At 43.5% G+C, this 576,716-nt stretch overlaps 1 protein-coding gene and 1 pseudogene across 1 annotated transcript; both read right to left on the minus strand.

Annotated features, from left to right (window-relative positions):
* Nucleotides 1-97,716: 97,716 nt before the first annotated feature.
* On the minus strand, nt 97,717-426,823 carry LOC124798751 (venom dipeptidyl peptidase 4-like). Its single transcript, XM_047262278.1, has 18 exons — nt 426,703-426,823; nt 417,482-417,605; nt 399,393-399,478; nt 383,083-383,163; nt 346,138-346,190; nt 316,892-316,936; nt 290,050-290,188; nt 288,638-288,851; nt 268,575-268,759; nt 258,870-258,979; nt 239,117-239,252; nt 235,237-235,457; nt 221,163-221,386; nt 208,504-208,684; nt 193,058-193,252; nt 136,990-137,150; nt 113,223-113,434; nt 97,717-99,895 (listed from the first exon to the last, which is right to left on the minus strand). The coding sequence occupies exons 1-18, from the start codon at nt 426,760-426,762 to the stop codon at nt 99,764-99,766; spliced, it is 2,559 nt and encodes an 852-aa protein (XP_047118234.1). The 5' UTR covers nt 426,763-426,823; the 3' UTR covers nt 97,717-99,763.
* LOC124799751 lies at nt 117,284-117,401 on the minus strand (annotated as a pseudogene).
* Nucleotides 426,824-576,716: the final 149,893 nt, after the last annotated feature.

Here is a 576,716-nt window from a genome sequence, read left to right on the forward strand (position 1 = left end):
CCATTTTCCTGTATTCATTAAGTTGTTTTATTTGTTGCAATTGTCTCTGTATTCCACATAGGCTGTAGTTTCAATAGTTAAGGGTTTACTTTTAACTTGTACTTGTATTATTGTCCATGTTTAACTCCCCTTGTAGTTGTCTCATCAAATACTGTTCATATTTTACTTTGCTCATTTATTTAATGAAAACTGGTATACAGCCACTACTTTGATTATAATGTTATGTTAAAATGCAGTGCCACCACACTCTCAAACTGTAGGTTCCCTCAAACACCTCCATTTTCCTGCATTTATTAATTTCTGTTTATCTTATTGATATTGCTTAAGTTCCTTATGTATTCTGTATTTACATTGACAACTGTCTCTTCTTTTTTAATTGGTTGTGTATCACTCTCCATGTTTCATACCTCTTGATGCAGCCTTGTCTAGTACTAATTTTATCTTATTTTATTAGTTTTGTTTATTAATAGAAACTGTTATGTAGGCATGCTATTCCTATTTTGTGCTAAAGGTTTTCCTGTCAACTCCATTGTTATTTATGTACTGTTCAGTTTTTACTATTTCATTGCAAAGATGTTACTTACTGTATGTTTCTACTTCAATCTAGATGTGTTACTTCTCTTCCAATGTTGTCTGCTAACATTTAACTTCTTTGGTGATAATACTCAGTAAATGTCTGAAGATGGCCTTGTGAGCCGAAAACCGGTTAGCAATAAAAGTAATATTGTAGAACAAAAGCAAACTGGTGCTTTTCATTTATTAAGCCATCAACGATTCAGATGGCAGAGGGTGAAACTTTGTATAGAGGTACTCGGCTCTGTGTGGTATTATTGTGCGTGTAAATACCTTCGCTGCAGATGGGTGACGGACACCATTAGTGACAGTGCGTCTTGTGTACATAAACCACGATGGTGACAGTGCCACGCGGAAAACAGTTAACATGAGATTAAAAAGTAAAAATAGGGGCGTACAAGGAAATAGGACTCTCTGTCAAACAACCAAAAAGTTGAACTGTTCAAGTACAGTGAATGATAATTTAGTGAGATTGGGGGTACTATATGGACAGAACGGAAAATTTGTGCAAAAGTAGAAAATTATTTGAGACATCGAAACAGTTCCGTCCGCGCAAAACAAGGGCCACAAACCATTCTTCTCAACGTGTTGCTGACCTAGAGACGCCAGAAACTGCCAGATATGTACGACAAATTTTGTCAAATGATAGTCATCGTGCTTCAAGAAGCGACTACAGAAGCCTGCTCTAATGGCCTAACAAAAAATTCGCTAGATGAAGTTTCCTGAAATACATGTGTCATGGACTTTAGAATGAGATAAAGTGATCTTCAGTGATGAGAGGAAGTTTAATTTAGATGGGCCAGATGGATTTCAGTATTATTGGCGCAATATGAGAATAGAGTAACAGGCAAGAATGAGCAGAAATTTTGGCGGTGGAAGTGTTGTGATTTGGGCAGTTTCCTGCAGTAAAGGTAAATCATGCATCGCTTGGCTGATCACTACAATGAACACTGGCATGTACACTGAGATGCTAGAGACAGAACTGATTAGAATATGTGAGGATTGTGAGTTAACGAGCATTGAGCTCATTTAAGAACAATGACCGAAAGAGTCAGCCTACAGGAATTTTGAAACGAACTCTGTCGTCCAGGACCGCTTGCCACCAAGACGCAGATTTGCCACGAGACGGGGAAATTCACAGGCGTCTATTTTCTATTGAGGCCTAAGCGCTGTAGTGTGCGAGTGAGACAGACGAGAATCTACGCCATAGGGAAACCCAGTAGAAGGCTTTAGTGGCCAAGGAGACATAGTAGTGTTAAATATGACGGACCTAAGATCGGCCATAAAGGCAAACATTTATGAAAACTATTTAATTCTGTAGTAATGCAGGGAATGAAACCACAGTAATTTTAATCTGCCATCCTCCATAAATTTTTGTGGTGATACCAATAAAACTTGAATATTGATCATATCTGTAATAGTTCAGGATTTACTGATAAAGTGAAATTAACAAGTTTTGTAACAAAGACCTGAATGCTAAAATCTGAACGCTTTGGTCGATCTTAACGATCAACATTTCATATAGAAGTGCATCATTGAAATGACAAACGTTGTAAATATCAACTCTGTAACTTCATTTGTTTAAGTGATATAGTAAATTTAAATTGTCAGTACTTTCAGTTAAGCATCAGATCATCATTTCCTCGACGCAAAACACAGTGAACTATGACAGCATGACACCTTATTAATCATTAGGTAATAGAATATTTGTTGTAAAGTTTAGTGTCTAATAGTTACTTTTGTTCTTTATTTACTTATCAGAAAGTACATAGGTGCAAGGCTACTGGCCGTGACATTCAAAGTTAAGAAGGAAATTGTATTGGTTTTATGTAAAAGAATTTAACGTTTATTATGTAATTGATGTTATTGTTACTTTATTTAGAATGTGAAAGTGGTCAAGCTTTGATTATTTAAATATGTTAAAATGTAAAGTAATGCAGAAGAAGCTGTGGCCAATCAGATGGACGGCTTCAGGAAAGGGAACTGCGCTAGTCAATTGAGCGAAGATGTTCAGGGAGCGGGAAACGCGGTCGGAGACGGGCAGAGGGGCAGTTCTGGTCTAGACACCAGAGAGTACAGTTCGGATGACGACACCAAAGGGTACAGTTCGGACTGAGAGACGAAAGCCCACAGTAGGTCTTTAGGCAGCTAGGAACTGAAACGACTTAGAAAATTTGGCGTTGTGTGGTATCGCGGGACTTAGTCTCTGACCGGTGAGCAGCCGCGCGCCTGGTGTGAACTCTTTAACTTTTCGCATAGTTAACGAGGTGGAGTATCTGCGATGAGATTGTGAATGATCTATCTAACTGTGTCAAATGGATATGCGTTGGAGTGTAACAGTAACTCTAAATACGGCCACTTTCGCTATTAGTTTGCTTACTGAATAAACATTATTCTAACAAAATCGCAACTGTGTGGCCTACATTATTTATGGGTCGTTAATTTAGTCCCCAATATTATTCATCATCATCATCATTTAAGACTGATTATGCCTTTCAGCGTTCAGTCTGGAGCATAGCCCCCTTTATAAAATTCCTCCGTGATCCCCTGTTCAGTGCTAACATTGGTGCCTCTTCTGATGTTAAACCTATTACTTCAAAATCATTCTTAACCGAATCCAGGTACCTTCTCCTTGGTCTGCCCCGACTCCTCCTACCCTCTACTGCTGAACCCATGAGTCTCTTGGGTAACCTTGCTTCTCCCATGCGTGTAACATGACCCCACCATCTAAGCCTGTTCGCCCTGACTGCTACATCTATAGAGTTCATTCCCAGTTTTTCTTTGATTTCCTCATTGTGGGCACCCTCCTGCCATTGTTCCCATCTACTAGTACCTGCAATCATCCTAGCTACTTTCATATCCGTAACCTCAACCTTGTTGATAAGGTAACCTGAATCCACCCAGCTTTCACTCCCATACAACAAAGTTGGTCGAAAGATTGAACGGTGCACAGATAACTTAGCATTGGTACTGACTTCCTTCTTGCAGAAGAGAGTAGATCGTAGCTGAGCGCTCACTGCATTAGCTTTGCTACACCTCGCTTCCAGTTCTTTTACTATGTTGCCATCCTGTGAGAATATGCATCCTAAGTACTTGAAACTGTCCACCTGTTCTAACTTTGTTCCTCCTATTTGGCACTCAATCCGTTTATATTTCTTTCCCACTGACATTACTTTCGTTTTGGAGATGCTAATCTTCATACCATAGTCCTTAAATTTCTGATCTAGCTCTGAAATATTACTTTGCAGACTTTTAATCGAGTATGCCATCACAACTAAGTCATGCGCATACGCAAGACTGCTTATTTTGTGTTCACGTATAATACCCAATATTATTATTACTATTATTATATGTGATATTCACTTTGTATTTCACAAACTTGCCACCAGTCAGACAATTTAACCAAAGGGTCACAAGTATCTAATTTAGGGTGTGTAATGAGACACGTGCGGTTCAACCCCTAGACGAGTTTGAGCCAAGACATTTCGACGAAGAGTAACCGCATTTCAGCCCGAACATCTTTGGGTATGTTAGCTCGCAGGATCTAGGGAACGAAAGTCTAATGTTTCAAAAGATAATCCAATTGTGCATGTTTCTGATACAAGCAAAAAGTAGCTTGAAGGTAAAAATATCGATATATTAAATGTATTCGCAGTTGTGAATACGAACAAGCATCTGCTATAGAATGGAATGACGTCAATGAAAATTTATGCTCGACCTGGATTTCCCACTTATTGCGAGCGATCGCTTAACTATTTGGCTATCAGAGCACAATTGACGACCATACCAAAACTTCCATATGGTGTCAACCTATACTCGCACATCAGTATGTATATTCCCATACGAAGGAACTTACTTCGTAATTCGGAATAACCCAGGCACTGAAATTCCGTATTTATCCGCCTACGCCGGGCAAGCTACTTTCAACTAAAATGTCTCATCTGTGCGGGGATATACATAATGAATGTATGAGTACAGCTTGTAGACGGATGATTGACGACATATGTAAGTTTGGGTCAGGACCTGGGGCAACACGGATAGCCAAAGCGTAGCCGGCACGGTAGCTCAGCGTTTCGGTCAGAGTGCTGGCTCTCTGTAACAAAAAAACTGAGTGAAGGGATCAGCAACGAACTTCAATGGCTATCACGTGACGTCCACTACGACCAAATACAGCGAACAATCACATGAAGAAAAAAAAAATAAAAAGTAAGGCGACTGCTCACGCTAAGCGGGAAATACAGGTTCGAGTCCCGGCCCAGCACAAATTTTCATTGTCGTCATTCCATTCTACAGCTGGTCGTTGTCCATATTCGCAGTTGCGAATACATCTAATGTATTTCATTCGCCGCAGTAGCTGTTCCTTTGAAACTTTGCATCGTACTTCAGAATAACACAGGCACTGCAATATCGTAAGAGACATGGGTGTTTGGCCCTGGCCTGCACGTAGGCCGGATATGAACCCCGTGGCAAACCGTTGGGGAAAACTTGCAAGGCGTGTTTATAGTAATGGGAAGCAATTTGAGGCTGTACGTGAGCTGAAAAGTGCGATACGAGAAGAGTGGGCGACAGTTTAACTGCAAGAACTACAAACAATAACAAAATCAACGCTGAAGATAATTGTTGAGGCGTTTGGGAAGAACAGTGATTGGACAAAGTACTAACAATGCAATACCACAACATGGTAATTGTATACCAAATTCCACCCAGAAAATGCAAATGTGGCATTTTTGTTACGTGTTATAAAAGGAACTGGCAACGGACTTGCCGCAGATGCTACACCGGTTCCTGTGATACCACCGAAGTTAAGCGCTGTCGGGCGTGGTCGGCACTTGGATGGGTGACCATCCAGGCCGCCGTCCGCTGTTGCCATTTTTCAGGGTGCTCTCAGCCTCGTGATGCCAATTGAGGAGCTACTCGACCGAATAGTAGCGGCTTCGGTCAAGAATGCCATCATAACGACCAGGAGAGCGGTGTTCTGACCCCATGCCGCTCCTATCCGCATCCTCCTCGGAGGATGACATGGCGGTCGCATGGTCCCGATGGGCCACTTGTGGCCTGTAGACGGAGTGGTTGTAAAAGAAACTATGTAATTCCGACATGATTGTTTATGTGTTATATGTATCTACTACCTTCATAATAAATTCGATAATGTGTGTGCTACGTACATTGTACTATTACTGTCGTAGGAACTCTTCCTTAACACTAATTTCCACTATCGTACTCGTATCCATTCCTGAAGATGGGTAGACGTGCCAACGTTCCGCAAGTGTCACAGATTAGTTTCCAGCACAGGCGTCCGTAGAGGTAGGTCGTTAGAATAAGCTGCTGCCAGCAGAGGTAAAACGAACAGAACAATTATGTGTTCGCCATGTGCGGTCAGTTCCAGCATTTACGTGATATTCGCTTTATACTCTGACATACTGGTAATAGAGACGAAAGTTTCTGAGACGCCGAGTGGGATTAGCCAAGCGGTCTGAGGCGCTGTAATGGTTCTAATGGCTCTGAGCACTATGGGACTCAACATCTGAGGTCATCAGTCCCCCTAGAACTTAGAACTACTTGAACCTAACTAACCTAAGGACATCACACACATCCATGCCCGAGGCAGGATTCGAACCTGCGACCGTAGCGGTCGCGCGGTTCCAGACTGAAGCGCCTAGAACCGCTCGGCCACACCGGCCGGCTGAGGCGCTGTAGTCATGGACTGTGCGGCTGGTCCCGGCGGAGATTCGAGTCCTCCCTCGGGCATGAGTGTGTGTTTGTCCGTAGGATAATTTAGGTTAAGTAGTGTGTAAGCTTAGGGACTGATGATCCTAGCAGTTAAGTCCCATAAGATTTCACACACATTTGTGATGTGGACTGCTAAGGCAGCCAGTCCACAGTGACGGGTAGCCGAAAGAAAGGCACGCGTACACACACGCCGACTGGCGTGAAGTCTGGAACAGGATAACTATTGAATGCTAATAAGAAAAGTATGCAGCTCCTCGAATACTTAACTTTATTCTTTGTTGGTTTACAACGTTCTTTTTGAGACATTTATACGATAACTATCAAACTATGTAAGGCTAATGGCGCCTTGCTAGGTCGTAGCAATGGACTTAGCTGAAGGCTATTCTAACTGTCTCTCGGCAAATGAGAGGAAGGCTTCGTCCGTATAGTCGCTAGCAAAGTCGTCGTACAACTGGGGCGAGTGCTATCCCGTATATCGAGACCTGCCTTGTGGTGGCGCTCGGCCTGCGATCACACAGTGGCGACACGCGGGTCCGACATGTACTAAATGGACCGCGGCCGATTTAAGCTACCACCTAGCAAGTGTGGTGTCTGGCGGTGACACCACAATTTGAACATTTGGTTTCTGAGACTTAGCAGCTTCAGCCATGTTTACGATCACCCACATATCTAATGAAAATATCATGAGAAGGAATTTAATTGTGTCTGATACTCGATTCACTTCGACAATGACCGCGTGTTGAGTAAAAAAGCGGGAAGTCAACCAAATGAATAAGGAAAATAAATTGATACATAATCTGGCAAAACACTTAGCTTAAACATTTACACATTTATAAAGAGTTATAACTTTTCAATAATTCACATGTCACTGGAAACCTTTGAGGACTAAATAAACACAATGCATCTTATGTCACGTGAAAACTGATGAGCTTGGATAAAATTCAAATATTAAATACGTAAGCTCCGTCTCAAATCGAAGTTTAGAAACATGGCTTCATTCGCACAGATACTGGTACTAACATCATGTTTCGATTTTTATAACACTAAAATAATATTTGCAAACGCACGCCGTCGTAGCTAATTTTTAACCCCGCCCCTTTTATTTCTTATCCTACCGCTGTGTCTTTGCTTCTACTCTATTTATCCTCTTCTATCGCAGAGGCGAGAATGGACAACGTCGCTCCAAAAGTCTCGGTTCTATCTCTCTATTCCAGCCAGTATCGACTATCACTCAGTAAGTGTATGGCAGCGTTGCATGACATTAGGGGCAAAACCGTAGCCGTCCCCTCCACGCTAGGGCTAACCATGAACTAACCTAAGCTTGGCCGTTCGTATCGGTCACTGTCACTGAATGCACGTCATGTGAAGTACGTGCGGATTATTCAGTTATGTTATCCCAAGAAAACTGATCACATGTTATTTTCACTTTCGCCGTAATCCTCCTCCTTGGGCGTGCACTAGCACGATGTGAATAGCGACGACAGATAGCCTTAGCTGTTCGTGGCATTACTTCGTTTTCGTCTTTGTGGCGCGATCTGTCACGCAACATTTCGTTTATATAAAGATACACACACGGCTCACGTGGATATTGAGTGCTCTCTTGCTCAATTGGATGCCGCGGCTCCATACACATACAACGCAAACATCTACGTTATCACCTCAGCGTGTTTACTCGCTTCAGTACCTTTCCCCTCCCCGCTAACAAGCGCGTGTAGAAAACCCCCTCCATACCGTTTATCGGTCACCCTCCCTCCACTAGCGTATTACATAACCTTATTCACTGCTTATTCGTCCTATTCTTTGTCGGGTAATTCGACTGTTTCGTGTTCTTCCGCGCAACAACACGAACATTGCTTCCACTTAATTCTGTGACATAAAAGTCACCGCACCTGGGAGAGTCAATGTCCGCTTCCACCGTTCTCCCCTGTAACCATCACCCTTCCAGATGTTTTCTTCCTGTAAGCTCTCTGTTTTGTTGCTGCCTATTTCTCGTATGGACACACGCAATAATGCTCCGCGTGCCTCCGCCCCGGGCAACATCCATGTATATCGTTGGCTATAGCGACTATTACCACCTCACAGACTGCTGATTATATACGGTACACAATATACGAGTTTTTACCCTCATCATATGATTCAACGTTGCGCTCGGTTCCGCCTCTCTGACGTCGTCGAGATGGGTCTTAATAGCAACTAGTGTAGCTGCCTCATTCTCGTCCTTCAGTTCTGTGTTTTTCTCTAATAATCTTTGCACTCTTTCCTGGGATGCCCCAAAGGGGTCCACATTACTATCCTCAGCGGTGCACTTCCTTGCTACATTCAATAAGCAAAACCTGAAAGTCAGAAAACAGGTACACTGAACTTTACCACGAAAATAGGGATACAAATTACCGGTACATATCGTAAACACAAACATTTTTACCCCAGTAACACACTACACCTTTTACAATTCTACGTCAAACATCGTCCTTTATTGTCAGTGTGCATTACATTCTGCACCTCGTGCAAGGGTCTATCGCCCTTCCTCCCATTCCCTTCGACACACGCCTTTAGCACTTCTTGTACTTGACTTCCACTCAGGCCGTCGGCAAGACGGAAGTGATCAGGTCACTTTATGTGAGTTACACGAGGCTACCAAACTACACATGAAATAACACATATCAGTACAATGTTTCTCGACCCAATTACGCGCGGTTTCGCTCCTGTTCACTGTTAATTTTCTGAAATACCACCTTCGTCTCCTTGGATTTATTTTGTAACGATAACACCACCGAGACTATACACGGGCTCCTTGGTATGCTCTGTGTTTTCCCTCATGCCTTGGCGGGAGCAGTTACAAGTGCAGAGAAGCAACTACAGAGCCTCCTGCAATGGCCCACGATCTACTTCATGGTCGAAACATACTGCTGTCACAGTTTCAAGTATCTTTCCAAGAATCCCTTGATCTTGGATAGTTTCATTGCTGCCATCTATCACTTATGTTACACTTCTCATGTCACCTCACAGCGCCAGACCAGAATCAAACTCAACAGGGTGTCTTTTCTCCATTAATACATCCAAGCACGTTTCCTACGGAGTGGTTTTGCTAGAACAGTGGATAGGGACCGCAGAATCTAAAAAGTGGTTCAAATAGCTCGAAGCACTATGGGATTTAACATCTGAGGTCATCAGTCCCCTAGACTGAGAACTACTTAAACCTAACTAACCTAAGGGCATCACACACATCCATACCCGATGCAAGATTCGAACCTGCTACCGTAGCAGCACCACGGTTCCGGACTGAAGCGCCTAGAACCGCTCGGTCACAAAGGCCGGCTGACGCAGAATCTCGTTCATGCGCGTCACTTATTACATGACGAGGCACTGCCGTTACAGGCTTCGGCCAGATTATTTGCCATATTGATTTCCGTGATAACAGGGTTTTACACCTACAACGCAATACACACTTCTTTCCAGTGAATTAAAAGCACGCTGGAAGCCAAACTTCCTCTGCTGTCCTGCCACACTGTTATCTCCATACAAAATGTCATTTCTTATATTCTTGTCCATCATTTTTCCAAACCTTCAGTGCTGTGTTCTGCCAGGGCTTGTCTTCATTTGATTTAGTCAGCGCTGAAATGATCAGCTTCCACACAACTTTCTGTTGTGATCATCCATCTCCGGTTTATCGCGTGACGGATAATCTGATGTGTTGTGCAACGAACGGACTGTCTAGGTCGAGACGAGCTCGAGAAGATGATAACGACTGTCACATTAGCGTATCTACAAACATTCATATTTCAGTTTTTGGTTTGTTATTCCCGTTCATAAACTCTTACGCTCAATTATGTTCCCCTACACAAGCAGTAACCATCAGATTTTCGTCAGTTTACGCGAACTTTGAACAAGCACCATGAACCAACATGAACCATCCGCTACTAGCAAAATTTCTCCACCGCTCCACAATACCACCAATTCAGCTGATCTGTCTTCAAAGTCAAGAAACGATCGGATCTTGGTATTCTGTAACACGCTACCACGTGAGTGCTGATCCACGCAAACACCTATTCACAGTGACAATGGCTTCTCCGCTGTGTTGACTTGCTTCTTTCCCCTCTGTGACGAAATGTGTCCGACCTCTGTTCATCCAGTCTAATCATTGCCTATGCGACCACACTTGCCTGTCGTAGCACAATTACAGGGAAATTCACGAGGATATGCAAATATTTTAATATGTTATTCTACAAGTAAAGCTAAAGAAAAAAGTTCATATAAACATAGGTCGGCAAATGTTTAGTTCCGGAGTAACAGCTAATAAAAGATTTTGCCTCAAAGTTAGCAACTTTGCTAATATGAAGCCACGATTTTTGTGTTTGGGGATGGATAAAAGACAGTCATTAAGAAAAAGTCAATATACGTGAGGCATTACTTACTCGCATTATGAATGCGATAGACGAAATCAAGAACATCCCTGTAAAACTGAAACGAGTAACAAAATCTGTTCATACACGTGCAGCTAAATGCATTAAACTCGGTGGAGACATTTTTGAACGTTTATTGTGAATGTATTGTGAAATTGTACCCTATGTGATCAAAAGTATTGGGACACTCCCAAAAACATACGTTTTTCATATTAGGTGCATTGTGCTGCCACCTACTGCCAGGTACTCCATTCAGCGACCTCAGGAGTTATTAAACATCGTCAGAGAGCAAAATAGGGCGCTCTGCGGAACTCACGGACTTCAAACGTGATCAGCCGATTGGGTGTCACTGCTAAACATTCCTACGTCCACTGTTTCCGATGTGATAGTGAAGTGCAAACGTGAAGGGACACGTGCAGCACAAAAGCGTACAGACTGACCTCGTCTGTTGAATGACAGAGACCGCCGACAGTTGAAGAGGGTCGCAATGTGTAATAGGCAGACATCTATCCACACCATCACACAGGAATTCCAAACAGCATCAGGATCCACTGCAAGTACTATGACAGTTACACGGGAGGTGAGAAAACTTGGATTTCATGGTCGAGCGGCTGTTCATAAGCCACACATCACGCCGATAAATGCAAAACGACGTCTTGCTTGGTGTAAGCAGCGTAAACATTGGACGATTGAACAGTGGAGAAATGTTGAGTGGAGTGTCGAATCACGGCACACAATGTGGCGATCCTATGGCAGGATGTGGGTATGGCGAATGCCCGGTGAACGTCCTCTGCCAGCGTGTGTACTGCCAACAGTAAAATCCGGAGGCGGTGGTATTACGGTGTGGTCGTGTTTCTCATGGAGGGGGCTTGCACCCCTTGTTTTGCGTGGTACTGTCACAGCACAGGCCTACATTGATGTTTTAAGCACCTTCTTGCTTCTCACTGTTGAAGAGCAATTCGGGGTGGCGATTGCATCTTCAACATGACGGAGCGTCCGCAGCTCGTGGTCGTGCGGTAGCGTTCTCGCTTCCCGCGCCCGGGTTCGATTCCCGGCGGGGTCAGGGATTTTCCTTCTGCCTCGTGATGGCTGGGTGTTGTGTGATGTCCTTAGGTTAGTTAGGTTTAAGTAGTTCTAAGTTCTAGGGGACTGATGACCATAAATGTTAAGTCCCATAGTGCTCAGAGCCATTTGAACCATTTTTGAACATGATGGAGCACCCGTTCATAACGCACGGCGTGTGGCGCAGTGGTTACACGACAATATCATCTCTGTAATGGACTGGCTTGTACAGAGTCCTGACCTGAATCCTATAGAACACCTTCGTGCCAGGTATCACCGACCGACGTCGATACCTCTCCTCACTGTAGCACTCCGTTAAGAATGGGCTGCCATTCCCCAAGAAACCTTCCTGCACCTGATTAAACGTATTCCCGAGTGGAGGCTGTCATCAAAGCTAAGGGTAGGCCAATACCATACTGAATTCCAGCATTACCGATGGAGGGCGCCACGAACTTGTAAGTCATTTTCAGCCAGGTGTCCGGATATTTTTGATCACATAATGTATGTACACTGTACAACTTCCTTAACACTGAGCTTTGTTTTTTCCTGCTGAACGTGAATTGACGTGTGCTATGGTATTAATAAAAGCAGATTATCCGACACATTCATACAGTTTGAGTTAACGTTATTACCATCATTTTTCCAAAATTAAATTCTCTACAACTTCTGTTGAAAACTTTGTGCAGTTGTCTGGAATTTAAAAAAACAAATTGGGCCAAGTAGTTACTAAATTAAAAATTTTTACAGAATTACGTCTTTGATTCTCTGGATGTTATGGAAAACTACTGCTGATACACGTCTGGGACATTTTTTATTAGATTCAGCAGATCAATAACAATAAAATAAATGGATATAGTGCTTTCCTTTAACCTCATACAGTTTTGCGATGGCTTCATAATAGCGAAGTTGCAAAATTTCAGACAAAATCATTTATTAGCCATAACTCCGTAACTAAACATTTGCGAACCTATGTTTATATGAACTTTTTTCTTTAGTTTTACTTGTAGAATATATTTGTATATCTTCGTGAAACACCTGGTATACTACTTGCCATCACACACTACAGATAATCATCTCTCATTTACTATTGTTCCCATTCACTGCCAGATGTCTTGTGAAGAACACACCATTCTACTGTTTAGCGTTAATAGCTGTGTGAATTTTCCTCGATATTTTTAGCGTACTGTGCTGGTTCACCTTTAGGTAGTCGAGCCTCAGGTAGTGACATTACCGACGTCCCACCAAATCGGTGACAACATAACAACCAATCTGATGACTGAACTCTTGTGTGTTCGCTATTAAAATGTGGTGCTGTAGCCTATCTGCCCTATTTAACTGCGTTGTGGGCACGCCGCGCGTTGTGGGCATGCCACCATTTGAGAACTATCCATCATCCTCCGGCACTCTGTTTGAATGGGTGGACAATCTGTTGTTCACCCCTCACCAAATTGTGGTAGTGGCTGAAGTGAATCTCACCTTACTTAAAGAAGAAGAAGTGACCTTGTGATAAATCACCCAATACCTGTTAGTTTCCGAACAACAATTAGAACAAACTGTACAAAAGGGAACCCTACATTTGCTATGAGATCTAGGTTCAAAAAATGTTCAAATGTGTGTGAAATCTTATGGGACTTAACTGCTAAGGTCATCAGTCCCTAAGCTTACACACTACTTAACTTAAATTATCCTAAGGACAAACACACACACCCATGCCTGAGGGAGGACTCGAACCTCCGCCGGGACCAGCCGCACAGCCCATGACTGCAGCGTCCCAGACCGCTCGGCTAATCCCGCGCGGCTATGAGATCTAGGGCAAGTGATCATTAACACACAAGAATAATCATGAAGCCTTTGTGATGTTGTCTCAATCCACCGTGTTAAGTGAGCTTGGTTTAACGCTGGAAGATCATTGTTAAAGAACTTGGTATCCTCGATCGGTGGAACAAGGGCATCCAATGGGCTATGAAAACCGTGTTATCCTCATTCGTCAACGTGTGAGACTAACACATGTAGAGTGCAACCTCCTCACTAGATCTACAGTGTAGCCTCAGAGCTAGCACAACAGTTGGGAAGGTTAGGAACCTGGTCTAGTGCCATTTAGTGGCCGTTTGTAAACAAATAACTAACTTGACTGCAGCAGTGTAACAAAGCTCATATGAGAACAAATAATTTATTCAAAATAGCAGCTGGCTTTGCCAGCTCCCTATGATGCCACACTCCCTCCACCACTGGAAATGGCTGAAAATTTTGGCGAGAAATACAGCAATTGGGGTACCTCCATAACCTAACTCCCCCACCTCTCCCCCCACTCCTATAACCACGCCTATGAGATCACCCCTGGAAATGGTGAGAAACGTTAATTCTATGCTGAAAAGGAAGGCAGGGTATTTTATTTATTTATAGCTCATTTGGGCTACATCCACTAACCAAACTCGGAGCTGTGTGTGTTCACCTTCACGTTTAGGGACTGACTGAGCTATTGGCCTCCCCTCCCTCCTCCTCCTCAACTCCCTCCACCCCTCCCCCTACTTTCCCCACTCTCTACTTGTGCGGAATCTTCAGTCAGCACTGAGCTCTTGGATAGGATGACATAAGCCTTTGTGATGTGTTCAATGGAAGAGATGTTGTTGGCGACACACAATCAGGAGTTTAATGGTTATATCATCTGTAATCCTGCAGCAGAGGACTGTGTCCATAGCTCCCTGCATGTGGGTTGGAAGGCGAAGATAATGGTGAAGTCTAAGAAGAAGAAGAATACATTCTCAGACTGGAAAATCAGAACAGTTATATATCTAAAAGTTCATGACGTATTTCAAAACGCACAACAGATCATGAAAAAACCACAGACACGCAAAAGGCCCCTGTCTAAAACATTCTCCTAGCGTTCGAAGCACTTCCTACACATGAGAGAAATGGCTGGAATTTTCGGCGAATTTTCGATGTCCTACAACTGCTGATCTGGAGATGCTCTAAAGCCACTATGGCAGGCAGGGGACAGCATCCTCCTAGTGCGAACTACAGGAGGCTGGTCAGCCTGGGCTTATCTCCGAACACTTGAAGAAGGGATACGTCACGGAACTTTCCATAGATGACTTTTTCTGCTTCTGTTTCTTTGAACTAGTCTGTGGGGACTCCTGTGCCTCCCCACAGAGGCTGTCTTGTGTCTCTCTGACGTCATGGAACTTATTGCGAATGGAGCATCTTGATTAGTTCTTACTTAATGTACTCGCCAAATTCTTGCTGCTGCTTTGGGAGCACTGTCCGCCACTTTCTACAGACGGCCAAATTATGGGAATTTTAGCGGAAAACATAGAGCAGTCATATTGCACTGACAGTTCAACCTTGAAAAAACGGTATGGAGATCACGGAATACGGAAACTATTGCTAAAGATACTTAATCAATTACTCTGATCTACTACTGTCGAAGAAAGCTTAAATTTTTTGGTGTGAGGTCGATCTCTATCGACCACCAGGCACTTCTACACATTCTACGAAGACATAAAGATCCCAGAAACAGAAGCACATGCGCCATATATCCCACGCGAGGTCGGTCGGTCAACCATCACGGCCAACGGTCACGAGACAACTGCCCCCGCCCCTTTAGCACTGATCTCAAAAAATGGCTCTGAGCACTATGGGACTTAACCTGTTAGGTCATCAGTCCCCTAGAACTTAGAACTACTTAAACCTAACTAACCTAAGGACAGCACACACATCCATGCCCGAGGCAGGATTCGAACCTGCGACCGTAGCGGTCGCGCTTTTCCAAACTGTAGCACCTAGAACCGCTTGGCCACCCCGGCCGACTTTAGCGCTGATCTGATACGAGATCGGGGCGTCCTCCGCGGACAGCGGTCGCTCTCTGAACTAGTGAACAATGTCTGTGCTGGTTCCTCCGGCACAAGGGAGTCCGCGAACAGCACTGTACCTACGGTGGCCTACTTGCTGTTGCGGTTTCTGCAATGAGTTGCGACCATCTCCAGACTCTGGGATTACAAGAATATTTACTTTCTGAGCTCTGGCTACGAGAAATGCTTCGCAAATCGCGAGTTAATTTACGATGTCGAAACCGAAATCGGATTCAATATCGGATTGTACAAGCCAAAAAACGACGAAATTTGCCCCATTTTTATGCTGACATAATTGAGAAGCGAATGAAAATTTCCAGAACTTCATGTATTTTCAGATTGCTTTCCGAAATATCATACCATTTAAGTGACTGTTCTTGATATCAACCACGTAGCAGTATGCCACCGATCACCTGCACAGTATGATTCTGAAGATAAAGACTGGAAATTATACAGGGTTATTACAAATGATTGAAGCGATTTCACAGCTCTACAATAACTTTATTATTTGAGATATTTTCACAATGCTTTGCACACACATACAAAAACTCAAAAAGTTTTTTTAGGCATTCACAAATATTCAATATGTGCCCCTTTAGTGATTCGGCAGACATCAAGCCGATAATCAAGCTCCTCCCACACTCGGCGCAGCATGTCCCCATCAATGAGTTCGAAAGCATCGTTGATGCGAGCTCGCAGTTCTGGCACGTTTCTTGGTAGAGGAGGTTTAAACACTGAATCTTTCACATAACCCCACAGAAAGAAATCGCACAGGGTTAAGTCGGGAGAGCGTGGAGGCCATGACATGAATTGCTGATCATGATCTCCACCACGACCAATCCATCGGTTTTCCAATCTCCTGTTTAAGAAATGCCGAACATCATGATGGAAGTGCAGTAGAGCACCACCCTGTTGAAAGATGAAGTCGGCGCTGTCGGTCTCCAGTTGTGGCATGAGCCAATTTTCCAGCATGTCCAGATACACGTGTCCTGTAACGTTTCTTTCGCAGAAGAAAAAGGGGCCGTAAACTTTAAACCGTGAGATTGCACAAAACACGTTAACTTTTGGTGAATTGCGAATTTGCTGCACGAATGCGTGAGGATTCTCTACCGCCCAGATTCACACATTGTGTCTGTTCACTTCACCATTAAGAAAAAATGTTGCTTCATAACTGAAAACAAGTTTCGCACTGAACGCATCCTCTTCCATGATCTGTTGCAACCGCGCCGAAAATTCCAAGCATTTGACTTTGTCATCGGGTGTCAGGACTTGTAGCAATTGTAAACGGTAAGGCTTCTGCTTTAGCCTTTTCCGTAAGATTTTCCTAACCGTCGGCTGTGGTACGTTTAGCTCCCTGCTTGCTTTATTCGTCGACTTCCGCGGGCCACGCGTGAAACTTTCCCGCACGCGTTCAACCGTTTCTTCGCTCACTGCAGGCCGACCCGTTGATTTCCCCTTACAGAGGCATCCAGAAGCTTTAAACTGCGCATACCATGGCCGAATGGAGTTAGCAGTTGGTGGATCTTTGTTGAACTTCGTCCTGAAGTGTCGTTGCACTGTTATGACTGACTGATGTGAGTGCATTTCAAGCACGACATACACTTTCTCAGTGCGGCTTCAGCCGAACAAAACTTTATGAGTTTTTCTACGTATCTGTAGTGTGTCGTGACCATATGTCAATGAATCGAGCTACAGTGAATTTATGAAATCGCTTCAATCATTTGTAATAGCCCTGTATCTTTAGAGTGTCCAAACTTCAGCGTGGGACGTGCTGCAAACCATTGAGTAAGTAGAAACTTACCTCGTCTGTGAAGATTTTTATGTGAGAACGCGAAAATAGAGGAAACCGGTAGTACCATTCGTATTTTTTTAACAAATACCGATATCAATGCCGTAACAGATTCCAGAGCATCATTATACTTCACAAAGTCAACTAAGGTTTTAATACTCATAACCATATTTGTTCTTTACGTTTAGAGAACCAGCATATGTTACTTCCACCATCTCGATCCAAACAATACGTCGCAGTTTATGTTCTCTCCATCAGATTAAGATGGGAAATCTGTAGAATGACAGTGTACCTCAGAAATGAAGAAATGGCTTCTGGAACGCTCAGATCTTTTGGATGGAGAGAGAGATATATAGAAAGAGAGAGATACTTGTAACGTTTTTTCTCACTACAGACCCGACAAAGAAGTGTTACGTCACTGGTGACACCACCTCATAGCCGAACAGAAGGCTTCTGTTTCTGGTTGCAGAAAGCAGTCACAGATGCAAAAAGGACTGAAGAACAAGTCGCTTCCTGCATGCTGTTAAACGTATTTCTCGAAAAGACTGGCCCCTTGGAACAATGGCGAAATATCCGATTATTTATCATGGATGAAGAACTGAATGGCCAACAGCAGTGTAGGAAAAACATTAGGCTGGTCAAAATTACTCTTTGATGCTTCTCACTGCTGATACCTATGTTTCTCCCTCATACCTATCTGCCAGAATCTTTTAGCATTGAAATATGGTCTCGTGTGGGTATTTCCGTTCGCCAGATTTAGTGTTACACGTTAAACGAATGTTATTTCATGTTAAGGTTTTCCAGAGCAATTTCTCTGCATCCATTCAGCTAGTATGTTAGACTGATCAAAGCTACTCTTTGAACCTTCTCACTGTTGACACTTGCGTACCTGTAACCTCTGGAAACTGTCATGGTCTGTCGTTCACTGTGGATTAAGTGTCACTTGAGAGGTGTTTACGATACTGCCTTCGAAAAAAAATTGTCAGAAACGCTGCAGTGCAGTATAACCAAGGCCACATGAATTGGACAACACAATTCACCCAGAAACGTCCTAAACACAAAGACTGCACAGTGAACATGTGTGGAGCTGCCGGTCCCAAGTCTGTCGTACCGCTGGCGAGTGTGGCCTCAACTGCCGGCTGAGACGGCATCCGAAGTCCTGTTATGATTTCACAAGACTAGCGTGGTCCGTTCTACAGGATCCAAACACAAATATGCACTCAGCTTCACGTGTATAGATGGACGAGGCAGACAGAAGCTGTCGCCAGTCTACATGAATAGCATACTTTCACAACACCCATGTGTGTGTGGTATGAGGCTGCAGTCATCTCTGTTCATAAATAATGGACTCTGTCGGTCAATTTCACAGAGAAAGTCCTTCCTGAGGTGAAATTACAATGAAATCCAGACCATTAGCTGCTTACGGGCGTTGATAAATGTCAACGGGGAGAGTTGAAAATGTGTACCCTGACCGGGACTCGAACCCGGGATCTCCTGCTTACATGGCAGACTTTTTTTTATAAGGTATATTAGATCAGGGGGTAGAGTGGGCAGGGGTCGTGCATGGAGGCCTGGCCACAGTGTCCCCGTCTCCTGACAGGATAAGGGACAGGCAGCGGGAAGGAAACATAGTACATGTATGTAATATTTTTTAAATTATTTTTTATTTATTTATTTAATTTTAATGTCCCAGAAGAAAAAACATATATGAAAAAGAAAGGAAAGAAAAATAGGGCCGAAGTCACATCGTCGTCACTTCACTGGGAGTAATATCCTATCCCGTGAAACTACGTAAACCTGGGACTCCCCACCGCTTCGGGGGTCATGAAACATGCTGCCTAGAAAGTTCGCAAAGTGCGTTTTGTATTTCCGATATCAAGGTCCGCGAGAGCACGAAGTGCGATGCGTGTCCTCCAATCCAGCGGATTGCCGACGTATTCTGTGAGCGGAAAAAGACAGCGTCAGGGAAAAATAAAGCGTCCGTCGTGATGGTGGATTCGTCGGTGCGTCGGAGGAGTGCCATGATGCATTGCGTCAGCCGCCAAACAACCTTTACCTCACCGCACTGCAGATGATGTTCGTCGGTTTCCTGCATGTCACATATGAGGTAGAACGGGGAATCGACCATGCGAATGTCGTACAATCGTTGACGGCTGACTGTCTTGCGGTTGATAATGTATACCAAGACGATCTCGCCAATACCGCATTGGGTATTTAAGTTCAGTAACATTGCTGCCATGATGACGCCTCAAGTATCGATATATCTCACGGGTAGTGAGGATCCTTGTAGAAGGTATCTCTAATTGAACATAAATCAATAAAGACCGAGCGAGGTGGCGCAGTGCTTAGCACACTGGACTCGCATTCGGGAGGACGACGGTTCAATCCCGTCTCCAGCCATCCTGATTTAGGTTTTCCGTGACTTCTCTAAATCGTTTCAGGCAAATGCCGGGATGGTTCCTTTGAAAGGGCACGGCCGATTTCCTTCCCCATCCTTCCCTAACACGAGCTTGCGCTCCGTCTCTAATGACCTCGTTGTCGACGGGACGTTAAACACTAACCCCCTCCTCCTCCTCAACAAAGAATCGCGCAACTTGAGAAAAAGAAGGCGATATTGCGCCTACCGCCACCGGCGGTTCAAAGGACGGGGCAAGAAGCACGTCCAGGATAGCCGACGTGATGGCGTGTTGCCGTTGGTTCCATGTTCGTAGCGTCGCTCGCAGGTATAGAACTAGAGCCCTGTTCCGGTCTCGTATTTGACCTTAAACAACATTCCTTGGCTGACATAGTATCCAAAGGCCGCCATTAACCTGTCAGCAATACCATTGGCAGTACCTATGCCAGGTGCGGTAGTTGCGAGGCCGGATGATCATTCGTGTATTCCACCCTTTGGAGCAGGTCGTGGGTTCGGAGTGAATTGGTGCGTATGTGCAGTCGGACGTGCTGGAGCAGACGTCGGTAGCTCGCCGCAGCTGATTGCCGTAGCGATCGGGTGAAAGATACCGTCGTAAACGGACTGTGCAGAGCGTCTAACTCTCGTTCGATGTGCATAATCTTGGTTTTATTCATGTTGACCCTGCTTCCCGCAGATACTCCGTACGTAGTAAGAAAGGCAACCACCTCACGTACTTCTTTCTCCGACCGGACAAGTATCGTCAAGTCGTCGGCATATGCACGACACGTGAAGGAGCTCGCACGGAGTCGGACGCCTGTAAGAGTCCGTCTAAGAGTCTGTCTAAGAGTCTGCATCAATGGTTCGAACACTATTGCAAACAGCATCATCGACAAGGGACATCACTGCCTAATTGAGCGGCAAACAGGAATCGTTCCTACCTCCCTACCATTGACTCTCACCATCGAAGGAGCGCCGTGAAGGAGGCGCATGAGGATGATAATAAAATCCTGAGGTATCGTCATGTATCGCATGGTCGAGTCAAGGAACTCTTGGCTGATCCGGTCAAAGGCACGATCAAAATCCACTGATACCAAAGCCGCTCGCATGCGACAAGCTTCCGCCAGGGAAATTATGTCACGGTATTCGCCTAGGATAGAATGGATGTTGCTCCGAATCCCTAGACAAGCCTAGTCTGGTGGGAATGTCTTGGATATTACAGCCTTGTGCCTTGCCGGCAACATTCGCGCAATAGTCAGTACTGAGCATTGTGAGTAGTCTAAATTGATGGGCGCTGACACTCGCTGCGGATTTCGGTTTTGGATAACCAGTCCCGCCATGAACTGCGATGGTACGTTCTTGTCAGAGCTCAATAACTCATTATACCTCAACAGTAATTGGGACATCATTAAATCCGCAAATGCGCTATAAAATTCGAGTGTCAACCCATCCAGCCCAGGAGATTTATGCACTGCACCCTTCGTGATTGCCCTCCGTATGTCATCTCCCGTTAGCGGTTCCAATAACGCCTCTGCATCCGGACCATCCACATCCGTTTACATCTGTCGCAAAATTTCTTCTCCTATCCGATTGTCCGTTGGCGTCCCAGCTACAAGGAGGCGATAATTCTCCAGAAAACCCAGCAGCAATATCCTGTTGCGACGTCAACGGCCGGTCATCATCATCATGGACCACTGTGATCAAGGATAGGCGATTACGCGCATGTCCCTTGGTCACATGATGCATGCTAATACTTTCTCCATCGACGTTCCCCAAGCACCGAGCACGGATCGAAGTCACTACAGTCGACGTCTCGTGATCGATAAAATGAACGCCTGAATGCGATGGACTTCCGCTTGATGTTCGGGAGATGGGGCCCTGGAGGACAGGTCACGGAGCACCAAGTAGTAACAAACAAGTGTGTCTCGGAGCCATTTCGTTTTTTTCCTTGCCATACGTTATGAGAGCTCTTCGTATCGCCGGTTTTGCACACTGCAGCCACCACGAAAGAACCGTACGGTGCATCGGCAGACGGCGAGCGCATGTCTGCCATGTTTCTTCCATCCGCTGGCGACATTAGAGATCCACCAATAAGGATGAATTAAGTTTCCATGAACTACGGCTCCGCCAGGCCCGCTGCCGTGGCAGGGTTAAATTGCATAAATATGCAACATGATCCGTAAAAGCTGTGGGCCAACGTTCAGCAGCCCACAACGTGGTCCCTTAATCTGTCAGAAACATAAATCCGATCCAGCCCGCTCGCCGAGTGGCTAATAAAAAACATGTAGCTCACTCGCTGCCCATGGATCTTTTCCCACGTGTCCATTAGTGCCATGTCCCTGCAGATCGTGTACAATGCATAGCAGGAGCTTAAATTAGGGGGGGCAACCTCCTCCGAGCAGAATTGTGCTCGTGCCCCTCGATTGTCAGATCCGGAGCGTGCATAGATGTTGACGATACGAATGCCCTACACGGTCATGCCCAACCCCGAGCCGAAGGGTTGTAATCGGGGTCACACATCGGAATCCCTTCCCAGGCTAATATCGCTGTGCCACGTCCTCCGTCTGGAGTCGGCGCTAGATAAGTGTTGTAACCACGCACGTGTCGGGAAAGGCAGCGTTATAGGTTTCCTGCACCAGCAGAATATCCACATCTGTGGTGTAAATCATGTTCCGGAAAACTTGCATCTTTGCAAGCGAACTTGTGATGTTAATGTTCACTGTTTCCATCTTATATGCTTGGTCCGTTGTCGTTGTCATGCTCGTGTCATTTCATTGTGAACTCCAAGGGTTTTTAGACCACTATTCGTGCTCAGGGGGTGCCCACCAACTGACTGCCCTCCATTGTTTTCGTTCCGTGGTGTGCATCCTGTAAGTGAGTCGTCATCAACTGCGGGTGCCAATTCGTGTATCTCTTCGACTGGTTCCGACCAGTCGCAGTGGTCATCAATCCCAGAAACTTCCTCTGATGTAGTTCGATGTGGCTGCCAGGACATTGTCTCTGATTCTTCGTTGCCAGTGCTGGGTCAGTCGGCGTCAATGAAGAGAAAAATGCTGCGATTGAATCGTGAATCTCCCCCTCCTCTTGCAGCAGCTCTAAATATGTATGAAAGTGTCAGGTTGTTGCTCTAATCTAAGTGGTTCAGTGGATAGTGTATTGAAGCTCTGTGATACTGTTAGATTCATATTAATGAGGTATGCTCCATTTGAACAAAAGAAAAGGTGATGTATTTCTCACAAAACATTAGGCCGTCAACGAGGACTCTGAGTGCATTACACTGTCGTATTTCTGGCGTAATAATCTTGCAAATAGTATACAATCTATGACATACTGTTGTACATGATTTTCACAATACTTAAGCGATCTGAAGACGCCTGTTTGCTCAGTCGCTACGAATTCGAGTTGGGGATATACATTTGGAAATGGGTGGTCAGCAGACAGGTACTTTGCTATTGTCCACAAGGCAGACACGTTTCGATTTGCAGAAAGCATTTCCCCTCAGCGCTCAGGAATGTCCGTGAAGCCAAAACACTTAACGGTTTGTGAAATAGTCCGTACAGGGATTTTGTTAGCGGAAGAACTATTTGGTTTTGAAAGGTATTACGTGTGTGTCCTGTTACACGTGCTGAGAAAGCTTTTAGCTTTAATGGCAGAGTGCTCTGGAAATAGCTGTATTATTGGAGACTGTTGTTGAAAGTTGTGACAATGGGGAGGTTAGAGAGCTGTACTTCAGTAAGGACTTTGTCTGTGAAACTGACCGACAGAGTCCCTTATTTATGAGCGGAGAGGACTGTTCTTCTCATACCACACATACACAGGTGTTGCGAAAGTCTGGTATTGATGTAGACTGGCGACAGCTTCTGTCTGTTCTCGTCTATCTATACACATGAAGCTTAGTGCATATTTGAGTTTGTATCCTGCAGAATGGACCACGTCACTCTTTGTGAAATCATAACAGGACTCCGCATGCCGTCTCACTCGGCAGTTGAGGCCACACAGATCAGCAGTGCCACAGACTTGGGACAGGCAGCTCAATACGGGTTCACTGTGCAGTCTATGCGCAGGATCTGTAAGCGGATTTAGGAAGGTTTTTGAGTGAATTATGTTGTCGAATTCATGTGGTCTAAGTTATACAACACTGCAGCGTTCCTGTCAATTTCTTTCCAAGGCAGTATTGTGAACATCTCTCAAGTGACACTTAATCCACAGTGAACGACAAACCATGAAAGTTTCCAGTGGTTACAGGTACGCAGGTGTTATCACTGAGAAGGTTCGAAGAGTAGCTTTGATCAGTCTAATATACTAGCTGAATGGATGCAGAGAAATTGTCCTGGAAAACCTTAACATGAAATAACATTCGTTCAACGTGTAATAGTACATCTGACGAACGGAAATAACCACAGGAGACCATATTTCAGTGCCAAAGCATTCCGGCAGATAGGTATGAGGGAGGAATAGCCGCATCAGCAGTGAAAAGCATAAAAAAGAAACTTCCTGGCAGACTAAAACTGTGTGTCGGACCGAGACTCGAACTCGGGACCTTTGCCTTTCGCGGGCAAGTGCTCTACCAACTGAGCTGTGAGGACGAGACGTGAGTCGTGCTTGGGTAGCTCAGTTGGTAGAGCACTTGCCCGCGAAGGGCAAAGGTCCCGAGTTCGAGTCTCGGTCCGGCACACAGTTTTAATCTGCTAGGAAGTTTCATATCAGCGCACACTCCGCTGCAGAGTGAAAAATCTCATTCATAAAAGAGTAGTTTTGGCCAGTTTAATGTTTTTCCTACACTGCTGTTGACCATTCAGTGCTTCATCCAAGACAAACAGTCGGATATGTCGTTATTGCCCCAGGTGGCCAATCTTTCCATGAAATAAATTTAACGGCATGCAGGAAGCATCATGGGCCGGTCGGAGTGGCCGTGCGGTTCTAGGTGCTACAGTCTGGAACTGCGCGACCCTACGGCCTTGGGCATGGATGGGTGTGATATCCTTAAGTTAGTTAGGTTTAAGTAGTTGTAAGTTCTAGGGGACTGATGACCTCAGCAGTTAAGTCCCATAGTGCTCAGAGGCATTTGAACCATTTTTGAAGCATCATGTTCTTGAGTCTTTTTCCATCTGTGAATGCTTTCTGCAGCCAGAAACAGAAGCCTCTTTTTCGACTATGAGGTGGTGTGATCAGGGATGTAACACTCCTTTGTTGGGGCTGTAGTGAGAGAAATCTTTACAAGTCTCTCTTTCTCTCTCCATCCAGCAGGTCCGAGAGTTCCAGATGTAACCCCTCATTACATGTTTCTGTATGAAATGTAGCCCAACTTTATCTCTCGCTCTATAAAAATCTATGTATTACCAAAACTATGTACCCACAGACTGTTAGCAAACTTAAACTTGTATGCTAACCTTTGACTGAACAGAACCTAATCTGAACTCAACTGTAACTGGTCTGCAGTGAACACATCGCAAAGTCTTATGTCAGCTTTTCCAAGAGCTCAACACAGACTTAAGGTTCCACACAAAAAGAGGAGTTGTGGAAGTAATGGGAGGGTGGGGTGAGTGGGGGAGGAGGGGAGAAACCAACAGCGTCATCTGGTGGATGTAGTGCGAAGTGGCTCAGTCAGTCCGTGCCTGTCGAGGAGAACACAAATGTTTCCAATTTAGGTAACTGGAGGTAGCCAAATTGAGCTGTAAATAAATAAAATCCTCCTTTCCAGCACAGAATTAACGTTTCCCACCATTTTCAGGAGTGACGTCATAGGTGTAATGACGTTGTAGGAGTGGGTGTAGGGTGGGGGAGTTAGGTTAGTGGAGATACGCGAATTGCTCTATTTGCAGCCAAAATTTCCCGCCATTTACAGGGGTGGAGGGGGTGTGACATTATAATGGGCAGGGAAAACCAGCCGCCATTTTGAATAAATTATGTGTCCTTGTATTGGCTGTGTGCCACTACTGACAGCTACATTAGAAATAACAAAGACATTGCAAATTTTGTGGTATAACACAAAATAGAGTAGGAGGACAATTCTGTGCTTGAAGTGATTGAAATTTTAGTTTCTGTAGATGAGGTGCTTGAGAACCGATTAAATGAAAAATTCATTTGCCTAAAGGTTAAACAGAAGATGTAAACTGCAATAGAAGAAGGCTTTGACAAAGACATTAATCTTTTTGTGAAGGATGCATATGTTGCTTTATCTATCATCCCACGAACATTTAAAACGATGACTCTGTTTGGAGATTTTTTGCGTTTCAAATGGATCTCTCTTAAGAAAGATGTTAGCTACAGTAATGTTGAAAAAAAACGTTTTGTATTTGCAAGCTAAATGTAAAGCTTTTGAAATTGAAGACGTAAAATGATTTGAGCAATTCTATAATTTTAGGCAATTTCTGAAAGAGATAAATAATGATCCTGAAATTTACTGGTGTATCTTGTAGTTAAAAAATAGGCCAAGTATTTTTGCGAAAGTAGGTCTCTTGACTGTCATTCAGAACTGTTAAAACTTGCCGAATACTTTTTCATTGTATCAGGGCATAATGCAAATGCAGAACGAGTATTTTCGCTAATTGCAACACAATGACAGGAAGATGTTTAACATTGAATCTGTTAAAGGTATTTTATTGTCCAGTATCATTTAAAAAATTTTCCTGTGTATCTTTTTTACAATTACCCTGTAAGTAAGCCCACACAACTACAAAAGATTCTATCTCCAGAGAAGTTCCAATAAAAGTTAAGGAATTCACGTAATTTCTATTGATTAATTCATTGAACTCATGTTTCCGTGAGTCCTCTTTTCTATAGCTTCGCCCTCCTTTTTTAAGCTGTTTGTCCTCTTTTTTATAGGTCTGTATCTGATCACCCTAGGCCTGAAGATGGCTTAATGTAGCGCTCAGACTGGTTGCTCAAATAAAATAACAACTGGAACATAACACAACTGAAGGTATTTCGATTAGACGTTTTACTCCATAAAGATACTGTCGACCTGATTCATTTCGCTCTCCACTGCTGAAATATAGCCCTGAGCCTCAACTGATGCGCACCTTCGATGGAGTGTTACAGTTCTAGCTCTCGTAAGACCGCGAAGCTTGGCCACCTCGCCCACCTCCTACGGCGCTATTACAGGCACTGCCGACGCTCCGCCACAGCAATCAGAGCCCTCGCCACGCCGCAAACACCGCAGCGTCACCACCGCCGCATTGGCTACAGGCCTGCCATTGTAAACCTAAACTAGAGCTGCACCTGCAACCATCTTCTGCACGGTTATTGTAAATTTTACTGTATTTTACATTCTGTTTGAATTACTTATCTTACGAACAACAAAATTTCTGCTTATTTGCAACTTCCTACACTGAAGTATCAAACAAACTGGTATCCGCATGGGTATTCAAATACAGAGATATGTAAAAAGGTAGAATACGGCGCTGCGGTCGGCAACGCCTATATAAGACAAGTGTCTGGCTCAGTGGTTACCCCCCAAATTCTGTAAGTCCCTCCAGATCCTTGAGCGTCATGCACTCCGCCTCGCCTTCCGTATACGCCTCCCGTCCCCCACGCGGATCCTCTATGACCTGATTCCTTTCTCCCATCTGCTCCTATTCCTCGAACATCTCCACAATAAAGAGAATATATTTTAGTGTATGGCATACTAGGGGCGCGCCTAGGGTCGGAAGTTACCAGGTTTAGGCCAGTCTAGGGGGTCAAACAATTAATTGAAATGAGCAACGGAAGGGGAAGCGGTTCATGTTAACTTATGTTAGTGGCCTGTCGTGGAAAGCAGAGCCAGAGGGTCTGCCTTCCAAAAAGACGTCTGTTCTGCTCGAGGTCTGGATTACAAGAAAGAGAGGCAACTGTGTTCCGCAGAACACCCCAGCGTCCACACACGTGACCTGTATCCCACGCACGCTATTGGCCAAAACCAATGGCATGAATCCGCTAGCAGTTTCAGCAGAAATCTCAGTACGTCCCTTGTCAGCAGCCTTAACTGGACAGAACTGCCTGGATTTTGAAAGACAGGCATCTTGTGTCACGTAGGCACAGCGCAAGTTGCTCTAGGAGTAAACTTGTAAAGATTTGACTGGGCCTTTGAAATAAATCTTTTAAACCAATTCCCTAAAATATTCCTTGACTGGCTGCCACCATGTACACGGAAACTGTAACCTATAATTGTAACTTCCTTATCAAGTAAGACCTCGTTACGTATTGCCTGTCCAAATGAGCACTTAAAATTTAAGAAAAATAATCACTTTGTAGTGTTTTCGAACAGACATTCTGCTCCTGCGGAAGGGGGAGGAGTGTATAAGGCTGGCAGGCGTAGTAGGCAATAAACTGATTTATTTCTGTGGTGTGCGTACTGTAAGACCTTCACTACACACACCATCAGATTATTTGACTTGTCGCTCTAACGAAGTAGGCGAGTGTCAGCAATATGTCTCGTGGTCTTATCGTGGCGTGTTTATCTTCTGCCGTTAGGTCAGACGATAGAAATGCCACTTGCATGCTTAGAGTAGCAAATTGACGGTGACCAACTTTAAACAGAACTTGATTAATTTTCACACACATTTATTAAAATAATAACAAGCATAAAAATTACTTGACTTGGTTCTGGATGCTATTAACAATTGACAATCAGAAGTTCCTTTGGTACTGGTACGTTAATCTTATTCTCACATATATCTCTGATACTTGACAAAAGTGTCTATACATTTATCTTCATGGCTATGTACAGGAATATGGAAATCTTATTAGACGCAGACTGAAACTTGACTATAGACTGGTACAGACAAACGTAGAACTCGTACAGACTGGTACAGACTAATGCAGACAGGTACAGACTGGTGCAGACAAATGCAGACTGACTAATCGGAGGTCTGTACACTCGTTATAATACCTCCCGCGTTCATGTATCACTGCGCGAGTGTGATCCGCGAGGAGAATAGGTTCTACATTAGCAGCAATCTTATTGGCTGCGTTACATATTAATACGCGGATCGGCGGAAGCAGAATTTGGTCGGTCTCTATGGCAGCGCCATCTCGTAGCGCGGAGACGGACGAGCGCTGCGCCTGCGCTGTTGTGCTTAGCGGGGCGCACTCTAGTGGGAAAGTTGTGTACGCGCTGACTACGCGGAACTATGTACACAACAATTTCTTCGAAATTTCGTTCGTGAGTAGCTCGTGAAGGTTTTCCTAAGCTGCAGCAGACCCTGGGCTGCCTAACACTGGATATTAGCTGGAGGGCAGTCGCTTCACGTTTTTCTCACGCGATGGAAGTGTCAGCTTGTGCTGACAGGGTAACGCCACGACCGAGCGTCGTTGAGGCTCTCCGACGATTAAACGTACCGGCCGAAGCCAATCACAGGAACGGAATTGGTCACGTGGTGCACAGGAGCGAGCTGAGAAGCGCGCAGAAGTGAAGTTCGGTCGCTCTCTTCTCAACCAGCTCTTGGACTGTTCAGGCCTTCCTTCCGCTCCTCTCCGACCATGAGGTCTCAACATTATACGAAGGACTGCAGATTTCATTTCTCTATCCCTTGATAATAAGCCATGCCTAGATTCAGTTTCGATGTTGAACTTCGCCATTTCTGATTCCATACCCCGCAACCATCTCCTAAACGCTGCATACCCACCCGCATCTGACGTACATCCTATCGGCCAAACCTTTATACACTTGCACTTTCGCACTTCGATTATTTACTGTTGATTTTTGTGAATTAATGTGCAGTTAAATGAACTGTGCTGGCATGAGTTTCCGTACTCAATGCTCTGTGCTCGCATTACATATATTAATTATTGTTTAATTTTTTTCATTTGAATTCGCAATTTATGTGAGGTCACCATACACATATGTGTGAATATGATCCAATAACCACTTATTTGATTTAAGCTACGGTATAATCCCTTCCTTTCGTCAACTTCCTACAGGATTTACCCAACAATGTCACTTATTTATATATAATTCGCCAACTTGCCTATGTAATTAAAAGAGTTAGGGATCAATTCTGTACTAAATGGTACCAATTATTGAACTATATGAAAAAAACGTAAATTAGTTACAAACTACGACGTGCACACACTTTATTCAACATGTAAACGTCACTACAAATATTCGGATTTAGGGTATGACATGTCGGATATGCCTGGCATCATTGGCGATAATGTGGCGCAGACGAATAGCGACATTGTGCGTGACCCGCTGGAGTGTCGGAACATCTATGCTGTCGATGGCTGTTTTCAGCTCAGCAGTTGTTTTGGGGTTATTGCTGTACACCTTGTCTTTAACGTAGTCACACAAAAAGGAGTCGCATGGGTCAGATCCGGAAAATATGGATGCCAATCGAGACCCATTCCAATGGCCTCTGGGTACCCCAGAGCCAGAATGCGGTCCCAAGAATACTCCTCCACGACATCAAACACTCTCCTGCTTCGATGGGATCGATCTGCATCTCCCATGAACCACATTTTGTCGAAATCAGGGTCGCCTTGGATAATAGGGATGAAATCATCTTCCAAAACCTTCACGTACTTTCCGGTAGTCACCATGCCTTCAAGGAAAATCGCACCGTTGTTCCGTGACTGGACATGGTACACTATACAATCACCTATTGAGGGCGAGGAGACTTCTAGATCGCGAAATGCGGATTCTCAGTACCGCAAATTCTAATTTTGCTCATTGACAAGACCATCAAAATGAAAGTGGGGTTCGTCGCTAAACAAAATAGATTGATGGGATATAATTCCCATCATGCCCCGCGACCAACAGTCCTAAAACGAACCGTTCTGAAGTTATGACGCCTTTATTTCATATAGTTCACTAATTGTCAACCTGTACAGGTGTGGGCCTTAAACTGGCGGTGCATGACTGATCCCTGTGATATCATAACGAGTCAAGCCAACAAACTGGGTCTTGCATTGCCTACACCGATAGCGACTAGTACGAACAGCCGCAACAGTGTTACTTTTAATATGAGGATGCTCTGGCCACAACGCACTGCTGTGGAAAGGTAGGCAGTCCTTTGAAAAAAATGTTTTCCTCCTCCTTACCGACATGGCTTTTAGTCCTTCGTTATATCTGGTCGATGATTATGAAATAATCTCACAACAAGAGGTAAATACACGCCTTGACGCTGATGTCGGAAATGGCGTTAATACACATCACTCTTCAGGTTCCTAATCTAGCCATTCGCGTCATGGTACACTGCTGGAAATGGAAAAAAGAACACATTGACACCGGTGTGTCAGACCCACCATACTTGCTCCGGACACTGCGAGAGGGCTGTACAAGCAATGATCACACGCACGGCACAGCGGACACACCAGGAACCGCGGTGTTGGCCGTCGAATGGCGCTAGCTGCGCAGCATTTGTGCACCGCCGCCGTCAGTGTCAGCCAGTTTGCCGTGGCATAGGAGCCCCATCGCAGTCTTTAACACTGGTAGCATGCCGCGACAGCGTGGACGTGAACCGTATGTGCAGTTGACGGACTTTGAGCGAGGGCGTATAGTGGGCATGCGGGAGGCCGGGTGGACGTACCACCGAATTGCTCAACACGTGGGGCGTGAGGTCTCCACAGTACATCGATGTTGTCGCCAGTGGTCGGCGGAAGGTGCACGTGCCCGTCGACCTGGGACCGGACCGCAGCGACGCACGGATGCACGCCAAGACCGTAGGATCCTACGCAGTGCCGTAGGGGACCGCACCGCCACTTCCCAGCAAATTAGGGACACTGTTGCTCCTGGGGTATCGGCGAAGACCATTTGCAACCGTCTCCATGAAGCTGGGCTACGGTCCCGCACACCGTTAGGCCGTCTTCCGCTCACGCCCCAACATCGTGCAGCCCGCCTCCAGTGGTGTCGCGACAGGCGTGAATGGAGGGACGTATGGAGACGTGTCGTCTTCAGCGATGAGAGTCGCTTCTGCCTTGGTGCCAATGATGGTCGTATGCGTGTTTGGCGCCGTGCAGGTGAGCGCCACAATCAGGACTGCATACGACCGAGGCACACAGGGCCAACACCCGGCATCATGGGGTGGGGAGCGATCTCCTACACTGGCCGTACACCACTGGTGATCGTCGAGGGGACACTGAATAGTGCACGGTACATCCAAACCGTCATCGAACCCATCGTTCTACCATTCCTAGACCGGCAAGGGAACTTGCTGTTCCAACAGGACAGTGCACGTCCGCATGTATCTCGTGCCACCCAACGTGCTCTAGAAGGTGTAAGTCAACTACTCTGGCCAGCAAGATCTCCGGATCTGTCCCCCATTGAGCATGTTTGGGACTGGATGAAGCGTCGTCTCACGCGGTCTGCACGTCCAGCACGAACGCTGGTCCAACTGAGGCGCCAGGTGGAAATGGCATGGCAAGCCGTTCCACAGGACTACATCCAGCATCTCTACGATCGTCTCCATGGGAGAATAGCAGCCTGCATTGCTGCGAAAGGTGGATATACACTGTACTAGTGCCGACATTGTGCATGCTCTGTTGCCTGTGTCTATGTGCCTGTGGTTCTGTCAGTGTGATCATGTGATGTATCTGACCCCAGGAATGTGTCAATAAAGTTTCCCCTTCCTGGGACAATGAATTCACGGTGTTCTTATTTCGATTTCCAGGAGTGTAATTGTGTCAACTATAAGCATAACAAGCTTTAAGCAGCAGTTGCTGGATACCGGGGATTTTAAAATAACTTTCTCTTAAACAGATGAAAATGTCTTTATGACGCTAAAATGACAAAAGGCAAATGTTAGTAGAAATTCGTGTGTCTGTAAAAAGATCGATGCGCGAAGCGTACAACTACCGCCGTCATACCTTAGCAACAGATCTTGCCGACAACTTGAGAAAATTCTGGACCTACGTAAATTCTCTAAGTGGGTTTAAGGCTTCTATTCAGTCACTTGTTGACCATTCTAGTGTGGCAGCAGAAGACAGCAAAAGTAAAGCCCAAGTTTTAAATGTCGCGTTTAAGAAACCGTTCACGCTGGAGAATCGTACAAACATACTGTCGTTTGACCATCTCACAGAATCTTTTATGGAGGACATAGTAATGAGCCTCAATTGAAAGAACTGAAAGCAAATAAATCGCCAGGTTCTGACAGAGTCCCATTTCGGTTTTACGAAGGGTACTCTACAACGTTGGTCCCGTACTTTGTTTCCATTTATCGCGAATCTCTCGCCCAGTGCAAAGTCCCAAGCGGCTGGAAAGAAGTGCCGGCGGCTCCTGAATATAAGAAGGGCAAAAGAACGGACCAATCTCTTTAACACCAGTTTGCTCCTTGAACATATTCTTATTTTGAATATAATAAATTTTCTTGAGAGGGAGAAGTTTCTGTCAGCATATCAACACGATTTTAGCAAGCATCGCCACTGTGAAGCTCAGCTTGCCATTTCTCACATGATATGCTGTGAACCATGGATGAACGGCAACAGGTGGATTCCACACTCCAAGATTTCCGTAAAGCATTTGACACGGCGCCACACAGCCGACTGTTAATGAAGGTACGGAACAGGTTCTCAAGTATGTGAGTGACTCAAAAAGTTCCTAACAGAGCTCGGTGTGCTGCCCTGGACGGCGAGTGTTCGTTAGAGAGAAGGGTATCGTCAGGAGTGCCTCAAGGAAGTGTGACAGGACCACTGTTATTTTTCGTATACATAAATGATCTGGCGAACAGGATAAGCAGCAGTATGCGGCTGTTTGCTGATTATGCTTTAGTGTATGGTAAGTTGTGGTCATTGGGTAATCGCAGGAGGATACCGGATGACTTAGACAACATTTCTAGTTGATGTGATGGCTGGTGGTGCTCTAAATTCAGAAAATTGTAAGTCAATGCAGGTGAGTCGGAAAAACAAACCCATAATGTTCGACTACAGCGTTAGTAGTGTGCTGTTTGATACAGTCACATCGATTAAATACCTGGGCGGAACACTGCAAAGAGATATGAAATGGAATGAGCATGTAAGGATTGTAATAGAGAAGGTGATGGTCGACTTCCGTTTATTGGAAGAATTTCAGGAAAGTGTGGTTCATCTGTAAAGGAGACGCATGAACGATACTTGTACGACCCATTGTTGAGTACCGTTCGAGTGAGTGGGATCCGCACCATGTATTACGGAGATGCTTCGGAAACTCAAACGGGAATCAGTGGAGGGCAGGTGACTATAGAGAAAATTTAGGACATCGGTGCTTGAGGCTGACTGCAGAACGATTCTCCTACCGCCACCGTATATTTCGTGTAAGGACCATGAAGATAAGATTGGAGACACTAGGACTCGTACGGAGACATCTAGATAGTCGTTTTCCCTCGCTCTGTTTGCGAGTGCAACAGGAAAGGAAATGAATAGTACTGGTGCAGGGTACCCTCCACCAAGCACCATACAGTGTCTTACGGAGTATGTATGTGGATATAGAATTAGATGTAGATGTCGATACATGTCAAGAATTGGAGATGAAAGAGTGATTATGACTGCGCATAGCACGTCAGATCGCTTGCTTGGGTGATTTACGAAGGTTTTGTATCAAGCAGATTTCATGGAGTACCAGAAATGAACTGCAGTAACAAAATAGGCCATTTATCGGATTCTACAATACTGTGTTGTACGCTCAAAGGCCACCAAATAAAACTTGTAGGCAAGAAATACACATCAGATTTTTGCTCATATACTGAAGCGCCAAAGAAACTGAAATAGGCGTATGTATTCAAATGGCTCTGAGCGCTATAGGACTCAACTGCTGTGGTCATAAGTCCCATAGAACTTAGAACTACTTAAACCTTACTAACTTAAGGACATCGTACACATCCATGCCTGAGGCAGGATTCGAACCTGCGACCGCAGCGGTCGCGCGGTTCCAGACTGAAGCGCCTAGAACCGCTCGGCCACTACGGCCGGCTGCATACGTAATCTAACACAAAGTTACGTAAAGAGGCAGAATACGGCGCTGCGGTTGGCAAACCGTATATAAAACAACACGTGCTGTGCACGAGCGGTGGAACACAGCATCTCCGAGGTAGCGATGAACTGGGGACTTTTCGGTACAACCATTTCACAAGTGTACTGTGAATACCGGAAATACGGTAAAACATCAAATCTCCGACATCGATGTGGCCGGAAAAAGATTCTGCGAGATCGGAACCAACGACGACCGAAGAGAATCGATCAACGTGACAGAAGCGCAACCCTTCTGCAAGTAGTTGCAGATTTCAGTGCTGGACCATCAACAAGTGTCAGAGTGCGAACCGTTTAATGTAACATGATCGATATGGGTTTCGAAGCCGAAAGCCTATTTGTGTACAAACCTTTACACCTCTCCGGGACTGTCGACTCTGACATTGGACTGTTGATGACTGGATACATGTTGCCTGAGCGGATGAGTCTCATTTCAAATTGTATAGAGCGGATGGACATGTAAGGGTATGGAGACAACCTCATGAATCCATGGACCCTGCGTGCCAGCAGGGGATTATTCAAGTTGGTGGACACTGTAATGGTGTGGGACGTGTGCAGCTGGAGTGATATGGGACCTCTGATACGTCTAGAAACGACTCTAGCAGGTCACACATACGAAAGCCTCTGGTGTGATCATGTGCCTCCATTCATGTTCATTGTGCATTCCGACGGACTTGGGCAATTCCAGCAGGACAGTGCGACACCCCACACGTCCAGAATTGCTACAGAGTAGCTCCAGGAACAGCCTTCTGAGTTTAAGCACTTTCGCTGGTGACCAAATTCCCCTGACATGAACATTATTGAGGATATTTGGGATGCCTTGCAATGTGCTGTTCGGAAGAAATATCCACCCCCTCGTACTCTTACGTATGCACAGCCCCGCAGGATTCATGGTGTCAATTCCCTCCAGCACTACCTCAGGCAGTAGTCGAGTTCATGCCACGATGTGTTGCGGCACTTCTGCGTGCTTTCAGGGTCCCTACACGATATTAGACAGTTGTACCAATTTATTAAAAAATTAGAAACCCGCCTCGATTGCGAAAAAAACCATAAAGAGCATATTCCTACTAGAAGCGGTGACGGTACTAAGGGCTCTACTTATGCGGAACACCTTGTGCAAACGACTCATGCGCCGAGCCCTCCAGTTTATATCGAGTTACTTCATGCCGAGGTTAAGGGCTTAAAACTGGATGTTTTGGAAGAAATGCAGATCTTTAAGCATCAGCAACATGATAAAGACAATATCCTTAACGACCAACTCCTACTAAGAAACAGAAAATTTTTTGAAGGTTTCGCACCTTTAATTTGTTCTTCATACTCGTAAATCTGATGATCTGGGGATTTTCACATGCGTGCGCTGATTGGCGAGCGCGGTTGGTCAAGCTGTTCATCTTTTTTCTTTTTCCTCATTTCCTTTACGATGAAGAATATTTTAGCCCGTTGAACACCTCACGTTTTATCCCTATAACTTTATTACCACGACGTGTTTAGTTTACGTCTCCTCAGCGCCCCCCCCCCCCCCCCCGGCTAACTATTGGCTTTAGGAATAGTTTTTAAGAGTTCCTCCTGTTGTCATAGGTAGCTTCATATATGTTTCTTTCCTAGCATAAGCAACCGTGTGCGGTTATTTTTAAGCTTCATCTCCTATTTAGCTCGTCACTTATTCTATCCATCCTATTTTTTGATATACATTGATCCACAGTTAGGAATATAAGGGCTATTTAGCCACGACCCATCTATAAACTTTCACGTATTCATATGCGCATGCGCTTTCAAGTAACTTCCCTTGTCTTCCGCATGTGCACAGGTAGCGGGTTGGGCGTGTAAGTGAGCGACCATTTGTAGCTGCAGTTTATGGCGGGTCATGGCCCCTCGAACATAGGCCGGTGTGAGGTGAAGGTTACACCATTAAGTTAAGTAACGGTTTGGACTTTGTACATATGTACTGTTTGTGCTTTCCTTTTTTTCGTTTATAAATGTATAGCTATGGTGTTCATTTAATCATTGACAAAGGTCTTCTTAGGCACTTGTGGGTTTTATTGTTCTGAAGAAGGTGTAGTTATCTACGCCGAAACCTAGGTTAACACCAGGTGCTTTTTTTTTGCAATCTAGGCGGGTTTCTAATTTTTTAATATATTAACCAATGAAACGTCCCCTTAGAAGAATTATACATGACTGTGCTTAAACTGGCACACAATATTTTTTTTTAGCGCAACGCAATCTGACTTTCAAAGATCTCTACAAAAGAATGGCCCTGACTAACATTAACCTATACCTTTCACAAATCAGTTACCTCACCAAAAATCTTCGTTACTCGAACTACTGCAATACAGCGAGCGCCACTACTGCCAACTAAATAAAAGATTCAAACTACTGAAGGCACTAACTACTGATAGGCATAGTTAGCAAATGAAAGATTTTAACAGAGAACAAACAATGTATTTACCTTAATAGTCATAATATATATAGCAGTTCATGACATCCAGTCTTACAAATTTCAAAACTCCGCCTTTTCTCTCCCCACATCCACCACTGCTGGCGGCTCGCCTCCAACTGCGCAACGCTACGCGCTGTTCACATCCAGCTGCCGCTGCCCAACACTACAATGGCAGACAACAATGCAAACTAGTCACAGACTGCACACAGCACAGCCAGTGATTTTCATACAGAGCGCTACGTAACGTTGCCAATAAGAAAACAAACAGACTACTTACATAGCCCCCATGCTCCCCACAAAAATTTTACAAATTGTTTTGGGCACTGGCCAATACAGATTTGAAAAAAATTTTTCATAATTACAGTAAGAAAGATATCAAATGCACACAGTTATTAATACAATGTTGGTCAAAAGCTAAAATTTTCTCACAGTCCATAAAGACAGTCCTGATCATTCATCACAGCAAAACTGCCATTTCTTTTCTCAAAATCTGAGAAGTAAAAGACAATGCACACGGAAGTAGTGGATTTCCATGCAGTCTTGAAGAAGTAGTGTTGTCCTTCCAACGGAAAGACAGTGCTGACTCTTGACATGCTGACAGGTAATGGGCCACAACAGAGCAAACCCACAGCAGAGTCATTCGACGTTTTGCAGAATATTGGTAGGTAGGTCATCACACAGCAGACCCACTGTAGTCCTGGTAGAGACTACGGTATTGGTGGGCCACCAGAGGTGCAGACCCACTGCAGTCCTTGTAGAAATAATGGTATTAGTGGGTCATCAAAGATGCAGGCCCACTGTAGCTCTTGTAGAGATGGCCAGCAGCCATCTGTTGTGACTGCGCAGGTGCACAATCACCATTGAAGAGTCTTGCGGATAATGTAACAAGTCCATAACCACCACTTGTGCACTCACAAAGTTTTTGGAATTGTCCTCAGAACCAGCAATGCTATTATCCAGTCCCTTGCTGAATTATTAACACACGTGCAAACACTAACAGTCCCTACTTCTCACATATTGTCCAAATACTATGACCAACAGAAACGTGTGCAGTGAAATGGAACTTACAAGTTACTTTATTTGATGAACTGGTGTCAATTACAATTTTATAACATAAGAATACAATTACAAAGGTACAAAATACATCATTAAAGAACATAACAATACAGATAACATTTGTAGTAACACAAACTTTACAAAAGAATAGAAATAAACATATACATCAGTGTTACAGGAATTATGAAAAAATATCAGAATAAGTTTTGAAATATCAACTTCACACATGAGCATTAAAACAAAACAGAATAAATAATGCCTAAACATCTTTACAAAGTAAATAACATATTATTAGAAAAATTCTACAACATAACTCTTATTAGCTAAACACATAAAGACAGGAAAAACGCAAATATACAAGAGTACACAAACACATAGGGGGATAACAAAATGGAAAGGACAGGGTTCGTTTTCAGTGTAACATTTGGTACTGCAGTCCAACCCAAAACTTCATTCCATAGATCTTTCGTCTTATTTCAACATTTGTTTTCACCAAAACATCCTATCCAAGCATGCTTTCTGTATTTATATGTTCACATATTTCTTACCTCATTATTTATTTTCCATTTTCTTACATCATTTATTTCCAAGAAAATCCTACCTAGACTTGTTGTCTCTAAACCCTACTTTTTTTTGTTCATATCCTCTTTCAAAATACTTTTTTTTTTGGCCAAACCATATTCTTATAGCTTCTCAATGCATTTCTTCCAATTCATCACAACTCATTCTCTTATATAGCCTACCCCATTTTAAGCTAAATTAAATCTACTGAGCTCAGATATATATACTAAGGAACGAGGCAATGCAGCAGCACAAAACAATTAACACAAACAGCAATGTTAAAAGATACAAAAGGCGAAGCAAGCAGCATAAATTAGCAAAGCAAATGCAATATTACAACTAATATAAGGCAATGCCCAGCAAACAAGAAAAATAAATTCGTAGTAAAATTGGCTTAACAGTGTAATACAAAGTGAAATTTAGTAGCACTATGCCTGGCAAACAGCAGCAGCAAATGCAATAACTTATATCTAAACATGACAAAGCTCAAGCAGAAAAAATAGTACACTAAAGACAACAATGCAGATAAGGGAAATGTATATTCATATCTTAATATCTATGTCATTAAAGTGGTGCACCACAACTTATTCTACAAAATAAATTACCAAGTACTTGTAAAGAAATTTATGAATGCAGTGCTCCCTCATTTTTTTGAAAAAAATTATTATTTACTCGATCTGTAGACAGAAAATATTTATATTAGTACATCTATAACATTTTATTTTAACCAACGCTGAAGTGCAGCTAGAAACTATATATTAAACAAAATGATAATAAATACATAAACCAAGCCATATGGCATTTCTCTCAACTAGCAAGACAATAGCCGTGAAATGTTTCTCATCATTTCATTAGTCATTTTAGTAAATATCATAAATTAAGAGCTCCACAGTATAATCATATGTTTTCAAGTTTGAGCATGTCGTATTTGCGATGTCAATAGCGAGAATAATGGCCTCCCTTTTTTTTTCTACACCTGTGCCTCTGAAAGGCACACACTAATGGCTTTTTTCCAGGTGACTGTCGCCCAGCTGGGTGCCCACGATGCATTACGTGCAGGTGGTCACTTAACTTTCTTACCGAAATATTTACAACACCAGTTTGCACTACAGTGGCAGTCTCATATACAAAATTTCATGGGTCGAGAATTTGCGTTGCAAATGTGTAGATACAAAATCTTATGAATATAACAGTGTCCAAAAAAATTTCGCCGGCATTGTGATACATTCACGCATTTACACACATTTCATAACTCTTAAAGTACAGTTCTTGGTTTCCAACATCCTTTTTCACAAGTCAGAGTCCCTAACCACTGTTCATTACTCCTTACCTTATTACACATATACATATTCGTCGACATGTCAATCTTGCGACGACACTTCAATATTTCATCATAATAAATACATATCATAATAAACACATATCATAATAAACACATATCATAATAAACATTCCTCAACAGCATAATACACATCGTCGTCGTAAAAATAACATCAAAACACCTCAGTCAACTCTCAAAAACGTCGTAGCTTTCTGCAATAACTTCAAAACCTAAAAAAATTCTCTGCTCGTTTAAATAGTGTCATCCACCTCAAACGTACTTTAAATATCATGACCCATACCAAATACATCATTCAAAGCTCTCATAGTATCACAATGATTCTGAAAAAATATGAAGAGTTCACAAAGTACATACAAAATACAATTTCATAAATGTGAAGTTACCCAACTGTGTAATTGCGTAAAATGTGTCACTGATGTAGTAAAAAAATGTTTATCTCTCAGTTAAATGATCAGATAGCTGTGTAATTTCTGTGTTAGAGAAATATGGTACCGATGAGTAAAGTTGTATAAGCAAATACCATATTAGCTAGGGCTCCTTGTGCTTGCCAGACACATGATACACAATGTAAGCGTGTACCCCCCTGAGGATTAATGTAATTATACCCTCAGGTGTTACAGATTACAGCAATGGAATGAAATGTATCACGGAAAACCTTTGTATCATTGTACTTCAAAAATCTTTAAAAATAAATGTTTTAAGTACAAAATTAATCACTCAAATACGTGTACTGTAGCGCTAAACTGTTCGTCTTGTTGTAAGATAATCTCTGTGGAAGTGTCGTAGTTATCGTCCTCCGAAAGCTAAGTTCTGCAGAAGCCAATGTACTTACCTCACGATAAACAAAAGTGAAATGCTTTGCGTATAGATATCTTAGTTATTACGCTTATTGCCGTGATGAAGAAAGTACTGGTGCTGTAACGTATTGTTGTGCTATGGAAAAGGCTGTCTCATTGTAGCTATACCACAAAGTTACTACTAAAACATGTTTTACTTTCCAGAATAATACAGAAAAACTGTGCAGATTTAAAACAGAAACACTGCAAAAGCAACATTGTAAATTGTCACTCATTAGTAGCGTCGTAATAAAATCGTGTAGCTGTCACATAAAATAACCACTGTCTCATCTGGTATCTCACAGAAAGTACTTTAAGTCCAGAATGTATTTTCAAGTAAACCAAAATGTTGCATTAAAATCTCATTAGCAGTACCAGTACATGTTCTAAGTATGTGAGCCTTATAGTCGTTACGTTTTTCACACGCCATTATTGTCACAATATTTCACACGATAACACAGAAAAGCACAATTTGAAGAGCAAAAATAAGAAAACACATTAACATAGCACTGAAAATAATATCTAGTTAATTGCAAGCGCAGCTGCGAAATAGTTGGTGCAAATTTACATGCGTGCCACACCTGTTTTACTGTACAACAATGAAAGACTGCAACTACAAATGAGATTCTCCCTACAATTACGCGCTAGCAATAAACAAAATCTACACTAATCACACAAACTACAAGAAAAAATCAGAAGATTCCAGTGAGGTATCCTCGGCTAAGGGTCGACATATGAAACGTCCCCTTAGAAGAATTGTACATGACTGTGCTTAAACTGACACACAATATTTTTTTTTTAGCGCAACGCAATCTGACTTTCAAAAATCTCTACAAAAGAATGGCCCTGACTAACATTAACCTATACCTTTCACAAATCAGTTACCTCACCAAAAATCTTCGTTACTCGAACTACTGCAATACAGCGAGCGCCACTACTGCCAGCTAAATAAAAGATTCAAACTACTGAAGGCACTAACTACTGATAGGCATAGTTAGCAAATGAAAGATTTTAACAGAGAACAAACAATGTATTTACCTTAATAGTCATAATATATATAGCAGGTCATGACATCCAGTCTTACAAATTTCAAAACTCCGCCTTTTCTCTCCCCACATCCACCACTGCTGGCGGCTCGCCTCCAACTGCGCAACGCTACGCGCTGTTCACATCCAGCTGCCGCTGCCCAACACTACAATGGCAGACAACAATGCAAATTAGCCACAGACTGCACACTTCACAGCCAGTGATTTTCATACAGAGCGCTACGTAACGTTGCCAATAAGAAAACAAACAGCCTACTTACACCAACGATTGCTGACGCGCTGCGATGTTGAAGGTTCTTGTACCAGTTTCTTTGGCTCTTCTGCGTAGATTAATATTCTCTTCACGTTCTCGCATACTAATAAAAGAGACAAAGATTTCTAAGACGTATTTGTTACAACTACGTCTGTGATCACCAACATATCTAGAGAAGTAATTTAATTGTGATTAATACTCGAATTACTTGCGCAAAAAGTGAAAAGTCAATCAAATTAATAGGGAACATAACTTGGTACATAATCTGATTAAACGCTTACGAGGAGAACACGGAAAGTGCCTTAACCCGATAAGCCGTGGCGGCTTATCGTGGTCTATCGATATCGATATGCTCTTATGTTTGGCTCTAAGATGTTGCCCAGCGAGTACCGGTACTTCTGGTGTGGCCAGCAGGGCCGGTTTGCTGGGTCCACAAGGGCAGTATGACAGCTAGTATGATGGTGGGAGTATCAGCAGAACACCCAGTGGAAACAGGGACTTTTGCCCCTCCACCAACCTGTCTCTGTGTTGGCGTACTGGAAAGAATATGCAGGGATTTTACACAGAGTACGCGAAGGAACTTGCCCCCCTTCTTGCAGCGGTGTACCGTACGTCTCTAGAAGAGCGTAGCGTTCCAAAGGATTGGAAAAGGGCACAGGTCATCCCCGTTTTCAAGAAGGGACGCCGAACAGATGTGCAGAACTATAGACCTATACATCTCTAACGTCGATCAGTTGTAGAATCTTGGAACACGTATTATGTTAGAGTATAATGACTTTTCTGGAAACTAGAAATCTGCTCTGTAGGAATCAGCGTGGGTTTCGAAAAAGACGATCGTGTGAAACCCAGCTCGCGCTATTCGTCCACGAGACTCAGAGGGCCATAGACACGGGTTCACAGGTAGATGCCGTGTTTCTTGACTTCCGCAAGGAATTCGATACAGTTCCCCACAGTCGTTTAATAGAAAAAGTAAGAGCATATGAACTATCAGACCAATTGTGTGATTGGATTGAAGAGGTCCTAGATAACAGAACGTAGCATGTCATTCTCAATGGAGAGAAGTCTTCCGAAGTAAGAGTGATTTCAGGTGTGCCGCAGGGGAGTGTCGTAGGACCGTTGCTATTCACAATATACATAAATGACCTTGTGGATGACATCGGAAGTTCACTGAGGCTTTTTGTGGATGATGCTGTGGTGTATCGAGAGGTTGTAACAATGGAAAAATGTACTGAAATGCAGGAGGATCTGCAGCGAATTGATGCATGGTGCAGGGAACAGCAATTTAATCTCAATGTAGACAAGTGCAATGTGCTGCGAATACATAGAAAGAAAGATCCCATATCATTTAGCTACAATATAGCAGGTCAGCAACTGGAAGCAGTTAATTCCATAAATTATGTGGGAGTACGCATTAGGAGTGATTTAAAATGGAATGAACATATAAAGTTGATCGTCGGTAAAGCAGATGCCAGATAGATTCATTGGAAGAATCCCAAGGAAATGCAATCCGAAAACAAAGGAAGTAGGTTACAGTTGTTCGCCCACTGCTTGAATACTGCTCAGCAGTGTTGGATCCGTACCAGATAGGGTTGATAGAAGAGATAGAGAAGATCCAACGGAGAGCAGCGCGCTTCGTTACAGGATCATTTAGTAATAGCGAAAGCGTTACGGAGATGATAGATAAACTCCAGTGGAAGACTCTGCAGGAGAGACGCTCAGTAGCTCGGTACGGGCTTTTGTTGAAGTTTCGAGAACATACCTTCACCGAGGAGTCAAGCAGTACATTGCTCCCTCCTACGTATATCTCGCGAAGAGACCATGAGGATAAAATCAGAGACATTAGAGCCCACACAGAGGCATACCGACAATCCTTCTTTCCACGAACAATACGAGACTAGAATAGAAGGGAGAACCGATAGAGGTACTCAAGGTACCCTCCGCCACACACCGTCAGGTGGTTTGCGGAGTATTGATGTAGATGTAGATGTAGAGGGTCATGTTGCCCTGTGCTTGCCGAATTTTCTGGTTGCTCCGGTTCTGTTTATTGGTAGTGAAGCCCACACCTTCCTGAAATTTGCGGGCTGAATTGCATGAGCAAGAATTTATGTGTTCAAAAGGTCTGTTAAACAATTGATTAGATCTTTGTATATTGCATCTTGTTGAAAGTTTTATCTGTGACTTTTAAGTGTCCGTGGCATGTCTGATTTGGATTAATGTTAGAGTGCAGCTCTACAAGGAAACTTGTAGTGAAGTTCATTGGCAGTGTAGTACTTATGTGTGTATAAGTGCTTTTACCTGTCTGTTACTAATTCTCGCCTTCTTCGAGGCAGATAATTATCAGCTGATATTAGTTCTGGTGCACGTTATCGGTCGACATTTAATGTTATCACAGATTGTCTATTCCTGGCGTGAATGCTGGCGAATATTGTCAGGGTTAGTGTGAAGAACCGCATGACTTACGATTAATTTGAACATTTTGGAAGAATGCTGTGCTCAATTTGTAATTGTCGTTTGCCGGAACATTTACCGTCTTTGTGGATTTGGCTCTTATGCACTGAGACTAATGTACTCATTATTCAGCTTCAGATCATGTGTATCTTGTGTGTATTTTATTTAAGTAGTTTATACGAAAATTTTAGTTTGTTTTAGGAAACATTCTCCGTCCTGAGCTTGGGCTGGACTGAGTACGTACCCAGGAGCCGTAAAATTTAAGACAGTTGGCTGGGGGTTCGCTTAATCATTTGTTCCATCAGGTTTTGGTATAACTGTACGTCTGAAATTTTCTTAAGCCAGCTGTGAGTCAGTCTTAAATTTTTTGCTAACTTCTTAGAAGACTATTAAATTTTGAGCATCATTCCATAACAAAATACATTAATCTTTGAGAGTGTCATCATTATTTATTATAATTTTGGCTGCAATTCGAGCTTGCACTTATTGGAATTTATTTGTGCTGCAGCCCACTCATTCTAGGCTCAGATGGCTATTCCATGCCCAAGTTTTGGGCAGCGAAAGCGCGCGCTGTCCGTATCCTAAGTGCAGCCATGGCCATTAATGCTGCTGTTCAAAGTTAAGTTGAAGCTCTAGAGCAATTCTGAGTCATTCTGTTTGTAAGGTTTTGGAGTCAGAACAACAACTGTGTAAGCTGTAAAGATTTTTTTGTTTAATGTTGCAATCTTATCACAGAAATACACACATTTACACAGTTTACAATGTGACAATGTTACGACAGTTAAACGAACGCTTCTCGTTCTCAGAAAGTGAAATAATCCTAAACACAACGATGGTAAATTTTAACTAGAAGTTTCTTTACAAAATTATTCTACATCATGATGTGGGCCTGTACTATGATAAATCATCCGATTCCGGTTCAAAGTTCAGTACTGTTTATTATGGCAATCAAATCTACAGAGGATGGTTAGTTTTGTGAGAAGTTCAGCAAAAGATTCCCCTAGGTCGCTCGAGGTTACAGTGGATGCAAGCTGGTGAACCAACAAGTTTACGCCTCTGCTCGTGGTATTTACCTTAGCTGCGATGATCTGTCGCCTGCATGGCTGCTCTCATACTCTGAAATTCCTTAAAAACTAATTAAGCCTTTGCTGATTTTTCCAGCAGGAACTCTCCCTATGTTTCACATTATGTGAGAAAACATGTACGAGGCGTGATTTTTAAGTAAGTACCGTTTTGAATTAAAAAAAAAAGACGTGCTAAGATACCTGAATAATTTTATTTGTACATGGAAGCCTGTACCTTAATCTACGAACTGACGCCATTAAAGTCTGATTCTTCCTTGTTTACGTTGTTTACTGAGTGTTTAAGATGCCCTATGTTTCTCATTATGTGAGAAAACATGTACGAGACGTGTTTTTTAAGGGGATACGGAATCGGATTTTGGGTTAAAAATCGAATTTTTTTTTATTGGCGTATTATATTCTGCCATGTTTCCTCTTTAAAATGACGTATCATACATAGCTCTACTACAATTATAACTATTTTATTTTTATATATTTGTGAGATCGGGTATTGCGCTTTAGTTATACACGTCTCTCGTGGCTGACCATGAACTTTTTGGCAGTACCTTTAAAGTGACATGAATTCAAATATCCCGGTTTCCAGCGACTATTTATACACTAGTTGCCCGAAAATGTTTCTCTCTGGTTTCCTCAAGTTACTCTTTGACTTTGTGGCGGGACTGTTTTGTAAACAGTGTGATATAAGAAAGTAGTTGTTGTTGAGTTATTTCGTATTTAGTGCTTCATTTTTCGCAGTGAAAATGCCTAGAGCTAAAGCAAAAGTATTTAAAAAGCGTGTGAACTGGCAAAAGAAAAGAAATAATGATTCATTAGCAAAGCAAAGCAGTTCATCATCATCACTGTTGGAAAATGTGAATCCACTTATTACTGATTTGCCGAACGAACTTACACCAAATGAAAACAGTGCTTCTCATAAAAAACTAAGAGATTTGGAAGAGAAATATAATTTACTTGATAGAGGGAATGAAGTTTTTGAACTCATTGATACGAATATATTGTGTGAAGCTCTTGAAAACAGTTTGTGCTGCAAAAAATGTCATGGAAACGTTTCTCTGAAAGTAGAATCCCATGTTGGCCTGGCTGCCCAGTTTAATTTAATATGCAGTGTTTGTAAATACAGCTGTAAGTTTCCAAGTTCGGTTTCAGTAACTGTAAATAATGGATACAAGAAAACTGAACTTTATAGTGTAAATATTAGGTTAGTTTATGGATTGCGAGCAATTGGTAAGGGCAAAGCAGCTGGTGATATGCTATGTGGTGTTCTAAATCTTCCAAGTGCACCTTCAAAGTTTGAAGCTTACAATTATGTACTAGGATCTGCAGTTGAAGATGTAGCACAGAAGTCAATGCAGGTTGCTATGGAAGAAGCAGTGGAAGAAAATGACGGCAGTCGTGACTTCACAGTGGCGTTTGATGGCACGTGGCAGAAAAGGGGCCACACCTCCAACAATGGTGTTGTAACAGCAACTAGTGTTGATACTGGCAAGGTTATTGATGTTGCAATAATGTCTAAATACTGTAGGTGCACAGGCAGGCTGAAAAATGAACACAGTGATGACTGTATTGCTAATTATTATGGTAGTAGTGGTGGCATGGAGGTTGCTGGGGTGAAGAAAACTTTTCATCGCTCTTCACAGTGGTATAATGTTCGCTATGTCAAATATCTGGGAGATGGTGACTCTAAAGCATTCAAAGAAGTTTTGGAAAGCAAACCATATGGGAACAGTGTAAATATAAGCAAACTTGAATGTATAGGACATGTGCAGAAGAGAATGGGTGCCAGGCTGAGAAGGTTAAAATCAGTTATGAAAGGGAAAAAACTAGATGATGGGAAAACCTTGGATGGCAGAGGAAGATTGACTGATTCCATAATAGACCACATTCAGAACTGCTATGGCCTTGCAATCAGGCAAAATACAGGCAATCTTGAAGAAATGAGGAGAGCTATATGGGCTTTATATTTCCACACCGCATCCACGGATGAGCATCCACAACATGGTTTGTGCCCCAAAGGTGAAAACAGCTGGTGTAAATACAATAGGGGACTAACAACAGGAGAGAAATACATTCACCACCACAGTCTACCATCAGCCATCATGGCAGAAATAAAGCCCATTTTCAGAGATCTGGCTGACAGAAGTCTTCTGATGAAATGTCTTCACGGAAAAACGCAGAACCCCAACGAGTGCTTGAATAGTGTGATATGGCATCGTCTCCCAAAAACAGTGTTTGTCGGAATTAATACACTACATTTTGGTGTGTATGATGCTGTGGCAACCTTCAATCTTGGAAATATAACTAAATGCCAGGTCCTTCAAAAGTTGGGTATGTGTGTTGGTTCCCGTACGGTACGTGCTATGTTCTTTTTAGATCAGCACAGACTAAGGCATGCTGATAATATAATCAAGACATTAGTGAAAAAAGCAAGACAGGTGCAGAGGGGTGCCAAAAGAAGACTTGAAGATGATTATGAAGACTGTGAAGGGGGTATTAGCTACGGATCAGGAATGTTTTAATCTTCTTTCTCCGTTTCCCGTAAGTTTACTTTTTACCTCATCTAGGAACATTATCTCAGGTACTGGTCAACCTAGAAGTCTGAAATTTTTATGACGTAGTGACATAGGTCCCTGTTACATACTGAAACAACGATTTTTTAATTACTTGATTTACAAAAGACTTAGGGGTGATAGTCTAGTAAAAAGCGATGGAAAAAATTTACTTAAAAATAAATGTACAATATCTCTGTAAGAAAATACTTTGACAATAAACTGTTGTTTCAGTATTGTTGTAACATATGAATGCACATACAGTAAAATTTTTACCTCTCTGTCTCCAGTAGTTTGTGAGAAAATGTTCCCTATAGTAGGCATATATTAACATTGCGGGGATAGGTGATTCCGTATCCCCTTAAGTAAGTACCGTTTTGAATTTAAAAAAAGACGTGCTAAGATATCTCAATAATTTTATTTGTACATGGAAACCTGTACCTTAATCTACGCACTGACGCCATTAAAGTCTGATTCTTCCTTGTTTACGTTGTGTACTGAGTGTTTAAGATGCCTCCGATAATCGTGAGTCCCGCCGACTGTGAAGTACGGCCTGTTATAAGATTTCTTAGTGTTAAAGGCCTAAAAGCGATCGATATTCATAGTGAGATCTGTCCAGTTTACGGATAAAACATTATGAGTGATGGAACAGTAGGAAAGAGCGTGATAGCATTTAAAGATGGCCGCACAAATGTGCATAATGAACAACGGAGTAGGCGTCCTTCGGTAGTTAACGAAAGTTTGGTGCAGGAAGTGGACAATAAGGTGAGAGAAAACAGAAACTTTACGATTTCCTCCTTGCGGGATGACTTTCCTAATGTTTCTCGTAGTGTTTTGTATGGCATTGTGACCGAGCACTTGAATTACCGAAAATTGTGCGTACGTTGGATACCGAAAATGATGACGGATGTGCACAAAACCAAACTTTTAGACAGTGCATTGACTTTCCTTGGGCGGTACCACAACGATGGTGAAGATTTCTTAAGAAAAATTGTTACAGGCGATGAAACATGGGTGGCATACGACACACCAGAATCAAAGCAACAGTCCATGGAAGTTGAGCAAGGCCATCGTTTTGCTGCAAGACAATGCCCGTCCGCATGTGGCCAATCAGACCAAAGATCTCATCACATCTTTTCGATGGGAAACTCTAGATCATCCTCCGTACAGCCCAGATCTTGCGCCCAGTGACTACCATCAGTTCAAAAAAATGGTTCAAATGGCTCTGAGCACTATGGGACTCAACTGCTGTGGTCATTAGTCCCCTAGAACTTAGAACTACTTAAACCTAGCTAACCTAAGGACATCACACACACCCATGCCCGAGGCAGGATTCGAACCTGCGACCGTAGCAGCAGCGCGGCTCCGGACTGGAGCGCCTAGAACCGCACGGCCACCGCGGCCGGCATCATCAGTTCCTGCACTTGAAGAAACACCTGGGCGGTCAGCGTCTTCAAGACGATAACGAAGTCAAAACAGTGGTGATGCAGTGGTTAACAAGTAAGGCAGCAGACTTCTGTGAGGAGGGTATTCAAAAACTGGTACAACATTATGACAAGTGCCTCAATATTGACGGAAATTAAGTAGAAAAGTGGATTAAGGTACAGGCTTTCATGTAAAAATAAAATTATTGAGATATCTTAGCACGTCTGTTTTTAATTTCAAAACGGCGCTTACTTAAAAAACACGCCTCGTACTATTCCCTAGTCTTGGAATATGGCGATATGGACGCACATGGCTGTAGCAGCGTGCTTATTAAAATGCCCTCCCAGTCCTCGCAAGGCCAATTAACTAAGTGGCTGGCCCAGCCCGTTTCTCCACAGTTGGAGCTCAACGACGCTACAGCTGATACCTATAGTCTGGGAGACGAGTCTTTGGTATTGACAGCTCGGTAGCGTCTTTCCGTTGCCTAGCGACCGCAGGCAGGCAGCCAATGACGGCCTGACTTTGAGCGGGTAGCAAGGGCCACGTTGCCGCTCTGAAACCCGGTCGCGCGCGCTTATGAAACTTACCAATGTCTCGCGCGCAGGCGGTGCGGTCGTTCGTCGTTTGTCTGAAGTTGAATTCGCAGTTTATTCCGTTTTTGTTGTTTTTAGTGTTTCTTTGTTTATGTTTCGTTGTAAACAATGTCTAGTGCGGCGGGTAGTACCAGCCCAACACAAGAAGTGAAACGGAGGAAGAAAAGTGTGCTACACACCCAGGCCCGTGAATTCGTGTGCTCTGTGAGGGATTACTTTGAGAAAGAAAAGGACAAAGGTGGGCCCTTAATTCCTGTTGTTCAGGTTGTGAAGAGAACTGCAGCAGCATTGAAAATAAGTAAGAACACTGTTGTAAAGATAGGGAAAGAAAGTATAGTGTAGACTGTGACGAGAGTGGCACAACAAAGCTGCACACACCAGGAAAGAATCGACCGAGAAATAAGCAGGTGATAGCTTTGGACGATTTTCAGAAAGACGCTATTCGTCGTCATATATACATCCCACTCTATCTAAATTACAGGTGTCGCTTCAGAAAGACGATCTTTTTAAAGGGAGCAAATTTTCATTGCGTACAGTGTTGAAAGACATAGGCTTCAGCTATTCACTGTTTAACGGACGCAAAATATTAATGGAAAGGACAGATGTAGTTGCATGGCGGTGCAGATTTCTGCGCAGGATCATGGGTGTGGAATTCGAAAGTATAGTGTGGTTAGATGAAACTTGGGTCAATGCCAGCCATTCTTTACGTAGAGGCTGGAATGATGGAACGCCCGAGGGGACAATGGCAGTGCCTGTTGGCAAAGGAGGGCGTATTATTGTCTTACATGCAGGAACATCGAAAGGTTTTGTGCCAAACTGCTTGAAAATGTTTCGGTCAAAAAAGACGGGAGATTACCATGAAGAAATGAACAGTGTAGTATTTCAAGAATGGTTCGAGACATAGCTTATGACGAATCTGACAAGTCCATCAGTGATTGTTATGGACAATACGCCTTATCATTCCGTTGTTCACGATAAGCCACCAACCGTGGCAACAAAAAAAGACGATATCATTCAGTGGTTGAAACGGCGAAAAGTAGATTTCAGAGAAGATTTAAGGAAGGCGGAACTGCTCGAAATTGTGGCACAAAAGAAACCCCAATTTCCAACATATGTAATTGACGAGATTGCTAAAAGGCACGGGCATGAAATCGTTCGGCTTCCTCCATACCACTGTCACTTCAATGCAATTGAAGGAGTGTGGGCGCAGATAAAAAATTACATTGCTGCAAACAATAAAAAATTCACGATCTCTGAAGTGGAAACTCTCCTTCCAGCAGCTATCAATAAAGTGACAAGCGAGACGTGGGCTAAAATTGTAAACAGCACTGCAGAGAGGCGGCCAAAACCGAAGGGGTTGTGGAAGAATGCATCGAAAATTTAATTATACATGTGGGAGAGAGCAGTGATAGTTCGAGTAGTGCTGAGGAAGACAATGTCAAATCAGATTCTGACAGTGATGTGAGTGGTGTTTTTCCATTACAGTAACTACAACGTATTCCGGAATGTAAGGAGGGAGTTTGCTATCGATCTACAACCAGATCATCATATTGTGAGTACTTTCTTCAGATTATAACTCTTAATACACTGACCAATTATTCTGTAGCTTGTAGTAGAACAAATTAATAATGCCAATACTTAACAACGGAAACCAAAACTGCTAATGTTCAACAACTTGCGAAAATAGTTTTCATTTCAGTTGTGAAGTTTAACAAATAACTTTATTATGTTTCAGCATCTTAGATACTTGTACTAAATAGCTCTGATCAGTTTTCGAGTTAATATATTTCAAGCATCAACTTTAAATAAATTCACGCGTACCAATACGACTTGTATTTTGTCTCGCTTTTATTTCTGCTGCTAGAGAATGCGTGTAGCAGACAGGGCGCCGCGTGCTGTGAGCCACGTTCGGCAACAGCGCCGTCTGCCCGCCGGAACTGTCAGTACCAATCACTCGTCCCACGGACTATAGCTGAATGTCAGCCGCAGTGAACGCTGTGTTCACACAAATTTCTCCTCTGCATCGTACAGAGCGTTATGCGCTCCGTTCTGCGCTTGGCGCCAGTTCAGAGAAGAGTCCTCTCAAATTTCGCTCTTGTCTTTCTCGTAGTTGAACTGTCTCCCCACCTGGGTTCTTTCTTTCTCCACGTCATGGCATTTTTCAACGAATGGGAGTGTTCCTCTTATTTTCTGAAAACTCTCTCTGCCAATCGCAAGGGCCCTACCATTGAACTGTGCGTCACCTGTCCGGTCGCTGACTCCCACCGTGGGACGCCCCATAAGAGCTTTTTGTGGTGCTCCCATGTTGCTGCCTCTGCTTCTGCCCACACCCATTTCCACACAAATGCTTCCTCTCACTGCTTGTTTCACCTTCTGCTCATTGACATGCATTATACAGGAGCGGCGAGCTAATACCGTTAATTGTCGTCCCTTTTGCATTACGTACTTACAGGCAAATCTGCTCATGACTGCCGAAGTAAGTTAGGTGTCATATTCACCTTCCCGTTACGACGTATAAGACTCTTATGTAAGGTGTGAACTTGACCTTCATTTATTCTGCCACCATACATAAGTAAAACAGGTTCCCTTTTTATAACCTTATTTCTTCTTCAAGTTATTTAAAAATTTTGTAACCTACCCACAATAAAATAATATGAATAATATTCACATTTAGTGTAATCTCCCAACAGAAAACTTCCGAAACCTCCCAACAGTAAAAATACAGGGTGATTCAAAAAGAATACCACAACTTTAGGAATTTAAAACTCTGCAACGACAAAAGGCAGAGCTAAGCACTATCTGTCGGCGAATTAAGGGAGCTATAAAGTTTCATTTAGTTGTACATTTGTTCGCTTGAGGCGCTGTTGACTAGGCGTCAGCGTCAGTTGATGCTAAGATGGCGACCGCTCAACAGAAAGCTTTTTGTGTTATTGAGTATGGCAGAAGTGAATCGACGACAGTTGTTCAGCGTGCATTTCGAACGAAGTATGGTGTTAAACCTCCTGATAGGTGGTGTATTAAACGTTGGTATAAACAGTTTACAGAGAATGGGTGTTTGTGCAAAGGGAAAAATTCTGGACGGCCGAGAACGAGTGATGAAAATGTAGCACGCATCCAGCAAGCATTTGTTCGCAGCCCAGGAAAATCGACTCGCAGAGCTAGCAGAGAGCTGCAAATTCCACAATCAACTGTATGGAGAGTCCTACGAAAAAGGTTCAAGCACTGTCTGCAGCCGATAAGATTAAAAGAATCGATTTCCGTGACAGACCACTTCATCACTGGCCTCCAAGAAGCTCTGATCTTACCCCCTGCGATTTTTTCTTATGGGGGTATGTTAAGGATATGGTGTTTCGGCCACCTCTCCCAGCCACCATTGATGATTTGAAACGAGAAATAACAGCAGCTATCCAAACTGTTACGCCTGATATGCTACAGAGAGTGTGGAACGAGTTGGAGTATCGGGTTGATATTGCTCGAGTGTCTGGAGGGGGCCATATTGAACATCTCTGAACTTGTTTTTGAGTGAAAAAAAACCTTTTTGAATACTCTTTGTAATGATGTATAACAGAAGGTTATATTATGTTTCTTTCATTAAATACACATTTTTAAAGATGTGGTATTCTTTTTGAATCACCCTGTATAACTATAGCATTGACATTTAGCGTAACCTCCCAATAAATAAATTACGTAACGTATCAATAATACAATGTGACTAATTTCTCAATAAAATTGTCGCTCACTTATAACCTTTCAATAATGACTGTGAATATAAACTGGTGAATTTTGGACGTCAGCAGCGCTGCGTCATGGTCCTGAAAGATCATTTTGAATAAATTGAAAATTCTTACCTCAGTAAGGTCGCCGGATAACGCGTATATATCTGCTCCTATAAGAAATTTTTCCGGCACAGCCCTGTGCAATGCTGAACGATATATTTGTCATGTATAAAAGGAAACAACTGATTTTTCTTTACAATAATCGGGATGACCATGGATTGGAGAAATTAGTAAGTTCTTTAAATTGAGATGAATGATTATCAAAAGTTAATTTTTTATAAGAAAGATTATTATTAAGAGATTTTTTAAAAACATTTACATGGGGCTTGACATAACAATAGTACATATGCACGAGGCTGCTTTTACCTTATATTATATCGCTCAGGCTCCGCCATCGCCCCTCACGACCGGCCCAGCCAACACGATACACCAGACTGCTCGCTAGCAACTACTTACTTCCAACTGCTACACAGTTCCTACTGATCGCAGGCAGCGCGTGAGCATTCCATCGAAATTACATCTGCTCGAGTGCGCTAGTAACAAATTCCTTAATCATGGACCTCTTACAATTTTACTGGTAGTTGTGGTCTCAACAGTCATTCTTATTTAATGTGGATTATAATTATTTGAATATTGTTCTGGAACTCTATAAGCTTTGCTACGATAACTGTTCTATGATTTTTTAAACCTTTTGTTGTCCTTCTGTGATAACTATGTATTTTAGTATAAGAATTTTTTGACATTGCCCTATTATTTGGCCGGTTTTGTTTCACTAAATTTTTTATTGGTTTCTTCCACTCATGAAGTTATGGTAATTTTCATGCCTGTTTAAATATGACTTGAAGTATGTATCATTAGTCTCTTATCTTATGGTCTGGCAGACAGTGACTGCGTGCGAGGTATAATCATCAGTTTCTGCCATCACTGATTATTGTTCAGTATTCAAATGAATCGTTTAATTAAATTCTTAATTGGGTTTAATGTAATTCAGGCTGTGCATAATAAATTTTTATATCTTGTCAGAGAATGAACTATAGCAAATCCCCATTGGTCTAGCACTTCCCCAATTACCTTCCTGCCCATATTAAGTGGCCATATTTTCACATTAAACCCAATTACCGAGTGAAAGTGGATCCAAAACTAGCAAACACGTGTCTGGGCTTATCTGTAGATACTTGACCGTTCCTGAGAAAACGATCGTCAAAATTTTTAATGCAATTTAGATGCCTTTTATCGTGCCATAAATTCAGACTGGCTGGTGACATAGTGTCTAGTGTTGCAGCCTATCCTTTTTGCGTTCTGTGTTCGAAATCTTATTATTATTTCAATTTATTTTATTTTTTCATTTATCTACCCATGCCTGTAGAAGGTTACTGCACAAACGTGTCACACCAAGTTAGGGGATACAAGGGCGCTATATTAATTGTAAAGTAACTAGCTTTGACAATAAGTGTCCTGGTATTTGCAAGGGTTACAGTCTCTTTAAATTCTGATATTTAATTCTTTATCAGTTCTTAATTCTTACATTTATTCTCCACTAACATTTGGTGCATTCGCTTGGATGATACTGGTTCTAGAAACATTCGAAACATGGAAATTCCGAACATCATGCGAAGGCAGGTAGCCAGATCGACCTTTTTCCGTATCAGTCTCACTCGGGAAAGAAACGTCGTTGACATTGCTGAAGATTTCAGAGGTCGGCAATAATTTTGCGGAAAAGTGTGCACAACGAATCACTTTTCCGGAAACTGACGCCTGCAGCTGATTATGAATCAAGATACACAACAGACTTTTCACCGAAAACAGTAAAAAAAAAAAAATTTCCGTTCAGTTATTGTTTTCTCTTTTTTTAAATTCATTCACCAGACTTAGCATTAGCAGACAAATAAGGACGATGTTATTTCAGTATACATTGAAAAATATTCGTGTAGTGATCTTCTACAGACATGGGTAGATAAATGAAAAACAAAGATTAAAAATAAAAGCAATGGTCTTGCTTCGAACATGGAGCGCAAAAGTGTGAAGTCTCGATGTTACAATGCACGCAGAATAGCGTGGCCAGTAGGTGCGCAGAACATACATGGGAAGGGCAGTGATGGTGGGGGTTGCAGGCAGGCGCTGTAAAGGAAATGCAAGGAGGGGAAGTGCAGTTCTAAACTGACGCCTACGTTTATATTTTTTGTAAATATAAAGTATGATCCCTCCACGGCCACACTTGCATGGTGATCATTCAGAAAGATCTGCTGTCACCTCTGCTTTTGTTAGTATCTAAAAGCAATTCCACAGCAGTAATTTATTTTCACCTAGCTTCTTAACCATTTTTAGCTTTCAGAGAAGCGTCATGAGTGGCGAATTTTGAGTGAAACTTACACACTTGTCTCGATGTCATGTTAAAACATGCCTCGTTTGCCAAAACTCAGCCGAGTTTACACAGTGTCACCTCTCTAACATGATGTGTAGAGGCAATTGCAACAGAATTCTGAAACACTGGTTTATTAAGTTCATTAAGTGAAGAACTGAAAAAAAAGGTCAGTAATTTATGTAAAATCACATTCTCTCTACAAAAATAAACGTTTATTGGATTCACTTATAGTGTTTCATAACCTGTAGCATTTCTCGTTTCATCAGCTATCGATAGCCCCCAAAAATTGCGTTCTTTCATCCAAATAGTCTGTTGTTAGTGAAATAACGCAGTAGACTGTTATGAGAACCATATGGAAAAATATTCTCTTCTTAGCCTGATATCATTTGCCAAGCTCTTATTTTGGTATCTCAAACCGTTTAAGAAATATGAGAAATGTTGTGGATGTTTCACTTTGGCTTTATCGCTGAGGTGAGCGAGCGCAAATGAGTGTGCTGAATCAGATCAATTTTCTCAAGACTGGTGACAGGCAGAGACCTCCGCCCAAGTATAAAGAAAAATTCAATATATTAGCTAAATTTCATATACAGCAACATATTATATAATTGCACCAAAGTCAAAACCATAGTGACCCCTGTTTTTCACTGCAATCTTTTTCGAATTTTGCGCAGCGTCTTACTTACTTGCAAATATCACCATAACTGTGACCATTGACGAAATGATGGGCACATCATCATCAAGCTGACATGTAGAGCTACAAGCAACGCACAAATTATTTTTTTAACTGAATAGTTTCTGTAAAATCGTTTGAGAAAGATTGCAGGGCGTCCGCCTCGGTACTGTCATAGCTGACTGGCCGAAAGGGAACAACAATGTCAGCCTCCCATTCCAAACAAACGAATGTACTCGCCCAGCACTCTGGACGAAAACTGGTCGCTTCGCATCGGTCACCCTATCCTGTGCGGACTCTAGCCACTGTGCTGCTACTTCGGTGCGACTCTTTATTCGCTAAAAGACACTTGGAGTACCTTGAAAACTTTTAACGTTGTTTTCCCAGTAATAGCCGAATATTTACAGATAAACCGAGACATGTGTTCACTTCTTTTGAACCCTCTTCCACTGAGCGAAGCATCTGGAAAGTCTGGTAATGGCACTTGCCACACTGTCCTCGTTAGCTTAAAAATTTACAGATTATAAAGACTTAAAACTTATCTGTTATTCATATGTCACTGTGAAGGGAACCTCCCCATCGCACCCCCCTCAGATTTAGTTATAAGTTGGACAGTGGATAGGCCTTGAAAAACTGAACACCGGTCAATCGAGAAAACAGGAAGAAGTTGTGTGGAACTATGGAAAAATAAGCAAAATATGCAAACTGAGTAGTCCATACACAGATAGGCAACATCAAGGATAGTGTGAGCTCAGGAGCGCCGTGGTCCCGTGGTTAGGGTGAGCAGCTGCGGAACGAGAGGCCCTTGCTTCAAGACTTTCCTCGAGCGGAAAGTTTACTTACTTTATTTTCACAAAGTTATGATCTGTCCGTTCGTTCATTGACGTCTGTTCACCATAATAGGTTTAGTGTCTTTGTTCTGCGACCGCACCGCAAAACCGTGCGCTAAGTAGACGGAAGGACGCGCCTCTCCAATGGGAACCGAAAACATTTGATCGCAAGGTCATAGGTCAACCGATTGCTCCAGAGGAAAACACGTCTGATATATTCTATACGACACTGGTGACGACATGTGCGTCACATGACAGGAATATTTTGTCGACCCACCTAACTTGTACACTTGGCGAATGGGTAAAAAGATTCTTGTACTCGCAACGGAAGGACATTGTCCTTTGACACGTGGTTTTCTGTTACGTCGTGAGGAGCCACCAATGTGTCAGACATGTGGGACACAGCTGTCGATACGGCATATTTTAACTGAGTGTGTTTTATATGCGGGTTTGAGGGAAGTTTTCAGTTTCCCACCAGACCTGCCCTCTCTTTTAACTAATAATGAGGCGAGTGTGGCTAGAGTTTTACGTTTTTGTGTGATGTCTGGCCTTCTTCCCAAAATATTGGGATTGAGATCTTAATGTGCTGTCCAGTGGTTTGGTCACCCATTATTTGTAAGTGGTCACTCAGCCACCGTTACTTATTTTTCCCTGTTTGTACTGCTATTTTATTTTTAGTTTTATCTCCCTGTTTTGGTGTGCTGTGTCCACTCTTGCAATTTGAACAATACCAATTCTCTCACAATTCGGCTCTGAGTTGAACTTTTGGGAACGGGCGCTGATAACCTCGCTGTTGTGCGCCCTAAAACACTAATCATCATCATCATCATCATCATCATCGCAGCGGACGGACGGACGGACAGATAAAAATTGGCTGAAAATAAAAAATTAAATTTTTCAGTCGAGGGAAGACTTGAACGAAGGACCTCTCGTTCCGCAGCTACTCACACAAACCACGGCACACGGCGCTCCTGAGCTCATAACACCTTGATGTTGCCTATTTTGCGCATGGACTACTCGGTTGTATATTTTGCCTATTTTTCTCACAGTTCCACACAACTTCTTCCTGTTTTCTCAGTTGATCTGTGTTCAGTTTTTCAAGGTCTATCCACAGTGCCAACTTATAACTACATCTCAGGGGGGTGCGATGGCGAGGTTCCGTTGTAAGTAAACAATGCATTTTACGTTATTTCAAAACTGATGAGCTGGGATAAAATTCTAGTATTAAATATGCAAACTGCATCTGAAATCGAAGTTTAGAAAAAAGCTTAATTCGCGTAGACACTGGTACTAATATCATTTTTGGATTTTTGTAACAGCAAAGCAGTACTTAAAATTTAAAAAACCATGTTCAGAAAAAAGTCAAGAATAAATGGTGATGTTGTTTTCAAAGGCATCAGCAACAACCACTCATATCAAACATTCATACCTTGGGGTATTCGGAATAGGAATGCTACACTGTATTTACTCAGAATGTGATCATTACACAGAAGTGGGGTTATTACTTTAAAGTTAGAAATACCTGTTTGATATTTAATTTACGTCTAGAAAGTTTAACATTATACTTCAGCTCGTGTTTGTGTCGTGTTGGTATCTCAGAAATATATAAAACTTACTTGGATGTTGAAATGTGTAAATTTTGGTGCAGAGCAACAAAGCTTTGTGAAAATTTAATTTTGAATGGAAATCCGTGGAGCTTAAGCTACACAATGCGAGATCTGGCGTAGCTGGTACTTCAAATAGTTTGCCTGCGAGTAAGCAATCTGTTTTCAACGAAATTTACATTTACTACCTGTCTGAAAAACAAAATGATTCAGGTTAAAATGTTGGCTCTGAATATTGCTAATTTTTATCTTTAGTCCTGCAAACAATCACTCTATGAGAACTGTTATTGTAATTACACAGCAAATATACATAAAAATTAACGCATCTGAATTTCTGGTAAAACTGCTTGAAAATTCATAAGAAAGCACTTTACTGTAATCTTCTACTGGTTTTAAGCCTCTGAACTGACATGATATTATTTTCACACATACCCTCTGATAATCCACGTGCCTTACAATGGATATGAATTTTGAGGGTGATGAAATTTATTGGCACACCTGTCCCCATGGAACGCTTGTGTGCTCTGCAACCTGTCGCTGTTAGGAATAATGACGTGGCTGTCAAAACACAAATTTTATTCGACGTTCTTGCGATGTGCGATGCAAGACGGTATCCAGTTTTCATAAAATCTTTCTCAGTACACAATGCGCGATGTGCAGTGCGAGTGTGCAAACAGATTCATGTAAGTAAAATGAAAATGGTGAAGTAAACATAACGACTGACAAATGAGAACAAAGACTCAAAATTTAATTATGCTTCATTAACCTGTGACAGCAATACGTCTTTTCATAAAGTTTTCACACCTAGACAAATCAGCAAAATATTTCTTAATAACTTTTCTGTGCACAGTTGCATTCCTCGACACGTGTTTCAACTATTCGACAAAACCATATGTTGCATCATAAAATTTCTTCGACAGACTTCAACCATACGCTATGTTCTAACAATAAGATGCTACACAGTTACAAATATAAAAAAAGAACTGGATTACTTTAAAAATTGGCTTTTATAATCCTTCCCTTAATGTTATATCATTTCCTAAATACCTTTCCACAAAACATATTATTACAAAATCCCTTTTAAATAATACTGTCTCCACTACACGGCAGGGCAGTTTCCATCCTAGCTAACACACACTGTTCCTGTTATTCTCTTCAAATGAAGTAACCACTCTGATCACTATCTTTGGTCTCAAACACAGTCTTGCAAAGAATATGTCTACATTACAGAAGTTAAGAAAATTTATCAAATTCCCAACTTCATCCACATTTATGGTCAAGACGTCGTGGCAAATGGGACAGCCCCTTCTTCAATTTGCACAGTTATCATTGACGTTTATAAGGAATTCCATATGCAAAAATTATGTTGGCTTTCGAAAGGTGCGTCATATTTCACACGGAAATACTTAGAAGATAGTTGCTTGACAGGTGTGTTGGGAGAAAGATGGAATTTCACTTTTGATGTGTGTCAATGTACTGCTTAACGGCAGTGCCCATGTTTAAACTTTCATGTGTATGATGCATAAACGGAGACAATAGTAACATAAAAGCACTGAAACTGAAGGCCTCTTCTCAATTTGGTTCCATTAGTTTCACAAAATCCGTTACGTAAAATTTCTGTTGAACTCCTGCTTTGAAGCTGGGGATACTAACTACACATTTTCGACTTGTATGAGGCCACTGAGAGCAAACCAAAGTATATTATGCCCCCTAGTCTTCTTGGGCGTAAAAGAATCTGTAGTGCTTAATTCAGGTTAGGAGTGACGCCACCTGCAAATGCCATAGAAATTATAAGGGAAATCACACTGTTTGAAATCATAGGTAGAAGTCTAAAAGCTTTGTAGCCAGAGAGTGAAATTAACAGTAACTAGTGACTTAAATAAGTAATAGAAATAACTTAATTTACAGCTACATCAGGTCCATCAAAGAGGCCCCATATTGACAGGCTATTTGCTCCCAACATGTCCCCTTCCACGAAAATAGACAGACCTTTAACCCATGAAATGCAACAGTAGCTGGAAACGTTAAGCTGAAACCGCGCGAGAAACACACTGTAACAGCTACGGAGGGACTTACAAGATAAAATGAAACTGTAGAAGGCTTAAGTTTTTCGTTAATTCAAACACGGATCAGTACGTAATTTATCCCCGTTTTATCCATACTTCCTTTCCCTGAGACCTGTGGTTGGAGTACAGTACATCGCAGCTTATCTTTATGTTCTCTGCGTGTAATGTTGGCTGTGCTTGTGCCAGGTGGTCGGCGAAGGGTATGAGTGAGCTCGTCTTGTTCCAAAATATGCCTTTTAGCACTATATATAGCGGTTGGGCATTTTTTGATTCAGGCACTCGCGCATTTCTGCCACTTTGTGAAAACTGGTTAACAAAGAAGGTTGATGACTTTTTGGTCACATGAACATTTTCATTAAGCATGAAACCGATTGTATCCTAATCTACGTACCTGAAATACACAGGGGATGGACAAAAGAACGAAAACACAAAATCACAACATGCCTGATACGGTATAGGAATATGGTTGGCATTTAAAACAGCTTCCAGTCCTCTCGGAATGAATAAATACAGGTTCCGTATGGTTTTCAAGGGACTTTTATACCACTCTTACTGAAAAATAGCGGCAAGTTCAGGTAACAATGATAGAGGTGGATACCGTTCAAGCGCGCTTCTCTCCAATGGATTAATAATATTGAGATTTCGTCACTGTAGTGGCCAGGGGAGATGTGACTATTGATCCTCGTGCTGACAAAACCAGTCCTAGACGATGCGAACTGAGTGAACATGGAACATGTCTTGGAACGTAGCATCACCATTGCCATAATGGATATAATCCTTGGCAGTAATGCAACCTTCCAGGGTAACAATGGGGCCAAATTGCAACCGAACCCCCGTCATGTTTCTCTCTTGATACGTAAACCCGGCCAGAAGTTGGAAACAGTGTGCAATAAGACTCATCCGACCAAATGACACTCTTCTGTTGCTCCATTGTTGTTTAAGTGGTCGTCAGTCCTGGGACTGGTTTGATGCAGCTCTCCATGCTACTCTATCCTGTGCAAGCTTCTTCATCTCCCAGTACCTACTGCAACCTACATACTTCTGAATCTGCTTGGTGTATTCATCTCTTGGTCTCCCTGTACGATTTTTACCCTCCGCGCTTCCCTCCAATATTAAATTGGTGATCCCTTGATGCCTCAAAACATGCCCTACCAACCGATCCCTTCTTCTAGTCAAGTTGTGCCACAAACTCCTCCCCAATTCTATTCAGTACCTCCTCATTAGTTATGTGATCTACCCATCTAATATTCAGCATTCTTCTGTAGCACCACATTTCGAAAGCTTCTATTCTCTTCTTGTCAAAACTATTTGTCGTCCATGTTTCACTTCCATACATGGCTACACTCCATACAAATACTTTCAGAAACGACTTCCTTACACATAAATCTATACTCGATGTTAAGAAATTTCTCTTCTTCAGAAACGCTTTCCTTGCCATTGCCAGGCTACATTTTATATCCTCTCTACTTCGACCATCATCAGTTATTTTGCTCCCCAAATAGCAACACTCCTTAACTACTTTAGGTGTCTCATTTCCTAATTAATTCCCTCACCATCACCCGACTTAATTCGACTACATTCTATTATCCTCGTTTTACTTTTGTTAATGTTGCTCCATAATCTAGGTTTTATGGCATCGGCATCACGTTTTTCTGTTACGGAGATATGCATCACTAACGTGTGTTTTTGAAATTCCAGCCCGCATTGCAATTCGCTGCTTCGTGCTGTTTTGGTGCTGATAGGGTTTGCGAGTGCGACATTCAGTTCCGCAGTGACTTTTGTGGCTCTCGTCCTCTTACTTTTCGTCACAATGCTCTTGAATGACAGTCTGTCACGATCAATCAACACACACCTTCGTCCCCGTTTATCCACTTTCGCTCGATGCATTGTAGATCTTCAATGTGGTGCCTCCTGAGACACCAGACGCTTCGCCCCTCTTGGCCACAGAAGCACCTGCCATACGATCACCAACAATTTGCCCATGTTCGAATTCTCTCAGCTGCGACATAATGCTCTCACAATTACGCAGAACACTGTTGTGACCAAGACTGGCGCTTGCAACGTATTGAGGACGCTGTACAGGTACCGTTGTGGACAATTACAACGTCCCAGCCTGCAGGCTTGGCTAGCATCTGCATTTATGATCAAGCATCCATTTCTTGCAGTGTTGCCATATTTTTGTCCTACTCTTGTAGGTGTGGTGTTTTTTTTAGTAACATTCATATACGAAGGTCAGTTCATAAGTCATGCCAGCTATGATATACACTCAACAGCTAAGGAAACTAGTACACCCGCCTAATATAGCGTAGGGCCCCCGCAGCACACAGAAGTCCTGCAACACGATGTGCCATGGACTTGACTAATGTCTGAAGTAGTGCTGCAAGAAACTGAGACCATGAAACCTGCAGGGCCGTCCATAAATTGGAGATCTCTTCTGAACAGTACGTTGCAAGGCATCGCAGATATCCTCAATAATGTTCATGTCTGGGAAGTTTGGTGGCCAGCGGAAGTGTTTAAACTCAGAAGAGTTTTCCTGGAGACACTGTAAAAATTCTGGGGTGTCACACTGACCTTCTGGAATTACTCAAGTCCGTCGGAATGGACAATGGACGTGAATGGATGCAGGTAATCAGACATGACGCTTACGTACGTGTCACCTACCAGAGTCGTATCTAGATGTATCAGAGGTCTCATATCACTCCAACTGCACACGCTCCACACCATTACAGAGCCTCCACCAGCTTGAACAGACCCCTGCTGAGATATAGGGCCCATGGATTCACGAGGTCGTCTCCATGCTCGTAGCGGTCATCCGTTCGATACGATGTGAAACGAGACTCGTCCGACCAGGTAACATGTTTCCAGCCATCAACAGTTCAATGTCGGTGTTGACGGACCCAGGCCAGGCGTAAAGCTCTGTGTAGTGCAGTCGTCAAGGGTACACGAGTGGGTCTTCTGCTCGGAAAGCCCATATCGATGATGTTTCGTTGAATGGTTCGCACGCTGACACTTGTTTATGGCCCAACATTGAAATTTGCAGCAACTTGCGGAAGGGTTACACTTCTGTCATGTTGAACGATTGTCTTTACTCGTCGTTGGTCCCGTTCTTGCAGAATCTCTTTTCGACCGCAGAGATGTCGGAGATTTGATGTTTTACCGGATTCCTGATATTCACGGTACACTCGTGAAATAGTCATACGGGAAAATCGCCACTTCATCGTTACCACGGAGATGCTGTGTCCCATCGCTCTTGCGCTGACTATAACACCACGTTCAAACTCACTTAAGTCTTGATAACTTGCCATTGTAGCAGCAGAAACCGATCAACAACTGCGCTGGACACGTGTTGTCTTATATAGGCGTTGCCGACCGCAGCACCTTCTTCTGCCTGTTTCGGTATCTGTGTATTTGAATGCGCCCGCCTAAATCGGTTTCTTTGGCGCTTCATTGTATCTTGAACACGGGAGTTCCACGACGCGCTTTGAACCGGTGAGGCAGTGTGTTTCGGAATGTCAACATTAAATAGGGTCCAGTGCATGTGGTCACTGGAAAAGTTGAAATGAAACGCATGCATTGGAACTCTGTGTGCATTTACTGCACACTGGAACAAGAATGAACCAAATTCTACTACTGTCCTTCGAAATAGCGCCCCACTGCAATCACACAGCGTTGCCAATGATGGGAAAGGAGTTGAATGCCATTGGCCTTAACGCAATGCGTGCCACTTATCGAAATGCCGTAAGCATTTCCGCCCTGTTTGCAAAGCTCCTTCCCGCGCCCGGGTTCCCGTGTTCGATTCCCGGCTGGGTCAAGGATTTTCTCTGCCTCGTGATGACTGGGTGTTGTGTGATGTCCTTAGGTTAGTTAGGTTTAAGTAGTTCTAAGTTCTAGGGGACTGATGACCACAGATGTTAAGTCCTATAGTGCTCAGAGCCATTTGAACCATTTTTGCAAAGCTCCTCCCACGGAATGGCTCCTTCAGGTTTGAAATGAGCTCGAAGTCACATAGACAGTGATTTGGGTGGATGAGGGAGGATTTCACACCCCTACCGCTGTACACAAACAGTTCTTTATGACGCCTGCACTTTGGGCTTTAGCGTTATCGTGGAGTATGAGTCCCTTCTCCACTAGTCCCGGACGTTTTCGCCGAAGTGTACATCGCAGATGGTACGGAAGAAAGTTGCGGCTGTATTGGGCAATGACGGTGTGGTCGTCCCTGACACGGTGACACTCCAGAGTAACGTGGCTGTCATACGCCACAATGAGCGTGACCTTCGTGTATGATGCCCCGTCACCCACAGCTGTTCGTAGTTTTGCAGGACACTGAGCAGCGTTTCTGCCAGCGAGAAGGGCTCGTTGTTCCACTCGACATCGATATATCGATATGGAGGTATATTTCCAAAAATATCGTATATATCGGAGATACATTTTTTGCACGATACATCGATATCAAAACGGCAATATAGAGTGCCATTATTTTTATTTTATATTATTTTTTTCACGATTTTCGGAAAATATTTGAAGTTGTTCTCTTGAAATTGCAGTAGGACATAATTTTATTTTCACTGCGTGAAGGAGTCTTGCTACTTTTCTGAGCTTTCATCACGTATAGTCTTTCTCTTTGACTGTGTGAAGCAAGTACATGTGGCACAAAAGTAGAACACCGATTGCGCGGCGTGGGTGGCTTGGGGGGGAGGGGTGGCGGTGCGAATGAATAGAATAACAAGAATTTCGATGTGAAGAATCAGCACACCTGTCGCGTTAAAAACTATTTTTAACGGAACTTGTGTGCTATTTCTTCACGTCGACATTCTTCAAAAACAGTTGCTGAAAATGACGACAAAAATCTGAACGACAAGATTGGTCGTTGCGCTGAACGGAGACGTGTGAGGGGAAAGGCTGACGTAATCGGCGCTTGGCACTACCAGCGGAAACTGCAACGTTTAGCTTCAACGCGCAGTTTTGACACTACAGCTGTTAGGTCGCTGGTGTTGTAGAAACGAAAAAACAGGGAAGTCGATGTGAAGTGTTCGTTACTGGAATCCGATATGTGACGAAACCAAACGATGGACCCATCAGAAACCTTTTATTGTGCCACTTATGCGCGGCTACTATTGATAGAGAACTGGTTATCGCCAAGCGTGAACGTGTATCGTTCTCCTTTCATTCCTGCGCTAAGGGGGATAGGTAGGCCGTTAACTAGTTATTTTACAGAATAGCTAATAATAAATCAGTACTTAGACACACAGCTTTAAAACTGACAGTATATTTACATTGTGCAGCCGATATTTTTATAGGCAGGTCTATCGATATATCGATACTGCATTAAATATTTGGAAAGCCGATAATGTTACATTTTTTAAAATATCGATACATCGGATTCCCGATATTTTTAAAAATATCAACAGTCCTACAGCTTACATTCATCTTGTGGCACGGCCAGACCCATTCTCACATGTGGTTGCAGTATTTTGGTTGATATCGGTACTGTTTGCCACGGGCCTTAGAATGTATTTACTGCGACTGTGGTGGTGTCACATGATGTATCATAGTTGTCATGACTTATAGAATCACCCACGTATTTCAAATAGTGGATGTAGAAGCTCCTGTTACTAGTATAAAGCGAAGTTATTTAGCATCAAAAATTAGGAAACCATACTAATCGAAATTAGCCTGCCCGAACAGCTGAGCGCGTTAGTGCATCGCTTCCAGGATTCAGGGAGGCGAGCCTGCTCCGGGTTGACTCCGCCTTGCGGATTAATGACGAGGACTGGTGAGACGGCTAGCATGGATGAAGATTTTAGGCCGTTTTCCGCATGTAAATATCGGGCTCGTTCCCCATGTCCTGCCTCAGATACCAGCGACGCAAACGTTTAGAAAACGTCCTCAGACTTTAACATGAAATTTACGTTAGATGCAGAAGGATGGGGCGCACAAATTCCGTACCAGCAGGAGTTGCGGAGTCAGCAACAGCACCCGGCTACCCATTGTCGCTGACATTGCTTCTACACGTACAACAAAGCAGAGAAACGGGAATAAAAGACAAAGAGGGAGGAGAAGAAGAAGAAAAAGAAGAAGAAGAAGAAGAAGAAGAAGAAGAAATTCAATATCTTTTTGGAAGAGAATTAAGTTTTTCAGCATTCACATGCTTCCATTTTTTTTAGGATCTCAGTCTGCAAAAACGGAACCCTTATAGAATGGCTTTGTTGTCCGTCTGCCTGTCTTTCTGTCCGATTGTTAAGAACAATTTCTCTTAGGAACGGGTAGACGTGTAGTTGTTGTGATCTTCAGTCCAGAGACTGGTTTGATGCAGCTCTCCATGCTACTCAGTCCTGTGCAAGCTTCTTCATCTTCCAGTCCCCTACTGCAACCTACATCCTTCTGAATCTGCTAAGCGCATTCATCTCTTGATCTCCCTCTACGATTTTTACCCTCCACGCTGTCCTCCAATACTAAACTGGTCATCCCTTGATGCCTCAGAACATGTCCTACCAACCGATCCCGTCTTCTAATCAAGTTCTGCGACAAATTTCTCTTCTCCCCAATTCTATTTAATACCTCCTCATTAGTTATGTGATCTACCCATCTAATCATCAGCATCTTCTATAGCACCACATTTCGAAAGTTTTTCTTCTCTTCTTGTCTAAACTATTTATCGTCCATGTTTCACTTCCATACACGGCTACGCTTCATACAAATACTTTCAGAAACGACTTCCCGACACTTAAATCTATACTCTTCTTCAGAAACGCTTTCCTTGCCATTGCCAGACATTTTATATCCTCTCTACTTCGACCATCATCACTTATTTCGCTCCCCAAATAGCAAAACTCATCTACTTCTTTAAATGTCTCATTTCATAATCTAATTCCCTCAGCACCATCCGATTTAATTCGACTACATTCCCTTATCCTCGTTTTGCTTTTGTGCATGTTTATCTTATATCCTCCTTTTAAGACACTGTCCATTCCGTTCAACTGCCCTTCCAGGTCCTTTGCTGTCTCTGACAGAATTACAATGTCATCGGCAAACCTCAAAGTTTTTATTTTTGTCTCCATGGATTTTAATTCCTACTCCGAATTTTTCTTTTGTTTTCTTCACTGCTTGTTCAATACAGATTGAATAACATTGAGGATAGGCTACAACCCTGTCTCACTCCCTTCCCAACCACTGCTTCCCTTTCATGCCCCTCGACTCTTATAACTGACATCTGGTTTCTGTCGGGTATCAAGCTCAAATTTGTCACTTATTAGGGTCTATGGTCCCTTGGCGATGGCAAAATTTTAAACTTCTACGTCAGTGCAATCAAAGGTTACGGCCATTTACGTTACGTCTTTTGATACTCGAAAATTCAGTCATCAAAATCTATAGTGTGCTTCTAGTTAACCTAGAATCATGAAATTTCGCGAGAAGCAAGGTTTCACAGAACAAGCAAAGTAAAAAATCTGAAACTTGTTAACTGGTAATTATATAACACCAAAACATATTTTTTGTAATTTTTTATCTGTCCGTGTGTTTGTCTCTCCGTCTGTGAAGATCATTGTTCTCTGGTACAGTCTGGCGTATCAAGGTCAAACTCATGTAATATACTAAGCTTTATGCTTCCTTGGCGCAGTAAATATTTAGTAGAAATGGAAATGAGCGTATGGCAGCGTTGACCGGGAGGGTCCTATCCGCGGAAGTTCGGCCGCCGAATTCATGGACTGTAAGTTCCCAAAGTTTCAATGATGAAATTGCATCCGAAGTGCCTGAAAAATAATTAAATGTGTGACACAACCTTCCTGCCACGCCAGCTTTCTAAGCAGCACTTCAACATCTACGGGCTCAGAGTAGTAAAAACCCTTGCATTCACACGGAAAGGCTTCCAAATGTTATCAAGGCCACTTACTGCTTTCTAGCAGACCTTGGAATTCTAAAATTCATGGTATAACTCGGAATCGAAATGAATGGAAACGATGCCCTATAACCATATTTTCACGTTCTACAGTTGTCAGAATGCAACTTACGATACCGTTCTTGTATTTAATTATGGGAACGTAGGGACGATGAAAGTATTATAAAGAGTGGGCTTTAAGAAAGGAAATTTCGGTTACGACATCTCGAGAGAAATAGATTTAAATCGCCTGTCTGCAGCGAAGACCTAGTATAGGACAGGAGGCAGAGAAACAAGCAACCAAAAGAGAAGTCTTAATGGGAAAGAGGACCCTGAATACAAATCTGTGGCCTTCTGAAGAGATAATGAAAAACGTTAGGTTGAACTTTAAATTACATTTCATGAAAATTATATTTTTTGAAGTTTTTGCACCTTTTTCTCAGAATATATGAAGGGTAGAATTATGAAATTTTGTAACGCCAATAATGGATAAATTTATGTACATATACACTATGCATATACACTAGTGTATATGCATAGTCAAGATCTTCGGTTACGTAAATACGTGATAATTATGTTAATTATTTTCGCGTTTTAAGAAACCATATTGTAGCTGTACCTCTGGTTTTATATGTAATACTCCGTGAATGTAATAATTTGCAAAAACTCTGTATACTTTACTGGTCCATAACTAGGGTAGCTAAATGTGAAACGGTAGTAAAGCCGCGCGGCTACGGAAGTAGTTTGGCGGGACAGGAAAAGGTGGACTTTGCACGCGAGGCGCTTGATTCCTTTGTGGCGAGTGGCAATTCGAGTTCTGACTGTGATACTGAGTTTACAGCGGCAATCTTGGTCAGCTATTGTGGTTAATTTGGATGTATAAATTGAGGGAAGAAGAGCTTGCGAGCATGTAAATTAGTCACGAATGGCATGCAAAGTGACCTATCGACCGTGGTATCGTTATCGGCTCTGTTTGGTTTAATTTACGACGCGAAGAAGAGTTATATCAGGGAGTGGCTAACGTTAAGAACCATGGTTGCTGGACCCCCAGTTTTGTAGCCACTGCAATTTGCCACAAGTACCACCATATTCAGCAGAAATGTTATCTAAATACGTACATCCAATGGTCCAGGTATTATGTATTGAATAATAACTTTGTATGGAACTTCTAACTTACGTGTGCACACCCATCATTATCCCCAGTCACGTTTCTAGATAGGGTTCTTTCCAAGTGAATTAATTCCCAGTATCCTGCTTTTATTAAACTGTCAATTTTGGCACTAAAACATTTTGCAATTTTAACAAACTTTGAAGAGTATGAAGTTTGGTTAGTTTTCTGTACAGTAGTAAATTATTTACTCCACATAATTTTTCATCTTAAAGTTTCCTGAAATGCGTTCATAAAGAAAGCTTTTCATTAAATAAGAAGCGGCCATTAAAATAATCAATGACAAAAATATGAAGTGTGTGTAGCTGTCTGTAAGTAAAAGTTATAAAAAGACAGCAGTAACATTTCACTTTGAACATGTTTGTAAATTTTTAATTGTTTGTTTCTTTGTATATGTTGCCTTGAAGTAGTGTTTCAAGTTGGGTAGTCATTTACAAAACCAATTTTACTTTGTCTCCAATGACAGAGTAGTTGCTATGTCCCTTGTTACTTGCTGAACTAATTTTGCATTATTCATTGTTACAAAAGGTATTTCCCATTTTCTGAATTTTGTGTTTTGCCATTTTCAATTGATTATGGTTCCTCAAACCATGCAAGTTTAAGGATCCCCATAAGCTGCTCAACTCGTGTGATAAATGAAAGTAATGATTGATTCTGAGCAAGTGTAGCAATCAGTACAATTATTTATTCTGCACCAAAACTTTTCTTATAAATAATAATTGTACTGCCCATTTGTATAGAGTAACTCCATGTGCAAATCTCTGAAGCCCATAATAATCAGTACTATTTCAAATCATGATCTCTTTTGTGATAGTTGATTAAAATAATAGTAGTTTATGCTATTGCACCTCAGACTTTGTTAGTAGGTTCATATGACCTTCTGCATTTGTTCATTATATTGCATAGTAGTTTTTTCCAATAGTAAGTGTTATTGTGAGGTAGTGTGTACTGCTGCGTTTATTGGCCGTTCTATGTTCTGCGTAAGGGTTCGCGGTTGTGTTGTTTACTAGGGCAAGTTACTGTATAATACTGAGAATAACTGTGTTAGAAGAGATTAGAGTATCAATTGAGGTTAATTTTCATAGGCGAAGTTTATTTCCGCTTTGCTATAAAACTTGATACCGAATTACCTAATTAAGCTGGTTACCTCATGTACATATAAGTACAGTTCGCTTTCAAATACTAGTAGAGCGTTAGTTCAAAACCTGTTTGCTTTGCTCTTGTTACTGTTTCATTTATTCGCGATTACAAAATTACAGTCCGATTGTTGTCATTAAGTACTGTCACAGTCAGGCTAAACCCTTCACAGAAGATTAACATTATCGGCGATTGCCAATTTGGTAAGGGCCGGTAGTGTTATAATTTCTATAAACCCAGTAAATGTTGTCTCAAGAGTAAATTTTGAAATTCAGTGTGTAACGTGAGATACAGGTCAAAGTGCTTGGAACTGTGTATGAATTTTATATCATGTTTACAGAATTATAATTGAAAATTATTAAAATTATCCTATATTCAAAAAACTTCATGAGAGGAGCTTACTATACGCAAAGAAATTAAGCAGAGAAAAAGACACATATATTATTTTTTGAAAGCAAATTTTTTAAATTCCATAAAAAGTTAAATAAACATAAACCAAGGAACTTAACAGTAATTTAATTGCTGTAGCTTCAGAGTTGTGGGCTTGGTACATCTTTTAAATGCCTGTAGTGTGTGTTTTTCATGAATGTTCCTCCCGTAAGAGCTAAATGGAAGATGTGTGGGTTCTACTACCTCTTGCGCTCTTATCGTCTGCCTGCGAGAAGAAGTCCCTCGTCCCGTTGCTGTGAATGCCCACTATTGCCACAGCGTCATTTCTGCAGTGTCGTTTCGCCGAAGTAGCATCGTAAAGGGAAGACCATTAACGATCTCACGTCTGTCGCTATCAAGGTTCATGGGTTAACAACGCCTGGTTCACACTGCTGCCGCCTACACGGCTCGTTCACGTTCAGCACGAGAGAATTCATGCTACCGCTTTGCTACATTATTGTAGATCTAAGAGGTCAGACAGCGGATGCCGACACAAATGTACTATTTGACGGAAGACTTCAGATTTTTGCCAATTTCTGCCAACTGAGAGCTGAAGGGAGACTGAGACAGTGTCCTTTCTATGTGATAGAATAATAACTGAAATGGAAAATACACTGCTCTGAAAAACTGAAAGATGAGGTAAAGTAACGTAACATATTAACAACTAGGTGGAAATGGATGAAAGTGCGCGGACATGTTGCCAGAAGTCTCCCACTCTGTTATCTGCATTGCTACTAGCAAAATATCATCAGGGATTTCAAGATTTTCGAGAACATTTCTATAATATAAATCCGACATTAAGTCATCAGCCGACCATTATCACAATAATCTGTAATTCTCCGCCTGCCGGAGTGGCCGAGCGGTTCTAGGCGCTTCAATCTGGAACCGCGCGACCGCTACGGTCGCAGGTTCGAATCCTGCCTCGGGCATGAATTTGTGATGTCCTTAGGTTAGTTAGGTTTAAGTAGTTCTAAGTTCTAGGGGACTGATGACATCAGATGTCCCATAGTGCTCAGAGCCATTTGAACCATCTCCCAGTCGGCTACAGAGAGCCGCAGTCACGTGGCATAGGGTCAGCGTGACCGTATCGCCAAATGGGGCTGGCCCCACAACACGGCGTACATCATCATAAGAATATACCTGATGTAAACAAACACAAACGCGATGATTTGTTAGTAGCCGTGGCACACGTACACCGATGTTGTTTCGTTCTTGGAAGTAGGTCCTACTTATGTATTAGATATCTCATTACTAAGTTACGTTAAATGAAACTTTAAGAAATTGTAATGTGTTAACAACTATCAACGTTTTTCTTAATCACGCTTTAGCTGAGCAGTTTTTAATTCAGATATGGTGTACATTCACAATTTCTGTACTGTTGTACTCTGTTTGTCGCGCTGTTAATACGCAGTATGAAGATGGCTGAGGCTGTTTCCTGCTCCGTAGTGAAACACGCGTGTGGAACGCGGTTAAATAGTGCCGCGAAATGGGTTGTTATTAATGTTTTTCATAAAGTTGGCGAAAAAAATCGGCTTTGAAGTTTCCCGAGGGACTGTATTTGATACAGTTGAGAGGCAAACACCCATTGGAAGTATAGCGGAATCGGTAGTGTAGTAGGTTGATAAACAGGCACAGTTAACGGTTCATTGGTTAAGTCTCGCCTTGGTCATTATTTTCACGTTCAGTTTGAAATACCTTCATCTAGTAACTGTAAAATTCATCATTTTTTATTAAGTGTCGTAGAAACAAGAAAAATAATCATTTTCACAGCATTGAGCACACCATACAAATGCTGCATTCTTTCATTTGCCACTGTACCATTACAGTATGAACCCAACATAACTGATCTGGAGCCAAGTTAATGCATGTCTCGCGATTAACAAGGCTATTAAGCTGCCAGACAAACTGGAACTAACGCGCGCAGCTTTTTCACATGTCACTGCCGAACGCTGGCGGGATGTACACTGAAGCGCCAAAGAAACTGGTACAGGCATGCATATTGAAATACAGAGATACGTAAACAGGCAGAAAACGGCGCTATAAGACAACAAACGTATGGCGCAGTTGTTAGATCGGGTACTGCTTCCTCGAGGTGCATTCAAGTTCTAAGGCCTCCGATTTTTTTTTCTAATTAACTACTCACCCGAAATCGATGAAACTGGCGTTACTTCTCGACGTAATCGCCCTGCAGACGTACACATTTTTCACAACTCTGACGCCATGATTCCATGGCAGCGGCGAAGGCTTCTTTAGGAGTCTGTTTTGACCACTGGAAAATCGCTGAGGCAATAGCAGCACGGCTGGTGAATGTGCGGCCACGGAGAGTGTCTTTCATTGTTGGAAAAAGCCAAAAGTCACTAGGAGCCAGGTCAGGTGAGTAGGGAGCATGAGGAATCACATCAAAGTTGTTATCACGAAGAAACTGTTGCGTAACGTTAGCTCGATGTGCGGGTGCGTTGTCTTGGTGAAACAGCACACGCGCAGCCCTTCCCGGACGTTTTTGTTGCAGTGCAGGAAGGAATTTGTTCTTCAAAACATTTTCGTAGGATGCACCTGTTACCGTAGTGCCCTTTGGAACGCAATGGGTAAGGATTAAGCCCTCGCTGACCCAGCATTGGCGGTTACCCGAAATTTTTTTGGTGGCGGTGAACCTGTGTGCTTCCATTGAGCTGACTGGCGCTTTGTTTCTGGATTGAAAAATGGCATCCACGTCTCATCCATTGTCACTACCGACGAAAAGATAGTCCCATTCATGCTGTCGTTGCGCGTCAACATTGCTTGGCAACATGCCACACGGGCAGCCATGTGGTCGTCCGTCAGCATTCGTGGCACCCACCTGGATGACACTTTTCGCATTTAAAGGTCGTCATGCAGGATTGTGTGCACAGAACCCACAGAAATGCCAACTCCAGAGGCGATCTGTTCAACAGTCATTCGGCGATCCCCCAAAACAATTCTCTCCACTTTCTCGATCATGTCGTCCGACCGGCTTGTGCGAGCCCGAGGTTGTTTCGGTTTGTTGTCACACGATGTTCTGCCTTCATTAAACTGTCGCACCCACGAACGCACTTTCGACACATCCATAACTCCATCACCACATGTCTCCTTCAACTGTCGATGAATTTCAATTGGTTTCACACCACGCAAATTCAGAAAACGAATGATTGTACGCTGTTCAAGTAAGGAAAACGTCGCCATTTTAAGTATTTAAAACAGTTCTCGTTCTCGCCGCTGGCGGTAAAATTCCATCTGCCGCACAGTGCTGCCATCTCTGGGACGTATTGACAATGAATGCGGCCTCATTTTAAAACAATGCGCATGTTTCTATCTCTTTCCAGTCCGGAGAAAAAAATCGGAGGCCTTAGAACTTGAATGCACCTCGTACAATGGCAGGTTATCAAGATTTAAGTGAGTTTGAACGTGGTGTTATAGACGGCACACGAGCGATGGGACACAGCATCAGTGAAGGTAGCGATGAAGCGAGGATTTTCCCGTACGACCATTTCGTACGACCATTTCGCGAATGTAACGTGAATATCGGGAATCCGGCAAAACATCAAATCTCCGACATTCCTGCGGCCGGAAAATGATTCTTCAAGAACGGGACCAATGACGACTGAAGAGAATCGTTCAACATGACACAAGTGCAACCCTTCCGCCGATTGCTGCAGATTTCAATGCTGGGCCATCAAGAAGTGTCAGCACGCGAACCATTCAACGAAACACCGTCGATATGGGCTAATGTACCCTTGGTGACTGCACCACACAAAGCTTTACGCTTCTCCTGGGCCCGCCAACACCAACATTGGACTGTTGATGACTGGAAACAAGTTGCCTGGTCGGACGAGTCTCATTTCAAACTGTACCGAGCGGATGGACGGGTACGGTTATGGAGGCAACGTCATGAAACCATAGACCCTGCATGTCAGCAGGGGACTGTTCAAGCTGGCTCTGTAACGGTGTGGAGCGTGTGTAGTTGGAGTGATATGGGACCCCTGATACGTCTAGATACGACTCTGACAGGTGAATCTACGAAAGCATCCTGTCTGATCACCTGCATCCTTTCATGACCATTGTGTATTCCGACGGACTTGGGCAATTCCAGCAGGACAATACGACACCCCACACGTCCAGAATTTCTACAGAGTGGCTCCAGTAACACTCTTCTGAGTGTAAACACATGCGCTGGCCGCCAGACACCCCCAGACATGAACATTGAGCATATCTGGTATGCCTTGCAACGTGCTGTTCAGAAGAGATCTCCACTCCCTTGTACTCTTACGGTTTTATGGACAGCCTTGCAGCATTCATGGTCTCAGTTCCCTCCAGCACTACTTCATATATTAGTCGAGTCCATGCCACGTCGTGTTGCGGCAATTCTGCATGCTCACACGGGCCCTACACGATATTAGGCAGATGTACCAGTTTCTTTGGCCCTTCAGTGTAGAATGGCACGTCATAAAAGAAGAGGAGTAAATTGAGGGGCCCAGGTGGTTTCTTGGATTCTGTTGTTGATCTAGTCGTTATTCCCGGATTCGGATAAGAAGGGATCCAAGAGATTACCAGACGACTGACTGTAATTAATACTTTCAATGGCTTCAGTATTCAAGAATACGGTGAAATCCCCGCAGTATCCTCTTGCATCACATATAGCTCGCTCAGAATAATTACTCTGCGTTTAAGATAGGAATTTTCATCACTTTTATTAGTTATTAGAATACTATGTTAGGTGAAAACGGGAGCACCTTCTGCTTTCCGTCTAGTCACCTAAGAAGCGTGCGGTGGTGCTGGAGTTTTGCGGAATTTTATTTCGTTATCTTTAGAAATTAAATGATATTCGAAGCTGTATTGTTTCTCTGCTCGTCTCTTTTTACGTCTACTGCTCACATTATTGCTGGTTAGTTGGACCATCTGACTGGCCGGTGCTGTCCAAGTTAAATGCACCGGTAACGCTGTTGTTCGGCATTATCGCGCAGTCTGCGTGTTATACAGCAGAAAACCTATCCTCATGATCGATCGTACTTGACTGTACTGGGCACAGCCTGGCTTCCGCTCCACGTGAAACAAAACCCAACGAGATTCAAGCGAAAGCGGGAGAAAACATGGTGTAATGTTTACCTCAGATATATTCTTACGATGCACACAATACAGTTGAAGGAACGGGAAAAGACGACGTGCGCCAACCGGCGAGCACTGCACGTGCACAGTATTTCTCATTGCCGGCCGAAGTGGCCGAGCGGTTCTAGGCGCTACAGTCCGGAAGCGCGACCGCTACGGTCGCAGGTTCGAATCCTGCCTCGGGCATGGATGTGTATGATGTCAGGTTAGTTAGATTTAAGTAGTTATAAGTTCTAGGGGACTGATGACCTCCGAAGTTAAGTCCCATAGTGCTCAGAACCATATGAACCATTTAGTGTTTTTCATTACAACATGGGCCGGAGACAAGATTTGGATAAGACAGGGAAGAATCATTGGCGAGTGTAGCCTAGGAGCTTGGTATCGCGCACAGCATTGTTTCACATGCATGGCAAGTGTTCCGAATCACAAACACTGCTGCACGAAGGATAGGAGGTGATCAGCTATGGTCGACTACAGCAGCAGATGGCTCCTACATTGTGCAACAGACAAGAAGAGATCCACGTCAAGGAGAGGATGCACTTGCAGCGACTTTTAACAGGATTGAAAAAAGCAGGCAGTGTCACCCTCCACAGAGGCGCGGCGACTGCGTGGGAGTGGTCTCTTCGCCCGGCAACAAGTAGGGCCTACTCTGTGTTCCGTTGACGCCCGTGCAACGACGGAACCTTTTACGATGGTGCCAAGAGCATAGGGGCTGGACATAACATAACCAATGATTTTTTTTCGCACAAAACAAGGAAATGTGAAGTAAAATTATAGTAGGAAAACAGTTACTTTTTGGTGAAAAGTGATAATTTCTCACCTCTTAATTGTGGCTCATTTTATTTTTTATAATTAATAATTATGCACTGTCAATAATTTATATGGAACAAATAAAATCATTTATATTATACCAAACCAAAACCTACAGACAAGAAGAAATATATTTTGTTACACATTAATTTTTTTTTGAAAGTTTATAAACATACACTTTATTTACTACAGTAATACAGGGTGTCCGAAAAGACTTTCCCTGATTACATAAATTGATAACTCAGGCTAGAAGTAAGATACAAGTATGAAACTTGTGTCGAATGGTTTAGAACTACCACAGTTTTTTTCTGTTTTCGGTTCGCAGTACGTAAGTAGTGGATGAGGTGCAGTGCCCAAGAAGCCATGTTAACCAATCAGGAGAAGGCACAGTATGTCCTGTGGTACCATGAGACACGATCACCCACCACAGTGCAGAGACACTTCCAGACAACATTTGGAAGAAATCCACCTGACGTCAAGAGCATTAAAGCCTGGTATGAGAAGTTCAAAAACACAGGATCAGTTGCTGACCTTCCGAGGTCTGTTCGACCAAGAACCTCAGCAGACAGGGTGGAAGCTGTAAGGCAGCCTTTTCTGCGAAGTCCAAAGGAATCTGTGCGCAGGGACTCACGTGAATTACAGATGCCAAAAAGCTCTCTCCATGACATTTTACACAAACGTTTATTGTTTCGTGCATACAAAGTGCAAATCGTTCAGGCCTTGTTGCCCAATGGTAGTACACGTCGATATGACTTTGCGGTCGAAATGCTATCACGTATTGAGGACGATGATGATTATCTCAGACGAATTGCCTTTTCCGACGAAGCGACCTTTTTTGTCAGTGGAGTAGTGAATCGCCATAATGTGCGCATTTGGGGTTCACAGCCCCCTGGCGAGGTCTTGGAGTGCACCAGAGGCAGTCCAAAGTTGCGCGCTATTGCACGATTGAATTATCGGGCCATTCTTCTTCGCTGAGGCTACCATCACATCTGCAGTGTATCTGGACATGTTGCAACTGTATGCTGTTCCTCAGCTGCTTCAGTATCACCCCGATGTCTTGTTTCAGCAAGACGGTGCACTGCCTCATTGGGGTTAGGTCGTCCGTGCCTATCTCGATATGACCTTTCCTGCGCGATGGATTGGTCGTGATGGGCCAACGGTTTGGCCTCCACGCTCTCCTGACATAACCCCATGAGACTTCTTTTTATGGGGTTATGTCAAGGACGAGGTCTACGGAACACGTGTACCAGATCTTGAAACCCCAAGGCAACGGATAACCACAGTCGTTGAATCGATCCCTCCAGTGATGTTGGCTAATGTGTGGAAGGAAATTGAATATCGCCTAGATGTGCTACGTGCTACCAAGGGTGCTCATGTGGAAATTTACTGATGTGTGAAAAAAAACTTTGATCGTTTGTAAACATTTAGACACCAATTTTATATTTGTGTCTGTGGTACAATATCTTCAGTCAACGTCTACCTTCCGGGGTTCTGGGATCAGGGGTGACGCAAAATTTTCGTTGATGTGTTTATTAACATATACGTCTTTCATGCACTCTTTTTTTGGTAGAAGTTGTTCTTTGAAATGGTGTAATATTACTACATTGAGGTTTAAGTCTTGGGATACCTCCTGACATCGTGTCATAGCTCCTTTTGCCCGCCATAGTGTGGCAACTCGACGTGGCATGGACTCAACAAGTCGTTAGAAATCCTCGGCAGAAATATTGAGCAGTGCTGCCTCTATAGCCGGCCTTAATTTCGAAAGTGACCTGTGCAGGATTTTGTACACCAACCGACCTCTCGATTATGTTCCATTAATGTTCAGTAGGATTCATGAAGGGCAGTCTGAATGGCCAAATCATTCCAGGATGTTCTTCAACCCAATCGCAAATAGATGTGGCTCGGTGACATGGTGCATTGTCATCCATAACAGTTCCATCGTTGTTTGTGAACATGACGTCGATAAATGAGTGTAAATGGTCGCACAGTAGCCGAATATTCAGAGGTGCCAGCCCATTCCATTTAAACACAACTCTTACCATTATGGTGCCACCACCAGCTTGCACTGGACTTCTGGGCTAAGAACGTAAATCTTGATGCATGTTTTCTGGAGTCCTCTGAAGTCTTCCTTGTTGTTTGTTTCCAGGCTAATATCTCGAAAAGAAGTACAGACTTCGTCGAATGTTTCTTTGAATTTAATCATTAAGTGCGAACGTTTTTCAAATAACATCCTCCATGCGTTCATACCACTGACAGGCTGTCCTAGAGTGCCCGCTTTCCTGTTTGATTTGGATTTTTCAAAATTTTGATGCTTAGAAATTTATTCTTGAAGATTAAAAAGACTATGAAGTTGGGCTAATTCATCTTCGCTGACTTTGTCATATCGATCTAATCCTCTGGCAAGCTTTTTCCGAGACTTCATACCTTCAGTTTCCATTTTCAAGTTAGGACCTCAAACTTGTTTTCATAGAATAATGGGCATTTAGGTGATTTAGGTGTTTCGAGGTTTTCAGGTGCATGAGTCTGAAAACAGAGATATATGTTTCGACTTTCGTCCATTCCCTCTTAAGAACGTGCTGATACAATATGATGTTGACTTGTTTTTGTTCTCCCATTATGTCAAACTATTAAAACTCAAGGCAAATTTGCCTATTTATTTACAAAACAAGTAAACCAAAAAGATGCACCATGAATATGTAAATGTCATAAAACGAGCCTGTTATGGGTTTAGTTCACTACAACTCTAAAAATAATTGACTGTACTTCTGAGGGAAAGAGGTCTAATATCGTCTGGTGAATAAAAATTTGGCTATGAAATTGATTCAATACTACACTGAAAACGAACGCTTTTTGCAGTTGACTGGTAGGTTCTACTGGGGAACAGCCAAAAATGGTGGTTTACTTTAACTCTGATCACTCCTTGTGCACATTGTTTGACTTTCCACACACATCATGTCACCCCATATAACTCGATTCTGATACTGATGAACTCTTTTCGCGAAATTAAACGAGTAGTATGTTCATTTGGGAAAGACGATTCCACATGTTTCTTACTTGTCAGCTTCGAGTGAAGTGTCTTTAGGCATGAAGATAACGAATAAGAAAATTGTAACGATGCTGCGAAGCGAATACATTACTCTGCTAGTTCCCTGAAAAGAGTTCATCGGTGGAAATTACAGCAGGTCTACAGCCGGTTGGTGCTGGCATGCTATACAGATATACAATGTATGTGGGAATTTTATAGGCAGAGTTTTCTATTACAAATAAATCTGTTAATTACTCATAAAATTCTGACGCACTCTAATGTGATAGGTAAAGAAACAGGTAACAAAACGCACGAAACGTGTAACGTGAGTGATGCAATAATGTCAGTCGGAAACCTTAAACGTATATTAAAGTGCTGTTCAGCACATATTCTGTTACTAATAGAAATGATTCTTTGAAGCACATGTTCAAAATGCATCCCTTCATGGTCATACCACGTTTGCTGAGTAATGCAAATAAACGTCATAACGTATAGAAGAACTTACTAGCGTACGTTTGAAAGTAGATGTGAAAACCAGTTACAATGATGGAAAAAATTATAATCAGCATATTGAAAAGAAAGTAATACAATTTAACACTGAAGTCGTAGCTTTTATGGATGACCTTTTTCTTATTTGACGCAGTTGATAACAATGACTGTATGGATAGAAAAAAATATAAAGAAAATTGTTATTAAATCCTTTTTTTGAAAAATTAGACCTTCCGCTGGTCAATTTGATACTCCGTTTGTCCATTTCCGACTCTTTGTACGGCTATGAACATTTGGACAGAAATTTATTCCGTAATTTTTCCTCTGATCACTAATGAAGTTTTCCTTATTTAGCCACATTATTTCCAAACTATTAAATATTTTTTCCGAAACTAGACCTCACGCTGGTGAATTTGGTACCCTATTTGCCAGTTGTACACTCTTCGTTTGACTGTGAAAATCCTGATAAAAATCCCTTGTGTAATTTATAAGGAGTCTTTGATTTCGTTCGGCTGAAACATTTGATCACAAATAGCTTTGAGTGCTTTTAGTAAATTAGAAGTTTTGAAACTAAGCCTATTGCGCACAGCTTGAGCGGTCCATTCGGCATGTTGTTGGGCCCATCTGTACCGCTCTGCATGGTGTCATGGTTGCAAAGATAGATCTCACCATGGACGTCGGGAGTGAAGTTAGCATCATGGAGCCTATTCCGCACAGCTTGAGCCGTAACACGACGTCCTGTGGCTGCACGAAAAGCATTGTTCAACATGGTGGCGTTGCTGTCAGGGTTCCTCCGAGCCATAATCCGTAGGTAGTGATCATCCAATGCAGTAGTAGTCCTTGGGCGGCCTGAGAGAGACATATCATCGACAGTTCCTGTCTCTCTCTATCTCCTCCATGTCCGAACAACATCGCTGTGGTTCACTCCGAGACGCCCGGTCACTTCCCTTGTTGAGAGCCCTTCGTGGCACAAAGTAACAATGCGGACGGGATCGAATCGCGGTACTGACAGTCTAGGCATGTCTAGTACCTTCCGCCGCGGAAGTCGAACACGCGGCAGAACAAATGGGCGTGGTCAGCCCACAGAGAGCTCCGCCTCCGCGGCGGCTATTCCGCGCAGGGAGGGCGCCACCGCTACGCCACGTGCAGACAGCGGCCAATAGCCGCTCCCTCCGGTTTCGTACATAGGGACCCGCTCTGCCCTAGTCCAGGGCCGGCCGGAGTGGCCGAGCGGTTAAAGGCGCTACAGTCTGGAACCGCACGACCGCTACGGTCGCAGGTTCGAATCCTGCCTCGGGCATGGATGTGTGTGATGTCCTTAGGTTAGTTAGGTTCAAGTAGTTCTAAGTTCTAGGGGACTGATGACCACAGCAGTTAAGTCCCATAGTGCTCATAGCCATTTGAACCATTTATTCGTGTGCGTCAAGAGGTGTGATTTTAATTGTGTACTGCCTTGAGGTTCGCCGTCAGCGTTACGTTATGTGCTATGCCATCCGTCGATACCTCTATGCTCCTGTCGTACTGTGCCTTGTGTTCTTTTAACCGTCGCAGTGTGTGGCTTTTTGTGTGTGCTACTTTTAAACAGTTTTTTATCTCCATTTTACAGTCACCCCGTTTTTTGTCTATTGCCTTCCATGATGTTCCCCCTTTTTTATATCTATGTTCACCTTATTCTCTCCTTTGCTGTTTTTAAATGTCTTCTATTGTTTTGTTCTATGTCTTTCGGCTGAAGAGCAGCGCCTATGCTGCTGCCAGCCCGCCCCGATGGGGAATTGAAATACAATAAAGAACAAAAAAAAAAAACCTAGTCCAGCCAGTCTGGTACTCGCCCTGGATTTCGTTTCTATCTCGGCGGTACTGCGTTCTGGTCGTTACTCGTTGTTGACATTTGCCTGGCTCTGGTTCCGAGTGGATTTACGTTTGGTGTTTGGTGTTGTGGTTCCCACAAGCCTCCGTTGTTTATCTCTTCCTTGTTGTGTCGCTCATAGTCGGTCGTGGTCGGTTGTTGTCAGTTGTCGCCCGACTCGTCCTGTGTTTACCCGGTGGTGCGTGCTCCACCGCCGGCGGCTTCCCCGCCTGGCGGCTCCGATCTGCAGCCCAAGGCGCTCCCGCTGTTGGTTGTGGTTACTACAGCATGGTTGAACTACAGACAACACGAACCGTGTACCACCTTCCTTGTGCAATGACTGGAACTGATCGGCTGTCAGACTCCTTCCGTCTAATAGGCGCTGCTCATGCATGGTTATTTACATCTTTGGGTGGGTTCAGTGACATCCCTGAACAGTCAAAGGGAGTGTGTCTGTGATAAAATATCCACAGTCAACGTCTGTCTTCCAGAGTTCTAGCAACTGGAGTGATGCAAAACTTTTTTAGATAACATATGTCATATCATCCTAACCCTTCTCCTTGTCAGAGTTTTCCATACATTCCTTTCTTTAGTGATCCTGCAGAGAACATCATCACTCCTCACCTTATCAGTCCACCTAATTTTCAACATTCTTCTGTAGCACCACATCTCAAATGGTACGATTCTTTTCTGTTCCGGTTTTTCCATCATGCAATGCTGTGCTCCAAACGCACATTCTCAAAAATTTCTTCCTCAAATTAAGGCCTAAGTTTGATGCTCTTAGTCTTCTCTTGGTCAGGAACGCTCTTTTTGCAAGCGCTAGTCTGCTTTTGATGTCCTCCTTGTTCCGTTCATTATCGGTTATTTTGCTGCCCAAGTGGCAAAATTCCTTAACTTCATGCACTTCGTGATCATCAAGTATGTATGATGTTAAGTTTCTCGCTCTTCTCATTACTTTCGTCTTTCTTCGACTTACTCTCAATCCGAGACTGTTCATTTCATTCAGCAGATTATGTAATTATTCTTCACTTCCACTCAGGACAGCAACGCCACAGCGATCCTTTCACCCTGAATCTCAATTTCGCTCTGGAGCCTTTCTTTTGTTTCCACCGTTGCTTCCTCGACGTACAAATTGAACAGTAGGGGTGAAAGACTACATGCCTGTTTTACACCCTTTTTAATACGAGCACTTCGTTCTTCGTCGTCAAATTCCTTATTCCCTCTCCCTATAGCTCACCCCTATTTTTCTCAGAATTGTGGATATCTTACACCATTTTACATTGTCGAACGCTTTTTCCAGGTCGACAAATCCTATGAACGCCTCTTGATTTTTTTTTTAATTTTTCTTCCAGCGTCAGAATTGCCTATTTTGTGGCTTTACCTTTTCTAAAGTCAAACTGATCGTCATCCAACACATACTCAGTTTTCTTTTCCATTCTTCTGTACATTATTCTTATTAGAAATTGGGATACATGAACTGTTAAGCTGACTGTATGACGATTCTCGTACTTGACAGCTCTCGCCATGTTCGAAATTGTGTGAATGATGTTAATTCCGAAAGTGAGATGGTATATCGCCAGACTCATGCATTCTACACACCAGCGTGAATAGTTGTTTTGTTGCCACTTCCTCCAATGATTTTAGAAATTCTGATTGAATGTTATCTGTTCCTTGTGCCTTGTTTGATTTTAACTCTTCCAAAGCTCTTTTAAAGCTTGAAAAATAGTTGAATGTGTGACGCGATCTTTCTGCCACGCCCACTTTCTGAAGCAACACTTAAATATTAATTCGCTGAACAAAGATTCTGTGGATTACTTTTAAGCAAATTTGTACATGATACAACTAGAAGGTGGTGATATATACTCTTTGGTCTTATGAATCATTTGCCATTTTGTTTCTTATCTTAGAAACGATAACAAACCAGCTGCTTTGTTCATGAAGAAGTAATTCTTGTTTTGGCTTGAGTTACTGACAAAGATGACAAGGCTATCAGACTGAACGTGTCTAGTGTAAGTGGGATGGAAAGTGCAGTATGGGCTACATATTTTCACAGGTGTCAACAGATGAACATCCCATTTATCATCTGTGCCACATTAGCTGGTGTAAATATCTACAGACTCAAAGAATGACAACCCCCTACAGTCCTAAGGAGAGGCTCTCAAATTGTATACTTGATGTTGTCAAGCCCATGTGCAGGTTTGCGTATTCGTTGCAAAATCCGAAATACAAATAAGTGACTAAATTCACTCATATGGTAGCTATGTCTTTAACCGCGTTTTTATCTGCTGCAAATGTTAGAATTGCAATTTATGATGCAGTTCATGTGTTTAATGACTGGAGCGTAGGGAGGATGAAGGTATTAGAGCGAATGGGCTCTAAGTTAGAAAATTTCACTTGAGACATCTTGAGATAAAATAAATTCAGAGCGCCTCTCTGCAGCTGAAAAGTCAGTTGAAGATGTGGTAAAGAAAAGAAGGAAAAAAAAAGGAACCAGAATAGAAGCCTTGAAGGCAATGAGGATCCTGAGTGCGAAACTGGACCTTCTGAAGAGATGAAATAAGAATAAAGTTAGATTTAACTTCAAACTGCATATCCTGAAAATTATATATTTTTCAAAGTTTATATACTTCTTTCTCAGAATCTATGAGGACTAGACTTATAAAGTTTTGTACACTTTTTTTCTATAATCCCAATAAATGTGATCTCAAGAGTAAATTTCGAAATTCTTTGTATAAGCTGAGATATGGGGCAGAGTGTTGGGAATTTTGCGTGAATTTTGTATTACATTTACAGAATTAGATTTAAAAAATTAATGAAATTCTCCATTTTGATATATTCAAAAAACCTCTTGAGAGAAGCTAACTGTCTGCAAAGAGATTAAACACAAAAAGTTATGTGGAGATCTCTTGAATAGTTTCTGAGGAAAAGGTACACGTAATAGTTTTTGGAAATAAAATTTTTAAATTGCATAAAAAAGTTAAATACCTAGTTAGTTGCTTACACGTTCTGTTGATCATTTCAACGATTCTTTTATCGAAATGGTGTGGTACGAGTCATATGTATGATCCAAGGAACATAACAGTAAATGTTTGAACTGCATGTAAAATATGGTACAACATATCATGTTTAAAACTGCGGATCTGGTGCATCTTTTAAACACTGTGTTTTTCATGAACAACCCCCCTTAAATTATAAATGCCCAACTTAGACGCAGGCATGCTATGGATGTTTCTGTCGACCTCCACGGATTGTTACGACTAGGTCACAGCTGCATACAAAGCGTGTATGGTGCATACGCATGAGTAGCATTGCCGATCAAGATCTGTATGGACGCTCAGTTTCATACATCCACGTTTTCCTTTATGGTATGAAAACATTATCCTTGTCTTCCGCAATGGATAGTCCTCGATCTTTTTTGTGGGGCGGAGGGAGACCTATTTAAAGGAACTCTGAAATGTCTTTAAAGGAACTCTGAAATGTCCTTCATAATTTCATGGCACAACGCAAAACAAATTACAGGCTGTATTGCACTGTTGATAAACTAGGAAATGTTTATTAGCAGGCCCGAATCAGTTATCAGAACTACAGTGCCTTTTTGTATACTTTTAATTCTTTGGGTAGAGCTGAGCCATTGGAGAGTCAGGGTCTTCTCAGCCAAATTCCAGTTGATCAGATTGTGGAGCAGACAAAATCCCAACTGGGAACATTTGCGAGGTGTGGAGGGGGACGGGGGCGTTAGTGGGGAAGGAAGGGATTCCAGTTCTGACATTAGACTTACAGCAAAGGGAAACTGCGAAAACTTTGGTCAGAACCGGGGGATTGGAACTATTTTTAATACAACTCTGGGACAATATCTCCCAAACAAAAAAATTTGAAGGTTTGTTGTACGTGAACGTGTCTTTTTTATGTATGTACAGAATAATGTCGATGTCTTCCTCGACAGGTGCAATATACCTTGTTGTAGCTCTTTTTAAAGCAGTCATAATAAGTGTCGCTAGCCCAACTACTCCAATTCCAATCACAAATTCCTTATAGCAATCCAATTGCACTGGAAAAAATCGTAAGTCAACACAGTCTGCAACTGGTTCATCGCAAGCTCCATAAAGCCAAAACAGGAGCAGCAATTACAAACTAAAGAAGAAAGAAAACACTTAAAGTTTCCAAAGAAACAGATACAGTTATTCGCTTTACGTAAGTCTCACCAAATCCGTTTCTCCCATGAAACACTAACTACCTCTAGCTACGTAAAAGCTCCACAAACTAATACGTCACTGCCATGTGGGAGCGAATTGTACCACAGCACGTGACTACATACGCCGAAAAGACTGATCAGAATTCCACATTTGCGCACTGGAATGTACATCTAAATTCTTGCATGTTTTCCACGTTGCAACAACTACTTATTCGATCACAATGGGTCACGGTAGTATTCTCCTACAGCGGTTGGTTCCTTATGAGCATAACACACTGCAAAAGAGATTCACTTATTCGAAATTCCGTAACTGCCTCACTTAAATTTGAAATCTGGCTCAAGGGTGCCTACTACCTTCGTCTGTAATGGCGCAAAAGCGGCGACGCTTCAAACAGCAAGGTGTTGACACAGGCAAAAAATAAAAAAAATAAAAATGCCACAGCTCTGCAGTTCATGTGAGCTGTAAGGGAGGGTTGATGATGCCACATTGGCTCCAAATTTCATCACAATTCTACCCAACGCTACTGTGGACGTGTCACACCATAAGGAGGTTCTCAAAGCCCCACTTACATTTCAACCCTTTTTCTGACGTCTCCCCCATGGAGGTAAGCCCAGCATTGAAATCACGCGCTTCTCGTATTGGTGACCGAGGAAAACATTTCAGACACACCGCCGCTCATAATGGACGCGAAAGGGGGTGTGATGATGGGCGTCGATGAAACAACCGTTTTCCTTGTGGCACTGATTTCCATGCATTTTGCGTTCGAATACGACAGTTCGCAGTACGATGAGCAGAAGGCAGATGTTCTTGACAATCTTTGACACTGCCAGCATCCTCGGATGTTTCAGCCCTTCTCTAAGGACACGGTGGGGCTGCATCCCCATTGAACGACATCGCACCCCTTTGGAGTGCAGCACTGTCGCAATTTTCCCTCCGTGTACAGGCTAGAACTATTAGGGATGGTTAAAAAACTATTCGACGAAATTTGAAAGTGATCCTAAGCAGAAAAGGGTAGTTAAACTTTTTCAAACCTCTTCTTTTCCACCCTCTGTAGCGTCATCACGAGGGAGTGCAACATAAACATGTGCGTGAATAAAACGGCAAATGGTCCCTCTATGGCACCCACCAGTTTGACAACAGCTCTGGCGTCAAACATGCAACTTTGTTGCACACTTTAGAAATGTATCTTCAGAAATTTTGACAGCAAATCAGCCTCGCGACTGTTCTAGCTCCTACGGGTTAGGCAGCCCCTTCGACAACCCTTTATGGGGGTTTGCCCATGCTCAGGCGCTACAGCACCTCCCAGGCTGATTTGGTGTACAAATTTCTGAAGACACATTTCTAATGTGCGCAACAAAGGTGTGTAGGTTGCAGTGAGGGTTTTGCCGAACTGGAGGGTCTCAGAGGGACCCTTTGCCATTTTATGTTAATGTTGCACTCCTACAGTTTAACATCACACCAGGGCGGAAAACAGGAGGGTTGAAGAAAGCAAAGTACCTTTTGCTGCTTCAGATCGAGTTCAGATTTCGTCGAATGGTTTTGAACCATCTCTAGTGGTTCATACCTGTACATGAGAGCAAAAACTGGTCCCATGCTACAATCCAAAGGATGCGATCGCATTCAGTGGGGATGTTAGTTAGTTAGTTACACGTTCCACAGCTCATTTGAACGATTCTTTTATAGAAATGACGTGGAAAAAGTAATTTTACAGGATATGTATATATGATTAGTGTTAATATTAATGAACATATTACCTTTTTAATTTTGTTCATACAACTACACTTACGCTTTCTTTTGTACTTGCTACCAGTTTTTAAGTAGAAATTCGTCAGTGTAACAGAAGAAGTTGCCCGCGAAAAATGGTTTTACATTAGACTAAAACTTAGCTTTGCTATGTGTTAGACATTTTGTGTTATTGTGCGAATGATCAAAAATTTTTGTTGCTGCATACTGAACTGCTTTCTGAGCCACTGAGAGATTTAGCAATGGGAAATAAAGGTAATTTTTCCTCTAGTGTTGTAGGTATAGAAATTAGTGTTCTTCTCAAATTGTGAGGGATTATTTATGACGAATTTCACTAGCGAGTATATACATTGCGGCAGTGTGATTAAAATGCCTAGATCCTTGAAGAGATACAATATGCTTCTTTTGATTCAAGTTTTTATCAATGTGTGCACCCAAAATTTGGAGCATTCTACCATATTTACTGACTGCTGCTCATGTGCTACATCAGTTGTTGGTGTGATTCTATTTGTTGTACAGAACTGAATGTAGTGCGTTTTCTCAATATTTAGGGAGAGTCCATTTTCAAAGAACCACTTAATAATTCTTTGGAAAATGTGATTAATCAATTTTCCTATGGCTTTCTCTCTAAAGGGATTTATCATTGTCTGCAAAAAGTAGCAATTTTAAATATTAAGCGGGCAGTCCTTCACATATATAAGGAAGTGGTCACAAAATTGAACCTTGTCGGATCACTTTGTAATTTTTTATTTCCCTAGCCACTAAAATTTTCTATTTTTACAGCTCTGAATTATTCAGCATAACGTTCTGCATTATGTTTGTTAAGTATGATTCAAACCAGCTGAGTGTAAAGCCATTAGTTCCATAAACCTTGAGCTCTTTTTTTTTTAAAGTGTAACATGATCTACACTATCAAATGCATTGGAAAGACTGCATGGTTATCCACTACCTACTTGTGCATTTTCATATACTGCCACCCTTTGTGCGTAAAACTGGCACAGACTTCTCTTTTGATTAATTATTAGGACTCTTTAGGGACTCTGAGGAGAATTTTTACTTTACTGACCAACAGCATATTACTTAACCTTTGTGTGCACCTGCTCTATTTGACACTGTTAATATAAAAATTTTAACAACTTAGTCTTGGCCACTGACCAAAACACTTGATAAAATTTTTTGATTGGAGAAGGGGGGGTTTTTGCTAACCATATGCCTTCCAGTAGTTAGTCTATAGTAGTTAGAACATTTTTATTTACCTGGCTGTAGTTGCTGCTTGTTGTAGTTCGTTTTCTGAAGATTTTCTGTGAGATAAGTGACTTATAAAAAAATGGGGTTCGTGATTGAAATGAGTTTAGTTTCACATTTCTTTAATTTCATATTTTTTGGATTTTTATGATTGTTAGGATTTCTTGCAATTCAAGGCCATTCTTTTGTATTAATTATTGGAAATCATGTTGTCACTTTAAAGCAGTCAGACTGTATTGGACTTGTATATTGTGGGTAATAAATGAATAGGTTAAGCTTTAGTTGTCTTTGTCAGAAAAGATTCTGTAGGTCAGTGTTTCAATGATAAAAGTAATTAAAGACATAGTTTCAGTATATATTGTCATCAAATTCTGACTCTTAATAATAAATATGTTCTGAGAAAGAAATATGGGGCATTACTTATTGAACGACCCTCGTACATGCCGGCACACGGACACCACGTAGTCTCTGCTCTGCCGCTATCATTCGTGCTTTAGTTCAAGGAGCCTCATCCTTGCTGCTGTTGTATTATCTGGACTCCACCTCTTGGTACATTATTTGTAATAAGTCTTTGTACGCTTGGAGAAATACAAGTTAAATAAACCTTCTGTTTCCTGTGTGACCTTGTTTACTAATCATTTGTGTTCCTGTCCACCTTCCCTACGACGACAGTTGCTACACCACTCTGTAGCCCACCTCCCCTTACCACTGTGTGCAAAGTCGCCCACAACAGCAACTATACATCTCGTCTGCAGGCCATTTAGACGCTGCTCTGAGCTGTGCATTCAGGATAATGCACACCTTTGAACATCTCACTTCAAACAACATTCCGCCAACAGAACATCCATCTGAACATAGACAATTACGTACAGCATGCTATTGCGATGCTGCGCCATTGGGCAAGGGCGAACGCGAGCATCCTCTCACCACGCTCATGGATGGACGCAAGTAATGTGGGCTACCAAATGACACAATTGGACACGTTTCACAGAGGAAGACCGCACTGCAGTTCCTTCTCTAAATCCTAGCACGAACGAAAAACTGGCTGACAACGAAATAAACGTCCAAGGAATAGAAAAGCAACTGAAATCACTCAACAGAGGAAAGTGCACTGGACCTGACGGGATACCAATTCGATTCTACACAGAGTACGCGAAAGAACTTGCCCCTCTTCTAACAGCCGTATACCGCAAGTCTCTAGAGGAACGGAAGGTTCCAAATGTTTGGAAAAGAGCACAGGTAGTCCCAGTCTTCAAGAAGGGCCGTCGAGCAGATGCGCAAAACTATAGGAGTATATCTCTGACATCGATCTGTTGCAGAATTCTAGAACATGTTTTCTGCTCGCGTATCATTTCTGGAAACCCAGAATCTACTCTGTAGGAATCATCATGGATTCCGGAAACAGCGATCGTGTGAGACCCAACTCGCTTTATTTGTTCATGAGACCCAGAAAATATTAGATACTGGCTCCCAGGTAGATGCCATTTTCCTTGACTTCCGGAAGGCATTCGATACAGTTCCGCACTGTCGCCTGATAAACAAAGTAAGAGCCTACGGAATATCAGACCAGCTGTGTGGCTAGATTGAAGAGCTTTTAGCAAACAGAACACAGCATGTTGTTCTCAATGAAGAGACGTCTACAGAAAGTAACCTCTGGCGTGCCACAGGGGAGTGTTATGGAACCATTGCTTTTCACAATATATAAAAATGACCTAGTAGATAGCGTCGGAAGTTCCATGCGGCTTTTCGCGGATGATGCTGTAGTATACAGAGAAGCTGCAGCATTAGAAAGTTGCAGCGAAATGCAGGAAGATCTGCAGCGGATAGGCACTTGGTGCAGGGAGTGGCAACTGACAAATGTAATGTATTGCGAATACATAGAAAGAAGGATCCTTTATTGTATGATTATACGATAGCGGAACAAACACTGGTAGCAGTTACTTCCGTAAAATATCCGGGAGTATGCATGCGGAACGATTTGAAGTGGAATGATCATATACAATTAATTGTTGGTAAGGCGGGTGCCGGGTTGAGATTCATTGGGGAGTCCTTAGAAAATGTAGTCCATCAACGAAGGAGGTGGCTTACAAAACACTCGCTCGGCCTATACTTCAGTATTGCTCATCAGCGTGCGATCCGTACCAGGTCGGGTTGACAGAGGAGATAGAGAAGATCGAAAGAAGAGCGGCGCGTTTCGTCACACGGTTATTTGGTAAGGGTGATAGCGTTACGGAGAGGTTCAGCAAACTCAAATGGCAGACTCTGCAAGAGAGGCGCTCTGCATCGCGGTGTAGCTTGCTGTCCATGTTTCGAGAGGGTGCGTTTCCGGATGAGGTATCGAATATATTGCTTCCCCCTACTTATACCTCCCGAGGAGAGCACGAATGTAAAATTAGAGAGATTTGAGCGCGGACGGAGGCTTTCTGGCAGTCGTTCTTCCCGTGAACCGTATGCGACTGGAGCAGGAAAGGGAGGTAAGGCCGGTATTACACTATCAAATTTCTTTGTCCAATATCTTTGTCCAATATCTTTGTCAAAGATATTTGATAGTGTAATAGGTACTTTGTCAAATGTCGTCCAATATTTGATCAAATCTAGGGCCTCGCTGTAGATTTGATCAAAGAAATCGCTTGTCTTCTGTTCACAGCAATGTGACGCGGAGCGCTAGCATCGCTACAGCATTCTGTCGTCTATAGTGTTTTTATAAACATTGCCGGGAAATGCAATTGGTGTGTGCCGACAACTACAAAATTAATAGAGATTTATGAAGCTGATGAGGCGCTTTACAACGTGAGGCACCCTGAATACAAAAATAGATTAAGAAGATTGGAGACCTGACGTGACCTGACCTAACCTAACCTAACCTAACATAACCCTCTCTTGTAGCAAGGAATCGGAGTGTTACAGTGAGCCTGTCTTCTGAAGATGTAGCAGTTCTTGAGTGAATATTGTGCTTTGTGATATGAGGATACACTTCACTGAGCACATACAGAAATGTATGCTCATCCATTCTTAAGTAATTAATGCACGACTTGACGTCTTCCACTGTAAGCTCACGTAACAAGTTTTGTTGAATGCTTTTATCGTGTCGTCGTAAAACTCACGGATTAGTTTTTCGTTCCATAGATCCGTGCTGAGGAGATCCTCGTGGATGTGGAACACATCAATTTTTTTAAGCTGAAATAACAATACTAATGGTATGAATAAATACATCATTTGTTTCTATTAAAAATTTCGTCAATGGAGTAGAAGGAGTTGGCCACTAGTAAGTCTTTCAGGCTTCTTTTAAACTGATCTTCATTTGTAACAAAAATTTTTATGTTTGCTGGCAAATTATTGAAGATGAGTGTTCCTGAGTAGTTGACCCCTTTTTGAACTAAAGTAAGTGCTTTTAAGTCCTTGTGCAGATAATTTTTGTTCCTGGTATTGTATGTATGAACTGAGTTGTTTGTTGGAAAAAGAGATATATTATTTAGGACAAACTTCATTAAGGAGTAAATATACTGAGAAGCAGTGGTTAGTATACCCAGTTGTTTGAAGGGGTTTCTGCAGGGCGTCCGTGAATTTACTCCACAAATAATACGTATTACACGCTTTTGGACTCTGAAAACTTTTGTTTGACTTTACGACTTACCCCAAAATATTATACCATACGACATTATGGAATAAAAGTAGGCAAAGTACGTAAGCTTTTTCATTTTTATGTTGCCTATGTCTGCTAACACTCGAATTGCAAATACAGATTTGTTAAGGCGCTTCTGCTGTTCTGTGGTGTGCTCCTCTCAACTGAATTTATTATCAAGTCGTAATCGCAGGAATTAAAGACTGACAACCTTGTATGTATGGTTCCTTTTTTTCCCCCACATCTTTTCCGCATGTGCACACAATGTAATTGCGGTAAGTGCAACTGCTGCGGTTAATAACAAGCTGTTGTCAGCCATCTTGAACTTTGACGAAAAATTTGATGACAGTGTAATACCCCTTCTAGCGCTACGTCAAAGATCTTTGTCAAATATATTTGACGGAATATTTGATCACATCTTTGATCAAATCTTTGACAAAGAAATTTATAGTGTAATACCGGCCTAATGACAGTGGCACGTAAAGTGCCCTCCGCCACAGACCGTTGGAAGGCTTGCAGAGTGCAATTGTAGATGTAGATGTTCTACGCATGCATGACCCAGTGTCCACCCTTGGCCACTTTTGCTGGACCGGCTGAAGGACTGCCTGTGTGTCATTTGTTTGTCCAGCCCTGCTCACCTTTGCCCGTGCCCGCCCCACTGCACCCAGGCGGAGACTCGAAATGGTACCGCATGTTGCATCCACACACAAAACTTTGAAAGTCTTCAGCACCATAATCAAAACTGATAGGAATTTGATTTAAATTTATTTTTAAATTGATTTTAGGCACATCAGCTACATGATAGAAAAACTAAAGTTCTACTTCAAAAAATATAATCTGTTGCTGTGGCACGCTGGCAAATAAGCTACGTTGATAACCCTACAGCAAGAGTAGGGTTTCTCATATTTACCTGACTAATTAAACCATGTCTTCAGTTGTTTTATAACTTGTAGAGGAGAACAACTGCAACAGCGTGTGTACAGTACCTGTCCCTCCTCAGAGAGTCTCTCTCCCAGAATGTGTATGGATCCTTTTGCATCCCTTGTCCTTACATTTCTTCTAAATGGCTCTGAGCACTATGGGACTAAACATCTGAGGTCATCAGTCCCCTAGAACTTAGAACTACTTAAACCTAACTAACCTAAGGACATCACACACATCCATGCCCGATGCAGGATTCGAACCTGCGGCCGTAGCAGTCGCGTGGTTCCGGACTGAGCGCCTTGAACCGCTCGGCAACCGCGGCCGGCTTCTTCTAAATTTCAATTGCCCCTCAGCGTAGTTATTCCCTGTTCTTCTTCCAGTCTTCTGTTCACGATCTTTAGCATTACCTTTGCAGCATAAGACGTGAGATAGATGATTCTGCATCACAAGTTTTTGGCCTGTATTGTACAGCTCTTGCACGAATTCTTTATGTTTTTGCACAAGTTCCTCGCTATTTTTGTACATTTCCAACTCATTTATATTATTAATCTTTGTAATTAATTTTCTACATCAATGTTTTTCACATTTTGCATTTCTCTTTCGTATAGGGTGCCATACATTCCCTGCTTTCCTACTTACATTCATTTTCAAGATACTTTCTGACTTGCTTAATTTCTCGCCTCAGTTCAATATATAGCATTCTACACTGAAGCACCAAAGAAACTGGCTTAGGGATGCGTATTCAAATATAGAGAAATGTAAACAGGCAGAATATGACGCTGCGGTCGGCAACGTCTATGTTAAACAACAAGCGCCTGGTGCAGTTGTTAGATAGGTTACTTGGCAGGTTATCAACATTTAAGTTGGTGTTGTGAATGTGTTGTTAGGTCAGTGCACGAGTCATGGGATACAGCATCTCCGAGGTAGTGATGAAGTGAGTCTTATACGACCATTTCACGAGTGTACCGTGAATATCAGGAATCTGGTAAAACATCAACTCTCTGACATCACTGCAGTTGGAAAAAGATCCTACATGAACGAGACCACCAACGACTGAAGAGAATCGTTCAACGTGACAGAAGTGCAACACTTCCGTAAATTGCTGCAGATTTCAGTGCTGGACCATCAACAACTATCAGTGGGCGAACCATTCAACGAAACCATCGATATGGACTTTCGGTGCCGAAGGCCCATTCGTGTACCCTCGATGGCTGCGCGACACAAATCTTTAGACCTCGCCTGGGCCCTTCAACACTGACATTGGCCTGTTGATGACTGACAACATGTTGCCTGGTCGGATGAGTCTCATTTCATATTGTATCAAGCAGACGGACGGGTACGGGTGCTGAGACAACTGCATGAAGCCATGGGCTGTACAGGTCAGCAGGGAACCGTTCAAGCTGGTGGAGACTCTGTAATGGTGTGGGACGTGTGGAGCTGGAGTGATATGGGACCCGTGATACGTCTAGATACGACTCTGGCAGGTGACACATACGTAAGCATTTTGTCCGATTGCCTGCATCCATTCATGTCCACTGTGCATTCCGATGGACTTGGGCAATTCCAGCAGGACAATGCGGCACCCCACACGTCCAGAACCGCTACAAAGTGGCTCCAGGAACACTCTTCTGAGTTTAAACACTTCCGCTGACCATCAGACTCTCCAGATACGAACATTATTGATCATATCTGGGATGCCTTGCAATGTGCTGTCCAGAGGAAATCTCCACCCTCTCGTACCCTGAAGGATATATGGAAAACTCTGCACAATTCATGATCTCAGTTCTCTCCAGCACTACTTCAGACATTAGTTGAGTCCATGCCACGTCGTGCTGCGGCACTTCTGCGAACTCGCGGGGCCCTACAGGATATTAGGCAGGTGTACCAGTTTCTTTGGCTCTTGAGTGTATATGTGTCCTCACTTCATTATTCTTGGTATTTAATATCCTTCTCTCATTCAGTTTCAACGTAATTTCTTATGCAGCTCGTAACTGTTTTTCCTATTTCCTCTTCACACATCCTACAAATTCCTAATTTACTCTGTGTTCTTAGTGCACTGATCTGATATCATGTGTTTTCTGAGAAGATGTGAAGCTTAACGAACACAGAGTTCAAACAAGCTTCTCGGAAACGGTATATTGTGTAACCATGGGAACTTTCATTGGCGCTAGTTTCGTCAAAGACGCATACAGCAAGTGCTTTGGGAGCACATAAAGTCAGAATGAAATTGGGTGACATCACTTTTACATAGAAAAGAATAATCACAAAATGGATTAACATAATATTCGTGATCTTATTTCTTCATAGTGATGCACAATTCGCAATGGTTAGGTGTTGTTGTGTACAGAAAGTTCATGGTAGAAAAACAATTACTAAGCAATAACAATATTTGTCGTGACGTCGACTGCACTCTAGGAGCCACTGCAGATAGAGAAAACAACTCAACAAAAATAGTAGAAAATACAGTTTATAAACACCAGTAAATATTTGATACTAAATACAAGTTGTAATATATTTTGGTATTGCTAGAGAAATTTCAGTTCACTGTTTATGGGCAGTGACATCCTGAAGATATCCAGATGTGTGTGTTTAGACGCAAGTGGCATGGTTTATACCGCACTTAATTCGCCTGATGTCAAGAATGAGCCAAGTATTGTGTTATTTGATAGTTAGTGGTCGCCTTTGAAGAAAATCAAGGCACGTAATGGTTAGTAAGGATACCCATAGCCATTCATCGTAAAACTTTAAAATTATATCGCTGCTCGTAACTCTTCTCCTTGCAACTAAACGTATCAGATGCCTTTGAGCTCTAAACAGATCCAGTAGCGTTGTACCTTCAATTTTAGACATTTTTCTTGTGTTTTCAGTTATTGTCAAAATGTACGAAAATGGGGATTAGAAACCCTTGTATGTATATGAACGTTATCTGCCTGACGGCCAAATTCATATAAACTAAACAGGGTGATTCAGCTGTCCCTACTGTTTCCGTTTTATGCAACCTGCAACGTTATAGCTGGCCTTCATAAACAACACACTGATTTTTATATTCTCTCGCTCGTTACGCACAAATTATTAGTGGGAAAAAGCAGGAAATTTTTGTAGTAAATTTAACGTATTTAAATTTTGTACAGGGATATGTTTTCGCTAGAGGCTGTAGTTTTCGAGTTATTCAATAAAAATATATACAAATGACCTTGAAACGCACCCACACACCCTCGCTCAGCCCCACCGATCACGATTTCTAGTATGACACTATGTCATATCACTGTATAAATATTCGGGACTGCACGAATTATTTACCTTTTTTGGTCTTCACTGACAGGCCTTATTACGCGACCAGCTTAGTCGAGCACTTATAAATTGTAAAACTGACGTATGTGTAAATTTTACATAACAATTTAGTAGATTATAGCAGCATAAAATAAACAAATACATCGGTATCAGGTCTTCTGACTACGAAACTACTGTGTTTGTAAGGGTTACGTTCGGAATTGTCAACGTTATTAATTTTTGCGTAACTCCTTTTCTCGTTCATTACAATGAAGGGGAGTTTTAAATTAACAATGATAACAAAGTAGCTGACTATGCAGGTGGCGTAATAGCCCAATCAATATTGACCATAAAAGTCGAATGTCGGGAATAGTTCGCATAGTTGGAAATTTCTGTACAGCGATAGGAAGGAGTGCCACGAACAACATACTAGAAATCCTGACTGGGGAGGGATGAGTCTGGGTGAAGGTGCGTTAAAGGATCCCTTTTGTACGTTTTTCTTGAATAACTCGGAAATCGTGCCTCAGCGAAAACGTATCCCAGTACAGAATTTAACTACGTTTAATTTCCTACAAAACGGTGGTGTTAATTTTTTTCTGTAGGACTAATAGTTTATGCGTAGCGAGCTAGGGAAAATAAAGGCCAAATACAACATTACCGATTGCATAAAACGACAACAGTGGGAACAGCTATATCACCCTTTATATACTGTTTCAGTTAAGCACATTGCAGGTAGCAGGTGCGCATTATAAACTGGCGGCACTTGCATGTCTGGCTTTAATAAAAGTTTTTGAACAAATTATGTTTATTTTGGAAAAAACTGTGTTTCCCCAACCATTTCCCCTTCCACGAAACTAATTTGTCTACCATCCACAGCTCCAAACCTAGATATCCTCTCGCCTGACAGGTAAAATTTATGTAACCGTAAATCACCTTTTGCTGTCGTTAGGCACTATGATTAACACTTTTCGTTTTGCTCAAATGGAAAATTGAATTGTCTGATATAAAATGCATGGTATAAGCAGGACCATTTAAAGTTCTGAACGTCATATAACACATCAAGATAGGAAGCAGCTGGTGTCGAAAGAGAAGGAGAAATTAACATCGACAGTGTGTAGAATCGTACTGATGTAACTTATCTACAACGATAGTTTCTGTAAAACCAACAGCTATTGGTAAACATTTGCGACAGTTTACAGCAGTGGTTAAGACTGGAGTATAAACATCTCTAGGAGATGAGTTCGCTGATAATGTCGACCAGAAGAGGAGTTCGGTCGAAGCACTTCAGGAAGAACTCGTCGATGGTACGGTACACGTGACCATTTACGCTACTGAGCCCGTGCTCCTCGTCCGGGTAGCTCTGTGAACAGAACGAAGACAGGCAGCAGATAGAATCCAAAGGCTTGCAAGAAGCAATAAGTATTTATTGAACCGTAATCGGTCTAGAAATCTGCATTAGAAACATAACACCTAGAAAACAGTTCAGCCGTTACAATTTTAACGAATTATTTATTTTACATACGTAGTTTCACATCAAACGTGAGATCATTTCATGATGGTGGCATGATTTCTTATGGAAATTTAGAAGTTTTTACTAAAATTTGAAAAATATAAGTGTTTTATACATAAACATAAGCTCACCATACAAAATGTTAGCCTCTCCTTTAAAAAAATCACACTGATCGCTTTGGTATACTGTATACGGTGTAGAACTGCTGGCAGACTGTCGCATGACCCTCCATCGCTGACATACAGCAGGTCATGGCAGAGAAGTGAAGCGATGCGCCGGACGGTTGGATGGAATCAACGCGTTAAGATGGGGTCGACGTAAAGACGTGACACAATGGCAGACAGGAGATGTCGTAGTTGGACGTGCACGTGACCACACTGAACCAAATCTTCAGATTTATTGGTGTATCAGTGCGGAGTGACCAGCATGTATACAAAGAATGGCGGACCACTCACAGCCATCCAACACGGAGTAAGAACAGTGATCGTGAAAAGATCCTAAAGGACAGCGACTGGAGACGTGTGACAAAAGCCTTGTCAAAGACAGTATGCAGTATGTTTCAAACCAGACAGGATTTGCAACTTTCAGTGAAAGCAGATTCGTCTCAATCAATTTCCGAATGAGGATTTGGAAGGAAACTGCGTGCAATGGAAATTTGGAGTCTGGTACCTCACAGGCCATTCTTCAAAGTAGCACATAAAGCTGCACGTTCTCAGTTGGCCGAAAAACACAGAAACTGGACAGTCCGCAGCTCGTGGTCGTGCGGTAGCGTTCTCGCTTCCCACGCCCGGGTTCCCGGGTTCGATTCCCGGCGGGGTCAGGGATTTTCTCTGCCTCGTGATGACTGGGTATTGTGTGATGTCCTTAGGTTAGTTAGGTTTAAGTAGTTCTAAGTTCTAGGGGACTAATGACCATAGATGTTAAGTCCCATAGTGCTCAGGGCCACTTGAACCATTTAGAAACTGGCCAGTAGCCGACTGTCTGAGACATGTAGTGTGATCCGGCTAATCGCGATTTTTCCACTTTTCGAGTGACGCAAGGAGTCGAATGCAGCAACGGCCCAATGTGGCGATATGTGGCGATGAACTCGCAGTGTTTGGAACGGGTAGTTTAGCTCAGACCAGGCGCGGCTCGTAATTATAGGCTCCGAGGTGGAACCGCCCCAAAATATTTATTAAAATAAATTTTTCAATAACGTATTACAGAATTTAAGTTATCAGAACGCATTTCCCGTATTCTGCACATGGATTTATAAGCAGGTCAACGTTTTTGGAACTGTTGATACGTGATGTCACGCGATGTTTTTCGAACAGGTAGTAGCTAGTCTTACGGTTTCGCCTTGAAATAGTACTCAGCTCTATGTAGCATAGGTTTGGGGCAGTGGTTTCCTCGAGTACAGCGCTTATGGTCTTCCCAAAAGCTCTGGTGTTGCAGCAGAAGAGTGTACTACCAATCCAGGCACAATTTTCACGTTCCACTGCTTACATCAAAAGGGGGTGAACAGAGTTTCTGAAACACCGCTATCGAATCCCTGTCTCTGTATATCTCGGTTACGTCCTTGATCGACGTTTAGAACATATAGTATTTTAGACAGTTCTTTTTGTTTCTGCCATTCACTATACCATCCGCGGCACGAATAAATTTTCAAATGTCTCACCACCTACCGAGAGTTTCACGAATGATTAAGAGGAAAATGAGCGCGAAATATACCCCCTGCGCAAAATACGAGGGTCGTTCAGTAAGTAATGCCCCAAATTCTTTTTCTCAGAACACATTTATTGTTGAAACTTCTTGGCAGGTTAAAACTGTGTGCCTGACCGAGACTCGAACTCGGGACCTTTGCCTTCTGTAAAGTTTGGTAGGGAGGATACGAGGTGCTGGCAGAAGTGGAGCTGTGAGGACGGGGCGTCAGTCGTGCTTGGGTAGCTCAGTTGGTAGAGCACTTGCCTGCGAAAGGCAAAGGTCCCTAGTTCGAGTCTCGGTCCAGCACACAGTTTTAATCTGCCAGGAAGTTTCATATCAGCGCACACTCCCCTACAGAGTGAAAATTTCGTTGTGCATATTTATTGTTAAGAGTCAGAATTTGGTGACAATACACATCAACATGTCTTGTCCATGTCCTGTTTTTCTACGTAGTCTCCATCACGTTCCGTGGCCATCTGGCTACGTTGTGGAAGAGCATGTATTCCCTGCTGGTAAAAGCTCTTGTCCTGTAGGCGTATCCATGTTCCCTGTAGAGACTCTTTAAGCTGCCCAAAGAGATGCAAGTCCGAGGATGCCAGATCTAGACTGTAGGGTGAATGAGACAATTATGTCCAACTGAATTTGGCGATGTGTTCTCGAGTTCTCAGACTTGTGTGTGGGCTTGCATTATCGTGTTGGAGCAATATTTCTGCTGGATTCTTGTCCGATCGAACACGTCGGAAACGGTTCTTGAGTTTATTCAGAGTCTTCACGTATTCCTCTGAATTCATGGCTGACCCACTTGGCATCATATCCATGAGAATAATGCCGTCACAATGCCAGAAGACTGTCACAATGACTTTTCCGGCAGACGGGGTTATCTTGAATTTCTTCTTTTGTCGTGAATGAGGATAATGCCACTCCATGGACTGCCTTTTTGTTTCCGGCGCAAAGTGGTGCACCCAGCTTTCGTCCCCCATAACGATCCGTGACAAAAGGCCTCTCTGTCGGTCTCAAAACGCTCCAACAATTCAGGTGAAATGACCTTTCTTTGAATCTTGTGGTCCGCTGTGCGCATTCGTGGAACTCATCGTGAGCACCTCTGAATATCCAAGAGTCTCGATCATTGCAGACGCACTTCAGACACAAGTAGAGTCCATGCCACGTTGTGTTGCGGCACTTCTCTGTGCTCGCGGGAGCTCTACACGAAATTAGGCAGGTGTACCAGTTTCTTTCGCTTTTCAGTGTATGATGTTTCAGCATCCTGCGGTATATATAGCCTGAACTGCATCACTCGAAACGCAGTTTAATTATAACCACGCGGTATATTACTGAAGTGACACCCAGAGGCGAGTATATAACGAGATTCTGTAGGAAAGGACTTTGATTGCTTGCATGTCAGCCATCGCTTGCGACACCATTGCAAATTCAAATTTAAATATTGTCAATCTTCTTATTTGTAATAAAAACTATTAATGTGATGTGCTTGAATTGTTGAATAGCTATCTGAGAACGCAACAACCTTTAGGCACCCTATAAGCGACGAGGATTTTCTTTTCTACAGACCAAGGCAACATATTGACACTCTATGGAGCATGTTGGGTTACAACAGCGGCATATGGGCGAGCGTTATCGTGATGGAAAACACCTCCTTGGATGCTGTTCATGAATGGCAGCACAACAGGCCAGATCTCAAGACTGACGTACAAATTTGCAGCCAGGATGCGCTGTCAAATAACATCGCACCCAAAACCATAACTCAGGTGTAGGCCCAGTGTGCCCAACATTCAGGCCCTCAGCTACCTTCCTTCTAACCGACACACGACCTCACTGAGGCACAAAACAGCTTTCATCAGTAAACACAATAGGCCTCTAACCTGTCCTCCAGTGGAGCTCTCGCTTCATACACTGAAGTTACAGACGGCGGTGGTTTGGCTTAAGTGCAATGCACGCCACAGGATGACTAGCTCGAAGCTGTCCTTGAAGTAGCCAATTTGTAACAGTTCTTTGTGTGACTATAGTACCAACTGCAGCTCAGATTGATACTGTAGATGCAGTATGATGTGACAGATCCGTATGCCGAACACGATGGTCTTCCCTCTCGGTAGTGCCACTTATAGACCATATACACCACTGGCCCTTAAAATTGCTACACCAAGAAGAAATGCAGATGATAAACGGGTATTCATTGGATAAATATACTAGAACTGACATGATTTCATTTTCACACAATTTGGGTGCATAGATCCTGAGAAATCAGTACCTAGAACAACCAGCTCTGGCCGTAATAACGGCCTTGATACGCCTGGGAATTGAGGCAAACAGAGCTTGGATGGCGTGTACAGGTACAGCTGCCCATGCAGCTTCAACACGATACCACAGTTCATCAAGAGCAGTGACTGGCATATTGTGACGAGCCAGTTGCTCGGCCACCATTGACCAGACGTTTTCAATTGGTGAGAGATCTGGAGAATGTGCTGGCCAGGACAGCAATCGAACATCTTCTGTACCCAGAAAGACCTCTACAGGACCTGCAACATGCGGTCGTGCATTAATATGCTGAAATGTAGAGTTTCGCAGGGATCGAATGAAGGGTAGAGCCACGGGTCGTAACACATCTGAAATGTAACGTCCACTGTTCAAAGTGCCGTCAATGCGAACAAGAGGTGACCGAGACGTGTAAGCAATGGCGCCCCATACCATCACGCCGGGTGATACGCCAGTATCGCGATGACGAATACACGCTTCCAATGTGCGTTCACCGCGATGTCGCCAAACACTGATGCGACCATCATGATGCTGTAAACAGAACCTCGATTCATCCGAAAAAATGACGTTTTGCCATTCGTGCACCCAGGTTCGTCGTTGAGTGCACTATAGCAGGCGCTCCTGTCTGTGATGCAGCGCAAGGGTAACCGCAGCCACGGTCTCCGAGCTGATAGTCCATGCTGCTGCAAACGTCGTCGAACTGTTCGTGCAGATGGTTGTTGTCTTGCAAACGTCCCCATCTGCTGTCTCAGGGATCGAGACGTGGCTGCACGATCCGTTACAGCCATTCGGATAAGAAGCCTGTCATGTCGACTGCTAGTGATACGAGGCCGTTGGGATCCAGCACAGCGTTCCGTATTACCCTCCTTAACCCACCGATTCCATATTCTGCTAACAGTCTTTGGATCTCGACCAACGCGAGCAGCAATGTCGTCATACGATATACCGCAATCGCGATAGGCTACAATCCGACCTTTATCAAAACGGAAACGTGATAGTAAGCATTTCTTCTCCTTACACGAGGCATCACAACAACGTTTCACCAGGCATCGCCGGTCAACTGCTGTTTGTGTATGAGAAATCGGTTGGAAACTTTCCTGATGGGAGCACGTTGTAAGTGTCGCCACCGGCGCCAACCTTGTGTGAATGTTCTGAAAAGCTAATCATTTGCATATCACAGTATCTTCTTCCTGTCGGTTAAATTTCGCGTTTGTAGCACGTCATCTTCGTGGTGTAGCAATTTTAATGACCAGTAGTGTATTCCCGTGACCACCGCTGGCAGCAATAATGTACGGTGGCTATATTTCTGCCGAGTCTGGGCTCTATCGTGAAAGCTTGAAAAATGAGGTGAAGACAATGGCGTGTTTGCCTCCTTAAAGGCATTCTTCACTAACATCAACTCACCATGTCGAGCCTCAAAGGTAACTAACGATCACGACCGTTACAGCATGTATTTAAAGCAAAACCAAAGTTGTATCCTCATAATGACGCTACTAGCGCCACTCTTACGCAACTGGCGCGAAATGTGAATGAACGTCATCTTTCAGATGCAGAAACGCACCTACCAACTTTCGTTTATGTCGCACAATTCCCTCTTGGTGTTGCAGGTACGTTCCATGGCGACGCAGTAGATGTCGAAACAAAAGCCCAAGCAAAATCAAACAATGCAAAATAAAGAATGGAATAATGACAATATTACGAAAAGCAGAGATCGCCATATAACGGAGATGCTGTGTCGCAGATAAATGATTGGCAATAGAAAGGGAAATGACTAGACAAAGCATGCAGAATAAGACGATAGCGGAAGTAGGACACAGAATGAACAGTGCAGTAGGTATGTTGTTGTTGTTGTGGTCTTCAGTCCTGAGACTGGTTTGACGGAGATCTCCATGCTACTCTATCCTGTGCAAGCCTCTTCATCTCCCAGTACCTACTGCAGCCTACATCCTTCTGAACCTGCTTAGTGTATTCATCTCTTGGTCTCCCTCTACGATTTTTACCCTCCACGCTGCCCTGCAGTACCAAATTGGTGATCCCTTGATGCCTCAGAACATGTCCTACCAAGCGATCTCTTCTTCTAGTCAAGTTGTGCCACAAACTTCTCTTCTCCCCAATTCTATTCAATACCTCCTCATTAGTTATGTGATCTACCCATCTAATCTTCAGCATTCTTCTGTAGCACCACATTTCGAAAGCTTCTATTCTCTTCTTGTCTGAACTATTTATCGTCCATGTTTCTCTTCCATACATGGCTACACTCCATACAAATACTTTCAGAAACGACTTCCTGACACTTAAATCTATACTCGATGTTAACAAATTTCTCTTCTTCAGAAACGCTTTCCTTGCCATAGCCAGTCTACATTTTATATCCTCTCTACTTCGACCATCATCAGTTAGTTTGCTCCCCAAATAGCAAAACTCCTTCACTACTTTAAGTGTCTCATTTCCTAATCTAATTCCCTCAGCATCACCCGATTTAATTCGACTACATTCCATTATCCTCGTTTTGCTTCTGTTGATATTCATCTTATACCCTCCTTTCAAGACACTGTCCATTCCGTTCAACTGCTCTTCCAAGTCCTTTGCTGCCTCTGACAGAATTACAATGTCATCGGCGAACCTCAAAGTTTTTATTTCCTCTCCATGGATTTTAATACCTACTCCGAACTTTTCTTTTGTTTCCTTTACTGCTTGCTCAATATACAGATTGAATAGCATCGGGGAGAGGTTACAACCCTGTCTCACTCCCTTCCCGACCACTGCTTCCCTTTCATGCACCTCGACTCTTATAACTGCCATCTGGTATCTGTACAAATTGTAAATAGCCTTTCGTTCAGTGTATTTTACCCCTGCCACCTTCAGAATTTGAAAGAGAGTATTACAGTCAATGCAGTAGATAATAGTACAAAAAATCTGAATTCGAGTACCCGCGAGGCCAGCTTCTATAGGATGACGAGTAGCGCACAGCGCTTTGTCCAATTAGAAGGAAGAGAGACGAATAGCAACAAGAAGCACCTCATGGCTGTAGAAAAACTGTTGCATCAACAGCTAGCCGAGTTACGCCGTCAGACTGTCAACATCAAACGGATAGGAAAGAGGGATAGCAGTACAGCGACAACGTATTGTCAAATGGGCTGCACCAGAGAAAACAAAGCCAACATTTAGTTCATAGACACAGTGTCATTCGCGGAATGGTCACTGATGTGTCGGTAGAGGAACTTTTAACAGAAGTAATACCTCCAATAAAAGTTATCGGAGGCGAAGATTTCTAAAAGCAGTATTCCGCGTCAATATTAGGTGTGAAATTAAATCAGATAAAAGTATCTTAACCTTTGATGGGCAACAAATTCCTCAGTACATCTATTTCCATGGGACACAGTGTGAAGTGGTCCTCTACGAGTTATCGGTTAGTATACGTTACAACTGTCTAGTGTTTGGACATACTAAGAAACCGTGCACGGGTGTAATGCGAAATTCCGTGAAGTTTAGAAGGTAGGAGATACGGCACTGACGGAAGTAAAGCTGTGAGGGCGCGGCCGTGACTCGTGCTGGCTAGCACACTCAATAGAGCCCTTGACGGCGAAAGGGAAGTTCCAGCTTCGAGTTTAGTTGTAATGTGAGAGGAAATTTCATATTCGCCATAAATGATAAAAACACAAATAGCAGGACGAAATGGAAAACGCATGTAGCGTAAATGATCAGTCGAAAATACTTCAAACAAATACAACCATAATCGTGAAACTGAAGAAATGAATTAAAAATTCTGTTACACGCGCGATTGGAACCCAGACCTTTTTGCTTACGAGGCAGAAATGGTAACTATTACACCAGCGCAGCACTATGATTAACGTTGCTGACCAAACTACCCAAGTCGAATGCCCTCCCCAACACAAAGGGCGTCAAGGAAACCATCCCTTTTCCTAGATCGTTAATTCCCATGCATTTTGCGGTCGAAAACATTTCACAGTGCGACGAGTAACACGAAGACGTTCTCGACAGCCTTTGACACTCCTACACCCCTCGGACGATTCAACTCTTCTCTTAAGCCAGCAACCCTATTGTACGTCATTGCACCCATTTCGCATGCGATGCGACTGAAATTTTTGCTCTGGTGTACAGAGAAGAACTACGAGGGACCGTTCAAAACCATTCGACGAAATCTGAACAACACAGGAAGCAGCAAAGTGTGTTTATATTTTTTTCAGCTCTGCTGTTTCGCGCCCTACTGTGGCGAGATCTGGGAGGGGTGCGACATTGACACACGCGTGAATAAAGCGGCAAACGGTCCTTCTAAGACCCCCTGTTTAGCAGCACCCTCAGTGCCACCCACCTGCGTTTGCTGAATACTTTAAAAGCGTACCTGAATAGAGACAACACTGAGCAGCAGAGTGCAAACTGTGGACGCCAGTTGTAGCCGCCCTCCGTCGATCTGCTTTCGTCGACTTCTCTGACGTAAGACATTGATGTTGTTAGCTACTGTATATGCCCGACTTTTCGTTATATCCACACATCAGATGGAGCAGCCACAAACATCTTCACTGTTGTTGTTGTTGTGGTCTTCAGTCCTGAGACTGGTTTGATGCAGCTCTCCATGCTACTCTGTCCTGTGCAAGCTTCTTCATCTCCCAGTACCTACTGCAACCTACATCCTTCCTAATCTGCTTAGTGTATTCATCTCTTGGTCTCCCTCTACGATTTTTACCCTCCACGCTGCCCTCCAATACTAAATTGGTGATCCCTTGATGCCTCAGAACACGTCCTACCAACCGATCCCTTCTTCTTGTCGAGTTGTGCCACAAACTTCTCTTCTCCCCAATCCTATTCAATACTTCCTCATTAGTTATGTGATCTACACATCTAACCTTCAGCATTCTTCTGTAGCACCACATTTCGAAAGTTTCTATTCTCTTCTTGTCCAAACTATCGTCCATGTTTCACATCCACACATGGCTACACTCCATACAAATACTTTCAGAAATGACTTCCTGACACTTAAATCTATACTCGATGTTAACAAATTTCTCTTCTTCAGAAACGCTTTCCTTGCCATTGCCAGTCTACATTTTATATCCTCTCTACTTCGACCATCATCAGTTATTTTGCTCCACAAATAGCAAAACTCCTTTACTACTTTAAGTGTCTCATTTACTAATCTACGAGGGCAGTTCAATAAGTAATGCAACACATTTTTTTTCTGAAAAGGGTTTTTTTTTATTCAGCATTGAAATACACCAGGTTATTCCCCAATCTTTTAGCTACACAACACTATTTTTCAACGTAATCTCCATTCAATGCTACGGCCTTACGCCACCTTGAAATGAGGGCCTGTATGCCTGCACGGTACCATTCCACTGGTCGATGTCGGAGCCAACGTCGTACTGCATCAATAACTTCTTCATCATCCGCGTAGTGCCTCCCACGGATTGCGTCCTTCATTGGGCCAAACATATGGAAATCCGACGGTGCGAGATCGGGGCTGTAGGGTGCATGAGGAAGAACAGTCCACTGAAGTTTTGTGAGCTCCTCTCGGGTGTGAAGACTTGTGTGAGGTCTTGCGTTGTCATGAAGAAGGAGAAGTTCGTTCAGATTTTTGTGCCTACGAACACGCTGAAGTCGTTTCTTCAATTTCTGAAGAGTAGCACAATACACTTCAGAGTTGATCGTTTGACCATGGGGAAGGACATCGAACAGAATAACCCCTTCAGCGTCCCAGAAGACTGTAACCATGACTTTACCGTCTGAGGGTATGGCTTTAAACTTTTTCTTGGTAGGGGAGTGGGTGTGGCGCCACTCCATTGATTGCCGTTTTGTTTCAGGTTCGAAGTGATGAACCCATGTTTCATCGCCTGTAACAATCTTTGACAAGAAATTGTCACCCTCAGCCACATGACGAGCAAGCAATTCCGCACAGATGGTTCTCCTTTGCTCTTTATGGTGTTCGGTTAGACAACGAGGGACCCAGCGGGAACAAACCTTTGAATATCCCAACTGGTGAACAATTGTGACAGCACTACCAACAGAGATGTCAAGTTGAGCACTGAGTTGTTTGATGGTGATCCGTCGATCATCTCGAACGAGTGTGTTCGCACGCTCCGCCATTGCAGGAGTCACAGCTGTGCACGGCCGGTCCGCACGCGGGAGATCAGACAGTCTTGCTTGACCTTGCGGCGATGATGACAGACGCTTTGCCCAACGACTCACCGTGCTTTTGTCCACTGCCACATCACCGTAGACATTCTGCAAGCGCCTATGAATATCTGAGATGCCCTGGTTTTCCGCCAAAAGAAACTCGATCACTGCCCGTTGTTTGCAACGCACATCCGTTACAGACGCCATTTTAACAGCTCCGTACAGCGCTGCCACCTGTCGGAAGTCAATGAAACTGTACGAGACGAAGCGGGAATGTTTGAAAATATTCCACAAGAAATTTCCGGTTTTTTCAACCAAAATTGGCGGAGAAAAAAAATTTGTTGCATTACTTATTGAACTGCCCTCGTAATTCCCTCAGCATCACCAGATTTAATTCGACTACATTCCATTATCCTCGTTTTACTTTTGTTGATGTTCATCTTATATCCTCCTTTCAAGACGCTATCCATTCCGTTCAACTGCTCTTCCAAGTCCTTCACTGTAACAGTGACTAAATTTCAGGTTTTCATAATGATAATTAATGTTGACTTTCGCTTAGTCGACCACTATTTGTTGCTGCGTTACCGAAGACAAGAAAGTTAATAACGTCTTTGGACTTTAGTTACTACTTCATCTTCCTATTTCCGATGTTACTACTTATCCGTACTGTTTCTGATTTTGTATTATTTCTGTCCGATGTTAAATAGCTTTTAAGTCACAATTTACGTTTCGTAATATTTCATAATCGTACCTGCCTTCATCGAGAGATACAGATTGCAGCTTGCCTATGATTATCGTTGACTAATACACAACCTATTCTGGAAATCACTTTAGTTTTTTTAACAACATTTAATAATAGTTGATTGATCATTAATTATTGTGTTTTGTATACAGAGAAAGAGAGGGTTGATCCTACAATTACTGTCAGCAATTATGGCAACTGAAATGTCCGTGATTTTTATAGTTCCTCACTCAAAGATATTACAGCAAGGACTATGGTCCATTACTACACTTCCATACAGTAATTCAAACTTCGTACACTTTTACTTTAACATAGCTAAGTGTCCGATTCGGTACTTATATTCAATTTAACGTCTCTTCGTGTAGCCCATAGGTGCTATTATTGGTTATTCGGCATGTAATAGAGTTTAATATTGAGCGCTACTTCCTCTCGCGCACACAATTCCTCAGATATTCTTAGTCCTTGACCTTACGGCAGAGATCTACTTAGATCTCAGTATAAGTTTCAACGTAAGTCTGTCCCGTACAAACTGTAGTCACTTTCCTCGCAGTTTAACAGAGGTGCCCTGATCGCTTCCGTAGCACATCACTCGGAAATGCCAGTTATATCGCAGGCCGCAGCTACGTACACTTATTCAGAGTGCAGAAAACGAGACAAGAGAACTAACAATACCTGTGCATGGTTTATATAGTAGAATTTAGAAACAAAAGCAGCAGCGTTGAACCCTCTTTGATTTCCCTGAGGCACTACTTTCCTGTGGGTGTTATTCTGATGAGAGATTATATATTGATAATTTTAATTAGAACTTTTTCAATGCTATTAATTATTTATGATATTATCGATCACCTCTCCCCTGTATAAGAATAAGCCTGAAAATATTGTTCTCAATTGAAACAGCGTTATACGTGGCAGAGGAGCAACCGCTTCGGCACCCCTCCACTTCTTGCTAGCAGGCGCAGGAGCAGCAGTGTAGCCTGCCTGCAGGCGCCTAGGACTTTTGTCACAGAATCTGTCTGCACAGGTATATTTTTAAGGTGCTCAGCAAGGTGAGCAGGAGGTATCGAGGGTGCTGCCGACCTGGGTGGTCTTATAGGCTCCCTTAGTAGTTTTATTCACACATGTGTCAATCTCACACCCCTCTGTGGTCTCAGCATAGAATGGTCTAAACAGAAGGGCTGAAAAAGCATGAGCATCCTTTGTTGCTTTGCATTGTGTTGAGATTTCGTTGAATTTCTTTGAACGGTCCCTAGTGGTTCCACACTGTACACAAGAGGAAAACTTGTGGTCGCACTGCACTCCACGTGGGTGTGATCACATTCAGTAGGGTTGCTGGCTCACGACGTCCTTAGAAAAGTGTTGAAGCGTCCGGAAGTTGTCAGCAGCGCCGAAAGCTGTCAAGAACGTCATCCTGTCGCTCTGGGAATCAACATAGATGCACTTTATGCTGCCCTCTAAGGCTTTTTCGTGTCGATTCTGAGTGGCTATATGTCTGAAATTGTTTCCTCGGCCACCCAATAAGAAATCGCGCGATTTCAACGCTAGGCGTCGTACTTCTGACCTCCACTGTAGAGGCGTCAAAAGAAACGGTAAAAGAGGTGTGATGACTTTCCCATCGTCTGAAAAAAAAATCGTGGTGGCGCTGGTCATAATTGTGGTGTGATTTGGTGCCAATGTGGCATCATTAACCCACTTTACAGTTCACATGTATTTTTGAGGTGTGGTATTTTTTTGGGGTTGTGTCGATACCTCACTGTCTGAAGCGACGCCGAGCTCTAGGCACTTCTGCACCACTACAGATGAAGTTCGCAGGCTCTTTGAGATACATTTTAAACTCATGTACCACAAAGGTGGACAGTTGCGGGCTTTCAAAAAAGTGATCCTTTCACTGAGTTGCACAGTGTATTTTTATTACAATTTTCAAACATCCATTTTACCTACGATTTTACTGTATCCATGACGTTTGTACAGCAGGTACTGGACTAGGCTCTTTGACCGAAATTGTACATACGTTTAAGAATAATTTAAACAGCAGCTTACGGTGTTACATGATGTCACTTCTACAGTTTATCGAATCTGTGGAAGCCAATCGAAAAGAAACATTAAAAGGTTTTAGAAACACCGCTACTAGTCACTTTCTGTTTTTTACTACCTCTACAGCTGATGATGAGGTTTAACATGTTCCTAATAAAATAATTTAAGTACTTAACAAATTTTATGACTGGTAGACGTATTTGTAAAACCTTTTCATGTTTTTGAAACAATCACAGTCGATTAATATTGAATATGGCTACAGATTGTTAAGAAGGAATATAGTGCATGTATGACTTGGTCTGACGAGGTTCTGGAACATACCTGCTGGTCGAAGAGCACGCCGGCCTCCTCGAGGGCGGTTGCCAGCGCCATGGAGTTCTGGTAGAGGACTGTGTCGTCCGCGGTGCCGTGCATCAACAGGAACTTCTTTCCCGCGAAGCGCTCTGCTAGGCGTGTGACGTCACTGGCGTTGTAGCCCTCCTCGTTGTCCTCGGGCGTGGGAAAGCCCATGTACCTCTCTGACTCTCGTATGTCTGCGAACCGTGTAGATTGTAACCACGTAAAAAAAGCAGGAATATGCACGTGTGTGGACTTTCAAACTTATCTCTGCACGCATACTCTCAACACCAATTCCAGGCTGAGTTAAAGTCCTGTTCAGTACAGATGCAAATGAAGTAAATAAAATGATCCACTGTCATCAATGAAGGTGAACCTTTGACATTGCCAGCCATTCGTGCTGGAGGAACTTCAGAAAAATCGTTAAACATGGGCCAAAGATACCGAGACAAAAGCCAACAGGTAAAGTGTAAACATGTGGCCACGAAAGTCTCATCAGTTTTGTAAATATTACTTCATAAATTACGTGGAAATGATACTGTCAGTACATCAGACCAATTCCAAGCAGATAAAACTACTTTTTTGCAAACAGATCACTCTAGCATTATCTATATGTTGTGTAGTGCGCACCAACTAAACGAGATATGTTCCATCGGTTTCTGTTAGCTCACCCTTATTGGATGGCTCTTATTTCTGCGTAGTAATGACAACAACAACAATAATAATATAGTAATGAAGTACATTGTAAAAGAGAAATATTGGGAAAGTACAAATGCGAACACAATGAGCACTAAACTAATTTTACCTGTCTAATTGTCTTTGAAAATGTATAACATCACAACTAATGATTAATTACTTTTTTCTGCAGACAATACATTCAGGCAACGACCTATAAAATTCTCTGTACCATTGCTTCATGTACCTCATCATAGAGAGTAAATAATTTGTTCTAGTGGAAGACGTATCAGTCCCTAAGCTTACACACTACTGAATCTAAATTATGCTAAGGACGAGCACACACACACACATGCCCAAGGGAGGACTCGAACCTCCGCCGGGACAGCCGCACAGTCCATGACTGCAGTGCCCTAGACCACTCGGCTAATCCCGCGCGGCTGTTACTAACTATATCTCACGTAACACACCACATTAATAATGACATACATTGTCTCACGTGGTATTGCTAAACCTCTTCGATAGGTGTACAGAGGAAATATGCTTCTTCGCACTCGACTAAGGCACTTCATGCGAAGTATCAAGCTAAGGTTTGAGTGAATTATTTCTCTTCTTCGACTGAGATATCTGTCTCTTTGTCTTTGCCCAGTGAGAATCACCAGCAAGACAAGTGAACTCATGAGTCCCTAAACTTACAGAAATTGGTAAAATGTAAACGTGCAAGAGAAATTGTGACCCTTTTCAAAACCTGAGATATCCCGGGTGATTCGTAATTGCTGTCTATGAATTGGTAAATGGAGAGACAAAGTAAGTTAGTCATTTAAAAGTATGTAATTTTCTCTGTAAATGAACCCATAATCGTCAATTATTGGTTGAATGAAGACAAGTTTCCACTTTTGCTGTAACTCCACGTAATTATTTTATTTACTATTGGCCAGTTTCACTCTCATCGTCATTACCAAGCATTTGTCTGTTAACACAAAACGGGCAAATCTGCATCAATCTCGTAACTTTAAATATAAAGAGAACTCCTAACTACAAAGGCCCCACCAACGCATTGATAACATTATAAAATGTGGCACCTACACTTCAGTGACCATATATGAAATATTCGAAAGGATGCCGCGGCATGCTGCAGCCAAGCATTGTTGAACCTATTTACAACGGAGACATGATCAATGCTGTGAGACGTATGACCTATCCGCACAGTAAACTGTAACACTGCATTCTCTCATGATAACGTAAATAACACAGCATGGCATACTAATATTACTGATCATTTGTGCATCTGGTGCAACTGACATAACGGAGTGTCATTGTTCCCACGCCAGAACTGCGTAAAGCATTGCCTATGCGTAAATGGCGTAGGAAAAATGTCTTTGGCTAACCGTTGTATCGAAATGCACAAGCAAAGCCTGGTTTTACATATCCAGCGAGTGTCACAGACAGAAGTCATTCATAAAAGGTAACAGAACAGGCGGGGATTCTTATGCTGAATATTTCGTGACACACCTGGTGTCATGCAATCAAACTTATGGAAACTGTCATATAGAAACACGAGAAAGCATTGTGCAAGCTCATGCACAGGAGCGTACACAAATAAGTCTGATCTCCCCAGCATACACAACTACAAATCACAGCAACACATCCACACCAACTTGCCGCGTCACAAGTTACCAGATTACAATTCTAACGTGTCTGTGAATGGCTATTATAAAAAGCACTGAAAGCTACAAACATTGTAGTGTGACTATCACTGGTCATGATATGACACTGTACATGATGTGTAGCAAAAGGAATGGTATTCCTTAAGAGTTTGGTAAATCACATTTAAATGAAACTACCAGTGATCTGTATACATTGTGAGAACGATTTCTAGCATCCACAGTAGCAGCGTAAAAGGCTTGATTAAGCGCTAGGCCATAACAGCGATAATGTTAGGATTGAGTGTATTGTATAAACATGAACAGACCTTAAGTGCATAAATCTCAGTTATTTAGCGGATGCAAACATAAGCGTCCTCTATTCAAAATTCTTGGTATATAGATGCCATATGACAGTGCAAAATCTTAATCCCATGTAAGGTTAGCATGAAGGCCTTAGACTGACTATACAGGATGATTTTTTTCCGCTGTGTACAAACTCCAGGGATTTACCAATGAAAGGATATGGAACAAAAACAGTCTAATGAACTTATGTCCAGAAATGCGTGGTTACCATGCTGGAGACCATTTATACAATCATTCTTTGTTACAGAGACTGTGGTCTAATACTTGTTGCACCATGCAGACACAGTTACAGTATGCATGGTTTCCTCCTAGAGGGTGGTAGTGTTCCTCATACGCCATGCCCTAGCGCCCTCTCCTGCCATAATAAATGGTAATGTTGTGTGCAGTTCACTTGTCTTCCTAACTCACCTTGTAGTGGATGTGATCAGCATTGTATACAATGGTTCTGTATTTGAATCGAGAGCTTGCCAACATGGTGTTTACTTACCGAATGACAAATGGCAGCGGGCGGCGGGTAGCAAGGTTGTGTCAGGTGACCTATTCCCGTCTACAACAACCACAGCATTCAGTGTTTGCAACAGTGCCTCGCTGTTTGTCTGAGGTAGGGTTTTTCAGGAAGCAGGAAATCATGAGGAACGTAGCCGAAATGTTTGGACATCAGACTTGCAGTACCAGGCAGTTGGGTCCCCAGTACAGGGTAAGCCAGACGACTGTGTGGGACATTCTCCATGACAACTGTTACTATCCTTATCACTTACAGGGAGTGCAGGGCTTACTAGCGACAGACTTTCCACATCGGGCGCAGTTTTGTCATTGGTCAAGGAAAGGGCAGGTACTTTATTTTAGTTTCTATAGTAATGTGTTACATAACCAATAACTTTAATCTTAGCACAATTCAGTGCACCTTTAACCCATACGGACACAGTCTCTGATTCATATACTTTACGACAATTCCTTGTCCTAAGAACCAATGGCATTGTAGACATATAGTAAGGTGAACCACGATCTCTGTTATAAACTTCACATATCTGAAATGTACGATAAGCAATAACTTCTCAGCTGTTAAAAGTGCCCAGCCCTGATACATTCTCCGCTTTACCACCACGAACTAGAGCCACAGTAACCCAGTCATTACCATGTGCACTAGCATCAGTATTAAAGCACTCCGTCTTCAGGTCACAAGTGGCCCATCAGGACCATCCGACCGCCGTGTCATCCTCAGTTGAGGATGCGGATAGGAGGGGCGTGTGGTCAGCACACCGCTCTCCCGGTCGTTACGATGGTTTTCTGTGACCGGAGCCGCTACTATTCGGTCGAGTAGCTCCTCAGTTGGCATCACGAGGCTGAGTGCACCCCGAAAAATGGCAACAGCACATGGCGGCCCGAATGGTCACCCATCCAAGTGCCGGCCACGCCCGACAGCGCTTAACTTCGGTGACTTCACGGGAACCGGTGTATCCACTGCGGCAAGGCCGTTGCCCAGCATCAGTATTAGTAAGTGTAAAATTCAGTACGCATCCACAAAACACTGAAGAACCATGAAGAATAACTTGCGCACCTACTTCACTTTTTGTAGTAATATATTATCAATAGCTTTATACACTGTAAGGCACGTACGCCTTCTCCTGCTAAAATAACGTGCCATAACTAGTCTGTGTCGATGCTGCTGCACTTGCGGCTGCTCGACGACTGACGCTTTCTTACCAGATACGTCACTTATATAGTTCTAATAATAATAAAGGACCTATTGGTCCATGTCAACTACGATTCCAGGATTTGTATCATCCACCCTATTCACAGATGAGGCTACTTTTACACAGAGTGGTACCTTCAACTTTCATAACAGTCAGCTGTGGGATAACATGCCGAACCTCCATGGTGTGGTGACAGGAAATCATCAGCATCGGGGCAGCTAGAATGTGTGGGCCAGGATAATTGGCAACTATATTTTGGGACCAGTCTTCCTTCCACGTCGCCTAAGAGACCGGAATTATCGGCGTTTCTAGCGGGTGCCTTTGATGATTCGAAGGGTTATGAGACTGCTACATGTTGGTGCTCCAGCCAACTTCACTGTCAATACCTGGGTGCATCTTAATTGTGCCTTCCCTGGTCGATGGATCAGACGAGGAGGCTCAGTTACATGGCCTGCTCATTTACTGGATCTCAACCTGTGCGATTTCTGGTTATGGGATCATCTCAGATATATCGTACATGCTGAGTCCATTCCAGATGTGGAGACACTGAGGCAGCATATTCGTGTTGCCTTTGACACTGTTCGGATGCAGCCTGGCCAGTGTGAACAGGTGAGACAGAACATGCTATGGCACGTACATGCACACGTTGAGGCACATGGAAACAATGTACAACATGCACTGTAACTGCGGCTGCATGATACAGCGCATTACTAGACTGCAGTCTCTGTAAGAAGGTATGACTGAATAAATGGTCTCTAGCAAGGAACCCATGCATTATTGTTCTATATCTTTTCATCAATCAATCCCCAGAGTTTGTACACGGTGGAAAAAATCAACTTACATACTACATATTTGGTGATCTTAGTGTCAGAGGGTGGCCAAATGCTCTCCCTGTAGCCACCCCATACGCCCGGGACGGAATTAGTGTACCCCGGCTGTCTGCGTCTAGTGGAAGCCATGAAAGAGTGCAAAAGTTTTCAACTGTCTGCGAGTCATGTAACTGAGGCGGGACATGGGGACCAGCCAGGTATTCATCTAGTGGGATGTAGAAAACCGCCTAGAAACCACATGCAGGCTGGTCAGTACACTGACCCCCATCGCTAATCCGCCAGGCGGATTCGATCTGGGGCTGGCGCGCCTTTCCGAGCCCAGGAAGCAGCGCATTAGCACTCTCGGCTAACCTGGTGGGTTGTTATAAACAGGGCATTGTTGTGGCACCCCCAGATCGTATTTCCTGCGGTGACTATAGTATCACAAAGTGATTGTCTCATATTAAGCCGCTGGGAGTCTACAACTCACTTCATGTGGCCCTACAACCATAGGTCTAAGGGTGTGAGATCGGGAAATAACGGTGACTTTACAGTAGGGTCGCTCCGTCCAATATCCTTCTAGGAGAATGTTTATTCAAACAATTCCACAATACACGCTCATAATGCGCTGTGATAGCCACATGTTACACTGCTATGTCACCAGAGCTTTCTCAAGTAATTCAAGCAGAACAACCTGACGCAGTGGCACACAATTTAGATAGTCTACGTAAGGAATCACCACTGATGCTTGCCGTTATTAATGTCGAGAGAGAACTGATGTTGGGTATGGACCATCAAGATGACGCACAGAATTGTCACGGTGATCATGTGTACTGAACGCGGTATTTGTGGCAAACGTAAGTTCGACCATTCTGGTAGTCTACTTTGGAATTCTACCTCAGCAACTAATCACAGAATGTTTCTACAACGTGGCCTCATGTAAGGGATTCGTAAATCGTGCTCCAATTCTTCTCCACACAGATGCTCAGACAATTGTTGCGTGCAGCTTATCTTCGAGTACTTATATCTTGTAAGCGTCTGACATAATGCTCAGTCTCCCTCCCTATTTTAATCAATGATCGCTAATAAAGGTCCAAACATAATCGAGTTCGGTCGGCATTGACCATCCTCTAATCTGTTGTGCAGTAAATAAGTGCGCTAGTAATTGGACGTATAGATTTGGAAAAACTGAAAATAAAACAACACGGATGTGAGAGTGCAAATTTATAACACTCGTTGAGAATGATTCATTAACGTTAGATTTCGCAGCGTTAAGTGACATCTTCAGGTTGTTCTACATAGAAATGAAAGCATTATTGTAAGCTATATACTTTTACTGGGTGTTATTAATCAATGTTTAGTGTTTAGATTACAAGATGCTTTCTTCCCTATGTAGAATAACCTGGAGATGCTGCTTTAACGCGGCGAAATTGATCGTTAATAAATCATCACTCAACGGCTGTTCGCGGTTTATTCGAGTTCAGTTTGCAATGAATTTCAACGGCTGTGGCTTTACGTATTATAAAATTGTGTGTGACTCTTAGAGGAACGTAAATTGAGCAGATCGTACCTAAATACAAGCACAAATTCAAGAAATAAAACAGGGATACGTCAAGAACGTGACGTAAAGAAAAAAAAAGGAAGTAAGTGTGGAATGCAACCAACACGTCATCACGATGTGTTTAAAATGAGTAGCCACACATTAATGTGCTATTTTATATAAAAATGAAAACTCTACGGCCTATTAATAGTGTATTTGTCATCTCTGGCTGTCCAACAGAAGCGAAGATGGTGACTGTTGATCTCAGTCGAAAATTCGTTGATGCTGTAAGATGACAGTACTTTGCTGTCTCTACCAGAATTACAGATCTCAAAGTTTTTATTTCTTCTCCCTGAACTTTAATTCCTACGTCAAATATTTCTTGAGTTTCCTTTACTGCTTGTTCAATGTACATATTGAATAATATTGGGGATAGTCTACAACCCTGTCTTACTACCTTTACAACCACTGCTTCCCTTTCATGCCTCTCGACTCTTATTACTGCCCTCTGGTTTCTGTAAGAGTTGCAAATAGCCTTTCGCGCCTTGTATTTTATCCCTAGTACCTTCAGAATTTGAAAGAGAGTTCGACGTGCAAGTCGCCGAAGTGGCGTCAAATCGAGAGACTTGCACCAGGCGAGCGGTCTACCCGACGGGAGGCCCTCGTCACACGCCATTTTTGAAAGAGAGTGTCCCAGTTAACATTGTCAAAAGCTTTCTCTAAGTCTACAAATGCTATAAATGTAGATTCGCCTCTCCTTAATCTATCTTCTAAGATAAGTCTTAGATACGGTATTGCCTCGCATGTTCCAGCATTTCTCCGGAATCCAAACCGATCGTTCCCGAGGTCGGCTTCTACCAGTATTTCAATTCTTTTGTAAAGAATTCGTGTTAGTAAATTGTGGTCAGAGCTCACATCTGTTCCTGGAAAAGTCTTAAAATTTAAAATCTGATTCCAAAATCTCTGTCTAACAATTGTATAATCAATCTGAAACCTTCCTGTGTCTCCACGCCTCCTCGAAGTATACAACCTTCTTTTATGATTCTTAAACCAAGTGTCAGCTATGATTGAATTGTGCTCTGTGTAAAATTCTACCAGGCGCTTTCTCTTTCATTCCTTCCTTCCAATCAGTATTCACCTAGTATTCTTCCTTCTCTTCCTGTTCCTACTATCGAATTCCAGTCCGCCATCACAATTAAATTTTCGTCTCCCTTAATTATGTGGGTAATTTCTTTTATCTCGTCATACATTTCTTCAATCTCTTCATCATCTACCAAGCTAGTTGGCATGTAAACTTGTACTACTGTGGTAGATATGGGCTTGGCTACGATAGTGTGTTCACTATGCTTACCCGCATTCCTAATTTCTTATTCAATATTAAACCCACTCCTGCATTACCCTTGTTTGATCTTGTATTTATAACCCTGAATTCACGTTACCAGAAGTCCTGTTGCTCCTGCGACCAATCTTCACTAATTCCCACTATATATAACTTCAACCTAGCCATTTCCCTTTCCAAATTTTCTAACCTACCTGCCTGATTAAGGAATCTAACATTCTGAGCTCTTATCTGTAGATTGCCAGTTTTGTTTTTCCTGATGAAGGCATCCAACTGAGTAGTCTCCGCCCAGAGATCCAAACGGGGGACTATTTTTCCTCTGAAAAATTTTACCCAATGCGACGCCGTCATCATTTAACCATTCAGTAGACCTGCATATCCTCCTGAAAAATTACGGCTGCTTTCAGCCGTTTGCAGTACCAGCACAGCAAGGTGTTTTGGTTGATGTTACAAGGCCAGGTCAGTCAATCATGCAGACTGTTGGTCCTGCAACTACTGAAAAGGCTGTTGCCCCTCTTCACAAACCACACATTTGTCTGGTCTCTCAATACATATCCTTCCGTCGTGGCTGATACTATGGTACGGCTTTCAGTATCACTGAGGCACGATTCAGGCCACCCCACCAACGGCAAGGTCCATGCTTCAAAGTGGGGATTACTCCAATGTTCGCTGAGGCATCCAACGCAGATCTCGAAAACTAACTGATAACGTGAGTTCTCGCTTTTGCTCGAGTAGTTGCGGCATGGTGAGGAATGGGTGTTGGGGTGGGGGAGGGAGGAGTGGGAGGGAATGCATGCGCACACTACTGAGGAGACAACACAGGAGAAGCGCCAGCTGTAAACTGGGGGGCGTATCTGTGGAGTGTGACGCTGTGTGGTGCTGTCAACATTTTCACGTTTCGACATACAGTAGCAGAAATCTTCAGTTTCGCTAGGCGCTCTTATCAAATGTGACAGTCATATGTCGCATACAAAATATGGCACACAGTGTTCAGTCAGCTCGTAAAACTTTGTAAAGAGTTTGTCCCTGCACAGCTAGCCATGTTTATCAGACACCTAAAGAGTTTACGTGTGGTTGAGAGGAGTTTCTAGATTTTTTAGTCGTGGTAAACAACATCCTTAGCTGCGCTGAAGAAAGTAGAAAATACATGTTTTTCACTGACTACACTATAGTCCGATTGAAATTGTTTGTCAATAGCTGCTACAGTGTTGCCACATCAGCTGCCGCTGACAGGTGACAAACACGACCCAAACACTGCGGGTCGCTTCACAAATGCTGTTATGCGGAGCAACTTTGGAAGTGGCCACCATGAAGCAGGCCATACTGGAAATGCGAAATGCACTGTTGACAGCTGATTTTGCACTTGAAATGGCTAAACTGCGGCAGACAACATGTTTTCAACTCATGTCCTAAACTTATCACAACCTTGTGATGTGCACTACTACGATCACTTTGTTCACAACTATTAAAGCTAACCTCAACGAGCAAACTCAAGACAGAAAAAATCAGTTTCTAAGCTAAAAGGTAAATGTAATCTCTCACTTTCACTGATTACCTGAAACTGTCTGCACACTGCCTACATGAGCTGCCGCATTGCCAACTGATGAACAGTCCTCATTGACACTTGGTTTCAGATTATACTCGTAGTCCATACAGGCAGATTCCAAACGAGAAAAGAATGAGAGGACGAAAAAAAAAAGAGCAAATAAAGTCAATATGTTGGTGAAAATAACACGGCAAAGGATTAAAAGATTGAAATATTACATTTCAAGCAATTGACAGAATAAAAATAATAGTCAAACCCTTTTGATTAGATTTGGAAATTAAAAAAAATGCTATTGAGCCTTGGGGGAGTGGCTGGCACCAGTGTTTGTCTTATCTACAGTGCGCGTCATTTACGACGGCGGCCGAGTTTATGTTCGTTCTGCACATCTGACGTCACAAAACACAGTCAGCCAATGAACAGAGAACGACGTTCCCAGAGCTCGATTGCAGTGATGAGCACGGACGAGTGTCTTCAGTTTTAGAAACGTTCAGTCATAAATGAAGTAATTGCACAAAAGCAATGTCTTGATAGCAGATTTTCTTTTATAGAAAGTTTGGAAAAAAGCATTCTTTGTACCAACTGCTTCATACTCCATTAAACCAAACAAGCAATAAGCCTCCTAATTCAGGCAATAGCAAGGAAAGGTGTTTGTATCATTCTCACGAACCACTTTTTCGCAGTAAAGAACAGCGGTAATGGTTTATTTCCTATTGTACTTAGATGATACGTGAGTGTTTGTCGGTATTTTACGTGACATCTTGTACTCTGCTAGGAGATCTGTCGAAAGACAAGCTGCGGTAGCATAATTTAAGGTGCTTGGCAGATGAGATAAAGGCTCAGAGTTCAAACCTCGGTCGGAGCTTAATATTTTCTTTATTTAAAAACAATATCGAAGTGTTTTATGTCATGAATTTTATTCGTTTGAATGTAATTTTTTGAAATTTCTGGTGCTTTGTCTCTTCATTATAATCATAATAAGTTTTCGGTTTTTCTAATTTTGTCCTCCAATATTTCTTTTCACAGCAATTAAAAACAATGAAAAGGCACACATAGAATATTCACGTTATCTGTTTTGTTTGTATATCTTCTCTTCCACAGTCGCTGTTTTACTATTCATATTGAGGTATATTCTTTTGCGACAGTATGAAAAGTATTATTTAGAGCAGGATTTCGGCTCATACGTTGCTGAGCTACTTGATTGTCTGACGCAGTTCTTTGCTTCGCTGCTTTAGCAACATCATATTCAATGTTTTCGTCGACTGATTTATGTTTTGGCAACTATTTGCTTTCCGTTGTGACAAACTCAAATTGTTTGCGCACTGCGCCTCACTGACAATATATTTTAGTTTCTAGATTTTATTACGTCCACAATTCAGTTTTGTGTACTTCACCAACTTTGTTTTAATCAGAACGTTTTAGAAAAAAAGCGAAATGACTCTGGTATAAATATAAGTTTTATTACAGTCGCGAAAGACGGAATATTTCTCAATATTACATACGACACCTATCTGGTACTTAAATTTAAAAAAAATGGTTCAAATGGCTCTGAGCACTATGGGACTTAACTTCTGAGGTCATCAGTCCCCTAGAACTTAGAACTACTTAAACTTAACTAACCTAAGGACATCACACACACCCAGGAAATCCTCAAAAATCACACGTTTTCTGTCCCAAAAGACAGTCGCCATCACCTTCCTTTCCGACATTGTCTGCATGCATTTCTTGGGTTTTGGGGGGGAATTTGTGTGCCCCCACTGCATTGACTGCAATTTTGTCCCCCAGTTCACATGCTTAACCCATGTTTCGTCACCAGTAACGACGCGATCGAGTAATGAGTCGCCATCTTTCTCGTAAGCGTCCAAAAACGTTAACGCTGCAGCCATTCGCTGATTTTTGTGAATCTCTGTCAAGATTTTTGGTATCCATCTTGCACAAAACTTGTGGTAACGAAGCTTTTCGGTAATGATTTCGTGCAACAAACTTCGTGAAATTTGCGGAAAACTCATAGAGAGTTCCGTTATTGTGAAATTACGGTTTTCACGGACCGCGGCATCGACTTTTTCGACAAGTTCGGCAGTCACTATGCTGGGTCTTCCACTTCGCTCTTCGTCATGAACGCTAGTTCGGCCATTTTTAAATTTTATGACCCATTGATGCACTCCACCTTCAGTGATTATGTTGTCCCCATACGCTTCACAAAGCTGCCGATAGATTTCTACCGGTGTACAGTTTTTTGCAGTCAGAAACTGTATTACAGCACGCACTTCACACTTCGCAGCATTTTCAATTAACGCTGACATTTCAAACTGTCACAGTAACTCAACGGAGTACAGCACGAACCTCTCACTAGCACGGCAGGATGCCGACTGAGCGGCGGAATGCCATGACACCAAGATGGCCGCGCTAGCCCCGCCCCTAACGGACACAAACGAAAACGTACTTTGTGGATAGCCCTCGTATATGTTGTGTTGGCGAGTCATGGAGTGACCATTACGGAGGAGCGTTGAGGAGTGTGTCGGCGGTGGGCTGGTGGTGATGGCTTCCAATGCACTACCAAGTGTGTATGTTGTACTACCTCATGCTGGGTGTCTATGTATGTGATGTGGATTCTCGTCGTTTGGTGCTACTAACAGCGGGCATCTACTATTTCTTTGAAGTTGTGTTTTGTGATCAATCTGATCGTAATTTTTGTTCACTGCCGGAAACAGTGATTTGTATGTGATTATCCCCGTCATGGCGTCAATAAGGAATTCGCTCTTGGTTCCTGCATATATTGAGTAGTGGCGTTTAAGAGTGTAAAACACTGGTCAGTGCCGGAAGTATTAAGCTTGAGTAGTGTGAAGGCCGCGTGGGTCATTCTAGGGTAGAGCACAGGCCATGTTTAGTCTTAAGACAGTGTGATTGCAGTGTTGTTTGAGTATCTTATGATTTATTCTGTAGTCTTCGTTTGGAGGGGCCGTGACTTTGGTGTCTTGTATTATGGGTTTTTATGCTCTTGGTTCGGCAGGCCGTTAACTTCTTCAGACTTTATGCTTGTTATTGCGGTCTGCCTGTAAGAGTAAAGAATTATGAGCTGTAAGAAGTAAATAGTTTCCATCCTATTTATATGAGGTCTTGCATGTGTTAAGGGTATTAGGTTTATAGGGTAGGGGGCATAAGTCTGAAATAAGAGGATTTGTGTTGTGTCCTTTGGTTTGGTTGTCTATCCTTTGTTTTCTTAAATTTTACAGTGTACTACGAGCGGCGGGCACAATCAGTCCCGGATTGACCAATACAGGGCGCGGCGCCTTGATCGAAATATTTTCGGACGCCGTTAATCCGGCCATCTACTGGCTGTATCCTGTAGAGTCGCTGCTCACCGCAGTAGTTGACAGAAGCTGAGTATTCTCTCTTGTAATTATTTGGAAATTCCTCTAGTTAATGTGTTCGGGCTGCGCCAAGGTGCGTCCCCTGTTCCTAGTAGTTTGGTCACTCTTGTATTAGGGTGGTTCATCCGTTGGAGTGTGCTTGCTGTTGCGTGGAACTTAAACTATTAAGATAAATGTCTTTTCTGCCTAATCATTTTTTTTATACTTTAAAGGGATTTCACGAGTGAGTTCAGTGGAATTAGTCACTACATAATTGGTGGCATTCCATTGTTCTCTGATCTGTTTATTGGTCTAAGGTTCCCGTTGGAGAATTTGCTCTTTTATTTAAAATTTGTTATTTACTATGGGGATGTAGTCCCTGTAAATTCCTGTTAAATTTGTGGCCAATTATGCTTCTCATCTGTATTTATGTGGGGCTATTTGTTATTTAGTGAAAAGGAAGGATCTTTACTTAACTTGTTTCATGCCATACACTCTTGTAAAGACTGTATAAAGTTTTCTGTTACATTTGTTATTGGCGGCTATTTGAAGGTCTATTTTGTAAAAGATTTTTAAAATGGTTTTAGGGGATATGAATAATAAATCTTTGTAAACTAAAAGCCTGTGTTTGTGTTTTCTTGTTATTGCCCTTTGTGACTGGTTTGACTACTCTCAGTTTTACGTCCCAGCTATATTAGACAAGGCTCGAACCTACGACCCTCAACATTGCGGTATACCACAACTCTATGTAAAGTAGTTACAACTGTGGTGACGGAGTCGCAAAGATGATATAGCAGCCTCCAAAGATTCGGTTTCACGCAATGTCGTGCGAAGCTTATCTAATGCAAGCCGAACTCTGATTATGATGGCTGTATATGTGACGCTGAATCGCGTCTTGCGCGGAACTATCCGGTAGTGTTTGGTTCGTGTTGCATATGAAAGGATTGTACTTCGTTACCATCATTTCATGTGTGCTGTGTTTGATGTGGTTATCATGTGTGATGAAATACGAAATAAAAGTACTAGGTATATGATTTGGGATCCAAAGAAATAAAGGAGGGAAGCCAGACAAGGCAATGGTAGTGAACTGACCAATTGTTGTGGCAGTTTGGCAACGGCGAACGGTTCGGGCGTGACGTAGAACGAGGTTGAAGAAAACCAGCAGCAGCGCGTGAGGTGTCAACTACCAAGTAATTTTAATCGGACTAATAGTTTTTGAGTCTACAGATGGAACGCCACCCATGTTGTAAATAATTTCAGCGCACTTTAATGAGATAATATCTTTCAGTAATCAGTGAAATCGAATACGTTCTCACCAAAGAATGTTAACGTTGAAAAATGAAATCACTGCAGTCGTACAATTAATAATATACGACAGCATGACTTCGACAGCGCTTGTAGATATTGACAGCTTGCAAAGAATTCCGCCTCACTACAATAAGATGCACTGGCTTAGTAGGGGCTCATTGTTAAGTCAGTTTTTATTTCATCTTTTGAATAAGACAGATGTATTTATGGAAATGAGTTATATTTGTGTTTCTGGATTACAACAGTCTTCGTTCCTTACATACATAACCAGCTATCCGAACGACTTACCGCTTCAGGGTAACGATCTGTTGATAAGGCATTTCGTCGGCCGTACACAAGCATTCAAAATCAAATTGTCGGTCTGGGAAGAATGAACTGCACGAAGGTTTTACACTTCTTTTTCCAAAATTACCTTCATCGAAAGTTTCCGTTATTGACAGATTTCGAACGCTACCAACCGATTCTACGTAATCTTAAGTAAGATTACCAGTTTTGATTCAACAATGTGACAGCACAGTAGAGTGATTTTGATCTGTGTTCCTCTCTATATTCAGTGAGCGTCGATGACATTCGCTTTGATCTGCACCTTGAAGTAACTGGCCTGTGGTACGACAGGGAGTATTATGACCTCGGTGGCAAGAGAAAGATTCTACATTTCTACAAGAATTTCATTCAGGGTCGATTCCCTCGTTTACGCAAAATGGCTGCAGGTGTAATATCAATGTTACATTACCTCTGCGAAAAACGTTTTCAACGATAAGGAACAACACACGTGTTTGTGAAACTCATTTTCAGTCTGTAACCTAAACTGCAGGCTAAATATACAGTGCACCGAACGCTCTTGCGAAATGGAAAACGGGTGGGGAGATGCAAAGTGCAAGAGCTGATTAAATATTGTTACGTGTGTAATGCCTGATTAAGAAATATGAGAAACACATACCCACTTAACCCACTTAACAATGAAATGCATTTTCCGTTTGTTTAATTTATAGCAGTGAAACCTCATTTACAGTGACGCACTTTTCTGGCTGCAAAATTAGTTAGCTTGAGAAACACGCAGTGTCTGTCTTGAGTCTCCAGACGGCTCCCCCCTACCTTCCCCAAGCTATGACGTGGAGCAGAGGGAGTACAGAACAGTCCGTGCGGAATACCGTGGCCAGTAGATGAGCAGACGGCAGGCAAGCATGGGGAAAGCAGTAGTGGTGGGGGTTGCGGGCAGAAGCTATAGGGGAAATGTCGAGCGCTGGAGGGAAAGTGCCGTTCTGAACTGAAACTTACACTCTCAATTTTTGGGGGGGCTTCACCAGTTATGTTGTTCCAAAACCCATAGCATTTCTCGTTTCACCTCTATCGATGGCCCTTACACATTGCATTCTGTCATTGAAAAAGTCTACAGTTACTGAAATAACACGGCAGATAATGAAGTATTGCATAACAACCATATGGAAAAATACTCTCGTTTTCATGTGCTGTCATTTGCCAAAATCCCATTTCGATATCTAAACCAGTTTAGGATTGTTGTGAATATTTCACTCTGCCTTTATCGTTGGCGCGGTGCGATCGCAAATGAGTGTGCTACGTCACACCAGTTTTCTCGAGATTGATGACTGATAGAGACCTCCACCCAAGTACGTTCACTAAATTTCATACAAATCAACATATTATGTAATATGCACCAACTGCAAAATCATAGCGATGTCTACTTTTCACTGCAAACTTTTTCGAATTTCGCGCAGCGTCTTACTTCCACGTAAATATCACAGTAACTACACCCATTAACGAAATGATGGACACATCATCATGAACGCAACATTTAAAGCTATAAGTGACACAAAACTGAAAACTTTTTTTACCGAGTAGTTTCGTCTAAATCGTTTGAGAAAGATCGCAGGGCGTGCGACTCGCTTCTGTCATCGCCGAGCGGCCAATAGGTGGCAACACTGTTGGCCTCGCCTTGCGAACAAACGAATGAACTCGGTCAGCGCATTGGACGAAAACTGGTCATTGCGCATTGGCCAACGTATGCTATGCGGACACCAGTCGCTGCTCGCAAACCTGGGCCGTAGAGTATACATATCTATAGAGTGAGCATTTGGATACACAGAACGAGAATTCTGTCCACAACATCTGCTGCAGATCAAGTAATGTGATTTTGGAATGGCAAATGTTAACTTTTATAAAACTTTGCGTATTTTTAGTGTCATTGCCTCGTGTCATTACTTCGCTGCTGCAGCTAGCTCACCTTCAGAATTACCGTGCAACTTTGAATATGTGTTTTATAGACATCTTAACAGTTTTATACCAGAAACTGAAGCTGACCTAAACGTGTGAAGAGCAATAGTATTCTGCTCTTTCGCCACAGTATCATAGCTCAGATTCCACTTTATTTACGTTTTTTTCTGCAATGGTATAAGAAGTGACAGCCAACAGTATTTTTTTAAGTTTTCTATCGCATTTATTAATATTGTCGAATCATTGCTCTAATTAATGGCGTTACAATGACACTGTAGACGACGCCGAAGTGTGACTAAAAAACAACACATTTGGAACTATGAAATTGGTACGGTAAATACGGCAAGCGATTTGCTCCACCTGCTTGTCCATTATTATTTCAATTTTTCTTTATTTAAGCTCCTACTTTATATAGACAAGTAAAACATCTACAACATTTTTTCCCCATCTCATCAGTAAAGTAAAACCATACACTACGCACAAAAAATAAAAAATACAAGATAAGTGCTCGAGTTTTGGAACAATAAAAGAAGTGATAACCAACAATATTTTCTTTTCCCAGTTTTTCTATTGCACTGATTTTACTATCGAATTTGTTCTAATTAAGTGCGTTACAATGACTATAGAAACTATCTCGTTTAAAAATACATAGATTACAGAACGGTTTGACAATCGGCACAAGTCGGAGGAAATTGATCAGAATGTCATGTATAAATTTCATCTGCTTGTGAACATAGCATCATTGTATATACACAGACTGGCAGTTTACCCAAACACATTTGCAGTTTCATCTAGCACTTGTCTTGTAAACACGTGACATAAAATCACAGAAATTATTTCTACTATACAAGACATCATTATACCGTGCCTCCATAGTTTTCAACATTTAAAGTGCTTCATATCAATATGACGTTTACAATTAAATGTTTATTGTACATACCTATGAAAAATAACTGCTCCTCCTTTCACATACTTCTCTTTACATCCGTAGTAACGACAATACCGCACCATAACTATTACTAAAACTCAAACGTGCAAAAACGTATATAAAACAAGGGGAATACACGTAATATTCAACTTACACTGTTACCCCAAATTGTAGAGAAGCAGTGTCATCCCAAAATCACGTGACTAGCCCGGTTAGATGTTGAGAACATGCGCAGAGACTATGCAGGGTTCGCCGCCTGATGCAGGCAAAACATACCACCTTATTGGCTTGCTCCATTAAAATCATCACTTCGGACATGGAGGAGAGATCAAAACCGACACAAATTCAACACGGGAACAATGTTCTTCATCGCAAAGATGCCTCAGCCCATAAAAACAAGATTTCAAAACTCGTTCACTACAGAGATAATGTGACGTTGCAGCCGACCATGGTTGCCCGTCACAGATTCAGATGTCGAACAGCAAGCATGTGTCTTGACGAGGGCTTCTGTCGGGCTGGAAATACGCAGCGTATGACAGGGGTCAGAAGAATTTTCTTCGCGAATCCATATTGGTCAGTCCATCATATGTACGCTCTGTGATTGCGACTTAACTTCTGACGTCATCAGTCCCCTAGAACTTAGAACTACTTAAACCTAACTAGAACCGCTCGGCCACCCCGGCCAGCGGTCTGTAATTCTCCTGCCCCCTTCCAATCACAGAAGCCAAGTTACTGAATGTTTACTCTCCACGTCTCCTGTGTGTCGAAAGTGGTGTGTGTATAGCTACCAACAATGCTGCCTTCAACCGGTGAAGGCAATGAATTATACTGAGACTGTTACTGCTTCGTGGTTTTTCCGGTCACATCCACTTTCCTGGCTTTTATACTGTATCTTCACGGGATCGGCGTGTTAATTTTCGGATTTTGCAGCGGTAGTGGTACCGAGTGGCCGAATGCCCTTCCCGTCACCCACCCCGTCCAGCCAGTTCCCCACCTGTGTGTTCCAAAGTCGACGTCTAGACTTAACGTCGAAGTGTACCAAAGTTTTCTAAGTATTTCCTAATCCCTTAACTGAGTTTGGACTTGGTATTCACCCATTCGAATGTCAGAAAACCGTCTAAAAACCGCACGAGGAAATCTAGAACACTGCGTGCTATATGTGGTCGCGCGTTATCCTCCTACAATGTGGCCGTCGACAAGCTCCGAAGGTATGAGAGAACAATAGGCTCCAACATTTCAGAGATGTAACGCTGGTTGGTTACTGTACCGGCAATGCCCACTGGTAGGAAGAAGGGGGGGGGGGAGGTTGCGCGGGAGTGGAATCTAATACCACCCCAAACCATAACAACGGGTGCAGGGCCAGTATGGAGATGCATAAAGCAACCGTTCAACAGTCTCTCACCGGTGTCTCCAGCCTCTAATCCGACCATCGTGTTGATGCAGCTAGATTCGGGATTCGTCGGTAAAAACAATGTCGTTCCATTCGGTTGTCCAAATGAACGCTGGTGTGCAAAACTTAAGGACGAAGGCAGCTTTTGCATCATGTCTTCCTGCCAAGTAACATGGCTCGATTAAACTTGGGCCATACAAAGAAAGTACTGCCACAGTGTAATACAGAAGGTAATTGAAACAATTAAGCAAAGGGATGAACAGAAATGACAATCTGAATGCTGAAGTCAGTGTGAATAATGATGATACCCAGGACATGGCAAATGTCAGCACATTGTTATTAATAGGAAGAATGATCAGATTTGTTACTGGTAGGTTTGATCATCACGCGAGTGTTACGGAAATGGTTCAGGAACTCGGGTGGGAGTCTCTAGAGGAAAGGACGCGTTCTTTTCGTGAATCGCTACTGAGGAAATTTAGAGAACCAGCATTTGAGGCTGACTGCAGTACAATTTTAGTGCCGCCAACTTATATTTCGCGGAAAGACCACAAAGATAATATAAGAGAGATTAGGGCTCGTACAGAGGCATATAGGCAGTCATTTTTCCCTCGTTCTGTTTGGGAGTGGAACAGGGAGAGAAGATGCTAGTTGTGGTACGAGGTACCCTCCGCCACGCACCGTTTGGTGGATTGCGGAGTATGTATGTAGATTTAGATGAACGGCAGTGCACGCTCTGCAGCGTGCTCCCATGCTGGCCACAATGTTGGCGAGGAGTTCTTTTGGTGGGGCGTTCCGTTATCCACCAGCGTGGCTGACAACTGCCTTCCCGCGTCGTAACATCAGAACCACCAAAGCGATCATGTCCTACAATCTCCCTGGGTACATCACAGATTGCCACCTGTCGTTTTATTCATTCGCTATTGTATTATCTCATGCTTCGTCTTATTAGGATAATGAGAGATTCTGCAAGAATTCGGATATGTGCACCAATGTATTCAACAATGAGTATCTACAGTCTTACAAGGGCACTTTGTAGACAGGGGCTTTTCAGTTTATTCGATTTTCTTCACGTTTATAGAATTTCCTTTGTAGACCAGAAGATTTCAGAACGCATTTAAAGACACTATATTCCCATTATTTTATTATAATTGCCAGTAGCTGTAGTGTGTAAGTTTTATGATTTCAAAGGTCACAGTTAGAGTTTAAGTAGAAACAACATTTTTACGTTGATCTATATTCTATATTTATTACCAAACCAAAATGTTAATTAAAAAAATTAGATAATAATTTTTATGTAAAAATAACATTGTTTATTTTTAATTAGTAACCACAAGAACGCACTCGGAAAGTTGCCGAAGTCCCGCCTTCTATCGAGCTCCACGAAGATTACGATCTACAGGACAATAGTTCAACCTGTCATCTTAACGGAGCAGAGACCTGGACTATGACGCAAAAGACAGACAGGAAATTCCTGCCATTTGAAAATAACGTTCTGAGACAGACTTTTGGATCAGTGAAGGATGGAGACAACTTGAGAAAAAAGGAGAAATCGCGAGTTATAAGAGTTGTACAAATCGCTGGACACTGTGGCTGTGATTTCAAACGGTTCAAATGGCTCTGAGCACTATGGGACTTAAAACCTGACGTCATCAGTCCCCTAGACTTAGAACTACTTAAACCTAACTAACCTAAGGACATTACACACATCCATGCCCGAGGCAGGATTCGAACTTGCGACCGTAGCGGCAGCGCGGTTTCGGACTGAAACGCCTAGAACCGCTCGGCCACAAAAGCCGGCGGCTGTGATTTGAGGGAGGGGACTGAAGCAGTGTGGGCACGTAATTCGTCGAGAAGGCCCAGATCACCAGGCAGCTGGCGGAAGAAGAAATCAGAGGCAACATGCCGAGGGGAACATCACGGGTGAGACGAACTGACTGGGCCAGAGAGGAGATGATTACGATAGTGAAAGTGGGAAAAAATACAAGGACCGAGGAAGATGCAGGAGGCTAACCGGCGACGCTAAAGACCGACTGCGGTTTGTGTGGTCAGCCTAGTAAGTAACTAATCACAAGAAAACAATTTAGAATTTGCTACAGGCATGCGGAATGTTTCATTGTTAAATGAAAAAAAAAAGAGATATAGCTCATTAATATTGTTCAGTCTCTATATGTAACAAAAGTATTTTAATTTCTGTTTGATGATTCACTGTCTTGTACCAAATTGTAGTTTATTTTGAGTACTTGTATTTCATGCAACTGGTAATTAAATGGTTCAAATGGCTCTGAACACTATGGGACTTAACATCTGAGGTCATCAGTCCCCTAGAACTCAGAACTACTTAAACCTAACTAACCTAAGGACATTACACACATCCATGCCCGAGGCAGGATTGTAACCTGCGACCGTAGTGGTCGCGCGGTTCCAGACTTAAGTGCCTAGAACCGCTCGGCTCTACCGGCCGGCTGGTAATTAGAAATGAAATCATGTCATATTTATTAAAGACTCCGATCCGATATTTGTTAATTACTTTTTCATTTCAAAATAAATACAGAATTTAAATGAGAGTAGGGAAAAACTATTGCTGCTAGCAAGATTCGAATCGGGGACCTCGTGTTTAAATTACTAATATTGCTACACGGCACTGAGTCAGTTACCAGATACTTTCTTTAAACTGTTGCACTGTTTTGTGCTTAAATGTTTTCAGGATCTTCAAATCTTCGATTTTTATCGACTTCCTTCGAGACTTGCGTCGTACTGCTGTAGGAATTTTATGTCCGGGCATGAGAGTTGCGTCCCATTGCTCTAGGCGCTAGAGACGGAGACTCATACTCAAAAACCTGATTGCAAAACTAAATGGTGATGTCATGGGCGGTCGGTGTTTTCCTTCCACCCCGTAATAATTCTTAATTCTGGGGAGCGAAGGAAGGAGAATGTAGCAAGGTGGAGGGCTGCATTCTCTTCACTGCTTCACTACCCATTTACCGCATTTTCTCACGAAAATCTTGCCCCAAGTGGCGTCGTTCCATCAATAGTAAGGCAGATTATTACTATAGAAGAGACGTTCACAGGCTCCGGCACTCTTCTACTTCCGAAAAAGAAGACAGAAATTATCTTCGAAACCTCAAGTTCGAATATCGAGAGAGGTTTATCCGAGAGACTTCTACGTTCTTTTTCATGGCGGATTCCACCGAACGACTATGTTATCGACACCTACGAACGAATCTGTACAAGAAGTTAAACAAACCAGATACGTCAACATTAAACTGTGCAACCTCCCATGTTTACCAGAGGTAACGAGAACAGCTGTTAGCATGAGTGAAATAAAAGTAGATATCTTAGGTGTTGCGAAACAACTCAAGTCACTTAAGAAAGGCAAGTCTTCCGGTCCAGATGGTATACCAATCAGGTTCCTTTCAGAGTAGGCAGACACAATAGCGCCTTTCTTTGCAATCATATACGACCGCTCACTTGACGAAAGTTCTGTTCCTAAAGACTGGAAAGTAGCACAGTTCATACCAATATTCAAGAAAGGAAATAAGAACCCATTGAATTACAGACCCATATCACTGACCTCAATTCGCAGTAGGATTTTGGAGCATATACTGTACTCGAACATTATGAATCACCTTGAAGAAAATGACTTATTGATACATAACCTACACGCATTCAGAAAATATCGTTGTTGTGCAACACAGCTAGCTCATTATTCCCATGAAGTAATGAGCGCTGACGACAAGCGATCTCAGATAGATTCCATATTCCTCGATTTCCAGAAGGCTTTTGATAATGTTCCTCACAAGCGACTATTAATCAAATTGCGTGCATATGGAGTATGGTCTCAGTTGTGTGACTGGATTCGTGATTTCCTGTCAGAGAGGTCACAATTCGTAGTGATAGACGGTAAATCATCGAATAGAACGGAAGTAATATCTGGCGTTCCGGAAGGTAGTGTCATAGGCCCTCTGCTGTTCCTGATTTACATAAATGATCTAGGTGATAATCTGAGCAGCCCCCTTAGATTGTTTGCAGGTGATGCTGTAATTTACCGTCTAGTAAAATCGTAAGACGATCAATTCCAATTACAAAATGATCTAGAGAGAATTACGGTATGGTGCGACAAGTGGCAATATGCGCTAAACAAAGAAAAGTGTGAGGTCATCCACATGGGTACTAAAAGAAATCCGATAAATATTGGGTATACAATAAATCGCACAAATCTAAGGGCTGTCAATTCGACTAAATACCTAGGAACTACAATTACGAGCAACTTAAACTGGAAAGACCACATAGATAATATTGTGGGGAAGGCGAAACAAAGACTGTGCTTTGTTGGCAGAACACTTAGAAGACGCGAAAAATCCACTAAAGAGATAGCCTACATTGCACTTGTCCGTCCTCTGCTGGAATATTGTTGCGCGGCGTGGGAGCCTTACCAGGTAGGATTGACGGAGGACATCGAAAAAGTCCAAAGAAGGGCAACCCGTTTCGTGTTATCGCGCAATAGGGGTGAGAGTGTCACTGATATGATATGCGAGTTGGGGTGGCAGTCACTGAAACAAAGGCGGTTTTCTTTGTGGCGAGATCTATTTACCAAATTTCAATCATCAACTTTCCCTTCTGAATGCGAAAATATTTTGTTGACACCCACCTACGCAGGGAGAAATGATCATCATAATAAATTAAGAGAAACAGAAAGATTCAGATGTTCCTTTTTCCCACGCACCAGTCGAGAGTGAGAGAAGTAGTATGAAAATGGTTCGATGAACCCTCTGTCAGGCACTTAAGTGTGAATTGCAGAGTAACCATGCAGATGTAGATGTAGATGTAGGTAACAAACAGGTGCGAAATACACAGTATAAGACAGCAGCATTAGGCATATCTTTTCATGAATTCCCACTTTGCTACTTGGTGATCCGGTGGCGTGGCTGTACTCACCGGCGTATATCCAGCTGGTTACGGGAGCCACGGAGACGCCGCACTTGAAGACGTCGTCCTCATCCCTGGCCAGCGCCATGGCCGCCGCGTAGCCACCGTAGCCCTTGCCCCAGATGGCCACACGTGAGCTGTCGATGAAGGGGTACTTCTCAGTCAGCCATCTGTGGGACAAAGCAGAACGCCAATTGGCGACGTCACCGTCCACTTTCTATCATGTTGACTGTATCTCCTCCCAGCTGCAAAGCCTATTGACGTGACGGTCCACTTTCTGCCATGTAGAACCTATCTCCCTCAGCTGCAAAGCTTACTCACTATGATGACGGAAGAAACTACTTGGTGTCTACTTCAGAGATCATTAAAGACGATGCATTATGAAATCAGATTGTTATGACCGCTTCCTGCTTGGTGTCTCTGAAAAGCAAACGCCATAAAAAAGTATATTCGATATAATTTACTGCTATTGGCTGCCCCAGATTCCTGAAAACATGCTTCACTGTTGTACATAATCGCCGTGCTTTTCTAAGCTTCGTCAACCCCTCTGCACAGAGGTTCGCCACCTAGGAACTGAACCAGTTGGCAACAGTAGTCTTCAGCTTCCCGTCATTTGCAAACCATTGTCTCCCAAGGCACCATCCCATTGTTGCAAGTTAAGGGAAAGGTTACAGTTGCGATATCGCGGCTGTACGGTTAGGGAATCTCTGCAGAAATGCGGACACGGACATACGTAGACAGCAAGTTTTGTCTGAGATTTGTGGAAACCACATTTTCAGGTACGATCGGTGTTCAGTTAGTAATACAACACATTTTTTTCTGTGAAAGTAGGTTGGTTTTTTTTTTTCAGAACTCCAATACGCCATATCATTCCCCACTCCTTTGGCTACAAATCCTATTTTTCTACATAACCTCCGTTCAAGGCGATGGCGTTATGTCACATTACTGGGAGGGCCCGTATTCCCACATGGCACCACTCCACTGGTGCATCAGTAACCTCACCATCATCCACCTACTGCTTCCCGCAGAGTGCATCCTTCATTCGTCAAACAGATGGAAATTCGAACTCTAGGACGGACGGGGAAGAACAGTCCAATGAAGTTTTTGTGAGCTCCTTTCGGATGCTAAGACTTGTGTGAGGCCCTGGGTCGTCTGGAGAAGAAGCAGTACGTTCGTGTTTTTCTGGCGACGAACACGCTGAAGTCGCTTCTTCAATTTCCTGAGCGTAGCACAATTGTATGCGGCCGGTCAGCATGCGGGAGATCGGACAGGTTGGCGGGACCTTGTTGCGATGATGACAGACACCTCGCCCAAGGACTTACTGCGCTTTTCTTCACTGCTGGAACCTCATAGACATGCTCCAAACGCCTGTGAGTATGCTTCGAACGCACCTCTGTTGCGGACGCCATTTTCAAGGCTATGTGTAGCGCCGCCATCTATCGGGACTTCATGAAACTACACGGGCTGAAGCGGGAATATTCCACGATGTGCCACAACAAATTCCTCATTTTTCCAACCCAAAATTGTCCGAGAAAGGAAAAGTATTCCATTACTTATTGAACGCCCTCGTAGTTTGGCGACTTGCAAGGCACTGTGTCCGCATCTTTCCAGACACAGCCAGTATATAAAGGGGCATCACCAGTATTTCAACATATCCTACTGAAGCCAGCATCACACACACCACCCCCGATGATGTCATTGCCTCCGCCAGCCTCTCCTTGGGCGTATCGCCATCGACATCCTTGACCCCAGAGGTACTGATCACATCCCCGTCCTTCCCACCATAACGTCTGCTCACCACCCCCCTCCGGCTCCCCGCCCTGCTCCCCCTCCAAAGGTCCTCCATGGTTACCGCCGTGCCAACTGGGATACCTAACGGGAATCCATCGTCACCCAGGTCGAAAGCCACCCTCTTACCTATCACTGTTCTGATGACATCATCCACGCATCGTCCTTCCTTCAGGAGATAATTACTGATGCCATGGAGGCCCATGTTCCTACTGAAACCGTCCACGCCCATCATCCCACTCTCCCTCCGTGGGCTGTCCTCCTCCTCCGCGAATCCCGCCGTCTCTATCGCTCTTCCTGTGCACTCGTGACAGGTATACACTCCAACGCCACCGGCAAATACAGCAACACGTACAGAACCTTATTACAGCAAAGAAACGCCGGGACTGGCGCCAGACCTGCAGACGACTCAACGCCACCCTCCCTGTCAACTCCTCCAAGAACAGGTCTGTCTTCCATCGCCTTACTGGTTCCCATTCTGCTCCCTACTACCCCCTTCCCTTGAACGACCGCCCCTTTCCTGACAATCTCAGTAAGGCCAACCACTTCATATCCCACCTTTCCGAGGTTTTCTCCATACCACATGATCCCCACTTTGATTATTCTCTTTCCCCACTGTCATGGAACATGCCGATACTTCGGTCGCTCCACTTGCTCCTAGTCTCAAGTACTTGGGGCAGTTGCCCGTTCTGACATCAACACTCCAATCACAGCACAAGACATTAAACTTATCCTCCGGTCCAAATGCAACATCGCCCCTGGTTGTCACTGTGTCACATACTGCCACCTTAGGGAAAGCCCCTTTTCCTTCCTGACTGTCCTTGCCCATCTCCATAATGTCATCCTCTCTACCGGTTTCTACCCTGACCTATGGAAGACTTCCCGCGTCCTCTTATTCCTCATACCCAACAAACCCCCTTCCATCGCCTCTTCCTATCGTCCCATCTGCCTCACCTCTCTCTTCAGTTAGGCCTTCAAATCCATCCTCTCCCGTCGTATTCATCAGTACCTTAATCAACACCAACTCCTCCCCCTTACCCAGTGTGGCTTCCGACCCTTCTTTTCCGCTGAAGACCAATTCCTTAACCTCGTTCACCTTCTCTCACTCCAGCTTAACTCCTGTCTCTCCACCATTTTTGTTTCCCTTGACCTTCAAAATGCCTATGACAGTGTATGGCATCCTGGTCTCATCTTTAAACTCCAAACCTATGCCCTGCCTATCAATTTTATCTGTCTGGTCACTTCCTTCCTCTCGCCCCATCCTTCCTATGTCACCCTCCACAACACCAACTCCTCTATCTTTTATCCCACTGCTGGTGTCCCCAGGGCTCTGTCGACTCCCCTCTCCTTTATTTCTTGTATGCGGCAGATATGCCCAAGCCACCCTCATGTGTCGGCCTTCTCCAATATTCTAATGGCACCGCCTTCCTGGCTCTCTATCCTATCCTTCAATGGTTCCAACACACTCGCCAAACCCACCTTGACCAGTTCACCACTTGGTGTAACCAGTGGTTCCTTCATCTCAACCCCTCCAAAACCCAGGCAATCATCATAGGCTCCACCTCCTGCTCCTTCCATCATTTCTATCTCATCCTTTATGGTTGTCCCATCCAGCTCACCACCACCCTGAGATACCTTGGCCTCACCCTTGACCATGAGACCTCGATCCCTCACCTCCTGACCATCCAGCAGAAAGCCCACTCCCGTCTCTGCCTCCTGAAACTCCTGACTGGCCAGACATGGGGATTTCATCCTTCCACTATCCTCCACACCTACAAATCCCTCATATGTCCTATCATCTGTTACGCCACCGTTGCCTGGGTCTCCGCACCCACCTGCTTTTACAAGGCCCTCCAAATCCTTGAACACCATGCGCTCCGCCTTGCCTTCCGTATCCGCCTTCCTTCCCCCACACGGCTCCTGTGTGACTTCATTCCCTCCCCCCTCCTCCTCCTTTTCCTCCTACATCTCCGTATCCTTTACAATGTCTGCAGGCTTGATCCCCCCGACCCCTGGTTTCCACCTTCCCTGCCTGCACCCACTCCTCGGCTGTTTTCCTCTCCCATCCTTTCCCTTCCGAGCCCTCGTTCAGTGCGCCCCCCACCTCATCCCCCTTTCTCTCCCCTCCTCCTCACCTCCTTTCCCCTTCTTCCCATTCCCCCCCTTGCAGACCCTTCCAGGTGTTTATTCGTTCTCAGTGTGCTACACTAGTGCTTCGGTGCTATTATACAGTGTCATGTAATGATGTGGATTTTAATTGTGTGCTCGACCTGTTTATCATCCATGACAGATCCTTGCTACACCGTCCGTCATGTGGCTGTTTTACTCGTTCTAGGAACTTTTATGCTCTGACCGTACTTTGCCTGGTGCCTTTTAATGTACTGTGTGCTGTTTCTGTGTAACCTACTTTTTTAGATTTTTGTATCTCCCATTTGTATGTCCTCTTTCCTTCTGTTCCGCCTATTTTGTTTCTATATTCCGTCATGTTATCTTCTTTATATTGTTTTTAAATGTTTTCCTGTCTATTTATGTCTCTTGGCTGAAGAGCAGCGCTTATGTTGCTGCCAGCACGCCCCTGATGGGGAATGGAAATGCCAATAAATTTTAAAAAAAAAGCATCACACATTAGTAGACCTATTTAAATTAGGATATGTGATTTCAAGAAGCCAAGATGTCTAAAAACGATTAAGCCTTTGTTGTTTTTTATTAATTAAAAAAAGTGGATGGTGTTGAAAAAAGAACGCCATTTTCCACGTTGCTTACTGAGATCCGATGTCTCTTACAGACGAAAAACTATTAATGATGTCACGAGACGAAACAGAGATAGAAAACATGGTACCCAGAGAGGAAATTGCAGCTGAAAAATGGTTGCCAGTAATTGAAACCTGCGGCGACAGGGAAGTCATTTGAGTGACATTTTTATGTTGCAGTATCAGCAAATACTGTGAAAGGTGCCTGCTGTTGGCTCTTTCGTTTCCTCAGCGTCATTTCTACCTTTTTCAATATCTATAACATTTATTTGACAACTAACTCTGAGATATTAAGCTAGTCAGCTTCATTACGTATCGTTTTCGGTACGTTTGTACGTTCTTTGCGTACCACTGCATTCGAAACTTTGTCTTTAGTGTTCCGCTGGCTCTCAGCCAATCGCCGGGCTTGGTGGTAGTGTGTTCCGTGTGGTTCTGCTTCAAAAACGGAAGTCTGCTATTCTTTTCTTCTTCTAGTAGAGTGGTGTCGCTTGGAGCAATGAGGACAGAGCGAAGTGGCGCAGCAGTTGGCACACTGGACGATACAATCACGTGTTCGGTCATCCTGACTTCGGTTTTCCGTGATTTCCCTGAATCACTTCAGACAAACGGCACGATGGTTCTTTGGAAAGGACACAGCCAATTTCCTTCTCCCCCTTCCCTAATTCGATGGGACTGATGACCTCGCTGTTTGGTCTCCCCATCAAACCAACGAATGAGGATGAATGTGTTGCTTTCAGAATTTCTGTACTGATGCACAAATACGTCCGACCTCCTGTGGGAATCTCAGGGTAGCGAACATGGAGGAAATGGACAGGGACTGTGGATAGGTGGTGCTCGATGGGAATGTTACCTTGTTAGTCCGTGCAGTTGTAATAACGCTGCGTTCTGGATGGCGCAGTGGTCTACGCACCTCCCTTGTAAGTGTGTTCCTCAGTTCGAATCCCGGGTCTGGTACACAGCCGGCCGGTGTGGCCGTGCGGTTCTAGGCGCTTCTGTCTGGAACCGCGTGACCGCTACCGTCGCAGGTTCGAATCCTACCTCGGGCATGGATGTGTGTGATGTCCTTAGGTTAGTTAGGTTTAAGTAGTTCTAAGTGTAGGGGACTGATGACCACAGATGTTAAGTCCCATAGTGCTCAGAGCTATTTGAACCATTTCTGGTACACATTTTCACTCGTTGCCGCTGATTACGCGTCGTGTCCCGACGCAGTTGACAGCAGTGATCCCCTCCCTTTTCTTTCTCCTCCATGTCACCTTCAATTTAAAAAAATGGTTCAAATGGCTCTGAGCACTATGCGACTTCACTTCTGAGGTCATCAGTGTTGTGACTTGGCAAGACAGCCAAGCCACTGTGAGGTAGCCGAAAGGCACGCGTTTAAGCTCACGCAGGCTGGCGTGAGGTCTGGAACAGTTAAAGGAGTTGAGTCTAGTAAAAAAAGTACGCTTCTGGAATACTTTAATCCATAATTGGTGAACATCGGTCTGACGGTACATGCATCACAAGTTAAATAGCAAATGATAATGGCGCCTTGCTAGGTCGTAGCAAATGACGTAGCTGAAGGCTATGCTAACTATCGTCTCGGCAAATGAGAGCGTAATTTGTCAGTGAACCATCGCTAGCAAAGTCGGCTGTACAACTGGGGCGAGTGCTAGGAAGTCTCTCTAGACCTGCCGTGTGGCGGCGCTCGGTCTGCAATCACTGATAGTGGCGACACGCGGGTCCTACGTATACTAACGGACCGCGGCAGATTTAAAGGCTACCTCCTAGCAAGTGTGGTGTCTGGCGGTGACACCACAATCAGTCGCCTAGAACTTAGAACTAATTAAACCTAACTAAACTAAGGACATCACACACATCCATGCCCGAGGCAGGATTCGAACCTGCGACCGTAGCGGTCGCTCGGCTCCAGACTGTAGCGCCTAGAACCGCACGGCCACTCCGGCCGGCCCCTTCAATTTACATATAATGTAATATAGCTGAGGATTCTGCATAGCGTCTGTTCTTTCGGACACATCAGAAAGAACAGACAGCACGTATTTGTATACTTGATGAATTTATTTGCCTGACGGCGAGCTAGAGTACTGAATAATTGTATAATGCGTCAAATTGTCGGTAAGATACTTCCGAGTAAATTTACTGCAACGAAGTCTGTGCTGTCGTGTGAGATAAATGGTACGCCACCATTTTGTATCCCCCCCCCCTCACCGTTTCTCGCAAGCGCATATTTATGTGCAGTGATATAAGCTACGATAGATTACTAATTATCAGCTGTTGAGCAACGGATAATTCCATCATTTTTCAAGTTTGTTTCATTCTATTTCGTGTTCCGTTTATCCGCATTAAATTATATATTGAAGGGATGGTATGCTATGTTCTCGAGATCACGTTGTGCTTTCAATTTGTAAGGTTGTTTGCACACTCAGACCTAATCACAATTTTCTCTGCGAAATGGTAATCTTGTGTTTTCAATTTGATTCACAAGTTTCGTGTTGTCCTTAAAGTCCTTAAAGATATTTCAATATACTCGTTAATATCTCCCACATCTAAAAACTTCTGAATGCAGGCGTCGAAATCAGTTCTTAAAAAATAAAAAAGAAGTTAAAACAAATATTTTTTAATATGTTATTACAAAAAAATCATGGAAAATTGTAATAAAATTACACCTGCAAAAATGTTTTTGAAGTACATCATTTTTGGTGCCAACTTTGCCCTCATCAGTTTTTTTTAAGTATTACTCCAATTATGTTTCGAAGGTCACCTCTGTCTTTATCTACATCTGGAATAAGTATGGTTACGTTGTCTCCAATGTCAGCTGGTGGATGGGATTTGTCAGCGGAAGCTTTCATTCTTTTAGCTTGTTTCTTAAAATTTTTTATCGCAATTTTTCTAGCATTTTGAATGTCGTTTGCGTCAATTTTCACAATGTTATCATCATCACTGTCTTCGTACTGTTCAGTATTCTTGTCATCTTCGATTGCCTTTGGTCATCTCAATTCTGAATATCATTTATGATTTCTTAGGACAACGAGGATCTGGAAAGTCATACTCTAGGTTCGATTCCGAATAATGCTTTGTAAGGTGACTGTTTTATGCCAGAGTGTAAGCTCGATTTTTCATGAATGAGACATACCTTAGTCCTTCCGACCACTTCGTCGAATTGTTGTCCTTTAACCACGAACTTATCATATTGTCAATGTCTTGGTTGGCACGATCAACAGAACCCTGACTTTGGCTGTGCCTTGGTTTTCCATGCACAATTTTCAGTTCTAACCAAAAATTTGCGAGTTCACTTAGAACACTATTGACAAATTCTTTGCCATTATCAGACTGAAGAATGTACGGTGCCCCTACAGTTAGAAATATGTCATTCTGCATCTACATCTACATTTATACTCCGCAAGCCACCGAACGGTGTGTGGCGGAGGGAACTTTACGTGCCACTGTCGTTACTTCCCTTTCCTGTTCCAGTCGCGTATGGTTCGCGGGAAGAACGACTGTCTGAAAGCCTCCGTGCGCGCTCTAATCTCTCTAATTTTACATTCGTGATCTCCTCGGGAGGTATAAGTAGGGGGAAGCAATATATTCGATACCTCATCCAGAAACGCACCCTCTCGAAACCTGGACAGCAAGCTACACCGCGATGCAGAGCGCCTCTCTTGCAGAGTCTGCCACTTGAGTTTGTTAAACATCTCCGTAACGCTATCACGGTTACCAAATAACCCTGTGACGAAACGCGCCGCTCTTCTTTGGCTCTCCTCTATCTCCTCCGTCAACCCGATTTGGTACGGATCCCACACTGATGAGCAATACTCAAGCATAGGTCGAACGAGCGTTCCGTAAGCCACCTCCTTTGTTGATGGACTACATTTTCTAAGGACTCTCCCAATGAATCTCAACCTGGTACCCACCTTACCAACAATTAATTTTATATGATCATTCCACTTCAAATCGTTCCGCATGCATACTCCCGGATATTTTACGGAAGTAACTGCTACCAATGTTTGTTCCGCTATCATATAATCATACAATAAAGGATCCTTCTTTCTATGTATTCGCAATACATTACATTTGTTAAGGGTCAGTTGCCACTCCCTGCACCAAGTGGCTATCCGCTACAGATCTTCCTGAATTTCGCTACAATTTTCTAATGCTGCAACTTCTCTGTGTACTACAGCATCATCCGCGAAAAGCCGCGTGGAACTTCCGACACTATCTACTGGGTCATTTATATATATTGTGAAAAGCAATGATTCCATAACACTCCCCTGTGGCACGCCAGAAGTTACTTTAACGTCTGTAGACGTCTCTCCATTGAGAACAACATGCTGTGTTCTATTTGCTAAAAACTCTTCAATCCAACCACACAGCTGGTCTCATATTCCGTAGGCTCTTACTTTGTTTATCAGGCGACAGTGCGGAACTGTATCGAACGCCTTCCGGAAGTCAAGAAAAATAGCATCTACCTGGGAGCCTGTATCTGATATTTTCTGGGTCTCATGAACAAATAAAGCGAGTTGGGTCTCACACGATCGCTGTTTCCGGAATCCATGTTGATTCCTACAGAGTAGATTCTGGGTTTCCAAAAACGACATGATACTCGAGCAAAAAACATGTTCTAAAATTCTACAAGAGATCGACGTAAGAGATATAGGTCTATAGTTTTGCGCATCTGCTCGACGACCCTTCTTGAAGACTGCGACTACCTGTGCTCTTTTCCAATCATTTGGAACCTTCCGTTCCTCTAGAGACTTGCAGTACACGGCTGTTAGAAGGGGGCCAAGTTCTTTCGCGTACTCTGTGTAGAATCGAATTGGTATCCCGTCAGGTCCAGTGGACTTTCCTCTGTTGAGTGATTCCAGTTGCTTTTCTATTCGTTGGACACTTATTTCGATGTCAGCCATTTTTTCGTTTGTGCGAGGATTTAGAGAAGGAACTGCAGTGCGGTCTTCCTCTGTGAAACAGCTTTGGAAAAAGGTGTTTAGCATTTCAGCTTTACGCGTGTCATCCTCTGTTTCAATGCCATCATCATCCCGTAGTGTCTGCATATGCTGTTTCGAGCCACTTACTGATTTAACGTAAGACCAGAACTTCCTAGGATTTTCTGTCAAGTCGGTACATAGAATTTTACTTTCGAATTCACTGAACGCTTCACGCATAGACCTCCTTACGCTAACTTTGACATCGTTTAGCTTCTGTTTGTCTGAGAGGTTTTGGCTGCGTTTAAACTTGGAGTGAAGCTCTCTTTGCTTTCGCAGTAGTTTCCTAACTTTGTTGTTGTACCACGATGGGTTTTTCCCGTCCCTCACACTTTTACTCGGCACGTACCTGTCTAAAACGCATTTTACGATTGCCTTGAACTTTTTCCATAAACATTCAACATTGTCAGTGTCGGAACAGAAATTTTCGTTTTGATCTGTTAGGTAGACTGAAATCTGCCTTCCATTACTCTTGCTAAACAGATAAACCTTCCTCCCTTTTTTTATATTCCTATTAACTTCCATATTCAGGGATGCTGCAACGGCCTTATGATCACTGATTCCCTGTTCTGCACATACAGAGTCGAAAAGTTCGGGTCTGTTTGTTATCAGTAGGTCCAAGATGTTATCTCCACGAGTCGGTTCTCTGTTTAATTGCTCGAGGTAATTTTCGGATAGTGCACTCAGTATAATGTCACTCGATGCTCTGACCCTACCACCCGTCCTAAACATCTGAGTGTCCCAGTCTATATCTGGTAAATTGAAATCTCCACCTAAGACTATAACATGCTGAGAAAATTTATGTGAAATGTATTCCAAATTTTCTCTCAGTTGTTCTGCCACTAATGCTGCTGAGTCGGGAGGTCGCTAAAAGGAGCCAATTATTAACCTAGCTTGGTTGTTGAGTGTAACCTCCACCCATAATAATTCACAGGAACTATCCACTTCTACTTCACTACAGGATAAACTACTACTAACAGCGACGAGCACTCCACCACCGGTTGCATGCAATCTATCCTTTCTAAACACCGTCTGTACCTTTGTAAAAATTTCGGCAGAATTTATCTCTGGCTTCAGCCAGCCTTCTGTACCTATAACGATTTCAGCTTCGGTGCTTTCTATCAGCGCTTGAAGTTCCGGTACTTTACCAACGCAGCTTCGACAGTTTACAATCACAATACCGATTGCTGCTTAGTCCCCGCATGTCCTGACTTTGCCCCGCACCCGTTGAGGCTGTTGCCCTTTCTGTACCTGCCCAAGGCCATCTAACCTAAAAAACCGCCCAGTCCACGCCACACAACCCCTGCTACCCGTGTAGCCGCTTGCTGCGTGTAGTGGACTCCTGACCTATCCAGCGGAACCCGAAACCCCACAACCCTATGGCGCAAGTCGAGGAATCTGCAGCCCACACGGTCGCAGAACCGTCTCAGCCTCTGATTCAGACCCTCCACTCGGCTCTGTACCAAAGGTCCGCAGTCAGACCTGTCGACTATGCTGCAGATGGTGAGCTCTGCTTTCATCCTGCTAGCGAGACTGGCAGTCCTCACCAAATCAGATAGCCGCCGGAAGCCAGAGAGGATTTCCTCCGATCCATAGCGACACACATCATTGGTGCCGACATGAGCGACCACCTGCAGATGGGTGCACCCCGTACCCTTCATGACATCCGGAAGGACCCTTTCCACATCTGGAATGACTCCCCTCGGTATGCACACGGAGTACACATTGGTTTTCTTCCCCTCTCTTGCTGCCATATCCCTAAGGGGCCCCATTACGCACCTGACGTTGGAGCTCCCAACTACCAGTAAGCCCACCCTCTGCGACCGCCCGGATCTTGCAGACTGAGAGGCAACCTCTGGAACAGGACAAGCAGCCATGTCAGGCCGAAGATCAGTATCAGCCTGAGACAGAGCCTTAAACCGGTTCGTCAGACAAACTGGAGAGGTCTTCCGTTCAGCCCTCTGGAATGTCTTTCGCCCCCTGCCACACCTTGAGACGACCTCCCACTCTACCACAGGTGAGGGATCAGCCTCAATGCGGGCAGTATCCCGGGCAGCCACAGTCGTAGTCCGATCGGGGGATGCGTGGGACGAGCTGGCCGTCCCCGACAAACCCCCATCCGGACCCCCACAGTGATGCCCATTGGCAACAGCCTCAAGCTGTGTGACCGAAGCCAACACTGCCTGAAGCTGGGAGCGAAGGGATGCCAACTCAGCCTGCATCCGAACACAGCAGTTGCAGTCCCTATCCATGCTAAAAACTGTTGTGCAAAGAACGTCTGAACTAATCTACAGAGAGCGCAAACAAATCGACACAAACTTTAAACGGTTATTAAAATACAAGATTGCCTAGTAAATGCAGTAATGCTGCTACTTGCGTACTGCTGACACACTGCTCGGCGGCGGAAGGAGACTACGCGATTTTACACTATTCAGGCACTAAAACGCGATGCTACAACTCTCAAATACTATAATACGCCCGAAATTTATGAATTAAACAATGCAAGTACCAAAAACACGCAAAGAAATTAAGAATTAAACTATGTAACAAATGAGTGAGCTAGAAGTATACGACTTGCTGCTGCAGCTGCTTATCCAACGGCGGCAGGGAGCACACTGACTGTGACCAACCGACACTGGCCGTTCAAAACAAAAACAGAAGACAGACGACTACGCGAATTTACACTATTCAGGTACTAAAACGCGACGCTATAACTCTCAAATACTATAATATGCCCGAAATTTATGAATTAAACAATGCAAGTACCAAAAACACGCAAAGAAATTAAGAATTAAACTACGTAACAAATGAGTGAGCTAGGAGTATAGGACTTGCTGCTGCAGCTGCTTATCCAACGGTGGCAGGGAGCACACTGAACAAGAACAATTCAAATGATGAGCCACTTCTTCAGCCCTCTTTGGTGTTAATGCACGAAGAAGAACACATTTTGTGAGATGATCTTGGTAAACTAGAATGAATTTTAAATTCCCGTGGGGTTGTGTTTGGAAATCAATCAAATCGAATTGGCATCTGCTATTCATTTCTGAATGGAGAACTGGCTTTGAAACTAGCCCTCTTTTCTTTTTTGTCTTCTTTTGTTGACAAACATCACACATTGATAAATAGAGGCATATCATTTCCTTTGTGATATTGACATATTTTTTTGATGTCTTGGCTAACATCCTATCGCGACCACCATGACCCACAGCTACATGAGCTGCGTCAATCACATGATAAAGTTCATCAGCTCGAACGTCCGCCCCCGCTAGCTGAGTGGTCAGAGCACAGAATGTCAATTCTAAGGGCCCGGGTTCGATTAACGGCTGGGTCAGAGATTTTCTCCGCTCAGGGAGTGGGTGTTGTGTTGTCCTAATCAGCATCATCATGTCATCCCCATCGACACACAAGTCGTCGAAGTGGCGTCTCCAAAGACTCACATCCGGCGAACGGTCTACCCGACTGGAGGCCCTAGTCACACGATATTTACATCAGCTGGAACAAAGTATTTTATATTCCCTTCACACCGTGCAATGAGTTTTTTTCACATCACCAATTTTCAAAACAGCAAATCGTTTCAATCTTCTTTTTTGTAATGATGTTCTTTTTTCCAACTTTCGGGGTCAGGGATTTTCTCTGCCTCGTAATGACTGGGTGTTGTGTGATGTCCTTAGGTTAGTTAGGTTTAAGTAGTTCTAAGTTCTAGGGGACTGATGACCATAGATGTTAAGTCCCATAGTGCTCAGAGCCATTTTGAACCATTTTTTCCAACTTTTCCGCATCTTCTACTACTTTAACCAAATCCACATATTCGTCTACTGATAACACCTTATAATGAGAAGACTTTTTGTTTTCACTTTGCAAAATTTCCTCTAGAAAATTTTCTTTCCGCAACTTTTGATTGGCTTGTCTAGCCAACTCAGATGTTTAGGACGGGTGGCAGGGACAGAGCATCGAGTGACATTATACTGAGTGCACTATCCGAAAATTACCTCGAGCAATTAAACAGAGAACCGACTCGTGGAGATAACATCTTGGACCTACTGATAACAAACAGACCCGAACTTTTCGACTCTGTATGTACAGAACAGGGAATCAGTGATCATAAGGCCGTTGCAGCATCCCTGAATATGGAAGTTAATAGGAATATAAAAAAAGGGAGGAAGGTTTATCTGTTTAGCAAGAGTAATAGAAGGCAGATTTCAGACTACCTAACAGATCAAAACGAAAATTTCTGTTCCGACACTGACAATGTTGAGTGTTTATGGAAAAAGTTCAAGGCAATCGTAAAATGCGTTTTAGACAGGTACGTGCCGAGTAAAACTGTGAGGGACGGGAAAAACCCACCGTGGTACAACAACAAAGTTAGGAAACTACTGCGAAAGCAAAGAGAGCTCCACTTCAAGTTTAAACGCAGCCAAAACCTCTCAGACAAACAGAAGCTAAACGATGTCAAAGTTAGCGTAAGGAGGGCTATGCGTGAAGCGTTCATTGAATTCGAAAGTAAAATTCTATGTACCGACTTGACAGAAAATCCTAGGAAGTTCTGGTCTTACGTTAAATCAGTAAGTGGCTCGAAACAGCATATGCAGACACTACGGGATGATGATGGCATTGAAATAGAGGATGACACGCGTAAAGCTGAAATACTAAACACCTTTTTCCAAAGCTGTTTCACAGAGGAAGACCGCCCTGCAGTTCCTTCTCTAAATCCTCGCACAAACGAAAAAATGGCTGACATCGAAATAAGTGTCCAAGGAATAGAAAAGCAACTGGAATCACTCAATAGAGGAAAGTCCACTGGACCTGACGGGATACCAATTCGATTCTACACAGAGTACGCGAAAGAACTTGCCCCCCTTCTAACAGCCGTGTACCGCAAGTCTCTAGAGGAACGGAAGGTTCCAAATGATTGGAAAAGAGCACAGATAGTCCCAGTCTTCAAGAAGGGTCGTCGAGCAGATGCGCAAAACTATAGACCTATATCTCTTACGTCGATCTCTTGTAGAATTTTAGAGCATGTTTTTTGCTCGCGTATCATGTCATTTCTGGAAACCCAGAATCTACTATGTAGGAATGAACATGGATTCCGGAAACAGCGATCGTGTGAGACCCAACTCGCCTTATTTGTTCATGAGACCCAGAAAATATCAGATACAGGCTCCCAGGTAGATGCTATTTTTCTTGACTTCCGGAAGGCGTTCGATACAGTTCCGCACTGTCGCCTGATAAACAAAGTAAGAGCCTACGGAATATGAGACCAGCTGTGTGGTTGGATTGAAGAGTTTTTAGCAAACAGAACACAGCATGTTGTTATCAATGGAGAGACGTCTACAGACGTTAAAGTAACCTCTGGCGTGCCACAGGGGAGTGTTATGGGACCATTACTTTTCACTATATATATAAATGACTTAGTAGATAGTGTCGGAAGTCCCATGCGGCTTTTCGCGGATGATGCTGTAGTATACAGAGAAGTTGCAGCATTAGAAAATTGTAGCGAAATGCAGGAAGATCTGCAGCGGATAGGCACTTGGTGCAGGGAGTGGCAACTGACCCTTAACATAGACAAATGTAATGTATTGCGAATACATAGAAAGAAGGATCCTTTATTGTATGATTATATGATAGCGGAACAAACACTGGTAGCAGTTACGTCTGTAAAATATCTGGGAGTATGCGTGCGGAACGATTTGAAGTGGAATGATCATATAAAATTAATTGTTGGTAAGGCGGGTACCAGGTTGAGATTCATTGGGAGAGTGCTTAGAAAATGTAGTCCATCAACAAAGGAGGTGGCTTACAAAACACTCGTTCGACCTATACTTGAGTATTGCTCATCAGTGTGGGATCCGTACCAGGTCGGGTTGACGGAAGAGATTGAGAAGATCCAAAGAAGAGCGGCGCGTTTCGTTACCGGGTTATTTGGTAACCGTGATAGCGTTACGGAGATGTTTAATAAACTCAAATGGCAGACTCTGCAAGAGAGGCGCTCTGCATCGTGGTGTAACTTGCTCGCCAGGTTTCGAGAGGGTGCGTTTCTGGATGAGGTATCGAATATATTGCTTCCCCCTACTTATACCTCCCGAGGAGATCACGAATGTAAAATTAGAGAGATTAGAGCGCGCACGGAGGCTTTCAGACAGTCGTTCTTCCCGCGAACCATACGCGACTGTAACAGGAAAGGGAGGTAATGACAGTGGCACGTAAAGTGCCCTCCGCCACACACCGTTGGGTGGCTTGCGGAGTTTAAATGTAGATGTAGATGTAGTACACGAAGGCTCATCCATGAAACGCCTCACAGTAATTATACTAGGATTATGATAAAATCTTTTAAACCCGAACAGCAACTTAATACGCACACTCGTCGATGCAAAATACCGTTCAAAACAAAGAACAATGAGAGCGAACAGCGGTTGAGAGGCGTGAGCTGGAGATGATTCGGGGATTCCCCGTTCGTACAGGCGACGACATGCGTTTCGACTACGCAAAATTAGTTCAGACTAGGACGTACCAGTTTATCCTAAAGCATGTAAATTATAACTGGGATAAACTGATTCGACATAGGCTAAACTGTTTTGTCCCATCGGTAACAGGATGAACGAATTTGACCTAGGCGAAACTAGTTCATGCTGAAATCGGGTTTGGCCGATAACATATACATAGAATATAGGTGGTGTCAGACTGAGGTCAGATAAATACTGGGGAAAATGAGGCTGATGATCTGAGGAATGGGTCATGAGACACGGATGGAATCTAAGAATATGATATAGCCCACTTGCCCCAGCCATCAGATAGGGTAACGCCATCAGCACGCGAGACGACTTGGCTAACATCGACGTGGCGCTCTTCGGGTTTTGTGACTTCACTTCCCGCCATTTCTCGCTGAGGAGTCATTTCACCACGTGAGGCACAAAATAAGTTCTGCGGTATTCCGGCAACGTGCCACGTAAAGTAAAACCAATTGGAAGCAAGAACGTTCCCTATGTCGCAAGAAAAACCACGAAGCTGTACTGTATTTGTCGTGTTCAGTAGACGGCCATGTTCAGTGAGCTTCGCGTTATACACTACATCCTATGAACATATGCTGTTCCTAAGCACCAGCGTATTGAATACCTCCAGAACGAATAGTTATTGGTACGAATTAAATGACGGAAAATGTCATATTGAAAGCTAACGAATTTTCGTATTTAGTTATTTTCTCCTTATAACTCGCATGTTATGAGAGTTAGCCGTTTTAAGAACAATTACGAACAAAATGAGATCGGCAAAAAGAAAAGTGGGGTTGGTTGAGGTGTCACAATCTGGACCTGCAAGTGGTTCAGAAGAGGATTCGAGTCCCGCTGTATCCTATCGTTGTAGGAGTTTTCTACATTTGATGTTACGTATACATAAGTGTTCTCTCTGTCAGGAGTGAGTTTTTTCGTTTCGGTGAACTTTTATAAGCTGCTGTCCTTCCTGAATGGACATGTATATTTCATTTTTGTCTTATTACACGTTCAGGGATACTGTAGGTTTTATTTATGTATACTGCGCACAGAACAACATGACTAGCTTATGGTCAAGAAAGGAAATATGCGTTTTAATAAAATTAATGTAGGAATTCTGTGTGCATCTGTTTTCGTGAACAGACTGTATGGTTTGTGAGTCAAATAAAGCCGACAACTGTCGCTGCAGAGCGCTGAGAGCGCAAAATCACGTTAATCAGCTCGCGGTGTGTGCCAACGATGCTGTGTCTCCTGGTGTGGCATACCCCATCTGCATGCATGTCAACGTTAGCTGCCTCGTCCCATCTGCCAACAGCTAACAGTTACATTGGTTGCTATTGTTGAACATTGAACTGCTACACGTGGCAGCACTGAAATGCTGAATACATCACTATTTTACTCATGAGAAATGTATAAGGGTCACTGACTTTATCCAAATGATTAGCCATTGCATTCACAACTCCTGATGGCACTAATGAAGCTCTCCTCTATCCTATCATCTTTTTATTTACATTCTTCTGATAACATCAAAATGTTATTTATGTTTCAACTTGAAATTATTTGTTATTTTTACAACCTGTTTTAAAACATCAGGTAACAGATCTTTAAATTTACAGTAAATAAATAAGAAATATTGCATTCTCCATGAGCAGGTGAGTACATATTTACTCATGGAAAATCCCCATTATAGAGCAGATCACCACTAGCTTGCAGCTGATACAAAACAGTCACACCTGTTGCTTTTATGAATCTGTTTAAATCTGTTTACTTATGTATTATATTCTGCACTAAGATAAGCTAGCCCTTTACTACCCGCTGCACTTAATTATATGTTAGTGTGTGCAGTGTGTTTACCCTTCAAGCATTGTTCTCAGTAAAATAGTGTAAATAATCCTTCATGGTCCTTAGTAATTAGTTACTTATATCACTACAATATCAGGACTACCACATTGCTACTGCAGAGGGTGACTGATGCTTTCTGAATAAACACAACCATTACTTTCATTGTGGCGACCATTGCTACGATTTTTCATTCCTGTAGTCTTACTTGTTTTGCAGATACAATTTCTGTCATTTAGTATTTTCAGACAGTGTAGTTCTGCACCAATTTTTTCATTTAATGCTTTCGCGCAATACTGATTTCCATGTCCTAGTTGAGGGTTATTTACATTTTTGAATTGGTCTGATTAATTAGTGGCCACACAATGATTTTTCAATATATCTATGTTAGTACAATCTATCATAACTTGAGCAAATTTTTACTTCTTCTTCTTCTTATGAATTCAGATTACTTTGTACACACAGATATCTTTTTGCCATTGGAACATATATACTCTTGTTTATGAGTTGTATCTGCACAACGCAATATTTAATAATTTTTCTGACTGTACATTCATAACAATTAATAATACTGTAATGAAAATTACTATGTGGATTTCTTGGTGAATGCAGTCTGTGTCTTGTGTGTGAGTGGGAGTAACAGTATTGATTATATAGGAAAGTAACTACCAGGAAATGCTGATAGAAAAAAATGTTCAAATGTGTGTGAAATCTTATGAGACGTAACCACTAAGGTCATCAGTCCCTAACCTTACACACTACTTAACCTAAATTATCCTAAGGACAAACCCACACACCCATGCCCGAGGGAGGACTCGAACCTCCATCGGGACCAGCCACACAGTCGGTGACTGCAGCACCTTAGACTGCTTGGCTAATCTCGTGCGGCTGCTGATAGCAGAAGAAGAATAAAATTTTCTTTTGAATTTAATGGTTCAGTGGAATGGTTATCTTTTATTTGTGAAATAAGTAGATTCGTATTTCTAAAGCACAAGAGGTCAGAGTTCTCTAGAATTGATTTAAGGGATTATTTTCTTGGTTTTCCTCTGTGGTATTCATTTTTTGTTGTGTGTTGAAGAAACACTGATTTGCATTGTTGAGGTTGGATTTCTTCTGAAGTATTAAAGTTATTTCTTTCATATGTTCTGTATAACCTGAGATTTATATCTACACAGTTTTGCTTTAGTGTATGAGAACTATATATTGCTGATTGGAGAAAAGTCAAGGATTGCAATTTAATTCAGTAGGTTTCAGCAGGAAGGTATTAGCAAAGAAGGTCATGATTGGCTATGAATAGGATCGATTCAGAAACAGAGTATCAGCAAGAAATTTGGATGGTAATTATTCTTGGGAAGTGGAAATTTAATGATAACATCTGGGTTCAAGAACTTTTAACCGCCCTTGAGTGACTTGTAGGGGAAGACTGATACCATAGAGTTAACTAAGGAGGCATTTGCACAGAATTTGTTCATGCTGATAATGGTGAGTTGCTTATCATTAACACGTATCTTACTGCATTATTTTATTTGTTGATTTTGGAACATCTATCTGAACTTTTGAATCCTATACATGAACTGGGTATGAGATGGTTTTAGGTGTACAGAGGGATTACTGAAGGTATTAAGGCCTTTGGGGAAATCAGATAGTGCCTTAGATAAAGATTTTCTAGGACAGTTTTACCATTTCTGTTTTATATTAACATTTTCGCCATTTCCAACATTTTCTTCTGTAACTTTGGTTTTCCTTTATATTGACGGTAATGAGAAGAGCCTGTGAGCTACATTTTGAGTATTTTTCGTAATAATGTGGTTTGTGAATGATTACTGAAGAATTTTCAGAGGCCTTCTTTATTCTAAAGTAGCTCTAAACTTACAGATTTTTGGCGTAAGTTTGTGACTTATGAGGTCATACGAATTATTCGGCTGGTACTTTACAGAGTTGCTAATCAAGACGTAATAGAGATCCCTTCACTTAGCCAGAAAGGAAAAAGGAGAACCAAATTTGAAAAAAAGTAGACAAAGAGATGAATATAAGGCTAGAGAACATTCACATCAAGAGGTCATATCAGTTGCTGCTATTCAGAGTAGTGATAATTTACTTAATAGTTATTCAGTTGCTGTGCCTGGTAGTCAAGGAGCGTGTGCTCTACCCAGTGATGTTAATATTGACAGCCAGTATAGAAGAAGTGCTATTATGAGCGAGAATGTAATCATAGCCACAGGAGTCCTTTAGTGATTATGGTGTCCTGGCTTCTACAGCGCACTTAGTTCAGATAGAAGAGCCTAGAGTATTTCAACTGCTGCACTCATTCTTCACTGAGATTTCTTTAATAGGTTATTAGCATCCATACATAGGTCAGAGGCTAGTAACACAATGCTGAATAAAGATTTGTTAGCAGAAATGGAAAATAGTGTGATGGAAATTTATTAAGAGAGAAAACAAAAACTAGTGCTAAAGAACAGAAAGGGAGAACAGATAGCTTAAGGGAACAGGTTGAAAGTATTTCGAGAGAACAGCAAGCCAATGTTAGCACTGCACGAGTGCAAATACAGGGTCTACAGCAAAATGTGAGACTATTAATGAAGAGATGACAGGGAATCTTAATGTATTGGGTGCATAATTATGAGGAGAATTAAATGGAGAGTCTGATGGTAGAATTTCCAATCTTGAAAGCACACTTGCTACTCTTGAAGGAAGTCAGGAACAGTTTCAGTTTGGTTGTTAATGAATAAATTGGCAACTGCAAAATAATTTTCCAAATTTGAAGGAAGAATGCGAGAAGAATAAAACAGAATGCCAGAATGTATCGGGAGGATGCATAATCAGAAAACTGTTACTCAGATTCAAGAACAGATTTCAAGTCATAGACATCGTTACAAGTTTTCAAAATTATTTTGAGAAGTTGAAGCTCAATAGTGAGAAAGTGATTGCAGAGGTCAAAGAAGAGATTAAACAGATACTAAAGAAAGTTAATAAGCCAAGTTCCTCAATTAATCAATCAGTAATTAATACTGAGCAGAATTCTAGTGGTATTGTTCTTGCTGGGGTTGGAGAGTTAGAGGAAGTAAGGTCATTTCTGAAACTTAAAGAGGCTCTGATGGAGATTGACAGGAACAGAAGGGAGTAAGCACAAGAGTTAAATGAGAAATTATCAAGGATTGAGGTGAAGACAGGTGAAGGTGTTGCTGTAGGTCATTGTTATACTAAGGGCTACGTGTCTGACGAGGAAATAAATTCAGGTCATGAAGATGAAGCAGATCCCGCATCTCATTATGAGAGAGAAGAACCCATTGAAGTTGTAGAGACTTTCCTAGAGAGCATGTGCACCATGAAGGCATGCCTGGTTTTCATTAAATCATTTTTTATCTGTCGAAAACTTTCAGTTCTTTCGAAATTTAACAAATGGCATTCATACTCATGCTTTGTAAGAACAATTTTATTTTCTGCACCTACACATTTACACCTTTGAAAAGCTACCTCACTCAACACAGACACCTATCTACCCATTTACAGAACACATTACGTAGTAACTCCATTAAAATCTATTTGAATCACCGTACTTAATAAAGAATTTACATCTTCCTGTCTTTCATCAATCAAAAGCTTGAAGCCTGAAGACCAAATAGAATTTTTTCACATTTATGTCAAGTTATTCTTCCTGATAGAGTGAAAGATGACTTGGCAGGTTTCCAGAAATTGGAATATGACAGTAATGAAGAGAATGGTCATGGTACACATAGCAATTGTTTATTACGACCCTAGGCCACAAAGAAATAGGAATTATGATTGTGGTGTCACCGCCAGACACCACACTTGCTAGGTGGTAGATTAAATCGGCCGCGGTCCATTTAGTACATGTCGGACCCGCGTGTCGCCACTGAGTGATCGCAGACCTAGCGCCACCACAAGGCAGGTCTCGATATACGATAGAGCTCTCGCCCCAGTTGTACGGACGACCTAGCTAGCGACTAGATGTACGAAGCCTTTCTCTCTCATTAGCCGAGAGACAGAATAGCCTTCAGCTAAGTTAATGGCTACGAACTAGCAAGGCGCCATTAGCCTTACAGTGATTGTAATTAAAGTCTCCTGTGTATCGTCAAGAGCGATGTACCACAATGATTGATTAAAGATAAGTATTAATCCAGCTACGTACTTTTCTTCATAGCATTAATTACGTAGCCTGTTCCAGTACTTCACACCCGTCTGCGTTAGTCTAGCATGCATTGTCAGCCATCTCGAACGACAAGGTGTTGGCCCAGCTGCCGACACATCACATGGCGACGAGTCTACAAAGGATCTTGTGTTTTACTTTGCCCTAATTTATTTGTGTCATGGCTTCGCCACAATCTCCAGATGTACTGTCCGAATTTTATCACTTGCAGAATCAGCAGACGCAGGCGTTATTGGATGCTCTTGGACAACTCGTCCAGGGTCAACGTGCCATTCAAACCGATGCGGCCGCCGCCGCTTCACCGCTACCGCAGCCACAACTCGCAGTTGCACCGCCTTTTAGGCACTACGACCCGAACCACGAGACTTGGCAGGAATGGTCCCGCCAGTTTGCCTTCCACCTCGCCGCCTACAGAATTCAAGGTAATGAGCGGCAGCCGTTTTTGCTTTCTTGTGTCGGTGTGTCCACCTACCGTGTGATAGTGAAATTGTTTCCCCGACGCGACGTAGCAACTCTGTCCTACGAGGAAATTTTGTCTGCTTTAGATGCCTATTTCAAAGAAACAGTTAATGTGGTTGCAAAACGGTATACGTTTTTTCGTACAAAACGTACGGCCGGTCAAACAAATAGGGAGTGGGTAGCAAAATTGCAAGGACTTACTAGGGAGTGTTCTTTTGACTGTGACTGTGGTCTTTCTTATGCAGATACTATGGTACGTGATGCAATTGCACAGAACGTTTCTGATGTTCGCATACGGGAGCAAATTTTGAAACTAGTTAATCCCTCCCTTCAACAAGTGATAGACATATAGGATAGACAAGACACACTTGACTGTGCTCAGGAATCTTTTGAAACTTCGCCAGCCGTGTGTAACATTAACCGGTCCGCCGGGCGAGCTGCGCGGCCCGGTCAACTGCCCTCGCGCAAACAAACGCAGCTGCCGCCACGCTCTAAACCAGGTGTGCCGCGCCAGCCCACAAATGCAGTGAAATCATGCCCGCGGTGTGCTACTAGACATTCGCGTGAACATTGCCCGTCACGCCAAGCTATTTGCTTTTTCTGCAATAGGAAAGAACATGTTCAAAGTGTTTGCCAGAAAAAGCTCAGATCAGACAATCACAATCATTCCAGGCCCTTTGCTTCGCGCCGGTCTCGAACCAAGGACACTCAGGCTCGTGGACCTTCGCCCATGGACATTCATGTCGTTAATTCCACTTCGTCCAGTGACACTTTCTCTAACTGTGACTGTGTTCGTCCCACAAAAACTGTGCGTCGACGTCGCCGGAAATCACGTCAATTAGCAAGTGATTCTGTACCAGTGTCTGTTCAAATTGCACAAAACAGTCGCTCTTGTCGTCAGCAGAACAATAAACTTTTTGTGGACTTAGACTTTGAAGGCAAAGTGAGACCATTCCAGCTCGATACCGGAGCTGCAGTTTCATTGCTCAATCACAACACGTACAAACAACTGGGCGCACCTCCGTTGCGTGCCGCAAATGTTCAGTTAAACAGTAATTCCGGACAGACAATTCCTGTGTTAGGACAGTGCACTCTTTTTGCAACGTATAAAGGACAAACAAAACTTGTGTCATTTTATGTTCTTCGTTCTTCTACTGCAGTGAACTTGTTTGGCTTAGATTTATTTCAGTTGTTTACCATGTCTATTGTAAATCAGGTCCTAGCAGTGAATCAAACTGTGCCTACAGACAGTGTTTCTAGTGTATGTGAAGAATTTGCAGACATTTTTGCACCGGGCTTAGGTTGCGCTAAAAACTGTGGAGCACAATTGGAACTGAAGGTCAACGCGCAACCGCAATTTTTCAGAGCGCGCAATGTTCCTCACGCATTGCGTCAGGAGGTCGCAAGAACATTGAACAATGTAGAATCACAAGGTGTGAGTGAATGTGCGCAATGCCTCTTCTCTTTCAGCTCCGCTTCATCGCGTACGCCGTGCAGGTGTTCCGTTCGTCTGGACGACGGAAAGCGAACGCGCCTTTCGCCAGTTGACATCGGCGTTGCTTTCTCATACTTGCCTCACGCCTTTCGATCCCCGGAAACCCCTTTTGTTGATGGTAGATGCATCGGATTTCGGGATCGGTGCTGTGCTTGCGCACAAAGTTGGCTCGCATGATCGCCCTATTGCCTTTGCGTCCAAATTGCTCTCGTCTGCGCAACGCAATTATTCCCAGATAGAGAAAGAAGCTTTGGCTCTCGTGTTTGGTGTTACTAAGTTCCATGATTTCTTGTATGGTCGTCACTTTACCATCGTCACAGACCACAAACCTTTGACATCGCTTTTTCATCCGACCAAGCCTGTACCTCCACGTACAGCGCAGAAATTCATTCGCTGGTCTATTTTCCTCTCGCAGTACCGCTACGATATCTTGTATCAGTCCACTGCTAAGCACGGAAACGCAGATGCGTTTCCCGTTTGCCTGTTGCTGAGGATAAAGCATTCGATTCTTCCGAACTTGCTTGCATGTTCATTGATTCGGAAACGGATGAAGTGGTCGAATCGTTTCCGATTGATTTTCGTCGTGTAGCTACAGCCACAGCTGCTGACCCTGTCCTTGCTAATGTTTTACGTTTTGTTGCTACGCAATGGCCTTTGTCAAAGTCTCGGATCGAGGATCCGTTGGTTCGCCGATTTTTTGCTCACAAGGAGAGACTTTTTGTTCGACGTGGTGTTTTGTTGTTGCGTTCTGATAATGATCAGTCCCGAGTCGTGGTCCCACGTTCGTTACAGTCCTCTGTTTTACGGCTTCTTCACCAAGGACATTGGGGTATAGTGCGAACGAAACAACTTGCTCGTCAGCACTGTACTTGGTTCGGAATCGATGCTGCGATTACGAATATGTGTTCTTCTTGCATGGCGTGTGCCGAACAACAATCCGCTCCGCCGCGGAAAGTCTTTGCATGGCCAAAAGCCACTTCCCCATGGCAACGCTTGCACATCGATTTTGCTGGTCCATTCTGGAATGCTCGATGGTTGGTTCTGGTCGACGCCTTCAGTAATTTTCCTTTTGTTGTCCGGATGTCTTCCACGACGTCCTCCGCCACCATCCAAGCGTTGTCTGCTATTTTTTGCATTGAAGGTCTTCCGCAGACTATTGTTTCCGACAATGGCCCACAATTCATGTCCGCAGAATTTCAGTCATTCTGCCAGGCCAATGGTATTCAACATCTGACATCCGCGCCGTTTTCGCCTCAGTCAAACGGTGCCGCTGAACGATTGGTCCGAACTTTCAAGTCACAGATGTTAAAGTTGAAAGAGTCGCAACAACTGCTCTTTTTGTCTTCGTATCGCTCTCAGCCCCGAGATGGTCGCTCGCCGGCTGAGTTGCTCCATGGTCGTCCTCATCGCACCTTGATGTCTTTGCTGCCTCCGCCGCATCAGGTTCCTGTGCAGCGGCAGACTCCTGCTTTTGCTCCTGGCGACGTTGTATTTTATCGCAACTATCGAGGTTCACGGCGTTGGCTTTCAGGGCGCATTCTTCGCTGCCTCGGCCGTGCGATGTATTTGGTTTTGGGGGCCTCTGGTGAGGTGCGTCGGCATCTCAATCAGCTGCGCCTCTGTCGTCGCACGGGTTCTGCCGCTCCCCGTCTGCTTTCAGCGACGGTGCCGTCCGGTCAGCGCCCTGGGGACCCATCTACTGGCTCGCCTCATCCCCAGGTGTTACCGACGATGCCTTCTATTTTGCCCCATGGCGACGCGCCGCCGCAGCAGCCGCCGCCGCCGCCGCCGCCGCAGCCGCCGCAGCCGCCGGTCCTCCGGCCGGCGCCGCCCGCATTCGACGCTTCGCTGCAGCCGCCAAACGCCTCCCAGGGTCACGCGCCGCCGATCGCTTCCCGTGACCAGCTGTCCTCCGCCATGGAACTCCCGCCCGCTCCGGACCACATGACGTCATCGCGCGTCGGCTACCCCGACGCAATGGAGGTCGACCCTTCGGCCCCTCCTGTTTCTTTACGGGCGCATACACCGCATGTTGACGTGCACCCTGGACTAGGTTTTCGGGCGTTTCCTAGCTCCCCTCGGAACGAATGGCCGGATGCGGGTGGCACAGCCTCGCCTGTTGTTAGGCTCCCCACCTCATCGCATACGTCAACATGGGGTCCTCCCCACGGCGGGCGGAAGCCTTATCTCACGTCCGTTCGCCGATTTGCGGGGGAGGAATGTGGTGTCACCGCCAGACACCACACTTGCTAGGTGGTAGATTAAATCGGCCGCGGTCCATTTAGTACATGTCGGACCCACGTGTCGCCACTGAGTGATCGCAGACCTAGCGCCACCACAAGGCAGGTCTCGATATACGATAGAGCTCTCGCCCCAGTTGTATGGACGACCTAGCTAGCGACTAGATGTACGAAGCCTTTCTCTCTCATTAGCCGAAAGACAGAATAGCCTTCAGCTAAGTTAATGGCTACGAACTAGCAAGGCGCCATTAGCCTTACAGTGATTGTAATTAAAGTCTCCTGTGTATCGTCAAGAGCGATGTACCACAATGATTGATTAAAGATAAGTATTAATCCAGCTACGTACTTTTCTTCATAGCATTAATTACGTAGCCTGTTCCAGTACTTCACGCCCGTCTGCGTTAGTCTAGCGTGCATCGTCAGCCATCTCGAACTACAAGGTGTTGGCCCAGCTGCCGACACATCAATGATCAGGGTCAGTATGATTCACAACGTGACAGGTATAATAACAGCAGACGAAGGCATAGCAACGGGAGAACCGACTGCAATAAAAATGGCGATTATAGGAGAGGTAGGGACAGATGGTGAAGGATTTGGTAATTATCGATGTAGCAGAGGGAACAGTAGAGGTGGTCACCAGAATGATAGGGATTCAGGTCCATCCATTGTGGAGGTTCAATCAGTTGATTCGTATAGTAAAATGTATGCAAAGAGCCCACCACCATTGACTAACAATTTCAATCTGCATCTGAATCGAGTTCCCCAAATACGATGAACGTTAGCTATGAACAGTTCAGTATCTTGAATTTGAAGATACGAGGGAGCTTTTGCTTGATGAAAGACAGGAAGATGTAAATTCTTTATTAAGTACAGTGATTCAAATAGATTTTAATGGAGTTACTACGTAATGTGTTCTGTAAATGAGTAGCTAGGTGTCTGTATTGAGTGAGGTAGCTTTTCAGAGGTGTAAATGTGTAGGTTCATGACCTACACTTTCTTTGCAGATGAAATGAGAAATTACTGGAAAAACTGTAGAGGTGAATAGAAAAATTTATACTGGTTTTATTTTTCAAGGTAGGAAGCTTTCTCCAAATTTTGTGATAATCCCGAGGTAGGCAACTGATGATATTCTAGGAGTTGATCTTCTGTTAAAGCAAAGCAGTGATAGACTTGCGTTGCAGCGAAATGTTTTTGAAATGTAATAAGCCAAAGATGTCGAGATTTGATGAGTGTGCGTTTAGTAAGAAGAGTTTGAATCAGTCCATTACATTTCTTACGAGATGATTGCAGTTCTTTGAACTGAAGCCTGAGGGAGAATAATGCTAATGCATTTTAATTACTTGATTGCCAACGATGTGGTCGTACCTTGCATGTCATAAGGAGTCTGATTGACTGTAGAGGCAGCAGATGAGGCAATGAAAGAGAATTTATTTGATGTACTGCAATGATATTCTTTGGTATCACCCAAAAATCATGGTATATACAATATTTTTCATATCTGTTCAAGGTGAAGGAAAATGAATGATTCTTTATCAGGCCATATCTTATTTCTACAAGTTATAACGAAAGGGCCGTATGACGTGTCGATACCACCCTACCAGCGTCTTTAGGTTGGGAATGGAACTGCAACTTTCCGCCAGATGTCTACAGAGTTGTATGGGAACTGGCAGACCCAATGGCGCAGCCCCACTGTGCCACACCTCCAGCAGCTCGGTAGCATGAGCGACCTCTGCTGCAGCCAGCAGCAGCCAGACACCACACTCACACTTGGGGCCCCTGCAGTATGTGATGCTACACAGACAATGCCCTGTCGTGGCTCAAACGCCATTGTTCATGTTGTAGTGCAGGGAACCTCTTCACTGTTGGCATTGTGTGCTGGGCTCAATTTCCTGTTACTTTATTTGTAATGAATCTTCGTATGCTTGGAGAAAGTTAAGTAAATTTCCGTTTGCTGTGTTAATTTGTTTGCTAATCATTCCTGCTCCTGTCCAGCTTTCCTATGATGACAGTTGTGGCACCAATCTGCAGCCCACCTGTCCTTACCATTGTGTAGAAACTCTTACTCAACAAAACCACAAAAACCAAAAAAAGAGTAAAAATGTAACATAGCAAACATCGTTGCTTATTACTATTCTGACAATGTAACATAGAGATCATGGCTCATGTGGAAATTATTGTATAAATCCCCTGAAAATCTGTTGGGCAATATTACCAAAATTTTCTTCTCCCTCTTCTGCTTCTTTGCGAAGCAGTTAAGCCTTTGGCGGTACTTGCATCTATGTTTTCCCCTCCTTCTTTATTATCTTTATTGTACAATTTTAATAGCTGATGGTTCCTTGCCTCTTGCATATGATCACATGTGTTTTATTACGAAGAAATTCAGCTGCATCATTGGTACATGAAGACTGTTATGCCATAATATGTCGTCAAGAGATGGCAATGAGTACGCTGGAAATATACAAATTGGTAGGTGACAGGCAGCTTTGGCAGCCGCCCCTTTGGAACAGAGGGGCTGGCTCGCCCAATGCACAGAACGAAAATCCGTTCCTGCACAGGTGCCACCTTATCTTGCATGGATTCTACACCACTTCCTGACTTTGAACGACTCCATAAACAAACAGAACACTATTACACTGTTAGAAAAAAATGACACCAAAAATTAGTTAAGAGAGCAAAAGAAATTGGGAATACATTTCAGTAAGTAACAAAATTAAGTAATTAACATTGCAAAAACACAGGTTAATGTAACTGTAGGATAAGCCATTGCAAATGTGAGACGCTGCTAGACTGACGACCAGTGTAACCCCCAGAAAGTGGAATTCAAGCATGCAAACGTGTATATCTCGTATTGTACAGGTTTGAGGGATGGAGTTCCACGCTTGTTGCACCTGGTCAGTCAATACGAGCACAGTGAATGCTGGTTGTGAATGAATCTGGAGTTGTCGTCTGATGGTGTTCCATATGTGCTCGATTGGAGACAGATCTGGTGAGTGAGCAGACCAAGGAAACATTTCTACACTCTGTCGAGCATGAAGGGTTACAACAGCGGCATGTGGGCGAGCCATATCCCGTTGGACAACACTCGCTGGAATGCTGTTCACGCATAGCAACACAACAGGTCAAGTCACCAGATTGACGTACAAATTTGCAGTCAGGGTGCGTGGAGCAACCACAAGGAGGCTCCTACTTACAAAATCGCACCCCAGATCATAACCTGAGGTATAGGTCCGGTGTGTCTAACACGCAAAGAGGCTGGTTGCACGTCCTTAACTGGCCTCCTAATCAACAGACGTCCATCACAGGCATCGAGGCAGAAACAGCTAACATCGGGAAACACAACAGACCTCCACTCTGCCCTCCAATGAGCTGTAGTCGCACACGTCGGTGGTTTGGGGTCAGTGGAATACTCGCTACAGGGCTTCTGGATCGGAGCTGGGTAATATCCAAGAATAATTGCCTATCGAATTCGAGGGTCCAAACGATACATATCGAACGTGCGATCTAAAATAGATCACGCGCTCTGGTGGCTGGCGTTGTGAGTATGTTTACGGTGGTCACTGCAGCAATGACGAAAGAAGGCCGTTACAAATATACTTGTAATTACAAAGGAGATGACTTACCTTATTCGTCGTCGGTGTTGTCGTCATGTGAAAGGTCATGTGATGTTTACGTGAAGCAAACCAAGCGCTGTATCATGTATGAGATACAGAGGCGAGCGAGTGCGCCGAAACTTACCCCAGTTCATTGTTAGTAGCGCCACGTCACCTTAACGCGTCTGCATGTAGCGCACAAGTATTGCACCACAATTTAGTATGAAATTAAAAATCAAAATTTATGTTTAAAACTTTGTTAAATTATAGTTTAGTGTAATAATGTACCAAATACCAAGTCTTGATGTTCTAAACTTAATAGTTTACTGAAAAATGCCGTTTTAAGAGAAAAATCAGAGGCGCTAAATAATAACGCTAGGAAGCCAGAATTTGGTCAGAAGGTGCAGTTAGAAGTTATAAATAAGTGATGCTGGTTTCCAAAACCATAAAACAAAAATTAACGCCAGAATCCACGTTTTTCGGAAAAATCAGAGGCGCTAAATAATGGACTTAGAAACTTGAAAATTTGTTTCATGCTTCCGTACACCCCAAAAATAATAACAGAGAGTCCACGTTACTCTACATCTTATAGTTTTTGAGTAATTAAATAAAAACAAATTTTGTAACTAAAATGTACCTAAGTGTAGTAGATTAAGTACTTGAAATTTTAATGATAGAGGAATTTGGTTAAATCAGATGATCAAATATATCAAATAATAGAGCTACACCAAGTTTAAGACTTGTAACATAAATAGCAACTGATGTAAGTCTTAGCAGACGTATGGTTCAGAGGTAACAATCTACCGTTAGTTCCACTAAATAAATTCTATTAAACAAAGTTTTCATTCTAGCGAGCTGAATCTTTCACCGTGCGTTGAAACTGCTTATCAGCATACCAGCAAAAATTAAGAAGGTTCTGAAGTAATTGGTAAATATCAGCAAAAATTAAGAAGGTTCTGAAGTAATTGGTAAATATATTATTAAAGATTATGTGCCCGAGATAGCGGTCGTTTGTAGACTGCCGCCGTATGCAAATAGACAGAGACAACAGATGTTTTCTCGGTAGTCCGCACCGGCACCTTATAAATACAGTTCCTGAAGCAGTAGGAAGGTTCTTCATTGCCATCTACAAACCACCGTCGCATCCATGGGTAGATGCGGACTTAGAATCTCTTCTCTCCATCGGAGGCAAGTTGTTCATCGCTGGAGACTATAACTCCAAGCACGTCGCTTGGCGTTCACGACTCACCAACAGAGACGGACGCCGCGTCCTCCGAATCGTGGATCGCAATGACGCCGTGGTAGTGGGTCCCTATGATCCCACCATCTTCCCCGCTAATGGACAACCGGACATCGTCGACTTCGCGGTCGTGAAAGGCATTCCGCACCGCATCCTCGCCTCGACACGGAATGTTCTCTCCTCTGACCATGTGCCAGTTGTTTTTGACGTCGACCTCGACCCACTGCAGTTACCCAGGCGTGGGGTGTCACTCTCTTTGAGTCAACTGGGATCTCTTTCGCCACACCCTGACCGAGTCCCTAGCTGGAATGCCACCTGTAGACGACGCGGAAGCTGAAGATTCCCTCCTCCACTTCACGGACGCCGCCCTCGCCGCAGTCAATGAAGCGGCTGCGCCCAGACGCGAGCGCCAGGACCACTCTCGACAGCTGCCCCCCGATCTCCTTGCACAAATTGCCGAGAAGAACAGAGTGTACCGCGAATGGCAGCGTACACGGAACCCCGCCACCAAACGGCAACTCAGTCGTATGCGGCGCAAAATCACGGTGGCTGTGGACAATCACCGCAACCGGAAGTGGGCTAGCCGTGTGGCAACTCTTCAGCTTGACGACGGGTCTGCCTGGAGGACCGCGAAACACTTCCTACGGCGACCGCAGCGTATGCCGCCTCTCCGAACTGCAACCGGAACTGTCTGTGAACCAAATGCGAAGGCTGATGCCCTCGCCGATGTTTTTGAAGAGAACTTCAAGCCTGTAGAGGATCCACTGGACGCAGAACATGAAGAGATGGTCGCTGACCGGCTCCCTCGCTATCTGGAAACGGAGGGCTATGATGACATCGAGACCACAACTCCTGAAGAAGTCTCGGCGGCTCTGAAGGCCCTAAATCCAAAGAGAGCTGCAGGCCCTGACGACGTCTCCACTGCCATGCTGAAACAACTGCTTGAGGACGCCTCTACTCACCTGGCTGCAATCTTCAACAAGATCTTTCGCACCGGTCACTTTCCCCTGCAGTGGAAGCATGCTGAGATTGTGGCTATTCCTAAGATGGAAAAAGATCTCCGGCAGCCGAAGAGCTATCGCCCGATTAGTCTGCTGCCTGCCATCTCGAAAGTTTTCGAGCGCATCTACCTGAAGAGGCTACAGCAACACGTCACCGCCGAAGCTCTACTCCCAGATGCCCAGTTCGGCTTCCGTAAGGGCCACTCTACGGAGCACCAACTTCTCCGACTCGTGGAAGAAGCCTTCGATTCCCTGGAGAGGCGCGAATACTTCGGAGCAGTTTTCCTTGATGTCTCGCGCGCTTTTGACAGCGTCTGGCACGATGGGCTGCTCTTCAAACTTCTCGAAATGGGGGTCCCTGGATCCCACATCCGTCTGCTACGGTCCTTCCTCGATGGACGGACTTTTCACGTCCGTGCAGAAACTGGCCTGTCGACAGTCCGTCCCATCAGAGCAGGCGTGCCACAAGGGTCGGTCTTGGGGCCGAACCTGTACACGCTCTACACGGCTGATACGCCGACGGTCCCTCGTGTGCATCTAGCACTGTACGCCGACGACACTGCGCTCTACTCACGAAGTATGCGCGCGGACACACTTCGCCAGAGGTTGCAGCACGCTGTCGACACCCTAGCCGATTGGGCCGTCAAGTGGAAACTTCAGTTCAATGGCGCCAAGACGCAATTTTTCATTGCAACCCGTCGTGTCATCCCAGCCGCTCTGCCCCCACTCGTCGTTGGAGGCAGTCCTGTCAACTGGCGACCGACAGCGCAGTATCTTGGGGTCACCATAGATCGCCGCCTCACCTGGGGCCCACACGTGAAGGGCGTCGTAAACAAAGCAAGGGGTCGACTTCTCCAGCTCTACCCCCTGCTCAACCCGACGTCGACTCTTCCTCCGCGACTGGGCGTCACGTTGTACAGGGCGCTAATCCGCCCTGTCTTCGATTACGCGGCTGTCGTCTGGGGGAATGCGGCAGACGACTACCTGAAGAAACTACAATCTCTGCAGAACAGGGCTTTCCGCCTCGCGCTGCACCTGCCGCGGGACTTCCCATCTGGACCACTGCACGACCTCGCTGAGGTCCGCAAAGTCAAGGACCACGTCCGTATGGTTGCCCGCCGCTTCTACGAACAGGCGCGGCAATCCGAGAACCGGTACATACGCTCTCTGGGGCAGAAGATACGGTGCAATGCCAACACATGCTGGCCCCAGCTCCTTACGGCATAGGCTGTAACTGAAGAAGAAGACAGAGTGGAAACAACCAGAAGCCAATCACCTCTAGAAGACGCACCACCAGAATAAATAGGAGGCAAAACATGTATATGTTGTGAACTCCGCTTTACTCGAAGACTGAAGTTTCTTCGCGAAGAAGCCACGCAGCAGTAGGAAGGTTCACTTCGCTCTCAGACACTGTGAGGTCTACGCCAGTTAAACGTCTGGTCGCGCTCTGCCTCGGATGACGTCAGAGTCGAGCTGTGACAAGCGCGTATTTGCGGATAGTGAACTCGCGAGGACTGTACACCGTCCTGGATCGTTTAGAATTCGGTAAAATAACTGTTTGTGTGCCGACCGTGTGAAATTCCATTCCGCTGGGCAAGTGGTGAATTTATTTCCACTTTTATGGCGAGCATTACCTTTTTGAACATTTATTGCGAACTTTCAGTTGAGTGATGTTAGTCAGGGCGAAAAACAATCTGGTAGGAAATTACCGTAGAGGTTGCCTCTGAACTGCTAAAGGTGCTGTTAGATTAGAAAGACTTGTTTTCAATTGAACATAACGCAATTTTAAGTATTGTTTGTGAGAAACTTTAATTAAATTAAATCTTGATTGGAACTTAAAACTTTTACTGAAGTCATAGTCCTGATCCCGGAAAAAAGATGGGAAATAGACACTTTTCTTTCAGTGGGCTGGACCGGAATGTGGCCGTGCAGACTGGTAACTAAGGTCAGTATGTTTCCCTTCGCTTTCTGGCTGACCACCAAATTAGTTGCCAGGCTCACGTGATTAAAGACGACATCAAAACTTTAAACCAGTGAAGTAACTTACTCACCGCTTCACATACGCTACGGGAACAATTCCCTTTTTGCCATTAATTCGCGGAGGCATGTAACTTAGAGCAACTAAGGGGACGACGGAAAACGGATAAAAATGACGATCACAAATAATTGATCATAACGCCCGCCACCAGAGTCGCATGATCGATTTACAATCGCACGCTCGATATGTATCGTTTGGACCCCGCGCCTTCGATAGGCAATCATTCTTGGAAATTACTCGGAGCTGTCCTTGAAGTAACCGGTTTGTAAATTTCGTCGTGTCGCTATGGTGCCAACTGCTGCTTAAACTGCTTCTGCAGATGCAGTACGATGCGCCAGAGCCATACGCTGAACACGATGGTCTTCTGTCTCGTTAAGGCCACGTGGCTGTCTGGAGCGCGGTCTGCTCGGGACCGTATATTCTCGTGACCACCGCTGCCAGCTATTATGTACAGACGCTACTTTCCTGCCAAGTCTTTCTGCAGCATCACAAAAGCAACATCCAGTTTCTTGTTGCCCTATTACAAGATCTCGTTGAAACTGAGTGAGGTGCTTTAATGGCATCTTTGTCGCCTTAAAGGCATTCTTCACCAACAGTAACCCACCAGGTCCAACTCAGACGTAAGTAACGTTCACGACCGCTACAGTGTCTATATAAAGCAAACTTGATCTGCATCCTCATAGCAATGCTGCTAGTGCCGCTCTTATGCAACTGGCGCGAAATGTGAATAGACGTTATAACATTATGTGATTGCCCTACCATTTTAAATCATTCACTAACCGAGCAGTCGCTCGGCAACAGCTATAGATAGCAATAACATTGCGAAAATGTAAAAAAAAAAAAAGTCCTGTGACGTGGCGTGTTTATTGTGGAAGCGCCGTCAGAGATGGTGTGAGTTGCGCGGACAAAAGAAGAACATTTTTTACACATTCCTTTGATATACGAGATATTCTCGATGAACAGTTACTCACTCTTCTGTCTCTTGTAATTTGTGCCGGGCACGCAGGTCTTGCCACCGTATTATTATTGTTTAAAAAATATTATTTTAGTGTAATGTGGAAGTGCCATACTGCATAGCAGTAGATTAATGAGAGAAGCTATATTGTGCGACGTGTATCTGGAAATGTCGAAGGAGGTAAGGTCGCTATCTATTGACTGCCATAAATTCAAAGTTAAATGGAACTTGTGTATGCACTAGCCGGCAGCGGTGGCCGAGCGGTTCTAGGCGCTTCAGTCCGGAACCGCGCGACTCCTACGGGTGGCCGTGCGGTTAAAGGCGCTTCAGTCTGGAACCGCGTGACCGCTCGGTCGCAGGTTCGAACCCTGCCTCGGGCATGGATGTGTGTGATGTCCTTAGGTTAGTTAGGTTTAAGTAGTTCTAAGTTCTAGGGGACTGATGACCACAGATGTTAAGTCCCATAGTGCTCAGAGCCATTTGAACCATTTTGACTCCTACGGTCGCACGTTCGAATCCTGCCACGGGCATGGATGTGTGTGATGTCCTTAGGTTAGTTAGGTTTAAATAGTTCTGAGTTCTAGGGGACTGATGACCTCAGAAGTTAAGTCCCATAGTGCTCAGAGCCATTTGAACCATTTTTGTATGGACTAATTATTTAGTGTAGAACCCATGTCTCACCAGTTCATGGCCATACGTATTTAATTTTCTTTTATGTTTCTGCAAAGTTTGATGGTTCACAGTCACTAATTGTTTCGTCGAAATCGGACGGAAGTTGCATACGGCGAAGTATTTTCTCTGCACCTTATTCTACTGGTAAATGCATGATAAACTTCGGTCCCTTAGGAAATTCATGTTGAGCTATCCAAAAACAATTATATTTTTAATAGTCATTTACCCTCTATGCAAAGCAACTTCCGACTGATCAGACGATTCAACAAGAAACAGCCGCATACAGTCGGCGTAAAAGTCCTGACCAGCAAAGGTATTCAAAACCACTACAATAACTAGTTATATCTATTGGCCTAAAATACAATTTCTATATAATTATGTGCTTTTCTCTGCAAATATATTTCCACCGCCGATTATAGCTGTATGTTAATGCACAAACGAAAACATATTGTTATAATTGGCGTCTCTGAACAGGGACACGAATTAAAAAACTCGTGTACTGCTCAAAGGAATAAAATTTTTTTAGAAAGCTACGCATTGTGGAAATCTTCAAAAAAATTGTAGCTAGTCTTGTGCTTTTGATTTGTTACAGGCATCAAATGCCATCCAATAAAATTTCCATCGAGCGAACAAACGCCATAGGGCAATCAGAGAAATTTGCGGAAAAGAGATTTTTTGGAACAGAATTTGTGGGAAAATCTTGTTGCATCGCCGAAGGCAGCCATCAGCAACGTAAGTTAAAATTTTGTCAGCTGTAACCAAGCTTCCTTAGTTTCAACCGTCATTAATCAATTTGTGACCATCTTTAGTAGTTGCAGTAGAAAATTTTCTTCAAATTCAGTAGTTTGCATTTAGTAGACTGGGCATTTCTTTAACGACTGCTTACATTCCATTGTTGTGTATTGTATATCAGTTGATTTTAAATGTCCGCTGCCTGTTCACGGAACTGACCAGTATTAGTTTTCATTTATTTTGATCCGTGTGCAGCCATACTTTCTTTACGGTCCAGAATAGTCACTTGCTCTCGTGACTTGCAACTCCCGACTTTCCGATCTTTTGACGTAACATTGACAACCGACTTGCTACCATTAAATTATTATCTCTGTCGACAGCTGACGGTGGAACCGCGCGACCGCTACGGTCGCAGGTTCGAATCCTGCCTCGGGCATGGATGTGTGTGATGATGTCCTTATGTTAGTTAGGTTTAAGTAGTTCTAAGTTCTAGAGGACTGATGACCTCAGCAGTTAAGTCCCATAGTGCTCAGAGCCATTTGAACCATTTTGAACAGCTGACGGCTGTAGCTCAAACGAACTTCATTGATTTACTGTTTGTAAATAAGTGAGCTATGGCAGACGATAAAATGTCATCTCTAGATTCAAATGAACAGAATGAAACGAGTGAAGTTGGTTGGTTGGTTGGTTTGGGGAAGGAGACCAGACAGCGTGGTCATCGGTCTCATCGGATTAGGGAAGGATGGGGAAGGAAGTCGGCCGTGCCCTTTCAGAGGAACCATCCCGGCATTTCTCTGGAGTGATTTAGGGAAATCACGGAAAACCTAAATCAGGATGGGCGGACGCGGGATAGAACCGTCGTCCTTCCGAATGCGAGTCCAGTGTCTACCCACGAAACGAGTGAAGTGTCGCGTCGCTTACCGCCCCGCAGGATAATTAGTAGGGCTGAGACACCAATCGAAACAACTGTAGAAAGTGAAGTAAGAAATATTATAGACTTTGGTGCCTCACACCATAATGTTACTGAACTAGACAATGTCAGTACAGTTTCTGCCACTAGTACTCGTAGCCATATACCTGTTACAAGGGAGGCAGGTGAAAGTAATTCAGGACAGACGATGTATTCAAACATCTACTGAATCAAAGAAGTCAAATGATGCAGGACGGAAGTCGCAAATGAAAGAGGAAAATCGCCAAATGGTGAATTCCATTAAAAATGATTTAAAAGAAGAAAATCGCCAATTGGTGAATTCCATTCGAAAGGATTTGAAAGACGAAAATCGTCAAATGAAAGAAGATATGATGGAGGAAAATGGACAGATGTTGGGCTCGCTTGAAGATAAACTTTCCACAGTAAGCGAAGAAATAAAAACTGTTAGAGATGACGTAGCCAACCAAGTGGGAAATCAAGTTAAGGTTGCAGGATACGAAGTGGAATAATTTCCGAACTGAATGACCCTTTAACTGCTGTGCACAGGGAGACAGCTGACATCCGAGACATAACCAAGAATCATGACTCCTCTGTAACCACTGTTAATCATAGATCAGACAGAGTAACTACGCAGGTAGAAAAACTAACCGAGGAAATGTCAAATTTTACTCTGGAAACTGAAACAAAAGTAAAAGAGAGACTAGACAGTCATGAGAGAGAATTTAGAGAAAAGTATGAGAATTGGATTGCTGGAAAGAACAAATTTGTCGAAAGTAAAATTAACAAAGACCTAGTACAGACGGTGAAAGCAACCACTCTTAGTATCTTGGCAGCTCCTGGAAGCTCCGGAGATTCTGTAATGTCTGAACTCGGTAGCATTAGGCGTACCCTTCAGCAAGATATACCAAATTGGAAGGAAGAGGTAACGGAACAATTAAACAACTTGAGAGCACAAATGAGTAGTCGTTGCGGAATACAGAGACCGAATTTCGTACCTATTTAGCCTCAGAGGAAGAAGAATTATTTCGGCAATTCGGAATACACATTTCACCATCACGCACTTCAGGTAGTCACCGAAATCAAGAATGTCTCAGTAGTACAAATGATGAAGGAAGAAAGCATGATAAAACATCGTGTTTTTGAAACCTTTAATCTGGAAAAACGAAGTATACGCCCAATTGTTTTTCTTCGTGGATTCTCTGGCATTTTTCCAAATTCGTGGACCGATAGACAGCGTATCCAATTTGTTACCGAATATATAGGTGGCAAATCGGCAATATGGGGAACCGAAATGGTTGATAAGTGTCGAACATATGAGGAGTTTGAGCACTGTTCCTCAGCAAATTTTGGAGCGAAGGTGTTCAGAAGCGCCTTCGTAAGTTTATAACGCGGAACAATTTGACCCCAGGAATAGTAGCCTGAGAAAGTACTTCGAAAAATATCTTGGCAAAATCCGGTATTGTGATACCCCTATTAATAGTAAAGATGTAATTATGATCCTCAAGTCTAAATTACCCATATCAATTCGTGAAAAGCTGATAGCCATACCACATGATGATCCAGATACATCTCTGTCGATATTAGACTCCCTAGACCTGATCTACGAGGACATGAGAGCTAACAAACCACGGAACACTACCACACAATTCTTGGCCACAACATTACGAGAGTAACGGCTGTGAAAAACTGGTTACAAAAGCTGGTTACAAAAATAGTAACAATTGGCAAAACGGAAATAAAGGCAATGGGTATCCGTAATAAAGGAGTAGACATAATCAACACAACCGATTCAGTTCCGTGTATAACACGACTGGTAACCAGTACGGCACTCAACCGTGCAAGCAGAAGTTTCGAAATGGTTTCAGTCGAAAGGGTTGCCAACAGCAGAGCGGATCGCAATGGAATGAACCGTATTCGTACGGCGAACACTCAGATTACGGGCAGCAACAGACAGCTCATAATGTCCACTCATACCAACACAAACCCGCGCCTAGTAAAAATCAAGCGCAGGGAATGTATAGAAACACACAGTTTAACGGCAAGCCACAGTGTGAAGGTGGATTTCACCATAACAATTCCGGAAATCATAACGGGAATAAAAATCATAGGACCCCGCGAAAGCAGTACAAAATTATATCTTGTACTGTATAACGTATTTTTTCGCGAACGCGGAAGTCAGTAACACATACTGGACACCAGAACAAACGCAACAACACTCTGACACGATGTTTGTACATAATAGTAATTTTGTTCCTCAGTGTTCTCATAACGTCAGATTGGTCTAACTTCCTAATGATGAAGGCCAATCAAAACCACGCAAACGCGAAAACTAATTTCAGCATATGAAAGCTCCCTAAGGGATGCTGTGAGACAGAATGGGGGCGACCACTTCGACAAAGAGCCTAACCATGACGTACTTGTACTGAGATACAATGACAGAATTGACATGACAGGAGAAATATTACAAGAGAAAGAGACGACTGACAGTGACGAACCGATACATGACAAAACTTACTATAGCAGGAATTTTGACGACTGTAATCTTGGATACAGGTGCAAATATTAATGCTATGCCCTTATGTTTCTATAAGCAAATTAGTACATTAATTAAAATTCCAACCTTACTCGTCCAAGAATGTTCAATAACAGGAGCCATCGGCTCCCAGACACGAAAGGTCAGTATACAAGCTTGGGTACCACCGGAGATTCAATCAATACCCATCAAATTTATTTTCCTCGTTTTCAAGAATTTGGCAGCGCCCTGTTTCTTGGGAATGGATTTTCTAAGACGATATAGAGCCCGAATAGACCTTTATACTGGCATTTGCGCGTCATTTATGACGGCGGCCGAGTTTAGGTTCGTTCTGCGCATCTGGCGTCAAAAACACAGTTAGCCAATGAACAGAGAACGACGTTGCCAGAGCTCGACTGCAGTGCAGAGCAGGGACGTGTGTCTTCAGTTTTAGAAACGTTCAATCATAAATAAAGTAAATGAACAAAAGCAATGTCTTGATAGCAGACTTTCTTTTATGCAAAGTTTGGAAAAAGCATTCTTTATACCAATTGCTTCATATTCTATCAATTAATTAAACCAAACAAGCAATAATCCTCTGAATTCAGGCGATGCAAGGAAAGGTGTTTGTATCATTCTCACAAACCGCTTTTTCGCAATAAAGAACAGCGCTAATTGTTTATTTCCTATTGTACTTCGACGAAACGTGAATAATTTATAGTCATACCAGTAGTGTTTGTCGGTATTTCGCGTGATATTTTAGAGTCCTCCAGGAAGCCTAATAAACGACGAGGTACGTTAGCATAATGGTTAAGGTGTTTGGCTACCAACCAAAAGAATCTGAGTTAAAAAAAAAAGCCTTGTTTAGTCCTAATTATTTTCTTTATTTATAAACAACATCGAAGTGTCTTACTTCATGAATTTTATTCGTTTGAATGTAATTTTTTGAAATTTCTAGTGCTTTCTCTCTTCATTATAATCGTAATAAGTTTTCGGTTTTTCTACTTGTGTCCTCCAATATTTCCTTTCACAGCAATTAAAAACAGTGAAAAGGCACACATACAATATTCATGTTATCTGTTTTGTTTGCATATCTTCTCTTCCGCAGTTGCTGTTTTACTATTCATATTGAGATATGTTCTTTTCGACAGTATTAAAAGTATTATTTAGAGCAGAATTTCGGCTCGTACGTTGCCGAGCTACTTGATTGTCTGACGCAATTCTTTGCTTCGCTGCTTTGGCACCATCATATTCAATGTTTTCGTCGACCTATGTTTTGGCAAGTATTTGCTGTCCGTTGTGACAAACACAAATTGTTTGCGCGCTGCGCCTCACTGGCAATATATTTTATTTTCTATGTTTTATTACATCCGCAATTCAGTTTTGTGTACTTCACCAACGTTGTTTTAATCAGAACATTTTAGAAAAAAGAGAAATGACCCTGGTATAAATAAAAGTTTTATTACAGTCGCTAAAGATGGAATATTTCCCAACATTACATACGACACCTATCTGGTACTTAAATTAAATGAGATATTGTTCTACAGTAAATTTTATATGAAATTTAGGTATCTTGTCCACATTTCATTCTCAACATTGTGGCAGCTAAAATCGACCATACGGAAAGTATACGCTATGGACTTTTTTTACCTCTGCAAACTCTTCAAAATTTCGTGCAATGGTTTACTACATTTAATGCTGCACAATAACTGCGTTGAACATCGAAACAAAATTAAGTCATTAATGGGGGGAAGGTATCAGTCAAGAATATGTGTAAAAATCAAATTTTTGGGCCAAATAGTTTTTGTGAAATCGAATGGCAAGTGTGTCAAAGCAGTCGGAACACCATGTGTCTGCACAGGCGAGCAGTGCAGTGATGACAAAATCGCGCACAGTACGGAATGCAGGGAGCACGTCTCCATAACAGCGAAGGGGTAATGCGGACGTGGTGGCTTTACTTCATAAACTGCACGCTCCCTCCTAAACGTAAGTTTAGAGCAGAATTTCGGCTCGTACGTTGCCGAGCTACTTGATTGTCTGACGCAATTCTTTGCTTCGCTGCTTTGGCAACATCATATTCAATGTTTTCGTCTCTCTGCTCTACTATGGTGCTGCTTCTATTGGCGCGTGCGTCGTGTGCAACTGGCAACGCAGCAATCTCTCGCGTCTGGACAGGCATGCGCGAGCCGCCAAGATAAAAAAATTGAACTATAGTACAGCAGACAGAAGTAGCACTGGAGTTCGTGAAAGAAAGAGTAAAACACTTTGGCACTTGTAATAGCAATAGATTACAAAGGACAGGCAAAAGCCCTCCTTGTCGTAATCATTTCAATTTGTTCTATGGTAACTGTGACACATTTAATGATACAATAACAGTCAGTGACTTATCCTCTCCGCAGGAAATAACTAATATGACCTAAGAATCAACAGAGTTATCCGAACCTCAGCGACAGAAATTATTCAATTTGTTGTCACAATAGATCCAAGTGTTTTTCAACACTGCCTGCCTAATGCAGGATTGGCTCAGGTGACTTTTAACGTAGGGGGGTTATGTAGGGATTTTACTAAAGAGGATCAGGTAGTGATTGTGGGTGGGGCTGGTAATAGTATTGATAGGGATGGGGAGTATGACATAGATGGTGACCTGGAAAAGATAGCCACTCAGACTGGCAACATGAATGTGCGTTTCGTGGAACTGTTTCAGCGTCAGGATCGGCCTCATCTTAATACAGCCGTCAGGCGTAATAACATGAGACTTGGGGGTGCGCTGATGACAGAAGGCATGAGTCACATTTAAGTGGTGTCGGTGGAGTCTATCAGTAGGACGGGTTTCACTAGACATGGCCTGCACCTCAACAGGTATGGGAAGGGGAGGTTGGCAAAACTTATAGGTGACAGCATAGGTGGGGGTGGTGGGATCACTCATGGAAAAATTCCGGTAGTTGTGGGTGTTAGAGCTGTACCTTTTTTAGATTGAAGTCAGCTGATAGGTATTCCTGCTTAAGGGAAGTCTCTCTAACAAAGAAACCACTTTCTACAAAGCTTGGGTACCCGATTAATGAGGGAATTAGTATATTTCATCAAAATATACAAGGTATTAGAGATAAAGTTAGTGAACTGCTTATAGATGTTGACTCTGAAATTATTGGTATATCTGAACACTTCTTAAATAAGGAGATAATTCAGAGGCTTCCTTTACTAGGATACAGGTTGGCTGGCAGCTTTTCTAGGAGCTCTTTGCGGTGTGGGGGAGTAGCCATGTATGTGAAAAACGGTATCCCATTTGAGTCAATTGATGTTTCAAAGTACTGCACTGAAAAGGTGTTTGAATGTTGTGCAGGTGTGGTTAAATTTAGTGGAGCTAAACTTCTTACTGTTGTTATTTATAGATCCCCAGACTCCGATTTCACAACATTTTTGCTAAAGCTAGAGGAGGTTCTTGGTTCACTTTATAGGAAATACAAAAAGTTAGTTATATGTGGTGACTTCAATATTAATTGTATAAGTGATTGTGCAAGGAAAAGGATGCTGGTGGACCTCCTTAATTCATATAATCTTATGCAAACCGTATTGTTTCCAACGAGAGTGCAAGGGAACAGTAGAACAACCATAGACAATATTTTTGTTCATTCGTCATTATTAGAAGGGCATTCTGTTAGCAAAAAGGTGAATGGCCTTTCAGATCATGATGCACAAATTTTAAGTCTAAAAGATTTTTGTGCTGCAACACATGTTAAATATAGTTACCAACTTTTTAGGAAAGCTGATCCAGTTGCTGTACAGACTTTTGTAAACCTTATCAAGGAACAAGAGTGGCAAGATGTTTATAGTGCTGATACAGTAGACGGTAAATATAATGCTTTCCTCAAGACTTTTCTCGTGCTCTTTGAAAGTTGCTTTCCGTTAGAACGTTCAAAACAGGGTACTAGCACAAACAGGCAGCCTGGGTGGCTGACTAAAGGGATAAGAATATCTTGTAGAACAAAGTGGCAATTATATCAAAACGTTAGAAACAGTCAAAATCTAAATGCAGCAGCCCATTACAAACAGTATTGTAAGGTGCTTAAAAAAGTTATTAGGAAGGCAAAAAGTATGTGGTATGCAGATAGAATAGCTAAGTCTCAGGATAAAATTAAAACCATATGGTCAGTCGTAAAGGAAGTGGCTGGTCTGCAGAGACAGGTCGAGAATATAGAATCAGTGCGTAGTGGGGATGTCCGTGTTACTGATAAGTCGCATATATGTACAGTACTTAATAATCACTTTCTGAATATAGCAGGTGAACTAAATAGAAACCTAGTCCCAACAGGGAATCATATAGCGCTCTTAGAGAAAAGTGTTCCGAGACTGTTACCTGAAATGCTCCTCCATGATACTGACAAGAGGGAGATTGAGTTAATAATTAAATCACTAAAGACCAAGAACTCTCATGGATATGACGGGGTATCTAGCAGAATACTGAAGTATTGTTCCACGTATGATAGCTCAGTACTTAGCCATATCTGTAACTTTTCCTTTAGGAGTGGTCGGTTTCCTGACCGATTAAAGTACTCGGTAGTGAAGCCACTTTATAAAAAGGGAGACAGGGATAATGTTGACAATTATAGACCTATTTCTATGCCATCGGTGTTTGCTAAAGTTATCGAGAGGGTTGTATATACAAAGTTACTGCAGCATTTAAATTCACATAATTTGCTGTCAAATGTACAGTTTGGTTTTAGAAATGGCTTAACAACTGAAAATGCTATAGTCTCTTTTCTCTGTGAGGTTTTGGATGGATTAAATAAAAGGTTGCGAACGTTAGGTGTTTTCTTTGATTTAACGAAGGCTTTTGACTGTGTTGACCACAAAATACGCTCCTGGAAATTGAAATAAGAACACCGTGAATTCATTGTCCCAGGAAGGGGAAACTTTATTGACACATTCCTGGGGTCAGATACATCACATGATCACACTGACAGAACCACAGGCACATAGACACAGGCAACAGAGCATGCACAATGTCGGCACTAGTACAGTGTATATCCACCTTTCGCAGCAATGCAGGCTGCTATTCTCCCATGGAGACGATCGTAGAGATGCTGGATGTAGTCCTGTGGAACGGCTTGCCATGCCATTTCCACCTGGCGCCTCAGTTGGACCAGCGTTCGTGCTGGACGTGCAGACCGCGTGAGACGACGCTTCATCCAGTCCCAAACATGCTCAATGGGGGACAGATCCGGAGATCTTGCTGGCCAGGGTAGTTGACTTACGCCTTCTAGAGCACGTTGGGTGGCACGCGATACATGCGGACGTGCATTGTCCTGTTGGAACAGGAAGTTCCCTTGCCGGTCTAGGAATGGTAGAACGATGGGTTCGATGACGGTTTGGATGTACCGTGCACTATTCAGTGTCCCCTCGACGACCACCAGTGGTGTACGGCCAGTGTAGGAGATCGCTCCCCACACCATGATGCCGGGTGTTGGCCCTGTGTGCCTCGGTCGTATGCAGTCCTGATTGTGGCGCTCACCTGCACGGCGCCAAACACGCATACGACCATCATTGGCACCAAGGCAGAAGCGACTCTCATCGCTGAAGACGACACATCTCCATTCGTCCCTCCATTCACGCCTGTCGCGACATCACTGGAGGCGGGCTGCACGATGTTGGGGCGTGAGCGGAAGACGGCCTAACGATGTGCGGGACCGTAGCCCAGCTTCATGGAGACGGTTGCGAATGGTCTTGCCGATACCCCAGGAGCAACAGTGTCCCTAATTTGCTGGGAAGTGGCGGTGCGGTCCCCTACGGCACTGCGTAGGATCCTACGGTCTTGGCGTGCATCCGTGCGTCGCTGCGGTCCGGTCCCAGGTCGACGGGCACGCGCACCTTCCGCCGACCACTGGCGACAACATCGATGTACTGTGGAGACCTCACGCCCCACGTGTTGAGCAATTCGGCAGTACGTCCACCCGGCCTCTCGCATGCCCACTATACGCCCTCGCTCAAAGTCCGTCAACTGCACATACGGTTCACGTCCACGCTGTCGCGGCATGCTACCAGTGTTAAAGACTGCGATGGAGCTCCGTATGCCACGGCAAACTGGCTGACACTGACGGCGGCGGTGCACAAATGCTGCGCAGCTAGCGCCATTCGACGGTCAACACCGCGGTTCCTGGTGTGTCCGCTGTGCCGTGCGTGTGATCATTGCTTGTACAGCCCTCTCGCAGTGTCCGGAGCAAGTATGGTGGGTCTGACACACCGGTGTCAATGTGTTCTTTTTTCCATTTCCAGGAGTGTATTACTGCAGAAGTTGGAACATTATGGAGTAAGGGGAGTAGCTTACAATTGGTTCGCCTCCTACTTTAAGAACAGAAAGCAAAAGGTAATTCTCCGCAATATTGAGAGTGGTAATGATGTTCAGTCCCAATGGGGCACTTTTAAATGGGGCGTTCCCCAAGGGTCGGTGCTGGGGCCACTGCTGTTTCTTGTTTATGTAAATGATATGCCTTCTAGTATTACAGGTGATTGAAAAATATTTCTGTTTGCTGATGACACCACCTTGGTAGTGAAGGATCTTGTGTGTAATATTGAAACATTATCAAATAATGTAGTTCATGATATAAGTTCGTGGCTTGTGGAAAATAATTTGATGCTAAATCACAGTAAGACTCAGTTTTTACAGTTTCTAACCCACAATTTAACAAGAACTGACATTTTAATCAGACAGAATGGGCATGTTATAAGCGAGACGGAACAGTTCAAGTTCCTAGGTTCAAAATGGTTCAAATGGCTCTGAGCACTATGGGACTCAACTGCTGTGGTCATAAGTCCCCTAGAACTTAGAACTACTTAAACCTAACTAAGCTAAGGACATCACACACATTCATGCCCGAGGCAGGATTCGAACCTGCGACCGTAGCGGTCGTGCGGTTCCAGACTGTAGCGCCTTTAACCGCTCGGCCACTCCGGCCGGCCCAAGTTCCTAGGTGTACGAATAGATAGTAAGCTGTTGTGGAAAGCCCATGTTCAGGATCTTGTTCAGAAACTAAATGCCGCTTTATTTACCATTAGAACAGTATCTGAAATAAGTGACATTTCAACACGAAAAGTAGTATACTTCGCATATTTTCATACGCTTATGTCATATGGTATTATTTTTTGGGGCAATTCTTCTGATTCAAAAAGGGTATTTTTGGCTCAAAAACGGGCTGTTCGAGCTATGTATGGTGTAAGTTCGAAAACCCCTATTCAATAGTCTGGGAATTTTGACATTGCCCTCACAGTATGTATTTTCTTTAATGTCGTTTGTTGTTAGCAATATTAGCTTATTCCCAAGAGTTAGCAGCTTTCACTCAGTTAATACTAGGCAGAAATCAAATCTGCATGTGGAATGCACTTCCTTGACTCTTGTTCAGAAAGGAGTGCAGTATTCTGCTGCATCCATTTTCAATAAGCTACCATAAGAACTCAAAAATCTTAGCAGTAGCCCAAACACTTTTAAGTCTAAACTCAAGAGTTTCCTCATGGCTCACTCCTTCTATTCTGTCGAGGAGCTCCTGGAAGAGCTAAAAAATTAAGCAAATTCCAGTGTTACATTCTTGATTTTCTTTATTTAAACTAACGACTTGTCGCCTGAATATGTTTCTTATATTTCATTTTATCTGTTTCTACAATCGTGTTATAATTTCATGTATTGACTCGTTCCATGACCATGGAGACTTCTCCTAAATGTGGTCCCACGGAACAATAAATAAATAAATAAAAATAAATAAAACGACCTGGCATTATAAATGACTATGAATATACTATGGAAGTGGTGCCCCACCGGCCGGCCGCGGTGGGCGAGCGGTTCTAGGTCGCTTTCGTCCGGAACAGCGCTGCTGCTACGGTCGCAGGTTCGAATCCTGCCTCGGGCATGGATGTATGTAATGTCCTTAGGTTAGTTAGGTTTAAGTAGTTCTAAGGCTAGGGGGCTGATGACCTCAGATGTTAAATCCCATAGTGCTTAGAGCCATTTGAATAATTTTTTTTTTTTTTTTTTTTTTTTTGTGCCGCACCAAACTTTCTTTCGGACGACATACCTCATACCGTATGCATGAAGGGAAGCAGTTCGCAAAGAAAATAAGATGCTGAGTTGGAAAGTCATAGAGTAATCTAATTCGCCTTATAGTAGCCCCTTGTTGACGATTTTGAAACACGATAACACAGTACGACTCGTACTTGACGCACGAAACATAAATAAAATTATTGTACCAGTACGAACGGGACCTCAAGCGACTGAAGAACAACGCAGAGATTTTATGGAATTAAATATCTGAGTAGCATTGATTTGAAGATATCATATTGGCAAGTGACACTAAATCCTAAGTATACGACATTTATCTTCGCCTGTAGATGTTATCAATTTCGGGTCATGCCTTTTGGACTGAAAGTTAGTTCTGGAGTATTCATCTCTGCCCTAGATCATGTTCTTGGTCCAGATATTCTTGATAAAGTCATTCTCTACGTTGATGATTTTTAATTGCTACTAAAACCTGGGAAGGCCACGTGGAACTAGTACAGAAAGTGTTTCAGCGATTCGTGGAATACGGAGTCACTGCCAACTTGTAAAAGTCACACTTTAGCCGAGCCGAAATCAAATTCTTAGGATACGTCATTTCATCTGACGGAATCCCTCCTGATCGCTAAGTGCAATTAAAAATATTTCTATCTCATCTTAAAAACGACAACTTAAAGGTTATCTCGGACTCACTTCGTTCGTCAAAAGATTCTTACCAAAGCAAGCGATAAACAACCCTCATTTATTGAAATTCTTAAAGAAAAATACTCAGTGGAATTGGACCGACGACTGTCAAAAGGCATTCCTCGATATCAATGAAGCTTTGTTAAATAGCAACATTCTTCATCATCCTGATATGCAAACGGAATTTTGTGTGTCATCTGAGGCAAGTTTGCAGGAAATAGGCGCATGTCTCTTCCAGATCCATGAAGCCAATGGAAAACAAGAAATCAGAGTAATTAGTTTTGCCTGTAGGGTTCTTACAGAAACAGAACGATCCTACTCTATTTGGGCTTTCAAGAGATTCAACTACTACATCAATGGCAAGAAAATCAAAGTTTATATTTACTAAGATGGTATGTCCGAAAGAGCAGATATCTGTCCGCAGCTCGTGGTCGTGCGGTAGCGTACTCGCTTCCCACGCCCGGGTTCCCGGTTCGATTCCCGGCGGAGTCAGGGATTTTCTCTGCCTCGTAATGACTGGGTGTTGTGTGATGTCCTTAGGTTAGTTAGGTTTAAGTAGTTCTCAGTTCCAGGGGACTGATGACCATAGCTGTTAAGTCCCAGAGTGCTCAGAGCCATTTGAACCATTTGTGAAAGAGCAGATACCATCTTAGCAAATATATAGTTAAGGCTCACCGGCCACTTGACCATCTTCTTTTTCTGTGCGAATGCACAAACAGTGCCCGAACTCTTACGGGAATCGGCAACGCGCCACGAGTAATGAGTGTAATGGGCGGGGCACTACGAATGTAGTGCGGGACAATACGTTGAGAATGGGGGTTTCGCGGGTGGCGTGCCAGAGATAAATCCCTGCAGTCGCGCTACCCACTGTGTCCTCCGTGGCTCAGATGGATAGAGCGTCTGCCATGTAAGCAGGAGATGCCGGGTTCGAGTCCCGGTCGGGGCACACATTTTCATCTCTCCCTGTTGACGCATGTCAACGCCTGTAAGCAGCTAAGGGTGTTCATTACATTGTAAAATCAAAGTTTATTCTGAACATCAGGCTCTTAGTTTTCTTCTGACGTGTAAACTCCTACATCCTCACTTTACGAGGTGGTGTCTTTTCTTGCAGTAATATGATTTCGAAATAATCTATATAAAAGGTAAAGATAACATTATTGCAGATGCTCTATCTCGCATGCCTGAAGGCTCTTCTGACAGTACTGAACTTTTGGAACAAATGTAAAATTAAAGAATTCTCTTGATGAAGGATCCAATACATCGCAAATATTTTCTTGATCGTTGTAACTAGATTGTTCAGCTGCAGCAAACTGATCCAAAATGGAAAGGTGTGAAACAGATCCTCGAAACTAATCCTAGCCATCGCATGTGCAAATATTACAAAGTGCATCATCAAGTTCTTTTCTACCGAGCATCATTGTCATCAGAAAACTGGCTAGTGTGCATTCCGCAGGAATATGTAGAACACTTACTCTGGTATACACATATTTCATGGGGACACATTGGTCCAGAAAAGTGTAAGCGTCAAACTGCAAAGTACTGCTACATCCCTTACCTTCATAGCAGAATTCACAAGCTCTTGAAACACTGTGTCATATGTCAAAAGGCAAAACCTTTTAATCTTTCGAATATACTGCCTTTGAATCCTATCATCACAGAGAAACCTAGACAAATCCTAGGCATAGATTTGGCAAGACCAATCCCACGAGGTCGTGGAGGACTAAGGTACCTTGTAGCTGTCATCGTACTATTTACCAAACATTTGAGATTGTACTCTATGACATCTGCAAACACTCAACCAATCATCAATCGTTTAGAACGTGACTACTTTCCTATATTCGGAGGACCTGAATCAATTCTCTCAGACAATGAGTCTAACTTTGTTTGCAAAAGATGGAAACTTTTCCTTGCTAGTCATCAAATTAGGCAAATCCTTATCTCAAAATTTAGGCCCCAGTCGAACCCGATTAAACGAGTCTTCAAAAAGTTTAATCGTTTCATTCGTACGTATGTACCAAATCAGCAGACTTGCTGGGTTGACTTTGTGTCACCTTTCGAGGAAATAGTGAATAATCTACCGCACCTGTCTACTGGTTTCACTCTGAGTGAGTTGATGTCTCCTGACCAAGAGAAAAATGAATGGATCAATTCAATTCCTAAGTGTAACAACAAAAGCGCTTGTTTAGACGCCGGAATAAGACAAGCTCTAACAACATTGACCATCAAAACCAATTTACGCAAGAAGGCATATGACAAACATATTAATAAGATGTTAACTTATAAAGTAGGCGAAAAGGTCTTGCTAAAATCGCACCTTAAACCATCGTTGCTCTCACTCAAAAATCGATAGTGGGTAAGTATTTTTGAGGGACCTTACGAGATCCTTCGTATACTGCACACAGGTTGTTATTTGATTTCTCATCCCACAAATGGAAAAATAAAAGGATTACACCATCACTCTGATCTTAAAAAGTATCATGCTAAAAAATAAGTCAAGAGAAAGCTTTATATTGGCAAGAGAAGGTTAGCCGCTAGTAACTAAGTGAAAACTGATCTGACTTCGTTAAAATGTTTAGAATAAACTACACGACAGTGAGCCTGTCTTGCTATACAGCAGAGAATTTAAAATATGTTATCTTGAGCCATAATTTATGTACAGACAAGCCAGTGAAATATTCTTGTTTAACAAAGAAAGTGATCAAATCCAAGAACTCTAGTTTTAAGATTTAGTTTTAAACATATAATATTTATGAGAGAAAAATGAAATATAAAGCGAAGGGTGTGTCTAACAAGCCGGCTTCTGCGATATGAAATGGTAAATAAATGAAAATAAAACGTAGTATGTAAGAAATTTTTTTAAGTTTAAGGAGCAATGATCGAAAAAGGAAATTTATTTTCGTCAAGGACAAGGGTCGCTTGACAATTAATGGTTCGTGATGCCACTAAAAAGGAAAATAAGTAACTAGTTTCTAAGCCAGCGATGTCTAAATTAAGTTCTAATGTACTTAGAAATCTGGAACAAGTTCATCTCTGCATGAAAATAACGTAATGCTTACGAAGCATGTGAGTTACTTGTAAGTAGCAACATGACAACGAAAGCGCTATCCTTCAGCTGGATAAACAGAGTAGCATTAATTGTAATTGCAAAACGCAGGTCAGATACATTTAAAGCCATAAGTAAAATAAAATACCAAGCATAAGAGCGTAAGTGACAAGGAGAAAGGAATGATGACTTAAGGTCATATATAGAGGTCAATGCAGCGCAACGCAAGCAGGCGTCAAAGCGAGAATAAGATGAAAATGAAATCGTAAGTAAAACAAAGCAGGTAGTTCTTAATTACAGCGCTTATGCAGACGTACGACGGAAAGAAAAATTAATTGCTAAGTCATAAGGAACAAGGAATTGTTTTCTGTATTTCTTCTTCTACATACAGGGTGATCCAAAAAGAATACCACAACTTTAGGAATTTAAAACTCTGCAACGACAAAAGACAGAGCTAAGCACTATCTGTCGGCGAATTAAGGGAGCTATAAAGTTTCATTTAGTTGTACATTTGTTCGCTTGAGGCGCTGTTGACTAGGCGTCAGCGTCAGTTGATGCTAAGATGGCGACCGCTCAACAGAAAGCTTTTTATGTTATTGAGTACGGCAGAAGTGAATCGACAACAGTTGTTGAGCGTGCATTTCGAACGAAGTATGGTGTTAAACCTCCTGATAGGTGGTGTATTAAACGTTGGTATAAACAGTTTACAGAGAATGGGTGTTTGTGCAAAGGGAAAAGTTCTGGACGGCCGAGAACGAGTGATGAAAATGTAGCATGCATCCAGCAAGCATTTGTTCGCAGCCCAGGAAAATCGACTCGCAGAGCTAACAGAGAGCTGCAAATTCCACAATTTCAGCAGGATGGAGCGCCACCACATTGGCACTTATCTGTCCGTAACTACCTGAACGTCAACTACCCGAGGCGATGGATCGGCCGCCAGGCAGCCCGTGACAGAGCACTTCATCACTGGCCTCCAAGAAGCCCTGATCTTACCCCCTGCGATTTTTTCTTATGGGGGTATGTTAAGGATATGGTGTTTCGGCCACCTCTCCCAGCCACCATTGATGATTTGAAACGAGAAATAACAGCAGCTATCCAAACTGTTACGCCTGATATGCTACAGAGAGTGTGGAACGAGTTGGAGTATCGGGTTGATATTGCTCGTGTGTCTGGAGGGGGCCATATTGAACATCTCTGAACTTGTTTTTGAGTGAAAAAAAACCTTTTTAAATACTCTTTGTAATGATGTATAACAGAAGGTTATATTATGTTTCTTTCATTAAATACACATTTTTAAAGTTGTGGTATTCTTTTTGAATCACCCTGTACTATTATATCTATGTCTTTCTTCTGAATTTGTGTAAATATCCTAACCCGCCTAAACCCTTCCCGTAGACTTGACGACACAGATTGAGAAATGTGGTTGACGTGGGAGGCTGGTTTGGCAAACGATTTTCAAAAGGGAACGCTTGTACGAAACCGGAAAAAGCTAGTTTTGAAATGTCTTTACTTTTTCTTTTAAAGTCAATCCGAGACCCGAGCTGCGATCGCGATAAGGAATTTAAATATTTTCTTGAATGGTGTTTTGTTCTCATGTAAGAGGGCGATCAAATGTGAGTGATTGATCCTCGCATCTAGTAAAAAGGAAATTTTTGTGGAAATGACAGTGATAACTTAAATGAATCTAATGGACAGAAAGAACGATTCAAATGAATCCAAAAAATATATAATTGCTAGCAAATTGGAGAAACTAATGTATTGTGACTGTGAATCGAAAGCGTAATTAGCCTTAGAGAAAGATAATGAATAATGTAAAGCGAAATGCTAAGGTGGTTACCAACAAAGCAACAGAAATCGAAATGGACATGATAATAGAAGCTCTCAATTAGCAAGCTTCAAAGTGAGACAAACTATTTGATCATAAACTGTAAAAAATTTTTGTGCACATAGCAGTGTATAAGTGGAGGCTTAAAATGCTGTGGAAGTCTGCCACAGACATGATGCAATACGTCGATGTTATAAATGAGTGATAATTTCATTCACGATGAAAGTGTTACACGTGCAGATATGCCGACGGACAGTGATGCTCCGGTTGTGTAACCGAAGGGCGGTGATGTGATTAAGTGCAGTGCATCGAAAACCAAGTGTAAGTCTTATCCCTCCGCACCAGCTCAGCAAACCACAAAATATCACAGCACCATCGACGCAACTTCACTGAACCGTGCGCAGGAAGGCTGAAATACCGCGTGGTGGCTAGTGAGCGCCTGGAGTTGCGGTTTAGCACTAACAATCAGCCCGTGCCAACGTCCATCGATGCAACAAACGCGTTAAATTTAAAGTGGTGTACCAGCACAGCACTCCCGCTCTAGTTGAACGAAACGGACTTTTCCTTGAAAGCCGCTCCCAAAATAAGACTCTTATATGGGTTCACAACATAAAAAAATGTAATCCCCTGAATGAAATGCGAACAGTCAAACCTCACGCGAATAGTGACAAAGTCAGATTCCTATGAATCCCAAGTCCTAAAATTAGATTTAAGCTTAGTTCTTAGACTATTAGGTATTTATATTTTTTGTTACGTGTAACGTTTGTACCTAATGTGCGAACGAGACTCACTCACCAGAGCTGATGAAAAGTTTTCTTCTTTGAGAATGCTAAGTAGCAATCCAGTTTCTCAAGGGATAAGCTTCATCTGGAGAATAATGAATTTTTACTTACCCTATAAATACACAAATAATGAAAGCATAAAAATCATGACAACTAGTGATCAATGGAAGATGGACACGTGTAAGAAATTCCATGTGTGAGAAGAATATGTGTATAAAAGGATGAATGTTTATGTGTTTTCTTTCAGAAGCAAAGAGCCTATAAGCTCTGGACAATAACTTGAGGCCACAAAGATGGTCCTTATGAACTCTGTAAAATGGAATATAATGAGCATAATGTATAATCTCCATTGTAAACTTTGTAGATTTACTGTCTTAGTGTTTTTTAAATTTTTTCTGTGTATCGTTACCTTAAGAATTGTCTTTTGTCTCAGAATAAGAGATCACCATATTTGTGTAGTCCTAATAGTCAAATGACAGAAACACTATATTCAATCCATGTAAATCCGTAAAGTACTCAATCCCATAATGTCAACGGCGACATGTGAATCTTGGTAATCTGATTGATTTCCAAGATTCCCATGGAAAGCAATGTTATCATTATGTGATTGCCCTACCATTTTAAATCATTCACTAAGCGAGCAGTCGCTCGGCAACAGCTATAGTTAGCAAATAACGTTGCGAGAACGTAAAAAACTAACGTCGTGTGACGTGACGTGTTTATTGTGGAAGCGCCGTCAGAGATGCTGTGAGCTATTGACTTTGAAAGCCGCTGCACGAAAGGCGGACAAAAGAACATTTTTTACACATTCTTTTGATGTACGAAATATTCTCGATGAACAGCTACTCACTCTTCTGTCTCTTATAATTTGTGTCGGGCACGCATATCTTCCCTCCGTATTATTATTGTTTAAAAAATATTATTTTAGTGTAACGTGAAAGTTCCATACTGCATAGCAGTAGATTTACGTGAGAAGCTGTATTGTGCGACTTGTATCTGGAAATGTCGAAGGATGAAGTTCGTTATCTATTGGCTGCCATAAATTCAGATTTAAATGGAACTTGTGTATGGACAAATTATTTAGTATAGAACTTATGTCTCACTTCTTCATGACCATACGTTTTTAATTTTCTTTTATGTTTCTGCAAAGTTTGATGGTTCACAGTCACGAATTGTTTCGTCGAAATCGGACGGAAGTTGCAAACGACGAAGTATTTTCTCTGCACCTTATACTACTGGTAAATGCATGATAAACTTCGGTGCCTTAGAAAATTCATGTTGAGCTATCCAGAAAACAATTATATTTTCAGTAGTCATTTACCCTCTCTGCAAAGCAACTTCCGACTGATCAGACGATTCAACAAGAAACAGCCACACACAGTCGGCGTAAAAGTCCTGACCAGTAATTCAATATATATATATATATGGAAATGAGCGCTTGGCGTCATTGGCCGGGAGACCCCTTACGAGGCAGGTCCGGCCGCCATGGTGAAGGTCTTATTACATTCGACGCCACATTGGGCGACCTGCGCTCCGGATGGGGATAAAATTATGATGAAGACAGCACAATACCCAATCCCTGAGCGGATAAAATCCGACCCAGCCTGGAATCGAACCCGGGCCCGCTGATTATAGCTATACGTTAATACACAAAAGTAAACATATAGTTATAACGTCATCTTTCAGATGTTGAAACACGCCTACCAACTTTCGTTTACGTCGCCCAACTCCCTCTTGCTGTTAATTTTTTTCCGTCATTGTAATTGTGAGAAGAAATAAACACTAAAAAGCTGTACAATACGAGTAGGTAAACAGTAGACGACAGCGGCCTTACTTGGTGACGCTGATCTGGTCCTCCACTTCGACAGTGCCCAGCCTCCGGTAGACGGAGAAGAGCGTCCTGTCGCCCTTGCAGCCAGACCCGCGCCCGTCGATGTAGATGACGACGTATCGCCGGTTGGTGGTGAAGTAACTGGAGATGTCCGTGGTGAAGTAGTCGCCTATACGTTGGGCACCCGGGTAGGCGTTCCTGCACGAGACAGAGGACGTGGCATTGTAATGATCAAAACATTTCGTTTGGCGTGTCAGTTACAGTGGAAAAACTTTTCCAGTTGTGAGTTATTGAGCAAGTTAAATTTTGTGCTGAATTCTGCTGTTAGCTGGGAAAACGTACGAGTACACCGAGCGAGGTGGCGCAGTGGTTAGCACACTGGACTCGCACTCGGGGGGACGACGGTTCAATCACGCGTCCGGCCATCCTGATTTATGTTTTCCGTGATTTCCCTAAATCTCTCCAGGCAAATGCCGGGATGGTTCCTTTGAAAGGGCACGGCCGACTTTCTTTTCCATCCTTCCCTAATCCGATGAGACCGATGACCTCGCTGTTTGGTCCTTCCCCCAAACAACCCCCCCCCCCCCCCCCCCCCTGTACGAGTGCAATACAAAAATCATCTGCTAATTATTGGTGTACTTTAAATTTTAGAACTGAGTTGTTAATTCCGTTTCATGCTGACCTCATCCCCGAAACGATCGGGGACTTATTCAGAAATCTGGCGTCCCCTTTATTTCACTCCCATCAATAAAGATAAAAATTCTTTTCTTTGTTAAAAACAGTCTTAGTTACTGTATACATGGTTCTCGGGCGAGACGTCGGATGTCATAGTGAAAACTCCACAATATTTCATCAGCGCAACTGGCCGACATCTTCAGGTGCGACGAACACACTGCTAAGGCATGACTAGAGCCCCCTATTTATGCCAGTCTTAGGCAGGAAGTGCGCATGCGTGGAGGCGCCAAATTCGATGGCCAATAGCGACGATATCGTCGCATATGCACCGATCTTATTATTAATAGGTGACCTTCATAAATTAGTATGTTATCAAACCCCAATAGACGAACTATAGTAACAGGACGGTAAGTTTGCCGCGGACGCCCAGGTACTGATTATTAGGGGCCCCCACCATACAGAACGCTTCTTGCTGACTGTTCTCTGCTTCAGAATCCTACCATATTTAGAGAACCCAAATTTGTGACATAGTAACAGCATGACGAAGTGTTGTTGTGTTGCCTGTGTGACCAGTTGATTAACTGATTAATAACAGAAATTGTACTGATATTTTAGTGCATTATACACTGTAACATTTAATCACAAATGTTCACGAAATGTTCTGAAATTCATTTTTCTTGTATTCATTGCGTTGTATTACAATACCCTTAATTTAATTTCGCCAACGGCCTTGCCGCAGTGGTAGCACCTGTTCCCATAAAATTACCGAAGTTAAGCGCTATTGTACTTGGCTAGCACTTGGATGGGTGACCATCCTATCTGCTGAGAGTTGTTGGCAAGGGGATGCACTCGGCTCTTGTGAGGCAAACTGACGAGCTACTTGACTGAGAAGTAGTGGCTCTGGGCTCGTAAACTGACGTATGATCGGGAGAACGCTGTGCTCACCGCATGCCCATAGGAGCGTTGCTCTTCTTTTTCTTTTTTTTCTATTAAGGAGAGGTCGGTGTCGGACACTACGTGAGTATGTCCTGCCAAACTGAATTTGTGATCAATCTTTCCAAGCATTTTTCAGCACATAGCAGCCGTACGGCTGTTCTTATTCTGTCCACCAATGGTATTCGAATACAAAATGACATGTTTCGCATGAGAACGATGGCGAAGTAGATGTTCAGCAACACAGAATGCAGCTTGATTTGTTCTTCTGCCTCGGACGTCGTTTCTCGACATGTAACAGTATGCCTGAGAATCACTGCAGTCATGTACAGTAAGCTTATATGTCCACAGAAGCCATTTGTAAAATGTGATGGAAGAGTCAATTTCTGAAGTGGGCAAACATTCTGCATGTCGAAAGTTAGTGTCACTTTGGTGTTTATATTGTACATTACGGATATATTCTTGTCGTTAGATTTTGGACATTATGCAACATTAAAAAGATCGTGATGATGCTTTAACTCTTCCTCAGTTTCTCTTTATCTTCCCCCTTTGCATTAGAGATGTTCATTTTCAAACCTGCTCCAAGTGTGACAAGTGTCCTTTTTTGGTGCTTTTATAGCAAGATTCAGTTTGTGGAAGTAAGACTCATAAACTGTCTTACTAACCAGTTTGTTACTCACATCCTTGCAAAAATGTTTGTAAGCGTCATGCAGCTATGAAAGAATGTAGTATGATGGAAGATACTTTCCCGAAGACTCGCGGCTTGAATAGTGGTAACAACGATATTAATGTAATAATGTGAACACAATGTCGATCACATTGTTATGTATAAGAACGGAATATTTAAGCTTGCGCTAAACCTGAAAAAATAATATAACTGGATATTAAAACCTCGTAAAACAACGCCCTTCAGAATGTTATTCAAATACAACTTGTCTTAAACAATTTTAAGTCTTGGAAGACATTTATGTAAAAGGGTATAAGTTAACGTATGTTCTTCTCCACAACACAAGATAGTGTGCAAAGGTGTATACTCCCGTAAGACCTGGGTTTCACGAAACCACACGCAAAAATATATTCTGCTAGCCTATAACGAAACAACGGCCAGAAAATACCTACAGTTATTTTTGTAGTTAGAATCTTTCATTTAGCTGGCAGTATTGGCGCTCGCTGTATTGCAGTAGTTCGAGTAACAAAGATTTTTGTGAGGTAAGTGATTCATGAAAGGTATAGGTTATTGTTAGTCAGGGCCATTCTTTTGTAGGGATTATTGAAAGTCAGATTGCGTTTCGCTAAAAATATTGTGTGTCAGTTTAGTGATGATCAGAATAAGTAAAGAGAGAAATGCCTGAGTACGTTCAGTTTTGCTCAGCTGTTTGAAAATCAAATAACGTAAGAGTTTTTCCGGCACTGTCATTCTTAATTTTCAAAGGGGAAGTTTCAATAGACCGTGCAGTTGCGACAACGCTGTGTCCCGGATAGCGCAGTGGTTGCCGCACTTGCCTAGTAAGCACGAGATCCCGGCTTCGAATCCTGATCCGGTACACACTTTCGTTAGTCGTCACTGATTCCGTTTAATGTCCCGCTGCAGCTGATAGCACTCATCCCCGTTCAAATTACGTTTAGTGTTTCACAGCTGCGAGATCTGCGTGCTATCTGTTCTTTCTAAGAAACAGACACCATGCATTAAAAAAAAAAAAAAACTCCTGGACAAATTGAAGATATTTCTTCGGTATCATTGAACATTCTGTAACAATGCGATGATTTAAATCCCTTCGGGTCGTCGGAAGTTCATCTTCGAGCTTATCTCAAAAAAATGGCTCTGAGCACTATGGGACTTAACATCTATGGTCATCAGTCCCCTAGAACTCTAAGGACATCAACAACACCCAGTCATCACGAGGCAGAGAAAATCCCTGACCCCGCCGGGAATCGAACCCGGGAACCCGGGCGTGGGAAGCGAGAACGCTACCGCACGACCACGAGCTGCGGACGAGCTTATCTCAGAGAAAAGAAAACAGCGGCGCCAAATCAGGCGAATGTGCAGCCTAACTGATTACGCCTTGACGTCCTTTGCAGCCACCACGAATGAGCTGGATGGGCGCTTTCGTAGCCACTCGCGAATAGATTCCTCACGAAGGAGCTACGCAAACTGGTCACAAATTGATACTCACACAGGTATCGATGAAAACTGCAAAACTGCGCACTCTATGTGACCGATGGATGAACGTGTTGCACTGCAGGTCAGCTGGCACGGATAATAAACAGGGGACATGTCGATACCTGGGTATAAAGTCTTTGCAAATTCCATTCAGTGCAGTCAGTTTGACAGACATTATGCCTCGTAGACAGGTGCCTGGAAGATATACACAGGTTTCAGTATTTGACGGAGGACGTGCAGCTGGGCTCCAAGAAGCTGGTCAGAGTAGTCGGCGAATCGCTCGACACTTGAACGGGAGCGATGTCAGTATTCGACGATGTTGGTAGGAATGGGTGAACCACGGCTACATACAGCGTCAAGATAGAAGCGATCAGAGGCGACAGGGAGAGCCACAGATACTTCATTATCATCGATCCGACGAGCAACTGGTCCTTCAGTGACCAAAAGGACCATTTATAGGCGGCTCACAGAAAGGGGCTGAGCTCACGGCGCCCCTGGCGTCGACTCCCGTTCACCTCTGTACACCGACAAGCCCGTCTGCAGTGGTGTTGGGCACATTCTGCCTGGAATCTCATTGACTGGAGTTGATCTGTCTCCAGTGATGAGTCTGGAGGCGCTCTGGGCAGCCTTGGGATACCAACCTGACTGTCGCTCACCATGCAGCCCGCCAACAACGGTAGTCTCGGGTGCCATTATTTTTTCATAGCAGGACCCCTTTGGTTTTCATCCGCGACAGCCTTACTGCACAGCAGTACGTGCAAAAATAAAAACTACTTATGTGTTTGGGGTAAACCATTTTTATTTTTCGACATAGTCTGCTCTTACAAGGGGAGGCCGCCAATTGCGAAATTCAGATTCGGTTCATATTGCGCATAATAAAAGCTCATGGCCAGAGGTGTAATGTGGCAAAGCACCAAGATGCACTTCTCAGCCGTTGTCGAGAAAATCGACAGTTAAAAGAAACCGTTGCGGTGAAATACTCTCTACGATTAATAATTTTCTACAGCGTCGTGGCGCAGCGGTAAGCGCTCGGGTTCGTAATCCGAAGGTCGCCACATCGAATCTCGCGCCATGCAATTTTTTTTTTAGTATTTGTTTTTTGTAATTCAAATGTATATATATATATATATATATATATATAATTCCCGGCATTGCAATAATTATGCATATAATAAGTTGTTGAAAGTCGTTTGTCGTGGAAAAACTGGCGATTTCGAACATCATTATGTTTTCCGCAAACAAAGTTGTATTTCACAAATGTTATTAATTGTCTTCATAATGTTAACCACGTATAGTTAACGGAAGACGTAGAAACGATATTCCGAAACGAATACGTATAGCGTAAGTCAAACGTTCGAATTAGAATAGAGACCCCACGAACACAAATTTGCTGTGGCAGGTATGAAATATAAACTCCGTTACTCGCTCGTTACACTTGAAGGACAGATGTTGAATGGGCCGAAACGAGCCGCCGCATAACAGCGTAGTTGCCTGCTAACTCCGAAAGAAGGTAGATGCGGTCCCTAGCGCAACTAACATCGTCGAAAATCAGTGCGGACGGGAGAGCTTTGGTACACCCTTTAAACAAACGTAAAAATGGAGGCGGTACAATTGGATAGCGATCCGCCTTCACCAACATGCATAAGCAATTCATTATCTCGCGCCATGCAATTTTTTTTTATTATTAGTTTTTGTAATTCAAATATATTTGAATTACTAATAATAAAATACTAATAATAAAAAAAAATTGCATGGCGCAAGATTCGATCCGGCGACCTTCGGATTACGAACCCGAGTGCTTACCGCTGCGCCACGACGCTGTAGAAGATTATTAATCGTAGAGAGTATTTCACCGCAACGGTTTCTTTTAACTGTCGATTTTCTCGACAACGGCTGAGAAGTGCATCTTGGTGCTTTGCCACATTACACCTCTGGCCATGAGCTTTTATTATGCGCAGTATGAATCGAATTTGAATTTCACAATTGGCGGTCTCCCCTTGTTAGACTTATACACTTCGTCCAACTCTGTTCTAATTAGAAACTAAAGCTGTGGGGACTGGGCGTGAGTCGTGCTTGGGTAGCTCAGTTGGTAGAGCACTTGCCCGCGAAAGGCAAAGGTCCCGAGTTTGAGTCTCGGTCCGGCACACAGTTTTAATCTGCCAGGAAGTTTCATATCAGCGCACACTCCGCTGCAGAGTGAAAATCTCATTCTGTTCTAATTTGTTGATCCCTTCTGAATAAGAGGAATTGTCCAAGTGTGCAAAACAGCTATTAGGTGCTGCAATCACCTCCTCGTTTGAATAAAATCTTTGTCCCGCCAGCCATTTCTTCAAATTGAGGATCAAATAGTAGGCCGAGGGACCCAAGTCTGGAGAATAGGGAGGATGTGAAACGAGTTGGAATCCTATTTCCATTAATTTTGCGACCACAACTGCTGAGGTGTGTGCTGGTGCATTGTCGTGATGGAAAAGGACTTTTTGCGGTCCAATCGCCGGCGTTTTTCTTGCAGCTCGGTTTTGAAACGGTCCAATAACGATGAATAATATGCACCTATGTAATAGTTTTACCCTTTCCCAGATAGTCGAGGAGGATTATCCCTAATGAATCCCAAAAGACAGTCGCCATAACCTTTCTGGCTGAAAGAATGGTCTTCGCCTTTTTGGTGCAGATTCTCCCTTGGTAACCCATTGCTTAGACTGTTCTTTTGTCTCAGCAGTATAGTAATGTATCCCTGTTTTATCAACAGTGACGAAACGACGTCCGCGCGTGATTAGCCGAGCGGTCTAAGGCGCTGCAGTAATGGACTGTGCGGCTGGTCCCAACGGAGGTTCGAGTCCCCCCTCGGGCATGGGTGTGTGTGTGTTTGTCCTTAGGATAAATTAGGTTAAGTAGCGTATAAGCTTAGGGACTGATGAACTTAGCAGTTAAGTCCCATAAGATTTCACACACATTTGAACGAAACGATAGTTAGTCTTGCGGATGCTTCCTGAACAGCTGCAAACCATCCTTGCAACACTTCACACGATTCCGTCTTTGGTCAAGCGTGAGCAATCGCGGAACCCATCTTGCGGATAGCTTGTTCATGTCCAAATGTTTATGCAAAATATTATGTACCAGTTCATTCGAAATGCCTACAGCACTAGCAATCTCACGCACCTTAACTCTTCTGCCATCCATCACCATATCATGGATTTTATCAATGATTTCTGGAGTCGTAACCTCCACAGGGCGTCCAGAACGTTCAGCATCACTTGTGCCCATATGACCACTCCGAAAATTTTGAAACCACTTATAAACTGTTCTAGTCAAAGGTGCAAAGTCACCGTAATTTTTTATCAAGTTTCTCTTTAGTCTCCTGTGGCATTTTGCCTTTCATAAAGTAATGTTAAATCACCACAACAAATTCTTTTTCGTCCATTTTTTGACAGTCACTCGACTTCCTTGAATCACACGAATGCCGGACACATAGAAATAGACCAATATGGCTCCTAATTGATGTGCGTTCTTTACAAAGATGCTACTAACTAAAAATGACCTCGGTATGCGCCGGTGGTGCCATCTCTCGGAATTTGCACGGACTTTTCAAACGGCCCTCGTATGTCGACGATATTCCATCTCCCGTTTTGTTGCCATTCATGCCAAGTTATCCTGGGCTTGCATTTCAGCAAGATAACACCAGCTTGCACACAGCAAGAGTTTCTATTGATTGTCTTCGTACTTGCCAAACCCTACCTTGTCCAGCAAGTTCACCCGATCTCTCCACAATTGGGAACGTTTGGAGCATTACGGGCAGGGTCCTTGAACGGGCTCGGGATTTTAACGATCCAGACAGAGTTGGACAGAATTTCGCACTATACCGAAATACAAATCCAACAACCATATCAACCAGCGCCAAGCCGACTAATTACTGGCATAAGGGTCAGAGGTAGGCCAACGTGTTATTGCCTTGCACAGTTTATGCCTACAACCTTCCTCTGTAATGATGCAAAAGCGTGGTTCTCAGCTGCTTCGCCCTCCAGCTCGGTGATGTTTCAAACAACAAGGGGTGAAAACATGAAAAAAAAAAAGACAGAAAGAAAGAAACAAAGCTCAGATCGCGTGAGCTGTGAGCTGTAAGATGGGCTATTGACGTTGCATTGGCACCAAATTTCGTCACAATTCTGCCCAGCGCATACCGTGGATGAGTCACAAGATGGGATCGTCGTTGCACTACCTCTTCCGACATTTCATCCATTTTTCTGAAGCCTCTGTCACGGAGTTAGAACCGTGACACCAGGCGTTTAAAACCCGCAGTTTTCGTATGAGTGACGGAGGGAAACATTTCAGACACACTGTCGCTCTGAATCGACACAAAGAAGTCTCCTGGTGCCGCATAAAGCACACCAGTGAAACCATCCGTTCCACCGGCACTTTGTTTCGCTGTCGAAAATGACAGTTGGCAGTGCGATGAGGAACAGTGCGACGTTCTTGACAAATGTGGCCATTGCTGCCTCCCCCGGGCATTTCAACCCTACTCTATCAACACTGCCTAGTTGCAACTCGTCTGAACGTGATTGCACCCCTTTAAGAGTACTGTGTGACAGTAGTTCTTGCTGTGCTATGGAGGTCTCCCCCCCCCCCCCCCCCCCCTAATGAAACATGGACCTTGCCGTTGGTGGGGAGACTTGCGTGCCTCAGCGATACAGATGGCCGTACCGTAGGTGCAACCACAACGGAGGGGTATCTGTTCAGAGGCCAGACAAACGTGTGGTTCCTGAAGAGGGGCAGCAGCCTTTTCAGTAGTTGCAGGGGCAACAGTCTGGATGATTGACTGATCAGCCCCTGTAACAATAACCAAAACGGCCTTGCTGTGCTGGTACTGCGAACGGCTGAAAGCAAGGGGAAACTACAGCCGTAATTTTTCCCGAGGGCATGCAGCTTTACTGTATGGTTAAATGATGATGGCGTCCTCTTGGGTAAAATATTCCGCAGGTGAAATAGTCCCCCATTCGGATCTCCGGGCGGGGACTACTCAAGAGGACGTCGTTATCAGGAAAAAGAAAACTGGCATTCTACGGATCGGAGCGTGGAATGTCAGATCGCTTAATCGAGCAGGTAGGTTAGAAAATTTAAAATGGGAAATGGATAGGTTAAAGTTAGATATAGTGGGAATTAGTGAAGTTCGGTGGCAGGAGAAACAATACTTTTGGGCACCCGAATACAGGATTATAAATACAGAATCGAATAGGGGTAATGCAGGAGTAGATTTAATAATGAATAAAAAATAGGAGTGAGGGTAAGCTACTACAAACAGCACAGTGAACGCATTATTGTGGCCAAGATAGACACGAAGCCCACGCCTACTACAGTAGTACAAGTTTATATGCCAACTAGCTCTGCAGATGATGAAGAAATTGATGAAATGTATGATGAGATAAAAGAAATTATTCAGGTAGTGAAGGGGGACGAAAATTTAATAGTCATGGGTGACTGGAATTCAGTAGTAGGAAAAGGGAGAGAAGGAAATGTAGCAGGAGAATATGGATTAGGGGTAAGAAATGAAATAGGAAGCCGTATAGTAGAATTTTGCACAGAGCATAACTTAATCATAGCTAACAATTGGTTCAAGAATCATAAAAGAAGATTGTATACATAGAAGAATCCCGGAGATACTAAAAGGTATCAGATAGATTATATAATGGTAAGACAGAGATTTAGGAACCAGGTTCTAAATTGTAAGACATTTGCAGGGGCAGATGTGGACTCTGACCACAATCTATTGGTTATGAACTGTAGATTAAAACCGAAGAAACTGCAAAAAGGTGGGAATTTAAGGAGATGTTACCTGGATAAACTGACTAAACCACAGGTTGTACAGAGTTTCAGGGAGAGCATAAGGAAACAATTGACAGCAATGGGGGAAAGAAGTACAGTAGAAGAAGAATGGGTCGCTCTGAGGGATGAAGTAGTGAAGGCAGCAGAGGATCAAGTAGGTAAAAAGACGAGGGCTAGTAGAACTCCTTGGGTAACAAAAGAAATATTGAATTTAACTTATGAAAGGAGAAAATATAAAAATGCAGCAAATGAAGCAGGCAAAACGGAATACAAATGTCTCAAAAATGAGATCGACAGGAAGTGCAAAATGGCTAAGCAGGGATGGCTAGAGGACAAATGTAAGGATGTAGAGGCTTATCTCGCTAGGGGTAAGATAGATACTGCCAAAGGAAAATTAAAGAGACGTTTGGAGAAAAGAGAACCACTTGTATGAATATCAAGAGCTCAAATGGAACCCCAGTTCTAACCGAAGAAGTGAAAGCAGAAAGGTGGAAGGAGTATATAGAGGGTCTACACAAGGGCGATGTACGTGAGGACAATATTATGGAAATGGAAGAGGATGTAGATGAAGATGAAATGGGAGATACGATACTGCGTGAAGAGTTTGACAGAGCACTGAAAGACCTAAGTCGAAAGCCGACCGCGGTGGCCACGCGGATTAGGCGCTGCAGTTCGGAACCGCGCGACTGCTACGGTCGTAGGTTCGAATACTGCCTCGGGCATGGATGTGTGTGATGTCCTTAGGTTAGTTAGGTTTAAGTAGTTCTAAGTTCTAGGGGACTGATCACCTCAGATGTTAAGTCCCATAGTGCTCAGAGCCATTTGAACCATTTTGAACCTAAGTCGAAACAAGGCCCCGGGAGTAGACAACATTCCATTAGAACTACTTATGGCCTTGGGAGAGCCAGTCCTGACAAAACTCTACCATCTGGCGAGCAAGATGTATGAGACAGGCGAAGTACCCTCAGACTAAAAGAAGAATATAATAATTCCAATCCCAACGAAAGCAGTTGTTGACGGATGTGAAAATTACCGAACTATCTGTTTAATAAGTCACAGCTCCAAAATACTAACGCGAATCCTTTTCAGACGAATGGAAAAACTGGTAGAAGCCGATCTCGGGGAAGATCAGTTTGGATTCCGTAGAAATATTGGAACACGTGAGGCAATACTGACCTTACGACTTATCTTATAAGAAAGATTAAGGAAAGGCAAACGTACGTTTCTAGCATTTCCAGACTTAGAGAAAGCTTTTGACAATGTTGACTGGAATACTCTCTTTCAAATTCTGAAGGTGGCAGGGGTAAAATGCAGGGAGCGAAAGGCTATTTACAATTTTTACAGGAACCAGATGGCAGTTATAAGAGTCGAGGGACATGAAAGTGAAACAGTGGTTGGGAAGGGACTGAGACAGGGTTGTAGCCTCTCCCCGATGCTATTCAATCTGTATATTGAGCAAGCAGTAAAGGAAACAAAAGAAAAATTCGGAGTAGGTATTAAAATCCATGGAGAAGAAATAAAAACTTTGCGGTTCGCCGATGACATTGTAATTCTGTCAGAGACAGCAAAGGACTTGGAAGAGCAGTTGAACGGAATGGACAGTGTCTTGAAAGGAGGATATAAGATGAACATCAACAAAAACAAAACGAGGATAATGGAATGTAGTCGAATTAAGTTGGGTGATGCTGAGGGAATTAGATTAGGAAATGAGACACTTAAAGTAGTAAAGGAGTTTTGCTATTTGGGGAGCAAAATAACTAATGATGGCCGAAGTACAGAGGATATAAAATGTAGACTGGCAATAGCAAGGAAAGCGTTTCTGAAGAAGAGAAATTTGTTAACATCGAGTATAGATTTAAGTGTCAGGAAGTCGTTTCTGAAAGTATTCGTATGGAGTGTAGCCATGTATGGAAGTGAAACATGGACGATAAATAGTTTGGACAGGAAGAGAATAGAAGCTTTCGAAATGTGGTGCTACAGAAGAATGCTGAAGATTAGATGGGTAGGTCACATAACTAATGAGGAGATATTGAACAGAATTGAGGAGAAGAGGAGTTTGTGGCACAGCTTGACGAGAAGAAGGGACCGGTTGGTAAGACATGTTCTGAGACATCAAGGGAATTTAGCATTGGAGGGCAGCGTGGAGGGTAGAAATCGTAGAGGGAGACCAAGAGATGAATACACTAAGCAGATTCAGAAGGATGTAGGTTGCAGTAGGTACAGGGAGATGAAGAAACTTGCACAGGGTCGGGTAGCATGGAGAGCTGCTTCAAAACCAGTATCAGGACTGAAGACCACAGCAACAACAACAACATGGCGGATGGAACCACTATGGGCCGTACAGAGCAATTCGACGAAATTTGAACGTTTTTCGAAGTGGAAAAGTGTTTTTATGCTTTTTCGCCACTTCTTTTTCACGCCCTCCTGTGGCGTGATTACGGGCGTAGTGTCCTAAGACCATTCAGTCCGGCAACACTTTTGATGTCACTAATACACCTTTCTTGAGCATGTTAAAAATGTACTTCTCAGTAACTTTGACACAAATTAAGTCATGAGGTTGCTCTAGCGCCTGACCGTTAGGCAACTCCTTCGACATCTTAAGCTGGAGTTTGCCTACCTTCAGGTGTTTGAGCAGCCACAAGGCTCAATCGGTGACGAGTGAAATGATAGTATGGCATTCTTGGCCGAGAGTTCCCACCTGGAGAAGTTGGGCCGCCGAGTTGCAAGTCTCTTCATTTGACGCCACATTGGGCGACTTGCGTGACGATGGTGATGAAATGATGGTGAGGAGAACGGAGAAAACCTCGAACCCAGCTGGGAATCGAGCCCAGGTCCATTGCATGACAGTCAGACGTCCTGTCCACTCAGCTAAGGGAGTTGTTCTACTTGTGTAAACTGGTGTGTTCATCCCTTCCAGAGGGATGCCGCCAACTTATATTTCGCGGAAAGACCACAAAGATAAGGTAAGAGAGATTAGGGCTCGTACAGAGGCATATAGGTAGTCATTTTGCCCTCGTTCTGTTTGGGAGTGGAACAGGGAGAGAAGATGCTAGTTGTGGTATGAGGTACCCTCCGCCACGCACCGTATGGTGGATTGCGGAGTATGTATGTAGATGTAGGCTCAATCCGAGTTTCAGCTCCATATAGCCATCACGCTTTTTTTTTTTTTTTTTTTTTTTTTTTGAGAACGCCATCGGTAAAGTTGTGTTTTTGTTGTGTGATACGAAAATTAGAACAGCGGAATTTAGGGCGACGTTATGATCTCAAATTTTGTGTAAAACTTGGGGAACCCACGAGTGTGACTTGAAAAGTTGAAATAGGCCTATGGGGAAAATTTGTTATCAACAGCACAAATTTTCGCTGGCAAAAGTCTGTTTTGGAAGGCCAAGAACACGTTGAAGATGAACCTCTTTCAGAGAGGCTTTCAGATTAAAAAACCGAGGAAAATGTCGAACATGTGCGTGCTCTTGTGAGATCAGTCTGACGTTTAACAACAAGGATGAGGGGTGACCTGCTAAACTTACACACTTTTTCACCTTACATCAAGTTTTGACTGAAGTTTTGCACATGTGAAAGTTGTGTGCCAAGTGGTGCCGAAAAAACTCACAAACTGAGCACAAGGACAATCGATGAAACGTTTCCGTTAATCTTCTTGAGAGAATCGGCAATGATCACGAGTGGTTCAGTTGGGTAATCATAGCTGGGGATGAATCCTGGATTTTTCAGCACGATCCTGAGGCAACAAAGCAAAGTGAAGTCCGGGACACTGGAACATCTCCTCGACTGTAAAGAGTTCGAATGAGCAAATTAAAGATCAAAACAATGCTGATTTACTTTTTTGACAGTACTGATAACGTGCATAAAGAATTTGTTCCTCCAGGAGAGACTGTCAACCAAATGTTTTACGAAGCTGTTCTTGAAAGGCTCAGGAAGAGGGTGAATCGAGTGAAGCTGGACGTAGCAGACAAGTGGATGCCGTATCATGAGAACGCATGTCACACGGCTACTTCCATCAAGGAATTTTTGACCTCAATAGGCGTTCTTGTTGTTCAGAGCCCCCCTGTTCACCTGATCAGAGCTCTTGTGACTTTTTTTCCCGAAATTGAAAAATGTCTTAAGGGACATCATATTGGGACTCTGGAGAACATTAGAAAGAATGACATTAAAGGCCGTACCATTTGAAGCCTTTCAGCGCTGCTACAAGACTGGGAACAACGACATTCGATGAATAGCTGCCGAAGGGAACTTCTTCGAAAAGGAAAGCATTGTTGTTTGAAAATATAAAAATTTTGGCAGATAAAAAAATCAGTCTCATTACTTTCCTCGCACATCTCTTCCTTCTGTATTATGTGCAGATTATTAGCGTCATAAAACAGTAGCATAGGTTATGCTCATTGTCTCGTGTTTTCTCACAGGTCCCTATAGGGTAAACGCTTGTTCACAGATACAAGCAAATAGGAACAAATTATTTATGCACGGTATCAGTACTGTCAAATAAACGAATCAGCATGAACAAAATAAGACCATATGGACTATCAGACCTATTGTGTGATTGTATTGAAAAGTTCCTAGATAACAGAAAGCAGCATGTCATTCTCAATGGAGAGAAGTCTTCCGAAGTAAGAGTGATTTCAGGTGTGCCGCAGGAGAGTGTCGTAGGACCGTTGCTATTCACAATATACATAAATGACCTTGTGGATGACATCGGAAGTTTACTGAGGCTTTTTGCGGATGATGCTGTGGTATATCGAGAGGTTGTAACAATGGAAAATTGTACTGAAATGCCGGAGGATCTGCAGCGAATTGACGTATGGTGCAGGGAATGGCAATTGAATCTCAATGTAGACAAGTGTAATGTGCTGCGAATACATAGGAAGAAAAATTCCTTATCATTTAGCTACAATATAGCAGGTCAGAAACTGGAAGCAGTTAATTCCACAAATTATCTGGGAGTACGCATTAGGACTGATTTAAAACGGAATGATCATATAAAGTTGATCATCGGTAAATCAGATCCCAGACTGAGATTCATTGGAAGAATCCTAAGGAAATTCAATCCGAAAACAAAGGAAGTAGGTTACAGTTGTTCGCCCACTGCTTGAATACTGCTCGGCAGTGTGGGATCCGTACCAGATAGGGTTCATAGAAGAGATAGAGAAGATCCAACGGAGAGCAGCGCGCTTCGTTACAGGATCATTTAGTAATCGCGAAAGCGTTACGGAGATGACAGATAAACTCCAGTGGAAGACTCACCAGGAGAGACGCTCGGTAGCTGGGTACGGGCTTTTGTTGAAGTTTCGAGAACATAACTCCACCGAGGAGTCAAGCGGTATGTTGCTCCTTCCTACGTATATCTCGCGAAGAGACCATGAGGATAAAATCAGAGACATTAGAGCCCACACAGAGGCATACCGCCAATCCTTGTTTCCACGAACAATACGAGACTGGAATAGAAGGAAGAATCGATAGAGGTACTCAAGGTACCCTCCGCCACACACCGTCAGGTGGCTTGCGGAGTATGGATATAGATGTAGAGTAGTGAACACCGGCGAATTGTCAACGAATGGTCGTTTTCATGTGTTCATTTCTTTTCAATGCAGTGGTAAACTAGGCTCGAAGAAGCCACACCATGCGACTGCACTCTGTGACTTTGCAATCTACGAGCAAGTGACTGTGGCCACTTGAAATCCCACGCTCACAGACGCCGCTCGCGCTGATGTGTCATCAGACGAGGTAGTATCGGTCATCTTTGGCAGCTTGTGCTACGCTGTGCGTTGTTGATACACCCCGTCTCTCTCACGCTACAGCCGCGTCAACACCTTGTGGGTAGCCCGTGCACCTGAAAGGCTCAATTGTCTGCACTCACACACTGACAACGGCGGGCCTCTTCTCGGAGCCATTGGGGTCGAGGTCTGGGGGCAGCAGGAGGCGCACCTGGGCTGCCACCCCTCCCTCCACCTCCACCCAGTCATCCAGACGCCCTGGCTGCAGTCTAGATTTCAACAACTTCCGCAGTTCTTTACTGTTTGACGTCAGTTTCCTGTCGCCTGTAACACACAAGGGGCAAAAATATACATATGTTTCGTGATTTAAAGAGGAAACCGTACCGAAACAAACTTAGCACACAGATAAAAGACTGTAAAAAGCAATTTAGAATGAATATCGCGATTACAAACGACTATAACTATCTAATGCATAACAAATAAACGATAAGAACTACGGATAATGTAAAGGAAATTTCGAAAAAACTTCACATACTGTGCTGTGCATACTGTAAGACTTTCAGTACACACACCATCAGATTATTTGACTTGTCGCTCTAACGAAGTAGGCGAGTGTCAGCAATATGTCTCGTGGTCTTATCGTGGCGTGTTTATCTTCTGCCGTTAGGTCAGACGATAGAAATACCACTTGCACGCTTAGAGTAGCAGATTGACGGTGACCAACTTTAAACAGAACTTGATTAATTTTCACACACATTTATTAAAATAATAACAAGCATAAAAATTACTTAACTTGGTTCTGGATGCTATTTACAATTGACAATCTGAAGTTCCTTTGGTATTGGTACGTTAATCTTATTCTCACATATATCTCTGATACTTGACAAAAGTGTCTATACATTTATATTCATGGCTAGGTACAGGAATTTGGTAATCTTATTAGGCGCAGACTGAAACTTGACTATAGACTGGTACAGACAAATGTAGAACTCGTACAGACTGGTACAGACTAATGCAGACTGGTACAGACTGGTGCAGACAAATGCAGACTGACTAATCAGAGGTCTGTACACTCGTAATAATACCTTGTGCATTCATGTAGCAATGCGCGAGTGTGATCCGCGAGGAGAATAGGTTCTACATTAGCAGCAATCTCATTGGCTGCGTTACATATTAATACGCGGATCGGCGGAAGCAGAATTTGGTCCATCTCTATGGCAGCGCCATCTCGTAGTGCGGAGATGGACGAGTGCTGTGCCTGCGCTGTTGTGCTTAGTGGGGCGTGATCTAGTGGGAAAGTAGTGTACGCGCTGACTACGCGGAACTATGTACACAACACATATTTCATAAGTTTTCTGTGTACCTTCCCCTGCTCACTCACACAATATCTAAGGGATAATCGTTTTCACAACATACAGGGATAAAGAGGTGCAGGTATTTTTATGTGTGGTAACTTGATATGTACAAACATCATTGAGAAGGTTGTTTTTCTCTGTATAATACAGTCTTTCCACAATCATAACACAAACTTTATGACCTGATGCCTTCTGCACAGTCATAGCTGCACCACTAAGTGGACTATGGCTGTCAGTATAGACTAACTGTTTTGCATCCACACTTCACACTTCAACATCCGACCTCCCCAGGGGAAATTAATCATTAATGGCTTGCTCTTTCACATGTTCTTGGAGGTATTAAGCAATATGACTTGCAATAGCTATAATTAACAGTTTTCAGATGACGTAAATACTCATGTAATGTTGATCCAAAAACACAAGTGTTGTCCAGAAAGTAAGTTCCGATCGGTCGCGAAATCGACACAACTGTGAAAACCTGATGAAGCTTTGCACGAATTTGTTGGGTAGTGTCTCTAGTATGACTGTCGATCGCATCACGACGCTCTTTTCAGTTGTGAGCGCACTGTGAGCGAGTAAAGGTGCCTAGAACAACGATGTCTCCCGCCAAGTAGGAGGGCCCACTGAGAGGCTTCGCCTTAATGAATGCAGCCCATGTAACACAACTGCTACGCTCTCCCTTCAAAAATGGTTCAAATGGCTCTGAGCACTATGGGACTCAACTTCTGAGGTCATCAGTCCCTTAGAACTTAGACTTACTTAAACCTAACTAACCTAAGGACGTCACATACATCCACGCCCGAGGCGGTCGCGCTGTTCCAGACTGTAGCATCTAGAACCGCTCGGCCACTCCGGCCGGCCCCCGGTACTTCCTTCTTCATGGCAGTTCTCAGCCGCACTCTGCAGGGACAGTGAAGACGCTCCTGTAGCCTTTTCGATGGGTTCCATCACCCACAATACATCCCTAATTGGCTCATCTGAGTATCATCTCTGTTCACATGAAACGCTGGAGACAAGACGACACTTGGGCGCAGGCTACCCGCTATAGACCAGCGTAGAGAATTATCGGAAAGCACAGGCGGCTGCCTTCGATGACTATGGCGTTGGAAATTTGGTATAACTCTCCGACAAATGTCTAAGTCGGAGCGGTGACTATGTAGAGAAGTATCTGGAAAGTGCAGCTAACTCTTGCAAATAAAATGTTTCTGATTTTCACTGTGGATTTTATTTCGCGACCGATCGGAACTTACTTTCTGGACAACCCTCGTATATGAACATCCATTTCCCATATTTATCCTAAATTGACTTCCAAGGACTAGTTTGAATGAAATGGGATTTCTATCAAAATTAAACCGCCCTTTCCGCCGACACTGGGCATCGCATGAAAGACATGATGATTTTGTTACGCTGACCCCAGCTACACAACGCCAAAACTACTGAAACACTAGAGAAACTGCGCCTGACAACTCTTAGGAGAGAGACCCTATATAGTTTATCTCTGTGAACACAAAGTGACATTTTTCAATACATAATGTTAACCACACCAAATGCAAGCTCTTAAACGCTTCCTCCAGCCGTTGAGCGTGCTGCTCTAGGTCTTTAGAAAACACAAAAATATCGTCATGTCACTTTTAATACCGTTATCACTCTCTCTAATAATCTCTGGAATATGGCTGGCACATTCTCAAGCATCCGTAAGCATTTGTTGATATTGGTTGTGTCATGGAATATAAAAGGAGTCTTGAGGTGGTTTTCTGAAACCATTTCCAACTGTTGATACTCACACTTTAAATCCATCATGGAGAAGTATTTACTCATATACAGATCCAGGCTGCCCAGCATTTTTTTTATATGTGGTACATGATACGTTTCCATTATCGTTCTTGCATTCAGATATTGCGTGCTCCCCTTTGAATATCACTGCCCTCAGTAATACCAACCTTCGGCTGTCGATTGATGTATGCCTCCATTATTGGTTACAGGTGCTGATATATTCTTTATAACGTAACTTCTTTTACACCGCAGGGTCCTGCCCCCTCCGCTCAGGATTTTATGCTGTGGCACAGATGTTACTGGTAATGGTCCACTAGGACTGAACTAATCTAAAATGGCAGAAACAATAGCATGACCCATCTACACATATAAACCGCACTGAGACTGAGCAGAAAATAGCTGATTGGCAGTGAGTGAAACAATAGTGGCTGAAGTGGGCATCATCGTAAAAAATGTGTGCGCGTGCATCTTGGCCGCCCATCACATCCACGCCACGCCCTGCGTATTTTCATCAGTGATATTCTTTTCATATTTTTAACGTGGTAGTCATCTGTCATGCACCTTAGATTAAACGGAAGATCGGATTGCTGGGGCTCGAATTACAGAAATTTTACTGCATTATAAACAGAGTTTGTGGAAGATAACAACACCGTCGTACTCCTCTTCCAATTTCAAACGAGTCTTTGACACCATTCCTCAGATCCATGGTTGCGTTCCACCATTGTCTGTAATTTCATCGCCGGCCGCGGTGGTCTAGCGGTTCTAGGCGCTCAGTCCGGAGCCGCGCGACTGCTACGGTCGCAGGTTCGAATCCTGCCTCGGGCATGGATGTGTGTGATGTCCTTAGGTTAGTTAGGTTTAAGTAGTTCTAAGTTCTAGGGGACTGATGACCATAGATGTTAAGTCCCATAGTGCTCAGAGCCATTTGAACCATTTTTTTGTAATTTCATCAGCTCATCTGATACCGCTCAGTAAAATCTTTTTCTACATTGACAGATAAAAATCGCAACACCAAAAATTAATTAATGTAGAGTAATGAACTTTCGAGAATATATCTGTCTAGGTAACATATTTAACTGATTAACATAGCAAGATCACAGGTAAATGCGAACGAGAGATAAGCCATTGCAGATGTGACATGCTGGTACATTAATAACCGGTGTAACCACCTGGATGTTGAATACAACAATGCAAAGGTGCATTCATTGTGTTTTACAGGTGCCAGATGTCAATTTATTGGGCTACAATAGTGGTAACTGGGCATGAAATTTGAACAGAGATCATCTTTCAGATATAGAAACACGGCTACCAACTTTCGTCTACAACGCACATCTCCTTGGTGTTACGATATTCCTTCCTGTCAATGTAGATCTGTGAAGCACAGACTCTTTCAATTCCGTATTTCTGTATATCTTTAACCAATTATTTTAATGAAGCACAGGTATCTCGTGCACTCCTCCCTTTTCTGAAACCAAATTCTCTTCCCACACATTCTATATCTATATTTATACTTTGCAAACTGTGTGTGAGGGAGGGTACCCCTGGAACCGCTACTATTTTGCCCTTTCCTGTTTTATTCGCGAATTGTGGATGGGAACAACGGCTGTCTATAAACTTTGGTATGAGCTCTAATTTCTCTGGTTTTCCTGTCCTGATTATTTCGTCAGACATGGTGTGGGAGGAAGTAATATGTTACCTACGTCTACCTCGGACATACGCTCTCCGAATTTCAGCAGAAATCCTGTCTGTGACACACTACACTCTTTCGTAGTGACTATCACTGGAATTTGTTGACATCTCTCTTTTCAGTTAATCCTACTTGGTAAGGATCCCAGACTCATAAACAATAGTCGAAAACCGCATCAGACAACTGTTTTAAGGCACTTATTTTGTGGGTGAGTTATGTCTCGTTAAGTTCAAGTAACGAATTCCATCCTGATATGTGCTTTTCCTTCAATTAACTTTATGTGGCCATTGCTCCACACGGTTACTCCACGTATTTTACAGTTGTTACTGTCAATAGCGAGTTTTCACCAATGGTGTGATCGAACAGAAATGTATCTCTCTGACTGTTTTCGAACAATGTGTTACATTCGTTTACGTTCAGGGTGAACTGTAAGTACTTGTCCCAGTCATCAATCTCCACATGTCTTCCTACATTTTGCTACCGTCTTCGGGCATTACCACCTTCCTGTACACAAAATTTCGTCCTGGATCTTTCGACGTTATCCATCGGTGTTGGCCACAAAGTGCAAAACTTAACGCATGCACGGCGAGCTGCATGCGTGCTGTCCAATGCTCGTCCTGTGTCGGCACGTCTCGGCTTTGTTAGGTAGTTCTCGGAACTACTCGGTACAGCGCGGCATTCCATTGAGAAGTGCGATGCAACACGGTTTCATTCGGCTTTTGGTGCGACATTTTGCGAACGGCACGACTTTCTTCACTTTTGCACAATCGTGGTGTCACCTCCGTTTATCCTTCGCTATTTATTCGTGGTATAAACCAACCAGAAAACAACATTGAAAACAGGTTTTCATGTTTTCAGTATAGCTTTCTGCATGGTTAAGCTTGTATTGTGGCGTGAAGTATCCTTTTCATACGTTTTCATGTCACCAATGGCGTATACTTTTCTGATTAAATAGCGTGTATGCCATGTGAAGCTGTCACAATAGATATTTTTCCACTGTGAAGATAGTATATGATCGAAAACGGTAGTGAATAAGTGCACTGTAAGACAGCACAGTATGGATCATGCATTTGCCCAAAAACTTTAAAATATGAAAGGGAATGGCAGAGTGGAAGGATGAGAATTCTCACCAAAAGACCGCCCCACAGCAAGACGCTGCAAGAAGAGAAACAACTTATTTCTGATTTGGTAACGATGCATTTATAGAGAATTGTTATAGGGGCAACTACTGACAAAAAAATCCATCCAGTTTCTAAAGCTGTGGTCGAGCGCATAATCGACAGATACTGCAGATTTTCTGTAGAACACCATTAAAACACAAGGCAGAAAGAATTTAAAGATTTAGTTACCTAAGAAGAAGAAAAATTTACGTCGCTCGATAGACAATTTGAACAGGATCCATTGTTCTATACACCAAGTAACACTTTGTGTTGAATTAGCAGGCACGGAGCACGTGATGAAATCGGTCGTACAAATAGTAAATTTTCTGACGTTGCACGCATTATTACATCGTCAGTTGCAACATATTTTGATGGAACTGAACGAAGAGTATGGAGACGTTATATAGTACAGCAATGAACGGTGGTTTCTTCTTTTGGTGATAATATACCTTCTATATTCATCGATATGGTCAACTGTGGTCCTGAAAAGGACCAAGATGATGTTTCTGGTATGAAAGGATCAGCCGCCAGAGAAATCTGGCTGGTGTGGAAATCTTTAAATAGATTACGATCAGGAGTTGGACGATCCAGAGACAACCTGAAGAGATGGGGCTTCATAAAAGAACATACGTCCTGTGATTGTGGACAAGAACAAACCACAGCCACATGCTCCAGTGACTTTTGTGCCCTACGTCCTGCACGAAGATTGATCTCCTGCAAGCCACTCCAAGCGCCTTGGAGGTTGCAAAGTGCTGGGCACATGTAATATGAATATAGTTTGTATATATATATATATATGCTACTGTAAATTTGTATGTTTCTGATTCGAGAATAAATAAAAGCGGTGGTTAAGTCAAGAGGCATGCCTGGAACGATTTTTTGATTTAAAACCCGTAATTGTGGAGTTTTCGCAAAAAGGAAAGTAGGAACGAAAGTTAAAGCACCCAGAATGGATTGCAGACGTCTCACTTCAGGTGTTCTTGACCGCCCCACAGCAAGACGCTGCAAGAAGAGAAACAACTTATTTCTGATTTGGTAACGATGCATTTATAGAGAATTGTGGTAGGGGCAACTACTGACAAAAAATCCATCCAGTTTGTAAAGCTGTGGTCGAGCGGTTCTAGGCGCTTCAGTCCGGAACCACGCGGCTGCTACGCTCGCAGGTTCGAATCCTGCCTCGGGCATGGATGTGTGTGATGTTCTTAGGTTAGTTAGGTTTAAGTAGTTCTAAGTTCTAGGGGACTGATGACCTGAGATGTTAAGTCTCATAGTGCTTAGAGCCATTTGAAGCATTTCTAAAGCTCACTGTTGTTCAAGAAAACGCGAGTTTTGAAGAATTCATTGTGGCATTGAAAGAATTACAGGAATAGTTTTCTAAATGTCTTGAGAACACTGCCAGTCTAAAACCTGTGTTTGAGCTGTTTTCAAGACCATTTGCCATTTCTGTTGAAATTTCCCACGTAGGCCTACGCATACAAATAGAACCGATCGATGATCGGTGCAGTTCCCGTTAGGACGACTAATTCTTTTCCGATAAAACTTTCCAGTAGTCCCACGTTGTTTTCCTCGGGAAAAGTTTCTACGTCTCCATAATGAGGCTCCAAACGTGGTCCAATGCTTCGATCAACATATGCGTTAGAAACGTTTCTTTCGATTATGAAACTACAGAAACTAAGTCACGATTACGTAGCAACTGAAGTAACAATTATCTGAGATTCTGTCTGCGTCTGTCCGTAAGCAGACCGTTTGTACCAGATATACATTTTATTCCGTCCTCAGCGCACCAAAAATAATTAAATAACACCGAACATTTTGTTCGTTTGTGAGCTATGTTGTTAGGAAATGTGAGACTAAGCCGCAAGTGAGATGATCAGCGTTCCATCTAAATGCAATACGTTTGTATTTCTCCTCTCTTCCCCTTCCTCCTGCTCAGACAACGTGATGTGATGATGGCGAAAGTGTGCAGTCAGGTGACGAGTGCACTAGACCCATGCAGAACTCTTGGCCATTCCTGAATTACATTATTCTTATAACGAGTGCTTGTTTTCACTTGAGTCAACTAAGTATCTAAGTGAAAAGTTAATATTACTAATGGGGATATCTGTTTGTGCTACAGCTGAGTGTCTTCCTAAGCACCCATCCTGCATGGGCGGGATCAACTTTGCATTTTCAAATGGGAACCTTCCGTTTTTATTGCATACTCGGATTCTACGCCAGAAAGTAAGTACAGTTAATTCAACCACTGTTTCGTTGTACATGGCGCTTTAATCGACAAATATTAAGTGTGCCTGCTTTTGCAGTTAAGAACCGACACATTTGATTCTACCTTTCATTTACGATGTAAATGTTGACCATTGTGTTCTACCGGTTCATATTTATGTTCGAAATTTACTTTAGTGTTGCAAATTTCATTGTACAGTATAATATGGATAACCGTTTCAATGGCTGGTTGGAAACTACGTTTAGAGTGATGTAATGTTCTACTGTTCCCGTGGAATGTTTGATATTGGTGACCCCTTGCCTCTCACCATTCGGGTGCTTGATTTCGTTGAGTATTCATGGCAGCTGCGCCTGTCAGTATCATTTCATGAACATTTTACCTTCTTACAACGGTTGTGGTTTGTATTCCGCCGATAGCTGCGTAGTGGCCAGCGCGTGAGTTCCGGCGGTTGGATGGAAGCACACATTGAAATTATTCACCATTTTAGTGGGCTTCAAGGGCGGCCACCGAAATCATGCATTCCGATGGTTTGGCGACTCACAACATTCAACGCCGCAGGGAACAGAAAACTACGTTACCATACAGGTAAGTTATTTGTCAGAAATGTTAATGACGAGCCATTTTATCAGTAATATATTATCACATTTGCAACATTCAACCAATGTTTGAACATCAGTATCAACCGTTAGAACACAAAGGTTTACATTTACATAGTAAATGAAATGTAGAATCAAATGCATCGCTTTTTAACTGCAAAAATAGACACACCTGATATTTGTCGTTTACAGCGCCTTCTACCACTACAGGAAACAATGATTTGAGTGAACTGTAAGTATTTGTTGGTGTAGAATCCACATACTCAATACAAATGGGGAAGGGGGGTGTTCCCATTTGAAAATACAAAATTGACCCCACCCACGCAGTACGGGTGGTTAGGAGGTGTCCAGTTGTAGCACAGACGGATGTTCCCTTGATTAATATTAACTTTCTACCTAGGACATTGTTTTCGTACGATGTGTCATTTTCGATTTATTTAGTTGTTTCAAGCTAAAACAAACACATTTTATACTGTAAACGGCAGCGGTTCTTAAACACTTACTTGGAGTACCAAAGAAATTACCTTTACTTACGTCGATTCCGTTCCATTAATAATAACCGAGTTGTCTGTCTTAGAAATTTCCGAAGCCAGCCACAAATCTGGTCCAATACACGGTACGCTCGTATTTTTGTCACTCTACGACAGCAAGGAATTTCATCTAATGCCTTTCGAAAAGTCGAAGAACACTAAACTAACCTGGGCGCCTTTGTCTACGGCGCTCTGCATTTGACAGATTAACAGAACGTTATCTTCCATTATATTAGATTGGTGCAGAAGTTCATAGCGTATTTGTTTTGCTAGGTTCAAATGGTTCAAATGGCTCTGAGCACTATGGGACTCAACATCTGAGGTCATCAGTCCCCTAGAACTCAGAACTACTTCAACCTAACTGACCTAATGACATTAAAAGGAAGGTCAGCGTTGGACGTAATATTGATGTGTTATTGATGGCAAAATCGATTTTCAATCACATAGTGATCGCCTTCAGTGCTGTGGTGTACAAATTAAACTCTTAGACACTGGTATCTAGTTATCATTAACCAAAGCTGAGAAGCGATCACAATTTAATTTGTACACCGCAGCACTGAAGGCGATCACTATGTGATTGAAAATCGATTTTGCCATAAATAAAACAGCAATATTATGGCCAACGCTGACCTTCCTTTTAATTTAACATACATGGTCGTTGTGCACACAGCACTCCATGGAGTCACCAATCAATAACCTAAGGACATCACACACATCCATGCCCGAGGCAGGATTCAAACCTGCCACCGTAGCGGTCGTGCGGTTACAGGCTGAAGCGCCTAGAACCGCTCGGCCACACGTTTTGCTAGGGGTATTCCGGTTGCTATGGGTTTATTTCTCGATTGGCGTTTTTTATTTGTAGTTCAATGTTGCTATTTGTGTTTACATATTGTCATTTTGTGATTTGGAGATACTGAGGTGGAGCTGTGGTCGGTAGCAAGTGGAGTTCCAAATGGAAAAATCGGAACGTATTTTTCTGTTTGACTTCAGTGGAGGGGTGACAGCAGCAGAGGCAGATAGAAAAATTTGCGCCTCATATGGGGAGAGTGCCATTGAACAGAGCACGGCAAGGTGATGTTTTTCTCGTTTTAAGGAGGATCGTTTTGACGTTAACGATTCTCCAGGTTCGGGAAGATCTTCGGGGTCAGATGAAGATTGTTTAAACGTTTTGCTCTACATTGACCGCATCACGGTACTCGAGAACTGGCAGATGTAATGAGCTGTGATCTTCCACCATAGTGCGAGATTTGCAGGCAGTGCGGAAGGTTCAGAAATCGCGTACGCGGGTTCTGCATAATCTAAGTCAAAATCTCAAAAGTCAGCGGGTGGTCAGCTGTGCATGTCTGCTTGCCGTTATCAACTGGCTCATCAACAACACCGACCATTCCTATCCTGTATCGTTACTGGTGGTGAGAAATGGTGTCTTTATGCTAACATAAGGAAAAGAGAGGAATGGTCGAGCCCAAACAAAGCAGGAACTTCGCGTACAAAAGACCAGCGCGCATCCACAGAAGATATCGTTATGCATCTGATGGAACAGCGACGGTGTGGAGTACTATGAATTGCTTCCCCGAGCTTATCACAGCTGACATTTACTGTCAACATCTGAGACGCCTTGCAGATGGAATCTGACCGGGCAGACTGCATGAAGTGATGCAACTCCACGATAACGACCGTTCGCATTCTGCTAGACTGACCAAAAAAACTGTACAGGAGTTGGACTGGGAAGTCATCCTGCACCCACGTTATTCACCTGATCTCGCGCCCTCAGATTTTCACCCCCACCGTTCTCTCTCGATCAATCTTCAAGGAACTTCATTTCCGGTTAAAAATACGCTCCGAATATAGCTCGACGAGTTCTCTACCTCAAAACGACCTGATTTCACTGTCGCTGAATCGAAAAGTTCAGTGTTGGCAGACTGTTGTAAATAGTGAAGGAGAAAATACACTACTGGACATTAAAATTGCTACAGCAACAAGAAATGCAGATGATAAACGGGTATTCATTGGAAAAATATATTATACTAGAACTGACATGTGATTACATTACAACAGAGCTTGGATGGGGCGTACAGGTACAGTTGTCCATGCAGCTTCAACACGGTACCACAGTTCATCAAGAGTAGTGACTGGCGCGTTGTGACGAGCCAGTTACTCGGCCACCATTGACCAGATGATTTCAGTTGGTGAGAGATCTGGAGAATGTGCTGGCGAGGGCAGCAGTCGAACATTTTCTGTATCCAGAAAGGCCCATACAAGACCTGCAAGATGCGGTCGTGCATTATCGTGCTGAAATGTAGGGTTTCGCAGGGATCGAATGAAGGGTAGAGCCACCGCTCGTAACACATCTGAAATGTAACTTCCACTGTTCAAAGTGCCGTCAATGCGAACAAGAGGTGACCGAGACGTGTAACTGATGGCACCCCATACCATCACGCCGGGTGATACGCCAGTATGGCGATGACGAATACACGCTTCCAATGTGCGCCAAACACGGATGAGACCCTGGATTCATCCGAGAAAATGACGTTTTGCCATTCGTGCACCCAGGTTCGTCGTTGAGTTCACCATCGCAGGCGCTCCTGTCTGTGATGCTGCGTCAAGGGTAACCGCAGCCATGGTCTCCGAGCTGATAGTCCATGCTGCTGCAAACGTCGTCGAACTGTTCATGGAGATGGTTGTTGTCTTGCAAACGTTCCCACCTGTTGACTCAGGGATAGAGACGTGGCTGCACGATCCGTTACAGCCGTGCGGATAAGATGCCTGTCATCTCGACTGCTAGTGATACGAGGCCGTTGGGATCCAGCAGGGCGTTCCGTATTGCCCTCCTGAACCCACCGATTCCATATTCTGCTAACAGTCATTGGATCTCGACCAACTCGACCAGCAATGTCGCGATACGATAAACCGCAATCGCGACAGGCTACAATCTGACCTTTATCAAAGTCGGAAACGTGATGGTACGCATTTCTCCTTCTTACACGAGGCATCACAACAATGTTTCACTAGGCAACTCCGGTCAATTCCTCCTTGTGTATGAGAAATAGGTTGGAAACTTTCCTCATGCCAGCACATTGTAGGTGTCGCCACCGGCGCCAACCTTGTGTGAATGCTCTGAAAACTAATCATTTGCATATCACAGCATCTTCTTCCTGTCGGTTAAATTTCGCGTCTGTAGCACGTCATCTTTGTGGTGCAGCAATTTTAATGGCCAGTAGTGTGTTATTGATGATTCAAATCTGTGTTATGTATATCTGTTGAGTTTAATAAACTTCCGGAAGAACGCCACGAAATTTTTTGACCGACCAAATATATATTAACCTAAGAGTCAATAACCTCAACACCGTTTGCCAGCTTGCGAGATTATAATTGTTGATATATATTCTGTTCATTTCCTGGTAGCTGATATTAATTGGAACCATCGCCGTCTTGCCTGAAGGTGGTGTTAATACAAAACGTAAATTAAGCCGGTGTTCTCACCATTGGGGGCAGCAGTGTTCAGTAGCATGGAGAAACGCGGGTCTGGCCCGAAGCACGAGATGCCGAACCACTCGAAGTCGTCGGTGAAGGAGGCGTCGGCCCGTTGGCAGGCGTTGCCCTCTGGGCTGGTCAGGGCGCAGCTGAGGCAGCGGGGGTCGCCACCCTCCTCCACGGCCAACACCTGCCGCGTGGATGGCCGTCCCTCCTCGGTGGCCTGGTAGTACCTGCAGGGCGCACGCGAAAATCTTCACACAACCGCACACCGACTGATCTGTGAACTCACCAGACCAAATATTTGACAGTCCATTAAAAGCGCACACTGGTCGTTTTGAAGTTCAAAAATGGCTCGGAGCACTATGGCATTTAACTTCTGAGGTCATCAGTCCCCTAGAACTTAGAACTATTTAAACATAACTAACCTAAGGACATCACAGACATCGATGCCCGAGGCAGGATTCGAACCTGCGACCGTAGCGGTCACGCGATTCCAGACTGCAGCGCCTAGAGCCACTCGGCCAACACGGCCGGTCGTTTTGAAGTGCTGTAGGTAGTACAGATCTGGTACCAATGGTCATATGACTGCTACACTGACGTAAGTGATATCAGTGGAATCGTGTGTATGGGCCAGTATGTTAAGTAATGTAACTTCTTAAATATTTTAAACATTTCGCGGCCCTGTCAGCAACTGATTAAATATAAATTTTAATTTTAAACCAACAGCTCAGCTGCAAGGTTTACCTAGATTCACCTAGGCTTCAGTCGGGATAACCCAACCTTCTTCAGAATAAAAGTAACTACCGTTTGTCCATAGTGGACATCGTCAAGCGAAAACTACAAATCCATATGAAACTTCCTGGCGGATTAAAACTGTGTGCCGGACCGTGACTCGAACTCGGGACCTTTGCCTTTCGCGGGCAAGTGCTCTGCCAACTGAGCTACCCAAGCACGACTCACGCCCCGTCCTGACAGCTTTACTTCTGCCAGTACCTCGTCTCCTACTTTCCAAACTTTACAGAAGCTCTCCTGCGAACCTTTCAGAACTGGCTGTCGCTAAGCCATGTCTCAGCAGTATCCTTTCTTTCAGGATTGCTAGTTCTGCAAGGTTCGCAGGAGAGCTTCTGTAAAGTTTGGAAAGTAGGACACGAGGTACTGGCAGAAGTAAAGCTGTGAGGCCGGGGCGTGAGTCATGCTCGGGTAGTTCAGTTGCTAGAACACTTGCCCGCGAAAGGCAAAGGTCTCGAGTTCGAGTCTCCGTCCGGCACACAGTTTTAATCTGTCAAGAAGTTTCATATCAGCGCGCATTCCGCTGCAGAGTGAAAATCTCATTCTACAAATCCATAAATTATCGTCAGATTGCAAAAACTTATCTGAAACTGCCTTGGCCCCGCCACGAGTGCTGTACTAGAATTAACCGTAGCGTCATGATACCCACCTAGGCGGACACACTACCTTGCGCCTGCGCATAAACTGTGTGATTGGTACATGTTGGGACAAGACGCGAACCTAACTCCTGACCTTGAATTTACTAGTACAGTGAAATAAAAGAAAGGTACAGCCCAGGTTCAAAAATGGCTCTGAGCACGATGGGACTTGACATCTATGGTCATCAGTCCCCTAGAACTTAGAACTAGTTTAACCTAACTAACCTAAGGACATCACGCAACACCCAGTCATCACGAGGCAGAGAAAATCCCTGACCACGCCGGGAATCGAACCCGGGAACCCGGGCGCGGGAAGCGAGAACGCTACCGCACGACCACGAGTACAGCCGAGGAAAAGGGCGTATATGTTATCCTGTGTAGAACGTACTTAGTTCGACTGTCTTAACATTTATGAAGTATTCGTTGGTCATGATTTGAGGAAGACATCATGTGCTTACAACGTGTGGCCTGTCTAGGAAATTTTTGTGCTTAAGCACGGAGTTAATCACCTTAAAGAACTTAGGAGTGGAAGGATAATATAAAGGCAACATCGTCATTATTATGTCTAGGTCTAAAAAAAATTTTGAGACGTAAATGTTAAGCATTCGCTTAGCTATGGTTACAACGCATGAACATCCTATTTATTGACGTGGCACACAAATGGTCATGAATGAACTTATGAACAAGTCTGTAAGATCCGGCAATACGACCCATATAATATAGATGGTCATTATTCAAGATTAGTATATTTGACCTGAAATGGTCTAGAATCAAGTCAAAATAAACTAATGCACGTGCCTGATTGAGCTTCATGACGAAGTTATGGTTATGAGTTACAGAAAACACTCAAGTAGGGGATAATGTGCCGACAATGGGGTACTCAATTTGTCTTCATGGAGGTGATCCACACACATACTGTAAAACTGTGTGTGGAACACTGCCATCATAATTTGGGCCTGGTGATCACTGCCATTGAACTTAGGGAATGACAGTGGAATTATATTTAAAGCTTAAGTGTGGCTTGGCGAACATCGCTCCAGTCAACACACTTAAAACTAGTGACCGACAAAGGTCGATATATACTTAAAGAACTAGTCTAAACTATGGGAAGATGGTTAAATTATGATGTGATTTGGCGAACAACGCTCCAAAGGACACCTTTAAACGTCATTGAGTAAGATCAATTCAAACTGATCCGGCTAGTGTGAACCAACACTTCGTATCCAGTAGATTGTGGCAAGGTGACGTTACCCCTCCCGTGATACTTATATGGATTGACTGCCATTAATTATGTTAAAAAATAGTTGTGTATGACTAGGCGATGGCATCACTGCTATCATACACACATAATATTGACCACAATCGGTCATATTGAAGGATTATGAGGTAGCACCTATATTCTACAGGGTGTTACAAAAAGGTGCGGCCAAACTTTCAGGAAACATTCCTCACACACAATTAAAGAAAATATGTTATGTGGACATGTGTCCAGAAACGCTTACTTTCCATGTTAGAGCTCATTTTATTACTTCTCTTCAAATCACATTGATCATGGAATGGAAACACACAGCAACAGAACGTACCAGTGTGACTTCAAACACTTTGTTACAGGAAATGTTCAAAATGTCCTCCGTTAGCGGGGATACATGCATCCACCGCCCGTCGCATGGAATCCCTGATGCGCTGATGCAGCCCTGGAGAATGGCGCATTGTATCACAGCCGTCCACAATACGAGCACGAAGAGTCTCTACATTTGGTACCGGGGTTGCGTAGATAAGAGCTTTAAAATGCCGCCATAAATGAAAGTCAAGAGGGTTGAGGTCAGGAGAGCGTGGAGGCCATGGAATTGGTCCGCCTCTACCAGTCCATCGGTCACCGAATCTGTTGTTGAGAAGCGTACGAACACTTCGACTGAAATGTGCAGGAGCTCCATCGTGCATGAACCATATGTTGTGTCGTACTTGTAAAGGCACATGTTCTAGCAGCACAGGTAGAGTATCCCGTATGAAATCATGATAACGTGCTCCATTGAGCGTAGGTGGAAGAACATGAGGCCCAATCAAGAAATCACCAACAATGTCTGCCCAAACGTTCACAGAAAATCTGTGTTGATGTGATTGCACAATTGCGTGCGGATTCTCGTCAGCCCACACATGTTGATTGTGAAAATTTACAATTTGATCACGTTGGAATGAAGCCTCATCCGTAAAGAGAACATTTGCACTGAAATGAGGATTGACACATTGTTGGATGAACCATTCGCAGAAGTGTACCCGTGGAGGCCAATCAGCTGCTGACAGTGCCTGCACACGCTGTACATGGTACGGAAACAACTGGTTCTCCCGTAGCACTCTCCATACAGTGACGTGGTAGTTACCTTGTACAGCAGAAACTTCTCTGACGCTGACATTAGGGTTATCGTCAACTGCATGAAGAATTGCCTCGTCCATTGCAGGTGTCCACGTCGTTCTAGGTCTTCCCCAGTCGCGAGTCATAGGCTGGAATGTTCCGTGCTCCCTAAGACGCCGATCAATTGCTTCGAACGTCTTCTTGTCGGGACACCTTCGTTCTGGAAATCTGTCTCGATACAAACGTACCGCGCCACGGCTATTGCCCCGTGCTAATCCATACATCAAATGGGCATCTGCCAACTCCGCATTTGTAAACATTGCACTGACTGCAAAACCACGTTCGTGATGTACACTAACCTGTTGATACTACGTACTGATGTGCTTGATGCTAGTACTGTAGAGCGGTCTCAGACGCTGCAGTCATGGACTGCTCGGCTGGTCCCGGCGGAGGTTTGAGTCCTCCCTCGGGCATGGGTGTGTCTGTTTGTTCTTAGGATAACTTAGGTTAAGTAGTGTGTAAGCTTAGGGACTGGTGACCTTAGTAGTTAAGTCCCATAAGATTTCACATACAGTTGAACATTTCTTTGAACTTTGTTTCGTTGGACATCGCACTGGAAGCTGTCGTTTTCGACCGCGAAATGTGTTTAAATGAATGTCACAAGCGAAGGGGTGGTTTCGTTGAAACTCTTCTTGCAATCTCATAAGGCCTTTTTACGTCGATTGACAGTGACGATGCGCTTGAAATATTTTGCTCTGCCGCCAATATTAAAACCGCGTGATTTCTATGTTGGACGTTGTGGTATTAATCAACATCACAGAGACGTCAAGAATAGACAATAGATGTAGTTAAGGGAGCGGGTGATGATCTTCCTGTCATATGACACGTCCACAGTAGCGTTGGGAAGAATTTTGTTGAAATTTCGTGTCAGTGTGACATCGTTAAGCTCCTTTACAACTCACATGGCCTTCCAATCTCTGGCCTTTTTTTTGTGCATCCTCCGACACCTTGCTGTCTGAGGGCCCAAGGGTAGCGTCTCAAGGCCCTATTGCAGAGAAAGGTTGTCGGGAACTGCGAGCCAAATTTCACAGTTCTGCGTCGCAATGGGGAGGAGACAGCGTTTAAAAAAGGTGGCCCTTTAATTCTTTTGTGCAGCGTCTAAAAGAAAGAAAGCTCGCTGAAAAGTAAAACTGAGAAATATAAACGCAAAACCAACAGACAAAGCACAGTGCGGAACCAATTGGGACCGCTCAGAACAATTCGACCAAATCTGAATGTGATCCACAGGAGCAAATAGTGTTTATGCTGTTCAGGCTTTCTATTTCGTGCCCTCTTGTTTAAATATAACTCGATTTTGCAATGAAGAAATAACATTACATACCTTCCCGATGAGTGAAGTTTCATTAGCCAAGATGATGTTTAAATTCTGTATGCTAGGCCGTTTGATGAGCTGCAACATTACTTTTCGAGAGAATTTGGATAACGTCGTCAGCTGGGTGCACTCAGCCTCGTGATGCCAATTGAGGAGCTACTCGACCGAATATTAGCGGCTCCGATCAAAGAAAACCATCATAACGACCGGGAGAGCAGTGTGCTGACCACACGCCCCTCCTATCCACATCCTCCTCTGAGGATGACACGGCGGTCGGATGGTCCCGATGGGCCACTTGTGGCCTGAAGATGGAGTGCTGTCAGCTGGAATACCAGTATGGTGGGAGACTACAGCTGGTCACTTCACTGAGACGCTGAACAGGCGATTCTTTGAAGCGTAGCTGTATTAGATGCTTTAAGGAGAAGAGGAATGTCAGCGAATGGACGCATACGTCCAAGGTAATAAAGAGGTGTTTTCATGCTCACAGTTTAATGAAACATTTCTCCTTACTGAAAGGTTTCATTACATTTACACATTTTGCTACTTTTCTAGTTAGTAACGAACCACATTGTGAGAAATGTTTATGTCACTGAGAAAAAACTAAGGGCAGATACGGCTTCAGTGCACAAAAAATCGTAAGGTTAAGCTTCCACCTGACAAAAAAGAAGCAAGGCGTATTTTGTCATAGGCCTGTGTTGTTATTGTCATCTACAATACGTAGCTTGTTCCTGCTGGTTTCTGAAGCATTGAAATGAAAGACATAATTGAGTTTTGTCTGTCAACATCTTCGCCACCATCAGATTAGAAGGACCGCACCTACTTGTCCACTGCTCTTCGGGCCGTGATGGCATCGGATTCATCCCCACGTAGTGCAGGGATTTCGACTGATGATTCAAAGCAATTGGTTAATGAAAAGAATGGGGAGAGATTGCAGACCTGTAACAGTCAGCTAAAGCAAAAGCAGATGCATTCTCGTTAACAGCTTGAAATGAGAGGTAGTCCCAATATAAACAGATCGTGACTAGACATTCACAATTTCGGACTATCGAGACGATCAAATGGCTCTGAGCGCTATGGGACTTAACATCTATGGTCATCACTCCCCTAGAACTTAGAACTACTTAAACGTAACTAACCTAAGGACATCACACTACACCCAGTCATGAGGCAGAGCTATCGAGACGATCCGCAAGTTTGCTGTGGACCAAGCTGCAGATACAGGAACAGACATAAAATATGAACACATATAACGATAACTATTCCAGTCTCTAGAGAAAGTTTTAATGCAGCTTTCCTTTTTTCTTAATTGTTATTTCATACCCCTGCCTTATGAGGGTAGGGGTGGACTGTCAGCGGCACAATACGCCGTTCTTCAGCCAAGAGACTGTAGAAACTAGCACAGGAGAAGTATAAAATACAAACAATACAGGGTAGAAGATAACGTTGTCACATGAGAAAGGGAAAAATTAGAGTTAAATTACACTAAAAAGGAGCAGTTTAACGAACCACGTCTGCAAAATCCACATATAATTAAAATGACACTAGACGAGGACGTAGCACATAAACATTGGCAGCACGAAGAGCACAGCAAACGACATTCACCGTAATGAAAGCCACACGGAATGACGTCACTTAACACACACTGACCTTGTGTAAAACATACGACGACCACAAAAACACGACAGAGAGCAACTGGATTAAAACTAGAAGGACCTGCCAAGGAAGGGGAGGGCAGAGAGGAGGGAAAGAGCAGCTAGAGAAGGGGATCGGCGGAGGAGGGGAGGGATGAAGGGGCGGAAGGGTGGGGAGCCGGTATCACACCAAGGGGCAGGAGATGGGGAGGGTGGGGAAGGGAGCAATCTAGGAAGGAGTGCAGGAGAAGTAAGGACAGGGGGTGGAGGCAAAGGAGAGGGAGTCCTAGGAAGGAGGGGAGAGGATGAGCAGGATCAGGCTTGGAAGGAAAGATAAATGTGTCAAAGCACATCATCCGGGATGGGGAGACGCTGAAAGTTTCTTTGGGAGAGGATGTGGAGGGTGTGGAGATGCAGGGAGGGTGGGACACATCAGTAGAGGGGCAGCAGCAGGCGGGGAGTGGAGAGGAAAGGAGACACCATGGGGTGAGGGGGATCGAGACTGCAGTTGGTGATACGAATGTGCTCAAGGAAAAGGAGGAGATGTGGGAAAGCGATCAGGTCATAGAGGATCGTCGTGGGTAATGGGAGACGGATTCGGGATTCTAATCACAATTTAAGGTAAAGAGCTGTGAGTAGAAACATGTTGCGAGCACACGGACAGGGGCAGGACGTCATAGACTACTAAAACTGTGAGGCTGGTATCTCGCAGTGCTAACAATATACACACATCAAGAAGAGTTTTGCATCACTCCAGTTCCCAGAACTCCTGAAGATAGACGTTCACTGTGGATATTTTATCACAGATACAGTCCCTTTCACTGTTCCGAGATGTCACTAAACATGCCAAAAAATGTAAAAAAAAAAACATGCAAGAGCAGCGCCTATTAGACGGAAGGGGTCCGACAGCTTATCAGTTTCAACTCATTCCACCAGGAAGGAGGTACACGGCTCGTGTTGTCTGTAGTTCAACCATGCCTAGACGGTCAATACCGCGGTTCAATCGCGTCCGCACTGTTACTTTGTGCCAGGAAGGGTTCTCAACAAGGGAAGCGTCCAGGTGTCTCGGAGAGAACCAAAGCGATGTTGTTCGGACATGCAGGACATACAGATAGCCAGCAACTGTCGATGGCATGCATCGCTCAGGCCGCCCAACGGCTAATAATGCAGTGGATGGCCGCTACCCACGGATTATGGCTCGGAGGAACCCTGACAGCAACACCACCAAGTTGAATAATGCTTTTAGTGCAGCCACAGGACATAGTGTTACCACTCAAACTGAGCGCAGTATGCTGCATGATGCGCAGCTTCACTCCCGACGTCCATCTTTGCAACCACGGCACCATTCAGTGCAGTACAGATGGTCCCAACAACATGCCGAATGGACCGCTCAGGATTGGCATCACCTTCTCCTCACCGATGAGTGTCGCATATGGCTTCGACGAGGCAATCGTCGGAGACGTGTTTGGAGGCAACGCGGTGCAGCACGGTGGAGGTTCCCTACTGTTTTCGGATGGCATTATGTGGGGCCGACGTACGCCGCTGGTGATCATCGAAGGCACCATAATGGCTGTATAATACGTGAATGTCACCCTTCGACAGATAGTGCAGCCATATCCGCAGCTTATTGGCGAGGCATTCGTCTTTATGGACAAATCGCGCCCCCATCGTGCACATCTGTAAATTACTTCCTTCAGGATAACGGCATCGCTCAACTGGAGTGGCCAGCATGTTCTCCAGACATGAACCGTATCGAGCATGCCTGGGATAGATTGAAAAGGGCTGTTTATGGACGACGTGACACACCAACCACTATGAGGTATGTACGCCGAATCGCTGGTGAGGAGTGGGACAATCTAGACTAACAGTTCGTTGATGAACTTGTGGATAGTATGCCGCGACGAATACAGGCATGTATCAATGTAAGAGGACGTGCTACTGGGTATTAGAGGTACCGGTGTGTTCAGAAATCTGAACCACCACCTCTGAAGGTCTCGCTGTACGGTTGTACAACATGCAATGTGTGGGTTTCACGGGCAAGGGCGGAAATGATGTTTATGTTGATCTCTATTCCAGTTTTCTGCTCCGGTTCCGGGTCTCTCGAAACCGGGGTGATCAAAAGTTTTTTTGATGTGTGTTTTTACGTGTTAATCACGGTCTGTTTTGCTATGAGCGCTCTACGGCGAATGACCAGTTAAAAACTCAGCGTGACTATGCTTGGTGCCTTCCAAGGCTGTGGAAACGAACACACAACTCGCAGAATGGCGGATGCTATCGTTGCGACTGCTGGTCGCGAAGTCAAATACTGGCACGAACTGATTCTACTAAACACTGCTAACAACTGAGCAACTTAGCCTCCCACGCACTGCAACAACTGATAGTGAAAGGGCGTCTCTCAGCAGTTTTGTAAACTCGTGAAGTCACACACTGCATGCTTCCTCCGAGAGCAAAAGGTCCGTGTCTGCCAGGGGCGGTAATGCCGGTGGTCGCTTAGGCATTCAGCCGAGGAGCAGTTCCGCCCAGCCATGCACAGGTTGGCATTACTGGGGAGACGCTGAAGCCATCTGTACAAGGGGCGAGACAGCTACCGTTGACATGCAGGCAGATGGAGTATACCACATCATGAGGCACAGCATCGTTGGCACACACCACGAGCTGCTTAGCGTGATTGCGCGCTCTCAGCGCTATCCAGCTGCAGATGTAGGCTTTATTTGGCTCGCAAACCATACAGTTTGTTCACCAAAATGGACGCACGTAGAATTTCTATGTTAGCTCTATTAAAACGCACATTTCGTTTCTTAACCATATGCTAGTCGTGTTGTTCTGTCTGTGGTATATATAAGTAAAAACTCCAGTATCCGTGAACGTGTAATAAGATTCAGGACCACTCAAAAAGGACATCAGCTTAAAAAGTTAGTTCTCCAGAAGGAAGAAACTTACCCCTCACAGAAAGCGCACTTACATTTACATAACATTAAATATTAGAGAAATTAATTCTTTTAATTTCACAGGAATTTCCCGCAACACTTCAGCAAACGCGAAGATGGAAAAAAATTCTGGATTCAGTGGAATGCGAACTCTTTACCAATCCTCATTTCAGCCCCAGATCGTGGTGCCTCATCCTATTACGGTACGCTTACAGTCCAGCTGTACTCCTCTCGTATTTTCTATGATTTTGTACTAAAAGATTGATATACACTATTGGCCATTAAAATTGCTACACCACGAAGATGACGTGCTACAGACGTGAAATTTAACCGTCAGGAAGAAGATGATGTGATAAGCAAATGATTTGCTTTTCAGAAGGCTGGCGCCGGTGGTGACACCTACAATGTGATGACATGTGGAAAGTTTCCAACAGATTTTTCATACACAAACAGCAGTTGACCGGCGTTGCCCGGTGAAACGTTGTTGTGATGCCTCGTATAAGGAGAAATGCCTACCATCACGTTTCCGACTTTGATAAAGGTCGGATTGTAGCCTATCGCGATTGCGGTTTATCGTATCGCGACATTGATGCTCGCGTTGGTCGAGATTCAATGACTGTTAGCGGAATGTGGAATCGGTTTGTTCAGGAGGGTAATACGGAACGCCGTGCTGGATCCCAACGGCCTCGTATCACTACCAGTCGAGATGACAGGCATCTTATCCGCATTTCTGTAACGGATCGTGCAGCCACGTCTCGATCCCTGGGTTAACAGACGTTTGCAAGACAACAACCATCTGCACGAACAGTTCGACGGTTTTGCAGCAGCATGGCCTATCAGCTCGGAGACCGTGACTGCGGTTACCCTTGACGCAGCATCACAGACAGGAGCGCCTGCGATGGCGTACTCAACGACGAACCTGGGTGCACGAATGGCAAAACGTGATTTTCTCGGATGGTCGCATCCGTGTTTGGCGACATCTCGGTGAGCGCACATTGGAAGTATGTATTCGTCATCGCCATACTGGCGTATGACCCGGCGTGATGGTATGCGGTGCCATTGGTTACACGTCTCGGTCACCTCTTGTTCGCATTGACGGCACTTTGAACACTGGACGTTACATTTCAGATGTGGTACCACCCGTGGCTCTACCCTTCATTCGATCCCTGCGAAACCCTACATTGCAACAGGATAATGCACGACCGCATGTTGCAGGTCCTGTACGGGCCTTTCTGGATACAGAAAATGTTCGACTGGTACCCTGGCCAGCACATTGTCCAGATATCTCACCAACTGAAAACGTCTGGTCAATGGTGGCCGAGCAACTGGCTCGTCACAATACGCCAGTCACTACTCTTGATGAACTGTGGTATCGTATTGAAGTTGCATGGGCATCTGTACCTGTACATGCCATTCAAGCTCTGTTTGACTCAATGCTCAGGCGTATCAAGGCCGTTATTATCGGCAGAGGTGATTGTTCTAGGTACTGATTTCTTAGGATCTATGCACCCAAATTACGTGAAAATGCAATCACATGTCAGTTCTAGTATAAAATATTTGTCCAATGAATACCTGTTTATCATCCGCATTTTATCTTGGTGTAGCAATTTTAATGGCCAGTAGCGTATGTAGTGAAGGTATGTCGAGTTTTATGAAGCCTGGTTTCCGTTATTAAGCGCAACTTCAGAACTACCTCTCTGTTAACTTCACCTCTCTTGAAGGCAAAGTGATCGTAATCTAACATACTCTTAGTTTTCCTCTCCATTCTTCTGCATCTTATTCTTGTTAGGAATTTGGCTGCACCGAGTGTTAAGCTGATTGTACAATATTTCCCGCGTATCTGCGCTTGCTATCTCCGGAGCTGTGTAGATCACACACTATTTTATCAAAAGTATCCAGACTCCCATATCTAACGCGGAGTGGACTACTAGATGTAGCGAGAGGCGGGTCCGCCAGTATAAAAGGAGGCAGGGAGTACTGAGTTGTCAGTAGTGAAGCAGTAACACCTGAACAGGGCGGTCAGGGGAGCTGAGGAACTTCGAACGCAGACCAGTTATTTGTTGTCACTTGTGTAACAAATCCAGCAGGGACATTTCAATCCTTCCAAAGCTATCCAAATCGACTGCTGGTGATTTCACTGTGAAGGGGAAACGCATAGGGACAACCAGAGCTAAACCACCAACAAGCAGACCTCATGTAGTGACGGACAGCGACCGTCTAACATTGCGGTGGCTGGTTGTAAAGAATCGAGTGAAATCCCCGGAAGGGATCACCTGTCAGTTCCAACGCGCTACCAAACAAGGCACAATACCTGTGCACACGTAGTTGGGGTAAAATGGTCGAGCAGCTGCTCGTAAGCCACACATTTCTATAGTCAATACTAAACGATGCTTGGGAACCACGTCACTTGGTAGTAGATGACTGCAAATGAGTGATTTGGAGTGATGACTCACGCTATACCGTGTGACAATCCGGTGGAAGGGTTTGGGTTTGGCGAATGCCTGTGGAACGTTGCCTGATATCATTTGCAGTGCAACAGTAAAGCACCGAGGAGGTGGTGTTATGGTATGAGTGTGTTTTCGTGGTTAGGGTATGGTCCCATTGATGCGCAATGGAAACCCTATATGCGGAAAGATGCGAATACATTTTACAGCATTGCAATAGTAGAGGAATAGTTTTGACATGATGTATCAGCGTGAATTAGGTTAGGAAATGAGACACTTAAAGTAGTAAAGGAGTTTTGCTATTTGGGGAGCAAAATAACTGATGATGGTCGAAGTAGAGAGGATATAAAATGTAGACTGGCAATGGCAAGGAAAGCGTTTCTGAGGAAGAGAAATTTGCTAACATCGAGTATTGATTCAAGTGTCAAGAAGTCGTTTCTGAAAGTATTTGCATGGAGTGTAACCATGTATGGAAGTGAAACATGGACGATAAATTGTTTAGAGAAGAAGAGAGTAGATGCTTTCGAAATGCGGTGCTACAGAAGAATGCTGAAGATTAGATGGGTAGATCACATAACTAATGAGGAGGTATTGAATAGAATTGGGGAGAAGAGGAGTTTGTGGCACAACTTGACTAGAAGAAGGGATCGGTTGGTAGGACATGTTCTGAGGCATCTAGCGATCACCAATTTAGTACTGGATGGCAGCGTGGAGGGTAAAAATCGGCAGCGTGGAGGGTAAAAATCGTAGAGGGAGACCACGAAATGAATACACTAAGCAGATTCAGAAGGATGTGGGCTGCAGTAGGGAGATGAAGAAGCTCGCACAGGATAGAGTAGCATGAAGAGCTCCATCAAACCAGTCTCAGGACTGAAGACCACAAAACAACAACAATCAGCATGATAATGCATTTTGTTATGAAGTAACACCTGTGAGACAGTGGTTTGTGGACACTAACATTCCTGAAATGACTGGCCTTTACAGGGCCGCAATAAGAATCCAACAGGACACCTTTGGGATCAGTTATAATGTCTATTTCTCTCCAGGCCCCAGGCCCTAACATCACTACCTACCCGGGTCTCAGCTCTTGAGGAATAATGTGCTGCCATTCCTCCACAGACATTCAATCACCTGATTGAAAGTGCGCTCAGCAGAGTCCTAGCCATCATAAAGACCCATATTAATGTCCGCTAATAGATGTGGGGATACTTTTTACAAGACAGTGTATTTTTCCAAATGGCTGATGGTATGCCTCCAGTCGGATAGTTTTTACGCACCAACGTGAATAGTCATTTGGTTTCCATTCAAACTCAAAGTCCGTCCAAACAGGCCTTGGAAGGTCCAACAGTAAGGACTAAACTACGTGTCATTTTCAGTTGATAGGTGTCACCTGATGTGGATGCGCATATGTTCAGCACACTGCTCTTCCAGCTATTGTCCGCTTTCGTGATCAGAGCCACTACTTCTCCTCAATTTCTCTCACAAGCACAGAGTGCACACCGCCTACCAACAGCACTCGGCAGGCCCTGACTGTGACCCATCCCAGTGCTAGCCAAGTGCGACATGCGCCTAACTGTGGTGATCTGACGGAAACCGGTGATACTACTGTGGCAACGCCGTTGGCTTGGTGTCCAGTACTGCCAATAATTTTAATTCCAAATGAATGTTATCTCTCCCTTGTCCCTTACAAGAGTCAGTGAATGAAAAATTGCTACAGGTGGGTATACAATCAGCTAAACGCATGTATGGTCATCATGGGATCTTTTTCTTTCTTTTCTATAAGTACCACTCAATCAGCACTGAAGGCGCTGCAATTCAACAGAAAGTACAAACGCTACACGGTGGAGACGTACAAGCTTTTTTTATTTGGTCATACAAGCCAGTTTGGAGATCAGTTAAAGATATTATTAGTATTCACTAGGTACTTACACTGTGCCATTGGGGGCCCATCCGTATATCTTAGTGACTGTCAGCTCTCCTGATGTGATGGCTTTCGTGGAATTCCCCGACACTTTGACCAAGTGAGGGAAACTAACATTGCCGTCATGAGGCTGCCACAGGATCGTCACGTAAGTTGAAGTCTCCTTTCCTTTTTGGAAATACTGTGGATGTATGTCAACCCAGCCGTTCTTCTGCTCTATTTTTAGGCCCTAGAACGCAATAATGTGGCATCAGCATCATACATCACGAAACAAGTGCATCGATAATGGATGCACAGTAAGCTATGACGAAGAATGTTATTACAAGAGATATTCATACAGCATATCCAAAGTATTAGATAATATTACCCGTATAGAAACATATACTTAGTTCCTGTGCAAACGTTCTTAATATTTCAAAATGTGTCACACGTCTTACATGTTATTAACTGAATTACACGCCGAGTATCAGGATTTCCCGATGGCGTTCGTTACGCTCCCACACTGTCACCTAATGAATAAAATACAAACAGTGAAAATATCAGGCCAGCTTTGAGACTGGATTTATGAGTTCCTAGCCAGAAGAACACGGATGTCATACTTATTGGAGACAAAGCTTCAAACGAATAAGCAACTCTGGGCTTACCCCAATAGTGTTCACAATTTATTCGAATAGTGTTAATATGGTAGAAACAAATGAATCAACCCGTTAATCAGTCGATCTTGGTGGCGAACCAAGCAACCTACGTAAACGAAACCTTAGCTATAGATATGGCGTTTCTATGGATTGTAGAAGGCAAGTAATACCAAATGACAAGTAAATGAGAAATGTAGTAACTTTGACACAGTGCGACCAAATGTCACAACAAGTGTTCCATGTTTATTCCCCGTCCTTCTGCAGAAAATCTACACTTATTTGTTTGCCACTCGTTTGTGATATTCTGCTGTAAATTGTTTTTGTCTTACAGTTGAGGATAAAGTTTAAAGAATACACGAAACAATGCGTCACAAATCGTTTTTACAGTAATTTGTTGAACCCTTTGTTATTGTATTGGTGGTTGTGGAGGAATAGCAATGGAAAATTCTTATTAGTATTTATGCATTCACTGCTGTGTTTATTAAACCCAGCAACATCTGTGGTCTTAAACGGGTTGTATTGTACACATGTATTTGAAATGCGTACGTCATGAAAGTTGTTTCATTATCTCAAATAAAGTACCTTAAAAATTTATATAAATAAAAATCAATTACCGCCTGTATGAGAGGTCATCAAGTGAGAATGGCTTGAACGATTTGGTTGATTTTCGTTGTTACGTTCCTTATTGTTAGGGCAAGGATTGCATGAAAGAAAATTTTCGGAAAAACCATCGGAAAAGTCGGAAATTAAAATCAGTTATGAGAGGTCATCACTTGAGGACGGCTCGAGCGATTTGGTTTAACGGAATTTTGATATGAAGAAAGAAAATTTTAAAAAAATGCGTACAGTTTCTCAGTTCTGCTGTCACATGTTTTATTAACAACAACACCAAAAAAATCAATTTGACAGTTTATATATATAATATACAAATAGATATGTAATACATAGGGTGATTTTTTCCACCAAGTACGATGTGTAGGGATTGATCGATGAGAAGATGCGGAACAAGAAAGGTCTAATGAACTTAGGTCCGGAAATGCATGGTCTCCATGCTGGAGACCATTTATTCAGTCATACTTTGTTACAGAGACGGCGGCCTAATGCGCTCTCTATCATGCAGCTACAGTACCGTGTGCATGGTTTCCTCCTAGAGGGTGGTAGTGTTCCTCATACGTCATGACCTACCGCCCTCTCCTGCCATAGTAATTGGTAATGTTGTGTCCGATTCACTTTTATTGCTGACTCACCTTGAAGTGGATGGCTGGTTCCTCTTATTCCGCCTCAGTTACACTATGTCGGCGATTGCTGCGCAAACACCTTTTCCACATAAGCGTACACCATAGTTACTCTACCACGCAAACATTGGGGTTACACTCGTCTGAAATGAGACGATCCCAGGGGGGGTGTCCAATGGGAGCCGAACCGCACAATAACCCCGGGTTCGGTGTGGGGCGGCGGTGGAGTGAGTGGACTGCTGTAGCCTGTTTGGGGGTTGTGTACCACTGAGGGCCACGGCGGGGACGAACCTCTCCGTCGTTTCTAGGTCCCCAGTTAAATACATACATACATACGGAAAGGCAAATTGCAACGGGCGGCGGTCAGCGAGGTAGTATCAGGAGACCTATCCCCGCCGACAACAACCACACTTTTCAATGTTTGCAACAATGTTTCGCCGTTTGTCTCAGACAGGGTGGTCTCAGAAAGCAGGAATTCATGAATCATTAGACCTTTTTTGTTCCGTATCCTCTCATCGATCAATCCTTAGAGTTTTACACGGTGGAAAAAATCATCCTTTATAGAGGGGAAATGTTGGTACCGAAAGTCTCGAAAAGTTATTGACCGATTTACTACAAATTTTCACTTAATACTCTAACGAACGTTCGGACGGACATACCCTATAAATTTTTGTAAGATATATAATCTATACATATATATAAAATATACAAAGGGAGAAGGGTTGTTACCGCAAATCTCTAAAAGTTCTTTACCGAATAACTTGAAATTTTTACACGATACTCTAATGAACATTCTGACGGACTTACGCTATATTTTTTACATATTTTGTATATGTTTTTTTACGTTTATCAATATATATTTAACATTGTTACCAAAAATCTGGAAAATCTTGGACGGATTTACTTCAAATTTTTACACGATGATGTACTGAAAATTCAGACGGAAATAGACATAGAAAGAAGGGGAGGAGAAGGTGAACAGAGAGAGAGAGAGAGAGAGAGAGAGAGAGAGAGAGAGAGAGAGAGAGAGAGGGGGGGGGAGGGGGAGGGAGGAGGTTATGCACAGAGAAGTGGGGGGAGAAGTTACACAGAGCAAGTGAATGTTCAGACACGGACGGATATAGAGAGATGAGAATGGGATGGACAGAGAGGGAGGGAGGAGATTAGGCACAGAGAGGTGGATAAGGAGGAGTTGTTCTGAGAGAGAGGGGTTGAGAGGATGGGCAGATAGAGCGGGGGGAGGGGGGGAATGTGATTTAGGATGTATATGCAATTCCCATCTACATTCAGCAAATGCAAAGCATTGACGGGTTTGCTAGTTGAAAATAATAAGGCCTGACAAGAACACAAGCAAACTGATACAGTTTGAATGACAGTGATGCAATTAGCAGTGAAACAACGCAACCCTGTAAACAGCACGCCTGCTGCTGGCAGAGTCAGGTTCTAATGCCACTCGCCAATTCTGATTCCTGTGCATACAGACGAACGAATCAATCTGGAATCATTTTGTAGCACTGTCTGAGAGATTGCAGCTACGTGTTTAGTGTTTTAGGACTGGTATGTTGTTTATTAACCGAAATGTGCACATAGGTCGATGTTATCAAATGTTATTGAATGATTAATGGAAAGATGGATAGTAGCAGTACATTTGTTGGTTAATTGTGGACACTTTGTAGACAAATCACATTCCACATTCTGTATAGGTATTCTCCCTCAGCTGTTTGTTCACGCTACAGTATTCCAGCCCAAATGCTACGGAACAGCCCGCCGGGGTGGCCGAGCGGTTCTAGGCGCTACAGTATGGAACCGCGCGACCGCTACGGTCGCAGGTTCGAATCCTGCCTCGGGTATGGATGTGTGTGATATCTTTAGGTTAGTCAGGTTTAAGTAGTTCTGAGTTCTAGGATACCGATGCCCTCAGAAGTTAAGTCCCATAGTGCTCAGACCCATTTGAACCATTCTTTTTGCTAAGGAACAAACGGTTAGTATAAAACAATATGCAGGAGGAAGTAGTTTACCTTTTCCCCAGCAATTTGCTTCACGTCATTGGAAAGGAAGTAGATCACATCTTGCCTGACGTTTGCAGTGCGATTCATCCACCAAGCCATGACGGTGTTGTCGTCAACCCACGCCACTGATTCAAGGTAGTGGTCTCTGTAATAAAAAATTGTTTCGCTCTGTTATACAACCGGTTAAACAGAAAATTTATACGCATGTAACTTGAGAGATAGAAAATTATATAGTTTTGTTTGGAGTATGTAATCTTCTGTCTGCCACTTTGAGAAAGGGATTAATTCCTCTGGCATCTTTTAAGGTATAACTTTATCTCAACATACACTAAGATGTGCTTTTTAAATCTAATATGTGTGATGTCCTTCCCCCATGAACCATGGACCTAGCCGTTGGTGGAGAGGCTTGCGTGCCTCAGCGATACAGATGGCCGTACCGTAGGTGCAACCACAACGAAGGGGTATCTGTTGAGAGGCCAGACAAATGTGTGGTTCCTGAAGAGGGGCAGCAGCCTTCTGAAGAGGGGCAGCAGCCTTTTCAGTAGTTGCAGGGGCAACAGTCTGGATGATTGACTGATCTGGCCCTGTAACAATAACCAAAACGGCCTTGCTGTGCTGGTACTGCGAACGGCCGAAAGCAAGGGGAAACTACAGCCGTAAATTTTCCCGAGGGCATGCAGCTTTACTGTATGGTTACATGATGATGGCATCCTCTTGGGTAAAATATTCCGGAGGTAAAATAGTCCCCCATTCGGATCTCCGGGCGCGGACTACTCAAGAGGACGTCGTTATCAGGGGAAAGAAAACTGGCGTTCTACGGATCGGATCATGGAATGTCAGATCCCTTAATCGGGCTGGTAGGTTAGAAAATTCAAAAAGGGAAATGGATAGGTTAAAGTTAGATATAGTGGGAATTAGTGAAGTTCGGTAGCAGGAGGAACAAGACTTTTGGTCAGGTGAATACAGGGTTATAAATACAAAATCAAATAGGGGTAATGCATGAGTAGGTTTAATAATGAATAAAAAAACAGGAGTGCGGGTAAGCTACTACAAACAGCATAGTGAACGCGTTATTGTGGCCAAGATAGACACGAAGCCCACGCCTACTACAGTAGTACAAGTTTATTTGCCAACTAGCTCTGCAGATGATGAAGAAATTGATGAAATGTATGATGAGATAAAAGAAATTATTCAGGTAGTGAAGGGGGACGAAAATTTAATAGTCACGGGTGACTGGAATTCGAGAGTAGGAAAAGGGAGAGAAGGAAACATAGTGGACGAATATCGATTGGGGGAGAGAAATGAAAGAGGAAGCCGTCTGGTAGAATTTTGCACAGAGGATAACTTAATCATAGCTAACACTTGGTTCAAGAAACATAAAAGAAAGTTGTATACATGTAAGAATCCCGGAGATACTAAAAGGTATCAGATAGATTATATAATGGTAAGACAGAGATTTAGGAACCAGGTTCTAAATTGTAAGACATTTCCAGGGGCAGATGTGGATTCTGACCACAATCTATTGGTTATGAACTGTAGATTAAAACTGAAGAAACTGCAAAAAGGTGGGAATTTAAGGAGATGGGACCTGGATAAACTGACTAAACCAGAGGTTGTACAGAGTTTCAGGGAGAGCATAAGGGAACCATTGACAGGAATGGGGGAAAGAAGTACAGTAGGAGAAGAATGGGTAGCTCTGAGGGATGAAATAGTGAAGGCAGCAGAGGATCAAGTAGGTAAAAAGACGAGGGATAGTAGAACTCCTTGGGTAACAGAAGAAATATTGAATTTAATTGATGAAAGGAGAAAATATAAAAATGCAGTAAATGAAGCAGGCAAAAAGGAATACAAACGTCTCAAAAATGAGATTGACAGGAAGTGCAAAATGGCTAAGCAATGATGGCTAGAGGACAAATGTAAGGATGTAGACGCTTATCTCACTAGAGGGAAGATAGATACTGCCTACAGGAAAATTAAAGAGACCTTTGGAGGAAAGAAAACCACTTGTATGAATATCAAGAGCTCAGATGGAAACCTAGTTCTAACCAAAGAAGGGAAAGCAGAAAGGTGGAAGGAGTATATAGAGGGTCTATAGAAGAGCGACGTACTTGAGGACAATATTATGGAAATGGAAGAGAATCTGGATGAAGATGAAATGCGAGATACGATATTGCGTGAAGAGTTTGACAGAGCACTGAAAGACCTAAGTCGAAACAAGGCCTCGGGAGTAGACAACATTCCATTAGAACTACGGATGGCCTTGGGAGAGCCAGTCCTGACAAAACTCTACCATCTGGTGAGCAAGATGTATGAGACAGGTGAAATACCCTCAGACTTCAAGAAGAATATAATAATTCCAATCCCAAAGAAAGCAGGTGTTGACAGATGTGAAAATTGCCGAACTATCAGTTTAATAAGCATTGGCTGCAAAATACTAACACGAATTCTTTACAGACGAATGGAAAAACTGGTAGAAGCTGACCTCGGGGAAGATCAGTTTGGATTCCGTAGAAATATTGGAACACGTGAGGCAATACTGACCTTACGACTTATCCTAGAAGGAAGATTAAGGAAAGGCAAACCAACGTTTCTAGCATTTGTAGACTTAGGGAAAGCTTTTGACAATGTTGACTGGAATACTCTCTTTCAAATTCTAAAGGTGGCAAGGGTAAAATACAGGGAGCGAAAGGCTATTTACAATTTGTACAGAAACCAGATGGCAGTTATAAGAGTCGAGGGGCATGAAAGGGAAGCAGCGGTTGGGAAGGGAGTGAGACAGGGTTGTAGCCTGTCTCCGATGTCATTCAGTCTGTATATTGAGCAAGGGGGAAGGGAGTGAGACAGGGTTGTAGCCTGTCTCCGATGTCATTCAGTCTGTATATTGAGCAAGCAGTACAGGAAACAAAAGAAAAATTCGGAGTAGGTATTAAAATCCATGGAGAAGAAATAAGAACTTTGAGGCTCGCCGATGACATTGTAATTATGTCAGAGTCAGCAAAGGACTTGAAAGAGCAGCTGAACGGAATGGACAGTGTCTTGAAAGGACGATGTAAGATGAACATCAACAAAAGCAAAACGATGATAATGGAATGTAGTCGAATTAAGTCGGGCGGTGCTGAGGGAATTAGATTAGGAAATGAGAAGCTTAAAGTAGTAAAGAAGTTTTGCTATTTGGGGAGCAAAATAACTGATGATGGTCGAAGCAGAGAAGATATAAAATGTAGACTGGCAATGGGAAGGAAAGCGTTTCTGAAGAAGAGAAATTTGTTAACATCGAGTATAGATTTAAGTGTCAGGAAGTCGTTTCTGAAAGTATTCGTATGGAGTGTAGCCATGTACGGAAGTGGAACATGGACGATAAATAGTTTGGACAGGAAGAGAATAGAAGCTTTCGAAATGTGATGCTACAGAGGAATGCTGAAGATTAGATGGGTAGATCACGTAACTAATGAGGAGGTATTGAATAGAATTGGGGAGAAGAGGAGTTTGTGGCACAACTTGACGAGATGAAGGGACCGGTTGGTAGGACATGTTCTGAGGCATCAAGGGATCACAAATTTAGTATTGGAGGGTAGCGTGGAGGGTAAAAATCGTAGAGGGAGACCAGGAGATGAGTACACTAAGCAGATTCAGAAGAATGTAAGTTGCAGTAGGTACTGGGAGATGGAGAAACTTGCACAGGATAGGGTAGCATGGAGAGCTGCATCAAACCAGTCTCAGGACTGAAGACCACAACAACAACAACAACAACATGTGTGATGTTTCCCTGATTCCGTAATCGTCAATATTTCTAGTCCTTGTTGTAGTCTAGCGACCGACTAGCTCCAGCATAAATAATTGGGGTGAAAGACATGGAAAGATAATGGAATGGGAAAGAAACAGGAAGGAGATGACTTCCCAGTGGCTTTGTCCAACAGACACCACTGGTATCTATAATTCTATGGGTGCAACAGCTGTTTGATGGAAAAAGTTTCACCGCAGATGCACAACCAGCGTCCAACCTACGAGAGTCGGAAACTACGAATAGAGCGTCAATGGGCTGGGGCGTTGCGATGCGGCGAGAGGGAAGTTGGGAATTTGAATTTGACGGAAAGCGTGTCCGGATGTCCGAGGTGGTTAAGGCAACTATTCTACAGAAGTGAAGCAATTGGGTTTGAACTCTGGTCCCGTACGAATTTTGAACTGTCATCGTTGCATTGCCACAATGCCCTATGCGGCTGGAAGTGATTATTTCCTTCCCATTTACCATCACGTTTCCTTTCCATTCCTTTCATCCCAATTATTCTTGTATGTGTCCTGGCTGCTTCATCTGGAGTAGCGTCTGTTCCGTCCGACATGTCTGGCGAAACAGACACCACTCATATCTATAGCTGCAGCAGCCTCTACTCTGGAACACACTCTACAGTGCCAAAATCTACAGACATTCAACCTACTGCAAGTAGCATACTCTTGTAATTACCTGCATTTGTTCTTCTTTAAGAAAATCATTTCTCGCTTGTTGCATTATAATTAATATGTATTACTTATAACATTCTAAGTGTATAAGAGAGAGCGCATAGATGCAAAGAGTAAATTGAAGGCCTGTATGAGGGGAAAGGATTTGACTAATGTGATAGGAGAAGAAACAGGAGTAGATATAGAAGAAAGACGGGATCCACTATTAAAATCAGAATTTAAAAGAGCTTTGGAAGACTTAAGATCAAATAAGGCAGAAAGGGTAGATAACTTTCTATCACAATTTCTAAGATCATTGGAGGAAGTAGCAACAAAACGACTATTCACGTTGGAGTGTATGAGTCTGGCGATATACGATCTGACTTTCGGGGGAAAATCATCCACACAATTCCGAAGACTGCAATAGTAGACAAGTGCGAGGATTATCGCACCATCAGCTTAACAGCTCATGCATCCAAGTTGCTGGCAAGAATAATATACAGAAGTAGAGAAAAGAAAACTGAGTATGTGTTAGATGACGGTCTGTTTGACTTTAGGAACGGGAATGGCATTTCTCACCTTGCGGTTGACAGTGGAAGCAAGACTAAGTAGAAATCAAGAACCATTCATAGCATTTGTAGACATGGAAAAAGTATTTGGTAATTTCAAATGGGGCAAGATGTTCGGAATTCTAAGGAAAATAGGGGTAAGCTGTAGGGAGAGACAGATAATATACAAATTGTACAATATCCTAGAGGGGATGATAAGAATGGAATACCAAGGACGAAGTATTCGCATTAAAAAGGACCTAAGACAGGATGTAGTCTTCCGCCCTACTGTCAATTTGTATATTAAAGAAGCAATGATGGCAATAAAAGAAATTTCAGGAGTGGAATTAAAATTGTAGGTAAAAGGGTATCAATGTTACGATTCACTGCTGACATTGCTACCCTGGGTGAAAGTGAAGAAGAATTATATGATCTGCTGAATGGAATGAACAGCCTAATGAGTACAGAATATTGACTGAGAGTAAATCGAAGAAAGACGAAAGTAATGAGAAGTAGCAGAAATGAGAATAGTGAGAAACTTAACATCAGAATTTACGTTCAGTAGATGAAGTTAAGGGGTCACTTAGTTGAGGATTTCTGCTACCTAGGCAGCAAAATAACCTATAATGCATATATGCATTCCCTTCACGTGTTTAAGACAAGTATTACGCACATTTATGACATCGGGAATGCTCAGTAACAGCCAAGCTACATGTACATTTAACAATTTAGCATCAGCAAGAGCATTAGCGATGAAATCATAGGAGGCAATGTTGTGCAACCTTAGTAGGGACAAGATCCGACTATTCGGGAGTAGGATATTACAATCTGAGACAGTGTTCCGAGACAAACTTACGTCACAATGTCCGCAAACACACACACACACACACACACACACACACACACACATATATATATATATATATATATATATATATATATATATATACGAGAGAAGTAGGAGAAAGGGGTGGTCTCTCTTGTCCCTGGGGAAGACAGGCCGAGCCAGTCGCGAGGAGCCACTCAAAACGCACGGTCGAGTAACCGGGGCGGCTCTGAAAGAACGGTCGCGAGTGCATGTTTCAGATGTTAAACAAGATATAAAGTGAAGTTATTAGTTATAAGAACGCCACGTGTCGTGTGCAGGGTCTATCATTATGTTAAGTCAGAAAACGGGATTAATGTGTGTAAAGGGTCGAATATAATGGCGTAGTCACGAGTAGGACTAGCACTGTGCTTTGCGAATAATGTCCAAACTCGGTTACTATTTGTATGTGTTATCACCATGGTCCCACTAATTATGCCTTTCAACACTGAGCCTTGTAAGCGCATGCTGTTTAGTACTATCTCAATACATTATTATTATTATTATTCTACCGCTAGGATGTGGATGGTGGTGGTGGTTAGTGTTTAACGTCCCGTCGACAACGAGGTCATTAGAGACGGAGCGCAAGCTCGGGTTAGGGAAGGATTGGGAAGGATATCGGCCGTGCCCTTTCAAAGGAACCATCCCGGAATTTGCCTGAAACGATTTAGGGAAATCACAGAAAACCAAAATTAGGATGGACGGAGAGGGGATTGAACCGTCGTCCTCCCGAATGCGAGTCCAGTGTGCTAACCACTGCGCCACCTCGCTCGGTTAGGACGTGGAAACATCACGTATATTACCATTAGGGAAACAGTGTAATTCGAAACCGAACATTTCACAATTAGCGGTGTCGGGATGAATCATGCACAACGATATCTGTCAGAGGGGTAATGTAGCCGGCCGCGGTGGTCTAGTGGTTCTAGGCGCGCAGTCCGGAACCGCGGGACTGCTACGGTCGCAGGTTCGGATCCTGCCTCGGGCATGGATGTGTGTGATGTCCTCAGGTTAGTTAGGTTTAAGTAGTTCTAAGTTCTAGGGGACTGATGACCACAGAAGTTGAGTCCCATAGTGCTCAGAGCCATTTGAACCATTTAGAGGGGTAATGTGAATCAGGTGGAACAGCGCACAGGACTGACGGCGTGTTTATACTGTACGCACTGTCCACCAGACAGGGACTAGTTGCGAACGGAGTAACGCGCCCGTGATAGACTCCAATGTTCATGCGTACACGTGTCGAATTTTCTCATTGTAAATCTCTAAATCAGTGTGGCAGATACATGGCATATAAAAACGATGTATATGTGGATGTGCTTCTTGTCCCTGGAGCATTTGATAACCGGAATGGCGTTGCCGCTCGTGAATATGCTGCTAGATATCTTCGTCGACGCCATCCAGAAAAAAATGTGTGTTGTCATCTGGAGCTGCGCCTTCAGGAGTCAGGTTGTCTCCTTCCACTATCGCGTGACAGAGTTCGTCCACGGACTCGCTGTACCCCAGCTAGTCAGGAAGCTATTCTGGAGGTCATACACCGAGAACCTCATCGAAGTACACGTAGCTATGAAGGCAGCTGCGTGTCTTGCAAAGCACGGTCGTTAACATGCTGCACGAGCATGGGTTGCACCCCTATCATTATGCTTTCACGAAACATCTGCATCCTGCACATCGGCATCAGAGAATGCAATTCTGTGTGATTCCAACAACAGGAAGCCAGCGATGACTTTGTGAACACCGTAATTTGGTCAGATGAACCAACATTCACTCGTAAGGGTGTCTTCAATATGCACAATACCCACCACTGGTGTGAGGTTAACCCGCACATCACCCACGACCGTGGATACCGAGTTCGCTTTGGTATCAAAGTCCGGGCCGGAATATTGGGCGACAGGTGCCTGGGCCCTACATATTGCCTGACCAATTGACTGCACGAAGGTATCATGCATTCCTCTCGAACTGTCTGCCTGATGCGCTGGAAGATTTTTCACTACATGTTCGGCAGAGGATTTGGTGCACCTCCACACCCTGGAATTAATGTGCGACAGTATTTGGACAGAACATTTCCAGGGAAATGGCTCGGACGTGGAGGTCCAGTTGAATGGCCACCGCTTTCACCTGACCTAAATCCCTTGGATTTCTTCCTGTGTGGACACCTCAAGGAGCACATGTAGTCTACTCCGCCGAAGAATGTGGAAGAATTGGTAGGGCATGTTCGTTCTGCTCTTGTTACTGTGCATGAACCTTTGGTCGAAGGGATCAGAGCTGTATGATCCGGCGAGCTGCACAATGTCTGGCCTCGGGGGAGGTCGCTTTGAGTTTCCGTTGATCTGAGGACAACATATTCTGTAGTGAAGATCATGCGGTCGTTAATATGTACATTATTATTATCACTAGTTGCTAATGTGCGACGTCTGAGCCCTCATATTACGTGCAGTATAAATGACAAATAGATGTTGTGTTATTGTACTGTGCTGTCACCTTTAGCATTTCGAAACTAATATTGTTTTTGTAGTTATTCTGTTCTATGACAGGTCATTTGTTTCAACTGTCTATTTCTTATTTGCCTAACCACGTATTTCTTATGTTCAGCGGTACAAAATGTTGTTAATTTAGGATACGTGTGACTTAAGAAATGGTGTATATTACAAAATAAAATGTCAGAATGAATTTAGCAAATAACAAAATGCGCCCCAACCCAGTATCGAACTCTCGACCTCCTGCACGCTAACCAAAACCTCACAGTACAACCATTACGTGCTGACAGAGATAGTTGCAATACATGTGGTTACAGTGTTGCCAGAATGTCACTCCTTAACGTCCTTTTTCTGCTGGATGTACTCACCGGACGAAATTTTGTGAGAGACATTTTTTATCGCTGGCATGTGAGGAGTCGCGCTGCGAAGCCCGAGTGCGCGAATTTCGCTTCACCATATGTAGTAACTTAAGCAAAACGCAATGTTTTTATGAATGGAGATAAATAAGTAACACTCATTTTTGTAAGTAACATAGTTTGACTGGTTATTAATGGAGCAACAAATGGTTCAAATGGCTCTGAGCACTATGGGACTCAACTGCTGTGGTCATTAGTCCCCTAGAACTTAGAACTACTTAAACCTAACTAACCTAAGGACATCACACACATCCATGCCCGAGGCAGGATTCGAACCTGCGACCGTAGCAGTCCCACGGTTCCGGACTGCGCGCCTAGAACCGCGAGACCACCGCGGCCGGCAATGGAGCAACACAAATAACAACTATCATCTTAGTGATAGATGACTTCAACGTGAATCTCTTCATTCTAACTTTTTTGCTGCAAATCTTGAAACTGTGTAACCAAAATTGATACCTGTAGCTACACTATTTTCGACTGACTAAGGTACCCAACTAGAGGCTCGTAGTGGACCTAAGATATTTCTTAAACAGTTTGAGTTTTGAAAAACACCTCTCTCACACACAGATCTAAGAAAAATCTTAACGCCAAAATGAGATTGGGAGCAGATTCAGAAAATTCGTATTCAGCTACGAAATGTAAGAATCTTAATGGTGAGCAATTTAAGAGATTCTCTTTTTGGAACTTCGACTGCTTGCCATTACATCATTTGATCAAAAGTATGCGGACACCCACAAAAACATACGTTTTTCATATTAGGTGCATTGTGCTGCCACCTACTGCCAGGTACTCCATATCAGCGACCTCAGTAGTCATCAGACATCGTGAGAGAGCAGAATGGGGCGTTCCGCGGAACTCACGGAGTTCGAACGTGGTCAGGTGATTGGGTGTCACTTGTGTCATACATATGTACGTGAGATTTCCCCTCTTCTAAACATCCCTAGCACCACTATTTCCGATGTGATTGTGAAGTGGAAACGAGAAGGAACACGTACCACAAAAGCGTATAGGCCGACCTCGACTGACAGAGACCATCGACAGTTGAAGAGGGTCGTAATGTGTAATAGGCAGACATCTATCCAGACCATCACACAGGAATTCCAAACTGCATCAGGATCCACTGCAAGTACTATGACAGTTAGGCGGGAGGTGAGAAGGATTTCATGATCGAGCGGCTGCTCAAAAGCCACACATCAGATCGGTAAACGCCAAAAGACGCCTCGCTTGGTGAAAGGAACGTAAACGTTGGACTACTGAACAGTGTAAAAACGTTGTGTGGAATGACGAATCACGGTACACAGTGTGGCGATCCGATGGCTGTGTGTGGGTATGGAGAATGCCCGGTGAATGTCATCTGCCAGTGTGTCTAGTGGCAACAGTAAAATTCGGAGGCGGTGGTCGTCTCTTTCATGGAGGGGGCTAGCACCCCTTGTTGTTTTGCGTCGCACTATCACAGCACAGGCGTAAATTGATGCTTTAAGCATCTTCTTGCTTCCCACCGTTGAAGAGTAATTCGGGGATAGTGATTTCATCTTTCAACACGAACGAGCACATGTTCATAATGCACGGCCTGTGGCGGAGTGGTTACACGACAATAACATCCCCGTAATGGACTGGCCTGCACAGAGTCCTGCAAGGATGCCATCTGGAAATCTCATCTTAATTGTCAACTAAACTTTTTACAATCGTGGGAAGTTGCTTTTCTGAGGTTTTAAGTAGATTTCTGGGCTGTATAACAGCAAAAACTTCTGCTATACGCTCCATGGTTTTATAGCGTGTATCGGTTTCTTGTGAAAACCTGTCGATGCGCTCTTAACGTTGACCTTCTCAGTTCCTGGCACAAAATCAACGCCTCATCTGTAGCCTTCTCTCCAGGCATTGTTTTCTTCTTCTTCATATTTCTATGTTTCCATAGGAATGCCCCATCTTGTCACAAGTATCCTCTCTACATCGAAGTCCTTCATCAGGAAGATAATTTCTCTTGTCTTAACACTTCTCGTCTTAGTAATGCAAATTCCTAACTTGTAAATACTTTCGAACATGGCTGACTTCTTCTAAGACAGTTTTCCCTACACACGAAAAAACACACAAAAGCGAGAAATCAAATAATGCAGACAACAGAGTTGAGCAGTTCTTCTGGTTTCTATGCTTTCCGAAGAATCAGACAGTTCTTCAGTGGCATAGATAACCTTCTTAAACCACTGAAACACATGTTTAACACCTTGGCAGCGAGCTCTCCATCGTGTACATGAATGTCTGTGGGTAGAAATTGAGTAAAACACGTGCATACTTTATAAGATTCCAAAAAAAGTTACACATAATGCAACTGTTATGTAATCCGCACAGACTGAATGGTTTGCACTGGGTACAAACATGCCTTAGGATTACGTTCACGTATCTTGGTTGAACTACACCCATCGTAGAAGCACTGTCGTATCCTTGTCCTCGCCACATTGTTATACCCAGACCATACTGTTGAATAACTTCCTTTATGCTAACGACTTTCTTCCCAGTTTGCTGTAAATAACACAGGAATAACTTCTTTTATTTTTTTGTTTTTTTTGTTTTGTGTGTGCATGTGACGAATGATTCACTGATTTGATCTGTGAGCGAGATGTCCGGCATGCTGTCAAAGATGATACAAAACTACATAGAATTTTTTATATCATTTAAAAACACTTCTTTAAAATTTTTTCGCATAAGTGAGATACATTAATTTTGCGTAATGAGGGATAAATAACTTGTATATATTTTGCCCGACTATTCCTGAGTGGACTGTTTTAGTCTGATCAGATGTGGTCCGCAGCTCGTGGTCGTGCGGTAGCGTTCTCGTTTCCCACGCCCGGGTTCCCGGGTTCGATTCCCGGCGGGGTAAGGAATTTTCTCTGCCTCGTGATGACCGGGTGCTGTGTGATGTCCTTAGGTTAGTTAGGTTTAAGTAGTTCTAAGTTCTAGGGGACTAATGACCATAGATGTTAAGTCCCATAGTGCTCTGAGCCATTTGAACCATTTGATCAGATGTGCCATTGGTACAGCCTCATATTTAGATAACACTTTGACCAGCTGCAGAAAAATTCCATTTTTTCTGCCAAAATATGCTCTCAAAGTGCCCACGGAATGGAAGATTTAGTGTAGCTAAAGACGTAATGGCGTCTAGCGATCTTTTTAAAATATCCCTCCGTTTCTTTTCTGTTTTAAATGCTGTAGTATGATTAGATTTTCTATTGGAAATCGGACTTCTTCGAAAAGTTTCGTATTTTTCAAAACAAGCTTGATGTTTCACTGAGGTGTCATGGTTGTAAACTTTCGGACTAAGTGTCCATCAAGCTCGAAAAAGTAGTAACAAATTGAGATGTATTGTTGAAACTTTCTTCTGTGCTTAAAAGCCTACAGAAGAAATAGTACAAACTGTAGTATGGCATCCACGTGTTCAGGACTTTCTCACCGTTTAGGTGACTGATACAGAAGCAATCAGACGTCGCTATCGGTTAGCTCATTTTGTCTTATCCTTATCGCCTTATCTGATAGCAGACAAATGGTCCATCTTTGTTTTGAAATGCTTGATGGTTCAAATGGCTCTGAGCACTATGGGACTCAACATCTGAGGCCATCAGTTCCCTAGACTTGGAACTACTTAAACCTAACTAACCTAAGGACATCACACACATCCATGCCCGAGGCAGGATTCGAACCTGCGACCGCAGCAGCAGCGCGGTTCCGAACTGAAGCGCCTAGAACCGCTCGGTCACAGAGGCCGGGTTGAAATGCTTGACTCCCTATTTTAATTAAGCCAAATATTAGATGTTCTGGAACAGGGAAAGGCCATTAGGAGCCTAAAACAAAATATTACTGCTACTTTCAGTGGTTTCTTCTTCATTCCCTCCCTCTTCATCTGGTGTACTGTTCTCCGAACTATCTTCGTTTACATTATAATTATTTACAAGACCTTATACCTCTTCTTTGAGCTCTTCAGCTTCTTCATGAATGCCCTCTCTAATTTATTCTTGCCTTTTCGTATTTCTGTGAGCTTTCTCGTCATCTACAAATTTATTCTGGGACTGAGATAATTTTAAGATGTCTTCTATCATATCATTTTGACCTGGCGCTTTTTCAATACTTGATGCTAATGTAGACAGTTTAACAAAGATCAGCATGAGCTGACCAGCGACTGGACTTCCAAAACTTTGGACTCCCGTTTTTTCTATCCTTGGGCGACGTCATTTCATGTTTTTATATATTGACGACTTAAAAGTTTTCTGGGTTTCGTACCGCATCATAATGTATAACCTACTGCTGCTATAGAAAAGCCAACGTTTCGGCCACGATTGCAGCGGCCTTCTTCTGGGTCTAATGGTGCGTTCTAGCTATGCAGTGTCCTTTATATTTTGTTGTTAGTGTTCACTGCGCATGCCATTACGCCATAATTTTAAAAAGGTAGTTAGTTTATTGGTCACTTAAGGAAGAAGGAGAGGGAACTTTATTTTAATAGGTTATTGCGGTGGAGGGAGAACGTGTCCTCTGTTGTCCATTAGCTCTTGTGTTATGTGCCATGATTGTTGGCCACCGTCGAATGAGAAGTTGGCTGCTGTTTACCAACTGCTGGACGTCGGCCGCGCGGCGGCAGTAACTCGCCGGTAGTGCCCGTGCCTCGTGTTGACAGTGCGGTCTGTTGGGCTCTGATTGCTGGCAGCCAAGATGGGGCAAGCCTGAGTCCATCCTCCCTGTTCATGTTGTTAGAGTGTTTAAATATTTCGATGGCCTCTCTGATTTTGCGTTCCGTCATAATTGGCTGCTTGGCCAACACACAGGCTTCGCTGAGTTTTATTTCTTTTCTGCAGTCATGGTGGTGTTCTGCCACTGCGGATTTGTTGTGTTGCCCTAGACGAATATAACGCTCGTGCTTCCGAATGCGCGTTGCTATTGGCCCACCAGTCTCGCCGATGAATGCCTCTCCACATTCGCATTCCACCTTGTAAACGCCTGAAGTGTGTAATGCATCCTCCTTGTCCTTGGTGGAGCCTAGCACGTCCTGGATCCTACGACCACTATAGAGGACAGGCTGCACTCCAACGCGGCGAAGGTGTTTGCCTATTCGGTCAGTGACGTTTTTCACATACGGTAAGTGTACTGTTGGCTGCAGTTTGTCTATTTCCTGCTTACCTCTCTTGCTTGTGTTGGTCGACAAGTCTGTGTTTATTGACTTATGGTTGTAGCCATTGGCTACAAACGTTGTCCGTAACCTTTTAAGCTCAGATGTGATGTTTCGAGCATCACTTAGGTGCTGAGCACGGATTGCCAAAGAGCGGATGACAGAGTTCTAGTGCGCTGGGTGGTGGTAGGATTGGGCGTGCAGATACCTGTCAGTATGTGTAGGCTTACGATATACTCTGTGCCCCAGTGTGACCAATAAACCAACTACCTTTTTAAAATTATGACGTTATGGCATGCGCAGTGAACACTAACAACAAAATATAAAGGACACTGCGTAGCTGGAACGCACCATTAGACCCAGAAGAAGGCCGCTGCAATCGTGGCCGAACGTTGGCTTTTCTATAGCAGCAGTAGTTTTTACATTACGACGCAGTACCAAACCCAGAAAACTTATGTCGACTGACTCTGGCCGCGGAAGCCTACGCAATTATATTTTTATATAGGTTTTAAATTATATTTTTGCAAAAGAAATATATTTTATCTAAAAATTTATTTATTTTAGTCGATAAGAACAACTATTCATTGATAAAACCGAAATAATTATTCAAAAATGTTAATTCGTAAAATGTAAACAGCATTTACGTATCAACACTTAGTGACACTGAAATTATTACGTGCAAAATAAAGGCAAACTATGTTAGTTTTCAAACAGTGTCTCAGCATTATACCATAAAACGCTTTATAGCGATAAAAAGCTTTAGTTCGTTAAGGCTTCTGTGCATACAACGTTGAAAAACTTTTTGCACACACTTCCTGACAAGTAGCACACTATTGTAGTGTACCAACCAGTAGTGTGAGCCTGAGCGATGTATTGCACGAGTGCTGAAAACAGGTGAGTGCGGGATGTCGTCACTGAAACACCTGAGCAAGGCTGAAGCAATGTAGCGAGGGAGGTAAGCTTGCTGAAACAGCGAACTCAGCTGTACCGCATTGACCAGCGCAGCAAGCGGCAAGGCAAATTTCCACACCGACATTGGCAGCGGTGTTTTAGGATGTGTGACAAATGGTGGCGCATATGCACAACAAGTGTGGCGCAGCCGACTGCATCTGCTGGACATTTTTGTAATGAAACAGTTCGTAGTCTTGCAGGCCTACCAGGACTATGAGGCTGTGCTGGATGATGTCGTCACAGGGACCTGCCAGTAGCAATCGCCAGTTTGAGGCCCCGACTGGCCAGTAGGTATACGCACTAGGTCCCTCCCCGTGGAACTTACAAGGGGACCCAACCTACTCGTCATCGCCGATTTTATAGTGTATACAGGACTTGGCCAGAAACCAAAGTGACGGAAGTGATTTTATGTCATCTAGTTGTCTCTGTAGAGCTGTACCATGGGAAGCAAGGAGAAGATGCTGTTTGGTGGCCACTATCCTCTTTCTATAACACAAACTGCACGCATAGATTAACTGGGTTCTTTATTCATAAGATCGGAAAGTTTACATAGCTCAAGATATACGTTGTGGTATAAGCTCTTCTGTATAGCTGTATAGTCCATGTTAGCCTCACTGCGAGTGGAGTACAAAGATGTTCACAATTACGATTGTTATGTGCTGCCTGTCTCTGAGTTAGCGGCGGAGCATTTTTTTTTTTTTTTTTTGGAAATTTGTGCTGACGTCTTATGGGACCAAGCTGCTGAGGTCATCGGCACTGCTTAATCTAACTTATGCTAAGGACAACACACACACCCATGCCTGAGGGAGAACTCGAACCCCCGACAGGGGGAGCCGCCCAGACTGTGACAAGGTGCCTTGGGCTGTGCGGCTACCTCGTGAGGCGATACAGCGGAGCTAACTGCTACTGCGATTCCCTCTGGGGTGCGACTGATGACACGAACTAAATTGGTGCGACAGACTCGAACTAACTGTCCCTCTGGTCCGCGGCCGAGAGGGCGTTGGTAGCGCGTTTCCTGCGAGTCTGTTTTTGGCCTCTGTTGATCTTCTCGCAACTTCTATGCCGCATGATGTGCTGGCACCAGCTTACGCTAGCACAAGTGGGAACTCCAGTTGGCCAAAGGTTACGAAAATAACTGCATTTTGTCGTGAGCCGGGTGAGGCATGAGTCATCTACATTAACCTACTTCCGAGGTAACGGTTGGAGCAGTGGAAAGAGTACAGAATGGTAATTCAGAGGTTGTGGGCTTGAGGCCCTTTGGAGCAGCTTTTTTACTCTCAATTTTTACGTTACTTACCCTGTAAATAAACCGAAATAATCTTGCATATATTTAATATTATTAATTAATAATTTATTAATATTTTTGTAAAAGACAAACAAGAAACGCAAAGGAAAATTTCTGATTATAAATAAATTTAGAGGAAGGGAGGGTAAAGCATACATGAGAACTTCATAAATGAAATTTGGTACTTCAATTACAGTCTAAAACAAAAAAAGATGCACCACAAGGAAACTATCTGAATGGGGTAGAAGTCAGCAGATGTGATGTACATGGCAAGCAAATAATTACACTTTCAAAAAAGTGGATATTTTTTTCAAATGAAAGTGCTTCACAACTTGAGCTAGTCAATAACTCGTTTGTCCACCTCTGAGCCTTATGCAGACAGATATTTGGCTTGGAGTTGATTGATAAAGGTGCTGGATGGTCTTCTGAGCGATATCATGGCACAGTCTTTCCAACTGGCGCGTTAGATCGTCAAAATCCTTAGCTGGTTGGAGGGTCCTGCCCACAATGCTCCAAACGTTCTCAATTGAGGAGACATCCGGCGACCTTGCTGGCCAAGGTAGGATACGGCAAGCACAAAGGCAAGCAGTAGCAACTCTTGCTGAAATATAAGCCCTGGGCGGCTTGCCATGAAGGGCAATAAAACGGGGGGTAAAATATCGTCTATTTATCTCTGTTCCATATGGGTGCCACGGTTGATAACCAAAGGCGTCGCCCCATGAAAAGAAATGACTTCCCAGACCATCACTCCTGATTGTTGGGCTGAATGGCAGGCGACAGTCAGGTTGGTATCCTACGGCTGTCTGGAACATCTCCAGACGTGTCGGCTGCCTGAAACCTTATTGACTGGAGAAGAAGGTCTTCAGTGATTATTTGAGTCCTGCTTCGAAATGAGCCTCGATGACCTGCGAAGACGTGTCTGGAGACGCTCCAGACAGCGATGGATATCAACCTGACTGTCATCCACCCCACAGCCCGACAACCAGGAGTGAGGGTCTCGGATGCCGATTCTTTCCATAACAGGATCGTTCATTTGTCATCCGTGGCACCCGTACAGCACAACGGTACGCCGACGATATTCAATGGTCCATTTAGTTGCCACTCCTGACAATCCATCCTGGGCTTTGTGCTTACATTTCAGCAAGATAATGTCTGCCCATACACTTCGAGAGTTGCTACTGCTTGACTTAGCGCGTGTCAAACCGTACCTTGCCCAGACAGGTGAGAATATTTGGATCATTATGGGCAGGACCCTCCAACCAGCTCAGGACTGACGATTCAACTCGCCAATTGGGCACAGTTTGGCAGAATCAGTGTCAAGCCGTACAACATCTGGCATAAGGACCAGAGGTGAACCAGCACGTTACTGATATGATCAATTTGTGAAACTCCTTCTCTTGAATAAATGACCCAATTTTTCTGCAGTTGCACTCATTTATTTGCTCCCACATTAAATCAACTTTACTGATTTCCGTCCAATTCGGATACTTCCGCCGGCCAGGGTGGAGCGGTTCTAGGCGCTACAGTCTGGAACCGCGCGACCGCTACGTTAGCAGGTTCGAATCCTGCCTCGGGCATGGATGTGTGTGATGTCCTTAGGTTAGTTATGTTTCAGTAGTTCTAAGTTCTAGGGGACTGATGACCTCAGAAGTTAAGTCCCATAGTGCTCAGAGCCATTTGAACCTTTTTTTTTTTTTTTGGATACTTCCTTCGTGGTGCGTCGTTGTTTTCGTTTTCTTTTTTTGTCTTAGACTTTATTTTACAGTTGATGATTTACAAGTACTGGGGTGATATTTATCGTAAAAACAGGGTAAGCAGTAATTTTCTCGGCATCTTGTACACATTGTAAACACCACAATATTAATATGGATAGTTGTTTTAAAGATTCCGTACAAAACAAATTTGGTTTACATTTATAAAGGGTTCTCTCTCATCGCACAGTTTGACAGTAAACCACACGTAACGCATTATTGTGCCGTTATTGGTGAACATAACTTGTGATGTTCAATGAAATATATTTTGTTGCAATCTTCTCAGGATGCGATTTCTTTTTCTCATTCAGCGAGACAAATTTTGAATCTTTTTGATCAAATTATTTAGCTGACGATAATAGTAAATCACAAGTTTTGACTAGCGGTGTGTTTCTGGCGGCTACTTTAATCCTTCTTCATCTTGAAGAATCGCGTCATGGAATTGTGGACTTGTTCATTCTTCACACGAGTCAGTTAACAGAAGAAATTTGTTCTCTTCCAGATAGGGTTTTATCATAACAGCTAAAATGTATTGATCATTATTTCGTTTTATTTGCAATGTGAATAACTCAGAAGTAGCAAATAAAATGCTCCCCCCTATAGACTCGATTTCACGACCTTCGAATTACCGTTCTGTACTCTTTTCACTGCGCCACCCACAGCCTGGTAACTGAGGTAACGTAAATGGCTTATGGTCACACGACCCACTCCAAAAATGCTGTTATTTCTAAACCATTGGCCATCTGAAGCTCCCACACCTACGACTTTTATTTCTGGCAAAGTTCCTCAGAAGTCCAACACTTCGCAGGCAAGTTCTCTACCATCCGAGCCATCTGTGCACAACTATCCCGTCCTGACAGCTTCACTTCTGCCACTACCTCATCTCCTACTTTGCAACAACTTTGTGTGTCTGCGTAACCTGCGCGACTAGCACTCCTAGAAGAAATGTTCTCTATCTTCGGCTTTTCCTCTCTGTAATGTTGTCAACCTTCGCAATGCGATTAATGCTAATTTACCAAGAATTGTGTAACCCTCAGCAATTATTGAAATTAGCTGACAGGAAACAGGGGCTACTACATAAGTCTTTCTCGCGGGTATCCGGGAAATTTTAGCACTACGTAACTTGCACAAAACGTGGCAACGCACAAAAGTATCCGTTAGAAGCAAGATACTTTTATTCATAATGACACACACATTGGGTGCCTCACTCTATAACTGGTATGGTTGTTACTTCTTTTCAAGATTGTGTGTGGAACACAACGGTCTGTAACAAAAAACACGGTTCCGACGCAAAGCCTACTTCACACGAGAGGTCCGTAGAGTTAAACGCTCTGCATAAAAATGCAAAGCTCTCTGCAGTATTTTGTCTCCTAACTTGATACGACACAACACAGTGCTTTGGAAGTTGATCCATACAACTGGCCCTGTCAACTTTTTCAACTTTAACCATTGAATATTATTCAGTAGGTCCATTTTGACATGCTCCTTAATACAGTGTCTACCAGACACTCGGGACAGTTCTCAACGGAAAGGACTGCAGTGAATAAAATGTCTCGACCAAACTCCTTCCTTCCAAAAATTAATTCACAGCATTACAGCTAATTCGCAGCGTCTAGTGGTCACAATATGTGTACTCAAATGATTTTGAGCACTATGGGCTTAACATCGGAGGTCATCAGTTACTTAGGACTACTTAAACCTAACCAACCTAAGGACATCACACACATCCAAGACCGAAGCAGGATTCGCACCTGCGATCGTAGCAGTCACGCGGTTCTGGACTGAAGCGCCTAGAAACTCTCAGCCACAATGGCCGACCAATATGTGTAGTGTCGTGGCATATTAGTATATGTGCTGACAGGATACTTAACGAACACAGCAGTTTCACTTACTCACTGACGACGTCGACTGGAGCCAGCAGCTGTTGAATGCTCAGGCAGCGGCAATCTTCAGACGGCAGACTCGCCACCTTCAGTGCTACGGTGGGCATCGGCGTGCCGGCCTGGAACATCAATCCTGCTGTGTTGTGCAATAGACATAAATTGCTACGTAGAACTCATTTATGAGCATTACTACAAAGGCAGATAGATGTTACTTATGCTTTAAACCAGTCAAATGTAGAGCATGTCTGTTAAAACACAGATGAATATCACGTGCAGAAATTATTCATGCTCAACTGGTCAGGTAGCGCTTAACATTGGCAACTCCTTTGCGAGCGGCGGTCTTAATGCTTTTAACACATCTACATCTAATAATATGCAGACCAAAGTGAAGTGCATGGCAGAGGATACGTCCTATTCTCAACAGAATTTTTCCCATTCCATCTATGTATGGAACATGGGATGGGTGAATGCTTAAAAAATTCTGTTCATGAAAATCACTTTGGGTTTGCTGCCGGATCGTAACATCAACTCGATTCGGCATTTCGGCGATCCAACTGGTCGCCATCTTGAGGAAAATGCTGCTTCTGCTGATGAGTCCCACTGATAACTGACGCCAAGCTTTTTTTCCCTTTATTGTTATTTCACTACCCATTATGGAGCGGGCTGGCAGTGGCACAATATGCCGCTCTTCAGCCAAGAGAGATACAAAAAACATAAGCACTCAAGAAAAGAATACATAAACGAGAATGGTAAAAATGGGTGAATAAACTATAAAAAAAAAGATGAGTAGAAAAGGTTGATTAAAAAACATAGATGAGAGCCACACACACACACATGCGGAGACCAAAGCGAAAACTAAGAAACACCACAGCGGGAACACAGATGAGTGACACTGGCAACACTGTTGGTGGCGATGTAACGTAGCACTGCACACGGCACTGGAGAAACAACGCCAGGCTGCCAATCGACGTCCTGTATAGGCCTCCGTTCCGTACACGGCGCATGCGCCGCCCATCACAGTTGCTGCCTTCCAAGACTGAGAGGTTGCCCCGCCCTTGCTAGAACACTGGCGGCAACGATATATCGCACTCAGGGACGATATTCGAATACTCGGACTGGCCACACCGAAGAACGTTCGATGCGGAATAGTACAGGATTCCACGACCTGCTAAGAGGAAACCCATTGTCTCTGTTAATTAAATTATCTGCCAATCTAATTTCATTTGCTTCTTTATAGACACTCTTCCAAAAACCGGAAGTGTTGGCAACTATCACAGTTTCTTCAAATTTTATACCTTGTCCCTCATTTAAGCAGTGTTCTGCTACTGCCGATTTTTCCGACTGTTGTAACCTCGTATGATGGCGATGTTCCACACACATGTCATGATCTGTGCGAATCGAACGGCCGATGTTAGCCTTCCCATATTGACACGGAATTTTGTACACACCGGGTTTCCTGGACCCCATATCATCTTTCACAGAGCTGAGTGGTGCCCTAATCTTAGAAAGTGGACGGAACACACTCTTAATGTTAAAATTCCTTAAAATTCTTCCTACCTTAAACAATACGCCCCAGCATAAGGGATAAAGGCTACCGATATATGTTCCAGTCATGGTCCAAACTCCATAGCCCGACGAATCTGCTTCTCAGAGTATCCATTTTCCGTACAACAGCCTTCAAATGCGCAAGTTCTTGTGTTAAGCTGCACGAGTCGGAAACGGCATATGCTCTGCGTACCAAGGTCCTAAGGACGCCACTGCGTTGGTATGGTGGATGACAACTCTTAGAATGCAGATACCGATCCGTGTGCGTCGGCTTTCGGTGAACACTAAATCCCAAAGTACCATCAGGTTTTTTATAAACCGTAACATCTAAAAATGGAAGCATCCCATTACTTTCAACCTCCATGGTAAATTTAATGCGGGGATGAAGACAGTTGAAGTGGTCCAAAAATCTATTAAGAGCGTCACGTCCATGTGGCCAGACGAAAAAGGAATCATCCATATGTCTCCATTTTATTCCACGACTGAAATCACTGACGCTGAGCCCTTCAGATGTATTAGTGAGTTTTGATGTGGTATCTCTGTTTACACGAGTCCCTTTGGAAGAGTTCCTTGGTTTTAGTGAAAAAATGTATGAAGAGTTGGTGAAGCTTTGTCGTCATGTGCTGACATCCAAGCACTTTTTATTTCCGGCAACGTTTTTGAACAGAATCACGGAGTGGCTATGGGTAGTCCTTTATCACCCATAGAGGCAATTTATTTATGGAGGACTTCGAGGATATGGCACTTAGGACTTCGGCTTTGCAACCAACGTGCTTCTGGAGACATGTGGATGATTCTCTTTCCGTCTGAAACATGGACGTGATACTCTTAATAGATTTTTGGACCACTTCAACTGTCTTCATCACCGCATTAAAATCACCATGAAGGTTGAAAGTAATGGGATGCTCCCATTTTTAGATGTCATGGTTTATAAAAAACCTGATGGTACTTTGGGACATAGTGTTCACCGAAAGCCGACGCACACAGATCGGTATCTGCATTCTAAGAGTTGTCATCCATCACACCAATGCAGTGGCCTCCTTAGGACTTTGGTACGAAGAGCATATGCCGTTTCCGATGCGGGCAGCTTAACACAAGAACTTGCGCATTTGAAGGCTGCTTTAAGGAAAATGGATACACTGAGAAGCAAATCCGTCGGGCTATGGAGTTTGGACCATCACTGGAGGTGCATGAAGAGGAGCGTAGATCGGTGGCCTTTATCCCTTACGCTGGGGGCATATTGTTTAAGATAGGAAACATTTTAAGGAATTTTAACATTAAAAGTGTGTTCCGTCCACCATCTAAGATCAGGTTACTACTCGGCTCTGTGAAAGACGATTTGCGGCTTAGGAAACCCGGTGCATACAAAATTACGTGCCAATATGGGAAGGCTTACATCGGCCGTTCGATTCGCATAGTTCATGACAGGTATGTGGAACATCGACGTCATACGAAGCTACAACAGCAGGAAAAATCGGCAGTAGACGGTTCAAATGGCTCTGAGCACTATGGGACTTAACGTCTGAGATCATCAGTCCCCTAGATTTTAGAACAACTTAAACCCAACTAACCTAAGGACATCACACACATCCATGCTCGAAGAAGGATTCGAACCTGCGACCGTAGCGGTCGCGCGGTTCCAGACTGAAGTGCCTGGAACCGCGCGGCCACAGCGGCCGGCATCGGCAGTAGCAGAACACTGCTTAAATGAGGGACACGGTATGAAATTTGAAGAATTTGTGATAGTTGCCAACACTTCTGGTTTTTGGAACAGTGTATACAAAGAAGCAATTGAAATTAGGTTGGCGGATAATTTAATGAACAGAGACAATGGGTTTCCTCTTAGCAGGCCGTGGAATCCTGTACTATCTCGCATCAAAACAGAACGTTCTTCGGTGCGGCCAGTCCGAGTGTTCGAATATGGTCCCTGAGTGCGATATATCGTTGCCGCCACCTCCCAGTCTTTAACGGCAGCAACTATGATGGGCGGCGCATGCGCTGTGTACGGTACGGAGGCCTATATAGGACGTCGATTGCCAGCTTGGCGTCAGTTATCAGCGGGACTCATCAGCAGAAGCAGCACTCTCCTGAAGATGGCGACCAGTTGGTTCGCCGAAATATCGGATCGAGTTGATTTTACGATCCGGCAGCAAGAGGCTTTCAAGATTTATTACGCCAGGAAAGCCTACGACGTCCGACTCCGTTTATGCTGTAGATAGTTCAAACTTCGTTTCACGATCCCTACGCGAGCGAAACTTGGTGGGATGGGTTGGGCTGTATGTTCCTAAATTCACTTCTTAATGCACCTTCTTGAAACTTGGTGAATATGATTTGACGACATAGTTGTACACAGGGTGCCTGAAAAGCTTGTAAGAGTGTTGCAGGGTAGGCTGTGTTGAGAAATAACTGTTAAGAAACAAATTTCATACGTTGCGCCGTTTCAGAGTTAACTAGCACTGAAGTTAGCCAATCTACATCTACATGGTTACTCTGCAACACACACGTAAGTGCCTAGCAGAGGGTTCATCGAACCATTTTCATACTACTTCTCTACCATTCCACTCTCTAATGGCGCGTGGGAAAAAGGAACACCTAAATCTTTCCGTTCGACCTCTGATTTCTCTTATTTTATTATGATGATCATTTCTCCCTGCGTAGGCGGGTCTCAACAAAATATTATCGCATTCGTAAGAGAAAGTTGGTGATTGAAATTTCGTAAATAGATCTCGCCAAGAAGAAACCCGCTTTTGTTTCAGTGACTGCCAACCCAACTCGCCAGAGACGACGTCGCCAAACGTGTTCTTCGTTTAGTTTCCTAAAACCGAACAAGAGAGCGGTACGCAGATTGGACATGTGGTGGTAGTAGGGATGGACAGCAGCCAAAGGCTGGGCAGTCTCGCGCGCAGGCATCTACGCTATAACAACTGACGTAGTTGTATCTGGCGGGCCGCTTGAATTTGCGCCCGCAACAGCCTAATTGGCTAACTTCAACGCTAGTTAACTCGGAAGTGGCTCAGCGTATCCATTTTTCCCTTAACAATTATATCTCTGCATAATCTACCCTGCTACACCCTTACAAACGTTTCAGACTGTTTTTGACCTCACCAACATGCGTCTCAGATATACCACCAACGTCTGAGAAATTTATTTATGCGGGTGACATTGCCATCGGTAACTAAACTTCGAGCTTTGCCCAAACTTATGACTGTACTGACAGAAGACCTTCCAATAATACCTGAATATTTAAAACAATGGGCGCTCCAGTGAAATCCAAACAAAACTGAAGTCACGTCGTTTCATCTAAACAACAGGTATGAGCAAAAAACTGTTATTATCCATTATGATAAGTTCACAATGAACCTTGATAGCCGGCCGCGGTGGCCGTGCGGTTCTAGGCGCTTCAGTCCGGTACCGCGCTGCTGCTACAGTCGCAGGTTCGAATGCTGCCTCGGGCATGGATGTGTGTGATGTGGTGTCACCGCCAGACACCACACTTGCTAGGTGGTAGCCTTTAAATCGGCCGCGGTCCGTTAGTATACGTCGGACCCGCGTGTCGCCACTATCAGTGACTGCAGACCGAGCGCCGCCACACGGCAGGTCTAGAGAGACTTCCTAGCACTCGCCCCAGTTGTACAGCCGACTTTGCTAGCGATGGTTTACTGACAAATTACGCTCTCATTTGCCGAGACGATAGTTAGCATAGCTTTCAGCTACGTCATTTGCTACGACGTAGCAAGGCGCCATTACCAGTTACTATTGATGCTGTAAAACATGTACAGTCACGAGCGATGTTCACCAATTGTGGATTAAAGTTAAGTAGTCCAGCAGCTACGTATGTTATTGTCTATATTAAGTACCTTGTCCTGTTCCAGACCTCACGCCAGCCTGCGTTAGCTTAAACGCGTGCCTTTCGGCTTCCTCATAGTGGCTTGGCTGTCTCGCCAAGCCACAACATGTGATGTTCTTAGGTTAGTTAGATTTAAGTAGTTCTAAGTTCTAAGGGACTGATGACCTCAGATGTTAAGTCCTATAGAGCTCAGAGCCATTTGAACCATTCTGAAGCGTAATAAACAACCTACGTAGGTTGGTGTCATTCTCGATAGAACACTCACCTTCAAACAACACCTGGAAAAATATGTAGCAGAACTGAGAACTTGAACTAACCCGATTCAGAAGCCTAAACTTTAACAATTAGCACAAAATCCCTCGTACACTCAACAGCAGAATACTGTTCTTCTGTCTGGATCAATAGCTGCCATACCAACCTTGCTGGCACACAGCTAAACCAGGCGATGCGAACCATAACTGGAACTATTAGACCAACTCCACTCCAATGGCTACTATCAATGAGTAATACAGCACCTCCACTAACTAAAACGACTGGCATTTCTCAAATAACAGTTAAAAAAAAAGTAATGCCAACCCAACCCTTTCCATTCTTGTCGATATAGATTTCCTTAAACGGCAGCAACTGACACTGAAGTCAAGACATCTACTGGTACCTGTAGCAGTCGCCAACCACCTTAGCGACTTCAACATCAGTGATCATCGGACATCACTTTGGCACGGTGAGAATGTCACGAACTCCTTCCCCGTGGCAGGTCCAGCTTTGAAGGTACCAGTAAACTTGCCATAAGTGCAACTTCAACAGGATTCGCAGAAATCATGGTATTTACAACGAAAGACTGTCTCAGTGGGGAGCTCCAGAGTGCCCCTGATGCGACAGATGTCGAATCCAGTCGTCCGTCATGACTTTTCTTGGCACTTACCTGTCATGGCGCTTAGTACAGCACTCTTGAACTTTGCATACATAAAAACACCAGTCTTAGAGATGAATGTTACATGGAGACTGATCAGGTATTATGTAATCTGTTCCTGTTTGCACTTTATAAGCAGAAACACATATCTTCCTATTGAGACTCATAGTCATTGATGCAACAATGGTCTTATTACCGCTGATTCCATGCTCCACAATTGGAACGAAAAGTTCCCGTCTGTTTGTAACGAGAAGATCTAAGATGTTAGCCACACGAGTGAGTTCCCTGATTAATAGCTCAAGGTGATTTTCGGATAAGGCACTTAGATTGATTTCACACGACTCCCTGTCTCTATTTCCTTACCTAATCGTGTGACTCTCCCACGATGTAGCTGCTAAGTTGAGATCTGCACCTAATACTTTAGCACTATCAGAAAATTTATACGCTCTCTTCTCCTAGTGTTCTCTGAAATGTTCCACGTCTGCCGGGTGGTTATAATTAAACTTTCCCTATTTAACATGTTATAACACGGAAACTAATTACCGTACGAGTATCAGTCTTGCTAGCATTAATGTCCAGAGTTTGGGGTGCATGATTTCCATGCGTTACAGCGCCACCGTCCAGTTCCAACTATGGCCACTAGGTGCCGTGATCAGTCACCGTGATTCATAGTCTCACACACCTGATCAGTAGCAGTGCACTTGTTGACATGCCAACATGAGCTTGGACAAAAGGAGCAGGGCATTATCGGAGAAGCTCTGTTATCAAGACAACGCTCATTCTGCAGCTGCACTTCCAGGACACACAACGACGTGTTGACATTGCACTCCACTTTCTCGCAAGGATTGATGTTGACGAGGGCTGGTCCTGAACCATCCAATGGACAGACGAAGCTCATTTTTCTGTGAGGTTCTACCGTATGGTGTGCCTTCACGGTTACGTTCATCATTGGCCCATTGTTTTTTGAACAGGTTGGCTTTGAAGGACCAAATACGTGCAGTGTGACTGGCCAGCGTTACTGCTATAAGCTTCGCCAGCGGGTCATACACGCTCTACAGAAGAGAGACGCATTGAACTCAACAGTTTTCGTGCAAGATGGGGCACCACCGCATATCGCTCGCGAATTCATCTGCTTCTCCGAAACACATTTTGAATCGGTCGAACTACCAGCCTATCGTTTCCAAATGCTTAGTCGGCTGCATCAGCAGATCTCACTCCCTGCGATTTCTGGTTGTGGGGCTACCTGAACGACAGGGTTTAGCAGGGGAACATTCACACATGTGTTGATCTGAAGCGCAGCGTAACAAGAAAGATAGCCAGCATACCTACGCACATGCTTCGTTCTGCTGTGCAGAATGCAGTCCTGCGCTTTCAGACTCTTCTCGACACTCATGGGCGCCATCTCGAGCCCTGTTTTAGAAGTAATGGTATCGGTATGTAATCTACATCTACATTTATACTCCGCAAGCCACCCAACGGTCTGTGGCGGAGGGCACTTTACGTCCCACTGTCATTAGCTCCCTTTCCTGTTCCAGTCGCGTATGGTTCGCGGGAAGAACGACTGCCGGAAAGCCTCCGTGCGCGCACGAATCTCTCTAATTTTACATTCGTGATCTCCTCGGGGGGGTATAAGTAGGGGGGAGCAATATATTCGATACCTCATCCAGAAACGCACCCTCTCGAAACCTGGACGGCAAGCTACACCGCGATGCAGAGCGCCTCTCTTGCAGAGTCTGCCACTTGAGTTTGCTAAACATCTCCGTAACGCTATCACGCTTACCAAATAACCCTGTGACGAAACGCGCCGCTCTTCTTTGGATATTCTCTATCTCCTCTGTCAACCCGACCTGGTACGGATCCCACACTGATGAGCAATACTCAAGTATAGGTCGAACGAGTGTTTTGTAAGCCACCTCCTTTGTTGATGGACTACATTTTCTAACGACTCTCCCAATGAATCTCAGCCTGGCACCCTCCTTACCAACAATTAATTTTATATGATCATTCCACTTCAAATCGTTCCGCACGCATACTCCCAGATATTTTACAGAAGTAACTGCTACCAGTGTTTGTTCCGCTATCATATAATCATACAATAAAGGATCCTTCTTTCTATGTATGCGCAATACATTACATTTGTCTATGTTAAGGGTCAGTTGCCACTCCCCGCACCAAGTGCCTATCCGCTGTAGATCTTCCTGCATTTGTCTGTAATCGTATGATGTCCCTAGTAGCACATTAAAAGTGTTTCAGTTGAATAGATTCTGCATTATTTCTCTTCCCCATGTCCTTGACATTAATGCTACCGAGTTTGGTTTCCGTATGGTGGTTAGGTTCCTTGTTATAACGTGTTCAATAGGAAAAGTTTAATTATAACCAACCGGTATGTCTGGTCAAACGCCGGGTCTGGTTCCTCGAATGGCCGACGTAGCCGTCCTCATTTTCGTGTTGTGCGGCGGGCTTGTATTTAATGGTACAGTTAGTTGTAGGAGGTGAGGGAAAGTATCCACAAGTTGTAGGCATGGATAGTGCTGGCCGCTCTGGAACACGGGAGTGCGGTCCCGATAACTCAACCACTGGTTTGTGGTCCCTATGAGTGTAAAATTAGTCTCCAGTGAGAAAACATGGACTTTATTATAAAGACAATCGCTGAAGCTTCGTTTACTGTTTGCGAGTGGTTACTCTGAGCAGGTGTGGGCGTCTTCGGAGTTGTTCTGTACTGTCGTCGTTCTCAACTTGAGAGCAGCAGGCTAATTGGGTTGTCAGAATTATATGTTAAAAACTCTTTATCATCGGATTCAACTCGAATTTAGTAATTTTGTGCCGAAAACAGTGAATTTTGCCTCAAAATCGATTCATAGAACCGATTCTCTTAGAATTTTTGGTAGTATTCGCTGTTACGTATAAGTAAATAGAATTGCGACAATTTACTCAAATGTTCAAATGTGTGTGAAATCTTATGGGACTTAATTGCTAAGGTCATCAGTCCTTAGGCTTACACACTACTTAGCCTAAATTATCCTAAGGACAAACACACACACCCATGCCCGAAGGAGGGCTGGAACCTCCGCCGGGACCAGCCGCACAGTCCATGACTGTAGCGCCTTAGACCGCTCGGCTAATCCAGCGCGGCTACAATTTACTCCATATATCACTATGTTGCAGCAAAACAGTTCTAACAAAGTACACTGCTAGCACTGAAAATCTTGTTTCGAACATCTTAGGGCTATGTAGTAAAATACTACTACATCCGTTAAAAATTTAAAATGCGGTGCTGTATGTTGTATGGAAACTGCGTGTTAGATGTGCTTCACTTCATTGACATTTCGCTAAGGAGTTTAGATATTCTTCAAATGACTAGTAAAACTGCTGGTGTATGTGCGATATAACAAAGCGTCGCTGCAAAATTTACCTTGGGGAAGCGGAAGGTAACCAGGTTAGCGTACTGATTCTCCAGGGCTCCAGGTCTGCCGTAGTAAACGAATGTGGCGTTGGCCACTGAGGAGACGTCGTTCTGGATAAAGATCAGCTTCCTTCCGTCGGGAGAAAACAACAGCGATCCATCCTGGCCCACGGTCTCCACTGGGTGGGACCATGCTGGAACATTAAATCGTTTCTTCAGGCACTGGTTGCTCAGGAGTCAACTGACAGTCTCAGGATACTAGTGTACATACCCTGTGAAAGAAACAAAAAATATCGCACTGTGGCGGAGGACACGAGCAAGAAACATTTTGTGAAAGGCTGCAGTATTAAGCAGAGCTGATCCCTAGGTTTCACTTTAGCACACATCTTCTTCAACAGAGTACTAGTTCATTTCACATTGCTAATCCAGCCACCTCCGTAACCGATGGCGCTAACTCATGAATGTTTGGTGGCGCTCGACCCTGATATAGCAGGTTGATACCGTGGCGGGGTGAAGCTCTCCCACCACCCATCTTCGGTCGGCGAGGGAAGGAAGGACTGTGCTGTTTAGTCGCTGCTCTCCAGCCCTCGCGCCATTGTCCTCGATTCGAGTCCAAACTTCCCCATAGTGTTTTGTGGAGTGAGGACCTGCCACACTGTTGACGGGAATCCCTATGGAGGAGGGAGTTAAAGTCCAGTGGTCCTCTTGGGTCTATTCGAGAAACATAGGCTACTGTAAACTTGTGGCTGACTGGCCCTATGCTGAGATATGCTAGATCTGAAACAAGACGCTGGTTCACTGAGAGACTTATTCCAGTCAAATAAACCTACTGTGTCGTGATCATGCACTGTGTGTGTGGTCAGTTACGTGAAACGATTGAGAAATATGTTTTCTCGTCTCCAATTGACCGTCAGAACAACGAAATTATAAGGAAGCGTCGCCTTTTCTTGCCTCTGAATTGCTAACATCCGAGATCATAGACTCCTGAAACATGGGTGGCTTCGGTCTGAGGGTGAATTTGCATGGAGATAGATGTACATAGAGTGAGAGCATGTCCTAAACAGTACAGATTTCATTCCATGTAGGCTTTCACGGCCGGCGTCTTTATCAGTAAACACTTCCGGGCTAAGTTGCCGTGGTCGATCTGTAGAAACAAGCGTGCTAGCCAGGACGTCGCACTATTATACACGTATGTATAGAGAGGCAATTGAAATACACAAACATCAATACAATTTTAATCGTACAGAAGAAGGATTAAAATTGGATAAGATATGGCGGTCGACGTTGCATCAATCACGTGATAATCGATTGCCTGCAATCGAGAGAACAGACGATAGCCAGAGATAGCTGCACATCGACGCCACGTGACGTGTGGTGGCACCCCCTACGATCTCTATATAAGCGGCGGCCCCAGCTCCTAGCATCCAGTCGTCGACTCACCTCGGAAGATGTTCTCCGTAGTTGAGAACGAAACGTCAGGGAGAAGAAGTTCTACAGATCGACCACGGCAACTTAGCCCGGAAGTGTTTACTGATAAAGTACAGATTTCGTTCTACTTCACTTGTGTGTTCTTTAAGTTATTTAATGTAATGGTCATTATGAGTGGTACACATTGCAAACGATATTTCTCCTGAAAAGTAAAGAGTATTCTGGCATCCTAAAAATATTTAAATACTCATTGCCAGCAGGCAAGCAGCCTATCAAATACCGAGCGACGTGGAGCAGTGGTTAGCACAATAGACTCACATTCGGGAGGACGACGGTTCAAACCCTCGTCCGGCCATCCTGATTTACGCTTTCCGTGATTTCCCTAAAACGCTTCAGGAAAATGCCAGAATGGTTCCCTCGGAAGGGCACTGCCGATTTCCTTCCCCATCCTTCCCTAATCCGATGGGATCGATCCCTGTTTAGTCCGCTCTCCCAAATCAACTATCAATGGATCTACGGCAGTGCGATATCTTCTGCGTAAGGGACACAGCTATAGATGAAGCGAGGTGTGTGGCAACGAAGTTGCGCTGTGCGCCTGACTTGTACACGTCCACCTGCAACGCCTGTTTGAAACGCTTGCTACAATCAACCACATCATCCTGTTTTAAGCACTATGTTTCACCCTCTCCCCCCTGTCAGCATCATACAATGCAAATATGACGTCACACTGAACACCCAGTATAGTCACACACGGGCGTTTTATACAGGGTGTTTCAAAAATGACCGGTATATTTGAAACGGCAATAAAAACTAAACGAGCAGCGATAGAAATACACCGTTTGTTGCAATATGCTTGGGACAACAGTACATTTTCAGGCAGACAAACTTTCGAAATTACAGTAGTTACAATTTTCAACAACAGATGGCGCTGCGGTCTGGGAAACTCTATAGTACGATATTTTCCACATATCCACCATGCGTAGCAATAATATGGCGTAGTCTCTGAATGAAATTACCCGAAACCTTTGACAACGTGTCTGGCGGAATGGCTTCACATGCAGATGAGATGTACTGCTTCAGCTGTTCAATTGTTTCTGGATTCTGGCGGTACACCTGGTCTTTCAAGTGTCCCCACAGAAAGAAGTCACAGGGGTTCATGTCTGGCGAATAGGGGGGCTAATGCACGCCGCCTCCTGTATGTTTCGGATAGCCCAAAGCAATCACACGATCATCGAAATATTCATTCAGGAAATTAAAGACGTCGGCCGTGCGATGTGGCCGGGCACCATCTTGCATAAACCACGAGGTGTTCGCAGTGTCGTCTAAGGCAGTTTGTACCGCCACAAATTCACGAAGAATGTCCATATAGCGTGATGCAGTAATCGTTTCGGATCTGAAAAATGGGCCAATGATTCCTTTGGAAGAAATGGCGGCCCAGACCAGTACTTTTTGAGGATGCAGGGACGATGGGACTGCAACATGGGGCTTTTCGGTTCCCCATATGCGCCAGTTCTGTTTATTGACGAAGCCGTCTAGGTAAAAATAAGCTGCCCACATGCATATCGCCGTCATCACTCCTGTGCACTATATCGTTAGCGAATGTCTCTCGTGCAGCAGTGGTAGCGGCGCTGAGGGGTTGCCGCATTTGAATTTTGTATGGATAGAGGTGTAAACTCTGGCGCATGAGACGATACGTGGACGTTGGCGTCATTTGGACCGCAGCTGCAACATGGCGAACGGAAACCCGAGGCTGCTGTTGGATCACCTGCTGCACTAGCTGCGCGTTGCCCTCTGTGGTTGCCGTACGCGGTCGCCCTACCTTTCCAGCACGTTCATCCATCACGTTCCCAGTCCGTTGAAATTTTTCAAACAGATCCTTTATTGTATCGCTTTTCGGTCCTTTGGTTACATTAAACCTCCGTTGAAAACTTCGTCTTGTTGCAACAACACTGTGTTCTAGGCAGTGGAATTCCAACACCAGAAAAATCCTCTGTTCTAAGGAATGAACCATGTTGTCTACAGCACACTTGCATGTTGTGAACAGCACACGCTTACAGCAGAAAGACGACGTACAGAATGGCGCACCCACAGACTGCGTTGTCTTCTATATCTTTCACATCACTTGCAGCGCCATCTGTTGTTGAAAATTGTAACTACTGTAATTTCGAAAGTTTGTCCGCCTGAAAATGTACTGTTGTCCCAAGCATATTGCAACAAACGGTGTATTTCTATCGCTGCACGTTTAGTTTTTATTGCCGTTTCAAATATACTTGTCATTTTTGAAACACCCTATATGTGCATCACAAGTAGCACAAGGAACAGGTGCCATGCTGTCAAGGAATTCACAGCCGCATTGCCATTTTTTGGGGGGAAATTAAACGTTAGTAGTTTTGAGTTCAACCTAGCACTGTTTAGGATTACGTGCTATTTCAAGGCACTTGAAATAATAAATCATTGTCACAAAATTATGTGAATTTTCAAAAATATGATGAATACATTCAAAGTAATATTACTTTCATAAACCTCATTTGCACATATTTAAAATTAGCACAATATTTTTATTGTATATTCTCTTCCACTATTGTCCTCTACGTAGCATTAGGAACTTGCGGTACTATATTGTCGACAGAGTTCTTTGCTTCACATTACTAATAAGCTTTGCATAGTATAAGGAGATACCTTAGGGGTTGCGAAGCAACTCAAATCGCTTGATACGGGCAAGTCTTCAGGTCCAGATTGTATACCGATTAGGTTCCTTTCAGATTACGCTGATACAATAGCTCCCTACTTAGCAATCATATACAACCGCTCGCTCACCGATAGACCTGTACCTACAGATTGGGAAATTGCGCAGGTCGCACCAGTGTTTAAGAAGGGTAGTAGGAGTAAGCCATCGAACTACAGACCTATATCATTGACGTCGGTTTGCAGTAGGGTTTTGGAGCATATACTGTATTCAAACATTATGAATCACCTCGAAGGGAACGGTCTACTGATACGTAATCAACATGGTTTCAGAAAACATCGTTCTTGTGCAACGCAGCTAGCTCTTTATTCGCACGAAGTAATGGCCGCTATCGACAGGGGATCTCAAGTTGATTCCGTATTTCTAGACTTCCGGAAAGCTTTTGACACCGTTCCTCAAAAGCGACTTCTAATCAAGCTGCGGGCCTATGGGGTATCGCCTCAGTTGTTCGACTGGATTCATGATTTCCTGTCAGGAAGGTCGCAGTTCGTAGTGATAGACGGCAAATCATCGAGTAAAACTGAAGTGATATCAGGTGTTCCCCAGGGAAGCGTCCTGGGATCTCCGCTGTTCCTGATCTATATAAATGACCTGGGTGACAATCTGAGCAGTTCTCTTAGGTTGTTCGCAGATGATGCTGTAATTTACCATCTAGTAAGGTCATCCGAAGACCAGTATCAGTTGCTAAGCTATTTAGAAAAGATTGATGTATGGTGTGGCAGGTGACAGTTGACGCTAAATAACGAAAAGTGTGAGGTGATCCACATGAGTTCCAAAAGAAATCCGTTGAAATTCGATTACTCGATAAATAGTACAATTCTCAAGGCTGTCAATTCAACTAAGTACCTGGGTGTTAAAATTACGAACAACTTCAGTTGGAAAGACCACATAGATAATACTGTGGGGAAGGCGAGCCAAAAGTTGCGTTTCATTGGCAGGACACTTAGAAGATGCAACAAGTCCACTAAAGAGACAGCTTACACTACACTCGTTCGTCCTCTGTTAGAGTATTGCTGCGCGGTGTGGGATCCTTACCAGGTGGGATTGACGGAGGACATCGAAAGGGTGCAAAAAAGGGAAGCTAGTTTTGTATTATCACGTAATAGGGGAGAGAGTGTGGCAGATATGATACGCGAGTTGGGATGGAAGTCATTAAAGCAAAGACGTTTCTCGTCGCGGCGAGATCTATTTACGAAATTTCAGTCACCAACTTTCTCTTCCGAATGCGAAAATATTTTGTTGAGCCCAACCTAAATCGGTAGTAATGATCATCAAAATAAAATAAGAGAAATCAGAACTCGAACAGAAAGGTTTAGGTGTTCGTTTTTCCCGCGCGCTGTTCGGGAGTGCAATGGCAGAGAGATAGTATGATTGTGGTTCGATGAACCCTCTGCCAAGCACTTAAATGTGAATTGCAGAGTAATCATGTAGATGTAGATGTAGCTGTAGAAATAGTGGTATGGCTGAGCAGATATGAGCACAGGCGGCTCGTTATCGTCCTTCTGTAAACAAAGCAACCACTTGGCTTGGGACCTTATGTAATCAAAGTATACGCTCGTGTTCTTGTGTCTGCGACTAAATTATGGTTCAAATGGTTCTGAGCACTGTGGGACTTAACGTCTGAGGTCATTACTCCCCTTGAACTTAGAACTACTTAAACCTAACCAACCTAAGGACATCATCATACACTTCCATGCCCGAGGCACGATTGGAACCTGCGACTGTAGCGGTCGCGCGGTTCCAGACTGAAGCGCCTAGAACCGCACGGCCACTCGGGACGGCCACTAAATTATGACCAAACTATGTAAGTACTTGGCGTTGCCCAGGTATGCATTTACTCCAAGACTCCAATCTTCTGTTAGTCCATTTCCGCCTTCCCCTTCTCTCTTACCACCTCCTCCACCATCACACTCTGTCCACCTTCACTGCCACCTCTCTCTGTCCACCTTATCCACCCCCCCCCCCCAATCTCTTTCTATCACTTTCTGTCCTCTCTCTGTCCATTTCCTCCTCCCACTCTCTCTGTCCATCTCTTCTTCCCCCTCTCCCTGTTCGTATCCTTCCCCTCTCTTTCTGCGTCCATTCACCTCCTATCCCCTCTATCCATCTCCTCCTCTTCCCTTTATCTATTTCCTCCTCCCCTCTGTCTGTTCATCTATTCTTCCCCCATAGCTCTGCCTATCTCTTCCTCCCCCTGTTGCTGCCCATCTACTTCTCTTTCGTTTCTCTGAACATCTCCTCCTCTCCCCTCTCTCTGCCCAATTCCTCACCTCTCTCGCTGTCCACTTCCCGCTCATTCTATGTGTATCTCCTCCTTCCCCATTGTTGTCTGTCCATCTCTCCGTCCTCGCATCTCTCCACGTTATTGTTGTAACTTGCTTGGAGAGTGTTGTAGTTGGCAGAAGAGCCAACCAACACCGTGTTACTAGTGGAAGCCAAAATGCACGCGTTTTAGCTCACGCAGGCTGGCGTGAGGAGGGAAGAACTATAATGACGTGAGGTCTAGAACATGACAAGGAATTAGAATTCAGAAAGCGGACGTAATTAGTGTGATACTTAATTTTAATCCATTAATGATGAACGTCGCTCTTGACGGTACATGATTCACAATATTATCTGTTCAGAATAGTAACTGAATATGGCCATTGCTAGGTCGTAGCAAATCACGTAGCTGAAGGCTATGCTAAACTGTCGTCTCTGCAAATGAGAGCGTATGTAGACAGTGAACCATCGCTAGCAAAGTCGGCTGTACAACTGGGGCGAGTGCTAGTGAGTCTCTCTAGACCTGCCGTGTGGCGGCGCTCGGTCTGCAATCACTGATAGTGGCTACACGCGGGTCCGACGTATACTAACGGACCGCGGCCGATTTAAAGGCTACCACCTAGCAAGTGTGGTGTCTGGCGGTGACACCACAGAGAGCTTTGTGGTTCTCTAGTGGATACAAGATCGAGGAAGAGATGCCATTCATGCACAGAGAATTCAGATACAAATTTATTCTGCATCTAACGTCAAACAGTGAAAGTAATACATAACTTTGTTTGCTGTAGTTGCAGTGTCAGTTGCTTGCAGTAGATTTAAATGTTGAAATATATACAAATACAAACGTTTACAATTCAGGCAGTCTTCAGTGCTATGACTTTTCCGTAGGTGACGAGTCCTGACTGCTATAAAAGTCTGTAAATGATATGAAATGACAAACACGCCAAATGGGCTCTGCACTTCGATGTTTGAACTTCAGTAAACTCTCCGCTAGATGTCCAGAGGGGGGATGCTTGCATCTCATTGGCAGCAGCGTAATCGTTCGTGGTAGCGCCCTCGTTCCGCGGGGGCGTCTGTGGGAAACGCGGCGGCGTAACTGACGACGCGCGTATTGTAAAGTGCCACCGACTGAAATGTATTACGAATACAGTTAGAAGTAAAGAAGTAATAAATTAAAATCTCGTGCTTCACATGGCAGTTTTATTGCATGAACAGCGAAAATGTAGCAAACGACAAACTTCTATCCTGTCATCTTTTTGTGGGTGTCGTCAGTGTTCACCTCGGTTCCGAGAGTTCCGGAACCTGTACAGAAAATCAGAATAAACATCAACATAAACTGTTGTGACTTGGCAAGACAGCCAAGCCACTAAGAGGAAGCCGAAAGGCACGCGTTTAAGCTCACGCAGGCTGGCGTGAGGTCTGGAACAGTTAAAGGAGTTGAGTCTAGTAAAAAAGTACGTAGCTTCTGGAATACTTAACTTTAATCCATAATTGGTGAACATCGGTCTGACGGTACATGCATCACAAGATAAATAGCAAATGATAATGGCGCCATGCTAGGTCGTAGCAAATGACGTAGCAGAGGGCTATGCTAACTATCGTCTCGGCAAATGAGAGCGCAATTTGTCAGTGAACCATCTCTAGCAAAGTCGGCTGTACAACCGGGGCGAGTGCTAGGAAGTCTCTCTAAACCTGCCGTGTGGCGGCGCTCGGTCTGCAATCACTGATAGTGGCGACACGCGGGTCCGACGTATACTAACGGACCGCGGTCGATTTAAAGGCTACCGCCTAGCAAGTGTGGTGTCTGGCGGTGACACCACATAAACATCATTTCTGTCCTTTCTATTGCTCATAAAAACCACACATTGCTTGTTGTACCACCATAAAGTGAGACCTTCAGAGATGGTAGTCCAAATTTCTGTACACACCGGTACCTCTAATGCCCAGCAGCACGTCCTCTTGCATTGATGCATGCCTGTATTCGTCGTGGCACACTATCCACAAGTTCATCAAGGCACTGTTGTTCCAGATTCTCCCACTCCTCAACGGCGATTCGGCGTAGATCCCTCAGAGTGGTTGGTTGGTGGCTCACCTGGTCCATAAACGGCCCTTTTCAGTGTATTCCAGGCGTATTCGATAGGGTGAATGTCCGGAGAAAATGCTGGCCACTCCAGTCGAGCGATGTGGTTATCCTGAAGGAACTCATTCACAAGATGTGCAAGTTGGGGGCGCGAATTGGCGTCTTTGAATGCCTTGCCAATATGCTGCCGATATGGTTGTACTATCGATCGAAGGATGGCATTCATGTATCGAACAGCCGTTACGCAGCCTTCCATGACCACCAGCGGCGTACGTCGGCCCAATGTAATTCCACCCCAAAACAGCAGGGAACGTCCACCTTGCTGCACTTGCTGGACAGTTTTTTTGATGTGTCTAGTTTCGTAAAGGTTTGAAATAGTGTGTTAAGTTTGTTGGAAGTGTAAGTGCTCTCATTCTGAAATACTGGATGACTAAAAATCGGTGTTCTCCCATCTACACTGCTTTCCACCCCCACTGCGACCTATGTGATAGGTGGGTGGTTCTCACTCATACAGTGATTCTTTCCAGACAGTAAATGATATGTGTACCAAGTCTGGTTCAAATCTGTCCAGTGGCTGAGGAGCAGTATGGAACATACAACATATATTTTTATAATTTGTATGGATTGTCTTGTGAGCGAAAATGGCCACCTTTTCCCTCCCCATACTTCTGCGTCGGTTAGGTGATGTACAAATGGCGCCGCTTTATCCTACTGAATTATCTTAATTACAATAACTTATGACCAAAATCTAACATCACAGGATCGTTTCTACATACAAGTATGTAGAATTAAAAACCTACTGCAGACATCGCCACCACTGTATAAAAAAGTATTTTACAATCACGGACGCATTATAGCTTTATAGCGATGCGTTTGCATCAGTCAGCAATATCTGCTGTTTTAAGTAAACGTAAAGCCAGCAGAGCAGGAAACTTGAAGAAAAAATACATACATCCCAAATTTCAAAGCTGTATTACCCATGGAGGCAGCCTCGAACACAGATCACCGCCGTTTCTAGTAGCATAAAAATATGACAGGTACATATTTGCAGCTTTAGTAAGTCATTGCTACTCACACAGGTCTGCTCGCAAAAGACAAACTGTACTGCCGCATCTGGTCCACTCTAGCATTGCATTCATTTCTGTGTGCGACTGTAGGGAAGGGGATGTGGGGGAGGTGGGAACCATGTAGATAACATGCATTGTCACCACACAGAGCTGCTGTCCAGCTGTTCAACTACTGGCCTCCCTCGTGCACAGCATGGCGACTGCTGCTGCCGCGTCAGTGTGGGCCGTACAACTGTGTTAAGTGCTCTCACTGTGCAGCCTTCTGTTTACATAGTGAGCGGTGCAGCTATCACAAGCAGCAACAAGATTCTGGGGATGCAGGTTCACTGTACGGGAGTTTGGTACTTGTATATGCACAGCCACTGACGCACACTCTGCAGACGTGAAGATGTTGCCAACCCCATTGTGAAGCATCAGCAGAAGAGGGGGGACAGACATCTGAATGAGACTTTTCACTGAGTCTCTACCACTTGAGCAGCACTTCTGAGACAACACGTATAAACTCTAAAAATCTAAAAAAAATACTAAGCAGACGCCTCTCAGCTTTTCGACCTGTATCAAGAATTTTAACATCTGAATAAATAGGTCACGTAAAGTGTTGAATAATACGCACTCAAAAGTTACAGCCTCTGGTGAACTTCCTGTGCTCTATCAAACTTCTACACAGGGCTTGGATTCATATTGATAAGAAATGAGGATTGATGTGATGAGCTACCCAGTTTTGGCTACTTTTCAAGGCGGTCTAACTCCACAGCATTTAGCAATGAAGTAGCAACTTTTTTGAAAACGAAGCCTCAGCGTTCACACCAGACAACGTTATCACTACTAGTAATGTCTATATTTAATACACTACTGGCCATTAAAATTGCCACACCACGAAGATGACGTACTGCAGATACGAAATCGAACCGACAGGAGAAAGATGCTGTGATATGCAAATCATTAGCTTTTCAGAGCATTCACACAAGATTGACGACGGTGGCGACACCTACAACGTTCTGACATGAGGAACATTTCCAACAAAAAATGGTTCAAATGGTTCTGAGCACTATGCGACTTAACTTCTGAGGTCATCAGTCGCCTAGAACTTAGAACTAATTAAACCTAACTAACCTAAGGACATCACACACATCCATGCCCGAGGCAGGATTCGAACCTGCGACCGTAGCGGTCACGCGGTTCCAGACTGAAGCGCCTTTAACCGCACGGCCACACATTTCCAACAGATTTATCATATACAAACAGTAGTTCACCGACGTTGCCTGGTGAAACGTAGTTGGGATGCCTCGTGTAAGGAAGAGAAATGCATACCATCACGTTTCCGACTTTGATAAAGGTCGGATTGTAGCCTATCGCGATTGTGGTTTATCGTATCGCGACATTGCTGCTCGCGTTGGTCGAGATCCAATGACTGTTAGCATAATATGGTATCGGTGGGTTCAGGAGGGTAATACGGAACGCCGTGCTGGATCCCGACGGCCTCGTATCACTAGCAGTGGAGATGACAGGCATCTTATCCGCATGGCTGTAACGGATCGTGCAGCCACGTCTCGATCCCTGAGTTAACAGATCTGGACGTTTGCAAGACAAAAACCATCTGCACGAACAGTTCGACGACGTTTGCAGCAGCATGGAATATCAGCTCGGAGACCATGGCTGCGGTTACCCTTGACGCTCTATCACAGATAGGAGCGCCTGTGATGGTGTACTCAACGACGAACCTGGCTGCACGAATGGTAATACGTCATTTTTTTGGATGAACAGGTTCTGTTTACAGCATCATGATGGTCGCATCCGTGTTTGGCGACATCGCGGTGAATGGACATTGGAAGCGTGTATTCGTCATCGCCATACTGACGTATCACCCGGCGTGATGGTGTGGAGTGCCATTGCTTACACGTCTCGGTCACCTCTTGTTCGCGCTGACGGCACTTTGAACAGTGGACATTACATTTCAGATGTGTTACGACCCGTGGCTCTACCCTTCATTCGATCCTTGCGAAACCTTACATTTCAGCAGGATAATGCACGACCGCATGTTGCAGGTCCTGTACGGGCCTTTCTGGATACAGAAAATGTTCGAATGCTGCCCTGGCCAGCACATTCTCCAGATCTCTCCCCAACTGAAAACGGTGGCCGAGCTACTGGCTTGTCACAATACGCCAGTCACTACTCTCGATGAACTGTGGTATCGTGTTGAATCTGCATGGGCAACTGTATCTGTACACGTCATCCAAGATCTGTTTGACTCAAAGCTCAGGCGTATCAAGGCCGTTATTACGGCCAGAGGTGGTTGTTCTGGGTACTGATTTCTCAGGATCTATGTACCCAAATGCCATCAAAATGTAATCACATCTCAGTTCTAGTATAATGTATTTGTCCAATGAATACCTGTTTATCATCTGCATTTCTTCTTGGTGTAGCTATTTTAATGGCCGGTAGTGTATCTAAACTACTGTCACTACTGTTGCCGCAGGACGGAAGCGGTTGCGATACCTGCTTTCAAGTAAACACCACATCTTGGAGAGCCCCAAGCACGTCAAAGAGTGCTACACCGGACCGTGCCGCCCAGCGCTTCACATCAACGCTGGTGTTGCCTCCACCGTAATGTGTTCGCTACCAACACTGCTGCGAGCCTGAAGAACGCAGATGAGCCACAACGCTGTCCACTGGCACACACTGTGCTACTGTCGTTATCCTCATTCCCCTGTGACTGCGCAGTGCCGGCGGGATGCTGTATAAACAATTAACTCTCACCTCATGCATTCAGAACAGTTCAGCTCACCGTGCAGGCTGCAGACCAATGCAGAGAGTCAACAGCCAATATTCTCAAAAATAATTTTATAACTCGCGTACTACTCTTCGGGGACATTTTCTGAAATAGAGGCTTTTTAACATTCCATCACCCCGACATTTTTCCGTAGCAAGACCAGTGCAGTAACCATTTTTACGCCAGCTGTGCTACACACTAAAACTCGTCATCCTCTGGTGGCAGACAGACCGCAGGTGGTCGCACACTCCACCATGTATGACATCGCATCCTCTTGTTACAGTGCGTGTGCAAAAACACAAGATGTCTGCACTGTCTTAAAATGCAACACGGTCTATCATATATGATCATTTACATTTACATACATACTCCGCAAGTCACCGTACGGTGCGTGGTGGAGGGTACATTGTAACACTACCAGACATCCGTATTCCTATTCCACTCGCAGAGTGAGGGACAAACGAGTATCAATATTCCTCTGCATGAGCTCTAATTTCCCTTATCGTATGTTCGTGGTCCTTACATTAAACGTTTTGTATCCGCCTGGAAGGCGGCGCGTGGGTAGTTGCAGGAGCACGAAAATTACGTCGGTACTGCAGTGAGTAAAAGTGGTGTACTGGTGCAAGAAGAATACATAACTTTGTACAGATGCATAGTCTTAGACCCATAGTATGTAGAGCAAAGCTGAAGCGAAGTGTCCTGGTTGTCTGCACTTGATGAAATGGACAGAATCTACCGTTGTGCTCGTAGAGATGAACTGCGCCTGCTAGAGAGCGCTGTCATCGTTGCCTGTCGTAGTGCCAACTTAACTGGCAGCTACGCCGTGGCACCCTAGCTATCGATACCACAAAACGTTCATTGGCGGCAATAGGATCATTCTACAATCAGCTTCAAATGCCGGTTCTCTAAAATTTCTCAGTAGTGTTTCTCAAAAAGAACATCGCGTTCCCTTGTGGCATTCCCACTTGAGCTCCTGAAGCATCCCCTAGCAGCCCGCCTCTGAGTTGCTTCGGTATCTCCCTTTAATCCAGCCTGGTGGGGACATTGACAGTCAAGCAGTAGTCAGGAATGGGTCGCGCTGGTGTTCTATATGTAGTTTCCTTTGCAGATGAGCCACAGTTTCCCAAAGCTCTTCCAGTAAACTAAAGTCGACCACTCGCCTTCTCCACTACAATCCTTACATGCTCGTTCCACTTTATGTCGCTTTACAACATTACACCTCGCTATATAATGCACGTGACTGGGTCAAGTAGCAAACTACTAATGCTGTATTCGAACTGCAGGTGATTGTTTCTCCTCCTTATCTGCATTAACTTACTTTTTCTACATTTAGAGCTAGCTGCCATTCATCACACCAACTATAAATGTTACCTCAGTCATCTTGTATATCCTACAGCCCGTCAACGACGACACCTTCTCGTACACAACAGCGTCATCAGAAAAAGTCGTTTATTGCTGCTCACCCTATCCGTCTGGTCGTTTATGTATATGGAGAATAAAAGTCGTCCTATCGCGGTTCCCTGGGGCACTCTTGACGACACCCTTATCTCTAATGAACGCCCGCAGTCGAGGGCCACGTAATGGATACTATTATTTAAAAAATCTTCGAGCAAATCACGTATCTGGGATCCTAAATAGATTCTCGGACCTCCGTTAACAGAATGCAATGGGGCACCGTGTCAAACTTTTCCGCAAAAATAGGGCTATTGAATCTGCCTATTGCCCTTCATCCAGAATTCGCAGCATATCATTATATGACAAACAATCATTTACTACGCACCAGGTTTTTGTTTCTTGGGGACAATGCGTTTTAAACAGTCACATGAATTCCACACAACAGGCTGCGTTTTATGCATGGAATGGGGTAATAAACAGATGACGTGGTCACGTTTTTCTCCTTGGTCTCACAACAACGTGATATGATGCCCATCACGTATTAACACAACAGAATCATCACCAGATGCCTTCGCAAATTTCGCAAAATTCGGAATCGAGGAAAGGCAGGCCTGGCATGCGGGCACGGAGACAAACATCCTAAAAGCGATGCTTTCTATAACCGTGCTGATTCGCGAACATAAGCTTCACGATGTAAAGGAAATTTATTATATTCAGACTTAGAAAGTGTTCAGGAATTGTGCAGCAAACGTATGTTAAGGATACTGGTCTGTAATTTTGCGGGCCCGTTCTTGATTCATGCCATTCTCGTATTTTTATCAGCGATCGCGCTTCATTTTACTGATATAAAAATCATCAGTAGCTTGTAGTGAACAGTATTTACAGTTTGACTTGCTTTCTAGATCTAAAAACAGTTCGATACGAAAGATTTCAAATGGTTCTGAGCACTATGGGACTTAAAATCTGAGGTCATCAGTCCCCTAGAACTTAGAACTACTTAAACCTAACTAACCTAAGGATATCACACACATCCATGCCCGAGGCAGGATTCGAACCTGCGACCGTAGCGGTCGCGCGGTTCTAGACTGAAGCGCCTAGAACCGCTCGGCCACACCACAAAAGATATTGTGCTATAATTTTTCTTGCGGCATTTTATGTCCGATTTTCGCCTCCAACTGGATATGTTGCCTCTTTGCACGTTTCTGAGGTATTCCACCGTTCGACGCTGCTGTTTTTTGCCTACCCTCACATCAGCTTGCAACACCAGACATTTTTTTAAAATCGGAAATACGACAGAATAGAGCACCACTGCATACTCTGGGCTAAATTTGTCGCTGTTTGTTTTTGTATGAGTAGTGTTGCCACCTTAAAAGGCAATTTCGGTATTCATTTGATCTAAAATGTTCTCTTAATCTATAGTTTGCGATATATGCATAAAGACATTTTATTTATTTATCGTCTATAATTATTTTAGATGTAAATGAAATTTAGGAATAGTATTGGAACTGAAGACCTAAATCGTGAGTAGATGGGAAGAGCGGAGGGGTAGGTAAAGATGAGTAAAAGTAGTACACAGTGAGTGCTAAGATATTTAGTAGGGGAGGAGAGTGAGAAAGTGAGTTGGTAACGAGATGGAGAAAAGAGAGGTGGGGATAGAGTGGCAGTTGAGGGAATGGTGGGAGAGAGTGAGTGAGACTGAGTGAGGTGGCGCAGTGGTTAGCACACTAAACTCCCATTACGGAGGACGACGGTTGAAATACATGTCCAGCCATCCAGGTTTAGGTTTTCCGTGGTTTTACCAAATCGCTCCAGGCAAATGCCTATATGGTTCCGCTGAAAAGCCACAGTTGGTTGTCTTCTCCAGCCTTGACAGCATCCGAGCCTGTGCTCCGTCTCTAATGACCTCGATGTAGACGGGACGTTAAACCCAGTCTTCATTCCTTCCTTTGGAGAATGAATGAGTAGGTCAGTGTGTGTGTGTGGGGGGGGGGGGGGGAAGAGAGAGAGAGGGAGGGAGGTGAAAGATAAGGTTTATTTTTACGTGATTAACTGAATGATTTTATTGGTTTCTGGTTTCCAATAGTTGCTGAGTCATTAAGTAGCTATTGACGGTTTGTTAGTGGTTTGTGTATGTGGTAGCGTCCTTGAAAAGTGATGAGGTGTGTGCCTTTTCTGATTCTTTCGGTATTCATATCTTTCCGATTATGCTTAGCCTGTGATATTCCTGTTCAAGACGATCTGCAAATATTGAGTAGTTTGTGTTGAAGTGTGCTGTTGTAATTAGAATACACGATTACGCTTGTCCCTTACGTTTAACCGCTGGCAAATGATACGGATCCCAATCTCACCGTCAGACGTTCCTAAGATATATTTCTGTTTCCCATTTCACCTTCGGTAAATGTGGGTACCCTACTCTTGTAACAGGTTCGTGGCCAATTTTCTGTGTGTACGAGTTGTGTTCAGAAAGTAGGGAACGTTTTGGCACTAAAAATAACTAATTACAAAATATACATTTTATTATATACATCTGAAAGAGCGACTAACATATTACTTTTCCACATAGTCACCAAACACATAGAGGCACTTATCATAACGCTGGAGAAGCTTTGAAAGACCTTCGTCGTAAAATTTGCCGCCTGAAACTTGAGCCAGTGAGTCACGCCCGCCTGGAGTTCCGCGTCGTCATCAAAGCGTTTGTTTTGATGTCCTCTTCTAAGGCTGTGCGAAGTTTGACAGTACCAGGCAGAATTTATGGTTGCTCCAAGTTCGAGGAAAGCAATAAGAAGCACACCTTGCATATCCCAAAACACTATCGCCATCGACAAGGTTTGCAAAGATTTTCTTGGTTTTGTGGTTTTGGAAGGGGGGGGGGGGGGGAGAGACCTTGTGTGCCCCCACTCCATGGACTGTAATTTTGTCTCGCAATTGAGGTGTTTCATCCAAGTCTCGTCATCAGTCACCATTCGATACAGTAATGAATCACCATGTTTGTGGTAGGCCTCCAAAAATGTCAACGTTGCCCCCATTCGCTGTTCTCCACGGTGCTCTGTAAGCATTTTGAACACCCACCGTGCACAAAATTTGTGGTAGCCTAGCTTGTGAGTGACGATTTCAAACAGCAAAGCCCGTGAAACTTGTAGAAAAGAAAGCGAAAGCTCCGTTATTGTGAAGCGACGGTTTTCACGTATCGTTTCATCAACTTTAGCGACAAGACCGTCAGTCACAATGCTCGGACGTCCACTCTGCTCTTCATCATGAACGTTGGTTCCGCCATTTTAAAACCGAATGCACCATTTCCGGACGGAACATTCACTCATTACGTTGTTTACGTATACTTCGCACAGTTCACGATAAATTTCTATAGGTTTTAGGGTTTTTGCCAACAAAAACCTTATCATAGACCGCACCTCACAACTGGCGGGATTTTCGATTGCAGCGTACATTTCAAAATCTGAATATCGAAAAAGCCAGACGCGCAGAGACGTTCCCGCTGTCACGGATGGATGCCGACTGAGCTGCTGAGCACGCACATACCAAAATATACGCAATCGGCGCGCGCCTAACGGTATCAGACGGAAACGTTCCCTACTTTCTGAATAGCCCTCCTATATTTGTCTAGCCTTTCGCTAGGAGCTACAGTTCGAAGCTAGTTATAGTCCATAGTAAAAGAAAATGAAATAGGTTTGATTGTCACACCGTTCATTTCAGAATTCTTGCCCCGTGTTGAGACAATGAACACATGCTGTTAAATATCGACAGGAGTAATGTTTTGTTGTTCCTAATTTCCAAGTCGCCGATGGATCTCAGTAATACCGCAGCTTTTATAATGAGTCATTGACAATTACTGTTAGCCTAATGGTATTCCATTTCTTGTTGTTTCTGAAGTTATGGGCCGTTTATAAGTGTTAGGAGGATGAGACATAAACGCAGTTGTGATTTTCTGACGATCGAAAAGGAGTTCTGGAAAATTTACAAAAAGGGGAATCTGCAGCCCAGCGTTCTCAGATTTATAGTATAGGCACACAAACAGCGAGAGACGTGAAGGAAAGACAAAGAATAGCCGATACATTTTGCAACCGAGGTTGACAGCGCATTCGTATCATCACTGCTTAGATCTAAGTGCCTGAAAACGTCACCTTACGCTAAACTAGATGAAGCACTGCATTAGCGGTTCAACCAGAAGAGAGCAGAAGGATTTCCAATATCAGGTCCGATCTTAAAAGAGCATGCAAGAGAGTTCCACGGAACTCTGAAGAGCCGGCCGCAGTGGCCGAGCGGTTCTAGTCGTTACAGTGTTGAGCCGCGCGACCTCTGCGGTCGCAGGTTCGAATCCTGCCTCGGGCATAGATGTGTGTGATGTCCTTAGGTTAGTTACGTTTAAGTAGTTCTAAGTTCTAGGGGACTGATGACCTCAGAAGTTAAGTCCCATAGTGCTCAGAGCCATTTGAACCATTTTTGTGAACTCTGAAGATTTAAGGCTTCATCAAGATGGCTGACTCGATTTAAACGTCTTTATACAGCTCGAGACACTGCTATTCTGGGCTAGAAACTAGCTGCTACAAAGAGTTAACAGACGCTCTTTGCGACGATTTCATCAGTTACAACGAACAGAATAATCTTCTCGCAGAACCAGAACAACGCTGATGAAACTGTTTGTACTGAATGGTCATGTCCACACGAATTTTAGCCTCTCGGACTGAATTTCATGGTAATTTTGAATTAGTCGTGTTTTTCGATTATGCGTGCAGTTTCGGACCCGCATTGACCTGGGTAATCAAGACTCTGCCGCAGTCGATATGATCTTTGGGCTTATTAAAAATGGTGACACAGAATAACGGGAATGTTTGAAATGAGTAGTGGAACCCATGGGCAGGTGGCAGCACTGCTCCGCCATTTCAGTAATCATGCATCTGTGGAATGAACAACAGAGTGTGTTAGCCATAAAAATGTCTTATAAAAACAATGATAGTTTGGCAGCGGCGTAGAGGGAGTTTCGACGTTTTTATAATTTAGGACGTCATGATGCCGTTCCGTCGAAACATGCGATAAAATGTTGGATTAAGAACTTTGAAGAGACTGGATCTGCCCTCAAGAAAAACCAACAGGACGACCAACAAGTGTGCGTTCTCCAACAAACATTGATGTTGTTCGCGACGGAGCCCACGGCATTCAATTCGTAAGCAAGCAGCAGTGGTTGGAATGTCCCGGGAGAGTGTTCGCAAAATTCTTCATCTTGATTTAAAATTTGGTCCGTACAAACTACAGATGGTTCAACAATTGAAGGACAGTGATTACTGGTTACGATTAAGATTCTGTCAACAAATGATAACAAAATAAACAATCGCGATGAAATTCTAAACAAGTTGTGGATGTCAGGTGAGGCACATTTTCAGAACTACCGTTACTGAGCAAACATAAATCCTTATCACGTTCATGAGAGCCCTTTACACGCTAGTACAGTATGGTGTGGTGTTTCATCACATGGGATTATCGGACCGTAATTTTTCGCAGATGAACAGGGAAACACAGTAACTGTCAATGTCGATCGTTACGTGGAGATGTTACCAACATTCGTTACACCTGCATTGAACAACTTTCCGACCGTTCAAGATGCCTGGTTTCAACAGGATGGAGCGAGATCACACACTGCACGGCAACCAATGGCGTATGTGCGATAATTACTTGGCAACCGTGTGATTTCACGATTCCGTAACATTCCCTGGCCCTACCGATCGCCAGATTTATCTGTTTGTGATTTTTTTGTGTCATTTTTTCTTGTGTCTACACGACTCGACCAAGAGCCCTGGATGAGTTAAAACAGAGAATTCGGGATGCACACTATCCCAGCTGACATGTTGCAGCGGTCAATGAGGAATCTCAACAGCAGATTTCACGAATGTATTCGTACACGAGGACGCCATCTAACGGAAGTAACTTAAAAAAAAATGATAAATGCCATCAATGTTTCGTAAATGGAAAAGTTGTAAGGTTTCAATTACTGTGAATGCAATTTCCTTCCTTCATCACTTCTAGTTTTATTGGATTGTGGAAATGCTCACATTTTTCGGTGTCACCCTGTATAATCCTACGCCGAAAAAGATGCCGGTTTTTATCATGCTGACGTGAGCAGTAGATGCTGATGTTCAGCATATTTACAAAACATGATTCTCCAGAGTGCTCTTATTATAACAGGTCAAACTGGGATATGAGCAAACCGCATATTAATGCTTTAGCACGTACTATGAGTCTGAAGTACTGTTGTACAGTCAGCAGGCTACAGACACAACTGGGCACAACAAACTCGGCAGATAATACTGCACAACTTACCGTTAGCATATGACTCCAGGATTCCATTGAAGACGACGTTCGGTACCCCGTCTTTGGTTATCTGTATTGGTTCAGCGTCAGGCGACGTCAGGTAGTAGATGTTGTTTCCGTACACATACGCCAGCTGGCTTTTTGTGCCCCACATCACCAGCTGAAGGCGTTTTCCACCGCCGATCTGTGTCACCCTGCTGAGGAGACACACAAATGTTGAATACTACGGCACCGTTCTCCCGACGGTGTCAGACTTGAACAATTTAGTCCTCAGCCAAAATATCGCACATTGTATAAACAAACGCTTTATCCTACAGGAATGTGCTTACGTATACATGATTGTAAATCTGCGTATTCCTGTATGTCCATGATCTGAAAACAACTTTGAAAGTCGTACGTAAACTTTATGAATGCTACAAATAATTCAATACCTTCTCTTGCTGACAGTACGGGTAACGTAACTGATGATGGTGAACAGAAGGCCGAAATTCTAAACCTAGCTTTCAATAACTCGTTTACGATAGAGGACTGCAGCACCATTCCCCCTTTCAATTATCGAACAAACGAAAGGATGGCTGACATAGTGTTTAGTGTATCTGGGATTGTAAAACAGTTAAGATCCTTAGACGCCAGAAAGGCATCTACCCCAGACGGTATCCCCGTACGATTTTATGTTGACTATGCTACAAATATAGCACCATTCGTATCCGTCATCTATCAGAGATCATTGGAACGGCGGAAAGTTCCACGGGACTGGAAGAAGGCCCAGGATAGCAAACTATAAAAAGGGTAGAAAATCGGATGCTCATAATTACCGGCCAATTTCACTGACATCAATTTGTTGTAGAATCATGGAACATATTTTGTGTTCAGACATAATGATCTTTCTAGACTCTGAGAAGCTCATCTGCAGAAACCAACACGGCTTTAGGAAACAGCGGTCATGCGAGACACAGCTGGCCCTCTTTGTGTATGATAAACAGGCTCAAGAAACCGGCTCCCAGGTTGATGCCATATTATTCGACTTCCGAAAGACGTTCGACTCAGTTCCGCACTGTCGCTTGTTACAAAAAGTGCGCCCTTACGGTCTATCCAATGACATATGCGATTGGGTAGCAAATTTTCTAACAGACAGGCAGCAGTATGTCGTCCTGAACGGGGTAACTTCAACAGAAACAAGAGTAACTTCAGGTGTGTCCCAGGGCAGCGTAATATGTCCGCTGCTTTTTACGATTTACAAAAACAATCTGGTTGATGGTATTGATAGCGTTTACATAAACGATCTGGTTGATGGTATTGACAGCGGCCTTAGACTGTTTGCCGATGATGCTGTAGTCTACAGGGAAGTAGTATCACACGAAAGTTGTGAACAAATCAATGAAGATTTGCAGAAAATAAATGCGTGGTGTGATGACTGGTACCCCGTCTTTGGTGATCTGTATTGATTCAGCGTCAGGCGACGTCAGGTAGTAGATGTTGTTTCCGTACACATACGCCAGCTGGCTTTTTGTGCCCCGCATCACCAGCTGAAGGCGTTTTCCACCGCCGATCTGTGTCACCCTGCTGAGGAGACACACAAATGTTGAATACTACGGCACCGTTCTCCCGACAGTGTCAGACTTGAACAATTTAGTCCTCAGCCAAAATATCTCTCAATATTAATAAGTGTAATCTACTGCGTATAACAAGGCGAAAATTCCCGTTAATGTTTGAGTACAAAATAAATGATCAGTCTTTGGAAGCGGTAACATCAGTCAAGTATCTGGGTGTGACTATTCGAAATGATCTCAAATGGAATGATCAGATTACACAAGTAACAGCTAAGGCGAACTCTAGATTGCGGTTTATTGGTAGAATCCTGAAGCGATGCAGTCCTTCAACATAGGAAATAGCTTATAATACGTTAGTTCGTCCAGTCTTGGAGTATTGTTCGTCTGTATCGCTTAATGATCATCATTCAAAGATAAGGGATATAAGAGCTCGTACTGAAGCGTTCAGACAGTCGTTTTTCCCTCGCGCGATCCGCGAGTGGAACAAAGGGGGGAAATATGACCTTGGCGCGAATTGTGCCCTCCGCCACAAACCGCTTGGTGGCTAGCGGAGTATATATGTAGATATGTAGATGCAGATGTAAAATGGCAGTGGGTGCTTACCATTCTATTAGGGCTTTTCCCGTTTCAGTCATGTATGAAGGGAATCCTCCTCCCCCCCCCCCAACCCTCCTCCCCCTCCAATCAACCGTGGACTTTGCCGTTGGTGGGGAGGCTTGCGTGCCTCAGCGATACAGATAGCCGTACCGTAGGTGAAACCACAACGGAGGGGTATCTGTTGAGAGGCCAGACAAACGTGCCGTTCCTGAAGAGGGGCAGCAGACTTTTCAGTAGTTGCAGGAGCAACAGTTTGGATGATTGACTGATCTGGCCTTGTAACACTAACCAAAACGCCTTGCTGTGCTGGTACTGCGAACAGCTGAAAGCAAGCGGAAACTACAGCCGTAATTTTTCCGAGGGCATGCTGCTCTACTGTGTGATTAAACGATAATGCCGACCTCTTGGGTAAAATATTCCGGAGGTACAATAGTCCCCCATTCGGATCTCTGGGTGGGGACTACTCAGGAGGATGTCGGTATCAGGAGAGACAAAACTGACGTTCTACAGACCAGAATGTCAGATCCCTTAATCGGGCAGGTAGGTTATAAAATTCAAAAGGGGAAATGGATGGGTTAAAGTTAGATATAGTTGGAATTAGTGAAGTTCGGTGGCAGTTCTCCTGACTTCTGGTCAGGTGAATACAGGGTTATAAATACAAAGTCAAATAATGCTAATGCAGGAAGAGGTTTAATAATGAATAAAAAATAGGAACACAGATATGCTACTATGAACAGAATAGTTTAAGCATTACTGTAGTCAAGATACACACGAAGCCCATGCCTACCACAGTTGTACAAGTTTATATGCCAGCTAGCTCCGCAGATGATGAAGAGTTAAAAAATGTATGTTGCGATAAAAGAAATTATTCAGACAGTTAAGGGAGGTGAAAATTTAATACTCATGGGGGACTGACTGGATTTAGATTGTAGAAAAGGGAAGAGAGGGAAAAGCAGTAGGTGAATATGGACTGGGAGTAAGGAAAGAAAGAGGAAGCCGCCTGGTAGAATTTTGCACAGAGCATAACTTAATCATAACTGAGAATCATGAAGGAAGATTCTGTACGTGGAAGAGACCTGGAGACACTGGACGATTTCAGATAGATTATATAATGGGAAGACAGAGATTTAGGAATCAGTTTTTAAATTGTAAGACATTTCCAGGGGCAGATGTGGATGACCACAATTTATTGGTTATGAACTTTAGATTGAAACTGAAAAATCTTCAAAAAGGTAGGAATGTAAGTAGATGGGATCTGCATAAACTGAAAGGACCATACGTTGTAGAGAGTTTCAGAGAGAGCATTAGGGAACGATTGGCTAGAGCAGGGGAAAGAAATACAGTAGAAGAAGAATGGGTAGCTTTGAGAGATGAAATAGTGAAGGCAGCAGAGGATCAAGTAGGTAAAAGCCGAGGGCTAGTAGAAATCCTTGGGTAACAGAAGATACACTGAATTTAATTGACGAAAGGAGAAAATATAAAAATGCAGTAAACGAAGCAGGTGAAAAGTAGTACAAACGTTTCAAAAATGAGATCGATAGGAAATAGAAAATGGCTAAGCAGGGATGGCTAGAGGAGAAATGTAAGAATGTAGAGGCATATATCACAAGGGGTAAAATAGATACGGTCTACAGAAAAATTAGAGATCTTTAGAGAAAAGACAACCACTTGCTTGAACGTCAAGAGCTCAGATTGAAAACCAATCCTAAGCAAATAAGGAAAGCAGAAAGGTGGAAAGAGTATATAGAGGGACTACACAATGGCGATGTACTTGAGTGCAATATTGTGGAAATGGAAGAGGATGTTGAAGAAGACAAAATGGGAGATATGATACTGCACGAAGAATTTGACGGAGCACTGAAAGACTTAAGTCGTAACAAGTCCCCGAGAGTAGATAGCATTCCATTAGATCTACTGATAGCCTTGGAAGAGCCAGCCATGACAATATTCTTACACCTGGTGAGCAAGATGTATGAAACAGGCAAAATACCTTCAGACTTCAAGAAGAATATAATAATTACAATCCCATAGAAAACAGGTGTTAACAGATGTGAAAATTACCGAACTATCAGTTTAATCCTCCCCCCCCATGAACCATGGACCTTGCCGTTGGTGGGGAGGCTTGCGTGCCTCAACGATACAGATAGCTGTACCGTAGGTGCAACCACAACGGAGGGGTATCTGTTGAGAGGCCAGACAAACGTGTGGTTCCTGAAGAGGGGCAGCAGCCTTTTCAGTAGTTGCAGGGGATGATTGACTGATCTGGCCTTGTAACACTAACCAAAACCACCTGGTACTGCGAACGGCTGAAAGCAAGGGGAAACTACAACCGTAATTTTTTCCGAGGGCATGCAGCTTTACTGTATGGTTAAATGATGATGGCGTCCTCTTGGGTAAAATATTCCGGAGGTAAAATAGTCCCCCATTCGGATCTCCGGGCGGGGACTACTCAGGAGGACGTCGTTATCAGGAGAAAGAAAACTGGCATTCTACCGATTGGAGCGTGGAATGTCAGATCCCTTAATAGGGCAGGTAGGTTAGAAAATTATAGAAGGGAAATGGATAGGTTGAAGTTAGATATAGTGGGAATTAGTGAAGTTCGGTGGCAGGAGGAACAAGACTTCTGGTCAGGTGAATACAGAGTTATAACTACAAAATCAAATAGGGGTAATGCAGGAGTAGGTTTAATAATGAATAAAAAAATAGGAGTGCGGTTAAGCTACTACAAACAGCATAGTGAACGTATTACAGTGGCCAAGATAGACACGAAGCCCACGCCTACTACAGTAGTACAAGTTTATATGCCAGCTAGCTCTGCAGATGATGAAGAAATTGAAGAAATGTATGATGAGATAATAGAAATTATTCAGGTAGTGAAGGAGACGAAAATTTAGTAGTGATGGGTAACTGGAATTCGACAGTAGGAAAAGGGAGAGAAGGAAACATAGTAGGTGAATATGGATTGGGGCTAAGAAATGAAAGAGGAAGCCGTCTCGTAGAATTTTGCACAGAGCATAACTTAATCATAGCTAATACTTGGTTCAAGAATCATAAAAGAAGATTGTATACATGGAAGAATCTGGAGATACTAAAAGGTATCAGATAGATTATATAATGTTAAGACAGAGATTTAGGAACCAGGTTTTAAATTGTAGGACATTTCCAGGGGCAGATGTGGACTCTGACCACAATCTATTGGTTATGAACTGTAGATTAAAACTGAAGAAATTGCAAAAAGGTGGGAACATAAGGAGATGGGACCTGGATAAACTGACTAAACCAGAGGTTGTACAGAGTTTCAGGGAGATCATAAGGGAACAATTGACAGGAATGGGGGAAAGAAATACAGTAGAAGAAGAATGGGTAGCTTTGAGGGATGAAGTAGTGAAGGCAGCAGAGGGTCAAGTAGGTAAAAAGACGAGGGCTAGTAGAAATCCTTGGGTAACAGAAGAAATATTGAATTTAATTGATGAAAGGAGAAAATATAAAAATGCAGTAAATGAAGCAGGCAAAAAGGAATACAAATGTCTCAAAAATGAGATTGACAGGAAGTGCAAAATGGCTAAGCAAGGTTGGCTAGAGGACAAATGTAAGGATGTAGAGGCTTATCTCACGAGAGGTAAGATAGATACTGCCTGCAGGAAAATTAAAGAGACCTTTGCAGGAAAGAAAACCACTTGTATGAATATCAAGAGCTCAGATGGAAACCCAGTTCTAACCAAAGAAGGGAAAGGAGAAAGGTGGAAGGAGTATATAGAGGGTCTATAGAAGAGCGACGTACTTGAGGACAATATTATGGAAATGGAAGAGAATCTGGATGAAGATGAAATGGGAGATACGATACTGCGTGAAGAGTTTGACAGAGCACTGAAAGACCTGAGTCGAAACAAGGCCCCGGGAGTAGACAACATTCCATTACGGCCTTGGGAGAGCCAGTCCTGACAAAACTCTACCATCCGGTGAGCAAGATGTATGAGACAGGCGAAATACCCTCAGACTTCAAGAAGATTATAATAATTCCAATTCCAAAGAAAGCAGCCGTTGACAGATGTGAAAATTACCGAACTGTCAGTTTAATAAGTCACAGCTGCAAAATACTAACGCGAATTATTTACAGACGAATGGAAAAACTGGTAGAAGCGGACCTCGGGGAAGATCAGTTTGGATTCCATAGAAATGTTGGAACACGTGAGGCAATACTGACCTTACGACTTATCTTAGAAGAAAGATTAAGGAAAGGAAAACCTACGTTTCTAGCATTTGTAGACTTAGAGAAAGCTTTTGACAAAGTTGACTGGAATACTCTCTTTCAAATTCTAAAGGTGTCAGGGGTAAAATACAGGGAGCGAAAGGCTATTTACAATTTGTACAGAAACCAGATGGCAGTTATAAGAGTCGAGGGGCATGAAAAGGAAGCAGTGGTTGGGAAGGGAGTGAGACAGGATTGTAGCCAGTCCCCGATGTTATTCAATCTGTATATTGAGCAAGCAGTAAAGGAAACAAAAGAAAAATTTGGAGTAGGTATTAAAATCCAGGGAGCAGAAATAAAAACTTTGAGGTTCGCCGATGACATTTTAATTCTGTCAGAGACAGCAAAGGACTTGGAAGAGCAGTTGAACGGAATGGACACTGTCTTGAAAGGAGGGTATAAGATGAACATCAACAAAAGCAAAACGAGGATAATGGAATGTAGTCGAATTAAGTCGGGTGATGCTGAGGGAATTAGATTAGGAAATGAAACACTTAAAGTAGTATTGGAGTTTTGTTATTTGGGGAGCAAAATAACTGATGATGGTCGAAGTAGGGAGGATATAAAATGTAGACAGGCAATGGCAAGGAAAGCGTTTCTGAAGAAGAGAAATTTGTTAATATCGAGTATAGATTTAAATGTCAGGAAGTCGTTTCTGAAAGTATTTGTATGGAGTGTAGCCACGTATGGAAGTGAAACATGGAGAATAAATAGCTTGGACAAGAAGAGAATAGAAGCTTTCGAAATGTGGTGCTACAGAAGAATGTTGAAGATTAGGTGGGTAGATCACGTAACTAATGAGGAGGTGTTGAATAGGATTGGGGAGAAGAGAAGTTTGTGGCACAACTTGACTAGAAGAAGGGATCGGTTGGTAGGACATGTTCTGAGGCATCAAGGAATCACAAATTTAGTATTGGAGGGTAGCGTGGAGGGTAAAAACCGTAGAGGGAGACCAAGAGATGAATACACTAAGCAGATTCAGAAGGATGTAGGTTGCAGTAGGTGCTGGGAGATGAAGGAGCTTGCACAGGATAGATTAGCATGGAGAGCTGCATCAAAACGGTCTCAGGACTGAAGACCACAACAACAACAACAACAACAGTTTAATAAGTCATGGTTGCGAAATACTAACACGAATTCTTTCAAACGAATGCAAAAACTGCTAGAAGCCGACCTCGGTGGAGATCGCATAGAAATGTTGAAACACGCGAGGCAACACTGACCCTGCGACTTGTCTTACAAGATATGTTAAGGAGAGGCAAACCTAAGTTTGCAGTATTTGTAGTCTTAGAGAAAGGTTTTCACGATGTTGACTACAATACTCTCTTTCAAATTCTGCAGGTGGCAGGTGTAAAATACAGGGAGCGAAAGGCTATTTAGAATCTGTACAGAAACCAGATGCCAGTTATAAGAGTCTAGGGGCACGAAAGGGAAGCAGTTGTTGAGAATGGAGTGAGGCAGGGTTGTAGCTTATTCCCGATGTTATTCAGTCTGTATATTGAGCAAGCAGTAAAGGAAACAAAAGAAAAATCTTGGAGTAGGAATTAAAATCCACGGAGAAGAAATGAACATTTTGAGATTTGCTGACGACATTGTAATTCTGTCAGAAACAACAAAGGACCTGGAAGAACAGCTGAAGCGAATAGGAGGATATAATAAGACGAACGGCAACAAAAGCAAAATGAAGGTGTTGGAATGTAGTCAACTTAAATCAGGTGATGATGAGGGAATTAAAATAAAAAATGAGTCATTTAAAGTAGTAAGTGAGTTTTGCTATTTTGGAAGCAAAATAATTGATGATGGTCGAAGTAGAGAGGATATACAATGTAGACTGGCTATGGGAAGGAAAGCGTTTCTGAAGAAGAGAAATTTGTTAACATCGAGTATAGATTTAAGTGTCAGGAAGTCATTTCTGTAAGTATTGGTATACAGTGTAGCCTTGTATGGAAGTCAAACATGGACGATAAACAGTGTAGACAAAAAGAGAATAGAAGCTTTCGAAATGTGGTGCTACTGAAGATTGCTGAAGATTAGATGGGTAGATCACGTAACAAATGAGGAGGTACTGAATAGAATTGGGGAGAAGAGGAATTGTGGCACAACTTGACTAGAAGAAGGGATCGGTTGGTAGAACAAGTTCTGAGGCATCAAGGGATGACCAATTTAGTATTGGAGGAAAGCGTGGGTGATAAAAATCGTAGAGGGAGCCCAAGACATGAACAGACTAAACAGATTCAGAAGGATGTAGGTCGCAGTAGTCATTCTGAGATGAAGAGGCTTGCACAGGCTAGAGTAACATGGAGAGCTGCATCAAACCAGTCTCTGGACTTAGGGCCACAGCAACAATATGGAGGGAGTGTACAATGATTGCTTAAACGCCCGTGTGCATGCTGGTCGAATCTTGCCTTCACGATCTCTACTGGAGCGATACGTAGGGTTTTGGAGTCGGAGGTGCAAAAATTCTCCTTCGAGCCTGCCTGCAGCTGTCTTCGCCGCAACCACTAAAGCAGTCCAACCCGCTGTAACGGAAAGCGCAGAGTAAATGTTTACTGAAGCACAGTGGTTAAAGGCGGCCAGCATGGGTTTCCGGCAGCCTGGCACGCTTTACGGGAGCCGCCCAACCTGCTGCACCCGACGAGAGGTTGCGCTGTAAATCTAACGTGACTACAGAACAGCCAGCTGTGTTTTCGCGTGGGTAGTTTCACTGCAGGTCATGTATCATAATGGTTGGAGCAGAAAAATGAACAAGTCAAACGTAAAGAAAATTGAGGAGAAATTAAGAATTGGGGAATGTATACAAGTTACGAAACAGAGCCAAGGTCCAGCAGAGGAAAAGTCTTCGTGTTTTATATGAGGCAGCTTTCAATAAATCGGTAGGTGTCTCGCAATGCGAATGGTGTAAACAGCTACTAAACACTCATTCAGGGGCCTCGAGTATGTTACGACATTTTAGTAGAAGCAGTTTCCTCACTTCATAAATACACACATAAAAAAACGTTTTGCATCACCCCGGTTCCCATAACTCCTGAAGATAGTCGTTGACTGTGGATATTGTATCACAATCCCTTTTACTGTACAAAGATGTCACTAAACCAACCCAAAGGTGTAAACAACCGAGCTTGAACAGCGCCTACTAGACGGAGGGGGTCGGACAGCTGATCAGTTCCAGCCATTCCACCAGGAAGGAGGTACACGGCTCGTGTTGTCTGTAGTTCAACCATGCCTAGACGGTCAGTACCGCGGTTCGATCGCGTCCGCATTGTTACTTTGTGCCAGCAAGGGCTCTCAACAGGGGAAATGTCCAGGCGACTCGCAGTGAACCAAAGCGATGTTGATCGGATATGGAGGAGATACAGACATGCCTCGCTCAGAGCGCCCAAGGGCTACTACAGCTGTGAATGCCCGCTACCTACGGATTATGGCTCGGAGGAACCCTGACAGCAACGCCACTATGTTGAATAACGCTTTTCGTGCAGCCACAGGACATAATGTTAAGACTCAAACTGTGTGCAATAGGCTGCATGATGCGCAGCTTCACTCCCGACGTCCATGGCGAGGTTCATCTTTGCAACCACGACACCATGCAGCGCCGTACAGATGTGCCCAACAACATACCGAATGGAACGTTCAGGATTGGCATCACGTTCTCTTAACCGATGAGTGTCGCATATGCCTTCAACCATACAATCGCCGGAGACGTGTTTCCAGGCAACCGGGTCAGGCTGAACGTCTTAGACACACTGTCCAGCGAGTGCAGCGAGGTGGAGGTTCTCTGCTGTTTTGGGGTGGAATTATGTGTGGCCGACGCACGCCACTGGTGGTCAGGGAAGGCTGCGTAACGGCTGTTCGATACATGAATGCCATCCTTCGATCGATAGTACAACCATATCGGCAGCATATTGGCATGGCATTCATTTTCATGGACGACAATTCGCTGTCCCATCGTGCACATCTTGTGAATGACTTCCTTCAGGATGACGACATCGCTCGACTAGAGTGGCCAACATGTTGTTCAGACACGAACCCTATCGAACATGCCTTGGGTAGAATGAAAAGGGCTGTTTATGGACGTAACCCACCATCCACTCTGAGGGATCTACGCCGAAGTTGAGGAGTGGGACAATCTGGACCACCAGTGCCTTGATGAACTTGTGGATAGTATCCCACGACGAACACGGACATGCGTCACTGCAAGAGGACGTGCTTCTGCGTATTAGAAGTGCCAGTGTGAACAGCAATCTGAACCACCACCTCTGAAGATCTCACTGTATGGTGGTACCACATGCTACGTGTGGTTTTCATGAGCAATAAAAAGGGTGGAAATGATGTTTATGTTGATCTCTAGTCCAGTTTTCTGTACAGGTTCCGGACCTCTCGGAATCGAGGCGATGCAATACTTTTTCTTTTGATGTGTGTATTTTGAAAGAGGACAAAGGCTTAGTGGCTGACAAATGTGTGGAAATGCGTGACAAAAATTGAAGCCCTTTAGCAGTGAGCCGTGCATGGCTCGTGTTCATGCCATTAATTGTTTGTCATCTTCTATTACAGTAATACCGCCACGTTTTCTTATTCTATTTACTGGCGTCACTAACTTCCTGCCTTACTGTCCGCCCCCGGTAGCTGAGTGGTCAGCGTGACAGACTGTCAATCTTAAGGGCCCGGGTTCGATTCCCGGCTGGGTCGGAGATTTTCTCCGCTCAGGGACTGGGTATTGTGTTGTCCTAATCATCATCATTTCATCCCCATCGACGCGCAGGTCGCCGAAGTGGCGTCAACTCAAAAGACCTGCACCAGGCGAACGGTCTACCCGACGGGAGGCCCTAGCCGCACGACATTTGATTTTTCCCTGCCTTACTTGCCCGGGAGTGGCAGCAGCAGCGTGTATCGATAAGCACACTGTCGTACCATTTCTGGATCGACCTACAGTATTTCCGGGTCGTTGTGTGTGGGGCAGTCAGTGAGTGGGAGACGCACCAGCAGTGCAGTCGCGGACGGACCAGCAGTCCAGTCGGTCGGTTGGCGTGGAGCAGCAAGCAAGCCCCCATCGCCCCGAGCCACTGGTGGCTTGCACGCGCGGTTGGATTGTTCGATACTGCTTTCCATTGCTACGAAGTTCGTCTTACACTGATCTTGGACATGAAAGTTGAGTCCTCAATATACTATCGAGCCTCAACTGTTTACATTTCATCGTTTGATCCTGGTCGTCGCTTCGTCGCTTTTGGGACATTCCCCGAGGAACAACGTGCGTGTATTTAAGTCGGCTAAGATTCCAGCCGTCTTCCTGTAAAATTTAACTTAATTTATTCCCTGTTATGGAAGTTCACCAGCGGTATTTTCTGCCTTGTGGCCGTTGACGTTCCGGTTACCTGCCCTGGTCGATGACGTAATTTTAGGCAGTGTATTTTCCTCGTCGTGTTGTTGCTGTCCAGCGCGGCGTGTAGTTCGACAGCTGAGGTGTTGTTGGTCATTGTGGGCGCTAATATTCTGTGTGTAGTGCATTGAAATCTTGTGGTCGCTTTGCTGGTTGCGTGGAGCGGAATTGATTTGGTTGATTGGTCGGTCGGCTGTCTGTCGGTTGGGTTGCCTCCAGATTAAGAAGTAGGTGGACACGCCAATCCTTGGAAACTTCTGAGCGCTGTTCCTTGTGTGTTATGTAGTCATTTCCCTGTTTGGATTTTAGTTATTTGGTTGATGTCTGGCTTTCAGCCGAGTGTCAGTATCTCTTAAATTAATGTTTTTGTCTTGCCCTTAACGCATGAGATTGTTATATTTTTATATGGGGCCTTAAGCCGAATTTTACTGCAGAGGTTTTAAGATAAGGCCTTCTGCCTTTTAGATTGAAATTCTTTGCAGGCCTTAAGCCGTTAAACATATTTAGTTGATATGTGGCCTTCAGCTGAGTATTAATATCTCTTAAATTAATGTCATTGTCTTGCCCTTAAGGCATGAGATTGTTATTTTTTATTTTATATGAAATGTTTTAGGATACGGCCTTCTGCCCGTTAAAATTGAAACTGTTCTTCTAGGGCTTAAGCCATTAAATTTGTTAGTGAGCGGCCTTCAGCCGAGTTTTAATATCTCTTAAATTAATCTTCTTATAGAACGAAATTTTCACTCTACAGCGGAGTGTGTGCTGATATGAAACTTCCTGGCAGATTAAAACTGTGTGCCGGACCGAGACTCGAACTCGGGAATTTTGCCTTTCTCGGGCAAGTGCTCTACCAACTGAGCTACCCAAGCACGACTCACGTCCCGTCCTCACAGCTTTACTTCTGCCAGTACCTCGTCTCCTACCTTCCAAACTTTACAGAAGCTCTCCTGCGAACCTTGCAGAACTAGCACTCCTGAAAGGCAAAGTTCCCGAGTTCGAGTCTCGGTCCGGCACACAGTTTTAATCTGCCAGGAAGTTTTAATCTTCTTCTCTTGCTCTTAAGGCATAAGATTGTTATGCTTTTGAATGGGGATTTCAGCCCAATTTGCATGAAATGTTTTAAGATAAGGCCTTCTGCCTATTGATGGAAACTCTTCTTATTGCTTAATATGCGACCTCCAGCCTAGTTCCATTAAAATTAAATTGCAAAGGCCTTCAGCCGATTAGATTGACGATTTCGAAAATATTCTTGGGTGAAACCTCAAGAAGAACCTTATATTTCAATTTGATTAAGCCTTGTGTCTTGGATTTTGAATGTGGTCTTCAGCCGATCTAAAGTTAATCAAATGTGGTCGACTAAAGTTTTGAGTGTTTTGTATCCTTGTTGTAATATTGTGTGTTGATAAATGAAGTTTGTATGGTGAGTGCAACTGACAGGATTTCATTTTGGCCCCTTTCCACAACCTAATCCGCTCTGTCCTGCTAGCCCAGGCATTTCAAGCAGTATACAGGCTTTCCATACTTAGGTCAAACATTGATTGAAACGGGAAGAATACATGGCTCAGTGGATATTAAAAACTATATTCTGGTAGTATGCAACGCAGTGTGAAAAAAGCTTACTATGAAAGAAATGATTCGTTTTTCATCATGTACATTTTAGATTAACGTGATATGAAAAACGAACTTTGTGTTTCCTAAACATTTGGGGAATTTAAAATGAATTATTTCGGCCACTTAGCGAATCCACAGTACACATACTGGCAACAGTAATTAAAATTGGTATAAAAGATCTCACACATGGCTGAAACACACTAAGGTTACAGAAACTAAACTTTCAAAACGTTACTTTACTTGGCGTTACAGTATAATCTTAAGTGCAAAGAATCTCGATTTTCAGAGATGGTTCAGCTTACTACAGAAAACATGTTTTAGGGGTGACCTGGTGATGGTTTGATTTAAGGATAGCTATTACTAGTCGAAATTGGGTGATGTCGCAGACAGAACTGTCCCTATTGAAATAAATAAATAAGCTCGAAATACGCCGAAGTGAAAAAAAGGAAAAATAAAATCCCCAGTTTTCTGGCCGTAGTGACCCAGAATGAATATATGCCTGCCTGGCTAACAAGTAACCATCGAATCTGTACAGCTCTGTCTCTAACATATTCCTAGATTCATTACTTAAACGCGATAGTTTTCGCCTGTCTTCAGGCGCTTGCCACTGCAGTGCTTTCAGGACCTCTGTGACTCTCTACACACAATACTTTATTTCAGATAACTGCATCATCTGCACAAAGTAGCTGGAAGAAAGCACAGTTCACTCTCGTCCACTAGAAGGGTAACAAAAGTGACTACCGTCCTACATCCTTGACAAACTCTTGCTGTAGAATCTCAGAAGATATTCTGAGCTTAAAGGGAATGAGATATCTCAGACTAAATTGTCTCCTCCATTCTCACCACCACGGATTCGGTCATGCGAAAACGAAACCGCGCTTTTGTCACATGACACCCTGAAAGACACGTCTCAAGCCGGTCAGATAGACACCGTACTTCTTCCGAAAATAATTTGGATCGTTACTACCACTACGCTTGTTAACGAAAGTACGAAGTACGCAGTATCTAATGGAATTTGAGTCTGGACTGAGGATTTCTTGCTATGGAGGACGCACCGTGTTATCTTGGATGAAGAGTCATCGTGTGGGCTTATACCAAAAAGAACTAACAGGGAAGATACAAAGAAGGGCTTATGCATAATCATAGATTTGTTTCACCGCTAGGACAGAGTCACGGAGATGCTCCAATACTGAACAGACAGACACTTGGGGGGAGATGCAGACAATCCCGTGATAGCTACTCACAAACGTTCAAGAACTAGTTTTAAGTGAGGAATCTACAAATGTTCTACAATCTTCAATGTATCCCTCTGTAGGTGTCGGAAAGGGAACAGTGGGAAGTATCCTCTGCCATGCACTTCATAGTGGTTTGCCCAGTATGTACGTAGTCGCAGGTGCAGACGACAGAGTCACCACCAGCTAGTTTCGATTCCGATGAAGGACACGCTGCTCCGATGTGACGTATGCTATTCACTTTCTGTTTTTGAAGAACGTCTTTTAACTCCTCCACAAAATAAAGCAGTGGTGTCAGATCACAAAAACATACCGGCTGTTTTAAAGGTCCTCTTGAGAAAAATTGGGGCCATTGAACACACATAAGCTGTGGAATGTCCAAATAAAATGTCATCATCGTCATTTTCTTGAGCCTTTGTCCCACTTCAACGCGTGGTCGGCCCTGTTACTATGGCCGGATGCCCTTCCTGTCGCCACCTTGTACCTTTGGGACAGAAGTACTGTACCCCAGCTGTCTGCGTCTAGTGTAAGCCATAAAATGGTGTGAACGTTTTCAAATGTCTGCAAGTCGTGTAACTGCGGCGGGACATGGTGTCCAGCTAGGTATTCATCTAGTGAGATGCGGAAAACCGCCTAAAAACCACATCCAGGTTGGCTGGCACACCGGCCCTCGTCGTTAATCCGTCAGGCGGGTTCGATCTGGGGCCAGCGCGCCTACCTGAGTCCAGGAAGCATCGCATTAGCGCTCCTGGCTAATTTGGCGGGTGAACGTCCAAATAAAAAGTATTACACATCAAATAGCGAACGTCGTTCGTGATGGTTCCAGTTTTAAAAGTTTTGAATTTAGAGGGAGGGAATGCACAGTAATACAAAAAACATCTGTTAAAGTCAAATACAACGAAGATAGAAGAAAACTTAGATTCCTAGTTCCATATATAGTAGGAGAAGAGAAGTAGAACAAATTATTGTGAAATTTAAATTAAGAGCCGTTAGTTCAAGTATATCTGAAACGGGAAAATAAACCAGGAAGAGTATTTTCAATGAAGACAGAGGAAGAATATTTTCAGTGCAGCCAAGAAGACTAATATTACTGCACTCAAAGATGGTGGTTCTCGGCTTTTTGTGGTAATTAGAAAAAGGTATAGAGACAAATTTAAATATACAGATACCACAGTCCATTCCTAAGCGCATCTGCCATCATGTGAATGTTGATTTATAATATAAGGCTATGATAAAACTGCAAGTGCGCCAAACAAAACGAAAGTGCCCAGTAGAGTCCGATGAAACAGCTGGAAGCAAACTGTGAAAGGTGGCTACACTGAGCCACAGCGCCAGAGATTGCGCCAAAGAGTATTATTCCGCCGCCTCCACTGGCAGTGCTTGTCGAGAACTCGTAGTAGAGAGTGCTTGCTGAGATGTCGTAGTGAAAAGTTCTTGTCGAGAAGTCGTGGTGGAGAGTGCTTATCGAGATGTGGTAGTAGTGAGTCGGTGTTGAGATGTTGTAGTAGGGAGTGCTTGTTCCATGTTTTATGCAGTTGTTTGATGGGCTAGACAGCAGATGTTGTTCGAATGGAGATATTGTAATGATCAGAGTGCTTTTCGTCAATATATATGAAGGTAAAAAAATTCCCTTTTCTTTTTAATTATTTCAATGTAGCAGTCAGGGCGAACATGGGAGAAGCAAGGTTACCCAAGAGACTCATGGGTTCAACAGTAGAGGGTAGGAGGAGTCGGGGCAGACCAAGGAGAAGGTACCTGGATTCGGTTAAGAATGATTTTGAAGTAATAGGTTTAACATCAGAAGAGGCACCAATGTTAGCACTGAATAGGGGATCATGGAGGAATTTTATAAGGGGGTCTATGAGCCAGACTGAACGCTGAAAGGCATAATCAGTCTTAAATGATGATGATGATGATGATGACGATGAATGTCTTAAATAATGCGTCATTACAGGTCCAGTCAACAAAGCATCTGGCTTGTGTTCTTGTATTAGAGTGTAATTCTGGTTTTCTTGCGCAATTATAGTATTTCTATTTTTTTTAATTACTTCAGTATAAATGGTATTTAAAATTTCTTGTCTTATTAACGAAGAACCGTGCCAGATGTGTACATTGAATCACACTTCCACACACAGAACAATTACACTTGTGTTTTGGTTTCGTAGGTTTTATAGTTGCTGGTGACTTAATTAATTAATTGTATTAACGGAAATTTTCTTTCATTCTTTGTTGTTATTCTATGCAGTCAGATTGCGTACTAAAACTAGTCAGGGCCAACCGTTTACGAGACTTCGTAATCGGACCGACAGCCACTAAAATTTAAAAAATTATTTGCATTATATATAATTAAGCCCCCATGCACGTGGCGACCGCTGCTTCGGATCGTCCCTTGGAATTCTTCTGATTGTAAAAATAGTAGACAGTAGTATTGTTGTAGTAATTTGTAGTTTAGTAATTGTAGTCTATATTGCATGTGTAGATTTGGTAATTGTCATTCTTCTAATGGTATTTTTTGTTTGTTTGTAGAATTTAATTTTTGTTGTCTTGTCTACGGGTTTGACAATTTAGTGCAATTATGTCAATTGTTCGTTAATCGTGTTTGAAGGAAACATTTCGTGTGAAGGGTATTGTTGGAGATAAAGAGTCATTGTGTGTAATTTTTGTACAGTGACGAGTTTTGTACATTTTGTAAATGATTACACGATCGATGAAAAAGGCAAATATGGTGAATAGTGAGAATGACGAAATTGTTAACATGGCGAACTCGCCAACACAGGAGAACAGTATGATGAATAATGAAGTGGAAAACAATTTAATAAGTCGGGAAAATAGTCCGGAAACAGTTCAAAATTTTTCACAATCAAAAAATTTTCAGAATACGAGATTAACGACAAAAGATATGGAGCAGTTAATGAGTGCAATATCAAATTTGGGACCACAGTTGGAATCTGAATTAAAAACAGAGATAGGAAGAATTAACACGAAGATAGAAACTTTGACAATACAGTTAGGCTCACAAATAGGAACAATTAAAACCGAGATGGAAACAATGGAAACACAGTTAGGCTCACGAACAGGGACATGTTTCAAAAACATGAAAGACGAATCAAAGAAAGAAATTAGAGAAGAAGTACAACCGATTTTGAATGCTCACAATAATACTTTAATTTCAACAGAAATTAGACAAGAGGAACAGGACAGAGAACAGGAAGAAAGAGATCGCGTGATAGTACACAAATTTTCAGAGTTAAATTTACAACGTGCACACGATAAGGAAGAAATACTTGAAAGAATCGAGGAATCCGTACCAAATGACAGGATAAATAACTTAACGCAACAGTATGAACAGTTAACTACTAAATGTGACAATACCGAAACCCGAGTCGCGACACTTACGGAAGACGTAAATAAACAGCAAGAACAAATAGGTCATTTATCGGAAAGAGTGGAGGAGATTTCAGATAAATTGACAAATCTTAGTTTACATGGATACAGAGATTCAGATGATACAGCTCCATTACCATTTGCAGAAACCGAAGAGTACCAGAACATAAATAAGCATGTTGAAAATCAAGGAAAATTTAATGAACGCGTCAAAAGGGAATTTGAGGCATTACGAAAGAAAGGCAAACAAATAGAAGGCGAAATCGTACGAAAAGACAGCAAAAGAAATTTGGAATCACAGATAGCAGAGGGGTTTGAAGAAAATAATTTGTTTCATTTACGAGATGCAACAAGAGAGCGCCAGGCGCGCGAACTTGACAATAATCGTCATTGGGACTGGGACAGACGCGGTAGGTCTTTGTCGCCACGAGGAGAAAACTTTGACCATAAACACTTCTTAACTGTTCGGAAATTTAAGATCTTTCGCAATTCTAAGAATGACATACATCCATGTTCATGGTTCGATCAATTTATGTACGCACATCCACCAAATTGGCCACTAAGTCACAAACTGGAATTTATGTGCGGCTATTAATGTCCTCAGGGGATTCACTACACTAAGTGAATATGTGCCGTAGCGTGCATAGGGCCCCGAGCTGTAGTGGTGCTATTTCCCTTTTAGTTTTCTGCACCGCTGCCTACTCTTTTACTATTCTTTGCATCTGTCAAAACAACTCTTCGACTATCAATCTATCTAGAGTGTCGGTAAAGATTAACCGGATATGACTATTTTACCCAAAAGTGATTTCGGAAATTACCGTTTGGACTTACTGTACCTTCAGCAGCATTCATTCGTAGTTTAAACGAAATTTTACCTGTTTATCTTCGTGACAATATTACTTCATATGTTGACGATATTCTTATTGCTAAACGTTCTTGGAGTGAGCACAACAAAATTTTGGATTCATTATTACGTATTTTTGCAAGAGTTGGCATTACAGTGAACTTGGAAAAATCTGAATTTGGTCGTTCTCAGGTGAAATTTCTCGGTCACATTATTTCTACAGAAGGTATTCTTCCTGATCCAGAGAAATTAGACGCTATTCGTAATTATGCTGTTCCTACCACAAAACGTGATGTTCGTAGTTTCCTTGGTGTCTGTAATTTTCTTAGACGCTTTGTTAGATTGGACAATTTGGCCACACCTCGTTTATGTGAACTATCTGGAAAGAATTCTAATTGGTGTTGGGATGAGGAAGCTCAATCAGAATTTGAACAACTTCGTGATGCTTTAGTTGCTGCTCCACTTCTTTCACATCCGGATTTATCTAAAGATTTTTGTTTGGCGACGGACTCATCATACAAAGGCCTAGGTGCACATTTATTTCAAGACATAGAAGAAAACGGCGTTGTATTACAGAAGACTATTGCATTTGGAAGTCGTGTTCTCTCTAAATCCGAAAAGAATTATTCGATTACGGAACTTGAAGCTTTGGCTGTTGTTTGGGCTTTCACAAAATATCGGACATTTTTGTATGGCAGACATACTAAGGTTTACACCGATCACCGAGCTCTGGAATTTCTTATGTCAACAAAATTAACTCATCGAAGATTGTCACGGTGGGCGCTGCATCTACAGGAATTTGATTTTAGTATTGTTTACATACAGGGTTCTTCAAATATTATTGCTGACGCTTTATCACGTGCACCTATGGGTTTGAAACAAAGTGCTGAGGAGGACTGCAAAGAAAACCATTGTTGTTTGATGTATATTCAAGGTGTTACGTTTGAGAATTTTGTTTCGTCTTCGCTCCAGGACATCGCTAAGGAGCAAAATAAGGATCCAATCTGGAAGGACATTAAGGAGAAGTGGAGGAGAAAGGAAAGCGTAGCGATTAGACAGTATTATTTAGTTCGCAATGATATTCTTTTTAAACGAAAATCGGTCGACAACTCTGTTTGGTTAGTTTGTATTCCTGATGAGTGGGTTAATAAACTGATTTGGTATACGCATTTCAGTTATGCACACTTTGGTCCCAGAAAATGCTTTCATAAATTACGAGAAAATTGCTACTTCAGTAATATGGAAAAACGTATTCGATCTGTTCTTGCCAAATGCAAATTATGTCAAAAGGCTAAGCCGCCAACAATTTCTCACAGAGCACCGTTGTTTCCTATCATTCCAGCGAAATTAAAGGACATGGCTGCAGTCGATTTGTTCGGTCCAGTGGTTCGTTCTACTAATGGTTTTGGGTACATTTTGGTAGCAGTGGAATTGACATCAAAATATGTGTGTTTTCCACCTTTACGCAAAGCAACAGCTCGTTCAGTATCTAATGCTTTCATGAAACATTTTCTTAAAGAAGTGGGTCATGTTGATAAGGTTATATCAGATAATGGATCACAGTTTCGCTCTAAAATTTGGCTTCGTACTCTACGGCGTCGTAAGATTAAACCAATTTTCATTTCACTTTTTCACCCTCAATCTAACGCTTCAGAGAGATGGATGAAGGAAATCAATAAACTGTGTCGTCTTTATTGTCATCAGAATCACAGAATGTGGGATCAGTATCTTCATATTTTTCAAAACATTCTGAATGAACTTCCTAATGACTCAACTTCTTTACCGCCTATACTGATATTAAAAAACAAAGCACCGACAAATCGCATTTCTGAAATCGTTCCTTTTCCGCCTTCACGTAAACTGCGGCATTCTGAAGTTGTCAACCTGGCTCTGCAAAATATTGCATCTGCGGCTGCTAGAAGAGAGAAATCAGCTAAACATCCTGGTCGTTTAAAAATCTTGTCAGTTGGTCAAAAGGTGTTAATTAAGTCTCATCGTTTGTCTCACAAAGGAAAGGGCTTGTGTCGCAAATTTTTTCTGCTTTATAACGGTCCATATAGAATTCGCAAAATTATTCATGATAACACTGTCGAAATAGAAACTCTCAAATCTCGACGCTCTAAGGGAATACATCATATATCCAACGTTAAAATTTTTGTGGAATGACATACTTTTGACAAACCAACAGTTATACGTAAACATGCAGAGAATACAAGGATACCGCGCTGTGTTTTGGCGGCGGCACATACTCAAAGCAACAGCCAAGTCTGCGCGCCGCACAAGGCAGTCGTTGACCGCAAACAATTACTTCCTACGTCACGCGCCTACAGCTGATCGAGCGCTCTGTGCGAATGCACTGACAACCGTAAACAAATACACAGTCTAATTTCTCCGACTAATTTCAGTATAAAGCTATAGTGACTTGATGAATTATGTTATTAAAGTTCAGTATTTTTCAGGATATGGTTGTATAAAATATTTAAGAACTTCAGGTAAATTCTGTGTGTGTCCGACGTTAAGAGGACTTGTTATCGAGAAATTTTCAGGAAAATGTAATTTCGAAGAAGAAACTAATAAACCAAAAAGGTAACTATTAATTGAGTTCGTTTTTCAGATAACATATTTCCACTTAGGTACGTACTTTAGACGTAATTTGCTGCTCGCGATTACGTGATTCAGACTTTGTGCTAAATTTCATGTTCTATGAATTTACGTGTGAAGCGACGTGCTTGCGTACATTAACTGATTTTGACAATGATTGATTAATGAACAGGGTTGTTAATTATGTATATTATGCATCGCTTGGCTGCTATGCTTTTTCACTGATGTCACATTATTATTTTTATGTGCCTGCTGTGCTTATTTATTTAAATTATAATTGTCACCTGATTAATTGTGCTGACTATGGTTATGTGTGTAAATTATACTTTGTGATTTATCTGCTTGCGCCTTCATGTTTACTTATTAAGATTACATATGAACATTTATTTGCTTTTGCTGATATGATGATAATGACCTGTTTATTATGTGAGATATATATTTGGTGCTTTGCGTATGGATTGCATATTTATACATTTCTGTTTTGTTGTCATAACTACTCTTTAATTTGGTATATAGAAATGCTGATGTACTGTGTATGAACATAGAGTGTAGGTCACACTATTGTATTAATTATAGATTGTTCGCTTGGCAGAGCCTCGTTGTAGGGATTGTGCTACATCCATTTGTTGACACTGTTCTCTACTGGTATATTAACTCGCTGTTGCATGTTTTGCTTACGCTCAGTGCTTTATATTTTAAGATAAGAAAATGAACTGCTATAATTCGACGAACGACTTTAGTACAAGAAACTTCATAGAAGTCACATGAGCTGGAGATTTTATGGAAGCTGTATAAATTTATGCTAATAGGAAGGAAGCTAACGACATGACATACCAACACTAGGTTAGACCATTGACAGTTATTACACTGCATTCTTCGTGAGCAATTGAAATAGCAAGTGACACTTGACACAAAAAATACTCCACGTGTTTGCTTCTGCCATGATTCTTGAAGTGGTGTACACACTGTGAAACATTATGATCATTCACACTCCGTAATCGTACTTAATTACTGAGAGTTATTCGAACTAAAGGCTGTTAGAGGTCATGTATGCATTTCTTTTGTTTAATGATGGACAAGGTAACCAAAATGTATTTTATAATTCATAATGAGTAGAAGATTTGACTCAGGTGGACTACACAGAGGTTGTGTGTGGACATTGTGTCTTCGGATTGTATGGGATGATGAAGTTTGCACTAGGATTTTATCTGTACTTGTTCGAGGAGACTGACTAGAGGAAAGAGTTGTTATGGAAGTGAAAGGATATTGGTGCTAAGGTTTATATGTATCGACGTATTAAAGAGGTATTATTGAGGTATTGAGATTGTGTGAAGTTGATGATTATTGGAGTTTTGGTAGACAAGAGGTAAGGTAAATGATATTGATGATAAGGTTTATATGTATCGACGTAAGAGGTATTATTGAAGTATTAAGATTATGTGATGCTGATGATTATTGGAGTTTTGATGGATAAGAGGCAAAGTAAGCGAGGAGCATTTTTTTTTTCGTTGGTTTATATGGAACAAGGAGGATGAAGATGGCAGACTAGAACACTAAAGTAGAAAGAAGATTGTCTACACACACACTTTGTTAAATCAATAAGCAGTATATATTTTTTTTTGGAGAGAGGAAGCATTTGCATATCTTGGCACACTGACAGTTATTCAGCAACCATACATTTTGATCTGGCTTGGCAAACATTGGTCTTGACATGATGACTATGACGTTGACTAACTATTATTGACTGTTATACATTGCTGCCACTACTACTTGATACGCATGATGAACATCAAATTTTGACAGAATTGCATTTACACAGTTAACACTATTCAATTACACAGTAGTACTTAATGTGGATGAAAGATGAGTGAGTGTGTTTTGTGTGTTTTTCCTTCCTAATCCCAGAAAAGTGGTACCGACTTACCTCCTAAATATTATTTTACTTGTTTGTTGTGGCTTGCACTGACACCCATAAATATTATAGGTTTACTGATATTTGTCTATTTGTAATAGTTAATATGACAATTATCTGATATGATTTGTGTGTTTGTTATAATTTGTATGTTTAGTGCAAGAGCATTGATAATAATTTTGTAAAAGCAATTGTGTGTGCATTCAAACTATTGTTCATGCCTGAACTGTCTGATTAGTGATGGTGAATATTATGGACTGTTACCTGCACTTTTTCAACATAATGGGTGCCACTTAGAAATGTTTAATTTCTGCTGATGAACTGTCTAATTAGTGATAGTGAATATTATGGACTGTTACCTGCACTTGTTCAAAATGATGGGTGCCACTTGGAAATGTTTAATTTCTGCTGATGAACTGTCTAAATAGTGATAGTGAATATTATGGACTGTTACCTGCACTTGTTCAAAATGATGGGTGCCACTTGGAAATGTTTAATTTCTGCTGATAAACTCTGATGAGCTGTCTGATTAGTGATAGTGAATATTATGGACTGTTACCTGCACCTGTTCAATATTGAGGTGCGACACTTAGAAATGTTTAATTTCTGCTGATGAACTGTGTGATTAGTGATAGTGAATATTATGGACTGTTACTTGCACTTTTTCTACATGATTGGTGCCACTAGGACATGTTTAATTTCTGCTTATAAACTCTGATGAACAGTGTGATTAGTGATAGTGAATATTATGGACTGCTGTCTGGACCTGCTCTTCATTGCTAGGTGCCACTGATGAACTGCTTCTACTGACATACTGTCACTTGTTGGTGTCTGCACCTGCTCAACATTGCTGGGTGCCACTGATGAACTGCTTCTACTGAAATAATGTCACTTGTTGGTGTCTGCACCTGTTCAACATTGCTGGGTGCCACTAATGGAACTGCTTCTACTGAAATGATGTCACTTGTTGGTGTCTGCACTTGCTCAACATTGCTGGGTGCCACTGATGAACTGCTCCTACTGAAATAATGTCACTTGTTGGTGTCTGCACCTGTTAAACATTGCTGGGTGCCACTAATGGAACTGCTTCTACTGAAATGATGTCACTTGTTGGTGTCTGCAATTGTTCAACATTGCTGGGTGCCACTGATGGAGTGCTTCTACTGAAAAGATGTCACCTGTTGGTGTCTGCACTGGCTCAACATTGCTGGGTGCCACTGATGGACTGCTTCTTCTGAAATGATGTCACTTGTTGCTGTCTGCGCCTGTTTAACATTGCTGGGTGCCACTGATGGACTGCTTCTACTGAAATAATGTCACTTGTTGGTGTCTGCACCTGTTCAACATTGCTGGGTGCCACTAATGGAACTGCTTCTACTGAGATAATGTCACTTGTTGGTGTCTGCACCTGTTCAGCAATGCTGGGTGCCACTGATGGACTGCTTCTACTGAAAAGATGTCACCTGTTGGAACTGTTTCTACTAAAATGATGTTACTTCTTGTTGTTTGCACCTGTTGACCATTGCTGGGTGCTACTGCTGGAACTATCAACTACTTGTTTTTTTTAATCATTGAAAGCATTGTATGTGAACATTTGTATAAACTGATTTTTTGTGTATTGTGTAAACTATTATGTAAAGTCACATGTATCAAGGAATTTGTATTGCTTACTGTATTTTATATATTAGGTTATTGAAAGGTCAGTGCAAAGCCAAAATTTTATCTAATTATGTGATATTTACATGTTAATATTATCTTTTATTTTGTCTGTATTTTTGTGGACGAATTTGTTGATATTTTCACCACCAATGCTGGCAAAAATACCATCAAATTCTGGCCCGTGGAGGAAGGGCATATGAAAGGTGGCTACACTGAGCCACAGTGCCAGAGATTGCGCCAAAGAGTATTATTCCGCCGCCTCCACTGGCAGTGCTTGTCGAGAACTCGTAGTAGAGAGTGCTTGCTGAGATGTCGTAGTGAAAAGTTCTTGTCGAGAAGTCGTGGTGGAGAGTGCTTATCGAGATGTGGTAGTAGTGAGTCGGTGTTGAGATGTTGTAGTAGGGAGTGCTTGTTCCATGTTTTATGCAGTGTCATTACAGGTCCAGTCAACAAAGCATCTGGCTTGTGTTCTTGTATTAGAGTGTAATTCTGGTTTTCTTGCGCAATTATAGTATTTCTATTTTTTTTTAATTACTTCAGTATAAATGGTATTTAAAATTTCTTGTCTTATTAACGAAGAACCGCCAGATGTGTACGTTGAATCACACTTCCACACACAGAACAATTACACTTGTGTTTTGGTTTCGTAGGTTTTATAGTTGCTGGGGACTTAATTAATTAATTGTATTAACGGAAATTTTCTTTCATTCTTTGTTGTTATTCTATGCAGTCAGATTGCGTACTAAAACTAGTCAGGGCCAACCGTTTACGAGACTTCGTAATCGGACAGACAGCCACTAAAATTTAAAAAATTATTTGCATTATATATAATTAAGCCCCCATGCAACTGCCATCTGTGAAACACGCGTTAATGATTTCAGCTAATGTTTCTCGAAAGTGTAAATTAACTGTGCGTCACAGGGGCTCACCACCTGTACCGGAAGTGATGATCTTTGGGAAAAAGCATGAATGCCAACAAAGGTGCTGAGAAACTGCGAACCAAAATTAGAAGCTTATTAACACTAGGGGCAAATACAGAAAACGTTCTGGAAGCTCGTCAAAGGTTCATAAGCGAAAACAAACATATTTTATGCGAAAATCTTGAAGAGACAGAATGTGCTCATGCTTTGAATATTATTACCATTGCACACTGAAGGGCCAAAGAAACTGGTAGAGGCATGCGTATTCAAATAAAGAAATATGTAAAAAGGCAGAATACGAACGCCTGCCTAAGACAGTAAGTGTCTGGAGCAGTTGTTAGATCGATTACTGCTGCTGCAATGGCAGGTTATCAAGATTTAAGTGAGTCTGAAAGTAGAGTTACAGTAGACGCACGAGCGATGGGGGGAAAAAAATGACTCTGAGCACTATGGGACTTAACTTCTGAGGTCATCAGTCCCCTAGAACTTAGAACTACTTAAACCTAACTAACCTAAGGACATCACACACAGCCATGCCCGAGGCAGGCGGTCGCGCGGTTCCAGACTGTAGCGCCTAGAACCGCTCGGCCACCCCGGCCGGCTGAGCGATGGGAAACGGCATCTCCGAGGTAGCGATGAAGTGGTGATCTTCCCGTACGATCATTTCACGAGTGTACCGCGAATAACAGGAATGTGGTAAAACATCAAATCTCCGACATCACTGCTGCCGGAAAAAGATCCCACAAGAACGGCACCAACGACGACTGAAGAGAATCGTTCAGCGTGACAGAAGTGCAAGCCTTCAGCAAATTGCTGTAGATTTCAATCCTGGGCCATCAACAAGCGACAGCGTGCGAAAGATTCAACGAAATATCATCGATATGGGCTTTCGGAGCCGAAGGCTCTGTAATGGTGTGGGGTGTGTGGAGTTGAATTGATATATGACCCCTGATACGTCTATATACGACTCTGACAGCTGACACGCACATTAACATCCTTTCTAATGACCTGCATCCATTCATGCCCATTGTGCATTCCGTCGGACTTGGGCATTTCCAGCAGGACAATCTGACACCCCACACGTCCAGAATTGCTACAGAGTGGCTCCAGGAACACTCTTCTGAGTTTAAACACTTCCGCTGGCCACCGAACTCCAGACATAAACATTATTGACCATATCTGGGATGCCTTGCAACGTGCTGTTTAGAAGAGATCTCTACCCCCTCGTATTCTTACGGATTTATGGACAGCACTGCTCCAGTACTACTTCAGACATTAGTCGCGTCCACGCCACTTCGTGTTGCGGCACTTCTGCGTGCTCGCGAGGGCCCTACACGATATTAGGCAGGTGTACCAGTGTCTTTGGCTCTTCAGTGTAGAAGATAGCCGTTTTTGGTGAGACAACAGCTGAAAAGAAAGAGCTGATGTTCAAGCATGGAATCTGTCATCGGTTACTTGAGAAAGAGAATTTCTGAGCGAGCAGACAGCCACGAAGAGCGATGAACGAAGCGAATACGAAATTCATATATTACGTTGTCATGTATTTCTTTGCTTATAAATTTTGCACATAAACATATTTGAAAATGGAAGAAAGAAATGTTCGTTAATCACTCTATGCTGTTAATTTTACGAATGTTTCGATCTTTTAAGTTACTACAGGAAAGAACAGGCAAAAGTTGTCTATGAAGCATCCACTGAATAGAGTTTTCAGTCCTGTGTTAAGCATTAGTTTTTACGCAACTGCGTCAAATACTGGATCTTTTAGAGTTGCATGTGTTTTAACTATTTTCGAAAAAATCTCTCATATTTATCTTGGAGGTGTAAGAAACACGAATTTTGAAGACAAGACGGGTTATAAAAACCACAGGAATTACTACACCAATCCTGAAAAATATTTCAAGACACTAGTTCCGTAATTAATGTTAATGAATTATGTTTATAACCCGGAATTCGGCACGCAAAGTCAAGGAATGTTTGTATCAAGTTGATCCTCGACTTTTCCTTCAGAGAACAGCAACCTAGAGAAGACAATATTGATGAATTAGAATTAATTGTGGTTTCTCTGGTGGAAGCATCATCTCATGCAAGATAGATAGCGAAAGCTGTTTACTGCTCAAAACTTTTTATGTTCGTGATGAATTTGAAGTATCACGTCAAGAAGAAAATGCAAACTGTCCTTATCACAGTGTGTGTCAAAGCATGATTCTGTGTGCTTTTCGAAACCGAAGCAGAGTATCTGAACTCCTTATTTCTTCAAAACATTAAAATAATCAGATTGTCGATTATAATATATACCGGGAGGTTTTATAAAAAAAATTAATTACTTATCATACCTGTCTCCTGTTTTCTGTCTTCTGCCAAGGACCTTATTTTCCCTTCTGAAACAAAAATAAAAATGATCAGCGTAGTTCGTGGCAGAACCATCATAGAAAGATGTTAAAACAGCTGTAATAGGAATCGATCACATCCCACAAATTAGTAAAAAAGAATTGTTTCTTTTTCATTAGAAACAAATCCCATTATTAACAGAATTGATCTGTGTGTCACATTCTTTAAAAAATTGTTTCCCAGTCTAATGGAAATGAAATTTCCACAGTCTCTCTACACATATTTAATAGACTGGAATTTGTAAATGATCCAGCCGAGAGAGTTGGCAAACACATGGAGAGTACAATAAATAGTTTACGTAAAACGAGAAACAGAAGCAGCAAGTAATCCAGGATGCACCTATGTATCGGCGTACAGGGTGATTACAATTAAATTTCAAAACGCTGTAGAAATAACATAACTGGTCGAATGACGTCAAATTGCAACGCAATATTTTCGGAGAAGTGGGAAAATGTATGCCAGAAGAAAAAAAAACAGTGTTTAAAGTGATCAATAGATGACGTTGTATGGGTCACAATACGTAAATGAAAATACCTGTCCTGCGCACGACCCATTAAAGTTGGTATATACACGCCGGGTACACGGCTTTTCCTTCTTTCGCGTCTGCGAGGTTCGCCATGACTGTCTCAATGAAAGATCGCCCTCTTCTTGTAAAGCTGTATTACAAGAATGATGACTGTGCACACGTCGCTCTGCAGAAGTTACGGACACTGAAAGGTTTGAAAAAAAAAGGCGTTGGTCCGATGCTTGCCATGGGTCTGGAGAAAATAATTCAGAAATTCGAAAAGACAGGTTCTTTTGGTGTGCAATGTGGTAGAGAGAGGAAACGAATTGATTCGACGTCAGTGGAAGCAGTGGCTACAGCAATGCAGGTGGAGACGAGTGGTGGTGTGCAAACTTGTAGTGCACGGAGAATTGCCCGAAAATTGGACATACCGACCGGCCTGTGTGACCGAGCGGTTCTAGGCGCTTCAGTCTGGAACCGCGCGACCGCTACGGTCGCAGGTTCCAATCCTGCCTCGGGCGTGGATCTGTGTGATGTCTATAGGTTAGTTAGGTTTAAGTAGTTCTAAGTTCTAGGGGATTGATGACGTCAGATGTTAAGTCCCATAGTGCTCAGAGCTATTTCAACCATTTTTGGACATACCCTTGAGCACGGTGAGTAAAATCCTAAGAAACATCCTTCTTGCTCATCCATTCAAAATTACCCATGCTCACGTGTTTCTTCCTGTTGATGTGCCAGCAAGAAAGACCTTTGCTTTAGAATTTCTTGATTGTGTGGAAGTGGATAATGATTGGCCATGGAAGATTTTGTGGACAGACGAAGCCCACTTCCATCTGACAGGATATGTCAATACACAGAATTGTCGAATTTGGGCAACGGAAAATCCACACGCAAATCAACCAGCGCCACTTCATCCTGAAATGGTCACTGTGTGGTACGGGTTTACGGCATCATTTATCATAGGCCCATATTTTTTCGAAGAGATGCTTCCGGTTCTGTTACCTGGACCGTCACTAGTAAGCGCTATGGGTGTCTTTTGCGCAATCACGTTATTCCAGCTCTCCAACAGTGTGTGGATGGGATCATTTTTATGCAAGATGGCGTACCACCGCACATTGAAAATCCAGTTAAGCAGCTGCCGCAGCGCCACTTCGGAAATGCTAGAATTATCAGCCGCCATTTCCCTACAGCCTGGCCGTCCCGGTCACCTGATCTTAACCCGTGTGACTTCTGGCTGTGGGGCTATCTTAAAGATGTTGTGTTCAGTGTTCCGATGCCAACTTAGCTGCATTGAAGGCACGCATTGCGCAACACATTCTGAACGTGACCGCGGAAACACTTCGATCAGTTGTGGAACACGCTGTTTCTCGATTTCAACTTGTTGTAGAAAACGGTGGACAGCATACTGAACATGTTTTGCGCCAGTCACATGGAAATTAATAATCTGATTTGATTTTGATTGATGATATTTATACGGTTTTTGGCCTCAGGACAATTAAAAACCTATGTGATTCATGCTTTTTTGCAGTTTTTGGCCTCAGGAGAACTAAAAACCGATGTGTGAGAGGGTTTTTAAGCGGTTTTTGGCCTAAGGACAATTAAAAACCGAATTTTCCCATCCGATGCGATATAACCTTGCAGTGGTGGATGGGCTTACGTAACTAACAGTATCACACCTGTACACCCATGCACACTGAGTAGTACAGTTTGTTTAACGTCAAATGTACACCTTAGGGATAGTTGTACGCCGCGCGGGATTAGCCGAGCGGTCTTAGGCGCTGCAGTCATGGACTGTGCAGGTGGTCCCGGCGGACGTTCGAGTCCTCCCTCGGGCATGGGTGTGTGTGTGTGCGTTTGTCCTTAGGATAATTTAGGTTAAGTAGTGTGTAAGCTTATGGACTGATGACCTTAGCAGTTAAGTCCCATAAGATTTCACACACATTTGAACGTTTGATAGTTGTATGATTCATTTGTCATTTGCAATCGACCACTATTAAATTATGATGCTTACAGTGCCATCTATTGCTACATTTTGTAAGTATTTATTTTTCTTCTGCCGTACGTTTTCCACCTTCTTCGATAATATTCCGTTGCAATTTGACGTCATTCTGACCAGAGGTGTTATTTCTGCAGCAGTTTGAAAGTGTAATTATAATTACCCTGTAGGTTTCCAAGGCATATTCTTTATTTATTTATTCGAATGAACTTGAGCACATTGCAATAATAACATAAAAATATAATTACTATTGAAAACTTAAAGTTAGAAATATCTACTTCGTCTATTGTACTTTTTTCTCACAAACACACGTCACTATGAACCATCCATTCCAATGCTTCGTTGGTGCAGTCGTGGATGTCTTGTAACGTACCACTGAAAAATATAGTGAAGCAGTTGTTTGCTCTTCAGCCCCACATTGGTCACATCGAGGGCACTCTGAAGCTGCCCACTGAGCCAGGCTCTTGTTGCAAGTACCACGGTTTGTGCGAATCCTGGTAATGTTGCACCACTGTCCACTGGGAAGAGAAAATCCAGGTACCTGCAGAGTTGGGTCGGTCAGTAGTAGGTTGGCGACTGCTACAGGTGAATGTCTGGACTTCAGTCTCAGCTGCTGCAGTTTAAGGAAATCTGCAGGAACATGGCTGCGAAGGGATAGGTTGGCACTACACATTTCCAACTGTGATTTGAGGCCTGCCGGTCGTCTAGTTTGCAGAGATGCAATATTACTCGGTAAGGGTAACCACTAATAGTTCTCAGCCGTGGCGGGAGTTGGCACCAGTAGTATCTCTGACAGGAGTACGATCGATTTCCTTGTGCAGAGGTTTGTCTTCGGGCTTGGGCCGACTCCAGATATAATGGAGTGCCGACCGCGAGTAGGAAGAGAGGACACAACGCTTGAGAACGGAACACAGCAGAGCGCGAGTCGGTGATTGGCTGGTGGACAGAAGCGAAGAGGGCGTACCTGAGGCCCGGCGGCGGTTGTCACGTGGTTGTACTGGAGTTGACCGGCGCTGTGCATTCTCCGGCAATCTCGTGAGCTGTGGATGTGCCTGCTTCCTTGAAGGGATACGCTGTTATGGTCTTGCGAAGTGACGGTCTGGCATCTTCGCAAAATCGCCCCAGCATCGAGACACCTAGTTAAGTACGCTAATGACTAAGAGCGCTTAGTTAACTGTGATTTTGATCGCTCTTGGTACAGTAAGACGTTGCACGACGTGTGATGTGATTCTTGCTCGATTTCATTTGAGGCCTCCTACTAAGCGTGTGCTCTGCTTCTGCATAATATTGATGTATTTGCAGATGTGTGTCATTAAGATCTAGTGAGTGCCGGTTCTCGTGAGTCATTTCATTTCCCACTCTTAGTGTTTGTTTACGAAGTACTGTTTCACTTAAAGAAAGCACTTCCTAATGAAATTAGTTGTCGTTTAGCCTGAATGTTATAAAGTTAATTTAATGGCCAATCTCAAATGTTAAGGTTCAGAAAGGTTTCTCTGCGTTTTGTTGTTGGGTGTGGTCTGTGTTTCAGTGAGCTGAGGCAGCAGTCAATGAAAGCGCAGAGCTTCCCGTTAGATTACAAGTTTGGCTTATGGGCGGTGGACTTCGCCTGAGCTCGTGTGTTATTCTTCGGTAGCGTTTGCTTGGTTCAGATTTTGGTGGTCTACTCGACGTGGGGTTGCTAACGGAGTCACGTCTTGGTTTGAAGTTAAGTATTACTTCGCTCAGTCCGTTCCACCGTTCGTAGTTGCTTGGACATTGCTCATGTTGTTACACATTTATCATTGTACAAAATTGTAGCTTTCTATGCCCTAAAAGTCCATCTTATAAGTCAATGGGTATTTTAATAAATTCGTACTTTGCTCTGCAAGATTGCCCAAGTTAAGCTTAATAAATACGTTTTAAATATTCGTGTTAAGGTTGAGGCTTTGTGTCAACTCTTATTTTCCATGTAGTGTTAAAGTTTGGAATTGAAAGGGCCTTAAATAATGTGTCTTAACTAGAGTTGTTTGTTAAAGTTATAGTTAAATTCAGCCTTAGTGGCTTCTGTCAATTTTGGTGGGAAATCGTGGGATACATGTAATGTTAAAGTTTGGAATTGAAAGGGTCCTAAGTAATGTGTCTTAAGTAGAGTTGTTTGTTAAAGTTATTTATTAACTTGCTTATGATTTATGTAATGAATGTCTCGTAAATAATCCTGCCTAAGTGGTGTCTGTCAAATTTGTTGTGAGATTATTTTGGGTAGTTAATAAACTCACTGGAACTGAAATGTTCACTTTATTGGGTCAGCCCTTCCACCCTCTTTAGATTTAAATGTTAAACAAAACAGCTGTTAAGTAAATCCGTAAAAAGTTCCAATTACAGTTCTCATTGTCTAGTTTAGGTGTTTGACTACAAGGTTGGTATGACAGATATTGATCCAGAAAAGAGTAGTATGCTGCAGTTAAGTTTACGATAGCTATTGCGCTAATTCTTAAGGTTTCGACAGTAGTATTCCACAACGTATTTCGCCACCTTCTAAATCATATTAGGTCTGGTTAGTCAGTAAGTTTTAGATCAGTGCATATAAAAAGACCTTATCAAAGAATAAAATTTTCAAAATAAAATTTAATTATTCATCGTATTTGTCTTACAAATGTTCTGCGTAATCAAACATTGGATACTCCACATTGGAATATCATAGGAAAAGGATAGATTACTACTCACTGTCAAGATGACCCACTGAGATGCAGTCAAGCAAAAAGGAAAAATCGTCAAACGCTATAGCTTTCGGCCAAGGCCTCCTTCAGCAAAGAAAACACACACACATTCACACAAGCAAGCATACCTAAAACATACAGGATCACTACCACATGCAGCTCCAACCAGAATTCGACTGTCACGCGAACAGCAGTCTGAAGTGGGGTGAGGAAGGGAGATGGATAGAGGAATATGAATGCTGTCTGGTAGGGCATGCAGCAACTACATAGCTGCCTGATGAGACTGCCAGGCATAGCGTCGGCAGGTGGGGTGTGAGAGGGAAACAAGTGGAGTGGTAAAGGAGAGTTGTAGGGAAGGGGACAGGACAGGCAGATGCATTGGCAGAAGGTGACACACAATGAGCGTGATGGATGTGAAAACGGAGGAAGTGATAACAGAGGGGTGTAAGGTGTGGGGAAAGGAGGTTACCGTAGGTTGAGGCAAGGAGGCGCGGAGAATGTGTTGTAAGGGTAACTAACATCTGCGCATTTCAGAAAAGCTGGTGCTGAAATGAAGGATCCAGATGGCCTGGGTTGTGAAGTAGCCTCTGAAATCAAGCATGTAATATTCACCATGTTGGGCCACAGTGTGATCTACTTTGCTCCTGATAATAGTTTGGTGGTGGACATTCATTCCTGGTGGACAGCAGGTTGGTAATAATATCTACATAAAAAACTGTGGAATGATCGCAGCAGAGCTGGTATATGATATGACTGCTTCCACAAACAAATTGGTGGCACAGCTATGAGCACCTGCATGGCACCCTCCTATGCCAACGTGTTTATGGGTAATTTAGAGAAACCTTCCTTGCCTCATAAACCCCTGGGAAGATTCAGGTTCACTGGTAATATCTTTATGATCAGGACTCAGGGCCAAGACACCATATCCTCATTCCTTCATGACCTCAGCACCTTATCTCCTATTAACTTTACTAGTTCTCCTCAACCCAGAATACCATCTTCCAGGATTTTGACCTCCTCCTCTCGATGATTCCATCCAACCCTCTGTCCACATTACATACACCAACCACTAGGAACACCTGCATTTTGGCAGCTCACATCCCATCCACACCAAAAAATCCCTCCCATACAGCCTGGCCACCCAGAGACAGTGTATTTGCAGTGACAAGAACTCTCTTTCCCAGTATGCTGAAAGTCACACCAAGGCCTTCACAGACACACACTATCCCTAAGACCTAGTCAGCCAAACAAATTTCCCATGCCATTTTGCCAGACACCTCCAATCCTCCCACCATCCCTAAGACCCCTTCGTCACCCAATATACCCCTACACTAGAACAACTGAACCATCCCCTTTGTCAAGGCTTTTATTATCTATTATTGTGTCCCAAAACGAGCGATATCCTATCCAAGCTCCTTCCCACCGCTCCTAAAGTTGCGTTCTGTCACCCACCGAACCTCCACATCATCCTTGTCCATCCCAACCCCTTGCCACAGGAATCATATCCATGTGGAAGACCAAGGTGTGAGACCTGCCCAATCCACCCACCTGGCACTTCCTATTCCAGTCCTGTCACAGGCTAATCTTACCTGATAAAGGCTTGGCCACCTGTGAGAGCAGCTGTGTCGTATACCAACTCTGTTGCAATGATTCCACAGCTTTTTTATGTTGTGGTTACCAATGAGGTGTCTGTGAGAATGAACTGCCACAGCCAGACTATGACCAACAGCAAAGTAGATCACCCTGTGAACCAAGCTGCAACAGAACATAATGTTGTGGATTGGCTGGAGAGCCAACTCAGGAGTACTAAAGGAAGCCGAAAGGCACGCGTTTTAGCTCACGCAGGCTGGCGTGAGGTCTGGAACAGGACAGGGAAATTAGACTTTAGAAAAACGGACGTAGCTGGTGGAATACTTAACTTTAATCCATTAATGGTGAACGTCGGTCTGATGGTACATGCATCACAAGATCATTAGCAACTGATAATGGCGCCTTGCTAGGTCGTAGCAAATGACGTAGCTGAAGGCTATGCTAACTACCGTCTCGGCAAATGAGAGCGTATTTTGTCAGTGAACCATCGCTAGCAAAGTCGGTTGTACAACTGGGGCGAGTGCTAGGAAGTCTCTCTAGACCTGCCGTGTGGCGGCGCTCGGTCTGCAATCACTGATAGTGGCGACACGCGGGTCCGACGTATACTAACGGACCGCGGCCGATTTATAGGCTACTACCTAGCAAGTGTGGTGTCTGGCGGTGACACCACACATAACATGCTTGATACCACTGGCTGATTCACGACCCAGGCCATCTGCATCCTCCCCTCCATCACTAGCTTTTCTGAAAAATGCAGATGGGAGCAGTCCTTACAATACATTCTCTGCTCCTCAAATTATCCTAGCCTCAACGTGTGATAACCTACTGTCCCCACATCGCCATCCAAGAGTTTCTGCCCTCTGTCTCAACACTTCCTCCTTTTTCATATCGTCGACCCTCTGCCAATGTACCCATCTTTCCCACTCCACTTGTTTTCCCCTCAAACCCCACCTGCCAACGCTATGCCATGCAGTGTTGCCAGGCTACAATCTAGTCCATGCACAATCTACCAGGCAGCGCTCTTCTCCCACCCACACCCTGCTACCGCTTCCCCTACTTCACCCCACTCCAGATGGCCATTCATGTGACAACCGCGTTCCAGTCGGAGCTGCAAATGATAGCAGGCATGTGTGTGTGTGTGTGTGTGTGTGTGTGTGTGTGTCTGTGTGTGTGTGTGTATGTGTTTCTGAAGAAGGCCTTGGCCCAAAGCTATAATGTGTAACACTCTTTCCATTGTGCCTGTCTAAAATTCAGTGAGTCATCTTTACAGTGAGTAGCAATCTATCCTTTTCCGAATATTGTTAAATGTTGTAAATAGTATCAGCAAAATAATACATCAACATTATTAACACTGTTGAAAGTTATTGGTTGACCGGTTATTGCTTAATAGTCTATTTGAAGTAAAAAGTAAATAATATTTTATGGAATTTTTCGTTATTTTTCCTTAAAGCAGGGACTGAGGCGCACCCCTTCACCTTTCTCCGTCCAGCGGAAATTATCCAAACCTGATATTGCACGTCGACCGAGAATATATACAGGGTGAGTCACCTAACATTACCGCTGGATATATTTCGTAAACCACATCAAATACTGACGAATCGATTCCACAGACCGAACGTGAGGAGAGGGGCTAGTGTAATACAAACCATACAAAAATGCACGGAAGTATGTTTTTTAACACAAACCTACGGGGCTAGTGTAATACAAACCATCCAAAATGCACGGAAGTATGTTTTTTAACACAAACCTACGTTTTTTTAAATGGAACCCCGTTAGTTTTGTTAGCGCATCTGAACATATAAACAAATACGTAATCAGTGCCGTTTGTTGCATTGTAAAATGTTAATTACATCCGGAGATATTGTAACCTAAAGTTGACGCTTGAGTACCACTCCTCCACTGTTCGATCGTGTGTATCGGAGAGCACCGAATTACGTAGGGATCCAAAGGGAACGGTGATGGACCTTAGGTACAGAAGAGACTGGAACAGCACATTACGTCCACACGCAAACACCTTTTTATTGGTCTTTTTCACTGACGCACATGTACGTTACCAAGAGGTGTGATGTACACGTACACACGTGGTTTCCGGTTTCAATTACGGAGTGGAATAGAGTGTGTCCCGACATGTCAGGCCAATAGATGTTCAATGTGGTGGCCATCATTTGCTGCACACAATTGCAATCTCTGGCGTAATGAATGTCGTACACGCCGCAGTACATCTGGTGTAATGTCGCCGCAGGCTGCCACAATACGTTGTTTCATATCCTCTGGGGTTGTAGTGTAGGCACATCACGGTACACATTCTCCTTTAACGTACCACACAGAAAGAAGTCCAGAGGTGTAAGATCAGGAGAACGGGCTGGTCAATTTATGCGTCCTCCACGTCCTATGAAACGCCCGTCGAACATCCTGTCAAGGGTCAGCCTAGTGTTAATTGCGGAATGTGCAGGTGCACCATCATGCTGATACAACATACGTCGACGCGTTTCCAGTGGGACATCTTCGAGCAACGTTGGCAGATCATTCTGTAGAAACGCGATGTATGTTGCAGCTGTTTGGGCCCCTGCAATGAAGTGAGGACCAATGAGGTGGCCGCCAATGATTCCGCACCATACATTTACAGTCCACGGTCGCTGTCGCTCTACCTGTCTGAGCCACCGGGGATTGTCCACGGACCAGTAATGCATGTTCCGTAGATTCACTGCCCCGTGGTTTGTGAAACCCGCTTCATCGGTAAACAGGTAGAACTGCAACGCATTCTCTGTTAATGCCTATTGACAGAATTGCACTCGATGATTAAAATCATCACCATGTAATTGCTGATGTAGCGACACATGAAACGGGTGAAAGCGGTGACGATGCAGATTGCGCATGACACTACTTTGACTCAGTCCACCGGCTCTCGCAATGTCCCGTGTACTCATGTGTGGGTTCATGGCAACAGCAGCTAACACACCAACTGCACCCGCTTCTCCTGTGACGGGCCTGTTACGGACCCGTTTGCGTGCTACGACCATACCTGTTGCATAAGGTTGGCGGTAGATGTTTTGCAATGTGCGGCACGTTGGATGCTCTCTGTCCGGGTACCGTTCTGCATACACCCTGCAGGCTTCAGCTGCATTTCGTCGGCACTCGTCATAGATGAGTATCATCTCCACCTTTTCAGAGTTCGAATACACCATGGTCACAGTTCCAACAACACTACACTATCACAGACGTCTGGTAACACTGTGTACTACAGTTGGTCTGCGTGCGGAGACGAATGCAGAATAACAATAGCAGCAAGCGCTACATGCGGACACTGCGACAGCTAGACCAAACCACAACAGTGCACTACAGCCACACTCGTAAACACAGTCGTCATCGTAAACATGTCCCTGCAGATGCTGCTCGCCGACCGTGACCCGTGTTTGTTACAACACGCAACTGAACGTCGGAGGTTTCAAGCGTCATCTTTAGGTTACAATATCTCCGGATGTAATTAACATTTTACAATGCAACAAACGGCACTGATTACGTATTTGTTTATATGTTCACATGTGCTAACAAAACTAACGTGGTTCCATTTAAAAAAACGTAGGTTTGTGTTAAAAAACATACTTCCGTGCATTTTTGTATGGTTTGTATTAAACAATTACACTAGCCCCTCTCCTCACGTTCGGTCTGTGGAATCGGTTCGTCAGTATTTGATGTGGTTTACGAAATATATCCAGCGGTAACGTTAGGTGACTCACCCTGTATATCAGATATCTGGTTCTAATTCTCAAGATGAGCAGACATGTCAGTACTCTAATGGTGCCACTGTATAGTGATCAGCGCAGAAAATCGTGCAGAAAGGCCCCATATACGAAGCTGCTATCAACAACGACAACACAAAAAAAAGACATAACAGTTTATTGAATGGGCATGCACAGTAAAACTGCTGTTTGTTGAATAAATACCGCTGCAGCTATTGTAAACCCTTTATTACAGGCAGGACCGGTTGCGTAATTTCAATTTACTTTATCAGGTGCAAATCTGGATAAAAAGATGAAAGGCCGTAAACAATTAATGCAAAGACCATATGACAGTGACAAAAAGTACTCAAAAGGTCAAAACTCATATTAAGTGGTCACACCACGTTTCAGTCCGTTCCCAGCCTTTTCTTTAAAATTTTGTGAAATTTCGCAAAAAGCGATAGTCGTGGATTAAAAAACAGTGTGTGATACTGGGACCTATGAACAAATGAGACACGAGAAAAGACAATAAAATCCACGGGAAAGAGGGGAGAACCAGTGTAGAGCAAACAGCACGTCAGCTGAAACCGCGCAGGGACGGAACGCTGCGACTGCGATACACGGACTGACTGTACATCAGAACGTTAGGCCCCGAGGGAAGCTGCACACGCGCAGAAGCGTGAATAACCTCCGTCTTAAAGGAAATGGCTGGCAACTGTCAATTGAATAACTTATACATATAAGAATAAAAGCGTAGAATCTCTTGTGCTCAACTATAAACATAACATTTGGAATTGAAAATTCGTAACTTTTTTTAGAAAGAACATTTAAAAGGGGGTAACAGCTATAGTAAAGGCACCAAGAAAGAGGAGGTAAGGGAGAGAGGGCGGATGAAGCAATCAAAGTTAGCCGAAATGGCTCCATGCCTTAACTCAGCTTGAGAATTCAATGTTTAGTTTTAAGATCTTCTTAACGCTCGAAAGATGTCCAGCTCTTCCAAGATATCAAAATCTTCACCTTGCTTTTCATAAAAAAAATTTAAAGAAACTATAACAATTTTTAAGAATTTTCAGTTCTAAATGTTACGTTTATAAACTGCTCACAAGAGATTCTAGGCTTTTAGTCTTATACCTATAAGTTATTCAATTTGAGAACTTTTAACATTGCAACGCGTCAGCAATCGTGAATAATTTAATGTTTATAAAGAATCCTCCTCGATCGCAAATAGAAACCGGATGTTGACATAGGTTTCGGTGAGGATGTCTGTATATGTGAAAATTAAACTGAAATTAGGTTACAGTTTGAGCTAAATACAGCTATTGACATGGTATGCACGTACCGTTTATTTTACATTTTATGTGAGTCTTTTGCCCTTTTGGGAGTTCTCTATTAATGTTGGACCATGATTCTTTAGGCAGTTCATAGTTTTAGTGTGTTCCGAAGAAGGCGTGGTTATCCGCGCCTAAACCTAGGTCAACATCCGGTTGCTGTTTGCAGTCGAGGCGGATTCTCTGTAATCATTAAGCTATTCAATTGACAGTCGCTATTAGTACGTTTATTTTTGTATGCCCGGTTCCCAAACATTTACTCAAGGTCGGATGTTGTTCACGCTTTCGCGCATGCCCCGCTTGGCTCGAGGCCTACGTTTTGATATCCAATCAGTCCGTGTATGGCGGCCGCAGCGTTATGTCCCGGTGCTGTTTCGGCTGACGTACTGTTTACTCTACAGTGTGTTCGTAAATTCCCGTTACAAACGTCTAGGACTTGTAGCCCTGTGACTTTCTCTCGTGAGGCTATGTTGAGGAGGCTGTTTTCATCACACCACTATCAACAACTCTTGCTGATCTATGGAACCAACTCACTGCTGCGGTGAACTCTGTAACACAAAACATGCTTCTCGGGGTGTGGGATGAGTTTGGCTACCACTGGATGTTTCTCATGTAGCAAAGGAAGACACAATGAATATTTACAACGTATGGTAAAAAAACTTTGACACTTGCTCCTTTCATTGGTATGTAGACTGTTCATGTACAATTTACGCGTTTCTGAAGAGCCAAAGAAACTGGTACACCTGCTTAATATCGTGTACGGCCCCCGCGAGCACAGAGAAGTGCCGCAACACGACTTGGTCTGGACTCGACTGATGTCTGAAGTAGTGCTGGAGGGAATTGACACTATGAATCCTGTGGAGCTGTCCATGAATCCGTAAGAGTACGAGTGGGTCGAGATCTCTTCCGAACAGCACGTTGCAAGACATCCCAGATATGCTCAATAATGTTCATGTTTGGAGAGTTTTGTGGCCAGCGGAAGTGTTCAGATTCAGAAGAGTGTTCGTGGAACCAATCTGTAGCAATTCTGGACGTGTGGGGTGTCGCATTGTTCTACTGGAATTGCCCAAGTCCGTCGGAATGCACAAAGGACATGAATGGATGCAGGTGATCAGACAGAATGATTACGTATGCATGTGCCCCACACCATTACAGAGTCTCTACCAGCTTGAACAGTCCTGTACTGACATGCAGGGTCCATGGACTCATGAAGTTGTCTGCATAACCATGCACGTCCATCCGCTTGATGCAATTTGAAACGAGATTCGTCCGACCACTCAGCATGTTCCCAGTCAACAACAGTCCAGTGTCGGTGTTGTTGGGCTAAAGCTTTGTTTCGTGCAGTCATCAAGGGTACATAAGTGGGCCTTCGGCACCAAAAGCCCATATGGATGGCGTTTTGTTGTATCGTTCGCTCTCTGACACTTGTTGATAGCCCAGCATTGAAATCTGCAGAAGTTTGCGGAAGGGTTGCACTTTTGTCACATGGAACGATTCTCATCAGTTGTCGTTGGTCCCGTTCCTGCATGATTTTTTTCCGGCCGCAACGATTTGGAGATTTGATGTTTTACCGGATTCCTGATATTCATGGTACTCGTGAAATGGTCGTACGGGAAAATCCCCACTTCATCGCACCTCGGAGATGCTGTGTCCCTTCGCTCGTGCGTCAACTGTAACACCATGTTCAAACTCACTTAAATCTTGATAACCAACCATTGTAGCAGCAATAACCGATCTAACAATTACATCAGACACTTGCTGTCTTACACGGGCGTTGTCTACCGCAGCGTCGTATTCTGCCTGTTTACATATGCCTTTATTTGAATACGCATGCCTATACCAGTTTCTTTGGCGCTTCAGTGAATGTATACAGTGGGTGGACCATTTTAGTCTATAATGGTGAATATCTCTGGATAGAGGTGAGTTACAGGAAAATGTTTTAGATAAAAGTTGTGGGTGTCGAAGAGCCATCCGCGACACATGGATATACACAGATATACAGAAAACCGAGCAAACGCTCTCCGAATTTGGAGGTGACTGGATACAATCGAGTACAGTGCTATACTTCGCCTCCCGGTCAGTGCATTTGGACTGACGCGTATGTCTAGCTCTCAACCCGAGGGAATGGGTGTACACAGACAGAACATTCGCCTGTACATGAATGCGAAAACTCAGGCTATTGTGTATAAAGTTGGAGGTATGCGCAGGGAACTAGAGATGTATTACCATACTCTTCTGAGAATGGTGAACGCGTTAAATGAGTTAGTTAATGAAGTCGGTAGGAAAGCAGCCGACTTAACTGAAAAGATCGAGGCTATTGAGGGGAAAATAGATGTAGAGTTCCTTGTTGTTGCGAAGGGGGAGCAGATACATAGTAAGAGGAAGAAGAAAATGAGCGGATGTATAAAGCCTAACGCTGTGGAAATGCCTGATTAGTATACATCGAGATGTCAACGAAGCAGAAAGTGATTCAGGCGCCTAAAGCAGTTCGTGAGAAATGCAGTTTGTGAGAAATTACAGTTGCTGGGGTAGGGCATATGGATCGACAGGAAATACTAAGAGAGAGACTTTAAAGCCGGTTACTGAATCTCTCTGACAGCTCTCAGTAAAGACAAAAACACACGATAACGATGGTGTTGCCATTGACGAATTCATTATCCGTCATGCCCCTGCCCTGGTCAGATAGATAGAACATTCGGCGTTGGCAGGGGAAGACCATACAGGGCTATTACAAATGATTGAAGCGATTTCATAAATTCACTGTAGCTCCGTTCATTGACATATGGTCACGACACGTAGAAAAACTCATAAAGTTTTGTTCGGCTGAAGCCCCACTTCAGGTTTCTGCCGCCAGAGCGCTCGAGAGCGCAGTGAGACAAAATGGCGACAGGAGCCGAGAAAGCGTATGTCGTGCTTGAAATGCACTCACATCAGTCAGTCATAACAGTGCAACGACACTTCAGGACGAAGTTCAACAAAGATCCACCAACTGCTAACTCCATTAGGCGATGGTATGCGCAGTTTAAAGGTTCTGGATGCCTCTGTAAGGGGAAATCAACGGGTCGGCCTGCAGTGACCGAAGAAACGGTTGAACGCGTGCGGGCAAGTTTCACGCGTAGGCCACGGAAGTCGACGAATAAAGCAAGCAGGAAGCTAAACGTACTACAGCCGACGGTTTGGAAAATCTTACGGAAAAGGCTAAAGCAGAAGCCTCACCATTTACAATTGCTACAAGCCCTGACATCCGATGACAAAGTCAAACGCTTTGAATTTTCGACGCGGTTGCAACAGCTCATGGAAGAGGATGCGTTCAGTGCGAAACTTGTTTTCAGTGATGAAGCAACATTTTTTCTTAATGATGATGTGAACAGACAAATGTGCGAATCTGGCGGTAGAGAATCCTCACGCATTCGTGCAGCAAATTCGCAATTCACCAAAAGTTAACGTGTTTTGTGCAATCTCACGGTTTAAAGTTTACGGCCCCTTTTTCTTCTGCGAAAAAAACGTTACAGGAAACGTGTATCTGGACATGCTGGAAAATTGGCTCATGCCACAGCTGGAGACCGACAGCGCCGACTTCATCTTTCAACAGGATGGTGCTCCACCGCACTTCCATCATGATGTTCGGCATTTCTTAAACAGGAGATTGGAAAACTGATGGATCGGTCGTGGTGGAGATCATGATCAGCGATTCATGTCATGGCCTCCACGCTCTCCTGACTTAACCCCATGCGATTTCTTTCTGTGGGGTTATGTGAAAGATTCAGTGTTTAAACCTCCTCTACCAAGAAACGTGCCAGAACTGCGAGCTCGCATCAACGATGCTTTCGAACTCATTGATAGGGACATGCTGCGCCGAGTGTGAGAGGAACTTGATTATCGGCTTGATGTCTGCCAAATCACTAAAGGGGCACATATCGAACATTTGTGAATGCCTTAAAAACTTTTTGAGTTGTTGTATGTGTGTGCGAAGCATTGTGAAAATATCTCGAATAATAAAGTTATTGTAGAGCTGTGAAATCGCTTCAATCATTTGTAATAACCCTGTACATGTTGGGTACGCATCCTATAGCTGTAAGTGATGACACAATACCGATTGGTGATAGGCGGTTTGAGAGAGCACCTGGCTTAATGAGTCTTAATCTCCTAAAACCTACCAAAAAACCTATTAATTGTTCAATTAATGATAGGGAAACGTACAGTGAAATACTGCACATGACTGATGTACATAAGATCGCAAAGGGCCTGGGCAACAAGAAATGTAAAACCATTATAAAACCAATACTTGAAGGCGAAAACAACAACAGCAGCAGCAGTGATGGTATTGATATTGAGCATAAAGGAGTGAACAATCGAATCCCTCAGTATACATATTATGACGACCCCAATGAAATAATAGAACGACTACAGCTGTTCATGGCATCAGCTGCTGCAGGTAATACAGCTCATTCAAATGAGGTCGTCTCAATAATCTCAGAGCTTAGAGAGAGAGGTATCATCGAATAACTATGGAGACAGCACTTCGAGAACTGCACAAACCAACACGCAAAACACACCCTCGTAGGCATGTTATGATTAAAGGTTTGGATGACTTATGGCAAGCTGATCTTGTAGATATGGGGGAATGTTCATATGAGAATAACGGATTAAAATATATTTTAATGATTATTGATACATATTCCAAATCTGCATGGGCATTACCTGTCAAAACAAAAACGAGTAGAATTGTCGCGGATGTTTTTGAGCGTTTGCTACAGACAGGGACGAATCGATGCCCAGACAATCTCGAAACCGATGACGGCGGAGAGTTCTACAACAGGTATTTCAAGACCGTGATGGAGCGGTATGGAATACATCACTAGTCAACATTCACTCACCTGAAGGCGAGTATCGTGGAGCGTCTGAACAGAACAATAAAAGATCGAATGTGCATGCGTTTTAACCTTCGCGGTTCATACAAATGGACAGATATCCTCCCAGAAATAATTGCTCCGTATAATCGAACCAAACATACCACAATAAAAATGAGACCAATCGATGTTAGTGATAATGGACTCGTGGATAAGGTGTACTATCGCATTATAATGCTGGATCCACGCAGACAGAAATTTAATGTAGGTGATTTGGTTCGTATCTGAAAACACAAGACGGAAGTTGAGAAATCATACCTACCGAACTGGTCAAGACAGATATTTTCAGTTTCAAAGGTGCAAAGACCAAATCCTAGAACTTATATATTGAAGGATAGTAAAGGTGAAGAAATTGCAGGCTGCTTCTACACCGAGAAAAGCTCAGAACCGGATGTTTTTCTCGTCGAGAGAGTCATTAGGCGTCGTGGAAATAAAGCACTAGTCAAATGGCTTTGTTTTCCTGCTACACAAAACAGTTGGACTGATGCCTATGATCTGCTATATAATAGGGGCGCATAGTTCACAACCACCGCAGTAGCATAACATACGTGCTAGGAGACGCATTAGAGGAGGTGGCGGTATTCTAGACAAACTGCCAGTGGAATTACACATATAACTACTGAGGACCTGGGACAAAGCTTCAGAAACGCTTGGCAAGATGTGATAAGGAGGTTAATCTGCTCGACGAAGCGTGTATGGAACACAACATTGCATACGCTGCAAATAAAGATCTATCAAGTCGTCACAGTGCAGATAGGATTTTAGCTGATAAGGCAAAGGCAATACGGAGAAGAAAGGATATTGGTATAGGTCAACGCATCGCGGCATCTGCAGTTGATAAAACAACGCGAGGAAAAATTAAGTTGGGTTTAGGAGTGATGAATTTCAAGCGAGTTATGAACGCTCCACGTTGTGCACTCAACAAGAAGAACAAGGGCAAGGGCGGGAAGCAGGGTTGTTTGAAGAACTGTATCCTGACAGCGATGTATGCAGCTAAAAACGCACTGAAGCAGAACGATGCGGGAAGAAGAGGATCGGTTAAAGCACCTCGAGGTCTACCAATACCCAAGACATCTGGCGGTTTTCTTCCATTTCTCATCCCGGCCCTCTCCGCGCTCTCGGCGGTAGGTTCCCTCGGTGGTGGTGCTGCAGCTATCTCTCGAACAGTCAAGAACGCGCAAAACTCCCAAGCACAGTTGGAAGAGGCAAGAAGGCATAACCGCATGATGGAAGCCGCAGCCATCGGGAAAGGACTGTACTTGAAACCGTACATGAAAGGGCTTGGTCTATTCATAAATAAAAAAAAGCCCATTAGCGGTCCTACCAGATCGATCACTAACAACTACTGATTTTTTAATGTTTGTTAGAAACAAATACAACATACCAAGATTCCGTGGTGTTTTTATGAGGGATACATTACGGAAGATTATGTGTAAAACTGGTGAATGTGGCATTGTGAATTTAGATGTTGCTGGAGGCCCCAGCACCCACTGGGTATCATATGTTATGAAAAATGCGGATACTGTCTACTGTTTCGACTCATTTGGTGACCTGCAACCGCTAGAAGAATTACAGCGATATTTCACTCACAAAAGACGTGTGTTCTACAATGATCGACGCTATCAAGACTTTAATACATACCTCTGTGGACATCTATCCATCATGTTTCTATTGACGTTTGCAAAGAAGAAGAAGCATGGTATATAAGGAGGAGCTTTAAAGATTCCTTCATCAGTTGAGGTTCAGATGCAACGTTGTACACTTTGACGTTAAAAGAACGATCATCTGTATTGTGTGCAAATTACTTCCCGCCAATTGATATGAGCTTTGGTGGTTGGAGTATTGCACTGATTGGACTGGAGACGTACAAAAGCATCCCAAATATCACTGAGACTAATAACATACTGCATCTGGATATTAATGGTCAATAAGATATTGTGGAAATAGAACCAGATGCATACTATATCGAAGATTTAAACTAAGTCTTAAAATAGTCTCGAAAAGGTATTGAAGTACGTGCAAACATCAATACACCTAAATCTGAAATAATGACTGTAAATTCAACGATTGACTTTTACCAGAAAGTTTCAATAGGGCAGGTTTCGAAGAAGGATCCAAGTAAATTTGGCAAGTCATATCATACTGAGCACATATACCCTGTCAGCACAATCCGAGCCAGTGTAACACTGCAACGAACTCCTATCTCAACTATAGTCTCATTCATACTATTGACGGATTGTTCCCCTCAGTTGCAACGAGGTATAAGATTGTTGTGACTCCGGCCAATGCAATATACCTTCCAGTGACAGCTCAGACAATGGATAATTTGGAGCTGAGTATTGTAGACCAGAATAACCAAATTGTTGACTTTCGTGGCTAGGAGATCATTGTACGATTATATCTAAGGTGGGATGGGCGTACGGTATAAAACAAGAGCATGCAATCCACAGCATGCCACCTCATTAGCAAACAGCAAAATGATAACATGTGTGTACTACGAGTTTCTTAAATCAGTTGGCTTGAAACCGCGCAATGACGTCCCCACTCAATATAACCAGTCCGGTAGAGTATGATGAGAGAATACTTCTCTCATAAACCTTACACTTCAACCACATTTAACAAGAATGATGAAATAAGGATTGTCATCCAGCACCAAGATGCACTCACGCTTCAATGCAAGAAGGGTCATTCAAAAAAACCGATGGCAATAATACAGTGGGATCGAAGCTTACAAATAACACTTTAGCATTCCTGTTCCAAGAGATACACTATGAACTCAATGGGTCTGAGATCGACCATACATGCAATGTCGGCATAACATCGACCCTTAAAACATACGTCTCTGCATCACCTGCAGATTTGCATAGTTTGGAAAATGCGGGATGGTCCATAGATGATCCAGAGGATAAAACAGTTGCGGAGTACAAGCGATTTACTGCATGCATACCACTATAAATGCATATTGGGTACTTTGAGGACATGAGACAGATTATTATGAACGCTAAATACGAGTTAATTCTGGTGCAGAATGCGACGGACAATAACTCATACATTCAAGGCGCACAAGAGGATAATATGATCACAATCAGGAAGGTAATATGGAAAATGCCTCACATCAGTGTATCTGACAAGGAGCGTTTGAAGCTTTTAAAAGTCCTGAATTCCGGTACATTCCTGTCACTGACATTTTGCTCGTGGGAGGTTTTCGAGTAGCCAGTGTTACCGACTGCGAGCAGACAAACGTGAGCCATTAAAACCTCTTCACAGCTAGAGACACCTAGATTCATCCTACTTCCGTTTCAGACTGATAGAAGAGGTAATACAGCAAATGATTCCACTGTGTTCGACAACTGCAAGTTAACTAATGCCAAAGTCTACCTCTATTCAGAATTCTACAATTTATGTCTGGAGTGGAATCAGAATGTATACAGTCTAGCTTATGACATGTATGCAAGGTTTCGTGCTTCTTACTGTGAAATTGGCGAAGAAGAGGGAGGAGGGTGTCTACTCAGTCCACGTAAGTTCAAGGAGATTTCACCAATCATTGTAATAGACTGCTTGAAACAGAATGGGATAAAAGTCTGCACCTATAGATGTGCGAACTGAATTTGACTCTTCGATAAATTTCCCACAACACAACGTCGTGTATGCTCTAGTTCTACATGACTGTGTGATCAACTACTGCTCACTCACTGGTGGTGTGCAACGACCTGTATAATTGAATAGGTGCTGCACCATACCTAGAGCATTTCACAATGGCGTCTCAAGGTGTGAACATCATCGCAGATGCTCAGGGTTTCTATGATCGTGAGCATGCACAGTTCATGTTTAAAGACGTTACATTTATAGCGTACACACAAGATGCTAGAATAATAGAGACATTCTTAGCAAACATTGCATCACCGAGGTCTTTCAAGTATGTGAAGTGTTCTAAGACATGGAAGAGTGCAAAGTGGTTAACGCATTTCTACCGTGGAATTCACTGGGATGATCCTGGCTTACCGTATAAAGATATGGTGACGGCGCATAAATTATTCGATTACATGGATACCATCGTCTATGTGAAGGGCAAGGAGAAGATCTCATGGGTGCGTCAAATCTTTAAGTTTGCTACTATTCATAACCTGGAATTCTACGGGTGTCCTTCTCTCCATCGACACAAGAACATATACGAAAAAAATGTTGTTGTGTCTGCTTATAAAAATGTAAAATTACTTTTAAGTTGGATCAGAAATAAATGAATTTTTACCTCACAACTTCTGTGTCCTTTTTTCTAAACCCTGCTCCTGCTGCGATAATGTACAGTTTTTTAACCACATGCAGTGTCTGTGGTTTTCTTCAAGTACAGGAGATATAATTTGAGATATGTCTGCTATATGTCTTTGGAAGCAGACACGGTCACATGCCTCTTGCTCCCATAACTCAATTTGTGCTGTACGACAGGCGTAATTCCATGCAATCTTTATACATATTTTGTTATCTTTCATCTTAAACTTCACCTCCTTAATAGCACTCATCTTCAGCAAAAACTAATGTCATTTGAGACGGTGCTCCCACACTGGCAGTAGCTGCAGTTTCAGAAGTAAATTCAGTGATAATTGCTAGGAAGAATGCACCCTATGCTATTCTGGAAAGCATTGCAACATCTCTCAGCACTGGACCCGCATTGCAGCTATGTATCATCATGCCAGCAGTGGTAGCTAGGTGAACAAGTATTTCGATAGGAATTTCTCAGGTGTCAAGTATGAAAGAGACGTCACCACCTCATGCTTGCAGGGCTGAATGTTCGCGTTATAGCTTTGCGAGGACCGGCGGTGCACCCCATTTCCGGCATTGGCGTCAGGTGTCAGGCGGCGGGATGTGTTTTTTTATCAGCGATCTTTTGTTTAAACTGTATTCCAACGATTTCACCAACCAACAGGATGCTGCGAATTAAAACTACCCCATATGTGTGAAGAATATAGATTTAATTAATTTGCATAACTACCCAATTTGCATAATTTTTTTATATCAACATGGTGTTAGCGGTACAATAGTTAAGGGGGGGGGTGAGTGGTGACATGGAGCAGAATCGCAGGTTATGTGCAGAACACTAAGTTAATTTGAATAATTTTTATGTAAAATGCATTACAATAGTTTAAGGGGGTGGATGACAAAGCAGAATTCGCCAGAAATGGCGTTCAAAGCACGTGAAATTCGAAAAGTGTACCAGAAAATGGTTGAAGGACATAACTAATTACTTAAATTTGTGTCAAAGGTGGTGCAATAGTTTAAGGAAATGGGGGTGACAACAAATACCACTTATCAGAACAATAGGTTAAGTAAGACTTATGTCCATCCTATCCAGCACAGGCTGAGTCCTTTTCCAGCCAATTCTTAGGAAGAGGTGGCGGTATTCAAAGTTGGAGCCAGTTCCTAGGAAGAGGTGGTGGTTGGATGACTTAGGTTAGTGGAGGTATCCCAAGTAACCTATCTTCCTGCGAATTTCTTAGGTTAGTAGAGATAACCATGGTGTGATGCACTAGCCTGTTGGAATTTGAGCTTCCCACCATTTTATCTGGGGGAGGGTAGGGGGGTGGCCCTTTCCCAGCACAGAAGTTAATTAATTGATCCATTTAATTAAGTAGTCAATCAAATTGATAAGAGTGAGAGGGGGACTATTCCAATAACTCAGACCTTAAAGTGTACCTGAAGCAGCATGGGGGGGGGGAGGAGCTTGCAGGTCAGGGGGACAATAGGTTAAGTGCCTGTCAATCAAAAGGAAATGTGGGTGATATGGAAAACCACTTAACAGAACAATAGGTTAAGTACCTGTCAAAGGAGAACAATAGGTTTGCCTCTGAGTGTACACCTGCCCCTGATGTAGGCAATCCGCACTAACAAAATGCGCCAGAACGAACCTTGTTTCCCTACTAATCTTAACCTGCAACAGCAATCACATTTTTGAAACTGTGTGAAAAAAAGTGATAACGAGTCTGCTTTTGCACACAGCTTGCTGGCAATTTCTGCAGCAGGTGAAGGAAAAGGTTACATTAAAGCCCATGTGTAAACAGCCAAACTTAAGTGTGTTAGTAATGCTACATAAGAGAATTTTTTAAAATCCAAAAATGGAAATAACAGTGATCTGGAGAGTGCTGCCAAAGAGATATTTTTAGTGTGGCAAAAGGCTGATATTTCACGTAACAACACTTATGAAATGGTTGATTTTGCGATGTCTTTGCCTGGGACATCCACTCCAGTTAAGAGAATTATTTTCAATTACAGAGAAAATTAGTTATGCAGAAAGGGACGGACTTTCAGTATCTACTGTTAAGTATCTGTTAAATGTCAAAATCAATTCAGAACTTTGTTGTTCTGAATGTAAGATGTAATTAAAACCAACAAATCATTTCTGGAAAAAGTCATGTCTAGTGCAAATACAACTGAATAAATACTGTTTAACCCATTGTTAGCCGGCCGAAGTGGCCGCGCGGTTCTGGCGCTGCAGTCTGGAACCGCGAGACCGCTACGGTCGCAGGTTCGAATCCTGCCTCGGGCATGGATGTGTGTGATGTCCTTAGGTTAGTTAGGTTTAACTAGTTCTAAGTTCTAGGGGACTAATGACCTCAGCAGTTGAGTCCCATAGTGCTCAGAGCCATTTTTTTTGAACCCATTGTTTATCGTTGGGACATAGGAGTCCCAACAGATTCTGGTTGGAATTATATAGCTGAACAATTAATTGTACCTGTAGGAACAGAAAGATCCCATCCCATACAGTATATGCTTCCTACACTGCATGTCGTCACAGTCTGTGGTGCAGACTATTCAGAACCCTATACGTCGGCCCAGAATATAAACAGCTGTACTGCAAATGGCTGCTTGGTGTGTGAAACAACACTGCAAGTTTACCTAAATAAATGTAAGGCTTATATATGAACTGTGATGAGTGATAACGTTTGTGTATGTGTCTTTATACAGCATATACTAATGTTAATTTGGATAAAATATCAACACAGTACCCTTGTAATATTCAATTACAATGTAAAATATGATTTGGACTAAGCAGTCCTCTCAGGTCCCGCGCATTTTGTTTCAAATTATGATACAAATGAAGTATACAGGGTACCCAGAACCCAGAAAGATGGAGCAAAGATATAAGTGGGGCCACTGACGGTTGTAAAGTATTATAATGATCACAGAGATGGCGTAGATAAAGCTCACGAGTTGAGGTCTCTTTACAAAATAGGTAGAAAGTCGAAAAAGTATTAGTACAGCTTATTTTATCCAATGATCGAAACGGCCCTTGTGAATTCCTATATTTAATACTGTGACGTAAAAGTGACACTTACATCGATTGAATTCAAGCGTAAAACTACACTTGGTCTGCCCACACTTGGAATGCATGTGTCCAAAAAATGGGGAAGACCCAAAAACGATCAAAATTCTCCACTTTCATCTCCAAAGAGATGAAAGGCAGCATTTTCGGTACAACGCGACGTACGTTTTCAGGATACACATTTGTCAATTCAAGAGGCAGATGAGAATTTTTCTGAACTACAAAGATTAAATCCAGACCCCATTCATAGTGTTCAGAGAGTAAAATTTTTTGTGTGTTAAGGGAAAAAAGAACTGTTTTTATAAGTATCACCAGAAGCAAGAATCCTAGCTGTGTGATACTTTTGGGACTTCCGAGTCTCCACGCACTTTGCCTGTACAATCCTGTTGGGACTTGTACCACATTTTAAACAAAATGATTTGCTATTAGTCAAATAACAGTTCATCAAGAATTAAAGAAAAAATTTTGAGCCCTGATATCATATTTTTTACAATTACAGTAAATAAAGGATTTACGTTTCAGTACACGTAATTTCAAAAATATATCCTGGGGTAGACACAAAAAATATGGTCATATTCCCTGGGTTGTACCCACAAAAATACGGTAAGCCTAGTACTATACTACAGCAGTTCTCTCTGCGTATGGTCCAAATTTAATCAACTTGTTATTTGGCTGTAACACATCAAGCAAAAGTTATTTTCGTCCTTAAGTTTTGCAAAAAAATGGTTCAAATGGCTCTGAGCACTATGGGACTTAACATCTGTGGCCATCAGTCCCCTAGAACTTAGAACTACTTAAACCTAACTAACCTAAGGACATCACACACATCCATGCCAGAGGCAGGATTCGAACCTGTGACCGCAGCAGTCGCGCGGTTCCGGACTGCACTCCTAGAACCGCTAGACCACCGCGGCCGGCTAAGTTTTGCAGACCAGTTTAATTTTGCAAGCCCAACCTACTAGTCATCTAAAAGAAAACCCACAATAGACTCAATATACTAATAAGCCCAACTTAAAATATAAATCCCATCAGCATTAGTCAATCAAGGCCGTAAACTACACGAATACAAATATAGCAGTGACCTCTCCAAATCCTTCAATGGTCTCTTCCTTGCTTTCAACATCTGAACCAGCTTCTCCCATCCTTATCTTGCATTAGTTTGTAAAGTTTCCTCAAATCTCCAAACAGCTATAATACCTTCGACTGTTCCACACCTGCCAAATCACAAGAACCTTTGCCTGACATGATACCAATACCAGCGTGCATCACCAGTGTTTCGTTCCCAAACAGTGTACATCCTCCCTCTCGCAAAAATTGAAATCTACCATTCCTGACAACTGTGACTTTCCCATCTGTTCCAATCTAAACTGGTTATTGCTAACTGAAATCCTATCCTTTGCTAATTTTTGTATCCCAACTACCAATTCCATCTCCTATATACATCTCATAATTTGGTTTCATATAACACCCTCTTCAATACCTTTCTCATCCAAATTTCCGGTTCCAAGAACCTCCACCACTGCCACCAGCACCACTGTCATCATTTACTTGAAAAGGGCGTATCATCTAAATCACATGATGGATATCGTCACTGTTTTTTCCATCCTTTTTAGCTACAAACCAAAATATTGAAAGACAGCAATTCCTTTGGGCTCACCTCTCTTTTACTTTAATAATTATTCAGTTCAAGCAGACGAGTACAATTAGAATACATGTATCTAGTTAGGAGAGAACTGTGACCAATATGGCACTTATGGGGGTTGACAGTGGCTGGGTACTGAGTTCATTGCTATTTAACTGCATGGAGTAATTTGAGGTGACGGGACTGGATTTCCGATTGGTAGAATGCTTTGTTTGACAGTTATGGCTCAAGCTGGTCGATGGGAAGCTCACCACCCAAAGACGGCGGAGAGGCCACGTTACTGGTCAGTTCAAAGAACAAGGAGGGGCGCAGACGAAGTGATATTGGACAGGTCTGGGAGACTTGGTTTCTGAGTTTAGGCAGAGAGTGGCGGACAGGGTCAGAACAGCAGGAGGATCCCCTCACGCTGAGACGTGTTCGTAGTGGCCCACAGTACATTGTCCCAGATACTTGCAGCAGTGTCCTTTACAACTTCTTTACCCAAATCGCGACGGACTGGCGGCATTATAACTGATCCCTGTCCAGGAGAGTGCGTTCTTCAGATTCAGCAAGTATACAGCCAATGTTTTTCCATGGACCTTCCTGCGAGAGCCATATTTATAAAGGTGATGACAACAGTTCAGATCGGATGGCTAAAAACGGACCAGTGCGGTATGACACCCAACACACTGTTGCCAGGACAGCAGTTGCGAGCTTTAGATGTCACGTAGGCACCAATCGCAAGTGGTTCCCCATGAGAGCAGAGAACCAATGTCTTGACTGGGAATCCATCGTTGACGTTGGAGAACATATCAGAGGGCATCTGTCCTCTATCTTGGAAAGCTATAGGATCAGAGGACAGGAATCTGCCTGTCATCCGTAGGGAAGCTGTTCTGAGAGAGGAGAATTATGTGACATGCCTAAAGAAGTGCTGCCTCATTTCGGTTGGTAGTTCTAGTTTTTCGAGAGTACTCCACGTTGTTTTTGGAAATGATAGTGAAGTGACTGGCCTCACGGCGAGTCGGACCTGGACGGTATGTTTAGACGAGAGCATGGATTCGCATTAGGTCATGGTTTCAGGTTTGATCTGGGAACGCGGTCGCAGACCCTGGGACAAGAGGCGGAGACCCATCGTTCGAGTCGTAGGGGCGCTGGGAGCGGCGCTGCAGGCTCCTGCAGGTGCATGGTGAGCACTTTGCAGCTCCAGCGCATTATAAACTTTACGGTGAATCCCTACTGTCCACAGAGAGCTCTTTCAAACAGCAGCAGTCGCTGGTCAGTGCATGCATACCGTGGAAGCTTGCAACTTTGTAGTTCACAATCACTGTCAACCGAAGTATTTTCAGTCAGACAGCGGTATCCATATTGAAAGTAGGAGGCATAGTAAACTATTCCACACTATGTAAGCGTAGGCTTCCGCGGCCGTTGTCTTCTTCAATAAAATTCTTCAGGGTATCAGACCGCATCGTCATAATTTAAAATGCGCCAACGTTTCGGCCAGCGTTGCAGAAACAAAATATCAGACATGCTCGGTTCTACCAAGGATGCAGTTGACAAACTACACACAGCTGGCGTGTATGAAATTGGTTGTGCGTATGGATTAGTCTACATAGGTGAGACGGGACGTCCGATTAGCACAAGGCTCTCGGAACATGAAAGATATATCCGCCTGAAACAACACACTAAGTCAACAGTGGCGGAACACCGAGACGAGTGCGGGAAACCAATATTTTTTCAAGAAGCCCGCGTCCTGGCAAAACAGCCTCTCACTTTCAAAAGAAAGATTAGAGAGGCGATAGAAATAGCCAAAAGACCCGCCAACATGAATAGAGAGGACGGGTACAAGCTTCCGAGGTCTTGGCTGCCTGCAATAGCAGGGCTACGGAGCGGCGGCAGAGCCGTGGCGGCCCATGCAGACACGCGGAGAGCCGCAGTAGTGGTCGCGATGGCACGCAGCAGCCGGCTTCTGGACAGCATGGAAACAGTGTGACGTCACAGCCATCACCTGTTCGCTATTCGTCCGTCTCCTCCAATGGGGTGGATTAATATAAAGACCAATAGAAAACAGCTATTTCAGCCAATGACAGATAATAAAGGAAACACCAATAAAGCATACCTTTCACCCCTCCTCCTCCTCCTTTTACAGCCAATCAAGTAACGACACGGTTTTCTCGTGCAGCTATTTAAGGAACCAAGTGTGTTCATTTAGCAGTTAACGTAAGGCCCTGATGAAGGCTAGCTGCAACGCTGGCCGAAACGTTGGCGCATTTTAAATTATGACGATGCGGTCTGATACCCTGAAGAATTTTATTGAAGAAGTATTCCACACTACTGAACTTGGTCAACCATACATCAGTAGTACGTACTTTATTTCATTAAGTATGTGCTTGAACTATTTATTTCTGTTTATGTACGATGTCACTCTGTCTTTGTGTAATAAATCTTTCGTTATCTTGAATGTCGCCAACGGCCTAGCTGCAGTGGTAACACCCGTTTCCGTCAGATCACCGAATTTAAGCGCTGTCGGGCTTGGGGATGGGTCACTGCCAGGTGTGGCGAGTGCTGTTGGCCAGCAGGGTGTAATCAGCCCTCGTGAGCCCAGCTGGGGAGCTACTTGATTCATCAGTAGCGGCACCTGTCACGAAAACTGACAATAGCTGGGAGAGCTGTGTGCTGACCACATGACCCTCCGTATCCGCATCTGATGACGCCTAAGGACTGAGTATGACATGGCAGACGGTCGGTACCGTTAGGCCCTCACGGCCTGTTCGGACGATGTCTGTTCATCTGAATGTCACCTCGTATTTCAGAGGATACCATTCCATCTACATTTATTAATTTTGGTCATTTACGTGGGAAATAATAGGATTTCTTTTGGAGTGTAATACATTGTGTCTACTATATTTTTCACTGCTAGGGCCCCAAAGCAGTCATCTGCATCAAAATCTTCCGTTGCGTTTCATAGTAGTGTAGCAGAAGATTAGTTTTGCACTGTAGAATATTTCGGAGCAGAAGTTAACTTATACCTTCCCACCAGACACTTCGTAATCTGAATAGCGGTAACATGCTCAACGCCAGCCTGTGTGCAACAGAGGGAATGTGAATGGCGAGTAAATAAGAAGAAGCGTATCCGGCATTCGTTTGCGTTTACTGCCAAACTTGTGCTAATTAGTGACCAGTTCACATATACGACGACTTACACACAGCGCTGGTGTTTGTTGCCTGCTTATTGAAGGGGCTATGTACTTTCTAGTGGATTGCCCTGGCTGTGTCCTAGCTAGGAGTGGATAATGTCTGCGAAGGACTGCTACTGACAACCGGACTATTTGTACTCTGGTGTTCTGTGTTTCGAGACAGAGTTCAATGAATCGCGGCATTACTCGTAACTCGAGAGAACGGTAACAATTTTGAACTTGCAACTCTTGCAAGATTCTTCAGCGGGAGACAAACGACGATGTACATAAGAGGATACCAGTATTTTTAAAAACAATTCTCCATAAATATAACTTACTCATCATCGATTCTGTACACCATATAGCGTGCGCTTGCCCCATGTCGAAAAACCTGAAAGAAAAAGAGTTCAGAATCAACTAAGGCAATGATTAAAATAACAGAACATTTACGGATAGTGAAACGAAAAAACAATCAGTTTCAGAAAATGGTTACTAAAGAGGTATTCTGAAAGCCGTTTTCTATGATTGTGACGACTTTTGGCATTTTGAACGCAGGAGATTTCGCTTTCTTGTAGAAACCTTTAGCTTGACGACCTCACTGGATCATGACAATCACGCTGTAGTCTTCATAATTTTTCTTGACAGTACACCGTTTACCGTTGAATATAGTGACTTTGGTGACCACGAAATTGTATGAATACCACAAGAAACCTACTAGTTTGTATATACTAACAAACAAAGTGAAGTCGACGGTGATAAAGACTTGAAAGGGAAATAACGATCAGCTTAACGTTAGAATTGGGATAATTACACGTGTGGAAGCAAGTGTGCTTGTAAAGCGTAAGCAGTACAGTGATTCATGCACTGAGAGAGAGCGGGTATCTCAACCATTCCCGTTCGTTGGAGCCTGCGTGGGAATGCAGTAGGCATGGCAGTTCGCTATTAAGCAGTACCCCGTCATTAAAATGATTGTTTCTTAACATATATCAAAATTAGTGTAATATGATCAGATATACACAACTGGCCATTAAAATTGCTACACCAACAAGAAATGCAGATGGACAAATTATACTAGAAATGACATGTGATTACATCTTCACGCAATTTTGGTGCATAGATCCTGAGAAATCAGTACCCATAACAATAACCTCTGGCCGTAATAACGACCTTGATACGCCTGGGCATTGAGTCAAACAGAGCTTGGATGGAGTGTACAGGTACAACTGCCCATGCAGCTTCAACACGATACCACAGTTCATGAAGAGCAGTGACTGGCGTATTGTGACAAGCCAGTTGCTCGGCCACCATTGACCAGACGTTTTCAATTGGGGAGAGATCTGGAGAATGTGCTGGTCAGGGCAGCAGTCGAACATTTTCTGTATCCAAAAAGGCTCGTACAGAACCTGCAACATGCGGTCGTGCATTATCCTGCTGAAATGTACGGTTTCGCAGGGATCGAATGAAGGGTAGAGCTACGGGTCGTAACACATCTGAAATGTAACGTCCACTGTTCGAAGTGCCGTCAATGCGAACAAATGGTGACCGAGACCTGTAACCAATGGCACCCCATACAATGACGCCAGGTGATACGCTAGTATGGCGATGACGAATACACGCTTCCAATGTGCGTTCACCGCGATGTCGCCAAACATGGATGCGACCATCATGATGCTGTAAACAGAACCTGGATTCATCGGCAAAAAATGGCGTTTTGCCATTGGTGCACCCAGGTTTGTCGTTGAGTACACCATCGCAGGCGCTTCCGTTTGTGATGCAGCGTCAAGGGTAACCGCAGCCATGGTCTCCGAGCTGATATGATAGTCCATGCTGCTGCAAACGTCGTCGAACTGTTCGTGCACATGGTTCTTGTCTTGCAAACGTCCCCATCTGTTGACTCAGGGATCGAGACGTGGCTGCATGATCCGTTACAGCCATGCGGATAAGATGCCTGTCATCTCGACCGCTAGTGATACGAGGCCATTGGGATCCAGCACGGCGTTCTGTATTATCCTCGTGACCCACCGTTTCCATATTCTGCTAACAGTCATTGGATCTCGACTAATGCGAGCAGCAATGTTGCGATACGATAAACCGCAATCGCGATAGGCTACAATCCAACCTTTATCAAAGTCGGAAACGTGATGGTACGCATTTCTGCTCCTTACACGAGGCATCACAATAACGTTTCACCAAGCAACGCCGGTCAACTGCTGTTTTCGTATGAGAAATCGGTTGGAAACTTTCCTCATGTCAGCACATTGTAGGTGTCGCCACCGGCGCTAACCTTGTGTGAATGCTCTGAAAAGCTAACCATTTGCATATCACAGCTTCTTCTTCCTGTCGGTTAAATTTCGCGTCTGTAGCACGTCATCTTCGTGGTGAAGCAATTTTAATGGCCAGTATTGTATACAAAAGTAAAATATCCTAAGACTGAAACCAGTACAATTAGAAGTTTACAGGAAAGTTGAGTTTTGTTTCATAATTTTAGTTCCGCTAAAATACGAAAGCTACAAACCTAAAATTTTGATAGCATATGTGTTTGAGTAAGGAATCAGACTCCTGTTTCATGATTTTACGTATATTCCAAGTTATTAAGCTGTCAATAAGTTTAGAAGTTACTAAGTACAGTGTTGAATTGCAAGAGATTACTAGTAACACATTACGGATTGTCAAACCCTTCTGACTTACGTGATAGACTAATTATTTCAGCACCTTGTTTATTACACAAAGAAATAATGTTGTAGCAGTTTTCATGTTTCCAGTTATAACACGATGGCTATTTTTTTTTTCAACATTCGATTGGTCGCCAAATGGAAACCACAGTGAAAATCAAACTTTGATATTTGTTGTAATGTTGTGCTACTTTCAATACCCTCGACATAGAAGGAAGCAACCTGTGATTTCCGCCAATTCCTTACGCCCGTCTGCAGCTCGCTGTCTGTGATGAAATGCTATTTGCATAGCCAGCGGTTCATGTGAACCAAGGGATGAAAATCAGAGGGAGACAAGTGTGGGCTCTGTGGTGAGTAATCGAACACTTTACTTCGAAAACGTTGCAGGAACGTCTTCGTTACACCTGCGATATGCGTTTGAGAATTGTGAAGGAGGAAACGCACGACAGTTACGTTATGTGGGCTGCGTGAAATCAGGCGAAATCTCCCAACAGGCACATCACACTTGGCAGGAGACACTATTGTTCTAGGCATCTTTACGTGCCCGCTTTGCACTTAGAACTGAAAAGTGCGATGTGACGCTATAGACGGACTACTAGAGACACTGCGCAACACGTATACACAAAGCTTCACTGGATTTCCTTTGTCATTTTAATTTCGCGACCAATCAGAGGATGGAAAAAAATAGTCCTAGTAGTTCAAGGTACAGAGAGTTCTCAAATGGCACTTTTGGAGGTGAGAGTTTGCTGCAGTCCCACTTGAAAAATTACAGCTTGCAATTTTACAAGAGTAGAGGATTTTAAATAACTTCATTGTATCAAGAAAACATTCCCCTACTCGTTTCCCAATTGGAAGAGTAGTTTCAAGTTGCTCATGATGCAAGAGGCCTTTGTTAGCCTCAAACAGAGGGCTTGATGTGAGGAAGTTGAGTGCTCCCTTTAGACATCCGTGCCAATAAACTATATTCGAATCATTTTGGAGAAGCGCATTTAGTCGATACCTAGCGGTCGATGGGATCAAGCCAAACTGCTTGTACAATATGTCTGCACTAATATGCGCAAAGCTATGTATCACAAATATTGTGAACGCATGTATGGGATAGCAGTTTTTGTTAAAATATTATCGTATTGTAGAGAGGATAATGTTAATGATTTATAGTTGTTATTCGTCACTCTACACAACGTTTTTTCATTGATCAGTCGTCCAATATTTACGCTCCTTACACCAAGCGAGGCATAGTTTGGCATTTACCAGCGTGACGTGTGGCTTATGAGCAGCCGCTCGATCATGAAATCCAAGTTTTCTCATCTGCCACCTAACTGTCATAGTACTTGCAGTGGATCCTGATGCAGTTTGGAATTCCTGTGTGATGGTTTGAATAGATGTCTGCCTATTACACATTACGACCCTCTTCAACTGTCGGCGGTCTCCGTCAGTCAACAAACGAGGTCGGCCTGTACGCTTTTGTGGTGTACGTGTCCCTTCACGTTTCCGCTTCACTGTCACATTGGAAACAGTGGACCTAGGGATGTTTAGGAGAGTGGAAATCCCGTGTACAGTCGTATGACACAAGTGACACCCTATCACCTGTCCATGTTCGAAGTCCATGGGTTGCACTGAGCGCCCCATTCTGCCCTCTCACGATGTCTAATGACTACTGAGGTCGCTGATATGAAGTCCCTGGTAGCAGGTGGCAGCACAATGCACCTATATGTTTCTAGTGGTGTCCGGATACTTTTGATCACACAGTGTATCACACGATGACCAGAATAAGGAAAAATCTGGCGTACAGGTAGAGCGTAACAAGTGAAGAAAGCCTTCTCCAATGAAATAGCTCTCCTGGTATCAGATATTGATATGGAAACGTGGAAGAAATTCCTGAAAGTGTACACTATTTAGTCAAAATGATCTGGTCAGCTGTTAGTGTACATTAGTACACTCTGGTCATCATAAGAACAAACCTGTTGCAAACAAACACAAATGCGACGATTGGTCAGCAGTCGAAGCTCTCGTACGCTGTTGTTGTTCCGCACTTGGAAGTGGGTCCAACTCACGTATTAGATATTTTAAGACAATGTAACTGTAAATGATGTATCAACAGCCATCAACGTTTTTCTTCATCATATTTTAGGTACATAATTTTTATTTTAAATATCGTATACAGTTACAGTCTTTTAAAGCGATACTTGTGCTCTGTTTGTCTCACTGTTCATACGTACCGCGAAAATGGATGACAATGGCCCGTGCTTCATAGTGAAACACGCTCGTGGAACACTGTTAATGGCTAGAAACATGTTGTTCTTAATGTTTCTCAAAATATTGCAGAGAAAAATGAACTTTGACGCTTGTTGCGAAAGATGATGTTACAAAAATAAGGAACGGATTTTTCCATGTAATATTGGCGCATTCGGTAGCGTCGTTGTTTTGTAATTATATAGGCTGGCGGGCGGTAATTCGAAACTCCGTGTGATGAACGAATTTTTTTGTTCCGTTTGAATAACTAAACCATTTCAGCATGAAATTTATCGATATGTGGTTGTTGTGTACATAGTTCCGCGTAGTCAGCGCGACCACAACTTTCCCACTAGAGAGCGCCCCGCTAAGCACAACAGCACAGGCGTAGCGCTCGACCATCTCCGCACTACGAGATGGCGCTGCCATAGAGACGGACCAAATACTGCATCCGCTGATCCGCGTATTAATATGTAACGCAGACAAAGAGATTGCTGTTCACGTAGAACCTTTTCTCCTCACGGATCACACTCGCGCAGTGATATATGAATGCGCGAGGTGTCATAACGAGTGTACAGACCTCCGATTAGTTAGTATGCATTTGTCTGCACCAGTCTGTACCAGTCTGCATTAGTCTGTACCAGTCTGTACGAGTTCTACATTTGTCTGTACCAGTACATAGTCAAGTTTCAGTCTGCGCGTAATAAGATTACCATATTCCTGTACATAGCCATGAAGATAAATGTATAGACACTTTTGTCAATTATCAGAGATATATGTGACAATAAGATTAACGTACCAAGACCAAAGGAACTTCAGATTGTCAATTGTAAATAGCATCCAGAACCAAGTTAAGTAATTTTTATGCTTGTTATTATTTTAATAAACGTGTGCGAAAATTAATCAAGTTCTGTTTAAAATTGGTCCCCATCAATCTGCTACTCTAAGCGTGCAAGTGGCATTTCTATTGTCTGACCTAACGGCAGAAGATAAACACGCCACAATAAGACCACGAGACATATTGCCGACACTTGCCTACTTCGTTAGAGCGACAAGTCAAATAATGTGATGGTGTGTGTATTGAAGGTCTTACAGTACGTACACCACAGTGGTAATTAATTCATACTTAACCATCATTTTTCAGGATAAACGCACGGCTTCCGGTTTCTGATTACATATCACGGCCAGAATTCTGGTTTTCATTGCAAATACACATTCTTAATTATCGATGTATTATGAAAGACTATTACAGATTATGAAGTTAAGAAACGGTACATAACTGAATTTTTTGGAGAAAAATGAGAAATCAAATACTCTTTGTTTGAATATGCCATTGTTTTATAGGACAGATGAGGTCTGTCACGAGCCAGAGTGATAAGCGTCTTAGAAGCTCTGAAAACAATTTTCATGGCGTCGAGCACACTGTAAAAATGCTGAATTTTTCCAGTTGGCTATCTGAACACAATAGAATTGATCTGGAGCCAAGTTAAGGGTTTTGTCGCGAGAAATAACAAGCTACCAAACTTATTGGAACTAATGCACGAAGCTTTGTGACGCGCCACTGGCGAACGATTGCGAAATGCAGAACAGCACGTCATAAAAGAGGAGGAGGGGGAAATGGGCACTTTTTGGTGACTTGGGGTTCTGTTTGTGCACTTTTTGGTGACTTGGGGTTCTGTTGTTGATCGCCTCGTTATCAGCGTAGTAGTATTGAAACGTACAGACTTCCTCGGAGTCCGAAATGGAAGAAGTTCAAAGAATACCAGACGACTGACTGTAATACCTTCAGTCGCTTGAATATTTAACTACATGGTGAAATCCCTGCAGTGCGCTTTTTTGTCGTACATGGCTCATGTAGAAAAATTACCCTTCTTAGTCACGAATTTTCATCACTCTCGCTTTTAATTACAGTACTATGTTAGCTAAGATTGAGAGCGTGCTTTCCTTCAGATCACCTAAGAAGCGTATCGCCTGAGTTTTACCGTTATTTCCTTCTGTTAAAAAATTAAATGACATTCGAGGCTGTTTTGTTCTCTGCTCGTCTCTTCTTACGTCTTTACTACAGCTGTTCACATCAATACAGGATAGTTGGACCGGTGGATGACCAGAGCTTTCCAAGTTAAATGCGCAGGTAAAGCTAATGTCCCCTATCATCGCTGAGTCGATGTATGCGTAACGCACAGGATGAAACGTATCCTCATTATCGTACTTGACTGTATTCGAAACCGATTGGCTTCTGTGAGACCTGAGTTTCTCCTGGCGTATACAACTTTCAAATAACTTCCGGGAATTCAGCCAGGTAACACTTTCAGCGACCGCCGATATTTCGGCGGGAGAACACCCCACCATTTTCAAGGCAAACTGCAACGGACAAGCGACGTACATGCAAATTTAAAACCTCGGTTCTCGGACCGAAGCAGGAATGATAACACACACACTGAACACTAGTGCCACCAAGTCAGAGCTATCGATAGTGAGACTATGAATTCGCAGGTGAGGTAGCATTGACTCTGTCCGTCTGTTTTTTGACAAGAGAGAGAGCCGGATTCCAAACAGAGTTTAAACTGAAACCTCCATCCCTGTTAGCGAGGTTGCTCGCTAATTTAATCTCAACTGCCTCCCTAATAAAACTGTCCCAATAGCTGGACGTGCATGCCAATATCTCGGTGTTATTATATAACATGGGGTGACCAGTATCCAAGCAATGTTCAGCAATAGCAGATCTGACGCTGCAGAGGAGGTTAGGAGGGAGGCATGCCGTGTTTTGACTAGGGCTCGTCCACCCAAGAGTAATGTAACAGCAGCAGGGAGGGCTGCTTTGCGCTCTCTCAAAGTTGATCCTAGTATTGTTATTTTACCTGCGGACAAGGGCAATGCCACCGTTGTTTTAAATAAACATGATTATGTACAAAAGATGCAACGTTTACTATCTGATTCAGCGTATCGCAGAATCGATGCTGACCCCACAAAAAGCGCTGAGAGAAAGACCAACAGCCTCCTTAAGAAAAATGGTTTGTCGCAGGACATTATCAAGAGTCTTAACACCTATAGTGCTGTTCCCCCTAGGTTATATGGCCTTCCGAAGGTTCACAAGGAAGGGGTTCCTTTCCGTCCTATAGTGAGTAACATCGGCGCTCCGACATATCGTGTAGCCAAGCATCTTGCTTCTCTGTTGAGTCCACAAGTAGGTCGGTGTGAACATCATATCACGAACTCAGCTGATTTTTTACGTCGTTTGGAGGGACTGAGTTTGAAAAACTGTGATATTTTAGTGAGTTTCGATGTGGTCTCTCTCTTCACTCGTGTTCCTCTGTTTGATTCGTTGCGGCTAATTGAGGCCAGGTTTGGTGCTGAATTAACTAATCTCTTTCGGCATGTGTTGACATCCACTTACTTTTTATTTAATGACCAGTATTACGCGCAGACAGATGGAGTTGCGATGGGTAGTCCGTTGTCTCCTGTGATCGCAAATTTGTTTATGGAAGACTTCGAGGAACGTGCAATGGAGTCGGCGCCTTTGAAACCCGCCTGTTTCTTTAGATACGTTGATGATACGTTCGTTGTTTGGCCTCATGGTAGGGAGAATTTGAATGTATTTGTAGAACATCTGAACTCGATCCACCCGAACATTCGTTTTACGATGGAGGTGGAAGAGGATGGTTGCCTTCCCTTTCTTGACGTGTTGGTTAAGAGGAAGGATTATGGATCATTGGGACATGCAGTCTACAGGAAACGTACTCACACCGACTTGTACTTACAAGCTAATAGTTGTCACCATCCGGCTCAGCGTGAAGGGGTACTTCGTACCTTGGTACACAGGGCACATGTCGTTTCTGACGCTGAGACTTTGCCAGCTGAGCTGTCCCACCTTGAAGTTACATTTCGTCAAAATGGTTATAGTGATAGACAGATTGAACGTGCGTTGCGCTATCGACCAGTTGTACATCGGGTGATTGATGATAATTCTGAGTCAACACCTAAGTCTACTGCCTTTTTGCCTTACGTAGGAAACACGTCCAACAAGATCGGTCGTATTTTACGGAAATACGATGTGAAATATGTTTTCCGACCTCCATCTAAAATTAGAGCACTTTTGAGTTCCGTTAAGGATGATCTTGCACTGCGTAAGGCGGGTGTATATCGTATTCCTTGTAGATGCGGCATGGCATATATTGGTCAAACTATCAGGACCGTGGAGGACCGATGTACTGAGCACAAACGGCACACACGATTACAGCAACCAAATAGGTCTGCTATTGCCGAACATTGCTTGGATACTGGTAACCCCATGTTATATAATAACACCGAGATATTGGCATGCACGTCCAGCTATTGGGACAGTGTTATTAGGGAGGCAGTTGAGATTAAATTAGCGAGCAACCTCGCTAACAGGGATGGAGGTTTCTGTTTAAACTCTGTTTGGAATCCGGCTCTCTCCATTATCAAAAAACAGAGGGACAGAGTCAATGCTACCTCACCTGCGAATTCATACTCTCACTATCGATAGCTCTGACTTGGTGGCACTAGTGTTCAGTGTTTGTGTTATCTTTCCTGCTTCAGTCCGAGAACCGAGGTTTTAAATTTGCATGTACGCCACCTGTCCGTTGCAGTTTGCCTTGAAAATGGCGGGGTGTTCTCCCGCAGAAATATCGGCGGTCGCTGAAAGTGTTACCTGGCTGAATTCCCGGAAGTTATTTGAAAGATTGGCTTCTGCTCCAGGTTAAACGAAATCCAATGAGGCTCCAGCAAACTCGTTCAAATGGCTCTGAGCACTATGGGACTTAACATCTATGGTCATCAGTCCCCTAGAACTTAGAACTACTTAAACCTAACTAACCTAAGGACATCACACTACACCCAGCCATCACGAGGCAGAGAAAATCCCTGAGCCCGCCGGGAATCGAACCCGGGAACCCGGGCGTGGAAAGCGAGAACACTACCGCACGACCACGGGATGCGGGCCAGCAAACTCGGAAGAATACATAGTGCACTGCTTACATGAAGTTAATTCTTATGATGAACGGAGTGTAGCATTGTGACTAGCCTTCGCCTTTATGACGGTTTGAACTCTGGAGGGGTCACTTTCAATTAGGTGTCTGAATGTCTGTGGAGGAACGGCACGCCATTCTTCCTCGACAGCCGAAACCAGAGAAGTCAGTAATGTTGGACGCTGGAAGCGAAGGCGACATTTTAACTGGGTTTCGATCTGTCTAGACTCTCGGTAGGTCAGTTTATTTCAGGAATGTTATGACTCACAAGGCCAACGGCTTACCGTAGTTGTAACACCGCTTCCCGTCAGTTAAGCGATGTCGGGCTGAGCTAGCACTTGGATGGCTGTAGGCAAGCGGGGTGCACTCAGTCCTTGTGAGGCAAACTGAGGAGCTACTTGATTGAGAAGTAGCGGCTCTGGTCTCGTAAACTGATGTACGGCTGGGAGAGCTGTGTTCTGACTACATGCCCCTCCATATCCGCATCCAGTGAGGCATGTAGGTGAGGATTACACGGCGGCCGGTCGGTACCGTTGGGCCTTCCAAGACCTGTTTGGACGGAGTTTCTGTGGTTAACAAGCCATTGCCTCACTAATGCTGCTTCATGATAGGGAGCATTGTCAAGCTGATACAATCATAGTTTCCGAGCTATTCTTCTACTGAAGGAAGAACGAAGTGCTGTAAAATGTCCTTCTGCATTTATCGTTTCCATAAGTGGACTAAGAAGACCACAGCCTAGCCACAAAAGGCAACCCCCATACCGTAACACCACCAACTCTTGAATCGGGTTGCCACAGGGTGCAGTGTGATTTATCATTGAAAATCGCACGTTTCCGGTCATCCAATGGCGTCGCACTTTTTCACCACCTGAAGTATCGCTTAGCTATGACTACAGAAATGTGCGCCTCATTCAGAGCTGCTCGAACACTGTACTCCATTCTTTTCGTCTCCTTTTCGTCTCCTTATGCACTGCCATTGCCCTAGCTGGACTATCAGAACTTTGGAAATCACGAGGGATTCCTTCCGCTGGTTTCAGGCGATTTTTTGCAACTATTCTGTGCAATGCTTATCGTCCGTCTGTGGGGGAAAGTGTGGTACTTGGAGGATAGTGTACCTAAGGACACATATTTCTTGGTCGGTATTTCAGTCTAGTGACGGATTTCACAGTCACATAAAAGACTGCGCACTAGAGACTGCCGCAAGCAGTTTCCAGCACTTCCTAGTGTTTTTGTTATTGTGAGACATGAGGTTCAGAGGGTGTGTTTTTCGCAGCGTTTATAAATATTACGAGGTCTCCATTTATGTGCTCATTTAAGTGCCTTATAATACAGGGTTATTCTAAATGATGGACCCATTTTCAAAACTTAGTATTTAGTCAGTCAAGTACAAATCGAAAATGAACAAGCTTTATACCAATGAAAAGAGGGAGTTTCAAAGTTGTTTTTCATAATATTTGATATCAATTAAGTTAATAATTTGTAATTAATTAGTTTTAACAATTATTTAATAATTAGAAACGTGATAAATGTTATAAATGTTCAACGTGGCCACTGTTGGCTGCACGGCAAACATTGATGCGGTGACCAAACTCGTCCCACACACGATAAGGTGTATCTGCTGTTCCCGAATACACGCCAGAGGTGATCCGGTTTTGCAGATGGTTCAGAGTGGTTGGTAGAGGCGGGACGTAAACAGCTTCCTTCACATAACCCCATACGAAATAGTCGCAGGGTGTGAGATCAGGAGATGTCGGTGGCCGGAAGTGCAGAACCAGGTGCTCAAGTCCCCTGCAACAAATCCAATGCTGAGGAAAGGAGTCATTCAAAAAGCTTCGTACATCACGCTGCCAATGGAGCGGAGCTCCATCCTGTTCGAAAATGAAGTCCTGGGGATCTTCCATAACTTGAGGGAACAGCCATTGTTCCAACATATCCAGGTACATGATTCCCGTCACAGTTCTTTCCACACAGGATACAGCACAGAACTTCTTGATCTTCAGGAGTCTCTTTTGTCTTGCAACGGCGAATGTAGGTTTCCCAAACCCCACATGCGAACTTTGTGTCTGATGACTTTTCCACTAGGGTGGAACGTCGCTAAAAATTACACGTTGTGGAAATGCATCATCCTCCTTCCTTGCTAGCACGTAATCACAAAATGCGAGACAGTTCTCTTTGCCATTGGGGTTGAGAGCCTGTACAAGTTGTAATAGGTAGGCCTTGTACAGCAAACGCCATCTCAGAACTTTGCATACAGTTGGTTGGTGTATTCCAAGTTCTGAAATAGCTCTATTGGTGGACTTGCTGGGATTATGCAAAAAACTTTCTCGAATCCGTCGGACATCATCCTTTGACAACCGCGGTCGGCCTGTGATTTTCCTAGCCCATTTAAATTGCTTAATCTAACGGCTAATGCTTTTGCGAGTTGGTGGTTGAATACCGAATTTGGTACGAAATGTCCGCTGCACTGCAATTTGCGACTCACTTTTCGCGAACTCAAGAACGCAGAAAACCTTGTGCTCCACAGTCGCCATCTCGCTCACAACTGACAGTGAAACGGAATGACGGCCCTATTGCCACGTGAACTCTACCGGCCGCTTCTAAAACTATCACCGCCCGCCCGCTGCCGCCCGCCAAAAACTTTGAAACTTCCCGCTTTCATCGGTAAAAAGCTTGTTCAGTTTGGATTTGTACTTGAATACAAAGGAATTTTTGAAAATGGGTCCATCATTTAGAATAACTCTTTACATTAAAGATGTTTTGAAGATATTGTTCATTCTTCGGTTACACAATTTTATGGTGAGTAAAATTCAATATATCTTTAAAAAGGGTTACATAACATGGGGATGTTTCCAGAATGAGATTTTCTCTCTGCAGCGGAGTGTGCGCTGATATGAAACTTCCTGGCAGATTAAAACTGTGTGCAGGACCGAGACTCGAACTCGGGACCTTTGCCTTTCGCGGGCAAGTGCTCTACCAACTGAGCTACCCAAGCACGACTCACGCCGCGTCCTCACAGCTTCACTTCTGCCAGTACCTCGTCTCCTACCTTCCAAACTTTACAGAAGCTCTCCTGCGAAACTTGCAGAACTAGCACTCCTGAAAGAAAGGATATTGCGGAGACATGGCTTAGCCACAGCCTGGGGGAAGTTTCCAGAATGAGATTTTCACTCTGCAGCGGAGTGTGTGCTGATATGAAACTTCCTGGCAGATTAAAACTGTGTGCAGGACCGAACCTCGAACTCGGGGACCTTTGCCTTTCGCGAGCAAGTGCTCTACCAACTGAGCTACCCAAGCAGGACTCACGCCCCGTCCTCACAGCTTCACTTCTGCCAGTACTTCGTCTCCTACCTTCCAAACTTTACAGAAGCTCTCCTGCGAAACTTGCAGAACTAGCACTCCTGAAAGAAAGGATATTGCGGAGACATGGCTTAGCCACAGCCTGGGGGAAGTTTCCAGAATGAGATTTTCACTCTGCAGCGGAGTGTGTGCAGATATGAAACTTCCTGGCAGATTAAAACTGTGTGCAGGACCGAACCTCGAACTCGGGACCTTTGCCTTTCGCGAGCAAGTGCTCTACCAACTGAGCTACCCAAGCACGACTCACGCCCCGTCCTCACAGCTTCACTTCTGCCAGTACTTCGTCTCCTACCTTCCAAACTTTACAGAAGCTCTCCTGCGAAACTTGGTGATGGTTAAGCCATACTCCATCACTTGTGCACCATTCTATACCTTGAAACGGAATGTCGTTTTACCGTGGAGCACTTGATATTCGCAAATTAGCTGAGTCTCTGTGATGTCTCAACATCTACCCGTCTCGAAAAACCAAATTTTTGTTAGCCACCAATAACTACATTTTCAAATGGTTTTTAACTTGTAACTGGTTTCTGCTAATACGTCTTCTTATTTTGACTTCACTTACTGATTATTGGTGTGTAGCAGAGTAGTAATGTAATAAACAGGCTATTAAATGCAGTGTTAGCAAGATCTTCTCCATTGCAACACTTTTAAATGTGAATGGTGTGATGTCACATATCGATGCCATCCCGTGGAAGTCACATTTAGCAATGGAACTGCAGGTTTCCGTATGATGTCGACAGTGCTCGTGCAGGATCTGACGGACCCAGTGGTGCGTACCCACTGAGCCACGCCTCTAGCAGCTCTGCACTACGTGCGCCCTCTGTCGCTGCAATATAAGATGGTTAGTTCAATTCTTTTATCTTAGTGGCTCGCGCATGCCCGCCCAGACGCGGGAGATTGCTGCGTTGCCAGTTGCACGCGCCAAGAGAAGCAGCGCTGTAGTATAGTATAGTTCGCAAACTTACGTTTAGGGTGGAGCGTGCAGTTTATAGAGTAAAGCCACCACGGCCGCATTAGCCCTTTCGCTGCTTCAGAGACGTGCTCCCCGCATTCCGCACTGTGCGCGATTTTGTCACTGCACTGCTCGCCTGTGCAGACACATGGTGTTCCGACTGCTTTAACACACTTATCATTCGATTTCACAAAAACTATTTGGCCCAAATATTTAATTTTTACACATCTTCTTGACTGATACCTTTCCCCCCATAAATGACTTTATTTTGTTTCGATGTTCAACGCAGTTATTGTGCAGCATTAAATGTAGTAAACCATTGCACGAAATTTTGAAGAGTTTGCAGAGGTAAAAATCCACAGCGTATACTTTCCGTATGGTCGATTTTAGTTGCCACTAGAAATTTCAAAAAATTACAGTCAAACGAATAAAATTCATGAAGTAAGACACTTCGATATTGTTTTTGAATAAAGAAAAAACTAAGTATCAAACAAGATTTGAACTCAAAATCTTTTACTTAACAGCCAAACACCTTAACCATTACGCTAACGCAGCTCGTCATTCAACAGAATTCCTGGAGTACTTTAAACAATCAAGCAAAATACCGACAAACACTGTTGGTATGACTATGAATTACTCACGTTTCGTCGAAGTACAATAGGAAATAAACAATTACCGCTGTTCTTTATTGCGAAAAAGCGGTTAGTTGTTGCTGTTGTAACAGTTGGACTTATTTCTTGCTGCATTATTTATAATGAGTCTTCGTACTCTGGAGAAATTAAAATTCAATAAAACTTCTGTTAACTTGTTCGCTAATCGTTTCTGCTCCTATTAAGCTTTCCTACGACGACAGTTGTGACATCACTTTGTAGCCCGCCTGTCCTTACCATTGTGTATAAAGTCGTACACAACAGATAAAATAATTATTCCTAGATACCTAACCACGTATTGGAACAGTTCTTCAGAAATGGAAAAACCCTACGTTTCCAGACAAAATTTTCTAGTTTCACAAAAAGACTGCAGCACACTTAAAATGAAAGACATTACTTCAAAATAGAATAAGAATACATGTTAAACTTCTACTGTAGATGCAAAAGCTTCAAAAGAGTTATTTATTAATTTACACGTCAAGTTCGCAGGACCAAACGAGGAGCAAATCTCCAAGGTCATGGAATGTGTCAGTACATGAAATTACAACATAATAGTATTAATAGATAAAATAAAATGTTTATGAACCCGAAAAGAGTCAAGCTATAAGTAAACGCAATCAACCACACAACAAGAATCAGCTTAATTTTTCAAGGAACTCCTCGACCGAATAGGAGTGACCCATGAGGAAACTCTTCAGTTTCGATTTGAAAGCTCTTGGATTACTACAAAGATTTTTGAATTCGAGTGTACCTTACTGAAGATGAATGCAGCAGTATACTGCACAACTTTCTGCATAAGAGTTGAGGAAGTCCGATCCAAATGTAGGTTTAATTTCTGCCGATTGTTAACTGAGTGAAAGCTGCTTATTCTTGGGAATAAGATAATATTGTTAACAAGGAATGATCGTAAGGAATATATCTATTGAGAGACCAACGTGAAAATACGCAGACTCCTGAACAGGGGTCGAGAAGAGGTTCGTGAACTTACACCACTTATTGCCCGAACCGCCCGTTTCTGAGCCAAAAATATCCTTTTAGAATGGGAAGAGTTACCCCAAAATATAATACCATACCACATAAGCGAATGAAAATAAGCAGACTAATTTTCGTGTCGAAGGATCACTTACTTCAGATACCGTTCGAATAGTAAAAATGGCAGCATTAAGTCTTTGAACAAAATCCTGAACGTGGGCTTTCCACGACAGTTTACTATCTGTCTGAACACCTAGAAATTTGAACTGTTCAGTTTCACTAATCATATGCCTATTCTGTGAAATTAAAACGTCAGGTTTTGTTGAATTGTCTATTAGAAACTGTACAAACTGAGTCTTACTGTAATTTAGCGTTAGTTTATTTTCTACAAGCCATGAACTTATGAACTGAACTATTCTAAACCGAGCCAATGTTGCACACAACATCCTTTACTACCAAGGTAGTGTCATCAGCAAACAGAAATATTTTACAGTTACCTGTAATACTAGAGGGCATATCATTCATATAAATAAAAAAACAGGAGTGGCCCCAACACTGATCGCTGGGTCACCCCCCACTTGACCGTACTCCATTCAGACCCCACATCACAGCCATTCTCAACATTGTGAATAATGACCTTTTGCCGTCTGTTGCTAAAGTAATAGGTGAACCAGTTGTGATCAACTCCCCGTATTCCGTAATGGTCCGGATTCTGGAGCAATATTTTGTGATCAACACAATCAAACACCTCAGTTGAATCAAAAAATATGACTAACGTTGGAAAACTTTTGTTTAACCCATGCGGTACCTCATAGAGAAAAGAGAATATAGCACTTTCAGTTGTTAAGCGACTTCTAAAGCCGAACTGTACATTTGATAGTAAATCGTGTGATACAAAATGATCAATTATCCTCACATACACAGGTACAACACTCTCGCCTACATGAGGTGCGCTTGGCTTTGATTTAGCTGTGGTCGTTCCCCTGCTTTTCGACTTCACATCAGTCAATTTTGGCAGCTTTAAAAGAATCGAAATGATGGATTTGTTATGCACATGACATCCAGTGACTAGTTCACGCATGAAGTCAGCGAGCTCACCCGGACGACCCATGTGCTGTTACTGCTACGCCACTGACAACACCGTACACCCCGCCTCCTTCTATACTGACGAGTCCGCCTGTAGTGTCGTCTAGTTGTCAGTTCCCCAGTGCACGGGGATGTCCGGATACTTTTGATCACCTAGTGTATCTGGATTACTACAGTTTATGGAAGTGAAGTGTGGACCTTAGGAATCTAGTGAAGAATGAACTGTAATGTGGACCTATCGAAGAATGCTAAGAAGTGTACAGATCAAGTCCGAAACAACAATAACTAAATCGAAAGTGGAGCACGGAAGTTTTGGAAGACACTCACCAGAAAAAGACAAAAAGTTCGTGGGACGTCTGCTATGGCATCCATCACCAGTTAACTTGGCGCGTGAGGGAGCAGCGCAGGGGAAGATACCGGGGCAGAGAAAGAACAGAATACATAAAACAAACTATGGAGGATGTTTGGGAAGGCAGTTACTAAGGAATGAAGAGATTACCGTCATATGGGAAAAGGTAGTGGGCAGCATCAGATCAGTGCAAACGCTGCTGACTCAAAAAATTTCTGATTATACAGTCAGTTCCACAACAAAGTGTACGCCATAATTTTAAATGTAACGTCCGCAGCGATATCTCTCGTAATAGTCTCGAATCTGTAATCCGTGCGATTTTGCATACTGTGCAGATAAACAGTGTGAGACGTGAATTTTTTTTTCGGTTGCAGTTTAAAACGAGTGCAAAATATCTGGAGCGTCACGAGGCAGTGTTCTTTGTAAATCATCCAAAGGGGCCAAAAGCTTTCACATGGAGCTGCGGCAAAGCTCCTTAGAAAATCAAAGACATTCGTTGCGATGTGGGTCAAAAGATATTTAGAGATTGGAAACGCGGATGATTTACTGGAGAAAGGGCTAACGCTGAAATATGTGCAGTATTTATCAAAAATGCCTTCTGAGATCCTTTAAGAAGCTATTTGGCTCGGCAAACTGGGTGCTTCAAGAGGAGACATCGCAGCCGTCTCTATATAGCGTGGACGACTCAATGGGGTGTCCACGATGGATTGGCATCCAATGTCTCCGGATGCAAATCCGATAGTAAATGTTTGCTCGGATAATAAGATGAAGTCCGAATGAAAGCCAATATATCAGCTGTTATATAAAATCAGGACGATATGGAGATCGTTACCGAGCGAATTGCAGAAAATCTCGTGAAAAGCATACCAAAAAGGTGCCAAGGTATAATCGATAATGACGGCGATTGGATTTACTATTAGGTAATTGTACAACTAGCAATAACATGTGTTTTCATGTAAACATATATTTAAAATAGTGTCTTTTATTTCACACAGATAACGGCGTACACTTTCTTGTGGAACTGATTGTATATGAGCTTTGATTCAGTTTCAAGCAAGGAATCATAGACAACAACGTGCCGTTTACGCAGTAAAACTTCTGAATGGACAATATCGAATGAGAAAACCTGATAACAGTTGTTACATTTGCTTCGGTCCTTTCGTTGAAATACTGTCTAGTTACGGAACATTACCATTAAAACAAAAGGATGATCTGGAAAATAATATCTATAATGAGCAATTAAATGCAGTATCGAGAGCTAAAACTTGCAATATAATTGCAGCATTCTAATTAAAGTAAGGCTGTAAATTTCTAGTAGTTCACATAAGCTTTCTATAGTATTTCTTTTGTCATATAAATTTGATCCACTTTAGTCACGAGCATCTTCACAGAACTCGTAAAATTAATGTAGCAATAACAATATAATTAATATTACCACTCATGTACGATATTACAGCATAATGTTAAATCATTTAATTTCATTTCACTTAAAATAAGTGTACATTCTGAGTTACTTTTTACCTAATAGAAACGACGTTCCGTCAGAATCATGGAATACAACTGGTAATAATCAACTGCTACTCGAAACCTTTAAAAAGGAAGAACAATCTCATCTTATGGTAAAATATTTGTATGGATAGAGTTTATTTTGGTATATCTTCGATACATAACAGTAAAGCCCAGCTCTTATAATTCCAACAATCTGGAATAAAAATAAAAACGTAAAAAAGTGGTGGACACTTGTGTGAGCAAATTGATTGGTGTAGAATCTTCGTAAAACTAGCATGTTTGATTATTTGTTTAATTTTTACATCTATATTTACTTATATTTCATTACATGCGGAAGACATATTTTAAGACGATAAAAATATTATGATACAATTCACTGCACAATTATATATCAAGTACGAATACGAGAATTCAAAAATGAGTATTTCAGTGCGGGCGCTCTGTTCTCTGCAGTGCAAACGCAGAGATATGCGAAGTAGCGGTGGACATGCGTGGGCAGCATGAAGGTAAAAATATACTTACATGTGAGATAATTCCCCACATTATTGGATTTTTCTGTTTTAGTTTCCCGAAAAATGAACAAAGAACCAAAATATGGCTCCAGAAAGTAAAAAGGAGGATAATCGTCCATACATAATATTCAAAAATATACTTTGCAGAAGAATGTTTTAATAGGGATATTCTGATAATGCTTGTAACGATTTCTCTAGGGGTCACTAATTTTTTGCCCGGTGAGTTTAATATGCATCTAGCCCAACTAATTGAAAACATCAACACAACTAAGATTCATGGGCTCGTATATTTAAAGAAAACAATTTTCCTATAATTAGCTGTCAGAACAAAAAAGATAAAGCTAAAAAATGATAAGTATAGAACTGAATCGACTAATCCAGTTTTATCATGTCTGTAGTTTGTAAGATATATTTTATATACATTTAGTAAACCTAAAAGTGTTCACCTTAAATTTTTCCCATTTACAACTACTTTTTCTTATTCCCTAGCTATTCAGTAGAACGTGCGTTCCATGAGCTAGTCTATCGAAAGAGTTTCTTTCCTGACTGCTTACATTGTAGAAAGTCCGCTTATAGACGTGGCTTCGCTTCCGCTCATGTTCGATTTAATGCCGGGAACAGCTGAAGACACGCACAACAACAGAAGACAGCCGCTACGTGATGTGAATGCGCAAATAGCGGCCAGCTCGGCCGGCTCGTGCCAATTCGGCAGCTGCCAAACTCGCTCACGTAATGTGACGTCAACTGTCTGCACTCACGCGCCCCAGCGGCCGATAACAACATTGACTCAGAGGAAGGCCTCGGCGCTTGTTGGTGACGTCACGTCAGCTAGGCACGGCGAACGCCAGGTCTGTTGCAGGCAGAAACGCCTGGGCGTGCTTATCACTATAAATCTCTTATTTCTGGACAAAATGTTTGGTATTGTTTTGGATTCTGCAGTTTTATTTAAATGAAAGATTTTCTTACTATCGTAAAGCTACAAATGAAAATCATAGTTCTGTATTACTGAATCCTGTCGAAACAAACTTAGATCAATATGAGAAGATGCTTTGCCCCTTTGCAAGCTTTGGAAATTTTACATTCAAGTAACTATATTTACTTGATCCATTTTGTTATCAAAACTTACCCCAACCCCTTACAATTAACTCGTTTCTTTTATTTATTTATTTTCGTTTGACATCGTCACTGGAAATGTGAACTAATTTACGTGTGTAAATGTCCAACTGTTTCCAGTCATTCAACGAAAGGAATTCCAAACAGGAAACAAAATAGCTTCATACATCGAAAATACTAATGAGCTTAAACTTTTTTAAACATGCACATTAGGAAAGATAAATATTCCCCTCTTGTAACTGAAAGGAGAAACTTTATAAGACAAAAAAAAATTTATTTGATAAAACAAGTATCGCTCTTTTGCCTCTTCTTCTGTCCCCCACCCCCTCCCCCGACGTGTACAATCGCAAGATATTTCATTAACATTCAGTGCTCCTCACCCCATAGTCAACCAAGAAACCTAAAGAAGAGCACCAATATGTTCACAGTTTCTTGTAAAAGTAACCCAGTACAAACATAACTTCCTCAGATTTACAAATAAGGTAAAGAAGCACGAATTCTGTTGCTGCTGGACCATGAAGCTGTTTTTGAATGTCAGTCCTCAAAACCGGTGGAAATTTAAGTTCAGGAGTACACTATTTGTTTAGAAGTGTAATGAATTGCACAATTAATTGATTGCAGAAATCTCTTAGAACAATGTGTGTTGGTCAACTACCGCCAATAGCTACACATTTTCCTGTGTCAGGGAGGGAGACACCACCATTATGAGTATGCCTGCAACAGACCTGGCGTTCGCCGTGCCTAGCTGACATGACGTCACGAACAAGCGCCGAGGCCTTCCTTTGAGTCAGTGTTACCTATAACGGTGAGGAGCGAATGGTACTGACGGCCGCTTTGATTTGCTATAACCACAACAAGCTTAAGGATTGAATAACTCCCTCGAAGAAGTTTGCGTATCACATTTTTGGTAGCAACTACAGCAATAGATGTCTTTTTTCTGTCTACAAGCTGAACTATTTGCTGCTGTAAAGTTGACAATCCGTGAAGAACGTTGTATGTCAACGAACATGGCGGACGTGAGTGATATAAATTTCACTCCGAAAGATATTGTATCGCTAAAAAAAGGAACAGAAATGAAAGCCGGCCACAGTGGCCGAGCGGTTCTGAGAGCTTCAGTCAGGAACCGCGCGACTGCTACGGTCGCAGGTTCGAATCCTGCCTCGGGCATGGATGTGTGTGATGTCCTTAGGTTAGTTAGGTGTAAGTAGTTCTAAGTTCTAGGGGAGTGATGACCTCAGATGTTAAGTCCCATAGTGCTCAGAGCCATTTGAACCATTTGAACAGAAATGAAAACAAATCCATCACATGGGAAGCAGAACGTCAAGAAGTGTACGTGGAATAGTGGGAAATACTGTACTGTATTTCCGCAGCTGCTAAAGACGTGCCTGAAAAAAAAACCGCATCAAAAGTGCTACGTATAAGAACTTTGTGTGTAATTATAAAGTAAAATTTGTACACTAGAACAATTTGATTGGTCTGACAGCTGGTTTGGGGGGGGGGGGGGGGGAAACAGGAGAATGATATTTTTGTATAACTACCTTGTTTTGACACTCTATCTTAGAACAGCATAGCATACCACTGTGTGGTGTGCAATGTCCAGTCACGGAATAATCTGTGCGATATTCCTTGATGGCACGGTGACTACCGAACGGCAGATGATTTCATCTCCATTATGCAAAGTGACCCTGGTTTCGACAAGATGCGTTTCATGTAAGACGGAGTTCGACCCCACCGAAGCAGGAGAGTGATGTCCTGGAGAAGCACTTTGGAGACCTCATTCTGGCTCCAGGGTACACAGAGGCCACTGGCATGGGCCTCGATTGGCCGCCACATTCTCCGGAACTGAACGCATGCGACTCCTTTTTTGTGGGGCTAAGTGTACAGCAATAACCCCAAAACCAGGTCATCGACAGCATCGATGTTCCGACACTTCAGCGGTCATGGAGAATTTCGCTGTTCACCTGCGTCACATCATCGCCAATGATGGCAGGCATATCGAACATGTCATAACCTAAATCCGAATATCTGTAATGACGTTTACATGTTGAATAAAGTGTGTGCACGCCGTAGTTTGTAACTAATTTACGTTTCCTTCGAATAGTTCAATAATTGGCACCCTGTATGCTCTTTATTGTCACAAATAGTTCACCGTTTTTTTCCAAATATTTGGTAATTTGAAAGGATGTTGTTAGGTGGCAATCTAATGTAATTTCTAAATGTGAAATGAACGGCATGACATTTATATTCTTGCCTGCCACAAATAATTCACTGTTTATTTCAGAATATGCAAATGAAACGAGTACCAGTCATATTTATAGTTCTGCTTGTCACAAATAGTTAGCTGCCATCGAATCCTTAACAACTCTTTCCTAAATTTAGCGATCAAGACAAAGATCGTACCACACGGCAAGCAACTGTCGCCACGTGATCGATGTACGAACACCAGTCGCACGTGGCAAATCTACCTTGATTTAGTCACTCGTACAGAATGACTTCCGGAAGTATGGCAGGTAATAGTACAGTGTGGCACTGCAGGGAGCACTGAACGATGTATCACATGCTCTCTACGTATACGCTATCTCTTTGGCAGCAGCTGAATCATAGACCAGGAATATCTAAGGAGCGATTATTACCCTTGCATGGGCAATGCGAAGATAAAAGTTGAATAATGTCTTTATGTTACAAGTTGCAGTCACCGCCAGGTGGGACTACTGCTGTAATCAATTCCATCAACGCTCAGTTCGAGTCAGAGCACTCTGCGTGAAGGTGGGAGTGTGCGGCAGTTTGTTGACAGTTACCCTTTTTCACCTGCCTTCGGGATGGAGCTCTCTCTGATTGAGGAACAGCGCGTCAACATCAAGTCTCTTGCAAAGCTAGGCAAGAATGGCCGTGAGATTTTTGAGTGTTTGAAACAGGTTTACGGAGACAATTCTCTGAAGGAACCAACCGTGAACAAGTGGTTAAAAAGGTTCCGGGATGGCCGAGAAGAAGTGAACGGTGACCCTCGCCCAGGACGCCCGTCGACATCGAGTTCCGATGCAAATGTTGAACGAATTCGGGCTTGTGTTCTTAAAGACCGTAGATTGACAGTCAGAATGATTGCTGAGGAGCTTTCGATCCCCAAAACAATCGTTCAAGAAATCCTGACACAAAAACTTGAAATGAAGAAATTGTGTGCGAAAATCGTACCGAAGCTCTTGACGCAAAGAGGGTTGAGTGCTGTGATCACTGGAGACGAGTCATGGTTTTACGAATTCGATGTGGAGCTCAAATCTCAAAGCAAGGAATGGAAACAAGCAGGAGAACCGAGAACAAAAAAGTCGCGAAAATCAAGGTCCAATGTGAAGACAATGTTGATTGTTTTCTTTGATTCTAGGGGCATTGTTCACAAGGAATTTGATCCTCCCGGCCAGAGAGTGAACGGAAATTTTTACGTTGAAGTTCTGACACGTCTCAGAGCTCGTGTGGCCCGAGTTTGACCGGAGTTGGCAAAAGGGGGCAGGCGGATCCTTCATCACGACAACGCGCCCGCTCACACGTCGCTCGTTGTGCGCGAGTTTTTGGCCCGAGGCTCAATCACCGTGACAGACCACCCGCCTTATTCATCCGATTTAGCCCCGTGTGACTTCTTCATGTTCCCGAAATGCAAAATGGTGCTTTAGGGGCGGCACTTGGGAGATGTGGAAGCCATCAAGGCGGAAACGACACGGCAACTGAACAACATCACAACTGAAGACTTTCAGCAATGTTACCAACAGTGTAAATGGCGTTGGCGGAAGTATATCGCGTCTCAGGGCGAGTACTTTGAAGGAGGCCATATTGTAATACCTGAATAATTGTAAAATAAAGTTATTATTGAACTTTTATACGTATTTTCCGGACAAACCTCGTAATGTCTTCCTGGAAGCAAGGGACTCGAGATTCCCACATCTTGTAGGTGCTGCCATGAATGACAAACACGTGAAAATTCCCGCCGCTGCTAGCAGTCGCACTGGCAACAATTGATGGAGTATTATTTGTTTGTTCTGCTCAGTTTGGTGGCAGAAAGACGTTGTTTTGGTGTTATATCGTTTGTCTATCTGCAGACAATGGCTTTTATAAGTAACTGCACGGTACTTATTTGATATTTTATGCAATTTTCTTGATGTTAACGCACGAAAGAAAATTTCTAGTCCATTCTAGCACGTCAAAAATACGTTGTAAACATGTGGGAATATTTGTTCCCACAGTCAAAGTAGGCCACATATCTAGGTTTCACACTTTTAGTGTGGACAATATGCTTGTTTACTGAGGTGTTATTAAGCATATTCGCTTACCTGAGGTATTTTTCTTTACAGAATTACTTTACCACAAAGGAAGACGTGCTGGAGTATCTCTTCTCACTTCCTAAGGATGAATCAGTTTCCGACATTGAATCAGATGATGTTTCAACAGATGAGAAAAATTATATACTGAACTTCCACACACACACAGTCTCCAGTTATTTTTCAAAAATAAGTGCCCTCAGGACAGTCCATGGAGTGTTTTGGGTATAAGCAGGTTCTTGCATAGAGTCGACAAAAATTCCAGCTCTGAGTGATAGTGATAAGAGCCTTTAAACTGACCAGGATAAAACACTGGCTCAGTATTTGCCATAGATACTATTAGAGAAAGCTTAGCAGTGCCAAAGAAAGCATTCTCTAAAATGAGTAGTCCATGTGAATATTTTCTTGATATCTCCAGTTAAAGTATCGTTCAGAATATTGTTGAACAAACGACTTGTGTTCATCCCAAGAGCGACAAAATTTTCAAATGAGCTCTGAAACAACTGCAACAACAAAGAACAGGGTGGACACAACAGACTGAAATAAAAGGATTTATTGGGTTGCTCATCATTATGAGCATCTGAAAACTGCCAAGTTTATCAAATTACTGGAGTTCAGATCCTCTTTTGCATGTTGAGTCAGTGACGAAAGTGATGACTCTAAACAATTCAAAAAAATTTAGAAAACCTTCATGTCAACGATAATTCCAAGGCAGTGGGGAAGGGTACTCCCGGATATGATAAATTATATACAGTGTGGCTACGGACGCCTTAAATAGTAATTTCCTAGAGGCATATAATCATTCAGGCAGATTATTATTGATGAAGCTATGATACCTTTTAAGGGAAGATCGAACATAAAACAATATATGAAGCCTATAAAAAGAGTATACAAGGTCTGTTGCCTGGATGATGCTAACATAGGCTATCAATTGAAGTTCCAGATCTATTGTGGAAAATGGGAAGACAATAATGCCAATATTCTTCTTCCTGAAAGGGCTGTACTTGAATTGTGTTCAACTTTGAAAAAATAGTAAATACATTGTTGCATTTGACAACTATTTCACTTCGTACATCCTAATTAAAAAACTTTTGCGTATTGGGATGTATTCCGTAAGTTCTATCACAGTCAAAAGAAAAAGGTCTTCCGGAAATGAAGAAAAATGAAACTTTCGCGAAGCGAGTTCAAGGCAAAAATCAAAGATTCAGTCATTGCGATAAAGTGCCAAGACACTAGAGCAGTAACAGTTCTGTGTACAGCAACATCTCCCAAGAAGAAAACACTCGTTTCCAGAAAAGGAGGAGATGGTTCCATGTGTACCCAAGTGTCGCAAGTTTGTACAACAGTGTAATGGGTGGTGTGGATCTCTTCGGTCAGAATCGACGAGGGTATGAAGTTGGACAGCGATCTCTAAAATGGTGGCACAGAATTTTTTTATTTTCTAGTTGATGCTGCTATTGTGAATGCCTTTATAATGGATGCCGCAGTCACAGGAAATGGAGGGCAGTTCAGTTTACAGTTCGCAAGCGAATTACTGTTAGGATTATTATCACGGAAACATCATGGGCGTCCACAAGCATTCTTTTCAAAAGAAGCAGACAGCATTGGTGTTCCTGATGAACTCAGACTTTCAAATGTGGGTAAACATCTGTTGAAGAAAATTGTGAAGTACAGGCGTAGTTGTATGTGCTGTACAAGAAGAAAAAAGAACAAGAATAATATGCTCCAATTGCAATGTCACTTTGTGCGTGGATCCATGTTTCTGTTCCCTAACATCCAGTAATTAAATATTCATTATTTTTTTGTGAATCAAAGATAATATAACATTCATGTATATTTTTTATTTTGGATTGCAGTGTCAATTTTTGTAATACAAAATCCTAGAAATATTGATAGTATCATCTCATAGTCCTTGGGAAGCCATCTTCCCACACAAATTTTCAAAAAAATGGCCCCAAAAATTTTTTTCATGGTATTGCACAAGTGGTTCATAGCAATCATCGAACCGCCAACTGTCAGCTGTAACACGTATAAACAAGAGTCGTTTACTGTGATTAAACCGAAATAGTCACGTGACGCTGATACGACACTTTTGTTTACAGTTTTTTGTGAGACATAAACTTCCAAATTTCACGTATTTGCACTATTTTCACACGTTTGTTTACCAGTAGTAGCAATGGTGCTGAGTGATAGCAATGGTGCTGAGTTGTTGATGCTACAGTTACAAATTGAAATTATTAAAAGTGTGAAAGTTATTTTCTATTGGCAAGTACCACGAATCTGTTGTGATAATTATCATACTAGTACGAGGTGTTTCATGTGTTATTAATACAGAGACATAGTGTAATGAAGGCATAAACTCGTAAGGATAATTTACCTGACTGTATTACATATATTTTAGACACACGTACTAGATAAATGCGATAGTATACTGCCAGTCAATCCGTTGAATACATACATAATTCGAACAATGTTTACAAGTTTTATATACGATAGTCTCAGTCCTTATCCCCGAATCAGAAGAATTTTCCTTATCTTAAAGCAGTCTCAATTGGAAGCCGTATTACTTTTGCGTATCTAATGGAGAATGCTTATGAACGATCAACAATTTAGTTGCCAGCCGAGGTGGCCGAGCGGTTCTAGACGCTATAGTCTGGAACCGCGCGACCGCTACGGTCGCAGGATCGAATCCTGCCTCGGGCATGGATGTGTGTGATGTCCTTAGGTTAGTTAGGTTTAAGTAGTTCTAAGTTCTAGGGGACTGAGAAGTTAAGTCCCATAGTGCTCAGACCCATTTGAACCATTTTTGAACAATTTAGTTCTCAAAATATGAATGAATATTAAACATACGACAGTAAAATAGAAAAATTTCGACTGTAAAAATATTTCCATGTGCGATAAATCGAAATTTTTTTGCATGTCATAGCTCCAGATAGGTGGCTTTTCGGTACACTTTCACTAAAGCACCGTATTAGGAAGCCATATCACAAAATCTGTACAGGAAAATTTATTAATGCGGAGGCTCGGAAATACGATTATGTGCATTACAAAATCAGAATCATATCGGCGACCATCCCTTCTGTTCCTTTATCAAAATAATTTGCGACACCTGGACAGTGACACTTGTCGCAAACAAGCTTTAAGTCAAGTACGTTCCAAATATTGATTGCAAATTATTAATGAACCTATGAAAAGCGTTTCCTTCACTGTAATTTTTATTTGGATCCTTCTGTAATAGCGGTATAATGACGTTCAAAATGTGCAAAGCACTTATAGACAAACCTTACGACGCTCCATAGCCATATGACATTTTGATTCGACGTTCGTTGCTGACGAAAGTTCGGTGCTGCACACCTGAATGTTTACCATATAAATATTCCTGCTCTATGAGACGAATCAGTGATAAGTAGGCGGATTTCTCGTCTTTAAACCCTTCATTTTAGTGGGAAGAGACTTATAACGCAATTAGTAATTTTACTAATATTTTATTTATAATAATTAACTAAGGAACTGGAGTTACCGCCCTTGGTTACAACATGGAAGTTACTATTAGAGGAGAATGCCAATTACCAAGTTTTTAACAGTAATAAAAATTATAACATTTGGCAGTTACATGTGTTACTGACTGTCAGTTAGGTTCTTCTTCTTTGGTGTTTACCATTTCACTCTTCTGTCTGCTTTCCTCTTCATTCACGCCTACCTGACGCTCCCTATATCATTCATAATCTGCTTCATGTATGACATTCTTGGTCGTCTATGACGATTCCTTCCCTGAATAACTCCTTCTGAAATCGTTCCAGTGATGTTACGGTGACTTAAAATGTGTCCTACGAGTCCATATTTTCTCGCCTGGATGTGGTTTCTTGTACTCTTATCAGCAGCTCTTCATTGGTAACTTTATCTCTCCAGCTGCTCTTCTTTACCCATCTGTAGCACCACATATCCTTGACGTGTTGCCGTCTCCTTTCTTGATTCCCTATTGTCTAATTGTCACGCCCGTATAGGTCACACTTTAAACAAAACGTGTATGATCTATTTACTTTTTCCTGTACTGATATTCTTGCTGGTGAATAAGTTCTTCCTAAAACTAGCTGCAGTTTGGAGCTGTTGTATTCTGCTTAGTGTCTTTCCAGCTTCGACCATCTCTTGTGATCCTCATCCCCAAATACGTAAATTGCTCTATCACTTCTAACTTCTCTCTTCCAGTTCTCATTCTTAGAGGTTCATATTTCTCTTCAGTACTCTATACTACAGCTTTAGTCTTCCTCTTGGTTAATCTCATACCATAACGATTACGTATAAAATCCTTTCCATAGAGCTCAGTACCTTCTCTAGATTGTCTTTCGGTAACACAGCGTGTCTACCTTCAGTCCATTAATTTAGGTCCGCTGATTCGCGAACGTGGTCTATAGCTTGCTGGATGTAAGCATTGAATACAAGAGGAGAGATATAAATTCCATGTCTCTCACCTTTTCTAATTTTTGCTTCTTTTCCTTACGACAGTTCCTAACTAGTCACTTCGTTCATAAAGACAGTGAGTATCCCGCATGTCTTTGTAATTTAGACTTGCTTTCTTCAGTACTCTGAACATTTCCTGCCCTAAGATTTACAAATGAATTTTCCAGGTCTACAAAGACGACGTAATCCGATTTATTTTTCTATAATTTCTTTTCGATAACAAGCAGCTCTTCATTGGTAACTTTATCTCTCCAGCTGCTCTTCTCTACCCATCTGTAGCACCACATATCCTTGACGTGTTGCCGTCTCCTTTCCATGCGGCTTTTCGCGGATGATGCTGTAGTATACAGAGAAGTTGCAGCATTAGAAAATTGTAGCGAGATGCAGGAAGATCTGCAGCGGATAGGCACTTGGTGCAGGGAGTGGCAACTGACCCTTAACATAGACAAATGTAATGTATTGCGAATACATAGAAAGAAGGATCCTTTATTGTATGATTATATGATAGCGGAACATACACTGGTAGCAGTTACTTCTGTAAAATATCTGGGAGTATGCGTGCGGAACGATTTGAAGTGGAATGATCATATAAAATTAATTGTTGGTAAGGCGGGTACCAGGTTGAGATTCATTGGGAGAGTGCTTAGAAAATGTAGTCCATCAACAAAGGAGGTGGCTTACAAAACACTCGTTCGACCTATACTTGAGTATTGCTCATCAGTGTGGGATCCGTACCAGATCGGTCTGACGGAGGAGATAGAGAAGATCCAAAGAAGAGCGGCGCGTTTCGTCACAGGGTTATTTGGTAACCGTGATAGCGTTACGGAGATGTTTAAGAAACTCAAGTGGCAGACTCTGCAAGAGAGGCGCTCTGCATCGCGGTGTAGCTTGCTCGCCAGGTTTCGAGAGGGTGCGTTTCTGGATGAGGTATCGAATATATTGCTTCCCCCTACTTATACCTCCCGAGGAGATCACGAATGTAAAATTAGAGAGATTAGAGCGCGCACGGAGGCTTTCAGACAGTCGTTCTTCCCGCGAACCATACGCGACTGGAACAGGAAAGGGAGGTAATGACAGTGGCACGTAAAGTGCCCTCCGCCACGCACCGTTGGGTGGCTTGCGGAGTATAAATGTAGATGTAGATGTAGCCTCAGTGCCAGATACGCCTCTCTTGTTGCTGTACCCCCTGAATCCAAACCGATCTTCACTCAGCAAATTTTCTACTTCCTTTTCAGCTCTCCTCAGACTTATCATTATGAGAATTTTTGACGTATGCGATATTATGCTTACGGTTCAGTACCAATCACATTTTGTAACTGCTGCCTTCGTCGTTATGGTAACCACTATGTATTTCTGAAGTCGGTTGGTATCCCTCCTGTGTTAAGAGATGCATCCCATCAGTTTCAATAGCAACATTTTCTGTAGGTGTTAAAGGGCGTTCTGAAATTCTTCTTGCAGAATTTCGTCTGATTTTCGTCTGCTTTCTCTCCACATCTTCCTGCCCCTCTCCCTATTACATGCCGCGATAAAGGTGCTACATCATAAGTTTACCATTTCTCAATGTATTCTTTCCATTACTTCGCCACGTCATCAACAAACAGCATTTTTCCTCTTTGTCTTCCACTGTACCAGAGATTGCTCTAAATTTTTTTAAAGTTTGTTTGTTGCTCTGTAGACTATAACATTTCTTCGAATTCAGCTATTTTCTTTTTGTTTTTCTGGATTCTCTGTTGAGTAAGTTTCTGAACCTTCTGTTTTCAGTTTTTCCTTGTTCGTTAACTGTTTTTCCTTTGTTATCGTTTTCGATAAGCTAAATAACATCTGCTATAATGCATCCTTTCTTTTTGGGTTTAGTTTTCCAAAAATCTTTGATGCTGATTTGTATATTCCAGATGTAATTTACTTCCATTCTTCTTTTACTTAGCTGTTTTGGAAATTTTTACCTAGAATGTCTGTTCCCTTCGCATAATGCCTTCCCAGTCGGGCAGTTTTAAGTGATTCTGTTTCCCATTTCTATTTTACCGTTTTTTTCTTCAGATATTTCCACCGGAGTGAACTTTTCATTAGGATCAGGTTGTGGGGACTATCTATGTCTGCAAATGGATAGCTCCTGCAGACTTTAACTTGGTTACTAAAACGTGATTTCACTAAACTGTGGTCGATCTGTTGTCTCCTCAAGTTTCCTGGAACGTTCGAGATGGATGTCGCCCGCTGGTGCTGCTGGAAATGTGTTTGCAACAGCTAATTTGTGCCTCGAGCACTACTTCGATTAGTCAGACTTCTCTTTCATTTCTTCTTCCAAGCCCATAGTTGCCCACAGTCCCTCCTCATACCACCCCTCCATGACAATCAGGTTTTCATTTTCAGTAAGGTATATTATCAGATTAATTATTTCTTCGTATAGTTCATCAACTACCCCGGCCTCTTCTTTGGACGTGGGCAGCTACACCAGTATTACCGCAGTTCCAAGTCTGACAAATACAGTCTGTCTTGACTAGTTGCTGTGTGAATGACTATGTGCTTTCCAGGGCAAAACTCTTTTGGAATCGGCTTATCGCTGATACGACAAGGACCGCCGATTTCCATTCGCTCCATTTCATTTTTTAGGTTTTATAGTCTGCTGCAGCACTGTATTAGTATTCACACTTTCCAAGTCGCTGTTTTAAAATCGTGATTTTTCGCCTCGTCTGTATCTCTTGGAGCCGCAAATGGAGATCCGCCTGGGAGACTGGTTTTCGTTTGCCTTTGACCCCCCCCCCCCCCCCCCATGCTGTTGACGGTCGATTGGCTCTTTCGCCTTCGGAAACGGTTTCACATTTCCAAGATATGGGGGTGCCCTGTCCGACAAACGCTGGGGTGATAAATTGTCCTGGTCATCTTTCGGTTCCTTTCTATGCTATCCGTCATAAAAAGTGACGTTGCCTCCTCTTTACCACGAGGAGGTGTGGATCGGGAGTTTTCCTTCATCGGGTCTAGGATCTTAATGTGATTCCCTTTGTCATTTTTAAGATTCAAATGCAACGAGAGAGCAGTATGTAAGGAGATTCAAAACCTACACCGGCCAAGAACGATAATACGTCATATGCAGAAAGACAACACACACACACTTACTCTCTCTCTTTCTCTCTCTCTCTCTCTCTTTCTCTCGCTGTAAAACATACACACACACACAGTATACACCGTAAACAACTAGTGCCACCACACAACAAAAAATGATGAACGTAAGATGTCATCCATAGTGAATATTAACCAGCAACGGGTGAGCAAGTAGAGTTAACTCTATCAATCTGCTGTTTCGCCAGAGAGAGAGAGAGAGCAAGATTCCCAAGCTGAATTTATTAATCTCTACAAGCCGCTAATCACATAAGCAACACGTTGATTTAGCTCTTGTTCTTATAGCCGCGCGGGATTAGCCGAGCGGACTAGGGAGCTGCAGTCATGGACTGTGCGGTGCGGCTGGTCCCGGCGGAGGTTCGAGTCCTTCCTCGGGCATGGGTGTGTGTGTTTGTCTTTAGGATAATTTAGGTTAAGTAGTGTGTAAGCTTAGGGCCTGATGTTAAGTCCCATAAGATTTCACACACATTTCAACATTTGTTCTCATAAGCATCCGTTATACTCGCCGGCAGTTTGTTTTTGTTTCCAAAGAATTATTACAGTTTCATTCGATAAATGCTTAGAAAAATTCAGCGGTTTCTTGAGATTGGCTGGACGGTGCTTCTTGATAGCAGTGTGGCGGGGAATTTCGTTGTGTGACTGCCCGGCATTCGGCTAAGTTTGAACGTTTCCGTAGCTCGAGGTGGAATATTACATCTCGACTTTCTGCGATAAGCCTCACGGAGAAAGGTCTGGAGAACGCAGCTTTACCTATGCTGGAAAAAGGTTTAAACTTTGCACAAACCTCCAAAGATTTACCAGTTGTTAATTTTATAAATTCTATAAAAGAGACTGTTTTTTGTCTCCTAGTGCTGTTGAGAAGGTTAGGAAAGAAGCATGTCGTGTGTTGACTTGAACACGTTCGCCCAAGAATAATCTTACAGCAGCTAAGAGGGCTGCTTTGCGCTCAGTCAGTACGATTCTTGATATTGTTATCTTACCCACAGATAGAGGCAATGTTACAGTTATGTTGGACAATCAAGGTTATGTTTAAAGATGCAGTGTTTACAACGTGATCCACTGTATCGTAGATCCAGTGATGACCCGACTAAAAGGATTGTGGGGAGGACTAACTATCTCCTGGAAAACAGATCGTTGTCCGTTGTCTCATGAGACTCTCAAGAGTCTTAACCCTTACTGTGCTGCCTTCTGCCACCCTCCTAGATCCACAAGGAAAGGATTCCTTTCGGCCAGTTGTTAACACCGTTGGTGGTCCATTATACATTGTAGCAAAACACCTTGCTACTCTGGTGAGCCCACTAGTAACAGCCGAGCAAATCGGCTATTTTAGAACATTGGCTTGGTACCGGTCATCTTATGCAATATAACAACATAGAGATTGTGATGTGCACTTCCAGCCATTGAGATAGTGTTATTAAGGACTCGGTTAAGATTAATAAATGATCTTATAAACAGAGATGGAGATTTTTGCGTGGATTCTGCTTTGAATCCTGCTCTGTTCGTTGGTGAAACAACGAAAGGGCAGAGTTAATGCCAGTTGTCACCCAGTTTTAATTAATATTCGCTACCGATAACTATTGACATTAACCTATCCGGATAGATGTGGATGTTAAAGCACCACTTCCGGGACGGAGAAGTGCGCCGTCCCCGTATCGAATCCGCCCGAAGGATTACCAACGACGGTCTATGTGCTGGCCAACCTGGACGGGGTTTTAAGCGGATTCTCACATCCCACTAGGTGAACACCGCGCTGGTACTCATGGTCTGCCTCAGTTCCACGATTCTCAAACATTTTCACACAAATAACAGTGCACGCAAATAATTGGAGCCCACATATTCCGTCCTGGGATGTAGCGGCGTGGCGTCAGGGAGAGCATCCGCCCACCCTTTAAACTAATCATGACAAACCCGTTACTAACCGCGTTGACCCTAACCCGATCCGAGACAAAGGCTCAAGAAAATAATGATGATAACTACTAACGCTGGTCACTGGCGTCTGTGGCAGTGCTCGTTGTTTATGTAATGTGCGTGTTTGTGTGTTTTGTCTTTCTTCGTATCCCGATTGTGGTTCTTGGTCGGCGTAGCGGCGCATACCAAAGCTAGAAATTTTTTTTGCGCCTTGCTCTCTCTTTGCATTTGTATCTTGAAAATGACGGGGTATTCATCTGTCGAAATACCAGATGTTGTCACAGATTACACCTGACTGCATATTCCATAGCCTGTTTGAATAATCTTGTTGTGTTGAGCACCTTTATAGTTGCATCCAAAATAGCATTCACTGTTGCTAGTTTTGTCGTTGCGTCCTGTTTGTATTTATTTACAAACTGCTCGAAAAAAGTTTTACACCAGCTGCATACTCGAATATGTATATGAAGAGAATTACAGAATATGATTTATTAGACTCAAAAAATTCACTGCTGCAAAATAAAGCAAAAAGAAACAAAATACAAATGATCTTTTGGAGAGTGGATATTTTTGCTCATCTACGAAATCATAAATTTTCGTTGGCAAACGTTCAGTGTCGTATTGCTTCACACCACATATCGTGACACGTTTGGATCCTCCTTGGCAAGTTGTCCACATGATGCTCGAGATAATGCTGGTCGAACACGTTCCACAATCCAAGAGCGACCCTCCAGATTGAGTGAGGAGAAGTCGCGCGATGATTAATTAAAAGCATAACATAGCTACAATGTTGGAGTTGCATACGTTCCTAGCGAAATGAACCAGAAATTAGAAGAAATAATACACTATTTGACAAAAAGAGGAAAGCACCCGGAAGGTGACCAGGAAACGAAATGAAATTTCACAGTTTGAAAGGGTACGTGATGTTATTTTCAGCGATTACAGTACAGAGTTAAATTTACAAAGAACTTCACCGTATGAGCCCACTTATCACTATGGTGTAGCACATCCTCTGATCTGCACGCGTACATGATTTGGTTGAGGATTGTCTCACAAAGCCGTTGTTTCTTTCCTGAGGCAAGCTGGCCCACAACTGCTCTAACTTGTCTTTGACATCGTGGATACTGATGCTGGGACGGAGTTGGTGTCCATCGGGGAGAGATCTGGGGATCTTGTTGGCCATGGAAATCCCCAATATCATGCAGACATTATAGGCCTTATAATTAAAGTTTTCCCTAGTAGAAATGTATCAAAATTTGTGCTGCAGTCGGGGCTCGAACCCGGGACTTCTTGCTTACTAGGAACAAATGCTATCCGCTACACCACCGCAACACCCCAATCAATATCACTGCATGACCTACCCAAGTCGACTGCCCTCTCCAACGCTGGAGTGCTATTCCAGTGCCGGAGAGCCCTGAAAATAGTGACAATGTAGGGGGAAAGTAAGCTGAAGATATGCATCACGGTTTGTGTTGGAGAGGGCACTCGACTTGGGTAGTTCTTGCAGCAACATTGACCATAGTGCTGCGATGATGTAATGGTTAATATTTCTGCCTAGTAAGGAAAAAGATCCAGCTTCAAGTCCCGACCGCAGCACAAATTTTAATTCATTTCTTCTGCTTCCATCGTCATCGCAGATCATGCACACAGTTCGCAGGGAAAAGTTTCGTGTGTGATCGAGCATTGTCTTGTTGAAAAACGGCACCTCGATATTGCTGCATAAGAGGTAAGGACGCAGAACGCCCGTGATGTTGTGCCGCCAGAGTTCCCTCAATCGCTGCCAGCCGTGACCTGAAGTCATACCCTATGGTGCTCCACATCGACACGGCACAAGTGACGCACGCACCCTCCAAAACTTTGCGAAAATGTGACCTCTGCCCGGGTAGCCGCCATCGTCAGCAAAGATGGTCATCCGGCGTAGTACAGAGCCGCGATTCATTGCTGAACACAATGCGACACCATCCATGCTTCCCAGTCATGGCACCACTCTGAACTCAGTCGTTTGCGCTGGGGCGTTAACGGCAGCCTACACTTGTAACCGTAGTTGCCTACTCAGCCTGCTGTTGGTCTCCGACCAATGGTGTGGGATGACACAGAATCTTGCAGGGAGTCCATTAACTGCTCTCGAATGCCAGGCGCAAATAGATAGGGTTACAAGGTGCTTGGGTACACAATATACTCAGAAGTGGTCAACCGGAACCATGATGACGAGCACGCGTGTCCTCATGTCCCCACACAGTCCAACATCTGGCCACTGTCACATTCGAATACCCCACAAATCTGGATACTGGACAATCCTGCCAGATCGCCAAATGGAGACCCACACTTAGACCCCTTTCAAACTCTGTCAGGTGCTGATAACACTACCTCACATGAGTACATAGCATATCAGTGTTATTCACAGTGATCACACAATATCTGACACTATGCACACTCTTATATGCCCTGCCAGGCCTGATAACAACAATAAACAACAACGACACTGAAGCACTCTGGTGGTCATTCCACTTCCCTCCAATCATTTACATAGCCACTTAGTACTGTGAATCTGCAATATTTTAACATTGATATCCGACCATGCCTTTTGTCTGTTTCACTTTTTGCAGGGTAGTATACATCCAACATTCATTTAAAGTAGCTCTGCCATGAAAAAAATGGTATGTTGTTCACTGATAACAATGAGTCAAAAAATCTGCAATCTTCTCCGTTATTAAAAGAGAGAAAAATTGCTTTATTTGGCTTAGTTTCCACTGGACCTTATCTGACATGTGTGAACCGCTTTAGTGTCGAGTGATTAATATTCAGACATATTCAGCCACACCGAACTGTCCTATCGTAACACAGAAAATTTGCGTTACTTAGTATCACAATGCGGTGTAATATTATTTTACTTCCCTTCGCAAAATGTAGATTGTGTGTTTTATATGTGTTATTTAACAACAACGTTCCTTTTTTACCATCACAACATACGTATTGATGAAAGTAAGGAGAGACGCAGTGATAAAAACGGGAAAAGGAGAGCGGAGGACGGCATCACATCATAATAAAGATCAATAACTATAAAAAGAGGTGAAAATAAGCTCGAAAGATTATTTTCGAAAAAAGTCTTACCCTCTTAGCATCATAGGCAAGGAGGACGTACTGCTTATCATCTGACATCTGAGCCGCTACAACACCAGCATCAGCAAATACCTGCAACATACGTAAACAATAAATTTAGGAACGGTTACTGTTGACCAAATCTGTCTACAAGATGTAGCGTAAATTTGCATCTACAAAATAGAAAATACTCTTTATGTCTTGTGTGCAAATTCGGTTTATACGAGACCTTTACAAGTTAATTGGATCTCGTACTTACAAAATCGTTGAATATGTCATTCGGGCTCATATATTATCGTTATATTTCATATGCATGCTATTTGTGTACAATGAAATAAGTATCTAAGTGTACTGTTACGCTTGACATAAGAGGTTAGCCCGTTGAAAATGATATGTTATTTTCCAATGATATGTTATCAGTGATTTATTATTAATCTGTTTATAATTTGCAAACTTCTCCTTCGTGCATTACAACCAAGGGGAAGGCTAGTAAACAATTGAACGTAGATAAGTGTACCAAATTCAGTGATAACCAACGTTTAGAGGAACAATTACCAATTTTCAAGAAAAGTCTAACTGTCCTCTCAGTTGATGAAGTTCTTCATTGAATGAGACATCAGGTAAATGAGTATTTAGTTTCTTGAATATTTACAGAATACATAAAATAAATGTCTCTTGCTACCCGCAGTCCTGCAAGCCATCTGATGTGAGTTACGTCGGTAGCTAGCAAGCCAGTTTCGTTGCTCATTTAGTTTCATGAGGCTTATGATCCCAATTTCAGACCTTGCCGCCTTAGGAAAACCTGTGTTGGAGATGGTGTCCATTCGATGTGAGACATTTAAGTTGAGGCACCTAACTACAATCCACACAAGAAAATAGAGGCCTACAGATGGCTTTATCTATTTTCTACTATATATAATAAAGGTCGTCTCCCGTTTTTTAAAATATGAATCCATGCTTCTGTAAAGTTTGGAAGGTAGGAGACGAGATACTGGCAGAAGTATAGCTGTGAGTACCGGACGTGAGTCGTGCTTCGGTAGCTCAGATGGTAGAGCACTTGCCCGCGAAAGGCAAAGGTCCCGAGTTCGAGTCTCGGTCGGGCACACAGTTTTAATCTGCCAGGAAGTTTCATATCAGCGCACACTCCGCTGCAGAGTGAAAATTTCATTCTTCAAGAATCCCTGTTTTTGACTGCATACTCAGTTTATACCAGAAAAAATAAATTCCTTTTTACTGGCACTTTCTTATTTTCTTCTATTTATTTTAATAAATAGTCACTGTTTACTGGACCTGCAATAGTTGTCGGTAAAGGAATTACTCCAGCATACGTTCGCTGTGGTAACATCAAATTCCATGCATTTAGTTGATCTTCTTGTAAGCGATTCCTGTATACACGACAGTATTTCCTCGCCACTGTCTTTGTGTAATACGTGTCCTCTGAGTACTCTTTATCCGTTAAGAATTCCCAGAGACAGAAAGAAATCTATCCCATATATGCCCAGAGGGTCCATAATGACCCTGCTGTATCACGACGAGGTCAACATAACGAGTGGTTAGAATTAAACTTTTCCTGTTTAACATATTACAACACAGAAACTAATTACCGTATGAGGACCAAACTTGTTAGCATTAATTTCAGGGACATGGGGAAGACAAATGATGCAGAATAAATTCAGTTGAAACAGTTTTAATGTGCCGCTACGGTACATCATACCATTACACACCGGTACCATTACTGCTACAAAAGGGGCTCAATATGGCACACATCAGTGTCCAGAAGATAATTCGATCGTTTCCAGATGTATTTCGTAGAAGCAGGTGAACTGCATGGAAATTGTTGAGTTCAATGCGTCTCTCTCCTGTAGGGCGGGTATGACGGGCTGGCGAAGCATATCGCAGTAACGCGGCCAGTCACACAGCACGTTTTCGGTCACTGAACGCCAACCTGTTCAAAAAAGAATGGGCCAATGATGAATGTAGCCGTGAAGCCACACCATAGGGTGACACGTTCACTATACAGAGGAACTTCATGCACAGTGACTGGAGCTGAAGTTCTGTGTGTTCACCTCACCCGTGTCCGCCCCCGGCAGCTGAGTGGTCAGCGTGACAGAATGTCAATCCTAAGGGCCAGGGTTCGATTCCGGGTTGGGTCGGAGATTTTCTCCGCTCAGGGACTGGGTGTTGTGTTGTCCTAACTATCATCATTTCATCACCATCGACGCGCAAGTCGCCGAAGTGGCGTCAAATCGAAAGACTTGCACCCGCCGAGCGTTCTACCCGACGGGAGGCCCTAGTCACACGACATTAAAATTAAAGCTCACCCGCCAGAGAAAAATTAGCTTCGTCTGTGCATAGGATGGTCCACAGCCAGCCCTCGTCAACTGCGATCCTCGCCAGAAAGTGGACAGCGAAGTCAACGCGTCGTTGTGAGTCCTGTGGTGCAAGCTGCTGTACGATACGGATCTTGTACAGACACCATTTGAGAATGGTTCGAAGCACTTTCCGTACAGAGGACCACGGGATGTCCAACTGTCGTGGCACAGCACGCGCACTGCCTATGACGATCGGGAATTGCGCGCAGCGCTGTCTGCAATAGCAAAGCGATGTCATCAACCACCTGTGGTGCAACCGGACGTCGGCTTCTTCCCAGAGCGACGCCCAGTTCTCCAGTTCATTCGAACTTCTTCATCATGCTCCGCAAAGCACATGTATAAAAAGGATCCTTCAGTAATTCTTTCAGCCGGCGATATTTTCCAAGAGCAGCTGCACCATTACTGTTGTTTTGATAATAGAGCTTCAGCAATAATGCCCACCACCTTCTGTCCAGGCTCATGTTGACACATCGACAAGTGCACTGTTACTGGTCAAGTGTTTCAGGCTATGAATCACGATGACTGATCACGACAACTGGTGACCATAGCTGCGACTGGACGGTGGCGCTGTGACGCATGGAAATCATGCACCCCATATGCTGGAGATGAATGGTGTTGTAATGTGTTAAATAGGTCGTAAAAAGATGTGCACTTTGTAAAAATAAAACTGTCAAAATACGCGGCAATGTAACGTAAATTTGCATGGCAAATTCTTTGCAGAGTATCAAGCATAATGATATTTTTTATGTCCCTTCCCTACCTAATATGATTACTTAATAGTTCATAACTGACAAGACTGATTATCAGATTCATAGTAATGAAAGCTGACTCCCGTAAAATGTGTTTTACTTTGATTATTCATGTTCCACAGTAATATATGACTTTATGTGCCAATGGGGACATCATCGACCCACTGAAAGAAACTTCTTTCAGAAACACAACTACGAATTACTGTTACAAATGGTTCAAATGGCTCTCACCACTATGGGACTCAACATCTGAGGTCATAAGTCCCCTACTTAGAACTACTTAAACCTAACTAACCTAAGGACATCACACACATCCATGCCCGAGGCAGGATTCGAACCTGCGACCGTAGCGGTCGCGCGTTTCCAGACTGAAGCGCTTAGAACCGCTCGGCCACAATGGCCGGCAATTACTGTTACAGCTCTTGTCTGTGGTCACTAATAAATGACATGCATAAAAGCCATAAAACTCTGCGTTACAAAAGTTTTGGGCATATATGCGTTAATATCTGGATATCCAGGTTGCCATATATAGCAACATATCTAACAATCCAGCGATCACTTTAAGTGCTATCTAACACATCCCGTTCTGTTCATAAATAATGTGCTCGACAAGCACCGTTCTGAAAGCACGTAATTCAGAGTTCAAGGAACCCAAGATCTTCAGGTAATAATAGTAATTCATTTCATACCAGAGAAAGACTGCGTCCATTCAGAATGTCACAGAACAACAAGGTCACACAAGTTTCTAATCAATTATTACACAATGAGGTCGCTGATGTTGAGCTTCAACTGGTGTGAGTTAACCAGTGTGCAACAATTCCGATTGTATCTAATGGTTCGTGAGGTTAATTCATCTGAGAAAAGTACGTCTGGACATACTCTGCGAAAAGCCTGAATAACCATCGTTTGCAGCGCGGACCGATGGGAGACGCGTAGGAAAACAATTAATGACCTAAATCATAATTAATTGAAACCCTCAGCTGCTGACAGGTGTTGTTGATATACCTCAATGGATAATGACCTTCTGGAGGATACCGACAGGAACGTAGAGCCATTCCGACTCCGGAGCTGTAGGCATCTCCACTAGATTACTCGGCTGATGATCCATGGTGCAAACAGTCCGATCGAGGTGATCCGATAGAATCCACATAGTGTTTAACTCTGAAGAGTTTGGTGGCCATGGGAGTACAGTGAACTCATCCTGGTCCTCTTCAAACCACACATGCACACTACGATTGTGTGACACAGAGCATTGTCCTCCTGGTAGACGCCACCATGGCGAGGAAAAACAAACTGCATGTAGGGGTGAAAATGGTCCACAAGGACAGATGTGTACTTTTCTTGATCCACTGCGCCTTCCAGAATGACGAGCTAACCCACGGAATGTCATGGAAACATTCCCCAGACCGTAGCGCCCCTTCCTCCGGCCTGGACCCTACAGACGATTGTTGCAGGACCGTAATCGCCAACGACCATCTCTCTGATTCACTTGAAAAAACCATCTGTCGCCACTCAGTGGACGTCCAGCTACCTTCGTCACCGATCAACAAGCAGTCAACATTGGTGCATGAACCAGGCGCTGCTGTGGAGGACCATTCGCATCAACGTTCGCTGAATGGTCGTTAAGAAGACATTATTGTTAGCTCCTTGGTTCATCTGGGAGGTCAGTTGCTCAACAGCTGCACAGCACATCTATTAGCCCATCCATCTTTTGCAGCTGTCCGCCCCGATAGCTGAATGATCAGCGTGACGGACTGCCGTCCTAAGGGGCCCGGGTTCGAATCCCGACTGGGTCAAGGATTTCCTCCGCTCAGGGACTGGGTGTTGTCTTCATCATCATTTCATCTCCATCCGGCGCACAGGTCGCCCAGTGTGGCGTCGAATGTAATAAGACCTGCACCAAGGCGGCCGGACCTGCCCTGTAAGGGGCCTCCTGGCCAATGACGCCAAACACTCATTTCCATTTTTCATCTCTGCAGCTGTCGCTCACTCCTGTCATCTATGGCCCGTGGTGCAGAACAGTTGCCTTGGCGCCAGATAGGACCATATTATCATGCACGGTAGGCGGTAAGCGAACAGTTTACAAACTTTTGCGCTACAGAAACACTTCCACCCTTGGCCAGAAAGCCAATGATCGTGCACTTTCGGACGTCAGATAAACCGCTCCGTTTTCGCATTACGTGCACTACACTATTTTTCTGCGACCCTGGGCACGCCTTACGTACTGTCAGTGCTGCCCCATGCCGTCTGTGAGTGGCTACTGCACGCTGACGTCGAACATAAGCGGTGGCCACATTACTTTGACTGGACCGCTTAGTTCTACACACACCAAAAAACGTTTTGTATCGCCTCGGTTCCGAGAGAAAATTGGAAGACACATCAACATAAACATCATTTCCGCCCTTTTTATTGCTCATGAAAACCACACATTGCATCTTGTACCACCATACAGCGAGACCTTCAGAGGTGGTGGTCCAGACAGCTGTACACACCGGTACCTCTAATACCCAGTAGCATGTCCTCTAGCATGGATGCATGCCTGTATTCCTCGTAGCATACTATCCACAAGTTCATCAAGACACTGTCCAGATTGTCCCACTCCTCAACACCGATTCGGCGTAGATTCCTCTGAGTGGTTGGGGGGTCACGTCGTCCATAAACAGCCTTTTTCAATCTGTCCCAGTTGTATTCGATAGGATTCATGTCTGGAGAACATGCTGGCCACTTCAGACGAGCAATGTTGTTATCATTGACAAGATGTGCACGATGGGGGTGCGAATTGTCGTCCATAGAGGCGAATGCCGGCCGGCGTGGCCGAGCGGTTCTAGGCGCTACCGTCTGGAACCGCGCTACCGCTACAGTCGCAGGTTCGTCTCCTGACTCGGGCATGGATGTGTGTGATGTCCTTAGGTTAGTTAGGTTTAAATAGTTCTAAGTTCTAGGGGACTGATGACCACAGCACTTAAGTCCCATAGTACTCAGAGCCATTTGAACCATTTTTTGACAGACGAATGTCTCGCCAATATGCTGTCAATATGGTTGCACTATCGGTCAGAGGATGGCATTCACGTATCATGCAGCCGTTACGGCGCCTTCAGTGACCACCAGGAGCGTACGTCGGCCCCAAATAATGCCACCCCAAAACAGCAGGGAACCTCCACCTTTCTGCACTTGCTGGACAGTGTGTCGGAAGGCGTTCAGCCTGACAGGGTTGCCTCCAATCACGTCTCCGACGATTGTCTTGTTGAAGGCATATGCGACACACATCGGTGAAGAGAACTTGATGCCAATCCTTAGTGGTCGATTCGGCATGTTGTTGGGCCCGTCTGTACTGCGCTGCATGGTGTCGTGGTTGCAAAAATAGACCTCGCCATTGGCGTCGGGAGTGAAGTTACGCATCATGCAGCCTATTGCACACAGTTAGAGTCGTAACACGACGTCCTGTTGCTGCACGGAAGGTATTATTGAACATGGTGGCGTTGCTGTCAGGGTTCAAAAGGGTTCAATTGGCTCTGAGCACTATGTGACTTCTGAGGTCATCAGTCGCCTAGAACTTAGAACTAATTAAACCTAACTAACCTAAGGACATCACACACATCCATGCCCGAGGCAGGATTCGAACCTGCGACCGTAGCGGTCGCTTGGCTCCAGACTGCAGCGCCTAGAACCGCACGGCCACTCCGGCCGGCTATCAGGGTTCCTCCGAGCCATAATCCGTAGGTAGCGGTCATCCACTGCGGTAGTAGCCCTTGGGCGGTCTGAGCGAGGCATATATCATCGACAGTTTCTCTCTGTATCTTCTCTATGTTCGAACAACATCACTTTGGTTCACTCCGAGACGCGTGGACACTTCAAAGTAACATTGCGGACGCGATCGAACCGCGGTATTGACCGCCTAGGCATGGTTGAACTACAGAAAACAGGAGCCGCGTACCTCCTTCCTGGTGGAATGACTGGAACTGATCGGCTGTCGCCCCCTCTCCGTCTAATAGGCGCTGCTCATGCGTTGTTGTTTACATCCTTGGGCGGATATTAGGCGGTTGTCCCTTTTTTCTTCTTCGTTTGATATCCAGTCCAAGATACATAACGGTAGCCTTTCTTCTTGAATGCTTTTGACATGGGCACCCCATTATAGTTGTTTCACTTGGATAAAATCATTATTTGATTTCTGAACATTTCTCTGTCTCTGATTACTTCATATCTTATTTACAACTGTCTTGATGTGATTATTTTAATTCTACTCCCATTTTATTCTTTCGGTTAGATAAATTTATGGAGATACCATTTTTTTTAATGGAGTGGTCCTCCGTTTCACTCATAACACAGGTACCTAGAAGATTGTTAACGGTGGCAACATTGAGTCACTGCCACTAATGCGCATTTGGCCTGAGCTGTTGTCCTGTGGACTATGTAGATTACAAGATATTTTGACATCTCAACAGAAATGACTCACCCTGTGTGCATAAACCACGATAGAAAATGGATCCAATTTTTGAACATGTGGCACAATGGCAGCAGTTGCTCTCCGTTATGAGTAAACTTGTAAATAAGTACGTCGTCAGTAAAAAAACGTTCCTACTGTTTTCATGTAAACCGTAGATTGTATGTCAGAAAATTTTGGATTAAGCAAATATGAAACATCTTAAATATAAGCTCTGAGTTTCGAATTTCCCTTACCACACAATGACTTGTTTTTCTTCTTGAATTCCTATGTTCTACTTAATGTTATAGTTTCAAAGTTATTTCAAAAATGTTCAAATGTGTGTGAAATCTTATGGGACAACTGCTAAGGTCATCAGTCCCTAAGCTTACACACTACTTAGCCTAAATTATCCTAAGGACAAACACACACACCCGTGCCCGAGGGAGGACTCGAGCCACCGCCGGGACCAGCCGCACAGTCCATGACTGCAGCGCCTGAGACCGCTCGGCTGATCCCGCGCTGCTCAAAGTTTTTTACTTACAAAATTTGCATGATTAGAATGTGGCATTTGTGAGTCATATTTGTCCTGGTTTCTGTTGTTACACCTTACACAAAAAAGGACATTTGACCATTCTAGAATATTCTGGTTGTCTTTAAATGAGAACATTTTTAGTGAGGCTTTACTGTGACTGTTAATATACACTTTATTTATTTCCACGTCACGTTTCGATGTTTTCAACCTCCACCATCAGGTGGATTTATGTGAATTAAAATGACGTGTGTATGTTGTGTTACGACTATGGAATAATCTGGGGCACTGTGTAGTGGAAGAGAACAAAAGAAAATACTATTTCAGTACATGGTTCATAATTTTGTGAAAGTCTTTGACCGAGAGGATGAACGAAAATATAAATGTGAAAGTAAAAACACTTCCAGTGATCACAAGCTCCTTTTCATGTCGTGTTACAAAATATGATGGAGAAAGTGTTGCATCACAACAGAAGTAGGAGCCTGTGATAACAGGAAGCATTTTTACTTTTACTTTTATATTTTCGTTAATCATTTCTGTCAAAGACCACGATAAAGCTACATACCATGTACTGCAATACTGTTTCTTTTTGTTGCCTCCTACTAGACAGTGATACACGGCACCCCAAAGTCATAACACGCCACTCACATGGCGTTTGAAACCACATAAATTCGCCTGATGACGTAGATTTACACTTCCAAAATGCATTGTGAAAATAAATTGTGGCTGGTAAGAGTAAACTTGTTGTTACATTCGATACTCTGGATAGTTTTGTCAAAATCGTCACATACCATAACCAGCCTTCATTATACTGATAAAACCAGCCAATCTAAATTAATTCCTGGTTAGAAATAAGGGTACAATTATGGTTAAAGTTAATGTCAGAGATTGTCATATCTAACTACTAAATATCCTTATTAATCTCCAGTGGCGGCTCGTGAATATACATTCCGGGTGTTCACAAACTTTTAGATTCAGATAGACTTGGGAATGTGCAATGAATAGCATCAGCTGTATAACAGTTATGCTTGCCAAAAAGTTTATACAACTACAGCCATTGGCAATAAGAGCAATAATATTAATAATAACAGTAATAATGATAATAATAATAATAATAATAACATGCATAACTTGTCTGAAAAAGAAGTAATAGTTTTTGTGGAATTTTGTTGTTTGTGTACACAATTAAGTACAGTTTAGGGCAAGAACAAAGTAATGTTAAAGCTTTCACTACTCCCCGTTTCGCATTTTTGCGTAAGGGGAGTTCTTTTTTTTGTGACTAATGTACAAGATCCTTAACATGTGTAATACTACACGCATTAACTTCTGGAACATTCTTATGTTGCACGTACACACCAAGTTAGCTTATTTTATGTTTTTTGTTGCATGTTCGCATGTACACGCACTTATTTGATTGCGACATTTCCTGAGTCAACGGATCTCGTCTGGGAATCCTTAGTTCCTTAGCGAGTAACTTATCCTGGTAATTTTCTTTTCTGTTAGCACTTAAAACATATTGAACAGAATTCATGTTGGCACTGCACACGGAAAGCTGATTCCAGCATAGTAAACAACCAATTCCAAACGAACTGCCGTTTGTGGAAATGATTAAATTCAGGTATTAATTTCTACCAGCATGGCCACCTGACTAGAATACAAATGAGGCGCCGAGAACCATAAGGACAAAAAGCACACCGTCATGGATCCCACATTTAAGTGAATATCATACGAACCAGTGAGACAGCTTCCTGTGAATGTCTTTTATACAGTGTAAGCCTACAGCACAGATAAACCTGACTCACCATAAAATCAACAGATTTCAGAAGCATGAATAAATGCTACAGTCTCACAATCGACGATGATGTGTTTTACGGTTCTCAGCGACCCAGCTGGATTAGCCTAATATAAAATTCAAAACTTGATATACTACAACTCATTCAGAAACCAACGGAATAGGTTTTTCTGTCGGTATAACTATAGCATGTTCTGATATCCGAACTAATTGTATTACATTGTGAGTGAATCGGCATATCTGGGAAATGTGCTGCCGTCCATCGGGATTTATGCCAAGTGAATAGGGATACAAGTATGCTGCAGCGTGCTGCCACCTGATGACACTGAGGTAAACTAGTAGTTGAGTGGTAAAGGCTAGCTGTGCAAGGACTGAACCATGCACGTTGTTTGTCAAATCCGTATGTATTTGAAATGTCAGGCAATTACGTCACGCCAGTTGCGCATGCGCAAAAGCTCCTTAAAACGTGCACAACTGACGATGTGATCACGACCCTGATGTCAAGTTTCACGAAGTCTAAAGGAGTAGCGATGTAGCATAGTGGGGTAAATTCAGTACCGTGTTTTTCAGATTACTGCATCTGAATTAAGTTTAACGTCATTCATAGAAAAATAACAAAAAAAATCCACAAGGTGTCAAAAATTGGGGTGTTCATGAGCTCTTGTGCTCTTATGCAGCAGCAGCCACTGTTGTTTCTTATTCTGGAGCTTTGTTGAAATGTGTAGTTGGAAACCCTATTGACTGCATGTAAAGCAGAGCCCAGCAGAAACAGGGGAGAGCGAATCAGTGTTTAGCCATTAGCGAAAGTCTCTACAACAGTGGAAGAAGACAGGTAGAAATTGGGACCAGCGTACTTTGGGCGGGCTAAATGCTGTCGTAGAGGCCAAAGAGGTGCCATCTGTGTTGACGTCCTAAATGACAGTAAGTTATTGTGTACTGTGTTTGACAGTGGAGAGTCCGCTGGCACTAGGGAGGCGCATCAAGAGCTAACAACCATGGCAAGTGCGGTACCACAGTGCCTTGCGCCATGGAGGAAGCCCAGGAACGTACCTACAGCTTTTGCATGGGTGAGGGGGGGGGGGGGGGGGGCGGTCCAACACTATCATTTAGGAAGGTAAACCTGTCTTCGCCCACCACATAAAAAAGGTTTTGCTGTTAACGCCAATAGAGTCAATCAAGCAGAAATTAAGAAACCCACAAATACGTTAGCATTCATATTACATGTGGGTAAAACAGTAGAGAAACACTTTAAATAAGACATATGTATTGTAGCTGTTGAGGTATTTATTTGTGAAAAAGCAACTAATTGTAAGCTAACATTGGAGGTAATTATATATTTTTGAATATCATTATTAATTATTTATATTAAGCAATAATATTATTATATTAGCCTTTGTATTTAAATTGTGGCACTTTGGCATTTTGCTGTAACTTCAGGTCGTAAGTTAATTTAAAAATAAACATTAATTACTTCAAAGTATTATATTTAGCCTTTTACGTCTTGCTGCTAACGTACTAATAATTTCTTCACAATCTAGTTGCACCGCCAGATCACGATGAACACTCATTAGAGCAAGACCAGTAAGTTTTTCACCTCCCATTTTATTCCTTATGTAAGTTTTTAGCCTCTTCATAATCGAGAAACATCTTTCAGGGGTCGCCGTTGACACTGGGTGTGTGGCAAATATGATAAGAAGCTTTTTTTTATCGAAGGGAAAAACAGTTCATCACACTGATCAATAACTTCTATTGCAGTGACAGGTTTTTCCTCTACAGATTTCCAATGATTGTGCCATATCTCGTATTCACTCAGAATTATTGTGCCTACATTCTCACCAAGAAATATTTGCGCTATCTTCTTAAGATTTTCTTTTGTTCTGGAGTCATTATTGGTTTTCTCAGGCAGAAGCATCTGATTTCCTTCGATTTTTTCTTCATGTGCTTTAGAACGAGCATCAAGTTCTGTGATCACATGTTCAATAAAAGGGTAAAATACATTTCGACGATAATATATTTCAGCAGTTTTTCCTGGTACTTTGCTGCACTGGGTTTGCCTTCCAGTCGTTCTTGGAACACTTATGTCAATTGAGCTCATTTACTTTGCCTGTCCGAAAAGGTCTGAGAACTCACTTTCATTCCAAATATTTTGTAGAGTAGTTTTAACTGTTTTCGCATAACTGCAAGTGTTCATGTAATTTATGATATAGTCTACAGAATTCCTGACGTTATACAGGCTAAAAAATAATTTAAGCTATAAACAAATATATTCCACATCTTTCCAACTGGGGCATTTAACGATCAGCGACAGCTAGGACGACAGTGTACAGTGATGGACCTGAATATCGTGCTTCATTCAAATAGTTGCTATTAATATAGTAATTGTAGTTTGATGCGACAGGTAATTTTCCTCTTTATATGGAATCTGAACTTGCTACGGCGTAAGGAATTAATACACAACATTTTTTTAACATCTTATGTGTGAAACGGTTCAATGTTTATTAAAATCACAGTGAAATGTATGAATTTGTTGATGCAGCAATATTTTGATCACATTCAGTTCTCAGATAATAATTGATACATTTTTCAATCTTACGGAAATGTTCTTCCGTAATTGTGTACGAAAGATAATAATGATCAATAACGGTTCTTGTTTTGGATGTCTAATCATACTTTCAACAAGTCACATAACGTTTCTGTGAGTAGCTTAATAAGTCTTTTAGTTTTAATGTCTGTCATCATGGAGAAAGACTGTTCGGTATCTGCAGTCCCGTGCATATGTTACATGTTTTGTACTTGGCAGTGAAAATTTACCAGGGTTTAACATTTCGCCAAAGAAAGTTGAATTCCGCTACATTTTTAACAATTTCAGAACTGCGCCGCTACGCCACGAAGGCCAAAAAAACTCCAATACGCGTAGCGGAATTCCGCTACGGTTGGCAAGATTGCACTCACTTCCGTTGCACACATAGTGAGGGGTGGGGGTAGACACCCCGCCGCAGGGCACAGCTATTTTTTGCAGCCTCATTCCTCCATGGCTTGTCACTACGTCAACCAAGAATTGATTTGACTATGCGGCGCTCAAAAGAATCACGGTTATTGTTGATCAAAATCATACAGAAGGATCACCCTTATAGCATATAGTAAACATTCTGCTTGTTGCAGGAGGCGCTCTGTAGAAATCACTGCCATCCGAGACTCTCAAGGGAACACTTCTACCGAGAGAGGGACTTTGGTTCCAGGCTCTGAGGGAGAGCAGCCTTTGGTGCAGACAATATGACTCACAATGTTTCATTTATTAAAGCCACCACTCGTGGGCAAGGGCAATGCCAAGTATGGTGAGTAACTGGAGTGTTCGTAAAGCGAGCCATACAAAGTACGCCAGAATTTCAGACTGACAGTTGGTCCTTCACATTTTAATTCATGTACATTTATCAGTAATCCTGAGCTCAACATGTGCTCAATCAAGATGGTGGGTGCACGCTTGATTCTGTCTGTAATTCTTTCTTTCGTCCCCGATTAACATTCGGTAATCACTGTGTGACTTCCGCGAACTTAATTGTTTCCAGAAATATTGTGTTGACATCAATGTTTTCCACTCAGATTCATTATCTGATCTTTGCCAATGTCCTAACATTGTAATTCAGTTATAACCTATGTTAATACTCGCCCACGTAACAGTTTTCTGTTTTTGTGCAGTCGTGTTTTACTTGAAGTCTACCGCAAACTGTAATAAATAGGGTTTACAGTGACCATTGTCTCACTGAGTAGTTTGATGCCCCCCCCCTATTTCTATCATCTTGTGAGATACAGCACCCAAGTTCCACATATGCTAGGACCGCTCATGTTTACTAAATTTGTTTCATTAAGTAATCCGTTGCGCAGCACGAGTAATTCCTCTCATCTGGTGTGGAGGTCGCACTGCTACTTCATTTGTCGGAGATAGTGCGATCTCCATACCAGATGAGAGGAAACTCAGAACACAGCAAACCGTAAGTAACTACTTATTTACATAAAAATTTGCGACGTGAACTGTTCGATAATCTAAAAATGACAAAAAGTATCGTTATAGATCCGACTGATAGCGCCTTAGAGCAAGAAAAAGGTGAAACACGTCAGGGAAAAATAAATTAAGTTCCAGCAAGAAAAGGCGATTTTATTTACAAGACTAGTATTTCTTTGCTTGCTGCAGAGGATGGCCACGCAAACTTGTTACCCGTAATTAAATTCACGTGACCGTACGGGGAGTGATTTGACTGTCGGTAAGGTCATCTGGTACAGATCTTTCTGACATACACAATACAAAATTATAAATATGTCCTCGTCAGTCAGTTGAGCGCAGTTTGCAGGACCCATTTCATATGGCCCTACTATTTCAGGCAGATGTCGATATTAATTCATGCCTACGACTATCACACCTGAGCGCATACAAGGTGCGACAATAAAGTCTGATGTGCAAAAAAATGAGACTGATGTGAAAAAAAATGTTGCTTACCGTTTTAGTCAAGTTTAGTGTTGTCTCCTTCAAAGTAGTTCCCTTCTGATTGCACACACTTTTTCCAGCACTTCTGCCATTGATGGTAACGTCTCTGGAACTCATCTTCTGTAATATGCTCCTTGACCCTCATCACAGCTTTTTGGACATCTTGTTTGAAAATGGTGTCCCTTGAGCGCCGTTTTGACTCTTGGAAATAGAAAAAAGTCGCACAGAGCGATATCTGGTGAATAAGGTGGCTGTGGTAGTACTGAAATTTGTTTTGAGGTTAAAAATTGCTGTACTGACAGAGCAGTGGTGAGAGATTTTTCGGGACCATTTTTGCACAAATCTTTCTCATACCAAGATCTTCAGTTATTATTAGATGAACCGTTTCTCGATTGATGTTCAGTTCTTCTGCAATCATTTTCATGGATAATCTTCGATCAGATCGTACGAGTTCACCCTGGCCAAGTTGACATCCGTCTGTGAGGTTGATGGTCGTCCACTGCGGTCTTCATCTTCAATATTCATTCTGCCTTCACTAAACATTTTTTTCTAACGAAAAACTGGAACTCTTGACATAACCTCCTCTCCAAAAGCCTTCTGAAGCTTGACGTAAGTTGTCGTCGCGTTTTCACCCAATTTAACTAAAAAAGAAATGGATACTGTTGCCCCATATTATGCGGTTCCATTTCCGAGACACAAACAAGAGTTAACTTATTACAGCACAACTCACGACTGAGCAGTTGCATCGATGCGCCGTTTGGACTAGAAGCAGCTTATAGACCAAGGTCAAAGATATTGTGCCTACGCAAGCCTGCAGGATTACCACATCTTGCACAGAAGATCAGTCTGATTACTTTATCGTCACACCTCGTACACTGTTTTATGTGAAAGTCGACTTTCCTAATACGATTCTCTCTATCCTCATAGATTAGGAAGATGGAAATCAGTTACACATTAGTGACGAAAATAAAGTTTCTTGAAATATATTTGTTTCGAGGACGTACGATATCGACTCTGCACAGAGTCAGTCACTTCCAACTCTTGACCTGAGTGAATCTAGAGACATTTCTTAGATGAAATTTAGGTATCTTTTGTCACTATGTTTCGACTGTTTCCTTTTATAACTGAAACTGTGCTTCCAGAATGAGATTTTCACTCTGCAGCGGAGTGTGCGCTGATATGAAACTTCCTGGCGGATTAAAACTGTGTGCCGGGCCGAGACTCGAACTCGAGTTCGAGTCTCGGTCGGGCACACAGTTTTAATCTGCCAGGAAGTTTGAAACTGTATTGTTCAACATAGTTTCCAGGTTCTCTTTTTTTTAAAAAGTTTTACTTATCCTCGCTTAGAACCTATGTAGCTCAGGACTGAAAGCTTCTGGGTCTCAATCTTTAGTGTTTGTTGTTACTGATCCCATGAATCCACGAACCTGAGCCAATAATTCGTCTACAGATAAACAAGTAATAGTGGAGGATGCAGCAATGAATAACCCATTGTATAGGATATGTTTGTTTCTGCCTCAATTATTGTTGGTATATCATTCCACGCTGCTATTAAACCATCTTTCCTCAGTTTACATGGTTACTTCATAATATCAGACTGATATTTATATATACATAAAAAGCTTCTACGTATAATATTAGGTATTCTTACGAACCACGCGGTATTTCAGAGGAAGAAGGACACAGTCACCATTCATCTAGCGTCACACTTAAATTCTGTTATAAATTGCCTCCCACTTCATATACCGCACTTACCATGATTTTCCACTTTCATAATGTTGCACAGTGTGTGACTACTTTACTTAATAAAGTTAGAGGTGGGTCGGCTTCACAACGACCGTGTAATTACCTAAAAACTATAAAACCTTAACATTTTTTTGCAGATATGAACACTTGCTTTGCATGCACAGAGCTCTACTTCTGGCATCACATTACACAACCTTCCTTTCTACGAGGAACGTCTCTTCTAATACTTGCCTCCTTCGGCACCAACACTTTATTTGTATCCGCTTCGAAATCCATAGAAAATAGCTGTCCTTCCCGTTCGAGGAGGATCACCGTACCTGCAACAGACGACAATCCAGTAATTAATTGTGTACGTGTTTGGCCGGTTAGAAGGAGACGTTTCCTTTCACAGTGTTTCGCTCATGTCACATTTACCAATTTTCCACTAACGTGTTCCCATAGACTTGGTCGTTGAAAACAAAACCAAAAGCTCTAATCTCGCAGTTAGTCTGCTGTTGATCTTTAGTTTTCTTTGCAAGAGATGCAAATATTTATATTATTCTTAAAAAGCGACTACGAGAGTGAGTGTGTTAATAATGAAACTTGCGATAGGAAAGAACACTAGATTTTATTTGTTTTATGTGATGCAATTTTATTTTACAATATTTGGCATCTCTATCAATACCTAAAGTTGTGTGGTTGCCTCGATAACATAGCAACAAAGGTATCGATGCTGACAGCACCACAAGGTATCCAATCTCCAACCTTTTACGTATCTTTAAGGTTTTCCGAAAAGACTTACTCAGAATGCAATGTGAAATAAAGAAAATATAGAATTTTTTCATGAACCAAATTGAGTAAAAACTCATTTACAATGGCGAGGAGCTAAGGATTACTATTTCATTTGCAAACAAAATATAGGCCTAGACATAAATTTGGCATTTTTCGATATTTCCTGCGCTGCACTATTTATAATTGACTTTCTTAACTGTCTTTCATTCATTACTGTTACAATGTTTATGCCTATTCATTTGTTTTCCAAAAGACAAACGAATAGGCATAAACATTGTAACAGTAATGAATGAAAGACAGTTAAGAAAGTCAATTATAAATAGCGCAGCGCAGGAAATAACGCAAAATGCCAAAAACTGCAGATGGGAAATGAAGCCCGTCGAGACCAGCCACTGCTAGCAAGAAGGGAAGGTGCAGACTACATAAAGAAACACCAATGCCACAGAAGATTCTTTATAAATAAAAGCGAAACGTGTCTGGTGTAATTCTTTTTAATTACAATGTAGTAAGCTCAAGACAGATAACCTATAATAAAAGATATCCCAGGCATGTTCCATAGGGTTCATGTCTGGAGAACATGCTGGCCACTCTAGTCGAGTATTGTCGTTATCCTGAAGGAAGTCATTCACAATATGTGCATGATGGGGGCACGAATTGTTGTCCATGAAGACGAATGCCTCGCCAATATGCACTATCGGTCGGAGGATGGCATTCACGCATTGTACAGCCGTTACGGCGCCTTCCATGACCACTAGGGGCGTACGTCGGCCCCACATAAAGGCACCATAAAACGGCAGGGAACCTCCACCTTGCTGCACTCGCTGGCCAATGTGTCTAAGGCGTTCATCCTGACAGCGTTGCCTCCTAACACGTCTCCGACGATTGTCTGCATATGCGACACTCATCGATGAAGAGAACGTGATGCCAATCCTGTGCGGTCCATTCGACATGTTCTTGGACCCATCTGTACCGCGCTGCATGGTGTCGTGGTTGCAAAGATCGACCTCGCCATGGACGTCGGGAATGAAGTAGCGCATCATGCAGTCTACTGTGCACAGTTTGATTTGTAACAGGACGTCCTGTGGCTGCACGAAAAGCGTTATTCAACATGGTGGCGTTGCTGTCAGGGTTCCTCCGAGCTGTAATTCGTAGGTAGCGGTCATCCACTGCAGTAGTAGCACTTGGGCGACCTGAGCGAGGCATGTCATCGACTGTTCCAGTCTCTCTGTATCTCCTCCACGTCCGAACAACATCGCTTGGGTTCACTCCGAGACGACTGGACACTTCCCTTGTTGATAGCTCTTCCTGGCACAAAGTAACAATGCGGGCACTATCGAACCATAGTATTGACCGTCTAGACATGGTTGAAATACGGACAACACGAGCTGTGTACCTCCTTTCTGTTGAATTGTCTGGAAATGATCGGCTGTCGGATCCCCTCCGTCTTATAGGCGCTGCGAGTGCTTGGTTGTTTACATCTTTGGGCGGGTTTAATGACATCTCTTAACAGTCAAAGGGCCCATGTGTGTGACACAATATCCACAGTCAACGTCTGTCTTCAGGTTCTGGGAACCGGGGTGCTGCAAAACTTTTTTTGATGTGTGTAGTTTAGATGAATTTATATTCAGACAATGTGTACCTTCTACTTGCGAATTTGCGGTTCGTGATTCAACTAAATGCAGTAAAGAGATAAAAAAGCAGAAATCTGCATCAAAAAATGAGACATCTAATACATTAAAATATTTCCTTTGTTTAAAATGAGAACTGTTAAACATTATTTGTACTCAATATCTGAATTATGTGTCAAATGGTAGAAAACTGATACACTTCAGATACTCGTGTGAGAAAAGGTAAAAGAAAGTGAACAAAATATTGCAGTATCAGGTGGCTATAATTAAGGTGCATCTACTCACGGAGGTCCAGTGTGGGCTGCAATTATCATATGGCAGCGAAACTTGGTAGATATGCTAATGTATTAATGCGGAACCAATTTACGCCGGAAAACAAATTAGTTCCAATTTTGGCCACCAGGTGAAAATTTGGCGCTATACAGCATAGACTGCAGTTAATAATTAAAGCAACATCGTTCCTTTGTCACTTGTTCGACCTTTTCTACCCATGTCCCGTTCTTAAACCATTATATAGTTGGAAACAATTGTATATATCTTTCTTGCATTCACAGTGCCAGATTTGCACCTGGTTGCCAAAACTGGAACTAATTTTTTCCAGCGTAAACTGGTTCTGCATTAACACATTATATCTAACAAGTTTCGCTGCCATAAGAAGATTACAGTTCACACTGAACCTCTGTGAATAGCTGCACTTTAGTTGTAACTACCCGGCAGCTGAACAATTAATGAGAAATTGGGCAGTCTACTACTTTTGTGAAGATGACGTTACTCCAGCACTAACACAAAATTCTCATAATACCCAACAATATATTTATTTTATCGGTAAGACTTGCATTATCTAATTATGAGCCAATTTCCCGAGATTTACATGTTCTTACTGGTATAAAAAATGAAATAGTGCTTATATTAAAAAGAAATACTCAGTGAGTGATACCTAAGATTATGCAGTGTTGGGCAATATATTTCCACTGGAATGTGAGAGGGGAAATAAACTGGGTCTCAGAGAGCGTCCTGAGTAGCGTCCCTGGCGACATGCTGTTAAATCATCCAAGTAAGATGCAGGGCTCTGATTGGCCCAAAACACAGTGAAGCACTTCCCTAGCCCGTGTCAAGGTAACAACGCGAAAGTCGGGAAGGCATGGTAGAGGTGAGCAGTTGCGTGTCGGGCGTAGAACCTGCTGAGCACGATAGAATGTGCCTTATCGATTAAATTGTGGCACTGTTTAGAGTTTGTTAAAGGTAAATGGCATTGTTTTGGCACGATACGCGAGTGTAACACCATTGTTATCTGCCTAGAGTGGAGATGGATGAAAAGAAATTACGTGATAGTATCTTATAAACCACCGCAAAGGAAATTACTATAATTAAAAACGACATCCCTTCAAAGAACGTGCGCCTCTTATTCGACCACTAACTCCCGTCAGACTTCACTTTATTCTACACCGTTACAGCCATTCATCTAGATCCTTAGTCTAGTGAATTCACGACTAGTACTTCTGCTGTGAAAAACGCAGGTCAGTGGATTTCAGGTAACTACGGCGAGATACGACGGACGAACGTATCTTCACCAGCAACCGCGCAAAGTTCAGAAAATCTATCACAAATAGGTTTTGTGACCGATCTTGCTACCGCAAGGGGAATATTAAAAACACTTACATCTATTGTATATCAAAGTACAGTATACCCAGAGCGACTGGGCTGACCTTGATTATGGTGTGATACTCGCTACTCCAGCAGAGCAAAGGATTCCTTCAAGGTTTCCCTGATGACCACGTGATGAAGGCCTCAGTGACGAGTGGTGTATTTGGATAATTTGGTCCATTCACCGATGAACCCATCCCTGGAGCCTATCAAGATCTATGACCGCATTGGGCTGGTCTTACAGTCGTAAGTTATTCTTCCTGAATATCCACGTGCGTTGGAAACTGTCACACACTGTCCTGTCTTGATTGCTGAATCCAGATTAGCAATTGGCCACTGGAGCACCAGTCATCGGCAGTTTCCCATAGAGATGTGTCATGACTGGAGGGCATGTTCGAAGATCTATAGTGGGGTATGAAATCATGCCATTACTGGTGAGAGTGTTCTGTCTCACGTTGACAAGATGTAATATAACTGAAGATGTGAGGCTATCTACAGCTCAACTTGACAAGTATGTGGTGGCAGAACTCAACATCACATAAAATGCATAAAGACCTCTTAAAATGGGTATACACTGAGGATCTGTATAGCTAGGTTCTGACTCTTGACCTGTACTCTCCAGTCATATAAATGTGACAACTTGTCAAACGCCTGAATAATCGCCTTTTGCAGTGTGGACACAGTGAGACGTGCAATAAGAGAGTCAGAGAGGTTCTGGAAGGTACTGACAGGTATGTGGAGCCATGGCGACTCCAGTGCTGTGGCCAGCTGCGCTAAGTTTCTATGTTGAGGATCCACAGTGCAAACAGCCAGACGAGGTGATTCCTTGGATTCTCGACTGGATTTTGATCCTGGGAGTTTGGTGACCAGGACAGCACAGTAAACTCATCCTGGTGCTCTTCGAGCCACATACGTACACTGTGAGCTGTGTGACGTGTTGCATTGTCCTGCTGATACATGCCATCATGCTAAGGAAAAACAGACTGCATGTAAGGTGGACATGGTTCCCAAAGATAGCTGCACACCTGTGTTGATTTTTCCAGTATGACGAGATCACCCATGGAATGCCACGAGATCTACAAATTATAACGCTCTCTCCTGCAGCCTGGAACCTTCTAATGATTGTTTCAGTATGGTTGCTTTCAGACGATTCACGCCATATGCGCCAACAGACATCTGTCCGATGGAGTGTAAAACGTGTTTTCTCTGAAAAGGCCACCAGTCGCAACTCAGTGGAAGTCAAGTTGCGGTATTGGCGTGCAAATTTCAGCCTTCGTCGTCAATGAACAGCAGTCAGAATGGGTGCATGAACCAGGAACCAGGTGCCTTCTGCAGTGGCTCATTTGGAGCAACATTTGCTGAACAGTCGTTGAGGAGACAATGCTGGTCACTCCTTGGTTCATCTGGGCTGTCAGTTGCTCAACAGTCTAATAGCTCGAAAACATCTCTGCAGCTGTCATTCACCCCTGTCATCTGTGGCCTGTGGTGCACAACAGTTGCCTTGTCACCAGTTTTAAATAGTATAATTTTGCCATGCACAGTATACTTTACCACAGTGGCATGTGAACAGTTGATGTTGCACGTTAACATTGAACAAAGTCGGTGGTCACATTAATGTGACTGGACCCTATACCACACATATATCTTCAATAGAGGGCAGTCGCATATAGCGTATACTTATGGTTTCTGAAGGTCATAATTAATGGCAATACTGATCGCAATTAAAAGAGTGGTACTGCAATTGTGTCAAAAACAAATACAGGGCGTTCTACATATAACCAGTACACCTCAACGCCAAGATTCAAGTAACTATGAACTAATAGGTAATAGATAATTGTAACTGATGCATGAACACCCAGGTAAATTCAACTTTCTGATAAAATGTGGAGTTGCTACTTCACAAGCAATTCGACTAGAGAGGATTAACCTGTATGTGAAGTGTACCGGTTTTATTTATTTATTTTTCTTTATTGTAATTTCATGCCCCTGTGCCACATGGGCCGGGGAGAGCTGGCAGCGGCACAGTCCCCCACCCTTCAGCCGAAAGGCTTTACAAGAATACATGAAATGGGAACTCTCACATAAAAATGGGGATAAAAGGGGGATATAAAAACATAGGAAATTGAGATGATTGGAGTTAAAATATACACTAATACAGGGGCACATACTGGGGGACAGTTAAAAAGTCGACATTAAGTTATAAGTATGCAGCTGGCAATTCGCTTCACACTTAAAATCACTGGAATCAAACACAAGTTAAAAGTCGACCACAGTATAAAAATCACACAGAGTGAGACACTTAAGAGGGGTAGTTTTATGGATTTATTTGTAAAAGTATAGACAGTGGAAATTAAAATGCCTTGTGGTGCCTCTCCTGCTCCAATTCCGCCCGTTTGACGTCCTACCCCCTTAAAAAAACACTGAAAACGATAGAACACTCACGAAGAATAAAAACCACTGATACGGATGAGGAACTAGAGGCCAGAGAGGAGGAAAAAAGATGGGAGGAAGTGTGGGGGGTTGTAGGGTGGGAGGAAGAGGAAAAAGGGGAGCAGGAGATGCACCAAGAGGCAGGAGATGGGTGGGGCGGGAGATGAAGAGGGAAGCCAAGGAAGGTGGGAGTGCAGAGATACAGGTGGGGGGACGAGAGAGAAATGGGGTTAGGAGGGGGAAAACCGGTCAGAGGAAGGGAAGGAGAGCCCTGAGGGGTAGGGGGGAGGAAGGTGGGGTTACAGTTGGTATGAGGGGTAGATCAGGATAAAGTTCATCATCTGGTAAGGGTAGATGCTGGAAGTTGCATCGGGAATGGAGGTGGAGAGTGTGGAGATGGAGAGAGGATGGGACACAACAGTACAGGCGCAGCAATGTGCTGGGGGTGGAGAAGAAGGCAGACACCAAGGTGTAGGGGATATTGAGTTGGTGGACGACATACAGGGAGCAGATATTTTCAAGGAAAAGAAGAAGGTGGGAGAAGAGGATGAGGTCATAGAGGATGCACATGGGGGATGGAAGGCAGATATGGAAGATGAGGTGGAGTGCATGGCGTTCTACGATTTTTAGGGCTTTATAGAATCTGGGAGGGTCATAAATCCAAGTGACGCTGGCATAACAAAGGATGGGGCAGATCAAGGATTTGTAGGTGTGAAGGATGGTGGAAGGATGCAATCCCCATGTCCAGCTGGACAGGAGGTTCAGGAGGAAGAATCTGTTGTAGGCCTTGTGTTGGATTGTAAGGAGATGAGGAGTCCAGTTGAGGTGGCGGTCAAGGGTGAGACCAAGGTATCTTAGGGAAGGAGTGGGGGAGGATAGGACGACCATAAATTGTTAGATAGGAATCATGAAGATACAAGGAGTGGGTGGTGCAGCCTATGATGATTGCCTGGGTCTTGGAGGGGTTGATAGAAAGGAACCACTGGTTGCATCAAGTGGTGAACTGGTCAAGGTGGGTTTGGAGGGTACATTGGGACTGTTGAAGGGTAGGATAAAGGGCCAGGAAGGCGGTGTCATTAGCAAATTGGAGGAGATGAACAGGTGGGGGAGGTGTACAGGAGATAGAGAGGGGAAAGGACGGAGCCTAGGGGCACGCTGGTGGAGGGGTAGAGTTGGAATTGTGGATAGTGACATAGGGGGATGACGGGAGAGGAAGGAGGCAACGAATTGGACGAAGTTGATATGGAGAGCATAGATCTGGAGTTTGAAGAGAAGCCTTGGATGCCAGACACGGCCGTAGGCGTTCTGGAGTCCAAGGGAAGAAAAGGTAGGGGAGCAAGGGGAGTTAAGTTGGAGGGAAAGAAGACTGGTAAGGTTTAGGAGCTGGTCGTCGGCTGAGAAGCCACGCTGGGTAAGGGGAAGGAGGTGGTGCTGGTTAAGGTGGCGATGATTATGGTGGGAGAGGATGTACTCAAATATCTTACTGAACACGGAGATGAGGCAGATGGGACGATAGGAAGAGGTGTCAGAGGGGGGTTTCTTGGGTTTAGGGAACAGCAGAACATGGGAAGTCTTCCACAGGTCAGGGTAAAAGCCAGCGGAGAGGAGGACGTTGTGCAGGGTAGCAAGGGCAGCTAAGAAGGACGGGGGGGGGGGGGGGGAGGGAGATCCCCTGAGATGGCGGAAGGTAACACCATCGTGACCAGGGGCGGTGTTGCGTTTGGAGTGGAGGACAAGTCTGATGTCGTGTGCGGTGATGGGAGTGTAACTGGAACACAGGTATCAGAGCTTTAAGGGTCGGGAGGGAAGAGGGATCGTCAGGAATGGAGAATACCGGTTTTATGTTGAACACCCTGTATAAACACTTGAATGTCGACCACATTTCTCCCTGAATAGTAAATGTCGACCACATTTCTTCCTGAACATAACGCTGTAGAAAAAACTTTAATTGTTGCATGATGGAAGAGTGAATAAAACGAGGGGAGTTCAATAAGTAATGCAATACACTTTTTTTCGGTATATTTCAGTTGAAAAAGTGCGGAATTTGTTGTGAGACAAGGTGGAATACTTCCGCTTCGACCCCAGTTGTTTCATAAAGTTCCGAGAGGTGGCGGTGCTGTACGTAGCCTTCAAAATAGCGTCTATAACTGAGGTGCGTTCCAAGCAGAAAGCTGTCATTGAGTTTCTTTTGGTGGAAAACCAGAGTATCGCAGATATTCACAGGCGCTTGCAGAATATCTACGGAGACCTGGTAATGAACAAAATCACTAATGAGTCGTTGGGCGATGCGTCTGCCTTCATTGCAACAAGGTGTCCAAACCTGTCAGGTCTCCCCTGTGTCGACCGACCGCGAACACAGCTGTGACTCTTGCAATGTACCGAGTGAGGTGGCGCCATGGTTAGCACACTGGACTCGCATTCTTGAGGACGACGGTCCAAACCCGCATCCGCCCATCCTCATTTAGGTTTTCTGTGATTACCCTAAATCACTACAGACAAACGCCAGGATGATTTCTTTGAAAGGGCACAGCTGACTTTCTTCCCCATCCTTCCATCATTTGAAGAGACTGATGACCTGGCTGGTCGTCACCTCCCCCGAATCAGCCAACCAACTAATCTTGCAATGTTGGAACGTGTGGACACTCTCATTGAGATGATCGCCAGGTCACAATTAGACACCTCGTTGCTCAGCTGGACATCTCTGTTGGTAGTTCTGACAAAGTCATCCACCATTTGGGGTAATCAGAGGCGTATTACTCGCCACCTAACAGAAGGGCAATGAAAGACTATCAGAACGCAACTTCTTGTGCGTTATCAGGCTGATCGTGACAGGCGATGAAAAATGGGTTGATCTCTTTGAACCGGAAATGAAATGGCAAGCCAAGTACTGGCACCACATCACCTCTCCTCCGCAGAAAAAGTTCAAAGCCGCACACTCAGCTGGTAAAGTCAAGGTGTCGGTCCTATGGGATTCTGAAGGCCTTATTCTGTTTGATGTCTTCACTCATGGACCAACGATCAACTCTGAAGTGTTACTTTCAGAAAATTGAAGAAATTATTTCAGCATGTTCGTCACCACAAAAGAGTAAACATACTTCAGCATGACAACGCAAGACCACAGACAAATCTGCGCACTCGAGACTTCACTCGACCGTTCTTCCTCATCCAATCTACCGCCCGGATCTCACACTTTCCTTCTTCCGTCTGTCGGCCCAATGAAGGATGCACTTCGTGGGAAGCGGTTCGTGGGTGATGAGCAGGTTAGTGACGCACTAACAGTGACCAGTAGAGGGACACCATGCAAGCCCTCTCAGTAAGCTAGCGTAAAGCAGTCGCATTGAACGAATATTATATTGAAAAATAGTTTTTCAGCCAAAAGTGTGGCGAATAATATGGTATAGTGGAAATCTGAACAAAACCAACCTGCTTTAAGGAAAAACAATGTGTTGCATTACTTACTGAACGCCCCTTGTATAGTTAGCTTGTACGATATGGGGATACTAACCGTGAATGCTAGCAAGCATGAGGTAAGGAGGAGAACAAGATGTGTAGTGATGTGGCAATTCCCCATTTTGCTCTCTCCCAACTGTGTGTTTCATTGTGGTGGAGGTTATGGCCGAGTAGAAATAGGGCATCATGATATTTAAAAGTGGTTTTCTGAGAATACAGTTCATACGCATGTACCTGTAACCCACTTAGGTTCCGGAGTGCTCGAGCAGTTCTAGGCTCTACAGTCTGGAACCGCGCGACCGCTACGGCCGCAGGTTCGAATCCTGCCTCAGGCATGGATGTGTTTGATGTCCTTACGTTAGTTAGGTTTAAGTAGTTCTAAGTTCTAGGGGACTGAGAAGTTAAGTCCCATAGTGCTCAGAGCCATTTGAACCATTTTGAACCCACTTAGGTTTCACTGTTTAACGAGAGCCATTTTACTGGCAAAGCTTTATTTTACCGTTTGCTTTATCTAGAGTGTGAATCGCATCAGAGGTAACACCTCTTTTGTTTTTTCAACGGTGGTAAATACAGGGCTATTACAAATGATTGAAGCGATTTCATACATTCACTGTAGCTCCATTCATTGACATATGGTCACGACACACTACAGATACGTAGAAAACTCATAAAGTTTTGTTCGGCTGAAGCCGCACTTCAGGTTTCTGCCGCCAGAGCGCTCGAGAGCGCAGTGAGACAAAATGGCGACAGGAGCCGAGAAAGTGTATGTCGTGCTTGAAATGCACTCACATCAGTCAGTCATAACAGTGCAACGACACTTCAGGACGAAGTTCAACAACTGGAGACCGACAGCGCCGACTTCATCTTTCAACAGGATGGCGCTCCACCGCACTTCCGTCATGATGTTCGGCATTTCTTAAACAGGAGATTGGAAAACCGATGGATCGGTCGTGGTGGAGATCATGGTCAGCAATTCATGTCATGACCTCCACGCTCTGCCGATTTAACCCCATGCAATTTCTTTCTGTGGGGTTATGTGAAAGATTCAGTGTTTGAACCTCCTCTACCAAGAAACGTGCCAGAACTGCGAGCTCTCATCAACGATGCTTTCGAACTCATTGATGGGGACATGCTGCGCCGAGTGTAGGAGGAACTTGATTATCGGTTTGATGTCTGCCGAATCACTAAAGGGGCACATATCGAATGTTTGTGAATGCCTAAAAAAACTTTTTGAGTTTTTGTATGTGTGTGCAAAGCATTGTGAAAATATCTCAAATAATAAAGTTATTGTAGAGCTGTGAAATCGCTTCAGTCATTTGTAATAACCCTGTATAAACTGAAGAGCCAAAGGAGCTAGTACACCTGGCTATTGTCGTGTAGGGCCCCCTGAGCAGAAGTGCCGCAACACGGCGTGGCATGGACTCCACTACTGTCTGAAGTAGTGCTGGAGGGAACTGACACGATGAATCCTGCAGGGCTGTCCATAAATCCGTAAGAGTAAGAAGAGGTGGAGATCTCTACTGAACAGCACATTGCAGCGTGTCCCAGATATGCGAAATAACGTTCATGTCTGGGGAGTGTGGTGGCCAGCGGAAGTGTTTAGACTCAGAAGAGTGGCCCTGGAGCCACTCTGTAGCAATTATGGTCGTGTGGGGTGTCGCATTGTTCTGCTGGAATTGTCTAAGTCCGTCGGAATGATCAATGGACATGAATGGGCGCAGATGATCAGACAGGATGCTTACATACGCGTTGTGTGTCAGAATCGTGTCTAGATCACTCCACAAGCCCGAATCCGTTACAGAGCCTCCACCAGCTGGAACAGTCCCCTGCTGACAGGCAGGATCCGTGGAATTCATGAGGTTGTCTCCACAACCGCACACGTCCATCCGCTCGATACAATTTGAAACAACATTCGTCTGACCAGGCAATATGTTTCCACTCATCAACAGTTTAATGTCGGTGTTGACGGGCCCAGGCGAAGCATGGCTCTGAACACTATGGGACTTAACAGCTGTGGTCATCAGTCCCCTAGAACTTAGAACTACTTAAACCTAACTAACCTAAGGACATCACACACATCCATGCCCGAGGCAGGATTCAAACCTGCGACCGTAGCTGTTGCACGGTTCCGGACTGTGCGCCTAGAACCGCGAGACCACCGCGGCCGGCCAGGCGAAGCATAAAGCTTTGTATCGTGCAGTCATCAAGGATACACGAGTGGTCCTTCGGCTCCGAAGGCCCATGTTGATGATGTTTCGTTGAATGGTTCGCACTCTGACACTTGTTGATGCCCCAGCATTGAAATCTGCAGCAGTTTGCGGAAGGTTTGAAAGATTCGCTTCAGTCGTCGTTGGTCCCGTTCTTCCCAGGATTTTTTTCCGGCCGCAGCGATGTCGGAAATTTGATATTCACGGTACAATCGTGAAATGGTCGTACGGAAAAATTCCCACTTAATCGCTACCTCGAAGATGCTGTGTCCAATCGCTCGTGCGCCGAGTATGACAACATCATCACACTCATTTAATCTTGATAACTTTCCATTGTAGCAGGCCGGCCGATGTGACCGAGCGGTTCTAGGCGCTTCAGTCTGGAACCGCGCGACCGCTACGGTCTCAGGTTCGAATCCTGCCTCGGGCATGGATGTGTGTGTTGTCCTTAGGTTAGTTAGGTTTAAGTAGTGCTAAAAAAAATGGTTCAAATGGCTCTGAGCACTATGCGGCTTAACTACTGAGGTCATCAGTCGCCTAGAACTTAGTACTAGTTAAACCTAACTAACCTAAGGACATCACACACATCCATGCCCGAGGCAGGATTCGAACCTGCGACCGTAGCGGTCGCTCGGCTCCAGACTGTAGCGCCTAGAACCGCATGGCCTTCCGCTCTCGGGAGCGCAGCTTGACCGGTAGCCCCTTTTCTCCCTCTCCCACCTATGTTAGAACACGACAAGCCATCGTCCGTGAGCTTGGCGGAGACCTGTGCAGAAGCCCTATTCTTCCTATGTTTTACAGAGGCGCAGCAGTCTGAGGAGTGCTTGGAAATTGAAAAGCAGCTACAATCGCTTAGTAATGGAGAGGCGTCAGAACCAGATGAGATACCTGTAAGATTCTACAGGGCTATTACAAATGATTGAAGCGATTTCATAAATTCACTGTAGCTCCATTCATTGACATATGGTCACGACACACTACAGATACGTAGAAAAACTCATAAAGTTTTGTTCGGCTGAAGCCGCACTTCAGATTTCTGCCGCCAGAGCGCTCGAGAGCGCAGTGAGACAAAAGGGCGACAGGAGCCGAGAAAGCGTATGTCGTGCTTGAAATGCACTCACATCAGTCAATCATAACAGTGCAACGACACTTCAGGACGAAGTTCAACAAAGATCCACCAACCAACTGCTAACTCCATTCGGCGATGGTATGCGCAGTTTAGAGCTTCTGGATGCCTCTGTAAGGGGAAATGAACGGGTCGGCCTGCAGTGAGCGAAGAAAAGGTTGAACACGTGTATCTGGACATGCTGGAAAATTGGCTCATGCCACAACTGGAGACCGACAGCGCCGACTTCAACTTTCAACAGGATGGTGCTCCACCGCACTTCCATCATGATGTTCCACATTTCTTAAACAGCAATTCATGTCATGGCTTCCTCGCTCTCCCGACTTAACCCCATGCGATTTCTTTCTGTGGGGTTATGTGAAAGATTCAGTGTTTAAACCTCCTCTACCAAGAAACGTGCCAGAACTGCGAGCTCGCATCAACGATGCTTTCGAACTCATTGATGGGGACATGCTGCGCCGAGTGTGGGAGGAACTTGATTATCGGCTTGATGTCTGCCGAATCACTAAAGGGGCACATATCGAACGTTTGTGAATGCCTAAAAAAACTTTTTGAGTTTTTGTATGTGTGTGCAAAGCATTGTGAAAATATCTCAAATAATAAAGTTATTATTGAGTTGTGAAATCGCTTCAGTCATTTGTAATAATCCTGTATAAAGATTATGCGAAAGAACTTGCTCCCCTTCTAGCGGTAATTTATCGTAGATGTCTTGAAGAACGAAAGGTACCTAACGACTGGAAAAAAGCGCGGGCCATTGACATTTTTAAGAAAGGTCGTAAGACAGATCAGCACAATTATAGACGTACATCATTGATGTAAATCTCTTGTAGAATTACGGAACATGTTTTATGCTCAAGAATTATGACGTTTTTGGAAAATGAACATCTCCTCCATAAAAATCAACATGAATTCCGCAAACAGAGATCCTGCGAAACTCAGCTCGCTCTGTTCCTCCATGAGATCCACACACAGCGCGGTGGACAACGGCGGTCAGATTCCTTGATTTCAGTAAGGCATTTGACACCGTCCCGCACTGCTGTTTAATGAAAAAAATACGAGCTTACGGAGTATCGGAGCAGACTTGCGATTGGATTCAAGGTTTTTTTTGCAGCCAGAACTCAACAGGTCGCTCATAACGGAACTGAATCGACAGATGTAAAGGTGATATCCGAAGTACCTCAGGGAAGTGAGACAGGACCGTTGCTGTTTACAATATATGTAAATGATCTAGTAGAAAGCATCGGATGTTCTTTAAGGCTATTTGCAGATGATGCAGTTGTCTATACTAAAGTAGCAACGCCAGAAGATGGTAAGAATTTCCAGAACGAATTGCACAGAATTCGTGAATGGTGTAGGCTCTGGCAGTTGGCCCTGAACGTAAATAAATGTAACATATTGCGCATACATAGGAAAAGAAATCCATTATTGTACAGCTACACTATTGACGACAAACAGCTAGAGACAGCGTCTGCTATAAAATATCACGCCGTAACTATCCAGAGCGACCATAAGTGGAATGACCATATAAAACAGATAGTGGGAAAAGTAGACACCAGACTCAGATTCATCGGAAGAATCTTAAGGAAATGTAACTCATCCACGAAAGAAGTGGCTCATAAGGTGTTTGTTCGCTCGTTTCTTGAGTATTGTTCATCTGTCTAGGATCCGTATCGGATAGTGTAGTGTTTCGTGACGGGACCGTTTAGCCGGTGGGAGAGCGTTACGGAGATGCTAAACAAACTCCACTGGCAGACGTTACAAGAGAGACATTGTGCATCACGGAGAGATTTACTATTGAAATTTCAGGACAGCACTTTTCAGAAGTAGTCGGGCAACATATGACTTCCTCCTCCCCGCTCCCACCCTACATCTCGCGTATTGACTACGACGAGAAAGTTCGAGAAATTAGAGCCAATACAGAGGCTTACCGACAATCATTGTTCCCACGCACTATTCGCGAGTGGAACAGGGATGGAGGGATCAGATAGTGGTACCGAAAGAACCCTCCGCCATACACCATTAGGTGGCTTGCGGAGTATAATGTAGATGTAGACGTAGATAGGTATGACTTTAAGTCACAGCTGATAGTTACTGATGGATCTCTGACGGGACAAATGTATGTCACGGATGTCCAGTGTCGTCTCGTGTGTTACCTCTTATGCAACATTTTTCAACAGGACAATGCACTTCCACACATGGCACCTGTCTCTGTCAACTGCCTGCATGGTATGGAGTTACAACCATGGCCTCCATCAGATCTAACCCCGATAGAACACGTGTGAGATCGGCTCGAACGACGACTCCGTCCTAGTGTCAGTATCTAGGATATACATTACTGCCCATTAAAATTGCTGCACCAAGAAGAAATGTAGATGATAAACGGGTGTTCATTGGACAAATATATTATACTAGAACTGACATGTGATTACATTTTCAAGCAATTTGGGTGCATAGATCCTGAGAAATCAGTACCCAGAACAACCACTTCTGGCCGTAATAACGGCCTTGATGCGCCTGGGCATTGAGTCGAACAGAGCTTGGATGGCGTGTACAGGTACAGCTGCCCATGCAGCTTCAACACGATACCACAGTTCATCAAGAGTAGTGACTGGCGTATTGTGACGAGCCAGTTGCTCGGCCACCATTGACCAGATGTTTTCAGTTGGTGAGAGATCTGGAGAATGTGCTGGCCACAGCAGCAGTCGAACATTTTCTGTATCCAGAAAGGCCCGTACAGGACCTGCAACATGCAGTCGTGCATTGTTCTGCTGAAATGTAAGGTTTCGCAGGGATCGAATGAAGGGTAGAGCCACGGGTCGTAACACATCTCAAATGTAACGTCCACTATTCAAAGTGCTGTGAATGCGAACAAGAGGAGACAGGGACGTGTAACCAATGGCACCCCATACCATCACGCCGGGTGATACGCCAGTATGGCGACGAAAAATACACGCTTCCAATGTGCGTTCACCGCGACGTTGCCAAACACGGATGCGACCATCATGATACTGTAAACAGAACCTGGATTCAACCGAAGAAATGACGTTTTGCCATTCGTGCACCCAGGTTCGCCGTTGAGTACACCATCGCAGGCGCTCCTGTCTGTGGTGCAGGGTCAAGGGTAACCGCAACCATGGTCTCCGAGCTGATAGTCCATGCTGCTGCAAACGCCGTCGAACTCTCCGTGCAGATGGTTGTTGTCTTACAAACGACCCTATCTGTTGACTCATGGATTAAGACGTGGCCGCACGATTCGTTACAGCCATGCGGATAAGATGCCTGTCATCTCGACTGCTAGTGATATGAGGCCGTTGGGATCCAGCACAGCGTTCCATATTACCCTCCTGAACCCACCGATTCCATATTCTGCTAACAGTCATTGGATCTCGACCAACGCGGGCAGCAATGTCGCAATACGATAAAACGCAATCGCGGTAGGGTACAATCCGACCTTTATGAAAGTCGGAAACGTGATGGTACGCATTTCTCCTCCTTACACGAGGCATCACAACAACGTTTCACCAGGCATCGCCGGTCAATTGCTGTTTGTGTATGAGAAACCGATTGGAAACTTTCCTCATGTCAGGATGTTGTAGGTGTCGCCACCGACGCCAACCTTGTGTGAATGCCCTGAAAAGCTAATCATTTGCATACCACAGCATCTTCTTCCTGTCGGCTAAATGTCGTGTCTGTAGCACGTCATCTTCGTGGTGTAGCTAATTTAGAGGCCAGTAGTGCACTTGCACGGGACCAGGTACAACATTTGTGGGCCGCTTTGCCTCAGGAGAGGATGCAATGGCTTTATTACATCCTTCCCAGTAGAATCATTGCATATATCTAGGACAAAGAGGTGCAGCGTCATACTGACAAGTGGGTTCATAGTACCAAGTTCTTCGTAAATTGGACACGATATCGTAATCAAAGAAATAACATCAAATACCCTCTCAACCTGTTTAGTTCCATTTCGTTTCTTCCTCCCTGTCCGCGTATTTCTTATCTTTTCTTTTTTTTCTGGCAGTGCATGTGCCGACTTCTTGTAGATCATAAGAGGCTTTTAAAAATATTTCAAGTGTGTGTACATATTCATGTTTAAGTGAGTAGCTCTTATTGAAAGAAGTAAACAGGCAAAAGGTTTGAAGCATTGGAGCGTGGCATGAGGACACCAATTGATAGTATTGACAGTGCAAGAATCGATTCCAGCCATTCAATTTTAGCTCGTTTCTCGGATAATATTGCGAATAGTCTTTAAGTTGCCATAGTTAAGTTTTATATCACAGTACTCGCCGTAGTCGGCTTTTGAAGAGATGTCGAGTGCTGTTAAAAAGTATATTCCTGCACTTCAAGAACCATATTTGCTTCAGTATTTCAGTTGATACAAGAATCAAAACGGTTAAACATGCAATAAAATTGCGGAGCCTTCTACTTACTATTATTTGACGAAAACCTTGTTGTGATATCAAGAACTGTTCGAGGAGTAAAACGGGTGCTATTTCTTACGAGAAACACCTTGTATGCGTCGAAATGAGAAGTACTATTATGGAAACAAGATTATTCTAGTGTCCTGTTGGCTCCCTCTAGAAGACTTGAATGTCTGTGTCGTCAGGACTGAGCGACTGCTGCATTGTGAGCGTGACTCCACAGCGGTGCATTCCCAGTACATGGCGACTCAAAGTTTGCAGGTTTCCACGCTATTGCTAAACATCAAAGACTTCTGCAATCTGTGTATCACTGAAGTAAAATGTTCTAAAATTTCCAGCGGCGCCCAAGTGGCTAAAATGCCACAAGCTTTCGACCAACTGCTCCTTGTCCTTTATCAAGTGAAGTGTCATTCCACTTGATAACAGCCACTGAGTGCCTGGTCTAAAGCTCGCAGTATTTTAACGGCTTTAGGTGTCTGGAAGCCCGAGAACATTTAATACAGTCTTACTTCCGCAGTCTTGCATTGTATATACATCAGTTCGTCAACATTACTCATATTTTCACACTAATTTCACCCTTTTTTTACAGACGCAATATTGGTGCAATAATAAAAAGATTTTAGCAGAAATCCCAAATTGTACTCACCTCCTGCCCAATCCATCTTCATTGATCGTGATGGAGATTCGCTGGGTGTTATTTCTTCCAGGGTCCACGGCTGCCGTTGCACAGAAGCAGCCATCGCGCTTTGCAGCAGCACCACGCAAACAGCCTGTAGAATGAGGAACATAAAAATCCAGGCTGATATTCTAAACAGAGTTGTTCACTTAAACATCACGTGTGACTGGGTGTGTTCAGTATGTTTTCTTCGAAACTTTCCCAATACACACCAGTACAACTGCAGTCATTGTAGGCAAGACCGATCTCACAAAATGTTGTTTTTTAGAAAATGAGAGAAAGATTCTTTCATACTTTAAGTTTGACCTCCCAAAGAAACACGTCTTGCCTAGTAACCGCTAAATCATCTTCGTTCACAATTACATTTCACCTCCAAACTTGCTTCGGACTGAGTTCAGAATGAACTGAGAACGTTTTCTAATTAAAAAAAAAACACTGTGCAAGAAGGAAATTCGTTGTATCATAGTATTAGCCGTTTTCCTTCGTATAGTAAGTACTCACACAGATGCTAAGCAGGCTAGCTGGGTCGTTATACGAATGTAGACGAAGAATTGATGAAAGATTTGTTAAATTTTTGCAGCAGCCTTCCTTCTAAAAGAATTTACATAAAGATGTATTTAGCAAAAATGTACCGTTCGTTAATTCCCTGTATTTAAATTGCTGTTAATATTACATTTATTACATTAATGTCAGTAAACTGGAACTACTACACTGAGTCTACAGATTTAATAAAATATTCATTGCGATCAGTATTTAGCCAACAAAACTGAAACTTCAACTTGTATCGCCGTACTAACAATACTAACAAAAGTTTTATTCACCAGAGCTAACAACAGGGGGTCTTGCTGGCATAGTTTTTCTCAGTTGTTGCTATCACTATCACCCACAGAGTAGCAGTACGTATAGACTCAGTGCAGCGTACTGTGCATGTGGCAACTTCGAACCGAAATAGTCTCGTGACGCTGAGGTGACACATTTGTTTACATTTTGAGTTAAGACATAAACGTTAATATTCCACGTACTTACTCAGTTTTAACATACACTCCTGGAAATTGAAATAAGAACACCGTGAATTCATTGTCCCAGGAAGGGGAAACTTTATTGACACATTCCTGGGGGTCAGATACATCACATGATCACACTGACAGAACCACAGGCACATAGACACAGGCAACAGAGCATGGACAATGTCGGCACTAGTACAGTGTATATCCACCTTTCGCAGCAATGCAGGCTGCTATTCTCCCATGGAGACGATCGTAGAGATGCTGGATGTAGTCCTGTGGAACGGCTTGCCATGCCATTTCCACCTGGCGCCTCAGTTGGACCAGCGTTCGTGCTGGACGTGCAGCCCGCGTGAGACGACGCTTCATCCAGTCCCAAACATGCTCAATGGGGGACAGATCCGGAGATCTTGCTGGCCAGGGTAGTTGACTTACACCTTCTAGAGCACGTTGGGTGGCACGGGATACATGCGGACGTGCATTGTCCTGTTGGAACAGCAAGTTCCCTTGCCAGTCTAGGAATAGTAGAACGATGGGTTCGATGACGGTTTGGATGTACCGTGCATTCACGCCTGTCGCGACACCACTGGAGGCGGGCTGCACGATGTTGGGGCGTGAGCGGAAGACGGCCTAACGGTGTGCGGGACCGTAGCCCAGCTTCATGGAGACGGTTGCGAATGGTCCTCGCCGATACCCCAGGAGCAACAGTGTCCCTAATTTGCTGGGAAGTGGCGGTGCGGTTACCTACGGCACTGCGTAGGATCCTACGGTCTTGGCGTGCATCCGTGCGTCGCTGCGGTCCGGTCCCAGGTCGACTGGAACGTGCACCTTCCGCCGACCACTGGCGACAACATCGATGTACTGTGGAGACCTCACGCCCCACGTGTTGAGCAATTCGGCGGTACGTCCATCCGGCCTCCCGCATGCCCACTATACGCCCTCGCTCAAAGTCCGTCAACTGCACATACGGTTCACGTCCACGCTGTCGCGGCATGCTACCAGTGTTAAAGACTGCTATGGAGCTCCGTATGCCACGGCAAACTGGCTGACACTGACGGCGGCGGTGCACAAATGCTGCGCAGCTAGCGCGATTCGACGGCCAACACCGCGGTTCCTGATGTGTCCGCTGTGCCGTGCGTGTGATCATTGCTTGTACAGCCCTCTCGCAGTGTCCGGAGCAAGTATGGTGGGTCTGACACACCGGTGTCAATGTGTTCTTTTTTCCATTTCCAGGAGTGTATTTGTTGTTGTGTCTAGACAAGACAGCCTAGACACAATGAGAGGAAGCCGAAAGGCACGCGCTAAGCTAAAGCAGGAAGGCGTGAGGTCTGAAACGGGATACGTAATGAATGCTATAAAGAAAAGTACGTAGCTTCTGGAATACTTAACTTTAATCCGTCCTTTTGGTACATCTGGAGATTGTGGCGATACAAGTGAGACTCTTTAGATACATGCAATGTTACTAATGGCGCCTTGCTAGGTCGTAGCCTTTGACTTAGCTGAAGGCTATTCTAACTATCTGCTCGGCTAATGAGCTATGCTTCGTCCGTGTAGTCGCTAGCTACGTCGTCCATACAACTGGGGCGGGTGCTAGTCCGTATCTCGAGACCTGCCTTGTGGTGGCGCTCGGTCTGCGATCCCTGACAGTGGCGACACGCGGGTCCGACATGTACTAATGGACCGCGGCCGATTTAAAGCTACCACCTAGCAAGTGTGGTGTCTGGCGGTGACACCACATTTGTTTTTTTTGTAACTGAAGCAATGCATCCCACAGATGCAAATCGAAATTCATTAAACGAAGAAAAGTTACTTCTCAACAGTAGCCACAACTAAGGTGTATTTATAGTAATAATACTGATAAAAAGAGCTAAACTTATCCTCTGGTCAAAACGCAACACGGCCCCTAGTTACGACTGTGTCACCTACCGCCACCTCAGAGAATGCCCCTTCTCCTTCCTGACTGTCCTTGCCGATTTATACAACATCATCTTCTCCACCGGCTTCTACCCCGACCTGTGGAAGACTTCCCGCGTCCTCTTATTCCTGAAACCCAACAAATCCCTTCCGTTGCCTCACCTCCGTCTTCAGAAAGGTCTTCGAATCCACCCTCTCCCGTCGTATCCATCGCCACCTGAATCAACACCACCTCCTTCCCCTTACCCAGTGTGGCTTCCAACCCTCCTTCTCCGTCAAAGACCAACTCCTTCACCTCGTCCACGTTCTCTCCCTCCAACGTAACTCCCGTTGCTCCGTCATTTCTTTCCCTCGACCTTCAAAATGCTTAAGACCGCGTATGGCATCCCGGTCTCCTCTTTAAACTCCGAACCTACACCCTGCCCATCAAATTTGTCCATCTAGTCGCCTCCTTCCTCCCACACCATTCTTTCTATATCACCCTCCACAATACCAACTCCTATATCTTTTATCCCGCCGCTGGCGCCCCCCAAGGCTCCGTCCTCTCCCCTCTTCTGTCCACCGCCGATATGCCCAAACCACCCCCACCTGTGCACCTCCTCCAATATGTTGATGACACCGCCTTCCTAGCTCTCTGTCCTACCCTTCAACGGTACCAATGCACCCTCCAAACCCACTTTGAGCAGTTCACCCAGGCAATCATCATTGGCCGCACCACCCACAGCGTGTTAAAATGTAATGCCTCCTAATGTTTTTATTCTGTTTCCAATATCGGATGAGGTATTACATGTTATACATATTACTTCCGCTTCGATGACGCAAGCCACAACCGTCTGCCGCTAGATGGCTTCAAATTTTAGCATGTAGCATGGCGGTGTGTAACCTATGTCGGTGCTTGAGAAACAGCGTGCTGTAATCGAATTTTTGTAACTACAGAAAACCTCCTTCAATTGGAGTTCATAGAAGAATGAAAGATGTGTGCGGTGATGACTGTATCGACATCAGTAATTCGCGACGTCGGGTTTTTCGTCCTCTTAGTGAAGGGAACGACTATGCTAATCTCAACGTGTGTGACTGGGCTCAGCGTGGACGATCGCGTACGGCATCCGACGAGACTCATTGGAATGGGGTTGATGAACTCAGCAGAGAAAATCGACAAATAACACAGATACAGCTCTCGGGCAAGTATGGCATACCAAGAGAGCGTACCCAGGTCATAAATGTTGAACTGCGTTACAGAAACGTGTGTGCACAATTGGAACCTCGAATGCTCATTCTTAACATCAATCAGAGGAGACTGGACATCGGCCAACAATTTCTTTTGGGTTTTGAGCGTGAGAGTCATGGGTTGTTTAATAACCATGTGACAGGTGATAAAGGTTGGGTTGATCGTTTTGACCCCGAAAAAAGTAAACATCAATGTAGTTTGGCCCCAGGGATCATCGATGCAAAAAATGTTCAAGACAAGCCATCGGCATGAAAAGTCATGCTCCAAGTGTTCTGGAGTGTTCAAGGCATGGTGCGTTTGGGATTCATGCCTAAGGGCACCACCATATACTGTGCAAGGTACTGCGAGACAGTCAGAAAACTGAAAGCCCGAATTCGAGGAGTTCGATCACAAATGGAGCACGACAGCATGCCAGTGCCAGACTACACACATGCGCTGCGACGTTAGCAACAATCCGACGCCTTGGGTTAACTGTCATCGACCATCCTTCCATACACTTCCAACTTAGCCCCATCCGATTTTCACCTGTTTCCAAAACTGCAAGACCGTCGAGGACTTGACATTGATAGTGATGAAGCGGTGCTAACAGAGGTGAGATTGTGCCTCCGTCAATAATGTCAAGCATTCTACACTGACGGTATCAACAAATTGGTCTCTCTTTGGGAGAAATGTATTCATCGCCAAGGTGACTATGTTGAGAAACAAATAGGTAGACATAAAGAATAAAGACGCATAATGTTGATAAAGTCTGTTTTATTTAACAGTCTTTAAAAATTTTCACGTAAAATGATTCTGAAAACATTACTTTTGAGCACGCCCTCGCATTTACGAGACAGGCGCTAAGTAAATCCGTTAGCATGGGAGTGCACTACCCGCCAACGTATACACAAGCAGATAATACACTCCTGGAAATTGAAATAAGAACACCATGAATTCATTGTCCCAGGAAGGGGAAACTTTATTGACACATTCCTGGGGTCAGATACATCACATGATCACACTGACAGAACCACAGGCACATAGACACAGGCAACAGAGCATGCACAATGTCGGCACTAGTGCAGTGTATATCCACCTTTCGCAGCAATGCAGGCTACTATTCTCCCATGGAGACGATCGTAGAGATGCTGGATGTAGTCCTGTGGAACGGCTTGCCATGCCATTTCCACCTGGCGCCTCAGTTGGACCAGCGTTCGTGCTGGACGTGCAGACCGCGTGAGACGACGCTTCATCCAGTCCCAAACATGCTCAATGGGGGACAGATCCGGAGATCTTGCTGGCCAGGGTAGTTGACTTACACCTTCTAGAGCACGTTGGGTGGCACGGGATACACGCGGACGTGCATTGTCCTGTTGGAACAGCAAGTTCCCTTGCCGGTCTAGGAATGGTAGAACGATGGGTTCGATGACGGTTTGGATGTACCGTGCACTATTCAGTGTCCCCTCGACGATCACCAGTGGTGTACGGCCAGTGTAGGAGATCGCTCCCCACACCATGATGCCGGGTGTTGGCCCTGTGTGCCTCGGTCGTATGCAGTCCTGATTGTGGCGCTCACCTGCACGGCGCCAAACACGCATACGACCATCATTGGCACCAAGGCAGAAGCGACTCTCATCGCTGAAGACGACACGTCTCCATTCGTCCCTCCATTCACGCCTGTCGCGACACCACTGGAGGCGGGCTGCACGATATTGGGGCGTGAGCGGAAGACGGCCTAACGGTGTGCGGAACCGTAGCCCAGCTTCATGGAGACGGTTGCGAATGGTCCTCGCCGATACCCCAGGAGCAACAGTGTCCCTAATTTGCTGGGAAGTGGCGGTGCGGTCCCCTACGGCACTGCGTAGGATCCTACGGTCTTGGCGTGCATCCGTGCGTCGCTGCGGTCCGGTCCCAGGTCGACGGGCACGTGCACCTTCCGCCGACCACTGGCGACAACATCGATGTACTGTGGAGACCTCACGCCCCACGTGTTGAGCAATTCGGCGGTACGTCCACCCGGCCTCCCGCATGCCCACTATACGCCCTCGCTCAAAGTCCGTCAACTGCACATACGGTTCACGTCCACGCTGTCGCGGCATGCTACCAGTGTTAAAGACTGCGATGGAGCTCCGTATGCCACGGCAAACTGGCTGACACTGACGGCGGCGGTGCACAAATGCTGCGCAGCTAGCGCCATTCGACGGCCAACACCGTGGTTCCTGGTGTGTCCGCTGTGCCGTGCGTGTGATCATTGTTTGTACAGCCCTCTCGCAGTGTCCGGAGCAAGTATGGTGGGTCTGACACACCGGTGTCAATGTGTTCTTTTTTCCATTTCCAGGAGTGTATTTTCTATTTTCTATATTGCCTTCCTATAATTCAGTTTTTGATACTATTTTCCTTACTTTACATTAGCCATAAAGTTCCCACCACTTGGTGAATGACCAGGTGTGGTTATTAAAAACGGAAGTCTTTCATTTCTGAAAATATTTCAGAGAATGATAAATCGCTAATTTTCTGTATTTCATAGCTGCAATTCGAAGTTCTTCGGGGCAATTTCAAACTGGCGCATAAAAAGCCATTTGATAATGCCAAAGCATCGTAATTGATTAAAACAGAGGTTCAGCAACACGATACAGTTCAGTACAAACATATAAAACACTGGTGGCAGTCCGTTCTTTTTTTACAACAAAAAGAAACAGAATAATGCCAAGACCTGAGATGTGACACTTGTCACAAAGCAGCGAAATGGCCTTCTCTTCAAAGGTCTGTGGCAAGTTCATTTCAGGTATCGAAATCAAACTGTTAAGATAGCTACGAGGCGTACAAAATCCACGGTACTTTCAAAAGCAATATGTTTTTAGTGGGTGATTCAGAAAAAGGGGAAATTCTTAAATTAGTGGTGGCAGTCCTGGGCGATTATTAACGACGAGAAACTTACAGAAACTAGCTCACGCCACGTTGCCATTTAGTTAACAGGGTACTTGGGGTGCTCTGGAACATGCTTTTGCCATCAAAGCTTCTTCTAGGTGTTTTCTTTGATTTAACGAAGGCTTTTGACTGTGTTGACCACAAAATATTACTGCAGAAATTGGACCATTATGGAGTAAGTGGAGTAGCTTACAACTGGTTCGCCTCTTACTTTAAGGACAGAAAGCAGAAGGCAATTCTCCGCAATATTGAGAGTGGTAGTGATGTTCAGTCCAAATGGGGCACTGTTAAGTGGGGCGTTCCCCAAGGGTCGGTGCTGGGGCCACTGCTGTTTCTTATTTATATAAATGATATGCCTTCTAGTATTACAGGTGATTCAAAAATATGTCTGTTTGCTGATGACACCAGCTTGGTAGTGAAGGATCTTGTGTGTAATATTGAAACATTATCAAATAATGTAGTTCATGAAATAAGTTCGTGGCTTGTGGAAAATAATTTGATGCTAAATCAGAGTAAGACTCAGTTTTTACAGTTTCTAACTCACAATTCAACAAGAACCGATATTTTGATCAGACAGAATGGGCACATTATAAGCGAGACGGAACAGTTCAAGTTCCTGCATGTGGAATGCACTTCCTTGACTCTTGTGTACAAAGAAGTGCACTATTCTGCTGCATCCATTTTCAATAAGCTACCACAAGAACTCAAAAATCTTAGCAGTAGCCCAAACACTTTTAAGTCTAAACTGAAGAGTTTCCTCATGGCTCACTCCTTCCATTCTGTCGAGGAGCTCCTGGAAGAGCTTAAAAATTAAGCAAATTCCAGTGATACATTGTTGATTTTCTTTATTTAAACTTACGAATTGTCGCCTGAATACGTTTCTTATATTTCATTTTATCTGTTTCTACTATCGTGTTATAATTTCATATATTGACTCATTCCATTACCATGGAGACTTCTCCTTAATTTGGTCCCACGGAACAATAAATAAATAAATAAAATAAATAAATAAATACAAAAACAATGATAGTGCGGAGGCTGCACGTAGGGAATTTAGCCATCACTTCAATGTAAGACCTCACGATTACGCTCCATGAGCACATGGAATCAACATGTCGGTACATAATTTTGAGCGAACTGGTTCACCAGTAAAAAAGAAACCTCCAGGCCTTACAGCAGACAATATCGAAGCTGCTCGAGCTGCTGCCATGAGAAGCCCACACTGTTCAATCCGTCGTGATGCATCGCCTTCACAGTTGCATAGTTCAAGTGTTCGGAGGATGTTGATACCAGACTGACATTACCAATCATACAAGCTGCAGATAGCGCAGGAACGGAAGCCTAACGATCACCTACTGCGACGACAATTCTGTGAACGAATGCTTGGAAGCCAAACGCCGACAATCAGTTTGTTAACAACTAGTGGATATCGGACGAAGCTCATTTCCATCTTAACGGTTTCTTTAATAAAGAAAATTTTCGTTATTATGCGCTATAAAATCACACTCAGCTCCACCAATATCCACTGCACGGCAACAAAGTTACTTACCATGGTGTGGTATCCTGTTTCATCATATGCCATAATAGGCCTTCCTTCTTCTGAGAACGAGAATGGTCTTGTAACTGCAGTCAAATCGCCGTGCTCGAAACAATTGTTAAAAGCAGCGGACCTTGCCACAATTTACTGACAACACTTGGTTTCATTAAGAGGGATCAATGTCACACACGGCACGAATATCGGTGGCTACTTTACTCCAGTTGTTTGGCAACCGTATCAGTTTCGAGAAACGGAGGTATTCCTTTGCCTTCTCTGAGCTCCTAATCTGTCAGCGTGTGATTGCGTCTTGCGGATTTGTTAAGTATGTCGTAGTCGACGTACTACAACAGAAGAACTCAAAACTAAGATCGGAGAAGCAACAGCCAAAATTACTTCTGAAATGTTAGTTCGAATCATTTACAGTTTACCTAAGAGACTGGAAGGATGTTTTCACAAAAATGGAGCTCATCTGCAGTACGTCACGTTCATTATCATATTAACAACAACAACAAAAAACGCAGAGATTAAGTGCAGCACATGAGCACATAAAGCGAAAGATTGAGTGAGAGGTGGTGACTCAGCAGATAGTGTATTAACTCACCGCTACTGTTAGCTGGTGGGTCATGCCGCTTCCCCAGGCTATGTCTTGGCGATTCTTCATCGGCGGCTCCTACTGGCACACTAAGGACAACGAGGCGCTCCTCTGAATTAAGTATTCTTCTGCCAATCGTATTAGGCACAGATTATTTGGCGAGGCGCCCTCGCAGGGTCACGTTATCTGGCCGCTAACCCTGAACAGCCGACGCACAGTACTTCCTCGTAGGTCCACTGCAACCATGTGCCATCTTGTGTACAGAGCAGAGACGCAGAATTAACAGCTCGCTCGACATTCCAAAATCTACGAGGAGGAGAAAGTAAGCTGCACATTATTATGTCATGCCAAGTACCTTTTATTCAGCACTTCACTACTCTTCAAGACGACACAGGTATATGACACTACAGAGGGGTCCAGAAAAATGTAAACACTCTTTGACAGTTAATATCTTTGGAACAAAATCACATACCGCCGCGTTTTTGCGCAGTAGTGTAGTCTATTGTTTTCCCAACAGATCTTGTCGCTCATTTTCTAGCAGATAACAGTGCCGCAATGAATGAAGTTAAGATTGTCGTTTGAGCAATGCAAGGCCGTATTGAAGTGGTACTGGAAGCTCGAAAACATGATGGAGGTACAGTGGTAATGACATAATGTGTACATAACTCAGTCACCAACATGTGCAATAATTTAACATATTCGGAATAAATTTGGGCCGACGGTACTGTTCAGGATGTGCATAAGGAAAGATCTGGCCGACTAAAAACATCAACAAACCCAGCTTCCAACGCTGTTGTGTTGCAACATTGTACTAGGTCACCTCAAAAACCTGCGAAGCAGGGAGCTCTTGAAAGCAGGGTAAGCCGATCAAGAGTACGAAGAATTCTGAAGGTTGCGAAGTTGAAAGTGTGCATTCCAAGACGGCTGGATGCTATGAACGAGGAGGACCCGAATCGAAGGATGGAATAACGCTAGTTGTTTGAAGGCACGCTTCACGAGGATGGACTGTTTTCAGGGATGGTTATCTGGTGTGACGAGGTACAATCCAAAGTGAACGGTACTCTAACCCGCCATAACTGCGTGTACTGGGCTCCTGAAAATCCTCAAGTTCACGTGGACTACCATTTTAATCTAACCGGTGTTAATTCGTTGTGTGGTCTGTCATCGTTCTGGTTGATTGGTCCACTCTTCTTTGCAATGTTGCAGTGGTGAGGTGTATCTTAATACGCTGCAAACATCGATTTTTACCTTCCATCTGAGAGGTGTTTCGAAGTGAATGATTTTACCTACAGTAAGCTGGCGCTCCGCCTCACTACCGCAGAGATGTCAGAGCCTATTTGGATGCAATTCTGCCTGGACGGTGGACAGGCCGAAGAGGAGCTGTTGAGTACCCACCACGGTTTCCGGCCCTTACACCTCTTGCCTTATACCTGGTGGGACCTTGAAAAATGAAGTTTATCAACAGAAGTCAGTTGCACTGAACGAGCCACCAGAAACCATAGAGGCGTTCCGTACGTCTATCACACCGGCAACACTGACAGCCGTAGTTTGGTTAACAGTTCAGCAGCGTCGACGTTGTTTGGTTACTAATACGGGTGGGGGGGGGGGGGGGTCACTCTGAACACATAACATAACCTTCCCTCTGTGCAAGAATTGTAACGATACGCCGTTTTGTTCCATTAGTATTGACTATCAAAGGGTGTCTAGATTTTTCTGGACCCCTCTGTATTTTTCAACATAGTCATTAAGTCTGTGTAAACAATGGTCGGAACTTCCTGCCAATCGTTCAGTTCCTCGACGACAAAAATGCGCTCCTTGGTCACAGAACCATTCGAGAACTACTTTGTGAACGTCCCCTTCGTTGTAAAATCTTTTTCCCCTCATATGTTCTTTGAGCTTACCGAAAAGATGGAAACACCGTGGTGCAAAATCTGCACTTTCCGATCAGCATGAGTCATGTCTACGTGGCATTCATCAAGTTCTTGCCACCGTTTCACAACGGCAGAACACGACATTGCATTTGGTCCACATACCGTCGGAATTTCATGGATACACTGTATGCAGTTTAGACGTCCTGCCGAGAATAATCGCACTCTCCCGCGGGCTTCATCTTTGGAGTTTGGAGTACGTGTCCAGTTACATCACTAGCACACTGCGACGCATATGTTACCCGCAGCGCAGCAGAATTGCGTCTGCAGGAATCCTGGAATGTTTACTCTTCTGACAATGCACCACTCTTGGTGCGCAAAAGCCTTAGCGTGGAACGATGCGTCTAGCTTACGTTCTGAAGTCCCTACACAAAAGCGTTCAGGGAAGGAAGGAGGATTGGCTTTAACGTCCCGCCGACATCGACGTCATTAGGGACGGGCGCAGGTTCGGATTGTGTAAAGGATGAGGAAGGAAATCGGCCGTGACCTTTCAAAGGAACCACCTCGGCATTTGCATGGAGCGATTTAGGAAATCACCGAAAACCTAAATCTAGATTGCTGGACGCGAATTTGAACCTCCGTCCTCCCGAATGCGAGTCCACCTCGCTCGGTGTAAAATGGTTGAGTCCAGCGCAAAGAAGACTATGAAATGTTTGAGCACGTCATTAAGATTGTGCTTTCCTTTGCTGTGGCTTTGCGATTTTCCTGCCACAGAATTCCACAGTTCAACGGAATTCAAAATTTTATGGAGCAATGCCAGTAGTTGCCATCTCAAGCTGATCATTGATCATTCAGATATTCACGAACGTCCAACGTGCTGGAGAAACTGTTTGTCAGCAGCTTCTGTTAATCAGTACAACGAATAACGATTCCAAAGTTGTAAATTTTACTTTTTTTTATTCACTCGATGACTAGTTTCGGATCGAGACGCATTTGCAGATAATCGTAACATACTAAAAACTGGTATTTCCGAAGATGTGAAAACCATGTCAAAAATGTGCAGTTACAGCGCATACAGAGAATTGCATTTGGTCCATGGTTATCTGTATGCACTGTAACTGTTCGTTGCACATTTTTGACATGGTTTTCACATCTCGGATATACCATTTTTCACTATGTTTGCAACTTTGGACTGGATTGTCGTTGTACTTATTCAGATATTATTATTTCCTGCAGGGCTTGCCTTTAGGCTTGTTGTGGCCCCTGAATGGTCCTGCCATCTTACTCACATGTGCGGTGTCTTCGTCGACCCATAGCTTTGTATTGCCAAGATGTTTAGAGTATACTGTCCATTCAGGGTCCGCCTGCTTAGCTGAATGGCGCCAGCACGGTAGCTCAGCGTGTTCGGTCAGAGGGTTTCTGTCACAAAAACTGAGTGAGTGGATCATCGAAGAACCTAAACGGCTGTCATCGGACGTCCGCCCCGAACAAATTCAACGAACAATATAGAGCAAAAAATGAGATAAAGAAAGTGGAAACGTGCTTGCCTTCCAAGCAGCGGGCCCGGGTTTGATTCCCGGCCGGGTTGGAGATTTTCTCCGCTCGTGGACTCGGTGTTGTGTTGTCCTCACCATCATTTCATCCCCATCAGTGGCGCGCAAGTCGCCCAGTGTGGCGTCGACGGAAATACGACTTGCACTCGGAGGCCGAACTCCACCGGATGGGGCCTCCCGGCCAACAATGCCACACGCACATTTCATTTATTGTCCATTCAGGAATGTCTTCACTGCTTTTGTAGACAAGAACAGAACAACACGTTACGTCTTGCCGCAACTTAATTTCGGTCGCCTCTGTTTGATTCAATTTGGCAGACGAGCTTCTCTTGCTCTCGTCCACTAATGATGCAACTGCAATCGTATATATACGTTGTTACCGTACGACAGTGAAATGGTAGTAAAACAAGCTCCTCTCCCAAAGCGGATATACACTGGTGAGCCATAACTAGAGCTGCGCTCTACCAAAACTACGGTTCGGTAATTTTGGTACAATACGTAAATGATGTAGTAAATGGTAGGATTGCCGGCAGCACTACCAGTATTGGGAAGGAAAGATAAGTGAATGTGTAAGACAGAAACGGGGAGACGACAACTTCTCTTCGTTTGTTTATTTGGTTGGTTGTTTTGGACATAATTAGGACCGCATATCATTCAATGTTAGTCTCTTGTGTATTTCATATCATTACAGAATATAAATTGCGTGTTATGTCTTAGAATATGACGTACACTGTAGGCAGCATTGTACATATAAGACTATGAAAGCCCTGAACAAGAAACAGAACAAGACATCGCCTCACTGGACATTATACCCAATGAACAATGGATAAATCATTATACAAACTTGTGGTGCACACTGAAGGTCGAATATGACTGTGGGGAAGGAATGTACGATGAAACGGTAGATCCAGTTACTACGGACGAACTACAAGAGGGTGTGAAAGGCATGAAGAACAGAAAAGCTACTGGAATAGATAGAATAAATGCAGAACTGATTAAATATGAAGACTTCTACAGTTAATAAATGAATGTTGGATATGTAAAATCCCCGACCCTTGGTATACAGCGGAAGTAATCTCTCTTATCAAGAAAGCGAAACGTAACGAGTGTAAAAATTATCATGGTTCAAATGGCTCTGAGCACTATGGGACTTGTCGTCAGTCCCCTAGAACTTAGAACTGCTTAAACCTAACTAACCTAAGGACATCACACACATCCATACCCGAGGCAGGATTCGAACATGCGACCGTAGCGGTCTCGCGGTTCCACACTGTAGAGCCTAGAACCCCTCGGCCACCCCGGCCGGCAACTATCATGGCATCAGTCTCCCAAACACTGGCTACAGACTAGACTGAAAAATAATGAGTAACTGCATGAAGAATATCGCAAAAGCTCTTATTTATGAAGAACAAAATGTATTTACACTGGTGTCCAAAAGTAACCTAACAAACAGAAATTTCGCCAGTTTGCGTTTATTTTGACGCAAAAAAATGTAAACAGGCGATAGTAAAGTAGAAGCAGTGTAATGAAAACAGAAAGTAAACAACTGCAACTTGGATAACAGTAGACGAAAATGTTCTTCGTTTTTTCCAACTTACCTGAGTTGCACACACACATTCTGACAACTGGTTAAGGTGCTCAGTCAGGGGTATGACCACCTCTGGCAGCAATACAGGCCTGACAAACGACGCGGTACGCTGTTAATGATGTTATCAATATTATGTTGAGGCAATAACGCACATTCTTTCTGCAGAGCCGCTTGCAAGTCTTGGAGGGTAGTTGGTGGATGATGACGAGATGCAGGTCAGCTCCCTAGTGCATCTCAGACATGCTTCGTGGGATTCAAATCGGGAGAGCGAGCATGCCGCGCCGTGCGTGCGATATCTTTTGTTTCCAAGAAAACATCAATCACCTGTCCTCTATGTGGTCGAGCATTGTCGTCCATCGGTACGATTTCTGGGCGCACAGAATCTCGCAACAACCGTACATGAGCTCCCAAGATCTCGTCACCGAGAGGTCAACATAATCCCTGCCCAGACCAATAGCAATCCTCCTCGATATCGGTCTCTTTACATAATGTTGGGCTCTCGAAATCCTGTTCTATATACCCTTCAGATGCGAATCCGACGAGAATCACTCTCCAGACCGAATCGAGATTCATTTGTGAAAAGAACATTGGCCACTCTTCGACTGTCCAGGTGGCATGTTGAAGACCCACTCTAGACGTTCCCTTCTGCGAAGACGCGTCAGAGGCGCACATACAGAAGGTCTCTGACAATAAAGACCACTCAGTCGAAACATTCTCTACACCGTTTGCCTCGATACAACACGACCAGTGGATGCTGCAAAGTCAGATGCCAGTTCCTGCTCTGTACGAGGTGCATTCAAGTTCTAAGGCCTCCGATTTTTTTTCTAATTAACTACTCACCCGAAATCGATGAAACTGGCGTTACTTCTCGACGTAATCGCCCTGAAGACGTACACATTTTTCACAACGCTGACGCCATGATTCCATGGCAGCGGCGAAGGCTTCTTTAGGAGTCTGTTTTGACCACTGCAAAATCGCTGAGGCAATAGCAGCACGGTTGGTGAATGTGCGGCCACGGAGAGTTTCTTTCATTGTTGGAAAAAGCCAAAAGTCACTAGGAGCCAGGTCAGGTGAGTAGGGAGCATGAGGAATCACTTCAAAGTTGTTATCACGAAGAAACTGTTGCGTAACGTTAGCTCGATTTGCGGGTGCGTTGTCTTGGTGAAACAGCACACGCGCAGCCCTTCCTGGACGTTTTTTTTGCAGTGCAGGAAGGAATTTGTTCTTCAAAACATTTTCGTAGGATGCACCTGTTACCGTAGTGCCCTTTGGAACGCAATGGGTAAGGATTACGCCCTCCCAGAACATGGACACCATCATTTTTTCAGCACTGGCGGTTACCCGAAATTTTTTTGGTGGCGGTGACTCTGTGTGCTTCCATTGAGCTGACTGGCGCTTTGTTTCTGGATTGAAAAATGGCATCCACGTCTCATCCATTGTCACAACCGTCGAAAAGAAAGTCCCATTCATGCTGTCATTGCACGTCAACATTGCTTGGCAACATGCCACATGGGCAGCCGTGTGGTCGTCCGTCAGCATTCGTGGCACCCACCTGGATGACACTTTTCGCATTTTCAGGTCGTCATGCGGGATTGTGTGGACAGAACCCACAGAAATGCCAACTCTGGAGGCGATCTGTTCAACAGTCATTCAGCGATCCCCCAAAACAATTCTCTCCACTTTCTCGATCATGTCGTCAGACCGGCTTGTGCGAGCCCGAGGTTGTTTCGGTTTGTTGTCACACGATGTTCTGCCTTCATTAAACTGTCGCACCCACGAACGCACTTTCGACACATCCATAACTCCATCACCACATGTCTCCAACTGTCAATGAATTTCAATTGGTTTCACACCACGCAAATTCAGAAAACGAATGATTGCACGCTGTTCAAGTAAGGAAAACGTCGCCATTTTAAGTATTTAAAACAGTTCTCATTCTCGCCGCTGGCGGTAAAATTCCATCTGCCGTACGGTGCTGCCATCTCTGGGACGTATTGACAATGAACGCGGCCTCATTTTAAAACAATGCGCATGTTTCTATCTCTTTCCAGTCCGGAGAAAAAAAATCGGAGACCTTAGAACTTGAATGCACCTCGTACTTAAGCGGTACCATCGTGCCCTTGATGTCACTCGTGGTCGGCCCTCCCCTGGTCTTCGGGGTACAGTTTTGCACTCTATAAACTGTCGCCACATCCGGGAAACAACAGAACGATTCACGTTAAGCCATCGGGCCACATGAGTTTGCGACTGTCCTGCTTCCATTCTTTCTATGGCCCTCCACCGCGGAGGGTGTGGTAGACGTCTTCCCTGTGCCATCTGCACTGCCTGTGACTGTGTACACAGCGACTGTGGATGTGGGACTACCCGGCAAACACTAGTCCGTTTTATAGGTGCCCTGACATCATCGTTGGCGTGGTTTTCCGTTGACCGAAATGCCATCTTCCATGTAGAGCACGATCGTATGGAAATCTGGTTGACAGTTTGTATGATTACATCGTGACTTGGACGCATGACTGGTAAATAGGTAAATAGGGGTTTGTTGCTCTAATATTGGACACCAGTGTAGCTCATGTCGTTCATCCACAGACAATGTGTATGCAATTTCAGACGTTGTAGAAAAACGCAGAGAATCTAATATTAGAAACATTATAGAAAAACATTGAAAATTGAATCTAGAAACTCCGTCTGTTGACTGTGTGAACCTTGACAGCCTATGGAAGATTATGTCTGAATGTGAGTATCTTTATCACCTAATAGAGGTAGTGGAAAGACTTTACAATAGTACATGCATTGTAATAAATGCAGATAGGAATAGATTAGAAGAAATAATTATAAACCAGGTTGTTATACAAGGGTGTCGACTATCGCTTTCTAATATCTACATTGGCTTCACTCTTCGCAAATAGAAATGTATAGTACGTAAAGGAATTAAGATAACTAATGAAGAATACCCTAATGCACTTTTGTTTGCTGAAGAATGAAGATGGTCTCCGAAGATCAGTATAATGGTTGAACGAAATTTGCAAGAAGTACAACTATAAAATTCATAGTAATCACATGAAAATAATGGCATTCCGAGGAAAATATCCAGTCACATCAAAAACTTTTTTGAATAATTCAGTTTTAGAACGAGTGTCTCAAACCTCTTATTTGGGCTGCTCTGCAATTTTGATTTTGACTCTGCTATTGAAAGTAAAATCCAGGAATTCCAAGCAGGCCGAAGTGGCCGTGCGGTTGTGGCGCTGCAGTCAGGAACCGCGAGACCGCTACGGTCGCAGGTTCGAATCTTGCCTCGGACATGGATGTGTGTGATGTTCTTAGGTTAGTTAGGTTTAACTAGTTCTAAGTTCTAGGGGACTAATGACCTCAGAAGTTGAGTCCCATAGTGCTCAGAGCCATTTGAACCATTTGAACAAATTCCAAATTGTTTGTGGTACCATCAGCAGAACAGCAGGCCACAAAGTACAAAAAGAGACCATCATGAAATTGTAGAATTTCATGATGGTCTCTTTTTGTACTTTATGCCCTCCTGTTCTATAATGGTACCAAGGTGACGGGCGGTTCCTCTGTTAAAAAAAAATAAATCAATCAATCAATCAAGCGGTAGAGATAAGGTTCCTAAGAGAAATGAAGGACTGCACGAGAAGAGACGTGAATGTAAACTAAGATATTAAAACAGAATTAAATATTTTCAACCTGAATCAAAAATTCAAAAATATCGTGAGTCTTGGAGACAACACCTCATGCGAATGCCACGTTACAGAATTCCCTAAAAGTTCCTGAACTACGAGCCGAATGGGAAAAGGCATATTGGAAGACCTCGAAAAAGATGGGAATGATCTTGTTTGTTAGTACGTAACAGATGACAGCCTAATCCTTGAAACGAAGATTGCGATCGTGACGGTGATGGTGATGAGGAGCCAATCAAATCCACGTTGCTGCTGCTACAGTAGGTTAGAGTTTTTTTTATGATGGATCCATTTCGACTAGATTGCCAGCTTCAGACCATCTGCAAAAGTTACATACTATTTTCTCTATTATATTATAATGCTGGTTATCGTACTTTCAGGTACGCTATCATCAGTGATCGCTGTCACTTGGTACTCTATTACAAGGTAGCGTAGATTTAGGGCTCTTATGCTTCAAACTGTATCGTCATTTGCTGCCATTGTGAATCGCCATTTCTCGTAATTCTTGTAATTTGACGTTTATCGTCAGATTTGAGAGAATGACAGTTCTGATTGTTGGTCAAAGATGCTATATGGTTATAGCTGCTATGGTGTGTTGACGTTATCAAGTTTAAGTCTACAGTTCATAAACAATAAATTGTGGTCAAAGTTCATGTATGACCCTGGAGATGTATTACAGTTTAAAATCTGGTTCCGAAATCTCTGTCTTACCATTACATAAACAACCTGAAACCGTCCGGTGTCTTCAGGTCTCTTCCACGTTAAAAAATTTCTTTCACGATTTTTAAACCAAATGTTAGCGATGATTAAATTATGCTTTGTGTGAAATTTTACCAGGCGGCTTTCTGTTTCATTCCTTTCCCCTAGTACTTACTTACCCGGTATTTTTCATTTTCTTCCTTTTCCTACTATCGAATTCCAGTTCCATAACCCAGTTAAATTTTCGTCTCCCTTAACTATCTTAATAATTACTTTCTTGTCATCATACGTTTCTTTGGTCTCTTAATCTGTAGAGCTAGTTGGCAGATAAACTTGTACTATTGTGCTAGGTGTGGGTTTGTATCTGTCCTGATCACAATAATTCGTTCACTATGCTGTTTGTATTACCTTATCAGCATTTCTACACACATCAAAAAAAGTTTTGTTCACCTCGGTTCCCAGAGTTCCGGAACATGTACAGAAAACTGGAATAGAGATCAAGATAAACATCATTTCCGCCTTTTTTATTGCTCTTGAAAACTACACATTGCGTGTTGCACCACCATACAGCGATACCTTAAGAGGTGGTGGTCCAGACTGCTGTACACACCGGTACCTCTAATACCCAGTAGCACGACCTCTTGCATTAATGCATGCCTGTATTCATCGTGGCATACTATACATAAGTTCACAAGGCATTGTTGGCCCACACTGTCCCATTGTCCCACTCCTCAACGGCGATTCGGCGTAGATCCCTCATAATGGTTGGTGGGTCACGTCGTCCAAAAATAGCAGTTCTCAATCTATGGCTCAAATGGCTCTGAGCACTATGGGACTTAACATCAATGGTCATCAGTCCCCTTCTCAATCTATCCCAGGCACGTTCGATAGCGTTCATGTCAGGAGAACATGCTGGCCACACTAATCGAACAGTGTCGTCATCCTGAAGGAAGTCATTCACAAAATATGCTCGATGGGGGCGCGAATTGTCGTGCATGAAGACGAATGCCTCGCCAGTATGTTACCGATATGGTAGCACTATCGGTCGGAGAATGGCATTCATGTATCGTACAGCCGCTACGACGCCTTCCATCACCACCAGCCGCTTACGTCGGCCCCACATAATGCCACCCCAAAACAGCAGGGAACCTCCACCTTGCTGCACTCGTTGGACAGTGTGTCTAATGCGTTAAGCCTGATCTGGTTGCCTCCAAACACGTCTCCGACGATTGTCTGGCTGAAGGCATATGTAACACTCATCGGCGAAGAGAACGTGATGCCAGTCCTGAGTGGCCCTTTCGGCATGATGTTGGAACCATCTCTACCGCAGTGCATGTTGTCCTGGTTGCAAAGATGGACCTAGTCATGGACGTCGGGAGTGAAGTTGCGCATCATGCAGCCTATTACGCACTGTTGGAGTCGTAACATGACGTCCTGTGGCTGCACGGAAAGCATTATTCAACATGGTGACGTTGCTGTTAGTGTTCCTCCGATCCATAATTCGTAGGTAGCGGTCATTCACTGCAGTAGTGGCTTTCAGGCGGCCTGAGTGAGGCATGTCATCGACAGTTCCTGTCTCTCTGTATCTCCTCCATGTTCGAACAACAGCGCTTTGGTTCACTCTGAGACGCCTGGACACTTGCCTTGTTGAAAGCCCTTCCTGGCACAAAGCAACAATGCGGACGCCTTCGAACCGCAGTATTGACCACCTAGGCATGGTTGAACTAAACATGAACCGTTTACCTCTTTCCTAGTGGAAGGACGGGTACTGATTGGCTGTCGGACCCCCTCTGTCTACTAGGCGGTGCTCATGCATGGTTTACATCTTTGGGCGGGCTTAGTGACATCTTTGAACAGTCAAAGGGAGTCAAAGGGACTGTGTCTGTGATGCAAAACTTCTTTTGATGTGTGTATTTTGTTATCCTGTACTCGTCTGACCTAGAGTCCTGTTCCTCCTGTCATCGAACTGCACTAATAGTAACATATCTAAAATAGTCTATCCATTTCCCATTTTAAATTTTACAACCTACCTGTCCTATTAAGGGATCTAACATTAGAAGCTCTGACCCTTAGAAGACTAGATTTTTTCTGCATATACGTCATCCTTCGGGGTAGTCCCTGCCAAAAGATCCGAGTGGGAAACTATTTCACTCCCTGAATACTTAGCCAAGAGGAGGTCGTATCATTTAACAATACAGTAGAGCTGCATAGTCTCGATAAAAATTGTGGCTGTAGTTTCCCCTAACTTTCAGCCATTCGCAATACCATCAGAGCAAGGCCATGCTGGCTGATGTTGCAAGGCCAGATCTGTCAATCATCCAGACTGTTGCTCTTGTAGCTATTGGAAAGGCTGCTGCCCATCTTCAGCAGCCAGATGTTTGTGTGACCTCTCAAGCAGACACCCCTCAGTTGTGGTAACACCTACAGTTTGGCCATCTGTAGCGTTGAGGCACGCTAGCCGCACCACCACGGCAAGGTCCATGGTTCATGGGGAGAGGACGGGAGGGGGGCAAAGAATGAAATACTGTAATAATGTGTATGAATTACTATGTATAAAATTAATTAATGCCCAGTGTGACGTCAAGATAAATGGAGTAAACACATACCAAAAAATAATCAAGAAACTCAATTTGGTAACACATACAAGTTTGTGGGTATGGTACCGCGTCACATTATACAAAACTACTGCTGGAGAAAACCACCGTTTCGGTCACGATTGCAGCGGCCTTCTTCTGGGTCTACCGATGTGTTCTAGCTATGCAGTGTCCCTTATATTTTGTTATTACTGTTCACTGCGCATGCCATTCCGTCAAAATATAAAAAAGATAGTTCATTTCATTGGTCACTTAAGGAAGAAGGAGAGGGAACTTTATTTGAATAGGTTACTGCGGTGGAGAGCGTAGCCTGAAATGTCTATTGGCTCTTGTATTATGTGCCATGCCGCGCGGATTTCCCGGCGGTCGTGGGCGCCTTGCCATGGTTCGCGTGGCTACCCCCGTCGGAGATTCGAGTCTACCCCTGGGCATGAGAGCGTGTGTTGTCCTTAGCGTAAGTTAGTTTAAGTTAGATTAAGTAGTGTGTAAGCCTAGACACCGATGACCTCAGCAGTTTGGCCTCATAGGAACTTATAAAAAAAATGCCATGATTGGTGGTCACCGGCGAATGAGAAGTTGGCTCCTGTTTACCAAATACTGGACGTTGGCTGCGCGGCGGCAGTTACTCGCCGGTGGTGCTCGCGCCTCGTGTTGACAGTGCGGTCTGTTGGGCTCTGCTTTCTGGCAGCCAAGATGGGGCAAGCCTGAGTCCATCCTCTTTATTCATACATTACTGACCATTAAAATTGCTACACCACGAAGATGACGTGCTACAGACGCGAAATGTAACCGACAGGAAGAAGATGCTGTGATATGCAAATGACTAGCTTTTCAGAGCATTCACGCAAGGTTGGCGCCGGAGGCGACACCTACAAAGTGCTGACATAAGGAAAGTTTCCAGCCGATTTCTCATACACAAACAGCAGTTGACCGGCGTTGCCTGGTGAAACGTCGTTGTGATGCCTCGTGTAAGGAGGAGAAATGCGTACCATCGCGTTACCGACTTTGATAAAGGTCAGACTGTAGTCTATCGCGATTGCGGTTTATCGTATCGCGACATTGCTGCTCGCGTTGGTCGAGATCCAATGACTGTTAGCAGAATATGGAATCGATGGGTTCAGGAGGGTAATACGGAACGCCGTGCTGGACCCCAACAGCCTCGTATCACTAGCAGTCGAGATGACAGGCATCTTATCCACATGGCTGTAACGGATCGTGCAGCCCCGTCTAGATCCCTGGGTCAACAGATGGGGACGTTTGCAAGACAACAACCAACTGCACGAACAGTTCGACGACGTTTACAGCAGCATGGGCTATCAGCTCGGAGACCATGGCTGCGGTTACCCTTGACGCTGCATTACAGACAGGAGCGTCTGCGGTGGTGTACTCAGCGACGCACCTGGGTGCACGAATGGCAAAACGTCATTTTTTCGGATGAATCCAGGTTCTGATCACAGCATCATGATGGTCGCATCCGTGTTTGGCTACATCGAGGTGAACGCACATTGGAAGCGTGTATTCGTCATCACCATAGTGGCCTACCACCCGGCTGATGGTATGGAGGGGTTACACGCGTCGGTCACCTCATGTTCGCATTGACGGCACTTTGAACAGTGGACGTTATATTTCAGATGTGTTACGTCCCGTGGCTCTACCCTTCATTCGATCCCTGCGAAAGCCTACATTTTAGCAGGATAATGCACGACCGCATGTAGCAGGTCCTGTACGGGCCTTTCTGGATACAGAAAATGTTCGACTGCTGCCCTGGCCAGCACATTCTCCAGATCTCTCACCAATTGAAAACGTCTGGTCAATGGTGGCCGAGCAACTGGCTCGTCACAATACGCCAGTCACTACTCTTGATGAACTGTGGTATCGTGTTGAAGCTGTATGGGCAGCTGTACCTGCACACGCGATCCAAGCTCTGTTTGACTCAATGCCCAGGCGTATCAAGGCCGTTATTACGGCCCTAGGTGGTTGTTCTGGGTACTGATTTCTCAGGATCTATGCACCCAAATTGCGTGCAAATGTAATCGCATCTCAGTTCTAGTACAATAGATTTGTCCAATGAATACCCGTTCATCATCTGCATTTCTTCTTGGTGTAGCAGTTTTAATGGCCAGTAGTGTATTATTAGGGTGTTAAGTATTTCAAAATAATTGTTCAAATGGCTCTGAGCACTATGGGACTCAACTGGTGTGGTCATAAGTCCCCTAGAACTTAGAACTACTTAAACCTAACTAACCTAAGGACATCACACACATCCATGCCCGAGGCAGGATTCGAACCTGCGACCCTAGCAGTCTCATGGTTCCGGACTGCGCGCCTAGAACCGCGAGACCACCGCGGCCGGCTTAAGTATTTCGATGCCCTCTCTAATTCTGCGTTTCGTTATAACTCCCTGCTTGGCCAACACACAGGCTTTTCTGAATTTTATTTCTTTGCCGCAGTCTTGCTGATGTTCTGCTCTGCCACTGTAGATTTGTTGTGTTGCCCTAGACGAACATAACACTCGTGTTCCCGAATGCGCGTTGCTATTGGCCTACCAGTCTCGCCGATGTATGCCTCTCCGCATTCACCTTCCACCTCGTACACGGCTGCAGTGTGTAATGCATCCACCTTGTCCTTATCGGAGCCTGGCACGGCCCGGATCCTGCGACCAATGTAGAAGACAGGCTGCACCCCAACCGGGCGAAGCTGTTTGCCTATTCGGTCAGTGACATTTTTCACAGAAGTTAAGCACACTGTTGGCTGCATTTTGTCTATTTCTTGCCTATTTTGCGTACTTGTATTCGTCGACAAGGCTGTGTGGATCGACTTATGGCTGTAGCAATTCGCTAGAAACGTTCTGCGTAGCCTTTTAAGCTTAGGTGTGATGTTTGAGCATCACTTAGGCGCAGCGCACGGTTTGCCAAAGAACGGATGACCGAGTTCTTCTGCGCTGGGTGGTGGCAGGAGTGGGCGTGCAGATACCTGTCTGTATGTGTAGGTTTAAGATATGCCCTGTGCCCCATGGTGTCCTCCGTTGTCCTGTATACTTCGACGTCTAGAAATGGAATTGCACCATTCTTCTCTACTTCGAGCGCTAACTGTACCTTTCAGTGCATGTTGTTCAAATATTCGAGAAACTTGTGTAGCTCCGTTTCAACATGAGGCCAGATAGCGAATGTGTCGTCCACGTATCTGAACCAGCAACGTGGGTGTAAAGGAGCTGAACCGAAGGCCGTTGCTTCAAAGGCTTCCATGTATATATCGGCTGCCAACGGATATACGGGAGACCCCATTGCTACGCCGTCTGACTGTTCGTAGTATTTTCCTTGCCATTTGAGCTACGTTGAAGTCAAGCACAACTCAACCTGGTCGCATTCGTCTGGCGGGACATGCTCCTGAAGGATGCGGATAGTTTCGTCTACTGGCACGTTCGTAAGCAGTGACTTCACGTCAAAAGCTGACTATGATGTCCGTAGGTAAAACTGTGTCTCCCTTTAGACGTTGTATAAAGTGCGTCGAGTTCTTCACATAAGAACTAGGAATCTTAATTTGCAGGCTAGATACTTTGCCAAATTTTGAGCAGGTGAATTGATCCCTTTCACTATTGGCCTCAAAGGATAACTATTCTTACGTATCTTTGGAACACCGTAATACGTTGCTTTTTTCCAGCAGCAGTTTTATACAATTTGACGCGGTACCATACCCACAAAACTTTATGTCGACTGACTCTGGCCGTGGAAGCCTACGCAATTATATCAATTTGGTATGTTTCTCACCTAGAAGCTTCTCTCATTTCATCGATCTGAAGACAAGATGCGGTTTATTTTGCACACTTTCTCTCTCTCTGCCGTGTTCTGTAGGTATATTTTGTGGTACAGACAAATTAAAGAAAACTTTAATTCAGTAATAGTGAGATGCATTAGCTCCACGCAAAACAGACGACCGCACATCCTGCCAGAGGCCCGTCAGGGACCTCAAATTCCCGTACCAACCTCTTAAGCTTTTCTTACTGCCAATGGCCGATAATTTGTGTCATCTGAACTGTGACTCTCACAGTCACAATACATGACACAAGAATGAATTCCACGTTCCTGTCCATGGACCAGAGTAGAATACCCTTCAAAAATCTCGTGACTCTTTCTGCTCATAATTATGTTTCTCTTAAATATCACTAGGTATTTTCCAACTGGTAAACAACCGCAGCTATGGGGTCACCGAGGGCAAAATGTATGCGTACAGTGGTGCAAATGTCAGGAGAACTGATTTGGCACAGGTGCAGTCACTTGTGTGATATCCAGAAGAAGCCTTCACGCTTCAGGGGCTGTCACTACCGGACTATATAAACACTGATACAATAAACTTACAAGGAATATCTTCCCACTTCTTCTATATGTAAATTCGCTGCAACAAAACCGGTCTGTTCGACAACTAGCATTCTGGGAGTCATTCATAATCTATGGTAGAGGTGCAACAACTACAAGGACCGTGATAGACATTATATGCAATTTAGTTCATTTATTTTATCCTTGCAATTACTAATCAGTAGCTTCTCTGTGCGACTTGCTCCAGAATGTGTAATACATATATGCGATATTAAAAATTGTATTAGATACAGCAGTTTGCTTCATGTGTGGCTTATGAAGGACAAGTTATGTTTGGTTATTCATCTGTTTACTTCCTTTACTTGTTCATGGCTGAATCTTCCGCAGTCTTCATGTTGGATGAAATACACTCCTGGAAATTGAAATAAGAACACCGTGAATTCATTGTCCCAGGAAGGGGAAACTTCATTGACACATTCCTGGGGTCACATACATCACATGATCACACTGACAGAACCACAGGCACATAGACACAGGCAACAGAGCATGCACAATGTCGGCACTAGTACAGTGTATATCCACCTTTCGCAGCAATGCAGGCTGCTATTCTCCCATGGAGACGATCGTAGAGATGCTGGATGTAGTCCTGTGGAACGGCTTGCCATGCCATTTCCACCTGGCGCCTCAGTTGGACCAGCGTTCATGCTGGACGTGCAGACCGCGTGAGACGACGCTTCATCCAGTCCCAAACATGCTCAATGGGGGACAGATCCGGAGATCTTGCTGGCCAGGGTAGTTGACTTACACCTTCTAGAGCACGTTGGGTGGCACGGGATACATGCGGACATGCATTGTCCTGTTGGAAAGCAAGTTCCCTTGCCGGTCTAGGAATGGTAGAACGATGGGTTCGATGACGGTTTGGATGTACCGTGCACTATTCAGTGTCCCCTCGACGATCACCAGTGGTGTACGGCCAGTGTAGGAGATCGCTCCCCACACCATGATGCCGGGTGTTGGCCCTGTGTGCCTCGGTCGTATGCAGTCCTGATTGTGGCGCTCACCTGCACGGCGCCAAACACGCATACGACCATCATTGGCACCAAGGCAGAAGCGACTCTCATCGCTGAAGACGACACGTCTCCATTCGTCCCTCCATTCACGCCTGTCGCGACACCACTGGAGGCGGGCTGCACTATGTTGGGGCGTGAGCGGAAGACGGCCTAACGGTGTGCGGGACCGTAGCCTAGCTTCATGGAGACGGTTGCGAATGGTCCTCGCCGATACCCCAGGAGCAACAGTGTCCCTAATTTGCTGGGAAGTGGCGGTGCGGTCCCCTACGGCACTGCGTAGGATCCTACGGTCTTGGCGTGCATCCGTGCGTCGCTGCGGTCCGGTCCCAGGTCGACGGGCACGTGCACCTTCCGCCGACCACTGGCGACAACATCGATGTACTGTGGAGACCTCACGCCCCACGTGTTGAGCAATTCGGCGGTACGTCCACCCGGCCTCCCGCATGCCCACTATACGCCCTCGCTCAAAGTCCGTCAACTGCACATACGGTTCACGTCCACGCTGTCGCGGCATGCTACCAGTGTTAAAGACTGCGATGGAGCTCCGTATGCCACGGCAAACTGGCTGACACTGACGGCGGCGGTGCACAAATGCTGTGCAGCTAGCGCCATTCGACGGCCAACACCGCGGTTCCTGGTGTGTCCGCTGTGCCGTGCGTGTGATCATTGCTTGTACAGCCCTCTCGCAGTGTCCGGAGCAAGTATGGTGGGTCTGACACACCGGTGTCAATGTGTTCTTTTTTCCATTTCCAGGAGTGTACTTCTTTCCTTTATTTTCACGTGATAAATTTCGTATTCGAAAACCCATTGTCGCTGATGTAACACTTTACCCATTAATATTATGAATTGCGTTAATACTCGTCGTTTGTATGTTTTGGAAGCAAAATTTTAGCGCTGTTTGTGTAAAGTGGATTTTATAAAAAAAATGGTTCAAATGGCTCTGAGCACTATGGGACTTAACATCTGAGGTCATCAGTCCCCTAGAACTTAGAACTACTTAAACCTAACTAACCTAAGGACATCACACACATCCATGCCCGAGGTAGGATTCGAACCTGCGACCGTAGCCGTCGCGCGGTTCCTGACTGAGCGCCTAGAACCGCTAGACCACCGCGGCCGGCAGTGGATTTTATACATAGTATTTCATACACATTATTTATTATGTGCCCCCCCCCCCCATGAAACATGCACCTTTTCCGTGATTATCTACCTCAATGCTACAGACATTCATTCTTATTCTGAAAATTGCTACCCGATTGTGTATGATATATTATACGGTGGGTAGCAATTTATACCACAGTAGTAATCATGTAAGTAATTGTACACTATGTGATCAAAAGTATCCGGACACCTGGCTGAAAATACTCTCCATCGGTAATGCTGGAGTTCAGTATGCTGTTGATACACCCTTAACCTTTATGACAGTTTCCACTCTCGCAGGCATACGTTCAATCAGATGCTGGAAGGTTTCTTGGGGATTGGCAGTCCATTCTTCACGGAGTGCTGCGCTGGGGAGAGGTATCGATTTCGGTCGGAGAGGCCTCGCACGAAGTCGGTGTTCTAAAACATCCCAAAAGTGTTCTATAGGATTCAGGTCAGGACTCTGTGTGGTCCAGTCCATTACACGGATGTCATTGTCTTGTGCCCACTCCACCACAGGTCGAGCATTATGAACAGGTGCTCGATCGTGTCTAAGGATGCCATCGCCATCCTCGAATTGCTCTTCAACATTGTGAAGCAAGAGGGTGCTTAAAACATCAATGTAGCCCTGTGCTGTGATAGTGCCACGCAAAAAAACAAGGGGTGCAAGCCCCCTCCATGAAAAACACGATCACAACATAACACCACCGCCTCCGAATTTTACTGTTGGCACTACACACTCTGGCAGATGACGTTCACCCGCCATTCGCCATACCCACACACTGCCATCGGATCGCCACATTGTGTACCGTGATTCGTCACTCCACACAACGTTTTTCCACTGTTCAATCATCCAATGTTAACGCTTTTACACTAAGCAAGGCGTCGTTTGGCAGTTACCGGCTTGACGTGTGGCTTATGAGCAGCCGCTCGACCATGAAATCCAAGTTTTCTCACCTCCCGCCCAACTGTCATAGTACTTGCAGTAGATCGTGACACAGTTTGGAATTCCTGTGTGATGGTCTGGAAGATATCTGCCTGTTACTCATTACGACCCTTTTCAACTGTCGGCGGTCTGTGTCAGTCAACAGACGAGGTTGGCCTGTACGCCTTTGTGTTGTACGTGTCCCTACACGCTTCCATTTCACTGTCTCGTCGGAAACAGTGGATCTAGGGATATTTAAGTGTGTGGAAATCTCGCGTACAGACGTATGACACAAGTGACACTCAATCACCTGACGACTTTCGACGTCCGTGAGTTCCGTGGAGTGCCCCATTCTGCTCTCTCGCGATGTCTAATGGCTACTGAGGTCGCTGATACGGAGTACCTGGTAGTAGGTGGCCGCACAATGCACCTAATATGAAATACGTATGTTTTGGGGGTATCCGCTGGTTTTGATCACGTAGTGTATATACGCTCACGGAAAAGAAAATTGAAATAGCAAGAAGAGGACACAAACGGAAGTTGGTAGGCGTGTTTCTGCAGCTGAAAGATGCTGTCTATTCAAATTTCACGTCAGACACATGAGGCTGCAAATCATATTTGATTTAAATACACGATATGACGGTCGTGAGCGTTAGTTACCTTTGAGTTTGGAAGTGGTGAGTTGATATTAGTCAAGGATGCCTTTAAGGCGACAAAATTGCCATTATCAACACCTTACTGAGTTTGAACGATGTTGTGTAATAGGTCCACGAGAAGCTGGATGTTCATCCTGCAGTACTGTGGAGGGACTTGGCAGGGATGTAGCCACCGTACATAACTGCTGGCAGCCGTTGTTACGAGAAGAACACTGAGCTCCGGACGGCCACGTGGCACCACCGACAGGGAAGAAGATCGTGTTCGGCGGATGAGTCTAGCATGTCTTCACCGCATCTGCAGCTGCAGTGGGAACAGCAGCTGGCACCAGAGTGACACAACGAATTGCTGTAAATCGGTTACTTCAAGGATAGCTCCCAGGCAGACCCCCTGTGACATGCATTTACACTGGCCCAAAACCACCGCCATTTGCGACTTCAGTGGTGTCAAACAAGAGCGCATTGATGGGTAGGGTGGAGTCTATTGTTTTTTCTGATAAAAGCTGGCTCTGTCTGTGTGCCAGTGATGGCCCTGTGTTGGTTATGAGGTCGTTGGGGCCTGCAACCAACCTGTCTGCGTACTACACACTGGACCTACACCTAGAGTTATGGTCTGAGGTGCGATTTCGTATGACAGCGGAAACACTCTCGTGATTATCCCATGAGCCCTTGACTGCAAATTTTTGCGGCAATCTGGTGATTAGCCCTATTGTGCTGTCATTCATGATCAGCATTCCAGGGGGGTAACCAGCAGGATAACTCTCGCCCACATATCGCTGTTGTAGCCCAACACGCTTTACAGAGTGTCGATATGTTACCTTGGCCTGCTGGATCACCAGGCCTGTCTTCAGTGGACCATGTTACGCCGGAGTCAAGGTAGGCCCTGAGGGATGGCAACCCATATTACACCATAGAGGACGAGGTTGTCTCTGTCCAAGGCGGACCAAAAGCACCATGGTAAACACCGGCTGTTTGCATACAAGATAATGGAAACAGACATTCCGAGCACTACTTCCTGCAGGGGGAGCTCGAGCCACGGCCTGTAGGAAGTACCACTACGCCAAAACGTGATAGGCTGGAGACAGCTATTTAGGGGTAGAACCAGCCCTGAAGTTCAATTCACTCCGGATGCCGACCTCGTGTACTTCGACCACTGAAGATTACGTCTTTGTCTGTGAATTGGACTCTTACTAATGTGTGTGTGTTACCACGAACCTTTGTGGAAAATTAAAAATGAACTTCTGTTTGCCTCAATTAGGAGATTTTTACTGGCATCGTTATTGTTACCTTTCGTTTGTTGATCAGTCATCAACCTTGCAAATTTACATCAATTTATTTAATCATATGGCTATGGCCCACTGTCTGGCAGGCTGTTCGCCGGGTACCGGTCTTTCAATTTGACGCCACTTCGGCGACCTACAGTCGAAGAGGATGGTACGAGAAAATTCCCCGATCCAGCCGCGAATAGAACCTGGTCCCAGAGGATTGACAACCTTTCACGCTGACCATTCAGCTACCGGGAGCGGACATTTACTTCAATAAAAGTTGTGTTTCTGAAAAATTGCGAATTGTCAGTTGGTGCCTGTCTGTGTCTTCCACATAGCGGAAGTTGTGCTTCAGCAGCTGGTCCAAAGTGTGCTCGACTTACTACAAGGTTTTCAACAGCTTTTCAAGAAATCTCAGGATACACAGGAACGTTTATTTACGGAACTCTTGCAAAGCCGCCCGGTTCCGCCGCCCCCGCCGTTTCCTACTTTCAACGAGGATGCTGAAGACTGGGAAACATACGAGAAGTGGCTCCAGTAGCATTTTCAAATCCACCAGGTTGTTCAAGAGGCTGCTCGTTCAAGAGGCTGCTCGTCGTTCCTACGTTTTGTCCTGGAACCAGTCCAAAGTGTACGTTCTCTTGACGAAACTCCAACCTCGACCTCTGGATTCTTTGACTTTCTCCCAGATTTTGAGGTTCTCGCGGATTACTACCGACGACGGTTCCACATGTTGGCTGCCCATGTCGAATTTCACCAGTGTCACAAGAAGGCTGGCCAATCCTATCGCCAGTGGGCAGTGGAACTGCAAGGTCTCTGCTGGAAATGTCACTTCAATACAAGAGTCTCCAAAAAATCCTACGCGGACGAGACGGTCCGCGACCACCTCATCCAGGCCGCCCCTGACGCGGCTTACCGGCGCCACGCCCTCAGACTCGACGATGCTACTCTGGACCAGATCATTGATCTGGCATTCAAGTAGGAAGTCTCTACAGCGGACGGCAAGCGTTTGGAATCCTGGGCGAAAGTGGCAGCCCTCCGCGACCACGACGCCTCAGAGACCGTCGCATCGCTGGCGGATGTCGAAGACGTTGCCGCCGTCTGTTCCGATGACCGGCGCCGACCGTCCTGTTCTGCACAGCGTCGACAAGGCAGCCGCCCTGCCCAGGAACTCGCGCCCTCGGACGTCTCCGCAGGTCCAGCGCAGACCGTTGGTGCATGGAGACCCCTGCGCCCTCGCCAGCGCCACCAGCCCCTCCTGCTGCCGCCCTGCCTGGGATGCTTTAAGAACCATGCACGGGAAGACTGTCTGACAGGTAGGTGTATTGTGCGGTGTGTACCCGTACCGGACATGTTAGCTCGGTCTGCCGATCTCGGCAGCCCTCTCCTCATGCGACCAGTGACCGTCGGGGGGCCTATATCCATGGATATCAACCAGGTGCAGTCTTTGGGATCTTCCAAGCTGATCTCGACGTTCAGGTCAATGGCCGGCGGCTGCAGGTGCAGGTGGATACCGGAGCAGCAGTCTCACTGATCAACTATTCCTCTTATGCGAATACTGGGGCGACCCACTGGCGCCCACACATCGGCGCCTCCTTACTTATAATAAGCAAGCGACGCCCTCTTGGGTCAGTTCATGGCTTATGTCACGTATAAATCAGTTCGCCAGGAAGTTACCTTCCTTGTGTTCAAAAATGCAGCCATGGCAGATCTCTTCAGGTTGGATGCCTTCCGGGCCTTTGGCTTCGCCATCGACGACAATGTTCATCTGGTGTCTTCCCAGGTTCCGTTCCTGGCAGTCGATACCTTGTGCACAGAATTCCAGGACCTCTTATTTCGGGGCATCGGCTGTGCTCTAGATTTTCATGCGTCGCTACAGCTGAAATTGTCTGCCCCCCTGAAGTACTTCCGAGCCTGGCAGGTTCCCCAAGCCCTAAAGCAGCCTCTTCAACAAGAAATAGATCATCTCACCATGAAGGGAGTCGTCACTCCGATCCGTTACAGTTCGTGGGCGACACCCTTGGTAGTCGTCAAGAGACCAATGAGCGTCTTATAGTTTGTGGCGACTTCAAGGCTACGCTTAACCCTCAGCTACAGGTTGAAGACTATCCCCTCCCGCGTCCCGAGGACCTTTCCTCCAAGCTCACAGGGGGACAATTTTTTTCGAAGGCCTACCACCAAATACCTTTATATAAGCCTTCTACTCACTTGGCCGTCGTCAACACACCGCTTAGGCTGTTCTGGTTGAACCGTCTCATGTATGGCATCACTAGTGCATTAGCCATCTTTCAGCGTTACTTGGAACAGCTCTTGCGGGATGTGCCATGCTGTATAAAGTACCTCAACGACATTGTCGTCACTGGCCGCACCACGGATGAACATCTCAGTCATATGCGACAATTGTTCCTGCACCTGTGTACTGCGGGCCTGAAGTGCAACCTTGCTAAATGCTCCTTTTTTTCAACCTGCTATCTCCTACCTGAGTGACATCATTTCCCGTGATGGCATATCGCCTACCTCCTCCCACATCGCCACTATAACGGCCCTTCCTCGTCCGTGTGATGTCCACCAGTTGCGGTCTTTCCTGGATAAAATTGCTTACTATCAAAAGTTCATCCCCTCTTCCGCCCACATCGCGGCGTCCCTCCATCACCTACGCTGGAAGAACATACCTTTTCATTCGTCCTCAGCTTGTGAATCAGCTTTCCAAAGCTTAAAGCGGAGTTTGCCCTCTGTGGCGTGTCTCATGGCATATAACCCCTCTCTTTCTCTCCTCTTGGCTACGAGTGCCTCCAACTATAGAGTTGGTACTGTCCTTTCGCACTCTCTACCAGATGGGTCGGAATGCCCAGTGGCATACATATTTAAATTCCTTACAGATTCACAAAGCAAATATTCCCAAATTGAGAAGGAGTCCCTAGCCATTGTGTTTGCCCGTGCCAAATTCCTCCCATACCTTTACAGTATGTCTTTTTGCTTAATCACTGACCATAAGCCCCTCGTGGCCTTAATTTCCCTGTCACTCCAATTACCCACGAAGACTTTCCACGGCCTGCAGCGATAGGCCCTTTTCTTATCACGTTTTAGGTACCCCATCCATTTCTGGCCCACCTCCCAGCATGCCAACACCAATGCCTTGTCTTGGATCCCCTCCAGCCAGGATTCGGCGTTCGATTCGTCGGACCTCCTAATTTTTCAGGTCGACGACTACATACAGGATGCGTTAGCTGCATTCCCAGTCACAGCTGTGAGGGTGGCCACAGCGACAACCGCAGATCCGCTCCTTCAACTGCTGCGCCGCTATTTTCTCCGTCGCCGGCCAATGCTGCCTCCACCTCGCGCCCAGGCTGACCTCCGATTCTTTTTCTCCATCCGCCATCAAGCGGTGGCCGTCAACAGGGTGCTCCTCTGTGCGGAAAATGACACCAATCCACAAGTCATCGTACCAACTTCCCTACGGCCCCGAATTCTCCATGTCTTAAACCAAGGTCACTGGAGTATTGCCCGGACGAAAAGCCTCACACGTCGGCATGTCTTCTGGGTAGGCATGGCAGTGGACATGGAGCGCATGGTCTGGGGTTGTCAGCAGTGTACCCAGGCCCTTCCTACACTGCTCTGGTCCTTTGAAATCCTGGCCGGCCACTTCCCTTCCATTGGAACACATCCATATGGATTTTGCGGGACCCTTCCTCGGCACTTACTGGTTACTCGTCATGGATGCCTACTCTCACTTCCGTTTCATCATCCAATGCTCCTCTATCACCACACAGAATACCATCATGGCCCTGTCAAAAATATTTTCCATTGAAGGCCTTCCAATCACCTTGGTATCAGACAACAGCCCGCAATTTCGCAGTCAAGAGTTCGCCAAATTCTGCCACTATAATGGCATCCACCATGTCTTTACCCCTCCTTTCCATCCCCAATCCAGTGGAGAGGAGGAGCGCCTTGTTTGCACTTTTAAAACTCAGATGAAGAAGTACATGGAGGACTGTTCTCCAGAAGAAGCTTCTCAGTACATACAGGGCCAGACCGGTTGGCAACAAGAGTCCAGCCTCAGACCCTACTCCATCTCCTCCTGCCACAAGTTGGACCTTGCACCCTGCCAGGTGCTTCCCGATATTCATCCAGCTCGAAGGTGTGGTCTCGCAGTTTTGGGCCCTGACCCAGCTGTCTTCTGGGAGTCGTTATCTGGCCCCATAGTCGCCAACTGTTGGATGTATGCCTGGAGGACAGGGTGGCTTCGCGTCACCACAACCAACTGCGTCCTGATTTCCTCGAGCAGCCACAGCCTCAAACGCTGGCTCCTCTCTCTACCATCGCCGGTCCCTTCCTTGGGGCCTATGTTGATGCCCTCTCCTCAGTTGGTGGATGATTTTGCCGGAGATAGCCAGCAGACGCCGGTTGCTAGGCCTGCGCCGCTGCATACTCTGGACCTGGGTCAGCTCTGGGACCTTCCCCTGAACCCACTTCCCGGCCCCTCTTCGATGCCAACTCGGTTGGATGACGTGGACGTCCCTATGCTGCTTGCCCAGCCCGACGTCGCCTCACAACCGCCACTGCTGCGGCGTTCCAGTTGCCTCGCGCGGAAGGCGGCGCCCTACTCTCCGCCGGCTGGGCTCCACCGCCTCCTTTAGGAGGACTTAGCTGCAGATCCACCTGCAGTACCGGGCTATATTGGTACTCTCGCCCCCCGTGCCACACTAGTTTTTCCAGGGGGGGGGGGGGGTGTTATGCCGGAGCCAAGGTAGCCCCTGAGGGCCGGCAACCCGTATTACACCAAAGACGACGAGGTTGTCTGTGTCCAAGGCGTACCAAAAGCACTATGGTTAACACTGGCTATTTACATATAAGATAATGGAAGAAGACATTCCGAGCACTACTTCCTGTAGGGGGAGCTCGAGCCACAGCCTGCAGGAAGTATCACTACGCCAAAACGTGATAGGCTGGAGACAGCTATTTAGGGTCTATAGCCAGCCCCAAATTTCAGTTCTCTCCAGATGCCGTCCTCGTGTACCTCAACCGCTGAAGATTACATCTTCGTCTCTGAATTGGGCTTTAACTTGTGTGTGTGTGTGTGCGTGTGTGTGTGTGTGTGTGTGTGTGTGTGTGTATGTGTATGTGTGTGTGCTGTTGTGGTCTTCAGTCCTGAGACTGGTTTGATGCAGCTCTCCACGATATCCTGTGCAAGCTTCTCCATCTCCCAGTACGTACTATAGCCTGCATCCTTCTGAATCTGCTTAGTGTATTCATATCTTGGTCTCCCTCCACGATTTTTACCCTCCACGCTGCCCTCCAATACTAAATTGGTGATCCCTCGATGTCTCAGAACATGTCCTACCAACCGATCCCTTCTTCTAGTCAAGTTGTGCCACAAACTGCTCTTCTCCCCTATCCTATTCAATACTTCCTCATTAGTTACGTGATCTATCCATCTAATCTTCAGCATTCTTCTGTAGCACCACATTTCGAAAGCTTCTATTCTCTTCTTGTCCAAACTATTTATCGTCCATCTTTCACTTCCATACATGGCTACACTCCATACAAACACTTTCAGAAACGACTTCCTGACCCTGACCCTTAATTGATGTTAACAAATTTCTCTTCTTCAGAAACGCTTTCCTTGCCATTGCCAGTCTACATTTGATATCCTCTCTACTTCGACCATCATCAGTTATTTTTCTCCCCAAATAGCAAAACTCCTTTACTACTTTAAGTGTCTCATTTCCTAATGTAATTCCCTCAGTATCACCAAACTTAATTCGACTACATTCCGTTATCCTCGTTTTGTTTTTGTTGATGTTCATCTTATATCCTCCTTTCAATACACTGTCCATTCCGTTCAACTGCTCTTCCAAGTCCTTTGACACAATCACAATGTCATCGGCGAACCTCAAAGTTTTTATTTCTTCTCCATGTTTGTTACTACGAACCTTTCTGGAAAATTGGAAGTGAACTTTTGTTTGCCTCACTTAGGAGACTTTTACTGGCATCCTTAGTTTTACCTTTCGTTTGTTGTTCAGTCATGAACCTTGTGAACTTACATTGTGTTTGTGAAAAATTGCGAATTGTCAGTCACAAGAGAGCACATATGGGATATGATCGGACGACTACTACAGAGTCAACCACAACAGCATTAACTGTCCATTTAGTGACCAAGTGTAATAGGCATAGAATTCCATGCTACAAAGTGAAATCCGGCACATGTCCGACACAATGCAAGCACGTTTGCTCGCTTGCATTCAACACTCTGGCGGATACCCCGGTTATTAATCTACCACCATTTCAGATTTGCAATGGCTTATTTCGCGCTTACATTAATCTGCAATGCTAATCACTTAAATATGTTACTTAGACGAATGTATTCCAGAAATTTCATTACACTACGTTGATTACTTTTTGGTGTGGCGATTTTATAATCCGTCACTGTGTTATAGTTTTCCTACAACTATTTATTACACAATTCAAACATTTTATATATAGAAATTGGTAATATAAGTAGACATTGTTCTTTTAAAATCGCATTTCCTTAATTTAGAACTAATGTGAAGTGAATTACTTCACGAAACATTTGTCAGAATGCGATTCTACATTGCACTTTACACAATGGAATTTAATACGATTATCACAAGGTACACAACGACGTTGAGTACTGTATTTTTCTACAAGATGGAATTCTATCATAACGGACTTCCTGGGGTACTAGCTTCAGTCTTCTCGGCATTTGGTGTTTCTATCTGCGGAGCTGCCAGTGGTGTTTTTCGAATGAAGTCTAAGTGTGAAATACTTGGTGAACAGTTACTGTACAATAACGTATGCTGACCATTGTATAATTTAGGCGGAATCTAAAGCTGAGTCACACTACAAATTTGAATTATGTAGAGGCTTCGGAGTTGATGGAAGAGATCTACTCCTCCGCTAGCAAGCTTATAGTGGCGGAAGATATCTGGGTGTTTATTGCTGATATAGTTTCAAACTTTTCTACTCCTGCGCTAGCTCTGTGTGTGGCTTAGACTTACAGCACCATCTCGTATGTTTGTACCAGTCGTCAACTGCCTGCTAACAGTCCATCTCAGAAGAATAATATTTTTATCTGAAATTTGTATAGCATGAAGGGAACCCTTCTGAGTTTTCATGAGGTTACTAGTGGAGCGTTTTATCGTGCAATCCTGACATAGTGTACCTTTAACAGTTACCTTATTCTCCAGCATGGAACGCAACAGTGGGACAAGGAATTTAAGTAGATGACAACAAAAATGCAGCTTCCTGGTGAGACAAAACTTATGCAGAGCTTTTCAGTCACTAAAGTGCCTAACGCTTTGCTTAGAGACGTATCACCGTTTTCTGTATGGGGGTCAGAACTTTACTAGGTAGCCATTAGGTTCCACAAGAAACTAAAATTAAAAAGCAAATCTGATAGGTTTGCCTCTAGTAAACTGATTCATCGAATGACGCACAAGGTATGGTTCCATGGCCTCGTCAAAAGAGAAAACGGAACGCATAGGTTCAGATAATTCTTTGAACTTCTTGTATAAATCATCAATCAGTGACCCTACTTTATGCATTTTATCAGATGAATCAATTTATGAATTATCATTGAGCTGAAGAACCCGATGTACAGCTTGAAATCTCTTCCTTGACATAGCAGGAGAGACAACATAGCTATTAGCATCCTCTTTAGTTTCCCAACAGAGTATGGTATCCGTACCATAGGAGAATCCCGAAATAAGTGTATAGTTTCTTGCGTACGCTTCCGCGGCCAGAATCAATCGACATAAAAGTTTTCTGGGTATGGTACAGCGTCCTAATGTAATTTAATGGAATGTTTTTCTCCAGCAGCAGTAGTTTTTTACATTATGGCGAGGTACCATACCCAGAAAACTTTTATGTCAAGTGTATAATTCGTCTACTGACAGATCGAAATTTGTATTTCTTTGCAGAATACTTGACACTTTCCATACAAATGTGAGTGATTATATCATAAAAGAAACCGCTCTAAATATTCTGATAAGTGTGGCATTCTTGTCCTGTAATTATTGGATAAGCGATGGTATTAGTTCTCTACTTAAATTCATATGTGCAACTGAATTAGCTTCCTGCACATGATTTTCCTGACAGCTGAATTCAGCTGTATATGTTTTACATTTACCTTTCAAATTTCTACGACTAACTCACCTGTATATGTTTTACGTTTACCATTCAAATTTCTAGGATTAAGTGATATCTGCATTGACGAACCTTACAATGCGCCACCTAGAGTATTTATTCTTTCGTTCATATTTTCGACACTTTCATCACAAATGTTCAGGGTATTTTGACAGAGGTGGCATATTTCATTGTTCGTTTTGAGCTATCACTCATGTACCTAATTTCGTGAAATATCTTCCTCCATCTTCGTCACTGTGACCATCGTGTTCGCACGAACTACTCTAGTGCGCCTCCCCTTAGACCACAATTCTCAGCTTATACCACACACTACAGATGAAGCGCCCCTGCTCTAGAATAAATAAACAAATCCAATGGAGTCTGCAATGGGGAGGGTAGGTAGGTAGTTGGTGTTTAGCGTCCCGTCGACAACGAGGTCATTAGAGACGGAGCGCAAGCTCGGGTTAGGGAAGGATTGGGAAGGAAATCGGCCGTGCCGTTTCAAAGGAACCATCCCGGCATTTGCCTGAAACGATTTAGGGAAATCACGGAAAACCGAAATCAGGATGGTTGGAGACGGGATTGAACCGTCGTCCTCCCGAATGCAATGGGGAGGGGATGGAGGAAGAGAGGCCAGTTATCCCTCCTGTAATCTGGAATACAGACTTCTCATGCATTTCAGAATTGCATCTAAGTTTATTTGCATATACAAGGTGTTTCACAGTTCATGCTACATACTTCTATGGGGGTAAAGAGGACTTTGTAGATCTGCTGAAGTCAAATTTTGCACAAGTATTGAAGTAGATGTTTCCAGATAAATTTAACGATTTTAATATTCTTCTCTCTTTGTGGTAACAAATAAAGTGAAAGTGAGTAAACAAGTTTTGCTAAAAAGACGAAGTGGTCAAGCATAAATACTGAGGTTTTGCAAGTTTAAGTCTTGATTAAAGTAAAGATAAAATTCTTTCAGTTATAAATGTAATTCAGTAAAGTACAAAGAATTATAAAAAGAAAATTGCTTACGTGGATGAGTAACAAAGAAGCACGGTTGCAAGAAATTCCTGAATGACATTATAGAGTGACTCAGCCGTGGTGCGCCTTTTCTGGCACACCAGTTCTTTGGCACGACTATCGATTACCCGTCTGTACTACTATCTTTGCCCCTGTTGTGATCTGGCGGTGGGTATTTGCGGTCGGCGAGTTGGTCGTCGGACTCGCTACGAGGCGCTTGGACGTGCTTGAGGGGGTGAAGGAGCAAAACACGGAGCTCTGCCAGCGGTGGCGGGCCGGTCTACCTTGCAAGACGGTCGTGAATTTGTGGTAGACCTGCCTGATGTCAGCTTCGGACGCTGCTCGTCCCATTGCTTTGGGGCCTGTTTTCTCAGAGAGACCCATCCCTCGAGACCATCTCGAACAACGCTCTCCATCGTACGAGTAAGTAGTTTTGCTGCCTTCGTTTCGTCAAAAGATTTGCGTTGCAGCGAGTGTATTTGTTGGACGCTTGGTTCTAATGTATGTGTTGTCGAAGTAAGAGCATCTGGCAGAGTCTGTGTGACTGTATGCAGACCAGTAGTTACTATTTGCTTTAAAATCCGCTGGTTGGATTACTATTAAAAGGAAGATTAGCACGAAGGTGTGCTTGTGATTTAGGATTATTGCCATCAAGCGACGTCCCTGGTGAGACGCCTGCTAAACCCGCTGAGCAGAACAGGTAATAGGATTGTGGAAATGGCCAAGGGTTGAGGCCAGTTTCTGCTTCTAATTGTCATTTATTGTAATTTAATAACCTTTACAACCAAAGCGGCATATAGCCAAATCTTTACCGAATGCAACTCTTTCACGGCTGAAGGCCTCCAACAAGAAATCTTAAGAAGATAAAAATCCGATTAAGATAGCCATAAAATAATACAGAAACACATACGCAAAGTGAAATACAAATAGCTGAGGGCCATAACTAAATTCCAAAATTTTAGGATATATTACCATAGAACTTTAAAGACAGAAGGCCGCAGTGTTTAAGCTTGAAAGATAAATTTAATTTTGTAAAATTTTAAGAAAACAAAACAAATAACCATAAGCCTAAAATTTAAAATAGCTGACAACAGATAATTAAACACCGGTGGCACTCAGAAAGCCCCTCCCCCCCCCCCCACCCCAGGGAAGTCGGTCAGCCCTCGTTCAGTTAGGTGAGGCAGGTGGTGAGGCCAACTATACTTGATCCGTCAGAACCTAACCAGGGGAGAGCCACGGACCGACCGACACAACGACTTGCTTGCCACCAATCAGTACATGAGAACTCAAACCGGCAATGCTACAAACGTAATAATTCACAATGGAGTATGTATTAGCTGTCAAAATTACACACCATGTTGGACAGTGACAACAGGTGAGGAAAGGACGCTGCCTGAAATTACGTTAGTGGCCAGGGCAGGTAACTAGAACACTAACGGCCACAAAATAGAAAATTGCACTGGTGCACTCAAATCGTAGTCGACCAAAATAGTTAATTGCACCGCATAGCGGCTAAATCTCAGCAGTAGAACCACTCGGTATTACTCACCGGAAAACCGCCCCAACAGCAAACCACCAAAGCGAACCACCACAACATGAATAGACGTGGCTTGGGTAGTTGAAAGCACTACTCAACTTTTGACGTCCTGAGTCGGAGAACCACGGAGCTCGTAGCGATCAGACAGCTCCACACACGCTCCGACACTGCCAGCGGCCCCAGCCGACTGCACCGCGTGGAGATAACATGCCCCGTCCGCAACAACCGACCGATTCTCTTGGAATGCGGACAACTTTAACGCCAACTATACACACAATCTGTCAAACACTAGCATGAAGACCAGAACAATTCCCAACACTAACTAAACACGCACGAACACAGATCGGGAGTCGACGCACACACACACACAGCCGACTCATGAACGATCGGCGAGCCAAAACGCGTCGTCCGTTTGGACCAACGACCGGCGATCCACCAAGACTGTGGCCCGGCTCAAGTGACGCACTTGTGCCACATTGCAACTCCCGACTAGTAGGTCCGCACTGCGCTCCAGACGCGTTCCAACTCACTGGCATACCCGAACTCGCAACCCGAACTGCGACCAACTCACTTCCAACGACAACGAGCGGGGAAGTAATAGCAGTTGAGCAAGGATACTACGAGAGGGGATATATCGATCGCTCACGATCAAGCAAAGCAGCGACTCAGTGACAGTAGTAATTTACATTAACGTAGTGAGGTGGATGTACGTCAAAACCAGGGTGTAAAATACACGATTGCGGGCACATGAGCCACGCACGGCTCACCTGCTATATTGTTGTAAAAGAAAAAAATGTTTTTTGCAACCAGATATTCTGTTATTAGTAAAACTTGTATTTGTAAAGCTAGTCATTTACAGGGTGTTTCAAAAATGACCGGTATATTTGAAACGGCAATAAAAACTAAACGAGCAGCGATAGAAATACACCGTTTGTTGCAAAGTGCTTGGGACAACAGTACATTTTCAGGCAGACAAACTTTCGAAATTACAGTAGTTACAATTTTCAACAACAGATGGCGCTGCGGTCTGGGAAACTCTATAGTAAGATATTTTCCACATATCCACCATGCGTAGCAATAATATGGCGTAGTCTCTGAATGAAATTACCCGAAACCTTAGACAACGTGTCTGGCGGAATGGCTTCACATGCAGATGAGATGTACTGCTTCAGCTGTTCAATTGTTTCGGTTCCCCATATGCGCCAGTTCTGTTTACTGACGAAGCCGTCCAGGTAAAAATAAGCTTCGTCAGTAAACCAAATGCTGCCCACATGCATATTGCCGTCATCAATCCTGTGCACTATATCGTTAGCGAATGTCTCTCGTGCAGCAATGGTAGCGCCGCTGAGGGGTTGCCGCGTTTGAATTTTGTATGGATAGAGGTGTAAACTCTGGCGCATGAGACGATACGTGGACGTTGGCGTCATTTGGACCGCAGCTGCAACACGGCGAACGGAAACCCGAGGCCGCTGTTGGATCACCTGTTGCACTAGCTGCGCATTGCCCTCTGTGGTTGCCATACGCGGTCGCCCTACCTTTCCAGCACGTTCATCCGTCACGTTCCCAGTCCGTTGAAATTTTTCAAACAGATCCTTTATTGTATCGCTTTTCGGTCCTTTGGTTACATTAAACCTCCGTTGAAAACTTCGTCTTGTTGCAACAACACTGTGTTCTAGGCGGTGGAATTCCAACACCAGAAAAATCCTCTGTTCTAAGGAATAAACCATGTTGTCTACAGCACATTTGCACGTTGTGAACAGCACACGCTTACAGCAGAAAGACGACGTACAGAATGGCGCACCCACAGACTGCGTTGTCTTCTATATCTTTCACATCACTTGCAGCGCCATCTATTGTTGAAAATTGTAACTACTGTAATTTCGAAAGTTTGTCCGCCTGAAAATGTACTGTTGTCCCAAGCATATTGCAACAAACGGTGTATTTCTATCGCTGCTCGTTTAGTTTTTATTGCCGTTTCAAATATACCGGTCATTTTTGAAACACCCTGTATATGTACTTACTTATATACGTGCACTTATTGAATGCACGCATTCAACAGTAATTGGTTTGTGTATTTTATTGTTTATCAATTTCCTAACGTATATTGATTGATGATTGGTTGGTGTCTGCCGTTCTTCTGTGGTCTGTTTGTGTTCCAGTTTTTCTGCGAGTTGGGGTGTGTGGGTGCGGCGCCAGGTCCCGCTTCGGTTCACAGAAGTTGTGACGTGCCGTCTAATGGGAAGTGACTCCCGGTTGGGCCCCGGCGTTTAGGTGTTGTTTGGACGGCTGGTCTGCTGCTTGCAGCACTTAAGTCACCTTTGCCCAGGGCAGCCTGGTGTCACTTCACTTCCCATTTGATAAACGTAACCTATTCCATATATATATATATATATATATATATATATATATATATATATATATATATATATATTAAAAAAGGTTTTAGATTTGTTAAGCATGAATTGTAATTCTAGTCACGGGCTGTGCTGGTTGGGTTTTTGGGGGTTCTAAACGAACTGATGCTTTTTGTAAACCAGCTTCATATTGTAATTTCTTTAAATTTTGTGCCATTTCCTTAAATCAGCTTCAGACTGTAATTTATTTGAAATCTCTGTGGGTCATCTCTTTAAGTCTGTTGGTAATTATGTGTTGTCTTGCTTGAGAATCTGGTATATGTAACATTTAAAAAAAAGATGCCCACCTTGATTATCTCTTACCTGTTTTGAATAACCAATGAGTTTGGTGGTTGTTGTTTAAGAAGTGACATTACAGGGGCCTTTACCTTCCATGCTAAGTGTACCACTCATCGCCACTTCCTACGTTACAGTGACCGCACCCTACCTTTGGCTTTTGACTCATCATTTGTTAAGAGGAAGGTATAAATAAAGTGTCTTAATAAATTCAAATGTGTATATAATGCTATTAGGATATGTAAGTATTTAATTTGTTGATTATACAAAATGCTAAGATAGAAGTTCCACTTGGCGAAATCCTTTTAGCATAAAGATTAAAAATTCGTGGCCTTTCTATATAAAACCTATACGTGTCTGTGGGTGTAGGAGCTAAAAGATTCCTGTGTCTTTCTAAGAACCATATCCTGAAAAGTTATATTTATTTGTGAAGGTATGTCAGGGAACAGCGGGAAAGTAGGCCAAACGTACTTCTGCTTTTTTTGAAACTTAACCATTTCTTTGCCTAGATAGATTATCGACCGTAAATCCATTAGACAAACTACTTAATGAACTTGGTACCTAAAGGTCCAAGATTCAGCATTATTCCAAATTTACTGCGGTTCTTTCTCACAGATAGAAAACTCTTAGGAAAAAAAAGCTAATAGTCTGGTTTCCATATCCATTAGTCACACATCACGGTCAAATCGTGTAAAAAGGGTAACATTACACGACAGTTGCGGAAAGTAGACAAATTTATGACGTGTTTACTGTATGCACAATTCCCTGTATAATAGTGTTATAGATGGTTTTTGCTGTGACAGGACTGTCTGTTCTCTTGGGGTATTGTGTTATAAGGTGACTAATGTTTTGTTCGGTGTAGGGATCACGCGAACAGAGGAGGAGAGATTATGGCGCCTACAGTCTCACATAGAAGCCGTTTTCCCACTGCTAAATTAGTGACTGGAACAGGACCGAAAATCGCTAGTACTGGTACAAAGAAATTTCCCCCGTGCCCTGTCTGGAGGCTTGTGGAGTGTATGTGTAGATGGCTCCGCGTTCCTGTGGAAAAGCGATCAAGTACTTCGTGTTTGGTGGTCAGGGTCGCCGGGAGATAGCGTGTCCTTGACTTCCACAGATTGTTGCGCGAGCATCGCAGCCGCTCAGGACAGATAACCAGCCCCAATATGACTCATTATCCCAGTATCTGTCCCCAAGCTCACTATACCGGCATCCCTTCACAACGCAGTGACGGGAGTCTAGATAGTTGCAGAATGTGTTCAACTAACATAATTTTACACTTCTGCAAAGTTAAAGCAAGCTGACGAATTTTACACAACTTTAAAATTTTATCTGGATCTGGCTGGATATTTGTGCAGCTATTTTCAGGCAGTACTTCATTACAGATAACTGCTTCATCCGCGAAAAGTCTACGGTTATTATTCACATTGCCTGCCAGGTCAGTAATATACAGTACGAATAATAAGGGTCTCGACACACTTGTCCTACATCTACATTTATATTTATATGGATACTCTGCAAACCACACTTAAGTACTTGGCGGAGCGTTCATCGACAATTCTCTGTTATCCCACTCTTTAACAGCGCTCGAAAAAAAACGAACACCTGTATTTTTCTGTGCGCATTATGATATGTCTTATTTTATTATGATGATCGTTTCTCCCTTTGTAGTTCGGCATCAGCAAAATATTTTCGCAATCGGAGGAGAAAGTTGGTAACTGAAACTTCGTGAGAAGATTCCGCTGCAACGAAAAACGTCTTTCTTTTAATAGCGTCCATCCCAAATCCTGCATCATGTCCGTGTTGCTCTCTCCCCTATTTCGTGATAATACAAAACGTGCTGCCCTTCTTTGAACTTTCTCGATGTACTCCGTTAATCCTATCTGGCTAGGATCCCAGACCGCGCAGCAGTACTCTAAAAGAGGACGGTCAAGCGTAGTGTAGGAAGTGTCTTCAGTAGATCTATTACATTTTCTAAGTATTCTGCCATTAAAACACCAGCATTTTCTATGTGTTCTTTTATATTTAAATTGTTAGTAATTGTAACTCCTAGCTAATTAGTTGAATATGCGGCCTTTAGATTTGACTGACTTACCGTGTAACCGAAGTGTAACGGATTCCTTTTAGTGCTCACGTGGATGACCTCACACTTTTCATTATTTCAGGTCTATTGTCAGTTTTAGCACCACTCAAAAATCTTTTCTAAATCGTTTTGCAATTTTTTTGATGACTTTACTACACAATAAACGACAGTATCATTTACAAACAACCTGAGTCGGCTGCTCAGATTGTCTCATAAATCGTTCATATAGATATGGAACAGCAGAGGTCCTATAACCCTACCTAGGGAACGCCAGAAATCACTTCTGTTTTACTCGATGACTTTCCATCACTTACTACGAACTGTGACTTCTCTGACAGCAAATCACGAATCCAGTCACATAACTAAGACGAGATTCTATAAGCACGCAATTTCACTAAAAGTTTCTTGTGTGGTACAATGTGAAACGCCTCTTGGAAATCTAGAACTACGAATCATTTTGTCGATAGCACTCAGCACTTTGGGTGTGTAAAGAGCTAGTTGTGCTTCACAAGAACGATGTTTCCTAAATCCGTGCTGACTGCGTGTCAATAGACCGTTCTCTTCGAGGTAATTCATAGTGTTCGAACACAATATATGTTCCAGAATCCTGCTGTATATCGACGTTAATGATATAGACCTGTAATTTAGTGCATTACTCCTACTACCTTCCTTGAAATTGGTGTGACCTGTGCAACTCTCCAGTCTTTGGGTACGGATCTTTTGTCGAGCGAGCAGTTGTATATGATTGTTAAATATCGAGCTATTGCATCAGCATACTCTGAAAGGAACTTAATTGGTATACAATGTGGACCAGAAAGCTTGCTGTTATTCAGTGGTTTAAGTTTCTTCACTACTCCGAGGATACCTACTTCAAAGGTATTCATCTTCGCAGCTGTTCTTGGTTCGAATTCTGGAATCTTTACTGGAATATCCTGTAGCTAGCCTTATTTTATCTTTATTTCTGTGAATGACTCTCCGTCCAAGGTAACATGCTGTGTCCTGTCTACCAGGGATTTCTGTATCCAGTCACAATGTTTGATACCCCATACAAACATACTTTTTTAAATAAACATTGGCGTACTACCGAGTCAAATTGCTTTCAGAAGTCAAGAATAAGGCATCCACCTGATTTTCTAGATCCATCATATGAGAAGAGCGCGAACTGAGTTTCGCGTGATCGCTATTTTCAGAATCTATGCTGATTGCCATGAAGAAGATCATCCTATTGGAGAAACCCCATTATGTTTAAGCTCAGAATATGTTATACGGTTTTATCGAACTTTGACGTCTGTGAGATTGGGAGGTAACTTTGTGGACTACTTCCGTTACCCTTGTTGTAGACATTTGTGATCATTGCTTTCTTCCAATCACTGCTCACAGGCTCTTTTGTTCAGATGATCTATGGTCTATCATGGTTAAGTATGCAGTTAACTCAGCTGAAAATTCTGCGGGTGCTTCGGTGTTTTCATGCAGTCGTGACGGATGTGGAGATTTACAGAACATTGTCCCCTTTATTCTCTGACCTTTCCTCCTCGTCGAGCTGTAGAGAGGCACCATCCCAAATCGCTGCCGCGTAACGATTTCGTTGTCAGTTCCCAAAACAAACTGCGGTTAAACATAGCTGAAGGACACCTGCCCAACATCTGTCCGATATTCCCATAAGGATCCCCCTCTCCCTGCAGTACAAGTCAGTCATAACAGTTGATAACCATCTGTCGATGGTCAAAGAAGACTTATCAAATGGCTCTGAGCACTATGGGACTTAACGTGTATGGTCATCAGTCCCCTAGAACTTAGAACTACTTAAACCTAATTAAACTAAGGACATCACACACATCCATGCCCGAGGCAGGATTCGAACCTGCGACCGTAGCGGTCACGCGGTTCCAGACTGAAGCGCCAGAACCGCACGGCCACACCGGCTGGCGAAGACTTATCAGGGCTATACGATACCACATACAGTTTTACAATCGCAGAGTGATTGCGATAACCGACAAGACTAAATAAAGATTTCATGTGATAGAAGAAGAGAAAACAAGTATGAAGTTTTAATGTCAAAAAGAGCTCTAAATCAGCGGTCGTGACTTTCTCAAACACCATGGGGCACAGCACAGTCCAACATGCAGTCACAAAATTGTGATTTCAGCTTTCCATCCGGCATGGCTCCACTGTAAAGTGCAAAATTAAGACGGTAAGGACCATTTTGGTTCAGTCCCAAGCTATTAAGACTCGACTGCACCCGTGAAATTGAGGTTACTTGGGAGATTTCCCAGCCTCGTGATGCCAATTGAGGAGCTACTCGACCGAATAGTAACGGCTTCGGTCAAGAATACTATCTTACGACTGGGAGAGGGTGTGCTGACCCCACGCTCCTTCTATCCGCATCCTCCACCGAGGATGACATGGCGGTCGGATGGTCCCGGTTAGCCACTCGTGGCCTGAAGACGGAATGCTTGGGAGATTTCCCATATATCTTGGCAGGGGTTTCACCTTACCAAAACAGCTCTAAAAAGATACCTATTAAACTTTAGAAAACAGAACACATGAAAATAATGCAAAGAATGCATGAACAGTATGAGATAGGAAGTACTGCAAGCAGACAGTGTTTTAGATGGCATCAAAATTGAATTAATGGTTTTAAAATTTATTTCTTCTTTCTTCCCTTTGAGTGGTAGTAATGGGGGCATTTTGGGTGTTTGTTTGTCAGTAAAAACAGGATTTTCTCAAGTGTTCCATTTTTTTTTCTACTTAAGATCTTTAATTTTGAGGGTCTACGTAAAATTGTTGGTATATAATTAAAAATATCTTTACGAATATTTCCTAAGTTTTTGATAATGCTGGATTCAGTTGCCTGGATATTTAATTTCAGAATGTTAAATCAAATAGATGGTATCTACATATATTCATAATGACAGTTTAAAATATGTACTTCACATATAACTATGGAGTGCACTTACCTTTTAGGTGTAGAGGAGATCTACCTTACAAAACACTGAGTTGCAACGTGAAATTCCTATCAAATTTCGCTCTGAGCTACTAGACGTTCTCAATCTTACCGAATTAGTTGCGTAAATGACTGTTTTAGAATTTTGTCCCCTGCTGGATGATAAATTTCTGCTGACACACCCACGTAGCTCCATCAGGTTAGACTGTCAGTGAGAAAAAGTTCTTACTCCTGATCGAGTACCTTCGATTTATACGATTCAGCTATCCCAAGCAGCCACAGCATGATTGTCTTCAAGAAGTATGCATATAATAATGGAAACATATTTTGAATTTAAGAGAATAATTAGGGTCAACAACATTCACAATGTTAATCACTCTAAAATCTGATTACATTAAAATTCTCGTGTTGTAGAAATACACGTCTCAATCTCGAGACTCAAACCAACACGGGAATCAGAACATCAATGAATAAACCACAATAATTTCATGTTTCTGTCTTGAGACTCAAAACGTCATAAGAATAAGGACGTCGATGAATAAGACCACAAATTAACACGTAAAATATATTCGTTTATGTTTAAGTTGCCTTTGTTCAGTTACGTTGGCAGTCCGTAAGTTGGGCAGCATCTGCATTGCGATCATACAATGTGTTGAGCCTCCCGGCATCCTAAATCAACAGCACTTGTTTCGTATTCCAGCAGCTTCCTTTACTGTTTGTTTGTTGTACTGGATCTAATGTGTACGCTCAGAAATGTCATGCTTACATTAAATTGCAAGGCAGCAATATTGCAAAGTTCACAATGGGGGCACTCGGAAGAGAAGCATTGTGAAGGGAAGCAAACAAAGAAAGCTTAATCTGAAAAAAAAAGTTGTCTGATGAAACGCATTAAGTCAAAAGATAAGTGAGTTTGTTTGTTTAGGACACTGATTAATCTCTTTGTTTCTGATCCTACTGGTCGTGTGTATATTGCTGTTGCAAACAGTGTCAGGTGCCCTCATCCGAAAGGAACCATTTCAGTTGGAAGTATGTACATCTATTGTATTTACACGAGCCATTTGATGGTGAATATATAGGCAGTGAATAAGTTTCTCTCACCTGTCAAATAAAGGTAGACAAGGTATATTCAGCATCAGTGATTTCCTGAGAATTTCACTTCATGCATTCCACAGAAAAATAAATATATGTGTCTAGTGTGTGAAGAGCATTTCAGTGATAGCTTGTTTCACAATTAGTCCACAGGGCTTTATTTCTTGTCCAGATAATGCCATACAGCGAATACATAGAAAATAGCGATTCTAGTCCAAGGAGAGTATATATTTTCCATAGTTAAGAAATTTGGGAAATTTCCACCATATAACAATAATTCACTATTGGAAACATACTATGTATTCAAGTTCATTATGAAAACCACTTACAAAAAAAATTAAAGCTAGACATTTTCTCTTGTCTCAAGATAATGGAAAAATTGTTCCAAATAAAATAATGTATTTTAATGGAAGAAAGTGAATATCTTCTCAACTTTGGCAATTTAAGACAAATTGACATTTTTCAGTGTACAATGGAAAACTGCTTACTTTTCCAATAGACAGAGAAAAATAAACAGCTCTAAACTGAAATGAATGAAAGGTAGTTAATGTTTCCTTCTACAGCAACATAATTTTTCTGCTATTTCTAATGCAAATTCCTTAAAATAATTTGAATTAAAGCAACTAGTTTATATAAATATTTAAATTAGAATCATTAAATTGTATACACACTGTATAAATAAGTTTTCCAAATTCCACAGAGCTAGCTCGCTAATAGCTAACCGTTAATCTAAAACATATTAAAATTGCAAGTAATAATTTATGTAGAGGAAGAAATATAAGACCTAACATTTTTATACTGCTGTATCCTGAATTCCATCATATATAATGTATTTCCCAACAGTACGAATAATGTTACTTCAAAAACAACTGATTTCAATTAGTATGTAACCATCCATTGTTAATATCCATATCAATTAATAAAAATTAGTTAAGGGTATTTGAATTTTCATTCAATAGAAAATACTGAAACTAATAACTCTGAGGGTTTTACATTTACTATATAAAATCTTTTCATTTCTGGAAATATTGTAATATTTACATCATTAATCTTTGTCTATACATAATTTTATGTTACAGGTGTGACTAATTCATCACTGTAAGACAAACAGGAACAAGTTTATGATAAAATAATCTGTATATCGCTACACATTCTGTGTTTTGTTTAATGGATCCTGTAATTCAGTTATCATCAGACTGTGACCAATGGGCCACATTTGGCCTCAATCAAGTATTTGTGTAGTCTGCAGTTCTCAGCCATATTTTACAATAGTAGCAGCTAACAACGGTATCCAAGCACAAATCATCATTTTGAGCATTTATTGCATTAATGTGGTATTTACAGGTAATGACGCTGTAACAGCATGCGTTCTCAGAAATGATAAGTTCACAAAGGGACATGTATCACATTGGAACAACCGAAATAAAATGTTCAAACGTACCTACGTTCTGTATTTTAATTTAAAAAACCTACCTGTTACCAACTGTTCGTCTAAAATTGTGAGCCATTTGTTTGTGACTATTACATCGCCATCTATCAGAAGGCGAATAAAGTGGTCGACTAGAGGGAGATAGTGGGAACTATTAAACTAGCTAAGACTGGACGGAGCCCTGGTGGTCTGGTCTCAACGAATCTTAGGGGTGTGGTATACGATTTTGATCTGATAAGATACAGTGATGGTTAGAACATTGCAGAAGAACTTTGCCAATACCGCAACGTATTTTGTGCTCATGCAAAATACAATGTGCAATCCACCCTTTTCATGATGATGAGCGAATTACCTGTGACGGTGATTCTGAAGACTGGGGCACAACTTAATGTCAAGTCTGGTGGTCTGTTCAAAAGAATTGGTGAGTTGAATAAAATGCTGGCGCTTCGAGTAAATAGGTGCAAGGTTCTGGGAGTGCTGAGCCTCAATACTAAAGCCATAAAGCAACAGACCTTGTTGTAAATCAGGTTAGAGGAAATGAAGTACCAACATTCGTTCCTCGTACCTGACAACTGATGGCAAAATGCATTGCAGGCATTGACTTTTAAAGCAAGAAGGACATGCTAATAGTCCTCTCCGCTGGCAAACTGTAGGCCCAAGTAGGTTGCGAGAACGTCGCCCTGTATTTACTCAATGCCGATACTGGCCATGGCAAATATTGTCAAGGGATGAAGATGTTATTTGACGATGAGTTCACTGAACCTTACCCGCAACACGATGGAAATCAGCTGTCATATTACAGGACGTCATTCGCCAGAGAGTACACGAATCAAATTGTCTCCAATGCCACACAACAATCTGACTTAGAGTAGTTATTAACAGCCTGTCACAATGTTCGAAGAAGTCTCTAATCATGTGAGGCTTGACGTTGCTCCACGCAAAACCTACTGCCACGCCTCTTGACAAGTGTTCCCAAGGCCAAGCGGTTAGTCATCTGCAAGAGTCCACAAGTAATATGTAGACAGATAGGAGCTGTATAGATATTGCACAGCAGAATATATGCATATAGTTATTACAGTTACATTTTTTATAAATGTCATTTGAAAATACATGTTTAACCATAATCAATATAATATATTTAGGTATGTGTAAAACATTTCATTCTACTTGCCCTAGACACAAGATGCTTTACTTGTGATTTTAGAGACTATTGAAGTCACATTTCAGCGACATATAATACTGAGCATTAAAGTATTTAATGTGTGTTTATTACTCCCACTATTTGGTCGAATAAAGTTACGTCTGTTTTAACTAGTATTGCTGGAAACAGGTTAACTGATCCCGTGAGATGGGCATGCTCTGCCACTGTCATGTTTCCATATACCACGAACTTTTTGACCACCCTGGTATGTTATTCTTCTTACAGTCGCTATGTATTGTTGAGAGGAAAGTTTCGTACCCCATTTATGGTTCAGGTCATGTGTCTGTCGAATGCATTGGTCAGTCAGTTATGATGAGGCCATCAGTATTTATTTGTAATTTAATGTAATCAGAAAGTAATTTTATGTACCTAATCTGTAGGCAATTACAGCGCTGTATAGTTCAATGTTATTGTCCAATTTGAGTGCACTAGAACTATTGTTGTTTGTTGAGAAATTTTTGTACTATTCTTTTAAATTCAGTAACATTCAGTAGACTTCTGATGCCTCGTGATAAACTGTGTATACAAACGATTCAAATACTAAGTTAGGGGGAACTTTAGCGCTCTATAAGGTGTGTTGTAAATTGTTTGCGTGACTAAACTATGAGTAGTGCTAGAAACAGAGCGTAGACTGCTTGAACGATGTGTAAGGGGCAAGCTTCTCGCTGCTGTAAGTAAGAACATTTGAAACTACTAACCTCGCAGACGCTGCTATAGCCAATGAGAAGTATGTACAGGGCGTTTCAAAAAGAAAGAGCAGATTTCAAACATTTATTTCTCAAAAACTACAAATGATAGAAACACAATTCAAACGTTTCTTGTCAGAGAAAGGTTCAAAGTTTTTCAATGGTCCGCGCAGAAGTTCCATGCAAATCCGCAGTGGCGCTGGCGTTTGTTTGTAGGAAAATGGCGACGACACCACAGGAACGATCATTTTGTGTGCTGCAATTTGCAAAGTTAGAGTCCATTGTTGGTGTGCAACGTGCATTCCGCCGTCAATTCAACAAACAGCCGCCTCGTCATAAGCAAATTTATGAGTGGCATCACAGATTCGTAGAAGATGGTTGCATCTGCAAGCGAAAAAGCACGGGTCGTCCACGCACATCGGATGAAAATGTCGAGCGTGTCCGTGCAGCTTACGAAAGGAGCCCTAGAAAATCCACGGCACGGGCAAGTCACGAACTAAACATGTCTAAAACAACGGTATGGCGCGTTCTGAGTAACCGTCTGCACATGAAGCCGTACAAACTGCAGTTATTGCAAGCATTGCGTCCTGACGACCACAACAAAAGGTTCGAATTTTCAACTGCAATTCTACAGGACATGGAAGAGGACAATTTTGCCGAACGATTAATTTTTTCAGATGAATCAACGTTTCACATTTCTGGTAAAGTTAATCGGCATAACGTACGAATTTGGGCGAGTGAAACTCCGAGGGACGTTATTCAACATGAAAGAGACTCACCAAAGGTTAACGTCTTTTGTGCAATTTCGGTAAACAAAGTTTATGGACCTTTCTTTTTCATGGAGAAAACTATCACAGGAACCATTTACCTGGACATGTTAGAAAACTGGCTATTTCCTCAACTTCAGGAAGATTCAAATCACTTCATCTTCATGCAAGATGGCGCCCCACCACACTTCTCTGAACCTGTACGACGGTACCTAAATAACACCATTCCAGGACGGTGGATTGGAAGAGCAGGAGCACAAGATCAATGTCATCGTCTGTGGCCTCCCAGGTCACCAGACCTTACTCCCTGCGATTTTTATTTGTGGGGGTACATAAAGGACTGTGTTTATGTCCCACCTATGCCCGCTACTCTTCAAGAGGTACGACATCGAATTGTTGCGGCCGTGAATTCGGTAACTAAAGACCAGTTGCGTCGTGTGTGGCAAGAAATGAGATACCGGTTTGATATTTGTCGTGTAACAAATGGTGCTCATATTGAGGTACAGTTTTGATATTTGTTGTGTAACATTTGGTACTCATATTGAGTGAAGGACCGTTGGAATTGTGTTTCTATCATTTGTAGTTTTTGAGAAATAAATGTTTGAAATCTGCTCTTTCTTTTTGAAACGCCCTGTATGTGATGCGTTATCTTTGATTGAATTGGTTTCATGTGGGACACTATCCAAGCTGAAGTGTCACATAATCATACGTAAACGCTCTAAAAATCACACAAACCATATCAACCACGATCTGAAAGGACTGTTTCACTACTCGGCCATTGTTATGAAATTCAAATCTAAGTGAGACCTTAACATCATCGATTCACAACTAACGACGAACTTACACTTTACTTGGAGTGTGCCCCATAAAAAAACTGACTCTTATCACATCGTCTGCGCAGCCAACACCAATACTGTGTGTGCAGAATGCAAATGACGGTCAGTTTTCGTTACGTTTAGCAGATCGGGCTGCTGCACAAAAGGCTGTATTTCCCTACAAACGTCAAATGTTCTGCATATATAGCTGGATGCATAAAAATCAGACTGCAACTCTTGGATGTTAAACTGCATCCTTATTGTCAGTGTCATACAAATTAAATTAAACACAGACGCTAATAAATATTGTGTAGTTAGTATTGCACCAGCTGGGACATATGTTCATACGTACATGTACAGTATTTTATTCTGGTACTTTACTCACCTCTGATTAGAGGAGACTGTGTTGTAACCCACGAACTCTCTTTTCAGAAACAACATTAGATTTTATACGTTTCTATGTTTCATGTCCGCTACATGCCTAGGGTTGCTATATCTACCTGGGACCTTGTCGGAACACTCTGACATGAGGGTGTAGAACTGAAGTAAAAGAATTATTTAGTATACTTTCTTTTTATTTAGAACACAGTTATATGGAACTTGTTGCGGCAGAAGCAATTGATACATCATATTTTTTCCAAAGATTTCACCCTTCTCAGCAAGCCTTTTTTCCCTTTTACGTATTTATAAAATTGGATGACAAGTTAGCTTGTAATTAAACAGGCATTGTAAAATTGTTTCCGCAGTCCCTGGTAGCAGGCGATTTTTTTCATCTGTCCACTGGGCCGGCATCAGCGAAAATACTCTTTCCACAGTGGCGTTGTGTGCGGCAATAGAAAATAAATACTTGCATAATTTTAGCAGTTGGCATTTGCGTTCAGGATTTTCCGTTTCCTTAAAAAAGTAAATCCATCTTTCTTCCACGGAGTGTTTAGACTTCCATTCTTCCGAGTCCCGCTTAGTCTTTAAAAAGCTCTTCACATACATATATTCCTGAACACTACTGCCGCCTGAAATCTTCACAGCTTTTTAGTCAGTTATATAATAGTGTTTTCAATCATCACACAATCTGGGGTTTCAGATCCAATCAAGTACTTAATTTTTATTAGAGGAAATAGCTCATTTGCCTAAGTAATCAAATGCTGTAGTATAGATTACCATTGTCTCTTCCTCAAATTTCGAAATCAAATCAAATCTTTCTTGATTAGAGTTCTCATTCTTTAATTTGTCCGAATTAATCTTGGTTTGCATGCCAATAAAAGTGACAGTCTTCCTTTCATTCAGATATCTTTGTGTGTCGATTAATTTATTATCAAGACTTTAGTCTTCTCCACGCTTTATATATATATTTTTTCAAACAGAGCCAAGTATGACTGCAGAAATATGAAGTAAATTTCACTGATCGGACTGCTGAAAAAATCTGAAATTATTTTAGACGGGCTGTCTTGGCGTCAAAAATTGTTTTACTGGAATCCAAAGCTTAAGAATTCACTCAGCTGCGGGCATTAACAACAGCCACCTTGTTTTTGAGTGAGACAGAAGAGTCTGATGATTGACATCAATGTATAATCAGAAATATTTTAGTTTTTCTGTCCTTACCGTGTATATTGAAAAATAATTAAATATTTTCATCACGATTATTTCAATGTCGACAGCAGCATTTGATACAGTATAGCGGAGACTGTGGGCAGGGAATCCTTCTACAATTTTTCCTAGTTCTTCAGTTTGATGAAATACATTCAGTTGGCCACGTCGATGAAGGCCTCCGAAATAGGTAACGGTATTAGTACTGTCTCAACAAAAAAGCGTCTAATTTATCTAATGGATTCTGCAGTTGTCTTAAAGTATCTAGACAAACTTTGCAACTGTCTACGATGTTCGTTATTCAGCGAATGAAACTTCAACAGCTTTTGCCTGATTCTGTCAGTTTCAGTAAAGTATCCAGCAACTAAAGGAAACATCTTTTCAGGCTTGTGGTTCGACGCGTTGGTGCCTATGGCGTAAAATGAAACTTCTTTCAATTGTTTCATACATTCAGACACGGAGTATGGTGCGTGAATGTTTTTAAAAATCGTTGTAGCTTTGATCCTGGCCCGTAGACTGCTTTGTGGCGACTTTGGAATCAGGATAAACTGTGGCATGCTGTTTTACGCTGCGCGGAGTGGCCGTGCGATTTGAGGCGCAATATCACGAAGTGCGCGGCCCCTCCCACCGGAGATTCGAGTCCTCCCTCGGGCATGGGCGTGTGTGTTCTTCCTAGTTTAAGCAGTGTGTAGATCTAGGAACCGATTTGAACTTTTTTCCAGTTTTACGGTACAGTAATAATAATGCCGTGTGGCTAGGGCCTCCCGTCGGACAGACCGGTCGTCTGGTGCAAGTCTTTCGAGTTGACACCACTACGGCGACTTGCGTGTCGATGGGGATGAGATGATGATGATTAGGACAACACAACACAACACCCAGTCCCTAAGCCGAGAAAATCTCCGACCCAGCCGGGAATCGAACCCGGGCCTGTTGGTACGACATTCCGTCGTGCTGACCACTCAGCTACCAGGGGCGGACAACGGTACAGTCAACAGAACTGAATGACTCATAATGATTGTCAACTTTAGTTGTCAACTTTAGCTGTTGTTAGTTCTGCAGCAGCAACGAGCAATTCTTCCTGGGTATCTTCGTTAATTATGAATGGAGAAATAGGCTTTGATGTCGATGCTACCGCCAATATTTTTGTATGATTCTTCGTAGAAACCTGAAGCCTCACACCTGTCCTACCTCAGCGAGTTACTGAGATGAAACAGCTGCAGAACTCACACAACGATTCCTGATCCGTACGTCCTTTTGTGTAATCATCCGAAAAGCGACAATTTCTCTTTGCATCCTCAGACACCCCCCTGCGGGCCCGGGGGTTAGAATAGGCCTGTCGTAAGAGGCAACTAAAAGGGGTCTCACACTTTTCGGCCCTATGAGTTCATGTCCCATTCTATGGTTTGACCTGCTACTTTCAAAATTCTACAGAAGTGCGACCCATATGGGGAAGGACACCTCACGCGGTGCTCAAGTGCTCTTAGATTCGAACTCCTGAACCTCTTGCCATGCCTTTGCATCTCCACCTGCGATTCAGCTATTTCGGCGAGGACACTTTCCGTGGTATGTCATCTTCTTCCATTGTCTCCTGTCCTCTTTCACCCAATATCCAGCACGGTAGCCAGTCGGTTGTGGGGGGCCGTCATGTACTCATTTGGTGGTAGCCCCCTGACACACAGGGATCGCACTACTGATGCCTGAGCTGTATACTTCCCAAGTATGCCAAGAAGTAGATTCCCGTCTTCCTGGGGCATCAGGACTCCTGGAAACGGTCATCATGGCAGTTGGCCTTTGCTGTGAGTGGGTGGCGCCCGTGGGGAGAGCCCCGGATCGGAGTTGGTGGCATCAGGGCGGCTGACCCGCAATGAAGTGGACTAAGTCATTTCTTGCTGGTGACCGTACGGCACCAGCGGTCTCTAAGAAGGGCAAGATAGAACACAATGCCGACAGGTATGACCCTAAATCGTTTCCCTCTCTCGCTACACTATGGGAGGAATGTAGAGCTACAGAACGGAGAGAGCCGTATTCGCCTCGGTTTTTAGTCTGTAGCAGAACCGATGGGGACTCTTTTCCACCGACGAAGCCTCAATTTTTCGTTGAACACATTGAGGATAAGTTTGGAGTAGTGACAGCGCTGTCCAAGATGCGAAACGGTGCAGTCTTGATTCAGACAGCATCCCCAGCCCAATCCCGAGCGTTACTCGCCTGTGACAAGTTGGGTGATATTCCTGTTTCCACCACTCCCCATAAAAGCCTCAACATGGTCCAGGGGATTATTTTGCATCGTGACCTCCTCTTGCAGTCTGACGGCGAGCTCTTCGCCAATTTAGAAAGGCGGGGTGTTCATTTCATCCGGCGCCTTTACAGGGGACCCAAAGACAAGAGGATTGCTACCACTGCCTTGGCCTTTGAGGGTGATTCATTGCCTGAAAAGGTCAAGGTGATGGTTTACTGCTGTGACGTTAAACCATACATCCCTCCCTCTACACGGTGCTTTAAGTGCTGGAAGTTTGGGCACATGTCTTCCCACTGCACTTCCAGCGCCACATGTCGAGACTGCAGACGTCCACTGCACCCAGACACTCCATGTGCGCCTCCTCACACTTGCATCAGCTGTGGAGAGCACTACTCACCCTGCTCGCCAGACTGTCCAGTACTCCAAAAGGAGCGAAAAATTGTGGAGTACAGGACCCTGGACCGGTTGACTTACATTGAAGCTAAACGTAAATTCGAAAGATTACACCCCATTCGACTGACGTCGACATACGCTGCAACTACATCACTATCGTCGCCCCAAGTGCCAGTGGTTCCTCACTCTGTGCCACGAACAGTGGGCCCTCTGGGCCACCAGACTACATTCGCCCCCTTGGTGGTAGGGGCAAATCTTCCTCCGTTGCTCCCAAAGAATCTACTTCGGAAGCAAGGCCCCCAAAATGTAGGGGACATTGGTACACTCCCCCCTGCTGGAGAAGCAACAGCCTCCTCCAGCTTCTCTCATGTGGAAGAGGTCCCTTAGGGCCATGTCTTCCAAGGTCTCCCCACTAACGCCTCGTCAGACACTCGCACATGGCTCAAGGAGCCAAAAGCTGCTCGACGAAGAGCTTCACGGTCTTCCTCAGTGCCTGAAGCTGCTTTCTAGAAATATTACCAGCAAGCCCCTAAAGAGAAGCGAGAGAGCAGGCAAACTAAGAAGAAGTCTGGTAAGAAATGGGTCCCTCTGGTGGCCCCAACACCACCACTCCCTATCAATTCTGCATCTGAGGATGCAGTGGATCTGGATCTGCCTCATCCACCATAGAAATGGCTACAAATACTCAGTTGGAGGCAGCAGGTGACCTGATGCATAACCTGCCTCCTTGCGCGTTTCATGTCTTCCCAGCCTCACGATAACGTCATCCTCCAGTGGAATTGTAGCAGTTTTTTCCACCACCTGGCTGAGCTACAGCAACTGTTAAGCTTTACACCTGCTTTCTGCATTGCCCTACAGGAAACCTGGTTCCTGGCAATGTGGACCCCTGCCCTCTGTGGCTATGAAGGATATTACAGGAATCATAGCAACTATAATAGAGTGTCAGGTGGAGCTTGCGTCTATGTCCTGAACTCAGTATGCAGTGACCTGTGCCCCTTCAAACCCCTCTTGAACCTGTGGCTGTCAGGATAAGGACGACACAGGAAATAACTGACTGCAACGTATATCTTCCTCCAGATGGTGCAGTACCCCTGAACGCATTGGCTGCACTGATTGGTCAACTCCCTAACCCTTTCTTACGTTTGGGAGATTTTAACGCTCATAACCCCTTGTGGGGCGGCATAGTTCTTACTGCCTGAGGCAGAGATGTCGAAAATTTACTGTCACAACTCGACCTCTGCCTATTAAATACTGGGGCCACCACACATTTCAGTGTAATACATGACACATATTCGGCCATTGATCTCTTTAGCTTGCAGTGCTGGCCTTCTCCCGTCTATCCACTGGGGAGCACACGGCGACCTGTGTGATAGTGACCACTTCCCCATCTTCCTGCCCCAGCGTCAGGCCGACGGACGCCTTCCCAGATGGGCTTCAAACAAGGCGCACTGGGAAACTTTCACCTCTGCAGTCACCGTTGAATCTCCCCCACACGGTAATATCGATGTAGTGGTTGAGCAGGTAACTACGATCGTTTCTGCGGCGGAAAACGCGATCCCTCGTTCTTTAGGGTGACCCCAGCGAAAGGCAGTCCCTTGGTGGTCGCCGGAAGTCGCTGAAGCAATTAAGGAGCGTCGGCGAGCTCTACAGTGGCATAAGCGACACCCTTCCCTGGAGCACCTCATAGCCTTTAAACAGCTCCGTGCCTACGTTCGCCAGCTTATCAGAAGGTGGAAATAGGAGTGTTGGTAGAGGTACGTGCCGACCATTGGGTGCCATACGTCACCTCCGCAAGTCTGGGCAAATATCAAACGAGTTTTTGGGTACCAGATCCCGACAGGTGTTCCTGGTGTCAACATAAATGGTGTGTTATCTACCGACGCAAACGCGATTGCCGAGCACTTTGCTGAGCACTATGCTCAAGCCTCTGCTTTGGGGAATTACCCCGAGCCTTTCGCACTCTCAAACAGAGCATGGAAGAGAAAGTCCTCTCGTTCACTACACGCCACAGTGAACCATATAACCCCCCATTTACAGAATGGGAGCTCCTCAGTGCCCTTACACATTGCCCCGAAACAGCTCCTAGGCCTGATCAGATCCACAGTCAGATGATTAAACATCTCTCATCTGATACAAACAACATCTCCTCGTGATCTTCAACCGGATCAGATGTGATGGCGTCTTTCCATCACACTGGCGGGAGACCTCCAACATACCAGCGCTCAAACCTGGCAAAAACACGCTTGATGTGGATAGGTATCGGCCCTTCAGCCTCAGCAACGTTCTTTGTAAGTTGCTGGAACATATGGTGTGTCGGCGGTTGGGTTAGGTCCTGGAGTCACATGGCCTACTGACTCCATGCCAGGGCGGCTTCCGCCTGGGTCGCTCTACCACTGTTAACCTTGCGTCCGTCGAGTCTGCCGTCAGAACAGCCTTTTCCAGACGCCAGCACCTTGTTGCCGTCTTTTTTGATTTACGAAAAGCGTATGACGTCACCTGGCGACATCATATCCTTGGCACATTATACAAGTGCGGTATCCGAGGCCAGCTCCTGATTTTTATCCAGAATTTCCTGTTGCTTCGTACTTTCCGTGTCCAAATTGGTGCCTCCCATAGTTCCCCTCCATATCCAGGAGAATGGGGTCCCTCGGGGCTCTGTACTGTATGTATCTCCGTTTTTAGTGACCATTGACGGCCTAGCAGCAGCTGTAGGGTCATCCGTCTCACCCACTCTGTATCAGACGACTTGTTGCTGAGCGGCGCCTACAGGGAGCCATCCACAAGACGCAGTCATGGGCTCTAGCCCACAGCTTTCAGTTTTCGGACGTAAATTCGAATATTACGCACTTCTGTCGGCCTCGTACCGCTCATCCTGAACCAGAACTTTACCTTACTGACGATCCGCTCACTATAGTGGAGACGTATCGATTTTAGGAGTGGTTTTCGACGCCCAGTTGACATGGCTTCCTCAACTTCGTCAGCTTAAATAGAAGTGCTGGCAGCACCTCAATGCCCTCCGCTGCCTGAGCAACACCCACTGGGGTGCAGATCGTTCTACGCTGCTCAACTATACAGAGCCCTTGTTCGATCCCGCCTTGACTATGGGAGTCTGGTTTATGGTTCGGCGGCGCCCTCAGTGTTGCGTTTACTCGACCCACTGCACCACTGTGGCGTTCAACTAGCGACGGGAGCTTTTAGGACGAGTCCGGTGACCAGCGTGCTTGCTGAGGCTGGAGTTCTTCCATTGCAGGTCAGGGATGCACAACTGCTCGCCAGTTACGTTGCACACGTTCGTAGTTCTCCTGCGCATCCGAATTACCGTCTCCTTTTCCTACCCACGGCGGTTCATCTCCCGCATCGGCGGCCCAAGTGAGGGCTTACAATTGCAGTTTGCGTCCGATCACTTCTATCCGAACTGGAGTCCTTGCCCTTACCACCTATACTCGAGGTCAAATCGCGTACACCTCTATAGTGTACACCTAAGCCGCTGCTTCGCCTGGACCTTTCACAAGGCCCAAAGGACTCGGTTCACCCCACAGCTCTCCGCTGTCACTTCCTCTCGATTCTTTGTACCGAGGCCATGAAGTGGTTTACACCGACAGCTCGATGGCTGATGGTCACGTCGGCTTCGCGTATGTCCATGGAGGAAATATTGAACAGAATTCCTTGCAAGATGGCTGTAGTGTTTTCACTGCAGAACCGGTGGCTATATCTCGTGCTCTTGAGCACATTCGTTCATGCCCTGCGGAGTCGTTCCTTCTGTGTACTGACTCCTTGAGCAGCTTACAAGCTATTGACCAGTGCTACCCTAGTCATCCTTTGGTAGCGACCATCCAGGACTCCATCTATGCCCTGGAACAGTCCGGTCGAGTAGTGCTGTTTGTGTGGACCCCAGGACACGTCGGAATCCTAGATAACGAAGTTGTTGACAGGCTGGCCAAATAGGCTACACGGAAACCGCTTATGGAGATCGGCATTCCAGTAACTGACCTGCGTTCGTTTTTACGTCGCCAGCTTTTTCGGCTTTGGGAGACGGAATGGCATAGTCTCAGTACGCGCAACAAACTGCGTGCCATTAAGGAGACTACGAATGTGCGGCAGTCCTCCATACTTACTTTCTGATAGCGGCTATCGAGACGAATCCAATGATGTGTAACAGTAAGGTCTTTGAAAGTCAAAAAAGGTGACATGATCTTTCTTGTCCCGACATCCCGACATGACCCAATTTTGTCATGTTTTTGTAAAATACTGTTACAAGCTTAGCTTAAGCACTGAAATGACGCAATCTGTTAGCGTAACATGAAAATGCAGCTTCAGTTAGTTTTATTCATGCCAACAAGTTTATGTTGACAAGCTCGTCTCACAGATGGAATTGCATGTTGCGCATCATGTATCATTGATGTAAGCACCTTCTAGATCTTCTAGAAAATACCAGACCTCTTCACTAGTAGGGGCTAGAACCATTTAAGCAGCGCCGCATGGAAGAATCTGACAGTTCCCATTTGAATAGGGATCTGGTAACACGATTCTTTCTAAACGTAATACGAGCAACGAGCGCAAGTCAGTAATGTTAGAATTATTTACTGTGAGTATATGGGGCATGAAGTGTATAGTGACGTGTACTTCAATGACTAAAGTGTTATTGTCGACAATTTACGGTCTAATAAATTTATCTTATCATGTTGTTGTTGTTGTGGTCTTCAGTCCTGAGACTGGTTTGATGCAGCTCTCCATGCTACTCTATCCTGTGCAAGCTGCTTCATCTCCCAGTAACTACTGCAACCTACATCCTTCTGAATCTGCTTAGTGTATTCATCTCTTTGTCTCCCTCTACGATTTTTACCCTTCACGCAGCCCTCCAATACTAAATTCGTGATCCCTTGATGCCTCACAACATGTCCTACCAAACCGATCCCTTCTTCTAGTCAAGTTGTGCCACAAAATTCTCTTCTCCCCAATTCTATTCAATACCTCCTCATTAGTTATGTGATCTACCCATCTAATCCTCAGCATTTTTCTGTAGCACCACATTTCAAAAGCTTCTATTCTCTTCTTGTCCAAACTATTTATCGTCCATGTTTCACTTCCATACATGGCTACACTCCATACAAATACTTTTAGAAACGACTTCCTCACCTTTAAATCTATATTGGATGTTAACAAATTTCTCTTCTTCAGAAACGCTTTCCTTGCCATTACCAGTCTACATTTTATATCCTCTCTGCTTCGACCATCATCAGTTATTTTGCTCCCCAAATAGCAAAACTCCTTTACTACTTTAAGTGTCTCATTTCCTAATCTAATTCCCTCAGCATCACCCGACTTAATTCGACTACATTCCATTATCCTCGTTTTACTTTTGTTGATGTTGATCTTATATCCTCCTTTCAAGACACTATCCATTCCGTTCAACTGCTCTTCCAAGTCCTTTGCTGTCTCTGACAGAATTACAATGTCATCGGCGAACCTCAAAGTTTTTATTTCTTTTCCATGGATTTTCATACCTACTCCGAATTTTTCTTTTGTTTTCTTCACTGCTTGCTGAATATACAGATTGAATAACATCGGGGAGAGGCTACAACCCTGTCTCACTCCCTTCCCAACCACTGCTTCCCTTTCGTATCCCTCGACTCTCATAACTGGCATCTGGTTTCTGTACAAATTGTAAATAGCCTTTCGCTCCCTGTATTTTACCTTCAGAATTTGAGCTTCCGAAAATGTATAAGGATGCTTGGTTGGTTGGTTTAAAAGGGGGCAAAGGGACCAAACAGCTACGTCATCTGTTACATGTTCCGAATAAAACAATGCTACAAGGGTGAGAATGAAACAAGGAAGACTATCTAGAGAGAAAGGAAGAACCACAAGAACGACGGAAGGGCAACAAATACTTAAATGGAAAAAAAGGGGAGTAAAAACCAAAGAAACGCAAGAAACTGGTAGAAGAGACTAAAGCGACAAAACACATTACCATAGCTGGCTGACCATGAGAATAAAAAGGAGAAGCCAGCCACTCTGCAACACATTAAAACTTCCACCCTAAAAGCACAAAGAGGGACAAAGGACATGCGCTACAATTTAGTTCAAATGATAATTCCTACCCTCACGAATAAAACGTAAAGCTACATCAGCCGATGAGGCGGTATCAGATAAAATTAGCAGCAACGAGGCTGGTAACCCAAGATTACGCCGCTGGGCACTCAGAGTGGGACAGTGCACCAGAATATGGGGCACTGTCAACCGGGCATTACATCGACACTGAAGCGGGGCTTCACAGCGCAGGAGGTAGTGAGTCGCTCAAGCGTGGCCAATGCGGAGCCGGCAGAGAACCACGGAGTCCCTGCGAGAGGCCCGGAGATATAATATATAGCATCCCACTTAAAAAAAAAAATCGAACTTCATATCTCTGACGCGACCCCACCTAGCAACAAAAACCCAACGTCATATTATGGCCCCCGTTGTCCCATGTAATCTTTGTCCCACAAACTTTTCAGCTGCTATCATACTTTCGGAGTTATTCTTGGTGGCAATAGTTAGTGACTCACCCTGTATGTATTGCATATTGTTACATGAAATTGAATCTGATTGTAACCAAATGGTCTCAGAAATAGATTGTCCTCTTCCGGTTTGGTGGCCGAATTATTTCATTGCATGATTGGAATTTCACTAAAATACAAATATGAATTTGAGAAATTCAACTAACCTGTCTAAATTTATCATGATACAATTTTTGTAGCCGTTTTGATCATTAGTTGTAAAGTTTCCAACGTAGTTTTAGTCAAATTATTCCAGAGTTGATGCGTTTCCGGCAAATCACTAAATGTATCCATGGTCGATCGTGGATACCAGACAAAGCGAGAAACTTACAGGGAGACTCTAAATCAGCGATGGTCACATATGCTATTGTGGGTACAGGCGCCACTGAGTGTCCACACCATCTACCCACGGGCGCTGTCAGCCAGTAGTTCCCCCTCCACATCTCTGCTGGCACCTTCAGTCTGTTACCGATGTGCCATGGCATATAGAGCCTGTTTCCTCCTTGTCGTTAGCGTTGTCAGTGTGGAAATTTCCTTGGCGTTCACTGTAGAACAAAATTAGTGAGAGGAAAATGGCTGGAGAGTAAAGGTTCTCAAAATGAAAACCGGTTTAATACCAACACTTCAATCCAAATTGGGTAGAAGACTACTTTCTCATTGAAACAAATACTGGTATACTGGTCCTCAATGTTTGTTTTGTTCTGCTATTTTACCGACATGGAGAAAGTTCGATGCAAAGCGACATTTTCAAGCCCTTCATGACAAAACTATGATCACTTTACTTACTGCAGAAAACGAGGACAAACTTCTCGAGCTAGAACAGGAAAGAGAGAAAGAAGGAAGTTCATGTAGATATGTGTCACTTCCGTCCCGCCAGAGGTTCGAGTCCTCCCTCAGGCATGTGTGTGTGTGTGTGTGTGTGTTGTTCTTAGTATAGGTTAAATAGTTCAAATTGCTCTGAGTACTATGGGACTCAACATCTGAGGTCATCAGTCCCCTAGAACTTAGAACTACTTAAACCTAACTAACCTAAGGACATCACACACATCCACGTCCAAGGCAGGATTAGAACCTGCGACCATAGCAGTCGCGCAGTTCCGGACTGAAGCGTCTAGAACCGCTCGGCCACCGCGGCCGGCTAGTATAGGTTAGTTTAAGTTAGTTTAAGTAGTGTGTAAGTCTAGGGACCGATGACCTAAGCAGTTTCGTCCTTTAGGAATTCACACACTTTTTTTGTGCCACTTCTTGAAAATGCTACAATGATTATTCATAAAGCATCACGTAGCTTTGCCGTCAATTTTACCTCTCTCTTGTAACATACAGGAAGATAACCATGTCATCGTCAAGGATGGTGCAGAGAGAATGAACTATCACATGGCTCTTAAAGTCAGTAAAGAAAAGATGAGTACCAGGCTTTCCACTGAAAGTGGCGGTCCCACTATCACGACTCCCAGCCCCCCAACCAACCAAACACCCCTGTAGCAGAATAAGAAGTGGAGCCTTGGTTCCAGTGCCGCAACTGGCGACGCGCCTTCTGGACCAAGAATGGCATTGGTTAAGAGCGCCACAATGCACATCGAGAGGCGGCAAACGCGGAAATCATCATCGAAAAGAAGAGAGCTCGGTGGATGGAGGAGGAGTCGTGGGAGCTCGCCCTGACGGAGGCAAAGTTCCTCTGTGTGAGCGACTCAAAGTTCTTATTTATCAATCGAGAAGTGCTGCCCCTGTTCCCGCATTGTACCTTGGACGCCATCAAGGGGAGAAGCAGGACGGCGGTGCACAGGGTCATGGTGCGGGAGTACATGGCAGCCCTCATACACGAACAATAGGCGCAGCGTGGGCAGCGTCATCGGCGCGCCATTGAGTCGCTGCCGTAGGGGCCACAGTCTTCGCAGGTGCTGGAGCGCCCACCTGTCGTCGACGAGGCGATATGGATAGACACTCGAGGGGGGGAAGGGGGCTGCCGCATTCTGCCACGTGGTTCTTGTCCTTGAACAACGTTCGCCTGGGGACTAGAGATGGGCAAAACTGTTCTTTTCAGAGATCGGATCAGAACTGTTCACTCCCTGAAATGAACTAGCTCTTTTTCATGACTCACCACTCATTCACAATAGAAAATAAATGGAAGGCACATTGCCCTTTAAACTTGGTTTATTCCAATACTATACCTGTATTTTGATCTTATTTGATCCTATTTTGAAGTTACACAGATAATGAGTAAGAATTTTGTATTGTTTATTGAAATTTCCATGATATGACAAAGTTTTTGATTATTGATTTATTTTGCACTATCGTGGTTTTTTGGGTGATCGGAAAATGTTGTAGCTTGAGATTTACATTAACAATATATTTGGCTATAATGTATTAAAATTTCATTAATCTCGTACAAATACATCGCAAGCCATATATTTTTAAAGTGAACGTTTCCTTCCGAAGACGCCTAAAATCGCAAAATCCGTACCAGAATAAGAAAAAAATATATATAAATTTGACTGTAAGACTAAAGTGCTGCATATAGCCTTACCCAGAATAAAACAAGGAAAATATTGGTGTATCACATTTTGCGATACGTTTATCGGTTCGCTCGTAATTAAAGCGTACGTTCGAGTGTCCATAATAAAAATCCTATAGTAAGAGGACTCGTCAGGAACCTAATCTGATCAGTTTAAACAAATAAAAATAAAATAAAAACAAATGATGTATACATAACATAATAATGTAATATACATAGCGGTATTACTACGAAGAACAACATCCAGTAGAGACGAACTCCAATGCAGAGGCGCTGAGTCAAGCAGGTCGAGCCGCGAGCTGTATTACTGCGTGAGCTAAGACCGCAGAGACCAGAGTGACACCTGAGTTGCTTTGCTCAACGCTCTGGCTAGAGTCGAGAATGGTGCGATGAGCGTTGAGCGGGCGAGTTCCGAGGCTGGGGGGGAGCGGTGAACGGCCACCAGTCACCCGCTCCGAGACAAATCGTCCGTTCTCTTGCGAGCAGGTTGTTGCAAGTAGTTCTTATGTTCTCCGCTAGGAGGCTCTTTGTCCTGTTGCTCGCATTAACTGCCCAGAGGGCAGGACGTGCGACTGAAACGATCGCCGACGATGCTAAGTTAAGCTGCGCCAGACACTGCACGCGGCAGAGGAAGCACAGAGACGGCACGGCATATGTGAAACACAAAATCCAATGGGGCACCGCACAATGCAGGCAGCCAAGGTAGAAGCAGGGCAGAGGCCGGCGCTGGCTGTGTTGTGTGGCGTGTAGTGTGCTCTGACCAGCAGAGGCCCCGCTGATATGCTCCGTCCCTCTCTCTCTCTCTCTCTCTCTCTCTCTCTCTCTCTCTGCTGTGGGTAACGTTTGGAGCTACTGCTCTTTTTTCTGAATCACTGATTGCTCACTCCTTTGAAAGATTCAACTCTATGAATCAGTTCAGGAGCGGATCCCCCATCTCTACTGGGGGCTGGGACGCTGTCGTCGGTGGTCGCGTCCAGGCTTCCTGGGAACCTCCTCACCGTCGGCTCCAAGGAGATGGGGCAGAAGAAGACGAAGGCGCCAAGTGACTGTCACGTGGTGATGCTCCACTCTCAAGGCTGTGGACTACGCCTGCCAGTACAGATAAACTGTTTTGCACCGACACTTCAAGACCTGACCAGCTGACCAGGGCAAAATAAGCACCATTGGCTTGCTCTTGCCTCATGTACTTGGAGGTACTAACCAACTTTGTGAGCTATAATTATGAGTTTGCAAATGATGTAAATACTGATGTAATATTACTCAACACAGCATCCTTAGTCACGAATAGAAACATCTGTGAGATGCCCTGCTAAACCCGCAGGACAGGACAGGTAGTGTAAATTGTGGAAAGGAGCCAAAATAACCGGCTGTCAGTTACACTCGAACATACAACTTTATTTATTTGGCCAAACATTACAATAGCCACATCATTAATTTTTGCAACTTAATACTCAGCTGAATACGCCATACAATCTCATGCCTTAACGGCAAGATCACTGTAATTTAAAATCGTCTGAAAGCCAATAACTTAAGACTCAAACCAGAATCAGTTCTTTCAATTAGGCTGAAGACCCAAACAATCTCACACCTTAAGAGCAAAGAAACTATAATTTAAAAAATGGCTGAAGGCCCATCTCTTAAGACTCAAACCAAAATTAAATTTTTAAAAGGCAAAAGGCCTTATCTTAAAACAGCTCTTTAATTACGCTGAAGGCCCAATCAATCTGACACCTTAAGAGCCAAACAACTTTAATTTAAAAATCGGCTGAGGGCCCATCACTTAAGACTCAACAAAATTAATTTTTTTAAAAGGCCAAAGGCCTTAATTAAAACAGTTCCTTAAGTTAGGCTGAAGGTCCAAACAATCTAACACCTTAAGGGCGAAACAACCTTAGTTTAAAAATCGGCTAGACGCCATACAAATACAAACAACAAGAACAAATAAGAAAAGGCAGTACACCCAATGGCATTCAGAAGTTTCCGAGAGTCGGCCTGGAATTCAAACACTAACGATCGCTTAGGTGAGACAGGCAGTGGGCCCATCCATTCTCGATCCGATGACAACCGAATCGACAGACAGTCAACAGACCCACCGACAAGATAACTTCCGCGACACCCTACCAGCACACAACAGGGAGTTCAATGGAACAACGTAGAAGGTATTGGCACCCACAACCAATTATAGGTTGAGCTGTTAAACTACACACCGTGCTGGACAGCGACAACACAGTGAGGAAAATACACTGCCTGAATTTACGTCAACGGCCAGGGCAGGTAATCGGAACGTTAACGGCCACAAGGCAGAAGATTCCGCTGGTGCACTTCAATTCAAAATAACCAAGTACAGTTATTGTGAACAGTCGTGACTTGCTGGTAGATTAAGTCAAAACTCAACCTTCGCGTCCAGGATGGGAGAGCCACGGACCTTGTAGCAATGTGAACAGCACCACACACTCCGACCATGCATGGACGCCGCCAGCAGCCTCGGCCAAACTAAGCGCCATGGAGATTTCCTTGCTGTTCCACACCAACCGACCAACTACTCAGCCCCGGAAACAGTGAAAGGACCAAATATACGTCGGCTGATGAGACGATCAACTGAACAACCAACCAACGGTCGTTCTGCTCCAATCTCCCTCCGTCGGACAGTTTGTGTGCGTCGCCAGCGGTCAGTGAGCACTGGCTGTCGGCGCCTCACCGGCGCTCCGTCCCCGACTTCACTACTGCTGCGTCCCGACTGCACTGCTGGTCCATCCCGAACTGACTAGTCAGACACACGACGACCTGGAAATACTATCAGTCTCTGCAGAGGTGGTACAACAGTGAACTTATCGATATGCGCTGCTGCTGCCGCTCGCGGGCAAGTAAGGCAGGAAGCTAGTGATGCCAATAAATGGAATAAGAAAACGAGGTGGCAGTACAGTAATAAAAGATGACAAACAATAAACGTCATGAACACAATCCATACAAGGCTCAATCTGCATTTAAAGTGCACTTGATTGTGGCATTGACATATTAGTTAAAAATCATTGGAAGTGTCAGCACCAAGAATTTGAGGACATCAGATATAAATATTTATTTGTACAAACAAAATGCTGTTGGGCCATGCAAAATTTTACAGATTACTTTTATGCATAAAAAAGAAAATAGTAATATGCCCATTATCAATTACAAAATTCTCAGCGTCGTTATCAGGGTGTTTAAATAGTGGTTGCTATGAGACAGATGGAAATGGCAGAAGGACTTAGATGAGGGATGTAGTGCGTTTTGCCGGGCAGTGATGTGACTGCTATCGGCGCGGCAGAAGATGCGCTTCAGGTCGGCTGCCGGTGTCTCGTAGCAGCGTGTGGATGGCAGACAAGAGCGTTGGGGTCGGCTGACCAGAGCTCCCAGTGGCGCTTATGCAGTGGGCAGTGCTGTCTCCATCACAAGTCTCCTCTTTCCAGTCTCACAAACCGGTATGTCTCCAAGGCGATCTCTTTGCGTCCTCAGAGCTATGCTCTTAGAGTGACCATACACTTCACTGGCCACCTTCTTCTCTGACCAATCAAACTATTGTTTACCATCCTTATTAAATGTTGTGTGCCTCCCACAATTACCGCAACTGGATGACCAGATGCAGACTTCATAGTGGATGGAATTCTTTCACTGGGTGAACCTCATGTCGCCAGTTAAGACTAGAGATCCTACATTCTGCCCATTTGTCACCTCCTCTTCCTCTGCTAAAAGTCTTTTCAGTTCAGTATGAGATTTCCCACTCTTCCCTTGCCAAAACAGCACACAGAAAGTGTCTTTCTCTTAACAAACTGCATATTGTTATTGCGAATTAGCGTCTCACCCATGTAGAGACATCCATGTGTTCCCTGCACCCCTTTACCTGATAAGGTGTCCCTTGTACTCAACAGTACAAGAAAACATTCCGGCATGATAGCGTTGATGTCCCAGAGGGGGTGGGGAGTGGGAGTGGTGTCCCTCTCTCTTCCATCTGTGCCACCCTCTGCCTCCCTCCCAGATGGAAGGCCAGTGACGGGAGGTGGGGTTGGTCAGGCCTCCATCTTCAAAGTGCAGCTGGGCACTTGTCTCGCACCGGAGAAGATTGCCAAGGCTCGAAGATACCTCTTTCTGAGGCCCATTGCACCAGATGGTTATAATTAAACTGACTTTGCTCCAAGTGATGTTGTGGAGGCAGTATACACTGCAGGACGCTGAAATATTGTAGGTACTTTTATTAATGGTGCGATCGTGGAGTATGCTAAAAGAATAGTAGCTCCACTTGCTGCCACAAGGTGATAATATAGCGCTGTAAGCAGTTAGAATGTAAAATATTTCCTATGTGGTCATTAGTATGGTGTTTGTCACTAGGTGACACGTGTTGATTTCTTTTTTGAAGTGACTGTTGGTGTAAAGTATGGTACGAGGGTAGTACTATGGTCATTGTTGGAGGCAGGGATGAGTTCCCAGCCATGTGGCTAGCAAGGGACGTTTGGCAAGGAGATCCCTTGTCCCCTTTTCTTTTTATCTTTGCCGTTCACTGTGTCTCAGGCCAGCTGTCATCCCACATAGGTGCCAAGATGTTGGGTCGCAACATCAACATGGTGGCCTTTGCAGATGGCATCCTGCTCTTCACTTCGATGAAGGGTGGCTTTGCAATCCGTAATTAACACAGCAGTAGCAGCCCTCGGCCAGCTGGGGCTGCATGTGAACCCACGGAAGTGTTTCACTCTTGTGCTCATGGCGTCTAGCGGCAACAATAAGGTGAAGGTCGATTCTATCATCACCTTTGCTGCCAATAACACCACGATGCCGGCGCTACATGTGGGTGAGACTTTCGGCTGGCTGGGGCTGCAGTTCTCTTCTTGGGACTGGTGCCTCTTCGATCCAAAGCGCCACATCGAGGAGCAACTGGGTGTCATCATGCGAGTGCCGCTGAAGCAGCAGTGGCGGCTCACTTCGAGACATACTCGTCCTGAGCCTGTACGATTGGCTCGCCTTGAGTCGCACCTGTATCGGCGCAGTCAAGGCCGTGGACATCTACGTTTGGGGTGCAGTGAGGAGACGGTGCCGCCTCCCAGCCCTCTGGGCTATTTTCATGCTTCTACGAGGTGCATTCAAGTTCTAAGGCCTCCGATATTTTTTTCTAATTAACTACTCACCCGAAATCAATGAAACTGGCGTTACTTCTCGACATAATCGCCCTGCAGACGTACACATTTTTCACAACGCTGACGCCATGATTCCATGGCAGCGGCGAAGGCTTCTTTAGGAGTCTGTTTTGACCACTGGAAAATCGCTGAGGCAATAGCAGCATGGCTGGTGAATGTGCGGCCACGGAGAGTGTCTTTCATTGTTGGAAAAAGCCAAAAGTCACTAGGAGCCAGGTCAGGTGAGTAGGGAGCATGAGGAATCACTTCAAAGTTGTTATCACGAAGAAACTGTTGCATAACGTTAGCTCGATGTGCGGGTGTGTTGTCTTGGTGAAACAGCACATGCGCAGCCCTTCCCAGACGTTTTTGTTGCAGTGCAGGAAGGAATTTGTTCTTCAAAACATTTTCGTAGGATGCACCTGTTACCGTAGTGCCCTTTGGAACGCAATGGGTAAGGATTACGCCCTCGCTGTCCCAGAACATGGACACCATCATTTTTTCAGCACTGGCGGTTACCCGAAATTTTTTTGGTGGCGGTGAATCTGTGTGTTTCCATTGAGCTGACGAGCGCTCTGTTTCTGGATTGAAAAATGGCATCCACGTCTCATCCATTGTCACAACCGATGAAAAGAATGTCCTATTCATGCTGTCGTTGCACGTCAACATTGCTTGGCAACATGCCACATGGGCAGCCATGTGGTCGTCTGTCAGCGTTCGTGGCACCCACCTGGATAACACTTTTCGCATTTTCAGGTCGTCATGCAGGATTGTGTGCACAGAACCCACAGAAATGCCTACTCTGGAAGCGATCTGTTCAACAGTCATTCGGCAATCCCCCAAAACAATTCTCTCCACTTTCTCGATCGTGTCGTCAGACCAGCTTGTGCGAGCCCGAGGTTGTTTCGGTTTGTTGTCACACGATGTTCTGCCTTCATTAAACTGTCGCACCCACGAACGCACTTTCGACACGTCCATAACTCCATCACCACATGTCTCCTTCAACTGTCGATGGATTTCAATTGGTTTCACACCACGCAAATTTAGAAAACGAATGATTGCACGCTGTTGAAGTAAGGAAAACGTCGCCATTTTAAGTATTTAAAACAGTTCTCATTCTCGCCGCTGGCGGTAAAAATACATCTGCCGTACGGTGCTGCCATTTCTGGGACGTATTGACAATGAATGCGGCCTCATTTTAAAACAATGCGCATGTTTCTATCTCTTTCCAGTCCGGAGAAAAAAAATCGGAGGCCTTAAAACTTGAATGCACCTCGTGTAGCCCAGAGAGGCCCTGGCATACCAACTGCCCGCTAAATGGGGCTGACTTGAGGCAAAACAGAATCCTTGCCTTGCTGCAGCTCGGGCCCTCTGTCAGCACTGCAATCCTGGGGGAGGTGCAGTACGATGTGGCGGCGCTGGAGTGGCATCTAACGTGGGAGGGCCAACTGCTGAAGACGTCCGCACAGCTCAGGGAATTGTGGGTCACACGCCAGCATATCACCGTCGACAGGGCTGCCCTGCCGTTGTCCGGTAAGACACCTCGCCAACATCATTGGATTGAAAGCACCAATCGCTTCCTTTCAGGCCGCGACTGAGTGCATCTACACGCGCATCAACACCTTGCCATCGAAAGCCCTTAGGAGTCGCGGCTGTGACAGGGAGAAGAAGTGCGGAGCGATGTGCAACGCCATCGAGACTGCCAACCACATCGTCCAGGGCTGCGAGCATACCAGCAGAGCCTCGTGAAGGACGTCGCACGGGGCCTGACTCAGCGAGGGTTCGACGTTTCCGTCGGGCCCCACCTCTGTACACCAAGGGGACTCCGCAAACCGGACATCGTGGCGGCGAAGGACGGCGTGGCACACGTCATCGACGCGCAGATCGATGGCTACCTCCTCAAGACCGACTGGTGTCACCGACAGAAGGTAGCGAAAAACGACGTCCGTCGGTCATGCAGGCGATCGGCGCTTTCCGGCTCGCAGCATCGAGTTCTCTACGATGACGCTGAACAGGAGGGGGACACGGTGTAATGGCTCTTGCAGCGGTCTCTCCGCGATATTTTCAGAAATTTTATAAATTATGTAACTCAGTACATATCTCGAAATATCTCTTCTTATCTTACCGATTCCTAAACTTTAATATACGATGATTATCAATGCAAAGTAGTTTCAAGCCCTATTATTCCTTGGAGCGTCCATTTACTCCATGGAATAGCTTCTCTGCTATCTATGTTTTCTCTTATGAAAAGAATGAGGAATGCTTGCCGATTAGCCGTGAGAAGAAGGAGGATGTATATGTATGTATTGTTGAGCTAGTCGCCATCTTGATGAGATTCTGTATGAGAAGGAATTTAATACATGAACTAAACTAAAGTAAGCGTGTTCGCGTATTATTTAACTGATTATTATTGACAGGGTCTGCTTACTACGCTGTGTTGCACGGGATCAGTGGGGAACGTCTGATTTACACTGGACGAACCTGTCGTTTATTATGCTCAAGATATCCAGTTACTTCAAATAAATAGGCTAACACGGTCTTACCAGCAGATCTCCGGTCTTCCCCTTGTGATCACCGAAAGTTAATAATTATTACAAATGTTTTCAGGAGATCGACTGACAATTTTCGTCGCACCGAGACTTCGAAATTGCTTCACTGCCTTATGGAATTTAAGTTAAGCTCAATTTAATCAGGATAGAATAGTATTGAACTGTGTGAATGTGATATGCCTGCTTTGTGAATGAAAATTCCCTTAATATACGCATGTTTTTTACTATCCTGATCAGTGAAGCTAAATCAGGCCGGTGTGAGAGAGGTTTTTAAATTTTTTGAATACCATAAAAAAATATTAAAACGGGCGCCTTCATCTGCCCGCCAGTTCCTCAAACTTGGCTTCCGCGCGAGGGAGCTGAGCGTCGTCGCGACGACGGTACTTACTGGAACCATGTGGGTGTTCAGCGTCTTTGTACGAATGACCGCCCAGAGGCCAATGTTCAGGGAAGGAGTGGGCTAGGGAGACGGTCCTAGGTTTAGTTTGCCCTGACTCCTGGGGCTTCAATACTCAGGAGCAAAACCGGCTTTTTTACTTCACTTGTCAAAATTAATATTGTTTATCTTATTATTTATTTATATATTTATAATCTCTCTTTTGGTCATGTAATTTGCTATTAATATGTGAGTGGTACCAGGGCAAATGGGAATTCTGGGGAACGAAAGGGCTGATCGGGCAGCCAGGGAGGCGTGTCGTTACCTCAGTGTGCTATCCCCCTGCATGCCCTCACCTCGCTGTGTTTGTATAAAGTCCTGTGTCGCTGGGAACACTAGTGGCTAGAAGTGACAGACAACAAGCTCCGTGACATCAAGCCCACAACTTGGCTGTGGCGTACTTCCTTCCAGCCACTTCGATGGGACGAGGCCTCCCTTACTCGTCTTCGAGGCGGGCACAGCCCTATGACTCATGGATTTTTACTCCAGCGAGAAGACCCTCCGATGTGTGGTGCTTGTGGCGAACAGGTCACAGTGCACCACATTTTTTTGGACTGCATTTTATTTGCTGACCACCGGACTGCAGCGGATTTGCCGGCGTACCTGCAGTTTATTTTATGCAATAATCAAACGAATGTGGTTCGCGTTTTAAAGTTTTGTGAATTGTCCCACGTTTTTAACAAGATTCTGGGGAGATGTTTTTAATGTTCAACAGGGTGGCTGGCTCACCCAAGTTTTTTGTAAGTGGTCAGCCAGTCACATTTCCCTGTAATGTTCTTTTAGCTTTTCTGCGTTTTGTTTTCCCTCTGTTTTAATTTCTTCATTAGCTACCTTGGTTTTAGCGCATATGGGAGTGCCTGTGCGATAGAGTAATTGAGTGGTCATTTCGTGTGCATGCTTGTACGACAGTTTTCGTTCTTATCCACATTCGTCTATTTTAATCATTGTTAGGGCACTGATAACCTCGCCGTTGGGCGCCCATAAGTTCCCAAAACCACACACACGCACACACATACACAATATGTGAGTGTGTCAGATTGGTAGTTACGCAATACGAGCAACTGGCGCCGTATGTAAGCTTCCCCAAGGGAGGGGGGGGGGGGGATGGACGCTGGGCGCTGGCGCACTAGGCTATGGCATTTTACTCGTACACACATCACAAAACGTTTTGCATCACTTCGGTTCCGAGAGTCCCGGAACCTGTACAGAAAACTGGAATAAAGATCAACATAAACATCAATCCCTCCCTTTTTATTGCTCATGAAAACCACGCATTGCATGTTGTACCACCATACAGCTAGACACCATACAGCTAGAGATTGCTGTACACATCAGTACCTATAATACCCAGTAGCTCGTCCTCTTGCATTGATGCATGACTGTATTCGTTGTGGCATTCTATCCACACGTTCATCAAGGCACTGTTGGTCCAGATTGTTCCACTCTTCAGCGGCGATTCGGCGTAGATCCCTCAGAGTGGTTGGTGGGTCACGTCATCCATAAACAGCCGTTTTCAATCTATCCCAGGCACGTTCGATAGGGTTCATGTCCAGACAACATGCTGGCCACATTAGTCGAGCGAAGTCATTTACAAGATGTGCACGATGGGGTCACGAATTGTCGTCCATGAATACGAATGCCTCGCCAATATACTGCCGATATGGTTGCACTATCGGTCGGAGGATGGCATTCACGTATCGTGCAGCCGTTATGGCGCCTTCCATGACCACCAACGGCGTACGTCGGTCCCACATAATGCCACCCCAAAACCTTGCTGCACTCGCTGGACAGTGTGCGTTCAGCCTGACCAGGTTGCCTCCGACGAATGTCCGATTGAAGACATATGCGACACTCGTCGGTGAAGAGAACGTGATGCCAATCCCGAATGGTCCATTGGGCATGTTGTTGGGCCCATCTGTACTGCGCTGCGTGGTGTGGTGGCTGCTAAGATGGACCTCGCCATTGACGTCGGAGTGTAGTTGCGCATCATGCAGCCTATTGCGCACAGTCCCTGTGGCTGCACGAAAAGCATTATTGAACATGGTGGCGTTGCTGTCAGGGTTCCTCCGAGCCATAATCCGTAGGTAGCGGTCATCCACTGTATTATTAGCCCTTGGGCGGCCTGAACGAGGCATGTCATCGACAGTCCCTGTCTCTCTGTATCTCATCCATGTCCGAACAACATCGCTTTGGTTCACTCTGAGACGCATGGACACTTCCGTTGTTGAGAGCCCTTCCTGGCACAAATTATCACGCGGACGCGATCGAACCACGGTATTGACCTTCTAGGCATGGTTGCACTACAGACAACACGAGCCGTGTACCTTCCTTCCTGGTGAAATGACTGGAACTGATCGGCTGTCCGATCCCCTCCGTCTAATAGGCGCTGGTCATGTACAGCTGTTTACATCTTTGGGTGGGTTTAGTGACATCTCTGAACAGTCAAAGGGACTGTGTCTGTGATACAATATCCGCAGTCAACGTCTATCTTCAGGAGTTCTGGGAACCGGGGTGATGCAAAACTTTTTTTGATTTGTTTATATCATTCGTGAATAAAGCCTGCACAAATAGCCAAAATAGTGTGTCCCTTCAGCGATGGAGAATTTCTGAAAGAGTGTTTTGTTGCTGCCGCAACACTCTTGTGTCCAGAGACTCTACCGGTTTCGGAAACAGTTCCTCTTTCAAGGAAAACAGTTTACAGACACATCGAAGAAATGGCACACGACGTGGAAACGCAACCGAAAGATTGATTTTTTTTTTCTCTCTTTCGCTTTGGATGTTGCTCAGATTGCTGTATTTGTGAGAGGTGCTGACGCTGGGTTGAGCTTGAAGGAGAAACTTCTGGATTTATTGCCAATGCACGATCGATTATGCTTAGGAAACATTACTGGCAAACTGACCTTTGTTGCGGAAAACTTTCGTTGACAGATGGAGCCACTGCAATGATTGGCCAAGAGTTTGGTTATTGCTTTGATAAGGAACAAGGTGAAAGTAGAACTAAATGCTTCTCAGTAAGATTACATGCATTAAACTAATAGATTCTAATAAAAAAGCACGTGTTCTTTGCTTATAACTTTATGTCTGCGTAGTATTTGTGACCAGGAATTTAGGTCCTGTGTTCTGTTTTTCTTGATCCCTGTACCGCACCCCTGCCCGACAGAATATGGAACGTTTAGTACTGCTTGTAATTGCTGTCAAACTGTGCAGACTATTACTTTGCCGCGCTGCAGTACACATTAACGACACTGCGTTGTATACTTCTCTATCGAACTACAGACGGCCAAATGGTTTTTTTTCTATAGTCTGCTGGTATCATCTGAATGTGTGTACTTGTCTCTGGTTTTTCGGATGAAGCTGGAACAATACCCCTCACGCTGAAAAGGAACATGAAGTACGAGATGGTCGCACAGCAAAAAGTCAAAACAAAATTTCACTCACAGACTAACATAACAAAATAACTCGACTGTTTTACAACCTAATAACTGACATTCAAAGCCTTATGCAACGAGATGGCTCATAAAAGCATCCACACTAGTGTAAATTCTTTTGCTTTTGTTCACGACAGAATTTTTATGTAAGCTATTGTTACTTTTCATTCGACGTAATTTTTGTGCAAAACAACATTGGACTTCAAAGATGCTTTCGTTGAATGCAACAGATATACATCATCAATATCTACATCTACACGGCTACTCTGAAAATCACAATTAAGTGCCTGGCAGAGGGTTCATCGAACCACCTGCACAACAATTCTCTGTTACTCCATTGTCGAACAGCGCCCGGAAAAAGCGAACACCTATATCTTTCCGAGCGAGCTCTGACTTCCCTCATTTTATTATGATGATCGTTTGTCTCTATGTAGATCGGAGGGTAACAAAATATTTTCGTATTCGGAGGATAAAGTTGGTGACTGAAATACCGTGAGAAGATTCTGGCTCTGAGCACTATGGGACTTAACAGCTGTGGTCATCAGTCCCCTAGAACTTAGAACTACTTAAACCTAACTAACCTAAGGACATCACACACATCCATGCCCGAGGCAGGATTCGAACCTGCGACTGTAGCAGTCGCGCGGTTCCGGACTGCGCGCCTAGAACCGCGAGACCACCGCGGCCGGCGAGAAGATTCTGCAGCAACGCAAAACGCTTTTGTTTTAATAAAGTCTTCCCCTAATAGTGTATCATGTCAGTGACACACTCTCCCCTGTTTCGCGATAGTACGAAACGTGCTGTCCTTCTTTGAACTTTATCGACGTACTTCGTTAATCCTATCTGGTAAGCATTCCAGACCGCACAGGAGTATTCCAAAAGAGAATGGACAAGCATACTACGTAGTTCTGCTGCATTTTGTATGCATTCTGCCAATAAACCGTAGTCTTTGGTTTGCCTTCCCCAGATCATTTTCTACGTGTTATTTCCAATTTAAGTTGTTCGTAATTCTAATTCTTAGGTATTTAGTCTAAACCAGAGGTTGTATGAAGTTTCAGGGAGAGCATAAGGGAACAATTGACAGGAATGGGGGAAAGAAATACAGTAGAAGAAGAATGGGTAGCTTTGAGGGATGAAGTTGTGAGTGGTATTTTTGGGACATACAGGACCTCCTATTAAGACGGTATAAAGCCGTCGTCCTGAACAGAGATTGTGTTGAAAAATAGGGTTTTGTAGCCTAAAGATTGAGGAAACTATAGTGCTCTGGAACTCTGAATTAAACCCACCTGCTCTTAGAAAAAATGTTTTTCATTACTTATTGAACGCCCCTAGTAATATGGTTGCCTCATACATCATTCTGGAAATCAGCAGAGGCTTCACAGCGACGATACGTGCCGGATTCTATTTTGTTATATAATGTTGTCATAAATATCATGCTTTGTAGAGTTTTCATGTCTTCCGTGATTTAAAACCCACGTTAAGTGAAAATCGGAGGTGTGTTTATAAGTCGATGTTAACTTTCGCTCACCCTATAATCGTTACGTGTTGTCTTAGATCCAATACAGTGCTGTAAATAATTTCCTGATATCGTCGATTTAAGAGCGCTGTTGGAAAATATCGTGCTTTCATAGTTTTCATTCACTTCGTATTTGGTGCTAGATACGTTCAACGAACTTCGATAGTGTCAGTCTACGTCTGCCTGGCGCCTAGAAGTTAGCTGCACAACTCACCGAAAGATAAGTCTTACTGATTAATACTTTATTACAGTTTTGTAGTGCTTTTTAGTTTATAGCAGGAGTAACGACTTGTGTGACAAATGTGGATATCGCTGTACGTTAACTGGTATGGAAGAATATCATTTCAGGACTCTGAATTGGTGTTTCATTGGGGAGAACGCAGCGGGAGGGGGGGGGGAGGGAGGGAAGGGGGGCTATCAGATGAGGCTCTTCCAACGAGTTGTGGATTATTTAGTCGTGACAAGAAACCGTAGAAGAGGGGAAAAAAGATTTGCGCCCTCGAGACAGAGTTAGAAGCGCCGCATTTTGAATTAGATGGGTTGAGAAACACTGGCGTTATTTGTAGGTCTAACTACCAGTAGTCCACTATTTCGCCAAGTCGTCTTCTTCGTTTTTGAAAAATTGTGTTAGTGTTTAGGGCACGTATCACGCAGCCAGTGATAGGTACTTTTGATGGTTGAAACAATTTTTTGTAAGTTCTCTGGTGCCCATTAAAAATGCAACACTGTAAAGGCAGCGGGCAACGAAGTCAAATTGGCATGAATTATACTACATGTTTGGTTTTGGAAGTGATTAGCATTACAGCAAAAAGGCGCAAAGGAGGTAGGAGCAACGCCATATGCACTCTGTATATAAGGTAACTTCAAAAAGCGCGTTTCCCGTTCAGAAACCGCACTTTAATGTTTGTTGTTCCTGAGAAAATTGTGTTATGTCACGTGCAAAAAGGAAAAATGTCTACAAGCACATGCCGTAATTTGATAGTGCCAGGATTGGGAGTGATTATAGTTCCGCTATATTGGTGCTCGCGTTGGTTGTGATCTCATGACTGTCTGGATCTGGAATCGATGGGTTCTGGAGCATCATACTCAACGCCGTGCAGGGTCTCAATGGCTCTATGCGACTAGCACCTGAGAGAACACATATTTTGTTTGCTCGGCTGTGCTGCACTTCATGTATCCTGAGTCAGGAAATGGGCGTCCTTGCAACAAGAACAGAATCCACACGGTCGGTGTGACAAATTCTGGAGCACTTCTTGCCTCCAGTATGTGGACAGTCATACAGAAAGCACCACAAAATTAAAATGAACTAGGTTAGGGTAAATGACATGTGAAACCCCTCAAAGTCCTTAATACCCACAAACGTGACAACAGTTATTAATAAAGAACAGTTCAGAGCGTGTAAAGTTTAATTATGACTCTGGCATTCTAGTAATCGACCCACCTACATTAGACACAGCCCATGTGGTAAATGAGCAGACATTCAATTGGTGTACGCTTTATTTTAACGTCGTAAATAATCATGTTGTATGTGCAGTTTCTAACAAATAAGAATCACCTTCTGTTGCCATGAATCATACATATTATTTTTCAACTCAACATCCCTTTTTCTCAACACATACTAATCGTACACGGATGAATGAAATATCGTTAGGTTTTTAAACCATGTTCTGACATTGCATATCGATTTCAAGCTAAAACCTACTATTTGTGGAAAATTTTAACATGAAAGAGACTTTTAACTATCATAGGCAAACGGCCATCATGAATGGCCAGTTTCATACCTATATTTTACGAAGCTTACTAATCACAAATAAGAGACTCCGTTTTCATATTATTTTATTACAAATACCATTTTATTTGTTTTCAAAAACTTATTAACTGTATAATTTGTGTACAGCATTATTATAGATAATATACGTGACGACTGTGGCAGTCCATCATCTCTGCCCGTCGTAAAAATTGACTTTTCTAAATGAATATACTTTCCGAAATGAGAAACGTATTTGTTATCCGAGCGACTACACTTACTCCAAATGCTGCCGCTATTTACAACTATAAAAGTGCGATAGTTTCGCGTTGGTCTCCTGTTTAAAATCAATACTCAGTTGATTGACACCGGGAAACTGTTGTAATAACATTGATAAACTTGGCCCCATTTATTCCAAGCACGTTTTATTTATTTATTTTTCTATTGACAAGAAGGCAGTATTAAGATTGCACTTGCAATCATAGGGCAAGTCTTCAAAGTGCAGGATTGTATTTACTAAATCCCATATTTACTCAGGGACAATTGTATGTAGCATTTTCAAGGGTAACTGAATTAACTAATATTTTGGTATACCTTAAAGAAAATGAAAAACAAAAAGTACACGAAGATAACGTTCTTTAATCAAATATAGTTTACACCGAGGTATTTTAATGCTTGTAAAGAATATTTTTCAAAATTATGTTCAAATGGCTCTGAGCACTATGGGTCAACTTCTGAGGCCATCAGTTCCCTAGAACTTAGAACTACGCAAACCTAAATAACCTAAGGACATCACACACATCCATGCCCGAGGCAGGGTTCGAACCTGCGACCGTAGCGGTCGCACGGTTCCTGACTGTAGCGCCTAGAACCGATCGGCCACTCTGGTCGGCCAAAATTATGTGCACGGAAATGTATACACAAGGATGTATCATAAATTCATGATTATTATTATTTCACTTCGTTCAGTTCATTTTTAAAGACGTTTTCTCTTCATACCCACATTTATTCCAAATATTGTCATTAGTTAAAACTGTAAAAGTGCGGAAATTTCGCACGGACACCCTGCTAGACATCAAAGGCCATATTCCAAATAAAGTTCTATGTGTAAAATTGCTTGATTTTCTTCCCGTTGCCAAGCCAAATGGCGTATACACGTACCAAAACAAATCAACAAGCTCAATTCGGCATGTTTTGCACCCACAACCTTTCTCGTTCCATCGATTTGAAAATAAGATGTGATTTATTTCGCACACTTTTACTCTCTGCCATGTCCTGGAACTGTTTATGAGGCAATGTATAAAAATGAAACAAAATATTCACTCAGTAGCCGTGACATGCGTTAATTCCAGGCAAATTTAGAGAACCGCACACCCAACCAATGTCCCTTCGCAGACCTGGGATTACTAAACCAAGCACTTAAACCCCTCAACAGCAACTGCTGCCAGTAACCTGCTTCATTTGAACTGTCTCTCTCATAATCATAATAATAATGATTCCTTCGCAGACACCATTTTCCTGCCCAAAAATTGGAGTGTAAGACCAAAAATAATCTCTGGCTATATGAGCTTTTAATTTTGTGTCTCTTAAAGTCACAGCTGCAAAATACTAACGCGAATACTTTACAGACGAATGGAAAAACTGGTAGAAACCGACCTCGGGGAAGATCAGTTTGGGTTCCGTAGAAATATTGGAACACGTGAGGCAATACTGACCCTACGACTTATCTTAGAAGCTAGATTAAGGAAAGGCAAATCTACGTTTCTAGTATTTGTAGACTTAGAGAAAGCTTTTGACAATGTTGACTGGAATACTCTCTTTCAAATTCTAAAGGTGGCAGGGGTAAAATACAGGGAGCGAAAGGCTATTTAAAATTTGTACAGAAACCAGATGGCAGTTATAAGAGTCGAGGGATATGAAAGGGAAGCAGTGGTTGGGAAGGGAGTGAGACAGGGTTGTAGCCTCTCCCCGATGTTATTCAATCTGTATATTGAGCAAGCAGTAAAGGAAACCAAAGAAAAATTCGGAGTAGGTATTAAAGTCCATGGAGAAGAAATAAAAACGTTGAGGTTCGCCGATGACATTGTGATTCTGTCAGAGACAGCAAAGGACTTGGAAGATCAGTTGAACGGAATGGACAGTGTCTTGAAAGGAGGATATAAGATGAACATCAACAAAAGCAAAACGAGGGTAATGGAATGGAGTCGAATTAAGTCGGGTGATGCTGAGGGGATTCACTTAAAGTAGTAGAGGAGTTTTGCTATTTGGGTAGCAAAATAACTGATGATGGACGAAGTAGAAAGGATATAAAATGTAGACTGGCAATTGCAAGGAAAGCGTTTCAGAAGAAGAGAAATTTGTTAACATGGAGTATAGATTTAAGTGTCAGAAAGTCGTTTCTGAAAGTATTTGTATGGAGTGTAGTCATGTATGGAAGTGAAACATGGTAGATCACATAACTAATGAGGAGGTATTGAATAGAATTGGGGAGAAGAGGAGTTTGTGGCACAACTTGACAAGAAGAAGGGACCGGTTGGTCGGACATGTTCTGAGGCATCAAGGGATCACAAATTTAGCGTTGGAGCGCAGCGTGGAGGGTAAAAATCGTAGAGGAAGACCAAGAGATGAACACACTAAACAGATTCAGAAGGATGTAGGTTGCGGTAAGTACTGGGAGATGAAGAAGCTTTCACAGGATAGAGTAGCGTGGAGAGCTGCGTCAAACCAGTCTCAGGACTGAAGACAACAACAACAACAACAACTCTTAAAAATCACTATGTGTTTTCAAAATCGTAAACAGCGGCAGCTGTGCGCTCAGAGAGTGCCAAATGTACGCTTACTGTTTTGAAAACTTCACGATAACTGATGCACAACGTGAGTAATCATTTGAGTGATATACAGTAGACGTCACGCTTCAGCTCCTATCGCTACTGTACTACATAAACACTGACGCGGAAATCTTACGAGGAAAACAGAGCCCCACTTCTTCTACAAGTAAACTCGCTGCCATGAAAAAATTCCTAGGATCATTCGTTTTGTATGGTAGAGATAGAAGGGGGACTGTGACAGATATTAGTTGCAATTTCATTGATTCATTTTATAATTAGAATTAGTGATAAGAAGCTTCTCTTTGCTTCCAGCTCCCGAACGTGTAATACACATCTGCAATATTTAATTTATGTTAGAAACTGGATTTTGATTCATGTGCGACTCATGAAATACAAGTTCTGTAAATTTGTTAATTCGTCCACTGTTTTCTCTTTTTACTTGCTCATGATTTAATCTTCCATAGTTTACTTTATATTGAATTAAGTAGTACCTTTCTTCATTTTCACGTGATGGTTTTCATCTTCCAGAAAGCATTGTCATCGGTGTTATGCTTTATCCGTTAACGTCATAAATTTTATTAATGTCCGTCATTTTTATGTTTTCGAAGCTAGATTTTCTGATAACACATTTCTCTTGACAGAACAACCACAACTGTTATTCACTATCAGTGATATACTTTGCTAAAGGTGTAAAAATTATTTATTTCTAAAAAGGAAACCACTACCCGATTTCAGAACGTATGTCCCATCTTCAATGCATCTGCAAAATTTTAATGAATAGTAATACCCATCCATATGATTAAGATAATCAAAGCTGAATAGAACCAACAGAAATTCTGAGAAAAATCCTACACGTGCATTAAAATGTGAGTCCACAAAGGAAGCATAATTAAGTTTAAAGCAGGTTAAAACATATTAAAATAGTGCATCCCTGGTACATGGCATGCAAGAGAATATCCTCTTCAATTCTAGGTCTGCCAAAAGCCTCTCGTAGAGGACGAACTGCATAAAAGGACAAAGGTCCCCCGTTAGAAGAACGGGAACCACCGTGAAATGGAATAAAATATACATAGAATTAACAGCCTGACATCCCCAATTCCCCATTACAAAACTCACAACGGACCACGGTTAGGAGCGTGCCACACGTGGATCCTCATGAACACAGATAGGCATCTTACAAACACTGAAACGTCCAAAAAAGCTGTTATATAGACTGCGCATCTGCCGGTATGTGAGGAAACCAATGTAACCTCTCAGTAAAGTTTGCGACTGGTTATCAGGTGTCTATGCAGCTCTGGTGAGTCGAGAATTTTAATCATGGTTTCCATAGTTTGCCTCGCATTATTTTCCTGCCAGGTGAATTCACATGCAAATTTGTTACTTTTATCTCTCAAATTTCTATGACTAACTAATCTTTGCTTTGAATAAGTTGGTACTGCGTCATCAAGAGCATATGTGCTTTCATTTGTGTTTTTGACGCTTTCATCACAAATATTCAGTATATTTTGTCAGCCGTTATGTCCAGCAGCGGTGTACTTAATTATTCGGACTCCTGCTTTTTTGAGGTAGCACTCCGTTACCGAATTTCATTCAGTTTCTTCCTTCATCTTCGTCACTGCTAGCATCATCCACATCACAGTCCAAGAGCTTTAAAAATGCCCCTAAAGGTGCATTGCCCCTGACTTGGAAGTCGAATGATGAGGCTGGGGTGACAGCTTCCCTTTTTGAAGACTGGTTTGGTCGTCACTTCATATCTGAGGTCGAACGTTATTGCCAATTAAAAGAAATCCCTTTTAAAGTGATGCTATTAATCGAGAACGCACAAGATTACTGCTACTCTGATTAATTTCGGAATAAATGTGAAAGTTGCATTTTTGGCACCAGAAACAACCAGCATGGTTCAACCGATGGACCAGGGGGTCATTGAAACATTTAAAGTTTACTACACGAGACGATGGTTTACGCATCTAGATGAAACTATGAGACAAAACAATGAGTTGTCTGTCAATGAATTTTGGAAGCAATTCACTGTTTTAGATGCCATGAGAATTATTGGACAATTTTGGGACGAAATTTCAGAAAAACTTTAAATGGTGTCTGGAAAAATCTGCGTCAATTTCTTTTTTTTTTTTTTTTTTTTTTTTTTTGTCATCACTGAAGCCCAGGGGGAATCAGCACCGGATCCTGGTCAGATAGATAATGTGATTGAAAAAGTGGTCGACATAGACACACGATTAAATTTAGATGTGGGTGGTGACGACGTTCAAGAACTGCCGCATTCACGCAATCAGTAGTTGGCAGCTGATAAGCTTATAGAAATGCGTGGGCGAGAGCAAAACATTGAACAACTAGATTCTTTACGCCCAGTTTATTCTGAAGATCAAATGACGATTAGAATTAATAAAATGTTTCGTGCTATAATGCCGTGGTCGAATGCGTTTCACTTTGAAATCCGACGTTTCGTCCCCATCTACGGAGGGCATTTTCAACAGGGATCGTAGCTTTGTTGAATGTCCGATTCTGGTTCGCTACTGACTTACAGCGAAATTCCGCTTCCGCGCAGGGCGTGACGTCACATGTTTTGAATACGCGAGGGAACTGCTGCGATCATCCCATGGTGGAAGACTGGTACACATCTTCTTCGGCGTTAAGACCACCTCGTAGAAATTATAGCAATACTCAAGCGCCGGTGAAATCAAAAGTTTTCCTGCCATTCATTAAGTACGTGAGTGTCCGCATAGGCGGTCTCTCCCGCCGAAGGTTCGAGTCCTCCCTCGGGCATGGGTGTGTGTGTTGTCCTTAGGGTAAGTTAGTTTAAGTAGTGTGTAAGTCTAGGTACCGGTCTCTTAGAAATTCACACACATTTCTCCGCATAGGAAAAATCCTGAAAAGGCGGAATATCGTGGTAATCTACAGACCTACACCTAAAATCTACGAAGAATGCTCGCCAACCACTGGAGAAAGCTGGAATTTATTGGATCCCGTGTAGTTGTGGGGCAGAAAAAGAACTGTCAAAAAAACGATTCAAACAGCACAGAGGCAATCACAGAAGAGGGGAGACTGACAGATCAGCTGTTGCGGAACATGTCTTACAGTAAGGAGACCACCATATTCATTTTGATAGTACTGAAGTACTGGCAACCTAGAAGCGGATAGCATCAAAGGCTGTGCAGAGAGGCCGTAGAGATTGCAAAACATCTCAGAACTTCAGTAGCAAGGAAGAGGGCGTGAAACTGAATGACATTTGGATTCTGGTGCTGAAGATGTGCACCAGTCTTCCGCCATGGGATGATAACAACAGCGGTCGACGGCAGTCGACAACTGCCAGTTGCCCTCGCGTATTCAAACCATGTGACGTCACGCCACTGCGCGGAAGATAACGGAAGTGGAAATCTGCTGTAGTCAGTAGCGAGCCAGGTTGTGAATCGGACATTCAACAAAGCTACAATGTCCTTTCAAAATGCCCTCCACAGATGGGGACGAAATGTCGGGTTTTAACGTGAAGACGGCCGGAGTGGCCGAGCGATTCTAGGCGCTACAGTCTCGAACCGCGCGACCGCTACGGTCGCAGGTTCGAATCCTGCCTCGGGCATGGATGTGTGTTAGGTTAGTTAGGTTTAAGTAGTTCTGAGTTCTAGGGGACTGATAACCTCAGAAGTTAAGTCCCATAGTGCTCAGAGCCATTTGAACCATTTTTTAAAGTGGAATCCATTCGACCACGGCATAATGGCCCGGAACATTTTATTAATTGTGACATTCCGGCCGCGAAAATTTACATTTTCCAAATGACGGTTGCAGACTTGACAGAAGGCCTCAGTTCAATTGAAAAAGGCTTACAACTTTAACATAGACTAATGAATTGTGCATTTCTGCTACAAAACGGAGAATAAAAATTGTATTCACGTGCTATGAGGAATTCTGAGTGAGAAGGAAAAAAATTGACTCGTCAGACGATGTTGTTAGATTTTTTAAGCCTTCTACGTCACATTAACTTCGGTTTACATTGTTTCAATGCATAATACTGTACCGTAATACTTATTACTAAGTCACGTTGTTTTCCTTAGTCTCTGGTTCCAAGTGAACATAATTCGTACGTATTTACATGCAAAATTGCACCCCGACTTATGCGAATGCGACTTATCGCTCCGTCCCACTTATTGCATGAGTCCGGGCTATTGGTATTACTGTACTCCCACGTCCAAAAATGGTTCAAATGGCTCTGAGCAGTAAGGGGCTTAACTGCTGAGGTCATTAGTCCCCTAGAACTTATAACTACTTAAACCTAACTAACCTAAGACATCACACACATCCATGCCCGAGGCAGGATTCGAACCTTCGACCGTAGTGGTAGAGCGGTTCCAGACTGTAGCGCCTAGAACCGCTCGGCCACACCGGCCGGCCTCCCACGTCCAGCAGGATCCCCAGATCGGTCCCCTTGACAGAAAATGTGAGGGACCAGCTCCGACTTCAACTCCGTCCCAGTGCCAGTTTCCAGGATATCAATGGCAACAGTTGTGGATCAATGATTTTACTTATTATCTGTTTGATCACGATCAATGATAATCTTCACCTACTAATTCAGACTACCGCTCCCACACCAGCCAAAAAGTTTCTTTCAGATGTTGTTCGCCTTCCACAATTAAATCTGGTCTGTTGTTCACAGTCCTTTTAATAATACAATATTACCTACCTATGAAACTTCACTTAAAAAGTTGAGATTGTTCTTTGTATTTTAAAGTAATATAATTTAAAATAATAGGACAACTGGTGTTGTGTAACACATTTTATATTCATTTTATATTTATAATGAAGAACTATCCTGTCCTGTACTTTTTAAGTTTTTGAAATTTATTACACTTACTGCCGGCTGATGTGGCCGAGTGGTTCTAGGCTCTTCAGTCTCGAACCGCGCGATAGCTTCGGGTCGCAGGTTCGAATTCTGCCTCGCGCATGGATCTGTGTGATTTCCTTAGGTTAGTTAGGTTTAAGTAGTTCTATGTTCTAGGGGACTGATAACCTCAGAAGTTAAGTCCCATAGTGCTGAGAGCCATTTGAACCATTTTGTACTTTCTGTTGCAGTTGTTAGACTTGATAGTGAACTAGGGCCGAAATCTAGACTGCATATAAAACCTGTTGTATAGTTGCAGGGTGTTTCAAAAATGACCGGTATATTTGAAACGGCAATAAAAACTAAACGAGCAGCGATAGAAATACACCGTTTGTTGCAATATGCTTGGGACAACAGTACATTTTCAGGCGGACAAACTTTCGAAATTACAGTAGTTACAATTTTTAACAACAGATGGCGCTGCAGGTGATGTGAAAGATATAGAAGACAACGCAGTCTGTGGGTGCGCCATTCTGTATGTCGTATTTCTGCTGTAAGCGTGTGCTGTTCACAACGTGCAAGTGTGCTGTAGACAACATGGTTTATTCCTTAGAACAGAGGATTTTTCTGGTGTTGGAATTGCACCGCCTAGAACACAGTGTTGTTGCAACAAGACGAAGTTTTCAACGGAGGTTTAATGTAACCAAAGGACCGAAAAGCGATACAATAAAGGATCTGTTTGAACAATTTCAACGGACTGGGAACGTGACGGATGAACGTGCTGGAAAGATAGGGCGACCGCGTACGGCAACCACAGAGGGCAACGCGCAGCTAGTGCAGCAGGTGATCCAACAGCGGCCTCGGGTTTCCGTTCGCCGTGTTGCAGCTGCGGTCCAAATGACGCCAACGTCCACGTATCGTCTCATGCGCCAGAGTTTACACCTCTATCCATACAAAATTCAAACGCGGCAACCCCTCAGTGCCGCTACCATTGCTGCACGAGAGACATTCGCTAACGATATAGTGCACAGGATTGATGACGGCGATGTGCATGTGGGCAGCATTTGGTTTACTGACGAAGCTTATTTTTACCTGGATGGCTTCGTCAATAAACAGAACTGGCGCATATGGGGAACCGAGAAGCCCCATGTTGCAGTCCCATCGTCCCTGCATCCTCAAAAAGTACTGGTCTGGGCCGCCATTTCTTCCAAAGGAATCACTGGCCCATTTTTCAGATCCGAAACGATTACTGCATCACGCTATCTGGACATTCTTCGTGAATTTGTGGCGGTACAAACTGCCTTAGACGACACTGCGAACACCTCGTGGTTTATGCAAGATGGTGCCCGGCCACATCGCACGGCCGACGTCTTTAATTTCCTGAATGAATATTTCGATGATCGTGTGATTGCTTTGGGCTATCCGAAACATACAGGAGGCGGCGTGGATTGGCCTCCCTATTCGCCAGACATGAACCCCTGTGACTTCTTTCTGTGGGGACACTTGAAAGACCAGGTGTACCGCCAGAATCCAGAAACAATTGAACAGCTGAAGCAGTACATCTCATCTGCATGTGAAGCCATTCCGCCAGGCACGTTGTCAAAGGTTTCGGGTAATTTCATTCAGAGACTACGCCATATTATTGCTACGCATGGTGGATATGTGGAAAATATCGTACTATAGAGTTTCCCAGACCGCAGCGCCATCTGTTGTTGAAAATTGTAACTACTGTAATTTCGAAAGTTTGTCTGCCTGAAAATGTACTGTTGTCCCAAGCATATTGCAACAAACGGTGTTTTTCTATCGCTGCTCGTTTAGTTTTTATTGCCGTTTCAAATATACCGGTCATTTTTGAAACACCCTGTAAATGCGGGTTATTCCTTTCAGAAAGGTGTGAATCAGCTTGCGTGAAGAGAGGATACAACACGTGTAAGACACGCTTGGAAATAGTATCAGTGCAGGCATGCAGGCCAGAGGAGGTGAAACGTCATGCAAGTGGCTCGTACTGCCAAGTTCTACATAAATTTGACCCGATTTTATAGGTTTCTTTTCGTTTTCTCCTGCCCTTCTAGGTGCATAACTTTTTTGTGGGGCAGTAATACCCCTCTGAGATAAAAGACAATTAGCTCCCTCATGGTAAAATGTTTGCGTTTGCCTATGGAATCATGATTGTACCTAGGCGTGCAACCTGTTCATCCGAAGCAAATCGACGGCCATGAATGTCTTTCTTCAGGGTTCCCAGAATGTGGAAATCGCTTGAAGAAAGAAACTGCTCTAGCTTACGCGAAACCGCCTCGACAACATGTGGACCGGCAGAAGGTTCGCTGGAAAGTGCTTACTCATTCTCCATAAAGTCCCGATCTCTTCCATGCGATTTCCATGTAGTTGTGCACCTGAAGAAAGAAATTCGTCGCCACTGATTTTATTTGGACGAAGAGGTGCACACCTGGATACAATCATTGTTCCTTAGGTAACTGCAAACATTTTTCCATGGAGCTGACCGTCTTGTCTCACAGTGGGAGAAATGTCTGAAGTTATGGCGATTACTTTCGAAATATTTGAGTTACCTTACTTTTTTCATCTTTCTCCTTTTTCTGCGCCTGGACTAGACTAGAGGTGGTTCTTTGATGTTTTGTGGATGTTTTTCGTGCGACGATTTAAGGGCCACTATTGCAGGCTACTGTGAACTTGCAACATATGTTTATTTCATCTTTCTTGGAAACCACGCGGGCCGTTCCTTCTAGTCATCATTATATGTATGTTGCAGACACACACATTTTCGAACGTGGCAATAGTCGTCATCACAAGGTTGCACGTACATGTTCGAGGTTTGACGAACAATCAGGCACCGTACCGCACCTGCACCTCGGTTGGCCAGCTACATCGTCCGGTCTCGATTTGCAAAGAAATGTCTGGGACTATCTGGAACAGTGCGCGAAACGTAGCAATAAACATGCTTGTAATTTTTTAGATCTACGAGATCATCAATGAGACACTTCGGGGTGATACGGCATACCTGAAGGAAGTCTTCCACTCTTTCCACGCCGAAATTAGGTCATTATTGAACTATAGGTGGAGTTACACGGTTGTAGCGTGATGTCCCCTGGGAGTTGTGTTGTATTTATTATGTCTATTGTGTTCCGTTCTCTACATCAGATGGCGTACTTTAACTCTGTGCGCATGTGCAGTTCATTAAACGGTGTGATTTGTAGGTACATGTAGTTACACATCAAATGACGCCACACACACTTAAGAGAAAACACAACTTACCATGGGCAAATTACGCACTTTCTTATGGAAATATTATATGAACGTTTAATGCCAGCAATATGAAACACGTAAACAGCGCTGTGAAGTGTACTAGCTCGTATGTGACAAAACATCTCAGGTTCTTTTTACATTGCAATTTCATTGAAATTAATACTGCTTTAATGTTATGCGTTCGCGGAGATAAATATTATGTCCTGAGATTGGTTTACTGCAGCTCTCCATGCTACTCTACCCTGTGCAAGCTTCTTCATTTTCAAGTAACTACTGCAACCTACATCCTTCTGAATCTGCTTAGTGTGTTCATCTCTTGGTCTCCCTCTACGATTTTTACCCTCCACGCTGCCCTCCGGTACTAAATTGGTGATCCCTTGATGCCTCAGAACAAGTCCTACCAACCGATCCCTTCTTCTAGTCAAGTTGTGCCACAAACTCCTCCCCAATTCTGTTCAATACCTCCTCATTAGTTATGTGATCTACCCATCTAATCTTCAGCATTCTTCTGTAGCACCACATTTCGAAAGCTTCTATTCCTTTCTTGTCCAAACTATTTATCGTCCATGTTTCACTTCCATACATGGCTACACTCCATACAAATACTTTCAGAAACGACTTCCTGACGCTTAAATCTATAATCGGTGTTAATAAATTTCTCTTCTTCAGAAACGCTTTCCTTGCCATTGCCAGTCTACATTTTATATCCTCTCTACTTCGACCATCATCAGTTATTTTGCTCCCCAAATAGCAAAACTCCTCTACTACTTTAAGTGTCTCATTTCCTAATCTAACTGCTACGGTCGCAGGTTCGAATCCTGCATCGGGCATGGATGTGTGTGATGTCCTTAGGTTAGTTAGGTTTAACTAGTTCTCAGTTCTAGGGGACTGATGACCTAAGATGTTAAGTCCCATAGTGCTCAGAGCCATTTTTTCCTAATCTAATTCCCTCAGCAACACCCGACTTCATTCGACTACATTCCATTATCCTCGTTTTGCTTTTGTTGATGTTCATCTTATATCCTCCTTTCAAGACACTGTCCACTCCGTTCAACTGCTCTTCCAAAGTCCTTTGCTGTCTGTGACAGAATTACAATGTAATCGGCAAACCTCAAAGTTTTTATTTCTTCTCCATGGATTTTAATACCTACTCCGAATTTTTCTTTTGATTCTTTTACTGCTTGTTCAATATACAGATTGAATAACATCTGGGAGGGGCTACAGCCCTGTCTCTCCCCCTTCCCAATCACTGCTCCCCTTTTATGCCTCTCGACTCTTATAACTGCCATCTGGTTTCTGTACTAATTATAAATAGCATTTTGCTCCCTGTATTTTAACCCTGCCACCTCCAGAATTTGAAAGAGAGTATTCCAGTCAACATTGTCAAAAGCTTTCTCTAAGTCTACAAATGCTAGAAATGTAGGTTTGTCTTTCCTTAATCTATTTTCTAAGATACGTCGTAGGGTCAGTATTGCCTCACGTGTTCCAACAGTTCTACGGAATCCAAACTGATCTTCCCCGAGGCCGGCTTCTACCAGTTTTTCCATTCGTCTGTAAGGAATTCGTGTAGTATTTTGCAACCGTGGCTTATTAATCTGATAGTTCGGTAATTTTCACATCTGTCAACACTTGCTTTCTTTGGGATTGGAATTATTATATTCTTCTTGAAGTCTGAGGGTATTTCGCCTGTCTCATACATTAGAAATATTATTGTGCGCCATATTTATCACTGATCATTTGGGAGTGAGTTAATTTCTGTGAATTTACGTAACTGGGATAAAAACCTAGAATTGAATGAAAACTACTAATAATCTTTTATTCTTTGCAAATAAATTAAAATGACAATTAAGTTAAATAGTATAATTAAAATGCAAACTTTGTAAATTATTGGCGCGGCTCTGTGCCGTTTAATAATGGCAGTATTCAAATAAGACGTTGCGGCCGTGCAAATGGCCGACAACAATCAGTCATAGGCTCGCGTTGTATTGCGCGTTCTCATATTCCCCCAAACATATGTTATTAGTGTCCTAACATGCAAGGACGCTAAAGATACATACATAAAGGTTTTAAGACGAAATAAACACATATCTTCAACCAAATGCAACGTAAGTACACTTGCAAATGCATCTCACGTCTGTCCTCATCCAGGATCAAGACCAGAGTAAGTAATAACATAAAATCAGTTGACTGTTTCACAGTTATTAATATTTTTAACACAAAACAAAATATGATATACACAATAAATCAATATTGTTTATAAATATAATTACGTTGAATGATAAATGTTTTCTCTGTGCGGTTTTATGCACGTCTTTGAAGAATCACAAAAGCGTTAATTCAATATACTGTTCGTAATTCCATATGAATAAATATTGTTCTTCCCAGGGCAAGCAGTAAAGGGTGACTAATTATTTGTCCGGTGTAGGGATGACAAGAACAAAAATGTGTGTGAAATCTTATGGGACTTAACTGCTAAGGTCATCAGTCCCTAAGCTTACACACTACTGAACCTAAATTAACCTAATGACAAACACACACCCATGCCCGAGCAGGACTCGAACCTCCGCCGGGACCAACCGTGACAAGAACACAAGGGGAGTGTGCTCACGTACAGAAAATCATTTTCTCCTTGGCTAAATTAATGAAGGAGGAGAACTGATGTCGTTATGATTGGTACGAGAAACGTCTCGCCTTGCACCGTGTGGTCATTTGTGGAGTAAATGGCGGTTTGTTGCTGCGGAGCAGTGAGAAAGTACTTGGTGTTTGCTGCTGAGGTTCAACGACAGATATCGTGGCCTTGCCTTCCATGGAATGTTGCGTTAGCATCACAGCTGCCCGCAACAGATAATCAGCGCCGAATATGACTCACTATCCCGGCATGTCCTCCCCAGACAGTGGGGCGAATGCACTTAGTTGCACTATGTTTATCCCAGTATGTTTATAGCGTTTTCAGCAGTAGCGCAACGCGGGACGTGGTGCTGGATGCTAGTGAAGAGAATGTCGACGGATGTACTGTGGTTACCCTGCTGGCAGCCGCTAAGAGTGACATTACCGCGCGCAACTGGAGGACTCTCGGTTCGGAGGCTGATGGGTGTAGCGGAATCGACAAAGATCGCAAGACGGTGGTCGACTTTGGGTCGCTGGCCGCTGTGGTAGAGCGGTTCTAGGCGCTTCAGTCCGGAATCACGCTGCTGCTAGGTTCGAATCCTGCCTCGGGCATGGATGTGTGTGATGTCCTTACATTAGTTAGGTTTAAGTAGTTCTAAGTCTAGGGAACTGATAACCTCAGATGTTAAGTCACATAGTGCTCAGAGCCATTTGAACCATTTTTTGACTTTGGGTCGATATTTATTTGTTTCAGGTCGCTACCAACCTTACCCTAGAGTCTTCGTACGTCCATATTTAAACTGGATGAAGGTGGGACACAACTGCTATGATTTTTATTAAAACTTAAATTCCTCCACCTGTACTTAAGATTTCATATTTACTTCGCTACTAGTTTCGACGTTGCGTCAACGCCATCTTCAGGCCCGTACACTTTGATGAAATCAGTTGTTTGTAGCTCACAGTGAACTTCCAGACTGAGCCACACACAACTGATTTCATTAAAGTGTATGGGCCTGAAGATGGCGTTGATGCAACGTCGAAACTAGTTACGAAGTAAATATAAGATCTTAAATACAGCTGGAGCAATTTCATTTTTAATAAAAATTGCCCTAGAGAGTACACTGGCATTATTGTCACCATTTTGTGTTGCCCTCGCTGCGCTCAGTTTTGTTTCGTGTGTCGTCAACTCCACACGTCACGTTCCCTTTCGTGCAGATAGCCACACAACGTGGTAAACTCAGTGCTGTCTTAAAACGCAGCATAAGTGCCTGCAGTGTGAAGGCCTTGGCGCCGTGTCCTGGAATCTGTGGTACAGATTTTTTATTTATTACAGAATTCTCACAGATTTGTTTATTGTCGATCATTGTACTAAACCAGGCATGGGCAACCAATCTTTGGTGACCCACGGGCCTCCATAAGCTCGCGGGTCGCCTCGTCACGTGACGCGACAGTAGCGCTCCTAGCGTATAAAACCAAAACTGTAGCGTCCTTGACCTTAACGCACCGATGCGAATGGCACCACTTTCCCGCCACACCACTCCAATACATTATGCCTCAAAACATGCGCTTTTGAGAGTACATTCATTTTAAGTTCATCTCATCTTTATTTACAGGTAGCGAACATTGTAACTTTACTCATGACACCTTTTTTTAAAAACTTCCGTCGTAAAATATTGCAACGTCGTTCGTAAAGTAACAATGTTCACGACACATAAATAAATGTGAACTCTGAAGATGAGCTGTTATGCATCTTTAAATGTCATAATGGAAAAATAAATGCCTATAAAAGCAACTGGCTGCTGCTACTTCATCATAAATTACCTTCAACTTATTAGTACAATACGTCCAGAACAGGGCGTGCTGAAAATCAATACTCCGAATTTTTTATTCTGTTCTCAATATCGGTTGAGGTATTGTGTGTTGAACGGGGATCCTAGAAACGACAGAGAGGTTCGTCCCGCCTCCTGCCGTAGCCCTCAGTGGTTCCCAACCCCACAACAGGCAAGAGCAGCCCACCCACCCCACCGCCGCCCCACACCGAACCCAGAGTTATTGTGCAGTTCGGCCCCCAGTGGACCCACTGGGGAACGTCTCATACCAGACAACTGTAACCCCAAATGTTTGCGTGGTAGAGTAATTATGGTGTACGCGTATGTGGGGACAGTGTATGTGCAGCAATCGCCGACATAGTGTCACTGAGGCGGGATAAGGGGAACCAGCGCGCATTCGCCGAAGCAGAGAGAAAACCGCCTTAAAAACCATCCACAGGCTGGCTGGCACACCGGACCTCGGAACTAATCGGCCGAGAGGATTCGTGCCGGGGACCAACACGCCTTCCCGCTCAGGAAGCAGCGCGTTAGACCACGCTGCTAGCAGGGCGAGTTTGGTTGAGGTATTACGCGTCATGCATATTATTCCGTCGACTTTCCCCTCTTCGCTGACGCAAGTTGCAACCGTCTGTCACAAGAGGCCTCACAACTGTAGCACGAAACACGGCGGTGTGTGTACCACAGCTATGTCAGTGCGTGAGAAACAGCATACTGCAATCGAGTTTCTAACCGCAGAAAGCGTCCCTTCAATTGACATCCATAGAAGAACGAAATCTGTGTATTGTGATGATTGTGTCGACATCAGTAATACGACATTGTGGGTTGTTTGTGCTCGTAAGGAAACGGTGATACTAACTCATCGTGTGACAGAGGTTCACCTATTTCTAAAACTTCCAGAACACCTTCGAAAGCTCCATTTTGACAATAATGAAGTGGTGCAAGCAGAGGCGAGACTGTGGCTCCATCAACAAAGTCAAACGTTCTACAGTAACGGTATCGACAAACTGGTCTCTCGTTGGAGGAAACGTGTTCGTCGCCAAGGTGACAATGTCGATGAATAAATATGTAGACACGAAAAATAAAAATGTAGGACCATAATAATATTTTTTTATTCGAAAAGCTTTACGAACTTTCACAGAGAAAATTCGGAGGCATTACTTTCCGGCACGTCCCCATGTTAATACGAGAAACAATAGAACACGAAAATGCTTATAAAAGAATTTAATAATTTTTTCTTATTGATAAATGTATAGATAATCATTCGACTCTCATACCAAAGACTAATTTGAAAAGTATTTAACACTGATGGACAAAAGATTTACGCTCTTCGTTTATTAGTTTTAGTAATAGTTACACAATGTGACCAAAAGTATCCGGACACCCCCAAAAACATACGTTTTCCATATTAGGTGGTTGTGCTGCCACCTGCTGCCAGGTCTCCATGTCAGCGACCTCAGTAGCCGTTAGACATCGTGAGAGAGCAGAATGGGGCGATCCGCGGAACTCATGAGCTTCGAATTTGGTCAGGTGATTGGGTGTCACTTGTGTCATACGTCTGTACGCGAGATTTCCACACTCCTAAACATCCCTACGTCCATTGTTTCCGATGTAATAGTGAAGTGGAAACGCGAAGGAACACGTACAGCACAAAAGCGTACAGGCTGACCCCGTCTGTTGAATGACAGAGACCGCCGACAGTTGAAAAGGCTCGTATTGTGTAATAGGCAGACACCTATCCAGACCATCACACAGGAATTCCAAACTGCATCACGATCCGCTGCAAGTACTATGACAATTAGGCGGGAGGTGAGAAAACTTCGATTTCATGGTCGAGCGGCTGCTCATAAGCCACACATCACGCCTGTAAATGCCAAACGACGTTCATAATGCACGGCCTGTGGCGGAGTAGTTACACGACAATAACATCCCTGTAATTGACTGGCCTGCACAGAGTCCTGACCTGAATCCTATAGAACACCTTTGCGATGTTTTGGAACGCCGACTTCGTGCCAGGCGTCACCGACCGACATCGATACCTCTCCTCAGTGCAGCACTCCGTGAAGAACGGTCTCAAATTCCCCAAGAAACCTTCCAGCACCTGACTGAACGTACGCCTGCGAGAGTGGAAGTTGTCATCAAGGCTAAGGGTGGGCCAACATTTTCAACCAGGTGTCCGGATACTTTTGATCACATAGTGTACCTTTCGTTGTTCTCATGTCCTGGTGATAAGATGAATAAACGAAGTGCTCGTCAAAATCAAGTGAAATTGTGATAAATAACGAAAACAACTTCTGAAACAATACGATTTTCTCATTTACGATACTATGAATCCCAGCTCCTGTAACTCTGGAAGGTTATTATTATTTTAAATTTGCATGGAGAATGTAGATGGAGGCGACGATCTTCACGACGGTGCTGCTCAACAATAGAGGTACGTGAATGCGTTCATCTCTTTTTCTTCGTGGCCGCCAGTGTCAATTTCGATGTTTGGATCATATTTGCCGCGACATTGAGAACCTGCAGCCTTTCTTTTCATTTAATTACGAAGTCCGACTTGTTTCTTTGTCAGGTGAATAAATGCATTTCAACCACAATTCTTTGTTACCCAGCCCACGGGAAATGATAGACTGTACATACATCTATCCTGATCGTACGTTCGCATACAACTGAGTGTGTACCGACGCAACTATACTTATGACACATTTCCCTTACAGTATTAAGTTTTATTTTGAAGTCGTGCGGTCTAGGCGCCTCGGGAATTGGTGTGTGAGTTGTCCTTAGCGTAAGTTAGTTTAAGTTAGATTAAGTAGTGTGTAAGCTTAGGGACCGATGACGTCAGCAGTATGGTCCCATAAGACCTCCCCACCAATTTTCAATTTCTTATTTTGAACTACTCACTCGCGAATGTATGTGCCCTCTTATTGTGTGTAGTCAGACCGGCGTATTCCTTAATAACGTTACTTTTATCACTCAGTGGCTTAGTTTCCATAATTAACATTTGCCTCTGTCGCAACGGCGCTTCACGCGAAATATTTATTACTCGACATTCATACGAACTCTCATTTCAAAATTACGACACGGACTGACTAAGTTTCTAACAATTTTAAAAGGACGGTTATACAGTGAATCTCAGAGAAACCAGTGATACAGATTTTCGTGAATGTTCTTGCATACAATATGGTACTACAGCACAGATTTCAGATGCATGAATAAATGTTACAGTCTCACAATCGACGGTGATGTGCTTTAGGCCCTTATGATTCTCAGTGGCTAAATGCATTACTGTATGATAAATGCATAACTTAACATACCATAACTCATTCAGAAACCCACAAAATAGGTTTACTGTCAGTACAACTTTAACGTATACTGACGTCTGACCTAATTTTCTACAGTATGTAGTGAGAGAATTAGGGTATCTGACAAGGGAAATTCCCCATCTCACACCCCCCCCCCCCCCTCACATTTGGTGGTAAGATGGCCCAGTGGATAACCTGTCAAAAAATGAACACAGACCAAGCATGAAAAAGGGAAGAAGGTGTACTGAACTGTGAAAAAAAGCAAAATACAGTGAACGGTCCAAGCTTAACAACTGCAATGTCAAAACCATCTGAACAGCCACACCGACGTGGTTCAGTGGCCGCATTGTTAGACTGTAAGCCGAACGAGCTGAGTTCAAAACTCCCTCGTGTCATCTTCTTTTTTACAAAATTATGAACTGTCTGTCCGGTCATTGAAATGTCCCTTCTCTTTCTGTAGTCTTGGCCGTTGTCATACTACACACTGGTTTTAGAATATGAGTCATGTGGTAAGAATATGTTACCGTCGCAAATAAAAGTGATGAATAGTGAGAGCAGGCGATGTACCACATACACGTCTCGCAGAAATGAAAACAACAAATAAACAGATGTGAAATATGTTACAACAAAGGAATTCAAGAGTCAAAATTTCCAAAATGGAACGCGACTTCACAAACGTTAAAAACACAGGTTTTGACAGAGCACAGAGAAACTGTTGCGTTCATTTGTTCCAGCTTATGTGACAAACAATTCTGTTTTCATCATTTCCTTGGGAGCGATCACATCCACATTCGTACGAACACTTCAATCGGGCAGGGAGGTATATCTCACTCACTTACAAGACATTCAAATTACGTTCGGCGTTAAGAGATTCCTATCATATGACTCTCTTACTATCACTAATGTCATGTATGAGGAGTCAGATGACTTGTTCAAAATGGTTCAAACGTCTCTGAGCACTATGGGACTTAACATCAGTCCCCTAGAACTTAGAACTACTTAAACCTAACTAACCTAGGGACATCACACACATCCATGCCCAAGGCAGGATTCGAACCTGCGACCGTAGCGGTCACGCGGTTCCAGACTGAAGCGCCTAGAACCGCACGACCACACCGGCCGGCCGAGATGACTTGTCACCCTGTCATCAAATACCCTGTCACCAACAATACGTCAGCCCACTGTCAACCTTCATCACAGCCAGCAACGAGACAGCAACTTCCGCATACAGTGGGAGGCGAAGCGGGGACTCAAATTCAGTGGCTTGGAGATGGAGGCTCTGGTCGTCGCTAGAAGACAGGTTCCTGTGGTCATGATGCCAGTGAATGTCTGGGGGACAGCACTGTCTTGGGGAACCCCTGCTAAATACCTAGGCGTCACTATCGATCTTCAGCTTTATGTGGCTTGATTTGCACAGGGAAACAAAACAACAGTGGTCTTAGTCCATTTTTTCCCAATCCTAAACTGACTTCATTGTGCAGTTTCTCTTACTGTCACTCTAGCAAAGCCAGCCAGTATGCTTAAAGAGTAGTAGGAGACCCTTCATTACTTCTTTATTACACACAATTTCTTCAAGATTCGTGACCCGAATATTTTGTGTCTTTTTGCCATCAACACTGTGCACTGGAAGATTAAATGTGGTGCAGTTTCATCGTCCTTACCACACGATCTAAACTTTTTGTTTTCTTCGTCTCTATCCACCCCCTGCAGGGGTTACCTAAAGTTCACATGGCTACTCATTAATCCTCCTTTGAGTTTAATCTGATTCCTGCTCAAGCCTAGGATTGCACCATTTCTCTTAAAAAATTAACCTAAATCTAATATTCTATGTGCTGCCTACTGATCCAGCACCGTAATTTTGATTTTATCATCATCTTACGGATGGCTAGGACGGGTTTGGATCCAACAAATACAGCCATCGCTCCAGTCTTGGCCAACCTGTCAGCTTTTTCATTTCTACCGATTCCTGAGTTACCAGGGAGTCACATCAGGTTTACGTGGTTGCTTTCCCATAACCTACCATGGGCTTCATGGCATTATGCAAAGATCTTTAAACTCGTCACACAGATTGCAGATATGCTTCGTTGCCCGAGCTGCTGAGATGCTCCAATTCTTGTAGCAGGAACGCATATTCTCAGCTGCGCACACTCTGACAGCCAATATTTCCTCCTGGAATACCATGCCTAGCTTCCCCAAGAGACTGCTCTCTCTAATCTAGGCTCTATTCCATATATGCTGCTCGCAGCATCTTCAGTTGTTTTCGACTCGTCAGTAAACCAGACTTGTTGTTCAAAAATGTTCAAATGTGTGTGAAATCTTATGGGACTTAACTGCTAAGGTCATCAGTCCCTACGCTTACACACTACTTAACCTAAATTATCCTAAGGACAAACACACACACACCCATGTCCGAGGGAGGACTCGAACCTCCGCCGGGACCAGCCGCACAGTCCATGACTGCAGCGCGAAAGACCGCTCGGCTAATCCCGCGCGGCATCAGACGTCTCCTGCATAATATTGTGATTCGTTTTTCCATTGCTCCATACTTCCAATTGTTACTCTGGAAAGTAAATAAAATGTCGTGTGACTAGGGCCTCCCGTCAGGTAGACCGTTAGCTGGGTGCAAGTCTTTCGATTTGACGCCACTATGGCGACTTGCGATGGAAATGAAATGGTGATGATTAGGACAACACAACACCCAGTCCCTGCGCGGAGAAAATCTCCGACCCTGCCGGGAATCGAATCCGAGCCCTTGGGATTGACATTCTGTCGTGCTGACCATTCAGCTACCGGGAGCGGACACTGGAAAGTTTATTGAAGCAGCTGGAAGTTGGTGTGGAATTCTGGAAATCCTACAGGTTTCCAGTTCTTAGTTTTTACCTGTATGCCTCTGCCGCTGTTTCCATTGTAACTCAAAGGTGTGTTGGTAGCATGTCTAGCATGATCTCCATCCTAATTCCGCCTATTAGGCTAAGGCGGCCAGTCTCTGTACTTTCTCAAGCTCCTTAGCAGCCATCTTCTCTTACATTTTATTCCACAGTACTGTAGGTCTTACTACAGGGGTGTATATTCACTACATACTGCTGGGGTTTCGACCCCAATTTTTACCATAAGAACGCCCTTTGCCTTGGAATATACGCTCTTTATGTACGGAACCATGATAGCTAATTAGTTAGTTAGTTACATGTTCCATGGATCATTTTGCATGATACATCATGATGATGTGGAATGAGTCATTTTACAATCACATTGCAAATTAATTTGTACATTTGGTTACATTCTGAGCATTTATAAGTATTTTTTTACACAAAGGTATATAGATGCCAGTTAGTAACACGTTACAGTTGTAACCTCCCCGCAGAATAATTGAAAACTGATAATGAGCCAAGCGTAAACTCCCCACAGAATTAAAAAGAATGGTAATTGACCATGAACCACACAATAATATTAATTAAATAATGAACCATGAACCAAATGTAACCTCCCAACAGAAATAATAATATCTGGTAAATTTTATAAGGACAGCAGCGCTGACCTTCGGCCCTGTGTTCTGAATAAAAAAGCAAAAATTCTTACCTCAATAAAAACTGCAACTATATCTGCTCTTATTTAAATATTTATCGACACAGCTTCGTGCAATGCTGGCGTATATTTTTTTTGATTCTTGGAAGCAATGATAATGCATTGGAAAAAATTCTTTGAATTGAAATGAATACTTTTCTTTAAAAGAGCTGGCCTATATATATTGAAACACGTATGTAACGCAGCAGCGATGGCGAGGCATTGCAGCGTCTCTGACCAGAGGGTCTGCGCTTGACCGCGCGAGTGTTGCGAGCGGTTCTCAGTCGGTAGCTCGATTTAGTTGCGAGCAGTTCGCTAGTAGTAGTCGTGCAGTGCAGTACAGTAGTAGTCGTCATGTAGAGCAGTACGCTAGTAGTCGTCATGCAGAGCGGTCGGTCAGTAGTAGCAGCCCAGTGCGGTTGTGTGATGTAGGCGGTCGGCAACACTGGTCAAGATGCTGAATGAGGTATACTGTTAATTAATATAATCATTAGATAATGTAAAAATTTATTTATTGTAATTATTCTCCAACAAGTGCCCCCAATAATAATTTTTATTTCAAAAGCATTTTCTCAAAAATTTAATTTTTTATTGAACTAAAGATTTCGTTGCACTTCCCATTTCATTCCACTTCTTTTGAAGAAAAATTTCACTAAAATCACAAAAAAAAAAGAATATTATTATTTGCAATGCAGTTCCTCCAAGCCGTGCGCAAAAATAAGAGCAGAAATTTGACATCCAGTTATTCTGAGGTAAGAGTTTAATTTCTGATTTGCACAGGGCCAAAGACCGATATTTCGGTTTAATTGAATTTTCTTATCACTGAATGGACTTCAATTTTTGTGAAGAATTTACATTTGAGTCAGATTGCTAATTTTGTTTAATTGTCATTGTCACTAGATTCCATTGTGGGAAAGTTATACTTAGTGCAATGTCCATTAGCATTCCTAAATAATATTGCCATTTCTTTCTTTTAAAATTTTTGTGGGGAGGTTACACTCGGCTCCCATTTGTATTAAGTATTGTCATTGTCTTTTCCTTTTAAATTTCGGTAGGGAGGTTACAATATATATTGATTCTTGAAAGGAGTGACGATCCATTGGAAATGTTCTTTAAATTGAAATGAATGTTTTTCTTTAAAAGAGTTACTTTATAAAAAAATTATTATTGGGGCATTTTTTGAACAAATTAATTACAATTAACATACATTATTAAATATGCGCAATGCTGCTTCTTTACCTTCTACGACAATACTCATCGTCCAGAATCCTGACCAGAGTCGCGAGCAGAGCATACCGCCGACGCATGCCGAACTGTATCCGACTGACTACTAAAGCCAACTGACTACTACTGCAGACTCGTACAGACTAGCGCAGACTCGCGACAAGTAACAACTAACAATAAACTACTCTCTGGTCAGAGATTCTGTCATGCCTCGCCCATCGCCGGCGAAGCATATGTGTTACATAACCCTCCACTTGGAGGGCAAAAATTTGGCAGCGATGGTGAGTCAGTTGGACTTGCCATGAGCAACAAATTTTTCTTAATTAACTAACTTTACAGTCACAGAATATATACATATATATAGGTGCAGAACATGAAATAAAATATAGTGCACACGCACGGAGTACAGAACATATCAAGCAAAGACAAAATGTATACACAATGAGTACAAATGAAATGACATAAAGTGCACACGCACTGGAGTTCAGAATATATCAGCAAATCACAAAATGTATATGCAATGAATACAAATCATGTTAACAAAATGACGAAAGTGCACACGCACTGTAATATAGAACATATCCGGGAATCACAAAAAAAAATGTATACGTAATGAGTACAAATCATATTGACAAACGACATAAGTGCACACGCACTGAAGTTCAGAACATATCAGTAAATCACAAAATGTATATGCAATGAATACAAATCATGTTAACAAAATGACGAAAGTGCACACGCACTGTAGTATAGAACATATCAGGAAATCACAAATGTATACGTAATGAGTACAAATGACATAAAGTGCACACGCACTGTAAAACTCTCTAATATTTTTACAACAAATAAACATATCAAGGAGTGAAATAAAGTGCACATGCACTATAGAAGTCTTTAGTATTTTTAGGACAACTGATCTTGTTAACAAATGAAATGAAGTGCACACGCACTGTATATGTCTTTATCATTTTACAAGAATTAGGAAAGGAATGGGAAGGATTGCGTCATGGTTGTAGCACTTTAGTTTGCACGCAGCTGCACTGAAAGTCCATATCTTTCTACAGAAGCACAACACCAAGTGAGACAATCTGAAGTTCTTTTCCTTGAAGTATTAATCAGTGTAGCCAAGACACTGAAATGTCGTAATAATATTCCATGCTATCATTTTGGTAGTACGCTAGGTACACCAAACAGTGGGACCATAATAACATCTCCATCGCTCAAGGTGGTGGACAGCATGTTGTGTCAACACCATGTTCTTGTAAAGTAGGCCAACGTAGAATTAGTGCATAAACCAAATATAGTGCTCCATGAACATGAGGATAGACAGGACAAATAGATATTGCAGTAATTTCTGGTAATTAGGTCAGAAGGTGAAGGACATTAAGTCACATAGTAGTCTTCATTGAGAATTACACTAGTCTAACAACTGATTTGAGTAATTGGTGGCACTCATCACCCAGTTACTGAACATTTCTGTACCATGTATGTAGTATTACAGAATAATGTTCATAAATATCTGAATATAGTAATTATTGGCACTCATTGCCCAGTTACAAACCATCAGAAGTCATCATTCAAAACAGAAGCTAATGAATAGCATAGTATTAACATAATTCACTTAATTATAGTAATCATTGGCATCATACGTCATCTCATTACAATAAACAGTGGCATTCATTGGCCAGTTACAAAGCATTTTTTTTTTGTTTGTATGTATTATTCAGAAGTCATTATTGAAGATACTATTCAGAGCTGATCAGTGTTACTCAGAACTCTCTTAAACTAGTAGCATTATTAGGGACTGGTAATTCCTTTGTTTGCTTTTGAGTTATTGCTGCAAATGAAGATGTGTAACGTCATTCATCGAGTCAGCTGTAGCAAGGTTATGAAACAAGTAGAGTATATGTGATCACATTCATGAACGACATAGGTTTAATAAACAACTGCTTATAGCACATTAATTTCATGAATAATTTCTCCTGCAAAATATATAAAAATGGATTATGAAACGGAAAGGAGAAATGCATATTATGCTGAAAAGTAGTGAAATTCGAATTAACAGGTAGTGAAATGTGTATAAAAAATATGTGTTCTCTAGCTGTCCTTTCCAAAACCTTCAGTCATCATACCATGCGATATAAGACATACTGTCAAAACGAACTGCAACAAATACTTAAATAACTACATAGCATCCCTTAACTAACAGCAAATATACAAACTTATAAAATAAATAAAATAAAATAAAATAAAATATTAATTATTAATTATGTATGATAGTGATTGGATGTAATTAATATTTGCTTATCTGGAACGTGGACGTTTATTTATTTGGTATCAGACGCTTGACAATGGCTTTTTCGTAAATGCAATGTTATTTGTAGTTGACCGTGAAATGTGATTCAAATAATCGGACTTCATATTTAAGTCTTTTCCAAAGACTGCTGCGGTAGGTGCGGACTCAAAATCTAAATCTCAATATTAGAATAATTTGCCAGCCATGTCAATACGTCGTACAGAGGTGACTGTCTACTAAACATAAAAAAGTTTACACAGTTAGTTAAATCAGATATATTCAACGAATAAGCCTACAGTTAAATAATTCTACTTACTTTCATAAATATAAATTCTTTACAGAATCGAGTGCCTAGTAATATTGCAACTCGCAGTGTTCTAATATAACTTCAAATATGGCGATGTGCCAGTTAATAAAATATACGTGCTTCCCGCACCAGTTGTTGTACAAGACCTCCCCCTTCTTAAAGAAACATAAGAGTGTCCTAATTGTATTTTGTTTTATCAGCGACATAGCGCTGCAATTCTGTGCCATAGGCTTTATTTATTTGTCAGAGATTAATTATTTAATTAAGATTTCGCGTTTCCGAGGAAACTCACGCACGGCATGCAAATGTGCCTTTATAAACTTCATCATTATTTTCATCTGCAAAGAAAAACTTCATTATCCATATCACCATAACTCCATTATCATCACCTGTAAAGAAAAACTTCATTATCCATAGTAGCATACTCTTCATCATTATTCATCATCATTCATTATCATCTGCAAAAAAATCACTTCATTATTCATTATACAACTATTCCTTATTTCTAGCATATTTCATCACTAAAACTAAGATGTGTAGTTCTGTCTGACAGCCTGCATCAATCGCCTCGTATTCTGAAAGAAAAAATTAGTTAAGACTGCTATTCTACGATGTGTATAGTATATTCTTGTTAATGCTTGTTAATTCTGATCCATTTACTCTTCATCACGAGGTATTGCATCCTCTTTCGTTCATTCCGAAGGTGAAATTCCCATTTCTGTTTAATTTATTTCGTTTACACGCTATTTCTTTCTGAAAATGATGAACAAAGATTAATGTCTTGCATTTAATTCATATACCCATTAGATAAAAGCTGGTTTGTAGTAACATAATTGAGCATATAGCATAGCATGACAGAAAAAGTAATATGTCAAAAACATCGACAGTGTTCAAAAGCAAAAATGTACACAGTGTATCACAATGTAGCAGCAAAAAAAAATGTAAAATAGTCACGATGTTTAGCTATCATAAGGCAAAATGTTAAAGTCAACTGGTGTTTGTTATATCTTAACTACTTCATAGTGCATACAAACAAAACAGGAAAACAATCATACATACATAAAAAAATGGAAAATATGCACGGTCTGATGTGTAACGACAAGAAAAGCGACCTGCTAACCTTACCTTGCCGGGCACTTGCCAAGAAAAAATACGACAATCATCAGTAAGTAGTCACATAAATATAATTGCATAAGTGGTCATAAAATGTGTAAGTTCATCTGGAAAAATATGCACGGTCTGATGTGTAACGACAAGAAAAGCGACCTGCTAACCTTACCTTGCCGAGCACTTGCCAAGAAAAAATACGATAATCATCAGTAAGTAGTCGCATAAATATAATTGCATAAGTGCTAATAAAAATGTGTAAGTTCATCTGGAAAAACATGCACGGTCTGATGTGTAACGACAAGAAGAGCGACCTGCTAACCTTACCTTGCCGGGCACTTGCCAAGAAAAAATGCGATAATAATCTGTAAGTAGTCATGTGAATATAATTGCATAAGTGGTCTTAAAAAAAATTAGGAAATGGCATTACAGTGTGATAAATCATGAAGTATGTTCATTCAATAAAAGGTTTGATGTTGGATACGTGGTGGTTCCCTTTGGTTTTTCTGGTTCTCAAAGTTTCGACGTGTACTACATTGGGGTGAGGAATACTGCGAATCCGATATGGACCTGCGTATATAAGTTCAAATTTACTGCACCTACCTTTTCCTCTATTTGATAAATAGTGTGTACGTACTAATATCTTCTGTCCAATGTGAAAGTCACGGCGTGTACAAACCTGTTTTTGCTGTCTTCTCCGGCGCTCTGCGGCACGTTTGATGTTGTCCAGCGCAATGTCAATTATTTCATGGTGTCGAAGTCGACGAGATGTAGGAAAGGTTACTAATTCTTTAATTTGGTTAGGTGGTTCAACATTTTTCAGTATAACAGACGAAGATAGCATAGTAGATTCATTCGGTATGGAATTAATTACATCCTGGAATGAGAGTATGTGTGTGTCCCAATCAATATGTTTTTTATGGCAATAAATTCTACACAGTTTACCAATTTCTTTCATTAATCGTTCACAAGGGTTCGAAGAAGCATGGTACCTGGATATATGTATCGGAGAAATGTTTCTAGCTCGTAACATACGTGTCCATATAGCAGATCGAAACTGTGATCCATTGTCGGAAATTACTTTCAACACATGCCCTACATGAAATAGAAATTGTTTTACAAATGCTTTCGAAAGAGTTTTAGCAGTAGCTTTGCGTAACGGAGTGAAGGTAACAAATTTTGAAGTGAGTTCAACAGCGACAAAGATGTAGCAGAAACATCTATTAGTTCTGGGAATTGGACCAAAAATGTCTACAGAGGCCATATGTCTCAATTTAACAGGAACAATGGGATGTAATGGAGGAATATGTGAAGTCGTGTCTGATTTAGCTTTTTGGCAGATTTTACATGACGCTAAAACTCGTCGTATACGTTTCTCCATGTTGGCAAAGTAACAGTTCTGTCTCAGTATAAGAAAACATTTCCTGGCTCCGTAATGTGCGTAACTTAAATGAGTATACCAGATTAATTTGTTAACAAGTTCGTCAGGAATGCATAATAACCAATTGTTGCTGTCAGGATGAGAGCGGCGAAACAGAATGTCATTGCGTACAGTGTAATGGTTTCTAATGGTAACATTATGCCTATCCTGCCAAAGGTGTTTGATTTCTTTCCACACGTTGTCTTTACTCTGCTCTTGTGCTATGTCTTGTAATGACGACGAAATGAAATTTTCAAATGCAACTTGTTGAATGTACATGATGCTGAAATTTGCTTTGCAGAAGTTGGTTGCGATGTCTTGCTGATTGTTGCTGAGAGAACGGGATAGTGCGTCTGCTACAATATTTTGTGTGCCGGGAATGTGAACAATTGTAAAATTAAATTCCTGCAAATAAAGTTTCCATCTACTTAATCTGTCGTGTGTAAATTTAGCCGAAAGTAAAAATTGTATCGCTCTATGATCTGTGTAAACTGTAGTGTGTCTTCCATAAAGAAAATACCTAAATCTGGTAAAAGCCCATACAACACATAATGTTTCAAGTTCTGTAACAGAATAATTTCGTTCAGCACGTGACAGAATGCGACTCGCAAAAGCGATGTTTTTAATCACTGTACAACCATCTTCCTCAATTTCCTGAAAAATATGTACGCCTAAAGCGGTGTTAGAACTGTCAGTGGCAATGGAAAAATTTCTGGTAAGATCTGGGTGCGATAAAAGTGGTGCATTCAACAAGGCTTCTTTCTGATAACATTCTCGTGAACAAGATTCTGCGTGTCAAAATTATTGCTTGCGTCACTAGAATATGCAACCTGTACTGTATCTGTTCAAATTCTATCTGACGTGTTATTATTTTCAGGAGGATGCTGTGGCATTTCGAATATTTGAACTGTTCTGTTATTTCTTCCTGACGTATTATGTTCGGGATGATATCTACTGTCTGGTTCATTCATGATAATATGTTGTTGCGGATGATTTTGCTGCTGATAAGATGGACTGTTATTAAACGTACGCTGAAAATTGTGCTCATTACTTTTACGTCTGTCATGACAGTCATTTCTATACGGTGCATTGCGATAGGAATTTAAATGATATGTTTTCTGTACGTAGTTATTTCCTTGTTGCTGTGCGTTACTATTTGTTGGAGCTGACGCTATACGCGTACGCGGCGAAACATTAAAGCTTGGTTGACCTTGTAGACTGCATTGTTGGTGAGGTTTGCTAACCGACTGGTTTTGTTGCTATTGCAGAGAAAAACCTCTATTGTTACTAAAATGCGTTTGCTGTTGCTGATAATTTTACACATACTGATGATTAAATTTTTTGTCTGGTATTAAAGTTCTCATGGTTGTCATTTCTGGAGCGTCTAATGAAAAAATTGTCACTTTCGGTAAAAACTTGTCACACCGGGTTTTCTTTACACTATTCTTAATACTAGGTAGAGCAATAGTTGAAGAGCCGTTTTGCTAGATATAAAGGATAGTAGAAGAGAAGGCAGCAGTGCAGAAAACTAAAGATGAAACAGCACTACTACGGCTCGGGGCCCTGTGCACGCTACGGCACATATTCATTAAAGCGTAATGAATCCCCTGAGGTCTATTACGCGCTGCAGATAAACTTTAGCTTTTGCATTACAGGCAATGGCGTTAAAAATTCAGAAGCAAATTGCTGTATCCATGCTAATTCAAGTTTCTGCATTACAGGTAATGACGGTGAAAGTACAAAAATAAATCGACGTATCCAGTTCAAAGCATGTACCTGTGCTCTGTCATTTTCAAATTCCTTAGATTTTTCTACAGATATAAATTGCTTATAATCAACGTTCTCGTCACTGAATGTGTGAACATGTTCACGATTACATAAGAATCTGTTTGTCTGTATCTTTTCTGATTTTAACTCACGTACTCTCTGTAAATTACCTAAGTTACACTGGCTGTGTGAGTGTGACAAATGATCGGAATGTGCCGTATGCCGTGACGTGTTAGTGACTGAAACAATTTTCATTTCTGTCACTTTAGTACGTTCGTCAATTTGGCTGATCTGTTGTTCACATTTCTTATCGACTTCCGTATCCAGAGTGTGTGAAAGTTCTGGTGACTTTAAATTAAACTCGCCGCGTAAGTCGCGTAGTCTCTGTAAATTACCTAAGTTACACTGGCTGTGTAGTGTGACAAATGATCAGAATGTGCCGTATGCTGTGACGTGTTATTAACTGAAATATTTTTTATCTCTGTCACTTCTTGTTGTAAAGCTGACAATCTTCTACGCAATGTATTATTAGACGAATCTATCTCACTGATTGTCTGCTGTAGATTTTGAAATTCAGGTGTTTGATTAAACGAAATCGGTGAAGTATCGTCTGATTTGCTGTCATTATTACTTTCAATAACGTCAATACGACTGGCCAATTCATCATATTTTTCAGTCAGTATTTTTACCTGATCATCGTTTTTAGTGTCAGAAGCATTAATTTGTTTTTGTATTTTACGTGTGGTTTCGTTAAATTTTTTAACGTCAGCTTTGATGACATCGGAATCCTGTGTTAGTTCTAATTGTTCGAGTCTGTCGGTCACTGTTTGAAAATCTACTGTGTGTGTATCTGTTTTTGATTTAAGATCGGAAGTTTCATCACGCACTTCGGTGTTCAACTGTTTGATGGTATTAATTTCGTCCGATACTGTAGCAATATTGTTGTCTACGTATGTTTTTGCTTTCGTAAACAATTTGCGTTTATCTTCCTGTCTCTGTACGGTAATTGTTTCCATAACTTGTCGCTTTACTTTATTCTGTTCCTGTATAAATTTACGGAAACACGTTTCACTGTTTTGCAGGTGGTGATTAAAGCGTTCGTCAATTTGGCTCTCCTGTTGGACGAATTTCGCGTCTATTTTTGCATCAAGTGTGCGCGAAAGTTCTGCTGACATTAATTTAAACTCATCGCGTAACTGTGTTGCTTTTTCAGAGCATTGTTTACCGACTGCACTAATTTCGTCTCTGAGTGATTCTGTTGCAGCTGTTTGCATATCCCTTAATTCTTGAGCAACAGATCTAATTTCTTCACTACTTTTCCTGGCACAAGCCTCAATTTCTTCACGTAACTGTTCTTTAGTATCATGACATTGCGCGGCAACGGCTGTAATCTGTTCACTAAGTTGTTTGAAGTTTTCACTATTTTGTTTGTGATTGTTGTCTTGTTCTTTTTTCGACTGTTTGGAATTGCTGTCTATTTTTTCATTCAACTGTTTGTAATTTTCGTCTTGTTTTTCATTCTGTTGTTTAGTAATCTCGCTTTGTTCTTTCTTAAACTATAGCAATACAGCCATAATTTAATTCAAGCCAAAAGTAACTGCTGCATTCTCTGTGCTGTGTGATGCTGTATATGCATTTGTCACGTTTTGTGTAACCATTCGGTCATTTTGTGATTCTTGAAAATGTTTCCCAATTGGATGTGCACTGTTAGTCACTACACCGGAATTAAATAAATCTGACGTATTTTGATTATACTGTTCATTTTCATTAGAAAAATTTGTCTGTTCGTTATGTAAATTTTGCAAACCGGGTGTGTCAAGCTGGGCAGCGCTCATTGCAACAGAACGCCCCGCGTCATCAATTGTCGTTAAATTAACAGAGGACACAATTGAATTCGTCTGTTCATCACTAGGATAAAAATCATTACAAGTGGTCGGTACGCACTGATTGTCTGTAAATCGAGGATTGTCATCATTACACTGCGTGTCGCAAATACTATCGGTCAAATTATTAGAGTCGGCAATTCCGTTCATTACACATCGCGATGTACTGTTAACAGTTTTTCGCGGCATTTTTCACTAATCAAACTTATTCACAAATGAAACAAAGACAATGCAAAATGCAACAAACACAAATACAACAAAGAGCAACAAATTGCCGATGATCTGTGGAAGAAAGAGTGACAAATTAGTAAATGCGTTGCGCCAGATGCAAACTACATTTAAGTAAATAAGAGCAGACATACGACTACTTATCAGAAGATTCCCAAAGAAATACGATCCTGGCCGGATGTCGCCAAGTGTGACCTCCCCGCAGAATAATTGAAAAATGATAATGAGCCAAACGTAAACTCCCCACAGAATTAAAAAGAATGGTAATTGACCATGAACCACACAATAATATTAATTAAATAATGAACCATGAACCAAATGTAACCTCCCAACAGAAATAATAATATCTGGTAAATTTTTTAAGGACAGCAGCGCTGACCTTCGGCCCCGTATTCTGAATAAAAAAGCAAAAATTCTTACCTCAATAAAAACTACAACTATATCTGCTCTTATTTAAATATTTATCGACACAGCTTCGTGCAATGCTGGCGTATATTTTTTTTGATTCTTGGAAGCAATGATAATGCATTGGAAAAATTCTTTGAATTGAAATGAATACTTTTCTTTAAAAGAGCTGGCCTATATATATTTTTTTTTTTTTCTTGAAAGGAGTGACGATCCATTGGAAATGTTCTTTAAATTGAAATGAATGTTTTTCTTTAAAAGAGTTACTTTATAAAAAAAATTATTATTGGGGCATTTTTTGAACAAATTAATTACAATTAACATACATTATTAAATATGCGCAATGCTGCTTCTTTACCTTCTACAACAATACTCATCGTCCAGAATCCTGACCAGAGTCGCGAGCAGAGCACACCGCCGACGCATGCCGAACTGTATCCGACTGACTACTAAAGCCGACTGACTACTAAAGCCGATGACTACTACTGCAGACTCGTGCAGACTAGCGCAGACTCGCGACAAGCAACAACTAACAATAGACTACTCTCTGGTCAGAGAGTCTGTCATGCCTCGCCCATCGCCGGCGAAGCATACGTGTTACACCGTAACGGAAATTCTTCTATTATCATTGGGTAAGTGATCAAAAATTTTTGTTGCAGCATTGTGCACCCCTTTTTGTACTAAAGACAACCTTAATATGGAGTAATGAATGTCATTTTTCCTTCTGGTATTGTAATTGCATATGTCAATGCTTATTTTGAACTGTAGTGGACTATTTACAACAAACTTCATGAGGGAATAAATGTACTGTGAAGCAGTAGTCAGAATGCCCAACTCCTTAAACAGAGGTGAAAACCACATATTATTCTTACTGCACGTATTTGCTCAATGAAGACTTTCTTTCTTTAAGATGAGTTACCCCAGAACATTATTCCATTTGACATTACTGAATGAAAATATGTCAGCTTACTGATTTGCACTCTTCAAGATACACAATGACTTTAAGTGCAAATGTGGCTGAACTAGGTTGTTTTAGAAGTTCCAAAATGTGTTTTGCCAATTTAAATTCTCATCAATAAGGGCCCTAAGAATTTTGAATTTTCCACTCTATTATTTCCTCACCATGTGTTACACTTATCGTTGGTGTAGTACCTCTAAATGTGCGGAACTGAATATGTGTCTTTTTAAAACTGAGGGTGAGACCATTTGCAGAAAACCAATGATACTTTTAAGAACTTTGTTCACCATTTCTTCTGTTTCTGTATGTATGCTTGGATTGAAAGAAATAATTCTGCATGTTGTATACTAGACAGATGATAGTTTACATACATGAGGAACAGTAGTGGACCTGAGATTGAATCTTGTGGAGCCTCATATGTGATTTCCCCCAGTCAGAGTTACCTCCCTGGATTATATTGCTTGATACAGCTTTCTGCATGCTTTTGGTTATATATGGCATTATCCTTTGGTTGGCTATACCACCAGTCCCATAAAACGTCATTTTACTTGGGAGAATGCCGTAATGTCATAGAGAGGTTGCAGAAAATACTGACGGTCGCTATTTTATTATTTAATGCTTGTAAAATCTAGTGAGTGAACGTGTAAATGGCATTCTCAGTAGGGCAACCCTTCTGGGACCCAAACTATTACTTGTTAAGAATACTATTGTTTCTAAGGTGAGGTGCTATTCTTTAATACATCATCTTCTCAAAAAATTTAGAGAAAGATGTCATCAGTGAAACAGCTCAGTAGTTATTCACATCTCTCTTATCACCTTCCTTAAAGAGGGGTTTAAAAACAGCTTTTTAATCTCTCTGGAAAAATGCATCGAGTTAGGGATGTATTTCATATTTCTGATAAGATTGGGCTTATTACATGGGAACAAATTTTTAGTACACTATTGGAAACACCATCAAAACCAGGTGAGCTTTAAGTTTTGAGAGAATGTATAATTTTCTTAATTTCAGCAGGAAAAGTTGGTGATACTCTCAGATGATTGAATTTTATGGAAGTTACACTTTCAACATACTGCTATGACTTTGCTCTTGAACTGTTTGTCCCTATGCTTGCAACTACATTTAAGAAATGATTATTGAATGCATTTGCTACCTGTGACACATCATTTATAGCCCTTCCATTCAGTCCAGTAACGGTGTTGTCTCGTTCTCTGGGTGGCTGTCGTGTCTCTTATTTCACTAAATTCCATATAGCCTTAACTCTGTTGTTAGAAGTACTGATTTATGACATTATGTGCATGTTACTCGATGTTTAATAACATTTCTTAGCAATTTTGAGTAGTTTTTGTAGTGTGCAACTGCTACAGAATACCTTGTTGTTCTTGCCAAAAGATACAGTTCCCATTTGCTTTCACGAGATACTTCAACCCCTCTAGTGAGCCATGGTTTTATAGATGGTTTTTTAATTGTGTCTAGCTGTTTTCAAATAATGATATGAATTTCCCATGAAACAGATTGAGTTTTATGTAAGGATTTGGTTCATTATAAATTACATTCCATGTCATCTCCTGTAAGCTATTCTGTAGGAAATTTGTCCCGGAGTCTTTAATTATTTCAACTGATTCCCACTGAGGAGTTTCTGTACCGTAAGGCGCTGTTATTTATCCTAACTAACCATTTGTTACTGAGTAAACATTTATTTTCTTGCTTTGAGCTTCAACAAAGAAAACATCAATTAGTGTCCTACTGTCCTTATCCACCAGTGCTGGAAAGTTAATTACTGAGGCCGATGTGTAGGATCCAAATAAGGTTTCCAGATAGTTTTTCTTATCAGAATCCATTAGAAAATCTACATTGAAATCACCACAGACCATTAACTGTATACTGTTACAATTAAAAGTGAACTATTATTCAGCATAAATTAACTAGCACTCACTTCTATGTGCTGATCACTACAAAATCTACTTATCTCGATGTTTTTAACTTGTATTCTGTCTTAATGTATATAACATTCCTCCTTTTCCCATGCTATTTATGTATGTATAAGCTGCAGTAGTGTAATTTCTTACTTGTAGCTTATGTAATCCTGTGGTTATGCAGTGCTCAGACAGGCACAGGATGTCTGTCTTTCCAGAGCTCTCGAAATTTTCCAAACAGACAAGAGGCTGCTCTATCTTATTGCTGTTCACATCTAGATACTTCACTACCCCCTCCCCCACGGCACCGCAACCCCCCCCCCCCCCCCCGCCTCGCCCACCCCCCCCTCTCCCACGCCCTACTTGTAGAAATTTGTCGATGACATCAGATTCCAGTACATGTCCTGGACATGAGTTTTCGTGAATGATACTACAACAGCATTCCTGGCTCTTAGATCCTGTTTTCTCCAGCATTTATGTACAATGTTATGAGCGCACTGTGCCATTGTTCTGACGTTATTACTTGCAAATTTGCCAAGTATTGCTATGACTGTATCGTCTGTATGTCCTTGATAAAAGTAATCTCTAGTGAGTAGCTCTCTGATGATTTCATTCGCCACTAGGTTCTACAGTAGTGTAGACAAAATCCCTCCTTGCAGACACGCTCTTGTGGTGTTGATCACCATTTTCTCATTCATCATGGCGGACTTTACCTTTCGTCTACTCAGCATGGTCTTAACCCACATCCAAACAGCTCCCCTGCGGCTCTAACCATGGATTGGTAGGTCGTATCGCTAAAAGCTCCTTCAATATCCAGGAATATACAGAGAGTAATTTCTGAAAGTTTTGATCATTTTCCACTTTCCCAACAAGTTGGTGAAGTGCTGTTTCACAAGATCTGCCTGATCGATGTGCATGTTCGTTTTCATGCGGAGGAACCTCAGTGTTGCCAGCATGCCACTCTTTAACGTCCTTTTACTACCGGATATACTCGCCAGACGAAATTTTGTGAAAGACATTTTTTTATCGCTGGCATGTGAGGAGTCGCACTGCGAAACCTGAGTTCGCGAATTCCGCTTCACCCTGTATAAATAATGTTAATATACATTGTGGAAAATAAATCATCGTCATTAAACTAATGTCATTACTTTTTTTCATTAACCTCACTACAGTAGTTTCCAAAGAGGTGTTTTATACTTCTTAAAATCACCCTGTATTGCAAACAAACTGAGAAGAACAACAGTTATATATATATAATCTTTGTAGGACACATTCGGAGGCATCAAGGGATCACCATTTTAGTACCGGAGGGAGGCGTCAAGGGTAAAAATCATAGAGGGAGACCAAGAGGTGAACACACTAAGCAGATTCAGAAACATGTAGGTTGCAATAGTTATTCGGAGATGAAGAGGCTTGCTCAGGATATAGAGTAGCATGCAGAGCTGCATCAAACCATCTCTGGACTGAAGACCATAACAACGTACAAAATTATTTCCCCTCTATCCTGTCATTTTTTACTTCTAATGTGATTTAAAAATTTATTACGATGTGCAGTCATTGTAGCTCAATCAGTAAGACGGTTTCAGAGATTTATACAAAATAGAGTAGCCCCATTACGATCTAACCCCCACCTAGGTAAACTACAATGACTGCACCTTTTCTGTAAGAATTTTAAGAAAGAAAACCTCACATAATACAATGAAAAAAAATGTTTTATTTGTTCCCTTTTACAGTTATCAAAGCGGAATTTAATAGGAGGAGGTCCATCAATTTGATATTCTCCATCCAATTCCAACAATAATCGCACTGAGAAATAACCACATCACTCACAAACACTTTCGTTTCCATCACTTAAGATAACAAGTAATACTATCGATCTACACTTATCAGATTTGGCGTCAAGTATAATAACCTAATTCATTTTCAGCAGCCTCTATGATGACAGCGTGAGCGATAGCTATGACCTAGCTGTAAAGCCCGGTGTATGTCTGTTTTACACCTGGAGGATAGTTGTACATTTCCTGTGTTTGAGAACTGCGTATGCAGCTGCTACACAGCATGAGGCAGCGAAGTCAGGCCACCCCAGATAGACCCATGGAGAAAAACACCGCAACACCAAGAAAGAGCTGTGCAACATAAACGAAAGTTGGTAGGCGTGTTCCTACATCTGAAAGAAGATGTCTATTAAAATTTCGCCCCAGTCGCATAAGAGTGGTGCTAGTAGCGCCAGTATGGGGATACAAATCAGGTTTGCTTTAAATACACACTGTAACGGTCGTGAGCGTTAGTTATCTATGAGATTGGACACAGTGGGTTGATATTAGTCAAGACTGCCTTTAAGGCGACAAAGGGGTCGTGTAGTAGGGCACGAGAAGCTGGATGTTCCTTCTGCGACAGTTCAGAAACACTTGGCAGGTATGTACATGATTGTGGCAGCTGTGGTCATGAGAATGTACTGTCGCGGGAAGAACGGGCACCGAACAGTCACGTGGCACTACCTGAAGCCATGGTGTTCGGCGTATGGCTCCGGCGCATCATACTGCATCTGCAGCAGTAATTTGAGCAGCAGTTGGCACCATAGTGACACAACGAACTGTTACAAATCAGTTGCTTCAAGGACAGATCCAAGCCAGATGCCATGTAGTGTGCATTTCAAACAACCGCCATTGATGTCTTCAGTGGTGTCAAGCAAGAGCTCATTGGAGGGCAGCGTCGAGGTCTCTTGTGTTTTCTGAGGAAAGCTGGTTATTCCAGTACCCTGACTGCAAATTTGTACGTCGGTGTGGTGATTCGACCTGATTTGTTGCCATTAATGAACAGCATTCCAGGGTTGTTTTCCAACAGGATGACTCTCGCCCATAAAATGGTTCAAGTGGCTCTGAGCTCTATGGGACTTAACTTCTGAGGTCATGAGTCCCCTAGAACTTAGAACTACTTAAGCCTAACTAACCTAAGGACATCACACACATCCATGCCCGAGGCAGGATTCGAACCTGCGACCGTAGCAGTCGCGCGGTTCCAGACTGTAGCGCCTAGAACCGCTCCGCCACCGCGGCCGGCGGACGAACATGGTCCTGTCGCATGACTCATCACGTAACACATTGTCACACAAGATGTCTGTGACATAATTTTTGCTGTTATTCTTCCCTAAAGCTCTACTACTCTTAACCTGAAGTCCTACCCGATGACTCCCCACATCATGCGGCGTCTGTGCCTCTCCAATGAGACCTCACCTAGGCCGCCGCCGTGCTCGCCGACGATGATCATCTAGGGAATACAGGATCACGATTGGTCACTGAGCGCAGTGCGACACCATTCATGAACAGTCTATGCTTTCCGGTCACGGCATCACACCAAAGGCGGCCGTTTGTGTTGTGATGTTAACAACATCCTACTCAAGGGACGGTAATTCCCCAGTCCAGGTTCTATTAGTCTCCAACCAGTGGTGCAGGATGACACAGAACGTCGCAGCGAGTCCATTACTTGTTCTCGGAAGGTAAGCGCAGATGTGAAGGTGTGACTCTGTGCTTGGACTGCGATAAGGCAATCCTCCTTGTGACGTGTTGAATACCCCATTTCCGCCCGCCATATACTTTAATCAAAACGTTGAGAGATGTTCCACTGTGGCTGGCCAAGGGAGCCCAGGAACATTGCCACAGTCTTTGAACGAGATAGCAAAGCAACTTCGCGGCGCCTGGCGACTAACAGGGGAGAGTTCGCTCTTGACTACGTTACTGACCGAAGGCCAATGGCGACTGCGGGACAGGACTCCAAGACCTAACCAAATATGGTAGCGGAAGAGCACTGTGTACGTGATCAGTGGCTCGGAATGTTCGGGAAGCAGTCACACGAGCCAAATAAAAAGGGGCTCGTCAGTACTCAAGGTAGAGGAGGGCACCAGAGTCACCAGTAGACACCGTCTCATATCACAGGGCGCCGGTGGCCGATTAGCCTCGGTCCCAGCTGTTCCTGACGAGATGTCTTCTTTGAGCTGCTCATGAGCCATGCTTGCGGATTTTGCCTTCAATTCCACCGCCGGCCGATGTGACCGAGCGGTTCTAGGAGCTTCAGTCAGGAACCGCGCTGTTGCTACGGTCGCAGGTTCGAATCCTGCCTCAGGCAGGGATGTGTGTGATGTCCTTAGTTTAGTTAGGTTTAATTAGTTCTAAGTCTAGGGGACTGATGCCCTCAGATGTTAAGTCCCATAGTGCTCAGAGCCATTTGAACCATTTGAATTCCACCTTCAAATGTAGTTAAGCCATCTAAATCTCTCGTGGCTCCAGAGGATGTAATGTTTCCAAGTAGAAAAGGAATTAGCATATTTCATCAAAATACAAGAGGTATTAGAGATAAAGTTAGTGAACTGCTAATAGATGTTGACTCTGAAATTATTGGTATATCAGAGCACCACTTAAATAATTTGATAATTCAGAGGCTTCCTCTACCAGGCTCCAGATTAGCTGGCTGTTTCTCAAGGAGTTCCTTGCGGGGTGGGGGAGTGGCTCTGTACGTAAAAAACAGTATTTCATTTGAGACCATAGACGTATCACGACACTGCACTGAACTGATATTTGAAAGTTGTGCAGCATTAGTTGAATTTAGTGAAACTAAATTTCTAATTGTTATGTCCTAGCCAGTAATGCCACCCGAGCCCGCTGCCAAAAGGTTGGCAGCATCAAAGTCCGGACGCCGTCCGCCTAAAGCAGCCCCCCAGTCCTTTTGTATTCCCCTCCTCTGCCTACCCCCCTCCCTGTCGCGTCTGCCCCCTACCCCTCTTATGGGTCGTCATCCTCCATCAGCTCCTTTCCCGGTTCCCTCCCCCTTCGCTTTTACTCTCCTTTCCCCCCTTTTTGTTTTCCCATCTCCTGTCCAGTTTCCCCCCACCTGCTCTCGACTGTGGTGTCACCTTTGCCGACTTTTTCGTGCTGTGTTCTAGTGCCTATTCAGTGTTGTGTTGCGAACAGAAACCATGCTGTCGCTGGGTGTGAATTTTATATACTTTGCGAACAGACTCCAGACTGTCGCCGTGTTTTTTTTAACTGTCTATTGTTTTCCCTGTCTGCTCCGTATGTATTTTTATTCGCTTCATCATCCCTCTGTTGCTTGTTTTAATTTCCCCATTTTCTTTTCACCTTGTTACTCACTAAGTCCCCGATTTTATCGCCTGTTTTTTATTATTATTTATTCTCCTGCTCTTTGTCAGAAAATCTGTAGGCTGCAGAGCAGCGTCCTAAGCTGCTGCCAGCCCACCCCCTTTGGGGGGAATTGAAATTCAATAAAGAAAAAAAAAAAAAAAGCCTAAAGCAGCGCCAGCGAGACAGCAAATCGCCGCAAGTCTGTGCGCTCCACCGCTGGCTTCTGGCTTCTTAAGCGCTGGAGTCGCGAGCGCTAGGACAGTTCTGTATTCGCCGCTCAGTTGTATACTCGCCACCGAATCGTGTACTTGCTAGTCAGTTGTGTGTTCATCGCAGCAGAGTTGTTGTTTGTCGTCAGCCGACGCTGACCTAGCCGCTCCGACTCGAACTAGACAGATTTCTGTAGACACGGAGTTCACCACTGTGTTTCTGTATCTTCGTTAATAAAGGTAAGTACCGACTTTTATTTAATCAGAGTGTTTGGGTTTTCATCTTTCTGTTCACTGTTCCAGCAGACCGGTCGGCCCGCTATTAAAAGTGTGGCGGTGACTTCGTAAGCCGTTTCTACCGCGAATTGTTTGTCGCTACGAACACCGCCACAAAACTGGCGACGAGGACTGCCGAACTCGTGTGCAGGGCTGGTTCAACTTGTTTCTGGTTATACTAATTATAGCGATAAACTTTTGGGGGCTGGTTTAATTTGTGTTCACTATGTCTGCCGAATTACAACAGTTGATCTTGTTACAGAGTCAGCAAATACAAAGTCTGGTGGAAGCAATCGCCAAACAAGCGGCTAATCCTCCAACACAAAAGGAACAAGCACAGGCAGCACCACATTTCCGTGCTTTTGATGCATCAAGAGAAGAATGGCGAGAATATTTCGCGCAGTTGCAGGCGCACATGACAGTCTACAAAATCACAGGTACTGAGCGGCAGCTTTATTTAATTTCCACTGCAGGCGTGGAAGTCTATCGACTACTTTGTAAGTTGTTCCCGGAATCCCAGCCAGAAGCTTTAGACTATGACGTTGTTGTTAACAAGCTTGCTGAGTATTTCGAGTCGCGAGTTCATGTGGCAGCAGCCAGATTCAAGTTCTTCAGATTAAAGAAACTGCCACATCAATCTAATAAGCAGTGGTTAACAGATTTACGGGGCCTCACCCGTCAGTGCCGATTTAATTGTGTGTGTGGAGCTTCCTACAGTGATGTCATGTTACGAGACGCTATTACTCAAAACATTGCAGATTCTCGTATTCGTGCTGCTATCTTAAAGTTGCCTGACCCGTCATTAGAGACTGTGATGAACATCATTGAAGCCCAAGATACTTTTGACTATGCTGAGTGTGAGTTAGATCAGCCATGTATTTCTCAAATTGCCTGTGCTAAGCAAGTTATGTCACGCCCGCGGCCTCACCGGCAGAGTCAGACTGTAAACACTAGCCGGCCGCGTCATGTTAAACACATTCGTCAGCCGCGTGTGCAAAATGATAAGAGTTAAGTCTTGCCCTAAGTGTGTTCTTGCTCATCCTCGTGAACGTTGCCCGTTAAGAAACGCGGTTTGTCACTTTTGTCAAAGGAAAGGACACATCCAGACTGTTTGTTTGCGTAAACGCAAGAACAATTCTAGTGCTGCCCAGCCCATGGATATTCATGTTCTACAAAGCCAGCCCGCCCAGAAGGTCGCGTTTAAAGATTCTTCCACGGTTCGTGTGGGTAATAAACTTGTTCGCAATAAGCCACCCACCCAGCCCTCTACTATGCGACCCAAGCGTCATTCAAACGCTGTAAAAAGTAATGTACAGACTGCAAGGGAAGCGGGAGTTGTTTTTCCACCCGCCCAACCCACGAGTTGTCGTAAGCAGCGAACACGCGCTAAACGCGCTGATTTTGTGTCTTCCGCCTCCACTGCACCGATCCAGAGACAGTGTAATAAACTATTTGTGAAGCTACGCATCCAGGATAAGACCTTCAATTTTCAATTAGACACTGATGCGTCTGTGACTCTCATAAATAGTGCTACGTATGCGGCTATCGGCCGCCCTAAACTTTCAGCGGCAAAACATTCTTTGGCTACTTATAGTGGCGAACAAATTCCTGTGTTAGGTGTATGTAGCGTGCCAGCCACATTCCGTGGCCATACAAAAACAGTTTCATTCACAGTGCTCCGCGCTACAGACAGTGTAAACATTTTCGGATTAGACTGTTTTGACTTGTTTGGCCTGTCTATCCAAGACAATGTGTTGCAAATTAATTCTGTTGTTGTTCCTCAACACAGCATAACCGATTTGTGTAAACGATACAGTGACATATTTAAAGACGAACTAGGTTGTGCTGCGAACTTTGCCGCTCATATTACGTTAAAAGATAATGCTCAGCCTCGATTTTGTCGTGCTCGTCCAGTGCCTCACGCCCTCCGGGCACCTGTAGAAGATGAACTTCGTCGTTGGCAAAACAACGGTATTATTCAACCCGTTTCAGCGAGCCAGTGGGCTTCTCCCTTAGTTATTATAAAGAAACCGTCTGGCAAGTTACGTTTGTGTGCTGATTTTAAGTCGACAGTTAATCCTCAGACTGTCATTGATTCTTTTCCTTTGCCTAGACCGGACGAGCTGATGGATAAGTTAGGGGAAGCTCGTTTCTTTTCCAAAATTGATCTCCGTGAAGCATATTTGCAATTGCCCCTCGACGAGCAATCACAACAGTATTTTGTCATAAACACGTCGTTGGGGTTGTTCCGTTTTCTGCGTTTGCCTTTTGGTTGTGCGTCAGCTCCAGCTGTTTTTCAGCGTTTTTTGTCACAACTTCTGGCTAATGTGCCATCGTGTTGCAACTATTTAGACGATATTGTTGTGTCCGGTCGGACGCCTGCTGAACATTTCCATAATTTGGAGTGTTTGTTTAAAGTGTTCTCTCGGGCAGGCCTACGTTGCAACATCGATAAATGTTCATTTTTCCTTACGGAGCTGGAGTATCTGGGACATGTTATTAATGCTCAAGGCATTCATCCCTCCCAGTCACATTTAGCAGCTATTCGTGATTTGCCCGCCCCTCGCAATCTGCAAGAATTGCAAGCAGTTCTTGGCAAACTGACATATTATATTAGGTTTATACCTAATGCATCACAGATTGCTGCGCCGTTGCATCGTCTCCGCCGTAAGAATGTTCCGTTTGTGTGGTCAGCTGATTGCCAATCAGCCTTTCAGCAGCTTAAAGAGGCTTTATTGAATGATCGTTGTCTGGTCCATTACAACCCTAACAAGCCTCTGGTGTTAGCTTGTGATGCCTCTTCTTTCGGCCTCGGTGCTGTGTTGTCTCACCGAGTCGGTAACACCGAACGTCCTATTGCGTTCGCATCTAAATTGTTAAACAAAGCTCAGTGTAATTATAGCCAATTGGACAAGGAAGCGTTGGCTATTGTGTTCGGTGTCACAAAATTCCATCACTACCTCTATGGTCGACCATTCTATTTAGTAACAGATGACAAGCCCCTGACGTCACTGTTTCATCCGTCTAAACCAGTTCCTCAGCGGACAGCTCAGAGACTACAACGTTGGGCTCTTTTGTTATCACAATACCAGTATGAGATACTGTATCGCCCTACAGCTCAGCATGCAAACGCTGACGCGCTTTCTAGATTGCCGATTGCTGCGGATGATGTCTTCGATTCCTCTGAAGACTCTTGCCATCAGATTGACGCCGATGAGCATCAATCCCTCCGGGATTTTCCGATTGATTATCGTCAGGTGGCACGTGAGACAGCTACGGATCCTCATCTGAGATTACTATTACGTTTTGTTCAACGTGGTTGGCTGTCCAAGGCAAAGGACATATCGGATCCTGTGGTTCGTCGCTATTATCCGCAACGTCATCTGTTGTCTGTTCCGCACGGAGTTTTGCTGTTACGCACCGAGAATGACCAGCTTCGTGTAGTGGTTCCCCAAGTGCTCCAATCCAAGGTCCTCGACTTGTTGCATCAAGGTCATTGGGGAGTGGTCCGCACCAAGCAGCTTGCCCGCCGTCATTGTACATGGATCGGCATTGATAAGCAGATTACGCAGATGTCTACAGATTGTTCGACGTGTGCCGAACACCAAGCTGCTCCGCCTCAACGCTATTTTGAGTGGGCACGCCCTGCCGGTCCCTGGCGGCGAGTACATATTGATTTCGCTGGTCCATATTGGAATTCTCGTTGGCTCATCGTGATAGATGCATTTAGTAACTTTCCGTTTGTTGTGCCCATGCAGTCTACAACGTCTGCACAAACTATACAGGCGTCCATTTTTTGTATCGAGGGTCTTCCAGAAGTTTTAGTGTCTGACAATGGTCCACAATTTACCTCTGCTGAATTTGAAAGTTTTTGTTCTGCCAATGGCATTCGCCATGTTCTTACTCCGCCGTTCCACCCTCAATCGAATGGCGCAGCGGAACGTTTTGTCCGCACATTCGAGGATCATATGGACCGCCTTCGTGCTACGCACTCTCGTCAGCAGGCCCTCATCACGTTCCTGTCGTCGTACCGGACCACGACACGCGACGGACCTTCGCCTGCGGAGCTTCTCCACGGCCGTCGTCATCGCACCCTACTACGGTTGTTGCACCCCCCGGATCGACCCGCCGCTTCTGAGCATCGCACGCGTTTTCAGCGCAACGACGACGTTTTTTTCAGAGTTTATCACGGTCGCCGTCGTTGGGAACGTGGTACCGTGATAAGTGTCCAGGGTCGCGGTTTTTATACTGTTCAAGGTGCTACTGGGGTGCACAGGAGGCATCAGAACCAGTTGCGCCGCGCTGGCCGCCCGGATTCTGCCGCTCGTTCTTTGTCCACAGATTTGGTCCGCGGCGGGTTCCAGCCGCGCCTTCCGACTTCGCTGCCGCCCCCGGGGCAGCAGCAGCAGCCGTCGCCGCTACCACGCCGACAGCCCGTCCCGTTGATGCCTCCCGCGCAGCCCCAGGTGGTCGCTCCGGCGCCTGCGGTCCCTCTTCAGTCGCCACCGCCTTCGGAGCTGATGGACGTCGACCCCTCAGCCGAGCCGCCTTCCCAAGCGGTGGCTGTGCAGCCTGTCCTGCAGCCGCTTTCCTTGGGCACCCCCAAGGAGTCTGACACCGCAGCGCCTTGTCCGGCGCCCACTCAGCAGCCGTCGACGCAGCGTCAGGAGCCGCTGCCTCTCTTCGTGGGTCCCGACGCCCCGTCCCGTCCAGTACCAGAAGCTGCGCCCGTGGTCACAGGCGTGCACCCTGACCTCGGTTTTCAGTAGGTGTTTCCCGAGGCCCCGCGCAGCCAATGCTGGGGTGCGGACCGGGGACTGCCATCGACAACAGTCTCCGCCCCGGTCTCTTCTGCTACGCCTGCGGCCAGACCCCTCCCCCGCCGTCGACGCTCGCCACGTCATTATTCAGCGACGGTGCGGCGATTTGGGGGGGAGGAGTGTTATGTCCTAGCCAGTAATGCCACCCGAGCCCGCTGCCAAAAGGTTGGCAGCATCAAAGTCCGGACGCCGTCCGCATAAGCAGCGCCAGCGAGACAGCAAATCGCCGCAACTCTGCGCGCTCCACCGCTGGCTTCTGGCTTCTTAAGCGCTGGAGTCGCGAGCGCTAGGACAGTTCTGTATTCGCCGCTCAGTTGTATACTCGCCACCGAATTGTGTACTTGCTAGTCAGTTGTGTGTTCATCGCAGCAGAGTTGTTGTTTGTCGTCAGCTGACGCTGACCTAGCCGCTCCGACTCGAACTAGACAGATTTCTGTAGACACGGAGTTCACCACTGTGTTTCTGTATCTTCGTTAATAAAGATAAGTACCGACTTTTATTTAATCAGCGTGTTTGGGTTTTCATCTTTCTGTTCACTGTTCCAGCGGACCGGTCGGCCCGCTATTAAAAGTGTGGCGGTGACTTCGTAAGCCGTTTCTACCGCGAATTGTTTGTCGCTACGAACACCGCCACAAAACTAATTGCTGTTGGTTATAGGTCCCCTAACTCCGACTTCAGAGCATTTTTGCTTAAGCTAGAGGGGGTTGTTGATTCACTTTGTAGGAAGTACCAGAAAGTAGTTATATGTGGTGACTTCAATATTAATTTTGTACATGATTGTGCAAGAAAAAGGATGTTGGTAGATCTCCTAAATTCATATGATCTGATGTAAACTGTGTTTTTTTTCCAACTAGGGTGCAGGGGAACAGTAGCACAGCCATAGACAATATTTTTATTCATTCTTCATTACAAGATGGGCATTCTGTCAGTAAAAGGGTGAATGGCCTTTCAGACCATGATGCACAAATTTTAACACTAAAAGTTTTTGTACTCAAACCAATATCGTATTTAATTACAAACTACGTAGGAAAGTTAATCCAACAGTAATAAAGAGTTTTTCAAAACTTGTCAAGGAACAAGAGTCGCAAGATGTTTATAGTGCCGATAATATAGATGATAAATACAATGCTTTCCATAACACATTTCTCATGCTCTTTGAGAGTTGCTTTCCATTAGAACATTCTAAACGGGGTACTAGTAGTAATGGACAGCCCGGTTGACTGACTAGTGGGATAAGGATATCATGTAGAACAAAGTGGGAATTATACAAAAATGTTAGAAGTAGTCACAATCAAGCTACAGTAGCGCATTACAAACAGTATTGTAAGGTGCTTAAAAATGTTATTAGCAAGGCAAAAAGTATGTGGTATGCAAATAGAATAGCTAATTCACAGGATAAAATTAAAGCCATATGGTCAGTTGTGAAGGAAGTGTCTGGTCAGCAGCACAAGGTTGATATAAAGTCGGTTCGGAGTGATAATATTTCTGTTACTGATAAATCAGATATATGTACAGTATTTAACAACCATTTTCTGAGCATTGCTGGTGAATTAAATAAAAATTTAGTTTCTACAGGAAACGATATAAATTTCTTAGCAAATGCCTTTCCGAAATTGACGTCTGAAATACTCCTCTGTGATACAGACAAGAGGGAGATTGAGTCAATAATTAAATCACTGAAGACTAAGGACTCTCATGGTTATGATGGAGTGTCTAGAAGAATATTAAAGCACTGTGCTGCACATGTTAGCACTGTATTTAGCCATATTTGTAATTTTTCCTTTAGGAATGGTCAGTTTCCTGAGCGATTAAAGTACTCAGTAGTAAAGCCGCTTTATAAAAAGGGAGAAAGGGATAATGTAGACAATTTTAGACCTATTTCTATGCCATCAGTGTTTGCAAAAGTTATCGAAAAGGCTGTGTGTGTAAGGTTAATTGATCATTTTATATCACACGATTTGCTATCAAATGTACAGTTCGGCTTTAGAAGTCGTTTGACAACTGGAAATGCTATATTCTCTTTTCTCTGAGGTACTGGATGGGCTAAACAAAAAGTTTCGAACGCTTGGCGTATTTTTTGATTTAACAAAGGCATTTGACTGTGTTGATCTCACAATATTGCTCTAGAAGTTGGACCATTACGGAATAAGGGGAGTAGCTCACAATTGGTTCACCGCTTACTTTAGCAACAGGCAACAAAAGGTCATTATTCACAATGTTGATAATTGCTGTGATGTGAGATCCGAGTGGAGTACTGTGAAGTGGGGGGTGTCCCAGGGGTCAGTGTTGGGGCCACTCCTGTTCCTTATTTATATAAATGATATGCCCTCTAGTATTATGGGTAACTCTAAAATATTTCTGTTTGCTGATGACACTAGCTTGCTAGTAAAGGATGTTGTGTGCAACACTGACTCATTTTCAAGTAGTGCAGTACATGACCTCAGTTCATGGCTTGTAGAAAATAAACTGAAGTCAAATCAAAGTCACTCAGTTTTTACAGTTTCTAAAACATAATTCAACAAAACCTGACGTTTTAATCTCACAGAATGGGCATATGGTTAGTGAAACTGAACAGTTCAAATTCCTAGGTGTTCAGATAGATAGTAAGGTGTCGTGCAAAGCCCACGTTCAGGATCTTGTTCAAAGACTTAATACTGCCATTTTCACTATTCGAACGGTATCAAAAGTGAGTGATACTTCGACATGTAAATTAGTCTATTTTGCTTATTTTCATTCACTTATGTCGTATGGTATTATGTTTTGGGGTAACTCTTCCTATTGGGGTAACTCTTCCCATTCATTGGCTCAGAAACGGGCGGTTCGGGCAATAAGTGGTGTGAGTCCACAAGCCTCTTGTCGACCTCTGTTCACGAGTCTGGGTATTTTGACATTGGCCTCTCAATATGTATATTCCTTATTGTCGTTTCTTCTTACCAGTATTAGTTTATTTCCAACAATAAGCAGCTTTCACTCGGTTAATACTCGGCAGACATCAAACCTCCATTTGGATCGGACTTCCTTAACTCTTGTGCAAAAAGGTGTGAAGTATACTGCTGCATCCATTTTCAATAAGCTGCCACTCGAATTCAAAAATCTTAGCAGTAATCCACGCGCTTTCAAATCGAAACTGGAGAGTTTCCTCATGGGTCACTGCTATTGTATCGAGGAGTTCCTTGAAAAATTAAGCTGATTCTCATTGTACTGCTGATAGCGTTTGCTTAAACTTATGGACTGATTTTCATTCAGGTTCATGAACTTTTATTTTTATCTGTTATTACTTTTATGTTGCAAGTTCATGTACTGACACATTCCATGACCTTGGAGATTTGCTCCTCAATTTGGTCCTACGGAACTTGACATGTAAATAAAATAAATAAATGAAATCAGACCTTGAGTTTGGTAAGATCTGCCATCAACTCTGTGAGGGCAGCTTGACACGTCTTCTGTCTCCGATCACTCGACTGACACTACTCTTCCACTCTCGCAGACAGACCTCATCTCACAACAATGCTTAGAATCGCGCTGCCATGTTCCGGTCTCAAATTGTTATTTTCGATATCCGAGTGCTTACACAATGCAAAGAATAGCGTTATGTTGGCTATATTGTTTTCATTGTAATGGAGAGTTGACACACTCCTTACATAGCCCCCTTGTTGCTTCTTTAAGAATTTGGACGGGCTTATGTACAAATAGGACAAAAGGCTAAATATTCTTAGTTATGAAACATATACATCTATAAACATATAGGTTAGACAATAAATATTCTTTTTACAAAAAGTATAGTAAAGCATTTCTCACTTGCTAAAAATATTCAAATATTTAAACAAAATACATAAAGATGTAGAAGTTCTATTAATGTTAGAAGGATTGTTCATTATTGGCTCAATTATCTTGAGACTATTTTGGGAGCCTTTTAAATTAAGTAATTAGACACTTTTTAATAAATAAAAATTTCAACCCATAAAGTTTAGAAAAATAACAAGAAAAACATGTAGAGTATTATTTTTGTAAAATGGGAATGTTCACTGCACAGGGAGTTCTGTATTGTTTTGCACTTTGCACACCTGTAGAAATATGAGAGGAGGAGCAACGTCATAAACTGTGTGTAGAAGTGTGTTCAGTGTCTACATCACTAACATCTCAACATAGAAACGTAGAGTGTAGTAGAAGCATGCAGCAGTGTGTGCAGTGTTCATCTCACTGACACCTTTACTTGGAGAAACTGCATTTTCGGTGACATAGCGGCTTGTATTGTCAGTGTCCTTTCACTGAGACAGCACTGCGTAATTGTGGCTCTCTAAGCCACTCAAGAACAGGTATTTATTGCAGACATCCATAATTATGACAGACCTGCTTGGTTGCTGCCATCATTAGAACTGACATCATTGTTGCAAACATTACGTATTCATGTGCATTTCGTAATTTGTTTGTGCCCTGGCAGATCCCAGTTACTTGGCACTCTATGGACAGAAATACTTATCGTAACAACTTAACAAAAAATTTTGCATATTCCTGTAAACATATAAGTAAAGATAGTCAAGTAAGTAACTGCACATGCAGCTTATATGAATGAAAGTTTATAAATTGTTTCATATGAGACACAAACATATTAACATGAATCTAAAATTATTGTACATTAAACTCATATGTGTGGCATTATGAGAACTGTTTGGTTACTAATTAAGATATCTGCTCATGAAGATTATCAAGGTAAACATAAAATATAAACTGAATATTAAGTAATTCTGCACAGACAGTGTTTCCTTATAATGTATACATCAAACAAAGTGTGCTGCATTGTAAAGTGTTATACACAAAAAAATTTATTTCCAAAGAAATGCTTTGCATGTTGCAGCGTCATATACAAAGTGACACAAAAAATATTACATTCCATGACAAATGCTTTGTGTATATATATATATATATATATATATATATATATATATATATATATATATATATATATAGGGATATAGGATATGCTGCTTGAGGCAGTTATATGCAAGAATGTTTAAAAAAATATTGGTCTGCACAGGCAGTATTTGGCGCATATTGATTAAAAATCTTAACAATGACATATATTAGTGTTTTACCTAAGTAACCTTAATGTCTTAATAATGATATATTGAATAATATATTTACGTTCTAGCTGTTATTTGTATGATCAGAAGTGCACTTTTGCGGGGAATGGAAGCACTATTCTACCATCAATCTAACTACCACAAAACACACAGGAATCTATATTCCACATAAACTGGATCCATCTTTCCACAGGATATGGGTTTTAATAAAGGGGATTGGTATGGTTGGCTTTTCAAGGTTGTATTCACTATGGAATACTGTTCAATACAGTTTACAGTATCAGCTCTAACAGATATTTACTGCATGCTGTATCCGTTGGCAGTAATAGAGGAATGTTTCCTCATTTTAACAAAGGAATGTGTACTCACTTGAGTGCATTCTGTACCGTCCGTAATAGCAAAGTTTACAGCAGAAAAGATGTGTTTCAAAGTAGCGAAGTGCTCATAGTTTTTAAGCTACGCATTTTAAGGCCCACATTTTCCTCGTTTTGGTCTATACTCTGATTCTCCAAATATGTAATACTTTTTCTAACGCGCTGAATAAAAAATACCGATTTGCATTCGATCATAATAAACTCCTTGTGAGCAGGTCCACACTTAAGAAGAGCTCAGATGAAATATTTCTCTAAATTTATTCAGGTAACACCACGTGTAAATGACTCATTTACAAAGTTGCAGTTCTTCTGTTTGAAGAGCACTGAAAACTTCAGCAATAGGATAAACAAATAATCTAACTAAGTTACTTTAATATTCAAATGCATGACTTTTAAGATAATAACGAAACAGCAATCCACTGTAAAGGTAATTTTTATTAGATACAACCCTTGATTCAATACACTCAGGGACGCGAGTCACACATTAACACGTATCATTTGTAAGGAGCTAATGGAATTCCTGCTAGGAGACGACGAGTAATTAACTTAATTAAATCTTGGACTTTTTCAACGTTTCAGTTGATTTCTAGCCGCAAAATAATTCAGATACCCATCGCGAAGGCAACTGTTGACATATAATTTACGCCCTTATCAATTAGAACTCTAATCCAATAAACAAAGTGATAAATAAAAGTAATAGACATATTCGTACAACTTCTTTTGTGAAGATTTAAAAGATCAGCTAATTTCATTTCAAGAAAAGGTTGTCAAAACTAATTACTTAAGTGCATTGTAGCTCGGTAGATTCTTGAACTATTTATCAGCGAGGCTCACAACTGCCCTTTCCTCTGTTTCTGCACGCCATCGGGCATCCTCTACAACACCTGTCGCGTGACGCAGGAAGTTAACACGTGGCCATGATACATGTACGCATCGTCGTGGAAACACGAACAGCAAAACAAACACGGTGCTGATTGCTATCGCCGGCCGAAGTGACCATGCGGTTAAAGGCGCTGCAGTCTGGAACCGCAAGACCGCTACGGTCGCAGGTTCGAATCCTGCCTCGGGCATGGATGTTTGTGATGTCCTTAGGTTAGTTAGGTTTAACTAGTTCTAAGTTCTAGGGGACTAATGACCTCAGCAGTTGAGTCCCATAGTGCTCAGAGCCATTTGAACCATTTTTTTTATTGCTATCCGACGTCCAATGCGGCCCGGTACTAAATATTAGACAGTCTAGTTTCCACAAAATGTATTTTGAGATTAAAACTAATGAAATATATTTATTAAACGGCTACATCTGTACAGGAAGGAGGGGTCGATGAGTCGGTTTACAGACTATTAACCCTAAATCTTAAATAAATAGGGCTGCATGCTGGCAATTTGTGGGTTAGTTTTTATCCTAGCGTTACCCCATGTCTTCGTGGGGTCGACATGTTAATCTGGATTCGGTAATGGTAATAGTAGAGGGTGCAGGATTCCCCTCCCTGTCGCCATCCTGCCACCCCTCCCCCCCCCCCCCCCCCCTCCGGACGGACGGAACTTGCGTATAGCATCTTTCTGCATCTAGTGTTATCCCACGTGAAATTGTGAGGAAGAGGGTGGACGTGGCTACCAGCCACCTATACGAGGTCTGTTCAGAAATTTCCCGAACATTCGTAATTTTGCGCCAATGGTGTGTTGGAACGCAATGTGGTTGTGGTTGGCATCCCTGCACATGCCTCCGTTTAATGGGCAACTGCCGGAGCTTTCATTGTTGTATGTCTGTTAGTTATTGTTCAGTGCTGTATTTGGTAGAACGTTATGTCGCACGGTTTGCGAATTTCCAAATAACCGAGTTAGAAGAGCAACGCGTCGGTATTAAATTTTGCGTGAAACTCAAGGAAACTTTTACGAAGACACACCAAACGATGCAGGGAGCCTACGGTGATGCGTGCTTGAGCCGTACTTGGTGTTAGGAATGGTTCACACGGTTTAAAATGACCGGACGGAAGTTAAAGATGACCCTCGTTCAGAAAGCCCTTCGACGTCTACCGACGACGCTCAAGTCAGAAACGATATCGAAATTGGGCGTGCCAGTTGAAGACTGACTGTAAATGAGAGATTGCAATAGAATATAACATTTCAGTTGGATCATGTCACGAAATCCTATGAGAAGGAAACGGCCTGAAATGTGGCGTGACAATCTCTTGCATCACGCTAACGCAACCGGACATTCATCCCTGTTGGTGGGTGACTACTGCACTGCCTCACCCTCCGTACTCTACAGACTTGGCTCCTGCGGACTTTTTTTAGTTCCAAAAAAGAACGAAGATTTGCAACGATAGACGAAGTAAAAGTAAATTGCAGACTGCGCTTCGCGCGATCCAGCAAGAGGCGTGCCGAGACTGTTTCCGGAAGTGGAAACGGCGTTGAGGGCGGTGTATAAGTTGTGAAGGAGACTATTTGGACAGATTAATAACTAGAAGGTAAATGTGGAAAAATTTTGTGGACAAAGTTTCGGAATTTTTTGTGCAGACCTCGTAAGTTCATTCACGGAGACGAGACAGCGGAGGTAAACTGTCTGAATCACGTGCTAGCGACGTCACATTAGCGGCTGTTGCCAGCAGTAGACACAAGCGCGATTCTTTCAGTACAGGCTGTTATCACCGTGCGGTTTACTGCTAAACTTCTAGGCGAAACTGCAGAAGTGTAATCTGTACATTGTAAATAAGGAAATGTGAGTATAATTATCTTCGTTAAACACATGTCTTTTTTGTTTTCGCGTTCTGTCTTCTACTTCTAGGCGCTACAGTCTGGAACCGCGCGACTGCTACGGTCGCAGGTTCGAATCTTGCCTCGGGCATGGATGTGTGTGATGTCCTTAGGTTAGTTAGGTTTAAGTAGTTCTAAGTTCTAGGGGACTGATGACCTCAGAAGTTAAGTCCCATAATGCTCAGAGCCATTTGAACCATTTTTTCTACTTATTTTCTGATTCCCCGAGTGTTAAACATCAAAATGTCAAGTTCTACCGAAACTGCAGCACATGATGGCATTCTCGGTTCACGTAAGAAACGAGTGAAAAGATTAGCATTAAACTGTTCGGAGAAGAAAATTATCCTGAATGTGTGCAAGACGGTATGTGATTTACATCCAACAATAATAACATCAGAAATCGTTGCTGAAACTGCCCATTCCATTGGGGTCAGCGGCTCGTCGGTATCTCGAGTGCTTTACGAACATAAAGCTAAACTCACCTTGAAATCACAAAAGAAAGACAGAGCCACGCAAAAAAATAATTCAAAATGTTGACGACTTCGACATAAACCTCATCAGGAGGAAAGAGTGCACCAGGTGTTCTTTCGCAGTGAGCTGCCTACCATTGATAAAGTCCTTGCATCTGTTAACGAAGATCTTCATCTGTCGTGTTTCAGAACAACAACATTTCACTATTTACTGAAGGAGATAAATTTCAGGTACGTTAATCGTGGACGTTAAAGCATGCCAATCGAGAAAGAAGAGAACATTCTACGGAGAAGGCGATATTTAAGGACAAAGAAATCAGCACGCCGGTAGGTAGAAAAATTTATTACTTGAACGAGACCTGGCTAAATTTAGGCGATGCGCGGAATAAAGTCTGGATAGATGAGTCAGTAACATCAGCTACGGAAGCCCAGGTTGTCTACGGGAAACAAAGGGCCTTCTGGGAAAGGAAAACGACTAATAATAACGCATATTGGGAGCGAGACAGGTTTTGCGGACGAGTTTTTGTGGACTTTCGAGTCGAAAAAGACCGGTGGCTATAACGAAGAAACGAACGCCAAGTCTTTCAAATCTTGGTTTCCTAAAGTTCTTCCTTGCCTTGTATATAATAGTGTATGATAATGTACCATACTACTTCTGAACACAGGCTCCAGTAAACAGAATATTATAGACTTACTTTCGTCCAAAAAAATGTTGACCTGACCTGACCTGACCTAGCCTGACCTGACCTGACCTAGCCTGATCTGACCTAGCCTGACCTGGTCTGACCTAGCCTGACCTGACCTAGTCTGACCTGATCTGACCTAGCCTGGCCTGACCTGATCTGACCTAGCTTGACCTGATCTGATCTGGCCTGACCTGACCTAGCCTGACCTGGTCTGACCTAGCCTGACCTGACCTGACCTAGCCTGACCTGATCTGATCTAGCCTGACCTGACCTGACCTAGCCTGACCTGGTCTGACCTATCCTGACCTGACCTAGCCTGACCTGATCTGACCTAGCCTGTCCTGATCTGACCTAGCCTGACCTGACCTACCCTGACCTGACCTGGCCTAGCCTGACCTGATCTGATCTAGCCTGACCTGACCTAGCCTGACCTGATCTGACCTAGCCTGACCTGATCTGACCTAGCCTGACCTGACCTAGCCTGACCTGATCTGACCTAGCCTGACCTGACCTAGCCTGACCTCATCTGACCTAGTCTGACCTGACCTAGCCTGCCCTGATCTGACCTAGTCTGACCTGACCTAGCCTGACCTAAACTATCTCACATCACAAGACCTGATTTGACCTCACCACACGTCCCCTCACCTCACCTCACCTCACGTCACATCACCCAACCCAACCTAACCCATCCCAACACAACCTGTGTAGTTTAACAGTAACGTATACCTACACTCCTGGAAATGGAAAAAAGAACACATTGACACCGGTGTGTCAGACCCACCATACTTGCTCCGGACACTGCGAGAGGGCTGTACAAGCAATGATCACACGCACGGCACAGCGGACACACCAGGAACCGCGGTGTTGGCCGTCGAATGGCGCTAGCTGCGCAGCATTTGTGCACCGCCGCCGTCAGTGTCAGCCAGTTTGCCGTGGCATACGGAGCTCCATCGCAGCCTTTAACACTGGTAGCATGCCGCGACAGCGTGGACGTGAACCGTATGTGCAGTTGACGGACTTTGAGCGAGGGCGTATAGTGGGAATGCGGGAGGCCGGGTGGACGTACCGCCGAATTGCTCAACACGTGGGGCGTGAGGTCTCCACAGTACATCGATGTTGTCGCCAGTGGTCGGCGGAAGGTGCACGTGCCCGTCGACCTGGGACCGGACCGCAGCGACGCACGGATGCACGCCAAGACCGTAGGATCCTACGCAGTGCCGTAGGGGACCGCACCGCCACTTCCCAGCAAATTAGGGACACTGTTGCTCCTGGGGTATCGGCGAGGACCATTCGCAACCGTCTCCATGAAGCTGGGCTACGGTCCCGCACACGGTTAGGCCGTCTTCCGCTCACGCCCCAACATCGTGCAGCCCGCCTCCAGTGGTGTCGCGACAGGCGTGAATGGAGGGACGAATGGAGACGTGTCGTCTTCAGCGATGAGAGTCGCTTCTGCCTTGGTGCCAATGATGGTCGTATGCGTGTTTGGCGCCGTGCAGGTGAGCGCCACAATCAGGGCTGCATACGACCGAGGCACACAGGGCCAACACCCGGCATCATGGTGTGGGGAGCGATCTCCTACACTGGCCGTACACCACTGGTGATCGTCGAGGGGACACTGAATAGTGCACGGTACATCCAAACCGTCATCGAACCCATCGTTCTACCATTCCTAGACCGGCAAGGGAACTTGTTGTTCCAACAGGACAATGCACGTCCGCATGTATCCCGCGCCACCCAACGTGCTCTAGAAGGTGTAAGTCAACTACCCTGGCCAGCAAGATCTCCGGATCTGTCCCCCATTGAGCATGTTTGGGATTGGATGAAGCGTCGTCTCACGCGGTCTGCACGTCCAGCACGAACGCTGGTCCAACTGAGGCGCCAGGTGGAAATGGCATGGCAAGCCGTTACACAGGACTACATCCAGCATCTCTACGATCGTCTCCATGGGAGAATAGCAGCCTGCATTGCTGCGAAAGGTGGATATACACTGTACTAGTGCCGACATTGTGCATGCTCTGTTGCCTGTGTCTATGTGCCTGTGGTTCTGTCAGTGTGATCATGTGATGTATCTGACCCCAGGAATGTGTCAATAAAGTTTCCCCTTCTTGGGACAATGAATTCACGGTGTTCTTATTTCAATTTCCAGGAGTGTATATTATTTCTCTCCTGATTCGTTTCTGCGGAAAACGCTCAAAAGACTTTACACACACTTGAAACCGTGCGGCTCTGTTCTTAAACGTATGATGATATTCCTTGCGAGATGTGTCCCATATTTCAGTGTATTTTTTCACCTCTTCAATGATCAGTTGCACGTCCAAACCGGCTGCATCCGTAGCAGCCTGCTGCTAAGGCAGGCTGCTGCCAAGGTTGGGAACGCGTGCTCATCTACCTCGACTGCTGTTCCGCGGCGATCGGCGAGATCACTGCGGCGCAGCCAGAGGTCGGCGAGCGCGTTCTCTCGGCTGTACTCTGTTCTGTCACAAGAATAAGCCTGATGTAATCAAACACAAACGCGATGATTGGTCAGAAGCCGTAGCATACGTACACTGGTGTTGTTACACTCTGGGAAGTAGGTCGTACTTATGTATTAGATAAACAGTATTACTAAGTTGCTTTAAATGATACTTTAATATATTCTAACGTATTAAAAGCCATCAACGTTTTTCTTAACCGCGCTTTAGCTCTGTAGTTTTTATTTCAAAAATAGTGTACAATCACAGTATGTGTACTGTTGTGCTCTGATTATCGCGCTGTTAGTCCGCAGTTTGAAAATGGTTGAGGCTGCTTCCTGCTCCGTAGTGACACACGCGTGTGGAACACGGTAAAAAGTGCCGAGAAATAAGTTGTTCTTCATGTTTTTCATGAATTTACAGAAAAAACCGGCTTTGATGTTTTCCGAGGGACTGTATTTAATGCAGCTGAGGTACAGCTACACATGGTAGAGCAAACCAAAGACCGCGATTCATTGGCAGAACACTTAGAAGGTGCAACAAGGCTACCAAAGAGACTGCTTACACCACGCTTGTCCGCCCTGTTCTGGAGTATTGCTGTGCGGTGTGGGGTCCGCGTCAGGTGGGACTGCCGGATGACATCAAAAAAGTACAAAGAAGAACAACTCGTTTTGTATTATCGCGAAATAGGGGGGATAGTGTCACAGACATGATACGTGGCGAGGCAATCATTAAAACAAAGTCGTTTTTCGTTGCGACGGGATCTTCTCATGAAATTTCAATCACCAGTTTTCTCCTCCGATTGCGAAAACATTCTGTTGCCACCCACCTCCATATGGAGAAATGACCATCACGATAAAATAAGAGAAATCAGGGCTCACAAAGAAAAATTTAAGTGCTCGTTTTTCCCGCATGCCGTCCGAGAGTGGAACGGTAGAGAGACAGATTGAAGGTGGTTCACTGAACCCTCTGCCAGGCACTTTACTGTGAATAGCAGAGTAATCACGTAGATATAGACGTAGATAGCATGCATTGCGGAACCGGTAGCGTATTAGGCCGTTAAAGCAGTGCAGTTAATAGACCGCTGGTTCAAGTCTCTCATTGGTCAACCTTGGTTTTCGTTCAGTTTGAAATACCTACATCTCGTAATTGTGAAATTTTTCGTGAATAATGTACGGTTCTTGTATCTAATTACATATTGCACGAGGATTTCTGTTTTCATTTCAAATATAAATTGTTAATTATCGATGTTTTATGAAAGATGGTTAATAAAGTTTCTTTAAATAAAGAAAACATAGCGATTTAATTTTTAGGTCAAAAATGGTAATCCAAATACTCTTTAGAATGAGATTATCACTCTGCAGCGGAGTGTACGCTGATGTGAAACTTCCTTGCAGATTAAAATTGTGTGCCGGACCGAGATTCGAACTCGCGGCCTTTGCCTTTCGCGGGCAAGTGCTCTACCATCTGAGCTATCCAAGCACGACTCACCACCCGTCCTCACACCTTTAATTCCGCCAGTACCTCGACTCCTACCTTCCAAACTTCACAGAAGCTCTCCTCTGCCCAAGAAAGGCAATCACTAGCGTGATTATCTCCCAAGCACTCTGACTGCAAATTTCTACGTCATTCTGGTGATTAGATCCGTTGCGCTGCCATTCATGAACAGCATTCCAGGGGGTGTTTTCCAACAGGATAACGCTCACCCACATACAGCTTTAGTTCCCCAACATGCACTACAGATTTTCGATATGTTACCTTGGCCTGCTCGATCAGCAGATCTGTCTACAATCGAGCAATCATCGAACGACAACTACAGCGTGATCCACAACCAACATTAACCGTCGCTTTATTGACCGACCAAGTACAACAGGCTCGTAACTCCATGCCACAAACTGGCATACGGCAGCTGTACAATACAATACATGCACATCTGCGTGCTTAAATTCAACATTCTGGTGATTACAGCGGTTATTAATGCGCCAGGATTTCACAGATTTAATGGATTATCTCACGCTTACATTAACCTGTAATCTTGCAATGTTAATCACTTAACATGTAACCTGGACAAAAGTACTTTTGAAATTTCATTACTAGACATTAATTATTTTTTGGTGTTGCGATTTTTTTGCATCAGTGTAAAAGCGTTCCTGAAGAAGAGAAATTGCTTGGTAGAAAGTCTTGTCTGGAGATATTTGTCTGGAGTGTAGCTATAAATGGAAGTGAAATGTGGGCGATAAACAGTTTAGACAAGAAGATAATAGTAGTGTTTGAAATGTGGTGCTACAGAAGAATGGTGAAGATTAGATGGGTAGATCATGTAACTAATGAGGAGGTAATGAACAGAACTGATTAAAAACGAAATTTGTGGCACAACCTGACTAGAAGAAGGGATCGGTTGATAGGAAACACTCTGAGACATGAAGGGATCAGTATTGGAGTGTAGTCTGGGGGATAAAAAGCATAGAGGAAGACCAAGAGATTCAGAAGGATGTAAGTTGCAGTAGTAATTCGAAGATGAAGACGCCTGCACAGGATAGAGCAGCATGAAAGCAGTCTTGGAACTGAAGACGGCAACAACAACAACAACAACAACAATAGTTAACACGCTGGCCAAATATTGAAATATATCTACATTTATCTGATCCAGAAAATATGTGGCACAAACACGTCAAACAGTATTTGAAAGGCAGCAATCGGCGCCATTTTACTTTATCCTTTGTATCTTGTGTTCTTTCTAAGTGCCGAATAAAATCGAAAGCTATCTTCCTCGTTAAATATTTCTGACTTTCTCACTATTGAAACTATTTTCGTTAAAAAATGTTAATCTGTTTACATTCTTGTTCATGCACTACGTTGACTTTTTCTTAATCCAGATACCGATATTGTAAAATGTAAATACCAGTACCTTTTTGTTCTCAGACATTTCGTCTTTCTTGTGTGAGAACACTAGTAGGAAAAATACCAGGCCTTTGCGGTGTGTACGAAATCAAATAACAAAGTAATTTTTTTTCGGATGTGCTGGCTGCAGTGTATGATCCACCCACGATGTTGTTTGCTGCTGATTTACACGCAAGGAAGTAGTTAATTATGAGCGGAAATTCAGTTGTGTAAAACAGAATTATTAATTAGCCTCACCTCCAGCATCGCAGTACGACGTGTGGTGATTTCCGTTGATTGCGTTGATGTATATTCCTTGAGTTAGTTATATTTACATTAATAAACGGCTAAGGCACTTCGTGGTTCATGGTGCACAGTAGCAGATGAAAATTGCCTGACTGAAGGCTTTCAGTGGCAAAAAATATTTTATTTTCATTAAGTCTTATAACTACAGACCGAATTCAAAAATTTGAAGTGTGTCATAACCTAATCATTAAGCGGTGTAATGCTAATGGTTTGAGACAATAAGAAAAGAATTATGCGTAGATGTATGTATATGTATGTATGTATTTAACCGGGAACCAACAGACGACGGAGAGGCTTCGTTCCTCCCTCAGTGGTTCACAACCCCCTCAACAAGCCATAGCAGTCCACCCACCCCACCGCCGCCCCACACCGAACCCAGGGTTATTGTGCAGTTCGGCCCCCAGTGCCCCCCAGCCCCCCCCCCCCCCCCCCACACACACACCCCACCCCACCCCACCGGGAACTTCTCTTATCAGACCAGTGTAACCCCAAATGTTTGCATAGAATAATTATGGTGAACACGCATGTGGAATCCGCCGGGCGGATTCTTGCCGGGGACCTGCACGCCTTCCCGCTCGGGAAGCAGCGCGATAGACCACGCGGCTAGCCGGGCCGGCTGTTATGGGTAGATACTGAGTATACGTATGTCTCGCAAATATCCAGACTATATTCATCTAATACTTGAAAATAAGAGCGCTTAGTGACTTGCGAGAAACTTTGTGCATATTTCAAATCTTTGCGAAACATTTTCTCAGCAACACTCCCCAAAAAATGATGAAAGGAAAAACGTTTATCGCTTACTATATTTCCGCTGTTGATCCAGTAAAACAGCAGCATCAGGCATGACCTTCTAATTTATTTATTTTAATTTAATTTAATTTATTATTTCCTTACTGCTCACTCCAATTCCAACACATTTTACTGACAGTATTCACATAAACCACTGAATGTACCTGCAAAATTATGCCATTGTACGACACATAGTTCAAGAGATATGACGTCATAAACAGTGGGATGCGTAAAAACTAGCTTTTCTGGCTATACACATCCAGTGTTTGATAGAACTTAATCGCATGTAACAAACGTTAAATGTACAGAATACGTGGTGTCTGAGAGAAGTGTTGAGACTGACAAGACAGCGAGCGATATGGCAACACTGTTTTGTTCCACTCGCTTGTTCATCCCTGGCAGATACTCAGTCCCAGTTTCAGCTCCGTGCAGCCATCACGTGATTTTTGAAAGCGAGCGCCTTCAGTTATCATCGGATCTGTGATATTTCCATACCGGGGCAAAAGATTGATAGCGGCGCCCCCTCCCCCCCCCCCTATCCAATTGTTTGAGATAGGACATTCAAAATTTAAGAAAAGTCGATGTTTCAAAAGAAGATGTTCATTTTGCAGCGCACATAAATTTGGAATCGTCATATTCTTCCATACAAATTGTGGGAAGTCCCCATTTCTTCTCCTGCCTCATTCTAACAAACAATCTTGTCATCACTAATTCTGTAACTATTCCTGCCATTGTCAGAGTTTATTCTCCGGTTATCTTCACTAACCCCTCCAGTATCACCAGTTTAGTTACCCCGCGTTTATTCTCCGGTTAGGCGTTATTACGTTATCGTACAATGCGTTTTCCGCGCTATTTCGAGAATAGAACTTATGCGGCAGTTAACCGGGGACTGTGCAACTGTCCCTTAGTAGTTCGGCAATCTGACAAAAATTTTCTGTCAAAATTTCATTTTCTTGGATACACCGAGAAGGTAGTATGTAATGTTATCTGTTATTCCTGTTAGTCTTTTATGTCCACTCTGGTAGTCTGAATCTATGGATTTCGCTAATAATTATAACAACGCTGATCAATCACACGCCCAGTCAACCACATAAACAAACAGCGATTGGCATTCACCCGTTCCGGTTTATTCAGCTCAGATCGTATAGCCCCGTTCTCTTTTGTCTGCGAGAAAGTTTTCATTTCTAGTTGCGACGGGGATTCCCGCAGCAGAGATATCAAAAAAATGGCTCTAAGCACTATAGAACTTAACTGCTGAGGTCATCAGTCCCCTAGAACTTAGAACTACTCAAACCTAACTAACCTAAGGACATCACACACATCCATGCCCCAGGCAGGATTCGAACCTGCGACCGTAGCGGTCGCGCGGTTCCAGACTGTAGCGCCTAGAACCGCTCGGCCACCGCGGCACGCATTCAAAAGTCAACCTAAGATTCGTTCAGAAATCAACTTAGAATGTGTTCAAAAGTGTTCAGAAACCAACAGTGATGCTTTTCGAAATCATGTAAATCACATGAATAATCGATAAAGTGCGGTGGATGCTAGGCCCTTTGTGAAACAAGGTTTTTTTTTTCTTTAAGAGTATCATTTGGCGCCCGATGAAATTGCCGCCCGGAGCAAATACCCTGGTTTGTCCCCCCCTCCTCGTAATTCCTAGATCCGGTCCTGCCTTCAGTGAAGCTGTGTTTTTGGTTTTTGTTGTGTGTTACGAAAATGGAACAGTGATTTTTGGGGCAACGTTACGCAATCAAGTTTTGTGTTAAACTTGGGGAATCCGTGAGTGTGACCTTTGAAAAGTTGAAACAGGCCTATGGGGAACATTCTTCATCAAGAGCACACTTTTTTCGCTGGCACAAATCATTTTTGGAAGGCCGAGAACACGCTGAAGATGAGCCTCGCTCAGCGAAATCTTCAAAAATCGACGAAAACTTCGAATGCGTCCGTCCTCTTGTGAAATCAGACCGATGTTTAACAGTAAATATGGTGAGTGACCTGTTAAACACTTTCAGAGTACATCAAATTCGAGAATTTGCACACGCTATAGGTTTGTGCCAAAAGGGTGCCAAAAAACCTTCCAGCAGACAGGATTGCCAATTACCACAAATTTTTCACTCGTGTGACCACAAGTGATGAACGCTGGAGTGCGATCCTAAGAAAAAGCGAGAAAGTGAAGAGTGGCACACTGTAACATCTCCTTGACCGAAAAAAAGCTCGAATGAGCAAATCAAAGATCAAAACAATGCCGATTTGCTTTTTTGTCAGTAAGGGTATCGTACATAAAGAATTTGTGCCTCCAGAACAAACTGTCAACTAAGTCCTTTACAAACATGCCCTTGAAAGGCTCAGCAAAAGGATGAATCGAGTGAGACCGGACATTGCAGACAAGTGAATGCTGCATCATGACAACGCCCCGTGTCACACGGCCACTTTTAGCCCGGAATTTTTAAACTCAGAAGGCATACTCGTAGTTCCACAACCTCTCCATTCACTTGATCTGAGTCACTGTGCCTTTTTTCTTTTCCCGAAACTGAAAAATCATTTTGGGACATTGGGGAACATTGAAAAAATTGTGACCGGCATGTGGAAGGCCATACCAGTTGAAGCCTAAATATTGTTGGTAGAATAGAATAAAAACTTTGACAGACAAGTAATCAGTCTGATTACTTTTCTCACAATCCTCGTAATTTCAAACCTTTTCTAAACTTTTTCTCGCTTACATACTTAACGTCAAATACTTAACACATTAACTGATTTGTAAAGTTATCAGAAGTTTGAAGCTGTTTTTATACATCAGAGTTACATCGGATTTATAGAAACGCAGGCTTATTGGTTGCTTACTAATTTCTGTATTCCATCTATTGTTAACACATTTAGTGGAAAATAAAACACTCCCATGCATGTTTGAGAAGCATGTTGCCACTCATTTAAAGGGCACTGTTGAAGTGCCGGTGTAACACTGGAAAACACGTAGTTTTTTTTTTTTTTTTTTTGACGTAGTTGGTTAGGGAGGGTGTAAGACTCACCTCTCACTCTGTAGTGTACATGCGAGCGAGGAGACGCAATGGTCAGCGCGCTGGATTCGGGAGGACGACGGTTCAAATGCGCATCCAGTCATGCAGATTAACGTTCCACGATTTTCTCAAATCGCTCCAGGCAAATGTCGGGATGGTCCCTTTGGAAATGGCACAGCTGAGATCCTTCCACATCCTTCGTAATCCGAGCTTGTGCTCCGTCTCTAATGACCGCGCTGTCGACGGAACGTTAAACTCTGATCTTCCTTCTACTATTCTTTTATCATCAGTTCTATCTACTACCTCCCCTCCTCATTAGCTACATGATCTACCCATCTAATTTTCAGCATTCTTCTGTAACACCAGATTTCAAAAGCTTCTATTATCTTCTTCTCTAAACTGTTTATCATCCACATTTCGCTTCCATCCATAGCTGCACTCCAGACAAATATCTTCAGACAAGACTTCGTAACACTTAAATCTGTAATCGATATTTACAATTTCTGCTCATCAGCAGCGCTTTTACACTGATGCAAAAAAGATCGCAACACCAAAAATAATTAATGTAGAGTAATGAAATTTCTAGACTAGTTTTGTCAGGGTAACATGTTTAAGTGATTAACAGTGTAAGATCACAGGTTAATGCAAGCGCGAGATAAGCCATCGCAAACGTGAAATGCTTATGCATGAATAACTGCTGTAACAACCAGAATGTTGAATGCGAGCATGCAGACGTGCTTTCATCGGGGTGTATAGGTGCCGGATGTCAGTTTGTAGCATGGAGTTCCATGTCTGTTGCACTTGATCGGTCAATACAGGGACGGTTAATGCTGGCTGTGGATGATGCTGGACTTGTCGTCCGATGATGCCCCAAATGTGCTCGATTGGAGACAGATCAGCTGATCGAGCGGGGCAAAGCAATCGAAACTCTGCAGAGCATGTTGGTAAACAAAAGCGGTATGTGGACGAGCGTTATCCTGTTGGGAAACGCCCCCTGAACTACTGTTCACGAATGGCAACATAACAGATTGAATCACCAGAATGACGAAGAAATATTCAGTCAGGATGCTTGGGACAATCACGAAAGTGCTCCTGCTGTCATAAGAAATTGCCTCCCCCCCCCCCCCCCCCTCCCAGGCGTATTTATCCCCAGTATGATCTCTTGTTTGAGCCTCTGATATCGATCATTCGCGGGTGGCTTCATTGTCACATCACTTACTTCGAGGGTCACAATGTTACTATAGAGGTACATGTGTATGCGCGCGCGAGGGGGGGCGGGGGGAGGAGGGGTAAGGGGGCGGCAAACCGGAATATCTGCCCCGGGCGGCAATTTCAGGGATTTCAGGGGGGCGCCAAATTCATATTCTCGAAGAATACGAGCAGAGGCACCACATGTCATTTTAATTTCCACTGTCCTGAATATAGGTTACATTTGTTCCAGTACAAAATACACAGAGCGATATACGGTGACGTGCGATAGAAGAATGCTGGGTGAAGAGGCGTGGCATTGCACTTTGACACACGTAAGACCAAATAAAATGTCTTATATTTCCTTGAACATACATAATTTATATATCAAATTCTTCAGAAAGATGTGGGCTAAAAAATGGATATATTTTTGAAAAATCGATTTTTTACGTTTCTGACGTCTTATCTCAAACGCTCGAGGGAGAGGGAGGGGAGGGGAGTCGCCACTATCAACTTTTTGACACGGTTCGGAAATATCGTAGATCCAGGGCTGTCACTATATTTCGTGGCAACCTGCAATCGGATTTCCACAGGCGTAAATTTCTTGCACGTGAATTTCCCCACCACTGCTCGTATAAGTCAACTTGCATGTGGAAACACCTAACTTGCACACTGTCATGCCAACAAACGTGTCAGTTAAGATAGTTAAAAGGCGTTCTATTTTTTTTCACGATGTCACATCCCTCACTACCGCCTACGAGCTTCACCAGCTGCCGCTAGTTGGGTCTGCTCTCAGTCTGCTCTTGTTCGTTCGACAGCACAGACCTAGAATCGTTTGTTTATGTATGTGGAATGTTAGCGTCATGCCAAAATAATGGGCTTAGTCGTCAACTAAGTAAATGAATATTTTCTAAAATTGCAAAATGTTCTTAAACAGTCCAACAGGAATATCATTCTAGCATTCAATAACTCCCTATAATTTGTGACAGACTAACGTACCACCGTTTGGAGTGACGCAGTGCATTAAAAAGTATTGAAACAGTGTTAACTTGCTGAGGTTCATATTACTGCAGAACAGTCTAAACTCTTAAGTACAGTACATTGATGAGTGTAAATATTATCTTTAAATAGACATTTATTTGTGGCTTTAGAGATTTAAACCGTCTATTGACCCTCATTTAAATCTTATGTATTTGTTACGTCATCGTCAAGGCAGCCCCTGCGGGCTGGCAGTACATCTAACACCACACCGGACCAAGGTTGTCTATGCCCAAGGCGTAAGCAATGGTAAACATCGGCTATTTTGGAAACAGCCATTCCGCATACTACTTCCTGCAGAGGGAGTTCGAGATTGCCTGCAGGAAGTATTACTACACCAACATCTGATTGGCTGGCCGATACTGTTTAAAGGCTAGAACCAGCACCGGACCTCAGTTTCGCCGAATACCGACCTCAAGGACACCTCCATGGAAGACTATGTCTTCGCCATTGGAATAAGACTTGGAATTAAGTGTATGTGTGTTACCTCGGACTCTTGTGGGAAACTTAGAAGTTATCTTTCGTTGCCTCTAGCAGGAAATTCTTACTGGCTTCGTGATTGTGACTTTTAGTTGTTGTTCCGTCATTTCCATGTAGACTCACATAAATAAAAGTTGTGTTGTAAAACTTTGAAATTGTCAGTTACAACACAAGTAGCGACAAGTTTGTGCCTGTGTGTCTTCATCATGACGGAAACAGTGCTTCAGCAGCTGATTCAAAAGAGTGCATGACTTACTACAAGGTTTTCATCAGTTTTACCAAAAATCTCAGGATACACAGGAAGATTTCTTTACGGAACTCTTGAAAAACCAACCAGTTCCGCCGCCCCCGCCGTTTCCCGCTTTGAACAAGGATACTGAAGATTGGGTAACATATGAGAAGCGGCTCCTGCAGCATTTTCACATCCACCAGGTTGTCCAACAGGTTGCTCGTCGTTCCCACTTTTCGTCCTGGAACCAGTCCAAAGTGTATGTTCTCTTGACGAAACTACAACCTCGACCTCCGGATTCTTTGACTTTCTTCCAGATTTGTGAGGTTCTCATGGCTTACTACCGACGATGGTTCCACATGTTGGCCGCCCGGGTCGAATTCTGCCAGTGTCGCAAGAAGGCAGGTCAATCTCATCGCCAGTGGGGAGCAGAACTGCAGGGTCTCAGCCGGAAGTGTCACTTCACCACATGGGTCTCCAACGAATCCTACACGGACGAGATGGTCCACGACCACCTCATCCAGGCCGGCCCTGATGCGACTTTCCGATGCGACGCCCTAACACTCGATGATCCTACTCTGGACCAGATCATTGATCTGGCATTCAAGTACAAAGTCTCTACAGCGGCCGACAAACGTTTGGAATCCTGGCCGGAAGTGGTGTCCCTACGAGACCACGACCCATTGGAGCCTGTTGCATTGCTGGCGGAGGTCGAAGACGTTGCCACCGATCGTTCTGGTGACCAGCGCCAGCCACCAGCACAGTGTCAGCAGGGCAACCACCCTGTCCAGGACTTTGCACCCTTGGCCAGCTTTGTGGGTCCGGCAGGGACCATCAGTGCACAGAGGCTCCAGTGCCATCAGCCCCTCCGGCTGCCGTACTGCCCAGGATGCTTACATTACCATGCACGGGAAGTGTGCCCTGACAGGTGGGTGTATTGTACATTGTGTACCCATAACAGACCTGTCAGTTCAGTCTGCCACTCTCGGCAGCCTCCTACTCCTCCTTCTTCTCCTCCTCCTCTGACCAAAGACCATTGGGAGCTGCTGCCCATGGACATCAACCAGGTACAGTCTTTGGGTTCTTCCAATCCGATGATCAATGTTCAGGTCAATGGTCGGCCACTGCAAATGCAGGTGGATACCGGAACAGCGGTCTCACTGATAAACTATTCCTCTTGTGTGAAGATAGGGGACCCTGCTTACAATAAGTAAGCAATCGCTCTCTTGGGTCAGTTCATGTCTTCTGTCCTGTATAAATCGGTTCGCTGGGAGGTTACCTTCCTTGTGGTCAACAACGCAGCCACTGTGGACCTCTTTGGGTTGGATGCCTTCCATGCCTTTTGCTTCACCATCGACAACAGTGCTCATCTGGTGTCTTCCCGGGCTCCATTTCTGGCAGTCGATATCTTGTGCACGGAATTCCAGGACCTCTTCTCACCAGGTGTCAGCTGTGCTCAGGATTTTCAGGTGTCACTCCAGTTGAAACTGTCTGCCCGCCCAAAATATTTCCAGGCTTGGCAGGTTCCTCACGCCCTCCAGCATCACTTACAGGAACTGGACCATCTCACCACAGAAGGAGTCATCACTCTGATCCGTTATAGTTTGTGGGCGACACCCTTGGTCATCCTCAAGAGACTGGATGGGCGTCTTCAGGTTTGTGGCGACTCCAAGGCTACACTAAATCCTCAGCTACAGGTTCAAGACTATCTCCTTCCCTGTTCCGAGGACCTGTTCTCCAAGCTCGCTGGGAGACAATTTTTTCGGACATCGATCTTGCCGAGGCCTACCTCCAAATACCTTTTCATGAGCCTTCTACTCACTTGGCCATCGTCAACACACTGTTTGGGCTGTTCCGGTTGAACCACCTCATGTATGGCATCGCTAGTGCACTGGCCATCTTTCAGCATTACTTGGAACAGCTCTTGCGGGATGTGCCCAGATGTATCAACTACCTCGACAACATCATCACCAGCCATACCACAGATGAACATCTCAGTAATCTGTGACAGTTGTTCCTGCAGCTGCAGACTGGGACTGCGGGCCTAAAATGCAACCTTGCTAAATGCTCCTTTTTTCAACCTGCTATCTCCTACCTGGGTCACATCATTTCCCGAAATGGCATACCTCCACCGCCTCCCATGTTGCCACTATAGAAGCCCTTCCTTGTCCGAGCGATGTCCACCAATTGTGGTCTTTCCTGGGTAAAATTGAGAACTATCGAAAGTTTATTCCCTCCATCACTCACATTGCGGTGCCCCTCCATTGCCTATGCCGAAAGACCGTGCCTTTTCATTGGTCCCCAGCTTGTGAATCGGCTTTCCGAACCTTAAAGTGGGGGTTGCTCTCGGCAGAGTGTCTCAAGCTGTATACCCACTCTCTTCCCCTTCTCTTGGCTACGGATGCCTCAGACTATGGTGTTGGGGCTGTCCTTTCACATCGTCTATAGGATGGATCGGAACGCCCAGTGGTGTACATATCTAAATCCCTTACATAGGCCCAATGCAAGTATTCCCAAACTGAGAAGGAGGCCCTCGCCATCATGTTTGCCAGTACCAAATTCCTCCCGTACCTTTATGGTGCATCTTTTCGTTTAATCACTGACCATAAGCCCCTCGTCGCATTATTTTCACCAGCAGCCCAGTTACCCACGAAGACTTCTCACCACCTGCAGTGATGAGCCCTATTCCTTTCACGTTTTAGGTACACCATCCATTTCTGGCCCACTGCCCAGCATGCCAACACCGATGCCTTGTCTCGGCTCCCCTCTGGCCAGAATTTGGCATTCGATTCATTGGACATACTAATTTTTCAGGTCGATGAAGACATACAGACGGCGTTAGCGGCATTCCCCATTACAGCTGCGCAGGTGGCCGCCGCGATGGCCACAGATCCACTCCTGCAACCGGTGCACCACTATGTTCTCTGTGGCTGGCCGACGCTTCCTCTGCTTCGCGCCCAGGCTGACCTCCGATTCTTTTTCTCTATCTGCCATCAACTGGTGGCCATTGACGGGGTGCTCCTCTGTGAGGAACATGACACCAGTCCACGAGTCATCGTACCAACTTCCCTGTGGTCATAGATTCACAAACGTCTTACATTAAGGTCACTGGGGTGTTGCCCGGACGAAAACTCTCGCATGTCGCCATGTCTTCTAGGCAGGCAAGATGGTGGACATGGAGTACATGGTCCAATGTTGTCAGCAGTGTACCCAGGCCCTTCCCGCCCCATGCCAGCTGCTTCGCTCCCATGGGAACACATCCATGTGGATTTTGCAGAACCTGTCCTCGGCACTTACTAGTTGCTCATTACGGATGCCTACTCCCACTTCCCTTTCATTGTCCGATGCTCCTCTATCACCACGGAGACTACTGTCATGGACCTGTCCAAAATATTTTCCATTCAAGGTCTCCCCATCGCCTTGGTCACCAATAACAGCCCGCAATTTCGCAGTCAAGAGTTCGTCAAATTATGCCACGATAATGGTATCCTCCATGTCTTTACCCTGCCTTTTCATCCACAATCCAATGGTGGGGCGGAGGGCCTTATTTGCACATTTAAAACTCAGATGCAGAAGTACAAGGAGGACTGTTCTCCGGAAGATGCTCTTACATTATTTCTCAGTTCCTACGAGACCACACTGGTGGGTGACAAGAGTCTAGCTGAACTGCTGCATGGTCGCCAGCCTCAGACCCCACTCCATCTCCTCCTCCCGCTGGTGGCACCTCGCGCCCAACACGGCGCTTCCAGATATTGCATGGGGGCTTAATTAAATATAATGCAAATATTTTTGGTAGCTGTATGTCCGATTACGCTGGTCTCGTAAACGGTTGGCCCTGACTAGTATTTGTACGCAATCTGACTGCATAGAATAACAATAAACAATGAAAGAAAATTTTCGTTAACACAGTTAATTAATTAAGTCCCCAGCAACTATAAAACCTACTAAACCAAAGCACAACTGTAATTGTTCTGTGTGTGGGAGTGTGACTCAACGTACACATCTGGCACGGATCTTCTTCAACAAGACAAGAAATTTTAAATATCATTTATACTGAAGTAACTAAAAAATAGAAATACTATAATCGCGTAAGGAAAGCAGAATTACACTCTAATACAAGAACACAAGCCAGATGCTTTGTTGACTGAACCTGTAATGACGCATTATTCAGGACATTGAAATTATGAGAAAAAAAAGAAAAGTAGTTTGTTACCTTAATTTATATTGATGAAAAGCACTCTAAACATTACAATCTCTCCACACCGACTCGCTACTACCACATCTCAACCAGAACTCTCCAATATCACATCTCAGCAAGCACTGCCTACTAGCATATCTCAACAAACACTCTACTATGAGCTCTCCCCAAGAACTGACTACCACGAGTCCTCGACAGGCACTGACTACTATGAGCTCTCCCCAAGCACTGACTACCACGAGTCCTCGACAGGCACTGTGGAGGCGGCTGAATAATACTCTTTGGCGCAATCTCTGGCGCTGTGGCTCAGTGTAGCCACCTTTCATATGCCCTTCCTCCACGGGCCAGAATTTGATGGTATTTTTGCCAGCATTGGTGGTGAAAATACCACCAAATTCGTCCACAAAAATACAGACAAAAATAAAAGATAATATTAATACCTAAATATCACATAATTAGTTAAAATTTTTGGCTTTGCACTGACCTTTCAATAACCTACTATATAAAATACAGTAAGCAATACAAATTCTTTTCATACAATACACAAAAAATCATTTTATACAAATGTTCACATAAAATACTTTTAATTATTCAAAAAAAAACAAATAGTTGATAATTCCAGCCCAGCAATGGTCAACAGGTGCAAACACCAACAAGTGACATCATCTCAGTAGAAGCAGTTCCATCAGTTGCACCCAGCAATGTTGAGCAGGTGCAGACAGCAACAAGTGACATTATTTCAGTAGAAGCAGTTCTATCTGTGGCACCCAGCAATGTTGAAGAGGTACACACAGCAACAAGTGACATTATTTCAGTATAAGCAGTTCATCAGTGGCACCCAGCAATGTTGAAGAGGTACACACAGCAACAAGTGACATTATTTCAGTAGAAGCAGTTCATCAGTGGCACCCAGCAATGTTGAACAGGTACACACAGCAACAAGTGACATTATTTCAGTAGAAGCAGTTCACCAGTGGCACCCAGCAATGTTGAACAGGTACACACAGCAACAAGTGACATTATTTCAGTAGAAGCAGTTCATCAGTGGCACCCAGTAAAGTTGAGCAGGTACACACAGCAACAAGTCACATCATTTCAGTAGAAGCAGTCCATCAGTGGCACCCAGTAATGTTGAACAGGTGCACACAGCAACAAGTCACACTATTTCAGTAAAAAAACAGTCCATCAGTGGCACCCAGTAATGTTGAGCAGGTGCACACAGCAACAAGTGACATTATTCAGCAGAAACAGTTCCATTAGTGGCACCCAGTAAAGTTGAGCAGGTGCAGACACCAACAAGTGACATTATGTCAGTAGAAGCAGTCCATCAGTTGCACCTAGCAATGATGAGCAGGTCCAGAGAGCAGTCCATAATATTCACTATCACTGATCACATTGTTCATCAGAGTTTATAAGCAGAAATTAAACATGTCCTAGTGGCACCAATCATGTAGGAAAAGTACAAGTAACAGTCCATACTATTTACTGTCACTGATCACACAGTTCATCAGCAGAAATTAATCATTCCTAAGTGGCACCCATTATGTTGAAAAGTGCAGGTAACAGTTCATAATATTCACCATCACTAATCAGACAGTTCTGGCATGAACAACAGTTTGAATGCACATACAAATGCTTTTACAATGCTCTTACACTAAACATACAAATTCTAATAAACACACAAATGATATCAGATAATTGTCATATTAACTATTACAAATACTCAAATATCAGTAAACCTATAATATTTATGGGTGTCAGTGCAAGCCACTACAAACAAATAAAATAATATTTAGGAGATACGTGGGTAGGGTTAGGAAAGGAAAACACACCAAACACACTCACTCATCTTTCATCCACATTAACTACTACTGTGTAATTGAATAGTGTTAACTGTGTAAATGTAATTCTGTCAAAATTTAATGTTCATCATGTGTATCAAGTAGTAGTGGCAGCAATGTATAACAGTCAATAATAGTTAAGTTAACGTCATAGTCATCATGTCAAGACCAATGTTTGCCAAGCCAGATCAAAATGTACGGTTGCTGAACAACTGTCAGTGTGCCAAGATATGCAAATACTTCCTCTCTTCAAAAAAAAGTATATACTGCTTAGTGATTTAACAAAGTGTGTGTAGATAATCTTCCTTCTACTTGAGTGTTTTAGTCTGCTATCTTCATTCTCCTTGTTCCATATAGACCAACAAAAAAAAAATATGCACCTCACTTACTTTACCTCTTATCCACCAAAACTCCAATAACCATCAGCATCACATAATCTCAATACTTCAATAATACCTCTTACGTCGATACATATAAACCTTATCATTAATAGCATTTACCTTACCTCTTGTCCACCAAAAACTCCAATAATCATCAACTTCATATAATCTCAATACCTCAATAATACCTCTTCAATACGTCGACACATATAAACCTTATCGCCAATATCATTTCACTTCCATAACAACTCTTTCCTCTAATCAGTCTCCTCGAACAAGTACAGATAAAATCCTAATGCAAACCTCATCATCCCATACAATCCGAAGACACATTGTCAACACACAACCTCTGTGTAATCCATCTGACCCATATCTTCTACCCATTATGAATTATAAACAAAGAAATGCATACATGACCTCTAACAGACTTAGTTCGAATAACTCTCAGTAATTAAGTACGATTACGGAGTGTGAATGATCATAATACACTCCTGGAAATGGAAAAAAGAACACATTGACACCGGTGTGTCAGACCCACCATACTTGCTCCGGACACTGCGAGAGGGCTGTACAAGCAATGATCATACGCACGGCACAGCGGACACACCAGGAACCGCGGTGTTCGCCGTCGAATGGCGCTAGCTGCGCAGCATTTGTGTACCGCCGCCGTCAGTGTCAGCCAGTTTGCCGTGGCATACGGAACTCCATCACAGTCTTTAACACTGGTAGCATGCCGCGACAGCGTGGACGTGAACCGTATGTGCAGTTGACGGACTTTGAGCGAGGGCGTATAGTGGGCATGCGGGAGGCCGGGTGGACGTACCGCCGAATTGCTCAACACGTGAGGCGTGAGGTCTCCACAGTACAACGATGTTGTCGCCAGTGGTCGGCGGAACGTGCACGTGCCTGTCGACCTGGGACCGGACCGCAGCGACGCATGGATGCACGCCAAGACCGTAGGATCCTACGCAGTGCCGTAGGGGACCGCACCGCCACTTCCCAGCAAATTAGGGACACTGTTGCTCCTGGGGTATCGGCGAGGACCATTTGCAACCGTCTCCATGAAGCTGGGCTACGGTCCCGCACACCGTTAGGCCGTCTTCCGCTCACGCCCCCACATCATGCAGCCCGCCTCCAGTGGTGTCGCGACAGGCGTGAATGGAGGGACGAATGGAGACGTGTCGTCTTCAGCGATGAGAGTCGCTTCTGCCTTGGTGCCAATGATGGTCGTATGCGTGTTTGGCGCCGTGCAGGTGAGCGCCACATTCAGGACTGCATACGACCGAGGCACACAGGGCCAACACCTGACATCATGGTGTGGGGAGCGATCTCCTACACTGGCCGTACACCACTGGTGATCGTCGAGGGGACACTGAATAGTGCACGGTACATCTAAACCGTCATCGAACCCATCGTTCTACCATTCCTAGACCGGCAAGGGAACTTGCTGTTCCAACAGGACAATGCACGTCCGCATGTATCCCGTGCCACCCAACGTGCTCTAGAAGGTGTACGTCAACTACCCTGGCCAGCAAGATCTCCGGATCTGTCCCCCATTGAGCATGTTTGGGACTGGATGAAGCGTCGTCTCACGCGGTCTGCAAGTCCAGCACGAACGCTGGTCCAACTGAGGCGCCAGGTGGAAATGGCATGGCAAGCCGTTCCACAGGACTACATCCAGCATCTCTACGATCGTCTCCATGGGAGAATAGCAGCCTGCATTGCTGCGAAAGGTGGATATACACTGTACTAGTGCCGACATTGTGCATGCTCTGTTGCCTGTGTCTATGTGCCTGTGGTTCTGTCAGTGTGATCATGTGATGTATCTGACCCCAGGAGTGTGTCAATAAAGTTTCCCCTTCCTGGGACAATGAATTCAC

The sequence above is a fragment of the Schistocerca piceifrons genome, chromosome 5, assembly GCF_021461385.2.
Source record: "Schistocerca piceifrons isolate TAMUIC-IGC-003096 chromosome 5, iqSchPice1.1, whole genome shotgun sequence".
NCBI lineage: Eukaryota > Metazoa > Arthropoda > Insecta > Orthoptera > Acrididae > Schistocerca > Schistocerca piceifrons.

Coding starts and splice junctions, on each gene's coding strand:
- LOC124798751 (XM_047262278.1), bottom strand. CDS start 426,762: ATGAAGAATCGCCAAGACATAGCCTGGGGAAGCGGCATGACCCACCAG. Junction 137,151..193,057: donor GACCAGATCAGCGTCACCAA/GTAAGGCCGCTG, acceptor TTTGTCCCACAG/ATGGCTGACTGAGAAGTACC. Junction 113,435..136,989: donor AACCAGCTGGATATACGCCG/GTGAGTACAGCC, acceptor CACGGTTCGCAG/ACATACGAGAGTCAGAGAGG.